Raw genomic sequence first — 494,589 nt, 5'->3', positions numbered from 1 at the left:
AATAAAAATAAAATATACTTTGAGAGAAGCACCAAAGGATATGGAGGCTGGGGCGGGGGCTGAGGCGGAAGGGCAGTGTTGGGGAGAATCCACACTGCGATGTCATGGCACCAGGAGTAACACCATGATGGGCTTTGAGTACAAGCCTGGGGGCTCGGATTTGATTGGACGGGCAGTCCCCTGTAGGTCCTTAACAGTGACAGCAAGAGTCAGGCCTACGCTGAAGGTCACACACGGCACAGACTGGAGGGGTCGGTCTGCAAGGACGAGGGTCTCCAGGGATGCGGTCGCTGGGAGGTCCAGGGGAAGCCAGTGCCTTCTGAGAGTGAAGAGGGCAGTGCCACACCCCAGGCCTAGAAGCCGCACCTGCCATATGTCTCCTGCCCCCAGAAGGCTAGACGCAGCCCCTGTTCTGGGCCCAATGTGGGTTCCCAAACCCCCATCCCTCAGAATGTGACTGTATTTGGAAATAGGGTCTTTCTGACAGAGGTCAAGTTAAGATGAGGTCTTTGGGGTGGGCTCTGACCCCATGTGACTGGTGTCCTTATAAGGAGGTGAGATTGGGAGCCTGGTGGCCCTGTCCCGCCTTCAGAGTGAGGCGGGTCAAGAGCGTGTGGGTTTTCCTCCTTGACCGTCTGATTCTTCAACCAACAGGTTCTTTGTTCTGTCGCAATTTTCACCCTAATTCCAAACTTGTATCCATAACAAAGGATCCTCCTAAGGACCCTAAACAAGTTCTAGTCAAGTGTTTTCAGTACATCTTGAAAGTCTTAAGTGAATGGATCCTTGCTGCAAATGCTCTCACGTCCTGGAGGAATGGAGACAGAGAAGTCTCCACATGGGGCCACACTGGGATGGAGACAGAGGTGGCATAGACATATAGGTACGCGCACGGGAGAGGCACAGCTGTAAAACCTACATTTGCCATTTTCCCCAAGACTTAACAAAATGCCCAAATTCCTCTACCGATTTTTTTTAAAGACATTTTATTTATTATTTTTTTTAATTTATATCCCAGTTAGTTCACATACAGTGTAGTCTTGGCCTTAGGAGTAGAACCCAGTGATTCATCTCTTACATATGACACCCAGTGCACATCCCAACAAGTGCCCTCCTTAGTGCCCAGCCCCCCATTTAACCCCATCCCCCCACCCACCTCCCCTACAGCAACCAACCTCCCCTCAGTTTGTTCTCTGTATTTCAGAATCTCTTATGGCTTGCCTCCTTCTGGGTTTTTCTCTTATTTTGCCTTCCCTTCCCCTATTTCATCTGTTGTATTCGAAGGAGCACATGCACCCCAAAGTTTATAGCGGCGCAATCAACAATAGCCAAAGTACGGAAACAGCCCAAATGTCCGTTGACGGATGAATGGATAAAGAAAGTGTGGTGTATGTCCAGCGATCAAAAAGAATGAAATCTTTCCATTTGCAACAATGTGGGTGGAACGGGAGGCTATTATGCTAAGCGAAATAAGTCGGTCCGAGAAAGCCAGATATCAGATGATGTCACTCGCATGAGGAATTTCGAAAGACTTCCTAAGAGAGGCTAGGTCGTTGCATTACCTCTCAGTGCCAGAAGGTGGCTCCTCTGAGCAAAATCATGGCTGCAACCCAGCGGTTTTCCCGCCCCTGTGTCTTCAAAGCAGGGTTCGTAGGTGACTCCTGATAGGGGCCAAGCATCTTCCTCCAGACCCTTCTTTGCCCCACAAGGCGAGCAAAGCCTCTCAGCATGCTCCCTGCCCAACCTGGAGCCCTGGATTCTCAGCTTTGCTTTTCCATTTTCTGCACCGGGAGAACACTTCGAAACTGGATGGACTGGGGATGGCTGGGGGTCATGGCTCCAGCACAGTGCACACACACTCAGTGCCAATGAGCCGCACGCTTGAAAACGGGTGAGATGGCAAACGTTTATGCTACGTGTGCTTTGCCACAATGAAACGTAATTTTTTTTTTAATTTTTTTTTCAACGTTTATTTATTTTTGGGACAGAGAGAGACAGAGCATGAACGGGGGAGGGGCAGAGAGAGAGGGAGACACAGAATCGGAAACAGGCTCCAGGCTCCGAGCCGTCAGCCCAGAGCCTGACGCGGGGCTGGAACTCACGGACCGCGAGATCGTGACCTGGCTGAAGTCGGACGCTTAACCGACTGTGCCACCCAGGCGCCCCTGAAACGTAATTTTTAAGAACACAGAAGGAGGGGCACCTGGGTGGCTCAGTCGGTTCAACCTGCGACTCTTGATCTCGGCTCAGGTCATGATCTCACGGTTCCTGAGTTCGAGCCCCATGTCCGGCTCTGTGCTGACAGCGAGGAGGGGTCTGCTTGAGATTCTCCCTCCCTCTCTGCCCCACCCCCGCTCACTCTCTCTCTCTCTCTCTCTCTCTCTCTCTCTCTCTTAAAAATAAATAAATGAACTTTTTTTAAAAATCTGCAATTCAAACAGACAAAGCAAACAGGGCAATGGGGGGGGGGGGAGGGTGAGTCTTTTGAGGAACTATTTTCACCTTGACTCCAGCCCGAGTGAGCTTCAGCTCCTGAGTGTCACAGAAAATGAGACAATGCTGCGTTCACACAGGAGTCAACTTGGCCTATCTGACCTCTCTCCATCCCATTTTAGAGCTCCAGGCACTAAGAGCCCATTTCTGCCCTTTTATCCAAATTACCGAAACTTTGCTTGAGGAGACAAAGTGAGCTCTGAGTGATTTCTGACCACTTTGATGTGGTCGCAGTTTGCGAGGGGCGATACAACAGGCCCACTTGGGTTAGCCAAGCCCTCTCACCTCCCGCTCCTGGGGACGAGAAACCCACCCCGAGACGGGAAGGATGCTAGAATGCTTCTTAAAGGCATGGTGGCCACAGGTGATGGAGTGTAATGGAAAGACAACGTGAAAAGCGGTAGACAATTAGGATTATTGGAAGCACTATCCTCCCCCAAATGGGCCCTGAGTGGAAAAGGGTTCAAATGCCAGAAACCAAAATAGCCAAGAGACCCCAGATGACAACTGAGCCCTTGCCCCCAAAGTAACGTGACAGGAAGGACGTTTCCTAAGGGGGGGGGACACCACAGCACGCTGGCCCCCCGCAGCCCCGTCCCCATTCATCAGACCAGGTCCCGGGGGGCGGGGGCTGCAAGTTCAAACACGCTGAAGGCAGAACGCTGTACCCGAAGAATTCGGTCCCATAAAAATCGCGGGAGGTAATGAGGAAACAGGAGTCTATCACGGCGGGATCCTGGTCTGTGTGGGTGAGGCACCCCCCCCCCCCACCCAGAGAGGACAGAGGGGCTTGCTGTTAGCCTCTTCCTTGCACCCATTCTATACTGATGATAGCTCAGAGAGGAAAGTATCGGACCATCCACCCAGGAAGGTCCCGCTCTTTTTAACAAGTGCACAATCATAAACTCCTCGTGTCACGTGCGTGTGTCCACACCCACCTGTGACAGTAGCCGCCTTCTGCCGGCTGCCTGTTCCGCACCAAGCACGGTTCGGAGTGCTGTACGCGTGCCGATTCACGGAACCTCCCAACAAATCTGCGGGTAGGTGCCCCGTTTTCCGGGCAGTATAAGTGAGGCGCAGACAGGGTAAGTAGTTTGCCCGAAGTTATAGAACTAGCAAGTGGCAAAGGCAGGTTGGAAATCCAGGCTATCTGTGTCCAGGGCCCTTTCGCTTAACTTCTGTGCTATAGGCGCACACACACACACACACACACACACACACACACGCGCGCAGAGCTACTCGGGTAGGAAGCACAGAGAGGCAGTCTGGCCCTAATAAAACTCAAAGGAAAGTCAAGGCTGTTCGGCTCCCCTCTTCAGCCACACGCATGTGGCATAAATTTCGTTTTCAGGAACTTCCAAGGAGCGCGCCTGATGTCTCCACTTCTGTGTCCAGGAGGCATCTCTGACTGACCCGCCCCAATCAGAACACTTGAGTCCACACCGCCCCTCCCTAACCTGCGCCTCCCCCCTGGCGGCTGGTGACCATCACCCACCCCCCCCCGGAGCCATCGTTGGCTCTCTCTCCCCCCAAGACCCAATCTGTCAGTAGCTCCTGTGGGTTCTGCCTCCAGCCCCAATTCGGTGTACCCCAAAGCCAACCGTTCCTCTGGTCGCTGCTGCTACCTTCTCCCCCCAGCCCACCACCGTCTCTTTTCTGGAAGCCGGCACGGCGCCTAGCTGGCCTGTTCCTTCCCACTTGTTCTCTCACGACCCTTTCTCCACCGTCTTCCAAAGCCATCTCCTCAAAGCACCTGTCAGCTTCCTTGCGGGAACTTCACACGGCTTCCCATTGTAGCCAGGAGAAAATCCACGTCTATACAGTGGCCCGCAGCCAACTCCCGACCTCGTCCCCCAGCATCCCACCTCTTGTCCCTCCTCAGGCTCTTGGCGTGTTCCACTTGTCACATCTAGAACTCTCTTCCCCCGGGTCTCCTAGCACACAGCTGCTTTGAGGACGCCTAGAGCTGAGGTTCAGAGCTCATGATCCAGAAGGGGACTGTCTGGGTTCAAACCCCAGCTCCATCATCATACCTGGGTGATGCTGGGCAAGTTGCTTGACCTCTCTGTGCCCAGTTTTCCCATTTGTAAAAGGGGGATCATAATTACACCCTCCTCATAGGTATGTTGTGGGGCTTTGTTAACACATGTAAGGCATGGGAAATGGCACTTGGCGCCCAGTAAGCATTCAGAAACCAGCCACTCATTCGAGAAACCCACCCTGATCTACGGCCCATCACTCTGTCACATCCCCTGTCTTGTTTTTCATCACTGTGTTGACCAGTACTTACATTAGCTTCTTTACCACGAAACACGGTAGAAGACAGCCTCAAACTTCCCCTTGAATACATCATCCTTGATCAATTGCAGGCTGTGGATGGAGGTCAGCCCCCGTGTACCCATTTTCGGTCTTCACGCAAAGAAGGTTACAACTCTGTCCATTAACATGGAGCCCCGGGAACTACGGGTGAATTGGTGGGTGGCCCCTGACTAACATTTTCTTGATCCTAGAATGAGATAAAATAATTCAGACTCAAATATGATCAGTGCCTTCTTGTTCATTTTCTTACAAACGACGAACAAATGGAAAATTAGTGACTGTGTGATGCTATATCTCAGGTTTAGAGAGGGTGACGACGTCACCATCCCTGTGCCTCCCGTGGCTCCTGGGACAGCCAGTGCCCCATACATAGTGGTCGATTGATTCATCAGGACACCTCCAGTGTTCCTCCCAATGGCATTTCTCTAAAGAGAAACTAAGGTCCAGTAGGTCCCCTGCCTATGTTTCCACGTCCGCAGAACATGGGCTCCTTTCCGACTTCACTTGAAGATAAGAAGTCTCCTTCATCGAGAGACTCTTGTTTGCAAACAACTCTGTTTCTGGGCTCAAATCACAGAAAGTCATCAGTTGTGGACTCACAACAAGTCCACGCTATTCAGGCTGCAAAATGGAACAGAAACGCATGCGAGGACTTTTCTTCCCGTCGTGATTCTTTTCCTGTGAAAGACATTTCCTTCTCTCTGTCTGTCTCCGTCTCTCTGTCTCTCTGTCTCTCTCTGCCTTTTCACTCCTCATTCTGTACGTTCTCTTTCACCAGTGTGTCGGGACTCTTGGCACTTCTAATATCACCTCTGAGCCCAACCACTGATGCTCAGACTTGAAAGTTAACTAGATCTTTCTCCACCCTCTGGGGCATATCTATCAGATTAAAGACTTGGAGAAACTTGACTCACCAGATCTTTTAAAGGGATCGGTATATAGGTTTGACTCTCTACTGCAAATAAGTGAAAACCCAACCCAAACCTGAGTTAGTATAAGTAAATGTGGGATCTACTGGCTCAGGAAACTCAAAGTGACAGGGTCATACTGTCTTTTTTTTTAACATTTATTTTTGAGAGACAGAGAGAGATAGAGCACAAGTGGGGGAGGGGCAGAGAGAGAAGGAGACACAGAATCTGAAGCAGGCTCCAGGCTCTGAGCCATCAGCACAGAGCCTGACGCAGGGCTCGAACCTGCAGACCGTGAGATCATGACCCGAGCGGAAGTCGGACACTCAACCGACTGAGCCACCCAGGTGCCCCTACAGGGTCATACCGTCTTAAGGATCAGCTTGGTCAGGGGCTCAGATTACATCACCAGGATCCAGCCTCTGTCTATATGTTTCTCTATCTGGGCTTTGTTCTCAGATATGTTTTTCTACTCATGATTCTAGGATGGCCGTGCAGATAGGGCTACATCATCTCTTGTGCAAAGAACACGGCGGGGAAAGTGTCCACTCCCCAGACCACGCAAACAGAAGTCTCAGAATTGAATCTATAGGCTTCTGATTGGCCTGACTGAAGTCATGTGTCAACCCTAACCAATTACTGTTCTCATCAGCTGCAATTCAATGATTGGCTTGTGCACAGATCACAAGCCCATCTTTGGGGGTGTTTTAGAGCAGCAGTCACCAGCTGGGGAGCAGGTGGGCTGAACCCAACCCAAACACATTTTTCGTTAGGCTGGTACAGTATTTTAAGATCTTTCACTTGGGCGCTTTTGGCTGATTCCCTCAATCTCCGGTTTCCTGCATCTGCTCAGCCTGACTACACATTGACTTCACCGCCTGGTGTTGGCAGATGGTTGAGTTTGGACACTATCATAGACGGAACTCAAGAACTCAGTGTAGCTGAACCAATGATCTTTGAGCACCGATTCATCTGTCTTCAACAAGTAGCAGTGCCTTGCACAAAGGCAGCACATAAAAATGCTGATTTATACTCATCAATCTACCAATCAACAAATGGAAAGGACCTTCTCAATCAAGAGTCTACAGGACTTGGGGATTGGGTCCCACTGAACCGTTGACCCATTCATCGTTGAGGATGAATGAAAAAAAAGTTTATTTTTTAAACTTTTTTGTAAAACTTATTTACTTATTTTGAGAGAGAGAGAGAGCAGAGAGGGGCAGAGAGAAAGGGAGAGAGAATCCCACACAGGCTCTGTGCTGTCAGTGCAGAGCCCGATGTGGGGCTCAAACCTACAAAGCCACGAGATCATGACCTGAGCCAAAATCAAGAGTCAGACACTCAACTGGCTGAGCCGCCCAGCGCCCCCCGCCCGAAAAAAAAGATTTGAAAAATGTATTTCTTCCTGGGGCACCTGGGTGGCTCAGTCAGTTAAGCGTCCAACTTCAGCTCAGGTCATGATCTCATGGTTCATGAGTTCAAGCCCCATGTCGGGCTCTGTGCTGACAGCTTGGAGCCTGGAGCCTGCTTTGGATTCTGTGTCTCCCTCTCTCTCTGTCCCTCCCCCACTCATGCTCTGTCCTTCTCTCAAAAATAAATAAATATTTTTTAAAAAAGTTTTTAAATGCATTTCTTCCTCATGCCCAGGTGGAGTGTGGGTGTTCAGCAGACAGCTACCCACGTGGTGTTCAAGAACCAGACTCTGCCATTCTGTGGCTCTGCCATCCCCTGGGCCTTGAAGTCCTCTGTAAGGTCATCTGTGAAATTCAAGCAGACAAAAGGGAAGTGAGAAATTGTGAGGCTGGGCCTAGAAGTGACCAATACTGCTTGTAAGTACATCACACTGACCAGAACCCAGTCCTTGGTCACAGCTACCTTCGAGAGGGGCTGGGAATGTGGTCTAGTTATGCGACCAGGAAGAAAAGAACATAGGGTCTATGAACAACTAGCCAGAATCTACGAGCAACTATGATACAAACGGAGGGTCTCATTCACCTGGGTCATAGTCTCCACATCCTTATCCCGGCGACTTCCGTATGACACTTAATGTTCCACATGCACGCTAGGAGACAGGTCTTCTCAAAACGACCCATTTCAATTGTCCTGATTGGCTGTGAAATACCAGCTTTTAGTCATCGTAGCAAAAGCTTTGGATATTCGAGTCCATTTGGTCTCTGAACCACCCCAGGGAGCAGGCGTGATTATTCCATTTCACCGATGAGGAAGTCGGGGCTCAAAAATAGGGGGTACCTTGCTTGTGTTTAGCTACACGTGTCGGAGCCAGAAAGCAAACTGCGATCTGTCCAGTTCCGGAAACCATGCTCTTAATAACAAAAGTCAGTTTCCAGATCAGGACCAGGTTTGGGTTGTTGTTGTTTTGTCTGGATGATCGTTTTGGCGCAGTTAATTCAGAACCCAAGCTGAAATCTCAATCACCACTTGGGAGATTCATCTCACTGTGGAATCATACGTCTACGCCGTACCCAATGGAACCGTCAGTCGGTTGGACCGGAAACTTGCTGTCGTGCCAACCCTGGGCTTGGCTCCTGCTTCCACAAACTTCTGAAGCAATAGACATCCCCCCTGAGCTTGGTGGGAGCCATGTTCAGAGTGGGAGGAAGCCGAAGTGTTCCACAGGTGTCCTGGTCATCCCGATTTCCTTCTTGGGTATCCCAGGTGAGAGTCAGGAAGAATCAGAAGGTAAGAAAGGAGCGCCCAAACACAGGCTTCTCTGATGCCCATTTTGACGGAGAAGCACAGCCATTTGAAAGCAGTTGAAAGCATTTATTGAAAACAATTTAAATTCTGAATACACTGAATTTTAGAAAAAAAAAGCTTCAACGAAACGACACGTTTATGAAAAATATATGAGGTTGCTTCCAGTAATTATAGATCAGTGCGGATATGTTTCTTTCATTGGCCATTAATTTATATCAATTATTTATCAAGTCCTGTGATGCTGTGTGCTTAAAACCACTTAGGACTGGGTGCTTTAATGTGTTCTTTAAAGGGACAGATTATAGATTCCACTTCAAGGTTTTCTTTCTCTCCTGTGGCTGGTGTGGAAAGAAGGAATAAGCTGCTGGGATCAAAATCAACCTCATCCTTACAATGAAGTGACTTCCCCTGCCCTCCACCCTCTAAAGTTATGGTGACAATTTTTACAATTTTTTTTTTTTTTTTGGCCATTAGCTTTCTTGATTACAGAAACGAGGCTATTCTTAAGAAGATCCTTGACAGTCCAACACAATGGGCATCTTAGTCGTTGTCCTGGCTCAGATACATTCCCTATTAGATGGCTCATTGGATGTCCTAGCCACACCCACAACTGGCAGACCAGACATGGCCCAGGTTTCTTCATGACATCTGGTCAACCCCCAATGGGCAACATGGACTCGAAACTCAAGTCCAGGGGACGGTATTTAACATACAGCTGTTTTATTCCCATTTTTACCTTTGCGGTCCTTTCTGTTCTTGAATTTTTAATGGTAACTATGGCACCTACTCTACACAGAAAGGAAACTTCCTGAGTGTCAGGGATAAGAAGAGGGGATGGCAGTGAACATGGCATTGGTGGGGAAGACGCTGTCACTCCAAGACGGGCTCAACTGCATGCACCCACTCATGGGGAAAACTATTGGCCAGCCTGGCTCAACCTACTGAATTCCAACCCACCTTCTGGCTGTGTTTAAACACCAGCGAGCTGGCTGGCCATGGCACCCCAGCCCCTTGTTTCACGACCGCCTTTGGTCTCATGCTCCCGATGGCTGAACAACCATGGCCTGAGGCGTTATCTCCTCAGTGTTTTGCACGTCGGCTTGTTCTCTCACCAGGGCATTTTCTCCCCCACTTTCTCTGCCTGGCTAATGCCCACACTCAGCCTTTCCTGTCTCAAGAACCTCTCTCTGCTCCCACCCTTAGCTCCCCTGAGTCATGCTTCATGTGACCATAACGGCCACTACATTTGTCCCCCCACACAGTGTTGTGACTTCTGTGAGGACAGGGACGATGACTTCTGGCATTCTCAAGGCATTCTGGCATGCCCAGAAAAGTCAGAGAGAGGGTGCTTGGCACAAGTGGTGGAATTGACGAACTTTGCCGAAACCCAGCCAACAAAGCAACCCTGGACGTACCTAGGGGAAAACCGTTCCTTGTTGACAAGCTTGGAAGTGCCTCATCAGTTTCAAATCTCAGGATGTGAATTCCTTTCTCCTGTGTGATTCACACGCTAGATTCCTTCTATCCCTCGGTCAAATCATGGGTTCCACTCAGTAAAAGAATAAGGTTTCAAATGGGAAATTGTATCTCCAGGAATAATAATTTCTCGTAATTAAATAGTTCCTTATCAGTTACAAAGAACTTTTGAATATACCATGTCTTTTTATTTGCCCGTATTTCGGTTACATGCTGGCCTGGATGAAATGAAACCCAGGTGTCTGGGTATTCAGCAGAGCATAGAGGCCATACAGAGCTTGCTTAAGAGGGTCGAGTTAAAGCCAGGCTGCCTGTGTTCCAACCACATTCGTCACAGACAGCTGTGTGACCTTAGGCAAGTTGCATAATCTCTCTGCACCTTAGTTCCTTCACTTATAAAGCGAAGAAAATAATTGAATCTTCCTTTGGGGGTTGTTGTGAGATATAAAATGAGTTAAGGCTGTGGTTCTCAACCTGGACTACATATTAGAGCCATCAGGAGGGTTTTTAAAAATACTGATGCCCAGGCCACGCCAGCCCAATTATAGCAGAATATCTGGGGTAGAGCCTGACCATCCAGATAGCAGTATTTAAAAAATTCCACAGGTGGGACACCTGGGTGACTCAGTCGGTTAAGCATCCAACTCTTGATCTCGGCTCGCGTCATGATCTCACGGTTTCGTGAGTTCGAGCCCCACGTCGGACTCTGTGCTGACAGTGTGGAGCCTGCTTGGGATTCTCTCTTTCTCCTCTCTCTCTGGCCCTCCCCCACTCGTGCTGTGTGTGTGTGTGTGTGTGTGTGTGTGTGTGTGTCTCAACATAAACAAACATTTAAAAATGTTTAAAAAAAATAAAAAATTCGCCAGGTGATTCTGAAACATAGGCAGGATTGAGACACCCCACCCACCCACCCACCTGGGTTAAATGAGGGAAATCACTTAGCACAGTACCCGTCACATATCATGTAATGTGTAGTATATGCAGCCATTCTTATTGGTGTGCAATCGCCAGCGGGTGGAACGGCATCATCATGGCTGATGACTTTTGACTTTCACTTTAATCACTGAGTGTCCTTGCCTTTTAGCCAATCTTGCAGGAAAGCTCTTTAAAATATGCCGCATACTGGGGCACCTGGGTGGCTCAGTCGGTTGAGCATCTGACTTCAGCTCAGGTCATGATCTCACGGTCCGTGAGTTCGAGCCCCGCGTCGGGCTCTGTGCAGACAGCCCGGAGCCTGGAACCTGCTTCGGATTCTGTGTCTCCCTCTCTCTCTGCCCCTCCCCCACTTATGCTCTCTCTCTGTCTCAGAAATAAATAAACATTAAAAAAATTAAAATGTGCTGCATACTTTCCCATATTCTTTTTTCTGTTGATAAAGTTTTTAATTCACATAGGTAATTAGAAATTAGAAAAGATCAGTACATGAAAACACATGTAAGGCTCCAATAACCCCACACCAGAAAAAAAAAAAACCATTCACGTGCCATTGGATACCTGTCCAGATTTTAGTAACCAGGTGTATGTTCCAAAAGTAGATCATTCGAGGTATACTGTTTTAAAATCTGCATTTTCCACTTTAAAAGTTCAGAATATTTTCATGCTGATAAATATATTTCTTTTTTTAATTTTTTTAATGTTTATTTCTTTTTGAGAGAGAGAGAGAGACAGAGCATGAGCAGGGGAGGGGCAGAGAGAGAGAGGGAGACCCAGAATCCGAAGCAGGCTCCAGGCTCTGAGCCATCAGCACAGAGCCCGACGTGGGGCTTGAACCCATGAACTGTGACATCATGACCTGAGCCGAAGTCGGGCACTTAACCAACTGAGCCACCCAGGCATCCCTGATAAATATATTTCTAAGGCATATTACTCTACTTTAGAAACTACCGTAATAGGAGCACCTGGGTGGCTTAGTCGGATGAGCTTCTGACTCTTGATCTCAGGTCATGATTTCACAGTTTGAGCCCTGAGTCAGGCTCCAGTGCTCCCAGCACAGAGCCTGCTTGGGATTCTTTCTCTCTGCCCCCTCCCCAACTCATGCTCTCTCTCTCTCTCTCTCTCTTAAATACTTTTAGAAACCACCATAGTATATTTAGCCATGCCTCCTCTTTTTTTGAACCAATAAGCTGTCTCCGCTTTATGTATGTTATAAATGGCATTGCAATTAACATTCCTTCATAGTTAATTCATTCTTTAAGAAATATTACTGTCTACCTTATGCCAAGGACACAGCAAGGGGCCAGAAGAATCCCTTCCTTCCCTTTCAAAGGGGGAAGAATGACAGAACACCAACAAACATCTGATCTGTGGGATGGTGACCAAGGACTAGAAGGAAAATCAAACGAGAGCACCGGGACGGTTGGTATGTTAATCGGGTGACCAGGTGAGAAGCCGACCCCTGAGCAGAGAAGTCCATGAGGTGAGGGAGTGAGCCAAGCGGACACCCAGGGGGAGAGCATCCGGACAGAAGGGGACGTTCAAGCGACAGCAAGAGGGCCCCTGTGCCTGGACGAGAGCCCACAAGGGGCGGAGGGATGGAGAAGTAGATGACACAGGACGTTGGAGGACGCCGTCCGTACTTGGGATCTTAGCCCAAGGAAGACAGGAGGCACAGAGGGTTCCAAACAGAGGAGGGGCAGGACCTGAGTTGTGTTCTTCACAACTGCTGCTTGTGGAGAACGGGCCATAGGAAGGCAAGGATAAGAGCATAGTCACCAGTGGGAAGGCAGTTGCAAAATCCAAATGGGAATGGTGGCTTAGCCGAGGTCAGGAAAGTGGTTGCTCCTGCAACCGAGCCTTTATTCCCATCTTTAACCTTCTGTTATGGGTTGAATTGTGCCCTGCCCCCACCAGGTTCATGTGCTGAAGTCCTCATTTCCACCAGGACCTTAATATGGGACCGGTTTTTCCTTCAGAGTCTCCAGAAGGAATCAACGCTGCTGACACCTTGACCTTGGCCTTTCTAACCTCCAGATCTGTGAGACAATACATTTCTGCTGTTCCAGCCGCCTGGCACTTTGTCACAGCAGCCCTAGGATTCGGCTGACAATTGCCACTTCCTAGGAAACATCGTTACTGACTCACACACACACAAAGAAAACACTTTACCTTTTCATGTTTTCATCTGGCTCTTAATTTGTAATAGTCTATACTTGTGCTATCTTTTTTTTAAGAGTTTATTATTTTCTATTTTGTTAATGTTTATTTATTTTTGAGAGAGACAGAGTGTGAGCAGGGGAGGGGCAGAGAGAGAGGGAGACACAGAATCCGAAGCAGGCTCCAGGCTCCGAGCTGTCGGCACAGAGCCCGACGTGGGGCTCGATCTCATGAATCACAAGATCACGACCTGAGCCGAAGTCGGACGCTCAACCGACTGAGCCACCCAGGCGCCCATAATTTATACTATCTATTACACCAACCTGTAGCCACGTGTGGCTTTTGAGACTTCAAATATGGCTGGTCCTACTTGAGACGTGCTATTAATGTAAAATACACACCAGGTTTCGAATACTTAGCATGGAAACAAAGAATATATAATATTCCATTAGTAATTGAATATTGATTACATGTTGAAATGGTAATATGTTAGGTACATTGAATTAAATGAAATATGTCATTGAAATAATGTCACCTGCTTTTCACTTTCTCGATGTATCTACTAGTAAAGCTTACAGTTACATATGTGGCTCATAACTTGTGGCTCACATCCTATTTCTGTCAAACCATTCTACATCATAAAGATGTAGTGTTTTTTGTATGTAAGTTCTTAATTTTCTTCACTAAAGTAAAATCTATCTGGTATTTCCTTTATGGTTTTGGCTTTCAGTACCAGGCTTAGAAAGTTTTCCATACCCCACAATCATATTAATGACTGCCTATAATTTGTCCTGATACCTTTTACATTTAAATATTTACTTACCTTGGGGCACCTGGGTGGCTCAGTCGGTTGAGCGTCTGACTTCAGCTCAGGTCATGATCTCACGGTTCGTGAGTTCGAGCCCCGCGTCGGGCTCTGTGCTGACAGCTCAGAGCCTGGAGCCTGCTTCGGATTCTGTGTCTCCCTCTCTCTCTGACCCTCCCCCGTTCATGCTCTGTCTCTCTCTATCAAAAACTGAATAAACATCAAAAAAAATTTTAAATATTTACTCACTTTGAAATGTATCTTTTGCTCATGGTGAGAGATTAGAATCTAACTTCTACTTTTTTCTAAATGGTTATTTTGCTTTGTTTCTGAAACTTGGCTAGTCTATTCATATTCTAATCATTATGGCTGTAGAAAGTATTTTAATATCTTGTAGGACAAATAATCCACATGGTTCCTTCTCTTTCACATATTTCCTGCCTAATCTTGTACATTTATAATTCCAGATGCACTTTCTATCCCTTTTATAAATAAAAAAAAATGTGTTAGAATATTTATTGGAATTGTGATAAACATATTAACTATGTGGTATGTTCGCAGCATTTTTAATAACGGAAAAGAATGACAAGAATGTCCAAGAATAGGGAACCGTTCATGTAAATCTTGGTATATCCCAAGTGAATGCTGTGATGGTGTGGTTGTATATATATTTGACCTGGAAAGATGTCCATGATATATTGCCAAATGAAAAACACAAGTTCGGGGCGCCTGGGTGGCTCAGTCGGCTAAGTTGCTGACTTCCGCTCAGGTCATTACTTGACTAATTTTTTATACTTAGCCATTTTGGAAAAAAACAGCAAGTTACATAGTTAAATATCTAATTGACCAATTCATCCATTAATCCTGAATGAACATTTCTACTATACCATATTTTGTCTGGCCATTCAAGAACAGGGTATATCTCTCAATTATTTTTTTAAATTTTTTGCCTCCTTCAAAAAATGTTGCTGTTACAATCATGTCGACTCTAGATATTTCTTATGATTTCTATTCCAATTGTTCTATTTTTCTACTATATATTACAGTTAGTAGTTGGTATGTGGGAAAACTAGAGAATTTTATTTATATATGTCTTGTAATTTCTGTTACCTAGAAAGGGAGGGAGACAAGGGGGAAAAAAATCGGTCACTTAATGAAATCCCTACTTAATTCTACATGTTTGTCAGTTGGTTTATTCTTTTGAATTTTCTCAGCGGACAATCGCATCGTCAGCAAATCATCTTGTTTATTCTATCCCGGTGTTTAAACTCTTTTCTTTTTTACACGTGATACATTGGACAGCTCTTTATATTCATACTGATACAGTTATGACTGTATAGATACAATGTTATTAACATACATCCTTATCTTCTTAATCTGCACAGAAATACCCCTGTGATTTTGTCATAGTTACTGCTGTGGGCTCCTGGCTGCTTCTGGAACTCGCTGTCTTGGGGTTGCAGCCTGAGGCAGACCCAGTGCAGCCCCTGCCAGGTTTTGTTTTGACTTGTCCCAAGTTATTGTCACGGAGCTGGCAGGAGAGAGCACGTGCTGCTGTCTGGGGAGGGTGAAGCCGCTGCATCGTCTCCGAATGCAAGGGAGTGAGTGCTCACCCATAAGGAGCAGTGAGCTCTTTCCAAAGGCTCTGGGAGGGCCCCGTTGCTGGAGACGCCAGCCTGATATTCCCCTTCTTTCCCAACCAGGACCTTGACCTGGGCACAGCAGACCTGCCTTGTTTGGGGATTTCACCTTTCCCGGAGCTCAGCCCCACTGAGCATTCAGTGTTGGGCCGGGACCTCCGCTCTCTCTGCCTCTCTTTTGCAGAAGATGAGTCTCTTCCTATGCTACCAAAGAGACCTCTTCTCTCGGCTTTCTGTTATCTATGCCCAGAACATCAGCCCAGCGTAACGCAAGCATCCTATTCCGTTGAAGAACTTTCACTTTCCCCCTGTCCCAACTGCCTGAAACACCGCACCAGCTAACACAGTCCCTTCCAACACCAGCCCCATCCACCACTAGAGAAAGTGGCAACAATTACACCTCCACCTGGTACCTGCCTCCCATCAGGACAGGGTCCAAAACCCCATCTTATCACTCGTGCAGGGAGTTGAGCAATAGTCTCTCAAAAAGCTATGTCTCCTGGAACCTGTAAATGTAACTGTATTGGAAAAAATGATCTTTGCAGTTGTAAGGCAAAGATCTCAAAATGAGATTATCCTGGAATAGAGGGGACCCTAAATCCAATGGCAAGTGTTTTTATAAGAGAAGAGGCAGGAAGACAGAGGAGAAGGTGATACGAAGAGGAGACAGAGACTGGAGCCAAGCCGAGCATCGACAAGCCAAGAACACCAAAGATCGCCAGCAGCCGCCAGATTCTCCCTCGGAGCCTTGGGAAGGAGCCAACCCTGCGGACACATTGATTTAGAGTTCTAGTCTCCAGACTACTGTTTTGAGTGATCATTTGTCAGGGCAGCCTCAGGAAACTATTTACAACCTTCTTTGTAGAACCTCCCTCGGAATCAACTGTCTCGTTGGGTTCCCCAGGAAGCAGACTTTGGGATGGAGTTTAGAACACAGAATATTCACTGAAGACTTCCCCTGGAACGAATATGTGTGCAGGGGAAAGTTGGGGGCAGAAGCAAGGGTGGACAGAGGGTTGAGCTGCAACTCAGGTCCAGTGACAGCCTTGGCTGACCGCTGGGTCCTCTGGAGTTGACTCAAATGGGGCCAAGATGGCCACGGTGATCAGTCACGGGTGTGGGCCATCCCAGTTGGGTGTCCCCCACTCCCTGCCCCTGACCACATCCATCCATTGTCGTCCTAACTCCCAGCACCTCAGAAGGCGGGGCCTGATCCAGTATGACTGGTGCCCGTATAGGAAGAGAAGATTGGGACACAGACACACACAGAGATGACCGTGTGAAGATGGGTCAGGGAGAAAACAGCCACCTCTAAACCAAGAAGAGAGGCCTCAAAGAAAATAACCCTCCCAACACCTTGAACTCAGACTTCCAGCGTCCAGAACTGGGAAAAAATAAATCTCTGTTGTCTAAGCCACCCTGTCCTGTGGTCCTTTGTCATGGCAGCCCTAGAAAATGAACGCAGGTTGATTCCAGTTTGGGGCTGTTACTAACATTCTCATAGGTATTCCTTGCCACACATATCCCCTTCTCTAAGGGGACATAAGCTTTTGGGGGGTCTATACTCCTCAGGCATAGAAGGGTTGGTTGCAAATGTGTAGATAATGCCCAAGTGCTTTCCAACATAGTAGAACTGATTTACATTCCTGTCAGCAGGACGTTCAAATTCCAGGTGCCCCATATCCTTGCCAACACTTGGTATCATTACCAGACTTTTTTTTAAGTTTATTTATTTACTTAGTTAAATTTATTTATTTTTGAGAGACAGAGACAGAGCATGAGTGAGGGAGGGGCAGAGAGAGAGGGAGACACAGAATCCGAAGCAGGCTCCACGCTTCGAGCTGTCAGCACAGAGCCCAAGCCGGGGCTCGAACTCATGCACTGTGAGATCATGACCTGAGCCGAAGTGGGATACTTAACCACCTGAGCCTCCCAGGCGCCCCTCATTACCAGACTTTTAAATTCTTACCAAACCAATAGTGCATGATGGTATCTTATTGTGGCTTTAATTCATATTCCCCTATTAATGATGCAGAGTGCTTTGTCCCATGTTTACTGGCCACTGAGAGTACCGCTGTCGAGAAGGGCATGTTCAAATCTTTGCCCCATGTTTCTACTGTGTTTCCGGTCTTGTTGATTGATTCATATTGATCTGGAATAAATATGCTGTGTATTACTGTATTAGTACATATTCTTTTGTTTTAGTTGCAAATGCCTTTCCCCTACTCTGTTTCTTTACTTTATATCTTTTGATGTATAGTTCTAAATTTTTAATTTGGTCAAGTGTATCTATTTCTTTTTACTGTTTATGTATTTTTGTGCTTGGCTTCTGTCCTCACCCACTTCTTTCCCCCCTCAGCTTTGCTTCTCTGAGTGATGCCTTCATTCTCCCCTACCGCGCACGGCTTCCTAGATGCCAGGGGGCGAAGCCTGGACACGTGTGAGCCACAGACAGCTTTTGGGGCTGGCAACTCTAGAAGGAAGAAGGCTTCTCTCCCAGCATCTTTCTATAAAGGAATCTCACTGGCCTATCCTAAGTCACACCCTCACCTCTGAGGAGGTAAGGCCAGATGATTCTCAGCCCCACCAGAATCACATTTCATTCTGGAAAAATGGGTTGCTGAGCTCATCCACTAGGACCAGAGGGAGAAGCCAGACATTCAAGTACCTAGAAGAAGGTCAGTATTGCTGGAGCACTCTAGAAAGAGAAGAGAGGGTTGTGAGATTAGGCTCAATATATAGGCAGATCTAGATCACACAGTGTCTCATGAACCATGATAACGATTTTGGATTATTTATTATTTATTTGAGAGAGAGAGAGCATGAGTAGAAGAGAGGGACAGAGAGAGAGAGAAGGAGAGAGAGAGAGAGAGAGAGAGAGAATCCCAAGCAGGCTCCACTCTCAGCATGGAGCCCGAGATGGGGCTCAGTCCTAGAACCACAAGATCATGACCTGAGCTGAAATCAAGAGTTAGACACTCGACCGACTGAGCCATCCAAGCACCCCTGGATTTTTATCACTAAAGCAATCGGCTTTACCCTATGTGTATGAAGACTTGGACCATTTAATGCACATTAACAGAGCTGCTATTAAAACACTCATCAGCTAAAGTATTGTTTGAAGTTCTGCTGTGAGAGGCTGTCTCTGGCTCAAATGAAATGACTTGTCTTTGTGAACTCGATCATCTTGAAAATTAATCATTAAGGTAACACATTTCCATTACATGCACAACCCTGGGATTAATACCATGGGCACAAAGTTGTGGGCCTTGTCTGTAAGCACTCAGTCTCCTAAGGAGATAAAATTAATCTTTAAGGAATTTAGAAAGCAAATCCTTACTGAATCTGAAACTGTCCACATCAAACATTGTTATGATATTGAAATCAGGTCCTCCCTTACTGGATAAATAATGCTGCCTGCTTCTAGTTGGAGAGTTTATTTCAGAAAAGTGACATTAATTGAGACTAAAATATTAGTTAGAATATAAGACCATTAGTAGATAATCTTCCAAATTAAGTTATGAGTCCTGGTTTAAAACACAGACTCATCAGTTATCTGTCGTGATCAACTATCTGGAACAGCCTGTCCAACAAAACTTGATGATGATCTATTGGCCCCTAGCTGCTTGATCCAATATGGTAGCCACTGACCAGGACACCTTTGGCTATTGGGGGCTTGAAATGTGACTACTGTGACTGAGTCACTGAAATTTTAATTTAATTTTATTAATTTTAATTCCAATAGCCACATGGCTGTCTGTAAGCACACTGGACAGCTGGGGTCAAGAACATACTTTAATATTCCTTAGATTGTGTTCTGCAGGACATGAGGGTCTTACAATTTTAAGAAGTGATAAAATGTGTTAGCACTTCTACAAGGTGTAACTAGTATATAAATGCTCTGAGAATCTTGTAAAGAAGGTAGTTTAACCTAGCTTAAACCAGAGTTTTCAACCAGGGAAATTTTTTTTTTTTTTTGAGATCTTGCAAAATAACTTTTCCACGAAGCACCTTTTGGGAAATGCCGAGGTAGACCTATAACGTAAAAGAATCAGGCAGGAGACATTTATTGCATGCTAAACATGTCTCAAATCTCACAGAGCTTTATCAGAATGTTTTGCCAGTTTTGCTAAACAAATAATCCCCATGTTATTTACACCTTTTCAACGCGCACACACACACACACACACACACACACACACACACAAGATGGAAAGTTTCCCAATGTACTCAACCCAACAAGCAGTTGCTAAGACAACAAAAACCTAAATAGGACAAAACAGAGAAAGAAAATTATGGATCCCACTCCTTACAATGATGGATGAAAATAAAGTCCGGCAGCAGGAGAAGGAACAAAGCTCTTTGACCAACTGGGGTTTATTCTGGGATTACTCAACATTGGGAAATTAATGAAGACAATTTACAATTGTAACTGTACTATTACAATTGTAATTGTATTGTACTATCTACAATAGTAGGTGGGCAAAGGTGAAAACCAACACCATCAGACTGAGAGATACCAAAATGGTGGTCAATAAAATTAAAGATCAAAATGTTTAGTAAAATTGGGGGAGAGGGAAGTGAAGAGATTTCTTAATAGCATAAAAAAGAATTATCTTGTGCCACAAGCAAAGGCCGTGCTCATGGACTGTAGGGGATGCTGTGCTGTGCCACCCAGACCTTTGCAACCCAGGACTGAACAGGACAGCACAGTGACTCTCACGAGCCCTGGGTTATGCTCCATCCATGGATCTCTTCCTCCATAAAAAAAAAAAAATGCATACATATATGTTAAAATTTGTATTTTCATGACTGCATTGGTATAAAGACTAATATAATCCAAGCTGGGCTATATCCATTTTTTTCTTCTGATTTTAAAAGTAATTCAAATGTTTTTGTGGCTCTTGGAAGTTGAATAGCCCTTTGCACCGTCCTCCGGTGCCAGTGGAAAAGCCGCCCCTTGAGCTGCTTGGTGTGCAGACACCTTCAGCAGCAGTCTCTTCTGGACTCACCTCATCGGCAGAGGTGCCTGCCCAAGGTGGTGCTCTAACTGGGTGGTCCAGATCCAACAACTGATAGTTGCAGCTGTTAAAAGGCCTGGCCATCTTGGTCCAACGAGGGGCAATCCAAAGAACCATCTAGCACCAGAACCACCAGGGGAGAGGCCGACTTCTTCTCCCTGTGTCCACTCCCATTTCTATCCCTCCCTCCCACAGGGGCCCATCCCAAGTACCCTAAATACACCTCCTGCCTTAGACTCTACCTTAAAGCCTTCCTCCCAACCTGATAGGGCAGTACATTACAAAGGAAACCACACCATGCATTTTTAGCTCAGAAACAGGCCAAATAATAAATAATTTGGGGATGCACTCACATTCTGCAAAACTGTAGGAGAGTGAGGGTGCTGTCATCACAAAGTCAGACCAGAGGTCGCCTCAGTGGGAGTGGGCACACAGGGAGTTTCTGGGGTGGCATCCCATTTCTTGATCCTTGTGGGTTTCCAGTGGCGTTCACTCTAAGAGTACTCTTTCCACCTGTACATGGGTGTTTTGTGCAGTCCTCTATAATGATAGATCTCACATTAAAAAAAGAAAAGATTTCACCAAGAAAAAGTGTACTTATTGTCATCATTCTTTCGCTGTTATCATTTAGTGGTGGCAGTGTCCATTTTTCTGGGTTCTGTCCCCTCCGATGCGCAGAAAGAAGAGAAGACCATTTATTTATTTATTTGGGCTTCCCTGTAAATATGATGGATAGCTGTGGCTGTGTGACAACTGGGTTCCCAAACATTGTCATCTAGGTTTCCTGATATAGAGGAATTCTAAGTAAGGGCAATGTAGGTGAGTAGCAATGAGGGCTTTTTCAGGTTGTCTGACAAAGTCATGCCTGCCCTTTTGACCTGTTTCTACGAATAATGAGATCAGGTCTCTTGTTATCTATTCTTCCTAGCAGTGGGATGTATGAGCCCAACTTCCAGGATGTGAGTTTCACATCAAATAACTCTCTCTGTGACATAAATGGACATTCTCTCCTTCCTGAGACTTGTATTCAATTAGAAAGCGAATAGACACCAAGATGGATGTAATAATCCCCCACAAACGGAGTGGAGCCGAACCCCATCTTTCCAACAGATGAGCTGCTCCAGGGAATGCAGCCCAAGGAAACACCATGACTTAGAAATTTCCTTGCCGTAGTCTCAAAGCCTTCAGAAAAGTTAATAAAAGCCTCACGCTCCGGGAAGGAAGAAAGCCACAGCCTGAAAGGCCACATTGCCTGCTCAGGGCCACTCAAGGCTGCGGCAAAGAACTGTGATATTGTCAGACCTTTCTAGGGCAAAGTGGTCCATTAGGCTCCATCAGCAACACGGTAGGTGTCCTGTAAAAGCCAAGAAAGCAAGCACAGAGCAGACACCTGGAAAACGCAAAAGTGCTGGCCTCCAGAAAGACACAAGGAAAGTAATTTAGCTTAAGCCCCTGTTCCAGAGCCATTTAGAAATCTGTCTTTATATTTGCATTAATACTTCTTTGGTTTCCATTTGGCTCTTTAAAACTTGGAAGCTAGATCCAAGAGCCATTCTCTAAAATAAGCTGGTAGTTCTTTCCAGGCCTTAGAAAAACCACGAGCTCTAAGACGCTAATTGGAAAATGGCGCCTCCACCCAGAGTCCTTTCCGACTACGTGCTCCTGTCACTGCCTCTCAGGGCATCACAATGAGACTTAGAAGTAACCCCTCTCCTCTGCCTGTTCTCCAGCCTCACACCTGCAAATTACATTCCCTGGCAGCCATCACTGTTCAAGTCAAGCACTGGGTCAGCGGCACTTACAGAGCTGGTCTGATGAAACTTCCACAACTCTATGGGGTAAACACTATTCCCATTTTGCAGATGATGGAACTGAGGGTCAGATAAGTCACCCAAGGTGGCCTTAGTTACAAGTTGCAGAGTTGGGACTTCATCATGGGTTGTCCCCTCCTTTGACAAGATGATTGCAAGATACAATATAAGTGGGTTGTCCCAGGATCCAACTCCCTTTCCCCTTACATGACCCTTTCAAAGACTCATTCAGTCAGGACCAGCCTTGAGGCCCAGGATCCCCTGGGCAGAGCCTGTGGCGAACAAAGGACAAAAAAAGGACAGTTTGCAGAAAGAAAAAAAAAAAAAGCAGTGTCCATTTAACCTATAAAAACATGTTCAACACAATAATGAAAACTAAACTGAGCCAAGACTTTACCTAGATTAGCAGAGGAGAGGAGCGAAGGTCAAAGATTCCGATTAAGAGTAGATGTGATGTTGAGGGGGACTTTTCTTGTCAGCTGTTGAGGGGTGGACCCCAAAGTAGGTAGTTTCGCCGTCTATCAAGTAGCACCTACGATTACACTTTGGCCCACTGGTTCGTTATCTCTGAATTAATGCTGCTCACCTCCACACACTTCTCTATCTGCCGCGTGCGGGTACAAGGAATTGCAGAGCTCTGGTTTTTGTTTGTTTGTTTGTTTGTTTTTTGGGTTTTTTTTATAGTTCAAGATCCAAGGTGAGAGCCATCTGCTCAGTGGTAGTAAGTCCGTTAGATAAAGGCAGGTATACACATGGAATGGCATCCTCAGCAGCTGTTAAAGAGTTAACTCAACAAACGCTTAAGGCCCATGCACTATGTAGCAGGAACCAAAGACTTTAAAAATACCATTGCATTTAATTTTCATCACAGCCCCATGAGGAGGGTGCTTTTCCTATCCACAGACGAGAAGGCAGAGGCACAAACGGGGTAAATATTTTCCCAAGGCCACACAGCTAGGAGGTAGCAGAGGCAGGCTCCGAACTAGGCTGGCCCAGAGTCCCTCTCATGACTGCTACACTAGGCTGCAGACCCCGTCGAAATTATCTTTCACACGAAAGACCAAATAAGGAGCTCTTCAGATCCCCCAAAAAAGGTTACTTTTTAAAGCCAAGAAACGTTATGGCCCGCAGACATACTATAAGAAAGGTTAGGGAAATTCTTCAGGGAGAAGGAATATGATAACGAATTTTAAAAAATGAAGATCTCCAGAAATGGTAAAAATGAAAGTGCATACAAAAAAATTTCATGGGTGTGTGGGTGGATCAGTCGGTAAAGCGTCCAACTCTTGATTGTGGTTCAGGTCATGATCTCGCAGTCGTGAGATCAAGCCCCATGTCAGGCTCTGTGTCGGGTGTGGAGCCTGCTTAAGATTCTCTCTCTCTGCCTCTCTCAAACAATTAATAAAATAAAATAAAATACAATATAATAATTTCATGTTTTTATTTGCTCTAAAAAATAATTAACTGTCTAAAGCAAAAATAGAAACCATGCACTACAGGGTGTAGAATGTGTAAAAATAACATGTATGACAATCATAGCACAGGGGACAGTATGGGGGAATCAGAAATACACTGATTTAAAGCTCTTATGCTATATTTGAAGTGATACGATATTATTTGAAGGTAGACTGTGAGAAATCAAAAATTATGTTGTACACTGTAGGACAACCATTTAAAAATCGTTAAGCCAACAGCTGGAGGTAAAACGGAATTGTAGAAAATAATTAACCTAAACATAAACTGAGCTAGAGGACAGGAGAACAAATGAAGAGACAAGAGAAAACAACCAGGAAGAAGGTAGATTGCATTCCAACTATATCAGTAATTACACTAAATGTACATGATCTAAACTGACTAATAAGCAGAGATATGAGATTGAATTTTTTAATGCAATACCCTACTATAGGCTGTCTGTAAGAAATCTATCTTTAACATAAAGACATAAATAAAAAGAAAATGAATGGAAAAGGTTATGCCATTCAAACACTAACCAAAACCAAGAAGGAATGGTTATATTAATAACACACAAATTAGACTTCAGGGCAAGAATGTGCCACAAATAAAGAAAGACATTATAAAATGATAAAGCGATCAATTCACTGAGAAGACATAACCGCCTTAAATGTAGGTAATAGCAGAGTTTTGAAATACACTGAGCAAAAACTGATAGAACTGAATGAAGAAATTGACAAATCCACAATTACAATCGAAAAATTCAAAACTCTCCGCTCCATAATTGATAAAACAAGTAGACAGAAGACCAGTAAGGATATGGAAGACTTGATTAACACAATCATACAACTTGACTTAATTGACATACAACGATTGACAATCACCAAGATTGACCATATTTTGGACCTTAAAAAATCCTCAGCCAATTTAAAAGAACTGAAATCATACAAAGTGTGCATTCTAGCCATAGCAGAATTACACTTGAAATCTATTAACGATAAGGCGGTGGCCAGGGCCTGGCGGTGGGTAAGAGTTTGACAACAAGAAACACAAGAGAGTTTTGGGGATTGATGAAACTCTTCCGTACCTTGGTCATGGGAGCTACTACATGACTTTGCATTTGTCAAAACTGATACACCCTACACCAAAACAATAAATGGCAGTATATACGAATTATACCTAACTAAAACTGACTAAAATTTTTCAAGTAACAATGAGAGAAAAAACTCTCTAAAGGCCTGATAGACAAAGGAAGTCAGTTTAGATTCTTTCTAAGTCGACATGTCTGTATGTAAACTTTGTTCAAACCCAAAGCCTGACTTGTGGCCCGCCATAAGTCTGTGCATCTGCTTTGAGAATGAGCAACCTGAAGGAAAATCGTCTTGTCCACAGGATACAGATCAATGCTCCTACGCCGGGGCATACTCCTTGACGATGAAACTCGTGAGTCCTGCCTATGTGTTAATCTATAATCTTTTGAGATTTTACAAGATGCAAAAAGTATATAATCCTGTGAAAGCTATTCATCCTCCAGAGCACGTTCTTCCCCGCAAAGAGCCTGTTTCCTGGGCAGCTGTCCTAACCCGAGCTCGAATAAAACTCTCTGTCTCACTTTTAGAGATTCTAAAAGGTTTGTTCACTTTTGCATCGATACCCTCAGGATATAAGGAGTTCATACAGTTCCTTCAGGGATGAACAGACTCAAGGACACTGCAAACAACTAAGGAATGTTCCAGATAAAGGACACATCGGTTTCTGTCATTTCTCCCCCTCTGACTACTAGCAAATTATATCATTAATTTCGGAGGAATGACTGCAAATGAACATTTTCACAATAAATTCTATGTGTGCTATAAGCACTACTTATGCACCACAGAAAGGAGTAGGTTTTGAAATGGGAGTTATTACTTTTCCTGTCAAATACTTCCAAAATGACAGAACTAAGAAAATCTGTAAAGAATTCTAAAACACACACCGCACCCAGCAATAGTAAACCCGAGATATGAGCAAGACCTCAAAATTCAGAAGAGGAGAAAACAAAAGAGAATTCCTAAAAAGCCTACATTCTCTGCACTTTACAACAACAGTAAGGAACAATTGTGATAAATGAGAGAGACACAGAAATAGTTCTTATCTCCTGCAAGAAAAAACCTTACAGGCAATGGTGAGGGTAGTTGAATATAAAAAGATAAAGAGAGTTGTGAGAAGAGTTCATGCAATGAACGTAAAGGTTCATTTTAAGTAAGGACCGGATGCACTGAAACTTTGCAAAAAAACAGAACAATGTCTTCTGTTCCTTTCAAACTCACCGCAGTTGATGGGGGCCAAGACAGAATTGCAAAGGCCTCTGAAAGGGGGAGGTAATCCTGGAACACTTCTAAGGTAAGTAGTCCTTTTTCAAGTAGCTAGCATATTATCAAGTAACCTGGTGCCTCCTGTTTTAAAACTATTCACACATAATAACAGAAGACCTGACCCTTGAATGCTTCAGAGAAAGATGTCCTGAGAGTTTTCAGATCCATAAATGGGGTTGATTAAAAATAGGTCACCCAAATCAATCTAATTGCCTTCTATTTTTAATACAAATTCTTTTCATTGATTTTTAAAATGGATAGTCCATTAAAACACATTAATCATGACCCTAAAAGTCCTACTTGTGTTGCAAAAAGCCTAAGGTGAAGAATAAAAAGCAATTTCCCACCACACAAAGCTGAGACGGGACCATCACCAAAGAGAGCTAGAGCCCTACTTTTCCTGGGGAAAAAACAAAAACACTTCTGGGTAAAAGCTGGGAGGTGAGGTATCATTTTGATAAAATGTCGTCCAGCTGTATGACAGCAGAATGTAGGAATGTTTGCAGCCATGCATGTCTTATTTGCCTAAGTGGTCTTTAATTTTGTGGCACCAAGGTAAAACGTACGACTGTGTTTTCTATTACATGAGTGATGTTCGCTCACAATGGCAGGATACCTGTTCAGTCTAGACAATGCAGCTAAGGAAAACTGATATTAAAAATAACCCATAATACCATCATCTAGAAATAACACGGGAAACATTTTGATACAAAACATAGTCAAATTTTAAAAACATACAATGTATGTTTTAAGGGCAGATACATAATACAGGCTTATGACCTTTTATACTAAAAAATCATATACGTTTTAGATGGCAATGAATACAGTGTCTCAAGATTGTTGTGAATGGAATACAGTGCATATGTATTGCCATTTATTCAACCACCCTTTTAGTATTGGACTTTGTAAACAGTGCTTCATTAAAGGTCCTACACCTAAATCTTTGCCAACAGGCTTAAGTACTTAAAAGAGATTTCAGGGGTGCCTGGGTGGCTCGGTCAATTAGGCGTCCCACTCTTGGTTTCGGCTCGGGTCAGGATCTCGTGGTTCGTTAGTCTGAGCCCCACAGAGGGCTCCGCGCTGACGATGTGGACCCTGCCTGGGATTCTCTCCCCCTCTCTGCCCCTTCCCTGCTCACTCGCTCTCAAAATAAATAAACTTTAAAAAAATTGTAATAAATAAAATAAAATAGATTTCAAAAAGTAGACTCATTAAATCAAAGAATAAACACCTTTTGTGAGCTTCGACGGACACCTTTTGGAAACCCAAATGGTCAGCTATGACAGTCTCCTTCAGCTCTAGAGCAATGGAAGGGAGTGACCCCTTTTGTTGGCAGCCTAACGGATGGGGCTTTGCTGCCTGTGGCTGATAATTCATCTCATAAAGACGTCTTCACTATGACATAGCAGTGGCTATGTCAACCCTGGGACCAGCCAAAGTTGTGTCTCCCCAACCACAGATGGTGGTGACATTTCCACACTTTTCCAACACATTATTCCATGGAAATGCTGCAGAATAAACACCCATCTATTATATAAAAATTTTATAAAATGTAGGCGTATTTTATGAGAGCAGTCATAAAACAATTCCAGTGACAATTATTTCCTATGCCCATAATTTTATTTTGTCTATTTAAATTCAAGTTAGTGAACATACAGTGTGGTCCTGGTTTCAGGAGTAGAACCCAGTGATTCATCTCTTACATATGACACCCAGTGCACATCCCAAAAAGTGCCCTCCTTAATGCCCGTTCCCCAGGTAGCCCATCCCCCACCCACCTCCCCTCAAGTGACCCTCAGTTTGTTCTCTATAGTTAAGAGTCTCTTATGGTTTGCCTCCCTCTCTGTTTCCATCTGATTTTTCCTTCCTTTCCCCTATGTTCTTCTGCTGTGTTTCTTAAATTCCACATGTAAGTGAGATCATATGATATTTGTCTCTCCATGACTGATTCTTTCGATTAGCATGATACACTCTAGTTCCATCCCCATTGTTGCAAATGGCATGATTTCATCGAGGAGGAGGAGTCCATTGTATGTATATGTCATATCTTCTTTATCCACTCATCAGGTGGTGGACATTTGGGCTCTTTCCATACTTTGACTATAGTCAAATAGACTATTGTCAATGTTTGTAGCACTGCAATAAACATTGGGGTGCATGTGCCCCCTTGGAATCAGCATTTTTGTATCCTTTGGATAAATACCTAGTCGTGTAATTGCTGGGCCGTAGGGTAGTCCTATTTTTAAGTTTTTGAGGAACTTCCATACTGTCTCCCAGAGTGGCTAAACCAGTTTGCATTCCCACCAACAGTGCAAAAGTGTTCCCCTTTCTCTGCATCCCCGCCAACATCTGTTGTTTCCTGAGTTGTTAATGTTAGCCATTCTGATGGGTGTGAGGTGGTATCTCATCGTGATTTTGATTTGTATTTCCCTGATGCTGAGTGATGCTGAGCATCTTTTCATGTGTCCGTTAGCCATCTGGATGGCTTCTTTGGAAAAGCGTCTATTCATGTTTTCTGCCCATTTCCCCACAGGATAATTTGGTCTTGGGGTGTTGAGTTTGCTAAGTTTTTTTTATAGATTTTGGATACTAACCCTTTATCCAATATGCCATTTGCAAATATCTTCTCCCATTCTGTCAGGTGCCTTTTAACTTTGTTGATTGTTTCCTTCCCTGTCCTATGCCCCTAATTTTAAACACTTCCAGGGTTGAAAATTCTGTCAAGGCCAGCAGAGGGCGCTGTGTAGGTGCAACCAGAGGCGGAAATAGGGCTGCAGGGCTGAGCATGCCTTCCTCTCTGCCGCTATGGAAACTCTGTGAGACCCTGGGTGCTGTTCCCAGCCCCTCCCAGTGCCAGAGAAATTGCAGACTGACGTTGCGATCCTCCCTGTTATTTGGGAGTGGTTGCGATCCTCCCTGTTATTTGGGAGTGTTGTGGAAGGAGTTTGCACGGCAGCTCTGGGGTCCTGAGGTCACATGTATAGGCTGCTACAGTGGGGCAGGTTGTTTGTACAGAATGGTGTCAAATCAAAAGCATCTTGCAGCCAACGTGAGTCTGTTTGAGGAACTTCAATTAAAGACATAAAGTTGAGATTGAGAAATTGTTCCCCTGAAGCTGTCCAGGAACCCCTGGGTCGGAGACAGATCCTTGGACAGTCAGTGAAGCGAGGGAGGGTAGCCCTGGAACCCGGGAGTGGTTTCCTAGGAGTGGGCACCAAGCTCTGGGAAAGCCCAATTTTGAGGTCTCGAATCTCTGCATGTGGTAAGTTAAATGTTTGAAACTAACTTGCGTGGAAACATAGAGTTGAGGGAACAGCATGTTAAATTTCTGAACACTCCCAAGGGAGGGAGAGGGAGAAAACGTAGCCTAGTTGTGAAAGTCAGAAAAGCGAGAAACTGAATGTGTAGATTCAGTGGCCACTTGCATCAAGGTCCTCCAGAGATCACACTGGAAGGATTGCATCAAGGTCCTCCACTGGAAGACCGAGTTAGGGTGCAGGGTGTTTGTTAGGAGGTGCCCTCACCATTGACATCTGTGGAAGGGTGGGGACGAATCAAGAGGGGACACGTTGCCTCCACTGATCCCATGGAGAGCTCAGGAGCTGGAATGAATCATCAGGGCCGCCCTCCACTTGACGTGGAGGCCCAGCCCTCATATCCCCGCCCCCCCCACCCTCGCCTAGAGCTCTCAGTGGATTTAGGCCACCCTGGGGCTGCACACCATGGATCGTGGGCTCTCTGCAACCAAGGCGATTCCTGAAGAGGCTGCCAGCTGAAAGCACCTGTGGACAGCCCTCCAGCAGCCCGGGCATCTTGAAGGCAGATCCAGGCAGCACATCTCTGTGCCCTTCACGATATATTCCCTGGACGCTTACACTCCACGCGCCCCACCGTTCTCACCCCCTACTTCTCCCGTAATTTCTACCCAATGGCCTGATAGGATTGGGGTGCGGGCTGAGAGGAGGTGAAGAGTCCATCCAAGGGACCTAATGGTGCTCAAAGTTATGAATGTTCCAGTGTTCTTCATGTGATCGATTACTAGTTTCAGTGATTAAGAAAAGATGCTTGATGATTTCAATCTTCTTGAATTTAAATTTTTTTTTCAACGTTTATTTATTTTTGGGACAGAGAGAGACAGAGCACAAACGGGGGAGGGGCAGAGAGAGAGGGAGACACAGAATTGGAAACAGGCTCCAGGCTCTGAGCCATCAGCCCAGAGCCCGACGCGGGGCTCGAACTCACGGACCGCGAGATCGTGACCTGGCTGAAGTCGGACGCTTAACCGACTGCGCCACCCAGGCGCCCCAATCTTCTTGAATTTATTAAGACTGGTTTTGTGCCCTAACACACCATCTGTCCTAGAGAATGTTCCAGGGGCACTTGAGAAGAATGTGTATTGTTGCTTTTGGACGGAAGGTTTTGTTTGTATGTGTCCAAATCCATCTGATCTAACACTTCACGCAGGCCAATGTTTCCTTATTGATTTGCGTCTGGATGGCATATGCATTGATGTGAGTGGAATATTAAAGTCCTCTATTATTGTACTGCTGTGTCTTTCTCCCTTCAGGTCTGTTAATATTTGCTTTATGTGTTCGGGTGCTCCAATAAAAATATTTTATTTTCTATATGGATTCTATAACACTTATGGCATTTCTTCCTAAACGTATGGTCACTTTCCTCCTCCTTTTGCATTGGTAATTTGGCGGTGTCTTTCTTGGGCACCCTCCCTCCCCCGCCCCGGGGTCGTAACTGCGTGGGGCCCGGAGGGGGGCCAGGGGAGGAAACTGGCCAGGTAACATCTGGGTGAGAGAGGTCCTCACACTGACGCGAGACCCCGGCCCCCCAACAAGTCACCCAGTCATCTCAGGTGCACAACGGAGGAATCCCATAATTCCACAGGGTTCTCGAGTGGCGCTGCCGATTAACGGGAACGCAACCGGTAGCCGGTTCCACCGGGCCATCGCCCTAAGCCATGCGCGGTGGCGGACACCTCCCGCCCCCGCCACCGCCTCCTCCCCGCGGCCGGACCGGGCTCGGGTGGGGCGGGGGCAGAAACTCGGCCGCGGATTGGCCGGGAGTAAGATGCGCCACGCGTTTGAAACGCCCAATCAGCGCCCGGCCTCTCCTCGCCAGCCAATAGAAAGCCGGAAGGGCAAGCAGAGGGGGCGGGAGTCGTTATTTGAACCGGGGCGCCCAAGGGGCCGCGGTACGTCTTGCCGCTGGAGTCGGGTGTGGGTCTCTTCGAGCCATGGAGGGCGAGCCCCTGGGGGAGGACGCGCTGCTGTGGCAGCTCCGGGACAGCCGCCGCCGCTTCCAGACGCGCATGCAGCGGCTGATAGAAAAGGTAGGCCCCCCGCCCCCCAACCGGCCCGCTGGAGCCGGGGAGGCCGGGCGCGATGGGGAAGGGGGAAAACGGGGCTGGGGGCTGGGGTAAGGGTGGAGGCGGCCGAGCGCGGGGCCGAAGGTGGGGGAGCGGGGTAGGAAGGGGAGGGGAGAGGGGGTGGAGAGGAGGCAGCGGGATTGGGGGCGCTGGGGTAGACAGGGGAGGTGGTTTGGGGGCGAGAGGGAGGCAGGCGGGTTTGGGGGGGTCCTGCAGACTTCCAGCCTTGTGCTGGCGCCTCCTCAGCCGGGTCAGGGCCTCCTCGCGGCCCTAGGAGCTGAGGGGATGCCCCTTTCTCTCCCGCAGTACAACCAGCCCTTCGAGGATGCCCCGCTGGTGCAGATGTCCACGCTGACCTATGAGACACCCCAGGGTACGGAGTCATCCCCCCCTTCTGAATGTTCACAGTTCAGTGTGAACAGGATAGTGTCGTCCCAGAGTTTGAAATGCTATCCCTGCTCTCTTGTGAAAATTTTGTCCGCCTAATAAGAACTAAAACATTCCTAGCTCCCTTGAGCCTATAAATTACTTATTTTTTAAATTACCTATTAAAAACAGAATTCTGCTGATCCATAGACACACGCTGGTTAAAAATACCCCCTGTCTGACCCTGTTGGTCTGGGCCGTTTGGGATGTTTTCTGGTTTTGGGGGGGGGGGGGTTGTAATTTTTTTCTAAGTTTATTTTTGAGAGAGAGAGAGAGAGACAGAGTGCCAACAGGGGGAGGGACAGAGAGGGAGGGGAGACCCAGAATCCCAAGCAGGCTCCAGGCTCTGAGCCGTCAGCACAGAGCCCGACATGGGGCTCAGACTCACAAGCCGGGAGATCATGACCTGGGCCAAGGTCGGACACTTAACCAGCTGAGCCACCCGAGGCACCCTGTGGGCTGGTTGCTTTAACAGCCAAGGCTGTGTCTCTGTTTCTTCACCTGTCAAATGGGAAGATGGTAATAATCTACTTGATGGGGATGTTGTAAGTTACAGGAGCTCCTTGTGAAGCTCTTGGAACAAGGCCCGGCTCTTGTAATCACTCTTATTGACTACTTTTTGACCTGTTTGACCTGGAGTATTAGCTGTCCTCCTTGAGATTCTGAGTACTTGGAACTTGACCTGAATATAGGGAGAAGGAGCCATTCCGTTCAGTGGTTGATGTTGTAAGCTGACTTAAATCTCCCGGATTCTCTTTGGTAGCTGGGTGAAGAAAGTTTGCCCTGGGTGACGTCAGTTCCTCCCCCTCTGTCTTATTACCAACTCATTAGGACCTGCTAATGAAGGCAGATCTCAGATCCAGTTCTGCCCTGCATTGGACAGACAGGCACTAAAAGCTTCATAAGATCTGCTTCTGAAGTTAAATAAAGTTTTAGCTCTCTGCATTTTTAGCTGACCCAGCCACACCTTGGGTGAAAAGTTTGTGAAGACAGAAGCTAAGATAGTCCAGCTCCAGGCCTCTGTTGCTCTCTGGTCTCATCAGGCAATGACAAATCTAACCGGAAGGCAGGACCCAGGGCGGGGTAGGAATCGTTCCCAGGGTGCCATCAACAGGCTTCATTCACTATGTGCTGATGCGCTGTTTACGCAAGGAGTGGTCTGGCCACTCCACGTATCTAGAATACCACTAACTTCACTGCTGAAACTCACTTCTGACTCCGGTTTAATGAGAACAGCCTGTTAAAACGGATCCCTGAGGCCTCTGGCATCGGTGCTAGGTGCAGATTGAGTAGGTCTAACGAGCTCCCGGCTGCTGATAGTACAGTTCCTCTGTCCTGTTGCTCAGCCTGGAGAGGTACTCAGGGGAGCGCCACCGTGATTAGGGTTAGCTGACCACCCTTGTAGCATAAACTCCCGATTTAAGGCAACGCCGTAGGGTGTAGATCGGAGCTAACACTCCCACACCGATTATGACGAGGACAGGAGGGGAGGAATAGTTGTTCGCCTGTGTGGATAGCTAAGGTGTGCCCTTTGCTTCTGAGAGTCTTGTGTTTTTGATTCTCAACAGCCCTTTGGGGTAGGTGCTGTCCTTAGGATCATGGTTTCCTAGCAGAGGATGCAGCAAACAGGAAACAGCCCCATGTCACTTAGCCAAATTGGCAAAGCCTTGACCTGACAGAGCACATTTGCTCGGCTTCACTCTGTTCCAGAAAGGCCACAGGGCACAGTGGCCAGGAGCACAGAGAGTCACTCCCCTGGGTTCCCAGCCTGGCTCCACCACGTGGCTGAGCAGCCCAGGCTGGTTGCTGGACCCACTTCTTGCCTCTGTGTCTCCGTCTGGCCAGTGAACTTGGAAAGTAGGAGTTCTGTACAGGTGAGTTGTAGACATTGAATGAGGTGTACTTGGAAAGTGTTTAGAATAGAGCCTGGAGCATTGTAAGCACCGTGTGTGAACGTTTGCTAGTTTCCTCGTTGGCAACCATCTCAACCCAAGGATCCCTTCTTGTTCACTTGAATTTACCTGGGGGGCAAATGGAGGTTTAGGGAGAGATTAAGTATTCTTGCCCCGGTTCTGCTAACGAGTAAGGGGCAGGACTCCTAATCTCCGTGTTTACCCTGCGCTTAGGCTTTGTTCTAGACATCTAGATTGCCCTCAGAAAGTGCTTCCAGTCTATACATAGTATATAGATTGCTCTCAATAAATATATTTTGAGTACAGCACTTGGCACATGTGTGTTCCTTGTTTCTGCTTAACTCTGTGGCTTAATGACGGAATTGGATAATCTGCCTCCTAGGTAGGAGATTTCCATTAATGACAGATTTCTGTCTAATCTTAATTTTTTTTAAGGTTTATTTACTATTGAAAGACAGAGAGAGTCAGAGCATGAGCAGGGGAGGGGCAGAGGGAGAGAGAGACACAGAATCCGAAGCAGGCTCCAGGCTCTGAGCTGTCAGCGCAAAGCCCGACGTGGGGCTCGAACTCACGGACCGCGAGATCATGGCCTGAGCCGAAATTGGATGCTTAACTGACTGAGCCACCCAGGAGCCCCTGTCTAATCTTAATTTAAAAAAAATCTTTTAACGTTTATTTACTTTTTTGAGACAGAGACAGAGCACAAACGGGGGAGGGTCAGAGAGAGAGGGAGACACAGAATCTGAAACAGGCTCCAGGCTCTGAGCCGCCAGCACAGAGTCCGACGCGGGGCTCGAACCTACAGACCGCGAGATCATGACCTGAGCCGAAGTCGGACGCTCAACCGACTGAGCCACCCAGGCGCCCCTAATCTTAATTTTAAAAAAAAAAGACTTCCAGCCTCACAAAGATGAGAAACAACAGGTATCAGGAGCGTGGCTTGGTTTCCGTAGATTACGTCTTTCTCTGGCCCATCACGTTGGTTTTCTCTGAATGCAGACTGAACAGACACTCAGCGGTCAGGATTGTTTAAGCGGTAACTTTTCTCTCGTTTCTCTTCTGAAGGATTGAGAATTTGGGGTGGAGGACTAGTAAAGGAGAAAAACAAAGAACAAATCCAGGTATTTAATGTCCGTTTTTATTGCTGCCATGTGCCGCCGTGCGGGAATATCGATGTGAATAAAGGCATAGGTTAGCTGTGACTGCACCGAGGTCGCCACGGGGCTTCTGTTCTAGGTCTTTCTCACCTGAACTCTCCCCTTTTCCTCTAAGGATTTGCTGAGAAGTTTTTCTCCTGTTGCTCGTCAGGTAGCAGGAGGAGCCGCGTTGATGTTTAAGCCCTTTCTGCCCCGTTTCCTCTGCTGTAGGCCAAGGGGTTCTTGACAACAGCCCCACGTGCAGGGCTGGCCAGTGGGAGAAAGTTGCCCCTGCTGCTGCCCCTGCCCTTGCTCCCACCCCTGCCCCAGCCCCTGCCCCTGCCCCAGCCTTAGCTGCATCTGTGAGCTTAGTTTGTTGGGTCCTTTACAGAAAAGCCCCAACCCAGTTCCTTTGAGGAAAGAAACATGCCTCCTTTCTCTTCTGCAAGGGGAAGAGAGTAGGGAGAGGGTACAGGGTCACGCTTCTTTCCGCATGGAGCTGTTTTCCAAAACACTGTGTGGTTTCTCCCGGATGTGTCCACTGATGCTGGGGCACCTCGGCCTGTCATGTTCACGGGAGGTGCCGATACAGCCTGCCCGCCTCCTGGGAGACCCACGGAGTCTTGCTACCGTCATTTTTTTGCAGAGATGTCTAGAATTCCCTTAACGACTGCCTCCCAGCCCAGAAGCCTGTACCCCAGAACGAACACGTCAGGGTTAGGGTTCCAAGGCAAGGAACAGCAGTTCTGAAATAAAATTTCTTCCTGATTATTTGAATCACACCCATAATACGTTTGGTCGTACAAACGTTAGAAATACATACAACCATTAAAATCAACCTGACTCCTATAGTCACTGATGATATTTTCGTATAATGTAATTCCCGCCTATAATACACATATTTTTACCCCTTCTTCTTTACATACTATACACTGTGGTCATTTCTTTTCATCATCCATTGTATAATTCAGTCACACTTATTTACTTACTTATTTATTAGTTTTTATCTTTAATTTTTGAGAGAGAGAACGAGGGGAGGGACAGGGAGAGAGGAACTGGGACAGAGGATCCAAAGCAGGCCCTGCACTGACAGCCCGATGCAGGACTCAAACTCACAACCTGTACCAGAAGAGAGGCCTATGAGACCCCTGCTCTCTCATATGCTAAAGGAAGGAGTGTAGGTTTGTTACGGTGGCTTGAAATGTGTTCTCACTGAATCAAGCGTGTCTTTATCCACTTCCATGCTTTCGAGGACTCCCCGGTGAAGACTTTCGAGGATGCCCCAGACAGCAGGAGCGGCGGTGACCCCGCGGAAGCCGAAGCCCGAGGCCTGGCGCTTCCTGAGCCCAGCACACGAGTCCTGGGAGTGGGTGAGTGTCCCTGCTCTAGGAATTGGGGTCGGGAGGGACATGCGTCCCTGTGATGGCATTTAAAGCCCAGATTCCTCACGATGACTTTTTCCAAGGCTTTTTTAAAAGTGGGAGCATCTTAAAGTGCCTGTCGCTACTGTCTGCACTCCCCAAAGGAGCTGTCTTGCTGTTATGTCCGTGGCACCTACACAGAAACAGTGCTCGAGCGTTCTTGAGTAGTGGACATACGCCCTCCCATCAGTTTTTAACTTATTGCCCCCTCCGTAAAAAAATTAATGTCAAAAATATAATGAAACGCCAGATTTGCCGTGCAGGCCGTGTTTGAACTGCTGACTTTTTTTTTTTTTTTTACATTTATTCATTTTTGGGAGACAGAGAGAGAGAGCACAAGTCGCGGAGGGGCAGAGAGAGAGGGAGACACAGAATCCGAAGCAGGCTCCAGGCTCTGAGCCGTCAGCACAGAGCCCGACGCGGGGCTCGAACTCACGGACCGTGAGATCATGACCTGAGCTGAAGTCGGAAGCTTAACCGACTGAGCCCCCCCAGGTGCCCCTGAACTGCTGACTTCTACAGAACGTTTTGCTGCCCAAACCCCAACCCAGCCTGTTTTCCGGGGAGTCTGTCATCACCATCTTTCTCTCTCTGGTGTCTCTGTCTGCCCTGGATGCATCTGTTTGAACGTGCTCAGGTTCCACCTTAAGCACACGGAACAGAGTTCACGGCTCTCCCGGTCCCGTGTCCCTCTGTAGCCACCTGCCATGGGTCACTTCCCTTCTCGAACAAACTTACAGCCGATGCCCTGCTCCACTGCTACGCTCTCTTCCGCCAGTTCTGTGCAGGCTCCGGGCTCCATCGGGAAGGCGTAACTCCCCGTGGTCCCAGCCTCCCCCACTGGCGACTCCCACTGGCATTCTGTGGCTTCTATCCCATTGCCCTGTTGGTGGCGTTTGAAGCTTCTGGAAATCCTGTAATTGGCCCGTGGCCCTGTGCCTGCTGGGTTTTCTTCCTTCCCAGCCCCTCTTAACTCCCCTCTCCACTGGATGCCCTTTCTTGAGATTGGTCTGAGCCCCTCTCTCTGGTGGAACCCCCATCCCAGACCCAGTCTGCATGTGTTTACTGCCTGTCAGCCTCTCTTCTTGAAGACTTTGTCTGAACTCGGCAAATCTAAACTGGAAAGGTCCACCTAGCAGGATTCCTATTGGCTCAAGGCCTACCACCGTCTTCCCTGTACACTGAGCCAGACACCCAGCCCCTCCTGCCCTCCTCATACCCAAGACGTCCCCCTCCTGTGCCTTTGCCTCCCACCGTCCCTTGTGCGGCTCTGCCCCCGTGCCCCACCGCACCCCCACGGTACCAACCCCGCCCCTGCTGACACCTGCCATCAGAACAGACCCCCCCACTTTCACCCAAGCTGTCTACACCGGCTCTCCTCCTGGTAGCAGTTAGCCAGCTGGGTAGACAGGTTTGTAACTGGTCCTGAACCCCCATCTCCTGCCGGCCCTGACCTGCAGCCTCTGTCCGCTCTCCCCAGCCCTCGTCCGGCACCTTGCCTGCTCTAGCCGTCTGTAAAATGGGTTGAGTCCCACGGGGAAAACCGGCGGTCATTCAGGGTAGAATTAGACCTTAAGGAAGGTGTTTATTCACAGGCGTTATCTGTTGACTGGTGTTGATCGAGATTTTGGCCCCACAGATCCTTAGGTCCGTGAGTTTCTGGACCGCTCAAAATAACTAGAAATGTTTATCCTAGAGCTGCACTGTCCAGTGTGGTGGCTCCAGCCTCCTGTGGCGAGTCAGAGGAACTGAAAGTTAAATCAAATGGAAAATTTTATTTATGTGCCTCACGAGCCACACGTGGCCGGTGGCTGCCGTACCGGGCGGCAGGTAGGGAACTTTCTGCCATCACAGACTGGGACGGTGCTGGGCTAGAGCGACCCAGCTCCGAGGACCAGAAGCCACCGAAGGAGCTCAACGTGACAGAAAGCTGCTTCCCTGGCCTCTACCCCCTGAGGCGTGTTCCTGTTCTGATGCATTTGTTGCATTACTGATAATCAGGACAGCGACAGATGGCTGTGTCCTTATTAAAGGGAGCGCCCTAGAACATACTCGAGGGGTGTAAAAACTATTCTTGAGAGCAAAACGCAAGCTTTCTTTAAAATTCTTGGGGTGCCTGGGGGTTTAGTTGGTTAAGCGTCCGACTTCAGCTCAGGTCATGATCTCACGGTTCGTGAGTTCAAGCCCCGTGTCAGGCTCTGTGCTAACAGCTCAGAGTCTGGAACCTGCTCTGGATTCTGTGTCTCCCTCTCTCTCTGCCCCTCCCCCCACTCACACTCTGTCTGTCTCTCTCTCTCTCTCTCTCAAAAATAAATAAAAATTTAAAAATATTTTAATAAGTAAAATTCTGATTGAGATTTCCTTTTTTTTTGCTTTTAGATTCAAAAAGCGGTGATGATGCGTCTTTGTGTCCGGAAGATGTAGCTGCTGGGACCTTCATGGTAAGACCTGCCCTTTGTGACGAAGGGACCGAGCCAGGGCTTGGGGTGCGTGTGTGTGTCCTCATTTCCGGTGTCTTTTTTGAAATCCTCTTGGGAGGCTCACCCTTTGCTGACACCACCCCTCCCGTCTCTGGTCCTCCCTTCACATCCCTCAAGGCAGCAGGGGCCTCCTTCCAGCTGGCGCGTGGCAGCCCTTACCGCCCCCGGTTCAAGCCGGATTTCCTGAACTCACATATATGTCGGGTGGTGTTCCCTGTGCAGACGGAACAGTCACAGTTCACGGTGTGCCCAGTACCCTTGATCGAGCACGCTGTGTTGAAAGTTAGGCTCTAAGTTGGTCTTTGCCCGAAGAGACAATGTCATAAGGAAGGTGTTTCTAGGAAGTATTTCCAGGTCAGCCCTTGGAAGCCCATTTAGTCCACGAGGTCACGAGATCAGGCCATTGTTCGGTGTCTCCCAGGGTGCCCCCGTGGTCCCGGGAACCACCTGTCTCCTCTTCCCCCGACTGGGTCTCATCTCCCCTTCCTTCCAGTGGGATGCACGGGAACACACAAAGAACGCAGTCTGCTGGGGGGTCTTTCCTGGCCCCAGGGTCAGACGCTAGAATGGCTGTTGTGTGTGGCTTTTCTCGAAAACTGCTCTTTTTGTGAAGAATTTGCCCAAACACCCAATGTGTGACCTGTGGCGTCTAACTAAATAAGGTAGTGACAGGGGTCCGGGGGGAAGGCTGTACGTTTTGGAGCATTATGGGGGGGGGGGGGCGGTGGTGCAGGGCTAGGTGGCCCCAGATGTAAAGAACTTCCTGAACAGTGTGCGTGTGTGTTATCCCTGGTCTGCAGCCACTGAGGTGCAGAGAGTGAGGGTCAAGAGCCCCCTGTCCCCAGGGCGTGGGCAGGAAGGGAATGGGGGGCCTGCCTCCTGAGCCAGAGTGCTGAATGTCCTTTCCTGTGAGCACACTGATTGGGACTAATTCTAATAATTGAGTCCTGAACTCACCCAAGAATATTCAGATGGTTTTAAACTGTTTCCTAGCAATGCCATCACACACCTCCCAACAGGCTTATGAGGGTGATTTTTGTGTTTTGGGGGGTTTTTTGTCTTTTTACTTTGGGATTGTTGCCACTGGATGAATTGTCTAAAGTTGGGTTTCTGGGTCAGGTGGATTTTCAGAGGGGCGGGCCCACTTTGCACCGCTAACAGCGAGGAGTGAAAACTGACTTCGAGGGGCTTCATTTACCCACGTGTAATTAGTGAACTTGCTCGAGAATCTGAGAGCTCATCCGGACCCAAAAGCTCTCAAGAACACTGATTCTCTCTTGTGTCAGCCTGCAGAGCCCTGGAGCCCTTTGAAAAATGAGTTACGAAGGAAGTACTTGACCCAAGTGGATGTATTGCTACAGGATGAAGGGTGTTTAGAGGTAATGTGTTTCCCAGGACGTGTCTCCATATGATTGAATCATAACCTAGCGATACACCGAGGTGGGTTAATCAGGTTTTTGTTCGCTCTCCGTGGAGCCTGTAAGGAGCCTTTGGAGCAATTGCTTCCCAACCGTTTCTCTCCCAGGCTTGCGGACGGACGCTCGCCTTGCGGGGGCGGTCGAGGAAACCCGGGGGGTGCGCCCTCCGTCGCCCACTGTTCTGGGAGGGGCGCTCACAGAAACGTAGGGGGCCCCACCCTCTGGGGAAGGATTGCTCCCACCGCCCCACTTCTCCCCATTTCCACCCTGTACACGGTCACCTTGCTGTGGAGCGCGCGGGGCTCCCAGAGCGTGACCGACAGAGCAAGGGTGCCAACCCTAGTTTCTGTCACGTCTTCCCATAAAGAAAACATCTTCATGTCACATAAGTAGGAGGTACTCGTGGGATGACTGACTACTTTATCTCAAAGGCAGCAAACAGGAGCATAGACGTTTCCTTACTGTGCTGCTGACCGGCGAGGACGCTGGGTCTGAGGCCTGTTGATTTGGTGGGGGTACCGGGAACGGCTTTTCCCTTTAACCTGGAGCAGCAGGAGGGCATGGGGGGGGGGGGTAGCCTGGAGGTCACGTGGGCCAAGCTCCCAGAGTTTACTAAGACACCTCCCCCCACCATTGCCGGAGGCCGCGGCCGCTGCGTCGGGGAGGAGCAGCCGACCTCACCGACCCGCGGGGCTCGGCACCGCGACGGGGGGGCGTCTGAGGGCGCCCAGAGTCGACACGTGTTCACATCGCCGGCTTCGTTTTCAGTGTACTGGTGACGGAGGTGGAGAGGACGCACGCGTGACACTGAGCCCTCCCCTGGCCTCGCCTGCCGGGCCTGCCCCTGGTAAGTGCGACGCAGAAACTGCGTGAACCGCCTCCCGATCGCTGTTGGCAGGGTCGCGGCGCCCCTACCGCTGGGCACCCTCTCGTGTGCTTGACATAGACTGTTCGAGACACCAGCACCTAACAGGCGAAACCTCCTGTGTAGTCGGCAAACTGCTTGTTTCCCCTGGGACTCCAGCGCGCTAATTGCTGGTTAGCTCTTCAGCTCAACCTACTGCGGTGAAAGTTTTTGACTCTCCGGAAACACAGGATTCCTACGCCCTCCGCTCGCGTTTATTTGACAGTCGACCTGTTGTCGCAGTTGCCTCTCCGTCCCCTGCACACCCAGCGCCCACGCACACGCACCCAGCACCCCCGCACGTGCACACACACGCACACACGGACATACGCACACCGTGCACGTCATCTGCAGTCACATACGTGTTCTCCTTAAGTGCTTGCAGGTCTCCTAGGCCCAGGGACGCGGCTGCGGCGGGCGGGGCACATGCCAGGGCCTAGTCGTTTCCCGCACCGCAGTCCAGAAAGCTCCTCGCCGAGCTCTGTCTCTGTGGGCACCTTCCTATCACGACTTTCCCGAGTAGTCCCGGCCGCCGGTAGTGTTGCAGCACGTCCCTCAATTTACTTCTCTGGTGGTTTCCTCTAAGGTTAAGTGCATGTTAAACACTTTTGGCAAAAATGCTGCCCAGGCGACGGTGTGTTCTCTCAGGACATCACGTCACTCTGTCCCGTTGTTGGTGACGCATGAGCCTGGCCACTTAGCTAAGGAAGGACCCGCTAGGTTTCTCACTACAGAAGTGCCCTCTCCTTGGCATCGTCTGCGGGTGCCCGTCACCTGGGTCCCCGCAAACCCCACCCCGAGGCTTCGGCGCCAGGCCACGACTCCCGCCTGCGTCCCCGCCCGCAAACCCTTCCCTGGCTTGGCCGTTCCTTCCGTGTGCGCCTGTTGGCATCCTTCCGTAAGCAAACGCCGAGTCCCTTCGTGCCCTAATTCTGTTCCTTCCTTTATCCCCACATGCTTTCACTTTTTAAAAACAATTTTTTTCTAGAATCAATAAGAACCCCTGGGCTTTTTTTTTTTTTTTTAATTCACATATTAGTAGCCACTGATGCCCAGTTGTCCCAGATCAGCCTGCAGGAGCCCTTCGTGCTGGCTTCCCTGACCTCTGGCCTGCCTGTCCTGTCTGTTTTTGAGCACTTTGTCCCCCCACCATGACCTTGACCCCACAGGTGTTGCCAGCACCAAAGTCCTGCGCTCATTAGGTTCGTCGTGCAGTGCGGACTGATTTCGGAACCACGGCCCCTGCTGCCACATGCTTGCCAGTCTGCTGAAGAAGGTTCAGGAGTCCTGAGCAGCTCTTGGATGCTCAGACAGTATCCCACCAAGGGTGCACGTTCAGAGGATTGTGTTCAAAGTCACTCAGATCCTTTTTTCTCTTTCCGTTGTCATCACTTCGATACGCACTTGGGTTCTTTTTTTTTCTCTTTTCTTTTTTTTTTCTATTCACTTCTAGAGTTCTCCTTATCCTTGTTGGTTTAATTTAATTTATTTATTTAAATTTTTTTTTAACATTTATTAATTTTTGAGAGAAAGAGACAGAGCATGAGGGGGATAGGGACAGAGAGAGAGGGATACAAAATCGGAAGCAGGCTCCAAGCTCCGAGCTGTCAGCACAGAGCCCGACATGGGGCTTGAACTCACAAACCGTGAGATCATGACCTGAGCTGAAGTTGGACGCTCCATCGACTGAGCCACCCAGGCGCCCCGGTTTAATTTTATTTTTTTTAATCTATAAAACATTTAACATGGTGTGAAGGTCAAAGCTGTACGAAGAGGCATATTCAGGAGTCCTCTGCCTCCGTCACCTGTCCCCACAGGTAATCGGCGTAATTGTTGGGTTTCTAATTAGACTTTGAAAGGGCATCCAACGTGTAAACCATCACACGGGGGAGGAAGACCCCTTTGGGGAAGCTGGGGTGGAAAGTTGGAATTAGAGTTTGATAACTAGAAAGAAATCTCGGAGGAGAATCTATTCTCACGTTTTCGTGGAGTTTTTTCTCTTGTTCTTTGAATTGTCATCACGATCCACCCTTTTCGTTCTGTGGTCTCTGCAGATGGACCGTCTTGAACGGTAACACTTTACTCTGTGTGTTTCCCTCCAGGACGCCGTGGCCGTGTGTCCGGAGAGAGCCCTGGTGGCCCAGTGAAGCCGGCTTCACGCCCCTGCTCAGCAGACCTGGCCGTGGTGCCTAGAAGTGACAGTGTCTCGTTACAAGGGACCGGGGGGCACAGCTTCTCAAGCAGCCTGTCCTTCGAGCCCGACGACATCTGTGACGTGACCATCAGCGACCTGTACGCGGGCATGCTGCACTCAATGAGCCTGCTGCTGAGCGCAAAGCCGTCCTGTATCATCTCCACCAAAACCTCGTTTGTCCTTCACAACTGGAGCTCGAGGAGGAGATGCTCCAGGAGCAGAGTGAACAGGACTCATTGCCGAGGCGGCAGGCGCCCTCACAGGGCTTCCCAGGAGAGGCTCCCAGTCCGTGCCGGGCCAGGGAGGGACAGGGGCGCCTTAAGAGATTGCGAGAACGTACTGGACGCCTCTGGCCAGAAGACGGGCTTAAAACTGGACAAGGCTTTTCTCGAAGTAAACAAATCCCAAGTCCTTAAATGGGGTCCCAGTTGGAAAGAGTTTAAGGAGTTAAGGAGTTTAACACCCCAGGGGCGTTCTTTGTTGCCTTATGGAGACTCCCGTGCAGTGTGTCATCTGGATCAGAAGAATAGATACAAGGCCTTAAAATGGTTAATTTCCCCTGTAAAAATCGTTTCCAGACCAAGAATACTCCCAGGCAAGCGAGGGAATCATTACAGGGAAATTGAAATCAGATTTGATAAGCTTCATCAGGAGTATTGCCCCAGTCCCCGGAAGCAGCCCGTCCTGACTTCCCTCCCGGAATCCTCGGCCGTGGACGTGTACAGGGGTGGTCCAGCGAGCCCTCGTGGCCCCCGGGGCTTCGAAACCCGCAGGCTCAGTGGAACTTTCGGCACAGCAGAAGCTAAGAGGTTCAATGAGGCCTTTGAAGAGCTGGGCGATCGAGCCAGGGGAGCAGGGAGATGCCTGCAGAGAAGGGGTTCCCCTCCCCCGCTTCCAGAGACCAGCCCCGTGCAGGGCCCACGCCGCTCTGAGCAGACACTCCTTTTTCAGGGAAACAATAGTCTTGGAACACTTAGAAAGTCCGCCTCACCCAACAGACCTACTTCAGTAGCAGGGGTGCAGCCTCTAAGCTGTGGCCGAGATCGTTACAAGGAAATCAAAGAAAAATTTGACAAGCTTCATCAAAAGTATTGCCAACAATCGCCTCCGCGGACGAAGGCACTTTTACGCGTTGGAGCATGTCCAGATAAAGCAAGTTTGGAAGTTCGGTATCAGAGAGGCACCTTAGGAAAATTAAACCCAGACTCTGGCTTCCAAAGTCCCCCAAAGCTGTCGGCGTCACCCCAGCAGAGTATAGAACGTCCACTGCGCTTAACCGCCACCGAGGCTCAGCCATTAACATGCCTTGTGCTCACTGCCGCTAGGGGCCTTCGGTCCCCTCCAAAGAGACGCCGATTATCAGATTCTGTGCTGTGTGGACGGTGGGCCAGTTCCCAGGATTCCTCGAGAGTGGTGGGCCAGCCCATCCCAAGGCCGGGGGAGAGGTCGTCTCCTCACAGCCCAGCTGAGAAAAAAAGGTGCGTTCCCGTTCGTTGAATGTCGGTGTTTTACGACAGGATGCTTCTGTGTTCGTTTTCCAAACCCTCTCCCAGATTCTTTTCCTTCCGCTGAAATCAGCATGTCGATCAAGCACATGTCCCTGTGTGAGATGCATCATGGTGGGGCTGGACATGTCCTTACAGGGAATGTTTTACACGTTTTCCCCTGGGATGCATTTAGGGGACTTCTCTGAAAAGCCTCAGGAGGGCTCGGTCTGTCCTTGTCACACTGTCGTTCCCGACCTCTCCTGGTCTCACTCAGAAAACAGCTGTCGTAGAGCAGAACTGATCTGGAGGCAGTGCCTTTCCTTGTACTTCTGGATTCCCTAGTGGGTCCGGAGCGGGGGCGGCCCGCCGGGGCCACGGTATCCGTGCTGGGCTTTGAGGTGCACCTGGGCCGTCCCACCTCGGCCTACACTTGCGTTTGCACAGATCACCGAGGTCAGGTTTGCACGTACGAGCGCCACTCTGCTTTCTCCAGTGGCGGTGAGGTGGGACGGGTCACCGCGGGCTGTTAGACTTCATCTCGTGAGCTCCGGGCCTTCCGGCGTGCACTTGGTGGGTCTGCGAGCCGGGGTCCCGGACGATGCGGCTCTTCTGACGGGTGCACGTGTGGGGTTTAATGCATTGGTGGTGAGGTTTCCTCTCCCCTCCTCACCCCGTGCGGATGGCCGGCCCCCTCGGCGGTCGTTCAGATGGGCCTCCTCTGCCCTGAGTGTCCGTGTTCTCCTTTTCCACCTGTGCCTGTTTGTCCTGTGACCCATCCCAGGGGACAGTGCGTTCCTCTCCCAGATGAGCCCCGATGAGCCCTGAGTTGTCACTGTCCCCGCCCCTCAGTGACCCCATTGCTCCTGCCCTGCCTTTGCCCACTCGCGCTTCTCAGTGTTCAGACCCACGTGGCTCCCCTCTCGGCAGGTATTTCCAAAAACCGCGGGTGCTTTGGCTACAAATGGGGCTGGGTGAGGAAGACGCACCCCCCCCCCCCCGCCCCCGAATGAGCCCAGGAAGCCGGCATTGAAGCTGGCTGACCGCTTCATCAAGGTCAGAATCATGGTCCGTTCCTTTGTCCTCTCGCTTCCGCGGTCTTCGGCTGCCCCTGTTTTCTCAGCCTGCAGTCTGGCTCCGCAGGCACCACACGTCCTGTGGCCCTAACTACGAGGTAGCCTTCGTCAGGTGAAGCGGACCCGCCTTGTAATTGGTCTTTCTGGTCAAGGATTGAGGTCAGGGACCTCGGGTGAGGCCCAATGTGGAGCTGGAGCAAAGTGGGGAGTCTCCCAGACCGGGAGAGCGGCCTGCGCCCCAGGAGGCCCCGCCGAGGGCCGAGTCGTCTGTCTGCCGGGTGGCTGGCTCTTCCCCTTTTGTCCGGGCCTCGGGCTCCTTGCCTGCGCCCGTCTCGGGCCAGGCCACCTGCAGGGCAGCGCGGAGCCCCATTCCGAGTCCTGTGGGGTTGAGGCTTTCGGGGACCGTGGCAGGCACTTGGGGGGCACCTGACCTTCCTTCTCAGCTGAGAGGGGGTTGGTTTTCACCGAAGGCAGCTCCTCAAGTGAGAGCCGTGCCCGAGGTGGCCCAGCCCCGACCTGTCAGAGCGCCCTTGTCCCTCCGGCCCTGCTTGTCTAGGCCTGCACCCGCTCACACGCACCCTCCTGACCTGTTCTCTACGTGTTGTGCCCCTCGGGCTCACCTCTGTGGCTTTCCCACCTTGTCCCCAGGTTTGCCGGCAGGTCAGCTGCCCGCTGGCCCGGCCAGTGCAGCGGGGTCACTGCCCCCACCTCTTGTGCCTCAGCTGCACCCGACCCCTGCTTCCCACCTCGGGAACCACCCCCCCCCCCCGCCCCGCCTCTCATTCACCTGCCCATCAAGGGCCACATGGAGCAGACACCAAGGTCACGGCCATGAGCCATGCCTTGTGTGCCCAGCAGTGAAGCACGGGGAGAACTCAGCCCTCCGTGGGGTCCTCCCGGCTCCCCTGGAATTTGATAAGTCGCGGTGGCCGCCCCCGGGGGCCTTTCGCAGTTCCGTCTGAACCCGTGATACATACTTCACCATTTCCATATTTTTCTTCTCTCCCTACTTAAATCATAAATGTCTTAAGGGAAGGGACCACATCTTCCTGAGCTGTGACTACAGAAGGAATTTGAATGGCTAACGTGTGAGTGCTTTCTGTGTGGAACCTTCTTTACACCCGTCTGCCTTAACCCGCCCAGGAACCCTCTGATGAGATCGCTGTCAGGCAGCAGGCAGGTTCTGTGTCTTAGGTTACAAATAAGCGAATGTAGCTGAAGCCTCAGGACTCCTGAGTCCACACTCACATTCGAGGCTGGGCCAGGATTTGAAGCCAGTGGGCGTAACGACTGGCTCACCCGCCTGCCCAGGGGCATTGCCTTCGGGTGGGTCTTTACCTCCCTTACGCTGTTTATTCAGTGTGGTGGCATTTTCTCTAGTGGACCCACCAATATTTACATGTAGGCAGTGGAATAAATATAAAACAGTCCAGCTTTCGGTGGCTTGGGAATTCTAGTGGAATTGTACTGAAATCATTTCCCTTGTCACTTTTTTTTTCTTTTTCTAAAGGAAAGAACAACACGTCTGTCAAGATGGAAGAGAAAAGTGATTTTGTATTCGAAAAATTCAAAGCTGGAGAAGTATATAGCCAACTTCTTTTAGACTTTTGTCCCTCTTCTCCTTTACGTGTGTGAGTTTTTTGTTTTTTGTTTTAATCCTCAAGAATATGTGAGACTTGGCTTCACTTCCCTGCCCTTCAAAGCAAATTTCCGTGAAATTGGTCCCACTGAAATGACTCTGAGTTCTCGGTATCGAAATTATTTGAATAAAGTTGCTCAATTAAAAGTTTTCGTGTGATCCTTTATAGACCTGTTTTCCTCATGTGTTTTTTATTTTATTTTTTAAAAAATTTTTTTTCAACGTTTTTATTTATTTTTGGGACAAGAGAGACAGAGCATGAACGGGGGAGGGGCAGAGAGAGAGGGAGACACAGAATCGGAAACAGGCTCCAGGCTCTGAGCCATCAGCCCAGAGCCTGACGCGGGGCTCGAACTCACAGACCGCGAGATCGTGACCTGGCTGAAGTCGGACGCTTAACCGACTGCGCCACCCAGGCGCCCCTCATGTGTTCTTTTTAAACTGTAGACACGTCCTGAGAATGCTCTTTATTCCCCGTAGGTAGAGAGCAGCGTTTGCCCCGATACCCGTGTGAGCCCTGGAGACGATGGCCCTCGCGGAAAGAGCTGCCACGGTTTAGGTTCAGAACCAAGGACCTGCTCTCTCCCGTATGAGGAGGGAGCAAGTTGAAAGTAGCTCACCCATGACGGGCCATTCCTAACCTCTTCATGTTTTTAGCCGAAATCGTGCTGTTCTCGGACAGTCCCGGGATTCTTGCCGCCACAGGGCCCCCCTCGTGGCTCGTGGTTCTCGTTGCCACTGCGTATAACAGGGTACCACGGTGACTTTTTAAATAAAATATTTCACACATTCAGAACACGGTGACAGCCAGTGTGCCAGCCCACGTATTGCCGTGTGTTGTGGATTTCTTGCTTTAAATACGATTTCTTGCTTTAAATAGGGGCGCCTGGGTGGCTCAGTCAGTGAGGCATCCCACTTCAGCTCAGGTCACGATCTCACAGTCTGAGTTCAAGCCCCGCGTCGGGCTCTGTGCTGACGGCTGGGAGCCCGGAGCCCGCTTCGGATCCTGTGTCTCCCTCTCTCTCTGCCCCTCCCCGCCCCACACTCTGCCTCTCTCTGTCTCTGAAAAATGAATAAGCCTTAAAAACATTTTCTTAAATACAAAGTCAGAAATGTTCAATTTTGCACACCTTTCCTTCCTGATACTGATATGTGCCCCATTCCGCCTACACCTTCATGCTGGGACCACATTACCCGAGTGTAGGAATTAGCTCAGGCCGCCTTAACAGAATCCCACTGACCAGGGACCTTACACAGCAGAAACTTACTTCCCACGGTTCTGGAGGCTGGGAGTCAGAGATCCGGGTCCCCGGACAGTCTGCTCTGCTGACGGCCCTCGGCCCGGTGTCTCTTCTTAAAAGGGCACTAATCCCTTCGTGCAGGCCCCACCCTGGTGACCTCATCGAAACCGAATCACCTCCCGGAGGCCCCACCTCAGATTCCATCACACTGGGGTTAGGACCTCCATATGTGGATTTGGGGGTTCACGTTCGGTCCAGAGCCGTGGGAACCAGAAGGGCTGTGCCGCTCGCAGCAGAGAACATTCCGAGAGCCTTACCCCTCACGGGCAGCTCACTCTTCCTCGGCACAGGCTGGCAAGGGGCTGCTGGCCCAGGCGCCAACAAGGCTGGGGTGGCCCCTGCAGTTCCAGACCTTTCCCTTGTGTTCCTAAGAAGAGCACAACCCCCTCTCTGCTCTTTGTGGGGAAAAAATACCCTTAGCCAAAACGTGCCTTGCCCGCACCACCACCCCCTCCAAGCCCCGTCCCCCCACGCCTCCTGCCTCATCCCTAGTAGGCCTGTGCTGTTGTCTCTGGCCAGGCCAGGCCCGGCTGCTGCAGAGACTGGGAAACCGGGGGTTTGATTATCATCTACAGGAAGAAGGCAAGGGGGAAGAGATTGGGGGTCTTAGCTAATTATTATTATTTTTTTTGAGAGAGAGAATCTCAAGCAGGTTCCATGCCCAGCACAGAGCCCGACACGGGGCTCGATCTCACGAACCATGAGATCACGACCTAAGCCGAAGTCAAGAGTTGGACGCTTAATCGACTGAGCCACCCGGGTGCCAGGGGTCTTAGCTAATTTATGGGATCCGCCAATGAAGGACCCCATAGGCTATATGTGGGGTGGTCTGTGTCTTCAACATGCACATAGTACTCGCCTTCTGCAACTTGGTTTCACAAGAGGTGTTTGCACTTGACGGGAGGTGATGGGCGCGGGTGTCTCATATCTCAAGAGTTCAGGTGGCTGGTTACCCCCCTTCCTGCTGGATGTCTGCTGCTAAGGACACATGCACAGCTGTGATGCGTGCGTGCGTGGGCTCACCTGTGGCTTACGTCTAGAGGGGCCGGTCGTGGACAGGTGTCTTCAGCTTCCCTAATTATTGCCAAATCGCTTTCCCAAACGGTTATTTCAGTTTGCGCTCTGGCGATAGGAGAGGTCCCACCTCCCACATTATTGCCACCAGTCAGTGCCACTTGGGGGGTGTGAGACGTATTGCAGTTTGCATTTCAGGGGTCCTGGCTTTTCAAGCGTCCCCTCAGGCCTCTCTTGTTAACTGGCTTTGTTTCTTACCGATGTAGGATATGTTCTGGATGCCCGTCCAATTATATGAACCAATCTCGTTTTATATAAACTGCAAGTGATGTCTATCTGTGATTTGTCATTTAACTTTATGGCATTTTATTGCCCAGAAGTTACATGTTAACAGAATCGGATAGCTTAATCCTTTATTTTTTTCTGGCCTTTGCTGTTACCTTTTAAAGAAAACCTACTCTCAGAATAAAAAATACTCTATCGGTGGGGCACCTGGCTGGTGCAGTCGGTGGAGCATGTGACTCTTGATCTCAGGGTTGTGAGTTCGAGCCCCACATCGGGTGTAGAGTTTACTTAAAAATAAAATCCTTTGGGGGCGCCTGAGTGGCGCAGTCGGTTGAGCATCCAACTTCAGCCAGGTCACGATCTCGCGGTCCGTGAGTTCGAGCCCCGCGTCAGGCTCTGGGCTGATGGCTCAGAGCCTGGAGCCTGTTTCCGATTCTGTGTCTCCCTCTCTCTCTGCCCCTCCCCCGTTCATGCTCTGTCTCTCTCTGTCCCAAAAATAAATAAACGTTGAAAAAAAAAATTTAAAAAAAAAATATTTTTAAAAAACACTCTATTGTCTTGCGTCTTTGCTTTCCAAATTTAAGCCTATAAGTCGTCTGGAAATGTTCTGCACAGGCATGAAGGGGATTGAAGACTGTTGTCCACACCTGTGGCCCTTTCCTCCGTGCCTGTAGTGAATGGCTTGTCTGTTCCCGCCTGTGTCTGAAAATACCCTCACTATCTATCCCACGGGAGCCACAAAACAGTGGGGAAACCAGTGGGGTCCCGGGAAGCCTGTGGCGCACCGACGATGATGCTTTGCGCTGTCCAGCAGCCCCCTCCCACCGAGGGGCCCGGGGTGGCGACTGCCTTTGAGAGTCCCGCCGTGACCTGCTCAGGAGGCAACTACAGACTACTCTGTTGGCCTAAGTGCAGGGAGCCTTCCCTGCCCGCCTCCCCTGTCCCCTGCCTGTTGCTTGGACATGACCTTCATTTATTTCCCCTTCTTGCCCCTCAACCGGGTTCTGTTCCAGGCTTTGCCGGGTCCCTGCCCCAGCCTGTCCCATCCGGCCCCACGATGGGAAGAGTGAGGACAGGCCTGGTGTTGTGTCGCTTCCTGGAGACATCCCCCATCGTCCCCAGGCTGGTGGGCACTCCCCCCTCCCACCCACCCCTGCGCCACTGGGGCACTTCCACCCTCCTTCTTCGGATGTGTATCACAGTCCCCGGCAGAGATGCCTCTTTTCCCTTCAAGGGTGGGGTCGTGGGGGGCAGGGGCCAGATGGCCGCCTGCCTCCCCTCCCTTCCCGGCACGGCGCCTGGCAGGGGACACACCATCAGCGTGGGGGGCACAAACGTGGATTCAGACCCTCACACGATCCGGGGAAAGTGGACGTACAACGACCCCATTGGAAGTAAATCCTCCCTTTGCCCCACTGCCTGGGCTCGGGGACGTTGTCACCTTCCAAGTCAGGAATCCGTACTCCAAACGGCAATGGAGGCTTATTTTCCAAGGGAAGGAAAGAAAGGGACACTGATTATTTTAGAACGATGCTTTTCGTACAAACTAAATTAAAAAGAGGCTTGCACGGCTGTGGTTGGGCACTCTGAAGAGGCAGCCTGCGCTTTACGTTCGGACCATCTAGCAAATTCCTTCGGGAGAAGCCAAAAGCTGGTGCTGACAGCAAGTATCCAAGACTTTGAGGGTCTCCAGGGCTGCCCTCCGGACCCCAGGATCCAAGTCCAACTGCAGCTCCTGGAGAGCTGAGAGTGGGCACAAACAGGAGAGTCGGGACCCCGCTCGGCCGTGCCCTCTGCACGGGCACTGGAGCTGGTAGGAGGTCCCGAAGCCGCTTGTGTGGCTAGGGGCTCACACGGTGCAGAAGCAGAACCCTTTGTACTTGAAATCAGAAGACGGCAGGGGAGCTGCGTCTACACACACACACACACACACACACACACCATCTCAGCCTTCTGTTACTTCTCTGGGACAGAAAGATCGCCCACAGAACTCGCACGCGGTGTAGACCAGTTGAGGGATTCAGGGTGGAAACATCTCGTAGACATTCGTGATGGGGAGGCGGGCAGAAGGCCCAGCGCACGAGCGCAAGGCCTCCCGGGTCAAATCGTTTTCTTCTAGAAAGCCCCCTGCAGGCTCGTCTGTCTCTGTGCACCCTGATTACACGCCCCCGTCCCTCAACCCCGCCAAAAACAAAAACAAAAAAAAGAAAAGAAAAGAAAAAAACAAAAAGGCAACAAAGGGTGCGCTGGCTCTTCCCCGGGCGCTTTCTCTAAATTCCCCGAATGAGGTCGAGGACTCCGTGTAATTGAGTCTTCTCTACTTACAATTCCGTAGTGCCGGAAAGTCCAGTTTCTTCAGGTGATGCGCAGGCATCTGCTGCATAATAATTCCTAAAACGAGAGCCAGCGAGATGCTCATCACACAAATATTAGGCCAGTGGGAGATTCCGTTTGACCTTAGGAGGTATCTGTTTAGGATTCCGCTGAAGATGCCTAGCTGAGAAATCAGGCAGGTGTGCAGCTGGGTGTGATAGGACACGTGCCGGGGGACTTCCGCCTGAGTCTGGCCCCTCCTCGGCCACCTCCCGCTCCAGGCCTGGGTGTGGCCCTCAAGGTCCCTCCTGCATCCGGAGACATCTGCTCGCTCACCTGCCAGGTCGCACGCAGCAATTCTGATCCTTGGCAAGTTACTATTAACGTAGGTCATTGTTTCTAGCAAGAAGCTATAGAGAACAGCAGGCTTTTTCTGAGTCTGCAAATAGACACAGGATGGACAGAGCCATGGAGGATGAGGCCTTAGAGATGGGCTGCTCACAGAGTGGGTTCCCATCTGTCTGATGCGGGAGGGTCTGCCCAGAGAGGGCAAGTGCACATCCCAGCATCACACAGCGAATTATTAGCTGGGCAACTTAGGGACTTTCAGCCCCCTGTTACCTTCTGTCTGACCCAGAGAGGAGATCACATTGGCCTTTAGACTCTGTGGCTGTCCCATACCATAGCCACTGGCCACACGTGGCCCTTGAGCACTTGAAACGTGACTGGTCTGAATTAAGTGTCAGGTGCCTCCTGCATTTTGAAGACCGTACCCCCAAACTGGAACATACCCCGTTAATAATTGGCACATTGATTGCATGTTGACATGACAATGGTTTGGATCTACTGGGTGAGATAAAATCTATGATTGTTTGGTTTCCCCTCTTTCTCTTCTCTTAACATGGCTACTAGAAAACGTGGGGGTATGCGGCTTGCGTTATCTCTCTGTTGGACCGTGCTGGCCTTGACGCTTCACGCCTGGAAGGTGAGCACATGGTCACGGGAGAGAGGTCTATGGCAGCCGTAACCCAGAGCCCCAGGCCCCGGGCGGCCCTCCAACAGGCCCACGCCCTCAGCCTCCTCACCGGGATGGAGCACAGCATCATCTGGAAAACAGTCATCTCGGCCGCACTGGTGTTACTTCGGCCCGGGCTGTTCTCCAGGGCCTTCCAGCCCCAGAAGTGCACACACTGAAACATGGTGGTCATGCAGGCCTGGAGGGGCACAGGGCGGGGGATGGCAGGGAGGGCGCCAGGCAGACCGAGGGGGTTCCCACGGTCTGGGGGTAGGGGTGGGGATGGCAGGGCTGGCGTTCCGTCGAGAAGCCAGGGGGCAGCCCCGGGGAAGTGTCCCTGCGACCGGAGCCCCGCCAGCTACGCAGCCCTCTTGTCCCTCAGTCAGCAACCTCCGTGCCCTCAGCAGCCCTGCCCAGGACCTGCCCCTCTGGGAGATTGGGGTCAGGGGCCTGGCAGGGACAGATAGGACCGGGGTGAGCTTTCTCATTCCCAGACCTTCACTGAGCACTGCAGCAACCGGGCCCCCCGGCCTCCGGCCTCTGACAGGGTTAGTTCACGGGAGGATAGGCTAGGAGACTGGGCAGGGGGGTGTGGAGACGGGTTGGGGTACCTATTCGCCAGGGACACGCAGGGCAACCGTGTGCCTGGAACCAGCCAGGCCTTTGCCTCCCTTGTGGCCTCCCCAGCCCCCACCCCTCTTTGCCGTTCCTTCATTAAACCCCCTCGGCCGCCTTCCCAGGCGTTCCTTCCCTGAGGCTCACCCCGCAGGACAGCTGCTGATACAAGGTGAAAGACCAGTGGGAGCCACTGATGGATTTGTGAGGAGAGAGTCTCTGAGGGCTGAGAGCTCGTGGGCTGGGTCACCAGAGTCCCCGAGGCCGAGCAGGAGTCAGGAGTGCCCCACAGGATGCCCCTCAGCAACCCACAGGTGCCGCCAGCCCACCCCACCCCGCGTGGACACCCGCAACCCTCACCAGGGCGGGACTCCCGGGACCCCGGAACTGGAGACTGAGGCAGTAGTGGAGCGTGAGCTGCTGAGTGCCCCACAGCTCTCGGGGAGGGGACAGAACTGCCCCTAATCTCAGCCCCCTCTCCCCGGCCCCCTGCCCCAGTCCACACAGGAAGACGTGTGGAGAGAGAAGACAGAGGTCAGGGTCACGGGCCTGCACGGGGTGAGGGGAGGCGGTCGGACAGGCAGGAGCTGTGGGTCTCCCCTGCCTCCCCACGCCCGAACGGGCAGAAAAACCAGGCCCCCCGAGAGGGAGGGGAAACGGGCCACTGAGGAGGGATTTAAGGCAAGTCTGGAGCGTGAGCGGGTCATAACACCCAAGGGTGATGATGGCAAGCTGTGGAATCCGCTGCAAGGAAAAGGAGGCTGGGCAGAGGGCGCCTGCAGGCCGTGACTGGGGGAGAAGACCGCCGTGCCGTGCTCCCCACGGCGCCGAGATGCCTCAGTAGGCCGGTTGGTGGGTCAGCCGGCCGGACCCCCTCCCCAGCCCCGCGTGAGGAACGGGGCCGACCAAGAGGGACGTGGGGAGGGGCTGAGCCCGCAGACCCGCCTCCGTTCTCCTTTGGGGACCAGAGGTCCCCACACTCTGGGCCACAAAGAGGAGGGCGCGTCTCACCTGGGCTGCCTCGGAGCAGGGGTCCTGGCAGTGCAGCATGAGGGGAATCCAGGCTTTTTTCACTTCCTCCTTGAAGAAGTGTTTCTTGGAGATCCTGACCAGCTTTGCCAGCTTCCCAAACAGGACGAAGGCTTTTAAACGCAGCAGCTCACTCTCCTGTGGTCGACATGTGCAGACGAGTCCTGAAATTCAGGACACGAGAAAGCCCAACGAAAGCCCAGCCACCTGTCTCTCCGTGGACCCTCTGGGCTGCCTCGGCCCCCGCAAAGGCTTCTGGATCATTCCCTCAGGATGGCGGCCCTCCGCCCGCCACCACCCAGGTGCCCAGAGAGCTTCTGCAGGCTGCGAGGCATTAAGAGGAGAGGCTCACACCCTACGAGCAGGGGAGGGGTCCCACGAGTCCTAGAACAAGAGGTTTTGTTTTTCTTTTGCGGGATCCCAGGATCGGCTGACGGATGCGTGGGCACCAAGTCAGACCTGAGGCCCCTCCTGTCCCAGAGCACGTCTTTTGTCCTTTCTTACGGGGATAAGAGGTGCTCGCCCGTGTGTGTGGGCACGTGGGAAGCCCCCAGCGAGGGCCGGGACCGAGTAAGGCCACGATCTAGACTCACGTTGTCGAAGAAGGCCCTGCACCGCTCGGAGATGATGCCGAACGAGGACCCCACGTCGCCCTCCCGGAGCTCAGCCAGGATCTTGGCCAGGGCCTCCATGCCCTCGGAGGTCACGCTGGTGACCACGGGCTCCCGCAGGGAGCCCAGGCACTTCTCCAGTAACAGCTTCCGGTACTGCCTCACCTGGGGTGCGGGTGGGGGAGGGGGCCACGAGGAGCTTCAGTCCCCACCTGGTTCGCCTCCCCCATCGGCCAGAACACGCCAGCCCCGGGCCCTCAGCCACCCCCCTCCCCAGGCCCTGTACCCTGGGCCCCTGAGCTCAGGGTCGGGCGCAGGACCTTCTTGGGGGCACCCAGGGCCATGTTGCCCAGGGCACGCAGGGAGAGCACCCTCAAGGCCTCGTCCTCCTGGTCCACGCCCTTCTCCAGCATCAACACCGTGGGCTTCAGCAGCTTCTCCTGGTACAGAACTGGGTCGCTCATGAACTAGAAGAGAGAACTTTTTACAGTCACCGCCCATATAGGCCCCTTTCTCAGCCTCAGGGTGGGACGTGTGATGAGACCCAATGCACAGAATGGTCTCTGCGAAGAGGAGAGGATTCAGAGCCCCGGCTCCCCGGGACCAGCTCTGGGCTCCTCTGCTGCCCGGCTGGGGCCCCCGGCAAGTCACTTAACCCCTCGGAGCCTCCGTGGCCTCGCCTATAAGAAGGGGCTGACACCAGTACCTGCCTCACAGGACGGTCGGGAGGCTTCATGGAGAAATACACGGGAAAAACCTTGTACGTTGTGACCTTACGTTCATTCAGTTACCCTGACAAAGCAGCCACCGTGTCCAAGAGCCGTGCCTGCCGGGCCTGGACAGGAGTGCACGAGGAGCGTGAACTTCACTCATCTGGGACTCCGAGAGTCACAAGGGGCCCAGGGCTCAAAATGCCAGGACTTCGGCCAACGGGGACCCCTCTGACGTGTGTGTGTGCACGCACACATGTACGCACACATGAATGTGTTTTCGATAAACCTAAAGAGGGGCGCCTGGGTGGTTTAGTCGGTTTAGCGTCCAACTGCGGCTCAGGTCATGATCTCAGGGTTCGCGAGGTCAAGCCCCGCGTCGGGCTCCGTGCTGACGGCTCGGAGCCCGGAGCCTGCTTCGGGTTCTGTGTCTCCCTCTCGCTCTGCCCCTCCCCCACGTCTCAAAAATAAACACTAAAAAAATTTTTAAAAATAAACCTAAAGAAAACGAAACACCGAATTGGTGACTCCAAAATGGGAAATGTACTATCCAGCCTTTTACAGAAAAAGGTTGCCAATGCTGCCCTAGGTGATGTTGGGCTCCTAAAGCATGTTGGGCATCATGCAGCCAACACAATTTCTCCTAAAAGTTTTCTGGCCAATTCCCTCAGGACCCCGAAAGTGCCCCAACTGCACAGAAGGGGAACTGGACCCCAGCGGCCATCACACCCTTCCCCGGTCTTCCTGCCTGGCAAAGCCCCGCTGACCCCTCAAAACCTTCCTGGGAGGCCTCCCCCAGCACCACCGACCCCGGCGAGAGCCAAGGTGCCCTCATCCAGGCCCCTGGGTGTTGCCGGCACTCAGCACAGCACGCCTCACTTAGATGCGCACCCCGGATCGTGTGACGAACCAGTGAATGAACACGTCCCCTGCGGGGTGGGACAGTCTCCGCCCCCTGACTCAGATGCCCCTCAGAGCCTGGGCTCTTGCCCCAGAGAGGAGCTGGGGGGGCACCCCCCAGCTCCCACCCCAGCCCACCCAGCCCTCCGCGCCCTGAGCCTCACTTCCACGCAGACCGCCGTGCTGCTGATGCGACAGCTGAGGACATCCGAGTCCATGCCCCTGAGCACCAGCTCTGACAGCCGCTGCCTGTAGCCCTCCATGTTCCGCATGCAGAACCTGGGGGACAAGGCCAGGGGGCCGGGAGGGCTGCTCAGCCGCTGCCCTGTGGAGCTGCTCTGGGGCTGGGCGCCCGGGGGCCTGTCTTAACCTCTCTGGGCCTCTCCCTCCTCACCAGAGGGCTTTGGTCAGGGTTTCGCTGGAGTACCCACTTTTCGTTTCCTTTTTATAAAAAGGGACTCGAATGAGGGCCACTCGTGAGTGACCTGGACCCAGGAAGAGCTCTCCGCCTGCCCCCTGTGGCCTCGAGTGCACCCCACCCTGCCTCTGACCTGCCTTGGAGGGGGAAGGGTTGCAATAAAAGATTCCCTCTGCCCTATGCGTTGCCATCCCAGAGTCTGGGACATGGGTCGCCTCGGGAGCGAGGCGTGCAGCCGTGACCTAGACCTCCAGCAAGGAGGCGGCCCCGCAGGTCCCACTGCCCGGCACGGGGAGCCCGGACGCCCACCTGGCCAGCAGGCCCGCGCCTTGCAGGAACGTGGAGCTGGTCTGCAGGAGGCTCCACACGCCCTGCTCCTCCAGCGTGCGAACCAGCTGCTCGCTGCTGAGTCTTCTGAACAGAAGTTTCATGGACTTGATCGTGATCCTGGAGGAAGGTGGGGCTATGTCTCGACGAAGCTTCCCCCGGGCACCCCCAGGCACTGAACCCGGCTCAGAGAAGAGGGGGTCCCCCTGTCCGCCGGGCCGAGCTCAAGGGGCTAAGGGCGATCACGTGGCAGAGTGGGTCCTCGAACAGCAAAAACCACACCGTGCTGGACTCATGTGAGGGAGGGTTGTGGGATCTGCTTCCAGAAGCTTCTCCCCATCAGGAGAGGACAACAAGGCCTCTTGGTGGAGGTGACTCTTGGGATCCGTGACTTCCCAGAGGCGACGTCCAGCTCGGGCCCACTGCTTTGCCCGCCATACCCACCCACCCCCGCCCTCGAGAGCACCTCTGCAGATTGATCTCCTTGGGCAGGGTCCCCATGTGGACGAGTCTCCACGTCTTGAGGACAGGCGACACAGCCTCTGGCCCCTGGCTGCCGCTGAGCTGCAGCAGGAGGGTGTAGATGAGGTCGGGGAAGAGGTCCAGGACCTTGTCGTCCATATCCATCTTCTGGATGAGGAGGTGAATGGTGCACAGGGTCTGCAGAGACAAGGGCTGAGGCGTCAGGGCTCCTACTCTGAGCCCCCAAGGAGCCCCGGGGCCCGCCCCTGTGACTCACCATCAGAGGGTCCACCGCGGCCAGGCGCCAGATGTCAGCTTTGGAGGTGGCATTGGCCCTGGGGGTGAACCTCGCCTGCAGCCGGCCCATCAGCCCATGGAGCATCGTCCGGGCAAAGGGCACGTTCTCGGCCACGGCCAGCCACACCTCCGTCAGGTGGCTAACCAAAGACAAGAGACAAGGACTGTGGGTCTCCCGCCTCGTACCCTGGCAGGTAAGAGCCCCTTTGGACCCCCAGGCGAGCCCCTGAGTAGGGGTTAGACTCCGGAGGCTGAACATCAGGGAGGTGGAGTGAGCTGCCTAAAGGTTGCATAACTAGAACCCAGGTCCGTGACTCCACATGCTGCTGTCTTTCTCTGCCACGCCCTCCCCCCCCACCCCGGGAAACTGCGGCTCCACCACTAGGTGACCTTAGAGGCACCTGCCAGGCCTCCTCTCCGATGATTTTATAGGTACGTCCAGCAACAGCTGCCAAGGACCCAATCTGTCGGGTCCTAAGCAGCTTGCAGATAGCACAGCGCCTCCTGCTCCCAACACGCCTTTGAGGACGACGTTTTCATCTCTGTAGCCCACAGAAGGGGGCAGGAGGCCTGCAGAGGCCAGACAGCCTGCCAGACTGCATTTGAAGCAGCTCCCCGCCCCCCAAGTCCAAGCCTGTGGCTCTGCCGAGAAGGGAAGGTCCCCAGGATAGGTTAACGGGCCGGGTGTGCACAGGTGCAGGGGAGCGGAGGTCTGGGGGGGCTCTGAAAGGGCTAAAGCGGCAAGTCCGCCAAGATCCAACGGAACAAGGAGAGGTGGACACGGCCCGTGTGAATCCACAAAGCCAATCACACGCTTGGGCTTGGGAGGGCACATGACCGGGTGCCCGGTGGCGGGAACCGAACGGAGGCGTGGGCACGTGGGCTCATCAGCAACCACTTCTCATAAAGGAGACGTCGGGGTGTAAGGAGACAAGAAAGCAGGACCTCAGCCTGCGACGGCAAGAAACAACCGCGTGAGCCTGAGGGACGACCTGGGTTCCGGAAAATCTCCGCCTGGCCGCCACCCCGTGAGACCCTGAACACAGTCCCCAGCTCTGCCGTCCCCAGATTCTTGACTGTGGAAACTGAGATGATAACAGGGGTTGTTCTGAGCTTCCAAGGTGGGGACAGTTTGTTACACAGCGACAGCTCACCAGTATAGCGAAAGCCAGCGTGACCCGGGCCGCCGAGATCGCCAGCCCGACAGAGGCCACACGGGGGCCTGCACTGCACGCCCCCCGCCCCCGCACTCGGCACTGCTCCGAAAGCCACCGTCCCCCATCAAATCAAGCAATCCGCACTGCCCTCCGCCTACAGCACAGCCAGGCCTGCCTTTCGCCCGGGCCAGCCCTTGAGGTTCTGCATCTGAGGCCTCTCTGTTCATGTGACAGCTTGCTGGGTGACACCTGTCCCCTCTCCCTCCACCAACGGTCTCCAGGCCTGTCTTTGCTCCGCAGCCTTGGCTGCTCTGGGGGCAGCGCCCACCCCTTTCTGGGTTGTGCCCAGGGGACCCCGGTACCATCGCAAACACACGCCCCCGGGCGGGTGAGACGCTGCCAGCTGCCTGTGTGACACGGTGACAGAGACGCAGGGACTCAGCAGTCCGTGAGGATAACACCGGGAAGCAGGGGGTCACGAGGCCACCTGAGGGGCATGAGGTCCTGCCAGGTCATCCGTTGGGCACCTGGACATCCCCTCTCAGGGCAGCACTTGGAAGGACAGAGGGACAGGGTGGAGCCCCTCTGAGGCCCGCCCGGGCCTTGGTGGCCACGTCCTCAGGCGTGTCCTAGAGCGGCCCAAACTCAGAGGGAGCCCAGAGTTCTGTTCTCCACAGGGAAGGAAAGGGCTGCCGTGGGCAGGGTCCAGAGGGGACGCCTGAGAAACTGCGGGGTCTGGACTCCAGCTCCGTAGGACAGACCTGTAACCCTGGGGCTCTAAGTCCATGGTCCTCAGGGGCCACGCCTCCCGCAGGAGGGGCAGGGAGAGCGTCTGAGCCAGCCCAGGGTCAGACATGGCACCACTCAAGGCCCCGTCCTGAGATACGTCGGTGGTGGCGAGGCGGGCATGGCCCGGGGGCTGTGGCTCCCTGTCCGGGGCGCCCACCTCTCCATGGGCAGGGGCTGCCTCAGGAGCGATGTGAGGACCGTCTCCTGGTGGTAGTGCGCCAGCAGGAGGATGCCCTCGACGAGGAGACGCCGCACTTCCGGGTGGTCCGCCACGGGCAGGTGGACCAAGAGGGCACCCAGGATCTCAGCCACCTGGGGAGGGGCGGGGCATCACCGGCACAGCCTGGGCCCCCACGGCCGTCTGCCCTCCCCCACCGCACACCCCTCCTCCAGGGACTCTCGCCCAACTGGACAGCGGGCAGGTTAAACCACCAGCTCATCTTTTGGTCTCTTCCCGGATTTTATCATGTCTTCTATGTAGGGGGCAGTATGCTCGGGGAGAGAGAGCCACGGGCGTCTGGCCCACTGGCCACTTACTAACCAGGCTACCTTCAGCGTGTCTCTTTCTCGTTCCAGAACTCTACTTTCTCCTCCTCTTTACAACCAAGGGTCTGGGGAGGCCTTCTCGGAGAGTGCGGCCGGGCCCTTACGTGTCCCTCTAGCCTAGGCGCCCCGGGCAGCCCCAGGCCTCGGGTGGCCCAGCCACAGCTCTGCTACCTTGTCCTCCAGCTCCTTGGTCCGCCTCTGGAGGAAGGTGCCTATCCAGGTGACGGAGGCCTTGTCATGCCACAGGTCCATGGCCCCGATGTTCTCACAAAGCTTCTGGATGAGCGAGACCACCTCGTCACAGTTAAACTGCATGCAAACCACCTAGGACCAGAGCACAGCCCTCCTGGCGTGCAACAACCAAGTTTCGGGCCCACGCCCTGCCCCCACTTGTCATCGCCGACGCCCCCCTCTTCCGCCCGACACCGCAGCCCCAGCCCGGGCCCCCGCCATCTCTCAAAACATCGCCAGGGCCTCCTACCCGTCTCCCTGCCCGGCATCTCACCGGCCCCCTCACCAGCCCACTCGGGATGTTACTCCCCCACCTCAAAGACTCACAGCTCAGCCCAGCTTTCACAGGCTTCTTCTGGAAGGTTCCCCAACCTCTCCCACACCTCACCTACCCGACGCCGCCCACCCCACCTGAACTCTGCTCAGGAAGCTTCACCCGAACGTTGCCCATGCTTCCTTCCCTCAAGCTGTGCCCTGAGCCCTGACGCCCCGTGGCTTCATCCTGCCTCCCCCCACAGGCCCCCTGCTCCAGAAAGCCACCTCGGCCCCCTGAGGTGGAAGTGACCCCGCCCCTCTGCAGCTCTGAGAGTTTGGGGGTCTAGTGTGCCCATGGGCCAACACCGCTGTGCAGGATCCCGAGTTTAATTCTTCCTGGGGCCCCTCCACCCTCAGTGCAGCACATCATAGGCACAGAGACGAGGTAGGTGGGGACTGTGGGACCGTTAAGTACCTATTATGTGCCAGGCATCACAGCGGGGAACTTACATATCGCACACCGTTTAGATACAGAGGGTGTGGGTTGGACCAAAAGCCATGGGGACTGTGATCCCCTGGAGGAGGATGAAGCCTGTGTGGCCAGGCTGAGCAAGGTCCCAGGACTCAGACATGGTCCAGGCACTGGAGTCCAGCCCAGGAGCCGACACGACCCTCCCAGCGTGTCACCTTGGCGATTCTGGAAGACGCACTGAAAATCTCCTCCATGTCCAAGCCCTGGAGATCCTCCTTACATTTTGCAAGCTCCAATTCCTCGGAAGGGCCCCACAAAGAGCAGGTCTGGCTTGCTGCGGGGAACACAATTTTAGACACGATCAGAAGGACAAAGGACCCACACACAGGCCACGTCAAAATGGCTTCCTGCCCTGGCCCATGGGGTTGGGGTTAGGGGCTCGCTGGCTCTGAGGGCCTGGACCACCGTCCAGCATCTGAACATCCCATCTCTTCTTGCCTTTGCTTTCATTGCCCTGTCTCCCCACACCACCTCTGCACACAGCTCAAATGCCTGCTTTCTGGGAGGCCACCAGCTGGTGAGCCAGAGGCAGAGTCTTCCCTTCTGAAGGTCACCACCCCGCATGTGCCCCTGAGGTCATGTCTGGCCACTTCTGCTGTGTCCTTGGTATCTTTGAGCTGTCGTTTTCCCAGTGAGGCCCCTTAATACCCAGGACATGCCCTCGGTGAGTTGTGCCAAACCAGGGAGGCTCTCCTTCCAGAAACTTCCGTGGCCTCTCAGCAAGCTCTGCATCCCCTCCATTACCTCTGCTGGTCACCCTTGTTTGTCTATACAGAGAGGCCATGCTCCCCTAGGATAGCCCCACAGCTGACACCCCTCCCAGCCTCGATGTCCTCATGTCTCCGTACCATGAAGATCCAGCAGCCTGGACAGGACATCCATCGAGGCCATGCGGGTTCTTGTGTGTGAGTCACAGGTGCGAGGGGCAATGAGTCCAACCAGCGTGCCAAACTGCCCCAGCTTCAGGGGGATCTGAGGGACAGGAGACCTCAAGGCTCACACCCTCTGTCCATCCATGCACACCAGGGGCTGCCCAGGGGTGGCATAACGGGCAACCAGAGAGGGTGAGCCCTGCTCGAAGGTACCCCAGCGGGGCCCCTGGAGGCAGAGCAGCCAGGATGCGAGGGTTCTGGCTCAGGACCTGCCCCTCCAGCTGCAGGCCCAGGCTCTATATCAGGGCACCTGCCTTGTTCCTGTAACTGAAACCTGGGTTCAAATGTGAACTCCCCCCCCCCCCCCGCCACCCTGCCAACCTAGCTGTGTGGCCTGGGCAGGCTGCTTAGCCTGGTGCCCTCGTGTTCCTCATCTAATGGAGCCTCCCGTTTCAGGGGATGTTGTGAGAATTATGTCAGAAAATCCAAGCGATGCCTTCTGCACAGCGTCTGGCCTCAAACCTAGCATGAGGGTAGACCCCGGCCTTGCTTTCGCAAGTTCGAGCCCGGCATCAGGCTCCATGCTGACAGTGCAGAGCCCGCTTGGGATTCTCCCTCTCCCTCTCTCTCTCTCTCTCTCTCTCTCTCTCTCTGCCCCTCCTGCACTCTCTCTCTCTCAAAATAAATAAATAAGCTTAAAAAATAAAGTGTTCCCTCTCCTCAGGGATCGAGACGGGAACTTTGCTGTGGGTGTCAGAGCAGCAGGCTGGGGGATCAGTGCCCCGGGACTCACGCAGACACCGACGCTCTGCACGTGGATCTGCAGGAGACGGAGATGGAGGTTCATGGCCTTCTCCCGCTCCCCTTCTCTCTCCGACAAGATCCACTTTTCCAGGAGCTGTGGGTAGAGCCCAGAACACAGAAGGGGACATTAAAATCCCAAGGCCAGCCTTTCCCAGCTGGCTATTGCCCGCCTTGTCTCTCCCACTCAGGACTCTGACTTCCAGAGGTGTTGGGTGGTTCTGGATACTTCTGCCTCTCCTTCCAGGGACCCCTGCAAGGGAGATGCGGCTGTGGACAGAGTCCACAGTCCCCAGGTAGCCTCACCAAGATGGCGCCTGGCTGATGTGTTCGGCCTCGTTCCAAATGTTTGCCTGCAGGTGAAGGAGGCGGGATCATCGCCCACCTTGCACCCCAGGGCCTTAATGTTCACACATGCAGTAGCAGTAGCAGTGCATGAGGCCAAACTACTACAACTCGGAGGAGAAATACATCGATGGTGAGATTCAGAGACCTCAGTACCTCTTTCTTAGAAACTGAGGAACAAGAAGATGGAAAATCAGGAAGGAAAGAGAAAACTTGAACAACACTACCAACCAGCTTGGTCTAACTGATGTTTAGGAACACTCCACCCAACACAATATACAGGTGCACACAGAGCCCTCACCAAGATAGACCATACTGTGCAACAAAATAAGTCTCGGTTGATTTAAAAGGATTTGGGGCACCTGGATGGCTCCGTGGGTTGAGCAACTGACTTCGGCTGGGGTCATGATCTCACAGTCAGTGGGTTCGAGTCCCGCCTCTGGCTCTGTGCTGACAGCTCAGAGCCTGGAGCCTGCCTCGGATTCTGTGTCTCCCTCTCTCTCTGACCCTGCCCCACTCACACTCTGTCTCTCTCTCTCTCTCTCTCTCAAAAATAAATAAACATAAAAAAAATTTTTTAAAGGATTCAAATTATACAAAGTATGTCTTCAGACCACAACGGATTTAAATTAGGAATCAAAAACAGGAAGGTCTCTGGAAAGTCTTCCAACATTTGGGAAGTTCTAAATAACCCATGGGTCAAAGAAAAAATTAAAAGAGAAATTAAAATGTATTTTTAACTGAAACAAATGGGAACACAACGTATGAATATTTGTAAAATGCAGCAACAAAGAACAAAGTCAGTGCCTCATACTATCTGATCTTGGTCATAAGACTTATTATAACTAACATTACAGTAATCAAGATAGGATGACACTGGTGTAAAGACAGACAAATACATCAATGGAGCAGAACAGGTACCAGATACAGACCCACACATACATGGCCAATTGATTTTTGACAAAGATGCAAAGATAGTTCAATGGACAAAAGTCTTTCCAACAAATGGTTCTGGAACAACTGGTTATCTGTGTATAAGCAAGCAAACAAACAATTTTTTTAATGTTTATTTACTTGTTTTTAGAAAGAGCATGCATGCACATGAGCACAAGCAGGGGAGGGACAGAGAGAGACAGGGAGAGAGAGAGAGAGAGAGAGAGAGAGAGAGAGAGACAGAGAGAGAGAGAGAGAGAGAGAGAGAGAGAATCCCAAGCAGGCTCCATGCAGAGTTTGACTTGGGGCTTGATCTCACAATGCCATGAGATCATGACCTGAGCTGAAATCAAGAGTCAGACACTTAGCCGACTGAGCCACCCAGAGGCCCCCAAACAAATTTTGATCCATACCTCACACCATATACAAAACCTAACTCAAAATGTTTCATAGACTTAATTATAAAACTTGAAACTACAAACTTCTAAAAGAAAATCTTTGTGAGCTTAGGTTAGGCACAGACTTCTTAGGTATAACACCAAAACCATGATCCATTAAAGAAAACAAATGATAAGTTAGATTTCATCAACATTTTAAAGCTTCTGTTCTTCAAAAGACACTATGAAATCAATGAAAAATACATCACAGACTGGGGGGAAATATGTGTAAATCACATATCTTATAAGGACTTGCTTTCAGAATATATAAAACCTCTGAAAACTCAATAAGAAAGCAAACAACCCGATTTAAAAAAAAAACTAGCCAATGCCCTTCAAAAATGCCAATATTATGAAAGATAAAGAAAGACTGAGGAATTTTTCCAGATTAAAGGAGATTAAAGAGACATGGCAGCTAAACACATTGGGTAATCCCACTTAGAGCCTAGATGGGGGAAACACCTATTGGGGATACTATTGGGACAATTTGTGAAATTTCAGTATTGGCCATCGATTAGAATACAGCGTGGTATCATCAACATGAAACCTCATGATTTTTATCATTGTACCATTTTTATATAAGAGGGCATTCTTGTCCTTGATGTTTGCAAGTAACTCTCCATGGTTCAAAAAGTGTGTGTGTGTGTGTGTGTGTGTGTGTGTGTGTGTACAACAAGAAAGATAAGGGAAGAGAAAGAGAGATAAAGAAAATGTGACAACTGGTAAGAACTGTGAATCAGGGTGTGAAGGGTATACAGGAGTTCTTTGTACTGTTTTTGCAACTTTTCAGCAAATCTGAAATTGTATCAAAATACAGTTACCAAAACAATTTTTAACACATACCCCTGTTTTCCATAGAATCTGGCCCTCAGACCAGCTTTCTGGGGGGCGTGGCCATCCCTGGCTCTTGGCCCTCCACCAAGGAACTCACGTGTACCATTTCCTGCAGCCCTTTGGGGTCCAGCTGCCTCTGCATGAGGCCCTCCATCAGGTGTTCCAGGGCCTGAAGCGCATTTGCGTACAGGGTCTATGGCCAAGAGAGGAGAGCACTGGGCAGCAATGAGGGAGTGTGCACAGCCACCCACCAGGACTCTGCAAGGACCCGTGCCAGGGCTGGGAAGTATGAAATGATCTGAAAACCACCCCTTTGCCTCTGCTTAGACTGAGTTCTTTACACCCAAATTCTCATGTGACACACAAGACCACCTCTGAAGAGGAACCCATTTTCCAAAGGAGGAAACTGAACTCCCAGAATCCAGTTCTTCTGACTCCCCATCCAGGACCAGGACTTTGAGGCAGAAATGGCTACCTGTCCACAAAAGATTTGTCCTCCTTCTCCACCTTGTTTGCTGGGAAACAGTCATCCAGTCAGGAACTACATTTCCCAGCACCCCTTGCATCTAAGCATAGCCATGTGACTGAGTTCTGGCCAATGAGAAGCGGGCAGGGTGGCTCATACATCCTCGACACCCTTTCTCGTTCTCTCTTCCTCTACCGGATGTCAGTACCCATGGAGACCTTGGGCCACGCATGGAAGATAGTGGGGCCTCTGCCAGCCTCGGTTCCTGAATAACTGCACACAGCAGCTCCCTCTCCACCCCCACTGCCAGCTGGACTTGACTTGAGTGTGAAATAAATCTTCTTATTAAATCATGGAGATTTCAGGGTTTAGCTGTTACAGCAGCTAGCATTACTTTATACTAACTAATAGAGCCTACTGCACTTTGCTGCACTCACAGGTGGTTGAGGATGGTGGGCTCTCAGCACTGCCCAAGTTATTGGAAACTTCTAAGACCTGACCCAGAAAATGAGGTGGCCCAGAGGGACCTACCTGAATGGACTCATTGTCCTCTAGTGGGGGTTGAAGAGAAATGACAGAGTGAATACTGATATCCATCAGTTCATTGTTTTCCTCTGTGGAGTAGAAAGGCTTCAGACTGCTAAGGGAAGAAGAAGTGGACAAGAGGGGTGGTCAGAGGGGGACTGAGACCCAGCCACCCCACTGCTCAGTCCAGGGTGCAGAGGCATGTCACAGAATGAGGGAGAGACCAGCTTCCTCGGTTGAGGGTGCAGGCATGCATCCCTCCCCAGGTGCCCTGGCTTCACCCGGTCGCCAGTATCCAGTGACTGTGTCTGCGATCCATGGGGAGACCCAGGGACCCAAGGCCAGCTCTCTTTCTTGTTGCCTGCTCTCAACCTCTCCCTCTCCTGCTCAGAAATATTCCACTGCTACTCCCTGGCCTTGACCATGGACTCTGCCTCAGAGGCTGGCCCTGACCCAAGGGTTTCAAGCGTAATACCTGCACCAGCAGCAGAAACATCACCTTGGTGCTTCTTAGAAATGCAAAATCTCTGGCCCTACCCCAGAGCTACTGAATCAAAAGCTCTGGAGAGGAGCCCAGCCGGCTGAGCTTTAGTGAATTCTCAGGGGTGGTAGCTAGCTGCCCGATGGGCGCCCTTCTCCTACCCCTTCATCAATAGTTCCCAAGCCTAGGTGCTCACTAGCATTACTTGGAGAAGCTCTGAGGTACCCAAGGGCCACAACCAGGCTCTAGGGATCCTTATTTAAAAGTCTGAGGTGGGGCCAGGATATCGGTATTGTTCACAGGTCCCCAGCTGGCTCTATTGTGCCTCCCTGGTTGGGAGCCGCCATGCCATTTTAACTTTAAACTACTGCCCCCCAAAGGGGTCCTACATTTCACACTGCCAGGACCTCCAGCTCCTACCCAGATCGTCTTCTTTTGTGTAAGCCCAGATCAAAAGCCAGATGCCAATGCCTTCTGATCTCCCCTGTTGTATCAACAGAATTGCATCTTGTTCATAGCCCTTTCTTCTTCTGGCCTCAGATTTTTTTTTGTTATTGCTGTTAACCCACAAATACTCAGCTCTGACCCATGATTCCTTCCGCATGTGTTCATTTACCTCTGAGTCCCCGAAGACATGTGTGTGAAATTTATTTCAAATCTGCCTACATGCTGCCTCTTCAGGCAACAGGTGGTTATGAGACTAAACACTGCATCTGCCCCGACGGGTGAGGAATTCCCAGAGACCACCCGGCCACTCTAACCACTGATGTTCCATAACTTCTTCCTCTTCCCTACTTCCCCACCAGTGAATGGACAGCTCCAGGAGGGCAAATCGCAGATATTATATTACTTTGTATTAACTGCATCAGTACCGTATCAATAAATGAATTCCTTGACCCCACCCAACCCAACTAGATGGCCCAGCGCCCCAGGGCTGCTGCCCGAGACCCCTGCTGCAGAGGCAGGGAGGCAAAGCGGGTGTGGTCCCCCCAAGGAACACTGAGGGGTGGTCTTGGACTTTGCCTCTCCCCACGGAGACACCCGGGCCGGAACAGGGGCCCAGCTCACCTCAGGTGCGAGAGGGCCTCTATCGCCATGGTCCGCACAGGAGAAACCAGGCTGTCGGTGGGTTCCGCCTTGATGGTGGCCTGCCCGGCACAGCAGGACGGTGAATGAGCCACCCAGAGCCCACCAGAGAGGACAGTGAGTGTGGGGGGGCTAGTGTCTAAGGCCTGGCACTTTGTGGGGTGCGGACACCCATACCACATTTGCTCCTTTCAGGATCACGTGGCCTTTTAGATTTTCGGGGAGGCAGCAAAATCTGGTGTGAGAAGGAGGGGGGCTCCAGACAGACCGGAGCTTCTCGCTCAGGCCCGCCACCTGCTCGCCGTGCGTCCCTGGGCAAACTGCCTCCCCTGCCTGAGCCGTCACGTGTAAAACAGTGCCCGGCCAGCGTGAAATGACACACGGATCGCTGCCGGCCCAGAGCGGGAGCAGGCGTGCTCACGTCCTTCTCGGGGCCTCCTGTTCCACCCCACGTCACTTCCCTCGGGCACCGCTTCCAAAGCAGCTGCGGTGCTTTCCAGGGGCCCAGGGCATCGTGAGGGAGGGGGGAGGTCTGGGGATGAAGGGCTGTGGCTCCCACAACTCTATCAGCCTCTGTCGCGGCTTCTTGCCTTTAGGCAGTTGACATTTTCTAGACCTTACTGAAGTTCTGTGCAAAAAACAAGAGCTTTAAGACCTGCCTGCGGCCGAATCTAAGTCCCCCCTGTGGAGAAACACACGGGGCCACCACGGGGCAGACCCGAGGGCCCTCTGTCTCCCGGCCTGGAACCAGCTGCTTCCGGGCACCACAGGCTCCCTGGCCATCAAACCCTTTGTCAGATGGACAGATATTGTACTCGGAACTCCTTCAGTTGGCTGGAAGCGGAACTGAGACAGGGAGGGGGTTCAGTGACCCCCGAGGCCCCCTTGTCCCTCAGATGCCCTCGGGGACTCTGAAAACCTCTGAGCGAGGAGAAGCCCGTCAGCAGTCAGACCCCAAAACCACCCGGGAGCAAGGACGCCTCTCACCCGACTTACTATTATAATGCCAGTGAGGCTCATCTTTTGGGCAAATTCAAAGTCCTCCAGGTCCTTGATGTTCCGGATGGCATCGGTGACCTGCACCACACTCTTCAGGAAGGCCATTTTGAGACAGATGTCCTGCGCCCAGACCAAGAAGAGGGAAAGGAGGTAGCACGTCAGGAGTGAGCCCAAAGACTCAGGCTGCCCAAGCCACAGCTCTCATAAGGACCCCGCCACGGCATGAGGACACTCCTTCCTCTGCGCCAAGGAAGAGGCAGAGTCAAGGGCACCCTGAGAGATGGCAGGCCTCGTTCTGTCCCTCGGCCACCTTGCCCGAGCTTCTGCCACAAGGCCAGGGTGCCAGCCAGGTGCCGGACAAGGCACAGCGTTCTGAAAACGCCACCTCCCTCAGCCCCCCTAAGAACAGCAATGCCGGTCAGCTCACACCATTCACCCGCCAGGGGCACCGTGCCCTGCGTGTCGCCCAAGAGACACGTTGAGATAAAAATCTAAGTTGAGATAAAAATCGTTTTCCCCTTTACGGCATGGGCGAGCCTTGAGGACCTGAGGCTAAGTGAGATAAGCCAGCCACAAAAAGGCAACCCGTGTGTGATCCCAGTTAAACGCGACGCTTGTGGGTGTCACTTCAGAGAGAGGGAGAGCGGGACGGGCGTTGCCAGGGGCTGGGGAGAGGGGGCGTGGGCATGTGTTCAGCGGGCCCAGAGTGGCCGTTTTACGGGACAAAGAACTCTGGAGAGGGCTGGTGGACTCTGCTGCACAATGATGTGAGTGTACTTAACACCGCCCAACTGCGCACCTTAAAAATGATGACAATGGCAAATTGTGTTATGCGTATCTTGCCACAACTTCAGAAACAATAACGAAATAGCTTTTGCTCCCTTCTGTGCTTCCCCCTCCTTGCCATTCCAAGAAAGTAGCGAGCCTCTCTACATCCCTGAAGACCCCACTCCTTGTCTTGGGTCAGGTGCCGGGAGGGGAGGGGGCAGAGGCGAGGGCTGAGGGAGAGAGCGAGGCCGGGAAGAGGGGGCACCTGTCCCGTGACTTCCGGGACCATAACCGCCCACTTGGCACTGCGGTGGGGAAGGCTGTCCCCTACCTCCCCCTGGAGCCGAGAACACCCAGTTTGAAAAAATGGGCTTCCCCAAAGCTGGGTGTCAGGTGGGACTCCTGGTGCCTACTTGGGGTGGGGGCGGGGTGCTCGGATTACAAGGCAGGTGGCTCTCAGCCAGCCTGGCTCTGAGTGGGGGGTGCGGCCTCCCGGGGTTACCTGGCAGCTGCTGGAGAAGTGATGAATGATCTTAGCGGTGATGGGGGTGTCCGCGTGGGTGAGGAGCATCTGGGGGTGGCAGTACGAGGCCACACAGCTGTACATGACCATGAGGGCGCCCTTCACTGTCTCCCGCCTCCAGGGATGGTCCTTCTGCGAGCCCAGCCAGAAGAGGAAGGAAGAACCACCGGCGGGGGGGGGGGGGGGGGGGGGGCGGGGGAGGGGAGTAGAGGGGGGTGTCGGGATTCAACTGGCCACCCCAGCTGCATGTGGACAGTCTCCGGTCACATGACCAAAGGAGCCACTGAGTCAGCAGAAGACGCTTCCACTGATATCTTGAAACGCTCATTCATTCACTCATCCGTTCAACACACCTTACTGAGCTCCTACTCCTTGCCAGGCCCTGCTCTGGGCCAGGGGCTGTCGTGATGCTGGGATGAGGTGCTACAGGCCACCGAACCCACCATGGAGGGGGCGCAGGGCTGCCCGTGCCCTGCCAGGCCTCAGATACGAATCCACGTCTCAGATCCTGCTTTGTGGAGAAGCTGGGGCAGGGGCCTGGGATGCTCCTGATTCTCTCCATCCAAACTACCAAACGCCCGGGGCGAGGGTCCTGGGTCAAGGCCAAAGCCTGAGGCATCGGTGACTCTGGATGGTTGCCCACTGGGGCCTCAGCCAACCTGTGACCCTGCGGCAGAGGGGCCCCCTCGAGCGGTCGGCCCACGGGCTGCCTTGGCCTGGCCCCTGGCTTCTCGGCTCAGTGGCCATCTGCATGCTTTTGGACAAGCTTCAGTGCTCTCTTCTATATGATGGCGGGCATGATCGCCCTGCACCCCATGCCATTGACCCGTGGAAATACCTACACTGAGTGCTACCTGAGCAGCCTCTTCAGATCCAGTGGGTGTGGGTGAGGCCTGGGACTCTGAATTCCCATCAGCACCCAGTGCTGCTCTGCAGAGCCCACGGTGGGCTAGCGCTCCTTTGTAATATCTGGGCCCTGAAAGGACGCACCCTGAAAAGCTTTGTTGGGGGGAGGCCTCCGGATCTCAGTCATTTCGGGGACAGGTGATACCGAGGGGAGTTTGCTACTGAGATCTAGCAGGCACCTTGGCTGGTGCTGAAAGAACTGGTCTATGCGACCCCCAGAGACTTGACTGTGGAGCGAGGGTGCCTTACCCGCCAAGCCCCTATCTGCCAGGACTGTTCCGACTCCTGGATCCTCTCCTCAAAGTCATGGAGCACATTCAGCACTGTCTTCACCTGGCCACGGGCACACAGGCCAAAGCACAGAATCACGCCCTGCGGGCAGACACAGCCAGCGGGGGTGAGGGCAGCGGGCAGCGGCCAGAGGAGGAGCCCCACACACGTACACACACACACAAGCACATGCATGGACGCCCCTATGCACACACAGGTCCACACACAGACACACACACACACACACACACACACACACACCAGTACACATATGCATGCATGCTCATGCACACACAAGCTTTCACGCACGTGCCCATATCCCCGAGGGACCAGAGGGGTCTGGTGGATGGGGGTGGGGCCGCAGGGCACCCTCACCTCCCGGTCAAAGTCGTTGCCATAGTCTGTCTTGTACAGCAGCTCCAGCAGCAATGTCTCTACCTTGTCGGCCTCCAGGCCTGTGGCCAGTGTGAAACCCAGGGCCCGATACAGAAAGCCCTGGAAAGGCACAGGAACAGAGGGAGCTTCGAGCCTCTCTACTCCACCCTCCAGGGGTTGCTGCCGTGGAGAGTTCCCTACGTAACACTCTAGATTTCTTTCTCTAATGCACAGATATCTATGCATTTCGTACATTCTTTGAAATAAACATCGAGGTTATTCTGGAGCATCGGACTGTTTGCGGGCAAGCGTATTATAAATAGTGGGGGACCAAATTTCCCTCCTATGGAAGTCGAACCAGTTTCAACTCACACTAACCAATCTAGAACATCGATTTCCCCACATTCCTCTGTCACACAGGACATTACCAGTGAGAGGCAGACCATCCACGTTTTCTTGCATTTCTTTGATTATTAGCCGTGCTGATCACCTTTGCACATTCTCACGATCCAGTCCCTGAATCCCTGTCTGTATTCTTTCCCCATGTCCTGTTGGCTCATTTCTCCTGTTTTCTCTTTTATTTGTAAGAGTTTTGTGTGTGTATTTGGAAAAATAACAAAAACAAACATGCATTATTTCATTTAACCCACACAGCATCTCTAGACTGTAAATGCAGTTGCTGTTTGGGGAGATGAAAAACCAGGTGGGGAGGGGCACAACCAGGATATAAAATCAAACCTGGTCTGGGGTGTCTGGGGCGCTCAGCCAGTTAAGCATCTGACTTTGGCTCAGGTCATGATCTCGCAGTCTGTGGGTTTGAGCCCCGTCTTGGGCTCTGTGCTGACAGCTCAGAGCCTGGAGCCTGCTTCGGATTCTGTGTCTCCCTCTTGCTCTGCCCCTCCCCTACTCATGCTCTGTCTATCTCTCTCAAAAATAAACATTAAAAAAAAATTTTTAATAAAAAGGATATCTGTCCTTGAATTGACATCAGATAAGATCTTACACCTGCAAATTTATGCTTAGCTATAGAAGACTATCTGTAAGAAACACTTGTTTTTTGTTATTTTACATACTCCCCTACAAAGGCTATCTATTTGGATAAACATAATTTTTGGCTGACACCTGTAAAACCTTTTCTCAGACATCTTCATTGAGATATAATCCACATACCATAAAATCAACCCATTTAAGGTTTACAAATTTAACGGTATATTCACAGAGTTGGGTAACTATCATCACAATCTAAATTTAGAACATTTTTGTCACCCCCCCCCAAAGGAAATCCCTTGCCCGTTAGCATCACTGGACATTCCCTGCAGCTTCTGGAAACCACAGATCTACTTTCCATCCCTAAAAAGATGCCTATTCTGGACATTTCAAGTAAACAGGATCATATAATATGTGGTCACTTGCATTCCTTTGCATCTGGCTTCTGTCACTTAGCATAATGTCTTCAAGGGTCATCCTTTCTGTACCATAAATCAGTACTTCATTCCTTTTAATGGCTGAACAATATTCCATTGTATGGATAGACCATGTTTTGTTTTTTCTTTCATCCACTAGTGGACATTTGGGTTGCTTCTGTGGTTGGCTGTATGAATCACACTATGAACATTTATGTATAAGTTTTTATGCGGATGTATGTTTCCACTTCTCCTGAGCATGTACAACTAGGAGTAGAATTCCTAGGTCATATGGTAACCCTATATTTAACATTTCAAGGAAATGACAGACAGGTTTTCAGAGCCGCTGCCCCATTTTCCATTCACACCAACAATATTTGAGTGTTCAAATCTCTCCACATTCTTACCAATGCTTCTTGTTGTCTGTCTTTTTTCTTATAGTCACACCCACCTAGTGGGTGTGAAGTAGTATGTCCTTATGGTTTTGACTTGTGTTTTCCCTAATGGGAATCATCTCGAGCATTTTTTCACGTACTTATTCACTCTGCATGTACCTTCTTTGAAGACATGTCTGTTCATATCATTCGCCCATTTCTAAATTGGCCTGTCTTTTTGTTATTGAGTTCTAAGTGTTCTTTATATATCCTAGATACAAATCCCTTATTAAGAACTTAATCTGAAAATATTTTCCTCATTATTGGGGCTGTCTTTGCACTTTCTTGATGGTTTGATTTTCAACATAAGAGTTTTTAGTTCTGATGATGTCCAACTTAATCTATTTTTCTGTCATCACTTGGGCCTTTAATGTATCTATCTAAGAAGGCCTTGCCCAAAGTCAGTTGATAGTAAATGTGAGGTTTATTTCTACACTCTCAATTCTATTACCTCACTCTGTCTGCCCATCCTTATGCCAGCACTGCATTGTCTTGTTCACTGCAGTGGTGTGTAAGAAGTGTTGAAATTGCAACATTTGAGCCCTCCAGCTTTTGTCTTTCTTTTAATCATAATTATGTTGGCTATTCTGGGCCCCCTGTATTACCACATGACTTTTAGGAGTAGCTTGTCAATCTCTGAAGAAAGAAAGAAGAAGGAGAGAAGGAAAGAAAGAAAGAATGAATGAATGAAAGAAAGAAAGAAAAGAAAAGAAAAAAGAAAAAGAAAGAAAGAAAGAAAGAAGGAAAGAAAGAAAGAAAAGAGAAAAGAAAAGAAGAGAAGAGAAAAGAAAAAAAAGAAAAGAAAAGAAAAGAAAGACAAGAAAAAGAAAAGAAAAGAAGCCAGCTGGGTTTATGACAGGAATCACAATGAACATGTAGATAGATTTGGGGAGCGTGCCATCTTGACTATCTCATCTTCCAGGCCATGAACACGGGATCCTTTCTGTTGATTGAGACCTTCTCTGATTTCTCTCAACTATGTTCACAGTTTTGTAAAAACCTTTTTACAACAAAATGCACATATGTGGTCATGAGCCAGTAGCTGGATGAGTGGGATATGTGGAATAACATCCGGCAATCTACCGGTGGGGGTGGGGACAGTTGGGAGTCCAGCTCTAAACCCAGCCTGCCCACTCTTTCTTCCTTTGTCCCCCTCCCAGCCTCATCTTCTTCACAGCTGAGCTAGAACTCAGCCACCCCTTTAGCCTTCCGTGGCTCAATGTCACCCTCACCATTTTCACTATTTCCCAAAACCTGCTCACACATCTCAGCCCTTGCCTGTTGGACTCTGCTAGGAGACCACTTGAGGTGGAAAGTGAGATGAAGGGTGGGGAAGATGGCGACTGGAGAGGAGGCCCCAGCTTCAGCAAAGCAGGCTTTTAAAGAAAAACAACACAAAGCAAGAAACAAACACCCACTGACTTAAGCCACCCACCTCTCCTCCCAGAACCCTGTGGACAGCTGCAGGTACAGCTGGGCTCACCCACAGTGCGGGACTCCATCCCACTGTCCCTGGTGTCCCTTCCCTGTCTGAACTGTCTTGACGCTGTGAGGACAAACCTTCTCCAGGGAGGGGCTGTCAAAGCTTTCGATCTGGTTGTTCAGCTCTTTGCTCAGACGCAAGCTCCAGTTGGAACCTCGAGTCTTCTTAAGGGAGTTTCTCAGAAACTGAGGAGACAGAAGATGTAGGTGGGCAGTGCCCAAGCACCCCAGTCCTGTTCTCTCCCAGGCTGCGGGAGGGCTGTGTGACCTTGAGTGGTGACTCACCCTCTCTGGCCCCCTTCCCCAATCTCCAGACTGCTCGACCCATCGAACCCTGATCCCGTGAGCCTGGAGAACAGCTGTGGCTTTGATGCTGGAGGGAGGAGGGTCACCCCGTGCTGCTTTCCTGAACACATGGTTCCCCAAGTTGGAAGGCTCTCTGTTCTCCCCTGCTGGCAGACACAGCCGTGGACGTGCCTGGTGCTCCCCAAGTCTTCTCGGACAGAAGGAGAATGTGTCCTCCAAGGACTCCTAAACTCCCCATGCCGACCCTGCCGAGGGCCCTCCCGTGCACCCTTCCCCTTTCTCCCGGCCCGACCTCAGCAAGCTGCATCATGTCCTCACCTGAATTAGCTTGTCCTCCCAGGTCTTCTGATTCCAAGTAAACTCAGTATGTTCTGCAGAAAGAAGGCCCACATGTGCTACTTTCTCCTGCTGCTCCCTTCTGGGGACCCCTTTGTGGGTCAGGCACTCGAAGCCCTCCACAGATGGGCTCAGCACATGCTGTCGTCCCCTCCCCACTTCAAGCCAGGTGATGAGTACGCCAGCAGGCACGCGGGGAGGGGGCCCCCGGGCGCCTCACCTTCCAGGTACTTGACCAGCAGAGGGATCTCCAGCTCCCACATGTCAGCCATGGCGGGCGCGATGCTCTGGCTCAGGGTCCTTAGGAGGTTGAGCATGGCTATCCCACGGCCCTCCCCCTTGTAGGGGGATGACATCAGCACCTGGGTGGGGGACGCCCAGATACCAGTGGGGCAGGGCAGCCCCCCACCCAGGCACTTTGTTCCCAGAAAGAAGAGGGGCAAGATCATGGGCTTTCTCCCCACCCCAGGCTTCTGCAGAGTGTGGGTTAATGCCCAGAGTCAACATAAGGAGCAGAACGCGTGCGTGCAAGGCCCCCAGGGGCAGGCGGGCCCTTGGCAGTGTCCTGGGGATGCGCTAGGGCTGCTCAGAGGCTGAGCAGAGGAATGTGGGAGCACGTTACCACCAGGTTCCTGGGCATCCGAGCACACAGCCCCTGCCACATGTACCCAAGAGGAATCAAAGGGACCCGGAAAGCTCTGTCCTGCCAAGTGTCTAGCTCCCTCCTCCCTTGGGGGGGCTTTCAAGAGAGAGATAACATGGGCCCTGGCCTCAGTCTGCCCAGGGCACAGCCTGGGTGAGCCACTCACCAGGAGACGGGCTAGCAGTTTCTGGGGCGCAGGCAGATCCACTGAGGAAGAAGGAGATGTGACCCTGCTGAAGCTGCCCGGCTGATACTGGGAGACACCCCATGCTCCCATGCCCCTGTGCCCCTGAGAAGGGCTTTGCCCTAGAAGGTACTTTCCTAAAGCATCCCATTGCCCCCAGAACAGAGGATGGGTTGGCACAGGGACCAGTGATAGGTCCATAAAGAACATCATTTTAATTGGTTGATCCTAGGAAGAAGGGAGAGTTGCGCTTTGCGCTGGGGCTTAGAAGACATCGGGGGGGGGGGGGTGCTAGTCCAGAGCCCAGGGGAGGTCATGAAGAAGACCCTTCACCATTTGCCGTCCCTGGGTCCTAAAGGGCTCCTAAAATCACACCCACCACCAGCAACGCCCATCCAGCAAAGCCCCAGCCCCACGAGAATAGCCCCCTTGGAAGAGCAGTGTCACTCCACCCTTAGGTGGGGCCAGTCACTTCTTGGAGAGTCTGACATGGACAGTGCTGCACTGGGGTTACAGACAACTCCCATGGGACCCAGACAAGTCACATGTGGAGAAAGCCTGAGCCTCCATGGGTGAGGTCCTGGGAGGGGTGCAGGGGGAGGGGATGTGAGGAATGACCCGCCAAAGGAAGCTGGCTCCATTTCAACCCCTCCTCAGATATGCTAAGGGCCTCCGACCTGGCTGTTTGGACTCCTAGACGCTTCCTGGAAAATGGGGAGAGGACACACTCGGAGACACGGAGTGACCGGCCCGCCCAAGCCCCCCAGCCAGCACAGGGACGCTGCCCACCGTGCCTGCTCTTGCTGGCCACACTGGCCTCCACATCCTTGGTGCGCGGCTGGCGTTCCACCAGGTTTGTGAGACTGATGCAGATGGGAGTCAAGGCCTCGGTGTGATCTGTCTCCATGATGTAGCACAGGAGCCGCAGCCAGAACTCCTGGGTTGGGGGCAGAGGGGCAGGATCGGCGGCGGCATCCGTGGCCACACGACATCCGTCAGGCCCGCCCCACGGTGCCGGCCTGTGAGTCCAGGGCTGGCTCTAAGCAGGTGCCGCCTGGGCTGTAGCCACCGTGAATCTTCTCACTCTCTCTGTTATTCAGATAAGCTGCCCCCGGCCAGGGAGCGTCCAGCCCAGAGTCTCACGGAGTGGACAAGGATTCCCTCCTGATGCTATCATGGTAAATTTTTTCCTACTTTTGGCCAAATCACACTGTATCGCAATGAAAAGTTGACACCCTTGTTTCCCTCTTAAGCTTGTGACCTCCTTGGGGTTACACGGAGCCCTCGCAGTATAAGCCTTCGTGTCTTCACGTGCTAGGAACTCACTGGATGCTTGTTCAATTAAACAATTAAAATCATATCTACACACACACACATACACACACACACACACACACACACACACACACACACACCTGGGCTGCAGGGGCTTTAAGGTGATAGACACATTTCTGGCAAGAAGTCAATGGATACCTATTGAGGCCCTCTGCGTGCCAAGCACTGCCTTAGTGTCTGGGGGACTAAGCTCCCATCAAGGACCCAGCTCCGGAACTGGACCTTCAAGGACAAGAGCTCAGGTGGTGGGAAGATGGAGGCCCTCCGGGCCCCCCAGGCAGCGGGACTGGAAGAAGAAACAACACAGAGCTCTGGGCATGCGTCATTGCCCTGTCTGCCCCCTCCACTCCGAGCCTGGTGTGGGACCCACACAAGTCAAGCTGTCGGCTGCAGGGTGACCACTCACATTGGTCATCCCACTGACGGAAGAGGTTATGATCCGCACGGTGTCCATGGTGACTTTGTGGACCATCTTCTCCTCCAGGTCCCTCTGATAAAAGCTCTCCCGGCGATTTGTCTGGAAGGCAGAACCGAGGGGTCCCTGCTCACGGGGCGGGTGCCCTGCAGCCTTCGGTGTGGCCTCCTCACCCCCGTGAGGCTCCATGCCCCGGAGCCGGGTCTCCAGGGTTTTCTGGATTCCCTGCCTGGCGTGACTGCGCCCACCCTTACCTACAGCTCACTGCGTCTCTGTGCCTGTGTCATGAACGCAGACTCACGCAGGTTCGAGCACAGATACACCGGGCGGATTCTTGCCTCAGTGCTTCGGAAACCACTTCCAAGGCCCGGCTGTGCCATGGTCTGCATATCAGGGCCACTCACCAGTTTGTAGGTGGAGAGAGTCAGCTGCACAGACACGTACTTCAGGCCCCAGCCTTTGATCCTGTCCTGGTAGCCAGACAGAGCCAACTGGCCGATGATGCGGAGAATAGCCATCCTTACCTGCGGGGACGGGCAGCAGACAAGCCAGGGACTGGGATGGGCTCCGGGGGAGAAGGGCTCAGCATCTAACCCCGAATCCCGTGACCTGAGACGGCCAGGAATTGGGGGTGCTCTGGGCGGGAAGGAGCCTCAGGGGCTACCACCCACTCTGCCCCCCACCCCCTGCCTCGTCCAGGGGCGCCCACTCTGCAGCGGGCCCGCCCAGGAGCCCTATCTGAGCCTCCCAGAGACATGGAGCACGCTCCCTTCTAGACAGGCTACCCCCTTCTCAGGCAGCCCTGGAGGGGACAGCCTGACTCTTATGCTGGGCCCGCCCAGGCTTGGGCTCATGTTTGCAAAACCCTACGTGGGGGCAGCACAGAACAAACCTGTTCTCTCTTCCCTTGACGGCCTCCACATTTTGAGAACAGCGTGGCCTAAATCTCCAGCCCAAATCCCACCCCCCCCCAGGCCCTCTAGACCCTCGCCCTCCTGGACCTACGACCAGAACTGAAGCTACATTCCTAGGTGGCCGTGGCTACAGTGGAGACTGGACTGTGGGGTTTTGGGGCCTTTATTTGGAGGGCACAAGGTGTGCGTCTTTCGAATTTCAAGTTGCTTTCTTCAAATGCAGTAAAGGCTACACAAAACCCTCAGGCAGCCACGCAGCTCTGGATGATGCCAGATTCACCCAGCCTCTCCTCTGTCCAGGGTGCTGGCTGGGCCCCTTCATCGGGCAACTCCAGGTCCTTGAGGAGAGCTGTGGTCCTGCTCCCGTGGGCCTCACACTCCTCCAGCCCTACTCAGTGCTGGCCAGGAAGCTAGGTTTTCCATCAAAGGGCCTCCAGCAGGCCGCCCTCCCCACAGAGCTGGAGAGGAGTGAAGGCCGCCCACCGGACTTCCCTCCGCCGCCCCCTCAGAGTGCCCCGAGCCCCATCCCTTCCGGGTGTCTGCCCCCATTACCTTGAAGCGGGTGTCAGAGAGGGTGGTCTTGACCACCCGGATGGCCAGGTAGATGGTCCTGACATTCATTCTGGGCTCTGAAAGAGGAACACCAGCCTGGAGGGCCACCGGCCTCAGAGCTGGGCTCTGAGGAGATGCCCGGGACTCCCAGCGAGACCCCCAGAGCAGCAGGCCTGCCCCCCACCTTCTACCAGGAGCCAGGCATCAGCTGGCTCGTCCACGTCACGCCTCCTGAGAGCCTCCGACTCCCACCGCGGCTCGGGGCTGCCTCCCTCAGAGGCCTCGCTGGCCACCTCCCTGTCCTCTCAATGTCTGTCCCACCCCACCCAGTGCCAGGGGAGAGCATGGCTTTTATGCCTCACAGCTTGGCCTCTGCTTTGTGATTCTCATGGAACCCAGCCGGACCCTCCTTGAGGTGAGAGCCCCACCTACTATCACTTTAGCACCTTCAGGTGGGCACATGGTGGGCTGGGCACACGGTGGGCACGCATAGACCGTTAAGCACAGCAGGGCAGAGCCCGGGCTCTGGTACCAGGCTGCCTGGGTTCAGACCCTGTGTCTGCCACAACGTAGCTATGTGACCGCAGGTGAAATCCTCAGCCCCCTGTGCCTCGTTTCCCTACCTTTAAAATGGGGATAACAACAGTACCTCTCTCACAGAGCTTCTGTGAGCAGTAATGACAGCGCTTGGCACACAAGAAGTGCTTTGGAAGCGTTTGTTAGTCATAGAATTGAGGACAGCCGATTGGGGGAGGAGGAAGATTGGCAGAGGTAAGAAAGAGGGGTTCCTGGGTGCCTCAGTTGGTTAAGCATCTGACTCTTCACATCGGCTCAGGCCGTGATCTTGCTTTCGTGGGATCGAGCCCCGCAGTGAGCTCTGTGTGGACACCATGGAGCTTGCTTGGGATTCTCTCTCCCTCTCTCTCTGCCCCTCCCCCTGCCAAAATAAATAAATCAACTTAAACAAAAAAGAGAAAGAGAGAGAGAGAGAGAGAGAGAGAGAGAGGTAAGAGAGAGCCATGAGAAGATACCGGAGAGGTCCAGTGTGGACAGAATTGCAGTCGGGTGCTCGGGCTCACAGTACACTCAAGGCTACATGTTACTACAAGTCAATGCTGGTGGAAAAGTAGCAGGTGACCAAGCACTAAGAGAGCAGGTTCCAATTTTGAGTTTTTATCTGCAAAATAGAAACTTTTTTTCTGATTTTAAAAATAACGTGTGTTCATTGTAAAATTAAAATAAAAGGTAACCACTCAACAGTTTGTGTCCTTCCACACTCACTCAGGCGAAACTAAGCATATAGATTTCTTGCAAGTAATCAAGACTATGTAACACCCTACCCCCCACCCCATACTATCACCCTCAATACAGAGAGGGCTTCTTTCCCGTGAAAAAATACAGAGTGACTATATCCTTTAAGGTTGAGTAATATTCCACTATGTGTATATACTATTCTTCATTCCAGAAATTCCCTATAGAAAAACATTTAGGTTGTTTCTAACGTTTTGCTTGTATGCATGACGTGGCAATGAACGCCATTGTCCGGTTACCTTCGGGCAATTATATCCTTCAGACAATTGTCAAGAAGCTGGGCTGTTGAGCCCAAGTTTTGGTCCCTATCCAACTGAACATCCAGAATGCTTTATCAACTTCCACAAGAAGCTAGTTTCTTTTTTTTTTTTTTTTCCTAGCACAAGGATTAGCAAAGTATAACCCGCAGGCTAAATCCAGATCAAAGCCCATTTGTGTAAATAAAGTTTTATTGGAACATAGCCCCACTGTGCAGTTTATGACTGCTTTTACACAGCTGAGTAACTGTCACAGAGACCATATGGCCTATAAAGCCGAAAGTATTTTTACTCTCAGGCCTTTCACAGAAAAATGGTGAGGCCAACTCTAGTCATTATTATCTCTGTCCATCAGATAAATCTGCATTTTTTTTTTTTTAAGAGAAAGGTTCACTGTCAGCAGAACGTGCTTCATATAAAGTTGCCCAGTCTGTGCACTGCACAGGGCACTCAGCTGAAGGACTGAACAGAAGTGGCCATGCTCTCCTCACCAAATCATGAACCTGCCGGGCCACGTGCTCCCAGCAAGGGATGTCTTGCCCCAGTTCACACAGAGGCACTGTCTGAGCTGCTGCCTCAGCTGGGGAGAGTATTTCCCTTCTGATAACAGGGCCAGGGTTCTAGTTTGGGCTTAGGGATTCAGAATCAGGAGTTTCGACTATGATTGGGCATTGGGACAGTGGGGCTTTAGGGCTATGCCTACATGATATAACTAGGCCTTACATAAAGCCTTTGATTTAGTTTTTGGGGGGGGGTAGTTCTAAGATTCAGATTAAAAGTTGGAGGGGTGCCTGGGTGGCTCAATCGGTTGGTTAAGTGTCCGACTTCGGCTCAGGTCACGATCTCACGGTCCATGAGTTCGAGCCCCGTGTCGGGCTCTGTGCTGTGCTGACAGCCTGCTTCTCTCTGCCCCTCCCCCACTCACGCTCTATCTATCAAGAAATGAATAAACGTTAAAAAAAAAAAAAGTTGGAAATTCAGACTCAGGTGGAAGCCAGGATTCAGGGTTTTCGGACACAGCTGGGGGTGGGGGTCACAGTGCTGGTTAGGTTCAAGCACAGAAAATGCGAGGCAACACACAGCCATGACCCCTTGGCCCAGCCAGCGATGTCAACAAAAGAGGAAATGACCGAGTTCCAGATATGTGTGAGACCCGCTTCCCCTGACTCCCGCCCCACCTCCTGGTCCTGCTCACCAGCTGCGTTCACTATCGCCCTAATCAGGGTCAATGTCCCCACGCGGATGGCCTCTTGGCTCATCTCCATCTGACCAAGGAAGAATTTCATCAGCTCCTTGGGGTAGGACCGGGCTGCAGAGGGGAAGGCTGCCTTAGTCATACGCCCCCTGGGCCAGACAGATGGAGCCAGAGGAGGCAGCCCTGGGGGACGGGGACTCCCCCCCCCCCGCCAGGCTCACAGGGGACCTGGGGGAGCCTCACCGAGGGCTATGAAGCAGTGTACGATCTCCGCCAGGTTTTGGCTGCTGTACTGCTGCTGGGCGGGAGCCTTGGAACACACCTGGGGAGGGGGCGTGCAGGGAGGGTGGTGAGACGACAAGCAGAGACGGGATGCAAGCACGGGGGCGGCCCGGCCGTGGCAGAGCTGCGTGGGCAACCAACGCCTCCCAGCCCCCGTGGGATACGGGAGCCAGATGAACGAGATGGGGGCTCCACAGCCGCGCCACCTGCCACCGCCCACTCCCCACGGCAGCACCCCGAGAATGCTGGTGCCCCGCCAAGCTCGCGGCCTCACCTGGACGTGCAGTTCCGTGAAAATGGTGTGTAGTTGCATTTGGGGGACGGGGGTGTTGGTGGTGACGGACGTTTCCAGGATCTGCCTCAAGACCTGCAATGAACAGGCCGATGATTCAGGGTCAGTGAACTCTGGACTCTTGTGGCTCAGAGGGGCCCATCAGCCGACGGTATCAGCATCCCCCCTGGGAGCTGGCGAGAAACGCAGAGGATGTGGAGAAACGGGGACCCTCTTGTACCATTGGTGGGAATGCAAACTGGTGCAGCCGCTCTGGAAAGCAGTGTGGAGGTTCCTCAGAAAATTAAAAATAGACCTACCCCATGACCCAGCAGTAGCACTGCTAGGAATTTACCCAAGGGACACAGGAGTGCTGATGCATAGGGGCACTTGTACCCCAATGCTTATAGCAGCACTCTCAACAATAGCCAAATGATGGAAAGAGCCTAAATGTCCATCAACTGATGAATGGATAAAGACATTGTGGTTTATATACACAATGGAATACTACGTGGCAATGAGAAAGAATGAAATATGGCCTTTTGTAGCAACGCGGATGGAACTGGAGAGTGTGATGCTAAGTGAAATAAGCCATACAGAGAAAGACAGATACCATATGGTTTCACTCTTATGTGGATCCTGAGAAACTTAACAGAAGACCACGGGGGAGGGGAAGGGCGAAAAAAAGTTACAGAGGGGGAAGGAGGCAAACCATAAGAGACTCTTAAATACTGAGAACAAACTGAGGGTTGATGGGGGGCGGGTGATGGGTATTGAGGAGGGCACCTGTTGGGATGAGCACTGGGTGTTGTATGGAAACCAATTCGACAATAAATTTCATAAAAAGAAAAAAGAAAAAGAAAGAAATGCAGTCTATCAGGCTCTTCTCCAGACCTGATGAATCTGATCCTGCATTGTCAACAAGCCCCCAAGCTATTCCCAGGCACAGTGATGCTTGGAAAGTGCTGTGCTAAGCCACTGAGCATGGCATTCAAGGCCCTCTTCCCCTTTCTCCCCTATCCACCTGGCAGCGAATCTCATTCTTCAGTCAGAGTGATCGAAGAACGGCCCCCTAAATCTATCGTATTAATTTCTGCTCTTTGCTTTTGTAGCTGAGGACCACGCCTCTGCTGTAGGTGAGTGACACAGCCCAGGTCACGTCTTCACTCAGAACCCTGCCAAGGCTCCATCCCACACAGGTTACGGGCTATCGTGGGTTAAAGGGTCTCCCAAAAATTCATGTGCACCCAGAGCCTCAGAATGTGTCTTTATTTGAAAATGAGGCTTTCCAGGGGCACCTGGGTGGCTCAGGTGGTCAAGGGTCCAACTTCGGCTCAGGTCATGATCTCACGGTTTGTGAGTTCGAGCCCCGCGTCGGGCTCTGTGCCGACAGCTGGGAGCCCGGAGCCTGCTTCAGATTCTGTGTCTCCCTCTCTCTCTCTCTGTCTGTCCCCCACTCGTGCTCTGTCTCTGTCTCCCAAAAATAAACATTAACAAAATTAAAAAAAGAAAATGAGGCTTTCCAGATGTCATGAGGTAAGGGCCTCAGATGAAATGAACCATCCTGGATTTAAGATGGGTCTGTAGTCCAACAACTAGCGTCCTTATAAGAAGAGGGGAGGACACGGAGAAGAGACCACGTGAAGAGAGGGGGACGACGGAAGGCTGCAGCCACCAGCCAAGCAACGCGTGGGGCCACCGGCAGCCGGAAGAGGCAAACAAAGGATTCCTCTCCAGGGCCTTCGGAAGGAGCGCCGTTGGAACCGTGAGGCTACATTTCTGTTACTTGGAGCCGCCCACCCTGCGGTTCTCTTACGGCAGCCCCAGGAAACTAACACGCAACCTCACCGCAGCCTCCAAGACCCTTTGGGATCTCGTCCCTTCCTCCTGGAACAGCAGTCTCAAAAATCCAGTGAGTGCGGAGCCCCAGCTTCTACTCAGGTGACACTCCCCCTCCCGACGCGGGACCCAGAGGAACCAAGCCTGCAGCCTCTGACCTGCGTGATGAACAGGGCCTCCAGGCCACCCCGGTATTCCGCCAGCAGCAGGGGGATGTAGTCGTACAACTGATTCCGAAGGTCGTCGTTGGGCAGGAGGAGGGTCAGCATGGGCTTCAGGGACTTGATGACCCCCAGCTTCACCTATCACAGGAGCCCGGGAGCCCCAGCGAGGCCCAGTGAGGTCACCCCATCCAGAGAGTCCAGGGCACGTGACAGAGAGGGCCTTGGGAGTAGGCGGGGCCCCGCCCGAGACCCCACAGGCAGGCGACGAGGCCGGACTGTCCCTGCAAGTCCCGGCTCTGTCACTCGGGAGAACCTATCTGAGCGCCTGAGTTTCCTCATTTGTAAAACGGTCCTATGGCACAGCTCCTCTAGGTAAAACGCACCGTAACAGGGACCCTCCTCCAGCAACTCCTGGGGTCTTTCTCAAGCCAGGCCCCTCGGGGCCCCAGGGCCCGTGCAGGTCAGCTCCTCCATTGATCAGGTCACCGTCTCTCCGGGTTCTGAGAACGAGGCTGGACCCAGTGGTCTCTCAGACCTCCTTAGCCACACAGGCTGGGGAGCCATGACCTGGGGGGGACCACAGGACCCCCTTGAGAAGGGTGCTCCTCACCTCAGGGTTGTGGTTCCTTAGCCACACGGTCACGAAATAGCGATACATCGGGAACAGCTTCATGGCAAACTGATCTTCCGTCATCACAGGATACACACTGTCCTCCAGATGCCGCAGGTAAAACTGGACCGTCTCACAGAAGGTCTCCATGGCTACGGAGCAGGGTGGGGGCGGTGAGCCCCGAGGGGCAGCAGCCGGACGAGGTCTCCCGGGGCCACCTCCCTCCAGAAGGCATTGGCACACTTCTGTAACCAGCAGGTGAGCGAGATGGCCTAGAAATGCCTCTCTTCAGCCCGTGCTCTCTGCCTTCCAATTTTTATCAGCTTTCTACCCATGTGTGAGGGGGGCTGTTAAGCCTACGGGTGTGTCCAGACCCCAGTCCTTGAGATTCACATACAGGGGTCAAGGGTAGGAGATGACTCCTTACTCACAGCCCGAGGATTGTCCCACGGAGGGCAGTGAGCACATTTTGTCTTATTCTTCTCAGGGATCAGGGATTTGGGACCCCCCGAAACACTTAAGAAATCAAAACCTGGGGCAAGGAGATCAGACCATAAAGAGCATCCGAGACCAGCCCTGGTCGGGCCCAACATAGAGCCATGTTCCCTGGTTCCCTCTCCTGTGAAATCCCGCCGTCCTCCTGAAACGCTCGAAACAGAGCCGGGTAAACCGAGTCACAGAGACAACCTCCTCCCGCTAAGCCGTGTTCCCTTGAAAGCACCGGCCACAGTTCCACCGCCTGTGCCCCCCCGAGAGCCGATCGGGGCCACACGAAGCAGGAGATTGGACAAATGCTCGGGGATAAACGGACAACCTACCTCCTGTTCAGCAAACCCCTCCACCTACTTGCCCGGGGCCCTCGTCCAGCCCCCTGGCCGGGCCCCACCAGGCACGTACCACTGCACATCACCTGGCACATCTTGGCTTCATTGGTGAGTCTCAGCATCGTGAATATGGTGGCCAGGGTGATGCCCATGTATGGCATGAATTCAAACACTGTGCAGGGGGACGAGAGGTGGCAGGGAGTTGGGGGCGGGTCAGCAGGGACAGGGCAGAGGACAAGCCCGCTTCCTGCCACCTCCCGCCCCCACGGAGCCCAGCGTGTGGCTGAGGCCACAGGATAAAGTGTGGAAGTCCGTGGGAGGTGAAAGGAACAGACCGGAAACAAGTGAAGGGGGAGGAAGCAGGAAAGGAAGGAGACCGGGGACAGGGAGACAGAAGGAGGAGGAAGAGGAGGAGGGGGAGGAGGAGAGGGAGACAGAACCATAGGGAGGAGCTGGCAGAGCAGAAAGTCAGGGAGGGGAGACTGAGCCTGGCTCCTGGATAGATGCCTGGCTCTTTACGTGTCCCATCAAGGTCCTTGGATGAACAAAGACACAGGGAGACAGGCAGCAAGAAAGAGAGACCAGAAGAAGGCAACAGGCGGGCAGAGAAAGGAAGGAAACCGAGGGACGCTGGGGGCAGAGAAGAGGCGTTGTTGGGGGAAAGGGAACAGGTGACAGAGCCACCCTCCCCTCCAAGCCTGGCTCCTCCAGCGGCTGTCTCAGAGCAGCTAGTCCCCTGTCCCCCGCCCCGCTCTCTCCACCCACCCGGCCCCATCTGACCAGAGCCCCTGCAAAATGGGACACGCTGGCCCCCGGACCCTTCCTGAGCCACCGCCCTTCTCGCAGCTTCCACACCACCGCCACCTGTCCCCGTCTCCCTGCCAACTCTCTTTCTGACGTCGGGTTTCTCGGAGCTGGGTTCTGCCCGCCTCCTCTTCTCTGTCTGCATCTGTGGGCGTGGACGGCTTTGAGCACCACCCACACGCCAAGACCCTGGGATGAAGGCCCCCCACACTTGCCCTCGGACTCGACTCCGCATCCACCCATCAGCTGGCCACCTGACCCCGCCCCTCGAAAGTCCCACAGGAATGTGAACTCAGTGCACCTGCCCGGCAGCCAGCTGCTCACGCCTGAAGCTGGGAGTCTTCCTTGGCTCCTCTTTTTTTTCCTTCACCTCCAGCACAGAACTCATCAGCAAGTCCCATCAGTCGGAGCCTCGTTCATCTCTCCCGTCTGCGCACCCCTCACCAGCCTGGCCCCAGCCTGAGCCACCGTCGCCTCTCACGTACACACCTCTCATCCCTTCTCCACCCACACAACAGCTAGAATGTTCTTCCTGGAACCTGCGTGTCACAAGGCAACCCTGCAGCTTTCCGGGGCTCTCAAGTAAGGTCCAGACTCTACCACACCCACCAGGCCCTGCCAGCCTCTCCAACCCCACTTTCCACCATCTGCCCTCACCCTAACGACAGCCACAGTGACCTCTCAGTCCTTCAGAGAAGCCGAGCCTTTCCCTGCCTCAGGGCCTTTGCACATGACATTCTCCGTGCCGAACGCCCTCCCACATCTGGTTCTTCACCATCGTCTCGTCCTTTCGGGTCACAGCTGAAATGTCGCTACCCCAGTGAGGGCCCCTCACAGAGGTGAGGTCCCCTCCCTCCTGATCTCAAACAGCCACCAGGCTGTTCTCGTCACACCACATGTCATCTCATATGATGATGGCCGATTTTCTCGTTTCCTTGTTTACCGTCCTTTATGGAGGCGGGACCGAGCGCATTGTACTCACTGCCACTGTGCAGCGGGAGCCCAGCACCTGCTGTGGAATGGGGGAGGCGGGAGGGGAGGGGTAAGAAGGAAAAGAGATGAGAACACAAGAGAACGGGGCCCGAGAGGGAGAGCGGTCTGGAGAAAGAACGGCAGAGGAATGAAGAGACAGAAATGAGAGGCAGGAACACGGAATCTTGACAGCTGAGGGGGACGCGGAAACGGAAAGAAGGAATGTCAGAGGAAGGGGGGATGGTTGAAGCGGGAGACGGGGATGAAGGCGAGCTTGTGTCGGGATGAGCACTGGGCGATGTATGGAATCCTGAAACTGATATTACGCTGGACTCAAAAGAAAAACTTAATATAAATTTAAAAACTAGAAAAGAGGGAAATGGGGCTGGTCAGAGAAGACACAGGCAGTGACCGGGAGGGAGCGCCAGGCCGGCCTGCGGGGCCAGACCCGCCCCCCCCCCCCCCCCGCCGCCCCGGGCTGAGGACCCGCGTGCGCCTACCGTTGCCATTGGCCAGTTTCGCCAAGGTGACGATGACGAATTCGTCCGTGAGGTTGAGAGGCTTGAGGTGGTGCTGCAGCTCATACATGACCAAGTTGAAGTGGTTGCGGGACAAAGCCACCAGGGTGTCGCTGGCCACCTCTGCTTTCACGTAGCCCTCCACCTGCAGGGGACAGGGGAGGGACATGTGTCTCCACCACCCGCTGGGCTGCCATGAAAACCCTCCTGCCCCACACCTGCTCCAGCTCAGGCTCCGCCTCTTCTTGCCCCCCTCCCCACAGGTCACTGGACCAGAGAAGCCAAGCCTCTCCCTGCCTCAGGGCCTTTGCACATGATGTTCTCCGTGCAGAACTAAATCCTGCATCCACCCCAGGCCACCAACATCTCAGCCCCTGGGCTGGCAGGGGAGGGGGGCAGGGCACCGATGGACCCAGGGCTTCACTACCTCCAGGCTCTCCCTCATCTCCTTGGAGGCGATGGCGACCAGCCTCTGGACGCCCTGATCCTCTAGCTCCCCCTCCTGCTGGATGATCTCCTGGAGGATGTTGTAAATGTTGACTTTGCGCTGGGTGGAAATCTGGGAAACGATTACGGGCGGACGGGAAGATCCTGGAGTAGGTTGTGGCGCCTGGGATGGACCCAGCCCTGCCCCCAACACAGCCCACCATCTACTCCCTCCACTGGCCCTCCTCCCATATACCCGTGATTCGCAAGATACGTGTATTTGATCTTTGTCCCCTTTCTGGTTTCTGGCACAGAGCTCCTAAAACCCTTGGGAGTTTCCTAAGTGATGAGAGCCCTGAAAGAGTCCTTTGTTACCTTAATGAGGTGACTCGGAAAGCACCCAAGGATGGGGGCTGGCTGCCGGGAGAACCATCCCTTTCATTAGAGGGTCGTAACTTTCAGTCTTGGAGCGGGGGAGGGGCCGGAATCCGAATGCATTGACCATAGCCAATGATTCAATCGGCGGTGCCTCTGTAATGAGGCCTCCCTAGATCGCAGATCAGGGCTCAGCGAGCTTCCAGGCTGGCAAACACGTGGGGATTCTGGGAGAGCGGTGCACCCCAAGAAAGCACAGAACCTCCGCACCCGTTCCCCATGGCTTCCCCTCTGCATCACCTCCATCTGGCCATTCCTGAGTTCGATCCTTTTACAATAGACTAGTAATCCAGCGAGCGGTCTGTTCCTCTGAGTTGTGTGACCCACTCTAGCAAATCAATCAAACCCAGGGAGGGAGTTCGACAGCCAGTCGGTCAGAGGCATGGGGGGGGGGGGGGCAGCTTTGTGGGACTGAGCCCTTAGCCTATGGGATCCGATGCTGTCTCCAGGTGGGTAGGTCAGAACTGAGCTGAACTGTGGGACGCCCCGCTGGTGTTTGAGAACCGCTCGGTGGCGGAGGGGGGTGGGGAACCCCACACGCATTGCAACTGGTTCCAGAATGAGTCATACCCCACCTGGGGGTTGTCCTCAAGCTGCCCAAGAGGCAGGCCCTACCGGGTTCCACCCCCGACACCTTTCTCCGCCCTCCCCCCATCCGACTCATCCAACTGGCCCTGGCGGTGTGGCCCGCAAATCTGTTCTCTCTTCCCTGTTCTCGGTCCGGCAGAGTCAGCAAGACAAGAGTCACATGGTCAGCGCCCCAGATTCTCCACACGCTTGTCACTGGCCCACTTGAAAGCCCAAGAACGCAGTCCGCCCTGGTGGGGGAGCACTCGATACCGGGAAATGTGCCTCTCACTCCCTTTTGATTCCCAGATAGCCGTATCGCCATCTTAAATGACCCCGTTTAAGGTAGAATTGGACACAGAGACCGTATTCCCAGACCACACCTGGAGACTGGCGATTAAAATAACCCTTACTGAATCAAGCTTGACTAGCTGCTCTCACAGAATGAGTGTGGGCCGTTGACATGGGGGCCATGGCCCGCAAAGCCCTTGGAAAGGGGCCTCCTCTCTGTTGGGAGGGCGGCCACTTCCCAGCAGCCCCAGAGGCCTTGGAAAAGGCACCTCAAGAAGGAAGAAATTCACTCAAACTTATATGTTCACCTAGTGAAATCTGCTCCAGAGAGTCGTGGCCTTGTTTGCCTGGTGTCGCCCTGGCGAATAACCGAGGCTTCTAAACTCCAACCAGAGATTCCTCATGGAAATCCCTGGAAGTAAGAAAACTGGGGGGCCTTGGCCGTTCGGTACTGCCTGGCCCTGGACCAGTGTCCCTCAGTCTTTTTTTTAGATTGTTCCCTAAAGAGCCTTCTTAGACATTTTTTCCTGATTGCACCCCTACCCATGAAGCCTTAATTCCCCGAGTATGTGACCTATCTGTTTATGTGCATCTCTGTACTTGATAACATAAAAAAGTAAGGTTTTCTTCAGAGAATCCATTTTACCCGGGGGTGGGGGGAACAGTTTCACCCCCGTGGAGAATGCATGCTCTAGATTTTCACAGAGACCTCAAGGACACCTGTAGGCTTCATTAACACTCCTGCAGGACCTGTGTAAACAGCCAGGTAAATTTTAATAAGACCAGCCTCCTCTGTGATCAAGAGGCATCTCTGGAGAATATTTATGGTCGCAAGGCAAAAACTGTCAAAGACTTGGAAACTGACCTAAAGACAGGCACCAGAGGAGGTCTTGGGGCTGTCTGCAGCCGCTCAAAGATTATGGGGCCTCAAGCAGGGTGCACCCTTGACCCCCCGTGATTGTCTAGGCTACGTTATCTGGGGACAGAAGCTCAGTCCTAGGAAACTGATACGAATGCAAATGCTTCCTCCCTAGCAACAAAAATCATTGCTGTTCCTGGCAATGTCAACGACTTTTGTCTGGTTTAACAGATTTTGACATTCTGCTGGCTGCTTCACTATTCAATGAAGAACGGAAATCTCCGAAACAGGTTAATTTCAAATGTGCCCACGTGTTTAGTGTCTATGTATTGCCACTGATTATTGACGAGGGAGCATGGGGCGAGCTGAGGACAAAGTACAGGCTGACAGCACCCTCCCCCCACCCCCGCCAGGGGGGATACGTGTGATATTCCCCAGACACTCCTGGCTGCCCAAGAAGAGGGGAAAGGAAAGAAAGCAAATGGTTGACTGATGGAGATCGAGGTCACATAGGACGGGAGTCTCCTTCAGTTTACGGATGACTTAGTAACGGCAAGAAAAAGGCAATCTTATCCAGAACCTAATCTCCAGAAACCTGTAGACTCCGTTTCCTGGAGCCCTCATATCACCCTCATCGAGATGTAAGGGGGTTTAAGTGCTTGCCGTGGTGATGTGGGAAACAAAGGCAAATGAAAAATTAGATGCCCGTACTGCCTACAGCCCGGTGACGAGTCCTTGAAACAGACAGAGTGACCTCCCTCTAGGAGCTCGGCTGCCTCGATGATGACACTTTGTTAAGGGTAAAAGGGAATCTGGGCTTCACGTTATCCTGACCCCCCAGGATCCTGTAAGTCTGCTTTAACATATAAAAATTCCTTTATCTCAACTCCCCAAGATACATGCAGGCAATCATACTCCAAGCCTATGGCCCCCTGATATACATCTGAAGGGTCTCATGACTGAGGTTTTACTCAACAGTTTTTCTAACAGCAGCCAGCCCCTCAAGGGCCTGGAAACCTTGCTTCAAAATTCCTTAGAGACTTACGCTGTCCCTAACCCCCTCCCAACCTGAGGTATATAATGAGTTATCTGTCACAACCCAACACAGCTCTTTCTGCCCACAGGTCCTGTCCCTGTGCTTTAATAAAATCACCTTTCTGCACCAAAGACGTCTTGAAGAATTCTTTCTTGACCATCGGCTCTGAACCCCCTATCACCCCAAAACCCCATCAATTATGGCCTGGGTGTTAATCATGCTCTTAAATGTTTTATATTTCCCGACACCTCGGGGTCGATGACCCTGGAGAGCCCACCCCTCCCAGGCTTAGCCAGTTACTACCAAGAGCAAACAGCTCCCCGGGGAGCATGCTTTTCAAATGCAAACCAGCCAGTCCAAAGGCGGTACCATCCACCTGCTCTCCCACTGGGAGCCACTATCCACCTGCCCCTAATGACCCCAGGGCCACATGCCAGACAACCAGGGACAGCCCCGATACCCAGAGCCCGCTGAAATTGTTCACACTAGCCCATCTTCAGCCTGCTCACCCCGCCCGTCCCATCCCCCCTCCCCCCACCAGAGACCACAATATAGACTCTTGCCCCCGTTCCCTCCTCGCTCCCTCTGTTTCCTGGCCCACCCTGGTGCTTGCTCATGTGGCCCTGCATGATATGGCCTGTCCCCTCCCCCCCCCCCCGCACCTCCTAATAAACCCACATTTTAAAAGTCTGTTACAAAACCCTTTGCCTGTCTTTGCTCCTCACAGCTGCCACCCATCTTTGTACAAAATCAAGCTTTCTCTAAAGAATTCCTACAAAGATCTCCCGCACTTCCCAGCCCCAAAGGCCACAGGACAGTCTACACTCCAGCAGTTCTCAAAGTGTGGTCTCCAGACCAGCAGCCTCAGCATCACCTGGGAAGGTGTGAGAAATGTTGATTCTCAGGCCAGCCCCACAGACCTACTGAATCAGTAACTCTCAGCACGGGGCCCAACAATCCGGGTCTTAACGAGCTCTCCAGGGGACCCTGATGCTCTGCCCCAAACTCTGCCCTGTCTTGCCCACCGCGATTTCCCGTCACACCGCCCATCACTCCCTCCTACGCCTTCCACCCCACTCTTGACCCCCGGCTAAGCAGTCCCCGGGCTGGCCCAGCACTTTGCACCCGGTTCTGCTACGTCTTGGCTGCCCCGGGTCTACCTGCTTCACTCCTTCCACATCTTTGTGACTACGTTCGTGAGCCCTAGGACAAGGGCTCCCCAACCCACCGTGTCAGAATAAGGCAGCTTTTTAAAAATTACCAAAGCCCCAGGCTCCCATGGGCCCTGTGAGTCAGAGCCTCACGGTCTTGCCCGTGTCTGTGCCCCAGCACCCAGCCCTGTGCCTGCGATGGTCAGTAATGTGTGCTGACCCACGGGTGGCCGGGCTCCCAGGCGGGGCCGGGGGCCAGCGGGCCCTACCTCGGGCACCTGCAGGCAACGGATGAGAGCGTTGATCACCGCGGAGGGCTCCGTGGTGGCCTTCTCCGTGATTATCACCGAGACCAGCATCTTCCGCATGTCAGGACCTGTCCCCCCAGCAGCGTCCGTCTTTGCTGACCCGCTGTCCATGATGTTGAGGAGGTTTGTGACTTGTTGGAAAGTACCTGAGACAAGGTGGTGCAGGGGTGGCGCTGAGGTGGCCGTCGCGGGAAGTGCTCCCGCGCCCAGGCCCTCCCGACGCCGCCGCCGGGGAAGCCATGCTCTTGCCACGATTGGGCGGGGCCTCCCTGTCCTGGTGCAGGCAGAGAAACCGAGACCTAGGCTGGGACACGCCCTCAAGGAGTCAATGGCCAGGACTGGACGGGACAGGAATGCAGGGGTGGGGCCGACTTTCTTGCCTCCGTCGTCGTCGTCTGGCTCCAGGGGTTCCGGGTCCTCCGTTTCCTCTGCCGGGTCCTCGTTTGAGCCTACCACTGCTTCTGTCATCTCCTCCACAAGCTCTTCGGAGACAAGATTTGTATAAAATCGTTGGTGTATCAACACAACCCAAGAGACCACCGCCCCCCCAAGAGTCACACCCTGCATAACCCTCTCCCCTTCGGTGTGGGCAGAACCGGGACTTGGCTAGACCCGTGTTCTAACCAGTAGACCGAGGCCAAGGTGACAGGAAGCCACTCCCAGGGTCATGTGCTCTCATAGCAGCCTCTGTGTCCTAGGGATGGGAGAGGGAGTCTCACGCTAGCCTTGAAGTTAACGGCGTGGCCTAAACTGCCTGTGGAAGGGACCCGGTGGCAAGAAGCCGAGGACATCAGTCCTCCAACCCCATAAGCTTGGAAGAGAACTAAGCTCCGGAAAGGATGTGTCTGCACCAACACCATGAAGGCAGCCTGTGAGACCCCCTGACTCCGGATCCCCGGAAACCGTGCGATGATAGACGGGTGTTGTTTTAAGCCACTGACACAGCAGTGGCTAACTTGGTTAAGAAGGGCCCTTCCTCTCCTCTCCACATCAAACACTAACAATTAATGAGAAACCCACCTCTGCCGTCCTCGTTGCTCCTCTCAAGGAGCTCTCGTAACATCAGCAGCTTCTCAAGGGTTGACCAACAACACAGATGTCAAAATGGAGGACTGGATGCTCCCAGATCCGTTCGCCCCCTGACCAGAGTTCCCGAAGCCTGAAACTCCACGGGCTCTTCACCGTCCTGAGCTCTTTCCCTCCTGGCAATCTGTTGAAGAGCTCCTCTGGGACTTAACTACTGACCTTTCCTCGGAGTCCCCTCCTGGTTGGGACAAAAATACACCACAAGGAGAGGATGCCTAATACACATCAAAGGTAATGTGGACAAGGGCAGGTGGGTCGTCAAGGAAGTGGGGTGGTTGGCTTCTCAGCCGTAATGTGGATGAGGAAGAGGTCTCCTGGCAGGGTGGGAGGGTTTCACTAGAACCATCACCGTTAGGTCGCAGACCCTTGGAACTCTGAGATCTAACTGCCTTCCTGAGTCTTGATCAACTGAGGGCTTCAAGGAGTGCGCAGGGCCCTGTGTTAAAACGCCGCATTATGTTGTCATTAGACGTTTCTTTTATCCATATGTGCGGTGGAATACGGTGGCCTGTTTGGAAAAGGGGCAGAGCGGGAGCAGGCGTTATCGACTACCACATCCCCTGGGGATGCCCTGTTGGTTTGCAAGCTCCACAGAAGCTCCTGGGGTGAAATCTGAAACTGGCCTCTGTACTCACAGGGCGGGGAGAGACTGAAGAAGCCACTCCATGTTGGCAGGTGGAGTTTTCATAAGCAGGAGAACTTACACAGGAGTTTCATCTTGGGCAGCATCAGGACAAGTGGATCTCTGCACCCGCCAACCACAACTTAAAAGTTTATACAGAGGTCTTAACCGGGTTCAGTCACCCCTACCGTCAAGGTGGCCTCAACACCATCTCAGTATCCCAAAACGATCTCCTTGGATCATCCTCTGGGAGTGAGAAAGGCAAGCAGAACCCACATTCCAAGGACAGGAGAGGGGATGCAAAGCCTCTGATTTCCCAGGTCCAGCTCACAGGTCAGCTGGCAGTCATGTCTTCTCATTGACCTCTTCACTTCCACCCTGAGGTCATAGGACCTCCAGGTGGGAAGATGTGGTCAGGACAGCTGGGGTGGGATGGGTGACAGAGGGGTCCCGGGAAGAGGACTCTTCCTCCCCAAGGACTGGGTGGCTTACAGGATGGGGCAGGGGGTTCCCCCTGACAGGTAAGAGAGCAGGTACCCCATTTCCTGAACCAAAAGTGGAGCCCAAGATTTTCTCGTCAGTTATAGCTGTAACAGGCCATATCAAAAGTTTGAGCAACGAAATATTGGCCTTTGGAAACTTGCTGTGCGTTACAGAGCAATAGAACAAGACTCAGAGCCATGTAAGTCCACGACAGCTTAGCGAAAATTCCCACTCAAAGTTTGCCCATGCGGCCAAGAGGCCTGCTCCTCAGTCTCTGATAGCGGGATGCTTTTTGCCCTTTGCAGCCCATTTCTACTTCATTGAAGCCAGATGGTTGGAAAATGAGCTTCACAGGCATGGTGCTAAACCCTTCTTCCCTGTAAAGTTCCTGCGTTGTTCCTCACTCTGCCCTTTGGAGACATACTGACCAATATGGAAGAGACACAAGAAGACAGTTATCACATGCCTTGCTTTCGTGGCTACCTCTCCCACTCTCCTCTGGGCCTGCTCTTTTCCTTCAAAGATCATTCAAATGGCACGGCTCCCATTCCGTTCCACAGACCCTACCTGCCTGCCCGCTGCGAGCAGCTAAGCACAGCTCTCCATGTAGAAGTGGATATAGAAGTGGGTAGGGCGTGCCTGCATCCTCTGACAGTCTAAAGACCCAACCCATGGAAGATCGTGCGTTTAGGGCCGGCACAGAATGTATCAGTTAGCCATTGCTGTGTAACAAACCACCTCAAAGCTTAAGGACAGAAAACAACCATTTACTGTTGTTCATAAATCTGTGGGTCAGCTGGGTAGTTCTGTTGCTCTGGGCCATCTCTAGCCATGGAGTTGCTCGTACATCTGCAGTCCGCTGGTGGGCTGGGTGAGGGCTGGCTGGTCTAGGACAGCCTCCCACCGGCACCTGGCAGTTGGCTAGCTATTGGCTGAAGAGGCTAGCGTGATTGGGACACATGTCTGTCACACAGTAGGGCTCACCCAGGCTGTTTTTACAGTAGGCAAGTGGGCTTCAGGAACAGGAAGGCCTCCTGATGCCTAGACCCAGAAGTGGTACCCACCCACTCTGTCACATGCCACCAAAGCAGGTCACAGGCCAGCCGGGGCTTGAGGGGTGGGGAAATAGATCCTCCTCTCGATGGGAAGAGCTGCAAAGCCACATTGTGAAGGGCCTGGCTATCAGGAGGGGTACAGAAAGGGGCTGCTTTTTTGTCGCACATATAATGAGTACAGAAGCCATGGAAAAAGTGAGATGCCCCTGCACATACTATCCAGAGAAGACACTAAAGCGATGAGATCAAGGACAAAGAAGAGGGCTGTACTTGGTTTTCTGAAATAAAAATGCTTTTTGGGTTTCTTTTTCAGGGGAGGGCAATAACATTTGACTCCCGTGTAATCCATTCATGAAATCGGCCACTCTCGTGTGCTGTCGCTCTACCGGGCTTCCTACCTCTGCTTCTACAGGAACTAAGTTGAAAATAAGTATCTGTAGAAACCCGTGACTTAAAATGCACGTGAAGCACGAAGGCAGGATGTGGGGAAAACGGACACAACGTAAACGTGTAGCGGACACATCCGGGAGCCTGTCCCCGGCTCACTAGCTCCCTCTCCCCTGACCACCGGGGTCAGTCATGGCTTCTGGTGGCCATGTTTTCCCTGTGCAACCCCTCCCTCCACATTCCTGATTGGACGACCAAAAGTTCTGTCATACTGGTGTATTATTTGCGGAATTAGCACAGGTAGCGTAACAGCAAATAAATGCAACAACAATGAAGAGAAGAACACCTAAGAAATAGAATTTCTATGAATTTATTAATGTCTTTAGTTGTGGAAAACGCCAGAGAAAATACACTTGTGAGACACTGTGCTTTGGGCTTCCCTCAAATTCAGATCCACTGGCACACAAGCCACGATGATACCCTTGAGCCCACCACTCATCAATTTTATACATCATTCTTTTCCCTAAAGCCAGAAATCAGACACTGTTCTCAAAAGAACCTGTGCCAATGATTTATTTTGTTAAGTTTATTTTTATTTATTTTGATAGAGAGAGAATGGGAGAGAGAGAATCCCAAGTAGGTTCCACGTTATCAGCACAGAGCTGGATGCGGGGCCTGATCTCACGAATGCAAGATCTCACGACCTGGGCCAAAATCAAGAGTCAGACGCTTAACTGAATGAGCCACCCAGGCGTCCCTAGGTCATTCATTTATTTCAAGTACAAGGCACTATGTCCTAAAGGAACAAATGTTTCCTTCTTTGTATACACAAAGTGACATCTGTGAAGCATGAATGCAAGTTAGGACCTGCCATTACTGGTGACAGAATTGATCGCAACAGTCTACAGAAGCCAGACGACGATGTTAGAGCTGTCCTTCCAGGTAGAGGGGGTAAGACCACCTGGAACCTGTGCCCCCAAACAAGCCTCATTTGCTGAGTAAGAAAAGTAATGGGAAGTGCAGGAGGCACCTGTCCAACCCCCCTGGAAAGTCATCTGAAGTGATGAACGTAGTCCAAATTAAAGATCCTAAAGGGGGCAGAAAACATATTCAAGTATCTCTACCTCTAGGTGTGACTAGCAGTTAGATTGTTTTTATTTTAAAGTTTGTTTATCTGTTTATTTTTGAGGGGGGGGGGAGGGGAGGGGCAGAGAGAGAATCCCAAGCAGGCTCCACGCTCAGTGCAGAGCCCAACTCAGAGCTTGACCTCACAACCGTGAGACGATGACCTGAGCCAAAATCAAGAGTCAAATGCTTAACTGACTGAACCACCCAGGCGCCCCTAGATTGTTTCTATTAAAAAAAAAAACCACGGGGGTATCTCCCTTAGGGCTAAGTATTTCTTGAATCAGCATAACATAAATTTAACGTTGCCTCTGGTTGCAACTTTGGGTCACCTCACTTCCCACCCACCTCTCAGTGTGTCTTAGACTTGTGAGATTTCTTAACTCGTCCTTTTTTCCCAAAGCACTTCCGGCAGCCGAAGGCGCAGCATTTGTACGTGATGAAGACAATGCCCAGCACAATGGCCAGGAGGAAGCCGATCACGTCCACAGAGTGGTATTGGTACCAGGTGAGATCGTGGGCTGCAGGGCGCAGGTGCGGGGCCCCCTTGTGCCTCATCACGAACTCTACCCAGAACACAGCCAGGTCCAGGGGCTCGATGGGGCGGTCCTTGTGCAGGCTGGACAGGCGCATGATGTTCTCCTTGTAGCTAAACACAAAGACAGTGATGTGAATTCTGGAACACCAACCATACCGACCATCCTCCCTCTAGGCTTGCTGTGGTTGGGAAGGCTCCCAGATTTTACAAACTTGGTAGAGGAAATGTGTTTCCATTATGGCCAAAAAGAACACACACACACACCATACATCTCACACACACACACACACACACACACACACACACACACACACACACTAACTGGTCTTTATCTCTGAAATTAAAAAAAAAAAAAAAAATGTAGAAAGAAAACAAGAAGCCAAAATTATAATACTAAATTATTTGAACCTAGCTTCCTGTTTTCTTCTCTTCTTTTTCATGATATTTTTGTAGGAAATTAGATGACTCTTTATAATAAGAGAAAGAAATAAAGGAAAAGGTCATGTCAGAAATTATGAGCAGTTTCCCTCTCACAGTTTTAAACAATCACATCTACTCAAAGTCAAAGCCATTTGTAAGTGCCCTTGCAAGGTGGCGGCATACTTTCCATTGGTGAAGCATCACACCGTCCAAGTGCTAACTGTAGCATGAGGCTGTGTCTATGCAGCCTGGGAAACAAAATGGGTTTTTGTTTATTTTAGACAGCGTTGGTAGCTGAGTCGGAACATCCACATCCAAACTGGGTTAGATGTTTCACCCTTAGTGTGGATGCACTGCAAGAAGAAAGAGAAGGTAGGGGAGGAAAAAAGGAAAGGAAAGGGAGAAGAAAGAGAAAAATGGAAGACACTTTTATTCAGGAGTAATTATGATAATTGCCACCTTTAAACAGGTCTGCCATTTTATTTGGATACATTATTGTATTGTGATAACAATATTTGACCATAAGGCCTGTTAAACATCTTCTTTTGTATAAATCTTCTCTTAAACAAGATAGATTTTCTGTAACTTTCATTCACTCATTATTTATTGAGCACCTGTTATGGCCTGGCTGCATCGTCTGATGTCTTTATTTTATGTCCCCGTGTAGAGTGTTGGGAACAGGGAGATTCACAATTAGGTAGCGAGAACTCACAAACAAATGCAGTTAGCTAAACTCTCAGGCTGATTGATGAACGTTTTTAAAAAATAAGAGAACTTTTACCAAGTCACTTTTAGGTTCCAGATAGTCGTCTGTATCACGGAACAAAAGATCAAAATTGCATTACGAATGTGAACCTCAGGAACGAGTTTTGTCAGCACGTGGAGAGAAGTCGGGGTTCCGTGGCGCCGATGTGTGAGCAGCACATCCTGACCCCAACAAGCTGGGCAGCCGGAAGGCGCCATTCAGAAGAGAGGGATGGCACCCACCGGGCACTCTGGGCATTTACCCCTGGGTTATGTGGGCTTTTCTTCTCCATCCATTGGCACCACACATGTGGGCACCCCACCTCTCCCCCATTTTTCCTTGCCCAGCCTCACTGTGTCACCCTGTGCAATGTCTCCTCCCATCTGAACACACTCCAGTTTTCCACATCTGTCCTTCTAACTGATGTCTTTTTCAAGATGAAGCAACTATGGGTGAAGACTCCACTCTCATGGAGACACACACATGCACACGCACTCATACATGCACATGCACACGCGCGCTGTTAATTGTTGGACGAAGTCCACCCTGGCTATCACTTCTTCCCACAAGGTTTTGACCAAGCTGTTGCTAGTGAACTTGACATCAATACAATAAATTCCACACAAAGACCATTTGATCTGATGGCTTTTGCCTCTTGAATTCTTTCAGAGCCGTATTTGAATAAACTCACCTTTGCTTTATCACAAGCCTTTGGGATATCACATGACACCCCCCCCCCTTTTATAAATCCCCATGAACAAAATTTCTCACGGGTTTCAGTGCTAGGGAGAACTATGCTTCTAAGCTCTTTGTTTTTATCTTATGGACACTAGGTTCATTACGGAATATTTCTCTCTTTGTAGAATCTCGTAGAGTAGACATCTACTTGTGACAATATTTTTTAACAAATTGAAGTTTTAAGCCTACCAAGGGAAATAATACTTAAAATCAGTTTTGGGGCAGCTGGATGGCTCAGTTAAACGTCTGATTCTTGATCTTGATCTCAGCTCAGATCATGAGCTCTAAGTTTGTGAGATCAAGCCCCACATCATGCTCTGCACTGACAGCCTGCTTGGGATTCTCTCTCTCTACCCCTCCCCCACTCATGCTCTCCCTCCCTTCCTCTCTCTCTCTCTCTCTCAAAATAAATAAATAAACTTAAAAAATTAAAAAAAAAACTCTTTAAAATCATTTCTATGAGAAGTTCTCTAGGAATTAAAGCATCCTTTAATGAAATGCATAATAATAATCCCAAAGTCATCTTACTTATTAATTAGGTTTTTATGTATTTGTTTTCACATTTGAATATTTATTGTGAATGAGATGGCCAAGATACAAGTAGTATTCCTCTGTACATTTTCTCTTACCTTTTGTCATTGATGACAGCTTTTAGGCCATTTGCTAAATCTTCAGAAGTCATTTCCAGGACGTTCAAGGTCAATCCAGCCCCCCGGGTCTCCATGCGCTTCGCGTTGTCCATCTGATCACCAAATAAGGGCAGCATCACCATGGGAACGCCATTGCATATCCCCTCGTATATGCCATGGGAGCCAGAATGTGTGATGAAGGCACGAGCCTTCGGGTGACCTGAGAAGCAAAACAGGGAAGGATGCCAGCAGTCAGGTCACCGAGTTGCACGGTCTGACACCATCTATGCTCTGCAAGCATGCTAAGGACTCAGTGCCATCCACGTGTGGCTTTTGCAGAAGTCTGCAGAGGAAAACGTGGGGTGAGATACCCCACGAGGTAAAAAGCAACGTGGAATACGTTGGCCATGATATGTTCCAGCTAAATAATCCTTCAGAACAGCCACACGCAAGCCACTTTCATAATTGCACTTGGGTTTGACCTATACGCCAGAGCCTGCTCACATACCAAGCAGATCATTTTGGGGAAGCCACTTGACAAGTATTGTGTTCTTCGCAAGATTTGGTGGTGGAGTGCCAGTATACCGCCACAGGACCTTGCAGAGACAGGAACAGAGTTTTAAAACACAATGATTCCAAAACATCTGCCACAGTAGCTAGAATGTAGAGTCCACTGAATGAACATAACCTTGGCAGGGGAGGGAGGTGTAGCAACTGGGAAGGCTCCTGGGGACTGGTAACAAGCTGCGAATTTGTGCAAATCCACCAAGCTGTACATTTATGACTTTTGCACATTTCTGCACTTCAGGGGAAAGTTTGCTTAATAAAACGAGTGGGTGTAGAATTATAGGCGCAGCAATATAAGAAATGAATCCTGTGTCCTGACCAGCAGCTTTTTTTGTAGAAATACTCCTTATGGGGGCGCCTGGGTGGCACAGTCGGTTGAGCATCCGACCTCAGCCAGGTCACGATCTCGCGGTCCGCGAGTTTGAGCCCCGCGTCAGGCTCTGGGCTGATGGCTCAGAGCCTGGAGCCTGTTTCAGATTCTGTGTCTCCCTCTCTCTGACCCTCCCCTGTTCATGCTCTGTCTCTCTCTGTCCCAAAAATAAATAAACGTTGAAAAAAAAAATTTTAGAAATACTCCTTATGTAACATGAAGAAACACTGTCCTGTTCATTTTGTCGATAAAATAAATTCTCCTTAATACGCTGTTGACTTTCTTAGAGAAAATGAGACCTCCAAGGAAAGCAGACCGCGGTTTAACAGAACAGTGGAGAGTGACATGGTAAAAAGACCTTTGGATTAGTAATCAGGAAGTCGCAGGGAACCCCAAGCCTAAAGTCCAACTGATAGGATTAACTCCGATACTAGAAGTCTGGGGTTCCAACTCTTGTGAAGATACAGATACAGAAGGTACAGAATCGTATGGCATGTTCTTACTGTCTGAGGTATTTTGCCCAAAGCATCAGCAATTTCCATAGCTTTCTCCTTGGGAATCGCTGAGACCATGGAGCCCAAAGAGAAAACCACAATTCCATGTTCTCCAGAAGCATTAACATAGGCTTCAAATTCCTAGAACCAGAAGAGAAATTTACGGTTAATTTTCTTCTCACGTTCTTTGGGAACTGCATCCATTCAGCTATGAATCCGATCTCTTCATGTTAAGAACATGCGTGTCTCTCTGTGTGTGTTAGAGACACACAATATTAGCGCATGTTATAGACTTCCTTCCCCCGTTATTCCTTACACAGGAGGAAGGCTTCTTGCTTATCTGGCTATCTTCTGGTTTCTTCTTTGAGATGCAGAATCCAGGTAGTGTGCTAATTTCCCAAAGGAAAAGCAATCAGAGGGAAGACCAGATCCACTTCCCAGGGGCTTCAAGCATCTGAGAGCATCTTGGGAGAAAGCAGGCTTTCGGGAAAGGGATTGATGGAGAGAGCAGCAGGCAGTGTGAAAGGAGGGAGGAAAGGTGGATGAGTGTCACAGAGAGGGGAGAGAACCGTTTAGCAGATTGGTGAAGGGAGACATTGGGAGAGAGGAAAGCTGCCCAAAGAGAATTTCAGAAAGCTTTCTGCAGACTCTAAAACTCCTGCACAGCCCCTTTACGAAAATCCACAGTAAAGATGTATATTACTTTCCAAGGCTTCTGGAATATTCCTTTTATGTTGAAAGAACAAATGAGTCAAGGCACGAAGCCGCAAATAGTGTCGAGGATGAGGCTCACAATTAAGGAAAACCCTCAAATAGCCAAGACAACCTTTAACAATTCTTGCTTTCCCACAGCCAATACACGGGGGTGATTGGGGATCATATTCATGTCAACTCAGTGCTGAAATTTAACCAGTCAACCTGGCATTTCCCCACCTTTCCTGGAGAAGAGCTTTCTTTTTTTTTTTTTTTTTTTTTTTCTTTTCTTTTTTTTCAACGTTTATTTACTTTTGGGACAGAGAGAGACAGAGCATGAACGGGCGAGGGGCAGAGAGAGAGGGAGACACAGAATCTGAAACAGGCTCCAGGCTCTGAGCCATCAGCCCAGAGCCCGACGCGGGGCTCGAACTCACGGACCGCGAGATCGTGACCTGGCTGAAGTCGGACGCTTAACCGACTGCGCCACCCAGGCGCCCCAGAAGAGCTTTCTGAAGAATGGAAGTCAACTTTCCTGCCTTAGCAAGAACATACAGAAAGACACCTGAATCTCTCTTTGCTGGTTTCATAAAGTGCTGTCGAGAGCAGAAAATCTCCCTAAGTGTGAAAGATACAAAAGCGGAAGAGAAAACCTTGCTAAGTGTGCATCAGGATCTGAGCCCCCTCGGTGGAGTTCAGAGAAGGTCAGGGGCATGTGAGAAAACCCTGAGTACCCAAGCCACCAGGGGGGAAGGATAAACAGGCAGTGAGTCTCAACCCACCCAGCACATGACCCCCCCTGGAGTGTTCATGTCCCGTTCCAGAGATGCTTCCGTGTCCTGATTCCTTCGAGCAGTATATCCTTCGCCGCCATCCAAGGAAGATTCCAGCTGCAAGGCGGCTCCACTCCTCCAACCGTGACCGCCATCGGGCATTGCAGCCTTGGCTGTTAGGGCAAAGCTCAAGACAAAGCAGTGGGGCTTGTTTCTGAAGAAACTTCTGGACCAGATGACCCAAGGAACAAGGAATGAAGAGCAGAGAGGGGCTGTGTGACAAGCCCTCCACCTAGGCCTTGCGAGCAAGGCCACGTCATTAGAAAACGGCAGGGTCTAAGTCAGCCTTTCCCATTGCGGATACTGCTCTATTGCGACGAAATCATCTTCTTTTTCGAGGAGCAACTTTTTTTAATGGAGTGAGTTTTGGTGTATTTGAACTGCGAGTGGTTTTCTAGTGAATAATGAACCTGACAACTACTGGAAGATGAACGATCTGTGGTTCCCGTGGATGAAGCAGGGGGATGGGATCTTAGAAGTGTCTGTGTGTATAAGAGTGAGAGACAGTGATGGTGGGGACCCCACTAGTAAGTGCAGATCACAGATTATGACCTATCGAGGCCCTACCCCTGAAGTAATAAGGAATCGACTTTAGAGACGGATGTCAAACAAAAGCTCTGAGACGTAGCAACCAAAAATTAATCCAATCAGAATAGCAGTATTAGCTGCATTGAGTCATGAGTGGTGGCTGTGACCCCCGGAAGAGAGTAAGGAAGCCCCCAGACTCAACCCTCAGCGATAATCACAGCTCAGTCTGATCTGACCCCAAACTTCAAAGCCAACTCCAGAGTACTTGGTCATCAGGCAAAGTACATACACACTCAGGCATGCACACATGCATGTGCACAGGCACACACACACACACACGCACACACACACAGCATGGCAATCCCACATAGAGGAAACAGAGCAAGGTATGAGTATGGCAATTTTCCCCCAACTGTAGGTTATCAATGATCTAATTAACTCCCTTAGAATCTCCCAAATGGTTTTCTATGTCTCCCAAGAATGCCACGGATATTGAGACTGTGTGATGCGGTAGGGTTTGCCCAGAACTGAGGGGTTTCCTGGGATATGACACTTTCAGTCCCGGACAGACCAGAACACTGGCCACCCCGGAGTGACACGTAGAAGACTTCTGACAGGCCTCAGCACGCATGATTTTAAGGGACTTTTTTTCAAATTTGGTTCAGAGCATGGCCAGAAAAGCCCCAACATCTCCTCAGGGGTGAGCCTCCTGCCTGGTCCTCACCCCCATCCCATCCCAGCAGCTCTCTTCAAGGTTTCTAGCTCCTAGTGGCTGTGTCCTGGGCCTTCTCCATGGGGCTCATCTGAAAGGTTGGGGAGGCCAGCATCATCCTCCCCACTGCCATGCTGCATTTTTGGTTTGTGGCAAAGACCTCCTAAGGATGGCTTTTCTGAAGTCCTTCCTCCCCAGGATGCACTACATCCTTCTTTCCTGGGGAAAGATGGCTTCTCTCCAAGGACCTTTTGAGCTCTTTCTCCTGAGTGAAGGTACATGGCTTACCTCACTTCCCAGGACCTTCCCTCCTGCATGAAACCCATTCTTCCTCTAACTATGTCTACAAAGGGCCATATCTGGTTTCACCTCCTTGCACACTCCTCCACACCCACTCAGCACCCAGCCAGGTGTGATTACCGTAAAAAGGAATCCACAGGTCCGTAAACACCCAAAGTTAAATAGCAAGACTAAAGTTTAAATGTCACAGAAGTTCATCTACAGATCTCGGAAGGGCAAACTGCAGAGCTGGTGTTGTCATGGGCAACGTCCACTCTCGGCAAGCTCTTCTGGGATTTAATAATGGTGAGGTCCACACCCTACTGGCAAAACTTCCCATGAACCTGGCCCTAACTCCACAGACTCTGGTATGGTCAAAGAGTGAGGCGGTGTGTTAACTGAAGATAATCCTCGATTCCTCCACCTCTTAGCCCCTTCCAAAATGCACGAGGCCACCTCTGAAGTGAAAACACCTGCCCACCTCATTGAAGTCTTTAACAGAGATCCTAGCTTCTGCTGAGAGTTTAGTATTTGGAGTTCCGGGCCTTTATTAGATTTTCTCTTCCCAAGTGGTTCCTGTTTCTCAAAACCCTTGGTAAACATTTGGCATGTTGGAAACCAGTGGCTTTATCACGACGCATGCAGAGCCACTGACCAAGACCACAAGCTTCCTTGCTCACCACTCTCTCTTCTCTCCACCTCTAAGTCTCTGTTCTCACCCACCTTCTCTTTGGGTGTTTTCCTCAGACCCAACATGTCTGGGTGGATATCATCTCTGAATCGCTGCTGTCCGCAATGATGGTCTCTCACTCTGAGCGGGGAGCGATATCTTGGAATTCCTGAGCTTCATTCCTTTGCTCTCAATGCTGTTCTCCTATCTTTTGTCCATCAGGCATCCCACACATGTCTGATGCCAGGTGTGCTTTCCCTATGGAGTAGGGACTTCCCAGAGTCCCTATGGACTCTCCTTATCAACTAAATATTGCATCTTTATTCTTGAAGATCAGGACTTTGACCAAGAGCATTGGGACCAGCACGATCTCTGCTAAAGGAATGGGAGCATGGAGTAAGATTCTTTAATTAACAAAGGGGATGTGGGGTGCCTGGGTGGCTCAGTTGGTTGAGCGTCCAACTCTTGATTCTGGTTCAGCTCATGATCTCAGGGTTGTGAGATCAAGCCCTACATCGGGCTCTGCACTGAGCATGGAGCCTGCTTGGGATTTTCTCTTCCCCTCCTCTCCCTCTGCCCCTCTCCCCCACTTGCACTCCCTCTCTCTCTCTCTCTAAAATAAAAAATAAACAAAAGGGAAAAAAGAAAATGAATAGCAACTTGACAAACCAGCAAAAATCAGGAAAAGGAAAAATGACCACGTAAAATAAAAATAAAGTAAGTTGGGAAAGTTAGAATCCAATCTATCAATTTTTAAATGAACTGCAAACTGGCAAAATTCTCTCAACCAGGCTAAAAATATCAGCTCCATGTTATTTAAAAAGAAAAAAAAAGAAAGCTTGAAGACAAAGGGGTGCCAAAAAGACACTAGGGAAATAGCAAGATAGTGCAGGAGCGGTGATATTAATATCAAAAAAGTGGAATTTCAAATTAAAAATATTAAGTAGGACAAAGAGGGCTTCTGCCAGGTACAGTTTACAAAGACATTCTCACACTGAGGCTTGTTTGCACCAAACAAGGCAGCAACTAACACTCAGTCAACACAACTCACCACTTAGAGAAATTTACAGGGGAAAAAATATATGGAGGGGCGCCTGGGTGACTCAGTCGGATGAGTCTTGACTCTTGATTTCGGCTCAGGTCATGATCTCATCATGATCTCATGGTTCGTGACATTGAGTCCTGCATCAGGCTCTGGGCTGACAGTGCAGAGCCTGCTTGAGATTCTATCTCTCTCTACCCCTCCCTCCTCTGCCTCTCTTTCTCTCTCTCTCAAGATAAATAAACTTTAAAACATATATATATACATATATATATATACACATATCAATAAATGATGCTAAAAACTATGATACTGAGAAAGACAGTTGATAAAATTCTGTAGCCACTCCTGTTAAACATCCTAAAGAAGAAAATCATTTAAATAAATAAAGCCTATTTGCCAAAGAACAATGGCAAACATAATACAAAATGATGAAATGAAAATCAATCTTCAGGGGGCACCTGGGTGACTCAGTCGGTTAAGTGTCTGACTCTTGGTTTCGGCTCAAGTCATGAGCTCACAATTCATGGGTTCGAGCCCCACATCAGGCTCCACGCTGATAGTGTGGAGCCTACTTGGAATTCTCTCTCTCTCGCCTCTCTCTCTGACCCTATCCTGCTTGCATTCTTGGTCCCTCACTCTCTCTCAAAATAAATAAACCTTAAAAGAAAAAAAAGAAAATCAATCTTCATTACAATCAGGAGCAAGAATCCTCGTGATTGCCAACATTATTCAATTATTTTGAAAGATTCTAGTGAATTCAATAAGACCAATATTTGAGGGGCGCCTGGATGGCTCAGTCGGTTGAACGTCTGACTTCAGCTCAGGCCATGATCTCATGGTTTGTGGATTCAAGCCCCACATTGGGCTCCATGCTGACAGCTCAGAGCCTGGAGCCTGCTTTGGATTCTGCCTCCTTCTCTCTCTGCCCCTCTCCCTCTCACACTCTGTCTCTCTCTCTCTCAAAAATAAATAAACATTAAAAAAAAATTTTTTTAAATAAGACCAATAGTTGGCATGGAATTTACAACAGAAGAAATCACATTTTCTTTATTGATGAAAGCCAGCCTACTGGTTTTTTAAATGACAGAATCAATATTTTGAGTTGGCTGAATTTTTATTTTTATATGGGGCTGAATTTTATTTGAGTTGGCTGAATAGTGAGTAGATAACCAGCTACAGGCAGAAATGGAAAAACTATCACATTCACAGTAATGACCAAAAAAAAAAGGTAAAATATTTAAGAAAATCTGACCCAGAAAGGAACAGAAAAATATGAAGAAAACTACAAACGACTTGATCTTTGGTTAAGGTAATATTTGAAGTAGCACCAGGAAGAGCAAGTCTCTGGAGTATAAATTTCCTTGCTAATATATATTAGGTGACAAACAGAATGACCTGCGGCCCATAGATACCAGGAAACATGGAACGGTTTTAAAAACTAGATATAATATTTAGAACCAAAACGACATTCAGGACATACTGATAGGTGAGCAGTGGGGATATATTGTTACCTTATTCGTAAAACGAAGAACAAAAACTTACCTACAGGTACCTATATTTGTATGTAATTGTAGGAGTCCAGAAAACTGGTGGAGATCACTGCCTATCTGGTGACTAGTCCTCAGTTCACGCCCTTTGTTGGTTTTCATTCATTCCTTTAACAAACATTTGGTAAGCGCCTATTAGACTCTGATATTTACGCTGATATTTACACCAATCACGGGCAGACCTTTTGCCAAGCGTTAAGGATGCAGTGACGGGCAGAAGTAGTCCCCGCACCCACATGTATGGAAGAGATGGTCAATAAACAATTATCTAAATGAAATGACTGCGGTATTTAATGGGCTATGAAGGAAATAGCACAGGACGCTATCTTGGAGAGAAGGACTCCCTGAGGAAGTGATATCGCAGCTCATCTGAAAAATAAAAAGACAGCCACCTCACAAACTCAGGCACAGCATCCCAGAAGGACAGACCGTCAAGTTCAAGGGTCCTGAACCGGGAAAGATTTTGGAATGTCCCAGGAGTAGAAAGAAGGCCAGTGTAACGGGGGACATTCCATGCAGGTTTATAAACAAACCCTTCTATTTCAAATGGAGTTTCTATTATGCATGCACATCTCCAAAGTGTTAAATTTCAAAGTAAATGTCAAACAATCATTTTCACTTGGATCCTATATAATGATGCCAAAAATATCTCTCTTTAATTTCACTCTTAACTTGGCCATGCTGACTAGCTCTCTTTCCTTTGATCTATGATGTGCCCACTGGTTTGGTAATATTTCACCTTTTCCTATATATGAAAGAGAATTATGACTGGTTTTCTATTAACATGAGGTTTTGTCGTTTTGCTTTCTAAAAACTCAACACCATCTCCTTTCTTAAGCAGATAACCTCGTCAGGCACATACTTCTCCAACAGGCCTGCTGGTCTGTTGGGGTATCAGAATCTTATTGGTAGGAGTCACCAGATGTCGCTTCACATTATGGGGGAGGAATCAGAGCCTCACAGAGGTGATCTGGTCATGCGGCAACGGAGTGGAGGCATCCACACAGCACTGGAATTCTCCCGCAGGGTTCTTTCTGCTGTCTAGAGTTTCTCCTTGCCGTGACATTAACATGATCGTTTAAAATGTGAATCACAATGGAGTCACCCAGGAAATAAGATTCAGTGCTGTCTGAGGGTGAGCAGAGTCCCTTTAGTAGAAGCCAGACTCAGAATCTGCAAAGTGCCTAGGTTACCAATGGATCCTCAACCAATACTTGTGAAATAAATGAACAAATGCCCACTGAAATGTGACCTTCTTGGAGAATCCTTCCCAACCTCCCAACTGACAGAGACTCTCCTGCTATTCTCTATCACCTCCATTGAGATGCGGGAAGAAGATTGTGAATGCTATGTTTTTGCATCCCTCAAATCTCTATGGGAAAAAAATTAACTTAGCAGCATTGCAGAGGATGAGACTCAGGACCTTTCTGCCAGATGCCAGGATCGGACTGTCTCATGTTTACTCATTAGAAGACAGGGGACTGCAGGACCCGGCTTCCTAGCAGACTGTCGAGTAACTGGAGCTTCAACACCAGAAACATAAAGGCAACTTGTGCCCCCATGGTCCATAGATGCCAAAGAATTATTCTAGCAGTCTTGAACCTTGGGTGTCTAACCCAGTCAAGGGCAGGAAGGTGCATGTGCAGATTTTTGTGCTCTGCAAGGATCCCTGAACTCACTGCTCTGTGCTTACGGCAATTAACCTTTGTTGCGTCTAATTGATTACTCTCCGCTGGAGCCCAAAGTATGCTTTCTTAAAGTGTCCCATACAAAGAAATAACCCAGAAGATGATTCCCGAGACAGGTACAAATTACGACCCCAGGCCGGAGAGATTTGTACAGCAGAGACTAACGAAAGAGGGCATGTGACACTACCTCAGCGTGCTCATTCAGCGTTTGTCAGGGGCAAGTTCATCCATCCAAAGTACTTGCAAGGAGACAGGCTTGTAAAGCTCCCCCTCAAATACACACCTGGGACAGTGGGTTTTTGCCGGCACAGTTGATCCCACCGATAAAAACCATGTTGGGCATGATGGGCCTGGAGTAATCCTTTACAAAGTCACTTCTGAAAAGCCAGACCGATGCGGAGCCCATAAGGTCCTGGACAGTCACATCTTTCTGAAGGACTTCCGAAGCAAGTGACGCATATGGGGAATAAACCACATTGCACAGGAAGCCCTCTGACCCAAGAATGAGCATGTTCTTCACCCGCTGTAGGAAAGTCATGTGATCTGAGTTAAGGGACAGAACCCTGGGCACATAGGATGGTGGGCTGGGGCAGCGGGTACCTTGAAAATCTAGGCCGCAGGGCAGCGAGTTCAAGAAGAACACGACAGGCAGCGCCAGGCGCAGGGCCACGATGGGGCCACAAGGAAGGAAAGGGTCTGTCAACATGGCATCGAAGCCGCTTTCCGCCAGGGAGGCCATCAGCTCCTCGTTGTACAGTAAGTGGGAGCAGGCAGACAAAAGCAGAGCAGAGTCCTTCTTGACCCTCTTGTACGTCGCGACCACACGCTGCAGGAAAGGCTTCTTCTCAAAAACCCCGAGCCCGAGACCAGTAAAAGACGCTTCCACGTCCTCCCTCCGGAATGGGACGGGGTAGCTCTTCAAGGTGTAAAACGCTCCTTCTTTAATGTACACGGAGGCCTCAGGAGCTACGACCACTACGTCGTGTCCCCGCTGGTGCAGCCGCTGGATGACCCCGAACAAGCTCAGCCAGTGGCTGCCATCCATTGGGACCAACAACAGCTTCCCGCCCTGGGACAGAAGGGGATTCAGGGCACACAGCAGCAGGCTCAGCACAAGCGGACGTGGCCCCCGGGACCTCGCTGCCATGGTTCTCCTGTATCGGCTACCGAGCCTCTCACCTGCCAAAAGTTTGCCCTCCTCTACTTATGTGTCGCAAGAACCAATCTACACTCAAAGTTAATGTTTGATTTTATCACATGACTGTCGCTGTCAGTCAGCTAAAGATCGTGCAACTAACGAGGGCTAAGAGCTTTTCTAGGTCTCTTTCCCCACCCCCCAAGTATTTTTATTTTGTATTTATTTACTTTCAAGTTCTTATTTTCATTCCAGTTAGCAAACCTACAGTGCAATTTCAGTTCAGTTCAGTTCAGGTGTACAATACGGTGATTCAACACTTCCCTGCATCACCGGGTGCTGATCAGGACAAGCGTACTAGGTTTCTCATTAGACAACAACCGTTTGACTGGCTGGAACTCTTTTCCAACCACTCAGGTCCCGTTCTTGAGGGGCCAGAGAAGGGAATGCAGCACCAGCACCTTTGAATGGATTAGATGAGTATTTCCACGGACCAAGAGAGCGTCACCAGAGAGGGAGAAAAAGGCTATGGGGTGACAAATTAGACTTCCTTTTCAGGAATGAAATAGAAAGCAGAATATGTCTTTTTAGAAAGGAAAGAACACGGGGTAGCTGGGTGGCTCCGTCGGTTGAGCGTCCGACTTCAGCTCAGGTCATGATCTCTCAGTTTGTGAGTTCGAGCCCCGCGTCGGGCTCTGTGCTGACAGCTCGGAGCCCACTTGGGATTCTCTGTCCCTCTCTCTCTCTCTTTCTCTGCCCCTCTCCCCCTTCTCTCTCTCTCTCAAAAATAAATAAGCATTAAAAAAATAAAATGGAAAGGAAAGAACGAGACACGGCAAGCCCACTTTGGGCCCGTGGTAACCTTGAAGAACGTTCCCCACAGGTGACTCAGGGCTCTCTGCCCAATCACTGCCTCATTTTTTGATTCATTCACCCAGCAAAATACCTACTGAGTCCAGCGTGCACCGCCCTGGGCCCGGGGCTGGGTCTGGGGTACCAGCAGAGATGAGTCCGGATGAGTCCCCCACCTCCCCAGAACTCCGGTTCCACCGGAAGGGACAGACTGACGACGCAAACAGGTGAGCAGCAGATGCACGAGAGGCACGCCAGGAAGGACACGAAGGCCGCTGGCTAGTGAATGGCGGGAAGGGAAAGCCACCTGAGTGTGCCACACACAGAAGGCCTTTCCAGGGCAGATCCGCGTTCCCTCAGAGAGGCAGTGAGAGAGCACTCCGTGAGTCAGAAACGAAGATCGGTAAGTGAGCAAAAGTAAGTGAAACCGTGCTTGTCACACAGCCCCAAGGCCCAAGGAAAGCAGATACTCTGAGAAATTCTGATGACCCCATTGAAGCAAAGGGGAAAGGTGGACAGAAACAGTAAGAATGTATATTTACTGAGCACGCACTAGGTGCCAAATGTGGTGTTTAGCACTTTACAACACATCTTATGTAATCCCCAGAAGTATCCCCTTAAAGCAGGTACTATTATTCCCATTTTACAAAGGAAGACACTGAGGCTCAGAGAGACAAGGTGATTTGCCAGAGTCCTGAATTTACTAAGCGGCAGACTGAGATCTGGGCCCCAAGCGTCAGAGCGTAGAGACCCGGCTCTTACCTACAGCTCCCCATGGCTTCTAGCAGTTCCCAGATCTTACAGCCGGGTTCAAAATTTACAGCCAACTAGGAGTCAGAAGTAAAGCTGTGATTCCCAAGGTCATGACTCAATTGAAATAAATGGAGAGAAGGCAGAGGGCAGGATTTGGGGATCAAGCAGAATGTGCTCCCACAGCAACACCCAGCACTAGCTGGAGCCCCAAAAGATCAAGTGAAGGGTCAGAGAGCAAGTATGGGAGTCGCAAATAGAAATGCCCCTCCCTGGGGCACTTGGATGGTTCAGTTAGTTGAGCGTTGGACTTCAGCTCAATGATCTCACAATTTATGAGTTCAAGCTCCACATCGGGCTCTCGGCTGCCAATGCAGAGCCCAATTGGGATCCTCTGTCTCCCTTTCTCTCTCTCTGCCCCCCCCCCACTTGCTCGCTGGCTCTCTCTCAAAAATAAAATAAACATTTTTTTAAAAATGCCCCTCTCTAAGAAATGGCAAATCCAAGTGCAGACAGAACTGATCACCTTGCCCTTTCTTTTGGAGATCACTGCTGTACTCTACAATCCGAGGATGAGAGCACAGACCCTGGCATTTTGACCATGGACGTCACTGGCCACCCATATTCAGGGACCTGTTAGAAGGTCATGGAGAAAATGCTAACTTTAAAGTTTTGATGTCCTGTGGGGCATATTCACAGGGTCTCTCTCATTCTGGTGCACAGAATAGGTACTCAAGATTTCCCTTCCCACCATCCTTCCTCCACAGACATCCAGTCTGGTACTTACTTGTACATAGGTGCACTCCTACACATGGGAGCTCCAAAGCTCCCCACCCACACCCACCCCACCCCAAGCACTTTCCATTCTCCAGGACTAAGATTCCGGGTGGGTAGCAAAGAGGTAGCAATGTTTTGGCTCCTTGGGTGTACCCCTATCTGCCATTCTGATTCACAATCCAATTTAAACATTAAGGGCAATCATTCTTCTGAACTCTCAGTGTCATAAGAGTTCATCTGTAGATTGCCCAGAGCAAAAGGGCTGTAAACCCACACAGTCACCACTGTGATGATTTTATGACTTTCCCTGCATCATTCAAAGCCTCAGAACTTTTTGAGACCTCTGTTGCACCTGCATGGTTTGGGGCCATGACTCTACCCTTACAAGCAGGGTTTCGGCTTTGGAATCGTTCACTCAGGTGGTTTTGCAGGCAGTAAATACTCAGTAAATGTTTTTTGTACAGAGGTGTCTTCCCTTCTTCCCTTCTCCTTTGCTCAAGGCCCCATATCCATGCAAGCAACTGCTGGATCCACTGTCTCAGAGATGCCATAGTCCTGTATCAGGGCCTCAGACCCCAAGGCTCCCAACCCCCGTCTACCCTCCATCAGCTGCCCCCTGCACTGCCCTATCCCACCACCATCCCTGAAACCTTAGTCAACAATCTCCTAGGACCCAGAATAAAATTCAGAGTCTTTGGGCTTGCCCTCAGAATTCACTGGAATGGACCTCGAGCTCACCTGTCCAAGCTCATTCCTCCTCTCCAGCCCTTTCACTAGACCCCTCCCTCTGCCCCTTTCCCTGCAGTCATTCTGGAGCACTTGACCTTTCCCAATCATGCTTTTCCCACATTGCTTGGTTCACCCTAGACTCTACTCCAAATCTGCTTCCTAATACTGTTTATTCCTTGATTATAAAATGTCAAATCCACGATTATAGGATTGTATTCGGTCCCTCAAAGTGACCTAAAGTCAGCAGTTTGTTCTGGTGACAGAGTGTGCCTTATTGGGTCTACTACCCTTTATGATGAAATATTACAGAGTTCATTGGTTAATCATTTTCCTATTGGAGCTTAGTGACCTTTATTGGTGCTGACTTACCATTTATTAAAGCAAAAAATACAGGGGCGCCTGGGTGGCGCAGTCGGTTAAGCGTCCGACTTCAGCCAGGTCACGATCTCACGGTCCGTGAGTTCGAGCCCCACGTCAGGCTCTGGGCTGATGGCTCAGAGCCTGGAGCCTGTTTCCGATTCTGTGTCTCCCTCTCTCTCTGTTCCTCCCCCGTTCATGCTCTGTCTCTCTCTGTCCCAAAAATAAATAAACGTTGAAAAAAAAAATTTTTTTTTTAAAAAAAAGCAAAAAATACAGTGTCAGAGAATAAGGAGAAAATAGAGAGAAGTCAGAGGTCCAAAAATGCCAAAAAGAAAATCACAGTCAAGGTAGAGCAGTTTTAGTGGAAATAATTACTGCACCCAAGTTGACCAGCACTGTAAACACAGCAGCAACTTTTTTTTAATGTTTATTATTGAGAGAGATAGACAGACAGAAACAGAGTGCAAGCCGGGGAGTGTTAGAGAGGGAGACACAGAATCTGAAGCAGGCTCCAGGCTCCAAGCTGTTAGCATAGAGCCCCATGCGGGGCTCAAAGTCACAAACCTTAAGATACGACCTGAGGTGAAGTCACACTTCCAACTGACTGAGCCACCCAGGTGTCCCTATTGCCAGCAAATTTTACTAGTTTTGATATACTAGACCAGGAGTTCTCAAACTGTGGGCCAAAGCCCCAAAGGAACACCCAAGAATTTTTTAGGGGAATTTTGCAAAGTCGAAACTATTTCCATAATACTATCTGGCTTTTTCACTCACATGATCTCTTTTATGTACAGTGGAGTCTCTCTCTGGCCACATCACCTGTAGTAGCAATAGATTGCCTGCAGAAGCAGAAGAATCCAGTTCTCTTCTTTTAAACCAGAGAGATACAAAAAATGTAACATGATGCCCTTCTTCAGTAATTGATTTGTTTTGAAAAAGTTGTTTTCCCATAGAAATACGATTTATCTTAGCGTGTAATGGTTTTATTGCTATTAAATTGACTATTGAGGGTTTTTTTAGTGCCTTAATTTCTAACGGTGTTAGTATTGATTGTTACAACCTATATAAACTAAAGCAAAAGGGTCCTGGGGCCAAAACACAGGAGAACTGCTGTCCTGGACAAACGATGTGGGTGACCTTCAGCACAAGGTCAGACTAAACGCACCGCCATCAGTCTACGCCCACTGGGCAAGGGTGGGGGGGGGGGTGTCTGACAGAAAGCCTGCTTTAAAAATACCGCTCTGCCCCACCGCCAGAACGTGGGCCCCCACTTCCACCCGCTAACTTCCTCTTTTTCCAGCGGGATTTGTAGGTCACCGGCCCCAGCCGGAAGGCGGGTGGGTGGGGCCAGGTGGTGGGCGGGGCCTCGGTAGGCGGGGCTTCCGCGCCCGAGCGAACCACGCCACAGAGAGCCTCATCGGAAGCGCGGCAGGTCCCGCCCCCCGGCGCTGCATTCTGGGATGCGGCCTCGGCCAATGAGGCGCGGGCTACGTCACAAGGGCTCCCCTTCCCTGCTGCCTGGCGTCGCGGGGCACTCGGGCCCGCGTCCCCTCGTCGTGCCCGTGGCCCGCGGGCCGTGCCGCGCCGTCCACCATGGTGGACTACTACGAGGTGCTGGGCGTGCCCCGCCAGGCCTCGTCCGAGGCCATCAAGAAGGCGTACCGCAAGCTGGCGCTCAAGTGGCACCCGGACAAAAACCCCGAGAACAAGGAGGAGGCGGAGAGGCGGTTCAAGCAGGTGGCCCAGGCCTACGAGGTGTTGTCAGACGCCACGAAGAGGGACGTCTACGACCGCTACGGCGAGGCCGGAGTGGAGGACTGCGGCGGGGGCGGTGGGCCTTTCCGCGACCCCTTCGAGCACGTCTTCACCTTCCGCGACCCGGCCGAGGTCTTCAGGGAGTTCTTCGGTGGCCGGGACCCATTTTCCTTTGACTTCTTTGGAGACCCGGTGGGGAACCTTATGGGCGGTCGGAGGAGCTCCCAGAGAAGCAGAAGCAGGGGGACCGCGCCCTTCTTCACCGCTTTCAGTGGATTTCCAGCATTTGGGGGTGGTGTTTCTTCTTTTGATACAGGATTTAGCTCCTTTGGTTCCCTGGGGAATGGAGGCCTTTCTTCCTTCGCCATGTCTTATGGTAGTGGTGGGACCGGCAACTTCAAATCCATGTCGACTTCCACCGAAATAGTCAATGGCAAAAAAATCACCACCAAGAGAATCATTGAGAATGGCCAAGAAAGGGTGGAGGTGGAAGAAGACGGAGAGTTAAAGTCCCTGGTCATAAACGGCAGAGAGCAGTTGCTACACATTGACGCCAAATAATTCCAGTCCAAGTTGAATTCAAAAAACATTGTGAGGAGCAGCAGGACTTTTTTTTTTTTTTTTTTTTTTTTTTTTTGAAGATTGCAAGTGCACTCTACTTTCAGAACAACTGTACTTGAGAATTTATAAACAGTTCATGCCGATGCCTATTTGTTGTTATTATTGGGACCATACGAGTTAGACCTCCATTTGTCTTTAGAACTTGTTGTAAATACCTGTATGCACTTTGCTATTTATTAAACATAATCCCGAGGCAGATGCTGATTATTTGGTAGTATTGGGACAAAATGTTTACAGCACCTTGAACCTTGCCTTTCCATTTTGTTTGAAATGTGAGCCAGGTAGTTTGCTCTGAAGTTAACGTTGCCAAGATAACTCGTTTTTCTTCCAATTTTTCAACACATGGTAGTAAAGGATGTGAGTATATTAATCCTTCTGGCTTAAAGATGCTTTTTAGTCCCACATAAATGCCAGTGACTAGTAAGAGTTTTCCGGTTAAATATAGTATTAAGTGTAGCCTTTTTAAAAAACAGGTTAACCTGACAAAGTGGTGTATTCGGTTCCAATGGCTATTGGAACAAATTACCACAAATTTGGTGGCTTAAAACAAGGCACATTTATTCTCTTAAAGATCTGGAGGTCGGAAGTCTAAAATGAGTTTCATGGACTGACATCAGTGTTAGCAGGAACATGTTCCCTCCAAAGGCTTGAGCAAAATGCTTCAGTGAATTCTTCACGGTTACATGATTAGTTAACAACATCCTTAGGATGCTGTTCAGGTCACGTAAGCAGTAAACCAGTGGTAGTGATTACTCAAAACCCAACACAAATAGGATTACTAGCCTGTACCCAGCTTGGTTCTACAACTGTGATTTATGGAAATGTGGAAAGTATTTCCATAAAACTACACAAAACTATCCCATTGCCATGTGCAGAATGTATCTATTTTAAAATAGGTTGACAAAAGCCAGGAATATTGGAGAGCCTGGGATACTGATTGGGTGAGGCAGCATATGCATATTGGAGAGAATACATTTCTGTTGCCACGGTTTATCCCTGTCGTGAAAACTGTTTTGGGCATGGCTACCTTGGGATAGCCCATCACAAAATGTGCCATTCATCCCCTTTGGTTGTGTCTGAGGAAAAGTGTGCGTAAGACATGGGAACAAAAAGGCAACCGAACTGGATAGACTAAAAGTGCAGCATTATTTGTAGTTCTTTACAGGAAGCTCATGTGGCCTGAGCACACTTAATTAAGAACATGTGAAGTTGAGTTAAGCCCAATCCCCATAGAATGGTGTGCATACAAGACCTAGCAGGAACATAGGATTCAGCCATTACTATCCCACAAGGGCACACAGTCTGTTAAAACCACGTCAAGTGGTCACTGAGGTATCCTGGGTAGTGCTTCTTAGCCACTAATTGTACAAGAAGTATTATAATAAAGAAGACTGCCAGAGCTTTTAAAAAAATGAGTTCATTTGCCTGCCAGGCAAGGGGACTCACCAGTGAAGATATTCATCGTTGTTGGTGGGGAGGGGAGGAGGAGCAGGGGGAGAAGGGATGTCAGGAGTTTTGAAGTGATAGGAAAGTGCACACTTTCATGGTGGTTATGCTAATTAAGGGTTAACAACTACTCAGGAAAGTCTTCAGTTGGATGGCATACTGGGGTCACTCAGAAGTCATGGATCTCAACAGCTCTAGTGGAAGCAACCTACAATGGATGAGTCAATGGATGAATATAAAAGCAAAATGTGTATCCATACGATGGACTATTATAGCCTTAAAAAGTAAGGATATTCTGACCTAATGCTACAATATGCATGAACCTTGAGGACATTAGGCTAAGTGAAGTAAGTCAGTTACGAAAAAGGCAAATAGTGTATGCTTCCATTTCTATGAGATGCCTGGAGTGGCCAAATTCGTGAAGACAAAGTAGAATGGTGGCTAGTTATAACAGTTGAGGGCGAACAGCATCCAGTTTTGATATATCTGAATTAGTGCTGCTAAGTGGAAAGTTGCCTTTTACAGAAAAAGAAACCATTTTATTTGAAGAATTTTCCAAATTGAAAATCTCTTTTAAAAAATGTCTTGGCCCCAGAATCACAGTCCTGCATATCAATATTCCTCTTTTATGGAAAGGCTTGAGTGGGCTTTCAGAGTGGAGAAAATGGCATTTCCTTTGGTGCAAAAGATGACCATCTCAAAGACCCTGCAGTGGACTCTCCATGGACTCACTAGCACTTTCCCACAGAGCAACCCCAGTTAAATAAGGAAGTAGTTTAAGACACCATTTTCAGAATTGGGGATGTCACGGTTTTTTAAATAGAAAAAACTTAAATATACATTTTTAGGTGTATCTATGGAACATTTACAAATGTTAATAATAAGTTACCGATCATAGAAGCCACTAGCTACACGTGACTACCAAGCATTTGAAATGCAGCCAGTCCAAATTGAAATATGCTGTAAGTGTAAAATACATACCAGATTTTGAAGATTTAGTACGAAAGCAAAAGAATGTAAAATATCTCAGAGCACTTGGGTGGCTCAGTTGGTTAAGCATCCAACTCTTGATTTTGGCTCAGGTCATGATCTCACCATTAGTGAGATTAAGCCCCACTTTGGGCCCCATGCTGGCAGCACAGAGCCTGCTTAGGACTCTCTCTCTCCCTCTCTCTCTGCCCCTCCCCCGCTCATGCACTCATGCTCTCTCAAGCACACGCATGCTCTCTCCCAACATAAATAAACTTTTTAAAAAATAATGTGAAATATCTCATTAATAATTTTATGTTGAGTATATGTTGAAGGTATAATGTTTTAGATATATTTGATTGAATAAAATATATCAAAATTAGTTTTAACCCTCTTCATGCCTTTTTTTAAACATGCCTACTAAAATTTTTTAAACATTCTCTGATTAAAATATAAAATGATTAGAAAAATAAGAGAAATATAGCTAATATAAACCTTAACTATATGGGAATAAAGAAACAGCTTTGAAGATAGCCATGAGCTTAAAGAGAAAATCCAAACCATTGAGTTACCAAAAACAAAAAGGAAAAATATATGAGCAATTTATGCAAAAACCTAGGAAACACAGGAAAAGTTTTATGACCTTCAGTGTTTCATTATTAAGAAAACTCTAACAGGAACTTAATGCTTACCAAAGGAAAATTAGAAAAATAACTATAACTATAAAATAAACCAAAAGATACAAGAATGACAATCACTAATAAAAAGAAAACTGGAATTAATGAAATAGAAAATAAAAATAGTAAAAAGAATAAGCAATTCCAAAAATTATTTCTCTGAGAAAACCAATAAAAGAACTCCACCCATCAGAAATCTTAAGAAAGAAAAGGAGCAAAAATATGAAAGACTTAGACTTTGATCTTTCATATTTGGAGAAAATTTCCATCAAGTACCGAAAGAAGTCACATCTAAGGGTAAACCAAAGTAAGGGAGACAAAATCTCAAAGTAAAAAAGAATTTAGTGGAACAAAAGTGATAATGGTGTGCCTAGCACGTATAAATAATACTTGAGAATTTCAGTGTAAATGATCTTTCGCATACCAAATAAATTGGCACATACATCTAACGGTCTCCAGATGACATACCTTGTCCTGCTGGGCACTTTTTAAATAATGATAATAGATAATATTTATTGTATGCTCATTGTGACAATAGTCAGGCCAGAATAGTTGGGTCACCTGCCCACCTGCCCGTTCAGCTAGAAAAACGGGAGTGAGAATTTGAACCAGTGCAGTTAAGTCCAGAGGATATATTTACATAGCAACACTAAAAGAAAAGAGCACCAGTTACTTTTTAAATGCCTTCCTATTTTTCAATTTTTAAAAGCCTAATATATATATTTTTAAGTGAATAAATCCATTGCACAAAGGAAAAAGCCAGATAGTGTAGCTCGCTTGTGGTCTGAAGCAAAAAGAGAAATGGCATTAGAGTCCTGTGCAATAATATGTACATAAATAAAAAGAGATACAGAAGTAAGAATGCAAAAACTATAAAAGATCTAAAGTCATGGAAGTTAATATAAAGTAAGTGAATATGGCATAAATGGGGGAAAAAAGATGGCTAACTCAGTGGATTAAGAAATAAAATAGCTCCCATGAGTCCTATTTCAATTAAACCCAAATATCCAGGATTAATGTCAGATGCTTCTAAAAGTATTAGTAAAGCAATAATTTCTACCATGGAAACCTGGGCTGGGAGGGTGGGCCTGGTGATGCGGTCAGCCCTCCCAACAACCCTTTCCCCTTTTAGACTCCATTCTTTTCATCACCGTCCTCCGCTTCACTGGGTTTATAGGCTCCTAGTTTTATCTCTTCCTTTGTCCCTCTGACCAGCCTTTGATGACTTCAGCATCCCAAGCCATTCAACCAACCTGCCATGCAATTCTGCTAGCCCTGAGTTATATACCAGATATCAACACCTGGTCGGGAAACTTGTCAGCACAGCTCCCTCTCTGAAAACTTGAACTCGGTTACTTTCTCGGGTCACAGAGACCCCACCTTCTCTCTTCTGCATCGTCTCACTTCCCCTTCATTTACTCAAGCTCTCAGACACTCCTGCTCCCTTTTGGTGTTTAGGTCTCCTATGATCACACTTTAGACCCTTCCAAGACGAAGCCACTAAAAACGACCGTGTCAACAAACACAGTGTGATAGTTCCTCTGTCCTCCAGGATGAGCAAACACCCACAAGCAAAACCTCCTGATGGATCAGCCCACAACTCGGTGTCTCTGCTCCTACACAGCTGGAGAAAATTGCACAACTATGAAGACGGCGCCCGCCTGGAAGACAGTCTTGGTTGACTCAAAGCAGCACTTGCCAATCTTATCACAGACGCTCACCCCTGCCTCTCATTTTTCTCAGTGACCCTGGCAAACCTTTCCTGCATTAGTGGAGTCACTTCAACATTCATCTTACCAAACTGTCAGGAGAACGAGAGATAGACATCTTTAGAAAGACTGGTAGATAAATAAACACCTGGAAGTAAATTAAGAAAAAAAAAAAAAAAAAAAACATGTGTTCCACTTGGAACATTGTAGGCACCCATACAGACCTGTGATAATGGCTTCCTGTTGGCACAGTTTATGCCCCCGATGAAGACCATGTTGGGCATCACTGGCCTGGGGTAGTCCAGTACAAAATCTCCTCTGAACAGCCACATGGATGCAGAGCTGAAAACATCCACCACCGACACCTCTCTCTGCAGGAGCTCAGAGGCGAGGCTTGCGTAAGGAGTGAAAGCAATGTGGCAAATGTACTTCAGGGACAGAGGGTAGAGCATGTTCTTGACCCTTTGCAGGAACGTCATGTGGTCTGAATTCATTGTTAATAGCCTAGGAATATATGAGGAAGGGTTTGGGCACTGCGTGCCCTCAAAATCTAAGTCGCATGGAACAGAGCGCAAAAAAAACACGGCAGGCAGTGACAGGTACTTAGCCAGGACTGCCCCACAGGGGTAAACAGGATCTGTTAAAACCACATCAAAGGAACTAGAGTTCAGGTGCCCGATCAGCTCCTTGTTGTGCATCAGCTCCTTGCAAGACCTTTGAAAAATGAAAGAAGCAGTTTTCAAATTTTCCATGATTTTCAAAAACATCTTTAGAAAATGTCCTTTTTCAAAAACCAGATAAGAGTGGCCCAGAAAGAAGTCATTAAATTCCTCCTGGGTGTACGAAATGGCGTAGGTCCTCAGGGTGAAAAAGTCCTCTTTTTTGATATGCAGATTCACCTCTGGCGAAACGACCACTATTTCGTGGCCTCTGGCATGGAGCTCCTGCAGGGCCTTCTTCATGCTGAGCCAGTGGCTGCCATCCGTGGGCAAGACCAGCACCTTCCCACCTTCAGCCCGGGGCCCGACACACAGGAACAGCAACAGCCCCGTGAGCACCGGCAGGGGAACCAGGAATCCTGCAGCCATGTCCGTAGAAGCTCAAAGCAGCTGACTTTTCCAATCAGGCTGTGTCTCCTGCATTTATTTCCATCATCTTTATCTTATTGAGTCACTCAGAAGGGCAAGTAACTGGCAGGCAGCGTGCCTTCCTTACGTTAATCATTACAAACTAAATCTATCCCGGTCTTTCATCACTGGCCCCACCCTTCTGCTTGCACAGAGGGAGAGATCAATTCCCGGTACGTAGGGAAAACTCACCTGCCTTCGCTGCTCTCTCCAAGGATCATTCTAACTCACTCTCTTGCTTTTTATCCAATTCTCAGAACAAGACTGTGGATACCCGCTTCATTGGCTCTCCTCCTATTTCTCTGTTAATGGCGTCCTAAAGGGCTGTGACCAAGCTCTGAGGAGTCCCCAATGCCCCAGTCTCCAAGCATAACTAACCTCTCTGGTGGATGTGCCCTTAACTGACAACTCTTAATGCTCTTTCCTCTCATGCACGGGTAACATGGAGCACACCCAGAAAGATCTATAACGTTGCTAAGGCAGCTTTCTCTAAACAGGGAGTGCAACACTAGCTCTTTGGTTTTGTCCTTTTTTTTTTTTTTTCCACATCAGGACGTCTCTTGCAATGGTCAGGGAAGACTTGAGGTGGCTGTCAAATATGGAAATATCTTGAAGGATCCTGCGTTGGAGACTTGAAGACAACACAAGTGTTTGTTGAGCATTCTATATTTACTCCACGAAATGAGAGTCGCTGTTATCTACAGCATAAATGGGCAAGGTGACCCTTAGCGATGACCTAGTGGAGGCAGAGAGCACCCTCGTGCAGGGCATGCTCACCTTGGAACAAGTGGACACCATGACCCAGCCTCGACTCAGGCTCTGTCTCAACTCCTCTTCTCCAGTCTTCTGCTATTCTGTTTAGGGATGGGGGTCGTTTGCTAATAACTTCCTTGCCCCACCCTCCTTCCTTTGAAAACCATCCATTTTGTACAATGCCTCAGAGCTCCCCTCTGCTTGCTACATGAGATGCTGCCGATTCATGAGTCCTTAATAAAGCCAGTGGATCTTGGGGCGCCTGGGTGGCGCAGTCGGTTGGGCGTCCGACTTCAGCCAGGTCACGATCTCGCGGTCCGTGAGTTCGAGCCCCGCGTCGGGCTCTGGGCTGATGGCTCAGAGCCTGGAGCCTGTTTCCGATTCTGTGTCTCCCTCTCTCTCTGCCCCTCCCCCGCTCATGCTCTGTCTCTCTCTGTCTCAAAAATAAATAAACGTTTGAAAAAAAAAATTAAAAAAAAAAAATAAAGCCAGTGGATCTTCAAGTGTACTCAGTTGGATTTTTTTCTTTAGCAACTCCAAGATATAAATCTGGCTAGAATAAAAAAAGGAGACATATACCATGCTGGATGGTTAGATTTAACATTGAAATGCTCCTGGTTTTGTCCCAAATTAAGCTATAGATTTACAGATGGGAATTTTTAACATGACCAAAAACTATTTTTCAATTCACTGAGAAGCATTTCTGGCTTCTGGTAAGAGGAGTCGCTCCTATCAGACCAGTGGCCCCACGGAAAATGATGATAAACTCCTGTAAAATGTTAGGCAGCAAGCAGAAGCGTGCAGAAACTAAAGGGGAAAGGGGGGATGGGATGGCATAAGGGTGGCCAGGAGCCAGGGTAGAGTTTCCCACTCTTCTGAGCACTCACGTCTCCTACTTCTGCCCTCACCCATTACATTGCTAGCTCCTCCCTGTTAATAGAGGATTAAGATCCCATTTGTAGCCACGTAGCAGAAGATGGCCAGCACCTCAGTCAACCCACTACCCACCATTGGGTCTCTGCCCCCTTCCAGAGCTTGGACCAAAGTTCTAGAGGTCATCTCTTCCTGCTGTCTCTGTCGTAGTGCCCAACCCATGCCTTGTCTGCCAGCCCCGAAGCTAGCAGAGCAGCGGGCACCGCACATCCTTCTCCAACCTCAGCTCTTCTTCCAACCTTCTAACTAGACCTTCAGCCTCTAGTTAAGCTATGGAGGCCCACCAAGCCTCCCACAGTAGCAGCCCACCCATCCTGCAGTCATTTGTTTCTCTTCTCTGCCACAGAGCGCTCTGCACAGTGGCTCCAACGAGTGCACCAAACCAGCCAGTGTTTTCATGTGTCCCCATACTCATCTGGGGGTCCATAAGCATCTGACATACATGCCACCTCCCACAGAAAGGCTGATGGCCAACTCGGGATTTCTCCTGTGACACCTCTTTCCCAAAGCCCGTTTCTTCAGTTTCCTGGCTGGTTCACCAATTGTTGGCTCACAAATTGGTCACTGTACATGGAGGACAAGGAGAGACCGAAGACAGAGGCAGACCACTCTAGATTGATTGGTGTTGGGGTTAATAAGCAAGGGAACTTACTCACAAGGCTTGTCTTGAGTGGCTGCAAGGTCAAGTGATCTTCGCCCCTGCCTGCCAAATCTTAAGAGAGCCCTTAACTGGGTTCAGTCATGTATACCATCCACATGGTCTACCATCAACAATATCTTCCTCTCTCAAGGCTACATCCTCGGAAACAGCTCCCACTGTGATAACAGTGGGCAGAGCATACCTTCCAGGGACAATGGAGGAGCAGAGAAGCCTGGATTCAGCCCCCAGATGTAACCCAGCATGAACATCCTCCCAATTGCTTCCTCCGACACTCAATAAAAACAACAACAAAAACCAATTTTTTAATTTGCAAAGGATTTGAATAGATTGTCCAAAGGTCAACAAGCATATGAAACTATGCTCCACATCAATAGTCATCAAGGAACTGCAAATAAAAGAGATATCAATTCTCCACCACTAGGATAGCTGTAATAAAAAAACTTTTAAATGCAAAATAACAACTGTTGGCAAAGATGTGGGGAAACTGGAATATCCATACATTACTGGTGGGAATATAAAATGGTGTAGCCACTGTAGAAAACAGTTTGACAGTTCCTCAACAAGTTACACATAAAATTACCATCTGACCCAGCGATTCCACGCCTGGGTATATACTCAAAAGAACAGAAAACAACTGGTTTTTTTTAGTTATTATTTTAATTTACATCCAAGTTAGTTGGCATATAGTGCAATAATGATTTCAGGAGTAGAATCCAGTGATTCATCCCCTACATATAGCACCCAATGTTCATCCCAACAAGTGCCCTCATTAATGCCCCTTGCCCATTTAGCCCATCACCCCCCACCCAAAACCCCTCCAGCAACCCTCAGTTTGTTCTCTGTATTTAAGAGTCTCTTATATTTTGTCCCCCCTCCTTGTTTTTATATTATTTTTGCTTCCCTTCCCTTATGTTCATCTGTTTTGTATCTTAAATTCCACATGAGTGAAGTCATGACATTCATCTTTCTCTGACTGACCAATTTCACCTAGCATAATACATTCTAATTCTATCCACGTTGTTGCAAATGGCAAAATTTCATTTTTTTTGATTGCCAAGTAATATTCCATTGTGAATATGTACCACATCTTTATCCATTCATCAGTTGATGGGCATTTGGGCTCTTTCCATACTTTAGCTATTGTTGATAGTGCTGCTATAAACATTGGAGTGCATGTGCCCCTTTGAAACAACATATCTGTGTCCTTTGGATAAATACCTAGTAGGGCAGTTCCTGGGTCATAGGGTAGTTCTATTTTTAATTTTTTGAGGAACCTCCATACTGTTTTCCAGAGTGGCTGCACCAGTTTTCATTCCCACCAACAGTGCAACAGGGTTCGTCTTTCTCTGCATCCTCACCAACATCTGGTGTTGCCTGAGATGTTAATTATAGACATTCTGACAGGTGTGAGGTGGTATCTCATCATGATTTTGATTTGTATTTCCCTGATGATGAGTAACATTGAACATCTTTTCATGCATCTGTTAGCCATCTGGATGTCTTCTTTGGAGAAATGTCTATTCATGTCTTTTGCCCATTTCTTCACTGTGTTATTCATTTTTTGGGTGTTGAGTTTGATAAGTTCTTTATAGGTTTTGGATACTAACCCTTTATCTGATATGTCATTTGCAAATATCTTCTCCCATTCCGTCAGTTGCCTTTTAGTTTTGCTGATAAAAACAACAGTTAAACAAAAATGTGTACACAGATGCTCATAGAAGCACTATTCACAACAGCAAAGAGTAGAAACCCATCAACTGATGACAGAAATGTCCATCAACTGATAAATGTATAAATAAACAGTGGTCCATCCACACAATGGAAAATTATTCAGCCACAAAAAGAAATGAAATAATGGGGCGCCTGGGTGGCTCAGTTGGTTGAGCATCTGACTCTTGATCTCGGCTCAGGTCATGATCTCACGGTTGGTGGGATCATGCCCCGTGCTGCTGAGCTCTGTGCTGACAGTACAGAGCCTGCTTGGGATGCTTCTCTCTTTCCATCTCTCTCTGGCTCCCCCACCCCCGCTCACACTCTCTCTCTTTCCCTCTCTCAAAAAAATAAATATTTAAAAAAGAAGTGAATTACCAATAGATGCAACAATATGGATGAACCTTGAAACATTAAGCTAAGTAAAGAAGCCAGATATAAAAGTCCACTTTTGTACGATTTCATTTCTTTCTCTTTTTTTAAGTTTATTTATTTATTTTGAGAGAGAGAGAGAGAGAGAGAGAGAGAGCGAGCAGGGGAGGGGCAGAGAGAGATGGAGAGAGAGAATCCCAAGCAGGCTCCACAGAGTGCAGAACCAGACACAGGGCTCGAACCCACAAACACGAGATCATGACCTGAGCCAAAATCAAGAGTCAGACGCTAAACAGATTGGGCCACCTAGATGCCCTTATACAGTTTCATTTCTATAAAATATACGGAAGAGGCAAATCTATAGATGGAAAGCAGATTGGTGGTTGCCGGGGGCCGGGGAGGGCAGAATGCAGAGTGACTACTTACAAAGGTATGTGCGCGTCTTTTGGGTATGATAAAAATGTTCTGGAACCAGATAGTAGTGATAGTGTACAACACTGGGGGGATACTAAATACCACTAAACCGCACACTTTAAAATGGTGAAATTTGGGGCACATGGGTGGCTCAGTCGGTTAAGCTTCCCACTCTTGGTTTCGGCTCAGGTCGTGAACTCACAGTTTTGTGAGTTCAAGCCCCGCATTGGGCTCTGTGCTGGTGGTGCAGAGGCTGCTTGGGATTCTCTCTTTCACTCGCACTGTCTCTGTCTCTCCAAAACAAGCAAACAAACAAACAAAAACCCTTAAAATGGTGACATTTATTTTATGGGTATTTTACCACAATAAAGCAAATGGAGCAGGCACTTTGAAAGATAGTCTGGCAGTGCCTCAAAGATAAAAAATAGACTTACCACACAGCCCAGTTATTCCACTGCTAGGCATGTACCAAGAGAATTGAAAACATACGTCCACACAAAACTTGTACGTGAATGTTCACAGAAGCAGCGGTCATAATGGCCAAAAAGTAGAAAGAACCCAGAAGTCCATCAACTGATTGGTAGATACACAAAGTGTGGTATATCCACAGAAGGAAATATTATTCACCAATCAAAATAATGCTACACCATGGATGAACCCTGAAAACATTCTGTTAAAAAAAGAAACAAAAACCCAGTCACATATTCTGTGATTCCATTTGTATGAGGTGATGAGAATAGGCAAATCCATAAAGACAGAGTGCCAGGGGCTGAAGAGTGACTACTAATGGGGCCAGGGTTTCTTTTAGGGGTGATTGAAAATATTCCCAAATGGATTGTGGTCATAGTTGCACAAATCTACAAATATGCTAAAAAAAAAAAAACCCGAATTATAAACTTGCCATGAATGAATTGTATGCTCTATGAATTATATCTCGGTAAAGTTGTTTGCTTTTGTTTTAAACCCACTTAATCTCATTCTCTTAGAATTACATGAATTAGGAATCAAACAAGGTTCGAGTTTTTCAGATACTCATGTTGAATACTTTTTTATTTTTTTTTTAATTTTTTTTTTAACGTTTATTTACTTTTGAGACAGAGAGAGACAGAGCATGAATGCGGGAGGGTCAGAGAGAGGGAGACACAGAATCTGAAACAGGCTCCAGGCTCTGAGCTGTCAGCACAGAGCCCGACGCGGGGCTCGAACTCACGGGCGTGAGATCATGACCTGGGCCGAAGTCGGGCGCTCAACCGACTGAGCCACCCAGGCGCCCCATGTTGAATACTTTTTTAAAAAATACTGACTCATTAGCTATTCTGGATAATTACTTATTAACAGAAACAATACTGTCAAAATGCTCTGCACATCTAATCAGTCATAAAGATAAACACATTTCAAAACCCTTTTTGAGAGGAAAGCAAACCATGAAACGCATTGTAGACATTGGCGTAAGTCGTGTATTTCTAAAAGTGCATATTAAGAATGACTTGGCATTTTGAGGTTTTCTTCCCCTGACTTGCCTAGAATTCAATCCTCAGCTGCCCAATAAATGTGGACACTGCAGCCCGAGTGACTATTACTTGTAGAGACCCCTGAAGGGAGACAAGATGGCTCAGAGAGTGGGCCCTGCAGGGTAGAAGTTACTGATATTCACGTGGAATTTATTTAAATCAGTATTTCTCAACGTTAGCGCCGGTGCCTTTTGGGGAAAGAAAATTCTTTGTTGGGAGAGGGTGGGTGGGTATTTCTTGGCTTCATAGATAGGGTTTTTAATAGCATCCGTGGTCTCTATCTACTAAGTGACACTGTCATCCCCTAATTGTGACACCAAAAATGTCTTTAGACGTTGCCCCCCAGGGGACAAAAATTGCCCCTGTTTGAGAACCACCATCTAGATGATTCCAGAACCCAAGAGGGGGAAACCTGGGAACGCAAGAATTGGTCCTGAGGAATCGGGAGCTAGCTTTCTGAGAAAATGGTCCCCAAAGCGTACTGCGAGGAAGCAATGTTTACATCACCTCACAGAAATTCTCAGCCTGCATTGAGCTAAGGTCCAGAGAAGAGAGGGACAGGGACCATAGCTTCCCCCGATAGTCCACAAAGCACCTTCACACGCTGCCCATGTGATCCTCAAACAACCCTGTGAGGAGCGAGGCACATGCTCTCAGCCCCATTCTAAGATGAGAAGGCTGAAGTCCAAGGCCACATGGCAAAGACGAGGCACCTGAGATCGGCTGAATCGTTGTTCAGTCTCCTTTCCTCCCTTCAAGAGGCTGCTACTCTCCAGGTCTTGTATCCCTGGAAAAACAGTCAGGCCAACAGTGTGGTCTCAGGGTGAGAGAGTGACAAGGGAGTGGGTTCTCACTGCAGCCTGTGACCTTGGGCACCGCACTTGGTTTGCCTGGAAGCTTCGGTTTGCTCGTTTGTGTGAGAATTGGACTGTCTCCTATCTGAGGGGTCTCCGTCTTGTTACTCCAGCCTAAAGCAGCCTGTCCTGCATATGTTGTGTGTATGGTTTTCAAAGTTCTCCCGCAAACACCATCGTACCTGCCCCCAACCCCAGAGTGTCCCCATTCCACAGATGGAGAAATGAACACCAGGAGAGAAGCCACCTGCCTTGGCCACACAGCTGGGCTTGAATGCAAGGCCTGTAGCTCTTACTTGACTAATGTAATGGGGGCGAAGGAGGGATCCCAGGAGCCAGGAGGGGAGGGAAAGTTGCCCCTTTCCCACCCTGGCTCAGGCTAGGGCTGGGCTTTGGTTCATTCCCTCCCATGGAGCAGGCTGTGCAGAGAGGATGTGCTGGTCTGGGAGCCTGAGCTCCCTGGGTTTGTGTGGCCCCAAAAGGGAGAGTGGAAACCTGTCCTTGAAGCTTTGAGCAGTTCTCTGCTTTGGGAGTGGAAGAGACTAGAATTTTTCTCTGAATTCCTTTGTTCTAAGAAAAACACTTCAATGCCCCTTCTAATAGTGACATCAAACTCTCTTCTAAAATGGGGATATTGGAAACCTAAGGAAAAGAGGTTAGCCATGGGAAGGATGGGTATCAGTTAAGAAGCAAGGACAACAGAGAGACTGTTCCAGCATCTGACCTGGATTGGAGCCCCTCTTGGCACAGGGAAAGGCACCTTTGAGAATGTGGCCTGAGAAGACCTGCTCTGGGGGCAGGTGACAAGGTGTTTGGGGCTGGAGAGGGGGCCCTGGGTAGGGCTGGGATAAGCCTCAGGACATCTGAGGCTGCCCCAAGGTCCAGCCTCTGAAGGTCTCCCAGTGGAAACCATCAACCAGGCAGACAAGAAACCAGGGAGCTGAGGTGGCTGAGTCCCTCCCTGGGCAGAGGACCCAAGAGAGTCTGTAGTGAGTCACTCTAACATGGGCACTAGGAAGTGATCTCTTGCTGTTCCACACAAGCAAGAGTGGGAGCACACAGGTCACCCTGAGAATAATCACACTTCCCCAAACTGTGAATCATAGCATTATGCATGGACCGTTCTCCAAGCTCTGGCTTTCAAAAGGCTCTGCACATTAGCAAGAGCGTAATAAGAAACTTACTATCCCTGTTTTAGAGGTAAGCCAAGAGTTACCTATAAAACATGCTTGCTGATTTCATAAGCAAAATTGAATCTCGTTGTTTATTAATTTGAATTTCTTGGATTATTTCTGAAGTCAAATATGCTTCCAAACTTTTCGTGGCCACTTGTATTGTGGTTACGGATTACCCAACCAAGTTATTTGCCTACTAAGGAATGTTTGGTTTGGGGGGTTTTTTTTTCAGCTATAAATCAGGACTTTATTTTTCCTGATCTATGATGTATCTTCTTTTTCAAGTACTTTTTTATATGAGGTTACATAAGCGAATCAACTATTTTAAAGTGAACAATTCAGTGGCATTTAGTACATTCACCATATCACGCAACCACCACCTCTACACGATCCTAAAATATTTCCATCACGGCGAAGTACAAATTTTTTTTCACAGTGTTGACCTGGTTTGATCATTTAATGAAAAAACTCTGACTCTGATCCCTTTAATTCCTAATTCAAAAGTACAAGTTGATAATTACATGTTGCATAATTACATGTTGCATAATTACATGTTGCATAATATGGTGACATATGATGTCACATCATAATATGTTGGGATGACAACTGAGATTCCAGACTAAGTTCATGATGCTCAAAAAACACATTCACCACCATCTGGTTTTTCGATACGACTAAATACATTTCTGTTTTTGCAAAAATAGAATGGTCGGTAACAAAGGTAACAAAAGTGCTATTTTTTTCCTTCTTATGCCAAATTCTTCTTATATTTTTGCTTATGAGCTAACTACTTGGTTCAATTTTCCTGGCATATGGTATTTCTATTTCGTGCCCCATGCCTTATAGAACCAGTCCAATTATGTTCATTTATTCCACATTCCTGCCAGCTCTCGTAGGTATGTCCAACTATCCCATGTGTCAGCAAAGATATCACCCAATGTTAAAGAAGAGGGATAAGGGTCTTTGGGACCTACTTGAGGCTTTCTTTCTGATGAAAAATGCACTAAAAAGGAGAATTCTGGTGTGAAAGAGTGATCTGAAGCCTTTCGAAGGTGTAAATATTAAAACAAAAACAAAAACAAAAAACTCACAGGCTTTTACTTTCCAAATAGCTCTGGGCTCTCTTCCCATATGTCAGGAAGGCATCTGAAAAGACTTACTTGCCTTAGGTCAGAAGTCAACATGCTTTTTCTATAAAGGGTCAGGTGGCAAATATGTAAGCGTAGTGGGTCACTTACATCTCCCTCCCGTATTCTTTGCTGTTGCTGTTTTTAATATTCCTTTGAAATTCTTAGCTCTGGGCCATATAAAAAACAGGCCTCTGGGCAAATTTGGTCCACTGGCTGCTGTCTGCGGATCTCTGGTTCAGAGTTCTGGGAAAGAGTGAGGCACAGAAGTGGGAGAATAGTTTCCACACGGACTGTCCTTTCAGATCTGTGTCCCCCCCTTTTTTTTAATGTTTATTTATTTGTGAGAGAGAGACACACACAGAGCACAACTGGAGGAGGGACAGAGAGAGGGAGACACAGAATCCAAAGCAGGCTCCAGGCTCTGAGCTGTCAGCTTAGAGCCCAACATGACCCTTGAACTTTCAGACCATGAGATCATGACCTGAGCCAAAGTCAGCTGCTTAACCGACTGAGCCACCCAGGCGCCCTCCCTTTTTTTTTTTTTAAGTTTATTCATTTATTTTGAAAGAGGGGGGAAAAGAAAGAGGTTGAGCAGGGGAAAGGCAGAGAGAGAGAGAGGGAGAGAGAGAGAATCCCAAGCAGGTTCCACTCTGTCAGCGCAGAGCCCTACCCAAGGCTTTACCTCACAAACCATGAGATCGTGGCCCGAGCTGAAATCAAGAGTCAGATACTTAACCAACTGAGCCACCCAGGCACCCCTCAGCTCTGTGTCCTCTTGGTCAAGGCTTCACCTGTTTCTTTGGCAGGTAGGTGTAGGGTTTGGACTGGAAATTTCCAAGACTCGTTCTATGATTCTATGACTGTCCCCAGACAACCTCGCTAAAGATACCGCCTGTTATTGCCACGCATGTACCCTGTCTTCATTCAAAGCCTCTCCATCGTTGAGGACCTCAGCCTCTGACCCCCTCCATGCCAGTCCACTCCAAGCCTGGCATCCCCTTCCTCAGGAAGCCCTCCCAGGTTGGCTCAAAGAGCCAAATGCACGAGGGAAGATTGTGCACATGAGAACGATGTCTGCCCATGAACACACAGAGCGATCAAAGAGAAACAAAGCCACTGCCCTGAGACAGGACTCCCTTTTCCTTGAGGTTGGTCCCTCCATGAAAACCATGTTGGGCATGACTGGTCTGGGATACTCGAACACAAAGTCGTATTGTAACAGCCAGACGGAGCCCTTCCGATACAAGGTGGGTAAGTGCACATCTCTCTTGAGGATATTGGATGCAAGGCCTTCATACTTTGAATACGAAGGTAGGTCTCCAAGTAACGAACGAGGTAGTTGGCCACCCGTTGGGGGAAGGTCATCCGGTCTGAGAACTGAGTGTAGCATCTGGGAATGTAGGATGCGGGGTTTGGGCTCTGGCTGATCGCGTGCCCCAAGGAGCGTGGGAAGCCCCTGAAGAGATACATGGAGGGCAGGCCTAGGTACTCTGCCAAGATCACCCCACAGGGCAGGGCTGGGTCTGTGAAGAGGGTGTCGAACTTGCTCTCCCTGAGGAAACTCAAGGTGGCGAGTCCTCCAGGGGGCTCTAGCAGTTGGCGAAGTACGTGTCGGTAACAATCATGGTATTCCTGTCCTCCCTCACAGCCGGGTTCAGGAGCCACCTCTCAGCGAAGTGACTGTTTCCAAAAGATCAGAAACGGTGCTCCGGCTCTTCCCGGTCAAATGGCACTGGATAGATTTTTCTCGTGTAGTGTTTGGATTCCTTCAGAAGCAGATTGACCTCTGACACCAGCACTACCACGTCATGTCCCTTCTCACTGAGAAGCTCAACTGCGTCCTTCAGACTGAGCCCGTGGCTTCCATCCTGAGGAACCACCAGCAGCTTGTCACCTACCACCTCACTCCAAAGCGCTAAGAGGAAAACCCCTGCGGAAACTTTCTGAAACGCATGGGGGAGGCAGGCCATCGCGGGGGGCACGGGGGGCAGATACAGGCAGCAACAAGGATAAATAGTTTACGATCTCTCAGCTTCAGGGCTGCCGGCTACTTTCCCTCAACTAACCACTGCTCTTCACAGCCCTTGCCTACCTCTCCTGGCTCTGAATTTTGCCCTTTGTTTTAAAAGAACCTAAATTAATATTAACCATTTTCATACACACGGCGAACTTGAGCCAATGGGGCCCCTTACCAGCTTTCACCTGAACCCTAGGTTTATTTTTCTCTTTCTCTCCACCCTTGTGCCTCTCCTTCCCAAACTCAGTCACACTTTGAGGACAGCTTGGGAGGCCCCTGGAGGCTGGTGGCAGTCCTCCGTCCTGAGCTGTCTGGATTCCACAGCAAGGCGACGATGTCCGTGCATGAATAGCTAGTAGTAATTCTCTACTTCCTCAGCTCTTCTCAGAAGGGGCGTGTCAACAGATGCCAAACTCACGATTTGACACACCACACAGCTGCCCAGTCCCCACCCTGGTGGCCCGGTTACCTCAGCAACAGCTGGATTAGAAGGTGGGCCACAGGAAGCCGAGTGGGCACAGAAGAGTCTGATACAACTGCCCCCCACACTCTGGGCAAACCACCATTGTTTGCAGTTTTCTGTTCTATCAGAAAACAGAATCTAATGCTAAAGATATGTGCTCTTGGGGCCCCTGGGTGGCTCAGTCGGTTAAGCGTCTGACTTTGGCTCAGGTCACGATCTCACAGTTCTTGGGTTTGAGCCCCGCGTCAGGCTCTGTGCCGACAGCTCAGAGTCTGGAGCCTACTTCGGATTCTGTGTCTCCCTCTCCCTCTCTCTCTGCCCCTCCCCCATTCACCCTGTGTCTCTCTCTGTCTCTCAAAAAATAAATAAACGTAAAAAAAAAAAAAAAAGAATTACCATTCTAGATCGGGGGATGGCAGGGACATCCCCTGAGGGCAGGGACAATATTTCTTTTGTTCTCTGCTGTATGCCAGCGTCTAGAAGAATGCCAAGCATACAGTAGACTCTCAATAAATGTTTGCTGATTAATGAACTAGCCTTTGGTTTGCCTACCTGTTTTATTGTTACATTTCATTTTTGTTTTTCAAGTGGTGAGAATTCACACATGAAATTTAAAGAACCATTGCTCTTTTTTGAGAAGAAACTGGTCAACGACAATGTGAGCAGGTAACCGGTCACTTGCCTTTAGGAAACTCAGATTCTCAGTGGAGCCAGCACGTGGTGAGGGCCCTGGGGCAGGAGTCAGACTACCTGGAGTCTGCTTCCAGCCCTGCCACCTGTCAGCCCCAGGCATGACCCACCTCTTGACGGTCAGGTTTCTCAACGGAGATCCAGAGAGAAAGGGTCATGTTTATCCTGCGTGATATATCACATGGCTGAGGGAGGTCCAAGAGGATGATGGATGTGGAAACCAGGCTTTCCAAGTGAAAGGTGAATCCTAGCCTGGCTAGAACAGACGCGCCCAGAGCTAGTCACGCACAGCTAGACTGACACACAAGTGTTTGTCATAACCCATGCCTGTTGGCTCCGGAGGCATGTTGGGACCTAGGAAAGGAGAAGAAGCCTGAGGAGTGGCGTGCCAGGACTGGCCCCAAGAACTCGGCCAAGACACAAATTAATTGCAACCTCGCAGGGGGAGGGACGCCAGCAGCGTTTCCCACTTACAATGATCAGAGGCAGGAGTGTGACAGCAATCAGACCTCAAGATGGTTACAAAGCGAGCACAGAGCAGGTGCACCGCTCCAGGCAGGCAGGGGCTGAGCAGGTCCTCCGTAAGAGCAGTACATCCGGAGGGGGAGAGGCTTATGCAAATGTGCGGAGGTGGGAGGGGAGAAGCAAAATGTGCTACAAACCTCAGATGCTTCACACCAGACCCCCCACTTCTGCCGAGGACCTTGGCCTGGGCCCTTCCTAGCAGAGCCCTGTCTGGGAGGCCGTTCTCTTTCCCATCAGGTCCACAGGGACGTTCATTGGAGGCAGGAGACAAAGGAAAGGAACTAACCCCACTTTGCAAAAATCACCAGAGAGCCGTCTCGCAAATTACGAAAGACTTAGGGGCACCTGGGTGGCTCAGTCGGTTGAGTGTCCAACTTCGGCTCAGGTCATGATCTCGCAGTCGGTGAGTTCGAGCCCCACGTCGGCTCACTGCTGTCAGCTCGAGCCTGCCTCAGATCCTCTGTCCCCACCCCCTCTTTGCCCCTCCCTGGCTCGCTCTTGCTCGCGCTCTCTCTCTCCTCAAAAATAAATGAAAAATTTTAAAAAAAGAAAGCTTTAGAAAGCATTTCTCTTCTTCCGAGAGCTGACTATTTCTAAGAATGTGTGTGCACACAGGGCAATGGGAAGAAGAATCCAGTATGTCTAACAGTCCCAATGGTGTGGAGACCCTAAAGGTGAGCTACCCTGGAGACCAGACCTGCCCTGGGCGGTGCTGTGGAGCTCGATGTGTCCTCAGGCATCACGGAGTATCCAGGAGAAGGCCAATCTCTTCTCAGGGATTCCTGCAGACCCAACAACTAAGCGTGGGTCATGTATCAGTGGAGACAAAGAGGCAGATCTTGGGATGAAACCCGAGGTTTCCCAGAGGACAGCAGAGGACACCGGGCATTTTGAGTAGAGGGGAGTCGTAAAGGCGAGCATGGAGGGAATGACAGGATAGGAGCAGGGGAATGTTAGAAAGGCTGCCCTTTGAATTACCCACAAGCCTGGACCTACCAGATTTAAAAGCCCCTGCAAAGTGCCTGAGACCTGAAAAAAGACATTTGCTGAACGCAGAACACAAAAATGGCAAAATCAAATGAATAAATGTTTTATTAAACAACTACACAAATATATCTCCATGCGAGTGGTCCACGGTGGTTCAGCTTATCGAGTGACATGGACAGTGTCTGTGACGTGGGATCCTGGGGCAGGTTAATCCATTGAATAGGGTGTGGGGACAGAGCTGCAGAAATCAGTGGTCTTTGCCCAGGTGCCGGTGCACATCCAAAATGGTCAAGTCTGAGTCTCCATGGGTGGGACAGGACAGTCTAGAGAGGTATGGCTTGCTCGGCTGGACATCTCCAGTGGACATTTATCCTACTGTAAGGGCTGTGTCTGTGACGGCCCTGGGAGGTCCCCATTGATGTGGGTGGTGGTCCCAGAAGCCGGGAGCAGAGAGGAGGGGCACGGGCCACTAATTAGTCATGACAAAAGGACTACTCAGAGGGTACAGACAATAAGACTTTCACCTGCCTGCATTTACGAGATTAAGAGCCCCTCGAACACGGGGAGAAAGAGGACGAACATGCCTGGGTCCCAAACATTAAAGACCTCGTGATATGTGGTTTCATGCCACACCGGCTTCTCTTCTTGGCACGCTCTTCCCCAACTCCTCCCGAAACTGCTCCTCCTCAGCCTGCAAGGCCCCCTATTACCAGTTCTCTTTAAACCCTTTACTTTTCTCCCAAAGTATGTTTCAAGATTTGTAATTGATCAATGTCTGCCCACCCTACTGGGCAGCAAGCCACGCACACAGAAGGACCTTCTGTGTTAGTTAAATCACTAAAAAAAAAAGGAGGAAGGGGGCATACGATTCTGTAACACCACAAAACCAACAAAAGTCATGCCCACTGAGTGATTAGAAGCCACGGGGTGTATTGGGATGCCTGGCTGGCTCAGTCGATGGAGCATCTGACTTCGGCTCAGGTCATGATCTTCCGCTCGTGAGTTCGAGCCTGGAGCCTGCTTGGGATTCTGTGTCTCCCTCTCTCTTTGCCCCACCCCCGCTTGCACTCTGTCTCTCAAAAATGAATAAACGTTAAAACAATTTTTTTTTTTAATTTGGAAGCCATGGGGCGTAAGTCAAGCCTGCCCTCGGCAAATTTCACCACATGTAACATTCCCCAAAGACCACAGGCAGAACATTTTCTGAGATGTTTCCAGTCTGCACAGGGAGGGACTCAAGCCTAAAGGTTAGGCACATGGGCTCTAACATCAGAACGTCTGGGCTCGGATTCAGTGTACATGAATGTTCACAGCAACATTACTCACGGGAGCCATCAAGTGGAAACCACCAAATGCCCATCAGCTTGTAAATGGACAAACGGAATGTGATGTCCATACAATGGAATATTATTCAGCCGTAAAAAGGAATGAAGTACTGACTCGTGCTACAAAACAGATGAATCTTGAGAACTAAGCGAAAGAAGCCAGTCACGAAGGACCATGTGTTGTGTGATTCCACTTCTATGAAACGTCAGAACAGTCAAATCCACAGAGGCGGAAGGTAGGTGAGTGGTTGCCAGGGGCTGTGGGATGGGAATGACTGCCAAGGGGGACAGGGGGTTCCCTTTGGGGGCGAGGAACTGACCTGGAATTAGACAGTGGTGATGGTTCCTCGTATCTGTGAAAATACTAAAGACCACTAAAATGCACATTTTTAAAGAGCAACCTTTACGATGCATGAATCGTATCTCAATTAAAAAAAGAAAAAAAAAAGAATGTCTGTGTTCAAATCCCCCTTCCTCACTTCCTACTGGTGTGACCACAGGCAGGCCACTCAACCTCTCTGCGCCTCAGTTTCACTATCTGCATAATAGGACTAATAATAATACCAATGTTCACTGGCTTTGTAATATTTAGTTTGGAACCTCTCCCTAAGGGTACAGTCCACCCATCTGAGGCTTAAGTAATTCATGGGAGGCTCCCAAGAAGAGGGGATCATTGACATCTGATCGTGTGCTTGATCATACGATTTATGTTAATATTGTGGAGGTAGGAAATAATCTGTGCTGGGAAATGCATGTGACCCACCCAATTATGGCTGTCACTGGTTCCTTACTACATACCAGGCTATCTACATGCATTGTTGCATTTAATCTGGAAAAGAGCTCTGGACGGTGGTACTACCTTGTTCCTGTTTTACCTATTTAGAAACTATGGTTCTTCCCCAAGCTTACATCGCTGCTCAGTGAGAGAACTGAAGTATGTATGAACCCAGGCTGGGATGGTTCCAGAACCCACGCGCAAAGCCTGTATACGGTACCTCCTCCTGAAGTGCTCCAGTGCCTCAACCATGGTGGGGGATTCAAGCCTCACTGCCTCACTTATTAACTACCCACGGCCACCAGGCATGAGTCAGCCAGTACACGTCCCTCTTTGCAGAGCCCTAGTGGCAGGGCTCAAGGTGAGGAGGTGACACAGACAGGAAAGACATGGGTGGGAAAGGAGATAGAGAAGGGGAACAGAATAGAGAGGCGAAGAGGGGTGGGGGAGATGGGAAAGGAGAAGGGTCTGCAGAGGGATTTTGTGAAATCCGGAGGCAGTTCCGTGTGCCTATCAGCTGAGGTCCTCTGGCCCCTTACAAGCTAGAGAAGATTGAGTTGAACACCCATTTAACACCGAGTCAAGAGCTCCAGCCCTTCCCCATCAGAGTATAACCTTCTGAGTCCTGTGTGCAGCTTCTGATGATTCCAGGTCTTCCCTTCTCTATCTTCTGTATATTCTTTTATTTCAAATCAAACGTAGGACCCAGCCCCTTCATACCATCCCCGAAGCAACTGTAAATGCCAGGCTGTTTCATGCTCCTAAGGAAGGAGCACAGAGAAACCTACTTAAAAGCACAAGTAGAGGGGCGCCTGGGTGGCTCAGTCAGTTAAGCGTCCAGCTCTTGGTTTCATATTAGGTCATGATCATATTAGGTTTATGAGTTCGAGCCCCGCATCAGGCTCCACGCTGATGGTGTGGAACCTGCTTGGGATTCTCTCTTTCTCCCTGTCTGCCCCTCCCCTGCCCACTCTCTCTCTCTCTCTCTCTCTCTCAAAATAAATAAACTTAAAAAAAAAAAAACTTTTTAAAGCACGAGTAGATACTCTTGTTCCTAAAAACCCTCTTAGCCACCAGCGATCTCACGTATGTGACCCCTGATGGTGACCAGTCTGCTCTGCTCCATTCCCTAACACTGGGAGGTCTCAGGGAGTAGAAGTGAATTTTGGGTAAGTGGTTTGACTGAAACATAGGGCACACACAAGCATTTGCCCCTAGCCCATCCTGCAAGGTGCTTCGTGTTCATAATGGGAGGGTAAAAGTCCACAGCCTACGGAGTCTGACATGGGACACCTGCCATTCGTCCTCTTTACGCAATCTTCTGAGGCCCAAGCTCCTCAGGCACACCTCTCTCCTCCAACTTCTTCGTTCATCTAACAGATGTGTTATGGGCACCAGGCTGAGTGCTGGGGACAGGGCAATGGAAAAGCCAGATGTGGTTCCTGCCCTTGTGAAGGTTACAGCACAGAGAAGTGTAACAGACACTATACAGAGCTGTCAAAGAGTTCGTTAATTGCCACTGTGATAAAAAAGTAAATGTGATAGGGGCGCCTGGGTGGCTCAGTCGGTTAAGCGTCCGACTTCAGCTCAGGTCATGATCTCATGGCTTGTGAGTTCGAGCCCCGCGTCGGGCCCTGTGCTGACAGTTCGAAGCCTGGAGCCTGCTTCGGATTCTGTGTCTCCCTCTCTCTCTACCCCTCCCCTGCTTGAGCTCTGTCGCTCCCTCTCCAAAATAAATAAAACATTAAAAAAAAAAAAAAAAGATGATCTAAGGGGCGCCTAGGTGGCTCAGTCGGTTCAGCATCCGACTTCAGCTCAGGTCATGATCTCGTGGCTTGTCAGTTCGAGCCCTGCGTTGGGCTCTGGGCTGACAGCTCGGAGCCTGGAGCCTGTTTCGGATTCTGTGTCTCCCTCTCTCTGCCCCTCCCCTGTTCACACTGTCTCTGTCTCTCTCAAAAATAAACATTAAAAAAAATTTTTTTAATAAAAAAAGTAAAGGTGATAGCAGGCCTCAGGTAGGGTGGAACATGGGGGTGTGAGAGAGTGGAAGCAGGCAGTATGGCAGGAACATGAAGAAAGAAAGGGCTACAGGGAGAAGCAGGCAGAGGCTAGATGACACAGAGTCTGGTCAACTGTGCCAACCATGCCTGGGATCCCCAAGTCTGCACCAAAAGATCATTGGCTAACGCTCGTCCAATCTAACCCGTGCTTGGTCACTGGGTCTTGAGTCCCTCAGGACTGCTGGGAAGCCAAAGCAGACACATGACAATGTGACTCTCCACCTGAAGAGTCAGATATATGGTGCCTTCCAATGTGATACAATACAAAGTACACAGCGCTGGGGATGAAGCTTGCCTGTCAAACAGTGGAACATGGACCCATCAAAGCCACGCCACGCCGACCTCCAGTTTCCAGGAACGGCTTCCCCACCACTGCCAGGGAGCAATCAGACAAACTAGAAGAGGGGTCGTCCTCCAGGACACTGACCCAGTTACCACAAAAAGTCACAGGAGTTTTGAAAAGGGAGGGAATGGTTACAGATTAACAGAGTGTTAGAAGAAATGATGCAAGGTGGGAAGCTGTTTGTATCCTGTTCGAACAAATCAACCTTTGAAAGATACGGTTTCTCTTTTTAAAAACATTTTGGTCAGGGACACCTGGGTGGCTCAGTCCGTTGAGCCTCTGACTTCAGCTCAGGTCATGATCTCACAGTTCATGAGTTCAAGCCCCACGTGGGGCTCTGTGCTGACAGCTCGGAGCCCGGAGCCTGCTTCGGATTCTGTGTCTCCCTCTCTCTCTGCCCATCTGCTAGAACTCTGTCTCTCTCTCTCTCTCTCTCTCTCTCTCTCTCTCAAAAAAATAAACCTTAAAAAATTTTTTTTTAATTAAAAAAAAGAACATTTTGGTCAAATTCACATGACCTAAAATTCTTCATAATCATCCTGAAGCTTACAATTTGGTAGCATTTGGTACAGTTGCAGTGCTGTGAAACCACCACCAAGATCTAGTTCCAGGACATTTTCATCTCCCCAAAAGGAAACCTCTTCTCATTCAATGGCCATTCCCCATCCCTCCTCCCTTGAGCCTTTGGCAACCCCCCATTTGTTTTCTATCTCTACAGACTTGCCTATTCTGGATCTTTCACACAAATGGAATCAGTACATATGGCCTTTTGTGTCTGGGTTCCTTCATTTAGCATTATGTTTTCAGCGTCTAAGCACATGATAGCACGTCTCAGGTCCTCGTCTGTTGTTACAGCTGAATAACATTCCACCGGATAAATAGACCACATTTTGTTTATCCATTCACCAGTCGAAGGGCATTTGGGTTGTTTCCGCCTTTTGGCTGTGATGAACAGTGCTGCTATGAACAGAAACCTTTTCTGTTTCTGTACCTGTTTTCAATTCTTTAGGTACATCCCCAGGAGCAGAATTACTGGGTCACGTGGTGATCCCCTGTTTCACTCATAGGAGAGCCGCCAAACTGTTTCCACAGCAGTTACACCATTTTACATTCCCACCAATAACCTGTGAGGGTTCCAGTTTCTCCACATTCTTGCCAATACTTGTTTTCCCCTTTTTTTTTTATTTTTTTATTTTTTATTTTTTTTCAACATTTATTTATTTTTGGGGGGACAGAGAGAGACAGAGTATGAACGGGGGAGGGGCAGAGAGAGAGGGAGACACAGAATCGGAAACAGGCAACAGGCTCCAGGCTCCGAGCCATCAGCCCAGAGCCCGACGCGGGGCTCAAACTCACGGGCTGCGAGATCGTGACCTGAGCTGAAGTCGGACGCTTAACCGACTGCACCACCCAGGCGCCCCTCCCCCCCCTTTTTTGTTTTAAGTATAGTCATATCAGATATGAACTGGTATCTCTTTGTGACACTGATTTGCATTTCTCTAGCATGTAAAGATGAGCATCTTCTCATGTGTTTGTTGGCCATTTAAATATCTTCTTTGGACAAATGTCTATTCAAGCTGTTTCTCCATTTTTCAATTGGGTTGTTTGTGAGTTCTTTGTCTATTTTGGATACCAGAATCTTATCAGATACATGATTTGCAAATATTTTCTCCCATTCTGTGGGTTGCCTTTTCGCTCTCTTGATAGTGTCCTTCACTGTATCAAAGTTTTTTCAGGTTGATGAAGTCCAGTTTATCACTTTGTTTGTTTCTTGTACTGGTGGTGTTTCACTTAAGAAACCATTGCCAAATCTAAGGTTGTGAAGATTTAGTCCAATAGTTTCTTCTAAGAGTTTTACAGTTTTACTTTTATATTTAGGTATTTGATCCATCTTACTTTTTATATATGGTGTGAGGTAAGGGTCCAACTTAATTTTTTGTCTGTGGATACCCAGCTGTCCCAGCAACATTTTGAAAAGACTATTCTTCCACCATTGTACAATTTTGAGACCCTTTGTCCAAAGTCAATTGGCCACAGATATGTAGGTTTATTTCAAAATCTGTAATTCTATTCCATTTATCTATATCTAGAAAACATTTTTTTGAGACAACTGGGGAAATTTAATCATAGCCTGGAAATTAGATAATATTAAAGAACTGTTGATTTTGTTAGGTGTAATAATGATATTGCAGTTACAGAATAAAAAATTTTTCCTTATTTTTTATATTGAGTGAGTCTTTAGGAATGGAATGACTTGTCAAGAACTTCCTTTAAAAAATAACAGCCAAGGGGCACCTGGGTGGCTCAGTCAGTTGAGCATCTGACTTCAGCTCAAGTCATGATCTCGCAGTTTGTGAGTTCAAGCCCCACATCAGGCTTCCTGTCATCAGTGCGGAGCCTGCTTTGGATCCCCTCCCCCCCTCTTTCTGCCCCACCCCTGCTCGTGCTCTCTCAAAACTAAATAAACACTAAAAAAAAAAAAAAAAAAAAAAAAAAACAGTCAAAAATTGTTAAGAAAGAAAAAAAAGGAAAAGATGAATCAATACAACAAAATCTTGAAAATTATTAACCTAGGAATGGACATATGGGTGTCTGTTACTCTACAGTCCCTCCTGTGCCTGTTTGAAAACTTTGATGATAAAAAGTTGAAATAAATAATGTTGGTGAGAGATGCTGTGTTTCCCACTAACAGATGAACTTAAATTTGAATTTTGGAATGAAGCCAGAAGCTAAGAGAAATGGGGAGGGCACGGATCTTTTATTGCCGTGTAAACTCATCCTGCTTCCAGTCCTCCAGAGCTGGAACAACTACCCTGATTTGTATAGGCTGAGCCTGGATTCTTTCCAGCTGGACCCTGCAATCAATTCTGATGGAACGCACCAAAAATTGGAAAATACTGGAAGTGATTTTTCCCCCATTAGAACTATTTTAATGTTCTTCTGAAGGATGATGTCATCCTTGTTATTTAGTTACATCCTTGAATATACAACTCCCCTGAACAGACTAAAGGAAGTTTTGCTCTAGGAGACCCTCAGGAAAATCCCCCTCATGGGGCCTGAGCCATGGCACACGGACACAAATACATACATGCATAACACACACTGTCATCAGGCTTTGTTTCCTTCTACGGGACAGATGAGGTTGAGACTATGACTCCTGTTCTCAAGCAAGATACAGTAAACGATGTCCCTTTTCTAAAAGAGAGCTTGGCCCTCTGAAACAAGGCAGGAGAAATTTACAGTGTCCACAGGTCTTTCGATGAAACTTACTTTTGCAGTTATGCTGTATCCAATGCTCTCCTTTTTTATGTTTGTTTATATTTGAAAGACAGAGAAAGAAACAGATGGTGTACAAGCGGGGGGAGGGGCTGAGAGAGAGAGGGAGACACAGAATCCGAAGTGGGCTCCAGGCTCTGAGCTGTCAGCCCAGGGCCCCAAGCAGAGGGGTGAGATCATGACCTGAGCCGAAGTCAGACACTCAACCGACTGAGCCATGCAAGCACCCCCGAGGCTCTTTGTTAAAGGGCCCTCTTTGAGATCAGAATTCCTCTTTTAAGAATTCTGTGGGGTGCCTGGGTGGCTCAGTTGGTTAAGCATCCAACTCGGTTTTGGCTCAGGTCATGATCTCACCATTTCGTGAGTTCGAGCCCCACATTGGGCTCTGTGCTGACAGTGTGGAGCTGCTTAGGATTCTCTCCCTCTCTCTGCCCCTCCCCTACTCACGCTGTCTCTGTCTCACTCAAAATAAATAAATACACTTAAAAATTTTTTTTAAAAAAGAAGTCTGCTTACTTTGGGGTGCCTGGCTGGCTCAGTCAGTAGAGCATGTGACTCTTGATCTCGGGGTTGTGAGTTCAAACCCCATGTTGGACATAAAGCAAAAATTATACCTACTTTAAATTTATATTTATAAATATGTGCTTTAAAATAGAAGCACGTATTTATACATATATAACCTTTTACATCTATAAAACCTCTCATAAATATATCCTCTAGTAGATATATAAAGCCATATGTATTTTAGATACATTTATAAATATGTATAACCAAGCATAGACAAAGCTATATATGGTTCAATACATTTTATAGATCTCTATATGATAGGGAGCTATAAAAACATATACGGCTTTATATATCTCTAAACCCCTCTGAGCGACCCAGTTCAGCACTGGTTTGGGAAGCTGCAGGACCCCACCCTTGGGTACCTGGGTGGTGCTCGGTACTTTCACTGATACAGAGCAAACCGGGGAGGCCCAGCCCCTCAGAATCCTGCGACTCGATCTCCTTGCCATCGAGACAACCACAGACTGTTCCTGCCAAGAGCAGAAAGTCGTGCCTGATTGTGACAGGTCTAACCACCTGGATTTTAGAAAGGGCATGATTTCACTTTGCCAGCACTTGGCTGGAAAGTTACTTATTCATCAAACATCTGCTGAGAATGTGCTGGGTCCTGAGCATGAGACTAGACACCTAGTCTAGGGGCTAAGAAGGGTCCAGGGGGTATATGGGATGTCTCTGGTCCTTCCGCTCCATTTTACTGTGAACCTAAAACTTCTCTCAAAACATGAAGTCTATTAAAGAAAAGATGGAGACTCACCCCCGGCCTCCAGGATAGCACCTCCGGCAGGGGAGACAGACAGGCAAATGATGCTGTGCCCAGCGAAGGTGACACTCCTCTGCCAGCTGTCTTATTAACCGCCCAATGAGCGACGGCAGAGGATTTAGACCCACCTGCTGTACCATCACCACACAACAGCCACAAACAGGCGCCTTTGGGCCACCCTTGGCTTGCTTCCACCAGCCTGGCTTCGTGGACAGCAATTCCAAATTCATATCAGCTCAACTGAGGCCACCACTGCCACCCTTGGGCCGCACGTGGGTTCCCGCTGCTCCCAGCCCCGAGTACTGGATGGCCACGCTGGAGAAGGATTGGCTCTTGCTCCTTCACACCTTCCCAAGGCTGGTGTGGGTCCCAGATCTGTCCTTAGCCTGAGCGGGGGCCGGGCTAAGGGACTTGGTTTTCATTCCGGCCCCTGGCCTATGGCCAAGAGACCATAAACGGGCAAAGCAGGGCTGGCCCTGGACTATCTGTGAGGTTTGACTCCCACTTTTCCAATCAGCCTTTCTGACCCAGGTCTGATTCACCTCCTCTCCGGAGCCTCCCTGATTTCCCTGGCCATGGTTCCAGGCTCCCCTTTCTGTGCACTTCTGCACAATGTGTGGGCATTTCCACTTCCCGAGTCTATCCCCTGGACCAGAGCGTCCCCAGCCCTCTAGCTATAGCACAGACCTAGCCCCATTGCATTCTGAATGCAAGATGGAAAATATCAGTGTAGAACCATCACATCTCAGCATCTCTTAGTAACTTGGTTGATAGCTTCCCAACAAAGTCTGTGAGTTGAGTGCCTCTTCCAGGAAGAAAGAAAAGGCTTTTGTTTTCTACCTTTGGGAAGCACTAGTTGAAGCACTCCTGGGCTGTGCAGGGGAGAGAAAGTTCAATGACATGACCCAGGAAATATTCCATCCCTTCGCAGGTGAAGGACAAGGTTCCCCCCGCCCTCATCCCGCTCCACCCTCCCCTTCCTGCACAGGGAAAAGTCGGAAGTGAGACAACCAAGGAGAAGGGGAGTCAGATGGGCCAGGACAGAGCCCTCCATTGGCCACACGGGTAGCCATGTGCAAATCCTAAATGAGGAGCATCAGGGGGTCAAGAACATTACAAAATTACCTTGCTTCCAATGCATTTGTTACGGATGGAAAGATGCGTGTGGGGGAATGTTGGAACCCCAACTGTAGTAGCATGAACATAATCTTTGCATCCAACCACAATATTTTTCTTTAAAAAATGAATGCAAACACAAACCATGGGTCCACAGCTGATCAGAAGGACTTTGGTTATCCCCCAGATGTTTTAAATTTAAATGTATGACTCCTGTAAGTAACCCTGCTTTGTAACAGTAGCATTCATTTACAGTAACATATTTCTTACTACCTGGTGGTGTAATGGTTTTTTTTCAGGATGAGTAGAGTATTACCATATTTCTAAAACTTAAAGTTTTCTTACCAGATTCCCCTTCTTCCTCAATTATCTCACTTCTGACTTTTCCCTAGGGGGCCCAGAAATCTTGTTCCCCACCTCTGAGGGGATGGGAAAATTTGAGCAACGTGTTTTTTGTATGGCCCGTGAGCTAAGAATGGACTTTGCACTTTTAAAGGGCTCTAAACAAAGAAGCAAAAAATGAAAAAAAAAGATTGCAAGACAGAGATTGTATATGACCTGCAAAGTATGAAATATTTGGCTCTCTTGGGACACCTGGGTGGCTCAGGTCATCGAGCATCCGACTTCAGCTCAGTTCGTGGTTTCCCATTTCCCGAGTTCAAGCCCCACATCGGGCTCACTGCCATCAGCGCAGAGCCTGCTTAGGTTTCTCTGTCCCCTTCTCTCTCTGCCCCTCCCCTGCTCACACTCTATCAAAAATAAATAAGACATATAAAATAAAATATTTGCTTTCTTGCACTTTACAAAAGAGTTTGCCAATCTCCGATGTAGGATCGTAAATTTAACAGACAAGAAACATTGTCTGCTACAACACTTAAATTCACTTTTAACACATGTATGATGGAAAGTGCTTAATTACTCTTATGCCCCCAAATTTTCCTCATATAAATGGGATGCATTATATGAGACTATATACCCTACAGGCCAACAGATCCCTTGATTCTCATTTGCTTGCGGTCCTGCTAAATAAACCCTCATTATCATTTTAGATTTCTTACATGGGGGGTGTGTAATCTGAGTGCAACTTCTTCAGCTATGTGAAGATCCTGATGCCCACAGTGGGCAGGCAAGGTGAGCAGAGCCCCTTACAAAATGCTATCTTAGCCAGACGTGGTTCAGGCTATGAGTAATCCGAGGTATACAAGTCCACAACACAGATTTACTGAGGGCACGATCCATTCCTAACCACTCCTGAGTTCAAAGGGGGAAAAATCAGGCTCCCAGTATATGACAGAATATGACTTTTACAAAACGTACTGAACCTTGCAAGCATCCAGATCAATAGATAAAATGTAGAGTATGTCCCTAGTAAAAGAAATAACTGAGGGGCGCCTGGGTGGCTCAGTGGGTTGAGCGTCCGACTCTGGCTCAGGTCATGATCTCATGGTTTGTGAGTTCGAGCCCCGTGTTGGGCTCTGTGCTGACAGCTCGGAGCCTGGAGCTGCTTTGTATTCTGTGTCTTCCTCTGTCTTTGCCCCTCCCCCGCTCTTGCTCTGTCTGTCTGTCTCTCTCTCTCTCTCAAAAATAAACATTAAAAAAAAATTTCTTTTAAAAAGTAGAATGAAGCCAAGAGGCTAGAGTGGTATGGGCCTGCAATTTTAGGAAAAAAATCATAATAATAAAAATAATTAACTGAGGGGCACCTGGTGGCTCAGTCGGTTCAGCATCCAACTTCAGCTCAGGTGATGATCTCATAGTTCATGAATTTGAGCCACCCCCCCCCCCATTGGGTCCTGTGCTGACAGCTCAGACCCTAGAACCTGCTTAGGATTCTGTGTCTCCCTCTCTCTCTCTGCCCCTCCCACCCTCGCACTCTGTCTCTCTTTCAAAAATAAACAAACATTAAAAAATAATAATAATAAAATAAAACAGAAACATGCCACCACGTGTTTCATCCGGATTTAGATGTAATTCATTTACCAGGAATCTTTTGTATTTGCCAAGACCTTTTCAACTACAATGACTGAACCCCAAATCAAACTGACTGGACCAATTACTTAACATTATTAAATGTTTGTTTATTTATTTATCTTGGAGGGGAGGGGCAGAGAAAGGGGGAGACAGAAAATCCAAGGCAGGCTCTGCCCTGCCAGTACAAAGGCCTATGTGGGGCTTGAACTCATGAACCATGAGATCATGACTTGAGCCAAAGTTGGACACTCAACCGACTGAGCCACCCAAGCACCCCATGGACCAACTATTTAACGTTATTCATGAACTATTGGATAATTGTTCTGAACTAATTGTTCAACAATGTTTTGGAGGTACATGCTCCAATAAAGCAAAATGAGAGGTGTGAATATGGGGAGGGATTATTACTTGCAGATAATATTGTATACCTAAGAGTCTTACAAACTAATAAGAGAAATTAGTAACATGAATAGATACAAGATAAATCTGCAAAAACCAACTATTCTTTAATTACTAATAATCAGTTCAAATAGTAATGAAAAACGTCCTGTTCACAATCGTTTCAAAAATAATAATATGCCTAGGAATAAATTTTAATAAGAAAGGTGAAAGACATGTAAAGTAAAATGCAAAATTTTCTCAATAGACTTAAAGATCTGAATAATTAAAGAGAAATAGTTCAATCCTAAATAGGAAAATTTCATAGCCTAAAGATGTCAATCTTTCTCAAATTAATAAAAGCATTTTATGTAATATAAACAGAGCCCTAATGTTTTCATTTTTATTTTTGGAACTAGATAAGACCTTTTTTTTTTTTTTTTTTATTTTAGAGAGAGAGTGAGATCAGGGGACAGGGGTAGAGGCAGAGAGAGAGAATCTTAAGAAGTCTCCATGCTCAGCCCGACTCAGGTTTAGATCCCACAACCCTGGGATCAGGACCTAAGCTAAAATCAAAAGTCAGACGTGGGGGAGGGGCCAAGATGGTGGAACAGCATGGAAGGTTTTTTTTGCATCCCTCGTCCCTAAAATGCAGCCAGAGCAACACTAAACCATCTTGCACACCTAGAAAACTGATTTGAGGGTTAACACAACAATCTGCACAAACTGAACCACAGAACTTGGCAGGTATGCGATGCACAGAGGTAAACTGGGGAAGAGAGAAGCCATGGAGGGCAGGGAGCTGTTTTTGCTTATGGAGAGAGGACAGAGACAGGGGGCAGGGGGAGAATATGGGAAAAGCACCCCCCCCCAAAAAAAATCAGCTGGAGAGAAAGTAGAAGAGTGGAAACATCTGCAAGGGACTGAACAAAAAAGGGAAAAGGAGAAAGGAGAAAGGAGAGGGTTTAAATTCCATTAAGACTCTATAAATGGGGGGAGCGCAGAATCTGAAACTCTGCAGTTAGATACCTGGTGGTGTTCTGGTGGCAGAGGCGAATCCGCAGGAGCAGAGAGCAAGGTCCAGGGGTCCTTGGGCCACACAGGGAGTGGTGGCTCCCCTCCTTGAAGGACATTTGGTAGAGGCTGTGAGGCCTCCCCACAAACAAAGGTCCCAGTGGACCCTGGAGAACAACCACATTCACTGGTGCTGGGACGAGGACGTTAAGGGTGAAGCCTGGCACCAGATGTGTGTTGTGATTTACCATGATCCCTGAAACGATCGCCCAAACTTTTTCTGGAGCAAACTGGCACCCAGCCACAGTCTCTGGGCATTGGCAGCAGCATGGCCCCGTGAACGTTCCTGGGGGCAGGCCAGAACCTGGCCACTGCTCAGCGAGAACTTCCCCCAGATGGCCTGAGCAGATCAAAGCCACAGTCCCTCAGAAGTGAGGGGCTGGGAAACACAACCCCATCTGAGATCAAACTCAGCAGGGAGGTGCTGCATGCAGCCTGACAGCTTCCCGGATGGAAGCTGAAGACAACAGAGGGGTGCTTGATTGCCAGTTAGGGAGAGCACAGAGTTCTGATACTAGAGACTGGGCAGCTGGGCGATGCCACTTTCACCCCTCCTGTGCATGCTCATATATGCCTATACGTGTCACAGCAATCCATCCCAGTCAGCTAAGCAGTGGCATCTATTAGAGAATGGAGCCATTACACTAAGTCCTTCCCAACTGGGCCAACACAAGTCTCTCCCCCTGCTTAGTTTATGAATATAAAGTGCTTCATAGTTTGACTTCTAGGGAAAACTGGATATAATTTCAATCGTATTTTATTCTGTTCACTGGTCCATCTATTCAGCTTTTTTCAATGTGAAATTACAATGTACTTTCAATGTACTTTTGTTGCATCCACACGACTCCTGAAAAAGAATGTTATGGGCACCAGTGACAGTCACAACAAAGTTTATTACAATGAGAGGCAAGGCCGACTGATCGGGACCAACACTCTTGATAAGAGTGTGGCCCCGAACAGCTGGGGTACAGAGTTTTTAAAGCTGATCACATCGTTTTATCCTGGGAACAGAACAGAGAACAGAACAGAACAGAACAGAACAAACAGTTCCCAGATGAGTTAGAAACAGTTGCCAGATGAGTTAGAAACAGTTGCCGAATGAGGTGTTTATTTTAGACTTTCTGCTGCTAAGTTGCAACCAGTGGATCTCCTTGACCTTGTCTCTGATGCTCTTTTCTTTGAGCTTCTGTTTCCTACATTGGTGAAGCCTGATTTACAAGACTATGAAGCGTGATTTACAAGAGTAAAAACAAGGCTGTTATCTTTTGACCTTCAGTGTCAGAACAAAGCTGTTATTTTTCAAGCTAAGCGTTAGCCCTACACTACAATTTAACCCTTACACTTTCACATTAAAAGTAAGGGGATGGAGAATCATCTATCATGTTAATGCCCACCAGAAGAGAGCTGGAGTAGCCATACTTATATCAGACAATCTAGGTTTTAAAATAAAGACTGTAACGAGAGATGAAGAAGGGCATTATATCATAGTTAAGGGGTCTATCCACCAAGAAGATCTAACAATTGTAAACATTTATGCTCCAAACATGGAACACCCAAATATATAAATCAATTAATCACAAACATAAAGAAACTCATTGATAATAATACCATAATAGTAGGGGACTTTGACACCCCACTTACAGCAAAGGACAGATCATCTTAACAGAAAATCAACAAGGAAACCATGGCTTTGAATGACACACTGGACCAGATGGACTTAACAGATATATTCAGAACACTTCATCCTAAAGCAGCAAAATACACATTCTTCTCGAGTGCACATGGAACATTCTCCAGAATAGATCACATACTGGGACACAAATCAGCCTTCAACAAGTATAAAACGATTGAGATCATACCGTGCATATTTTCAGACCACAATGCTATGAAACTTGAAATCAACAAGAAAAAATTTGGAAAGATAACAAATACTTAGAGACTAAAGAACATCCTACTAAAGAATGAATGGACTAAAGAGGAAATTAGAAAGTACATGGAAGCCAATGAAAATGATAACACCACAGCCCAAAACCTCTGGGACACAGCAAAGGTGGTCCATAAGAGGAAAGTATATAGCAATCCAGGCCTTCCTAAAGAAAGAAGAAAGATCTCAGATACACAACCTAACCTTACACCTTAAAGAGCTGGAAAAAGAACAGCAAATAAACCCAAAAACAGCATAATACAGGAAATAATAAGGATTAGAACAGAAACAAATGCTATCAAAACAAACACACAAAAAAAGAAAAAACAAAAGCAAAAACAAAAAGCAGTAGAACAGATCCATGAAACCAAGAGCTGGTTCTTTGAATGTACTAGCAAAATTGATAAACCACTAGCTAGTTTGATCAAAAAGAAAAAGGAAAGGACCTAAATAAAAAATCAAGAATGAAAGAGAAGAGATCACAACCAACATGGCAGAAATACAAACAATAATAAGAGAATATTATGAGCAATTATATGCCAATAAAATGGGCAATCTGGGAGAAATGGACAAGTTCCTAGAAACCTATAAACTACCAAAACTGAAACAGGAAGAAATAGAAAATTTGAATAAATCCATAACCAGCAAAGAAATCGAATTAGTAATAAAAAAAAAAAAATCTCCCAAAAAAACAAGAGTCCAGGGCCAGATGGCTTTCCAGGGGAATTCTACCAAATATTTAAGGAAGAGTTAACACCTATTCTTTTGAAGCTGTTCCAAAAAAACAGAAATGGAAGGAAAACTTCCAAACTTATTCTATGAAGCCAGCATTACCTTGATTCCAAAATCACAAAGACCCCACTAACAAGGATAACCGAAGACCAATTTCCCTGATGAACATGGATGCAAAAATCCTCAACCAGATACTAGCCAACTGGATCCAACAATACATTAAAAGAATTATTCACCACAACCAGGTGGGATTTATACCTGGGATGCAGGGCTGGTTCAATATCTGCAAAACAATCAATGTCATACATCACATTAATAAAAGGACAAGAACCATATGATCCTCTCAATAGATGCAGAGAAAGCATTTGACAAAATACAGCATCCTTTCTTGATAAAAACCCTCAAGAAAGTAGGGATAGAAGGAGCATACCTCAAGATCATAAAAGCCATATATCAAAGACCCAATGCTAATATCATCCTCAATAGGGAAAAACTGAGAGTTTCCCCCCTAAGGTCATGTACAAGACTGGGATGTCCACTCTCACCACTGTTATTCAACATAGTATTGAAAGTCTTAGCAAAGGCATCCAAATCGGCCAGGAGGAAGTCAAACTTTCACTCTTCACAGATACTCTATATGGAAAAGCCAAAAGATTCCACCAAAAACTGCTACAACTGATCCAGAATTCAGCAAAGTCACAGGATATAATCAATGCACAAAAATCAGTTGCATCCCTATACACCAATAATGAAGCAACAGAAAGATAAATCAAGGAATTGATCCCACTTACAATTGCACCAAAAACCATAAAATACCTAGGAACAAACCTAACCAAAGAGGTGAAAAATCCATACACTGAAAACGATAGAAAGCTTATGAAAGAAATTGAAGAAGACACCAAAAAATTGAAAAATATTGCATGCTTTTGCATTGGAAGAACAAACATTGGTAAAATGTTGGTACTGCCCAAAGCTATCGACATATTCAAAGCAATCCCTATCAAAATAACACCAGGAGGAGGAGCCAAGATGGCGGAACAGCATGGAAGTTTTTTGTGTGTCTCGCGTCCATGAAATACAGCCAGACCAACACTAAACCATCTGCCCACCTAGAAAACTGATTGGAGGATGAAAACACAACAATCTGCACAACCTGAACCACAGAATTCAGCAGGTACGCGGCGCGGAGAGGTGAACTTGGGGAGAGAGAAGCCGCGGGAAGGGAGGTGCTTTTGTGGGTGGAGAGAGGATGGAGACGGGGTGGAGGGGGAGAATACGGGAAAAGCACCCCTCCCCAAAAGCAGCTGGAGAGAAAGTGGAAAATGGGAAACAGCCGCAGGGACTAAACTAAAAAGGGAGAAAGGAGAAAGGAGAGGGTTTAAATTCCATTAAGACTGTAAACAAAGGGAGCGCAAACATTGCAACTCCGCAGCTCCATACCTGGCGGTGCTCTGGTGGGAAGGGTGAATCCTCAGGAGCAGAGTGGGGTCCGGAAGGTTCTCGGGCCACACGGGGAGAAGCGGTTCCACTGCTGGAAGGACATTTGGTAGAGACTGTTGAAGCCACCTGTTACCAGCAGACCCCAGAAAACGGCCACATTCGCTGGTGCGGGAGCAAGGTCGTTAAGGGTGAACCCTGGTGCCAGAAGTGTGTGGTGCTTTTCCATAATCTCTGAAAAGCTGCTGCTACGCCATCTTGTGAATTTTTTCTGGGGCGGGCTGGCCCCTGGCCGCAGTCTCGGGGCACCGGCAGCAGCAGGGCCCCACAAGCGTTCCTGGGCGCAGCTGACATTCGGCCATTGCTCATTCGGCCAGTGATCGGTGAGACCCTCCCGCAGAGGGGCCGAACGGGTCAAGGCCGCGGTCCTTCGGAAGTAAGGGGTCGGGGAAAACAGCCACGTCTGAGACAGGGCTCGGGAGAGAGGTGCTGCCTGGGACTAGGTCACGGACAGTGAAGAAGCCGGGAGTGGACGGAAGCTGAAGACAGAGGATGGTTGAGCGATTGCTGATCGCAGAGAAAAGTTCCCATACTAGAGACTGAGGAGCTGGGAGACGCCATTTTCAGCCCCCCGCGCATGCGCATACGCACCTACAAGCGCCGCAACCCTCCACCCCAGTAGGCTAGCAGCGCCATCTAGTGGAGAATGGAACCAATACACTGAGCCCCACCCAATTGACCAAACTTGCTCTTCAAGAACACAGTCTCACTGCCGGCTTAGTTTATGGACTATAAAGCGCTACATAGTCTGACTTCTAGGGGAAAACGAAGTAATTTCAGTCCTATTTCAATCTGTTAGCAGGTCCATCTATTCAATTTTCTTTCTTTCTTTTTTTTTTCTCTTTTACACTACTTTTCTTTGTCTTGAATACAAAAAGAGAAAAAATTCATTTTTATTTTCAATTGTTATTAAAATATTTTTCTTTAATTTTTCTACTATATTTTCTACTTTTATGCAAATTTTTTCAAATTCTATTTTACATCCATCATTTTATTTTAATCTACTACAGTGTATTCACTTTTTCAAATTTTCAAATGATTTCCTTTTTTTCCTCTTTTTTATCTTTTTCATTTCTTTTCTTTTTCTTGAATACAGAAAGAGAAAAAATTCATTTTTATTTTTTATTTTTATTGAAAATATTTTTAATTTTTTTCTACTAATTCTTTACTTTTGTGTAAACTTTTTCAAATTCTATTTTACTCCCAACATCTCATTTTAGTCTACTTCAGTGTATTCATTTTTTCAAATTCTCAAACAATTTCCTTTTTTTTTCTCCCCCCCCCCTTTTTTTTCTAACCTGTCAAACCACTTTCAACACCCAGACCAAAACACGCTTAGGATCTAGAATCATTTATTCTATTTCTGTGTGTGTGTTTAATCTTTTTAATTTTGATATTTTTTAATTTTAATTTTTTTACCTCATTAATTCCCTCTCTCCCTTCAAAATGACAAAATGAAGGAATTCACCCCAAAAGAAAGAGCATGAAGAAATGACAGCCAGGGATTTAACCAACACAGATACAAGCAAGATGTCTGAACCAGAATTTAGAATCACGATAATAAGAATACTAGCTGGAGTCAAAAATAGATTAGAATCCCTTTCTTCAGAGATAAAAGAAGTAAAAACTAGTCAGAATGAAGTTAAAAATGCCATAACTGAACTGCAATCATGGATGGATGCCACGGCGGCAAGGATGGATGAGACAGAACAGAGAATCAGCGATATAGAGGACAAACTTATAGAGAATAATGAAGCAGAAAAAAAGGGGGAGATGAAGGCAAAAGAGCACGATTTAAGAATTAAAGAAATCAGTGACTCATTAAAAAGGAAAAACATCAGAATCATAGGGGTCCCAGAAGAGGAAGAGAGAGAAATCAGGGTAGAAGGGTTATGTGAGCAAATCATAGCAGAAAACTTTCCTAACCTAGGGAAAGACACAGACATCAAAATCCAGGAGGCACAGAGGACCCCCATTAGATTCAACAAAACCTATCATCAACAAGGCATATCATATAGTCAAATTCACAAAATACTCAGGCAAGGAGAGAATCATGAAAGCGGCAAGGGGAAAAAAAGCCCTAACCTACAAGGGAAGACAGCTCAGGTTTGCAGCAGACCTATCCACAGAAACATGGCAGGCCATGGCAGTCTCCTTCAAAATAGAAAGAGAGATAAAAAGTTGCCCAGAGAAAACAAAAATTAAAGGAGTTTGTGACCACTAAACCAGCCCTGCAAGAAATTTTAAGGCAGACTCTCTGAGGGGAAAAAAGATGGAATAAATAAATATATAATATACATACAAACATATATTATATATATATTTATACATATTATATATAAACACATATAATATATATTTATACATATTATATATATATTTGTATATATTATAGACATGTTTGTATATATAATATATATATATGTATATATATATATATATATATATATATATATATGGCAACAAAGATTAGAAAGGACCAGAGAACACCACCAGAAACTCCAACTCTACAAGCATCATAATGGCAATAAATATATATCTTTTAGTACCCACTCTAAATGTCAATGGACTCAATGCTCCAATCAAAAGACACAGGTAACAGAATGGATAAGAAAACAAGATCCATCTATATGCTGTTTACAAAAGACCCACTTTAGACCTAAAGGCACCTTCAGATTGAAAATAAGGCAATGGAGAACCATTTATCATTCTAATGGTCAACAAAAGAAAGCCAGAGTAGCCATACTTGTATCAGACAATCTAGACTTTAAAATAAAAACTGTATCAAAGAGATGCAGAAGGGCATTATATCATAGTTAAGGGGTCTATCCACCAAGAAGACCTAACAATTGTAAACATTTATGTGCCAAATGCGGAGCACCCAAATATATAAATCAATTAATCACAAACATAAAGAAACTCATTGATAGCGATACCATAATAGTAGGAGACTTCAACACCTCACTCACAGCAATGGACAGATCATCTAATCAAAAAATCAACAAGAAAACAATGGCTTTTAATGACACACTGGACCAGATGGACTTAACAGATATATTCAGAAAGTTTCATCCTGAAGCAGCAGACTGTACATTCTTCTCCAGTGCCCATGGAACATTTTCCAGAATAGACCATATACTGGGACACAAATCAGCCCTAAGTAAGTACAAAAAGATCAAGATCATACTGTGCATATTTTCAGACCACAATGCTATGAAACTCGAAATCAACCACAAGAAAAAATTTGGAAAGGTAACAAATACTTGGAAACTGAAGAACATCCTACTAAAGAATGAATGGGCTAACCAAGCAGTTAAAGAGGAAATTAAAAAGTATATGGAAGTGAATGAAAATGATAACACCACAACCCAAAACCTCTGGGACGCAGCAAAGGCAGTCATAAGAGGAAACTATATAGCAATCCAGGCCTTCCTAAAGAAGGAAGAAAGATCTCAGATACACAACCTAACCTTATACCTTAAGGAGCTGGAAAAAGAAAAGCAAATAAAACCCCAAACCAGAAGACAGGAAATAATAAAGATTAGAGCAGAAATTAATGCTATTGAAACAAACAAACAAACAAAAAAGCAGTAGAACACATCAATGAAACCAGAAGCTGGTTTGTTTGTTTTTTAAATTTTTTTTAATGTTTATTTATTTTTGAGAGAGATAGAGACAGAATGCAAGTGGGTTAGGGGCATAGAGAGAGGGAGACACAGAATCCAAATCAGGCTCCAGGCTCTGAGCCGTCAGCACAGAGCCCGATGTGGGGCTCGAACCCACAGAGCTGTGAGATCATGACCTGAGCCAAAGTCAGACGCTCAACCGACTGAGCCACCCGGGCACCCCCAGAAGCTGGTTTTTTGAAAGAATTAACAAAATTGATAAACCACTAGCTAGTTTGATTAAAAAAAAAAAAAAAAAAAGGAAAGGACCCAAATAAATAAAATCAAGAATGAAAGGGGAGAGATCACAACCAACACAGCAGAAATAAAAACAATAATAAGAGAATATTATGAGCAATTATATGCCAATAAAATGGGCAATCTGGAAGAAATGGACAAATTCCTAGAAACATATACACTACCAAAACTGAAACAGGAAGAAATAGAAAATTTGAACAGACCCATAACCAGTAAGGAAATCAAATTAGTAATCAAAAATCTGCCAAAAACAAGAGTCCAGGGCCAGATGGCTTTCCAGGGGAATTCTACCAAACATTTAAGGAAGAGTTAACACCTATTCTCTTGAAGCTGTTCCAAAAAATAGAAATGGAAGGAAAACTTCCAAACTCATTCTATGAAGCCAGCATGACCTCAATTCCAAAACCAGACAGAGATCCCACTAAAAATAACTATAGACCAATTTCCCTGATGAACATGGATGTAAAAATTCTCAACAAGATATTAGCCAACTGGATCCAACAATACATTAAAAAATTATTTGTCACGACCAAGTGGGATTTATACCTGGGATGCAGGGCTGGTTCCATATCCACAGAACAATTAACGTGATTCATCACAGCAATAAAAGAAAGGACAAGGACCATATGATCCTCTCAATAGATGCAGAGAAAGCATTTGACAAAATACAGCATCCTTTCTTGATAAAAAACCCTCAAGAAAGTAGGGATAGAAGGAGCATACCTCAAGATCATAAAAGCCATATATGAACGACACAATGCTAATATCATCCTCAATGGGGAGAAACTGAGAGCTTTCCCCCTAAGGTCAGATACGAGACAGGGATGTCCACTCTCACCACTGTTATTCAACACAGTATTGAAAGTCTTAGCCTCTGCAATCAGACAACACAAAGAAATAAAAGGCATCCAAATTGGCCAGGAGGAGGCCAAACTTTCACTCTTCGCAGATGACATGATACTCTATATGGAAAACCCAAAAGAGTCCACCAAAAAACTGCTAGAATTGACTCATGAATTCAGCAAAATTTCAGGATATAAAATCAATGCACAGAAATCGGTTGCATTCCTATACGCCAACAATGAAGCGATGGAAAGAGAAATCAAGGAATCGATCCCATTTACAGTTGCACAAAAACCCATAAAATACCTAGGAATAAACCTAACCAAAGAGGTGAAAAATCTATACACTGACAATGGTAGAAAGCTTATGAAAGAAATTGAAGAAGACACACACACACACACAAAAGGAAAAAGATTCCACGCTCCTGGATAGGAAGAACACATATTGTTAAAATGTAGATACTACCCAAAGCAATCTACATATTCAATGCAATCCCTATCAAAATAACACTAGCATTCTTCACAGAGCTAGACCAAATAATCCTAAAATTTTTATGGAACCAGAAAAGACCCTGAATAGACAAAGCAATCTTGAAAAACAAAACCAAAGCATGAGGCATCACAATCCCAGACTTCAAGCTATACTACAAGGCTGTAATCATCAAGACAGTATGATACTGGCACAAGAACAGACACTCGGATCAATGGAACAGAATAAAGAACCCAGAAATAGACCCACAAATGTATGGCCAACTAATCTTTGACAAAGCAGGAAAGAATATCCAATGGAATAAAGACAGTCTCTTCAGCAAGTGGTGCTGGGAAAACTAGACAGTGACATGCAGAAAAATGAACCTGGACCACTTTCTTACAGCATACACAAAAATAAACTCAAAATGGATGAAAGACCTAAATGCAAGACAGGAAGCCATCAAAACTCTCAAGGAGAAAGCAAGCAAAAACCTCTTTGATCTTGGCCACAGAAACTTCTTACTCAACATGTCTCAGGAGGCAAGGGAAACAAAAGCAAAAATGAACTACTGGGACCTCATCAAAATAAAAAGCTTCTGCACAGTGAAGGAAACAATCAGCAAAACTAAAAGGCAACCAACAGAATGGGAGAAGATATTTGCAAATGACATATCAGATAAAGGGTTAGTATCCAAAACCTATAAAGAACTTATCAAACTCAACACCCAAAAAATGAATAACACAGTGAAGAAATGGGCAAAAGACATGAATAGACATTTCTCCAAAGAAGACATCCAGATGGCTAACAGATGCATGAAAAGATGTTCAATGTTACTCATCATCAGGGAAATACAAATCAAAATCATGATGAGATACCACCTCACACCTGTCAGAACGTCTAAAATTAACATCTCGGGCAACAACAGATGTTGGTGAGGATGCCGAGAAAGACGAACCCTGTTGCACTGTTGGTGGGAATGCAAATTGGTACAGCCACTCTGTAAAACAGCATGGAGGCTCCTCAAAAAATTAATAGAACTACCCTACGACCCAGGAACTGCCCTACTAGGTATTTATCCAAAGGACACAGATGTGTTGTTTCACAAGGGCATATGCACTCCAATGTTTATAGCAGCACTATCGACAATAGTCAAAGTATGGACAGAGCCCAAATGCCCATAAACTGATGAATGGATAAAGAAGATGTGGTATATATATACAGTGGAGTATTACTCAGCAATCAAAAAAATAAAATCTTGACATTTGCAACTACAGGGATGGAACTAGAGGGTATTATGCTAAGCGAAATTAGTCAGAGAAAGACAAATATCATATGACTTCACTCATATGAGGAATATAAGATACAAAACAGATGAACATAAGGGAAGGGAAGCAAAAATTATATAAAAACAGGGAGAGGGACAAAACCTAAGAGACTCCTAAATATGGAGAACAAACAGAGGGTTACTGGAGGGGTTGTGGGAGGGGGGATGGGCTAAATGTGTAAGTAACATTAAGGAATTTACTCCTGAAATCATTGTTACACTAACTAACTTGGATGTAAATTTTAAAAATTAATTAATTAATTAATTTTAAAAAAACGCTCAACTGACAGCCACCCAGCCGCCCCTACACAAGACAGTTTTTAATTTTGTGAAAGAGAGTAAATTATGAGACTCACCAAGAAAATTTAGAAAAGTAGTGAGTATGGGGCTTGCCCTACCACATATTAAAACCTACTACAAAGCTACTATAAGCAAAATATGATACTGGCACATGAGTAAACAAATAAATTGAGAGAATAAAACTGAGAGTTCAAAAGTAGCTGCAAGGGCACCTGGGTGGCTCAGTCGGTTGAGAGACCAACTCTTGATTTCAGCTCAGGTCATGATCTCACAGTTCATGGGTTCAAGCCCCACACTGGGCTCTGCCTGTCAGTGCAGAGCCTTCTTGAGATTCTCTCTCTCCCTCGCTCTCTGCCCCTCCCCCATTCTCTCTCTCTCTCTCTCTCTCTCTCTCTCTCTCTCTCTCTCTCTCTCTCAAAAAAAAAAAACTTTAAAAAGTAGATGCTAATAAATATGGAAATTTAAAATATGATAAAGGTGCACTTCAGCTCAACAGATGAAGAATGGATTTTTTATTAAATGATGTTGGGACAATGGACTATCCATTTAAAAAAATAATGAAGTTAGATCCTTACACCACGTAAATTCCTCACTGTAAAAAATATAACTATTAACACTGAAGGAATTAAAAACACTAAAACATAGTATGGAAAAAACTTTTCCAAGGTCGTCAAAAACAATGAAAGTCTGAGAAACCTGTCACTATCTAGAGGAGCCACTAACTATAATATTATATTCTGGATGGTATCTTGGAAAAGAAAAGGAAATTAGGTAAAAATTAATGAAATCTGCATATAATACAGACTTTAATCATAACTTATCAATATTGGTTCATTCATTGTGACAAGTGCATCATAAACAGAAGTTATTAACAATAGGAACCTGGACGCAAAATATATGGGAGTTTTTTCAACTACTTTTTGCAACTTTGTTGTAAATCTAAGTCTATTCTAAAATTAAAATTTTATTTTTAAAAAAGGAGACTCCACAGACTGGGAGAAAATATTTGTGGAGCATATATCTGATAAAGAACTTACATACAGAATATATAAAGAACTCTTGAACCTCATTAATAGGGAAAAAAAATTTTTTTAATAGGCAAAGACTTGAACAGATATTTCACCAGAAAATATAAAGATATGGAACAGGCACATGAAAAGGTGTTCCACATTATTAGTCATTACAGAAGTCAAATTAAAACTATAATTTATTTGCAAACCTATTAGCATGGTTAAAATTTTTTTTAATTAATTTATTGTTTCTAATTTTTATTTAAACCTAGTTAGTTGACATACAGTGTAATATTGGTTTCAAGAGTAGAATTTTAGTGGTTCATCACTAACATACAACACCCAGTGTTCATCATAACAAGCTCCTTCCTTAATGCCCGTCACCCATTTAGCCCATCCCCCCACCCACCTCCCTCCACCAACCTTCAGTTTGTTCTCTATAGTTAAGAGTCTCTTATGCTTTGCTTCCCTCTCTGTTTTTTTTTTTCCTTCCCATATGTTCATCTGTTTTGTTAACTACATTCCATGTATGAGTGAAACATATGAGTTGTCTTTCTCTGACTTATTTCACTTATAATACCCTCCAGTTCCATCCACATTGTTGCAAATGGCAAGATTTCATTCTTTCTGATGCCTGAGGAATTATGTGTGTGTGTGTGTGTATATATATATATATATATATATATATTCTTTCTCCCTTCATCAGTCAATGGACATTTGGATTCTTTCCAGAGTTTGGCTATTGTTGATAGTGCTGCTATAAACATCAGGGTGCATGTGTCCCTTCAATTCTGTATTTTTGTATCCTTTGGCTAAGTACCTAGTAGTGCAATTGCTGGATCATAAAGTAGTTCTATTTTTAACTTTTTGAGGAACCTCCATACTGTTCTCCAGAGTGGCTGCACCGGGTTGCATTCCCACCATCAGTGGAAGGTGCATCCCACCAGGTGCATTCCCACCTTTCTCCATACCCTCGCCAACGTCTGTTGTTTCCTGTGTTGTTAATTTTAGAGCACGGCTGAAATTTGAAAGATGGACCACACCAATTGTTGGTGAGCATGTGAAAAAGCTGGACCTCTTGGATGCTGCCAGTGAGACCTTGCCATAATTTGGCAGTTTCTTGGGAATGTAAACAAACATACACCTGCCATATAACCCCAAGTTTGCCATTCCTAGGTATTTATCCATGAGAAAAGAACGCATACTTCCTGAATTGCTTATATTTTCCATTTTCCATATATGGTGAAGTTTTGACATCTTAAAAAACCTTCTGGCTGGGGAGACTACCCCTTCCCACACTTTCACTAGCACTAATTCTTAGAGATAGCAACGTGCCCAGCCCAGTGCACGACTTTAATATCCAAAGTAACCAATCTAGAACCATAGGAGGCAATATTCCCCTGCCATAATCATCCCAGGGCTAGAGACCAGGTAACCAAGGAATACCCCTATAGCTTATAGCCTACCAAAAGTATTCAAACTAGGCAGTCCTAAGCTGTTTGCCCTGCCCTGCCTTGCCATTCCATGGCCTGGGTCCTCCCCTGGCTCTTCTGCCTCCTGAACAAACCTGGTACTTCCCCCACGTAGCCCTGCATGGCATGCCTATTGTCTGTAGGACTTGTGAGTATAATACACTTTGTTTTCCTGAGCTTCTCCTGTGTCTCCTCTTGTGGCCGTACCTAAGGGAACACCATATAAGAGGACGCAGAACTCTGCCATACACAAACTGGCATGTTGTGGAATTATTTCTAGAGCCCTGTATCATGAGCCCTGGAGGGTGAATGGGGTCATAGCTGAAACGTCAACAATATTCTGGTCTCAAGGCTGTTGAACACAATATGCGATAGTGTTATGAGATACAGAGCCCTATGATCCCAGAGAGGACAGTTAGATCCAAAACCCTCTGTAACTTCCTGACACTCCTGGGAGTTGCACATGCCCCCTGCAGGCTTTCACTAAGATCCTCTGTGTTCTCTTCCAAGACTTTGACACCCTCTAATACTTATATCTGATAAAATATAAAATAAAAGCTACACACAATCTAATGCTGCTGCTGCTGCTGCTGTCTCACAGGGGCAACCCTGCATGCTCACTCAGTCTAGTGTCTGAGAACTTTGTCTTCAGTGTGCGGCCACAAGTGGCCCTCTAACAGGGACCAGAAGAGTCTGACTGGTTCCTGGCCACGTACCTCGTCTCTCAAGTCTGATGAAGGGAGAGAACGTCCACTCATCCAGGTGGGAACTATGGCACTCAATGCCTGTGATGAGATGATGAGAGCATCCCTAATCTCTTCTGTTCCAATCAGGCGTGCAGAATCCCTTTTCTTGTTTCTTTTACTTTCTCTTTCACGTCTGAAATTCTGCTTCTGCTCATCTGTCCAAGCTGACAGGCTTGAGCTCTTTCTCTGCCCTCTGGCCTTTTATCTGCCTCCAGGCTTCTTGGCAACACCTCACCTCTTCTGCCTTCCCCTCCCCCTCCACCTGTTTCTACATCATCTCAGGTACCACCTGCATAACTCACTCCTCTACCATCTGGGTGTCTCTGGCACCGTGGGTTCCTCCTCTTTCTTCCCCTCACTGTCAAGGAACAAAGAACACCCCCTTGGACCTACACCGCCCACTTCAGATCTCCCCACCAATGTCCCAGGTAAAAATTGACAATGGTGAACAAATTTCTTGATTTTTAAATGGACACAAATGCAACATATTTGGTATTGTATTTAAAGTAATTTAAGTTTGTTGGTTTAACTAAGACAGACCTGTCTTTAGAATTATCAACATTAAATGTCAACCTTTTTCTACCTATGTTTACTGAAGGTCAAATAAGCTCGTGTTATCTCTGTTGCAATTTGTTAACAAAAAGATGACTTAAAATGATGGTTAATTCTGTCTCAAAAGTTTTCATGGGTAATTGTTGACATAGCTTTCAAGGTTTTTGTAACCTGAAACTTTACGGTTTTGTTTGGATGATACACTAGATTAAATTCATTGGACATTTAGGCCTTTTCCAAATTGGATGGAATGCTGAAACACTGATTATTAAACATAGGTTTGTATTTTTAACTTATTGCAGAAAGACTAAGGATATTTGCATCTGTTAAAAAACATGCTTTGTGCTTAATTGATTCAGAAATTTGGCATCTAAAAAATTCTAATGCAGCAGACAGTTCACTATTGGTTACTACCTACTTTTCACTGGAGACTAAGGTTTCTAAGAGTTAAAATTCTGCCAAATGTAATTAAGACTGACGGAAATAAGGAAAGCAACTCTGCATGTAGAAAAGAAGGAGATATGTAAAAAAGATATAAGAAATGGGAACACATTTTTGTTGAAGATAAAGTAATTTTGTCCTAAATGAGACTGGCTATTTGGAGAGAAATGGCTTGGGACAAAATCTAAATGCAAAGGAAAGTTGTAGACATTTCATGAAGGGAAATCTTTGGGAAAAATTTTTTATATGTGGTTCAGATGGACTAGGGTTGACTTTATGAAGCATGGAGCCATAAAGCCCCTTGGAAATGTTGGCCCGATACCTTGCTTACTGAGTTCCCAGCAGCCTTACAAGGTGATAAAGAATGGCACTTCCTGGCAGGTGCAGAAACCTCAGGATATCTTGGTAACCTCATGAAGAGAAATTCACCCAAATCTACAGGTATTGCAGGCATGTCTGATGGCAAGTATTTGGCTTGGCTCCTGGCCTGGAGAGACTACTAAAAGTTCAATCTAGAGATTCCTTATAAAAAGTTCCAGCAAAGCAAACATTAAAAGATCTATATGACTAATCACCGTTCTTGCTAAGCTCATGTAAACAATGAGACTGAGTTTGTTAAAAACTGGACTTGTCCTACAAACAAACTGGTCTTGATTTGGCTGTCTCTGGAAATGAGGGTTTTTAGAGAGAAAAACTGTATTTCAATAATGCACATTTATGGATGTTACATTCTAGTTCTGATTGTCTTTAAGTGTTTGTTGTTTGCCTAAACTAGACAGCTTGAGGTAAACTTCAGAAAAATATCCCAAAACTCACAGATAGACAATCTTTGTGCCTGTTGCTCTATGGGTCATTCAAACAGATCGCCACAGACATTTGAATCACAAGACCCCCCCCCCCCAAAAAAAAACCCAAGAACCAAAAAACAAAAAACAAAACCATCTCATTACCTCTGCCTATTCACACTCCATCTGAGGATGCTTCAATACTGACATCTAAAACTCTTCTTGCTGGCAGACACTGGGTTTACAATTTTGCTCTAACCATTAACCCCTATTGTTCTTGTTTCTATTAAAGTGTCTCTTATTAATTACTTGATTGTTTACTAAACAAGACAGAGTCTGTATGATGGTTAACACCACCTATTACACAATGAAGGCCTTAAATGATTCTCAAAATAACATTCTATTATTGAACACTAAAATAACTCAAATGCATTAAACAGCCCTACAAAATAAAATGGCATTAGATGTTTTACGTGCTACACAAGATGGAACTTGTACTCTCATAAAAACAGAACACTGTGTGCACATTCCGCATTACCACAAGAATACGTCTAAGGTTTTAACTGACAAATGTATAAATCGGTCCTTTAAATGATCCCTCTCTTTCCTTTAATAATTGTTTAAACTCCTAGACTAAAGAAAAATTTTTGCAACTGTCAAAGGACTCTTGTTTGAGCTTTTTCTTTTTGTTATTTTAATCGGGTTTTGCTGTTTTTTCCCATGTCTCTCCACCTGATGCCAAGACTCCTTCGCTGGCACAACTTCAAGCCAACAGATGATCCTTTTGGCTCAAGAGAACACTCATATTATCAAGTCTAGATACAGCTGCCTGAGCCTTTCCTAACTCCTGTTAAATTCTCAACTGGCCAACCTTGGCCCATAGGTAGGGACATTTCTACACCCGCTATTCAGCAGGAAGAAGCTAAAGAGGATGAGACCTTCCACCTTTGACAGCCTTAAAGATTTAAGGGTCAAGGTTGTTCAGGGGGCAGAAATGATGAGGGAAACAAAGGCAAATGAAATGTAACACAAATCAAATCTCCTTATAGCTCGCAGCCCACTGATACATGCAGAGTGTGACCTTGCTCAAAGAACTCATGGCTGCCTTACTTCCTTAATATTTTTGTTTTTTTAGAGACTAAAAGTAACCTTATCTTAACATTAGCTAGCCCCTCAAGATCCTGAAAACCTTGCTTTCAAATTCCTTAGAGACTTATGCTATCCCCAGCCCCCACTTTATACAACAAGTCCTGGGATCAAATACATGGATATCTTAATTGGGTACTCGATTCACCCCTAAATGTCTCCACTGATAACCTAAAAACTAGGTTACAAAAACAATTACGAGAGCTTCAACGGGAAAACCAACAAGCAGTGATTGATGCTGTCAATGACTTTTCTCATTGGATCAACCCCAAAAACTGGTTCTCTGCGTTCAATCTTCATTCTTGGTTTCCTACTATTATAGTATTAGTCATGATTTTGTTTCCCAATGCAGTCTTCAAAATGATGACGTCTCTCTGCTTCACATCACCTAAGGTGTTCTTTGTCGATACCCAGATGCTTGCCCCTTCCTCTGCAACCCCTGTTCCTACAACCAAAAGACAAAAGCGGGGAGACGTGGAGTTATTGCTAGAGACTGTATTGTGAGCCCTGGAGGGTGAATGGGGCAGTAGCTGAAACGTCAGCGATGTTCTGGGCTCAAGGCTGTCGAACGCAATAGCGTTATGAGATACAGAGCCCTATGATCCCACAGAGGGCATTAGATCCAAAACCCGCTGTAACTTCCTGACACTCCTCGGAGCTGCACGTGCTCCCTGCACGCTTTCACTAAGATCATTTGTCTTCTCTTTCCATACTTTGATACTCTCTAATACTTATATCTGATAAAATAGAAAATAAAAGCTACATGCAGCCTACTGTTGCTGCTGCTGCTGTCTCCGGAGGCAGCCCTGCATGTCTGCTCAGTCTAGTGTCCGAGAACTTTTTCTTCAGTGCACGGCCACAGCATGTGAATATCCACAGCCACTTTATTTGCAGTGTGAAGAGCTGGAAACAGCACAAAGGCCTATCAACAGGTGACTGGATAAACAAATTGTGGTATGTCCATAAATGAACTGCTTCTCGACAGTAAAAAGGAATGACTTCCTGATACATGAAAGAACAACTACTCTTTTATCCTAGTATTTCAACCCACTGTCTTGTCCTCTCCACTTTGGTGACCACTGGCCCGCTCTGTATAAAGTGGGCATAAATGGGGGCGCCTAAGGGGCTCAGTCATTTAAGTGCCCAGCTCTTGACTTCAGCTCACGGTTCGTGAGTTCAAGACCCATGTCACGGTCTGTGCTGACAGCATGGAGCTTGCTTGGGATTCTCTCTCTCCCTCTGTCTCTGCCCCTCCCCTGCTGGCTCTCTCTCTCTCGAAATAAATAAACTTTTAAAAAATAAAAAAAAAAGTTTGCACAAATGTTTTCCACGAGGTCAACAGGTGGTCGAAGACAGTGGCTTTCAAAGAATTTGGGTGAGGATTCACAGAGATAATTTATATATAACATTCAAACAGTACACAGATATGGATCTCCTCATGACTCTGTTTTTTTTTTTTCCATCTACTCCCATCCTATGCTATTTCTTTTCTTTTCTTTTACCTCTGTCTCCTTTTAAATGCTGATTACAATCCCCTCTGGATAAATTTTATAGCCCACTAATAAGACATGACTTTCAGTTGGAAAGAACCTTTTTAAAAATTTTTTTTAATGTTTTATTTTACTTTTTGAGAGACAGGGAGAGACAGAGCAGAGCACAGGAGGGGCGGAGAGAGAGGGAGACACAGAATACAAAGGAGAGCCCAGGCTCTGAGCTGTCATCACAGAGCCTGATGTGGAGCTCAAACCCACGACCCGTGAGATTGTGACCCGAGCTGAAGTTGGACACTTAATCAACTAAACCACCCAGATGCCCCATTCTTTGAAAAGATTCTTATTTATGGCACTGCATAACAAATACATTGTATAGTAAATGACATGGTGTAGATAAGGAAACTCATATGTTAAATAAAACTGTAAGTTTTTCAGGTCAGGGTCTTTTACCTGATGCCAACCATTTGGGGCAAAAATTCCAGAGTATTTGTAAAAGTAACTATGAACCTTGACAGAGCTGGCCTTAAGCGATTACTGCTTATATCTATTACTATATCTGTGGGATCGCCGTGCAGTTTCTGGCCGGGGTGGACCTCTAGGTGTGGTGTCATTCCACTGTACGCAGGATGCCCTGTTGGAGAATGTCTGTGGGCAGCACCCAAGAGGAAGAAAAACTTCCACCCAAGCGCAGAATCAGGAATCTTGGGGGTTGGACCATAAATCGACTAACCTGGTGTTCCCCAATCCATGAACCAAAAATTCTCCATCCTCTCACACCCAGGTCCCTGCCTGTTCCCTCCCTAATAACAGCACTTAAGGCTCAGATCTAGTTCCTGATCAGTAGGATCTATGGAAAAGGCCTAGGTACAAACGTCTATCCCAGCGCTGTCCCCTAGAAATACAACATGAGTTATATACGTGGTTTTACATTTTTTAGTAGTCACATTAAGAAAACAAAAGGAACAGGTAAAATTAATTTTAATCATATATTTTACTTAACCCAGTATATGCAATATATGATCATTTCAACATGAAATCAAATAGGAATGAGATGTTTTATATTCCTTTTTTCATACCAAGTCTTTTAAACCCATGCTGAATGGGGAGCTTCCTTGGGATTCTCTCTCTCCCTCTTTCTCTAATCCCCCTACTCTCTCTCTCCCTCTCTCTGTCTCTGTCTCAAAATAGATAAATAAACTTAAAAAAAATTAAAGTATTAACTTTTAAAACATCCTTTGCCACTATTTAAAGTTCTAGTGAAGAAAAGATTTTAGATGATTACTTGAAAACAAGTATGTAGCTTTGTAGCTCTGCCCATTGCCTGGACCTCCGGCCGACACGTCAGCTGTTCAACCCACCCTGCAGACAACCTGTTCCATCTGTAGACATCCCAGACTTTGGGGAAGCTCTTTCTTATGAAAACAACTCAAAAACTGCTCCCTGGTCCTGATTTATATATTCTGGCAGTACAGATTAGACTCTAATGGCATTCAGATCCTACTTCACTAGCTTCTAAAATTTAGTCCATCCAACTCTCGATTTCCCTACATGACCTCTTCCTTCTCTTCCCAAGTTTCCAGGCTCAGTAATGGTATTTCCATCTACCAGGTACTTCAGGTCACAAAGTGTACAAGCCCCACCGTTCGCCCCATATCAGACAGGGCTCAATCAGAGAAGTGAAGCCACCAAAGATACATATGGTCAAGGATTTGTTACAGGGAATTGATTTTATACTAAGTGGGAGCTGGTTGGACGATTTCTATACACAGTCCTCATGTCTGATGCTGGAGCTTAAGGACATGAGGGTGGGTCTTCAGAAAGGGTGGATGGGCGTGAAGTGGGGGAAAGCAAAGACAAGCTGGGACACACAAAACTGGGCTGAAACCCAGAAGAAGGGCCTAGAAACCTGCAGTGTGCTCAGTGCCTCCAACCTTGATGACCGGCGGTCCTGCAGGAGAAGCTCGCGCTCTTCCTCACAGAGCTAAACACACCTGTTCAGGCGTAGGAGGAGCCAGGGAAGGAGCTCACAGATAGGCAACCACTTGCGGGAGCCACAAAATCACCTGTCCTGAACATCCACACATAAGAAGACAATAATGGCTTCTGTCTCCCTTCCACCCTGTAATTTCAGGCAAAAACATCGGGGACACATCCTAATCAGGAACATCCAAGGGAGGGAATTCCAAGAAATGAAATCCAGCCTGACCCGCCTGACTCATTACAAAGCCACCACACAACCCATCGCCGCGTCCTGTCCTACCTCCAAAATAGATCTCCGATCTGCCCTCTCTCGACCTCCACCTCCACCATTCTGCCACCATCACTTGCTTGGATGCCGGGAGTAGCCTCCTGACTGAAGGTCCTGCTTTCAGTCTCGCCCTGCAGACAGAAGCCAGAGGGGTCTTTTCCAACATCGATCACTAAGCTATCTCTTGCATAACACCATTGAATGCCTTCCCTTGGCCAAAAGGTGCTGCATGAGCCTGGCTCCCATCCACCTTTTTTAACCAACTCCACTTATTCCCTTCACTCAGCTTGCTTTCTGCATCCGGAACACGACAATTTCTTTCCCACCTCAGGACCTTAACATTTGCTTTTCTCTCTGCCTGGAGTCATCTTCCCTGGGCTCTTCATTTGTTAGCTCTCTTCCAAGAAGTCTACTCTGAGGACGACATCAGAAACAGCCCCCACCCTCATGCCAGCCACTCACTTTGTCACATCCCTCTATTGTCTCCCTGGAGCCACTTATCACTGTGCCAGCTCTCAAATAGCCTTTTCTCAGTTTCCTCCACTCAAAATTGAGCTCCATGAATGTAGGCACCTCAATATGTCAACCTTATTGATATTACATCTTAGATATCGAGCTAGCCCTGTGCTTGCTAGTGAATGCTTATTCAATATAGTTGATGCTTAGGAAATATTCATTGAAGAATGAGTGAAGGAATGAAGGAATGAATGGAAAAATAAAGGGCAACTCATCTCTCCTTACCACCCTACCCCACCCCCACCGTGCTCTTTCATATCACTCCGTCTCATAACACCTGTTGCTGTCTGATGTGATCATGTTTGCTAGCTTTCCCAGTACTCTCGGTGGCCCAGATAATGTCAGCTGCAGCGAGAGCTGGCCTGTCAGGTGTGTCCATCGTTGGAGGCCAGCACACCTGCAGCCATGCCCAACACCCACAACCGCCCAGAGCGCACTTGCTGAGTGAAGGCTGAACTGGAGTGTGTGGGCCTGATCTGTGCAGGGGCATGGAAACAGGAGATCGAATCTAGTGGGGGCGGGGGAGGGGAGAGCTGGCAGGACTGTGGTTTGAATGGGGTGGAGTTATAAGGACGGGTGTAGATTCAAGAATGGCTTCTGGATTTCTTGCACAGGCAGAGGGAGAGGTGATGGGATCACTCACTAACACAGAAGGGAAGTCGATGGGGGCAGGGGGAATGGGGAGATGGATTTAAACCCAAAGGTGTCCACTGGGTTTGTAATTGGAGGGTAACTGCTGCAGGGGCGACAGGGCAGATACGGCGCAATCCTTGAGTTGGAGACACTGACAAAATGATCATACGTGACTTTGCGAGATTCACGGGTTACAGGAGTGTTACATATAATCCCAAAGGCTTAGTGAAAGAAAATGTCGTGTCGTGTTTAGAGAGATGTGGAAAACTTAATGGATGAGTCAGGGTTTGAGATGGGTTTTCATTGGAAGGGAGTGAAGGGAGGATCGGAGAGGACAGATATCCCTCACAGAGAGGACAACGTGAAGCAGGCCACAGAGGCAAGAAGGCAGACAGCACATCTGGAACACTTTAAGTAGAAAACAGGTGAGTAGTGAGAAATACAGCATGAAGGGTGCTGGGGCCACAGTGGACTACGAACATCACAATGAGGAGTTTCTAGAGTAGACACTGGGGAAACGCTGAAGCTTCTCGATAGGAAGTGTGACCTCAGGGTGGATCTCCTAGTGACATGTAGGATGGGATGGATAAAATGAGATTCCACTGAAAAGGCGGTCATCCTAATGCAGGTGAGGCTCAGGGAAGGTCTGATGGGCAGGGGGGGGCATAGGAAATGAAAGAAATATTGTCCAGGCAACACAAATGGTCGGATTCATGGACAAAAGATGAAGTTTCAAATATAGCTGCAAGACTCTGATGCTGTATGAGAAGGAGGATGGTGTTAAGAAATCATTCATTTATTCAACAAATATTTATTAAAAGCCTGTGATGAGCCAGGTACCGTTGAGGTGGCTGGGATACACCTCTGCGGAACCGAGAGCCTGTGTCTTCACGGAGCTGACCTTCCGGCGTTCATTCTGGGTCAGGGAATGGAAGTTTGAGGACTATCTACTTTTAGGAAAAGAAGGACGAAGCACAGCAGACAAGCGAGAAGGAGTCAAAGGGCAGAATATCGCGGGATAGAATATCATGGAACCAGGGAGCAGAGTCATGAAGAGGAGGCTATCAAGGGGGCAAGGTGATGACTGATGATAACAGGGAACAGCCATTCCCACTGTGGTTTCCTAATCTTAACCTTTAGCTTCCTGCCGCTGGTCCTCTGCCTCTGGTTCTTCCTCTACCAACACCCCCTGAATAGTGCAGCCACACTCATCTCCCTAAAATGTTCCAAGTACAGGGGCACCTGGCTGGCTCAGTTGTACAGCACGTGACTCTTGATCTCGGGGTTGTGAGCTCAAGCCCCACGCTGTGTTTCGAGATTACTTTAAAACACTAAAATCGCAAGAAACAAGAAAAAGTTCCAAGTACAAATCCCTCAGGATTTACTTTGACACCCGCTTTGCCATTTTATCTATCACTATTGCTGTTCTCAATCTCTCAGACCTTCCTGCTGTTGTAAAAACGGTGTTCTCCCTGTCTTCCTCGTTGATTCCTGGATGGAAGCTGGATAAGAGAAAGAAGATGCCAGAAGTAGAGCCTGAACAGGCTATTGAAATAGTCCACACTGAAGGTCTCCAAGGGGACGAGAGGGAAATTTTGAGGTTTTTACGTACTCCTGGGTATGCTACTTAGACTTGGTACAGACAAAATAAACACTGAGGATGTCATAAAGGTTTACGGTTATGTGAAACATTTTTCCATGAAAGAGCGTGGCAAACTTGAAGCCCTACCGTTTCCAATGTGCAGGTAACTTGGAAATTAGCCATGCCAAAAGATTAGTTTGGATTGCGAAAAGCAGTCAATATAAGCTCTTAAAACGTGAACGCACGCGTGGCCGGCGGACCAAACTGACCCGCGCACCCCTGAACAGATGGCATCTGCAACGTAGCCCTCCCACCACGACTCCAGAACTCTGCGGGCAAAAGACTACATTGCCCATCAGGCGCCGCGCGGCGGGCCGGCGCTCTCGCGGGGCGTCCTGGGAAGCGTAGTCCGCGCGTTCCATAAATCCCTCACGCTCCGGGCCGCGAGACAGCGGCCCACGCAAGCATGGCTGCGCCCGGTTGGGGCGCGTACGTTTGTTTCGACCGTGGGGCTGGGCCGGCTCGTGGGGCTGGGCTTTAGGCAGTAAGTGAGGCTGGCGGCCGGGGTTCCCGGCGTGGGGACGTGGGGGGCGCACGGACGCTGTGGGTGGCACACCTGAGGACGGCGAGGCGAGGGGCTGCCCGGGCGGCCTCGGGACGCGGCGCCCTCCTGGCGTGGCGTCAGCGGTGCGCGGCCGCGGGGACCCCTGTCTCTTTGCGCCCCTGGGCTCCGTGGCGGCGTGCAGGGCCTGAGGGCCTGGCCTCGGGCCCCGGCGTGGGGGAGACCGGAATCCAGACCACGAATTCGAGGCCGGACGTTCAAGTTCCATTTTTTTGTGCTTTTTTTTTTTTTTTCTTTTTCTTCTGAGGAACGGGTTGAAAAGGAATATATTGCATTTCAGCGCTTCCTGTCCCTTAGCAACTGTGCTAGGCGCTTTGTATTTCTCATCTCCAAGTGACCCTCCTCCACTCTCGAGGTGAGACCTTGAGCGGGTCCTGTAGGTTCCCAGACCTAATGTTGGCATCACTGGATACGTGTTGGGGGGGGCCTTTAGGCTCGTTGGTTTTAATGGCAGTTTTTTCTCCCAGTGAACCTCCTTCCCGCCCTCTGGCTTTGGGACCATGTCCTAAACTGCCGTAGAGATGAATTTGTTCCATTTAATTCCTTCGAGTGGCATAACTTGGTACAAGGAGTGTGAGAAGCTGAGATTTCAGGAGGTGGTTGAACGTCCCCGGGCCCTCCTTATTAACTCGCAAGAGTCTAGGATTGGCTTTGCCACCCCAGCAGTAGATAAGGGTTAATGAAGGGTTTTCTTTCTTTTTTTCACTAGGGATTCCAGTATGCCTTTTTACTTTTTTTATATACATGTTTGTTTATTTAGAGAGAGAGAAAACAAAACGTGAGTGGGGGAGGGGTGGAATCTCCAGCGGGCTCCAGGCTGATGCTCAGGGAAGAACCGACCTGGGGCTGGATTTCACGACTGTGAGATCATGACCTGAGGCGCAATCAAGAGTCAGACACTGAACTGACTCAGCCACCCAGGTGTCCCTCAATATGCGTCTTTTAAAACAGCTATTATTTATTGCGAGCCAAACCCTGTGCACCAAGTGCCTTTCTTAAATTCTCTCAATTGGTTTAAAGGACCTTGAGTGATAGGTGGTATCCCATTGTATATGTAAAGAACACAGGTTGGGTAAGTTGCCTGCGGTAACACAGGCAGGGTGTCGTAGCAAGGATGAGAAAATCCAGGTCTTGCAGTCTCCAAAACCCCAAACTACTGGATAAATTTTGTAAGGAACGATTTAAAAGAGACATTCCCAAGCATAAGATAGGGAGATGTGTGGGAAATGTGTTTTAAAAATAAAAGCATTCGTGTAACCTGTCTTTTTTTTTTTTTTTTTTTTTTTTAAGGGTAGTATTTAGTGTCACGATGTTTGGGGATCTGTTTGAAGAAGATTATTCCAGTGTGTCAAATTATCAGTATGGAAACGAGAAGAAGTTAAAGACCAAGGTTTTGGAGCCACCGGCTCCTAGAGAATTCACCAATTTAAGCGGAATTAGAAATCAGGGTGGAACCTGTTACCTCAATTCCCTTCTTCAGACTCTTCATTTCACACCCGAATTCAGAGGTATGCTGTGTTACATGCATTTGATTAGTCAGTAATATGCACCCTTGTCTCTACTTGTAATCAATTGTGCAAAATTACAAAAGTATCTTAAAGTTGCATTCCACAGCGTGGGTGTATTACTGCTGCTGACAGACATAAATTGGTAATTCTCTCTGTAGAGAAATGTGAAGCTTACATTATCTTAAATATATTCTGTGTGATCACGGTAGTTTTTAGTAACAAAAATAAGGTGATGAATTGCTTTTCTGATTCCTATAATTTAAAATACCACATAAAGACAGTTTTGTCATGAGTGCCAGCCTTCATTATTGTTATGCTATTTGTATTTTTAAAATTAAAAAAAAATTTTAATTTCACTAAAGTAATAAACACTCAAGTTACCTAAAACGATTAAATCCTGCCTTTTGGAGCAAGGACGGGATGTCCCATTATTTATACAGTCCATAAACGTTTATCTGCAATTCTGAAATCCAGAACATTCCAATAACCTGGTCTGAACTTGTTTAGCCTCAGAACCCAACCACATGTGAGGCTGTTTATAGTCTTAGCTGTCTCACTTGGGTGGATATTCATACATTTATTCCAGGAATGTGAACTCCTTAATTAATGGATACTGTTTATCCCAGATCCTGCTGGGGATGTAATGTTAACATATATAATGCTTTCTTCTTATTACCTTTCTCAAAGCTGGAAATTCCAAAGACCCAAGATGTTAGACAAGGGACTATGTGCAAGGAACAGAAACACACTCAATTAGGTCAATTAAAAGGGGGGTTTACTACAAGAATATAAGGGAATCTCCTTGAAACCACCTACAGGGAGCCAGCCTGACCTCACTGGACCCTTGATTTCTTGCCACTGTATTTCTCTTTATGTTTGTACCATTCCCATCTCTGCAAACTAGCTTCCTCCACAAGGGTCTTAGTCTCTTGGTTTCAGTATGAACATTACCTTCACGTGGCCCCTACTGGGGCCTTGAACCACACAGCTGCAAGACTGTGCCTCAGCTCTCCACAGTGTCTCCTCATGCTGAGGACAGACAACCTGGCTCATCCTGGATCCAGTATCTCATCCCCCACTTCCCATCAGTACCGAATTTAGCAAAATTTTTTGACATTTTCTGTTGCTTCTTAGCTTGGAAAGACTTCCTGCCTCCAGAGATTTAGTAAATATTTACCATCATCCCCTTCCCAGGGCCATTCTAATGGATGAAACTGCATGTGGGATTTCAGAGTGGAGCCATTTGTCCTTGACTCCATCTTCTCCATAAACATATCCCTAATGTATGCAGCTATTCCACCATTAGAGATTTTCAGCATAAATTTCAGCAGATTCCTAGGAGATTAAAGTCTTTCAAACTTTAATACAGTTGCAGTAGAAAAGTAGCCTTGAAAAGAGACTGAGGAAGGTGATTGGTGGGCAGGCAGTCCAGGTCATAGAGAGGGCACCTGAGCAAAGATAGGGCTGAATGGAGATGGCCACTGAGCAAAAGCCCAGGCCATCTTATTCTCAGCAAAGGAGGTCACTGGCCAAGCACATATCTTAGTGTGGACTGTGCATTCCTTATACGGCTTAGCATGGATCCTGATGCCTACTGAAGAGGTTATACAGTTTTAGAAGGGGTAGGAATTGGCAGAGTACTGAGGGCAGAATAATTTTGGAACCTTCTGGCACAGTGTCTTGAGTAGGGCTGGATTGGTTTCCACTGTACTGGTTCAGGGTGACGGAGAGTAGTGGGAAATGATCAGAAAAGTCCTTGTATGGTTTTATGCTTTAACCTTTAGGTTTGTAGCTCATTTCTTCCCATTTCCTGCCTGGAGCTCAGAAGGAATGTAGCATTCGTAATAGTAATCACCTGGGCAGCAGTGGTCTGCAGAGGGAAACAATACCCATCCCATCCATTCTCTCCCTGGAGTAGATCAAAGTGTCCTAGTAGGGGTTCCCATGTGGTTTGAATGTAGACTTCCCATAAGATTCAGATATGCCCCATTGAGCGACATGCCTAGACTTGGGAGTATAAAACAGATGTGGAGATTAGCACTCCAGGTAAGGTCACTACCATCTGTTACTACCCTTAACACAGAAAAGACATTGTTATACTAAAAACGAAGGGTGTGATCTCAGAGATCAAGGTGGTCTTTCTCTTCAAAGATGGTTGAAAGCCTCACATGTGGCTTGTAAATGAACATGTGATACTTTTATATATTGTGTGTTTCCTCATGTGGCTTTTGGGACCCACTGCCATAGCCAATAGAAAACCCTCAAAGATTTCTGATATTACTGTTTGTACTTTCATAAGCATCGTTTTCCTTGTGTAGATCTTCCCTAATGAAACCTTAGCATGCCACTTTATAGAGTCAGTGGTTAAAAGTAATGTTATCAGGAAATAAAATGTATGGAGTCACAGTATAAACATTGCCACAATCATACTTCAGAATCTCTAACTGATTTTATTTACTGGAGGCTTTGGCTTTCTAAAACAGTTTTCTAAAATGAAATAATGACGTTTCTCTATCACTGATTCTACCTTTTTGTTTAGAAGCCTTATTTTCCCTTGGCCCAGAAGAGCTTGGTTCATTTGAGGACAAGGATAAACCTGACGCAAAGGTATTAAATCTGTGATTTACAGGTGTTTTTGTGGGTTTTTTTTTTTTTTTTTTTGGAGTATTGAGGAAATTTTTTTTTTAATGTTTATATTTATTTTTGGGACAGAGACAGAGCATGAGCAGGGGGAGTGGCAGAGAGAGAGGGAGACATAGAATCCAAAGCAGTCTCCAGGCTCTGAGCTGTCAGCACAGAGCCTGACGCAGGGCTCGAACTCATCAACCATGAGATCATGATCTGAGCCAAAGTCGGAGGCTCAACCGACTGAGCCACCCAGGCACCCCTGAGGAAATGTTTTTCTGAGTAAGGAATTAAGTTCTTTGCTCATAGAAATCCATAATTTTATTAATTACTGAATATTAATCTTTATTTTCAGAAAAGTGATTTGGCTCATACACCGTACTGGTAAGGGAATCTTCCTCCCTAAAAAGAATTATTTCTCCAAATATAGTGCTGGAGCGGCTTTATAGACACAACCTGATCAAGAAGATATTCGCAAATGACCCATACTAGCCTACCAAAAAATCTACCTAATACATATGTAACAACAACAAAACTTAGACACTAGTGCTGTTTTAATTTAGTAGTCTGGAAATAAACCACGTGAGGAATTGGTTTATTAAAAGTGCATTTCTAATCGTGTCCCTCCTTGCCTAAACACCATTCAGAAGTTTATTGCTTTCAGGCTAACATCTGCACTTCGTAATAGTAGTCTTCTGTGATCCAGCCCAGTTCTTCTGAGACCACCTGTGTTGCGAAGAGGCAGTTTTTACCTATTTCCTTTTCTTCCCCATCTCCTGCACGTCATACTTTGTAACATGTAATAAAAATGTGGCGGCAATGATGTCAGATTGCCATAAAGGTGTCTAAAGTAAGTGAAGTCTTACTCTCACTTTAGATACTTAAGTCCAGTCTGCCCACGAGGCTCTGAGCAACATTCTCTGCCTGCCCTAACCCGCCCCACACCAGATAAAGCAGGAAGCAGGTGAGGTGGGTGCAGCCAGCCCTGTGAGGTGTCCGGACTCCAGAGTGAGTGAAAATCGTGACTGGAAAACTCCTCCTGGGGAGTGTGTCTCTGAGAGATTTTAGAGAGGGAGTGAACTAGTAGAGACTGAAACTGCTGTCAGTAATTGGGTGGTTTCTTAGAACTATTTGGGTGTTAGTAATGATCGTGTACCGTGTCGAGGTAGAAAACTCCAGATAGCTAAAGCTTTTTGGATTGAATTAGAATCTTAATAAAAAAGTGAATCTTAGTTCACCCCGTGTAATCGTTATAAACTTCCTCCTGGTTGAAGTGAATGGACTAGGAGAAAGGAGAAAACTAGTTTGCAGTTCTTTTAAAGCTCCCTGCCCCCAACGACACTTAAAGGACCTCATTTAGAGATGCAGACCTCATTTGCTTCTCTTGCAGGTTCGAATCATCCCTTTACAGTTACAGCGGATGTTTGCTCAGCTTCTGCTCTTAGACCAGGATGCAGCGTCCACCACGGACCTCACTGACAGCTTCGGGTGGACCAGCGATGAGGTACGAAGGTCAGCTTCTCCAAGGAACAGAGTTATCAGCAATAAAGAGTAAATGTTGGTTTAATAACAGTATCTGACTTCCTTTCATTTTGTCTTAGGGTCTCAAGAAATAGATGAAATATTTGCTTTTCACGTTCAGTAATTACAAGCCAGAAATCTATTTCTAGACATTTGCTCTATGCGAGATTTTATGAATGGGTGTGATTTGGCTTCGGAGAGAGGGTTGTGGACACAGGGAGAGGACACAGGGAGACTTATACAGTCCCTGTCCTTTATATAGTCTAGTTGAGATCATGGTGTCTATTACATGGAAATTCTCATTTATGTAACAAATTGCTAACCAGCTTAAAAAGCGGCCGGCCGACAACAATTCTGTCTGCCTTGATGGCATGCCTTTGTGTTTGAATCTGGGTATTCTCATTGGAACATTTGCTTCAAGGAAAATGGTGAAAACATTCTTAGCTGGTCTTTTCATTTTTCTGTCCTGCTTCCCTCCTGACTCCTCATTTTCTTCCCGTATCCTACTGTGTGTGCACGTTCTCTCGTTTTCTGTTGGAGTTTCTAAAGGGTACTTCACTACGTGCAAACACTAAACATGTCAGCAGCGAGTAAAGGTGCTTGTTGTCGGGGCGCCTGGCTGGCGCAGTCAGTTAAGCATCCGACTTCAGCCAGGTCACGATCTCGCGGTCCGTGAGTTCGAGCCCCGCGTCGGGCTCTGGGCTGATAGCTCGGAGCCTGGAGCCTGTTTCCGATTCTGTGTCTCCCTCTCTCTCTGCCCCTCCCCCATTCATGCTCTGTCTCTCTCTGTCCCAAAAATAAATAAACATTGAAAAAAAAAATTTTTTTTTAAAAAAAAGGTGCTTGTTGTTGATATTGATGAGCTGTGATTTTTTTAATGGAGTAGATGTATTCTTACAAGAGACAGGTGTGGGACACTATTGCAGAATCTAAAGAGGCAATGACCAGAAAAATGTAACATTGCCTTCAAAAATAAACTTCGAACTGTGGTCTTCTAATGACGAGCAACTCCTAAACCAGATGATGCTGTGAGGTTGAAGAGGTACGGCTTGGGTTTTGAAGTGAAGTGGGGTATTACGCAGTTAAGTTTCTGGGTTAGAGCAGGCGCTTAGGGTCAAGTCCTTCTTTCCTTGTTTTAAAAATGACAGCTTTGTGGGACGCCCAGGTGGCTCAGTCAGTTAAGTGTCCTACTCTTGGTTTTGGCTCAGGTCATGATCTCTCAGTTCGTGAGTTCGAGCCCCACATCGGGCTCTGCGCTGACAGTTGCAGACCCTGCTTGGGACTTCTCTCCCTCTCTCTCTGCCCTCTCCCGCTTATGCTTGCTCTCTCTCAAAATAAATGAATAAACTTAAAAAAATAATAATTATAAAAACATTTAAAAATGACCACTTCGTTGAGCTATAATTCACATGCCATAAAATTCACTCATAAGGGTACGAGTCAGCAGCTGTTCAGTATGTTCACAGACTTGTACAACCATCACTGCGGTCAGCTTTAGAACGTTTTCACCACCCCAAAAAGAAACCCCATACCCATTAGCAGACACTCTCCCCCCAGACCCTGGCAACCACTCATCTACTTTCTACCCTTATGGATTTGCCTGTTCTGGACATTTCACAGAAAGGGAGTCATACAATATGTGATCCTTTGTAACTAGCTTCTTTCACTTAAATCATGTCTTCAGTTTCGTTTGTGTTGTTCACATCAGCACTTCATCCATTTTTATTGCCAAGTAATATTGTACAAGAGGGATATGCCACGCTGTGTTTCAATCTAGTCATCTGCTGATGGATTTTCCTTTTAGATCATGAGCTGCCACTGAGTTGCTGATTTCATACTCTTAAAGCAGTGAAAACCTTATTATTTATTACTTTCTAAATAAAACCTCTCAGGAAACCCTCTAGGACTGGTAGAGAGGGACTCAGAGGCACCTTTTGCAGCCTCAGAATTATTCAGAAACAGAGCCTGCAAACTTCCACACGGTCCCTTCAGAGCCAGTGATACTGGAGAAATTTACATGCTCTAGTATCTCAAAAAATCAAGAAAAAAGATCCTGGAGCCCACTTCTTGCTCCAACTTTCATCCACTTTATCAGCTTCTTTTCACTCCCTCATGGTCTCTACTTCTGCACCTTTCATTTGTCCCTCTACCTCCTTTCTACCTTCTTGTCCAAGTCACTCATGACATCCACGGGCCAAGTTCCAGGAGACACTTCTCTGTTCTGAGCAGGCTCTCGAGAGCACTCCCTGCTCTCCCCCCCCCCCCCCTTAAAGCACCAGCTTCTGCTGCTTCCTGTGACTCTCCCCCGGCCCCCCCCCGCCGGCTCTTCCTCCTCTGCTCCACTTCTGAGTGTTGGCGTCCCCTTGGCTCTGGATTATCAGTTGTGCTTAAGGCGCTCGGTGTGTTCACACACAGCTGCATGACCCCTGGTGGAGTGAAGCAAGTTGCTTCAGAATTTTTCTCAGCGCTGTGTTAGTTGGTCTGCATGTGCAAACAGTAAATTCTGGTTCTTTTCAAATGCTGGTAATTCGGATCCCCTGATGTAAGGGAGATTTCGCTGTGCATACACTGCCGGCTCTTAGACACTGCTCTGTGCCTGCTGTGTTCTCCCTCCTCTCCTGTGGTGTGGCCATGTGTGTGGTTTCCCACAAGAATGAAAGCACTTTCCTGCTTTCAAGTGAGTTGAGTTATATGTACACACTGAACACCCCTGTTCATGTTTTCATTTTGTAGTGAAAGTAAAAACTGGTGATCTCTTCACCTGCCCTCCGTTTGCTTAGCCCAGTCATCCTTGTATTTGATCAAGGCTTAACTTCGGATTTCTAGATAAATCTTATGTTTTGTAACTAATACCACTTTAAAAATCTGTTTTTAAAAACCTGAAGCACAAAATCACATTTAAAAGTTACCTGTTTTATAGGAAATGAGGCAGCATGATGTGCAAGAACTGAATCGAATTCTCTTTAGTGCTTTGGAAACTTCTTTAGTCGGGACCTCCGGCCATGACCTCATCAATCGTCTGTATCACGGGACCATTGTTAACCAGGTTGTTTGTAAAGAATGTAAGAATGTCAGTGAAAAGCAGGTGAATATATATACAAGAGTGTTTTAGTAATAAGTTATATCATAAATTATAATTCACATAATTAAATCTGTGATCTGTAATATCACATGAAGATTAAAGCGTTTGTTACTAGAAATAACTTTATCAGTTATTTTCTTTTACTCCAACTACACCTAAATCCTGAGTTTATGATTCAGATTTCTTCATATAAACTAAAAGAAGCAAATATCTTAAAACGTAGCTTTAATCTTTTCTTCAGTACTCTAATCTTTAGAAAATAGATTTGGGGAATGTTTATAGGTAGAGATCTGTGGCCTCATGAGCAGACCCAATTTCATGGTTGGTTGGAGTATTGTAACAAAAGTTAATTAAGGAAGTGATAGAAATAGAGAATACTAAAGAATGTTTACGTTGACAAACACCTATAATTAAATATTGGATTTAGTTTATTAATATCCTTTAGAAAATTCATTTGTGTGAGCTTATGTTGTCCATTTAATCTACTTGAAAATTAGATATTGGAAATTTACTCCTGTAAATATAATGTCTCTGCTTGCTTTATAAATCTTATGCAGCACATAATTGCATCACTGAACAGTTGTCCCTTAATAGCCTCTTTTTATTATGGCAAGAGTTCTAGAAAATTGCTGTATTTGACTGTATGAGTAAAATATCAAATGCCATTTTCTAAATGTTGCATTAATTGCTTCTTTGGATATATGTATATATTCTTTTCCTTTTTTTTTAATGAAAGAGTTGGGGTAAAAAAAAACTTTTTGGTCCTTTTTGCCTGTGCTGATAGAGGATTTGGTCAGCTTAATTTGGAAATATGAAGACGTTGTGTGTCTTTGGATTACCATATGATTGACTTAACTATACTGTAATAATTCACAAAATAATTTTAAGACATAATGTACATGAAGGCACCTAATAAGTTATAGACATCAACTTTTCATAGGTACATATTATAAACTACATATGAATGTTGCTTCTATTCCTTTAGATTTCCACCATGAGCTAGTTAGTACTGTTATTTTACAGTCCCTGTAATCACTTAGGGCAATGCTGTTACACCCACAGAACTATGTATGATTGAAACTGATCAGATTTCACGTGTTTAGAAGTTATAAGTAAGTTGCAATTGAAATGCAGTTACAGCAGACTTGACAGACTGCTGTTTGCAAAATACTGTCCTCGTTTCAGAAAAATACCTTTTTATGCTGGCTCAAAATAATTAATTTTCTTACAACTCCCGTAAACCAGCCCTAGCAGAAGATGAAGAAGCAGGGTTTACATTAGAGGGTCCAGCCCTGCCTGTGCCATTCTAGCCTAGAGACGAGACAGAACTCGTAAGCCCTGAACACATACGCTTCTCAGTCCAGATGTGTGTTCAGTGGCTTATTTCCAACTAAAGTAAGTTTCACTGTAGCTGCCGGGAACTTACAGACTAGTTCGTGACATATTTTAGGCCAAATTACAATTTGATTTAGGGTAATATTGTGTGATGAATTTCACAGTATCCAATCAGGCCATCTGTCCCCTCATACTACGTACAGTGTTTTAGGGAAAAGTTATCTCTTATTCCCAACATATGTAGGAGTTGGTGATATGTTTGTGAACCACTGTGAAATTGTTTTCTTTCAATATGACATTCATGTGTGTTTCAGGAAGACTTCTTAGATCTCACAGTAGCAGTCAAAAACGTGTCAGGTTTGGAAGATGCACTCTGGAACATGTATGTAGAAGAGGAAGTTTTTGACTATGACAACCTGTACCACTGTGGGACTTGTGACAGGCTGGTTAAAGCAGCCAAGGTAAAGACAGACACCTGCCTTCTCTTGGGCGCCCCCTCCGCACTCGGCAGCACCAAGGTTTGTCAAGTGAAGCCAGCTTGCGTGAGACAGTCTGGAGGAAGCCCCTAATTGCAACCGAGGAGTGAAAACACCTTTCCATTCCACAGATCTGTATTTAATTTTTTACAGTAAAGCATTTTTTTTAAGTTTTCGACCCAACAGTTCTCACAACTTCTTTCCTTCCCAAGAAAAATATATCTGTACCTCAGCATTTCTTAAAAACACCTTTTTTTTTTTTTTTTTTTTTTTTTTTTTTAAATAGACTGCCCATATCCTTGCTTTTGGCAAAGTCCCACTAGGAAGAAGGCGGTAGGTTTTTGTTTCTGCCAAAAAGCTCATTGCGCTTTTCTTTCTTTGCCTCCTGCTGTGACAACAGACGGCCTCATTTCCTGCACATGCGGTTATTTTACGATATTGACAGATAACGCCTCCCTGCCTCTAGCAAATCGAATAAGCCCTTTCCTCCTCCCACAGAGGAGGGAAATACTCAGCCAGAGTGCTTCCTTTCTCACTGTGGGGATGACAGGAGGGCTAAGCCGTAGTGACTAAGCCACTGCTGCCAGATGATGCCATAGGCTGCCCGGTCAGTGGTTACTGAGCCCTGGCTTCAGGAGCCACCACCGAAGATGGGTCTTTGCAGGTATTCTGTGTGACAGAGAGCACCATCCCTAGAGCGGACAGTTCCTAAATTTTCCAACAAAATGAGGACCGATTTCAGTAACATAATACTGATTTGGCTCTTGGAGGTTGTAGGTGAGAATGTAAAAAACAAATAAAAAACGAAAAACAAACTCCATGCCTGTAGCTTTTCACAACAGGATTTGAAACCAGTGTGAACGTAACATTCTTTAGTATGCATTTCCATCCAGCCTTTGCCTTTTTGTGACACACGGAGAGGTTCATTGTTTTGCTTATTTATTTGGTATTTCACCTTTGGTGTCACAACTACAGCCTAGTAAAATAAATATAAAATTCAGAGGATGAAAGGTCTCGGAAAGATACGTAAACACGTTCTTTGTTTTGGTTGAACTTAATTAGCACATTAGTAAAACAAGAACCCTGAGCTCAACAAAAGCAGTTCTTGTATGTCAGTGGTTTAATTTTTTTTCAGTGGAAATTTTTTGATCTTGATATTTTTTAAATTGCATCCTAAATTTCAGTTTGGTCGTGCTACCTAAATTAATGTAGATTTCCTTATTCTGAGCACACTTTTCTCAGCCTTGTTGTAGATGAGATACTCGGGTTTTTTAGGTGTATTTTTTTTTTTTAACTTCTTGGAAAATCTGCCATGTCATGTTGCCATTTTCTCACTTAACTTTTTTTTTAACCCCCAATTTGTGGAATTGTCTTAAATATATTTTTAAGAATGTTAGATATTTGTATGTAAGGATGATAATACCATTAACGATGATTTAACAGATGAGAAGGTTTTTTTGCCACCCCCTAGCCAGCATACCATTAGAGCTAAGACACTGGGGGGAAGCTGATGACTTTTAAATAAAAAGCAGCTTCATTTAGTGCTTTGTCTTAAAACAAGGAAACAAAAATATTTTTTTATCTGCTTTAAAGGGCATTCGTTATAAAACCCCAATCATTGGGTCCTTTGTCCTGGGCAAAGGAGGAAGGTGAAACGCCAGGGCTCATGCAGGGAGGGAGCACTGTTAGAGTGGGGAGCACCAGTTACAACATGTTTGTTGGACAGCTTTGATTTGGGGATATCCGCGCTAAAAACATGAACTCGGGTTGTGACTTTTTAGTTGTAAACATAAGTAAGTGATAAATCACCTTTGGTCCCATGAAATAGATGAGTTCATGTCAGCTGAATTGAATCCAAGGTGATGAATTTATGTGATTTAAGGACATTATTTCTCTTAAAACTGCATCATGGGTTGCCTTTTCAGATCTTAAGATATCTTACATATTCTTTTCTATAACTCTGCTTTTTAAAAAACTGTAAAAATTTTTCTTTTAACAGTCGGCCAAATTACGTAAGCTGCCTCCCTTTCTTACTGTTTCGTTGTTAAGATTTAATTTTGATTTTGTGAAGCACGAACGATACAAGGAAACTAGCTGTTACACGTTCCCTCTCCGGATCAATCTCAAGCCTTTTTGTGAACAGGTTTGAACTCTTTTATTTTGAAATTTTTTCTTTTACCCTGTCAGGATTTAATCTTTATCGGCCTGGTTTTCAGTTGACTTACTGCAGAATCTTTCAACCTGGCTCTGTTAACATTTTGAGTTGGGTCATTCTTTGTTGTGAGGTCTATGTCCCATGCATTGTAGGATTTTAAGCCGCATCCCTGGCCTCTACCCACTAGATGACAGTAGCATCCCACCCTCCCACCCCACCCCTAGTAGTGACAAAAATGTCTTCAGACCTTGCCAAATGTCCTTGTCTCCTGGGGGGAGGGGGTTGGTAAAATCAGCCCCAGCTGAGAACCACTGGTTTATTACAGTCCTTTTGAATTTCTGAAGTATGGTTTGTTCTCAGTTCTTTTTATTAAACTCTCCTTGGAAGATCTTTGAAAGGAAAATTTAAGAACAAAATTAGAAATGACCCTACATTAGGAGAGATTACCATTAATTTGTACTTTGCTATTTGGATTTAGTTTACGTGAGATGCAGTAATGAATTACACATGTAGAAAGTGAACAGGTAATGGGAACTTCGCTAGCGTTGATAATCCTTGAGACACGTAATTTGAAAACAAATTATTACAAGCAACCTACTTTATAAGCCATTTTAAACTATTGTCTATATAATCACTATACATGCCAACATCAGAGCCATGAGACTGCTGTGTTTCTTATTTACAAACCATTATTTATATGTTCATTAAGACCAGGACATTTATTAATTCACTACTGAATTTCTGTGTATAAAAGTAATATTTCATTTATTCTTAAATTCAGATGGGCCTTCCTCTACTTCAAGCCTAATTTCTGAGCTTTTTGGGTTTTATTTTATTGGGACATACGGAATGAACAGTTTTTCCAGCATAAGTTAATATACTTGTCCCCCTCCATTTACTGCCTGAATAAAACAGGATAATTGAGTTAATTCTTTTTTTTATTTTCCAGTTTTACTGAGAAATAATTGATAGACATCACTCTGTAAGTTGAAGGTGTATAGCATGATAAGTTTTGATTTACGTATATTGCGAAATGATGGCCACCACAGGTTTAGTTAACAGCCACTGTCTCCTATAGAAAAACTTTAGGCCCTTTTTAAAAAAGTAGTTTGTCACATTATTTTAACATACTTTGAAATCACAAGTGAAATAGGTAAAACATTGAGCACTTAGCTAGGAAATTGACCATAATTTTACTTTTCGATTTCTATATTAATGAAAAAAATTATCACTTTGCATCTGTTTGTATCTCTCATCTTTTGCCTGAACCAGAAATACTAGTTACTTTCCAAGTAAATAAGTTTCTCAGATAATTGGCACCTTTCAAGTAAACTATCAATGTTTATGCTCTTTTCTCTTATAGAGTGAATTGGATGACTTGGAGTATGTTTATGACCTCTTTTCAGTTATTATCCACCAAGGTGGTTGCTATGGAGGACATTATCACGTGTATATTAAAGATGTCGATCATTTGGGAAACTGGCAATTTCAAGTAAGCATAGAAATTAGTTTAGAAGTATCTTTGCACTTTTTCCCTTTTTTGGTCTTACTGTTTTGGTGAAAATGACCTTTTGCCATTTATTATATGTATTTACCCTAGAAAATTTTTATAGGGAAGCAAAGTTAATAGTTAGAAGTTTTAAATTTTTATTTCTAAAACGTTTCATACAGAAGAAAAACCAGCATAGTACAAACACTTTCTATATACTCTTCACCTGGATTCTTTAGTTGTTAACAATTCACCAAATTTGGGGCACCCGACTGGCTCAGTCAGAAGCGCACGTGGCTCTTGATCTCAAGATCCCCACATTGAGGGTAGAAATTACTTAAAGAGGGACGCCTGGGTGGCTCAGTCGGTTGAGCGTCTGACTTCAGCTCAGGTCATGATCTCACAGTTTCTGAGTTCGAGCCCCGCATTGGGCTCTGTGCTGACGGCTTAGAGCCTGGATCCTGCTTCAAATTCTCTGTCTCCCTCTCTCTCTGCCCCTCCCTCACTCGTGCTCTGTCTCTCTCTGCCTCTCAGAAATAAAGAAAACTAATTAAAAGAAAAAAAGAAATTACTTAAACTTTAAAAAACAACAACAATGGAGCACTTGGGTGGCTCAGTCGGTTAACCTTCTGACTCCTGATTTCAGCTCAGGACACGATCTCGCAGTTCGTGAGATCAAGCCATGCGTCGGGGTCTGCGCTGACTGTGGAACTTGCTTGGGATTCTCTGTCTCCCTTTCTCTCTCTGCCCTTCCTCCCTCCCCGCCGCTCCCCAGCTGGCCTTTCTCTCTCCCTCTTTTTCAAAAATAAACATTTTTTTTTTTAATATTTTTTTTTCAACGTTTATTTATTTTTGGGACAGAGAGAGACAGAGCATGAACGGGCGAGGGGCAGAGAGAGAGGGAGACACAGAAACGGAAACAGGCTCCAGGCTCTGAGCCATCAGCCCAGAGCCCGACGCGGAGCTCGAACTCACGGACCGCGAGATCGTGACCTGGCTGAAGTCGGACGCTTAACCGACTGCGCCACCCAGGCGCCCCATAAATAAACAAACATTTTAAAAACAACAGCAATTTGCCAAATTTGTGCAAACACGCAGCTAACATCTTAGGAGTGCTGAACCATTTGAAATTAAGCTGAAGACATTCGGCCCCTTTACTCCTAAATACTTGAGTATTTATCTCCTGAGAACAAGGATGTTCCCTTACACAAGCATAGATCACAATCAGAAACTTTAACATTGAAACATTTCTACTCTCTAATAAAGAGTTTATATTCGGATTCTACCAGTTGTCTCTTCCAGATCCTTTACAGCATTTCTTCCCCACTCTGGTGTCGAGTGCAGGTCCCACGTTATACTTAGTTAGCACATCTCTTAAGTCTCCTTTAATTGGTAACTGTTCCTCGGCTTCTCTGTCTTCCGTGGCACCAACCAAAGATGATAAGGATTTTCTTCTTGTATTGTCTTCTAAAAGTTTTATAGTTTTGCCTTATATATTTAAAACTTCTCAGTCTTGCGGCACTTGGGTGGCTCAGTCAGTTAAGCATCCACTTCGGCTCAGCTCATGATCTCACAGTTCGTGAGTTTGAGCCCCGCATCAGGCTCTGTGCTGACAGCTCAGAGCCTGGAGCCTGCTTTGGATTCTGTGTCTCCCTCTCTCTCTGTCCCTCCCCCCGCTCACGCTCTGTCTTCTCTCTCTCTCTCAAAAATAAACATTAAGGGGCGCCTGGGTGGCGCAGTCGGTTAAGCGTCCGACTTCAGCCAGGTCACGATCTCGCGGTCCGTGAGTTCGAGCCCCGCGTCGGGCTCTGGGCTGATGGCTCAGAGCCTGGAGCCTGTTTCCGATTCTGTGTCTCCCTCTCTCTCTGCCCCTCGCCTGTTCATGCTCTGTCTCTCTCTGTCCCAAAAATAAATAAACGTTGAAAAAAAAAATTAAAAAAAAAATAATAAAAAATAAACATTAAAAAACTTAAATAAAACTTCTCAGTCTTCCCAGAATGGTTTCCTGTGAATGGTGTGTGACTTTTCCCCCCATTTAGGTATCTGGTTGCCCATGCCCATTTACTGAATAATCCATTCTTTCCCCACCAATCCCCAGTGCCAGTTTTGTTCTGTCAGTTATTTGCGTATGAGTCCATTTGGGCATCTATTGTGTTCATTGTTCTTTTTTCTATTGGTAGGCAGATACCACGTTGTTAATTTCTGTAGCATTATCATTAAGTCGTGATCCAGGCAAGTCTCCCTGTATGTTGTTATTCTTCAGGAGTATTGTTACTGTTTTGGCCTTTTACTCTTCTGCAGACATTCCTAGAACCAGCTTGTCAGTATTCTCACACATGTACACACCTTCTCAGAAGTAGTAGTTTTGAATCTAGATATGTAAACCAGATAGATGTTTTCATATTTTAGAGCTTCTTATAAAAAAGCTTTGTAATTTTCTTAAGATGTTCTGAAGGAAAGCACTAACTGAAGTCTTAGTTCCAATTAATTGCAGTGGGAAAAATCGTAAGGTGTAACACACCAACCCCAGTCTCTTGGCCAGCTTTCTAACGTGTAACTAGAACACAGTGAAATGTCAGTATGTAAGTTACAAGCCATCACGGTAAGAATAGGATGCTTACGACAGCTTCCTGACGATCAGACAATTGGGGTTGTTCGTGAATAGTTGGCCACACGCAGTAGTATCGCTTCTCTTGGTGCCGGCAGTGTTGCAGATGCACGTTCTACCTGTTGGTGTTTGCTTTCCAGAGCACCTGTCTGCATTTCTGATGCTCTGTCAGTTGTACTTGGATATTAAAAAGCATTTGGATGTTTAAAAAGTCAAACTGTTCCACCAAGAAGATGTTCTGTGGGGCTGTGGCCGTACTTTGTATTTCTTGGACTATTTGTGGCTAGCGTACGAAATGCAATTACCATTAGTTTATTGATTTTTACAACCAACCATCTCGCTAAACGCCTCTTATATCGCAGACATGTTTGGAGAAGGACTGGTTTGTGTCCCCCTTTCCAGTCCGTTACCTTCCATTTCGTTCTGGGCCGAGAGCGCCACGGAAGCATCACTCTCGGGTGCTTGTGCCACGTTTGCCAAGACGTTAGGTGTTGGGCACATTCCCAGTCAGGCGAAGGGAAGTTCTTCCGCCCTCATCTGCTCTAATTCAGCCCTCAGTGTGTCCATACTTAGTTTGCGCCGATTCTTATCATCCTACCTTTCTTCATGCTGCTGTCTTTAGTGTCCGGGGTCCCGTAGCAGAGACCTCTGGTTCTCTAAGCAGCCGTTCTCCCCCCACCCTGTTCAGACAATTAAATTAGCTCAGTTCCCTTCTCTCTAAAAGATGATGGTGAAGGTTTTTCTTAGTTTCTGATACAAACTTGAGGACAGATCCAATAAATACTGGTTGTTCATTTATTTTTTTTCTCTTTGCCTTGCCCGCCGAGGTCTTGACTTCTTTTTTTCCAGCTCCACCCTCATCTGTGTAACCTTGTTTTCCAGTGTTGCCCTGTCTCTTCAGTCCGAGAGAGCACTCCCACTTTCTGCACCGGTCAGATGCCAGGGCAGGGAGCGTGTCTCCGCTCCCCTCAATACCCAGATTTTCTTCAGCCGCTGTCTGATTTCCGGCACTTTTATAGTGATGAGATTTACCATCAGTCTTTGTTCTTTTGCAGTTTCATTTTCAAGTTTATCGTGGAGGTCACACACAGAGGTGGACTCCTGCAGTGCTGAGGTCGTGTGTCTCAAGCATTGATTCTGTCTTCCGTGTCTTCGTTTTGGGTTGTGCTTCCCTGGATATCCCTGCCCTTTTGTGTTCATTTCCTCAGAGTTAATTAGCTCTTTTCTAGCATCATTGGGCTCTTCTCCTGGTTCTGTTATGTGACTGGGGAAGAGAGACAGGCATTCTTTCGTTTGGTTTTGCTCTCTGTACTGCCTCTCTACGCTTGACGCTTTGTTACTTTAGCAAGGTCTTTCTTGGGGCTTAAAGAACAATCAGAATGCTTCCCTTTGTGCTTGGTATATTTTACTAGTCATGCCTTCTATGAAGCATCCCGTTTGTTAAATTTTTTCCTTTGTTCTTTCAGAATCACTAGTTTTTTCATCCAGAGCTTTGTGATGTTCAAATAATGATTAATGCTTTAAAAATTTCAACCTCAATACGTACATCTGCACACTGCTTATCTTTGTATTGCCATTATGCTGAGAGATTGCTTGTGCCTAGAGACATAGGATTCCAAATATTCTAATCATAGCTACATGTCCTTTCTGCTTATAGTTTGGCAATTTCTTCTTCCTTTCAAGGAGCCGTTCTCTGCGTTCATGGAGTTCTTTAGTAGCTGCTGTCTGCAAAGGAATAACTTTCATGACCAATCTGACATAATTTTCATGAGTTTAAAGTCAGCTTTCCAGGGGTGCCTGCCTGGCTCAGTTGGTAGAGCATGGGACTCTTGATCTTAGGGTTGTAAGTTCAAGCCCCACGTTGGGGGTAGAGTTTACTTTAAAAAACAATAATTATGTATTATATGATATAGTATAGTATAATAAAGGCAACATTTTAGTCTCCTTAGTGTATCTAGAAGATGATCCCTTTTCTTCTAGTATGGAGGCCATTGACTGCAAAATGTGACTCTAGATCTGGTTGTAAAAAGGAGCCTGATCTTTGCTTTCTGCTTCCTTTTTTCTCCCCCCCTGTTTATTTTGAGAGAGAGGAGGGGAAGGTTAGAGACAGAGAATCCTAAGCAGGCTCTGTGCTGGGAGCGCTGAGCCCAACATAGGACTCAAACCCACAACCCGTGAGGTAATGACCTGAGCCAAAATCAAAAGTCAAATGCTTAACTGACTGAGCCACCCAGGTGCCCCTGCTTTTTGCTTCCGGAGAGACCTTTTGCTTCATTGATGGTTGTTGACATCACTTTGAATATTACCTTGCACATTTGAAGAAAGGGGTCAGAGAAGCCTTCACAACAACTCCCAGTAGGCAGCCCAGGGCTAGTTCCTACTGTCCGGATAAGGCCAAGGTTGGACACTGGCAGAGTGGAGGAGGACTGGGCCTAGCCTGTCGGTTACCCACACCAGCGAGACACGTAGGGGCAGTGCTGGCCTGCCTTTCCTCTTCTACCATTTTTAAACCTCTTATTCTTTAGTCATGTCTTTAAACATATTATTTTATTCTAATAATTGCAGTATCTGAAGACTTTGTAGGTCTGCTTGGATATCTACTGCTTCTATTTCCTTGGGATTTTGTTATTTTAGACTGTAGTCTTGCTTGATTGGTGGTTTTTTTAAGAACATGATTTATTGGGGCGCCTGGGTGGCACAGTCGGTTAAGCATCCGACTTCAGCCAGGTCACGATCTCGCGGTCCGGTCCGTGAGTTCGAGCCCCGCGTCAGGCTCTGGGCTGATGGCTCGGAGCCTGGAGCCTGTTTCCGATTCTGTGTCTCCCTCTCTCTCTGCCCCTCCCCCATTCATGCTCTGTCTCTCTCTGTCCCAAAAATAAATAAACGTTGAAAAAAAAAATTAAAAAAAAAAAAAAAACATGATTTACTGGAGTAATTCATGAGCTAGGTTGAAAGTGCCTTCCTCTGAGAAAGATAAGTTTTTGTCTCTACCACATGCCTAGGGTCCCTTCCAACCCTTAACTTTGACCTAGTGGTTTTGGAGCCATACCATGTGGGCCACAAACCCAAGTGGGGACTTGTGATTATAAATTTAGAGGAGGTGTTTTTCTACCTTCATCTAGTATCAAAGTAAAAGCAAGTTTCTCATTGTTTTTTATTGTGGGGTGGATTTTTCTAGGCCATGTTTATACTGTGAGGGTGGCCCTTTTCAGGTTTCTAGCATTTTGCTGAAGTCTGTCTATGTGGTATAATTAAAAAATGCATATTTATAGTCTGTCTTTGCCCCGGGTTCCTGGAATAGAGCTTGAAATTTCCTGAGTGTAGGCTTGTCTTTTGTTATTCATAATGAACCCCTTTCAACCATATCCGAGTTCATGCTAATGGGGTGACTCTTGGTGGGAACCTAGATACCTTCGAAATGAGGGCTGATCAGCAGCAGAACCAACTGCATGCTTAGAGGGTTGGTGTTTTTAGCCCCAGTCCCTGCCCTGGGGAGGGCTGGTGATTGAATTCAGTCCATTGGTAATGCCTGCATACTGAAACTTTGATTAAAATTCTGAAGGAGACTAAGGGAGCTTGTGGGCTGGTGAACACATCCATGTGCAGGGAGGGTGCCCACCCCGACTCTACAGGGACAGAGGTTCCTGCTGTACTCAGGACCCTTCCTGACCTCACCCTGTCCACAGGGTGTATAAGTTCCTGAGTTCTGTGAGCTATTCCAGGAAATTCTCAAACCTGAAGTGGGGGTTGTAGGAACCCTAGAGTTTGTAATCAGCCAGGCAAAAGCACAGGTGGCCTGGACCCTGCGCAGGACCCCATTTGTGGCTGTTGTCTGAAGTGGGGACAGTCCTGTGGGACTGAGTGAAGTTAGTATCAGAACTGGATTGAATTGTAGGACACCCAGATGGTGTCAGAGAACTGCAAAACTGGTTGTTTGGAAAACCAGTCATTCAACTCCATACTTTTGGAGGTCTTGAGGCTTTGCCTCCCAAACCATGTCCTGTATGAGCATCAAAGTGGCAGCTGCATCAGCCAGGTTGGATGGCTGGAGGCCTCAGCTCTGGATTTCCTCCCTGGATTCCCGTTTCACTTTTTCCCTCAGGATTTCCCTGATACTCTCTTGCTAATTCAGTGTGTGTTTTAAAAAGATGCCTTTGCTTTTTATTGTTGAGTTTACTTTATCCAGCATTTTTAGTAATTGGTAAAGATGATTATACTTAATGTACCATATTGTTTTACTCTTTCTGTATTTTGGTCTTGTGTTAATTGTTTAGCTCTATTTGTATTTATGGTTTTAAGTCAAATTAAAATGCTTTTGCAAGATGGCATGTACCAAAAATCCAATAAAAAAAAATACCTTATTTTGATATGTTCCCAAATAACTTCATAGAATGGGGTGAAAACTTAAGACGACTGGGAAATAGAAGGGAGCCTGAAGCTGAGCTTGCTAGTGATTCACACACAACCTGTCAAGATTTGTAGGGTGCAGCTGGGGTAGTGCTTACTGGGAGAATGTCAGAACCTGCCGAGCGTGTGTTGTGCTGGAGGCTTATCTCATAATTCCATTTGCAGATAATGATCGAGAGATTAAGTAGTTTATTCAGGATTATTCAACCAGAACTGGAATTCAGAGCCAGGTCTGCTTGATTCCAAAGTATATATAAGTTATTACGATGTTGTTACTATCCCTTCTCCCTCTTGAAACTTCGGTGGCACAAACATTTCTCTTTTGTTAATTACCTTTTAAGGGAGTAATGATAGAAACCTTTTTATTGTTTTCCTTTCTAGGAGGAAAAAAGTAAACCAGATCTCCAGAATAAAGAGGAGATTGACGATGATCCATTGATAATTCTAAAAGCAATCTTACTACAGGTAGAGTTTATATTTTCGTGTGTGTGTATTACAGACATGCACATAGGTACATGCAATTTCATTGATAGAACTGATTCTGGTACTGTTGACAGTCTTTTTCCTTTGGGACATTCTCTGTGTCTATTTTTATAATTTTTTTATTGGAGACTTTCTGGTTATAAAAAATTCATATTTGTGGTAGAAAATTTGAGAGAAAAAATACTAGGAAATATATCAAGATAATAAAAATATAAATCAAATATCCAGTTATTGTTAATACTTTGATGTATATTTTTTACATTCTGCTTTTTGTCTGTGTTTATGCATATGTATATTGGGATTGGGTTATGGGGTTTTTTGGTACTACTGTCCTTTTGAATGGAATTGGGATTCACTTTACATATTGTTTTGGAATTTGCTATTTTCCCACGTTATCCTTCCTAATGCCTGTAATACCTGAAGTTATGTCCTCTTTTTCATTCCTAATACTGATACACTGATAATACCTCAAGTATGTGACTTTTAACGTTTGCGTAGTGCTGTGTTGTAAAGGTGGTAGTTCTCCTTTTACGTATTTATTCATTCCTGTGAACAATTTTTCTTAATTCTTTACCACGGACCTAGTCTGAGTCCTTTAACTGCATTGGTCTGTGGCCACTGTATTAGTTTGCTAGAGCTGCCGTAACAGAATACCACAGATTGGGTGGCTTAAACAACAGAAATTTATTTTCTCACAGCTCTGGAGGCTGGAAGTCCAAGATCAAGGTGCCGGCAGGTTTGTTTCCTCCCGAGGCCTCTCTTCTTGGCTTGCAGATGGCTGCCTTCTCGCTGTGTCTTCACATGGCCTATCCTCTGTGCATGTGCATCCCCAGTGTCTCTGTGTGTCCATTATTTTTCCTTCTTATAAGGACACCAGTCAGATTGGACTAGGACACACCCTAATGACCTCATTTTTAACTTAATCACTTCTTTAAAGGTCCTGTCCAAATATAGTCATAGTTGAAATCTTGAAGGTTCAGGAGTCAATGTATGAATGTGGGGGTGGGGAGGGGGTATATTTCAGCCCCAAACAGTCACTTCCTATTCCCTTTTAGAACTGGTTTATATCTGGAAACATTCAGAAAACATATTGATAATCCTTTTTTGCGCTTAAATATCTCTTGTAAACATCCCATAAAATATCAGGAATTTACCAAACCTCAGAATACTCTTTGGATATTGGCTCCTTAAATGTTTGAACTTTGGCACAGGAAAGTGCAATTCAGGTTTTCTAAACTGAGGCTTAATCTACTTGTAAAAAACTTTTTATTTTGAAGTAGTTATGGTTAATCCACTTCCATGTTCAGCTGTCATAGGCACATTTAATTAGATATAATCCTATTGGCCCCTTTGAACTTGTAAATGTTACATTTACATCTCATCAGATTTTCCTAAATGATCTTGTGTTTCTTTCACAAGGAGGAGAGTAATCTGATTCCTGTTGATCAGCTGGGCCAGAAACTCTTGAAAAAGATAGGAATATCTTGGAACAAGAAGTACAGAAAACAGTATGGACCACTGCGAAAGGTAATACATGACATCTGTATAGGAGGTCCCATCCCGGGAAATTTTACTATGATCGCTTTGCAAAGGAAATTTGAATTAGGTGAAAATAAAATCATTTTTTTTATTTAATGGTTAAAATTCAGTTAAGTTACTTATTATCAAATCAAATAATTTATAGAATCAAGAAGTAAGCAGAAAAAGAAGGGCTTTTAATACAACAGCATCATCACAAGTGCCCTCCTTAATGCCCATCACCCATTTAGCCCATCCCCCACACAACACCCCCTCCAGCAACCCTCAGTTTGTTCTCTGTAGGTAAGATTCTCATGGTTTGCCTCTTTCTCTGTTTTCATCTTATTTTATTTTTCCTTCCCTTTCCCTATGTTCATCTGTTTTGTTTTCTTAAATTCCATGTATGAGTGAAATCATACAATATTTGTCTTTCTCTGACTGACTTATTTCACTTAGCCTAATATACTTCAGTTCCATCAACGTCGTTGCAAATGACAAGATTTCATTCTTTTTGATGGCTCGGTAGTATTGCTCTGTGTGTGTGTGTGTGTGTGTGTGTGTGTGTGTGTGTGTGTGCGTGCATGTGTGTGTGTGTGTGTTTACACCACATCTTTTTTATCCATTGATCAGTCAGTTGACATTTGGGCTCTTTCTGCAGTTTGGCTTTTGTTGATAGTAGTGCTATAAACATTGGGGTGCACGTGCCCCTTTGATTCAGTATTTTTCTTATCCTTTGGATAAATACCTAGTAATGCAATTGCTGGGTCATAGGTTAGTTCTATTTATAATTTTTTGAGGAATCTCCATACTGTTTTCCAGAGTGGCTGCACCAGTTTGCATTCCCACTGACAGTGTAGGAGGGTTCCCCTTTCTCTGCATCTTTGCCGATGTCTGTTGTCTCCTGAGTTGTTAATTTTAGTCATTCTGACAGGTATGAGGTGGTATCTCATTGTGATTTTGATTTGTGTTTCCCTGATGATGAGTGATGGTGAGCATTTTTCATGTGTCTGTTAACCATTTGTAGGTCTTCTTTGGAGAAATGTCTATTCATGTCTTCTGCCCATTTCTTAACTGAATTATTGGTTTTGGGGGTGTTGAGTTTGGTAATTTGTTTATAGGTTTTGGATACTAACCCTTTATCAGATTTGCAAATATCTTCTCCCATTCTGCGGATTGCCTTTTAGTTTTGTTGATTATTTCCTTTGCTGTGCAGAGGCTTTTTATCTTGAGGAAGTCCCAAGAGCTCATTTTTGCATTTGTTTCCCTTGCCCCCGGAGATGTGTCTAGTTAAAAGTTGCTATAGCCAAGGTCAAAGAGGTTGCTGCCTGTGTTCTCTAGGATTTTGATGGTTTCCTCCTCTCACATTTAGGTCTTTCATCCATTTTGAGTTTATTTTTTGTGTATTGTGTAAGAAGTGGTGCAGTTTCATTCTTCTGCATGTCGCTGTCCAGTTTTCCCAACACTGTTTGTTGAAGAGACTTTTTTCCATTAGATATTCTTTCCCACTTTATCAAAGATTAGCTGACAACATAGTTGTGGGTCCATTTCTGGGTTCCCTTTTCTGTTCCATTGGTCTATGTGTCTGTTTTTGTGCCAATACCATTGTGTCTTGATGATTACATCTTTGTAATACAGTTTGAAGTCCAGAATTGTGATGCCTCCAGCTTTCGTTTTCTTTTTCAACATTACTTTGGCTATTCGGGATCTTTTGTGGTACCATACAAATTTTAGGATTGTGTGTTCTAGCTCTGAGAAGAATGCTGGTTCTATTTTGATCAGGATTGCGTTGAAGGTGTAGATTGCTTTGGGTGCTATCAACATTTTAACAATATTTGTTTTTCCAGTCCCTGAGCACGGGATGTTTTTCCATTTTTTTGTGTCTTCAATTTCTTTCATAAGTGTTGTAAACTTTTCAGAGTACATATCTTCTACCTCTTTGGTTAGGTTTATCCCTAGGTATCTTATGGTTTTTGGTGCAGTTGTAAATGGGATTGATTCCTTGATTTCTCCTGCTGCTGCTTCATTATTGGTGTATAGAAATGCAACAGATTTCTGTACATTGATTTTATATCCTTGCAACCTTGCTGAATTAGTTCTAGCAGTGAAGTTCTTGGTGAAGTCTTTCAGGTTTTCCACATAGAGTATCCTGTCATCTGTGAAGAGTGAAAGTTTGACTTCTTCCTTGACAATTTGGATGCCTTTTATTTCTTTTTGTTGTCTGATTGCTGAGGCTAGGACTTCCAGTGCTATGTTGAACAACAATGGTGAGAGTGGACGTCCTGTTGTGTTCCTGAACTTAGGGGAAAAGCTCTCAGTTTTTCCCCATTGAGGATGATACGGGTCTGTTGTATATGGCCTTTTATGATGTTGAGGTATGTTCCTTCTGTCCCAGTTTTCTTGAGGGTTTTTATCAAGAATGGATGCTCTGTTTTGTCAGATGATTTTTCCGCATTTATCGAGAGGATCTTGTGGTTCTTATCCTCTCTTTTATTAAGGTGTGTATCACGTTAATTGATTTGCAGACACTGAACCACCCCTGCAGCCCAGGAATAAATCTCACTTGATTGTGGTGGATAATCCTTTTAATGTACTGTTGGATTTGTTAGGATCTCGTTGAGAATTTTTGCATCCATGTTCATCAGGGAATTAGTCTGTAATTCTCCTTTTTAGTGGGGTCTTTGTCTGGTTTGGGAATGAAGGTAATGCTAGCCTTATAGAAGGAGTTGGAAGTTTTCCTTCCATTTCTATTTTTTGGAACAGTTTCAGAACAGTAAGTATTAATTCTTCTTTAAATATTGGGTAGAATTTCCCTGGGAAGCCATCTGGCCCTGGACTCTTGTTTTTTGGGAGATCTTGTATTTCTGATTCAGTTTCTTTGCTGGTTATGAGTCTATTCAAATTTTCTATTTCTTCCTGTTTCAGTTTTGGTCATTTATATGTTTCTAGGAATTTATCCATTTCTTCTAGATTGCCAAATTTGTTGGCATGTAATTGCTTATAATATTCTTTTATAATTGTATTTCCGTGGTGTTGGTTGTGTTCTCTTTCATTTGTGATATTATTTGTGTGGGTCCTCTTTTATTTTTGATAAATTTGGCTAGGGGGTTATCAGTTTTTTTAATTCTTTCAAAGTACCAGCTCCTAGTTTCATTGATCAATTTGTTCTACTGGTTTTTTGGTTTCTGTATCATTTGTCTCTGCTCTCATCTTTACTTGCTGTCCTTTTTCCACTTTTTCCAGTTCTTTTAGGTGTAAGGTTAGGTTGTGTATTTGACACTTTTGCTTCTTGAGGAGGGGCCTCTATTAGAATATATATTACTTCTTACGACCACCTTTGCTGCATCCCAAAGGTTTTGGACTGTCGTGTTTTCATTTTCATTTGCTTCCATTTAGTTTTTTAATTTCTTCTTTAATTTCCTGGTTAATCCATTCATTCTTTAGTAAGATGTTCTTTAACCTGCATGTATTTGAGGGCTTCCCCAATTTTTTCTTATGGTTGACCTCAAGTTTCATAGTGTTGTGGTCTAAAAATATGCATGGTAAGGACCTCAGTCTTTCTGTACTGGTTCAGGCATGATTTGTGACCCACCATGTGATCTCTTCTGGAGAATGTTCCATGTGCACTCGAAAAGAGTGTGTATTCTGTTGCTTTAGGATGAAATGCTCTGATTATATCTGTTAAGTCCATCTGGTCCAGTGTATCATTCAAAGCCTGTTTCCCTGTTGATCTTCTGCTTAGATGATCTGCCCATTACTGCAAGTGGGGTGTTAAAGTCGCCTACTTTTATTGTGTTATCAGCAAGCTTCTTTAAGTTTGTTATTAATTGATCTGTACATTTGATTGCTTTCAAGATAGGGGCATAAATATTTAGTAGTTAGATCTTCTTGTTGGATAGCCTCCTTTATTATGATCTAGTGCCTTTCTTCATCTCTTATGATAGTCTTTGATTTGAAATCTAGTTTGCCTAAGTATGGCTACTGCAGCTTCCTTTTGATGTCCGTTAGCATGAGAAATGGTTCTCCACCCCTCACTTTCAATCTGGAGGTGTCTGTGGGTGTAAAATGAGTCTTTTGTGAGTCAGCATATTGATGGGTCTTGTTTTTGTGACCATTCGGATACCCTGTGTCTTTTGATTGGAACATTTTAGTCCATTTACGTTCAGAATAATTGTCAATAGATATGAATTTAGTGCCATTGTATTACCTGTAAAGTTTCTGATTCTGTGGATTGCCTCTGTTCTTTTCTAGTCTTGGTTGCTTTTGGTCTCTCTTTCCCTGTCTAAGGGTCCCCTTTAATAATTCTTGCAGAGCTGGTTTAGTGTTCACAAACTCCTTTGGTTTTTGCTTGTCTTGGAGGCTCTTTATCTCTCCTTCTATTCTGAATGACAGCCTTGCTGGATAAAGGATTCTTGGCTGCATATTTTTCCCATTTAGCACATTGAATATTTCCTGCCACTCCCTTCTGGCCTGTCAGGTTTCTGTGGACAGGTCTGCTAACCTTATGTGTCTGCTCTTGTAGGTTAAGGACGTTGTGTTCCTAACTGCTTTCAGAATTCTCTCTTTATCTTTGTGTTTTGCAAGTGTTACTGTGGTATGTCTTGATGTTGACCTGTTTTTTGCTGATTTTTTTTTTTTAACGTTTATTCATCTTTGAGAGACAGAGAGAGAGAGCAGGGAAGGGGTAGAGAGAGGGAGACACAGAATCCAAAGCAGACTCCAGGCTCTGAGCTGTCAGCACAGAGTCCAACGCGGAGCTTGAACTCAAAAACTGCGAGATCATGACCTGAGCCCAAGTCGGACGCTCAACCGACTGAGCCACCCAGGTGCTCTGAGTTTTTTTGCTGATTTTTGAGGGGAGCTCTCTGTGCCTCTTGGACTTGAATGCCTGTTTCCTTCCTCAGATTAGGGAAGTTCTCAGCTATAATTTGTTCAAATAAACCTTCTGTCCCTTTTTCCTGCTCTTCTTCTGGAACTCCTATAATACGGATATTATTGCACTTTATGGATTGCTGAATTCCCCAAGTCTGTATTTGTGATGCAGTGGTTTTATTTCCCTCTTCTTTTCAGCTTCATTATTTCCATAGTTTTATCTTCTGTGTCACCTATTCGTTCCCCTGCTGCTTTGATCTTCCTTGTGAATACATCCAGTCAGTTTTGCATCTCAGTTAGCATTTTTTATTTCAGCCTGATTTTTAGGTCTCTTATCTCTGCAGCAGGGGTTTCTCTGGTGTCTTCTATGCTTTTTCAAGCCCAGCTGGTATTATTATGACTGTTGTTCTAAATTCTTGTTCAGCTATATTGCTTATATCTTTTGTGAGCAAATTCCTGGCTGTGGTTTCTTCTTGATACTTCTTTTGGGGAGAATTCCTCCACCTTGCCATTTTGTCTAGGTTTCTGTTTTTTGCATGTTACGAAAGCTTACATGTCCTGCTCCTGAGAGTAATGCTATGTTAAGAAAAGGGGTCACGTCCAGGCTGCCCAGGCCTAGCGCTTCAGGAAGCGCTCTGGTGTATGCTGTGTGCACTCTGCTTTGTGATTTGGCTGCTCTTTCCCCCAGGTCAGTCCTACACAGAGTTCATCCTTGCTTGCAGTGGGGAGCATTTGGACCTTTAACTGGGTGTGCTTTGATTTGTTTGTTAAAATAAGACTGATTTTTTTAAAAAGCCTGATTCAAAAAAGGAAAAGGAACAAAAAAAACAAACAAAAAACTGTAAGCCTAGTTCCAAAAAAAAGAAGGAAAGGGGAAAAAAATAAAAAGCCTGATCCAGACAACAAGAAAAGGAAACGAAAAAACAAATGAACAAATAACTATAAGCCTGATTCAAAAAAAAAAAACCTGGTCCTATTTCCCCCAGAACTGAAGGTGGTGCTTCAGAGCACTTTATGTTCCATAGACTTGGTGCATGTGGGGCTGGGGGGCGTGCTGGTCCTCTGGGGGAGAGTCTTGCCGTGCTGGCTCACAGTCAGACCTGCCCTAGTAAAGCTGCACCTGCAGGGGCACCTAGGCAGCTAGGTGGCTCAGTCAGTTGAGTCTCCGACTTTGGCTCAGGTCATGATCTCATGGTTTCGGAGTTCAAGACCCACATCAGGCTCACTGCTGTCCGTGCAGAGCCCGCTTCAGATTTTCTGTCCCCCTCTCTCTGCCCCTCCCCCACTTGCGCTGGTTCTTTCTCTCTCTCTCAAAAATAAAACATTAAAAAAAAAAAAAGATGCACCTGTAAGGGACAGGGTGTGTGGTTTGGTGTAAGCAGTTCCACCTTCCGCTGGTGGGGGCGCTGTGCTGGCCTTGCTGGTGGGCGGAGAAAGATGGTGTCACCTTGCTCTCTTCCCCAGAGAGGAGAGGGGAACTCACATCTGCCACTGTTCAGGGAGTCCTCACAGACCAGCGAACAATCTCCCCTTCTGTGTCCCAGGTTTCTGTCAGATCCCTGCTCTCAACCCTTCTGTGCCCAGGCCGTCAACACACAGCCTTTGGTTTATCTCTTGTGGTTATCTTTGGCACGCAGCTAGGATTCGGAACTCCATATTTTAAAGGACCCTGCACACGCCGGATCCACTCCCCTCCAGGGAGCCTCGCATTCTTGCAGCGCTGCGCCTGGTGCCGGCCTGTCCCAGAAAAGCAGTCGCATGACCGAGCAGGTGCCTGGAGTTTATGGTGAAGCACAGCAAAAAGCTGCGGCCAGGTTATCCACCCTCTGTTTGCACCTTTGTCCCCTGGTGCTGATCGGCTGCTCAAAGGCGCCAGCCAGGTCTTTTGTCCTTGAAGAGGCAATATATTCTCTTCCTAATGCACTCCAGGAAATGGAACGTTCTCTCCCAGTATAACCTGGGGCATCCCCACACTCCACTGTCCTCTCCCAGGCCTTTGCCCTCCTCCTCCCCAGGAGCACAGCTGCCCACCGAGATCAACTCCTGTGAATGCTGTAGACTTTGATAACCTCCAACTTTGAGTTCCACTCTGCAGAAACTGGTGATATAGTCCATTTCTCCTGATTCCCCAGTCACTGGGTTTGGAGGAGTGCTTTTCTTGCACGAACCCCATGAGGTCTCTCTAACCCCTCTCCCTTTCCTCTCCGCAAAAAGGGCTTCCTCCCTTCCATGCACCACAGCTCTTCTGTCCCCTAATTCATGTCACTGCACCTGCACCTGCCACATTTTCTCCCTCAAGATGCGCAGAATGTTCTCTTAATCCTCCGATTGATTTTCTAGGTGTGAATTCAGAATCATTTGATGTTGATCTAGCTGTTTTCGAGGAACAAGGCAAGGCCAGGTTCCCCCTACTACTCCACCATCTTAACTCCCTCCCCCCCACCCCAGGTTTTCCTTGAAAACAATTGGGTAAGGGCCCCTGGGTGGCTCAATTAAGCTTCTAACCTCTGCTTAGGTCATGATCTCATGGTTCGTGGGTTTGAGCCCCACGTCGGGCTCTGCGCTGACAGCTCAGAAGCTGGAGGCTGCTTCAGGTTCTGTGTTTCCTTCTCTGTGACCCCCCCCCCCACTTGTGCTCTGTCTCTCTCCCTCTCTCAAAAATAAATATTAAAAATTTTTAAGAAAACAAAAAACAAAGAATAATTGGGTCAGTGTCTCGGTATTTTACTCTTGAGTATGATATTAGTTGTGCACATTTTTAAAAAATATAAATACCCTCGGGCACCTGGGTGGCTCAGTCGGTTGGGCGTCTGACTTCAGCTCAGGTCATGATCTCATAGTTCGTGAGTTCAAGCCCGCATTGGGTTCTGCTTTGCGCACAGAGCGCCCTTTATATCTTCTCTCCCCCTCTCCCTCTCCCTCTCCCCTTTCCTCCCTCCCTCCCTCCCTTGTCCTCTCTCTCTCTCTCTCTCTGTCGAAAATAAACAGAATACTTAAAAGAAAAATATAAATACCTTTTGTAATTTTGAGGGAGTTAGCTTTTAACTCATAGTTGACTGATCATTTCATCTTGAGTAGAGGTTGGATTTTATCAAATGTTGACTCAGTTTTGTGGGGTTTTTTTGTCTTGTACACCTTTTTTCTGTTAATGTGATGAATTCCATTGATTGACCTTTTTAATGTTAAACAAATCTTATATTTCTGAGAATAATCCCACTTGGTCATGATACTCTCTATATTGCTGTCTTCATTTAGCTCATATTCAGGATTTTCGTGTCTGCATTTGTGAGAGATATGAGTCTTGATTTTCTTTTTTTGTAAAGTCTTTGTCAGATTTTAGTATCAAGGTTATATAGGACTCAGAAGTTGGAAAATACTCCTTTTTTTATATTTTTGGAGGAATTCTCTCAGATTGATAATTTTTTTCTTAAATGTTTGATGAGGCTATTGAGACCTGAAATTGTATTTTATTTAATTCCAGTGTAAGTAACATACAGTGTTAATATTAGTTTCAGCTGTGCAATATAGTGATTCAACAGTTCCCTGTATTCTCAGTGTTCATCATAAGTACACTCTTAATCCCCTTCACCTGTTTCACCCATCCCCCCCCAGCCACCTCCCCTCTGGTAACCACCAGTTTGTTCACTCTCATTAAGAGTCTGTTTCTTGGTTTGTCTCTTTTTTCCTTTGCTCATTTATTCTGTTTTTTGTTTTGTTTTGTTTCTTCAATTCCACATGAGTGAAATCATACGGTTTTTGTCTTTGACTGACTGACTTCACCTAGCATAATAGCCTCTAGCTCCATCCATGTTGTTGCAAAGGCAAGATTTCATTTGAATAATATTCCGTTGTATATAAGTACCACATCTTTATCCATTCATCTATTAATGGAGACACTTGGCTGCTACCATAGTTTGGCTCTTGTAAATAACGCTGCAGTAAATACAGGGGTGCCTATATCCCTTTGAATTAGTGTTTTCTTATTCTTTGGGTAAATACCGAGTAGTGTGATTACTGGATCGTAGGGTAGTTCTGTTTTTACCTTTGTGAAGAACCTCCATGCTGTCTTCCACAGTGGCTGTGCCAGTTTGAGCTCCCACCAACAGTTTACAAGGATTCCTTTTTCTCCACATCCTCGCCAACACTTGAGATTTTGATTTTAGCCATTCTGACAGGTATGAGGTGATATATCTCATTGTGGTTTTGATTTGCATTTCCCTGATGATGAGTGATGTTAAGCATCTTTTCATGCATCTATTGGCCATTTGTATGTTTTTGGAGAAATGTCTGTTCATGTCTTCTGTCCATTTTTAATTGGATTATTTGGTGGGGTTTTTTGGAGTTTGCATTATATAGTTTTTTAATATATTTTGGATATTAACCCTTTATCGGAGATATGTCAGTTGCAAATATCTTCTCCCATTCGGTAGGTTGTCTTTTAGTTTTGTTGGTTTTCTTTGCTGTGCAGAAGCCTTTTATTTTGATGTAGTCCCAATAGTTGATTTTTGCTTTTGTTTCCCTTGCCTCAGGAGACATACCTAGAAGGATGTTGCTACAACCAGTGTCAGAGAAATTACTGCCTGTGCTCTTTTCTACGATTTTTATGATTTCAGGTCTTACATTTAGGTCCTTAATCCATTTTATTTTTGTGTATGGTGTAAGAAAGTGGTCCAGGTTCATTCATCTGCATGTGGCTGTTCAGTTTTCCCAGTACCATTTGTTAAAGAGACTGTCTTTTTCCCATTGCATATTCTTGCCTCCTTTGTCAAAGATTAATTGGCCATATAATTGTGGTTTTACATCTGGGCTTTCTGTTCTGTTGAGACCTGAAATTTTTTTGGAGTAAGGTTTTTTAATTATACTTTAATTTGTTTTATTGTAGAGTTCTTTAGATTTTCTCTTCTTGCATTATTTTGGAAAATTTTGTTGTTTAAGGAGTTTGTTCCTTTATTTGTGATGTCAAATTTATTAGCATAAAATTATTCACAATATTTTGTGTTTTCTGTAGTGTCTATAGAACCTGAAGTTGTTTCCTTTTTTTCATTCCTAATATTAATTTGTATTTTATCACTTTTTTCCATCAGTCTTGCTTGGGGTTTATCAGGTTTATTAAACTTTTTCAAAAACTTTTGCCTCTTTTGATTTTCTCTATGGATCATCTCTTTTCTATTTCATTGATTTCTGCTCTTGTTTTTAATTATTTCCTTCCTTTTTCCTCTGGGATTTAATTTGATCAACTTTTTTCTAGTTTCCTGGGTTGGTATCTGAGTTGCTTTTAACACTTCCTTTTTTAAAATGTTTGTTTACTTATTTATTTTGAGAGAGTGAGCGAGTATGAGCAGGGGAGGGGCAGAGAGAGAGAGAGAGAGAGAGAATCCCAAGCAAGATCTGCACTGCCAGCATAGAGCATGGAGCACAACTTGGGGCTCAAACCCATGAACCCATGAGAACATGACCTGAGCCGAAATCAAGAGTTGGACACTCAACCGACTGAGCCACCCAGGCGCCCTTAAACCTTCCTTTTAGTAGATGCTTTTAAAGCTGTCAATTTCCTTCTCAGCACTAATTTAGCTGCAGCCAAATCTGACATGTTTTCATTATCATTCTGTTCAAAATATTTTGTAATCTCCCTTGTGGTGTGTGTGTGTGTGTGTGTGTGTGTGTGTGTGTAAATGTGTTGCTTAATTTCCAGATATTTAGGGATTTCTTTTTATCTTTTTGTTATATCCATAAATTGATTTCTAGTTAATTCCATTGTACTCTTGAGAACATGCTCTCCCTGATTTTAATTCTTTTGAATTTATTGAGATTTGTTCCACACCTCAGAATATGGTCTGTGTTGCTGCATATTCAGAATTTACCATAAAAGTTATTTTCTGCAGTTGCTGGATATATTTTGTAAATGTCAACTGTGTCACATTGGTTGATAGTGTTCTGTTTTCTTCTCTGTCCTTACTAATTTTTCTGTCTTTTGGTTGTGTCTTTTGGTTTAACTATCCAGCTACAATGGTGGATTTCTCCCTCCCCCTTTTACTTTGGACAACTTTACTTCATGTACCCTGAAGTGATACCATTAGGTGCATACACATTTTGGATTTTTATGGTCTCCTGACATACAGTGCCCTTCCTTTATCTCTGCTAATATTCCTTGCCTTGAAATTTACCTTGTCTAGTATTGATGTAACCTTGCAAGCTTTTTTATATAAGTGTGTCTCTTGCAGTGTGAAGTTGGCTCTTTTTTATTTGGGATAATTGTGATTTTTAAGTAATCTCTCCTTTTATTTAAAGCATAATTTGTTAGCATAAAGTTGTTTGAAATATTACCGTGTTACCTTCTTACTGTCCATAGGATTGGATGTTCCCTGGTTCATTTCTGATCTTGATAATTTGGGTGTTTCGGCTTTCTCTTTCATCAGTCTTGCTAGGGGTTCATCACATCTATTAAACTCTTTAAGAAAGTAACTTTGTATGTGTTGATTCTTCTATGCTGTTTGTTTTCTGTCAGATAATAGTTTGATAAGTTTCTTTTAATTAGAATGTGTAGTCCTTTTGGTTTTAATGCATTAATATGGTTGAGTTTGAATTTACCATCGAGGTATTTGGTTTTTATTTGCCACCTGTTTTTTGCTCCTTCTTACTTACCTTTTAGATTAATCAGGTGACTTTTAGTGTTTCATCTTTATCTCCTCTGGTGGCTAATAGCTGTATTTCTGTAGTTTTTTTTATTCTAGGGATCATATTATACATAAGTCCGTATTACTAATTACAGATTCATGGCACACCACTTCATGAACAGTGTAACATGCTCACAGTGGTGTAATTGCATTTCTGCTGTTGTCTTATGTTTTACCATTACAGGTAAACTCCACTCCACGTTATTTATTTTTATTATTATTAAATTTTGCTTTAAACACTCAGGCAGCTTTTTTTTTAATGTTTATTTTTTTGAGAAAGAGACAGAGCACGAATGGGGGAGGGGCAGAGAGCGAGGGAGACGCAGAATCCGAAGCAAGTTCCAGGCTCTGAGTATCAGCACAGAGCCCGAGGTGGGACTCAAACTCAAGCACTGTGAGATCGAGACCTGAGCTGAAGTCGGAGGCCTAAGTGACTGAGCCACCCAGGCTCCCCAAGCAACTTTTTAAAAAACTGAATGAAAAAGTCGTGTTTTATGCTTATCCATTCTGGTGTTCACTGGTTCTTGCACATTCAGCCATGCATCTGATATCACTGCCCTGGAATGTAATAGAACTTCAAGTCTTTTGAGAATGTCCCTCTTCGAGTCTTGGTGAAAATATTCTCGGCTCATTTGATTGAAATTGTTATTGTGTCTTCAGTTTTTTTAAGGGATATTTTTGCAGGATATAAAATTCTGGTTTTATAGGTTTTGGTTTTTGTTTTTTCCTTTCAGTACCTTAAAAATGACACTCCATTATGTGTTGGCTTCCATTATTTTGGTTCCGTGACTTGAACGTAATGTGTCCTTTTCTCTGCCAGCTTTTAAGATTTTTTTTCTCTTTCTTTGATTTTTAGCAGTTTATTTATTTATTTTTTGTTGTTATTTTTAAAATTTATTTTGAGAGAGACAAAGTGTGAGTTGGAGAGGGGCAGAGAGAGAGAAGGGAGAGAAAATCCCAAGCAGGCTTCACACTGTCAGGGCAGTGTTTTATGGCTAAGCTGAAACCAAGAGTTGGCCCTTACCGACTGGGCCCCCCAGGGCCCCCATGGTTTTAGCAGTTTAACAATAATGTGTCTCAGTATGGTATTCTTTGTGTTAATTGCTTTGTATTTGCTAAGTTTTTTGTATCTGTAACTTAAAGTCTTTCTTCAGTTTTGGCCACTGTCTTCTTAATTTATTGTCTGCCCATTATCTCTCTTCTCCTTCTGGGACTACAGTTACATATGTATTAGAACATTCTGGATTTCCTCACAGATGTTAGATAACTGGGTTTTTTTTTTTTCTTTTTCTGAAAATTTTTACCTCTCCTTCAATTTGGATAATTTACATTGCTTCATCTTCAAGGTCATTGGTTCTCCTGCTATATCTAGTCTTCCATTAAGCCCAGCTAGTGAACTTTTTATTTAGATACTGTATTTTTCAGCTTTAGAATTTCCACTTAGCTGTAATGGAGAGTGTCCATTTCTCCACTGAAACTCCCTATCTGAACCCACTCTGTTCATCCTTTCTTATAAATTAAATACATTTTTGAAAGTCTAATTGGCTTTATTAAGCTATATAAATTAAGTATTTGTAATAATTTCTCGGTATCATAATGTCTGGATCGTTTCTGGGTCTATTTCCATTAACTTTTTTTTTCTCTTGTGAATTGACCGTGTCATCTCTTGATTATGAAAAACACTGTCCTGTTTGCATGTCATTTAATCTTACATTGCCTATGGGTGCTGTTCTCTAAAGAGTTTCACAATATGTCATACCAGGCTGTTAAATTACCTTTGAATCGTCTTGATCCTCTGGTAGCTTCATTTTACAGTTTGTAGGGTGGGCCTATTGCAGTGTTGCTATTAGTCCTGAGACACGCCTGGTCCTCCCTCTTAAGACAGAGGTTGCCAGAATATGGCCACTGCCTGTTTTTATACAGCCCTGAGCTAAGAACTCTCTTTGCATTTTTAAATGGTTATTTATTTTAAAAAGCTATATAGGTGCCTACATAATGTCCTCAAGTTTGCCTCTTAAGTTCACAAAGCCTAAGGTGTTTACTGTCCAACCTTTTACAAGTTTGCCAGCCCCCAGCCTAAGGCATGGCCCTTCTAGGATTTCAGTGGAAAGCCTGAGATGTTTGTCATACTCCTCTAACTTGCCAGGACTTTAGTTTCACGTTCTTCTATCCAGCAGCAGGATGCTAAAGTCTATGCTCAGATAGAATCTGCCAGCTGTTGCTTCCTGTGGGGTTTTGTGCATCTTGGATTGTGCATTTACTGTTCAGGAGTCAGCCAAGGATTCTAGGGGGATTTGGAGTAGATTTGAGGCTCCTTTATACGGCTCTTTCACTTTCTAGCCTCTCTGGCATGTTCAAATTCTGTTTCCTTGGCTCAGTAAGACTCCTGCCCTTTGCTTGAACCCCTCTACTGCTACAAACTGGGAAGCAGTGGGTTAATGTAAAACTCATCGAGTTTGCTTCCCTTTGAAGGACTATGTCCCCTGTTTTATGCCTGTTTTTGGTTACTCTCCAAACATTTGTTTTCATTATTTTGTCTAGAGTTTATCATTTCTTATCAGGAAAGTTAGTCCAATAAAAGTTCTCTGCTGTTACTGGGACCAGATTGTGCCAAGTTTGAGGCTTAAAAGAATTAATCCTCAATTATTAAACAAAGAAAAAAATGGCTAACCAGAAAGTTCATTACTCAAAGTTTTCAAACTGTTATTTGATTGTTCCTAAACAAATTAGCTACAAAACTATTTTACTATCTTTTATACACAGTGTTAACAATACTGTCTGGGTCATATACTCATTCCCTTCTGTTGGTGGTACCATCCTACTTTGATGAGAGTTGGCATTGCTGCACATTCATTCTTTCCAAGTGGAAAATGAGGGAGTCACCTTTCCATATTGACTGATGGACTAAGCAGATGTTGTGCATACCTCCCAGGTGGTTTCCTGCATAAAGTAACTTTGTGCTGTGAGGCAAGAAGATGCAAGGCCACACAGCAATCAGGGAGTGAGAAGGGACAAGAGTAGGGCTGAAAGAGGGGATAGGCAACGAGGAAAGAATGGTTTTTTCTTTCTAACCTTTTAGCGAGAACTTGATTAATAGTTTTTAGGATTAAGACTTAAGCCTTCTGTGCTTTGATTTCCTGAGCTAACCTGTCAGTTTCCTGGATAGACAACATTCAATTTAGTCCATGTTAAATGACAATTTCAGCTTATGATTATTACTTTATTCCTTTATTCCTTTATTACTCAGACAGAGTTTGTCTGAGTCACTAGTTTTGAAATTCTCTTCCGTAACGTTTCACTGTTGTGATTGCCTTTGTTTTATGCTCTGTTTATACTCTGTTTGAAACATCTCAAAAGTGTTTGTTCTGCCTAATCTATTTTAGTAAAGTACTTTTCAAAACTAGTGTTATTGAGGTATAATTAAAGTATTTTTTGGCTTGTGGCACGGCAGCTTTCTCCCTTGACGTGACTGTTAGACTGTTTAAAGGAGAGCACTCTGATTGTTATTAAATGTCTCATCAGGACTCAAACGGATTTTTTTTTTTTTTCCCTTCTTAGCTGGGTAGGCCAAAAATAAATGTGAAGTTCAAATATTTAGTCACAGAAAGGAAGATGTAGTTTTTTATTTAAAAAAAAATTTTTTTATTAACCTTAGTATTTGTTTTTTGTCTCTCTGTAGTTCTTACAGCTTCATTCTCAGATATTTCTGCTCAGTTCAGATGAAAGTACAGTTAGTCTCTTGAAGAATGGTTCTCTCCAGGCTGAGTCCGATTTTCAAAAGAAGGATCAACACCTTTTCCAGATGCATACTTCAGAATCCCCAGGATTAAATGACAGAAACTCCTGTCCCCACTGGTTTGATATAAATGATTCCAAAGTCCGACCAATCAAGGAAAAAGATATTGAACAGCAGTTTCAGGGTAAAGAAAGTGCCTACATGTTGTTTTATCGGAAATCCCAGTTGCAGAGACCCCCTGAAGGTATGGAAAGAAAAATGTTCTATTTGTTTAAGTTGATGATGTTAGGTGATAAATATTTAATGCTGTTTGAATTTTTACCCTTTTAAAAGAAAGTTTACTCTTGGGCACCTGGGTGGCTCATCGGTTAAGCATCTGACTCTTGGTTTCAGCTCAGGTCATAATCTCACGGTTTCGTGAGTACGAGTCCCACATGGGCTCTGCAATGACAGTGAGGAGGGATTCTCCCTCTCCCTCTCTCTCTGCCCCTCCCCCACTCATGCTGTCTCTGTCTCTCAAAATAAATCAATAAACTTAAAAAGTTTACTCTTGGGGGGCGCCTGGGTGGCGCAGTCGGTTAAGCGTCCGACTTCAGCCAGGTCACGATCTCGCGGTCCGTGAGTTCGAGCCCCGCATCGGGCTCTGGGCTGATGGCTCAGAGCCTGGAGCCTGTTTCCGATTCTGTGTCTCCCTCTCTCTCTCTGCCCCTCCCCTGTTCATGCTCTGTCTCTCTCTGTCCCAAAAATAAATAAACGTTGAAAAAAAAATTTTTAAAAAAAAAAAAAAAAAAAAAAAAGTTTACTCTTGGAACATTTTTAAATATTTTCAAGATTAACAGGAGGAAACACATTATGCAAAAGATATCTAACAGTCATTTTATAATTATATATTTCTATTTATTTTTTCTCCTTTAATAATATGAGGTCATAGTTAGTATTTCAAAATCGGGTGCTTGGATCACATAATGGGTTCTTGTTGTGTGGACCGACTTGCTTGTGATTGCCCTATGCTTAGGCTTGGCTGTGTCGTTTGGCCATGTGTTTGTTGCCTTTGAGTTGTAAGGGGCCCTAGTCTTGTTTTCTTTTTTTTCACCGTTTTTTTTTTGTTTTTTTTTTATTTTTGGGACAGAGAGAGACAGAGCATGAACGGGGGAGGGGAAGAGAGAGAGAGGGAGACACAGAATCGGAAACAGGCTCCAGGCTCCGAGCCATCAGCCCAGAGCCTGACACGGGGCTCGAACTCACGGACCGCGAGATCGTGACCTGGCTGAAGTCGGACGCTTAACCGACTGCGCCACCCAGGCGCCCCATTGTTTTCATATGTCCCCTTTTACTTCTTTTTTCCTTTCCCTCAAGATAATTAATGTAGTCTCTGAGCAATTGAAGTATCTTCAAAACGTTCTTTGTTAAACCTTCTAAGACAGCTCATAAGACAGGGAGGTTAAACACTGAGACCCACAGTGATACATTATTTTAAAGTGTTTATTTGGGGGGGTGGGCAGAGAGAGAAAGAATCTAGTGCTCTGTCAACATAGGGCCTGACGTGGGGCTCAGTCCCACAAACCGGCAGATCGTGACCTGAGCCAAAATCAAGAGCTGGACACTTAACCGACTGAGCCACCCAGGCACCCCCACAGTGATACATTTTTAATTGAAAGCACTAACATGAATCAAAGTGTGTAGACTTTGGTCACTTCCCAAAGTCCACTCAAAAGTAAAAATCCTAACCAGGGAAGTTCCTTGGATTGAGGCAAATCTGTGGTTGCAAATGAGGACACTGTTCTTAGAGAATGAAAATAGTAAATCGTTTTTATAAAGAACAAGAAGAGAGCAGTTACTAATTTGCACATGAGTCAAAGGAAATAAAATTTCTGGATCTAAAACTGTTACACAGTTATTCTGTTTAACCAAAAATTCTAGGCTTTATTTTTTTGAAGGGGGAAAAAATACGGTAATGGTTCTGATAAAAATACTGTGAAGGCAAAATTCACAGTTCTAGAAATATATATTAACAACAAAAAAGAACGTGTTCAGATGGAGTATTTCTTTTTCCCCAAATTGAATTTTAGTATGTGTATGATTTGACTAGGTACTAAATGATAGTTTTCTAGTTAGCTTATGAATTGAATAAAGATCTGGCTGAAATCTTAATGGACTTCTGGGGGGAATAAAGGGATGGAACATGGCAAAATGATTCTAAATTCACCTAGAGAGGTGAGTTAATGGAAACTGACGCAGGACCTACTGAAGGGAATTTACTCCATCAGTAAAAACCTGTTTGTAAAAGCTCCAGCAGTTCAGACAGCACAGTGCTTAATGTGGAGAGGTGGGCAGATCACTGGAGTAGAACTAGCCCAGATACCCGTCCAGGGTTTTTAAGGTTTTAACCCGTGGTAAGGTAACTTTTCAGCTAAATGGGAGGAAAGGGAAATCACTCAAGAAATAGAGCTGGAAGTAAGCTACTAATCACTTGAATTAGCAGTCAGTGTAATCAAGTGACTGTATTCGTCGCTTGAATGAAATTCGAGTTCCTTTAATGTTTTTGTTAAAAGGGAACCTTAAAATGTATAAGCATATTTTCTTTTTCTTTCTTTAATTTTTTCAATGCTCATTTATTTTTGAGAAAGCAATAGAGTGCAAGTGGGGGAGGGGCACAGAGGGAGAGAGAGAGAGAGAGAGAGAGAGAGAGAGAAAGAAAGAAAGAAAGAGAGAAAGAGAGAAAGAGACAGAACCCAAAGCAGGCTCCATGCTCTGGGCTGTCTGCACTGAGCCTGATGTGGGGCTTGAACTCGTGAAACGTGAGATCCTGACCTGAGCCGAAGTCGGTCGCTTAACTGACTGAGCCACCCAGGCGCCTCATATATTTTCTGATCTTAAGGTAGAGAAGACCTTTCTAAGCTTAAAAGGAAAAAAAGAAAATTTAAGGAAAAATGTTACGAACACTTAATAATCTAAAAGGCAAATGACAAGCCCTGTGGGAAACAGGAAAATATATGACATTTATTTCCAGTCTGCAGAGTGCTCTCGTGTATATTCCATTGTGCTTAATAGAAAATTGGGAAAAGGATATAAATAAGCAAATGTACAAAAGAAGAAAGAAGAGCAACCAATAAAGTGAAGGAAAAAAAATTCAACCTAACTCATAATCAAAAAACAGGCATTGAAACGGCAGTGAGATGCCACTCTTTTCCTGCCAAGTAAAATGTTTCCGCTAATCTTGTTCTCGATAGTTGGCACTTCGTCTGGTTAGGTATATAAAGTAGTATAACCAATTAGGTTATGTGTATTTAAAAACCTTAAACCAGTAATTCTACAAATTGGTCTTGAAATAATCAGAGTTGTGTATAAATATTGATGTTCAAGGATGTCAGAGATGTTCGTTACTCCCATTATCTTATAATAATGACTAGGAATCACCCCAATGTCTAACAGAAAAGATTGGTAAGGTTAATTCTGCTATTTATAGAATGGACTACTGTGCAATCATTTAAAACTTTGGAGAAACACAAATGTGAAATGAAAAAGCATGTAACAGATTTGTTAAATACAGTGCCAGTCCCTTTAAATAAGCGTGTGTATGTGCGCACATGCGTGTGTGCACGTACAGACACGTTGCGCAGGTACATAGAAGAGAGACCAGAAGTATATGTAATAAATTTTAGGAGTATCTCTTGGGAATGGGATTACAGGTAATATCTATTTCTTTTATATTGGAAAAATACTTTCCAGAATTTTTGCAGTGACCAGTTACTACATTTGTTATCAGGGAGAAAATAGTGGGTGTTCTTTTTTAAAAGTGTATTTAAAGAGAATCAAAGAAATGGACTCCTTCTACTAGCTTGGCTTAAAGAGCCAGGTATCTTTCATTTGTCGTAATGTGTTCGTTTTTCAGATGGGAGAGCTTAGATCCATGAGAGGTTCGTGTTCACAGATAGTTAGTACAAGCTTTCCTAGCCCCCAGCACGTTCTACTTTTCCCTGCTGCCAGGTGTCCAGCAACCAGAGTTCGTGTAGTCAGCCCAAGTTAATGACGTTTTTTTTCACAGCTCGAGCCAATCCAAGGTACGGGGTTCCAGGTCATTTGCTGAATGAAATGGATGCGGCCAACATTGAACTGCAAAGAAAAAGGTGAGTTTGACCTACTTGTAGAGTTCGAATGGTTTTTCTGGAGAATGAGGATCTAATTTAGGTCTTAAGTATTCAATCAGAAAAATTAAAAAGGAAAAAAAAAAGTCAATTAATGCCAGTGTCTGTGTAGCTGCTGAATTTTTATAGTGAGAGTATCTCCTGCTTTGAAATGATCCTTCTCTGTGACAGCGAATGCAATCATGTCACACGAATGGCCGTTGCTGAGTAGGGATGAAGCCTGGGAACACTGGAGAACTTGGTAAACACACAGTCCGCTAAATGAATTGTATCCTGGCCTGTCAGGTGGTGCTCTAGGTACAAAGAGCCCGCTGTGAAAATCACCCCTCCTTATTTTAGTTGTGGAGAAGTGACACGTAGTGACAGAAGACCGAAGGTGGGTAAAAGGAAGGAATGTGGATTCTGCGAACTCTCTGGCAGAAACCCGTTAACAGGTTATCCCAAGCGCGGTTTGTGAGAACTTGATGATTTCCTGTTGTCTTTTGAGGTGTCAGCTTGGACCCTGAAAAACTGGATCTTTAGTTGCTCTCTGACAGGGTCAGTGGGGTATTGGGTTAGGGAAGTGGATGTTCTCGTGGTCTCCACGTGGCTGGCTCATTATGTAGCAGGGATGTGTTCAGCATTTTTATCATTGACTTGAAGCTGGGGGGAAAAAGGTGGCAAATGGATTGAGTGGCAAACCGCTGTCAAAGGAAATCAAGACACTAAAAATATACAACCTAGAGTAAAACATCTTAAACAGGAAAGATAACCTGCATGAATGGGTGCACATTAGCAGCGGGTGTTCAGGGCAACAGCAGCAACAACGTAATGGGTTTAGCCAGCCAGCACTAAGCTTTTTTATGTGAGCATCAGAAAAGTTAGTGCTGTCTTTGACCACATTAATAGAATTGTGTCTGGAGAACCTGAGCAGTGGCCTCACCCAGCTCTCCCTTGGCCAGATTGCCAGGAGTGGAGTAGCCAGCACTGGCCTTAGGGGAGCCGAGCGGATTCAGAGAAAAGCAGCCAGCACCAGGCTGCAGCTGAGGACCTTCGACCTGGGGAGAGTAGACTCTGGAGGATCTTGAGATCCACTCTAAACATTTTACGGAAGAGTCTACGGGGTCTAGTGAAAGTAAGGGCGAGACAGAAGTTTAAAGATCTGGCACTTAACGCATGACAGGAAGTGGTTTCGAGCATATTTGCAACTGTAGTCTCAGGGTTGGAAGATTCTGAGTGTGGATACTTTTTCAGAATAATATTGCACAGTGTGTCTTAAAATTCGTTTTCCTTGGAATTCATGGTGGCAGAGCTGAAAACTTGCTATTCATTGAGAAACTAAAATGAGTTACTTTTGGAGCATGGAGGAAAAGGACATTAGTGATAATTAGGTAGAATAGAGAACTTATTTATATTGTAAATCAAGTATTTTTGTTTGGGGATGAAACAGTGTCTGTTATAAAAACTTATCATTTGTGTATTTTTTATGCCTCTTTAAAGGGCAGAATGTGATTCTGCAAACAATAGTTTTGAATTGCATCTGCACCTGGGCCCTCATTATCATTTCTTCAATGGGGCTCTGCACCCGACAGTCTCTCGAGCAGAAAGCATGTGGGATTTCACCTTTGATAAAAGAAAAACTTTAGGAGATCTTCGACAGTCAATACTGCAGGTAATTTAGCCCTGCTTCCTCTTACTAATTTAGACATTAAGGTCTGTCTCAAGCTGGACTCTCCTTTTCAAAAACCCTGTTTGGGAGACAACTATTTCTTTTGCAAAGCCACTTAAAATCCTACGGCTGCCGCTTCATGAGGGTTGCCCCAGATGTTCTCTCTGTGTACATCTTTCAGAGAGGCTTTTCTGTATGCCGAGACCCACACTGTCCTGCCAGCAGGTTTTCAGGGGGAGAATCAAGCCTGGTATATTTTATCTGGGGAGAAAGAGTATAAGACTGTCCCTTTTTTGGAAAATTATTTGTTAAAAGAGGAGAAAAAATAAAGATGAGCATGTTGCCCAAAACCAAGAGCTAAACAAACAAAAGCATCTAACACTTCTCCCTTTCCTAAGTAGCGTTTCCTAAGAGCGTTTTGTTGTTTTAAATTTTTTTTAAGAGACAAAAAATTTAAGGCAAAAGAGAAAGCCAGACAGTGCGCAAGCAGGGGAGGGGCAGAGAGAAGTGGGGAGAGAGAATCCCAAGCAGGCTCCACACTTGTCAGCACAGAGCCCGATGGGCTCAAACCCATAAACCGTGAGATCACGAACTGAGCCGAAATCAAGAGTCGGATGCTTGACAGACTGCGCCACCCAGGCGCCCTGAGAATAGCATTATTGCTAAAGCTTTTCAGTGAAGGAAAATCGCTCCTGGTGTGCAGTACAAACGAGCCTCATCGTCAGTCATTTCCTCTGAGTAACCGGTCCAGGTGTGCTTTACTGAGAACAGTGCTGCTTACTTTACTTCCAGTGCCTTCATGTAGATCATGTCCTCTGGTTCTTAATCTCACGGCAACCCAGGGTAAGCTAACTCCATATTACAGGTGAAAAAATTGTGGTTTGGGGACATCTAATGGCTTGTGTACGGTCAGCCTTCTGGTTGTGGTAGAACTAGGCCCTGGTCTCCTTACTCTTTCCTTCCTTTTAATCACACCTTTTCACCTTGTGCTACTTCCTACTCAAGGAAAAGGGAAATAGAAAATGTAGGCATTAATTTCTTGCAGGAATAAATGAATTTTCTGAAAAAATGTATCAATTCCCAGGGCACCTTGGTGGCTCAGTCTATAAGCATCTGACTCTTCAGCTCAGATCATGATCTCATGGGGCTCTGTGGCAGCGTGGAGCCTGCTTGGGATCTCTCTCCCTCGCTCTCTGCCCCTCCCCCACTCATGCCCCCACTCTCTCTCTCAAAATAAATAAAAAAAACACTTATCAGTTCCCAAAATTATTCACTTTCTCTTGATTTTCCTCTTGTACAAAGAAAAGCAGGCCAATGTCTTTTTTAACTTTAGTGGATTTGAATGATATTTAAATGTTGGATTCGTATCAGGATTTCTGAAATTTCCTAGTGTTTCTGAATTTTTGCATTAAAAGTTCACTCCTGAGCCAGTCCAGGCAGTGTTGTTATAGGTAGGTTTGGGAAGGGGACCCCATCTAGGGGGACCTTTCAGATGGAAAAGACCTCTTCACCTTCCTAAGTTTCAAATTTGCTCCAGTCTGCTTTCTGGTGTTTTAAGTGCACATCTCTGTTATTCTGGAGGTAAGACATTGGCAAGAGGCTGCAGGGTTGACTCAGTTAACTAATCACCTGTAAAGAGGAGATTTCTTTTTTTTTTCTTTTTTCAATGTTTTTTATTTATTTTTGGGACAGAGAGAGACAGAGCATGAACGGGGGAGGGGCAGAGAGAGAGGGAGACACAGAATCGGAAACAGGCTCCAGGCTCCGAGCCATCAGCCCAGAGCCTGACGCGGGGCTCGAACTCACGGACCGCGAGATCGTGACCTGGCTGAAGTCGGACGCTTAACCGACTGCGCCACCCAGGCGCCCCAAGAGGAGATTTCTTTTTAAGGGAGCTACCTTGTGGTATTGTGGAGAGGAATGAAGTAGGACTGACCCTTACAGGCGATGTTATCCTGGTGAGATGACCAGTCCCCAGAGTCTTAGATCTAGAAACTTAAAAAAAAAAATCCATGGTGATACTATTCTGTAAACTGGCAATGCTACTTTTTGAATTTATAGTGGGAAACATTCCTTTCAAGTTAACAAAAATGTTGGTGTGTGCTTTTCCCTGCACAGTGCTAGTGAAACGAATGATTCTTGCTCTTTGGACAAAGATTTTTGGGCTGGCATGCTATCAGTGTGCCTTCCCGTGGAAGTGGCCTTCCCCGTGAATTAAGTACAGTCGTTGGAGTGGTCATCACTGTGTATGCAGCATTCTCCGGTCGTTAATGGCTGAGATTAACCATCCTTGGATTTGGCTTATTTAGCAACGAGTGATGCCTCCTTGCCACATTTTTGGTGCTGGGTGGGATGGGTGTATTCATTTGCTAGCTCCCCGTTTCATCTAAACACATGTAAAATTGCACAGTGTGATTCTTTCACCTGGAAATGTGAAATTAATGTTACTTCCCATCGTTCTGTTTTCTTCCACTAATATTCTGTAGCTGTTAGAATTTTGGGAAGGAGATCTGGTGCTTAGTGTGGCAAAGCTTGTTCCTGCAGGACTTCACGTTTATCGGATGCTGGATGGTAAGATAAAGAACTGAAATACAACAACTCGTCGCATATATTTATATTTTGATCATCTCCTCTGTGATTGTCTTCTCTTAGCCGCTCTCTCCCCCTACTTGCTACTTCCTTAACTAGGCTATCATCACATTGTCGGTTTTCAAAGAACTAATTTATCTGATTTATGTTCTGTGTGAATTCTGCTAGCACAGACGTGGTTTATATTTTTTTTTTCAAACTAAGGGCACCTCTCCACCAAAACAAGTTTTTGAGAGGCTTTGGATTTTTTTTTTTTTATATTACCACAGATTTTGTAGCAAAGCAGACAAAAATACTTTGAGAACTTAAAAGTATTTGCTACCTGTGAATAACAACGAAACAATAGTAATAGCAGTAGCTGCAGTGACATTTATTTTGGACTTCACTGTGCTAAACACTGAGATAAGTTTTCTGTAAATTGTATCCTTTGATTTTCACAAAATTCTTTTATCTCCATTTCCTAAACAAGAAAACTGATGCTTGGGGATGAGGCACACAGGACAGATAGCTAATTAGTGCTGGGTCCCAGGCCATGTGATGCCTAAGCTCACTCCTGTACGGTGTTCATTACGGTCAGTGCTTCCCCTGCTCTCGTGCTCGGGAGGCTTACATAACAACAGTGCGGAAATGCTTACATAAAATGGAAAAAAAAAAAACCATAAGAGTATGATGAGAAGAATAAAGATAAATGTAATATCGGGACACCTGGGTGGCTCAGTCAGTTAAGTGTCTGACTTCAGCTTGGGTCATGATCTCGCTGTCTGTGAGTTCAAGCCCCACGTCAGGCTCTGTGCTGACAGCTCAGAGCCTGGAGCCTGCTTTGGATTCTGTGTCTCCCTCTCTCTGCCCCTCCCCTGCTCGTGCTACGTGTCTTTGTCTCAAAAATGAATAAATGTTAAAAAAAATTTAAGATAAGAGTAATAGTAAATAATACCAGTATAATATTATGACTGCCTTTTCCTTAATTTTCCTTTATGAGAATGCTTTTTCAAACAAATATTTAAGTGTCTCAGGTTTTTGTTTTTGTTCGGTTGTCTTTGGTGATCATGACAGATGGTCTCACTGATGGCCTCTTCTTCCTAGGAGATAACCTGACACTGTGTGAAATGGAAATTGAGGATGGGGAAGACATCTTTGTATGGAATGGGGTGGAGGTAAAAACACATTGAAGAAATATTTGTGATGGTTCTGTTTTTGTTTTTTTTTTTAATTTTTTTTTCAACGTTTATTTATTTTTTGGGACCGAGAGAGACAGAGCATGAATGGGGGAGGGGCAGAGAGAGAGGGAGACACAGAATCGGAAACAGGCTCCAGGCTCCGAGCCATCAGCCCAGAGCCTGACACGGGGCTCGAACTCACGGACCGCGAGATCGTGACCTGGCTGAAGTCGGACGCTTAACCGACTGCGCCACCCAGGCGCCCCTCTGTTTTTTTCAGTTGTTGAATAAAACTTTATTCAGCATACGTGAAGGCAGCTAGATTTTAGAAAAAGTCTGAAATGTCTCATAAATTGTAGGTATAATCAGTGTTAGTTATATGCTAAAGAGACGTTTATTGAGTGCCTCCATCGAGCCAGATGCTCCATTCAAAAGTAAATAGTCCTTCATGCGTTCCGTGTAAATAATTGTACTGATCCGGGTGCTGAAGTAGGGATCTGTGCATATTCCCTGAGGGAGTTCAGAAGGGGGCAAATACTTACACTGAGTTCTAGGAGTTACCTACAAGAGCAGAGTGAGTTTTCTAAGTCAGGAAAGGGGCAAGGAGCGTCTCACCCACTTGGTGGACTGCCCTTGGTTCATCTCCTGTATTTCCAAGGCCCTTTTTCTGTTGTTGTTTTTTCCCCAAGGCTTTATTACCACTACTGGGGACTCGTCCGTCTCTGTCTCCACTCCAGATTTCTCTCCTAGAAAGTAAAAAATGGCTAAGAGAAAGTTTCAATGGAAAAATCTAGAGTTGTTCTTCTGATATATACAAGACATTTGTGAAAACTGTATTTCACTTGAAAAGAAAAAGAATGAGAATTCTTCAAGAGTAGTCTTTTACTGTGTTGTTCTGTTGATCGTGGCAGATAGAAACTATACTAACACTTGTCTTGCTGTCATCGTAGGTTGGTGGCATCCCCATTCCAACCGGTAGCGACTGTGAGCCTGTGCTCATAAATGTTCTTCATCTCGCAGCAAGCAGCCAGGGGGGAAAGTGTCAGCAGTTGGTAGAGGCCCCACATGTGTTCCCATCCAATGCAGAAGTGCAGGCTGTGCTCGCAGCCTTGGCAATGCCCGTAGCCGTCCTCTTCGTCAGCACCACCGACTCTGTCGGGGAAGAGAACTGGGTCGCCATTCCCGAGGAAGATCTGAAGAAGACGTTCAGAGAACAGGGCCTCGGGAACGGGAGCTCGGTTCTCGTTCAGGAGTCTAAAGATGATAAGAGGTAGCTTGCTGAAACATAGGAGAATTCCTTTTTAAGAAATTTTAATTATAGTTTTTCTATCTCTTAGAACTCTAAAGCTTTATTTTAATAATGGTAAGAGTTCACTATTTTCCTTTTGTTTCTAAACATCGTGTTCGGTGCACTGTATACAGGAGTGTTCTGGGTTAGGCAGCTTGGAGGAAAGATGATACTGAAATGGGTTTGTTTGTTTTTTTTTAATTTTTCCAGTAAGTATGGTCGATAATATAGGTGTTGATAGTCTGGTTTTTTATAAAGCAGAATCTTCGCAAATCAGTTCTGATTAGCACTCACTACAAAACCGAAGGCACATTCTCACAAAGTTCCTGAATTTTTTCATGAGGAGGATATTAAGATACAGCTAAATTTGTCCATTTTGTCACAAGATTCCCAGAAGGCAACTCCAGTTTTCATCACAATCCTTTTTCTGACTCCTGAGACCCTCCCATCTGCCTAGATATGGCACTTAATGTTGGGAGTTATAACTTCAGTCCCCATAAGTCACACGGATGCTCCGAAGTGCCGCGTCTCTCCGCTTGTCACCCACGTCCGTTGTGGTGCTTTTCCGTGGTCAGTGCATCCTTCACCGTCACCCACCAGCTTTCCGTCTACTGAGGACTTGAGGTTGCCATCAACAAATGAGTTCGCTCCTTGACCAGTGCCGCGAATATGCTTACATTACAGGCTCCGTATTGTCAGTAATGGTGGCCGTGACATAGGGCGCTTGGAACCGCTTTTATTTTGTATCACATCTATTACTACCGCTCTTTGGGACGAGTGTTTTCCAGGCATTTATTTCCACACTTTGTTGATTTAACTTAAAAGTTTATTATACGTTCCTTTATAAAAAATAACATGTGTGTTAGGACTTGGGGAACGGAGAAGCGAAGACCGAGCCTCCGTGCCCTGGGCCGGCTTCCCTGGTGGTTCCAGGTGCAGGTGTAAGCGCTCTGACACTTCTCTTTGAAAACGGTGGCAACACACAAGACGAAAAACGTGGCACCCGGTTATTTGTATGAGCCAAAGAATAGTTGGAGTCCTGAATACAGACCCTGTAGACCTACTGCCTAACGCTGCCCTAGAAGCATAGTGTGCTTTCTTAAAGCCAGCTCCGTACGCCCTGGTTACCTGCAGTCAGTCACGTCAGAGATGCCTGCAGAATTTTGGAAATAGCGCATAAGGGAAAGTGTTAATTTTCTGATCCTTTCTGATCTGTAGAAGTGCTGTGTAAAAACCCATTTTTTTAAATGTCTTTTTCCCTACAGTTTGCTGCTCAGACAAGGGAAATGGTTCACTGGTGCGAGTGAGACCAGCTGGCTCCAAGTTCAAAATTTATGCGAGGTGGAGTCTGAGGAGAAGCAAGTTAAAATATCAGCAACTGTGAACACAGTGAGTAGGTTACACCTCAAGTTTGGAGGACGGTTTTCTAGTCGGACAGAATTTGACATGGAAAGCAGTACCCAAAGTCTTCAGGACAGTTGTCTCAGTGGGCTTCTAGATCTAAAGAAATCAACTTTTGGGGGCACCCGGTTGGCTCAGTCAGTAGAGCATGCGACTCACGATCTCAGGGTCATGGGTTCAAACTCCCATGTTGGGCGTTGAGCCTACTTTAATAAAAAAAAGGGAGGGGGGAGGAAATAATTTTATTACTAACATTTGATTACTGCTCATTTACCTGTATCAGTGGCATATTTATTTCAAGAAAATATGGGTCGTTTTTTTCCTCTAGAGGCTGGAGTTAGAATATAGGATTTGCCTATTTAATTAGTTCATGGAATCTGCTGGCTTCGATAAATATAAAATGTTGTTTTCCTACGACCTTTTCTCTATTTTTTAAACCAGGCATATATGTTTTACTTTTGTGTTGTGTTGTTGTTGATCTTCATTTGCTCTACATTATACTCCGTGCTCTGTATAAAGCCAGCTGCTCTTAAAAGTGATTCTTGGGGCGCCTGGGTGGCGCAGTCGGTTAAGCGTCCGACTTCAGCCAGGTCACGATCTCGTGGTCCGTGAGTTCGAGCCCCGCGTCGGGCTCTGGGCTGATGGCTCAGAGCCTGGAGCCTGTTTCCGATTCTGTGTCTCCCTCTCTCTCTGCCCCTCCCCCGTTCATGCTCTGTCTCTCTCTGTCCCAAAAATAAATTTAAAAAAACGTTGAAGAAAAAAAAAAAAAGTGATTCTTCACTTTTCCACTTGAAGACCGTGACCCTCATTTCCTTAAACATCATTCCAGGAAACCTCTTTTTATATTCACATATTCTCAGTTCATTGAGGTTTTTTTTATCTATAACATCAAAAGAAACCTGTTAAAATGTTTTCTTTAAATACTCTAATTTCTTACGGTGCATTAATATTTGTTGGTACAGTAGAGGGGACAGTATAAGGCTGGTGCCCTGAAGCTCGAGAGACCTGCCATCCTGACCCTAAGTGAGGACTTTGGGGAGTCCTGGTTACTCAGTCCTTGTCCCTTCTTGGCACCTTCTGGGGCGCTGCTGGGAGGATCCTGTCCGTGATCGCTGACATCACTTTACCGCTGAATTTCCAGTTTTATGCCCTAGAGGCAATTAGCCTAAACCAAAAAGGAAAAAAAAAAAATATATAGATAAAATGATTTAAACAGATTTAAATAGTGCCCTTGGATTAGCATTGTACATTTTTATATTTTCTATGCTCATTGGCCCTGAATTCGTCATTCTTAACATAAACAAATACCATTAACTTTGTTTTCTTTTGTTTGCTCTCATTAAAAAGGTTAGTGGGTTTTCAGCTTTTTGCCTTTGTAGCTAGAATTGCTTTAAGTTTTTCCCTAAGTGTCTTCTTTCTGCTCCAGTTAACATCAGTTTGGTAAAATCTTAACTATTAAGATCTGAGTTTTTATTTTTAACTTGATAGAAGATAGAAAATGAATCTCAGGGATAGAAAAAAAAACCTTTTTTCAAGTAGGCCGAAACCCTGTCCAGTAACTGGTAAGGCAGCTAACCTGTTTACGTGCGCACTGATGACCTCATGCTGTCCCCTCCCGTTGTTCTCCTGCAGAGTCACTAGTTCATTTCTCTATTTTAGGTGGTGTATGAGATTCGAATTAAAGCCATAAAGGAATTAGAATTAATGAAGGAACTAGGTAATCATTTACGTTTGCTTTCGGGTTTGGGGGTTTAATTTAGTTTTGTTTTGATTTTTGGTTGAAAAAACTGTGGGAATACAAAAAGTAATTCAGGAGTGCCTGGGTGGCCCCAGTCAGTTGACCGTCCGACTCTTGATTTTGGGTCAGGTCGCGATCCCAGGGTCGTGGGATCAAGCCCTGCATTGGGCTCCGCACTGAGCATAGAGCCTGCCTAAGATTCTCTCTCTTGGCCCCTTCCCCCAGCTCGTGCATGCATGTTCGTGTTCTCTCTCTCTCTCTCTCTCTGTCTCTGTCTCTGTCTCTGTCTCAAATAAGTAACAGGGAAAATTCATGCACCTACCACACAAAATGGACAATTGTTAACATTTTGTCATGTGTTTATTGTTGTTTGAAACATTGCAAATACAGTTAAAATTCTCTGTGTCCTGCTCCTCAGACCTAGTCCCTCTCCCTCCCCAGATGCAACCTGTGTATCTGATTTGGGTGTGTGTCTAGTGTATGTGTTCGTATTGTACTTCTATATTATGCTTCCACATAGAGATGTATGTGTGTATTTTCACATTTAAATTAATTCTGTCATACTGAATATAACATTCTGAAACCTACTCTTCACTCAGCATTAGGTTTTCTTTAACAGCTTTATCAAGGTATAATTTACATCCTATGAAATATGCATTTTAAGTGTCAGCGATGATTAGTAAATGTATGGAGTTGTACAGCCATCAACACAGTCCAGTTTCCAAACATTTCATTGCTCCAAAAAGATCCCTTATGCCGGGTGCCTGGGTGGCTCAGTTGGTTAACCATCCGACTCTTGATTTCGGCTCAGGTCATAATCTCACAGTTCGTGGGTTCGAGCCCTGCATTGGGCTCTGTGCTGATGGCGTGGAGCCTACTTGGAATTCTCTCTCCCTGCCTCTCTCTGCCCCTACCCTACTCTTGCTCGCTTGCTATCTCTCTCTCTCAATCTCAAAATAAATAAATAAACTTAAAAAAAAAAAAAGATCCCTCATGCACCTTTTGCATTCCAAACCCCGACAGCCGTTCGTCTACTTCCTGTCTCTGTAGACTTACAGAGACATATGGTTTGTAGTCCCTTGTGTCTGACTTCTTTCACGTAGCATACCATTTTTGAGGTTTATCCATGATTTAGCGTGTACCAGAGTGTGTTCCTTTATTGCTGACTAAATACTCAGTGGTACAGATGGATCACGTTTTGCTTATTCATCTACCAGTTGATATACGTTTGCATTGTTTCTAGTTTTAGGGTTTTATGAATAATGCCACTGTACACATTTACATCCAAGTCTCTGTGTGGACATGTTTTCAGTTCTCTTGGGTAGGTATATAGGATTGTAACTGCCGGGTCTTATGGCAAATGTATGTTTAACTTTATAAGAAACTGCCATACTACTTTCCAAAGTGGCTGAATCATTTACATCCCCACTAGCAATGTATCAGTATTGCTGTTTGTCCATATCCTTGCCAGTGTTTGTAAGTATCTTTTTGATTATAGTCATTCTAGTGGATATGAATTGCTGTCATTGTGTTTAATTGATTTTCCTAATGCAGCAGTTGTGAGCACTTTTGATGTGCCTACTGTCTATCTAAAGGATTCTACTAAAAAGGTACTAAAATTAGCAAGCTTAGCAAGAAGTCAGGATTAATACACAAAAGTCCGTTGTTTGTTTACTAGCAACAAAAAAAATGGAAAATGAGATTAAGAAAACATTTACAATAGCATGAGATATCATGAAAAACTTGGGAATAAATTTAACGAAATATGTGCAAGACATATATATATATACTTACGACAAAAAAATTTTGTTGTGAAAAGTCAAAGAATACCTAAATAAGCAGAGCACTGTATCGTGCTCTTGGATCAGAAAAGATGACATTGTTAAGAGGTGAATTCTCCCAAAATCGATCTGTAGATTGAATGCATCCTCCTCACTCAAAATGCTATTGGGTATTGCGTGTGTATGTGTGTGTGTAGAAATTGACAGGCTGATTCAATTTACATGGAAGTGCAAAGAACCTAGAGTATCCTGACAGTTTGGGGGTGGGGGTGGGGAACAGAGTTGGAAGAGTTACCCTGTCTGATTTCGAGATTCAGTCCGAAGCTGTAGGCATCAAGACAGTGGGTGCTGGCATAGAAGTAAACATAGGGCAGCAAGCTGCCTAAGCCTATAACCTGTTTCTTTGCAGTCAGTGAGCCGAGAATAATTTTCATACTTTTAAAGGACTCTTTTAAGAAGAATGTGGAATAGAGACTGTATGTGGTTTTGAACTTAAAATATTTATATTGGGACCACATTGAGAATCCAGAAATAGGTACAAATATGTATAGTCTGTTAACTTTTTTTTTTTAATGTTTATTTATTTTTGAGAGCAAGAGGGAGAGCATGAGGGGGGAGGGCAGAGAGAGAGGGAGACACAGAATCGGAAGCAGGCTCCAGGCCCCGAGCTGTCAGCACAGAGCCTGACGTGGGGCTTGAACTCAGGAACCACGAGATCATGACCTGAGCCAAAGTTTCGTGCTTAACTGACTGAGCCACCCAGGCACCCCTAATCCGTTGACTTTTAACAAAAGAGCAAAAGTGTTTCTCTGGGGAAAACTAGTATATTTTCAAGGTAAGGTGCTGGATACTCTAGCTTTGCCTTATATCATGTAAAATACTAATTCTAAGTGGATCATAGACCTAAATGTTGAAACCATTTATATACAATTTCTAGGAGAGAACTTATGAGAAAATCTTTGTTACTGTATCATAAGGAAAAGATTTTTTTAAATCAGGACTCAACAGGCACAAACCATAAAAGAAAAAAAACTAACAAATTGGCAACATTAAAATTTAAAACCTCTGTATTTAAAAGACATTTGAAAAGACAGGCCACAAACTGGGAGGAAAACAATTTGTGTAACACACATTGGACAATAGACTTGCATCCAGGTCACATAAAATGTGCTTGTACCGTAATCAGAAGACAGCCCAATCCCACATTGGGAGGACGCTTTACAAAAGCACGTCTCTCTGTGGATGACCAGGAAGCACAGGGAAGGATGCTCGGTGTCATCAGCCATCAGACTGCAACCATGACAACACAGCACCGCACACCCAGCGGGATGCTTACGGTCACTGGCAAACCCGGTGTTGGCGAAGATGTGGGGCTTGTGCAGCCCCCGCTTGGTGCTGGTGGGGGTGTAAAGCAGTAGCCACTTTGGTAGAGAGTCCGCTTAGTATGAGTTTGAACGTTCACTTACCCGTCCTAGGTGCTTACCCAAGAGAACTCAAACCTATCCTTACAAACACTATACGGTGTTCGTAACGAAAACGGGATACAGTCCAGAAGCCCACGCGCCCGTGAATGGGTGAGCTCACTACGGTGTAGCCTTCCAGAGGGATGCTGTTCATCAGTAAGAGCCACAAACAACCACCACCTGCGAAACATGTAGACTCTCGGAGTGCAGAGCAGAAACTAGGCACGGAAGAGTTCGTTTTACGCTTCCATTTACATGAAGTTTTCAAAAAAGAAAACCTAAGCTGTAGTTACAGGGGTGGAAATCGGATTGGGGGTGGAGGTTGACTGCAAGGTAACATGAGGGATTTGAGGGATGTGGCTAATCTAGCTCCGTTTGCAGCTGGTTGCTCATTGTTTAAATCAGACTCTTTGTACACGTAAACTGGATGTGTTTTATTGTAACCTGCACCTCAAATTGAAAGCATTTGGTTCATTAAAATGAATACTTCACCCTCTTCCGTGAAACCGGCCTCCCTTCCTTCACTCTTGCTCCCCTCCAAGCCGTTCTCCATTGAGCAAGTGATCTTCTTAAATGGATGCGAATCCGATCGTATCACTCTCCGCCCAGCTCTCTGGAGCCTCCTTCCCCGCCCTCTCCTCCAAGACCTGGCCTCCTCTGACCGTGGCCTCCGACTTCTTTCTGGTCCCCTCCTCTGCTTATTCACAACACACTCCCCGTGCTGGCTTTCTGGGTTTCCAGTGCGCCAGCTGTGCCGCACCTCACCCAACTTCTCAGGGCTGTCTCCTCCCTCAGCTCTGTCCCCTTCCCTCCTCTTCACTCACTTCACTCAGTTACCCCAGCAGAAATGTTACTTCCCGTCGTCCCGGAACACGCGGTCTGCACTGCTGTCTGTTTTGTCCTGATACCCCGTACCTCCCTTGTAGCGCTGGGGCCCTACCTGCACCCCTTTCCCCAGCAGCCGAGCCTCTGAGCACAGGCTCCGTAGCTGTTCCGCTTCCCGCCGCACCGTCCGCTTCTAGAGCGGGTCTGGCACATAGGCGATGCGGCTCGTGGAATCAAATGGGACTATTTTAAGGAGGTGGTATTTAAAATGCATGTTTTTAAGTTGAAGAACTCTCCGTAAGCTGTTTCAGTTGTCAAGAAACTTGTGTTAGAATTGTTTGCCAGCTTCATATTACCACCGTGTAACATGGAGAACTCCAGAATTTCAGAGACTTGCTGTGGTCTGGCAGAGTGTGAGCTGGGAAGGCCCGTGCTGTTCTTATCCTCCCAGCCCCCTACTCATATCTGGCCATTTAAGAATTCTGTCTGGACTCAAAACCTGGTGGGCTCCTCCCCACAAAGCAGGAATCCTCACCCCCACAAAAGTAGGGGCCTCATCCGTTTAATAAGCATAAAAGTCACTTAATGTATTTTACACGTAGGCAGTGGGCACGAATGTCAGTTACCGTGGCTCATTACGTAACATCAGCCACCCGGCAACATGGTTCAAATGCCAGCTACACTGGACATTAACTGAGTAATTGCATGAAGTACGAACTTGGTACTCGCCCTTCATTGCACAGATCACTGCCTAAACAGCAGACGTGCCTCATGATCAGGGATTCATCTCACTGCAGCACAGCGTGCGATCTGTCCCCCCTTCTGTGGCAACCTGCGCGCTTTCTGCAGTAATGGCTAACCGATCGCTCCACAAAATGAGGGTGCAGCCAAGAAGGTACACAGAGGGATAGCAGTAGCTAACCGTGGGCACGAAGGCACTGCGCAGCTCTAGAGACCAGATGTGCAGCCAGAGGACGTGAATGAATGTGAGGAAAGTGGTTGTGACAGAAAGGATGGTGACATTCCAGAGGACGTGGCGCTGGCAGAGAACCTCACGTTAAAGGAGCTCCTGGAGGGACACCTCAGTTGTTTAACCGGCCATCTCTGGATTTTGGCTCACATCATGATCCCACGGTTTGTGAGTTCAAGTCCCGCATCGGGCTCTGCACTGCCAGCGCCATGGGATTCTCACCGTCTCCTCTTTCTCTGCCCCTCCCTCACTCAGGCTCTCTCTCTCAAAATCAATAGATAAAAAACAAAAAAAAAAAAGGAGCTCCTGGAGGACTTCATGAGGTTGAGCACAACGTAGGAAATTTTGGAAGCAGACCCAACTTAGATTATGAACGTTTGCCAGGGGATAGACCAGATGCCCCCTCCGGATTGTAAGCTGTCCGACAAGAAGAGAGCCCTGTGTAAACTCGTCTTGCTGTGTTTTTTACAAAAAAAAAAAAAAAAAAAAAAAGTATTCTCAGGGTCTCTAGTGTTTTAAATATTAGTTTTACTATTTGTTTTAATTTCACTATACACTCATATCATAACCAACAGAGATTTAAATGTTTTTTGTTTTTTCTTTAAAATTTTTTTAACATTTTATTTATTTTTGAGACAGGGAGATAGAGCATGAACAGGGGAGGGTCAGAGAGAGAGGGAGACACAGAATCTGAAACAGGCTCCAGGTTCTGAGCAGTAAGCACAGAGCCCGACGCGGGGCTCGAACTCACGAACAGTGAGATCGTGACCTGAGCCAAAGTCGGACGCTTAACCGACTGAGCCACCCAGGCACCCCTTTAAATGTTTTTTTAACGACAGTGCTGAAAGGTCACAGGACGTCTGCAGTGGCCCTCATGGCTACTAGGCTGGCTTTGCGCTGTTTCAGCTTGACCGGCACTCCCTTGGTGCTCGCTCCCGCGAAGTGAACGCTGCCTGTACTTGGGGGGTTTTGTCTTGTAGCTCATTGTACCTTTCTGCTAATTAACACAGTAGAGCATCTCTCCTTAGTTTGGTTTGGTGCACTAACCAGCTTCTTTTTATTTTTAGCTGAGAACAGCTGTTTGAGACCTATTGGTAGAAACGGGAAGCTTCTCTGTCCAGGTAAATCGCGGGAGCCTTCAGAACCTACACACACTCGTGCCATCGGTCCTTCTTAACACTTAACTTCCGGTAATGCTTCCAGTGCTTAACATCCTTAAATTTACCATTTGGAAACTAATTTTTAGGACATTTTATGGTCCCAGTGCCATCTTCACGTATTACAGAAAATCTTAACCAGAAATTCAGACACTTGTGTCGTCTAAAGGAAAGCGCCTGCCTTTCTGATAAGCTGATCCTCATTTTAGGCTGTTGTTTTGATCGAGTCCTATCTTTCTAGATTTATTGTCAAAGTGTTTTATTTGTGTTGCTCGTTTTATCGTGAGAGCAGTTGTGAAACAGTTTTTGCTCTCGCCTCTGTAATGCACCTTGTCATTCAACTTACATAATCAATGGCGGTCACTACAGCAGCTTTAAATGTGGAAGAGGCTGGTCCATCACTCATGAATCAGTGGGGAATATCTCGCTTTGAATCCGTGTAAACAGTGGCTCATAGTTAGCTGCCTCTTATCTCTTAGCATTGTTGTACAGATAACTCTAGAGTGTGGAAATTGAAAATCAAACTTAACTATCGTATAGGTAATCTTTTTGCATGGAGTGCACCTCATTTTTTTTCTTTCTTGACACTGTTGATTTGCAAAGAAATACAGATTTCAGTATGTTATTTTGCCCAGAGAGGTAGGAATTCATAACACTCATCATGTTATCCACATTCTTTGTAGTGCCAGACAGCTACACCGTGAAGGAAGCGGAACTGAAGATGGGCAGTTCATTGGGACTGTGTCCTGGGAGAGCACCAACTCCCTCCCAGGTACAGAATCAGCCTTCCCAGAGTCAGAAGTTCTTTTTCTGTTTTTAAAGTTTATTTGTTTTTGAGAGAGAGAGAGAGAGAGAGAGAGAGAGAGAGAGAGAGAGAGCGCGCGAGCGTGTGCAAGGGAGGGGCAGAGAGGCAGATACAGAATCTCAAGCAGGCTCCAGTCTCTAAACTGTCAGCACAGAGCCCGACGCGGGGCTCGAACCCAAGAACCACGAGATCATGACGTGAGCCGAAGTCGGACACTTAACTGACTGAGCCACCCAGGCATTCCCAGAAGTTCTTAATTTCATAATTCTTACCTTAACTACTGCAGCAGTAATTGTTTTTCATAGAAGTTTCTTTCTTAAATGGTACCTTTTATGTTAGGCATACATCCATATGGTTCTTCGTGTTTAAATCAAGAATATCCTGTCAGAATATATTCATAAAGTTCTTTTTCTGTGGAAATTTTGTGTTAAGGGGGGCATCTAAAGTTGAGTGGCCACCTATTTGAATCTAAAATGCACCCTTTTCCCCCCGCATTTTGACATCCGTGATATTAGGATCCATTTTACAATCTGTAGCATCTGTGATTGCTTCTGACACTGTTTCTCTGTTAGAGGTACAGAAAGTAATGAGTAATCGCCACGGCTTCTTAGATTGAATGAAAACAGCGTATTGATCTTGCCCCGAGTTACTCTCTGCAGGAGTCTAATAGTCTCATAGCAGTTCTGTTTTTAATCAGTATTCATTTTCTGTGTAAGATATTAGGTCGACCTTTGCAAGAAGCCCTACCTTTTTTAATAAACTTTTATTACCATCCAAAAGTCAGTGTCCTTACTGTTAAGACTCTGTATCCAGGGAAGCTAGACTCCTGTCAGGATCCCTGTGGTTCCTGGAGCCACTTCATTAGTGTCCCAGCTCCCTCCTCTTTAATTCGTTCCTACCATGAACTTTAGCACGTCGGAGTGCATGACAAGCTTGTGGCGGGGGAATGTGACAGGTAAGATTGAGTCTGAAAGGAAATGAACTGACAGATCAGATTCCCTGGACAGAAAATAAGATCACAACCAAGTGACAGAGAAAAAACCCAGCTAATGCTTACAGTGTGTAGCAAATCCTTTTGAGGAGTGACAAGAAGTGAAGATCATAGTGAAATAAATAATACCTGTGACAGACAAACATTGACATAATAGTACCTACAGGAGTAAAAACAATGGTGTGAGCATCTTACGTTTCTAGGTGGTTGAGATTATTGTTTAAATTGCATCTTTATTTGTATACAGTATGAGTTTTTTATTAAAATTCCATGGGCCGTTGGCTTGTCTTTTCTGGAAGAAAATAACACATGTATAAAATTTTAAAATTTAGATTAAATCGCATTCATTGATCTTAGCTGTTCCTGTTTTTCACTGTGGGGAGTGATGTTCAGCCTGGTACAGAGATGGAGATCATCGTAGAAGAAACAATGTCTGCGAGAGATGTAAGTAATTTTACTATTTTGGGCGTGGGGAAAGGTCTGTGGGCGTTTGGTCTAGGGAGCTGTGGGAACCCGTGTTTGGGTTTTGAGGTCCTAAGGTTAGGATTCACATAATAGATTTTAAAGAATTCTGTGCATGCATTAAAAGAGTAATTTGGGGAACTCGGAAATTGGTGAGCCAACCCAAAGTTTTAAAATAAGATGATTATTTTTTTTCTTTTTTGATTACCAGTACTTGTTTATTACAGAAATCTGGGAGGACTTTAAGATACAAAACAGGTGAACATAAGGGAAGCAAAAATAATATAAAACAGGGAGGAGGACAAAACATAAGAGACTCTTAAATATGGAGAACCAACAGAGGGTTACTGGAGGGGGTATGGGAGGGGGGATGGTCTAAATGGGTAAAGGGCATTAAGAAATCTACTTCTGAAATCATTGTTGCACTATATGCTAACTAACTTGGATGTAAATTTAAAAAAACAAAAATAAAAAATCTGGGCTATGTAGAAATGGATTAAAAGAAAAAATTAAAACCTCATTATCCTTTATCTCGCTAATATTAACATTTTGGCATATTTCCTACTGGTGTTTTTAGGTTATATTCATACATAATGACACGCACACTCATGAATGTGTGTGTGTATAGGGTAAAGCAAACGAAGAATTGTATTAGTGTCACTAAGAACTAGGACTTTCGGTGTTGGAAAATGGAAACACACATGACATTGGTGTAGTTGCATAGAGCCCGCACTCCTGAATTTGGATCAGAAGAGACAGAATGATCTTGGTGTTTTTTAAATTTTTTTTTCTAGCTCAGTCCCCTAGAACAGCTTAGACACAGTGACTGGCCAGGCGGGAGTGAGCCCCAGCGCCCAGATTGCAATTACTAAATACCATTTCCTACTAGAAGGAATTAGGGCTTCTTGAAGTAGCCATTGGTTCTGTATCTAGGTCAGGAACATGTCTGGTGAGCCTGAAACGTCTTGTGCTCACAGAAGCAGTAAGCTAGCAAAGACTGCTGAGAGCAGCAGAGAAGTTCCAGGGCCACCTTGGAAGAGGCTTCTGCTAGTCACAGATAAGACCGTTGGAGCTTTTGTGGGAATAATCGTAAAGCTGATGAGTACACATACCACATACATAAAATGCATGAGTTGAGAATGATCCTAAAAAGACCGTCTTCATTGGTTACACAGAGTGGACATGAGTGAGCCATAAGGAAAGGGATTGAGCATTCTTCCCCTTTTTCTTGTGAAAACAATACTGCAGGGTAACCAAATAGGTAATGAGAAGGTTTTTTTATAGACCTATCTCAGCTAATAAAATGGAGAAAGAATTTTAGACTGTCACAGTTTTTTTTAACTCCTAGGGAATTAATGGATCTAAACAATGATCCTGAAAGACCACTAACAACCTAGACATTATAGAAGTTCCAAATTGATACCCATGCTCTTCTGGAAAAAAACAAAACAAAAAAAAACAACAACCACCACCAGAAAAAAATAGTGGACCTGAGCTTTTAGGTCTGAGGAGCAGTGTATAAGGAATAAGGGGACAGAGGGATGTGTTCCCGCACCGCAGGGCTACCATCTGCACAGTCCCAAGATGGAAAACTCCTCTTCATGACATCGGTGGCAGGATGAGGTTAAAAGGGACTCGGGAGACTTAGGGGGAGCAAGGGCAAACCACTAAAACTTAGTCCCGGTTTAAGAGAAACTCAGGGAATGTAGGGACACCTCTGCTGGCTGTCGGTGGAGCATGCGACTCCTGATCTCAGGGTCATGAGCTCTTGCCCCACGTTGGGCATAGAGCTTATTACTAAAAAAAAGGAAAAAACGGGGGAATGTGAACACCAACTGGGTGTTATTAAGGAATTCCTAAGTTTTTCAGATGTCATAATTGTTCTCGGTTCACATTTTTTTTAAAGAATGTTCATCTTTTAGAGATGAGTACAGAATGTTAATAAATGATACGATGGCTGACATTCTCACTTCAAAGAACCTGAGGGGAATATGGACACACGAGCCGGTCCAGGGCAGGCATGGAGATCGGGGGCTGGGTGTGGGCGGTTCGTGTTTACCACCCCTGTATGTGTTTGAAATTGTCCGTGGCAGAACATTTTTTGTTACCTTTTGTTACCTGCTGTAAATATTTTCCTGGTTTTTCATTTGCCGTGTAGCTTTTTGGTTCTTTTTAACTTCAAAGAAAAGAAACCACAGAACTTTCCAAAAGTAGCGATGTGATGTGCGTATCTTTCCTCTCTGTTGAACCCGCTGCAGGCAGACTCCTTCCCTCTGTGTTGCTTTCCCCGGGGAGCGGTTCTCACTTGTCATCTTCCTGCTCTCCATGGAGTTTTGACACGATTGATGCCTCTCTGTTCCTGTTTTTTCTTTAATGTTTGTTTATTCTGAGAGCACGATCAGGGGAAGGACAGAGAGAGATTCCCAAGCAGGCTCCATGCTCAGCATAGAGCCCGGTGTGGGGCTCGATTTCACAAACCTTGAGACCGTGACCTGAACCGAAATCGAGTCAGACACTTAACTGACTGAGCCCCCCAGGCACCCCAGTGACTCTGTTCCTTGAAACACTTTTGTCACTGGCCTCAAGAGACCACAACTCGTCAGGATTTCCTTCGCCTCACAGGCCTACCCCTTCACAGTTTGCTCTATGCTCTTTTTTCCCCTCGTCAGCACCCCAGCACTCAGTTCCTAGACTGGACCTTGCCCCAGAGCTCCATGCTTGGGGACCTCGCCCCAGAGCTCCAAGCTGCTGCCTGCTTGTCTGACCGTCATCCCAGATCACCACACCCCTGCTCTGTACACCTGTCCTCTCACCTGTCTCCTGGCCTCAGTCACCCTTCCAGCTTCTGTCGGTTGATGGTAGCAACTCCCATTTTTCTACTTGCTTGGGCCAAAACACCTTGGAGTCGTCCTTGATTCTTTTCTTTATTTCACATCCGGGTCTTCAGGAAGTCTTTTTGGTTCTACTATCAAAATTTATCTAGGATCTGGCTACATCTCATTCCTTCCACTGCCACACCTTGGTCATCTCTCATCTGGATTATTCCAACCGCTTCCTGATGGATCTTTGTCTTTGCAGCCTTGCATTTCCCAGGGTCTGTTCCTGCAGAGGAGTTGAGTGATCCCTTTACTGTACTCAAAGCCCTTCTGTGCTTCCCTGTCTCATTCAGAGCCACAGCCAGAGGCCCTGAGTGTTCACTCTGCTCAGCCACATTGGCCTCCATGCTGTTCCCCAACACGGCCTTTACATCGGCCATTCCCCTCCTTAGAACACGCTAAGGTGGATGTCTAGCTGTTTGTGTTTTTGTTTGTTTGGTGGTGTTTTGTTTTGTTTTGTTTTGTTTTGTTTTTTGAGTGTGCACACAGCGCACGTGGGTTGGGGATAGGCAGAGAGAGAGGGAGAGAGACTAGCAGGCAAGCTGCACGCTCAGGGTGCAGGGTCGTGGGATCATGACCTGAGCTGAAATCAAGACTCTGAGCCCCCAGGCGTCCCTGTTTGTGTTTCTTAAATAATGCCCGTTGTGAAGACCGCAGTTTGCTTTGCAGCTTCGCCCCATTCCCTGTGTGTTGATGTGATGTGTTCTCTTTGTCCTCCTTTTCTAAACAGTCTTTGTTATTTTTAGTCCTACAACTACTGGGGGATTCCCTGGGGGCGGGTTGGGCAGTGCTAAAGATCCTCCTTGGTCACCAGCCTGTGCTGGTCCCTCAGAAGTCACCATTGTCTTGGGAAGGTGTGATCTGACCACACCCGTGAATGTGTGTCCTTCCAGACTTTGGACATGCACGGACCAACATGGGGAGGTGTGTGTGTGTGTGTGTGTGTGTGTGTGTACAGACGAGGGGCTGGGCTTCTTCACATGGTTTCTTTTACATCATAAATGGGATCACGCTGCATGTATTATACTAGAATTTTCACTTCAGATATTTTAAAGATCTTTTAAGACCAGTGCATATAAATCTCCTGTATCCTTTTAGCTGTTTTAAGACCTCTTATAGCTTATTTAAATGTTCCCCTGTTAATGGATATTTTGATCCTTTGCTCTTTTTTTTATTCCTTATTCTTCCTTCCACTCTGGTGTAGTATAAATCACATTTTATCTACTCTTTTGTTCTCAGTTAATTTGAGAATGTTTTTTCCGTCAGGAAGTTGGGAGTTTCTATTTTTTATTATTATTTAAACTTGTATTAATCACATCTCGCTTATTGCGTTGTGCTGTGGGGTTGCCACCTGCACAGATCTTTCTCTGTGAGTTTATAGATGACCAGTGGTATTTCTTGAGTGCTACATAAAGACTAATCTGTCTTTGTAAGATTCAGTTCCATGTGTATCTGTGAAATCAGTCTAATCCTATCCAGTCAAAACCGTGGTGTTGGTCCTCACAAGCAGAAGAAGGTCACACTATAGACCTGGGTGCATCTAAGTCTCAGATGCAAACACCAGGAACTTGTTTTTCTCTCCTGGGTTTGCTCCAGCTCTTAGGAAGCAGAGCTTGCTTAAATCCTCTCCGTGGCTAGGTACATCCTGATCTCTTCGGGAATTACTAAATGTAATAAAATAGGCCCAGGGTCCAAAAGGGGTATCTCTCACAGTACTGTAACTCAAAAACAGAAAACTAATGAACATGGTTTTTCTATGTGTGTCTGTGTGTGTGTGTGTGTGTGTTTTTTTAACAGTGTTTAAAGCTCATGCTGGAGAAGTCTGGCCTACCAGGTAAGTTACAGACCACGATGATGCAGTCTTATCTATATCCTTAGAATAAATTACCTGCAAGCCTAATGAAAGCTTTTCAGACATTTTTGGGCCAGGTCTGTTACACTTTACACCTCTGTGTGTACATAGTGAAGTGTCCTGGTTCAGATTTGCAAGCTCGAAGAAGTCTGGCTGTGGGTTAGTAGACACTGGCACAGTTAGGATTTATGCCCTCCAGAATTACCCAGGCTTTTCACTGATGGGGTTTTTTTTTCTTTTTCTTTTTAACATCATGGATTCAGAATTTCAGCGCATTGTGCTTCATGCCAGGATTTTTGTGCTAGAGACTAGGGAATATAATACAAATGAAGAAAATAAATCTTTGAAGTAGGTACCTGGGTGGAATCACGCGAGCCAGCTCACAGGGGCATCACGCAGCTCTTAGAGCATTTGTGGTCCTCAGACTTCACCGGAGGGTAACCTGTGGTTCCGGTAGCCGGGAGGGAAGCTACAGGGCCTGCACAAGGGACCCTGTCCTCGGAGCTTACACTCCTGTGCAGGAACAGTGCCCGTTCCCGTCTCACAGGTGACAGAGGCTGAGACTGGCTGCAGGGTTTACTCAGAGTCACATGGCAAGTAGCTGGGCCTCTCTGCCCACAGAACCCAAGTTCTTCCTTCCGGGTTATGCTTGGAAGTAATGGTGTTCACTTTCAGCTTCCTGGTGGTGTTTGCTTGTTGTTTTTAAAACACACTTAGATCAAGTTAAATATTGCTGCAGTTCTTACAGTATTTAAACCTAGAACTAATGGCAGGAGAGGGTCTGCAAAGAACAGTATTGTAAGGACTCAAACCTGTGGCCTGTGCAGGTGAAGTAGGAGATCCAGGTTTCCTCCTTTGGCTGCAGCTTCTCTGGGTGGGTGGCGTGGCTCACTCTTCACAAGACATGGCTGGTGCGTTTGTTTGTTTTTTCATAACCAGGATTTCCAGCTCTTGCTCTGTTCAGCTTCCCTCTCCTCCTCAAAGAATTTCCCATTTCATCTCAATATAGGAAGCATATCGAGAGCCAGTAATCTAATTAAAGAATATTTTACATTTTTAAGTGTTCATTTACAGCAACTTCATTAAAATGCTATTTCAAAAACACTTTTTTTGTTAGACTGACTGATAACTGGATGGGAATAGTTTGTGCATGTTATCAGTTGCTAAGAGACACGAGCATATACTTTCAACCAAGACCATGAAATAAAACAACTTCATAATGATTTTAGAAGAGATTCTGTACTTGGGTATACGTGTACATATATGTGTACTTGTGTGTGATGGGTGTGGACCTGTAAGTAATACAGGTATAATGTAAATATTGTGTAGTCACAGCAAGCGTTATTTCTGTTCACAAGTATGCAGATCTTAGTGGGATGGAGAGCAAATTAACCAGATTGGAGGAACAACTTAATTTTTTTCATGGCTGGAAGAGATCATTTACTTTAAAAGTTAGTTAGTAGTTAGTAGACCAAATCTCATTTGATATTCATTTATCCAAAAGGGACATCATTGACAAACTCTTAAAATATACTCCTCATTTTTTTTCATACTGATTTTGATTCCTTCACAGGAGACACGTGGCATTTACGGAAAATGGATTGGTGCTATGAAGCGGGAGAGCCTTTATGTGAAGAAGTAAGACTATTTCTACACATTTTGTTCTTTAAAATGATTATTTTGTGTTTCATGCAGGATACCTACTCCCCTCATGAATACATTCGAGAGAAAACTTTAATCTTTTTTTTAGGACACAAAAATCTGTACCTGGGTCTACTTTTACTTCTTTACTGTGGGCTTTTGACACAGAGGGAAAATCTCAGCCTCGTGGGAATGTTTCTAACAGCTGTGTTAGTCCTCTTTTGACTTCAGAGAGTTTGTCCCTAGAAATAATAGTTCCCCATTGAGAGACAGAGAACTTCAGAGAACAGAAAACATGTGAGCCGGTGAAAGAATGCGAAGCTACACTCTGAATTTGGAAACCTGAATATTTTAATCTCCGTTGCTCTGAACGTTAACGATGGCAGAATTCATCTTCCCAGCCGGTCACTTAGGCTTTGATCAAAACTGCATCTCAGGATCCATCCAGACTCTTCCAGTAGCCTTAGAAGCAGTGTTATCACAGGCTAGTTGGAATCTGGTCAACCGTCTTCTTGCTGATTCAGGTAGCATCAAACCATGGCTCTAAGGAGCCCCAAGATGAAGCTCTGTGAGAAAGCTTAGGCATTTGTGACCAGCCACTCTTCGCGCAGTCTGCCTCTGCGTGCTCTCTGTTCAGTAACAGGTGGTGGCATTGAACATCATCAGAAGGTTGACTCAAGCAGGTGGACTGGGGCCCTCCCACCGGAATACTCTTCGCTGTGCAGGGCTGAGCGAGTCTGCACAGAGAGGCCCCTCTGAGTCTTGGCCAGGAATCTGACTGCCCAGAGTAAGAAGTGGACCTCAGAGAATCTTGGGGACACACGGTTCAGATGTCAGAGAGCGTATCTGGTCATGTGGTCTCTGCGTTTTCTTCTCTGTTAATTCCCACATCGGTATCGGTTCGTCTGAAAGCCATCTCAGTGTCCTCATGACTGGCTCCTCCTCCCAGACCTGCTGTCTCCCAGCCTGGTGTCTTCAGCCCACAGTGGCGCCTCCCCTGCTTACCTGCCTCCTCCGTATTTGGTCTTGGCCTTCGGAGACCTCTCAACTCCTCCACTCCTTCCTGATTCTTCCCACCACTGGCTGCCTGGGCCAAGTTTTTTTCTTCTTTTTTGGCCTCTTACCTAAATTACACCAACCGGCTTCCCCAAGTCAGGTGTCCCCCACTTCAGTATGTCGTTCTGTGGCAGCCAGACTGGTCTTTAAACACCCTTCTCAGAAAACTTGAGTGCCTTTTTTCAAAGCACCTAAAAACTCCTTTATTTCTAGTTCACAGCCCTTCCACCTGTGACACCCCCCCCCCCCCCCCACCGCCCTCCGATCAGTTCCCTCTCCAACTGACACTCTAGTCGGCCCATCTCTCAGCTCTTCTTGGATTCTTGACATAACCTCTACCGTAACCCTTTTCTTCTCAGGAGAATTCCTTCTCTCGTTTCCTCCAGCTTTTTCCAAATCAAACCCATCCTTTAGGCTTAACTAGAATTTCATCCTGTGTAGCTCAGGCTCTCATCCTTTCTCATTCTGTCCACCTCCCCCCTCCCCTAATCTTTTATGATACCTCCGGTTCATACCCGATAATTTAATACGTAATGATATGCTGTTTTACAGTCTCAGTTTATTTCCTGTCTTCCCCCATAGCTGCCTTACTGTTTCTTTCTTTCTTGAATGGGTAGTAGAGGCATCTGGTGTAAAGAAAAGAACCTAATCTCTGTTGCTGTCAGAACTCATAAAGGAATTTCTTTCCCCAGGACGCATCCCTGAAAGAACTTATGATATGTTCTGGAGATACCTTGCTTTTAATTGAAGGAAAACTTCCTCTTCCGGTAAGATTTCGCTTCTGAATGGACATTTTATAAATCACAGTTACTGCTTTCAGATTACAAAGGTGGTATATTCTCATCGTGGGGAAATACGACCCATCATGAAGAGAATGATAAGATTTGGGGTAAGTTCTCTAATCACACAGCTGCCAGATTCTACATCTTTATAGATTTCCCTCTTATAAAATCAGTTTGTATACAATGTTTTTTCCTACTTCTCATATTTCATTTTTTAACCTGACTACAAAATCCAAAAATAATCATCATAGCCAGTGTATGCCTTACCATGGTTTAATTCATATATGTTCCCGTTTTAAATTTTTTAATACTTAAATACAAATCCTCCTTAAAATTGTTCCAGAGTCAAAATCAGCAAGTCAGAAGCTACAAACTTTTACAGACTAGACACTGTCTGTATCTTGCCACGTTGTTTTCCCAGAAAGCTGCACCACATTGACATCCCTAATCAGCCACATCTGAGAGCTCTTAAATAAACACTGCATGTTACCACTTTTTTTTTTTTTTTTTTAATGTTAGTGCAAGTGGAGGGGCAGAGAGAGGAGGACAGAGAATCTGAGGCGGGCTCTGCACTGACAGCAGCGAGCCCCAGGTGGGCCTTGAACTCACAAACCGTGAGATCGTGACCTGAGCCAAAGTCAGATGCTCAACTGACTGAGCCACCCAGGTGCCCCCATATTACCACTTTTTAAGACCATTATTTATTTGTTTGTTTGTTTTTAATTTTTTTTAACGTTTATTTATTTTTTTGAGACAGAGAGAGACAGAGTATGAACAGGGGAGGAGCAGAGAGAGAGGGAAACACAGAATCTGAAACAGGCTCCAGGCCCTGAGCTGTCAGCACAGAGCCCGACGCAGGGCTCAAACTCACGGACCGTGAGATCATGACCTGAGCTGAAGTCGGACGCTTAACCGACCAAGCCACCCAGGCGCCCCTATTTGGTTATTTTTAATGTGGACACATGTAAAGGCAAAAGTTAAAAAAAAATGATCCCAGATTCCAGCACTGAGATAACCATTTGGTTATGATTAGAAAATTCAAATACCATGGAAGGCCATAAAATGAAAAAGGTTTTCCCATATTTTTCTCCCCAGAGAGAGAATGAATTTACTTTCTTTGTAGATCCTTCCAAGAAAAAACTGATGCCTGTTTGTATGCAGAATGGTACAGAAGGATATGTGTGTTCCCTTCTAACGTTTACGTGAAGGGGGTCGTATTCTTTGCATTGTTTTACACTTGGTTTTTGTTTTTATTCACTTACTGTATCTTGAGGATCTCATATCAGCACACACCTTATTCTTCTGCATCACTTCTTAGAATTCTGTTTTATTCCATGACCTTTAAAGTGAACTTTTTAATGGGTAATATTCATAATACAAAATTTAAAGTGTATTAAAAGCGGGGCCAGGAAAAGTAAGCATCCCTCCTGCCCTCCAGCTGCTCAGTGCCCTCCCTCTGTAGGCAGCCAGTTTCCACTGTATCCTTCCAGAAGTATATACTTTTTTTTTTTTTCAATGTTTATTTATTTTTTGGGACAGAGAGAGAGACAGAGCATGAACGGGGGAGGGGCAGAGAGAGAGGGAGACACAGACTCGGAAACAGGCTCCAGGCTCTGAGCCATCAGCCCAGAGCCCGACGCGGGGCTCGAACTCACAGACCGCAAGATCGTGACCTGGCTGAAGTCAGACGCTTAACCGACTGCGCCACCCAGGCGCCCCTAGAAGTATATACTTTTTAATGCACACATATGCACACACGTGTGTATGTGTATATACGTAGCACATACATACATGTTTGTGTACATGCATGTTTTTCTTTACACAAAAGATCATATGCAATTCTTTTTCTGTACCTCCCTTCATGAATATTTTATCTCCATATATATGTTACGTTAGTATACATACAGCTATTTCATTGTTTGATGGCTGTGTAATATAGTCCATTGTGTGGAGGTACCGTGGTTTATCCAACCAGTCTCTTTTCAAGGTTTTAGGTGGTTTCCAGTCTCTTGTTGATACAAATAACACTGCAAAAAATATCGCATATGTGCCATTTGCACGCATGTATCTACGGGATAAGTTCCTAGAACTGAAATCACTTTGTCAAAGGTTATGGCCTACCATAATGTAATCGGTTTGTGGTTTTTGCCACCGTAAACAGTTTGCATCTGTGGCTTTGTGTACGTGGGCTAATATATCAGCTTTATTTCCTGTAGTTTGTATATAGGAATCCAACTTAGAGCAGTAGGTTCTTCCTTCTTTACAAAGTTCCTTTAGGAATTTTAATGAGTGAAAACTGCTGCTAACAGGTGCATTGTACTAGTGGAGCTCTTACAATGCCTGAAAATATTTGTACAGTTTATTCTGTTAAATGTTTTGTTATCTTATTTATACTTGTCATTTATCGTGGTAAGATACTACAAGTAAGTGTATCTACTAAGATACTTCTAATAAGCAAAGAACACTGGGTCCCAGTCATCCATCCCAAAGACTAATTTTTATGACTTTAAACTTTTTTTTTTTTTTTTGGAGAGAGCAGGAGAGGGGCAAGGAAGAGAGAGGATTCCAAGCAGGCTCTGCGCTGATGGCACAGAGCCTGACGCAGGGCCCGATGTCACAAACCACAAGATCACGACCTGAGCCTAAATCAAGAGTCTGGTGCTTAACCAACTGAGCCACCCAGGAGCCCCGATCTTAAACTTTTGATTGTAAAAACAATAAACAGATGTAGCGTACGGCAGTTAGTAATCTAAAAAGAAAAGTAATACATTCAGGAACGTTTTCTGTTATCAAGATATTTCTCTCTGTGGAAGCAGAAATTCACTCCATGCATGTACGTCACAGAAGTTAGAAATGCTCCATTCTTCAGGGTTTCCTGAAGGTGCCCATCTGGTGGTACCAGCCTGGGGGTCCCTCCGGTCATTGGAAGAGTCATCAGGACCAGGTGGACGGTACCCCTTCTCCAAGTGGGGTCTGGACAGCTACTTCCACCCAAGGTGAGAACAGAACAGTGGCAGCCAGTGTGTCCTAAAGAAAAGTAAAGTGACAAAGGCAGTGTGTGTCTTCAGCGTAAGGCTGAAAATCGAAACCTGTTTATTCCATGACCCGTGCCACGGTAACACTGTCCTGTTTTCCTACAGTGCTTTGTAACCCCTGTAAAGTGCCGGCTCTTAGTATCCTTATTAATCAGTGTATCAGATGTTTTCACCCCACAAGATCCTCATGAATTTAGCCCATTTATTGTAACAGATTGGGACAGAGTCTTTAGTCCCCGCAGGGGCTCCTCCGCGGCCCGCACGGCAGAGACCACACCTGCCGGCTCCCTCCTTCCTGCCTCCCCCGCCAGGTCCCCGCCCCTCACCTCTGACTTCTGAGAAGCCCGAGTGCGAACGCTGTTTTACTCTAAGTTGTTCTCCACGGACAGAATTGAGCGCGCACATCATGATGAGCAAGAAGTCACTAGCAGAGAGCTGGAATGTGTCGTAAAAAGATTTTCACTTCATTACAGAGAAGACACAAGTTAGTTTTCCTTGTAGCTAAATAAAGAATATATTTATGATAGGACCAACTCTTTACATATTTTTTTCCTTTTGTTGTGTTTTACTTCATTATTTAGCGGTTCTAGTGCCTTGAGGTATTACACACTTAATATTTCTTTTTACCTTTTAAAGCCTCAGTACTGAAATGAACACAGATGAGTCACGTTGTTGTCTCCTTACTCTGAAGTCAGGATTATACATAAGGAGCAATAAAATACTTCATGTTGAATTACCTCTGAAATTGGCATTAAGTTTTTTTGTTTGGGTTATATTACATACGCACTAATTCTAAAAATGCTTTGGTGGTAGAATATTAATTACATAGAGAATTGGATACAAACTTAAAAAGCAGTGTCTTTCTCCATGAAAGTAAAGAAAAAAGTTGGGTTTTTTTTGAATGTTTATTTTTGAGAGAGATGGAATATGAGTGGGGGAGGGTCAGAGAGAGAGAGAGAGGAGGGCCCAGAATCTGAAGCAGGCTCCAGACTGCAAGCTGTCAGCACAGCACCCAACTCAGGGCTCGAACTCCGGAACCGTGACATCATGATCTGAGCCGGTCGGATGCTCAACCACCCAGGCGCCCCCAAAATAGTTCATTTTTTGATAGTCCTTCTATATCACAATATATGGGAAATATGTTTTCGTTCCTGAGAGTTTCCTAAAAGTATCTTCTGGTGGCATCAGCTCATGGTGTACTTAAGACAGAAGAACCACTCACAAAGAGCTTTTTTACTTAATTTACTTAATCTGATATCTTACTGTGTATTAGCACTATGCCCAGCAATCAACAAAGCAAAAATGAAGTTTTAAATTTAGTTACCAACTTTTGTATCTAGAGTTTTAGATAAGAGAACATTTTGGTTTTGCCTTTTTAAAACAAATGTAGAAAGTCCTTCTTACTGTCAAGGAAATTTTAGTCAGTAAACATTTACTGGCCATTTACTATGTGGCGTCCACCAATCCCAGACACTGGGAAGACCAACAGGATAGATGGAGAATGCCTGCCCCCTGTGGAAAATGACCATCGTCTTGGGGAGACAGAGTAGGAAAGCCATACACACAAGAAAACAGACAAAACGTGTCGGGGTAAGTGTCACGAGAGAAACAAGAAGGTAAAATAGGAAGGGCTGAGGATCCTACCAGTAAAGTCCGCTCTGAGGAAGGAGAAAATGCGGAGAAGAATATCCTAGGAGGACATCACAAGCGTGAGGCTCCTCAAACCCACTGCAGCGAGAGAACCGTGGCATTGTGCCCACAGCATCCTCCCTCCCTGCCAGTGTACCAGGCGTGGCCTCCTCCCTTCCCAAGTCCCCAGGGACCCAATCTGAGGAACTCGGATTCATACTTTCTTGAATGGAGCTATACTAACCCTGTTTGTAATATCAAAACACGGCGTGTATTTCAGAAATAGGAAGCGAACACACGGCAAAGCTCCTCTCTAACCTCCAGCTCTGTCCCTCGTAGGCGCTCCAGGTGACCTGTATGCAGAGGCTTCCCTCCGCCACGTGGGGGACCTCGAGATCTCAGAAGAGGCCACCTTGCTGGAGCTGAAGTCCCAGGTCAGACTTGCTCCCGTGGCGCACGTTAGTGGTGGCGTGGCTTCTTCCAGTGAGATATTAATATCTTCTTCTATTTCCTTTTGCCTCACTTACAGTCTGTTCTGATATGGCATGTGTTATATGCCATGTTCAGTGGTAAGTACCCAACAGGCGACTCACGCATATGGCTCAGACGGCCCCTGGTGTTCGTTTCTGCCCCTGGCCTTGTGCCTTTCATTTCCCCCCACTCTGACAGGCATGCTGTGTGCTTTCATTTCAATTTGTCCTCAGTGACTTGCAGCTTATGTTCATTTTGATGTCTGTAAGGAAACATGATTTATTGAAACATCTGTAAAGCATTCACTTTACCCCTTTATTTACATTGTTTTTGTATCATCGTGATCCATGTGTTAAGTGTTGTCCGTTAAAAGACGTGTTATCTGTCTCCCAGGTCCAGACATCAGCTTTACGGTAGGGTGTCAAACTGGATACTGTATCATTTTCTTCTGTATTAACATTAGTAGAGAAAGGGCATTCGATCCAAATGGAAAGGCTGGATTGAAAACAACACAAAATGCTTAAGAAGCATCTTACTGTTACTGGGCATCCCTTTCTCTTAAAAAAAAAATCGGGGTGTCCAATTGAGTATCAGTGGCTGGTCTTGACTTTCCTGTTGTGTCCTCGGCGTATGAAATAACCTTCCTCAGAAGCAGCAAACGGTCTTATTCCCATGAGGGACAGGAGGGGAGACTTTTTTTGTCTTATATTGGATTGAGAGATACAAAATTGCTGTTTTTAGATAAAAGATGAATACTGGCCGTTTTATATACTACAACCTAAATCTATAAATAGTTCTCAGCCCCTGCAAAATTAGTGAAGTTGAGGCCTAGCAGTTGCCTCCAAAGATTCTGAAACATTTCAAATTCAAGTTCTTTCACTGACTGAGGAAACTCTGAAGAACTACGTTAACTGTAAAGAAAGCGGATGATGAACCCCTTGCTTTCATTGGAGCTCTTGTGAGTTATACTCATAGAAATTAATTTCTAAGTTTCATTTTCTAAACCATGATTTAAAAGGAGCTTATGGCTCAATAGAAAATTCACTTATCCCACAAGCTGGTTTCCCTAGAGAGGAATACAACAGTAACTGGACTGATTTCATTCAAGCGATATCCCTGAGATTTTTTTTTTTTGATAGATTTTATCATTATGCGAGATACTCTTTCCCTCAGATGACATTGTGTAGGGCTTCAGTTTCGTCCAGAACAATACATGTTGCGGGAGTGCTTTTTCACACCGTCGGAGAAACGTCTTGTTTCTTTTCTAGGCCATGACCTTGTCCTCCTCTGATTTCGTCATCCCGTCCCCAGCCTTCCTTAGAGCCTGGACCTTGGAAAGTAAGCGCCCCAGCAGGCTTTTACGGACCAACCTGCAGCAACTCAAGTAGGTTCCCCCTCGACACTCTGTCTTCCGTTTCCTTCACCGCTGTGGTACCAGGTGGTGAGAGGCCGGGGGAGAAGGCAGGTAGCCTGTTGTCAGGTAGACACTTTGAAGCAGAAACTCTGGGCCTTTAGTTTGCCACATTAAGCATAAACGTAGCTCTGTGTGTTTTTACTGTGCTTCAGCTACCGTGAACAGAATTTTGAGGTTTTTTTCAAGCTCTGTTGAGATATAATTGACATGTTAGCACTGTGTAAATTTAGAATGATTGCCACCATAGCGTTAGCGAACACCTGCATCGCATCACATAATTACCATTTCTTTTTCATGGTAAGAACATTCAAGATCTGCTCTCCTAGCAACTTTCAAATATGGGATACAGCACTGTGAACAGGAAGAGCTGGGCTGTACGTTAGAGCCTCAGACCTCACTTGTCTTCCTCCCGGACGTTTGGACTCTGTGATCAGCATCTCCTCTTTTCCTGCAGCCCTAGAAACCGTCACGTGCTCTCTGTTCCTAGGAGTCCGGCCTTTTCAGATTCCACATATTTGTGAGATCGTACAGGATTTATCTTTCTCTTACTCCACGTTACTCGCATAATGTCCTCAAGGTCCATCCATGTTGTCACAGACGATAGGCTGTCCTTCTTTCTCATGGCCGAATGATAGTCTGTCGCTTACACGTATAGACACCACGTCATTGTCTGTGATGGACACTCAGGTGTTTCCAAATCCTGGCTGTTGTGAATAATGCTGCTGTGAATAGTACCTATTTGAGATTTTGTTTTCATTTCCGTGCATACCCAGAAGTGCTAGGTCATATTGGCAATTCTATTTTTAATTTTTTGAGGAACCTCCAGAAAATTGGCTTCACCAATTTACATTCCCACCAACAGTGCACAGGGCTCCCTTTTCTCCACACCCTCGCCAGCACTTATCTCGTCTTCCTGATGCTAGTGGGAGGTGGCATCTCAGGGTGGTTGCGATTTGTATTTCCTTGATGAGGAGTGATGTTCACCTTTTCACGTGCCTTTTGGCCACCTGTAGATCTTCTTCAGGAAAGTGTCTATTCGGTTCCTCTGCCCATTTTTTTACTGGACCGTTTCGGAGGTTTCTTGCTTTTGAGCTTTCTGGGTTCTTTCTTAACCCTTTATCACATAGATGATTTGCAGGTATTTTCACCCATTTCATAGGTTGCTTTTTCATTGACTGATGGTTTCCTTTGCTGTGCAAAAGCTTTTTAATTTGATGCAGTCAGTCCCACTTATTTCTGCTTTTCTTGGCTTTTCCTTTTGGTATCGGTACCAAATCCAAAAAAGTCATCGCCAAGGCCAATGTCAGGGAGCCTACCTCCTGTGTTTTCTTCTAGGAGTTTTGTGGTTTGTGGCCTTTCATTCAAGTCTTTAATCCATTTTGAGTTGCTTTTTTTTTTAAGTTTGTATTATTTAAATACACCATATTAGAGCACATGTCTCTGAAAATATCACAAATAAAAGATTTTTTTTCTTGTTTCAGCAAATTAGAAGTAGGGGGAAATTTCTACACAGTAGCTGCTATGAGCCTGATTTTTTTCCAATTTTTTTTCTTTTTTTTTCTATTCATTTTTTTTTTTCTTCTTTGCCATGGAAGTAGCAACATTAGGACGAGAACACTTACATGCATACATACGCTGTGTTTTACAGAGACACAATAAAAGCGTTTGCGATAGAGTGTTGCAAACGCCACATCTCTTTCCTTTATCTCATGTTCGGTTTTGATTGAAACACATTTCCTTACAACGCTTAAATATACAAAGAGTAAGTAGAATGTTGTTAAGGTAAAACACAGGGTACAGACTCTGGCCAGTGCCCTGCTAATTGTTAATGAGAGTAGAAAGCAGATTTGAATTCTCCTCTTAATTCTCCTAATTAGCTTCATTAGTCATTTCCCTCCTCCCATGCTCCCCCCACCCAAGATGTGCCCCCGTGGATCTTTTTTTCATTTTCTCTACAGTCTCTCCATCAGCCCAGGTTCGTGGGGTGCTTAATGTTCGTATTCAGTCATTTTAATACACCGGTAATGCGGGAAGGGCGGTCAGGTCTGACGGAGGTGCGGTGGCGTGGAGCTGGCACTGGGGCTACCAAAGCGACTGTCTACTGAAGACAACGCGGGATCCACCGTGATGAACGCGGTCTGAGTTGAAGGCACGCATCTGGCATTACTCTGACCTTCCAGCAGCCCGGGTCTGGCAGTAGTGGATGGCACTGAAGTGAACGTAAATGGCCACCGATGAGAGTTGTGGGTCTATCACGTCCACAAAATAAGCTGCCACTGATGTAGTGAAACCGATCTTCTGGGACCACGTAAGACACTGAGATGATGTGCATCGCCTCGGGCCCAGTTCGCGCGCAGGAATCGACTGTCCTTAAGCGCTGCAGGCTCCGCTGTTCCCAGATCACCGACCATAGTCACTTGTGCACGGGACCACACCGCCCTCGGTGTAACAGGACAGGGCTGATGTTGCCCCACTGCGCCCGGCCGCAGGGGCACGCGAGGCTCCAGCTGTGCCAGTAGCTGTCCGTGGCACAGAGCAGACAGCGGCCCGCATCTTGCCCCCCGTGGCCGGCGCACCGCTTCCGGGGGAGCTGCCGCCCGGCTTCACCACGGCCTGCTTTTCCCCTCGAGGTGGTGGCAGAAAGCGAGCGAGGCCGCTTGGCTTCCAAGGAAGAGTTTTTGAGCTGATTTTTGTGTGCAGCGTAAGAGAGCGATCAGTTCCATTCTTTTGCACGTGGCTGTCCGGTTTTCCCAGCACCGTCTGTTGAAGAGACTCTCCTCTCCCCAGTGCGGAGTCTTGGCTCCTTTGTTGTAAACTCATGGGCCGTGCGTGCATGGGTTCATTGCTGAGGTCTCTGTTCTTCTCCATTGGTCTGTGTCTGTTTTTATGGCAAAACCATATTGTTTTGGTTACTGTAGTTTGAAATCAGGAAGGGTGATGTCTCCAGCTTTGTTCTTTCTCAAGATTGCTTTGGCTCTTTGCGATCTTTTGCGGTTCCGTACAAATTTTAGAATTGGTTTTCTGTTTCGGTGAAAAATGCCATTGAAATTTCGATAGAGATTGCATCGAGTCTATAGATATCTCTGGGTAATGTGGACATTTTAACAATATTCTTCCAATTCACAAATGTGGAATTTCTCTTCCACTTACTTGTTTCTTCGGAGAGTTTCTGTCATCAGTGTCTTCAGCATATCGATCTTTTGCCTCCTGGGTTAAAATCTCTTCCTGCGTATTTTATTCTTTTCAATGCTCGTAAATGAGACTGTTTTCTTAATTAGTCTTCCTGATAGTTCACTGTTAGTGTGTAAAACATTAAATGATTTTTGTATACTGATTTTGTATCCTGAGACTTTACTGAATTCATTTATTTTAATAGTTCTTTGGTGTTTAGGGTTTCCTATATATAATATGTCATCTGTAACTGGAGACAGTTTTACTTCTTTCTTTTTGATTTGAATGCCTTTTCTACTCCGTGTTTCATTGCTCTCGGAAGGACTTCCAGGACTGTGCTGAACGCGGGCAGCGAGAGCGGGCGTCGTCTTACTCCTGATGGTAGAAGAAGGGCTTGCAGACTTTACCACTCAGCATGTTAGCTGTGAGCTTGTCATATATGGCCTTTATTATGTCAAGTTGCGTTTTGTCTCTACTCATTGTGTTGAGAATATTTATCAGGAAAGGATGTAGAATTTTGGTCAAATGCTCTTTCTTCCTCTATTGAGATGATTAGATATGTACCCTTAGTTTTGTTACTGTATCACATTGATTGATTTGCAGATATTGAATCACTCTTACATCCCTGCAATAAATTCTCCTTGATCATGGTGTAGGATTCTTTTAATGTACTGTTGAATTTGGTTTGCTAAGTCAGGTTTTGTATCAGGGTAAGGCTGGCCTCATAATAGAAATTTACAAGTGTTCCCTATTCTGTTTTTTGAAAGAGCTTGAAGAGGATTGGTATTAATTCTTGAAATGTTTATTAGAATTAACCAGTGTGGGGCGCTTGTGTGGCTCAGTCAGTTAAGCATCCTACTTTGGCTCAGGTCATGATCTTGCAGTTCGTGGGTTTGAGCCCTGTGGTGGGCTCTGTGCTGACAGTGTGGAGCCTACTGTGTCTCCCTCCCTCTCTCTGCTCCTCCCCAACTCATGCTTGCGCTCTCTCTCTCTCTCTCAAAAATAAACATTAAAAAATAAACACACACACACACACACACCAGTAGAACCATCTGGTCCTGGACTTTCCTGATTCAGTTCCCTTGCTAGTAGTTGGTCTGTTCAGATTTTCTATTTAGTGCATACTAAGTCTAGTATGTTCCAAGACTTACCCATTGTTTTCCAGCCTGTCCAGTTTGTTGGCATCCATTTGTTCATAGTTGCCTCTCAAATATTGAGTGTTCTTATTTAGTATATTCTTTTGCTCAAGAGAAAACTTAGAATTTTCCCCCCAAAAATCTAAAAACTTAAATGTCACTCAATAGTATTTTGTTTCATTTCTTTTATCAGGGAGTATAAACTGGGAAGGAAAACAGAGATCTGTCTAGAGCCCCTTCAGAAGGAAGAAAACTTGGGGTAAGCCATCCTATTCCATGTACATGTCTCGTCAGGTGGGTAGTTTCCTGAAAAACTTAACAATGTGATCAGTAATGAAGGGTTTTCTCCCACTGCTTGAGTAGCATGGCAGCTTAAACCAGATTGTGTTCTGCAGATATGTCTGTATGTCTGGTGTCTGGAATTTAGAACTCAGTTTTCCATGAAAACAGTGAGTCACAAATGCATACTGACTCCGTAATGATCTCAAAGTGTAGGAAGCTGCTCATTCCCAGCTCTCACCAGTGCACTGAGATAGTCTGTTGTCAGACTGACTTAGCACAGCACCTGTCACTGCCCCCCCCCACCCTACTTTTTCGTCTTCACAGTGCCTGACATATACGTACTGAATTATGTGTTACTGGTCTCCCACTGCTGGGATGTAAGCCCTGTGAGAACACATCCTTTGTGTTTTGGTCACTGCTCTTGCCGCAGTACCTAGAACAGTGCCTGCGTCGTGGTCACTAATTATTGAATAAAGAAACACCCCTAAGGGGTCTGTAATCAACCTTCCTATTTCTTTTCTCATTACAAGAAAGTCTTTTAGGGGCACCTGGGTGGCTAGTCGGTTAAGTGTCCAACTCTTGGTTTCGGCTCAGGTCACGATCTCACAGTTTGTGAGTTCGAGCCCCACGTGGGGCTCTGTGCTGACATTGTGGAGCCTGCTCGGGATTCTCTCTCTGCCCCTCCCCCACTCACTCTCTCTCAAATAAATTAAAAAATATAAAATATTTTATAAGACCTTCTATCAGTATCATAAAATAGGTTGCTTCTACCTGATGTGATGGGAACACCATTCCTGCTGTTCATCCTGCTGTGTAGTAACCAGGAGCCCTCCATCAACAGGACTTTCATTTAACCCCTCTGCGTTTATAAAAGTGCATCCTTTTTTTTTTTAATTTACCATTTTTTTTAACGGTTATTTTTGAGAGAGTGGGAGGGGCAGAGAGAGAGGGAGACACAGAATCAGAAGCAGGCTCCAAGCTGTCAGCACAGAGCCCAACGCGGGGCTCAAACTCACAAACTGTGAGATCACGACCTGAACAAAGTCAGAAGCTTAACCGACTGAGCCACCCAGGCGCCCGTAACAGTGCATTCTTAATACAAACCATATGACCAGGAGTAGTTCCCTGGAGGGGGATTTCTGGATCAGATGGTATGGATATTTTACGCTTCTTAAAAGTTAGGGTCCTTTCCGGGTGAGTTACACCAATTGCTGTTCCCACAGGCCGTGTCTATGAGTAGTATTACTTACTTTGCCCTCAGTTGCAAGTATTCAGTGTTGGTTTGAATGTTTCCTAAACTGATAAATGAGAAATGGTTGTCTTCTCTCATTTGCTTCAGTTCTTTGATTGCTGGTAAGACTGGGTATTTCTCAAAGGCTTGTAATAAGCCATTTGCATTTTGTGAGTGTGAATTAATTCATATATTTTGTGTGATTTTATAACGGGGTCATATGAAAAAGTGGTTTGTGAGTGCTTTCTCAGTGACACTGACCCTTGGTCACATCTGTTGTAAGTGGTACATGTCCCTTTGCAGACCAGGCCGTGCACTTGCTTGGACCCCCTCCCTGTCCTTGACCAGCCCCCAGAGTCCCACACCCCCCCACCCCCAGCCTCACCACACCTGCACCCTCCCCGTGCCGCTGCCCCCAGTTGTTCCCCCATCATGTCACCCCTTCTTTTGGGTGAAAGCACCCACACAACAGAAACGTGTCACTTAAAATCCCACATGGTCTCAGCACCCTAAACGCCCAGCAGTTGTGCCCACTTCTCCCCTCCCCACCTTCCAGCTGGAACCCCATGTCCCGTACCACCCCACACGCCCAGCTCCTCCCATCCTTCTGCGTTTGTCTCCCTGGGCCCCTCTTCCCCGCTTCTCCCTGGCTGCCCCGCAGCAGCTCAGCCTTCGGGCACCTGTTCCATAGCTCTGTCTGGCGACCTCGGCACACTGGCCCGGCCCGGCCCGGCGTGGGAGCTTCGCCCCGCTCGGGGCCGGATCAGCACCGAAGGAAGTCAGAGTAGGGAAGAGTATTAGAGGGTCTTGGGAAAAGCCAGGAGAGTGGGAGGGGAGGCTTCGCCCGTCACGCTCCCCCATGGATACTGCGTTCTCACTTTGTTCAGTCTGACACTCGACTGTTTTCTGGCACAGGCCCCACGACGTGGTGCTGAGAACACAGATGCGCATCCCCGGCAAGAGGGCATACGCCCCGCACGTGGACTTGGTGTGGGACACCGCCTGCGGCTGGACCGCCGGCTCCTTGAGGCAGCGCATCGCCCACTTCTGCTCTCTTCCCGTGGAGAAAATTGAAATCGCCAAGTACTTCCCCGAAAAGTTCGAGTGGCTTCCAGTCTCCAGCTGGGTAAAGTTGTGGGCCTTTCTCAGAGAGCCTGGGCCTCGCCGGTGTAGTCACTAGGCCACGTGCGCTTTCCCACAGATAGGGAACTTAGTGAGAACCTGAGATTGACTTTTCTTTATTCAAGATGCTTGATTTCTCTATAGAACCAGCAAATTACCAAGAGGAAGAAGAAGAAAAAGCAAGATAATTTGCAGGGAGCACCTTATTACTTGAAAGATGGAGACACTGTTGGTATCAAGGTAAGTTACTTAACAGCAAATGTACCACTTCAGTAAAACACCAAGATCAAGTGATCTTATAGAGAAGTTGTATCAGTTCTTCAAGGCTCAGATAATCCCGTCTTCTAGAAATTGTTTCAGAGAATGGGAAGCAGAAGAGAGAAAGCCAGGCAGCTCGTTATGAGGTCAGTACGACCTCAGTATCAAAACCTTAATCTGGGTTTGACTCACATGAAAAAAATGCTTTTGAAGTTGTGTCGTTCAGTGCGTTGCCGTAGGTTTTCGTAGGTTCCTGTATTAGGGGAAGACCTTTCCTTCCGTTCCTACTTTGCTCCTTTTCTTTTCATCCCGAATGAGCGCTGTGATACCAAATCCCTACTGTGTCTGCACCTGTTGAATTAGCTTCACAGCTTCCCACCTCTCATCTGGTGTCCTGTTCCTACGTAAGTGACAGAGCCACCTGGCTTGCCTCGGACAAACCTACTTTTCACACTGTAATATTTCTAGGTTAAGAATTAGTCATTTCGACCCTTGATTTAAGAATTAACTTCCAGATATTAAGTTGACTAAGGATTAAATTGCTGACTGATATTTTCACATCAAGGAACCAGTATTCCCTTACCCACCACTTGCATTCAGCATTGTAATAAACAGTGGGACCCTTCCCAAAGAACAGTAAATAAAGAAAAAATTGCGAGAGAAATAAAGGAAATTCTAAAGGAAAGCATGAAACCGTTACGTGCAGTTCTACAGAGGAGATTCAAGAGACTGTACAGATAAACCCTCAGATCAAGAGAGTTCAAAAGACTGCAAGGTTGGTATACGTAAAACTACAAGGTACCCGGGAATGCATCCAGGCAAAAGATGTCGAAGACCTCTCCAGAGATCACAAAAACATTGAGCAGTATTGAAGCTTCAGTTAGACACACAGCAATATTCCACCTCACAGTACAAAGATAGCAGAATGCTCCCCACGTCTGTGAAGTTCGTGCTGGTCAGTAAGAGACATAAACTCACGAGCAGGAGCACAGGGCAGAGAGCTGAGGTGTTTAAAGACCACGGTCCAGGGGCATCTGTGTGGCTCGGTTGGTTGAGTGTCCAACCTAGATCACGATCTCACGGTCCGTGAGTTTGAGCCCCGCGTCGGGCTTTGCGCTGACAGCGAGGAGCCTGCTTCAGAGGCTCTGTCTTCCTCTCTCTCTGTCCCTCCCCCACTCATTCTCTTTCTCTCTCTCTCAAAAATAAACCAACAGTAGATAAGTAAATAAAAGACCACAGTCCGGGTGCTCACCTCACCAGGTACAAAGTGACAAGGGCAGGCAGGAGGGGGGCACTTGAAACGACATTAAAAACGGATTATTCAGTAACTGGTACTGGGAAAATGGGTTATTCGTACAGGAGAAATTCTCATAAAGAGGGTCCCCAAATTTATTTGAGCTTCAGGCCCCGGAAAATCTGTATCCAGCTCTGCTCACACCAGATACATCAATATGAAAACTCAAATGTGAAAGGCAGTGATTTCCAACCTTTAGAAGATTTAAGAAATCCTTCTTAACCTAAGTCATAAGAATTTTCTCAACATAAGAAACAAAAAGCACAGACCAAAAGAAAAGGATGGATAAACCTGCACTAAAAGTAAAAATTACAGGGGCACCTGAGGGGCTCGGTCAGTTGAGCATCTGACTCTTGAGCTGAAATCAAGTCACGATCCCAGGGTCGTGGGGTCGAGCCCCACATTGAGCTCCACACTGAGCGTGGAGCTTGCTTGAGATTCTCTCTCTCTCTAAACAAAGAGTAAAAATTTTAGTTCATCAAAGGAAATGACAGTGAAAAGGCAAGCCACAAAGAGGAACAAGATCGGTCACAAGGATGATGGTCCAGAATGTGAAAGACATCTGTAAGTCAGTTACAGAAAGACAGCCCGACAGGGGAGACCGGGGCGAGGATGAACACCCCCCCCCCCCGCCCCGTTCTTGGGAGGAGACTGGCCAGGAAGCAGGGCCTTTGAGGTGAAGCAGCGGCGGCACGGCCCGCCTCTGGCAGGGGCGCACGCGGGCTGGCACCGGAGACAAGTCCACGCCGGGCAGGACGATGCTTGTGCGCAGCAAACCCCGGCCATTCCTAGACACAACCTGAATCAGCTCACACACGAGTGAGGAGACGTGCGGAGGGCTCACCTCAGCATAGGTCGGAAGAACTTCAGTGATCCTCAGAAAGGGGACAGATAAAACGAAGAAAGGTATTAACGTGGTGATCTAGAACACGGCAGTTAAAATCCGTAAATCAAGGCGACGTATGTCAACGCGGACAGACCTCCAATTACTTAGGGTTGAAAACAAAGTCACAAAGTGGTCATTTACAGGAAATGTAAAACCCTGTAAAGTGCGGAGGGTCCCAGAGGGCCACAGTCCTGGGTAGTAATCGGGGCGGAGGGAGGACGGCAACAACCAGGCTCACCTCCACGGAGCACTGGCCTCTGACGGGCGGGGGGCCAGCGGCGGAATATGAGTTTTCCTTGGAAAACAAATGTGCAAATGTGGTCAAAGGTCAGTGGTGTTAATAGCGGTCACTGAGCAGCTTTTTCATCTACCCGGCACCGTCCACGTGTATACGTTCACCTCCGTTTTTCCCCGTGACCCCCCGTAGGAGTAGGGGTCTCGGGACGCACTTACGTAACTGGCTCCCGGGCCACACGCCTGCGGTCTTGCAGGTACCGCTCTGAGGACGTGGACATCGGCCCGTTACCTCTGTATTTCCTCTTACTTTGCAGTCAGCTTTTCTCAGTTTTTAAAAAGCACATCATACGCCACTTACCCAAATAAAGGTTCCTCGTGCAGCACTTACTCGAACAGAAGTCGTATCGTATTTGTTACTTTTTCTCACCTGAGAGCTACTTATAAAAGCAGCAGAACCCTCCTGCGTGTCCTCAGTATCTTAGCACGTAGCTGCCTCTCCCAAAGGCACACGACGGAGGTGGTCAGCCACACAAGACCGTGGCAGGTGGCGAGCGTCAGAATGGCCACTTTGGGATGCACGTGTTCCTGTGAGCACTGCTCAGCGTCAGAGCCGTGTGCTGTCGCACAAGCGACGTGTCCCCATGTGCTGAGCCGGGACAGGGCGGGGGGGTGGCCAGGGCTCATGGCGAATGATGTCCACGTACGAAGCCGATGGCACGTGCCAGGAGTGGAGAGGTCTGGTCTCTCGGGAGAACGTGGGAACAGCATCTGGGGACACCGGAGAGTTAACAGACGCCCACGGTGTCACTGTGGAGGTATGCAGGTGGCCGCTGTGACAGGATTTCTGAAACAGCTGTGCTCCTGGCCGGGGAGGACCCTGTGCCTATGTCGTCCTCTGTCCGAGCCCCTGTGCTGGCCGTCGGTGGGGCATTTCCACTGCTGGCCGAGCATATTTCCAGCACCAGCATGTCTTACGTTCGTTGTTTAATTTACGTCAGTTCAGATATCCTTCTGTTGATGTATTTTTTTGCATACGCCTTAAAAGTAGGCTAAGAAGAGATCCGAAAACATTGTTCCTTCATTATTTTGAAACGTAGAATCTCCTGGTTGAGGATGATGAAGATTTCAGTACCGTCAGAGATGACCTGGGAAAAGAGACACAGAAGCAGCTCGCTCTGGGAAAACAGAAAAGGTACGGCCAGTTTCTCTCACGCGGGCAGCGTCCCCTCGAAGGCCCTGATGGCAGCTCTTCCCACCTGTGCTCTTGATCGAGGCTCGGACAGGGATCCTTCTCCGCTGTCCATACTTGTTCATGCTCCTTTGGTCACCTCCTGACAGGCTTTCCGGGAACAGGGACACAGCCCGGGCGACATGGGCAACAAGTCACTAGGAGGAAACCCTCCCCCCGCATCCTGGTCTGGTCTCCCGCCTCCTCTCTGCCACTTGCTGGGCCTTTTCCTCCAGACGCCGGCACCCTTGGGTCTCCTGGACAGATGAGCACCGCCGTCACAGAGCGGCTCCAGCCTCTGCCTGCCCGCTCACTGCCCTTCATCCAGCACCTCCCTGTTCACGCCAACCCCGCGCCCTCCCCGCTCTCTCCCCACTCTGCCAATATGGACTCTCTCCTTCCTCTTCGTGGAGCTCACCTCTCCCCCCGATCCCCTTCCCCCCACCCATAAACCAGGTACGCTTACCAGAATCTGCTGGAATGTTCCATCAGTATTGATACTTGAGACTCCATGTGCCTGAACAGGGCTCTCGCCCCTGTATCCGTGTCACCCCCATGCAGGCCCTGTCAGGGGCGCCACGGTCCTCCCGATCTGCTCCCTGCTTCCAGGCTCCTGAAGTCTGAGTCCTCAGCTGGCTTTTCCCTGTCCTGATTGCTTCTTACCCGAGTTACTGCCGCAGCCTTCGACGTAACCCACCTGCCCGAGCCCCTGCTCGCCTCCTACTCTTCACCTCCTCCTACCCGTCCCCACCTTGGGTACCGATGTGTCAGGCATGCTGCCAGGGGCACCCGGCGGGGCCGGAACAAACCACAAGGAAGAGAGGGCCAAGCGGGAGGCAGTGTCACTCTGCCACCACACCCACAGCAGTCCACGGGGCTGGACGTTTCAGATCCTTGCGTCTGTCGAGCTTAACACGTTGATTCAAAAGGTAAAGATCACTCTGCCATGAGACGTTTTCATCTGGCAGATTGGAAAAGGCCCCAAGTCTGACCCGCTGTGTGGACAACGTGCAAAAGCCCATTGTCCTGACATAGGGTTGGCGAGGCGGGGGCAGGGGAGGCGTACAATTGAGGTCCTCCGGCTGAACAGTTTGTAAATACCTGTCAAAATTGCAAACGCGCGTCCCTGTGGCCCGTCGTAACTCAACCCTAAGAAGTTGGAACGGGGGTGCCTGGGCGGCTCAGCTGGTTAAGCTTCGGCTCAGGTCATGATTTCACGATTCGTGGGTTCAAGCCCTGCATCAGGCTCTTTGCTGACAGCTCTGGGCCGGGAGCCTGCTTTGGATTCTGTGTCTTCCTTTCTCTCCGCCCCTCCCGCGCTTGCACTCTGTCTCTCTTTCTCTCTCTCAAAAATAAACATCTAAAAAAGTTTTTTTTTTTTTTTTTTAAAAGCTGGAATGAATTTCAGAGTCATTCCAAATCCCCCAACCCGGTGAGGCCTGTGGTGTCCATGACCACGAGTCTATGACAGCCTCTCCTGTCTTCCGCAGCCAAGAAACCCTCCGTGTGCAGAGCAGTGACCTCTTCTCTGGTGTCAAGACGCCTGCCCGGCCCCGTGCACCAGAAGCGTCTCTTTCCATCCACGTCGGGAGTTTCAGATAGTGCGGGCAGCCAGCGACGTCCCCGTGGCCTCCGCACCCCAGCGGTGCCGGTACCGGCGGGTGGTGGGCGTGGGCACGCTGCTCCCCCTGCAGCTCACCGGGTGCTGCCGTGCGCGCACGCGTGTGGTTTTCCGCCTCCTGCGGATGGGATTCCAGACCCTCCGTTTATTACGGGCAGAGGGACGTTCCATCCCCGGCCAGACAAGCGCGCTTTATCACGTGGCCGAGCTGCACCCCCACCTGGGGGGCTTGCACAGACCTGGTGGTGTCCCACAGCGGCTGGTCACACGCTGCCCTTGCACCACACCTGACCCTGGCTGCCATCTGTACGAGAGAGTTCACCCGTTCCCCGTTAACTGCAGACACGGATAAAGCGGCACGTCGCTACCCTCCGACGGGTCCGCCGTCTGAAGCACTCACGTTCTTCTGTCTTCACGGTTCAGACGAGGTTGCCCCCGCGTCCACAAGGATTCTGACAGCTCAGCTCACGCCGACGGGCCGGCCAGGCTCACGCTGGGACACAAAGGGTGTTTCTGGCCCCCACGCGGCACGTGATCCCCTCTTTGACCGGAGTTAAAACCGATTCTAAAGCGTTAGCTCTCTTTCCAGGATGAGGAGACAGGGTGGCCTCTCAGGCTCGGTGGACGCTGCTGAAGAGAAGGAAGCCTCGGGTGTGGCCACACCGGTGGCAGCTCGGCAGCCCTGAGGTGCCCTCCGCCCCGTGTCATCCGTGATCAGAGCCTTCTCGCTGCTGCTGCTGCGAACGCCGGAGCCTCTGTGTGTCCGGAAGCCCGGCCGCGGCAGACGGGCCTGGCGTGGGCTGATGGTCCCGAGTTTCCTCAAAACAGAAAACCTAAACCAGGATTCTGTTCCTCCTAATTAAGCTTGGCTAATAAAGACCTCAGCGGTATCTGTGACAGACCTACATCTGTCCCCGAGCCCGTTGACCAGGACACTGGGGTGGTGCACGCAGACTCCAGCTGGGCCGGAGCAGGGTTCCCGAGAAGGTAACGTGCTCTCTTACCTCACATGAGGCTTTGCGGCAGCTCTCGTCGCGAGGCCATCGCCTCCCCTCCCCGCCGCTGCCGACACCGCACTCGGTGGCGGGAGGACAGGTGCGGGCCAGCGTCCCAGCCGCGGCATGAGCCGTGTGTCCACAGAGCTGGCTGCTTCCGAGCGGCCTGGCCCCGCCCTGCTCCTAGCACGGTCCCAGCCGCCGTGGGAGACCTGGGCCTCCGTGCACGTGTCTGGCGTCGGGCCCCGGGTCGCATCCCCGTTTGGACTAAAGCGGTGGCGCCGTGAGAAGCCAGACCTGGACCGCAGGCTGCTCTCGGGCCCCAGGGGCTGGATCTGCCCGAGGGTGTAGACGGGCTCCACGGATGCACCTTGTGCGGCCACCAATGCTAGACGCGAGGGGGGCCGTGGCTGGAAGCCCACCCCTCGGCGTAGAAGCTGTTCCGTTCACACGAGCTCCGTGGTCGGTCCCTTCGTGGTAAGGTCATAAAATGGTGACGTAATAACTAAAGAGCTTGGCTGTGGAGAAGCCTGAGCCCTCGCCAGACGGTGCCTTCGTGGGCCCGCGGTGAGCCTGCCTGCCTTCTGTCCATCCTTCTGTCCGTCCTTCCACATGGGGGTGGAGTGGGGCCCCGGGGGGGCTGTGAGACCTTGTTCAATAAACCATTCTTCACTGTCATCTCCACATCTGATGTGCACCTGTTGTTTCCTGCTCCAGCCGCTTTTGTTCCCAAACCCACTTCAGAGGCTAAATAAACGTTTATATTTAGAAATGCTGTCTCAGTCCTGCCTCAGAAATTTAAATTCTGGGGACTCCTGAGGAAGACTACCAGAAGAAACTGCAAGTTTCTGGAGAAGGGGCGGTGGTGGTTGCATTACAGAGAACATTTGTTCCACTAGGACATTTTTCTGGCAAAAGGGGAGGGGAGTGGGGCACCAGAATTTCTCGATGATCAAAAATCAGGCCTTCGAAGATGGCAGTTTCTCTCTGGAACAGACTTCATCGCGAAGGACCACAGAGGCCACCGACAGCCCCTCACATTCTGTGCTCTGTGACATGCCCATCCGGGGCACGGGTCAGCAAAATAAATTCACCACGGGTGTGTTTACATCCTGGAAATTCGCTCACCTCCCAAGGCAAAGTGTACCCGAAAGGAAGAGCTATTTCTGACTCCATTTCCTCCTGTGCCCCCCACTCACCATGGCGAGAGCAGCCACTCACCACGGCGGCCCGTGTCACTGGCTGCACGGCGTAGTGGCCGGGACCCTTCACTTCCGGGTGACTGAACCCAGGCCAGGCTGGTTCGGGCAGCGCCAGGAGCCCTCAAACGGAGCCGAGATCAGGCCCACAGAGGGGAACCGCTGGATGGTTCGGGGCTGACGGCGCCCCACCTAATACCCGTGATTCCTCCACCTACGCCCAAACCACACTCGCGTCCCCCGACCCCATCCCGAAGGTAGGCGGCTCGGTTACACGCGGTCCCTGCCTCCGTCCCACGTCCGAGGCCTCCAGACTTCTCACGGTTTGGCAGCTGGTGCCTAAAAGAGCCCTGGAAATCGGGGCGGAAAGTAGTCTACACCGGGGGGGGGGGGGGGGGGGGGGTGAGGAGGACCACAACTGAGGCTCTCTTCGGAGGCCACGAATGCATCGGGCAGGACCCGCGCAGCTAGACAGCGACCCGTGAGCTCCCCGTCCTGCCGAGGAGGCAAAGCCTCGCTCGTCCTGCCGCGCTCTGACCTCGGGGTCAGCTGTCCCCCTGGGCACACCTGACCTGGACGTTGGAAGGGCTCTCCTTTGGGGTGACGCCACTTGGGCACTCCTTTCTGAGTGTGCACGTCCTGGAGGCCTGGCACTGATGACCTTGGGGCCGAGCGACCGCAGGCTTTTGCCGGCCAGCGAGGGACTCGGCGACACGATTTCTGAGAGTGCTCGGAAGGCTCGTGGTCGATCCGCTTCCATCAACAGCGTGAGCGACAGAGCCTCTGACTCCCAGCCAGCTGCTTTTCCTCTACGAGTTTTGCAAACCTGGTTCGCTTTGGGGATGAAAACCGTGAATGGGCTGTGCCTCAGTTCCTGCCTGATACGGACACCCCGTCCGACACCGCGGCCCGGGCTGGTGGGGTCAGAGCGGCCTCCCCTGGCGTGAGCAGGCCCCCGTCCAGGCCACGCTCTCGGACCCCGGCTGCAGAGAGGCCTCCACGCCCCACAAACACCCGCCCCGCGTGCGCACCAGTCTGCCCCAAAGCCTTCTTCGTACCACTTCACCCATCCCCGGGGGTCCCCCTTCTCTGGCCTCACACCTGTATAATAGGTGTAACTCGTGTCTATATGCTTTCGCTTTGGCCTTCCAAATACAAAATCTTTATGGGAGGAACGCTACGGGGATTAGGTTCAACATAGAGACAAGACGCATGCGGTTCTCACTCACATACAAGAAGTGTGGCAGGTACAGGGAGGGGGTTGTCCAGGAGCTTCGTGGAGACCACGGAGATGCGAGGAGTAGGCTTCCAACCTTGTGGCCCAGGCTGGCTGCTAGAGCTCCACCCATCAGGTCCACCCTCCAGGCCAGCAGCAGGAGAAAAAAGACAGGCATCCATGTTTTAAAGGAAACTTTCTGGAAACTTCAGTTAATATTTGTATGTCTTTCGCCCAAGCTTGGTCACATCACTAAGGTCAACTGCAGAGGAGGCTGGAGAATGTGGTCACACTTGCAGGGGCGCATTTGGGCACAACGCGTCACCCAGATGGCGCGAGGATTCTGTTAGTAGGGCAGGAGACAGGAAACTGATGTTTATAAGCATCAAGCAGTGGCTTCTACAAATGCCAAGAGAGTCTGAGGTCTAACGTTCAAGATTAGATTACACAACAGAAGGGTTGGGACTTGGGCAAGTGGAAGCCTCGGGCACAAAACTCGAAGGTGCCCAAAAAACTCAGTAATCAAGACAGAGCGGTACTTAATAACATTTTTAGCAATCAAAATTAATGCAGAAAAATCCATAATGAACAAAGTATTAAAATTTTAAACCAGGATCAATACAAGTTAAAAGTCCTGCCAGCCTAGGTATTATCTTTAGAACAAACTCCGAGTCCTGCAAGCACATGCCCAACCCGCCGTGCCGGCTGCGTCCCCAGCGCCTCCCCTTAGCGGGGAGGACGAACTCAGTCTGGGTCAGAAGAAACCACGAGACTCCAAGTTCTCCATTCCATAAAGGATTGTCAGACACAGAAGGGGGGGGACGCAGAAGGGGGGGTGCAAGGTGCTTAGATGTGCCTCAGTTTCCTCTCTAGCCCCCCTGCCCAAAGCTTAATTTCCCCCACGCCACCCTCCGCTATCATGGGGCGTAGACGTGGAGCTGGGAGCCAGCAGCGTGGCCCCGGTGCCTGTGCCAGAGGCCGGAGTTCAGGGGATCGAGGCCACCCGCCAACACAGAGCCACCGGAAACCAACCACCAGAGACAGTGCCTGGGGCCAAGGACAGCCCCTGGGTCACAGATGTCAACCTCCGGTACAAGGTCAGCATCCCGGGCAGCGGGTAAAGGCCACACCGGCCGACGGAACGGAACGCTGCCGACCGGGTGTTGCCAAGGGTCAGCTTGCGGCTGGAGGGCGCCCTTCCTCTCCCCTCAGGGACACGGGCCTCCCTCCTTCCCAACACCTGGAAACCACCTGAGGGAGGAAAGCAGGGCAAGGTACGTGCGTTAACGGAGAGGCCTTCAAGCAGAGCGGACCCAGAGCGGAGTCGGCTGGTGACAGCGGCCCGCAGCCCCTCCCCCCGCACACCTGGCGTGGCTGGGCCCCCGCTTCCAGGTGGGCTCAGGAAACCTCACGCGCACTCGTCCGCGCTCCCCCCACCCTGGCAGGAAGGTGATCGGAGCCACCGTGGCCACGTGGGCCAGACCCCCAAGTGACACGTGGAGGGGGCCGCGGCACCCAAGTGCCCGAAGCACAACCCCCCGTGACTGTTCTGGGAACCAGAAATACACTTGGTTTGAGTCACTGCACTCCAAGGCTTATTTATTTAGGCAGCTCGCCAGCTCACCAGGAGAGATGGCATCAGCCAGACCGCGGAGAGCACGGGGGTCTTGGCGACGAATTCCGAGCCGGGAGCGGGAGCCGCTCCGGTTTAGAACGACTGCTCCGCCCTCTGCACACACCACGTCGGCAAGTCTTGCCATCGGATTATACTCGAGCCCTCCCCCTCGTTGCCCTCCCGGGAACGGGAGAGGACAGAGTGACCTTGACCTTGGGGAGGCCACTCCCTTGGCATAAAGGTGCTGGGAGTAAACAGAAGAGCTTGTGGTCTAGTTTTATATGAAAGATTTAGGAGGATGAGACTATTCCCTCAGTAGGCTGGGCCAGGCTGCCTGTGATGAAGTCTGAACCTCTGCCCTACCCGCGCCCCGCCTCCTGGCTGGGTTCTTCATTCCACGATCCGAGTGGCCACACCCTAAGAGACACAGTGGCTTTCCATTTTGCTTTTCAGCCACGCCAACTTACTTCCAGAGTAGCTAAGATACAAAATCCTGAATCCAGTTTGGAAAGATCTGGGCGACGAGGAATGACGACAAGAAATCTGACAATGGCAGGTTTTATTTATACACAGAACAACCTATTTACAACCCCAGATTGGGTCTGTACACAGCAATACAGGAGGCATTTGCTTCCACGGCGGGCACCGTATAAATTAAGATCATAAATATGAGGGGTAAGCCCCGCCCGAGGGCACAAAACCTTTTGTCCAAGACTCCCCAGGACCCTTCCTCCCTCCCTCCCTCCACGCTGACGGGACCGGGGTCCCCGCGGGACAGCGCCCAGCCTCGGCAGGGACGTCGGGGGGCAGGCAGAGGAGCGGCCTCACGGGAACCAACACGGCCACCGCAGCAGATGCGGCACCGGCCGGACGCCAACACGCTTCCATGCAACACTCACGTTTACTCCACTCGCCTCTAACTTACTAGAATCAGAAAAACGGTTTTTACGTAAACAGTGTTGTTTTAATCACTGACGACATACTAATTCTAAACACCATGCTTCACCCAGCCCTCGGGCTTTCCCAAGGGAGGGCGCGGAGGGTACGGGACGGCCCCACAGCGTCAGCACCGGCCGACGCTCCCCTCCTCACCGAGCACGTGCCTGTCCCCGGCTCGCCCCGAGGACCTCAGAGCCCAGGGCCCGGCCAGAGGTGACAGAGCAGACGCCGTTCTGGTACCGCGGGCTCAGGACCCCACGGTCTCCTTTGTCAGCCTGTTCTACCTTGAAAGCCGGTGACTTCCAGCGGCCAGATGATCCCTCTCTGCCTTCCCGGGTCCAAAGCAGCCGTCTGATGGCACAGGGGGCGTCGGGGTGGGGAAGGCCACGCACAACAGCTGAGCACGCTGCGGAGCACAGGCGCCCCCCCCCCGCCCCACCCCGCCCTGTCGCTGCCACCACACCCTCAGGGACAGGAGCAGGCCAGGTGCCCGCCAGGGCCCCAGCAGGATGCCCCCAAACCAGCAGCAGAGGCCCGGCCGGACTCACGGGGGGCGGGGGTGGAGGGGCCACCGTGCACCCCAGTGAGGGGGAGGGGCTTGCAGAGGGAGCAGCAGGCAGATGCTGTTCAGCGCCCCAAAGGTTCCCCCCCTTTGAGGTTCCCCCAAGGGTGACCGGATGACACCTGCAGCCCCCCCCCGTCCCCTCACGAGGATGAGGGGTGAAGCGAGCTACAGGGTAGGGGCGCGGGGCCCCGGCTCGCAGCTGGGCCGGGTTACAGAGCCCTGCAGGGTGGGCTGTGGCGGCGATGGGGGAGACGGGGAGGGCTGGGGACGTGGGCGAGAGCGGCCCGAGGCAGACGGCCGCCCACAGGGCCAGAGACGGTCGGTGGGGACGGTCCCCCAGGACGGGGCGAGGCATCGCCCCAGCGCCCGGGACGCGCTCGCGCTCGCCAACACCGAGCTCACGCAAACACACCCTCTGTCTGAGGGGAGACGGGAGGCTACGGCATCTCGGGGACAGAGGGACCACGTGCCCACGCCAGCAGCTCAAGAGGAGGGCGCCACGCGGACGAGGCCAAAGGCAACCGGAGAGGGGATCTGTCAGCCCGAGATCGTCACCGTCCGTCCGCTCGGCTCGAGGAGGGTGAGCGCGCTTCGTCCTTCGTCTCTGCGCACCGCGAACACGGGTGGGACGGCAGCGCGTCCAGGCCGCTTTCAAAGCAGGAGAGGCGGCGTCTCGGCCAGAGACTCCGCGATACCCGGGGGACATCAGGCGGGGGCCTTGCAAGGCTGCCGCGGAGAACCAGGGTGGCCCGCGGACATGGAACTTGCCGGCGCGGGAGGCTGCCGGCCAGGCCGGGGTCCGCACGCCCGGGGGAGGCCACGCGGCACGCGGTCACGGGGCTCGCGGCGGGGACCCGCGGGACGAGCTCGCGTGGCCCAGGCGGGCCGCCTCCACGGGACAACCCGGCGCCCGGAGGCCGGGCCCGGCCCGGGTCCCGGGTCGGCAGGGGCGGAGAGGTGGTGGCGGTCCGCCCCACGCGGTGTCGGGGCCGGACGAGGTGTCGTTTCGAAGGTAGCTGTGTTGGTGTGCGCGAGACCCCGGGACGGTCACGGAACGGGCGTCCGCGAGGCTTCCCGTCCGGAGCAGGGGGAGTAGCACCATGAGAAGGGGCGGCGGGTCCCCGGCCTCAGTCGCGGGGCGAGCGGGGGACGCAGGCCGACAGGGCCGCGGCTAGGCCTCGGTGGCAGGAGCGCTCCGGCTCAGCTCCTTGATGCCACACAGGATCCGCTTCACGTGGCCCACCTTGGTCACGCCGAGGTCCTGCAACGAGAGGACAGCACCCTGACGCCGGGCAGGGAGCCGGGCCCCCGCGGGCCTTCCCGCCCGACCTTCCGAACACGAACGCGGTGAGAAGGACGAAGACGGTGACGCGAGGCGAAAACGACACACACACAGCCGTGCAGACGCCCGCCACACCCCTCCCGCGAGCCACAGAGTCGCCGGCGCCCTCGTGCCAGACAGACGCAGACCCCGCCCGGCAGCAGGTGGAGACAGGTGACTCGAGAGCGCGGCCGTGAGGACGTCCCGGGGGGCCTTTCGCCCTCTCAGGGCACAGCCCTGCCCCCCCCCCCACCCCAGGCTCAGGCAGGCCCCAGGGGACTCCGCCCGCAGTCCTGGCGCTGGCGCCTGGTCCCCCCGGGGCTCAGCGGCCACAGGCGTGCCTCGTCTCACTGCCCCCGCCGCGCCGTGCCCCGCGCCTCAGGGTTCCTGGCGGCCTGCGTCCAGCAGGTACCCCCGGGGCCGTTTTCCCGAGGGCGCGAGTCTCTGTGTCACGTGTTGGTAATTCTCCCGATACTTCAGACATTCTGGCCGTTAAATTTGTTACGGTCACCCGTGACCAGGGATGACGGCTCACCGAAAGCTCAGATGACAGCATTTTGCAGCGAGCAAGTATTTTTAGGCTAACGTGTGCACGCTTTTCAGACCTAATGCCGCTGCACACGTAGGAGCCTACAGCGTGTTAGAAACCTGACCCTCATGCGCACCGGGAAACCAAGGAGTTCACGGGACTCGCTTCCTCGCAGTGCTCTGCGGCAGCTCGGAGGTGTGCCCGTGTGTGGGCTCCAAAGGGAGAGGGACCCACGCACTGGGGGCCGTCATCACACACAGCCCTTCGCTGGCCAATTAGCACAGGGCTGTGTCCCACAACAGGCTGTTTTTTTTACTTTTAAGTAGCCCCCGCCCCCGATGTGGGGCTCGAATCCACGACCTTGAGATCAAGAGTCACATGCTCCACCTACTGAGCCAGCCAGCACCGAACCCCCCCCCCTCCGCCCCCCGGCAACAGGGTTTTTAATGTTAAAATAGTTCATTGGTCCAAGCAGGTAAAGAAAAGCAAGGTCCCCTCCGTTACTTCTGCTCTGGCTTTGTTTGGCTGTGGCGGGTTGGAGACATCACTGCTGGGGGGCAGAGGTGGCCTCTCGGCCACTTCCACGTGTCACCCCGAGCCATGCATGAGGAGAGTCCGACGACACCGGAGCATGGCCAGGTCAGAGGGAGGGACAGAGAAGGGAGTGCAGGGAAGCCCGGGACGGGTTCCCAGGAGCCGCTGTGGAAGTACCTTGAGGTCCCTCCGCTCCAGGTGCAGGAGCTCGGAGCCCCGGATGTCGTGCCGCGTGAAGATGTCCTTATACTCACAGAGACTGAGGTGCTCCAGCCAGGCAGCAACCTCCTCTGTCCCCCAGAGGTGAACTGTCGGAGATGGAAAAGCACGAATGCAGTGAGTGCCCAGAGCCCAGTGCGAGGCAGGTGGCAGCCGGCACCCGAGCCACCCCAGTAGCAGGCACCCAGATGCCCCGGCAGCCAGCGCCCAAAATGCCAGCAGCCGGCTCCCCAGATGCCCCAAGAGCCGACTCCCCAGACGCCCAGCACCCGGCACCCCAGACACCCCGGCAGCAGGCACCCACACGCCCCCAAAGCCGGCACCCAAGATGCGCGGCAGCCGGCTCCCCAGACACCCCGGCACCCGGCTCCCCAGATGCCCTGGCACCTGGCTCCTGAGACGTCCCAGCACCCAGCACGTGAGACACCCCAGCAGCCGGCTTCCAAGACGCCCCAGCACCTGGCTCCCCAGACGCCCCAGCAGCCAGCACCCGCCACTCGGCCACACGCACCACCCAGAGCTCTGCAGGAAGAAGCAGGGGAGCCACCCGCATTCAGGGGACATGAGCCACAGCAGGAGCTGCTGTCTGTTCCTGCCAGGTTGGCCATCGGCCTTCTGGACATTTGCCATGTGTCCCAGGGGAGACTGGATGCCACCAAATAAGAGGAAAACGCCAATCTGACTGTGCAGCTGCAGTCAGCTTGCCCTCCTTTCTAGAGGGTTCACTTCGCTTCTGGTCCACAGCAGGAAGGGAAACAGGCAGAGATTTCACGCGGTCAGAGCGACCACTGTTGCAGAGCCACTATCGTTAAAAGAAACCCAACTGCTGGGCAGACATTCGAAGAAGAAAAATCAAAGGGAGTGACCACCACCTACAAATCCAAACCTGGGCTGCCGGGCACCGGAGGGCACTGAAAACAGCCATGCTCAGAGCCGACCTTCCAGACAGAGATTTTAAGGCCCAATCTACTGACTCTCCCTCAAAACTGTCCTCGAGTGCCATGTTCTATTGATTTGGCCAACCACAGTCGCTGCTGGCCTGGGCTCCAGCCCAGGGCCCGGATCGATGACTCGTTAGCCGGGGAACGGCAGCCCCTCCCAAGAGGCAGGCCCGGTGGGTCCAGCACAAGACCCGAGTGTGAGCTCTGTGTCTCCGGGTGTCCTGTCCCCTCTGCTGCCCTCCTCCCACTCTGCAGCCCCGATCCAGGGCGGGCGGGCAGCGCCCTGGTGCCAGCCGCCAGAGGAATCTGCACGGGGAGCGACTCCAGGCAGGAGCAACCGCCTGGCATGGGACTCAAGAAGGCGCGGTTCTCTAGCTACAGAAGGGACGCCGCGGCGCAGGCGGGGACCCTGGGGAAGAGCCACAAGGCCACGGACAGAGCGGAGACCGGGAGGGCGCACGCAGCAGGCGCACACGGCCAGAGGACAGCGGGAGGGCAGGTACCCGGGGCTCCCAGGCTACTGCGGGCTTCTCTGTTCTTGCTGTTTTTCTTAAACTTCGTCACCAGGCGGAATTTGCCACTGCGGCTGCGTTTGGAAAGCTCCAGCATCACATTCTGTGGGGAAAGCGGGAGACACGGAGAGTCAGACCCCGACCTAGTCAGGCCCACTTCTCAGACAGGCGGGGAGCTTGGCAAAGGGGCTGCGGTCCCTGCTTCATTTACTCGGCTTCCCTCAGTTTCTAGTCTTGGCATTTATTGATCTGTGACGCCTTTTAAAAGTGGTTGTGCAGTGACCGCACAGTGTCTATTTTCACATTCGGCTTTCATTTTATAACGTGTTTCTCATACGATTAAAAAGCTTCATAAATATCACCTAAATGTCAGCACGTTGTACAAAGATCATCCAGTAGGCTCCCAGCCGACCTAGTGCTACACTGGCAGGCGGGGACCATCGGTACTGGAGTACCTTTCTAAACAAAGCTTTTCCTGGCCTTGGCGCTCTTTCCTTGGGACCGACTCCCCGAAGCAGCGAGGAGGGAGGGGGCCAGAGGGACAGGGGCACTGGGTCCCCACTTGGCAGCCGCCTCCCCACAGAGCCGCCCAGGACATGGGTGGAGCTAACACTGCCCCTTCCCAGCTGGTCTGTGGACCTTCTCGGAGGATGTTCTCACGCCAGGTTGGAAGGGGGTCTCTGCAGTGAAGGATGTTTGCACACACAATGCACTTAACTGTATTTATAACCTGTGTACTCGTATCACCCCTGTATTCACAAATAAAGCATCATTTCCTTATTTTTCAGGTGTGCCTGTTTCTTCCTGCCCCAGAACCCCGTCTACCGACGTCCCCACATCAACCCACACAGTCAGCCTTTCGGCTTTATGGCACTTCCAGATCTGAAAGGGATTTTCATTAGACTGACCAAACCTAGACGGGGTAATAATCCACAGCCTCACGTCTGGAAATGTGCTCTGTCGTACCTCCAATTTTCCTTGTGCCCCTGATGGCCCCTTCATGGATCTCTTAATCAGAAGCATTTCATGTTTCAGGTTCTTAACTAACAAAAGAAACCTCTTACAATTTTCTAACCAATGACTGCAGCACTCAGGAACCATTTTCACAAACATCTTACATTTGGCAAAACTCTCAACTGTCAATTCTAACAGCTCCATTAAAGACCTTCAGCTCCCACGTGACCAGACTGTTCCGTCCTGAGACTGGCTGGCGCCCACCTCGCTCCCCAACACTTTCCGTGGGGCCCGGTGACCGCAGGGACAGGCAGCTGTCCCGCAGCACGGCCCAAACAAAATCCTACTCCTAACTTCAAAATTTCTTCTTTTTTTTTAACGCATACAGGAGTATTACATTTACTTCTAACTTTTAGTAGAAATATTTTCATCCATGCATAAAATGGGGAGACCAGCAGAACAAGCCTCATTATCAACATGTGATCTTACTTCGGCTCCCTTTTAAGACCTCAATGTGCTCCCCTCACAAATACTTCAACATGCCACCCATACAGATGGGAATACTCTCTTCTTAAAGCCTCTAACCACGACACCATCGCCACTCGTGACACCAGCAAGAATTCACTTATAGTTAATAACATCAACTCTCCCCGACCGCTGCAAAGGTTTATCCTCATGGCTGGTTTGTCTGAATCAGGACCGTCATGAGAGCCACAAGTGACACTCAGCTGTTGTGGCCCTCCAAACCAGCTGTCTGTCCTGTAAGACAGCTCCTACTGTGACCTCTGACCACCTGCCGGCTCTGGGGAGCGGCCGCGCTGCCCCGTCCCTCCTGCCCACACATGGAGCTGCCGATTCCATCCGGCTTCCCACTCTCAGGCACGAGGAGGTCACCGGTGGTGTTGCCACTGCCCTCCTCCCCACAGGGGAGACATGCTGTCCTCTCTTGGCGGGGGGACACCACAGGTAGAGCTACCCACCGAGGATCCCCTGGAAATCAAGCACTTCCCACTGCAGGGGTGGGGGGGATGGCCTTTCAATCCCTGTGCACGTCCCAGCCGGAAAGCTTTTAGAAAGAACTGCTTTCAATTATTTGACTTAAAGAAATTATTCTTACGAATCTCCTGATAATACCAAATTTTGAAATCAGATGTGCTAAGCTTTTAAAAAAATGAACTGTTTGAAAGTTTCAAAGATTTGCTTCACAACATTGTGAACATACTTAATGCTACTTAAACCATACACTTAAAAACAACAAATATGGAAAATCTTTTTTTTTTTAATTTTTTTTAATGTTTATTTATTCTTCAGGGAGAGAGAGAGAGAGAGAGAGAGAGAGAGACAGAGTGTGAGTGGAGGAGGGGCTGAGATAGAGGGAGACATAGAATCCGAAGCAGGCTCCAGGTTCTGAGCTGTCAGCACAGAGCCCGACGTGGGGCTTGAACTCATGAGCCGTGAGATCGTGACCTGAGCTGAAGTCAGACGCTTAACCAACTCAGCCACCCAGGCGCCCCCAAATATGGTAAATCTTACGCATTTAAGAATCTAAAAAAAGAACTGGAACAATGTCCATCGTTTCCTAGCTTTGACACTCTTCCTTATATATAGAAATCACACATTCCTTGACATTTTTCTTTTGCAGATGATACTTATTTCTTCAAGTTGTCCTGTGGCTATTCTTTTTAAAACGTCTTCAGATTTCAATCTGTATAGTTTAAATTTTTCCTGAAGACTCAACAGTTTCATCAAGATTTTTAAATTAGCATTTCTTTGAAGATAGTATAACTTGACTTATTTTATCTATTCTTACATGACCTTTATCACTTCATTTTTTCAAACTTTCCTTGATTATATTTGCCACAGGCTAATTAATTTCTTGCACTTTACGGGGAACCTCTGAACAACGCAGAAGTTACGGGAGCCAACCCCCACCCATGAAACTGAAACTCCAGTGTAACTTCTGACTCCCCAAAGAGTCTGAATGATCTGATTAACACATATTTTGCATGTATTATATACTGTTTTCGTACTAAAAAGCTACAGAAAAGAGAACTTTAGGAAAATCATAAGAGAAAATACATTTACAGTACTGCACTATGTAGTATGTATGTAAGTGGACCCACGCAGTTCAAACCGTATTATTCAGGGGTCAGTACTTTCAAAGAACTAGCTCACAGAGTTGTCAACTTTTTTGTGCTCTCAAATAAATAATTTTCCTATTTTTATGCCAGTAGAAATGTGGCACCGTGCCCTGCCCCTGCTTCTCTCTGCCCACTGAACGCCACCCCAGAGCCGGAGTCCCACAGGGCGGGAACGCGGAGCCAAACGGCAGCCGGCAAAGAAGGCCGGAGAAGGCAGGAGCCCTGGGAGGCCCAGAAGGCCCCAGGAGCAAGCGTGGTTTTCCTTTCTTTCCCAGGACACCTGGCTGCAGGTCCGGCCTCGGGCTCCACAAGATGAATGCCTGCAGGAACACTACCCCAGCCCTCCCTGCTCTGCCCTGGCCAGCTCCAGAGGGTTTCTGGTTTTGCAGCTAAACCTGCCCCTGGAGTCATCTATACAACTTCCCGCCTGTTACTCTGCACCGTCTCATGAGCTCACAACCAGGAACCCTAGAAACCAGGGCCCCTACAGACATGGCTTGAAGGATTCATTAGGTCAGACCTCTGGCGGGGGGGGGGGGGGGGGGGGGGGGGGGGACTCACGCTGCTTTGTTTCTGCAGTGGCTGTACATTTGGTGATAATTTGTTTTGAAACATTTTTATGTTTGAAGCTTTGGAACCGCAGTTCGTGAAATAAGAGCTTTTAGTATTGAGACCCGAAAGTCCCCAAACAAACCAAGCTGACTGGTCACCCTGCAACCAGGCACTAGGCCACGAGCCTCCTGCTGCAGCAGCAGCCACAGTGCCCACGAACCAAGGAAAATCCTAGCCCTCTGCTGTCTTCAGAGGGAATCTGCACAGAGAGGGGGAGCTGCCCACCACGGGCAGGGCATGGGAACACAGGGCCCACAGCTGACGGCTATGGTACCTGGGGTTTCCTGTGGCCCAGCACTGGGCTGCTGAAACCACTCTTGGAAAGGAACCAACTTTAACAATTTCCAGGCCACAGTGGACTGGTACTCCCATGAAATGCAATAAAATAAACTACTAAAAAAATGAAACCGAAAAAGGACATATAAAACATAAACCTCAATTTTTTATTATTTTCAACAGAAATATAATTCTGTTAATTGCCTAAAAGTTTCTAAACGCTCCCTCTCAATTTCTAGAATAACAAAGAGATTCCTACTGTCAGTACTTTTTAATGTCCTATGGGCAACAAGAAAAAATATATGCCCTCTTTACAGAGTATAAAGTTCTCTCTCTGTAGACACATGATATATATATGTTCTATACATACATATTTTTCCAAGTTTTTTTTGTTGTTCATATGCTATAATTTATTTCATTAATCATGGACTGGTAGTGATGGTTCACACTACAGTTTGGTTTCTGTCCCTTTCTCTCATTTCAAGAAGTTTTTGCTTTACAGATTTTTATATAAATTAAAATTTGGAAGGTAGTCACTAAAAGAAAGAATAGACAGTATATATTTCCAAACTACTAGAGGGGACAAAGAGAGTTGTGTAGGAGGAAGGAGAGACTTCTCAATCAAAAAGGAGAAATTAAAAGAAACAAAAAAAGAATACAGAACACAAAATATGGCAAAATACACATATAAATACATTAATAATCACAATAAATATAAATAGACCAAACATTCCAGTTAAAACAGAAAATAACAGATTGGATAAAAATCCAACATTTGACAATACACTAGTCATAAGGGAGACACTACAAATAAAGCTTGAAAGTAAAAGTATAAAGATGAAAATACCAAACAAGTAAACTTAAAAACAATTACTAAGGGTCTTTACATAATGATAAAATCTATATGCAGCCAATAATATAGCTTCAAAACACAGAAAGCAAAAATAAGACCACAAGGGTAAACTGAGCTATCTACATTCACGGTCAGAGACTTTAGAAATAACTGATAGATCAAGAAGACAAAAATAAATTTTATTATTATAAAAATATATTTTGCCAATATCAAGTGATCGGTTTTTATCATTTATTGCAATTCTATTTTTATATTAATATTGTAACTTCAGATTTTATGTGTTTTCTTGAAATTGTTTTGATCTTTTTGTGTCTAAGTTTTTGCTGGGGGTAGGGAGAGAAAATTAGGCTCTTGTGATTGGTATATGGTTAGATTTCCTTTTTAACACAATCTTATGATAATTTGGTTTTCAGAGGAGAAGCGACACCATTTTTTATCTTTTACACTGTTAGCTACATCTTTATTGGTCTCTTATTTTTTCACAATGTAGATTATATTTTGTTTTTGTTTTTAGAAAACTGATTTGGAAAAACATACACCTTTTCAATTCTGTTAGAAACTACCTTTAAGTTTTTAAAGGTATTACTAACTCTGCATTTCCCTAATTATCAAAGTCAAGAACTTTTTTTTTAAACCTTCCACCTTAAAGGAATTTAACTGCCTTCATTCCTCTGTCTCTGTCTTCTTCCCAGCCTCCCATCTCACTGTCCACTTCACCGGCTTTGGTAACTTAGTCTGGAACTACAGGCTATGTTATCATTACATCTATTATTTTATATATTATTATTTGAGGAATTTTCTTTTAAATGAAAATTTTGTATTTATAATTCACAATTTAACTAATTTTGATGAGCTTGGCCTATCCCTTTAAACTAAAATGTCCTCTGCATTTGTCAACAAATGCCTGCATGTTCAGAGCAGAGCAGGACAGACTGTTAGAACTTTCCTTTGTACCATCACCTAACTGCTGCCAACAGGTTCTAACAAACAAAACTGGAGATACGAGTGCCAGACGTGTAACGTCTAACAGTTACTTCTCTGGCAAGACTGCAGAACCCTAGCCTAGGATGAACTTTTCTCCAGGCCCACCTCTGCTCTACCCCTGAGAAGAAAGGCAATCCACGGTTCGTCTTTATCAGGATGCTGCCCACAAAACTGACCCTCCAACAAGCACCTCTCCGGGGCTCTTCCTGCCTATCCTCCTGCTGCAGGAGGCAACGACATCCCAGGCTGCCATATGCCTGGGGTCCTGTCTGTCCTGGCTACAGGACCTATGACAAGCTGGAGTCTCTAAATACGTGCAAAACAAAAACGTGATTGTGAGCGAAACACACCGATTCCATCCCTGACGACGACAAACTTAAGAAGCTGCCATTTATCCAACCGACGTGTCTTCGCACCAGGGGCAAACAGCGGGGCCAGGCTCAGCCTTCTAGGGACTTCCTGGCCAGCCCTGCCATTCTGTTTGAGGATGACGAGTGCCCCAGTCATCAAGGATTATGCTCAGTACTAACTCCCAACCTTCTCGCCGCCAGTCTTTTTCCACGCCTCCACGGCGTTTTAATAGAGGAGTCTTGAGAAGCCTTATCAGGGGCTGCAAGATGGCCACCAACTTAATCTCAAAGCCGCACGGGTCACGGTGATTACAGGTACTGAAGGGAAAGCCACTGCATCCTGCGGTGCCCAAGCTGAAGCCCCAGGACCCCCTTACCTCCTCATCACCGGGCTCCACGGGCTGGCACAGCCAGGGGGTGTCCGCCAGCTTCCTGAGCTGCTGGTCCATCTCGGCAAGAGCGGCCCCGAGCCGCTCTTTTTGAGGGGGATCCAACTGCTGCTCCGGGCAGAAAAGAAACACAACTGGTTATCGGCGGTGAGGAGCTGGGGCCACGGCAAAGCCCCCATGCAGGCGTGCAGGCTGCTCCAGCAGAAGTGGTCTGTTTGTCTCAGAGAGTCCTTACAAGAACTCCTACAGAAAGTCAGTCACACAGCACTGGCTAAGGGGCCAAGCTCAGAAGCTCTCCTTCTAAGTAGGCTGAGATGCAGGAACTAAAACTCTCCTCTCGTAAAGAGCAGAATGAACCAAGCTTGTCTGAAAATTGCAATGGCAGAGCTGACGTCTCGCCTACTTTGGTTGACCTGGGGACCCCTGTGTCAGAAAGAGGACAGGCCCAGCGGGCCCACGTCAGAGTGCAGGGAATGCTAGCAGGCGGCAAAGGGGCGGCTGTCACACCCAGAAAAGCAGAGTATTTGGGGATGAAGAGCAGAGGACGGGGTGGTTCTCCAGATGTGTGATCTTCAGCAGGTCGCCCCACCTCCTTGGCCTCCGCGTCCTCATCTTTGAAGCAAGAAGGCTGGCCAGACCTTCCCTCAGGCCCTCCCTATTCTGGCTTCTGCGATTCAGTGAGACCCGACCTGCCTGCCCGCCCAGGGCGGACTCCTCGCCAGGTCCGCAGGGCTGAACGAGGAAGGGTGACAGTGCCACGTGTCTCAGAATAAGGCCCACGTGCCTGGTCGCAGGCAGATGGCTCCACACCTGCAGATTTCTAAGGCAGAATTCTGAGCACAGCGACAAAGGTGGTCCTGTCCACAGAAGTCTAACACACCAGAGATGATGTGGTTGAGATGTGGCCAGAGAGTTTGTTTGAGAACCAACCATACGGCCAGATTGGATGACCTCCAAGGCCCCTTCCTACACTGAGTCTAGAACTCCCCCGGCCAGGAGTTCTAGACTAAAACGTGCCGCCCTGGGTACCACAACGGTCACTGCACGCAAAGCGCGAGGCCAGCCTGCCCCAGCTTACCAGGGCCATCTTCCCAGCCAGCAGCAGTTCGGTCTCGCTGCGCAGAGCTTTGATGTTATTCACCATTTCCAGGACAAAGCTGCAGTTCAGCCCCTGAGAGGAACCAGAATGACAACCATGTAGAAGGCCCCAGGGCTACAGGACTCCCAGGGAGCAAGACCTGAAAAGCACAGGCACCTCTGTGGCTCTGGGCTTGCCGTACACCCGGTCCATGGACTTGGAGCTGGCATTGACGGCGTGGGCAAGTTCCTGCTCCATGTCGTGATGGGACTGAGCTATCTCCCGGATACTAGAGAAAGACAGAGAGACATGGCACTCATCAGAGCAGGCGAAGGGGCAGCCTACGACATCACCTCACTCGAACACGGACCCAGGTTCAGCCCAGAGGGCCAATGCAGACACAGCCCAGCCATGAGAACGAGCACGGGATGACCCCGACCGGCATTCCCTCACCGATGGCAAACAGAGAAGGTCTTAAACGGGAACCATGACATCAAAATCCAAGTTTTTCCAGAAACTTGACCAGGGAGGAAAATCCCCAGAATGAGACTCACACCCTGTAAAATAGCAAGCTGGCAGCTGATCGTCTGTGAGAGGGGACTTGGCCTGCCCCACTCTATAAATGGGAACGACAGGACCCTCCTCTGTGGGGACCATCCCGCTTCAAACGGCTCAGATCCCAGGAAGTAGCCACAGGCAGCAGCCTGTTGTCCAAGGGACCCAAACGGGCAGGGAGGGGGCGGTGACAGGGTCAGACACAGCCAGAGCACCAGGGACAGAAGGAGCACGAGAGTCAGGGAAGCTGGCCAGGGAACCACTCGTCCTGCCCCGGGGAAAACGAGGAGCAGCTGCCAGACTTCAAACAAGACAGTGAGATGCAGGGCCCCGTCTGCGGGGCTGCCACAGGCTTTGAGGGGACGAGAACAAAGACGAAGGAAGCCAGAAGTGGGTGGCACACCAAGGAACCGAGAAAAAGTGTAAGAAGCAAAGCCATCAGGCCCGGATACTGATTTGGTCACGGGAACGGGGGCTGCAAAAGTGGCGCTGGCTGCTGCAGACAGAGAACTCAGCACAGGGCGTGCTCTCGGGGGACCCAGAAGGACCCCGAGAGCCAGAAGTGCCCACAGCATTCCCGGGAGAGCCGCGGGCCAAGAGCCTGACGCCTGGGGAAAGGGCAGGGGAATGGCCCCAAAGGGCGCACAGAGCCCAGAGCCCGCAGGGCAGCGATGCTCCCGGCGAGGACAGCGGAAGAGGAAGCCGCAAATGGCACCACCAAAGATGGCAGGATGTGGCGGCCGAGAGACCCCTCTGGAGTGAGGCAGGCCAGCAGCAGGCACACCGGGGAGGTGGGGAGGATGGAGAGGGGCAGAGGGACCTCTGTGCTCCAAGTCTCATGGTCCCAGGAGCCACTTCTCCAAGGCAGAGTTGGAGCAGGAAATGCCTCTGGCTGTTGTCTTTTTTGGTTTTTTAAATACCTACAAGGTGTTTTAATAACAAACCTGCTGTCTGGGATAAAGGAGAAGAGGCAGTAAGTGAGCGATTCTGAAGAATTCGGGATAGGTTTTAAAATCTGTGAGCTGGCTCTGAAAACGCCTGGGGGTTTTAGGCCTCCTCTACATACACCCCGAGCGATCTCGGAAAGTCACACGAAATAAACCCCATCCGAGGGCCAGCGGAAACCCCAGCCGGGCCCTCGAGGCGGCGGTGGCGGCCCAAGGAAGACCCGGGGGGGAGGCCCAGCACGCAGGGAAGGCGAGGGCCCACCTGTGGATGAGGGCTCCCGCCGCCTGCCCGAAGTGGTCCATCTGCGTGGCCTCTTCCTCAGACAGGATCTCCGGGTGCAGAGAGAAAGACGGAGGGCGAGGAAGTTCACACTTCTGCTTGTCTTCCCAGGACTTGAGGGTGTTCTCAAACGCCTAGGGCACGGAAACCTGGTGTCACACTGTGCGACCCTCTCTCAAGAGGCGAGCACGTGTTCAACCGCAAACGCTGCTGGGACACCAGCTGGACGACAGCCAGAAAAGGAGACACAGACTTCTTTTTTACACTGAGGAGGGCGAATCGTCCTGGAAATTACACCCCTGCTCACTTAATCTCTGCGTCTGAAAAAAGCAAATTCCCAGAACAAAACACTGGAAGCTCCAGGTCTCCTGACAGGAGGTGCACAGGTGTGCCTGCAGGTGAGCCCCGGGACTCACACAGGTGAGTCCCTCTGGGTCTCCGCACGCAGCCCTTCTTACCCTATCTCTGGTGAGCGTCTGTGCCCGGTTCTTGTGGATGATCCGAATGTATCCTGGAGGCTGGACCCAGGCCTCTCCGTCCACTTGCACAGGTACGCCCTCATCCCCCAGGATGGAAATCTTCACCGTGCGACACTGAGAAAACACCACAGCTGTGACTCGTGCGCCGCGCTGAACCAAGGAGCTAAGGTGCTAGATCTCAGCCCTGCAGGAGCCTTCCTGTCCCACACGCCCCTGCACAAGCCAGCTGACATCTGGGGTGACGCCGTGCCCACGGCCAACCACCACCGCGGCCAGAGCATCCCTGTCCAGGGCACAGCTCATGAAGCCCAAGGATCTGTCCCTCCCCACCCATCCCCTCACCCAGCACGGCATCTGTGACCGCAGTGAGACCTCGGTGGTCAGACACGAGCACCAGGCCCAGGGTGGGGACTCACGACCAGCAAGAGCCACGGGGCCCTGCTCAAGTGCAAACACTCCCAGAACAGGGTAAACCAGTCCCAACAAGTGGTTAGCGATGTACTGTTTCTCTTTTCAACAGAGAACACTGCCAAAGAGTTCGATCATAAAATTCAAACACCCTACGCTCCGCAGGGACAGACTGAGGCAGGAAGGGCCGTAACATCACAGCCTGGGACTTGGGTGGGCTAGGGAATCAGCCTCCCTGCTTCCTTGTGCCTAAGAACACTGCCCTCCCCAGCCCATCACCAGTAGCAGGGAAGCCCCTTCCGCTTCTCCCCTCTCCAGGTGGGCCTCAGACCAGCCAGGCGAGGCCACACTTTCTCCACCGCTCCCGTAGGCTCGGCCTCCATTCCCAAACTCAGGATGCAGCTCCCGAAAGCTGCAGCCACAAGCCGAGTTCAGGGGGGCCTGTCTCATCTCATCCCACCTCAACATCCCACCTCAACACGGCTGGCACCCACAGAGAAAGTCACAGCAGGGGGGCTCAGGCAGGATTCAAGTTGGCCCCCGTTTTGTAAGAGTGTTGGTTAACTGTCAAATACAGCGGGTGGGGCTGTGGGCGGTCCTGGAAAAGCACCCCTTCTCCCGGGCTCTGTGCAGCAGGAGCCTGCTGACAGAGGAGACTGGTTCTGGGCCAGGACCAGCCTCTCCAAACATGCGTGAGCCACGCTGCCTCCCACGTCCCTCCCACCTGCGGGCCCACGGCCGATACCTGGGCGATTCGGTGATGCTGCAGCCTAATGACGCGAGAGACGGCCATCTGCATACTGCCAAATACAGCGACCACCTCCAGAATCTTATCATCGAATGACGGAGCTGCAAAAGTCTGAAAGGGCCAGTGTTAGGAGCTGACCCCTGCTCCAAACCTCCCTGCACAGCCCTCTGTTGTTCACTCTCGGGGCTGCTGCTCTGGTTACAGATAGGCGCACGACTCGGCTGGTGTGTCCTGAGAAGCAGCTGTGGTGTGACTGTGTCATTGAGGGGGTTTCTAGTGAGACCTTGACTAGAACCAGCTGCCTGGGACCAAATCTCTGATCTGCCACTTTCTAGCAGTGCGACCTTGAGCAAGGTACTTAATTTTCTCATCCTCGGTTTTGGATAAAATTAGCGTGTTCCCCGAGAGGCTCTCAAGAGGACTGAGTTAATGCACACACAGTGCTTAGAACGGCAACCGAACATCTTTCTCGTTGTTAATTTTCAGTAATCTCTACACCCAACGTAGGGCTCAAACTCACAGCCCCAAGATCAAAAGTTGCACACTCCACTCACTGAGCCAGCCCGGCACCCCGGCAACCAGAACGTCCTGAGTGCGCAGTTCACGTTCATTATTTTGTTAGCTATTACGTACAATGGAAGCTGCATCCGTGGTTAAAACCAAACACTTTCCAAAGTTAAGAGTAATCCCAGACTTCTTCCGTGGATTACACAACCCCACGTGGGCTCGGACTTGTCTGCACTCCGCCCACTACACGCCGTCAGAGAGCTTCCTCCACACCCGTCTCCCCGCTAAGCCTTCACATGTGCTGTTCCAGCAATTACCTGGAACAGCCTCTGCACCCTCCCCTGACCGGATCTGGCCAATCCTGCGTCTCCCTTCAGGTCTCAGTGCAGATGTCCCCTCCTCTGAGACGTCTGCCCAGACCACCCCAAATCAGAGTCGGGCCTGGCTGCTGGCATCACACCTGTGCCCCTGGCCACATCTGTCCTGCCCGGCCTCTCTTCTCACGAGCGGGGGATCATCTCTGTCTCGTTCTCCACTGTCCTCTGACCACCCGCACAAGGGAGGAGTTCTACCCACACCTCCGCACCACCCTCAGAGCCCCAAGAGCCAGAAGGCTCCATCAGGGCCTGAAGTGGTGGACACTCCTCGAAGGGATTACCCACACCCAGCTTGGGCCCGGCCACCCAGAACCCCCATACGTACATCATCTTCCTTGGTGCCCCCCCAGAAGTTGGTCCCTCCGGCATAGCTGGGAATGTTGAGGACAGCAATCCCCTGGAGACTGGGGAGTGGGATGGGTCTCCCATCACACTGTGCGGCAGAAATGCCGGAGAAGGAAACAAGGGAATGACAGCATCAACCTGGTCCTTCTTCACCAGCAACCCGCCCACCCGCCCGCCCGGGGCGGAGAAGGCCACCACCACAGCTGGGCTCTCACTGAGGGACCTCAGGGCAGCGGGACCCCACACCCAGCGAGGAGAGGGGCTCACAGGAGACCAGGCGGGCCCTGGCCTGCCTGCAGGAGACCCTCTTGCTCACCTCCAGCAGGACCTTCTGCTCCAGGTTCCTGTAGGTTCTGTGCAGCAGCTCTTTGGTTCCAAGAACTCCGTACCACATCATGTTCTTGGTCCGGCTCCTGGAGGTGGAAAGCAAAGAAGTGACAGGACACCCGCTCTCTTTATACAGCTAACGGCAGCCACTACCGCAGCCGCAGGAAGACGTCCCATCACACCGCAGTCAGACTCGGCAACCACTCACAGCCCCGACATCTCAATAAGGAAGGGCATTTCCTCATTATGTGCCGATGTAAGATGTGCATAAAGAGACACGTTTAGTGATAGAAAATTCTGCTGAAAAGTAACATTCCCAAGAAAGTAATTTTACCTAAAAAGGTAAAAAAGACATTACAGAACCTCACAAAAAAACGATAATGATTTTTTTTCCAGCTAGAAAATTATGCTTAGCATAGAAAATTTGGGAAGTGCAAAAAAGCACAAAGGAGAAAAAACATCCTCCTAATCCCCACAGCTGTGCGTCCTGATGGTAAAAACGTTGGTGTATTTCTTCAGTCTTTTCTAAGTCTTTGACTCACGGGGGAAACAGCCAGTTTACAGTCTGCTGACCGACTCTGCTCACTTGGCCCTGCACCCTGCGTTCAGACGCCGGACTGATCACAGCGGGGCCTTTCCCTACGGGCCGTTGTCCACTTAATCCCTGTGACTGGACCCAGCCAGTTCCCAGTCCCAGGCTCCGTAAGTCACGTGGCAGTGGCCCCTTTGCACACACCTCTTTGCAAATGTTTCGTTACTTCTTAGGATAGACTCGTAGAAATGGAATTCCTCTTAGACCTTTTCAAAGCTCTTGATACAAACTCAGGGATTATCCTAGCAGGGGCCCACAGTTCTAAAAATGTATTGCACATGGCTTTGTCACTCACTATCTTACTCTTGTTAAATTGCACGCATTTTCATGCCTTTTCAGTTATTTTTGAACTAACGGGGGCCCTTTTAAAGCAGTCGGGCTCGCCATCATGTGCTGAACAACAGAGATGTCCCTGGGGGGCTTGTGAGACACTTTCCTCCACTCAAGAACCCCAGCATTCAAAGGTTTCTTGAATTCTTAAGCTTGATTTTGTTTTCTGAGAAATCTGCACCTACAGAGCACCTGGGTGATCACCAGGGCAACTCCTTAGGTGTGTGAGCCCCTCCCACCCAGCTCTCCCAGTGTCCCCTTCCAAATGACAACGGCACCAAGGAAGCAGGGGGCACATGGACGAGATAGGACGACGAACAAGTTTGTAGGCTCTCCAGCAAGGGGCCCCGACTCCTGCATCAGCGGCTGTCTCTGGCCAAACTGCACATCAGCTTCTCCTTTGCCAGTTCTAGAATGTCAAAGCCGAACGGTCTCCTCCTCCAGGTGATTACTGAAGGGTGGGGTGGGAGACGCTAACTCCCTGCTTCACTTCTCGTGTTTTCCCAGAGGAGACGGAATCTCCACCTCAACCCAGGAGGCAGCTGCCCATTTCTCTGCAAACCCTCCCAAGGAGGGGAGGGATGAGTAGACGTCATTTAGGGGGAAAAAAGGAACGTCCCCAAGGACACCCCTCGGGCCTCTCACGTGGCTGTCTTCCTACAGAGGGGTGTCTCCTAGTGGGCGTGGTGGGGAGGCAGCCGGGCCGCCCCCAACGCCGCCGGGGTCTCACGTACCTGGCACAGTACCCTCCTAGCACACTTTGTCACCTGTCCCTCTACAGCACCACCACGACTTACGACGCAGACCCTTCTGACTGACTGCAGTCACTCATGTTCTCATGTGGATTTGTCCTGACCACACCAACCCTGAGGGCTGGACCCCCCTCCAGGCTGGCCTCCCAGACCCCCAGCCTGGTCCCACCCACATCTCGTGCAAGCACCTCTCTTTCCAACAACGAGGCACCTGGTTTTCACATCTGCCTTCTGCCTCCGCGCTCTGGACACCCACTGCCTTGCTGACTCTAGCGGTTCCCTCGCTACCCGGAATGGGAAGCGAGGACGAAGGAGCAGTGTGCACACAAGCCCGCCACACCGCCTACCTGCACTTCTCTGGGTGCTCGTCACGCTTGTTGTTGAAGTCCAGGGATATCTTCGCATCCAGGCCGATGCCAAAATAATTGTTCATGACGCACTTCTCCGTGTAATACTCTCTGCAAAGGGGGTTTCGGACCCATGAGAACCGCAGGTGGCTTCACAGCCTCCCCCTCCAAGCATTTCTCCCTGAGGGCAAAACTCATGGCTTTTCCTTCAGTAGCAGCTTTACTGAGGCTCAACCTCACATACTGCCTGAGGCGCCCACTTCAAACTTAAGACTCTGATATTTGGTTGAAATTTTTTTTAATGTTTACTTATTTTTGGGAGAGTGAGACAGAGCATGAACGAGGGAGAAACAGAGAGAGAGGGAGACACAGAATCCGAAGCAGGCTCCAGGCTCTGAGCTGTCAGCACAGAGCCCGACGCGGGGCTCGAACCACAAACCGTGAGAACATGACCTGAGCAGAAGTTGGACATTAACCGACTGAGCCACCCGGGCGCCCCAGGACTCGGTGATTCTTAACATATTTGGTTGTGCACTACTATGCATTTTAGGGCATCTCATCACCCCAACAGCAAGTCCACAGCCCTTCGCCATCAGCTCCCAAACCCCCCCACCAGCCCTGGCAACTCAGATCTGCTGTCTCCATGGTGCGCCTACTCTGCCAGGTTCGTATAAACGGAATCCACGAGCATAATGTTTTCAGAACGCATCCGTGCTCAGGACCTCATCCCTGTCGATGGCCAAACAGCACTCTGCCGTAGACGCGTGAGCACCGACACACACGCTGTCGTGGACATGTTCTCACTCCTCGGTCGTGGCCCCACAAGTGCTCTGAGCCACGTGGAAACCGTACCGTGAGGAACTACCAGACCGGGTCCCAGAGCAGCCGCGCCATCTCGCGCTCCCACCAGCAGCATGAACCTGACCATATCTATGGCACACGCGCTCTGGCATCTTCAACCCAAGGCCTCCCAACACGTCTTCCTTCCCGAGATCCGATCAGAGCAGCGCATCCCAGGCCCGGGGCCAGCACCGCCCTTTCCCGAGTCTGCTGCCCACGAGACTCATTTCATTCCAGCTTCTCGGCCTCCCCTGCAATCACCGTGGCCACCAGGGCCACACCAGGGCTCCAGGGCCCTCCTTTCCTTCCAGGAGGCTGGCTGAAGGAAGGAGTCCCTGAGCCTCCACCCAGAGGAAGCAGCGAGGAGGAAAGTCCGTGCCTGGCAATCCTGGGCTCTGCAGGGAACACGTCTGGGGTCAGAACTCGAGGTTTCAGCTTAATTTCAGGTTAATTTCAGGTTAACAGGCATGTGCAGCCTGATTTGGGAAGCCATCACCACATGGACGTGTTTTTAGGACACATCTAATCCGAGTGCCTACCAGCTTAGTGAGAACAAAGCTCAGGGAGAAACTGTTTTCTGAAAAGACGACCACGTGCTGACCAGTATCTACAGGTCCTGGGAAAACGGACAGATCCAACTCACAGAACCAGCATGGGGACAGGGGAAGGGGGATGAGGAGACCGGGCGCAGGGGCCTGGGAAGTGGGGGATGGCCAGGCCCCAGGGGCCACCACAGGCAAAGGCAGAATGACCACAAGTCTAGGGGCCCCAAGCTACAGCCCCAGCACACCGCCCTGCGCAGAGGGAGGAGAGCAGCTGGCCTCCCGGGGTTAGGCTCCCGCTTCCTGAAGCGGAGAGGAGGAAAAGACACCGATGCTGCAGGTGCGGGACTTCTGGTCTCAGGGGAAGGGAACAAACGAAATACTTGGCTCAGGGGGCCCTGTGTGCGCTGCTCACGGAAGGCTGCGGCTCTGGCCTAAGGAAAACGGCACCGGGGAGCGTCAGGACCAGAGCCCCGTGGGGCAGGCAGGAGGCAGTGCTGGGCCCGGGACAGGGACACTGAGGTGCCTGGGCAGGCCAGAGGCTGGCAGCGGGTAACTCCACTGAGGCCACCCTGGCAAATCGGGGCGGCAGAAACGGCCACTCTGCACACTTCCAGCTCTGCTCTCAGAACCCACGGAGTCCGTGCAAGCTGCGCATTTCTGTCCCCTCCCCCAGCATACCAGACACCCGCGACTGGGAACATGCAACCCACTGCCACCGGCCACACTGCCCAGAACTTGCCATCAACCAGCAGAAAGGGAAATCTAGAAGACCAGATTTTCAAAATACCGTTTGTCTCCATAACGGCCTCCATACACACAAGAATGAAGTCCACTAAACTGCCTCGTCAAAGTCCCCACCACCTGAGAAACAGGACAGAGGACACAGCACCAGCCCACAGAGCAGCGTCGAACCTTCTTCCCTGTGATGGCAAACCTGGGACGGTATCTCCCAGATTCAGCCCCAGAATCCAGGCCACTGCAGCACCAATAGGGCAGAGCGGGGGAAGGAAGGATGTCGGGACAAGGTGCCAACGCAGCACTAGCTGGGTACGGGAGAGCGACAGTGAGAACAAGGACCAAGTCAGCTCCCAGCAGGAGTTTCTGAACCTGCCAAAAACCTCAGACCAGGAGAGATGTTCAGGAGCCATAGACGCGTGACCTCATGGGAAGCTGGGATGAGCCGGGACAGGCTATGCCCATCACACATTTCCAACCAGACTCTTAGCTGAGGCATTTCTAGGTTTTCCTTATCAGCTAACCAAAGCTAGAAGAGGACAACCTAGTCATCTGTACACGAATTCCTCTGGCCAATGCCAGATCTATTTTCTGGGCTCCAATATTCTTTTTGTTGTTGTTGTTGTTGTTGTCTGTTTTTAACATTTATTTATTTTTGAGAGAGAGAGAGAGAGAGAGACGAACAGAGACAGAGGGTGAGGAAAGGAGGGGCAGAGAGCGAGGAAGACACAGAATCCGAAGCAGGCTCCAGGCTCTGAGCTGTCAGCACAGAGCACGACGCGGGGCTCGAACTCAGGAACCATGAGATCATGACCTGAGCCAAAGTCGGACACTTAACCGACTGAACCACCCAGGTGCCTCATGGCCTCCAACATTCTTTTCACATCGCGCTCGCCTGGTTTACCCCCATACTCACAGGTTTTCTGATTCCGAGTTAAAGGGATCAGCATTAATTAACAGGCGACTGATGACCGAACCTCCAGGCAAGGAACCCGACATCCCAGCCCGAACGTCTGTAGAGGAGAGAACAGGAAGAGACAGCAGGTTGGGATTCGATGAATTAAGAGAAGCTCATGTCTTCAAGGCTAAAGGACACATACTCTAAAACACTATCGTGACTAAATATTTCTACATAACTTATAAACAGATCCAAATTTTGACATCTAAGTGTTTCAGGTCAAAAATCACCATCATAAAGCCATATTCATGGAGCAAAATCAAACACGGTAGATAGTAGAAACCATCACCTAAAAGTTCAAAAAACAGCTTAAAAAAGACGGTTCTCATTACGTGTAAGAAGCTGCACCAAAATGATCTCTCAGTACAAGTAATCTTAGCATTCAGTCCTACCGCTGCGCGAAACTAAATTCATGAGACAGAAACATCAAGAACGCCCCAGGTGGCCAGAACCCTCAAGGAACCTGCACCCTTAAGTCACAGGGGTGCCTGAGTGGCTCAGTCGGTTAAGCGTTCAACTTCAGCTCAGGTCATAATCTCACAGAGTTCATGGGTTTGAGCTCCGTGTCAGGCTCTGTGCTGACAGCTCAGAGCCTAGAGCCCCTGGAGCCTGCTTCGGATTCTGTCTCCCTCTCTCTCTCTCTCTCTCTGCCCCTCCCTTGCTCGTGCTCTTTCTCTCTCTGAAATAAACATTAAAAAAAAAACCTGTTTTTAAGTTTTAAAGGCGAGATAGAACACTGCTTTTAAACCTTCTGCCAATCCACCCCTTCCAGTAACATCTATGTCTCTGGTTAACCAAATATGTCTCGTTAGCCTCATCGCCCAAGGACTTCTGGAATTTTCTTTCTATTCAATTGAGATTCACCAAGAAATTGCTAAATCACTATGGGAGCAGATGGTATGGCGTGGGCTCTGCCAGGCCCAGGAGGCCTCAGGAAGTCACCTGAAGCTGGTGAAGGGGCTCTTACTGGCAATCTCAACCCCTTGTGCTACTCCTTCCTTCTGCACAAAGTATGGTCAGCCTCAACCCTATGCCGGGAATGCTGGGAAAAATGAAGGCAAAGACAGAAAAGTGGACTGTGCCCAACTCCCCTGGTGGCCAGTTGTGCCCTCCCACCATCATGCTAGAAACGATGGGATGACTCGACTGGCTCCCCGTCACAACCCTCCCCTCCCCTTTTTCTCAGGAGAACTCTTACTCATCCTTCAGTACCCAGCTCAGGTATTACCCTCTCAATGACATCTTCCTGGGGCCCCAAGCAGCAATATGGGTGCTTGCTGCCCTTTACACTAAATAAGGGCACTTTTCACACCATGACATAACTTTGGAATCCTGTCTGTTTGCCACAGGCCTGTATATAAACTCTTAGAGGACAGGGACCCGGTCACATTCATTCTCACAACTCAGTGCCAAAGCAACAGATCCTGGACCTCGCTAGTTGGCAGCTTATCGCCCCACGTGCACGGCCTACAGACACACTCAGCCAACCCACGGGGGACACTCACTCGAGAACAGGATCTTGGTGTTCAGTGCGGGCAGCCCATCCCGGTTTCCTGACTGGGGAGGAAGAGAGGCAGAACTGCCCAGTGTCAAACTTCCTTTGCTTATCAGCTTCTCACATGGGGATCTGGACACTATAAAATTATAAAACAGAACCAAAACCCATAAAACTGTCCAAAACAGAACATTACTCAAGTACTGGAAATGGTCATTAGAGAAACGACCGTTCCGAGGGCTGAGGGGACTGGACAACAGTTGCCAGCCACTGGTCAGCCCCCTGCGGAGTGTGCAAGAGGAAAGAGGAGGGGAACGGGAAGGGGGACAGAGAGGCCAGTGGGCCTGGACGCCCTCTGGGGGGAACACAGGTGCAGCCGAGGCTGGGATGGGCAGGAGGGGCTCGCTCCCGGTCACAGGCGGGGCCCAGTGGAGCTCAGAGAAGATCAGAGCAAACCCGCCCTCCGGAAGACACCTCCCAGCAGCTGGTACAGGCTATGAGGGAGGGGGCTGCACACAGAGGGGAGGCCGTGTCTCTCCACAGCGGCAGTCTGCGCTGGGGGCCGGTCCAGGAGGGATAAGCATCCCCAGGCAGAGCGCCCAAAGGGCTAGGTGGTGCCCCGGCCAAAATGCCTGGCAGCCTGGCCTGGAGCAAACTGCACAGGTGCACAGAGCTCGGAGGCTGCAGCCAGGAACGCCTGCGCCCCAGGTAGGGAGCTGCGGTGCGCAGAAAGGACCACAGGCCTGAGCCCTGCTGGGTCTGGGGTATACAAGCAGGTTCTGAGGAAAGCGCACGCCTTCCTACGGGGGTCCCACTGGGTCTCCCCCAGGCCAGGGAGGTGGTGCACGGAAACAGGCCATGTGTCTGCGACTTTTTATACTGCCCGTGGCCAAAGCAATTATGAGAAGGCGCCCTAAAACTTCCGGGGCAGGCTTTCCCACTACTGCAAACCCCAGGGGCTGATTGATGATGGCACTGGGATCAAGACCGGCCGGTACCTTTGCGGAGGCTCCTGGCCTTGGCAACCCCACAGCTCTCCGTGGGACACACTCTGTCATCCTTCGGGTCTTTTCTCTCTTCCGACTCAGAGAGACCTAAGGTGAACCCCTCCTGTTCTTGGGTCTGGGCGTTCTGCTCATCGACAGCTGCAAGGAAAGAACGCCCACAGCTAAGCACGCAGCCACGGAGTGCGCAGACGACGACGTCTAGTGACACGGCGCCTGCTGTGCACAGGCTCCTCTTGGACTCGGTGAGCTTTCTTCCATATCCTCTCAGCGGAAGGCTCACAGCCCGACACTGCCACCCCGTCCCCACTGTTCTCCGAGTGCCCGTAAGAGTGCCAGGCACCCGGGCATCCATGCGGACGGGCTGGGGAGAAGGGGGAGAGCCGAGGGCTGGAAGACGTGGAGAAGGGGAGTGGAGTGAGGGCACACAGTGCCCAGAGGGGACGTGACAAGGGGGCCTCCGCCTGAGGGTCACACCGGTGCGGGGTCACAACGCGTCATTCTCACTGGAGGACAAAGATGGAGTGAGTGGGAACAGGGTGGGATTTCCAAGGGTAACGTGAGCATACACAGACGGAGAAGGAGACAGTCCGAGTGCGGCTGGAGGCAAGGAAGCGCCCACGTCACCGTGCGCCTGCAGCGTTCCCTTCAAAGCTCAGAAACCAAGTCTAGAAAAGGAGTGACCAGCCGGCAAGTCTTTAATCTGACCCAGCCGGTCCCCACCCCCCCGCCACCGCTCGCGGGCTTGTCGTAGAGTGAGCAGCCTGGCCGCCAGGCCCCGAGTACCATCGGCACCACAGCCTGGCGCCCGCCACACATCAGCCCCCACGGTGCCGGTGCTCCCACGGCTCCCCCACTGCTCCCACCACCTCCGGCTCGCCGGCCTCCCACCCCCGCCCTCCACTTCCCAGCCTCTCTCTCCATCTCTCAGCTGACAGCCTCAGCCACGGCCCCGACCCCGCCCTCCTCCCACAGGGCCCGCCCCTCCACAAAGTCGCTGAACCGCTGGGGCCACCGCCTGCCCGTATCTGCCAAGCTGCGCCAGGGGTCGGGGCAGTGACAGCAGGGCCAGGCCCCTTCCAGGGAGCGGACCCCCACCCAAGGACCGGTCTGCATCTTCCCCAGTTGGGGTCACTCTCTGCTCCCTCCAGTCCTTCCATCAGAAGCGAGTGCAGTGCAGAGGGAGAATGTTCCCCGGCAGGCTCTCGGATACAAGGTACTGCCAGTGACCCCTGGGCATCTGGTTTCGTCCTACACAGTGGGTCGTCTGTCACCGTGTTTGGGGGGAAAGAGAGTGCCAGCGCTTGCCTAAGAAAGTTACTTCATCATTAAGCAATCTACTACCTTTTTCTGTGTGTTCTATGATCTGCCGGATGGCTTTCTTCAGGCTATTGGCTCTGAGCATGAGCTGTTCCCGTGGACGGAATATCTGCGGCCGAGAGGGGCACGTCGACCCCACTGAGCGCTCCCCAGTGGAGCCGCAGCCGCTGCCCGCCCCGTCTCCATCTTCCACCTCCTCTGCGATGGTGGGGGGCGGGGTGGGCAGGGAGGACGAGGCCTGGGACTCATCGTCCAGGGTCTTGAGGAGAGAGTCCAGCTTCTCTTTCAGGACAGAGCACTGGCGGGAAACAAACGGAATGGGGCGGAGTGCTTCTCTGTCCTACACCCTCCCGCCCAGGAGCCCAGGGACAGACCTTCTTGGCCATGACCTCTGACTCCTCTGAGCTCTCTGTGGTCTTCTCGTAGGCCTTCCCCACCCGAGCCACAAAGTCCTTCACCGTCTCGCAGAGCACTCTGTGGGAGGAAACATGGAAAGACACTTTCAGAGAAAGTTCTGGCCGGGAACCAGGCACCCTGCGAGGTGGACCCCCGGCTCCCCCAAAGCCACCGGGCACTCACTTGGCTGAGGAAATCACCACCGAGTGCTGGTCTGAGGTCAGGATTTTAGAAAGGTGGGCCGCCACTGAGTCTTCATAGAAGAGGATTTGTTGCACCTGCAATTATCCCCAGACAGGGGGTGCGGAGACTGAATGCTCCCAGCGAGTTCCTCGCCCACTCTCCCTGCCCGCCCGGGCCCTCGGGCCACTTCACACGCCAACCCGAGATTCGCCAGTGCCGGCTCAAAGATTTCAAAAGCTTGCCCAAGCTGTGGACAGACAGATCTTAACAAAAAAGGCCACGCCAATAAAAGCCTGCAAACAGCTCGTGCTGCTTTTAGTCTGATTCCACACCACCAGCCTGTGCTGGTCGCTGCAGGCTTTCATCGCAGCCCCTTCCGGCAGCAAGGTGGACAGGCAAGGCCTCGCTCACGGAGGTTCCATTCACAGCGGACAACACGTCTCTCGTTCTGGCTGGGAACTGGGCCCTGGCCCCTCTCCTTCTCTCGGTGTAAATTACCCCCTTCGCCACTGAGCGCTGCCTGCTGAAGCGGGATTACTGTGCGACAAACGGGCCCTAGCCCGGGGCGAGCCAGACGGTAACTATTTTAGTCTTTGCACGTGCATCCTTCCTCTCTCAAAACCTACAAACCGTTCTCTGCTCATAGGCCCTAGCCCAACGTCCCTAACCCTCCCGATGGGGAGACAAATCTTGGCAGAGTGTTCTCTCCGCTCCGCCAGCTCTTCCAGTGGGGAGGAGCACAGCCGAGGGCCCCGCGCTGCACCAGCCTGGGCAAAATCTAGGCCCTGAGGGGACCGTTAAATCCGTAAAATGAAGAGAAGAGTTGAACACATGCATAGCCTAACTGCATGGGCTGCAGGAGGGAGGGTGGTCACAGAGGTTGTGGGACTAGAGAGAGCGCCTGGGGCCCGCGGGGGACAATGGCAGTCGGGGCACAGCCTAGGCAGTGTCCAGTGCAAGAGCAGGAAGTCCTAGGAGACTGTCATGAGGGCCCCCAAACCCTGGGGTAGCGCCAGGAAGCCCCCAAGCGACCCCGAAGCCCGCGAGGCAGTCAGGATTCACTCAGGTCCAGCGCACCCCTGGGCTGCCCCTGCCCCCCTGCGGGTCTGACCTAGGGCAGGACGTTTAAGGAGCGGCTCATCACCAAAGGGTGGGGGAGGCGGCAAGAACCGGCGAGCAGGCCGGTGAGATAGTGCCGGGGCGGGGGGTTAGGGGCGACAGCAAATACCTCAGAGCCCTCGCTGAAGTCCTCAGTGCCGGTGGAAGAGGAGGCCGGCCGGGGCAGCTTGGTCTCGTAGGCCATGACGCTCCACCTGCACACATGAAGGCGGCTCTCAGCAGGTGGCCCGGCCCCCAGGCGAGCCCACAGCTCGAACTTCATCTGTAAGCCCTTCCTCTCAACTCTGCCTCCCTTCCCTCAGCTGACAACAACCTTCACGAACAAGGGCCCGCAGCATCCCTGAAGGAGGGGAAAGGGATCCCACAAACGACCATCTGCCTCTGCGAGGAACGGGCTCCCCTTCTGCAGGGTGCGAACACCCCTCGGCCAGCGGCCAGCTCGCCAGGGTGTGAGCGCTCCACAGGCGCCGAAGGCACACACACCTCCCTAAAGAGAGAGGACGTGGCAGGGGCAGCCAGAGCGTGTGCTCAGACTCACGCTGTGAATCGCAACTACCGGATCCTTCCTGAGACCTCGAAGTGTTTTCGGTGAAACCAATTCGCCACAGGCATGTAGTTAGCAGGCTTCCCCACAGCTAACTCAGAACTAAAAGTAGCTCGCTCAAAAAGGATGCCGAACTATTTTTAAACCCACACAGGACAGTCACCCAGAACTTCAGATTCTTCTGGGAACACAACACGGGAACGTGGGACCACTCAGCCATGCGACAAGGGCGACTCTGCCGACAGGTGTCCGAAGGGGGCAGAGCCGCCTTCTCCAAAGCCCTGAAGGCCTCTCGAGACCGGACCACTCACAAGCGCTCGGTTCCTAATCTGTTCTGTTGGCTTTTACCTTCTGCTTAATCTGATGAAAAGTTAAAAACTATTAGAAAAAAAGAATTCCTACTCAGGTCCAATTTTTTCTCTTTTCAACAACAACAAAAAATATTAGAACTGACCAAATGAACGAACTCTAATCTCTCAACAAGAGCTGGAATTATTTTTCTTTTACTGACAAGAAGAGTAAACTGCTCAAGTTCACGCAACTCCCTGTGACAGGGCAAGGATTTACATCTCAGATCTGTTTGACTTTTTTATGTCTTTTACTGAAGTATAATTAGCACGCACTGTTATGATAGTTTCAGGTGTACAACATACTGATTCAACACTCCTCATTCAGGTCCAATTTCTACAAACAGTTGCACAGGACCCATATTCAAGCATCCGACGGGATGGCTCAGTCGGTTAAGCATCTGACTTTCACTCAGGTCATCTCACATTTCGTGAGTTCAAGCACCATGCTGAGCTCGCTGCTATCAGCGTAGAGCCTGCTTCGGATCCTCTGTCCGCCCCCCACCCCACCCCCGCCTCTGTCCTTTCTTTTTGCGTGCGCTCTCTCCCTCTCTCAAAAATGAAAGAGAAAAGAAAAGAAAAGAAAAGAAAAGAAAAGAAAAGAAAAGAAAAGAAAAGAAAAGAAAAGAAAAGAAAAGAAAAGAAAAGAAAAGAAAAGACAAGACAAGACAAGACAAGACAAGACAAGACAAGACAAGACAAGACAAGACAAGACATACACCTGGTCAAGGTGGCCTGCCTTGTTCAGCACAAGTACGCCCTCCACTCACCGGTCCAGCATCTTGGTGCTGGCTCTTTCTAGCTTTTCCAAGATCTGCGGGAGCTGGGTGTCATCATCACAGGCTGAGCCCCAGCCTAGCACACGAGCCAGGTCGTTCCCTGTGCCGAGGGGCAGCACTCCCAGCTGACACTGACAAGACACAGAGGAGAAGACACAGCATTGAACACCCTCCTTCTCTGGTTACCTACAACGGTGGTTAAATCCAGCAAGAGGTCTCGTCTACAGTGGCATGGCGCTCAGGCTCTAGGCAGAGCCCGCTGGACAAGACAGGGGATCTTCTAACCTAAGAGATGATTCCAGAACCATCTGACCCACCCTCTCCCACACCCATTTCTCATCCTGACACTTAATCCTCTAGGACCTCTCTGACGTAGATTTCCAAAATCTCCTCCCTTCCCCTTTTCACTGTTCTGGCCACAGTCCTGTCCCTCCCTGTGAGTATCTGAACCCCACAGAGAATCATTCTCTGAGTCAACACCACCTCTCCATCCACTACATCTTACTAACGCCAAGTTCATCTTCCAAAAATATCACTAGTGTCCTTTCACCCCACTAAACACACCTTCAGTGCTTCTAAGTTCTACCAAAAACAGGTGCCAGAGCACCCACAGTCTGGTTGCCAAACCTGAACATGTGCCAGCGCCCTGCCTACAGCCTTCCGCCAGACCCTCCCCCGAGCAATGGTGGGTACTGCTCAGGCCCGACCTCCACCCGGAACTCTCATCGGGTCGGTTTGGTCTCAGGGAGCCCCCCAGACGCTGGATGCCCAGAATCTCCACCTCCAGCCCCACCACGCAGCCTGTGAAAGAGCTATCGGTCCTCCCGAAGCACAGCCTGTGGCCACCCACCCTGACCACCCTGACAGGGCCAGCAAGTCAGACAGAAGGCCCCGCATGCCCGAGGGTGAGAACAAGGAAGCCCAGCAAGCCACGAGGAGGGGACCTGGCACTGGAGCCTTAGAGAAAAGGAGTGGGCAGTGCAGTGAAGGCACAGCGGTGTTCTAGGTGGAGAGGTGACCCGCCTGCCAAGTCAGGAGACAGGAAGTCAGGGAAGCAGAGAAGGAAGAAGGAGCCACACCCAGGGGGCTCTGACAACCATGTTAAAGTCTAGACTTTATCCTCAAGCCAAGGAGGCGTCAAGGAATGCTGGGGGGGGGGGGGGGGGTGGTGAGTGGCACTGCCCCTGGGGGAGGTCCCCGTGGAGGAGCAGACGGACAGAGGCCCAGGGTCAGCTGAGGTGTACCCAGCAGCACACAGTGGGTGGCCTACACACTCTGGGGTAGCAGATGATCCCAGTGATTCACTAGAAATGAGGGAGGGCGAGGGAAGAACCCAGAGCAACTGTCAGATTTCCGGCCTGAGTGTCTGGTGGATGAGATTTTCAGACTCCAAGGAAAGAAATGAGGGGTAGGTGGGGCTGTGTGTGGTAGGCTCGGTGCTGGAAATGCCAGGCTTGAGGCACTACGAGGCATCTAGGAAGGCAGGAGGGCGGCCAGGAAAAACAGAAGGGTGGGAATGGGGTCTCAGGGAAGCCGGGAAAGTGAGGGGCTGACCAAGTGCCACAGAGAAGCCGAAGGAGCTGAATGCTCACTGAACTCAGCATTCTGAATGGATGAAAACAAATGACTGGTCCCCCCCAGCCCCCCCCCATCCTCTTGACTAGTGATAATGAACTTACAAATAATCCTAGAAGTCACAAAACTTAAAATTGGGCCAAGTGTATTAGTCCAATTTCACCACTAGGGAGCGGTATGTGCTTGAGTTGAGCAATTCACCTGCACAGGCCTGGTTCAGACTGTCCACTTTCCAACATCATCCTGAGCCCAGGGCTAAATACAGACCACAAAAAGTTCAACCAGAGTCAGGAGAGAAAGTTAAGTCTCTGAAAAATATGCTCAAGTCAGGTAGAAGATCTGGGAAAAAATTATGCTGAAAGCAAATGACAAACTCGGAAAAATATGACCAACGAGGAGTTTATATCTCTAATATAACAATCCTTAGAAATCAATTTTTTAGGGCCACCTGGGTGGCTCAGTCATTGTGCGTCTGACTTCGGCTCAGGTCATGATCTAACGTTCAGTGAGTCTGAGCCCTGCATCAGGCTCTGTGTTGACAGCTCAGAGCCTGGAGCGTTCTTCAGATTCTGTGTCTCCCTCTCTCTCTGTCCTTACCCCGCTCACACTCTGTCTCTCTCTCTCAAAATAAATAAACATTTTTTAAAAAAATAAATATTTAAAAAAGACAAATACCCAATAGGAAACTAGGCAAAAGGGGCACCTGGGTGGCTCAGTCAGTTAAGTGTCTAACTTCAGCTCAGGTCATAATCTCACAGGTTTGTGAGTTCAAGCCCTGCGTCAGGCTCTGTGTTAATAACTCAGAGCTTGGAGCCTGCTTCCAATTCTGTGTCTCCCTCTCTCTCTGCCCCTCCCCTACTCTCGTTTTCTCTCTCTCCCTCCCTCCCTCTCTCTCAAAAATAAATAAAAATTTTCAAAAAAGAAACTAGGCAAAAAACATGAACATGTGATTCATTTAAAAATCCATGTATTGGGGGCATCTGGGTGGCTCAATCGGTTGAGCATCCGACTTCAGCTCAGATCATGATCTCACGGTTTGTGGGTTCGAGTCCCACATTGGATTCTGTGCTGACAGCTCAGAGCCTGGAGCCTGCTTGAGATTCTGTGTCTCCCTCTCTCTCTGCCCTTCCCTTGCTTGAGGGTGCACATGCTCTCTCTCTCTCTCTCTCTCAAAAATAAACATTTAAAAAAAGTTTTTTTTTTAATCCACATATTGACTTCAACAGTATTAAATAAAAATAAAACATATCTTTGCTTGTCTACTTAGGCAAAACTAAGAAGGTGAACAACACTGAAAGGGAAAGGCTGGTTTCTGTGGCACCAGGAGCGTGAAGGGGCGAGGCCCCGGTAGGGAGCAGCCTAAGGCACGGAGGAGGAGCCAGAGCCGGTAGGCCAGCTAACCCAGCCGCATGGCTCTGCCTGATGGAAAACCGTCGCCGGGCTATTTACAGACGTGGATCACAAGCCAAAACACAGTAACAGAATAGCATGGGTAATGGGAGTGTGTTTACATTAAAACTGCGTCAGCCTTCTACCCTATGTACACACATACATATGTGTATGTATGTCGACAGGAGGTCTCAAAGACCGTTCTCAAGACGTTAGTGGCAGTGGTTAACTTTGGGGAGTGGGTTGAGGATGACAGAGAAGAGAGTGGAAAATCAATGAACACTTTTCCAATCAGGAAAATCTACTTTTAATTTAATAGCAAAACAACAACAACAACAAAAATCCTAAGTCCCGACTTGATGCCCAAGTCTACCTCCGCCCCCTCCCCCCTGGCAGGAGGCACGAGGCAGCAGATCTATCGCCATCCAACAAAAGCCAGCGGGGGCACCTCGGATGGCAGCCCCAGCCCCACCCAACTTGCTCCTGCCTGGGACCTCCGGGGACAGGAACACTCTCTGGTAGTTCCCTGTACTTCTAGCTGTGAAGTTCCCATCCCCACTTCACAGCTCCTGGGCCCTGCGAGGCCACCAAGCTACCTGCCCTTCCCTCGGAGCCCTTGGCTGTGCCCTGCCGAGGGCCATGGAGCATCCTGTCACCGCAGCATCCCTCTCCCCTGGCTGGGCCCCTCCACGTCCACGCACCTGTTTGTGAAGATTGAGGCTGTCAATCTCAGAGAGCACCCAGCCAACGCTGCCATCCCCACCACAAACCAGAATCCGGAATGTGTCAAACTTCTGGAATAAGCGTAAGCTGCAGAGAAAAGAGAAAGTCAAAGAAATGAGGTGCGTTCTAAAGGACAAATGACGGCCAGTCAGTCCTGCCCCAAGAGGCCCCACCTGCACTCGAGGCCGACCTGCACCCCTGCCGTGAATAAGCCTCTTGGAGCCCGTGCCCACGTGTGCTGAGGCTCAGCCTGCAGGGCCGCCCACCCACACCTCTGCGCCCACTGCCCCTCACTCACATAGCTCAGGAGCCCCAGGCTGCAGGACTGTATGGGCCCCTCCGTCCTGGGCAGGAGGCCCGTCCCACTCCCCGCAAAGCTCATCTCCGTCTCCCTCCTGTGTTCATCTTGGTCGCCCCCCCCCAAGTGCATGGCCCTTCAGGACACCCCACAGCCTTCTGCTGACACCCCACCCTCTTCCTGAGAGACCTTATCCACGTTTCGGCTTTCAGGGGCCACACAGATAGTGATGACCCTGAATGATGACCTCCAGGCCTTCCTGAAGGACAATACCGGCACCTGTCTACCAGAATGCACCAGCCAGTGTCCCATGGGCACCTCCTCATCCTAGGCTTCCTTCCTTGGGGAATGGCAGCACCATCGACCTCGGTTACAGGCCCAGACCCCATCGTCCCTTGGAGTGCAGCGCCTCTCTCGTAGTCGCTACAAGAGCCTCTGACCTACCTCGTTGTCTCCTTTGGGCACCTTCAATTCGTGCCACCAGCATGACCTTCCCAAAACAAGTCTCATCCAGGGTCTAGCTTTAGAAGTTGCCACTCGCTTCTAGGAAAGGTTCAAACCTCTCAGCCAGTGCCACCTGCCCCCACTCCACCAGCCACCCCACCACGTCCACACCCCCTACACACACAGCACCCTCTGTCTAGTAGGTACCCTGCCTCCCTCTCTGCCATTAAAACACTAACTCTCCTCAAATGCCAGCTCAGCAGAGAAACTGAGACTCTCCAGTTTAATTTATATGCTTCTTTCCTGGGTTCCCAAAAAAGGTGCCCATCAGCCTGGCCAGGGACAGATCGCCCGGTCTTGTGACCTTGACTACCTGTATGTGTGCCGTGCACCGTGAAGACAGGGACCCCACCTCACTCAGCCTTGCGTCTGACACAGAGTCCAAGCCAGAAGTCCCCCAGAAAACAAGCAGGGGTGAGTGACACTGCACAAAACGGGTATACACAACAGAGCTGAGGTTCTGAAGCAACAAGGCTGCACCTGACCTTCAAGCGAAATGGGCAGGGGGCGTTGCCTTGGGAACACTGGCCTCTCTCGGGCCTTCTTTCTCTGGAAAAGATGTGATACGTCCAGGTTGGGAATCAGAAAAATGAAGCCATATCTCCAAGTTTCATGGTGAGGAACAGGAGGTCAAGGCTGCTTCCCAGCAACCGGAACTTACTAAACCAACCCCCGCTGCACCTCTGCGGGGGCTTCTGAAGCCGCCTCGTCTCCAGCTGACTCCTGCGGGGGCTTGGGGGCTCGCCAAGACGAGCACACGGCCGTTCCCTGATTGTGCCGTATGGCTCACCGTGTCCCTCGTCACCCCCCAGCACCCACCCAACAACCCTGGGGCCGTGCTGGGTAACAGCCGGCCCTGTCTGGGATACAAGGGCTTGTGATCCTGCGCCTGCCCCCTTTTTAACCAAAATGACTTTTTTTTTTTTTTTTAATGACTCTTTATCAAGCCAATAGTGAACATGCTCCCGCGTCTCTCAGTCCATCAGTCTATCCGCAGAAACCCACGGAGCACCGCCTCTGGGGCACAGGCTAGCAAGCTGCCCTTTGTGACTGTTCCCCAACAGAGACTTGCTGCCAGGGGGCAAAAGCAACATGCCAGACCCCCACGGGCCAGTGGGCACATTCCTCTCCTCCGCCAGGCACCCAGGCTCCTGTTCCAGCAACATCTGGCTGCAAAGTAGCACACTCCGAGGAGCCTCGGAGGCAAATGCACACCAGAGAACGCGTTCTACTTTCCCCGACAGACTTCCTGGACAATCCCCCTTCCAGGCAAGGCTGCCTCTTAGAGCCGCTACCTTGAACTGATGCCGCCAAGCACAGAAGCTAAGAGTTCATTCAAATGACACCATTTACAGCAGCACATGTTCTCCGCACACTGTACAATGTGCACAAGTAGGAAGAACACCCATCAGACCTCCAGCTGGCAGATAAAAGGCATCAGTAGTTTGCCCCATACACTGGACTTCACATATCTGCATGCGTCACCGCACCTGTAAGGTAACAGACCTCTGGTGCCCTCCCACAATAAGGGATCTCCCTGTGGCCTCACCGGAGAAAACATCCTCCTTAGTACTATGCACCATTAGAAAGAACGAGGCAGATCTGTAACCAGTGACATAAAAACATGTCCATGCCGACACACGCAAGGAGCAGGCGGTACACAGGAGGCAACGGTAGGTAACCCGGCTTAAAAGTGCGTCTGCACAAGTGAAACACGCTTTTGAAAGCTGGAAAGCCCCGCAGCTGTACTCGCTGTTAAGCGTGTGTGCCTCCGCTGATGGAATCTAGGGAGGGGATGGTTCAACAAAGACTATTTTCATCTCCTGTTTAAATTTCTCTGTATCTTTGAATGTTTTCTTCATAAGCATGCATTATCTTCAAAATTGTTTTGAACTCCAAGAAAGATCGATTTTGTAAGCTTCCTACCCAAGGTGTGGTCCTCCGTTCATGAGGTCAAACACTTGGGCAGGGTTCAGCAGCTGTTTGAATCTTCTGAGGAACTTCACACCCTGGTTATCCCCACTTTTGGAGTTGACAAAGACCAACAACGGGCTCGTGCAGGACGGAGGGCACGTGGCCTTCCAGAAGCCTGGACATGAGAATGGAAAGGGAGGGGAGAAAATCAGAGGGCCATCAAAGACTCCGGGAGCACAGTCAATCATATAAAAAGCAGCAGACACCCCAAAGAGACCTGTGACTTGCACATACACGTCCAGTCACCAGCAAGAGAGCAATAAACAGATCTCCACATCGCCATTCCCTACGAAGAAGGACGGGAGTCCCATCCGGTTTGACCTTACGTTTACACGACCGTGCACCTCACCACTGTCCTTCCCTCTTGCTCTCCGTCTGGAGGAGCCAGTTCCCCCAGCTTCCCACCTTTCTACCAACACCTGCTAGCATACATCATCATCTCCCATCTGGACAGCGAGCAGGTGCGGAACAGCACGCTGACCACTTCTGCCGCCGGATAAGCCAGCACATGGGACAGCACGAGTGCGCCGGCTCCCGTCCGCGTGTGCCCCGCAGCCATCAGGACCCCGTTTACCACCTCTGCGCGTATCTTCTCCCCACAGCGGCCCGGCCTGACCTCTTCCCGACCACATCCCCACATCACCAGTGTGACCAATGCTGGCATGGCAGAGGGGAGAGGGCATGGAGAAAGAAGGCCAAGGAAACAGGTGAGCCAGGAGAGTGTGAGGCACCCACCGTCAGAATCGATGCTGTTGAGCGCTGTGGGCGGGATGACCGACACCTTACACAGGCCCAGCGGACACTTGGTCTGTAAGGACTCTTTACATGACGTGTGCACCTGAAACAAGAACCCACGCGTGACAAGGGTCACCGCATCCCCCGCGACTGTCCCTGCCACCATGGCAGTGGGCACTCCAGGACCCGCTGAGCTGCCGACCCCATCCGGGCGTGTATGGGATCGGGCACGGGGCCTGCACGCACTCACCATGGCCTTGCACCAGAGACAGCGCCAGTCCTGCAGGCGCAGCACGCTGCCACACGTCTTGTCGCACACCGTGCACTTGGCGCTCACGGGCAGGTTCCCTTCCAGCCACTGGTGCGGCATGGCGATCTGCGAACCGCAAAGATGTGGGCGCTCAGACGAGGAAGCCCTCAGGCAAAAATGTCCTCAAATAAACTCAACTGCAGCCTCCTCCACAGCACAAGCGGGGGCGGGGCGGGGCGGGGCGGGGCCTGCAGGGGTCTCCTGCAGGAGCCGGCCAGGAGCAGGGGCGCGCTGGACCATGCTGGGCCCCCAACACACACGAAAGCCTGCGAGCCAGAGGAGCGAGGGCGGGCCTGGGGACGGGGCTCCCTTTGGCCGGCACCAGCACAAGGCGGGGAGGTCTGCGCAGGGTCGGCAGCCCGGCACAGGGCCCCCATGCGTACCCCGTCCTCATCCTCAAGGATGTCCTTCCCGATGGAGGCCAGCGTGGTCCACTTGCAGTTGTTGGTTGCACGCACAGCACACCGTTTGTGGGCCTTAAATTTGCACACTGTGAGAGAACAGACACGGGACCTTCAAGCCCCATTCGAGACGGTGCTTCCCATGCTGGAGGAGGCGGCTGCCCTGCTCCTCCAGGACCGTTGGGACCGAACACGGAGCGCGCTCCCCATGCTGTAAACTGAACAGCCGGGGCGTACACAGTCTGATCACAGTGAGACCGGCACCCAGGACAGGCTCTGACCCAACTCCCCAACTCCTCAACCCTGCCCGACAGCACGAGGGCCACCGTGGGCCATGCCCCATGTACAGACACCGAAATTTAAATGTGACAAGATCCCTATGTCACAAAACTGTCATCTTTTGATTTTTTCCACTTAACATGTACAAACCATTCTTAACCCCACAGGTGGTACCAGAACAGGCGGCAGGTGGGAACTGGTCCGCGGACCAGAGCTCGACCACCCCTGCTCCTGCCCCCCGCTCCTGCACGACCACTGTAACCCGCCCTCCGCATCCGGAAGACCAGGTTTCACCGTTTATCCACAACCTGGTTTACCCAAGGCGGGTATAACCACCTCAGGGCCGACAGAGACTTTTAACCTCTTTTCCCTCTGTCCCTTTAATGTTTCTCCTTCGTGTGTCCTTACCACTTCCCTTCTTTCCACTTTGTCTGTTACTACCCAAGATCATTTATCAAACTCCTCAGTAGGTACAATAAGTAAGCACAGAGTCCCAGAAATCACTTTACACGGACTGATTTGTGGTGACCATGCTAAGGTTTCTAAGGCTTCATAAAGGCAAATGTCAGGCCACGCTTCTCACGGCACCCCACGCCATTCGCACCTTCACAGGACAGTCCGTGCGACGTGACCCCAGACAGAGCCTCGCGACACACGTTGCAGTAGGTCGGCCGCGCATGGGAACACGCGTACCAGTTGTGCATCCCTGAGAAATGGTCCATGCTGTACTGGGAAGGCTGCAAGAACAAAATAAAGATGGCAAAGGTAAGCTGTCCCTCTGACACTCTTGAATGGGACTCAATGAAGTATCCAGAGGAGAGGGAGAGAGGGAGAGAGGGAGAGAGGGAGAGAGGGAGAGAGGGAGAGAGGGAGAGGGAGAGGGAGAGGGAGAGGGAGAGGGAGAGGGAGAGGGAGAGGGAGAGGGAGAGGGAGAGGGAGAGGGAGAGGGAGAGGGAGAGGGGAGGAGGGCAGGCTCAGCCAAAAGGTCGAGCAGCAAGCCTAAATTTTACAAGGAACACACGAGAAAGTGAGTTCCAGGCTGCTCGGTCCACACGTGGAAATACTGGGATGGCAGAGTATTCAGGGGCGGGCCCCAAGGAGGGACATTTGTCTTTCTGAACCTCAAAGTGCTCCCTGTTCTGGACGGTCTTCAGCGCTGCAATCCAGTCTTCCATCTCTTTCCTGTGGTCAGCACATAAGATGAGCTTCCTACATGGAGTGATGACCTGTGGGACGAAACAAGAACCAGGCGGTACAGCGAGAGCAAAGGACAAATGCTAACCGCTGCAAAACTTCTCCACACCTCCTTCTGTTATGTGTGTGTGTGTGTGTGTACATTTTTATGAAAAATGACCAATTCGTTCAGATTCTCAATTGAACACAAAATAAAAATGATTATCGTGGGTCATTAAAAATCAAGAAAAATCTCAAACCAAAAAGACAATCAAATTCAATGTATACATTCACCAAAAATCAAGTAAGTGGGCATTCACCAACCACCTGCTACTCAGACATGGTAATAAGCCACAGGAAGCGTTTAAAAAGAAAAAAGAAAACACAGTTGCCATCACTCCAAAGAGCTCACAAACTAAGGTCCAGCACATGACCAGTTTAGGGAAACTGGTCCAAGTTACTCTAGGAATGGTGTACTTCAAATGCACCATACATGATGTCCTTGTACAAAACCTTGTGATATGTGACAAGAGAAAAAACAACCAGTTACTACACTGAAGGGCCTCAACAATTTAACTGGAAATGAGGTCAGGAACCTGGTGATAATCAACAAACGTAAACTGTATCTACAACATATAAAGAGTTTTTACAAACCAATAGAAAAGTCTTTCTTACAAAAAGAGGTTATAAACTTGCATTTCACAGAAGAAGTACAAAAGGGCTAACAAATAAAAGATGCTTAACTGCTCTAGTCATTGGGGAACACGAATGAAAACAGCCAACAGTCTGCCAACAGACTGGCAAAGTTCTGAAAGACGGCAATCCAGTGTTGGCAAAAGTATGGGAGAAAAGAGTTCTCCTCAAGCAATGATAGAAACTCAATAGGATATATATTTGGGGGGAAAAATTTGACAGCGAATACCAAAATTTTAGAAAAATAACCTTTTGTGTACTTCCGTTTTACAGTGATGTAAAATATCTGCATGGTTCTGAAGTCAAATCCACAAAACAAGGTATAGTCAGAAGTCCAGCTTTTCCTTCTGTCCCCTCCACCCTGGGTCCCTCCCTTCCCCATATGCAGCTTTATAAAAGTCAATAAGAGTATGGTTTATCCCTCCATTTTTAAGACACATGCAAACACATACATATATTCATATTCCCCTTCTAAAACAGGAGTATATCATACACACTTTTCTCCATCTCTGCTTTTTCACCTAATTATCTATCTTGCCCACCTCTTCTTAGCAACATGGAGCATCTCTTTACTCTTTCTTAGGGCTGCACGGAGCTTTGCTGGACAGAAGCACGAGAGTCCATTCAACCAGGTCTCTATTAATAGAAATCTTTTTTTTTTAATGTTTATTTTATTTTTGAGAGAGACAGAGGGTGAGTAGGGGAGGGGCAGAGAGAGAAAGGAAACACAGAATCGGAAGCAGCAGGCTCCAGGCTCCGAGCATTCAGCACAGAGCCTGACTCTGGGCTCGAACTCACAAGCCATGAGATCACGACCTGAGCCAAAGTTGGACACGTAACCAACTGAGCCACCCAGGCGCCCCTCTATTAATAGAAATCTTCTGTTGTTGAAAATCCTCTCATATCTCAAACAGTGCCGCAATGAATGGCCTTTGCACAGACCTCATGTGCTTCCCAGTGTATGTGGGGGAGAAGTTCCTAGAAGCAGAACTGCCCTGACAAAGAATAAGCGCATTTGTAATTTTGCAGCTGAAATCCCTCCCCAGGGCTTGTGCTGTCTGCATTCCCACCAGCAGTGTTAGGAAAATGCCTGCTTCCCCAAGGCTGCACCAATAAAACATGTTAACTTCTGGATCTCTGCCCATCTTCTAGCTTTAATTTATATTATTAGATGATCATGTTTCTGGCTCAGAAAACTTAGAAATGGTGTTTTATAGATTATCTCTTTGGTGATTTCTATAACCACCTATAAAGCTTAATCACAGAAGGGGCTAATTAGAGCTGGGTCACAAATGCATGGTTCATTCTCTCACGTCACCAAGGTGACAGGGATAACTACACACAGGGGCCAAACTGGGTGTAGAAAGAAGGGAAGCTAGGGGAGGGGGAGGGGAGACTGGAGGACAGAGAAAACAGAACCAGAGAAGCTGGGTGCCCTCCTGAGGGCGGGGGTGAGGGTGACGGCCACACTCCTTTACACCTGGACAGTGCCACGAAGAGCCCACATCCCAGCATCTGCTGGGCAAGTGCATGATGAGTGTCTGCTCCACACCTGAGATTCTAAGACTATACAGGCAAGGTTCCCACTCACAGAGAACTTATACTGGGGAAAGGCAGAGAAACAAGAAAACAATTTCAGACACTGACACGGGCCCTGAAGACAAAGCGGTAGTGTGAATGGGGCTGGTCGGTGCTTTGCACAGAAGGCCATGGGAGTGCTGGCAACTGCCAATGGCCGGGGGTCGGTGCTTACGGAATTTTCATCAGTAACCGTCTATGAAATCTCAGCAAACATTTCTTTTCATTCATTCTTGGGTGGGTTTTAATATTTAAGCATTTTTATCGGTGTAATAAACATAGAGAAGAGAATATATTTTTTATAACTCAGGGATTCTATGCAGAGTTATGCAACATGACAGCTACAGAAGAGAACAATGACATTTTTTAGGTCCGTTCTATTTCAGGTTTTGTTTCTGCTAGTCCGGTGACAATCTTTACAAGATGAAGTACCCACATTATTCCAGAGTTCAGCTATGTCATCGAATCTTTGGGTCAACCATCTTCCACGTGCCAAAGGAGAGAGGTTTCGTGGAATAGCTTTGTGAGTACTGGGCACCACTGGACAGCAAGTTATAGACAAAACTGTTGTGTTTAAGTTAATGAAACAAAAGACAGATGACCTCACTTCCTCAATCCGTGTGACTGTTTACAGGGAGTAAACACTGATGGATGAATATCCAAGAACCTGGTTTCAGCCTTTTTAAAAAAACTCCTACTTGTGCATGTTTGAAGAAGCCTCAGACAGACTCAGATCTGAACCCCACCCAGCCACTGAGCAGCCAGGAAAAATGGGCAGACTGTCTTCATTTCTATTCTGGAAATGGGGGATGATAAAGTTACCTGGCCTGGGTTGTTATGGGATCGAATGAGACCAGCATGCACAGGACTCGCATAGGGCCCAACACAGCTTTTAAGACGCACCTCCAGGTCTGAAGCCCTGACGAGCTGGGTAACTGAAGCAGCTGACTCCCCTCGCCAGGCCTCCACATGCCCCTCTGGACACTGGGGCCATAATGACGGTGTCACGCCCCAGGGTCATCCGAGCGTGGAAGCGTGTTCTCACATGCACACACCTGCCACTCACTCTCGGCGTTGCTTCAGACTCTAGGGCCTGACCTTGGGGCATTATCTGTTTGATAGGACTACGTGACACCTCCCTCCATTCAAGTTGACACCATTCAAGTGCCAACAGTCCGCGTCCCAGATCGTGAGATTTGTCACAGAAGATTCTCTGCTTCTCCTGCTCCTCTCCCAGCACATTCTGTCACCTTCGAGACAGAGTCCCTATTTCTTAGCCACCCGCAAGACTGGTCAATCTCCTCACAAGGCTCCTCCTCACCCTGGTCCCCTGGCAAGGTCCTCAACGGCCTTCCGGCCATGGGGGAAGCTTCCCGAACACCGGCTAGCAGTATCACACGCCCCGGCAAAGGCTCCCGCCAGACCCTCTTTGTTCCCTGAACAGCAGCCTGGGACCAATGCACGAGAGAGGTGAGGGTGGAGGGCCTCTTCAGTCGAAAGGAAAACGAGTGACTGTTAATGAGAGCCGTCTTGGACGGGGCTTCTCATTCAATCCCTTGACTTTGGAGACAGAGTGGGCAGGACAGGCCCCAGGAGAGAAGCAGGTGCTGGATGAGACCTCTCCCGGCTGCTCATCCAGCTCAGCAGGGCAGGAAGAAGGCGGGAAGAAACATTCCTACAAATATTAAAACTGTCCTTCTGTTGGACTGTAGCCAAGACCACCCCTCTTAAAAATCAAGGAACGGTGCAAAAAAAGGTAAAACCGTCCCCAAGGATAAGACGTTACAGACCAAAAAGGCTCTGTGTTTTTCAAGCGAAGAAATGGCTCACGTAACTCAATCAACTGAAATGATAAATGCGAATTAAAAGCAGGGTCATACATGAACTTGATAGGACCAATCAGTGACACCACAGAGATTCGGTGAGCCAGGACCCATGACTGGAATGAGCAGGCTTGGTTCCAAGGGACAGGGCAGAGTTAATACCACAGAGCAAGGTGACAGACCACAACACGCAAACCCACGAGCTGGAGAGTGAAAGCACACGCAGACCTTGACGCTGGAAGGATGAGGGAGGCTGAAAGAGAACACAGGTCACAGAGGAAAGAGTGGAAGCATGTCTCTCCTACTCCTCGGAGGCAGGCTAGGAAAGCAATAAACAGGTGTGAGTCCTTAGTCACTCAGCGAAAGTCTCCTGAAGGTGAAAGAATTTAAAAATCAATAAGAAAATAGACCAACTAACAGAAAAATGGACAAAAGCCTCGAACGCTTATTTCACAGATGACCAACAAGGCACACGAAAATGCATTCAACTTTGTCAGTCATCTGGGAAGCGGGCATTAAAACCCCAGCACGGAACACCTTTCCCAGCGGCTGGGCTGAAAAGATGGACACAAGTGAGTGTTGGTGAGCATGCGGAGCAACTGAACACTTGCTCGGCACCAGCGGGAGGCAGTCGGGCACAGCTACTCTCTAAAACGGTAGAGTTGAACTCTCGTACACCCCATGGCTCGGCAATTCCACCCAAGCGCCCATCGGAAACACAAACACGTATCCTCCTCCTCAAGGCACAAAAACATGTATAGCATCACTACTGCTAACAGGCCTACAACGGACACAACCCAAACACCCAGCACCGGTAGAGTGTGTAAATGCACTGTAATGTATTAATATAGGGGACGATGACAGAACAACAACAAGGAACCATCTGCTGCTAATCCAATAATACAATGTACTTTACATGCTGAAAGAAAGAAGCCAGGCACAGAAGAACATAAATATTCATATAATTTCATTATGCATATATAAAGTTAAAAAAAAATTAAAAAACAGGGGCGCCTAGGTGGCTCAGTCAGTTAAGCGTCTGACTCTTGATCTCGGCTCAGGTCACGATCTCACGGTTCATGAGCTCGAGCCCCACGTCAGACTCTGTGCAGAGCCTGCTTGGGATATTCATTCGTATCCTCTCTCTCTCTCTTTCCAAATAAATAAACATTTTCTTAAAACCATATAATCATTTCAATAGATGTAGAAAAAGCATTTGACAAAGCACAACATCCTTTCATGATTAAAAAAAAACCCTCTGCAAAGCAGGTCTTGAGGGAACATACCCCAACACAGTAAAGTCCATATATGAAAAACCCACAGCCAACACCATACTCCATTGGTGAAAAAAATCAGACAGCTTTCCCCCTTATCAGGAACAAGATAAGGACATCCACTCTCACCACTTTTATCCAACACAGTACTGGAAGTCCTAGCCACAGCAATCAGACAACAAAAAGAAATAAAAGGCATCCAAAGTAGCAAGGAAGTAAAACTCTATTTGCAGATGACATGATACTATATACAGAAAACCCTAAAGACTCTACAAAAAAAAACTACCAGAACTGATAAATGAATTCAGTAGTCACAGAATACAAAATCAATATACAGAAATCCGTAGCATCTCTATACACTAATAATGAAGCAACAGAGAGTGATACTAAGAAAATAATCCCATTTACAATTGTATCAAAAACAGTAACCTATCCAGGAATAAACTTAACCAAAGAGCTGAAAGACCTGTACTCTGAAAACTATAAAACAAAGATGAAAGAAATTCAAGATGCAACAAAGAAATGGAAAGACATTCCACGCTTATGGGTTAGAAGAATATTGTTAAAACATCTATACTACCCAAAGCAATCTACACATTTAATGCGATCCCTATCAAAATACCAACAGCATTTTTAACAGAACTAGAACAAATTAATGCTAAAATCTGAATAGAACCATGAAAGACCTGAAACAGTCAAAGCAATCTTGACAAAGAAAAAGAGAACTGGAGAGACCACAATTCCAGACTTCAAGTCATATTATAAAGCTGCCATGATCAAAACGGTATGGTACTGGCACAAAAACAGACTCATAGATCAATAGAAAAGAACAGAAAACACAGAAATAAATCCAGTGATGTGTTCAATTAATCTTCGACAAAGAAGGAATGAATATCCAATGGGGAAAAGTCTCTTCAACAAAAGATGGGAAAACTGGGCTGCTACATGCAAAAGAATGGAAGTGGACCACTTCCTTTCACCATCTACAAAAACAAACTCAAAATGGATTAGATCCATAAAAATCCTCGAAGAGAGCACAGGCAGTAATTTCTCTGACATCGGCCAGAGCAACATTTTTCTTGATTTGCCTCCTGAGGCAAGGGAAACAAAAGCAAAAATAAACTATTAGAGCTACAGCAACATAAAAAGCTTCTGCACAGTAAAGGAAACAATCAATAAAACTAAAGACAACCAACCTACAGAATGGGAAAAGATATTTGCAAATGACATATTCAATAAAGGGTTAATATCCAAAATATATAAGGAACTGATACAACACCAAACCCAGACCCAAGCAATCCAATTAAAAATGGTCAGAAGAGGGGCGCCCGGGTGGCGCAGTCGGTTAAGCGTCCGACTTCAGCCAGGTCACGATCTCGCGGTCCGTGAGTTCGAGCCCTGCATCAGGCTCTGGGCTGATGGCTCAGAGCCTGGAGCCTGTTTCCGATTCTGTGTCTCCCTCTCTCTCTGCCCCTCCCCTGTTCATGCTCTGTCTCTCTCTGTCCCAAAAATAAATAAACGTTGAAAAAAAATTTAAAAAAAAAAATGGTCAGAAGAGGGGCGCCTGGGTGGCTCAGTCAGTTAAGCGTCTGACTTCAGCTCAGGTCACGATCTCGCGGTCCGCGAGTTCGAGCCCCGCGTTGGGCTCTGGGCTGATGGCTCAGAGCCTGGAGCCTGCTTCCGATTCTGTGTCTCCCTCTCTCTCTGCCCCTCCCCCGTTCATGCTCTGTCTCTCTCTGTCTCAAAAATGAATAAACGTTAAAAAAAAAAAAATTTTTAAATGGTCAGAAGACAGCAGTCATTTCTCCAAAGAAGACATCCGGATGGACAACAGATCTGGAAACATGAAAAGATGCTCAACATCACTCATCGTCAGGGAAATGCAAATCAAAATCACAATGAGATACCACCTCACATCTGTCAGAATAGCTAAAATCAAAATTATAAGAAACAGCAGACATTGGCGAAGGTGTGGAGAAAAAGGAACCTTCCTGCAATGATGGTGGGCATGCAAACTGGTGCAGCCATTGTGGAAAAGAGTATGGAAGTTCCTCAAAAAGTTAAAAACAGAATTACCCTAAGATCCAATAATCACACTATTGGGTATTTACCCGAAGGAAGAATAAGAAAACACTAATTCAAAGGGATACGTGCACCCCATGATTACTGCAGCCTTATTTACAATAGCAAAGATATGGAAGCAGCCTGTTTCCATTGACATAGAAATGGATAAAGAAGCTGTGGTATTTACATACAATGGAATATCACTCAGCCACAGGAAAGAATAAAATCTTAACCCTGCCGTTTGCAAGAACAGGGATGGAAGCAGAGTACGTTATGCTAAGCAAAATAAGCCAGTCAGAGAAAGGCAAATACCATATGATTTGGTGGAATACGTGGAATTAAAGAAACAAAACAAGTGAGCAAAGGAAAAAAGAGACACAAGACTCTTCTCTCCCAACTATAGAGAATAAACTGATGGTTGCCAGAGGGGAGGGGGGCTAGAAGGATGGGGGAAATAGGCGCTGGGGATAAAAGAGTGGACTTACCACGATGAAAAACAAAATAAAGCCTTAATATATGCTAAAGACTCTAAAATAGAGCCTTAGAAGTTTTACTTGAAACGAGAACTTTTGCTTCCATCCTTTCATACAAATGGTCTTCCAGGAGGTATGCGGAAACACCTAGCTACTCCAAACAAATCTGAGACGCCCCCGCCTGACAAAACCATCTCCCGGTGTCTGGGGGAGAGTTAGCCAAGGAGGTTCCTAAACTATGGGCAAATGGTCTTTGAGAAATACAGGTGAAAAGGGAGGCATGAAGAAAGCTGAAGTACTCCTGAAGTACACACACGCTAGCTCTTATGACAGGGACAACAAAGAGGGTGTCACATGCCAGTGGCAGGCTCCAACGCCGGGCACTTGGTAGTCTCGGGAAACCTGCTGCGTATTTACAGGTGTTTGCACACTTTGTCTTCTCCACAGCCTGATAGAGCAGGTGTCCAGAGAGGAGACTGAAGCCCCGAGACCCACGGCTAAGGAAGCAGGGGCCGGGACGCCAGGCAGACTGGCTCCTGACCTCTACCCAAGGGCAGTGTCCCTCCTGGATTCCCGGCAAGACTGCAATAGAATAAAGCCGGCACGGCGGGCCTGGGGTGGGGGAGGAGCTGGCACTCACCAACAGTCTTCCCGGGCTCTCAGAACAAGCAGGGTCTGGCACGGTGCATTTCCTTTTTGGCAGGGGCACCGGACTGGGCCACCAGTGCAAGGACGACAGGGACATCTCACTGAGTCATCTGCCCACTGCCCCGCCCACCCCTCTTTGACCAGGTTCCCCAAGAGCTTGAAATGAGAGGGTGGAGAAAGGAGATCTGGAAGATGATGACAAGGGCAGTCCCTGACTCACCAGCCATGTTCTGTCCAGCAATTTCTAATCACAGATTTATCTGGACGTGCCTCTCGTTCATAAAAGTGACCTTAAATGACAAAAAGATCAAGAGCCTGCAGACTCTGTCGTGCTGGAACCACGGGCCAAACCAAACCACCTGAACACTGATTCACACCAGGCCCTGGGCCTGAGATGGTCCAAAGGCCACGACGTGCCGGCGGGGCAGACATGCAGCCTGGACTGAGGGCCGCTCAGACACGCTTTGTCAAATCTGCGGGTCCAAAAAATAAGAAAAGTAACAAGCAGACTTCTGCTTCCAGGAAGAACCTTAGACATACTTCTTCCTACTCCTCTGGCTAAGTACCACTAAAACCCTGGACATGAGATATTTAAAAACATACGAAAAGACTCTGAAAGGTGGAGAGAAGCAGGCAGACAGGGGCCCAGGGCCTCAGAATGACACACGGTGCAGCTCTGTGGGTTCTCTGCTGACCCCAGACATCCTCGAGCGGGACTGAGAAAGCCAGCAACCAGGAAGAGCAATGAGCCAGGAAGAGTTAAAAAGCCTACCAAAGGCCTGCTTCTCCCTACGTGTGGGACCAGGAACGGGCAGACAGGACAGAAATCAATAGCGGTAGAGTTGCCAATGACCACGTTACTCCAGTCAAACACCACAGAAAACACTGTGGCCCCCACCCCCACAGCACTGGGCAAACGCGAGGCACTCCAGCACCCCACCAGGTAGTGTCCAGAGAAGGCCAAGTAGAGATGTCCATCCCTGCAGACCACACCCCGGGCTGTCAGGAGATACGCAGAAGCAAATAAGCACAAAGAAAGGTATCCCACCTCATTAGCCACGAAGGAAATGCTGATTAAGATCACAATGCACTATTACTAGATACCCACTAAATGGCTTAAAATAAGAAACAGTGACAACACCAAATGCCAGAGAGGATGTAGGGAAATCAGCTCACACTGTTGGTGGGCATGTAAAATTGTACAGCCACTCTGCAAAACAGTGTAGCAATTTCTTAAAAAACCAAACGTGCAGCTACCATACGACCCAGCAATTCCATTCCTGGGCATTTATCTCCAAAAAATGAAGACTTGTGTTCAACACAAAAAAACGTGTCCATGAATGTCCACAGCAGCTTTATTTGCAATCACCAAAAACTGGAAACAACCCAGATGCCTTTTAGTGGCAAATGATTAAACACACCACAACACACCCTTTCCATGGAATACTACTCAGTAATAAAAAGGAACAACTATCAAATACACAACAACCTGGGGGAACTCCAGGGAGTTATGCTGAGTGGGAAAAAAGCCAATCCCAAAAGGTTACATACCGTATTCTCCCATGTATAGATCATTTTTGAGAAAACAAAATTGCAGAAACGAAGAACAGACAGGGGTTGCCCCAGGTTAAAGAAGAGGGTGGGTGTGGCTATCAAAGGGCACCAGATGGATCCCTGTGGACATGGAAACATTCTTGACGGTATCTATGTCAACATCCTGCTTGTGATGTTGTACTGTAGTTTCACAAGACGTTACCGCTGGGGAACTGGGTAGAGAACACAAAGGATCCCTGTATTCTTTCAATTCCATGTGAATCTACAATGGTCTCAAAATAAAAGGCTTAATTAAAAATAACCGCAGTCAACATTTTCTAATATCTAGTATGTTTAAATTGGGAAAACAGGGAGTAACTCCAGAACAATGTTGCATTTCTTTAAGGACAAGTGCATCTGTGGTCTCACTCGGCATAAATTAAAAGTGTAATCTTATCTTGTTAAAGTCATTTGTAGGTAGTGCAAACTCATGAAACATCTGACTTGCCAAGGAAATATGTGGACACACCTTCAGCGCACATTCTCTAAGAAATCCAAAGCAGGTCCTCTCCGTATACCTGAGTGCAGGGAAGCACATGTGAAGGTCACAGAGCTCACGGTTATCCGGCTGTGACACGTGGCCTGGAACTCAAGCCTCCACAAAAGAGAGCACCGGAAATGGCAGGACTCATTTTGACACACGACAGTGCTTGAAAAATCAATGAAGCTGTGTCTCGTTGCAGCCACGGAAGGAGGATGCCAGAACCACACACAGCACCGCACTTCCTGGACGGGGCGACCCCAGCGCCCCCACCCCAACTGCAGGTGCGCTTGGGGAGCAACCAGAAACCCCACAAGACAAGCCGCTCCCCCAGCTCCAGACCCACAGATCCTACCGCCAACCAGACAGGACCCTCAAGGTCCCCGCTCCCACTTAGACATGTCCTTCTGCTGACAGTCCCCCACAGGCCAGCTTCACCTCCTCTCCCACGCCCCACCCTCCTGTTTGGGCTCAAAGTTCTTCCTTTCTTCTCAGAAATAAATTCAAGCAATCTTTCACTTGAACAGACAGGTGAAACAGATAAGACCCTGCTCTCATGGAGCTTACATTCAAATGCAGACAGGAAATGAATACTAAATACTATAGTAGATTATACAGCATGGGGAGTAGTGGCTGGTGATAAATCTATCAAAAAAAGACCAGACAAAGGAGGTCGGGGTTAACACGGGCCTCACTGGAAAAGACTGGAAGGACGTGGAAGGGAAGAGGTGGTCCAGCTGGTGGCTGGAACAAAGTGAACAGGGGCAGAGGAGCCAGGCATGAACTTGCAGAAGGAACTGGCCATGAAGCATCAGGCAGGCACCACCAAGAGCTTTGGCCTTCATGCCAAGTGAAATGGGAAATGGTGGAGCTTTTGAGCAGAAGACAGACAGGTGACTTAGGTTTAAAAAGCAGCATTCTGGTAGCTTTATTGAAAACTGAAATGTACAGGGCCGGGCAGAAGTCAGGACCTTTGGGGGAGGGTGCGTGGCACTGCCATCCAGAGAGAAGGGAAGGGGAGTGGCTGTACTCTGGCGTCCTGAAGGCAACAGGGTTTCCGGACACGTTGGACAGGGTACAGGACAAAGAGGAGCCAACAAGCACCCCTTGAATAGCTGGCAAGATCAGCTCCCTCCTGGGATGGAGGAGGCTGAGAACAGGCCTTGAAGTGGGGGGAGCAGTCTGTGGCTCAATTTCAGACACGCTGAGGTTGAGGTGTCTATCGGTCAAAATCTTGACCGTGACCAATGCCTTACCACATCCATGGGGTCTTCGCCTTGCTGTGAGCCTGGCTACATTAAGAAAAGAAATGAGACCGCTCATAAATTACCACTGCTGGTGGGAGTTTTAAAAAAATTAAGTTTTAGAGAGCAACCTGACAATATCTCATCAAGCTGAAGATGTTCACAACTGACAGCTCGATCCTTACAGCCACACTCTAGAGACTCGTGTCCGGGCACCCGGGGAGGCAAGCGTACGAATGGCAGTGCTGTTTGTAACGGCCAAAGCTGGGAAGACACAGGTCGAGTGTGGGATGCTCCGCATGCTGGGCCACTACGTAAGCCACACACTCACAACTGAGCACATGATCCTCAGACGACAGCCGTACCCGTCCAAAGTTCTGAGGTTCGTGCCCCACTCCCCAGAAACTGACTTAATTCCAGGAATCAGGAATCAGTCATTTTAAACCTGGAGCCACTTAACTGAAGACAAACGTGTCCACACAGATAAATCTTGGAAACGCAACGCTGGGGAAAAAGGGCGCGTTGCAGGAAATACAACACGGCATGATGCCATTTACTCACAACTGTAAACCCGGCCAAATATGACATGCTGTTTATACCTACATATGGGAGTGGAAAAAGGATAAAGAAGCACGCACACGATAAACACCAAACTCAGAACTAGGGTGACCTCTGGGGAGGGAGGGCAAGGGGGATGGGTAGGCAGGATACGGACTGTAAAAGACTTCAAATATATCCGCACAGTTTCGTTCTCGTTCTTGGGCTGGGAAGTATACACAGTTGTCCACCGTGTCACTTTTTGAAAGCCCGAAATATTTAATAATGTTTTAAAGGTTAAACATTTTGGCACAAACCTATGCTAAAACCCCTAAGCCAGAGCTTGAGATTACACAGTATGTCTTACATTTATAGCTTATCGTTTATTGTATGTGTACATATAAAAATACACACGCACGATGCACACAGTTTAAGTACTTATAGCGTATGGTCTAGCCTCGGAGAAGGGAATGGCTCGGCCCGAAAGCATGCCTGCGGACAGATTCTGCCCCTGAAGCAGAGCCGTCAGCGCGCCTGAGCACGCCGTGCTGTTCTCGCACACGATCACGCAGCGACGTAATGCCCTCCTGCAGGCGCTCCTGGGGCACTGCGCACCCGGCTGCCTCCGCTGGCTGCTGTGCCATCCGCGGCAGACACAATTATTCCCGATTTGCCCTCCAGGTTCTCACCCTAGAACAGACTCCTGCATTCTAAAGAACTGGCTCAGTGTGTGAAAAGAAGGCCGACAGTTTATGGAGGGAGGAAGGGGAAGGTACCGGTTGGACTGTTGAGAAGGAAGCTTTTAGAGACCAACAAAAACACCTCTCCAACACGCCCCTTTCCGTGAATCTTTAGGATGGCAGCCACCGGAAGCTAATATCAAACCCTAGAAACTTCCTTTTCGAGGATTATCAAAGCACACGGAGATACACGTCCTGCTGCTCGAGGACAAGCCCGCTCCGTAAGCCTGAGTGAGGGTACGGGCACGTGGCAGAGAGGGCGGTACCACACAGCAGACAGACAAATACCACAGTCCCCGGTGCAGACGACCTGTCCCTAAGCCTCAGCTTCTCAACCTGCAAAATGGGCGTCAGCGCCTGTCACTCGGGCTCATTCTAGGGGGAACGCGGCAGGATGCTCCTGCCGTTGGCAGCTGGGGCCATCACCTGCTGTCCTCCAGCAGGAAGACGCTGGTCGGTCCGCAGGCCAGCACGGGTCAGAGTGGACAAGGCTCCCCAGCTGCCCGTATGGCGAGATGGCAGTCACAGCGGACAGCTGGGCGCGGGGGACACCGAGCAGCCCACGTGGGCATCTGGTCAGCAGCTGCCCGAAGTGCAGTCCAACAGCACTGGGAGAGAATCACTGGAGTCAACGGCACTTCAAACAAGGAGTGAGCACTCCGCCTGGACAGACAATTTTCCAGGCTCCGTACTACTTGTCTCAGGGATGGTGGGGTGAAATCTCTCCCGTGACAACGTTCAGACAACGGAAATTCATCAAAGAGAAGTCTACCCGACCTGCAGGCTTTCTGCCTGACCAGGTGGAGACCAAAGAGGTTTCTAGCATGTGGGTGAAGTCACATCACCAAGCCTATGGCTTTAAGAATCCCAGCCTTCCACTTCTAAGAAATACGAGACAAAGATCAACCCTCTAGGGATGCTTACAGTAATCTTCAATTCCTCTTACTTCGTTTTAAGCCCTTACTTCTCAGCTGCTTTCCCACACAGCATCACCTGGCCCTACTGCCCCCCAACACCTGGGACTCTTACCTGCCCTCTTGGAGAACATTTTCCAACTGCTCAAAACTGGGTCGGAACTGAAGTGGCCCAGCAAGAACAAAACTTGAGCTTTAAAACTGACGGACAGACAAGACCCCGTGGGTCACCGTGGTAGGCAGGCCAGAGGCACCAGAGTAACAAATCGGCACCTCAAAGTTCAGCCACTGACCAAAAGAGGAGCAAAGGAAAAGTGTCCGGGCAGGATCAGGAACCTGGAAATACTGTACTAAATATAGCGCCCCAGCCTGCGGGACTCGGAAAGGTGGCCAAGAATAAGTATCTGGCGCATTTGGTAATTTCTGTCACTTCCTGTTACTCACATCCTGCTGTTCTGATGCTGCCCAAAACTCTGGATTCGCCACACACAAATCCCTACCTTGAAGCCCCCTGAGACCCGGACTATTCAAAACAGCTGGGATGTGCGTAGACAACGGACTTCCTCACAGAGTGCCATACACAACACAAAAATAGCACCATGCAAACAAGCTCCTGGAGGTGCCTGGGTGAAAGCAGCCCCAGGATGCAGATTCAGACCCCCAGGTACCCAACTGCTGTGGCCAGACGCCCAGAGAGGAGCCCAAGCGCAAACTGCTCACAGGACACTTGCTCTCTAAAGCTGCACTCCTCTCCAGTCTCAGGACAGCTTTGGGGTCAAAAGGAGGCCCCAACCACAACTATGCCACCTGCCCAAGGGCCCAGAGCACACAGCCTAAGCCAAACACCCCCTGCCCCACCCAAGCCCCCAACCCGTCTCAGGATACCAGTCCCCGGGAACACAGGATGCTCAGGTAGGGAGCAAAGCCAACCGGGCCAGAGGCCAAAAGCACATGTAATCCATCAGACGGTACATTTTTAAAAAGGAACAAAAAGCAAGACGAAGCAAAAAGTAAAAGTTATACCTAAAACAGAAATATGACAAACACTTGGGATTATTTCTTTATTAAGCTTTGAAATGTGCTCCAAGTGTGGAAAACTTTACAGACTGGAGGACACCCTGAGCAGGATGCTGGAGGCAGTGGGCCCTGGCAGGGGAGGGAGGGGGCACTAACAAAGGGCACCCCAGGTGTGCAGGTGGTGCCCACACTGCCTCCTCCGACCCCGACAGTGGGCAGGAAACAAGCAGCTGAGGCACAGAAGGCAAAATACAAACAAACAAAACCTAGCGTGCTTCCAGCGGCAGAACACTACAAATAACCTAAATCTCCAAAAACTCATGCCACGATCACACAGGGGAATACCATACAGCCAAGGCTTAAAAGCACAACGTAAGTGTATATTCATGGACACAGATGTTCATAATATAACACATTTCAAACACAGGTTATCAATTAGTATGTGTAACTAATCGTACTGTTTATAAAACTATTTACTAGGGGCACCTGGGTGGCGCAGTCGGTTAAGCGTCCAACTTCAGCCAGGTCACGATCTCGCGGTCCGTGAGTTCGAGCCCCGCGTCGGGCTCTGGGCTGATGGCTCAGAGCCTGGAGCCTGTTTCCGATTCTGTGTCTCCCTCTCTCTCTGCCCCTCCCCTGTTCATGCTCTGTCTCTCTCTGTCCCAAAAATAAATAAACGTTGAAAAAAAAAATTAAAAAAAAATAAAACTATTTGCTAATATTCGTAGGAAAACACCTAAAGAACTATTTGTCTGAACTGGTGCAGCCATCTGGAAAACAGTATGGAGGTTCCTCAAAAAACTAAAAGTAGAACCACTCTACGACCCAGCAATTGCACTACTAGGTACTTATCCGAGGGATACAGGTGTGCTGTTTCAAAGGGGCACATGCACCCCCATATTTAGAGCAGCACTATCAACAATAGCCAAAGTATGGAAGGAACCCAAATGTCCATCGATGGATGAATGGATAAAGAAGGTGTGGTATATATACACAATGGAGTATTATTCAGCAATCAAGAAGAATGAAATCTTGCCATTTGCAACCATGTGGATGGAACCAGAGGGTACTATGCTAAGTGAAATTAGAGAAAGACAAATATATGGCTTCATTCACAGGAGGACTTTAAGAGACAAAACAGATGAACACAAGGGAAGGGAAGCAAAAATAATATAAAAACAGGGAGGGGAACAAAACCCAAGACACTCTTAAATATGGAGAACAAACAGAGGGTTACTGAAGGGGTTGTGGGAGGGAGGGATGGGCTAAATGGGTCGGGGGCATTAAGGAATCTACTCCTGAAATCACTGTTACACTACATGAAAACTAACTGAATGTAAATTTTTTAAAAAATAAATTTGAGAAAAGGGGGAAAAAAGAATTAGTAAAATAAAATAATAAAATTAAATTAAATTAATTAAATTAATTAAATTAAATTAGTAAAGTAAGTTTCGCTGGAACAAAGCCATTCCTGTTTATTTACATATTGTCTCCAACTGCTACATATGGCCAGAGAGACCCTACAGCCCACAAAAAAGCCCTGTACAGAAGTTTGCCACTAGCCTTGGACGTATAAACCATTCGTCACGTGTATGTGAGGAAGAGCATAAAGAGAATGTGGTGTGGGGGTGTTAAACACAATGTGCCACAAAAAAATGGAATTTGCACCTTGTCCCTCTCCCTGCCACTGGCTCCACAAAGGAAGGGTCTCCATTCTGTCCCCAGAGGAATCCCTGGGTGCCTGGCAGGTAGTACCTGCTCAATGAATACTCACAGAATCAAAACCTCCCCATCTACACGAAGGGTCACTCACTACGCAATTTAGGGTGAAAACCCTCGTAGACGTGGAACATACCACCGTGACGTGTCCTTGAGCACAACTCCCCTAACCCATCCTGTCCCCACCTCATGGGGAACATTTCCAGGTGGTTCACGCTGCGCATGGAGGAGTCCCACGCTCCCCCATCTTCCTGCGATTCAGTCTGGGAGCCACACTGTCTGTGAGAGGCCCACACCCCACACTGAGGCTACAGGGCGACATGCATGGGGACGCGCTCAAGTCTTGCTCCCAGCAAAGCCAGAGGCCAGCAGGAGCAGGAGCGGAGGTGTGGGTCCTGTCCACCCCTTACCACAGCCCTCACGGTCTGCTCCCAAGCAACCCACCTCCTCCCCTCCAGGACTAACCGAGGAACATGGCTTCAGACATGTTACTGACACTACAAAGTGAAGGCTTCAAATCTGATGGTCGTGATGCGAAGCTGGAGGAGGAGGAGACAAAGACGGCTGGATGTGAGCCCTTGCTCTTCACAGCTCACAGCTGTCGAGTGGCCCTGCTGTGGTTCCACCGGAAGCTGAGGTCACAGACTCATGCACATGCCTATGACTGGGCGACCATCTGTCCTAACCCCGTTTCACGCGCTGGGACGCAGATACCCGGAGAGGACAGATGACTCCCCAAGCAAGGCCACATGCTTGTAGGAGGCGGAGTGAGGGCCAGAAGACAGTTGGCCAACCAGTCACATCCAGGGCACAGTGTGGCCCTTGAGGGATGCTTGAGGGATGGAGCGCCTGCTCTGCCCCACGTGGTCTAGGGGAGCAGCGAGAGCCAGCAGGGGCCCAGGAAGGACATGGGACCAGGAGGGGCACAGCTGTTGCTCTCAGCTCCCTCACCCAACCTCTGCAGCTGCTGGAGGTGCACACAGACCCAGCCCCCGAGATGCAAAGGAGAGAGGGGGGCACCGGACCTGAACAGGGTCACGTCCTCACAGAGATGCCCAGTCCAAATCACCTTGTCCTGTCTAACCCCCCGAGTGATCCCTGTCCTCTCTAACCCTGAGTGATTAATATACTCAGTCCGGAGCTGGCATCTGAAAGCAATCCAGGGAAGGACATCTCAGACCACGTTTCCAGTCAGGCAGGTAAATCACACACTACGTCAACCGCCTTTTGGGATCATCTCGTCCCACGTATAACCCCCCTTCCTAACTTTAAACAATTCATCCCTTTCCTCTGACCAAACTTCCTGCAGTCCTCTGGTATTTCAAGTATATTTCAAAACTGAAAAGAGTAATTCTAACCACGGGATTTAACATTTTAAAAAACCAAAACAGAAAAAAAGTTGAAAATATCCCCCCTCCCCCCCCACCGGCAGGTCCTGACTCAGAGGTCTGTCTACCAGGGCTGTGGGATGCATCACCAGGTTATTTGAACAAGCCACCGTGGGAGGGCATGGCATGCGGGTTGGCTGAGGCCAGCTGGCCTGACTCAGGAGCCACCTTCCTTTGTCATGGCACAGCTATGACACAGGCCCATGTGGACGGAGAAGACAGGAAAGCTTCCCAGAGATGCCAAGTGGCAGAGACACAGGAACAACAAACCAGTTAACCCAACGGATATTTACAGAATGCCTACTTTGTGCCAGGCATATGGCTCTGGGTGCTGGAATAAAGAGAGTCAACAAGCCCCAGGACATCCCTTGTCTCACAAAGTTTACAACTCTCCCTCCAACAAACAGAAATCAAGAGTGGGAAAGAAAGGGTGCGTATAATGTTAATGTTGACATAAAAAACAGAAACTCTAAATAGCCTACATCCAATAAAAAATTTTAATTCATAATAAAAAATGTCAAAAGGTATTATCAAAAACGTTCCCCATGGGGCGCCTGGGTGGCTCAGTCGGTTAAGTGGCCGACTTCGGCTCAGGTCACGATCTCACGGTCAGTGAGTTCAAGCCCCGCGTCGGGCTCTGTGCTGACAGCTCAGAGCCTGGGGCCTGTTTCAGATTCTGTGTCTCCCTCTCTCTGACCCTGCCCCGTTCATGCTCTGTCTCTCTCTGTCTCAAAAATAAATAAACGTTAAAAAAAAATTAAAAAAAAAAAAAGTATCAAAAACATTCCCCAAAAGGAAACCCCACACCCAGTGGCACTGGTAAATTCTAGCAAAACTTTAAGAAAGAAGTAACACCAAATTCCATCAAAAATGGGGGGGGGGGGGGGAGGACAGTGATATTGCCCCCTTCTATTATGATGCTAGTTTATGTTTTATAAAGCCAGCTTAACCCATGTACCAAAACCTGGCAAAGACAAAAGGAAAGAAAATTCCAAATCAATATCTTTCACGGATATAGATGCAAAAATCCTTAACAAAATAAAAGCAAATTAAATTTAACAATAAATAAAAACGATAATACATCATGAGGAAATAAGGTTTGTTTCAGGAATACAAGGTTGGTTTAACATTTGAATATCAATTTAATTTGCCCTTTTAACAAAATTAAGGAGGGAAAAAAACCATGATCACTTCAATAGATGCAGAAAAGCATTTGACAAAATTCAGTACCCATTCATAATAAAAATTCTCAGCAAGTAAGAAAATCCTCAAACTGATAAAGAGTACCAACAAAAGGGCACCTGGATGTCTCAGTCAGTTGAGCATCCAGCTCTCCGTTTCGGCTCAGGTCATGATCTCACGGTTCGTGGGTTTGAGCCCTACACTGGGATCCATGCTGACACTGCGGGGCCTGCTTGGAATTCTGTCTCCCTTGCTCTCTGCCTCTTCCCCACTCACGCACTCTTTCTCTAGCTCTCAAAATAAATTTCAGAAACTTTTTTAAAAAAGGTGCCAACAAAAAGCCTACAGCTAACATCATACTCAAAAGTAAAAAGCTGAATTGTTTCCTATTAAGATTAGAAGAAATGAAAAAATTCCTGTTTTCACTACTTCTATTCAACATTGTCCAAGCAGTCCTAGCTTTTGCAATGAGGCAAGAAAAATATAAGGCATTTGGGTTAGAAAGAAGTACAGCTGTCCCCATTTGCAGATGATATAGCTGTTTATACAGAAATTTCTGGGGAATCTACAAAACAACTACCAGAGTTAATAAGTTGTTTTCCAAGGTCACAAAATCCATTGTATTCTTATATATTTGCAGCAAACAACGAAACATATTTTTAAATTTCATTTAACAGGAACAAAAATCAAACTACACAGGCATAAATCTCACAAAAGACATGAAAGACATCTACCCTGAAAACCACAAAACTTTGATGAAAGAAATTAAAATAAGATCTAAATAAATTATATCTAAATAAATTATATATCACGTTCATGGAAAAATTCAATATTAAGATACCAATTCTCCCCAAACTGATTTATAGATTCGATGCAATTTCAATCAACAGTCCAGCAGGGGGGTGCCTGGCCGGCTGAGTGGGTGGAGCACGCAATTCGATGTCAGGATCGTGAAATCCAGCCCCACGGTGGGTGAACAGATTACTTAAAAATAAAAGCTTGAGAAAAAAAAAAAGATTCCAGCAAACTTATTTTGTAGAAATGGACTAGTTACTCTTAAAATTTACATGAAAATGGAAAGGACAGAGAAATAACCAAAGCAATTTTAAGAAAGAACAAAAGTTAGAGGACTTGCCCTGATTTCAATACTTACCACGAAGCTATGATAATCAACCAAGTATGGTACTGGGGTAAGGTTAGATGTATAGATCAATGGACCAGGAGAAAAAGTCGGGAAACAGATTCACAAATATATGGTCAATTGACTTGTGACAAAGGTGGCAAGGTGATTCAATGAGAAAAGGAAAGTCTCTTCAACAATGCTGCTGGAAAAACTGAACTTCCGTAAGGAAAACAATGGGTATCAACTCTTTCCTCAGACTACACACAGAACTAACTGTACATCAATCATAATCCTAACTTTTAGCAAAAAACCTTTGCGGTGCTGAGGTAGAAAAAGGTCTCTTGGATAGAAAAACAAGAAGCATGAACCATGAAGAAAAAAACTGATGAATTCGATTTCACCAAAAAGAATGACTCTATTCTTCTAAAGATGCCATTAAAAAAAAAAAAAAAAAAGGCAAGCCACAGATTGGGAACAACATTCATAACACATGTCACACACCTCAACAATAAGACAACCAATTCAATACAAAAATGGACAAATGATTCTACCATATACTTCACAAAAAATGACAAAATGTCAACAGGCACACGAAAAGACGCAGACGTTATCTGTCATCAGGGAAATGGAAATTAAAAGCACAGTAGGATACCACACCGCTACCCATCTATCGGGACCCGTAAGATAAAAGACAAGCGCTAGTGAGGATGTGGAGAAGCTGGAACTCACATGCACTGCTGGCGAGAATGGTAAAGTCCAAGCACTTTGGAAAAGAGTTGAGCGGTTTCTTAAAAAGTTAAACATACACCTACTATATACTAAATACCCAGCAATTCTACTAGGTATTTACACCAAGGTAAAAGAAAACACGTCCACACAAAGACTTGTATACAAATGTTCATGGCAGATTTACGTGCAATAGTTCAGAACTAGAAACTGCTCAAATGCCCACTAACACGTACACGGATCAACAAATTGTGGGAAAAGAACAAACTGTGGTTATACTCAATGTGGAAAATTTCAAAATCATTACACTGAGCCAAAGATGCCATAAAAAGGGGGACATACTTTCAATTTACAGTGAATTGTTATTCAATTCAATTTACATGGGATTATTCAATTTATATAGAATTCTTTAAAAAACGCAGAATAATCGTAAAGACAGAAAACAGATCCAAGTCTGCCTGGGGAAGGTGTAGAGAAAGGATGGAACCCAGGAAACCTTCAGGGGGATGGAACCATTCAGGGGATGGAAATGTTTGCTGCCCTGACCGGTGACCGTTTCAACAGGGGTGGGGGTGGGGGTGTGAACACCCAACAAGCCTTACACTTTAAATAGCGCAGTTCCTTGCACCACAACGACACCTCAACTAAGTTATAAAAAGTACATCTAATGCACTGGAATAGTCTTTAAAGGACAGGGTGAACCTTTCTCCGAATGACTGGGGTGACCATATAGTTTTATCATCCAAGCCTGGAAATTTGTGCAAGTCAAAGTGAGTGCTAAAAATAATTAACGGGTGTTATCTCATCTACAACAGGGTGTGTGAGCTGGCAGTGCCCTGCACAAAACAGCGCTTACGGCTTTGGGAACAACAAATACCCAATCTATCCCTCGGTGTGATTAGATACTTGTTACATAAAGCAAACCGCAACGTTCCCTCCTCCGAAGACAGCCAGAGCTGGCAACGGCCAGCTGGAAAGCAGTCACGGAAATGGTGCTGGTCTTCAGTGTCGCGCAGGACAGATGCCAAGGCTCCCGCCTCAAGGTCAGTGTCCCTCCGGCCCCATCAAGGATGGGGTGGGGCCCAACCCACTCCTAACTACTCCCCAAATGTGTTAATTACTCTGATCTACAATCTCTGGACTTTGGCAGCCAGGGACCATCAGGCAACGGTGGAGAGGACACCTGACACGACCAGGTTGTTGCTGTTGTTGTTGTTTTAAGTATATTTTGAGAAAGAGAGAGAGACAGCACAAGCAAGGAAGGAACAGAGACGGGGGGTGGGGGGGGGAGTGAGAGACAGACAGACAGACAGACAGAGAATCCCAAGCAGGCTCCGTGCTTTTAGCGCAGAGCCTGATGCGGGGCTGGAACTCATGAAACCATAAAATCATGACCTAAGCCGAAGTGGGTCACTCAACTGACTGAGCCACCCAGGCACTCCATGAACCAGTTTTTCCAATGCAAGTCCACCAGGGGACACCTGGCTGGCTGAGTCAGCAGAGCACAGGACTCTGGATCTCAGGGTCATGAGTTCCAGGTTGGGCATAGAGCCTACTTAAAAACTAAATTAAATGTAAATGTAACTGTAACTGTAACTATAACTATAAATATAAAATATAAATATAAATGGTACAGAAGGGACAGCCAGTGAACAGCCCTGTGCAGGGGGTGCTCCCAGACTTATGAGAACACCTCAACACCGGGCTGAAGTCTCAAGGTTTAGCTGAACATCCTGCAGAGAACTGGGACAGCAGTTCCTACAGTCCTCCTCCTGACTTAAAAAAAAAAAAAAAAAAGAAAAGCCGGGGGTTGGGGGGGGGGGGTTGGGGATCATGTGTTTCATTCTTGAGTTTACATTTCAAAGCAGGTGCTTCAACTGTGGAGAGGTAGGGATTATTGAGTCAATAAACCAGAGCCTCCCCACCACAGGGCAGGGAATTATCTTAATTTGATAACAAGTCGTTTCAAGGAAATAAAAGGATCCTATTCACTACTCTACCTGCTCTGAAATACCAGGTTATCCTGGGACAGAAAAGTAGGGGTTTTTCTAAGAAAAAATATAATATCCTACAGAATGATTCCATTTTCCTAACTTTCAAGGGGGAAAAAAAAAAAAAAAAACAGGACTTGACTCAATCATATTCCTGGCACATGTACCAAAGAATATTGGGTAAAGGATGACTGAAATTATTACTTTCCTAGACACACTAAGAAAAAACTCATGCACATCCACATACCTTCTCCAGTGTTTGTCTTCACGAAAAACTCTAAACGTATTGGAGTCAAACTACAGTCTCTCAACTGTCCATTCTGGTTGTTTCCTCTATCATTTGTAAATAAAAACAATTAGAAGCATCAACAACACTCTCTCTCTCTCTCTCTCTCTCTCTCTCTCTCTCTCACACACACACACACACACTCACTCACTCACTCACTCACTCACTCACTCACTCTGAAAATGGCTTGCATTTCACCAACACAACCCCTCCTGGACAACACCACACGGCCCAGACCAGTGAGAGTCCTCCTATACCCCCACCTCTAAATACACCTAAGAGACCACCACTGGCAGCACTCACCACAAGGTTGTCAGGAAACAGTGTCCCCTCCCTCTGCCTGCTTGGAACAACTGTAAGACCTGAGTCTGAACCCCTGCCGTGGAGCACCTGGCTCTGAGGCTCCAGAGGCAGGCACTGCCTACAGCAAAACCCCACACTTAGCAAACACACGCTACCAATTTGGCTCAACGCCTGCTTCTTCCTGCTTCTTGAAACTGAGAACACAGAGTGGCTTATGAAGCAGAGGATTTGCTGGATTCACTTCCTCCTGCAGCTGCTCACTCGGTCCCATTCCACCGCCCAAAGGCTGTTTCAACAATCACAGCCTTTAATTCGCTAAGCACCTACTATGTGCCGGGCACTTGCCCCACCAGCATACGGGAGTACTGTGACAATGGGAGGACAAAGCGACAGGTGTTGAGAAGCGCAGGTCCCACAGCTGACAGCTGGCACAGCCAGGACGTGAGGTCAGCTCTCCTGGAGCCCTGTGCTTGAGCAGGAACCAGGGTGGGCTTGCTCGTGGCAGGGAGCCCAGGTGGCAGGCGCTGCTGTCCTAAATACGTGGGGCTTCCCATCTGGCACGTCTTCTAGCTTAAGAGGACACATGGGACACCCTCAACCCACGAGAACGACCTGCCCCACCCCAGCTCCAGGCCTGCAGTCACAGAAATTGGGAAGAGTTTTTCCATGAAGGAAATCTGCCAACTATATATATAGCTTTTCCTCTCTCCAAGCCAAAGTGACTGGCGTAGGGGTTTTGCCCAGGAAATATCCGAACTCCAAACAAGCTGAGAAGGAAAACTGATGTTGAAATCTGGATAAAGGTCATGGTTCCTCGGCAAAGGAGCAGCCCTGATCACCCCACAGGCTGACGTCGACTGGAAACAGCTGAGAAAGTCAGGTCCAGGGTTCCACCCTGTGCAGTTCTACTAGGGAACGTTCATTCATTCAACAAACATGAACGCCTAACAGACGAGATTTAAAACCACTAAAAATATTACTTAAAATCATTGCATAGCTTCTTTCTTACTTGAAGTTATTAGGCAATAACTACTAAAAACAGGAACCTTTTATTTCTCCTGTTTTTAGTAGTTATTGCTTGATAATTCTAAGGATAATAACTCTCCCAATACCTACTCTTCAGCAGCAGATGCTATTTTTTTTTAATTTTTTTTTTCTTAATGTTTTTATTTATTTTTAAGACAGAGAGAGACAGAGCATGAGCAGGGAAGGGGCAGAGAGAGAGGGAGACACAGAACCGGAAGCAGGCTCCAGGCTCTGAGCCATCAGCCCAGAGCCCGACGCGGGGCTCGAACTCACAGACTGTGAGATCATGACCTGAGCTGAAGTCGGACGCTCAGCCGACTGAGCCACTCAGACGCCCCAGCAGATGCTATTTTTTAACACTCTCTGTACTCCATCTAAAATTCCTGTGTATCAGAATAACTGCTAAGTGTGCAAGTTGAACCCTATTACCTTCTTACTATCACTGATGAGTGCCAGTGGAGATAGAAATCGGGAAACCCTCAGAGGGCACTTTTTTGCCAACCCAGTGACCTAGGAGAGGCTATCCCCATTTCACAGATGAGAAAATGGAGTCACACAGCTAACAAAGAAGACCACCTTTATAATAGACTTCATAAAACCTCTGCATACCATTAAATATTTCAACAATAACAGGGTACCTGTCTGGCTCAGTCAGTAGCACATGTGAGTCTTGACCTCAGGGTCATGAGTTCAAGCCCCACATCGTGCGTAGGGCCTACTCAACAATATTACTTGGGGAAAGGGAAGTCACAAATACAGACATGACAAATTACTCCTCTCTTTGCAGGGCACGGTTATCCTCACACGGTCATTTCAGGGCAATCATTAGGATGACACTAGGAGCAAAGCCTGCTGGATCAATCCCCATCCCAGCAAGCCGTGCGGTGTGGAAACATGACCAGGCAGAGGTGCACCACGATACTTCGGGGAAGCCAGGTGAGATTTCAATATGGCATTCTGCAGAAGCAGTCCTCTAAACACGTATATCCCACATGAGAATACAATTCCCAATTTATAGGAAATTACACTGAAATATGGCACATCTTTTTTGTGCCATGGACCCCTTGCGACAGGCTGGTGAAGCCTATGGACCCCTTCTCAGAATGTGTCTAAATACAAAAATTGAAACACTTAGGATTGCAATGGAAACCAATTTTAATAAAATATAGTCATGTCCACAGACCCCTTGCAGGAATCCGAACGAAAGTTAAAAGCTGCTACCAGGCAACACACTTTCTTCTCTCTTCCCTCTCTCTTCTCTCTCAAAAGGAGATACGAGGGGTGCCTGGGTAACTCAGTCAGTTAGGCATCTGAGTTTTGCTCAGGTCGTGATCTCACAGGTCGTGACCTCACAGGTCATGGGCTCTAGCCCCGCATCGGGCTGTCGGCAGGGAGCCCACTTGGGATTCTCTGAACACCCCCCACCTTTGCCCCTCCTCCGCTCGTTCTCTCTCTCTCTCTCTCTCTCTCAAAATAAATAAACTTAAAAAGAGAGAGAGAGAGAGAGAGAGATAAAGGGGACTGGCACTCTGGCACTGATCTTGAGCTAGGAGAACCAAATTCTGGAAGGACCCAGATGACTCTGTGGAACTGCCATACTGACCAAGGACTGCCTTCTTTTGCATGGAATAATAAAACTTTACATGTTCACATCATTCTTATTTTGGCATTTTTTCTTATAAGCAGATGAAGAAGGATGAATGATGGCCTCCAAAATGATATGTGCACATTCTATCCCCTGGAACCTGTGAACATCAGCTTATTTAGAATAAGGATCTTTGCAAATGTAATTAAGGATCCAGAGATGAAATCATCCTAGGTTATCTGATTGGGCCCTAAATCAGTGACAAGTGTTCTGAAAACAGACAAGAGAGGAACCAGGAAGCAGGGGACAGCCATGTGGAGACAGGCAGAGACAGGAGGGATGTGGCCACAAGCCCAGGAGAGCCAGGGGCTGGGAGGGGCTGGCGTGGAGTCTCCCCTAGGCCTCGGGAGGAGGCACAGTCCCACCACACCTCCGTCTTGGATTTCTGACCTCTAGAAGGGTGACAGAATAAATCTCTGTCGTTCTAGTCTGTCCTGGCAGCCCCAGGACACTAACTGTGCAGCCAAACCCTCTTCTAAGAAACACATCTCTATGATTTTCTAAACATTAAATACTGGGAATTCAATATAAACTCCCTTTTATGCATGCAGTGTTATATATGGCATGATGCAGAAGTGGCCCTCTAAGCATGAATATCCTACACTTAATTCTCATCCAGTTCATACTGAAAACCCTCTTTATTGTCCATCCCCATTATTTGCAATCCATTTTCCTGAAATTTAAAAATAAATTTAAATTTATTTAATAGGGCCTTCTCCTTCCCTTTACTCTGTTCTCACATGATGCCAACAGACACTGGCGTCTCGCTTCCAGCCCTCTGCCCGTGCCCGCCCCCCCGCTCCCTCTCACACCCCTGCCCCTCATGCCAGCGTGCACTCACTCATCCTCTGCCCTTCTCCAGCCCACCCTTCTGCTCTCGCTTCTTCCTCGGCCAGCTCAGCTCGGTCACTTCCACCCAGGTCCCCTGATCTGCCCGCTTCCTCATCATCAACCCAGCCTCGCCTCTATTCCTTTATCACAGGCACGTGACACGCTCACCAGAGATTCTGGGGAATCAGGACACAGTACAGCCCCAACCATGATCCATCTGAAATGAGGTAGACAGAAGCCGAGGAAGCTATAAACCAGAACCAAGCCCGAATCAAATAGATCAGGCAACAAAAAGGACACAAGACAGAGTGAAGGCTGCCCGCTCAAGGAGAACTGCACCCTCTCTCGGGCAGGGGGCTCAGCACAGGGGCTGCTCTGCAAGGGAGACCACACTCATTTTCCCAAACGTCCCTCCTGCGGCCTACGATGCTTGTTCTAGCCGTACCATCTGCACGAACACCTGAACGCATTCTGAGCCCCCAGTGCTACAGAGCGAGGAAATAGAGTTTACATGATCAACTTTGCCACATCTACAGATGAAATGTCTCCACCTACACAAGTGATCGTTATAGACCCATGATGTGGAAGGGCTTACGATGAAAATGTAAAGTTACACACACGCTGCTCTGCGTGTAACATGGGAACAGCAGCATACGCCCCCGGCAAAAGCCTGAGGGACTCGGAGAAAGAGAAGAGCTGCTGAACTGTGACCTTTCCTCCCCTCACTTTAAATCTCCTCTAGAACCATTATTATGATGTAAGCACTCTGCACAATAAGGGGGTAAGCTGCCTGCACGGGTTCCGGTCCCGGGACGCTCCTGGGGCCCGCCCCCCAGCCCACTCACTCGCCCCTTCTCGGTGGCCAGTCCAGCCCCCGGGCCCACAGAGATCTGCCCCACGCTCGCACTGTGTTCTGCCCCTTCTGCTGTTACACCTGTCACGGGACACTATAATCACTTCTTTTCACGTCTAACAGGCTGTGAGAAGTCCCTGAGTGCAGGGGACATGTTTATCCATGTCCGTCTGCCCTCAGGCACTGGGCAGAGAGAGTACCTCCACGCTGGATGCTTGAAAGAAGGAAAAACAAGTCTGTCCAAAACCTGCGTCTTTTCCAATTGGTTTCTGTTTGTTTTCAGAAATCAGAATGCCAAGGTACAGCCGGAGTGTTGTCAAATTGTTGCTGGGCTCTCCAGGGGTAGATAAGAAGTTTTCACACTGTCAAACTTAAGGGACACACACACACACACACACACACACACACACACACACACACAGAAAAAGGAGCCGGGCCTAACCCATAGCTGCTCATCAGAATCCAAAGACGCACAGCTCCCAGCAAGCTCTCGGCCCAGTGCGAAGGGCATTTGTAAGAGGGTAACAGCAACCCACAGCATAGTCCACTGCGGCGAACGAACCATTCAATATCCTCTCTGAAGAGAAAGAAGCAACAAAGCCTCCTTCCTGGCTCACGCTCGCCGGCACAGAGCCCATGTGCGTCCTGCACGGGGAACAGCAAGCTTCAAAGAGAACCCCCGGCCTCAAGTCAAGACCTAAGAAAGTGTGACCAAGTGCACAGATTACTAAGGAGCCTGTGCGCACCTGGCATCACAAGAGTGTGAGTCCCAAACGTGGCTGCACTGCAAAATCATGGAAAGCACCGAAAAGTCACCCGCTTACAAATCGGCATCAGAATCTCTGGGGATGGTGCCAATATTTTTTTCCCAAAGGGTGCTCAGGCACAGCCAAGTTTGGGAACCGCTGCCCTGAGTAAGCAGAAGGTGGCAACATGTTACCTTCTGACCACGGCATGAACAGGAAGACCTCCCAGAAGAGACAGTTGTCACCCTACCTTTGAGGAATGGACAGGTCTGTAGAGGGAACTTCAGCAAAGGGCCCCCATACTGAGGAGCCCCACCAAGACCAGGGTGACCTGTGCACAGGGGTACTGGTTCCCTACAAAAAGCAGGTCGGCTGGAGCAGGTCCGTGGCGAGGCGAGAGGCTGGGACAGCTGGGGAGCGCCACGTCCCATGGACTGGAGGAGGTAAGAACTGAGGTGGCCCTTGATGATTTACACTGCTTTTAGAAATGGGCAGAATGTGACTCTTTTTAATGGTTTTATATTTCAGGCATATTCCAGTCAAACTTGTCTTTCCTCTTCAAGGTCCAACTCAAGTGAGGTTGCTGCCAGGACCCCAGGGATAAGAGTACTGCTTTTAGGGCCAGTGAAGACTAGAATAATCCACAGTGATTTTAATTAGAAGTTATTATTCAGCAAACAGAGAAAGTATGAAACATTTCACTTAAGAAATGTAAGTAACTCAAACTAAAAGAAAAAGGTCTAGTTAAGTACCAAAGGATGTCATAAATTAATTTGGTCCACTGCTTTCAATTTACCCACTGAACAGATAGGCAGTGAGTGCCTATAATCATAATGTTAACAACAGCCAACACTTACGTCATGTCTACATTTTATCAGCTCATTTAATCCTCACAGCAACCCCATAAGTAGGTACTATTATTATCCCATGTCTCAGATGAGGAAGCTGAGGCTCAGAGTTGTTCAGTGACTTGCCCAGGGCCACTCAGCTAGTGAGCTGAGATTCATGACCTGGCTTCCCAGTCCTTGTCTCTGAGCCCTGCTGCTTCTGCACAAGGTCCCACGCTGGGTACTTTCAGCGGTGAAAAAAAGAATATAACCTAGTTCTACTGTCTAGGTTCTTACACTTGAGGAAATACAGATCCCAGACATTCAAAGACAGAGTCCCTGATTCCTCTGGGAAAACCAGAACATGGAACGCCACATAGCACATCATTTTCCCCAAAAATGAAGCAAAGGGTAACCGAACCTATTACAGCCTGAGTCCCTAACACACAAGCTGCGTAACTTATAAAGCCCCGTCCTTTCCTTGGGATCCTGTTCCCCCACAGCGCTGGCTTTCTCGGTCCCTGATGACGTCAGCTTCCGTCCCCGCCCTCTGGCTGCTCAGGGGGGACCCAGAGCCCCACCGAGGGAGGGTGCCGTGGGCACCCCCACCCACCAGCCTGGGGAACGGGACGTGCACCTGGACAAGACCAGAACTGGCTGCTGGTCCCAGGGCCGAGGTACCGTCCAACACCAGCACCAGAGCCCAAGGGGTTCGAGGCGGGGGGTCAGGCCTCAAGCTCGTGATGCTGGGACAGCAGATGACCTCCCCGACAGAGGTAAAGGGCTCCAGAGTGCGGAATGAACTTCCAGAGAGCCACCGTCCTCTCCCAGGCAATGCGGGTGCAAACGCCTCGCAATCCCCGTGGGCCCCGGGCTCCCTGCCATCCAAGGGACATGGGCCAGTACTCGGCCTGCACCCGCCTGCAGTCAGCCCTCAACCTGCTTCCCGCTGTCCATCAGCAGCACCTGTGTCACCCTCCGATGACGAGTCCCTCGGTCCTACTTAGCTTAGAAAACCTTCACTAAATTCACCTCGGCTCATTCTACCTCTCCCTCAAAAGGGACAGAGCCTCTGACACCAGCAACCATGAAGTCAGCCTCTGAGGTGAAATTTCCAGAACTGGAGGGGTCAGTGATGCACCCCTGGTAAAGGGAGGGCGTCCACAGCCACCCCTGAGTCTGGCCCTGCACGCATGTACCGTGGGGCCTCGTGCAGAGCTGCTTTCTGGGAAAGCAGCAATTACCAACTGCTCAAAATCCCAGTTTTCCTCACCACCCTACTGAATTCCCAAGTCATGCAAGACAAGGAACAGCATGGTACCAACGAGAAGTGCCTAGCCAAAGCGCCTGCAACCCTGCTCTCCATCCGGCCCCTCCTCTCCACAGTAGCTCCATGGAGGCTTCCACACGTCCCACTGGGCCACAGCAAGGGCACCCGTCCGACCTCCACACATCCATGCTGACCTCCTCTTCCTGCAAGACCTCGTCTTCGGCAGCAGCCAGACTTGTAACAAAAACAGTCACCAACCCCGGCTTTGGTGACTTAGAAGAACCTTAACGGCTTCCCAGTACCCATGACAAAAAAGTCCAAACTCCGCACGGCGTGGAAAGCACTTCACCTCTGACCTCTGCCCATCTCGCCGCCCTCACACGCTCTGCCTCTCTGGCAGGAACCACTTCCACCCCCTGGACACTCGCACTGCTGGCCAGGGCTCCCTCTCAGCCTCAGGCCTCCAAGACTCTCGCCCCTGACACCTGCCCCCCACCGCAGCCCCGAGCTGGTTCCTCCCCGGCCCGCTGCGCCCATGGAACCACACACCACGTGAGGGCAGACCTGCCCTGCCGCCCAGAGTGCGCACTGGAAGCGTTCTGCTGGTGAGATCAGCCAGAGGAACGGGGCGGGGCCCAAGTCATCCTGGAGTCAGTGGCAATCAAGTCACCCTTCGAGCAGTACTGTGTGGGGGCTCTCAGGTACAGCAGTGAGCAAAACTAAACCCTTGCTCTCGCGCAGGAGATGCTACAGCCCTGTGACAAGCAGACCCAAATGGACTCAGAGGAGGGGCTCTCAGGGACGGGGGGGGGGGACGGGGGGGGCAGGGGGAATGGAGCTGTGCCACGCCCCACTACTTGGACTTGTTTTTGCGGCATTTTGACACTTCAAGTAACATTAAAGGAGGTGATGACATTTCATCGAATCTTTATTAAAATAGGACAAAGCTTTAAATGATGAAAACACTGACTTGGCAAAATAAGTAAGAGCACTAAACTCTGATGGCCCTGCTCCTCCCTGCACACTCTACAGCTCTATGCCACTCCGGGAAGGTCATAAAAGAAGCCAGTGCGGGACTGGAAGACAAAATCACCACCGAAAACTCAAAGATAAAGAGATCAGGCAAGGGGGAAATCCAAATCAATGAAAACATTTGGAAGCCCAAGAGAAAATGGAAAATCTTTCCCGAAGCAGAAAATGACATTAAACAGAAAGAATTTTTAGAATCTCTCTCTATCTGGGTGCCTGGGTGGCTCAGTCTGTTAAGCGTCTTGATTTTAGCTCAGGTCATGATCTCCGGGTTGTGAAACTGAGCCCCACATCGGGCTCCGTGCGAAGCGTGGAGCCTGCTTAAGATTCTCTCCCTCTCCCTCTTCCTCCTCCCCAACTTGTGCTTTCTCTCAAAATAAAGAAATTAATTAAAAAAAAACAAACAAAAACCTCTCTATCAAATGAGAACTGGCCAGGAGATAAAAACAAGGCAAAAATAACATGAAAGCTATGCTGGATGGGGATAAAAATCATAAGGAAATGCAATAGGAAATAAAATTAAAACTTTCCTAAATAGAATCTGGGAAAATCAACAAATTTAAATAATGCAGGAGAACTCGACAGACACGGAGATACAGAACCCTCCTGGACAAAACCCGACACCTTCATCCGCCTCCACGGGGCTGTGCCGATGGCACCACCTGTCCAGTGCCCGCCCTCCGTCCCCCTCCACTCAGAACCAGCAGCAGGTGCTCTCCCGCCGCCTCCTACATACCCTCCGCCCTCTCCCTTCCTCCTCCAGGTCACCCTCCACATTGCAACCAGAGTATAACATTCTCACACTGCAAGTCTGGGAAATTCACCAAACGGAACGATTCAATGGTATTACCTGGTGAAGCATGAAGCCTGGAGCCCTCCCCCTGGTCTCCCTCTCCCCCTCAGGCCTCAGCAGCCACACAGCCCTTCTTCCGCTTCTTCACACAGGCTGTGCCGTGTCCTCCATCACGAGGCCTTTGCACACACTGGGCCCCTGACCTGCCCCATTCTAGGGCGCCTACAGGCACACACACCTGCACACACTTCCTTCAGCTGATTTACCACTAACCGGTCTTCACATCTCAAGGAAAATATCACCTCTTCAGGGGCAGTCCTCCCAACTCCACCCCAGTACCAGTGGGGGGGGGGGGTCCTCACTATGCAGCCTTCCTTCCCTACCACCTGTTTCAGCTGTCACCTCTTCCTGCGTGCTGCCCTGAGGCCCGAAAGGACACGAGCTTGACGAAGAGCCCCTCTTTTCTGCTCACCAATGAAACTCCACCACTGAGAATGGCTCCGCCCTGGGCAGGCCCTCAATAGACATATTCTGAACCAATAAATGAGCAAACAACAAAGTTCCCAAAGAACAAGACAAAGCACATGAACCAGAACTATACAGAAAATAAAAGGAAAAAAAGATCTTTGTGAAAGTTGGAAAACCAAAAGCAAGTCTGGAAGACAGAAGATTTAGTATATACCAGACAAACTAGTAAGCAAAATCCAACAGCACAGAAGAGAAAAAGAATCCCACAAGATTTCAAGCAGAAATGTACAGATATCCTCGACGATAACGACAACAGCAAGGCTAGCTTCAGATGCCTCCCCTCCAACACCAGGATCAGAAGACATGATGTCGTTGGAATTATCTAAAAAAAAAAAAAAACCACCATATTTTGTTTCCTTTGTGGAAAGCAGAACATTCTACATTATTTTTCTTTGTTCCTCGGTGCCTTCTCATTTTCATTAGTGTAATACAAACAACAGTTGGTGAAAGAAAGCACTGAGAAGGGTGTTCTATGTGACTAAACACCCTGTCAGTTACAAAGGTTGACCAGAAAAGGACATCACCAACTGGGCTGGCTATAAGCAGATACAGCATAAGAAAATCTGTGAATTATAAATGTATTTTTTAAAGGAATTTTAAACTCAAATCATTAACAAATATCAACAGTGCACACCACTCACAAAAATGCCAAACAGAAGAGAGGTACCAAGGAAGCATCCAATCAAGAAAGCACAACAGTCAGCCACCAAACACAGGAGTCCGAAGTGCACAAACCCTGACAAGTAGAAAATGTCTAAAGTCCACTATTACAGGCAAAGAGCTCCAGACTGAAGTAAAACAACTTCTAACCACATACAGCTTACAAGAATTACAATCTAAAATAACAAGGAAAAACTGAAGCTAGAAGTGAGGGTGGGAGAGGGAAGTACACATTCTTAAATTCTGAACAAAAAAAGATGGCAATATTAGTATCACAGTGGTAAGAACTATTCAGTGTAAAAAAGATCGTACCTTATTGACAAATGGTTACTCAGGAATGGTGGTATTAACATCCACGCACTTTTTTTTTAAAAGAGCTTCAAAAATGATGAAGGTGAAACATGTTGCAAATATAAGAATAAAATGACAAATATAATTGTCCTGAAATAGAGTAATTCTTCATCAGTCTATGGAAGATCAGGTAAATTAAAAACAGGATCATAAGAAGACCTAAACAACAAATTTCATAAATGACAAAGGCCAAACATTATTCCCTTTGGTAAATACATCATCCTTCAAGTAAATGGTATCTCACGTTTTATAATCGGTGATCTTAATGTCAGACACCTATAAATATCACTGAGTGACAAGATGCAGAAAAAATTAAACTAGTGACAACTGCAGATTCATTCATAAGTGGATTCACTCATAAGTGGAAGAGGCTGAGACGCTAAACAGAGCTTCTGGTAATACCACAGGACTGGTGGGAAAAACACAAATTCAGAGCCCAATAGAGAACGAATACCTCAAATTTATAGATGAGACTTCTGAAGGAGTATCCCATAAGGAGTGCAAAGAGACCGGCCAATGGAAAAAGTAAAGCCCACATTCAAATTAGCTCTATCACAAACTGGATTTAAGACAATCTGCTGCTACCCTGCTTACCTAACTAGAAGCAAAAGTAAATGCTCTCTAAGGGAAGACACCATCACCTGAGCATAAAATTATCTTGACAGTTTTCCAACAATATTTGTCAACCAAAATTAACAGGCATGCAAGAAAAAAAGACTAAAGGAACAAAAGCCAACAGAAAGGCCAGACAATAGAAGAAGACCCATAAAAGCACCAGATATTTGAGTTTTCAGACATAGACTTTAACATAAATATGCTTAATATAGGGACTTTGGCAGGCAACTAGAAATCTTTTTTAAAAAATCAAATGAAAAGTCTCAAGCTGAAAGACAAAAGAACTGAAATGGATTTTTTTAAGTTCGTTTATTTATTTTTGAGAGAGAGACAGAGAAAGCAAGGGAGGGGCAGAGGGAGAGAGAGAGAGGGAGGAATCCCAAGCAGACTCCGTCCGGACAGCACAGAGCCCAGTGTGGGGCTCAAACCCACGAACTGTGAGATCATGACCTGAGCCAAAACCAAGAGTTGGACTCTTAATCAACTGAGCCACCCAGGTGCCCCCTGAAATGGATTTAATAACAAACAAGAAAGACCTGAAGAACATCAAAAGATAATAATGATAATAAAACATCCCGAGAGAAAAGAATAGAAAATACTCTTTTTAAAGAATACAAAAAACAAATGGAAGAGAGTGAAAAGATCTAACACACAAGCCCCAGAATAAGAGGAAAAAATGAATGGGTAGAAGCAACACTTGAAGAAATAATAACCAAGACTTTGCCCAAACTGACAATAAAAGGAATCTAAATCCATAGATTTCAGAAGCGCTAGGAATACTAAGCAAGATAAATACAAAGAGCTGTGCCTGGAAAAATCGTAAAAAAACATAATAAAAATTTTTAAAGTAGTAGGAAGAATATACTACTCCATCCAAGGAGCAACAATGAGCTGCTAATGAGTTTCTAACAGAAATAATGGAAGCTAAAATACAAGGACTTTTTTTTTTAATGTAAGCTATCTGTGCAACGTGGGGCTAAAACTCATGACCCTGAGACCAAGAGTCGCATGCTCCACCAACTGAGCCAGCCAGGCACCCCTACAATAACATTTCTAGATTGCTCTAAGAAAATAACTGCCACGCTAGAATTGTGTAACAAGCAAAAGCATCCTTCAAAAAGGTGAAATAAAGGTATTTCAAACAAAAAGAGAAACCTATACTAAAGAAATGCTGAAGGGAGTTTTTCCACACAGAAGGAATATTACCACAAATGGATCACAGAAATACAAAAAGAAATGAAAAGCAACAGAAAGGTTAAATATCCATTATAAATCTAAATGAAGGTCCTATGAGGCTTCAAATATTTATAAAATTTAAGAAACCAGCAGAAAGGCTAGAGGAGAGTACAGAGATGGTTGTTTTTTATTTAAGTACCACAACTTAATTGTAATTTCAATTATGACTTCAGTAGCAATGAAGAGTATAGAGAGTGTAAAGGCTCTAGGGTCCTTGCGTTATCTGGGATGCACTAAAAGTACTTCTTTATTACTTTAGTACTCTTATTAGAATTTAATTAAAGTCAAGGATGTATTTTGTAATCTGTAAAATATACACTAAAATAATGTATACACTTGTTTTTAATGTTTGTTTATTTTTGAGAAAGAGAGACAGCATGAGCAGGGGAGGGGCAGAGAGAGAGGGAGATACAGGATCTGAAGCAGGCTCCAGGCTCCAAGCTGTTAGTGCAGAGCCCAATGAGGGGCTCAAACCCACGAACCGTGAGATCATGACCTGAGCCAAAGTCAGACGCTCAACTAACTGAGCCACCCAAATACCCCTAAAATAATGCATACAAAACAAGCCATAACAGGGGCACCTGGATGGCCCAGTCAGTTAAGTGTCCAACTTCGGCTCAGGTCATGATCTCACAATTTGTGGGTTTGAGCCCCACATCCGCTGGCTCTGTGCTGACAGCTTAGAGCCTGGAGCCTGCTTTGGATTCTGTGTCTCCCTCCTTCTCTGCCCCTCCCCTGCTTACACTCTGTCTCTCTCTCCTTCAAAAATAAACATTAAAAAAAAAAATTTTTAAAAATTAAAGAACTGAATCTTAAAAAAAAAAAAAAACAAGCTATAACAGAAGGTAAAAAGAAATAATTAATCCATTTAAGAAAGGGAGAAATGTGTGAAAAAATATAAAAAGACAAAAAGAATATGTTAGATTTATACCCAAATACAAGAGTATCTAAACTAATCACAGATTAAAAATAATCCAACCCAACTGAAAATATAATCCAATTAAATAATACAATGGTTAATTTTAAAAACCACAAAACCATATGTTGCTTACAAGAGATACAAACAAAAAGGCTTGAAAGCAAAAGAATCGAAAATTATGTACCATTACTTACAAAATAATTACCAACCACAAAAAAGCTACTGCAGCTATAGTAACATCAAAGTAAACTTTAAGGCAAAAAAATATGAAGAGAACAGAAGGTTATTTCATAAAAGGCTCAATCTAGTAAGAATATAAAATAACCCTAAATCTATATGCACTTAAAAATAACCCTCTACATATATAAAGCAGGACTAGCAGAATGAAAACAAAAACCAGGTAAGTCCAAAATCACAGGAGATTTTAATCAATCTTAATAACTAATAGGAAAAGTGGAAAAACAAATCAGTAGGTTATAAAATATTTGAGAAAAATAACTAAACCTTTGTCCTAATCAACTGCATACAGGAACTACTGAATCTGAGTTACAGTCAAATGCACATGCAACATTTATGAAAACTTGTAGGTGATAAAAAGTCTCATCAATTTCAAAGGTTTAAACTCACAAAGTATATTCTCTGATCATAGTAAAATTAAGCTAGAAATCAATAACAATACAACAAGAAAAATCCCCCAAGTGCCATGATATTAGGAAATGTACAGATCACAAAAGATACAAAATAATATACATTATGAGTCCCATTTATATCAAATATCTAAAGCCATCAAAACTAATCTACAGTATTGGATGGTCAGGATAGTGTTTACATTTGGAGAGGGGAGGGTAACCATGACTGTGAGAGATCACGAGCGGAGCCTCTCTGGGCCTGGATATGTTCTATCACTCAATCTGAGTGGTCATTACACATCAAGCTTGCACTTATATTCATGTATTTTTTGGTAGGCAAGTCATTTTTCCATTTAAAAACTTATCTGAAATATATAGTTTCAGTAAAGTGGAAATTCTGCATTGATAAACTCCTTTGGAAAGTTATAGTAGTAAAAATACACCTTCAGTATAAATCTGTAATTTTATGATCATAAAGCTGAAAATAATTTTAAAACATGTTAGAAAATGAGAAGGAAAGAAGCATGAAGGTAAATGAGAATTTTTACCTGGTAACTTCAGCCCCACCATTACTAGATGAAATCTACTTTAAAAGAAAAAAAAAAAAAAAAAAAAAAAAGACAGGGGTACCTGGGTGGCTCAGTCAGTTAAGCATCCAACTTCAGCTCAGGTGGTGATCTCATGGTTCATGAGTTCGAGCCCCGTGTCGGGCTCTGCGCTGACAGCTCAGAGCCTGGAGCCTGCTTCCAATACTGTGTCTCCCTCTCTCTCTGCCCTTCCCCCATGCTCACTTGCTCACTGGCTCACTCTCAAAAATGAAAAAGACAAAGCACTAAAACTATCACAACCAGTGAGGGCAAATTTAGATAGAGAAAGCCAATGAGTAAGGTAATTTGAACCCTAAAAATACAGTGTCTAACTATCTGAAAGCCCATGAAAAAAAAATAATTCATAAAGAGAGAAATTCAAATAGCCAATGTTCAACCTCACTTTGATAGTTGAAGAAACAAATCAAAACAAATTACCCTTTTTATTTGAGAGAAAGAGAGAATGTGAGCAGGGTAGAGGGGCAGGGGGAGAGAGAGAATCTCAAGCAGGCTCCACATTCCACGTGGAGCCAGATGCAAGGCTCAATCCCACAACCCTGGGACCATGACCTGAGCTGAAATCAACAGTTGGACGCTCAACCGACTTGAGTCACCCAGGCACCCCAACAAATTACCATTTTTTAAACTATCAAAATGGCAAAGATATCCTAAAATGTTAAAACATGGTGTTTGTAAAAGGATTTAAAAAAAGAACTTTTAGGGCGCCTGGGTGGCTTAGTCAGTTAAGCATCCCACTTAAGCTCAGGTCATGATCTCACAGTTTGTGGGTTCAAGCCCCACATCGGGCTCTGTGCTGACAATGCAGAGCCTGCTCAGGATTCTCTCTCTCCTCTCTTTCTGCCCCTCCCCTGCTAGAGTATGTGCACATGTTCTCACTCTCTCTCTCTCTAAAAATAAATAAACTTAAGAAAAAAAGAACTTTCATGAAGTCCCATTGATATAAGTTCTAAGGGAAAGTTGGCAATGAGATATGAAAAGCCTCTAAGTTTTCAGAGATTAGTATTAACATGTTTAATCATCAGAAACATATAATTTCACATTACAGAGGCTGGAACCTAAAGCTGGCAAATTCCCTTCTCCTATTCACGCCACTTTTTTGGCCTTGTGAGGGGCGGCCCCACCTGAAGGTGAGAAGGCAGAAGACACCGTGAGCTCTACTCCCCATCTTCTGGAAGCTCCCGCTGCCGCCACGCCACCAAGGAAGAATCTGAAGGCAATCTCTACGTCTCCAGCCTCACCCCAGCCTCACACTGTTCTTAAAGAACAGGACGACAAGCAGACCCCCTCTAGTTACATGAGCCTCGTTTGTGACACCTCCTCCATCCAGCCTGTCTAAAATCTCTCCCCTCCCCACATACCCTCCCCCATCTCCCTTGGCAGTCTCTTGTCCTATGGGCCCTCATTTCTTAACGTTATAGCTCTCTGGCCATCCGGGGGAGAAATAAAAATGGAGCCTTTTGTACTGTGGAGTAAATGTACTCATGCTTCTCAGCTACAAAAGGTTTCCAATTGCAGCAGCTTTCACGGACTGATTGTAGCAGGCAGGCAATTTAGTAGACATTGTGCAATTGGGGAATTACTCCAGGAATAGCTGGAAAACCAAATGAGATGTCCCAGGAAACGTAGCAGCTTCTGGACAAATGCATTCGTCCTGCACTTGCTCCTGGCGCACGTGTGCCAAGCACTGGCCAAGTCCACGGCCGGGCCCTGCCTTTCGGGAGGGCCGACTTCAGACAGACCCACACAGGGACTCGGGCAGTTGGCTGCATGGTAAGCACCAGGTTCGGGGTGCGGACGAGAAATACTGCAGGGGTGACTGAGGGGGAAGATCATCAAGTATGAATTTTAAGCCAAGAAAATACTTCTATTGCTCACAGCTCCGGAACTGCCGGACTCTCTACGGAAGCATGACTGGCGGGAAGCGGGCCGTGAACTCGCCCCGTGTATCTCCATGTTCCATACGTCATCACGGATCACTCATGGGATGAGCTTGCCTATCTACACATGTTTCTGGGTAACCTCAGTATTAATCTTTCTCTTGTCCCCTCTCAGTACATCCTCAGGTGAAAAGGCAGTTTTTAAAGCACTAACGAAATCAAAAATAAATGTGAGAGAATTGGTGCCTCGTCCCTGAAGGCTGGGAATCGTCCATGACTACCTGACAGAGATGTGGTTCCAGAGGTTTCTCCAACACAGACTGCCTCCACATCTGCAAGTCCAGCGTGGGCACTCTGAACACATTTCCCATAGAGACAACATACAAATCAGGGTTCACTGCCGGAGCAGGCTGACAGAGCTCCGTATTAACTCACGTGGTACCAAAAGCATAGTGCCATCCTATTGTTTCCATATTTTTACCGAGATATAATTCCCACAGAGTTCACCCTTTTAAAGTGTACAACTTAGTGGCTTTTAGCATACTCCCAAAGTTGGGCAACTATCACCTGTATCTAATTTTAGAACATTTTGTCACCCCCTGAAAAAAGCCTGTACCTCCAGCAACCATTCCTCCCTCCTCCACAGGCCCCCGCCCCACCACTCAGCTACTTTCTGTCTCTACAGATTTGCCTACTGTGGCATTTCATATAAATGGAATCATCAAATATGTGGCCTTTTGTGTCTGGCTTCTTCCATTTAGCTAACGTTTCCAAGGCTCATATAAGTCGTGACATGTATCACCCATTTTTCAGAGGCCTTTTAACAGCTCCTACTTTGTACCTCAAATGGAATTCCATGTCCAAGAATTTAAAGAAATAATCAGAAATGCACCAAAGGATCTGTGTACAAGTGCATATCACAATATTACGATAGGAAAATACGTTCAATGTAGGGACTGGTTAAATTTAACACACATATACGCTGAAATACCATGCAACATTAATACACAAGATTTTAGAGGATATTACAGATGAAAAGGCTCACTGTTAACTAAAGAAAGAAGGTTAAAAAACCGTATTTTATAAAATGTATTTGGTGGGAATGACATCGGCCGAAATTATTACCAGTTATCTTTGGGTAATAGGAATATGGATTGTTTTAAATTTCCTATTTACATTTCCATACTTGAAAATTTTCTTCAATAACTGGATCAGAAAAGTGTTTTGCTTTTTATTTTAAATTTTTTTTAATGTTTATTTTTGAGAGAGAGAGAGAGACAGAGCGTGAGCAGGGGAGGGGCAGAGAAGGAGGGAGACACAGAATCCAAAGCAGGCTCCAGGCTCTGAACTATCAGCACGGAGCCTGACACAGGGCTCAAACCCACGAACCAGGAGATCATGATCTGAGTCAAAGCTGGATGCTTAACCGACTGAGCCACCCAGGCACCCCTGAAAAGTATTTTGTCTTTAATCACACTCTTCTACTGGGAGAAAAAACAACTTTCAGAATGTGAACAGAAAGGCACTCAGAGTTCAATTAAGAGTCCCTCATGTTTTCATCACATAGACAATTTCATTGTGTATATAATTATATACATACACACACACATAACGAAAATGAGAATAAGCTAATCAGTAGGTTGTTTTTAAAAGTTGTGAAAAGCAGAAAAGAGACAATGAATATAAATGCAGAAACTCAATTAGGTGCCAGAAAAAATGGAACTGATCAATAATCCAAGAACTGGTTCTCATATAAAACAACAAAAGTGATGGAGTTTAAGAAATCTGACAAGAAAAACAAAAGCTAAACAAAGGAAATTAGAAATACAAAAGGGATAAAACCAGACACACTGATGTTTCAAGTGCAAATAATATATGCCACTGAATTTGAAGGTGCAGGATAAGGGGGAAAATAAAATACAAAAATGGAGTCAAGCAGTAAAAAAGCTCCAATCATCAGAAAGCAAAAACAAACCTTTTCATAGCCTTACCTCCCTGAAGAGTCCTATGACCGAGAATTTAAAGTAATTTCTCTCAGCTTTTCAAGAAACCATCAATTCTAAAGCCATATAAAGTGTTCCAGAACACACAAAGTTATGGAAAGTTACTAAATGAATTTTATGGGGCTAGTCCAACTCTGAGATCAAAACAGCAAAGGCTACCTACCTCCTACTCCAGAGGAAATGTCCATCCATACACATTAGATAGGAAAAGCCTAAACAAAACGAGGTTGTAAAATCTAACGTGACCAAGACCAACTTATTATTAGGAAGTGTGTAAATACCTAAAACCAATATGATCAACTAAATTAATGCTCAAAACACCCCAATAAAAGTCAACACCTCTTACTATTAACACTCTCAAAGCCACAAATCACAGAATAATCCACTTACATAGTTTTCAAAGTATCTCCCCAGCTAGTAAGTAGACAATAAAATTGATGGTGAAAAAGTAAAAACATTCCAAGTAAAACGAAGAATCAAGTAAGAGAGACCACCAGGGAAGTCTGACTAATTCGATAAGCCATGAACCAGAACCAAGAGCAGTTAGATATATCAAAACAAAATAAATAAAAGTTTAAATGGAGGAAGAAAAATCCCATTTGCAACAGCAACATCAATAATCAGCCCATAAATAAATAAAACAAAACCTGAAACTATCCGAAACTAACATGCAAAATGTCAGATCCTAAATGTAAAGAAAGTTACGCACTTTTTTTTTTTTAATTTTTTTTTTTTCAACGTTTATTTATTTTTTGGGACAGAGAGAGACAGAGCATGAACAGGGGAGGGGCAGAGAGAGAGGGAGACACAGAATCGGAAACAGGCTCCAGGCTCTGAGCCATCAGCCCAGAGCCTGACGCGGGGCTCGAACTCACGGACCGCGAGATCGTGACCTGGCTGAAGTCAGACGCTCAACTGACTGCGCCACCCAGGCGCCCCAACAAAGTTACGCACTTTGATGGAGTTACAAAAGAATTGAAAAAAAAAAAAATCAGGGAGCATACTTTACTTCTAGATGGACTAGCTTAATCATAGAAACATACTTTTAAATACTCCACTTCTGCCCTTAGAATCACACTTTATACAGAACGATTTTAAAGTCAGCCCCTGAAACCAAAATTACAGTCACACCAGAAATGCTATCTATACAGTGATTAAAAAATATGGGGAACATTTAGATCAACTGACATGGAAAAATGTCCACCATAAATTCTCAAGAGGGGGGAGGGAAAAAAAAAAAGCAAGTGTAAAACAAAAGGATCATAAAAATCTCATGGTGTATGTGGGTGAAGGCACACATATTTAGAAATAAAGATAGGGGCGCCTGGGTGGGTCAAGTTGGTTAAGCATCCGACTTCGGCTCAGGTCATGATCTCACACTCCGCAGGTTCGAGCCCCGCGTCGGGCTCTGTGCTGACAGCTCGGAGCCTGGAGCCTGCTTTGGATTCTGTGTCTCCCTCTCTCTGACCCTCCCCCGTTCACACTCTTTCTCTGTCTCAAAAATAAATAAACATTAAAAAAAAAAATTTTTTTTTTTTTTAAAGAAATAAAGACTCTAGAGTGAGCATCTGGCTACCTCTGGACAGTGAGGTCACATGAATTTATGCCCTTAGAACTTTTGCAAAAAGTACAACATAACTGCTAGAAATTGGGCAGGTGGCAGGGGGTGCGAGGACAGTCTAAAAGTAAAGAAGAAATACACCAAAATATCAACAGTATATGTCTTGAGGTAGCTGAATTATGGTTACGTGCTTCAACATATTTTCCCGTGTTTTCCAAATTTTCTACAATAATCATAAGAAACAAAGCTCTGTGCAAAACCTAGAGAAATGTAACAACACGTTAAAAACAGTTCACTTGGACCCTCTTGTTCTTTCGAGCTTACATGTGCCAAATTCCCAGTTTTTCTCCAACCACAGTATGATTTTCAACATTAAATTCAAAATTTACCAGGAAGCATTCCAATCAGAGAGAAGAACTGCTCACACGCACGTGTTCAAATTAAAAGGGAAAGCTACACATGGTGAAGAATCGAGAAAGGTGTGGTCCGGAGTCTTACCGTGAAACTGTTGTTGACGTTCTTGGTGCTGGATTCAGCCACGCTGGCATCTGTCAGGTCCACCTCATCAAATATGATGGACTGCAGAGAGGCACAGGCACCACGGTCAGTGCGCAGCCAAGGCACCCAGCCCAGCATTGCCCCCCCACTCTCCTCAACCCTAGTCAAACACCCACAGATGCCCACGTGCCTGGAACCCTGGAACCTTGGAACCTTGAGCACTTGGCACTTGAGGACTAAAGGTGCAGTGACTACACACGGAGCCCACAGGTAGAGCTCCGGGTGTTAATCCAGGAGTTCATTAGTGATTGCATTCGTGGAGACAAAACAAAACACTGTGATTTCTGTATTTAACTTTTGTACTCCTCAGCATTTTTTTATATGTGAAATATGCCTTCCCACAGAGTCCACCTGAGGGAACAGGGGTCCAGACTGAGGATCTCCTTTCCTTCCGGTTTTGGTTTGTCCAGCCAATGCACTTAGCGGGAAAGGTCCTGGCTGAAATAAATGATTCTAGGAAGAGAGACCAACCCAAATAGAAGGGATGTGGCCATGAACAACAACAACAAAAAAAAAAAAAAACCAAGGGAGCAGAGCAGAAGGAATTCAGTCCTGAAGAGAGAGACCACCAGACTCCAGGAGGAAGATGGGAGAATGAGTCCTGGGACCTTCTCCCCAGCCCATTTCCACCCTCACTCTCCCCCTCCAAATCCCCTCATCAGTCCACACCTCCCACTTACCTTACTGTCCCCTCTAAGAGGAGTCCACTGGGAACCCTGGAGGAAATGCTAATGACTTAGAAAGACTCAGCCTTTTAAGTAACCTCCTCCCCCCACTCCATACACACAAAGAACTAAAATAACTATGAGTGTTTTGTTTTGTTTTTTTAAATGAGGGATGTGGTCAGAACCCTATCTAAACAAGTTGTTCTGTTCAATTTCACATTTGAATGCACTCTCTAGGGATGCATCTCCAACACAAATCTGGAATCTGAATCATTTACATTTTAATACCAAAATATAAGTATTGACAACAATACTGATACTGGTATTCAGAATACCAAAAACTAGCTTTGCATTTACTGCATTTATGTAAACACAGCAGTAATTTAGTAGGTTTGACTGGCTCCTTGTCTTCCACTAAGCTGCCTGGTGGCTCTCACAGTTAAGCTCACATACAAGATTGCACATGGAAAGAAGGACCACGGCTAGAAGCCTAGAGACAGAATCTCAGTTCTGCTCACACCAAGAAGCCCAACATACCTCAGAAACACTTTCAATCAGTTTCACAGATATTTACTACCTGTCTCCAAACTAAGCTGTACACGTTAAAGTTGTACAGATTTTGCTTGCCAATTATACCTCAATAAAGCACTTTTTTAAAAAAGACGTTTTAATTTTAGTCCGTAATAAAAGAGTTCTAAGGCTGTGACCCCCCAATCCTTCTGAAAGAAGGATCTCTAACTGTAATTTGATTATTTCTGTGACATTTCCCCTTTTCTTCATTGGTGACATATGACATTAAGGAAAGAGAAAAATGAGTAAAAGTCAGTGTCTGTAAGAAATAGAACATGGCTTGAGACAAATTAAAGCTAGCACCCTAGAGTATTGCCAAACTCACTGGAAGTAACAGATCCAAGAAGCGAAGGTTTCTCCCAAGACGCGGACCCCATAGGAACCCTCTCCCCGGCGGCCCCTCCACCGCATCTCACCTTGGCTGTTTTTGCATAGTACAGCGTCCGCCCCCGCAGCTTGAAGTATCTCCTTTTTGATCGCTGGAATGAATTGTTCTGTTTGGTCAGCATCCCCTCTTTGATGACAGTCTGAAAACACAGAAATGATTCATGAGCAAGCGTTTGCATGGTGCCCTCGGGCCCGTCCGGCAGAACTGCACACAGACGGGCCAGTGCGTGCATGTCCCTAACGGGCCAGTGGCCTAACTGAAGGAGGGATTCCCCCGATTCCCCCACTCTCCCCAGACCCTGACTACTTATGGACCGGCCGAGCGCGCTGCTTGGGGGGGGGGGGGGGGGGGGAAGGGGGGGGGCGGGCTACACAATTCTCTGAGGGACACCAGCGTGCCTGAGTGGTGAGGTTGTCTGGGGCCCAAGGTGTGCCTGGCTATGCCCTGGGGATCAGCAGCAGGCGACATGAAGGCTTGCAGGCCAACAGTAGGCAGCAAGGGGCCAGAGCATTTTCCAACTTCAGCGTTTGGTATTTTTCAGCTAGTCTTGGCCCCGTCTCCGTGTTCTCTGGCTTCCTGCCATTTCTCAGGATCCTGTTGCCAAAACTGTCGACGTAGGTTGCTGTGGGGTTCAGCGTAGCTCCAGGCCTGCACCCCACTCAACCGTCACCCCATTCACAAGCTAGGCATGTGCCTCTGCCCACGCTGCAGAGAGAAGTTCCATGACCAAAGTCACGAAAACTCCTCTCATCCCATAAATCTGATGCATCCGCCACAAACTGGAGTCCCCTTAACAATCTAGGTAGACAGCACTCCACTCACCTCGGCTCAATTAAAGCCAAGAATGGGACATGCCTTCTCCTGGACCTGCTTCCCTCTTGTGCTGTCCCCTGTGCTGGTCTGACAGGACAAAAGGAGCCCTGCAGAGCACTCAGAAGTTAAAATGCTCAAGGAACCACTTGATCATTACACATCTGAACCGCTGGGAGCCACTAAGAGTCAAAACGAATAAACAACGTGCATGAAACAAGAGCCTGGCTCTCGGCATGTGCACCCCGTTTTCCCCAGCTGACAGAAACGGCCATTCTCCACAGAGTCCCACCATGGAGTCAGGCAGAATGCACAAAACTCGGCTCAAGTACACAAATACGGTTCAGAGGAGTTTGGGTTGAATTACCCAATCCCACATTGCTTTGCACTCTAAGTAACTTCTTTAAGAAAGTATCTGTCGGAAGCACTTGGGTGCCTGTGGCCACTGAAGACGACGTAAGACAAAACGAGACACAGAAACTTCACGTAACCCATACACATCACAAGGCGAGAGTGGAACACCGGCGCTGCCCGGTCCCAACATCAGCCAACTCCAGACAGAGAAGTGGGGAGCTTGGGACGCAGTCACCGCCCACCCCAAGAAGCGTGACAAAGAAAGCCTCCCGTCCCACACACACCACTAACACCGGGTCAGGCACCAGAAGCCCAACCTGAGCAGCCCAGGGGGGGCCTGGGATCGCGGGCCGTTGCTCTCTCCTTACCCTGCCACAGGGCATCCTCTCCATGGGCCTCCCGGGCAGGGGAGCCGCACGTGCCGGCTCCCGACCACGTGCCAGGTACCGTGGGGTCCGTGCGGGCAGGGCTGGCCTAGCAGGACGAACAGCAACCTTCTCCGACTCCCAGGAGAAAAATCACTGAGGAACCTCCTTCCTCAGGTAATTAAAGAGTGCCGGCAGGAGAGAGAGGAACACAGCATCACCCAGTGATCAAAGAACAGACCGCTGACGACAGTCACAGAACGCAAACTGCCATCCTTAGCTACAGGACGGCGCTGGCTTTTCTGAAGTGCGGGAGCATGTGCTGAACCAGAGGCTGATCCCAGGCGGAGAGAAAGCCCCACCTCTGAACCCAGGAGCTGCAGGTAGAAACCAGTCCTCAGTACGGAAGGACTACCAGGTTGTCTCCTCACATTGTTTTCAGACCCAAGTACACATGGGACACTCATGTCAACGTGCTCTTCAGACACCTGATGCAGACCCACGGGAGCCAGCACTGCGCTCCGGGCCAGCCTCTCCTCCTTGGCCTCTGAGGCCTCGCTCACAGACGAAGCACCTCTCCTCGCCCCCACGCCTCTTGCTTACCTCTGCAGGGGGGGTCACCATTTCCATCTCTTCCCTAAATGCAAAGTTAAAAAAAAAAAAAAAGACGACGACGACAACAAAACCAACAAGCTCCGACCCAGAAAAGTTATAAGTTATCTTTAAAAGATAAACGCTGCAGTATTTTTTCTTGCATCTCCCGCCACACATCTCACACATAAAAGAAAAGAAAAATTAAAACACAATCCAGTCCACCACACACACACACATCTTTCAGAAAGCGGATGAGAGCTGCGCTCTTGGGCTACCCGAGGAGGGCCGCTGTTCTATTTATAGAACAAGAGCACTCAGAAAAAGACTCTGGTGGGTTTCAGCGGAAAAGGCTGGGGAAAAGATAAAGACCAGTATTTCTTTGAAGCTTTCTCAGAAACTGCGTCTCTTCTCCTGATTCGCTGCTCGAGAATACTACAGATATGCTGCAGAATATTTTTAAACACTCAGTCAAAAGCAATGAACTAAAAGTGGTCAAGAAAATAACACCCCTGAATAATCTGCTATGTTTTGCATTTGGCAGCTTGTAACTGGCACCCACAGGAAACACTGCTCAGCTGGCAGGGCTCCTCCTCATGCCCAACAGAGCGGAGAACCAGCAGTCAAAACCCCAGACTCCAGCACAGCTCGCTCAGGGCGTGCTGGGCGGCCAGGCTCCCAGAACCGTTTGGTCAAGTTCCGTGCACAAACAAAAGGGCCCACTCTGTCCTTCCAGCCATCCAGGGCACCTTCATTCCCATCGGGAACAAGAAGGGACAGATTTGAAACACACTCAGGCAGTGAGAATCAGGTAGAGTGCGAAAGCGAGCCCCACGCCCACCTCCAAACAGGGAGGAAGGAAATCCCCAGGCCGGGCTCCAGGGATGAAACCAGCAGTCTTCGGCCTGGGCGCCACGGCCACCTGCAGTGAGCAGACAGACCGCTCCTGGCCCATGGGCGAGACTACCCGGGCACCTGCTGTTGGGGAAGTTCAAGTTTCCAGTCATCCTGCCCGGGGAACAAAGGGCTGAGGAACGCAGCTCTGGAAATGCCCTTAAAGAGGCTTCAAACCAGTGGGCAGGGAAAGGCGAAAGCAGGCCCCACAAGCCCTCCTCAAACCTGCTCTCAGATCACTGATTGTCAGGCCTGTCGGTCTCCGGCCCTCATGTACACTTTGGAAAGATGGTTCTGGCCGCAGTGTGGAGGAAAGGGGGAGGGAAAGAAATCTGGAGGCATGCAGAACACTCCAGAAACTCTCAGAAGAGGGCAACCGGCAACACTGAGCATCTGGGAGGGAGACGGGAAGAAGACGGCCACAGACAGGGGCAAGGAGGACTCAGGTCTCATGGGTGGGGGGATGGGGGCCTGGTCTGGGGCATGCCACAAGGGCCTCGATGCTGCCAGGGCCAGCTGAGCGGAGAGATGGCTGCGGCTAAGAGGTCAGGGCGTGAGAGAAGGTTTAACAGGGAGGTGCTTCAATGAGGCCCGTATGGAGGAGCAGGCGCGGGAACAGGGAATCCCAGGACACCGTCTCGGGTGCAGAAAGGAGGCGGGAACCCAAACGGAGGATAGAAGAAAGTGGGCACAAGGCCGGGGCGAGGAGAAAAAACCCAAGAGGACACACTGATGATGCCAACTGGGAGGAGCCGGAGGAGGACCTGCCAGGGCGAAGCCAGAGTACAGCACCCCAAATGTGACCGGGATGGGAGGAAGCAAAAATGGGAGCTGGGTTTTTTTTTTTAACCTGCACGTTTCTTAACTTTTTATAAACGTGAAATCATAGTGCACATACCGTACTTTAACTTACGATTTTTTCTGTCGAGATATATTGTCAATACCCGTCCATATTAGTGAATCCATCTCTGTCAGCTGCAGAGTATCTCCCTGTACTGATGTGCTTTATCACTCAGCTCACGCCCTGCTGCCAGAACAGGTGGAATGCTTCCCCCCTCTCAATACTACCAACAAGGCTATTGCTACAACAAAACACCTGCACGTGTCCTGGGCTATTCCTTAAAGCAAATGAGAAGCAGCAGCATTTGGGGCTCAGGACAGCCCAGAAATAGATGCTCACAGATTGGAAAGTGTGACATGTGACAACAGCAGCTTCTCCAGCTGGGGGGCGAGGAGGGACCAGTCAGTGGCCGGCCTAAGACAGCAGGTCACCCAAAGGGAAGGACGCTCGCAGTCCTCTACCGCACAGGCCACAGACACAAGTCAGCCCCCGATGCGACGCAAAAGGCAGAACTTGAAGTTTCAGCAGACAATACAGGAGAACTGCCTTATGACCTTGGGACTGGGTGGCAGTGGAAGAGGGGATGGATTTCTTAAATAGGATTGAAAAAACACTAAACAGAAACTGTAAGACTGCTAAAGCCAACTACATTCCAACTGAGAACTTCTGTTCATCAAAGACACCTTACAAAGAAAGGGAAGGGTGAAGTCACACGCTGGGAGAAGATACGCGCGACACTGCCAACAGCCAGAATATTCTAAGAACCCCTGCAAAATGGTAACGAAGAAAAAGAAGCTGCCAAACGGTAAACTGACAGAAGGCATGAACCAGGGTTAAGTCCAATGGCGACTGAGAGATGCTGAAGGGCAGCGGGCTGGACAGAAAGGAGCCCTGAGGGTGACATCCCAATACCCTGCTGAAAGCCTGGGTTCACACGTGCAGTTTTGCCACGTGCGTTTATGCTGCACTGACGTTTACATACATGTTCTTTAGTATGTAGAAAGAAAGGGGAAAACAAAGTCAATAAAAGGACAGAGGTAAAACCTCAGGCAGAGCTCTGCTGGTGCCATCAGCGTCTCGCGCACTGTAAGCGTAAGAACTTCCACACGTTCCTTGCTGGCCAGCCTGCCTGAGAGGACAGGGCTAGGGGCTGCAGGCAGGCCAGGAAATAAGGAGGGTGGGGAACGAGGCGGGGGAGGATAAAGAAAAGAAGAGCGACTGGGGCGCCTGGGTGGCTCAGTCGGTTAAGCGGCCGACTTCGGCTCAGGTCATGATCTCGAGGTCCGTGAGTTCGAGCCCCGCGTCGGGCTCTGTGCTGACAGCTCAGAGCCTGTTTCAGATTCTGTGTCTCCCTCTCTCTGACCCTCCCCCGTTCATGCTCTGTCTCTCTCTGTCTCAAAAATAAATAAACATTAAAAAAGATTAAAAAAAAGAAAAGAAGAGTGAAAAATCTAGCCAAATGTTTCACATCAGCCATCGATTTGTCCTTAAGCCTTTTGGGTCCTTCAGCAAAAACCTACATAAACCTGATTACACTAAATCCACGCCATCCAAATTCACAAAGTTAAAAAAAAAAAAAGTGGGGCTATTACCATATAAAGTTAATAAACAAAAGAACTATTAAAATGTTTCTGTGAGGGGCGCCTGGGTGGCTTAGCCGGTTAAGCGTCTGACTTGACTTCGGCTCAGGTCATGATCTCAAGGTTCGTGTGTTTGAGCCCTGTGTCAGGCTTTGTGCTAACAGTAAGGAGCCTACTTGGGATTCTCACTCTCCTTCTCTCTCTGCCTCTCTCTAAATAAATAAATAAACTTAAATTTTTTTAAATAAATGTTTGTGAAAAAAAAGGTTAGTAAAAGTTATTACCATAAATTTGCATATCACTTCAAATTCTCTGGAGCACTTTTGTATCTATTAGCTTTCTTAACAGAACAAATACATGCTAATATCCCAACTGACAAGACAACTGGCGACTGACAGACTGAGGAACTTCTCCACAATTAAATAGCTAATAACAGACCACAAAGAAACAATCAGGCCTCCTTACTCTTACATGAACCTTCTATGGTTTATAGTATCTGAATACCATAAACAGTATGGTTTGTTCACAAACCCAAAGACCTAGAGGTTATTTTAAATGCTTACTGAGTGAGTACCCACCATACCTACTACGTTCATGCAAGACATTTTTACCTTTTAACCTTCACATCAACTTCAGAGGTATGTAATAATACTCCCATTTTACAGATTAGGGGACTGAGGGTCTGAAGAATTACGTAGGTCATTCAAGGCCACATAACTAGTAGACAGAAGACCTATAATTCAAATCTAGGGCCTAGATAGTAGGCAAAAAATATTTGTTGGCAGAATGAAACATAAAAGTCTACTGATAGCTCTGATTTAAAACAAAGTAAGCAAAGGTAAATTCCTTCATCAATTCAAGACACCACCCACAAATCCATCCCAGTTCATCCGGATTTGGAACTACCTGCAACTTACCTGCAACTCCCCTCCCTACTCACTACCACCCGGTCTTATCACATCCTATCAGAAACTGAGGAAGTGTACACACCTCAGGCCACAACTGATTATACACATTAAGTGTCTCCACGGCACCAGCAACCAGCAGGAGAGAGAGGGTACCTGCTGGGTACACATGGGTACCTGCTGTGCTGGAGAATTCCACCCAACTCTGCACAGCCAGAACCCATATCTGAAGCCAACAATCTGACACAAAGGTGCCCCACATGAGTTTTCTAAAGACCCCAAAACCGCTAACTCGTGAAAAAAGGACAGCCTTGTTTTCTACCAATCAAGAGAACCCAACTTCCTCTTTGCCACTAACTACCCTGGTTTTCCTCCTTCGATGCACTGCCTGCAAGATGAAAAGCAACCATGTCCCCAAGCCCCCGTCACTTGAGAGTTAGGGAGATGTCCCATTCCTGTCCCACTAATATGGGGAAGGGCCAAAGCAGAAAAACCAAAAAGTGGCCGGCCCCAAAGCATAATGCCCACATCCCCCCAAAGAGCCGCTCCTCAATCTGCCCTTCCCTTGGTGTCCACACCCACACCCCCTAAATCTGAGGGCTCTTCTATCACTGCGGGATGGCCCCCCCCCCAACTCCCTGCCCTCTCAGCTAATGCAGTCTCAGTTCTGAGCGGGCCAGTTGTACCGAGTGTGACCAACATCACAACGCTGAGCACACTTCCCCAGCCCCAGCCACAGGATTCAGTCTTGGTCAGACAGACCTACATGAACATCCTGCGGGGGCTGTGAATTGCTTCACTGATGTGTGAGAACACATGTGGCTTCAGCTCCCCCCTTCCCCCTCCCTCTTGTCTTGAATGCGGACACCGCGTGTAGAGCTGTGGCAGCGATGCTGAGACCCCGAGGTGGGAGCCAGCTGGTGAGGCAGAAAAGCACAAACGACGTAGGTCGTAAGGCATCATCGATCTGCCAGATGCACTCCTGTCTAGTCAAGGTGGGTTGGCTGAGTTAGCTCTGCTCCGTCACCATCAGCGGCTGTTCTACTACCAAACACTGGTGTCCCTAGGTTTCCGAGGCCCCGCACCCTAAATGTGATTCACATCCAACCAGCCTCTTCACCGGCCCCTCACTTTCTAACTTGCTCCCACCCCTCGGTATTTCCTCTTAACAGCACCATCACAGCTGACAGAAGCATGAGGCATATGCCACTCGTTCTACCTCCACTCCCCGCCCCTAACTGGTTACCCAGTACCGACTCCACTTGTTAAAGTCACTCAGGACTCCGCTCTATCTTCAGGCCCTCTGCCATAGCTTAGTTTGGACCACCACCTCCGGCTTCAATCACTGTCTGTCTCTGTGTCTCTCAGGGATGACCCAGGCCACCAGGGTCAGAACCCCCGGAACACTCACGAAACCCACTGTTCCTAAATCCCCGGAAGGTGAAGACAAGAGCCCCGGGCGGTGCCTGAGCACACCGCAGTGGGGGGAGTCCCTGCCTTCCGCTCTCTACCACCGTGCACCCTCCAGCCTGCTGCCAGCCCTCTGCTGCCTCTCAGGTCCACTACCAGCAGCATCACCTAGCAAGTTCTGAAACGCTGCCGGCCGCTCCCCAGCAGGGGACCAGGTAGCCACAGAGTGCAAAAGCTCCCCTGAGGATTCGGATAAGCACCCTGCCCTAACCAAAGCGTCCCTGGCCCACTCGCAAACATCCCCTTGTTTTCCTGTGTCTTGAGGGAAGCCAACTGTGGCCCTTCAAGGCTCTTTTCAATCCCTCCCAGCCACCCCAGAGCCCACTGCCTCAGCCCCAGAACCATCCGACCCAAACACACCGGCTCCTTTGTAGCCACCTACTTGTGGATAGATCCTTCCTCTGCTTGGAATCTTCCTGCGGATAGAAAACTCCTGCGCCTGAGACCCAGGTCAAATGCCACCACCCCAGGAGCCTTTCCAACCCCCAGGCAGAGCCGGCTGTCGTGTGTCTTGCGAGTCTATGACCCTCCATCATGTGGCTGACTCCCTGACCAGACCAAGGGTGTCCCAAGCGCTGAGGCTGTATTAGCGAGCTGAATCATCCCCGTGCCCAAGCACAGCACATTCTGAGGAAACTTTCTGTAAAATATCATAAAGGGCAAAATCCCCAATCTACAACAGCTTCTAAAATTTGTGAATAAACTAACAATCTGATAGAAAAATGGGCAAAAAAACATGAACAGCCGTTTCATTCATTCATAAATAGAGAAAGAAAGAAAGAAAGAAAGAAAGAAAGAAAGAAAGAAAGAAAGAAAGAAAGAAACAAAGAAAGAGAGAGAGAGAGAGAGAGAGAGAGAGAGAGAGAGGTGCCCGGGTGCCTCAGTCGACTTTGGCTCAGGTCATGATCTCGCGGTCTGTGAGTTCGAGCCCCATGTAGGTCTCTGCGCTGACAGCTCAGAGCCCAGAGCCTGCTTCGGATTCTGTGTCTCCCTCTCTCTCTGCCCCTCCCCCGTTCACACTCTCTCTCTCTCAAAAATAAACATTAAAAAAAATTTTTAATAAAACAAATAAATAAAAATGGCCCTTAAAACACATGAAAATTTGCTCAATCTACCTTTAAAAAAAAAAAAGAAAGAAAGAAAACTAGGGGCACCTGGGTGGCTCAGTCAATTGAGCATCTGGCTCTTGATTTTGGCTCTGGTCGTGATCCCAGGGTCATGGGATTAAGCCCCAAGTCGGGCTCTGTGCTGAGTTTCTCTCTCTCTCTCTCTCTCTCTCTCTCTCTCTCTCTCTCTCTCTGCCCCTGTCCCCCCTCGCTCTCTCTCTCTAAAATAAAATTTAAAAAAAAAGAAAACTAAACTAAAATACATTCTCACCGTCAGACTGACAGAAAAAACAAACAGGCACTGTGGGCGAGGCTATGGGGAAACCAGTACTCTCAGCACCGCTGATCCAACTGAGCATGAGGTGAGCCCTGAGCACAGAGACCTGCCAAAACCTAGCAAACCCACACCACCACCCTTTTACCCTGCACTCCCACTCCAGGAAACCTAGCCCACAGATACTATGGCAAAGAGCATAAAATGAAGTTCGTACAGGGCTATTTGCTGCAAAATATCATGGCAAAAGACTGAAAATAACACAAGTCCTTGAATAAGCTATGGTACACTAAAAAAAAAAATACTATACAATTGTAGAAGGAATGAGGGAGAGTTGTATACAGCTATGGATTCTATGAAGTAAAAAAAAGAAAGGTGTAGAACATATAGGGGGCATGCTACCTTTGTGTAAAAAGGATATCTCTGTGTGTGTGTGTGTGTGTGTGTGTGTGTGTGTGTGCAGAGATAAAACTTAAAGGCAAGTATGTGCATACAGTATCTTTAAATTTTCAAACAACAGTGGAAGAATTAACCAAAATAATAAAACAATAAAAATGGTTAGGTGGTTACCTCTGGGCGGGGGAGGGACAGAGCAGACAAGACGGGGAAGGAAGTGAGCCAGCCCTCTGGAAGGTACGTGATTGTATAAGGACACAGAAGGGGCAGCCGCCGCCGGACGCAGCACCCCGGACAGCTCTCATGGCCCCCGTCTAAGAGCTTCCACAGATGACCCCACTTTGTCTACACAACCCGCCCAAGAGAGACACTGCACCCACTCCCATTTGCCACAAACCAGGCAAGAAGAGAAAAACAGGGTCGGTATCTGTGCAGGGCCTACTCCATACCAGGACAGGAACTTAGTTATCAGAACCTCATTCAATCCTCACCGCACTGAACACTTACTACCCCATCTCACTTATGAAGACACTGAGGTCCATCCAGAGAGGACCTATGTCCACAGAGAAGGGACAGACATGGGGTTCAAACCCATGTCTGTCTGATTTCAACTCTCCACATTTCAATATCAAGTGAAAAGATTAAAAAGCATGCCTGAGGTAAGGTTTTCTTTTGTTCATTTGCCTTTACAAGTAAGACTAAAACTACAGCCATAAACTGCTCCTCCCACTTCTTGGGGTGAGCGCGTGGACAAACGTGCATGTCGAGGCACAACCACCCCCCTGCACACCACATGGGCAACCCCAACCACCAACAGCAGGAGCGACTTCCAAATACACACACGCTGTGGTTCAGTCAAGGCACCAAAGGCTCACCTGGCTTCTGTGAGCCTCCAGAGGAAAACCCGTCTCCCCACGGACCTGTGGAATGAACGCACTCTGTGTTCCAACAAATATTTATTGAACACTTAAGTGCAAGTACGGCTGGGAATATGATGATGAAAGAGACAAGACCCTTGACCTTTAAGGAAACTGTGCAGTGAGAGAGGGATACTTTTACGAAGTAAAAAGTACGAGAGGAATTTGCTTTAAATACTCAGAAGAAAGTGGGGCTCGGGGGTGGGGACAGACGAAATATGAAAGACACAACACTGACGACTGTTTACACCCAGTGACTGATTAAAACCCCTCTCCTTACTTTTGTGTACGTTTGGAAATTTCCATTAGAGGTACAGACAGGGTGCTTTGGAAACTCAGACGTGAATGAAACACACCAGAGGCTTGAATGCAAGGCCCGGAGCCACTACCACCGGGGCTAAAGGCAGCCACCCCCCACACCCCAGTTCCTGACCTGCCGATCCCACCTCAGGGGTGCTGCACAGAGCAGGAAATCCCTGAGAGAAAGGCTCACACACGCTGCAAAGCGCCACACAAACATAAAGCAGTGTCATAACCATCAGTACTCAAATGCCCCTTCCCTGGGTTCCACAGCCCCTCTGTCTCATTTTCAGACATAAGGTAGAAGTAAAGTCTCGTGTTAAGCAGCCAACTCGGTCGACGTGCTTACGGGAAGTGCTTTTTCTTCACTTGAGAACATTCAGCCCAGCCATGCTAACACCTGCCACTGACATCCTGCGATAACATCCTTCGTGTTTTCAGTGCATGAATAAAACAGAAAAGTGGGGTTATGTAATACACAAATTATTTAATGACCTGCTTTTCCAAATATATTGTGACCAGATCTGTTTTTGTGTTTGTTGCTCTGTATCCTATTTCTGGTTCATCTTTTCAAATGTTTAAGGATACTGAAATAACTAGGAACAAATCTAAGAAACTGACAGCATTTCATACATGAAATAATTTCAATGTCAGGCTAAAATATATCTTCTTTAAAAACATATCTTGGGGTGCCTGGGTGGCTCAGTCGGTTGTGCATCCGACTTCGGCTCAGGTCATAATCTCACAGTTTGTGAGTGTGAACCCTACGTTGGGCTCTGTGCTGTCAGCACAGAGCCTGCTTTGGATCCTCTGTCGCCCTCTCTCCCTGCCCCTCCCCTGCACACACATGTGCACGCACACGTGCACTCACTCGTGCTCTCTCAAATATTCTTAAAAATATAATAAACAAATAAAATATATCTTATTTAGGGGCATCTGCGTGGCTTAGTCAGTTGAACATCTGACTCTTGATTTTGGCTTGGGTCATGATCCCAGGGTCGTGGGATCGAGCCCCATGTCAGGCTCTGCATTGAGCATGGGGACTGCTTGGGACCCTCTCTTTCTCTCCCCCTGCCCTTCTACCTTACTCTCACTCTCTCTAAAATAAAAAATTTTTAGAAAAGCTTGGGTGGCTCAGTCTTAAGCATCCAACTTCGGCTCAGATCTCACAGTTCATGAGTCCAAACCCCACATCGGGCTCTGCGCTGACAGTGCAGAGCCTGCTTGGGATTCTCTTTCCCTGCTCCTCTCTGACTCACTCTTTCTTTCTCTCTCAAAATAAATAAGTAAACTTTACAAAAATTAAAAAATTAAAAATTAAATTTTTTTAATCTTATTTATATCAAGACCTTTAGTTCTCTGTTTAGGTAAGTTTAGCATTATTTTCAACACAGGAGTTAAAAGTTTAAACAAAGGGGAGGTGCCTGGGTGGCTCAGTCGGTTAAGCATCTGACTCCTGATTTTGGCTCAGGTCACGATCCCTGAGTTGTGGGATTGAGCCCCATCAAGTTCTACACTGAGCATGGAGCCTGCTTAAAATTCTCTCTCATTCTCTCTCTCTGTCTCTGTCTCTCTCTCTCTCTCCACCTCTCCCCCACTCGTGTGCTCTCTCTAAAATAAAAAAAAAATGTAAGTTTAAACAAAGGGCGACATCACTAAGATACTGCATATAATGTACACATTTATTAGGATACTCTGGAGTTTAAATCCTATGTTTTTGCAAGTCATGCCCTTCTGTATTATCTGGCTCCTTAAACTTCATCTGTTTTGATCCTGAGAGTTGGAACTGTTTCAGCTGTGTTTCAGGACATTCCAGAGAAGAGACTAAGGACAGACTCTTCTCCATCTTCTGCTACCAGCACACAGCATCCTACACCATCCGTGTCAGGAATTCTCAATTGAAGGACAGCCCTGTTTCTGTTTCCTTTAGTATAAAATAATGCTCATTTTAGGAAATTCAGGAAAGTAGAAATAGAAATAATCCAAATTGCACCACCCCTGGTATCAGGGCACAATCCATGGCATTAGTTTGGAAACTTTCTTCATCTTACTTCCCATGCACGGTGTTTTGCACAAAGCTGAATGGCCTTCTGTACACAATGCCTCTGTTTCCCCAGCATCACAAAGTACTGTCCACATTACTGCCTTCCTCAATCACCTGAATGGCTGCTGTACGCACAAGAGCAACAACTCGCTCTGCCACTTCCCAGTTCTGTGGCCTGGGCACTCGGCCACCTCATGGCAACCTTCTCACACTCCCGAAGATGAAGTAAGACCACCTATGCATGGTGCGGGGTGCCAGCACACAACAGCTGTCAGCCGTGGTCATTAACTCAGTGAGTTGTTAAACTGGAGTGTCTTCTGGGCTTACAATTTTTATGTTTAATGCTGCAATAAACACAACATCCTCTGTGCTTTTTCATATTTAAGATTATCTCCTTGGGACAGGATCCTACCATGGAAATTACTGAGTCAAGAGTAGGGACTTTCTTGGAGTTTTTCAAACATGTCACCAATTGCTTCCCCAAATGGTTGCACCACATGTGCTGCTGGAGGGTGAAGAAGCTACAGGGTTTCTATAAACAGCAAAATTCCAGCTCATACACAACACTGGCTGGATATAAAAATACACTTAGACAATTATGACTAGTCGACAGTAAAAAAATACACTTAGATAATTAGACTCATAACTCAGTATTGACAAACCTAGGTTTTTTACTTGCCCTCTTAAACTAAATGAAAACACAGAGAAAAGAGATAACAATTTCTGACTTCCTTTTCGCTCAGCTTCTGAGTACTAGTCCCTCTTTATCAAAGAGTTTAAATACAAAAGCTACCAAGTGGAATTAGACTTAACGAGATGAGTATTTCAAATTTTCCAAAACCATATAAAGAATGAGTCTGCACTCCCAAACTTGAAATATAGAAGAGTTCTAGGACAATAAAAAGTCAGAAATACAGATATTTCCTTTCAAACCCTTCAAATACGTAAATGTCTCATAACCATCCATAAGACTGATTCTATCACGCATCCCTCTATGAACTCCACTGAGACCAACCCAAAATGTCCAAGAATACCAACCAATTCTGAGAAGTTCATAGCTGATTTTAAGTATTACAGCGTATGTAGCTTGAGAGAACAAATCCAGATGGAAAAAAGTGGTCCTCTTCAACAAACAGTGCTGGAATATCTGCATGGGAAAGGGTGAAACTGGACCTTTTCCTTCCACCACATACAAAAATTAACTCAAAATGGATCAAAGACTAAATAAAAAGATAAAACACTCTTAGAAGAAAACACTAAAGTACATCTTCGTGACCCTGGATTTCTCAAATATGACACCAAAAGCACAAACAAGAGACGGAAAGCATAAGGCGGACTTCATCAAAATTTGTAATCCTTTTGTGCTTCAAAGGACACTATCAAGACAGTGAAAAGAGAACCCACAGAAGGGGAGAAAATATTTGCAAATCACTGATTTGATAAGGGTCCAATATTTACAATATATAAAGATTTACAACTCAACAGAAAGATAGCCCAACTTAAAACCGGGCAAAGGACTGAAATAGACATTTCTCCAAAGATATACAAATGGCCAAGAAGCACATGAAAAAACACTCAACAACAAAAAGAAAGACAGACAGACAGACAGACATGCCCAACATCGTTAGTCACTAAGGAAATGCAAATCAACACCAGGAGATACCACTTTGCACGCATCAGGATGGCCCCATTATTTAAAAAAAAAAAAAAAAAAGTGCTGGCAAATGTGGAGAAACTGGAATCCTTCTCTATTGCTGTTGTGTTGTTGGAAATGTAAGATGAACAGTTTAGATGTTCTTCAATAAGGTAAACACAGAATTACCCAGCAATTCTACTCCCTGGATAAACACTCAAAAGAACTGAAAACAGGTATTCAAACAATAACTTGTCCATAGCAGCTCTATTCATAACAGCCAAACAGAAGTGATTCAAACATACATCAACATATGAATGGATAAACAAAATGTGGCATATCCATACAATGACATACTATTAGGCCATAAAAAGGAACGAAGTCCTGATACATGCTACAACATGGATGAACCTTGAAAACACTATGCTAATGGAAAGATGCCAGACACAAAAGGCCACATGTTATATGATTCCATTTATACAAAATATCCAGAACAGGCAAACCCATGGAGACAGAAAGTGGACGAGTGGCTGGGGAAGAGGAGGGAATGGGGAGTGACTGCTCAATGGGGAAGGGGTTTCCTTGGAGGGGAAAAAGTTCTGGAACTAAATAGTGGTGCTGGCTGCACAACACTGCTAATGTACCTAATGCCACTGAATTGTATACATTTAAAATGGTCAAACGGTAAATAAAAAGAATCAGAGTATCCCTCTTCCATCTTGGCGCAAGGGACAAAGCACTGCTCATCTTGGAGCATGGGGTGTACCTCACCACGGTGGGGCCAGAGAAGCCAGCTCAGGAAAACCACCACTGCCCAGACACCATCACCTTCAGATGAGGAAGAGCAGAGCCAGCCAGAAGTGGGTGACAGGTGACCCAAGGCACTGCACTGCTCAGACTGAGGCTGCAAGGATGGCCCGGCCAGAGCAGCAGGCACAGCGCTGGACCTGTGGCCAATATCAGGCGGGACTCACATTCCCTCTGGCAGCCAAGCACACAGCTCATGGCAGCTCAAACCCGTAGACTGGCAAACACATTCTAGGACTGATAAATCAAAACAAAAAAGCGGAGGTAAGAGGCTGAAGCTACACTATAATGCACATGAATAAATCTAAATGAATTTATTACAGAAACCGGAAGACCATTTTAGAAACTATGCGCTTCTTGTTGTAAGATTACAGGAAGACACTGACTCTATTAAAAAATTAAAGTTTTTTCAAGGACAGGGTGCACCAGAATGAGAACATGATGAAATTAAAGTACAACAAGCTGCGATACAGGCCATGATTAGAAAAGGAAGCAAAAACAATCACTCCAGCAGAATTAAAACCCACATGTGAAGGGCTAAAGGGAAAAATGTACACTGCAGAAAATGTCACTGGTCATGAACAAGACAAAATTGAGACACAGAACGCTGTAGCCTACAGTGGAGAGAAGAAAAGACAGGGGAAAGCTCTCCAACAGATTGATAAAGGGACAGATCAGCCTACAATAAGAACCATCCAAAAGAACACAAAACAAGCAGAGATGCAAAAATCTGAAGTACAAACCCAAAAAAGAAACGCAAAGACCTGCCAGGCTGATGTGCCGAAATTCCAGGCACAGGAGGGAGGAGGGCAGCCTCCCTCAGCCCAGACTGGACACGGTGCCCCACAACCCCACCTCAGGGCTCCAGCCCAAAGATGAAACAACAGATTGCAACACAGCAAGCAAATGTTCAAAGGCCAAAGAGCCAGCTTCAAGGGGCTCTCCTGGGGAAATGTAGACAATTTGAGCATCAAAAGGAATGACTGTGACTGATTGTAAAACACTGAACAAAAATAGTGAATCCATAGGGAGAGAGAGAGAGAGAAAAGAAAACATCTGCCTTCTGTTGGGAATGACTCTTCTACCGAATCCTTACTTTGAAAATTGGTAATTAAACAGAATCTAGCAATTACCCTGCCTTTTTTTTTTTTTTTCAGGAGAAACTGTAGTCCTTCCCCAGTTGAAGTGGGTAAATTTTACAGAATACCAACAGATACACATGGAAGAAATGACAGAAAGGGGCAGGCGGGGCGGCGGGGTGGGGAACTCTCCATTTTGCAAACTCTTAATGTAGCTGATTCAGGCAAGTATTATGTATGAATGCTCAAGAAAGCAGCCGAGCAGATTGTTAAAGAAAAGAATATTTGCACGGTGCCCAGGAAGGACCGCACAGGTTACCTCCTAACTGCCAAGAGGGAAATCTACATTTTCAGCAGGAAGATCTAGCATCTCCACATAAAGCAAATGATGACACAGCAGAGGGGACAGCCTAACAGGACACTGAAAATCCCAGATTTAGGAGATTTGCCCAAAACATCAACCTGAACGTATTCGAGTCTTCAAACCTCTCACTTCCACTTTACAGCAAATAAAAGGATCAAAGAAACCACAAGGAAACAATCAGACAAATCCAGACACAGATTTAACAAGACCGCTTCCCTGGTCTCTTCACAGAGTCAGTGTCATAATGGGGAGGAGAGGGAGAAGGTGGCTATGGGTGTTCTAAGCTGAGAGTCTGAAGAGGTACAACAACCAAACACAATGCATGTGGGGCGCCTGGGTGGTTCAGTTGGTTAAGCATCCAACTCTTGATTTCAGCTCAAGTCATGATCTCACAGTTCATGAGTCTGAGCCCCAAGTCAGGCTCTGTCTCTCTTCTATCTTCATAGAATATATGGTACAACCATTACAAGGGATAAGAATAAAGAGATTTTATTTTTTTAATGTTTATTTGTTTTTGAGAGACAAAGAGAGCAAGTGGAGGAGGGGCAGAGAGAGAGAATCCCAAGCAAGCTTTGAGTTGTCAGCACAGAGTCCAACTTGCGGCTCAAAACTCACGAACCACAACATCATGACCTGAGCTAAGTCAAGAGCCTGACGCTTAACCAACTGAGCCACCCAGGTGCCCCAAGAATAGAGACTTTAATAACACGAGAAATACCTGTAACATGAAAGTGGAGACTTACATATATGTTCATTCCAACTCAATTAAACACACCCAGAAACACAGTCTGGAAGGAAATACAAAAGTAACAATAATGATAGTGCAGATGGACCTCTGGGTGCTGAATTCAGGAATTTACCTTCTTCCCCTCCCCTCCCTTCCATCTCCTTCCTCACCAGCTTCTCACTTCCTTCTCAGATTGGTTCTCCTGCTCCCCCCACCTCTGAAAGCCAGTGGCCAGAGCTAAGTGGGCCCTCCCACTGTGCCACTGTTCCCTCTCTCAGCCTCCAGGAACCACCCCCACTGTCAAGGGGCTGGGTAGGACCCAGTAGGAAGAGGTGTGGTATGGAATCTACAAGGCTTGGGTGGCACACTGGCGAGCCACCTAACTGCTCTGAGCCTACATCCCTCCGCTGTAAAGTTGGGATAGTTGAGAATAAAGAATCCAGGGTACCACTGCAGCAGGGCACAGTGAGGGCAAAATCCCAAAGCTGGTCCCCACCAGTCCTCAAGCAGACCTCCTTATGTCAGAGAAGAGCTCCAGTTATCCCACAAGCCTCCTCTTCCCCAACACCCACACCAAACCATCACCAAGTTCTCACAATGTCAAATCCAACTAAGTCTCCCTATTACCACCACCACAACCTCAGCCCAGGCTACCAGCACTCACTCGGCCAACGACAACACAGCCAGAGCAACCTTTTCAACATAGATCAGATTATGTCTCGCTCCTTCCTGAAATCTTTTATTTTTTTAACTGTTTATTTATTTATTTTTGAGAGAGAGCAAGCAGGGGAGGGACAGAGAGAGAGACTCCCAAGCAGGCTCTGCACTGTCAGCACAAAGCCCAACACGGGGCTCGAACCCATGAACTGTGAGATCATGACCTGAGCCAAAATCAAGAGTCAGACGCTTAACCAACTGAGCCACCCAGGCGCCCCTAAATCTTTTTTTTTTTAATGTTCATTTATTTACTTTTGAGGGGGGAGGAGAGGCAGAGAGAGAAAGAGAGAATCTCAAGCAGGCTTTGCACCATCAGCACAGAACCCAGTATAGGGCTCGAACTCACAAACTGTGAGACCATGACCTGAGTCAAAACCAAGAGTCAGATGCCAACTTTTAGCCGACTGAGCCACCCAGGCACCCGTTTTTTGTTTTTGTTTTTGTTTTTGTTTTGAGAGAGAGAGCACAAGTGAGCGAGGCACAGAGAGAGAATCTCAGGAGGGGCAGAGGGAGGAGGGGAGACAGAGGCAGAAGCAGGGCTCACCGGAAGAAGGGCTCATGGGGCGCAAGCTCACACCGTGTGGGGCTGGAGCTTACTAACCATGAAATAACGACCTGAGCCAAAGTCAGATGTTTAACGACTGAGCCAGCCAGGTGCCCCTGTCTTTTGTTTAAAGTAGGCTTCACGCCCAGCATGGAGCCCAAAAGGGGGCCTGAACTCAGGACCCTGAGCTCAAGACCTGAGCTGAGATCAAGAGTCAGACGCTGGGGCACCTGGGTGGCTCAGTCGGTTAAGCCTCCAACTGTGGCTCAGGTCATGATCTCACAGTCCATGAGTTTGAGCCCCATGTCAGCCTCTGTGCTGACAGCTCAGAGCCTGCAGCCCATTTCAGATTCTGTGTCTCCCTTTCTCTCTGCTCCTCCCCCACTCACATTCTGTCTCTCTCAAAAATAAACATTAAAAAAAAGAAAAGAAAAGAAAGAAATAGAACACTACCAGCACTCCAGAAGCTCCCTCTCTCATGGGCCATCCAATCACTACCCATATCTTCCCACTGTGCAAACTTCTCTGGTAATCATTTCTTTGCATGCAAACTTAAAGACACAGGCAGGCAAGACTAAACACCTTAGTATCTGATCCATTCTGAATTTGATCTAAATGGAATCACACATAACATTCTTTAATGTCTGGCTTTTTTGGCCAGACTACATTAATGCTGTAATTAATCCTTAACTCAGCAGGTAGCAGTTCATTTTCATTGATGCATAGTATTCTCTTGAAAGAACATACCATGATTTATTCATCCATTCTACTGTTGACTGACATTTGGCTTCTTTCCACTTTTGAGCTACTACCAAAACTACACTAGTAATATTCTTGTACGTGGTGCCTCTTGAAGTACATTAGCTTGCATAAGCTATTAGATACACACACCTACAAGTGGAATTGCTGAAATACAGGATACACATTTAAGAGACTTTAAGAGACACTGACAAAATGTCTTCTAACATGGTGTCACCAACTTAATATTCCCACCAATGGCAGGTCAGTTTCCCCTTGCTCCACATTCCTACGAACACCTGGAAAGAGACACCACATGGAAGAGATGTGCAGGGTAAGTATGGGAGTGGGGAGGAGCAGAGCTTCCATGCCCTCTCTGGGCATGCCAGCCCCGCCCCTGCCCCACACCCGCGCACACACACTAGTATGTTCACCAGCCCAGCAACTCTTCGAATCCCCTTGTTAAAGAGTTGTTATAACTCAATCTCCAAACCCCCTCTGCTCCTAGAAGTTGGGAGTAAGGCTGAAAGTTCACATCTTGAATCACTTGTTTGGTCTTTCTGGTGACCAGCTCCCATCCTGAAGCTATCTTGGATGACTTCAGCCCCGCCCTGAGGCACCTCGTTAGCGTAAGTTCAGGTAAAGCCAAATGGGGCTCATGATGAATAACAAAAGACACTCCTATCACTCCTGTTCCAAGTGAACATGAATTTTAAGGGGACGCTCTTCCCACTACAGACCCCATTACTGAACTCAGGGGAAAAAGCAGGCAGCCCCAAATGCCAGCTCACTTCCACAGACCTTCATCCTCCCTGGTTCGCAGCCCTGTGCTACTGCACTGTCTCATCAGCTGCCTCCTGTTAGCAGAAGCTACAGACAGCTGCTCAGTTACCTGGCCCACCATCACCAGAAGCAGAAGTCACTTTTTTCCCACTCATCTCTCCCTACCACCACCCTCCCGTATCAGGTCAAATCGCCCTATTGTCTCCTCCCAAAGCACTCTGGCTGTCACCTGCTTAACGCTCATCAGTGTCATAATGCCACACTAACTGTGCGATTATCTTACCCACGTCTGTCCTGTCTTCAGACTATTAGCTCCAGGAATGTTTTTTGTTGTTGTTCGGTAAGGCACCCCAAGTGCCTAGCACACTTAACAATATTTGCTGAGTTAAAAATGAATCTGTGAAACAAGAAAAATAATGACTAGCTATGATATTCCCACTAGGATTCCATAAATTAATTTTTTAAGAAAGATTTGCATAGCTAATTGTCTGCCAGATTCACTCTTACTTGCTCTCCTGGCCGCTGGAGACGAAGAATCACCCAGCTTGAGCTGAGGGAGGAGGGGTTTGGGGAGAATGACCAAAAAGGCAGAAATAATCCTAAAAGAGACCATTTACTGAATGCTGACGATACACCAGACACTATGCTAGCTAAGTGGACACAGACTGTCCCATTTACTTCTATGACTTATCATCATCACCTCTGTTTTAGGGTTCTGAGAACTACTATTATCGTTTCTATTTTGCAATTTTGCAGATATGGAAACTGAGGCTCAAGAACACACATCTCACATTTACTGGTATTTTCCCTGTTTCAGATCCGGAAACCAAGTCTTAGGAGAGGAGGTTTGGAAACCTGTGATCACGTATCTCATAAGTGGGAGAGCCAGGTGTGAATCAACTTCACTCAACACCAAAGTTTAGGCTCTTAAAGTTTAGGCTCACATGTGAGCTTGAAAAACCTTTCATACCACCATATACCCGCTAGGATGGCTACAGTCAAAAGACGTAATAACTGAGGACCTGGAGAAAACGGAACCCTCACACACTGCTGGTGGGAATGTAAAATGGCACGGCCACTTTGGAAAACAGTCTGGCAATTTCTCAAAGGTTAAGCACAGAGTTACCTTGTGACCCAGCAAATGTAGTGGTAAGTAGATACCCAAGAGAAATGAAACATGCGTCCACAAAGAAACATGTACATAAATGTTAACAGCAGCCTCATTCAGATTAGCCAAAAAGTGGAAATAACCCAAATGCACACGCTCTAACATAGACGAGTTCTGGACACTTACGCTAAGCGAAAGAAGCCAGACACAAAAGGCACATACTGCATGCTTCTATGGATGTGAAATGTCCAGAATCGGCAAATCCTTACGACAGAAAGGAGATTAGCAGCTAAGGTTGACAGAGTTGAGAAGGAATAAGGAACAGATGCTAAAGGTTATGGTGTTTCTTTTGGGGGTGATAGAAACGTTCTAAAATTGACTGTGGTAATGGTTACACAACACGCATATACTAAAAACCACTGAGCTGTATACAGTTTAAGTGAGTAAACCGTATGGTATGTGAATCATATCTTTATAAAGCTATGTTTTTAAGTCTTTTACATTTTGCCTAATTTCTACTAGTTTTCATTTCACAATGGGAAAAACGCTTTGTTTAAATTTGAAATCAGGGATGTAAGCACTTTCATGCACAAAGCCAAAATGTTAACGTTTTTAAAACCTAGAAATAGATTAAACTCAGTCTTAACTGATATACTTCACAGAATCACACTGTTCTTTACTCAAATTTCAAAATAACCTATAATGAGCTGGTGAATTAATTTACCAGCGTTATTTCTTCCATTTTTCTTTTTCCCCCGCTCTTCACTATGCGGTCCTATGGAGTCGTTATTGTGCACTAGTTAGGAAATACAAACAAAGTGATGTGTTTGCTCGGGACAGTTGGAACTTCTAAAAATATTAGACATGCATGAAATGCTAAATAAATGACCATCTCAAATCTCCCCTCATCAAGTTTTCAGTATGCTAAAGACTCGGGGAAAAGTTTTAAAAGAACCTCATTAAAGACTGACTTGGAGTTTTGGTAAGGCTTCTCTTTTTTTTTTTCAACGTTTATTTATTTTTGAGACAGAGAGAGAGAGACAAAGCATGAGGAGGGAAGGGGCAGAGAGAGAGGGAGACACAGAATCCCAAGCAGGCTCCAGGCTCTGAGCTGCCAGCACAGAGCCCGACTCGGGGCTTGAACCCACAAACCGTGAGATCATGACCCGGGCTAAAGCAGCTACAGCATCTCCTGAGAGTTGACTAGAAATGACTCTCAGGCCCCACCCTAGACCTAATCGGCCAGAATCTGCATTTTAACAAGATCCCCAGGGGATGTGCCTGCACATTAAAATCTGAGAAGCACTGGACTGCTATTTCAAAAACTTGAAATACATACAGCTCTGGTCCTGGGCCAGCTTGTCCTCAGTTCCATTCCTTGACCTTATGCTCTGCACCGAATTGCAGGGGGGTTGATCCCGAACGCGCTGGGGTTCCCAAGCAAGAGGCGGGTGGGGTTAGACAGCAGCTGCAGCAGCACCCTCCAAAGGCTCCAGGGCCAGATGACCTAGGGCAGTTCGGCCTCTGGCAGGTGGGAGTTGCTCCTGGGGAGTCTGAAATGCCATGCCCTCCCCTGTCCTCCAGCTTAGGGGTGACAATGGTTTCCTGTTCGTTGCCTCATCTCAGGGTTGCTTCACTGCCCACTGTTTGCATCCCCAGCCCTTCACCGCCTGGGAGACCACCCCCCTACATTGAATCCCCTCTGTTTTAAATGAAGTGGTTTCAGCTTTCCCGTCTAGACCTAGAACGATACCCCATACCATTTTGGATCTCTCTCTTATGCACCACATAAGCCCAGTGCAATTTTCTGAATGGCTTATCTGCTTAAAAAACGGGGCGGGGAGGGGGGGCGGATAGCTAGTGCACACAGAAAACCTCACACTTCCCACATTCAGGCAATCTCTAACAACCCGAAAGAAAAATTAGCCTGAAGCTATTTGTACAGCAGATGTGACTGTATTCAGCAACTCAAGTCGTCAGGGTGTATTTTTAACACTCTACCCATCACTCCTCCTCAACCACAACAGCTGGTAGGTACAGCAACTATTGTGTTGGGGAATGGGGGGGGGGGGGAGGGAGGGAATGCCTCCTAAAGAACAGAATTCTGGACAAACACTGGAATCTCTGAGAGATCTAATCTTAATCACACTTGTAAATCATATGATCTACCCCACACTGGGCACATACCATGCTCCAGGACCAAACAACAGGGGAGAGCAACTCTTATCAGTATCATTTAGGGCTACTTGGAGATCTTCCTAAAAGCACATCTGACTGGTCACTCCCATGCTCTGAATAACCCTCAGTGGCTCCCTCTTGCCCAAGGCCAAAAACCCAACTCCAGGGTTGGCCCTTTAAAATCCAGCCCAATCTACCTTTCCAACCTTTTCTTAATCCCCCTCAAGTTGACCCACTCACCTTCTGACCATTCCCAGCTGTGCCTACACCTTCAGCTACAATGTGTGTCAGTATCTGTCAACTATGTGGAAAGCGCTTCCTTCCCCAATTAGCTTGGCAAACTTTTTCTCTCAAGATCATGGTAGCGGCATTCTCTGTCCCCTGAGCTTCCACAGGACTTACTATGTCATACTGCCACGTGCACAGGTTCCATCTTCTACACGGTAGGATCCAGACTCCTACTGTCCATCTTGGGATCCTGACCATGGTTCCGATCCAGATCCACATTTATTACCTGTGACACCCTGGGCCAATGCCATCGGATGGGGATGATAGGTAACACCCAACTCAATGGGTTCTCCCTAGTACTACATGAGTTAACCCACATAGAGTGCTGTAAAGTTAACCCAAGAAAAATGCCTGGCACCTTGCCTGGTAAGCACTGAAGAATTGCTACCTTACAATTAATTGCCATTACTGCTATATCTGGAACAAAGGAGGGGTTCAATCACCTATTTGCCGAATACCTGGAACACTATACAATAAACCTGTTTGTAACATGCTAAGCCCAAAGACTACCCCACCACAAGTATCAAAGGCTGACAAAAGGTAAAGCAAGAAATGGCTCCCACGGTGAAAGTACAGGCTGAACCTAACTGGCCCCGGAGGAAAAGCGCACTGCAGCAGGGTGAGAGTCTGTGCCAGCTGGATCCGCCGGGGCTGCCCACAGACCCGGCATGCCCTCAGCCACCTGTCCAGCCACCTGCCTCAGGCAGCCGTGTTCTAACAGAGAGGGCTCACCTGTAGCAAAAACCATAAGCAGTTTTCAACGGGAACCGCAATGGGAAAACAAAGGGCGCAACTTTCCTCCCGCAGAAAGGAAATGCGTCTTTCTGCGAGCGAGTATTTGGCGTCTGGAGTTCTCCACCGAGTTAGGTGCCCAGCGGGTGCGCCGCCAGGGAAAGCCCCCCTCTCCCGGCTTTCCCGAGGGAGGGTGAGCTGGTCACAGAACGCGCATCCCTTCCCCTAGGGCACGAAGACACAAGCGAGTCAAGTCACACCCGGGTCCTGTTGAATTTCCCGGGGGACCACAGGTGAGTCCACAGAGCACCCGGCGGGAAATGACCTGGCCAGTCCTCAGAAACGCGGGGCTCGGGGAGCGTACGCTTGCGGGGCGCAGCCAGCAGCCCCCATTTCTGGGGCGCTCGCCCCCCGCCTCTAGGCCTCAGTTTCCTCCGGGTCCTCGCGGCGCGGGGCTTCCTCGCGGCCCACTGCGGCTGGCGCCCCTGGCCCCGGCGCCCCGCCCCACTCGCCCGGCCCCGCGCGGCGCCCACCTGCGCCCCCGGCCCGGGGTCCCCGCCGCCGCCTCGCCGGGAGGGCGCGCTCAGCCCCGGCGCGGGGCGGGGCGCCCGGCCCGTTACCCCGTGGGGCGCGCTCCGCCCGGACAGCGGCGCCCGGCGGGACCCCGGGCCGGGCTGGGCCGGGCCTGGGCGGCTCTCGGGCCCGGCCGCGGGCCTCACGGGGCTGCCGCGGCTTGAGGGGCGCGCGCCCGGGCCGCCGCCGCCGCGGGCTCACCTTCTGACGGATCTGGCCCGACGTGGACACCTTGCGGATGAGTTTCTGCGGGGAGCCGGGCTCCGCCTCGGGTTCGCTGTCGGACGACTCCTCGGGCGGCGGCGGCGGAGGAGGTTGCGGCGGACCCGGCGGAGGGGCGCCCGCCGCCGCCGCCATGCTGCCGGGCCAGCGCGCGCACAGCGGGCGGGGGCGGGGCCGGGGGCGGGGTCTGGAGGGCGGGGCCTGTTCGGGCGGGGGCGGGGCCGAGACTGGGTGGTTCCCCCCCCCCCCGCCCCCCGCCGCGCCCCCTGCCGGTCACGCGCGCAGCCGCAGATGGAGTCGCGCTCTGGCCCCTCCGCCTCCACCCGCGGTGTCCCCTGGCCCCTGGTCTCAGCATCTGTTTATTTTCTGTCTAGGGCACGATTTGCGTCATTTTGTTCCTGTGGTCACTTTTTTTTAAATCTTCAGTCTTTTCGTTCAAGAATGTAAGTGATCTCCAGGAGGCCCGAGACTCTGTCTTGCCCTGCATTTTGTCGCCAGCGTCAGAAGCAGCGTCTGGCATTTAGTCGTTAGTTGCACCATAAACAATTCGGAGTGGAGGGATGCATGCATGAATGCAAGAAAGAAAGAAGAAAGTACTTGGACGGACTTCTGGGATGCCAGAAGAGGGGTACACGATTCCATCTGGTAAGGGTTCCTGGAGAAAAGATGCCCAGGAGAAGGAAAAGGCTAGCAGGAGTTATCCCTGACAGGGGGGAATTGTGTTCTAAGAGGAGGGACCAGATTGTGCAAAGGCCTGGAGGCAAGAAAACAAGTGTCCAGGAAAAAAGGAAGTTGTAGCCTAAAGGGAGGAAAATAACACAAAGAGATGAGCCTGGGGGTGGGCAGGTCAGATAGAGCTTTGTAAACCCGATAAAGAGGTTAGTCCTGAGGGCAACAGGAAGCCCTTAAGGGATTTTAACCCTGGGTGGGGCTGGGTCACAAAGCTGGAGCCTGTGATCCAGGCTTTGAAGTAATCAGGGCAGGTGGCTGCCTGGGTCATTGGGAGGGGCTGCAGAGATAAAGTAGACACAGAAGTAGGTGGAGGCAGGAGGCACAGGTGACTAAGAGGCCCTGGGTGCTAACCAGGGCCGCCGGATGGTAGATGAGGTAGGTGGAGCCCTTCCCTGGGGGGAGCAGGAGAATGCACTTGTTTTCGCTGCCCTTTGAGACGTACAGGTGTTTGAAAAGAGCTTGGTGCTACCTGGGAGGGGCAAGTCCTTAGGGGACTGCGTGACTGTCCCCTTGCTTTCAGAGGGCTGCTGCTAGAGACTCAGTGGCCTCTGGCCTGCCTGCTGCTCAGCATGCTCTGGCCCCTGCTCCTCTGAGTGATACTTTTCAGAAGCAAAACAAGTGAAACCCCCTCCCCCCCACCGGGGGACACAGAATAGCATCTAGCATGGGGAGGGACATGGCCAGGGGAATGGACGCAGAGCCAGGACAGAGCATGTCAGGGCCTAATGCAGGAACACTCTGGGACAGGCCCCGAGCCCCTGGCTGCACTGCCCAGTGCCATAGCCACTGGCCACATGTGGCTACTTCAATTTCAATTTCAGTTAATTATAATTAAATTTTCGGTTCCTCAGTCACACTAGCCACATTTCAGGTACACGATAGCCGTGTGTGGCTTAGCAGCTACCACAAAAGACAGCGCAAATATACATTTCCATCCTCACCGTGAGTTCTGATGTGCACAAAGATAGCGATGGCCCTTGTACGCTGCCCGCCCAGCACGCCCCAGACACTTGAGCAGTGATTTTAGTCTCACACACCAGCCCCACAAAGCAAGCTCGCTGGGCCTGTTCTGGCGATGGAGACGGTGGCCTGGGGTTCAGATACGTCTTCCAAGGAGTGGAAAAGAGACCAGGTTTGGACATGGACCGTGTGTCTTCCAGGCTGGCTCTCCCACAAAGCTGGGCCCAAAGGAGCTCGTAGAAAGCAAGAGGGGAGAAGGGCCTGTTCTGGGCCGAACCGTGTCCTCCCCCCCACCCCGCCAGCATCCCCCCAAACGTTCATAGGTTGAAATCCTAACCCTCAGTACATCAGAATGTGACTGTGTTTGGAGATAGAGCCTTTAAAGAAATAATCAAGTTAAAATGAGGCCATTAGGATGGGCCTTAATCTAGTGTGACTGGTGTCCTTCTAAGAAGAAATTTGGACACAGAGAGGCTCAGAGGGAAGACCATGTGAAGACACACAGAGATGCCATCAACAAGCCGAGGAGAGAGGGAGGCCTCAGAAGAAACTGGCTCTGCCACACTTGACTTCAGGCTTCTGGCCTCCAGCTCTGTGAGAAAAGTATCTATTGAAGTCCCCCCAGTACTTTGTTATGACAGCCCAAGCAGACTAAGACCAATACAGGCACAGAGGAGAGGGTGTCCCGCATCCCCATGGAGGTTGGTCATTTTGTATCCATTAATTACAAATAGTGTGATACGTAAGTGCAAAACCTAGGGGAACTGATATTAATGCCATCAAGGGTGTTGGAAGGCTCTCCGGAGGAGGGGTGACCCCAGCTGGGTTTGGACATTTGAGAAGAAAGGTAAGGGGGTGCAGGGACTCTCCCGGGGAAAAAAACACAAGGCAGAAGACTCCTGGGCAAGTTGAGAGAATGACAAGGCTAGCCAGCCGTTGGTGAGAAGAGGAGGCCAGGAGGGTGTGGAGCTGTGGCTGGCCTCGGAGCACCCTCTGTGCTGGCCAGGAGCAAGGACTCTGTCCCTCGGGCACCGGAGCCACTGAAGGGTGTTTAAAATATATCTGGACAGACAGCGATCCAGAGGAGGAAAGACTAGAAACAGAGAGGGCATTAAAAAGCGATTCGCCAATCCAGGCAATCTTGATTTGGAGCAGAATCAAGGCCGTGGTCACAGTGGTGGAGAGAGGAAGTGACACGCAGGAGACACAGCAGAGATGGAAAGGGAGCGGGTGCCCTAGTCGGGAGATTAGGGATGCCTCCCGGGGACACGGATTTCAAGGAGGATGCTATCCCCAGTGACCACAAGTAGACCTAGTGGAGGTGAAGATCAACTCGGTTTTGAACACACGGAGTTTGAGGTGCCTGGGTGAGCTGTTGCCTACACCCGAGAGAAGCTCAGGGGACATGTAGGCTCCAGAATCCATCATCTTAGAGGCAGGAAGCCACAGACATGAACGTGAGCTGGGAAGTAGCAGCTGAGGCTGGATGGGAGTGTATCTACAATCATGAGAAAATACTACAGATTGTCTCAGCAAAGAGGAGCCTTTAAGAAGACAGAATGTCATGTGGGATCCTGGAACATGAAAGGGACATTAGGCAAAAGCTACAGACGTCTGAATAAAGAACGGGCTTGAGTTTAATAATAACATGTCAATATGGGCTCATTAAGTGTGGTCAACGTGCCAGCCTAGTGGAAGATGTTCGTAATAAGGGAGATGGGCGTGGGGGAATTCACTGTCCTATCTGTGCAAACCTTCTGTAAATCTAAACCTACAGGACTTGAAAATAAAAGGTGTATTTTTAAAAAAGAGCATTCGGCTCGTTAAGAATCGTATTATGTTCCTCAACCAGCGAAACATAACTCTGGCATATTTTTCTCTGATGAGTGAAGAAGGTTTTCTGTTCTCGGGTGACTGCAGAGCACAGTTCCCTCCGAGAACCACCCCCCCCGCCCCGAAGTGCTGTGCCTGTAAGAGCACACTCCCTCCGGTGCCTCTTTACGGCATGAGTCACGCTGTGAATCATCTCTAACAATGTGCAGCTCCCTGAGTTTACCCCACCTTAAGGGCATATCAAGGTGGCAGTAATAACACACTTCACATCCAACCTAATCTTTCTTGACCTGTCAACGTAGAAGTGCACGCACCTCCTGTCAGGAAAACCCGCTCCATGTTAGAATAAATGATGCGGTTCAAAACATGGTAATTTTTTATTTTTTCTTGGAGAGAGTGGGGCGGAGGGAGAGAGAGAGACACAGAGAATCTTAAGCAGGCTCCATGCTGAGTGTGGAGCCCGACTCGGGGCTCAATCCCATGACCCTAGGATCATGACCTGAGCCAAAAGCAAGAGTCAGATGCTCAACCGACTAAGCCACCCAGGCACCCAAATGTGAGAATAATCTGATTTTACCTTGAACTAGGGTTATGATTGACATTTGGAGCAGGACATCGCTTCTCTCTGTGGGACATATAACTTTCCTGGCCCCCAAGCATTGTGACAACCAAAAACCACCCCCATACATTTCTAAACAAGCCAACAGGGGCCCCCCACCTACCCCAGCTCCCCAAGGATTAGTGAGGTAACCGGTACGGGCTGTGGCCTTGGACTAGGATGGGAGCACCGGGTAGAGTTACCGGCATAGGCAAACAGACTCTCTATTTAACTAGCTACATGCATGATAAAATTGTAGCGCACCAAATATGCTCACCTCACGAGGACAAGTAACACTGGGGAAATCTGAGCCGATGGGTGGGGTGTACCGGTGTCGAGGTCCTGGTCGTGATAGCACACACCATAGTTTTGCAAGACGTTACCCTTGCGGAAAATGCAGGATCTCTCTGTATTATCTCTTACAACTGTATGTGAATCTACAGTTCTCTCCATAACATGTCAATTAAAATAAAAAAAGAACTTACAGGCAGCCAGTGCTGAACCATAAGCGCTAATCTCCCCCTCTGGCTCTCCAAGGTCTCATATACTTATTCAGCATCAGAATGTGAGCAAAGGTTGGGGTATAGACTCAGGGAAACCAGAGTTCAACTCTCGACTCTGACCTCTCTGAACTGCAGTTTCCCCACCTAACGACTGGGTATGACGGGACCCCCTCACAAGCACAGAGGGAATGATGAGACATTAAGGTACTCAGTGCCCCGCGCAAGGCAGGCGCCCAGTAAGTAGCAGGGATTCTGCTTCTCCAGGCTTCTGCTGGCCGGTTGCAGAACTTTCTCCCAGGTTCCCAGCCCCCACTTGCCTCATGTGGCACGCTCGGTTCCTTGGTACCCTGTTTCTTCCAAATGCAGCTACCTGGAAAAAGCCCCGGGCCACACGGCCAACCTGCGCAGGCACATCCTCCCTCCCGACATGCCAGCAGACCCTCGCGTGCAGGCCCAGCCCAGGCAGGGTCCCCATCCCGTTCGCAGCAGCCGGCCGCTCTCTTCCTGCTCCTACCCCCAACCCCCTCCCCAGGGTGGCCAGCTGCAGGCTGTATTCCTGCCAGCACCTGGAAGTCTCGGAGTTGGGCATTTGGGGACTAAAATAACCTGGAGGGCAAGAGCTGTTCCGACCTCTGGTGTGCAGGGACTGGCCTTCCAGCTCTGGTCTCCAGCTCTAACCCACACAGTTCCAAAGGCCAGGCCCACTAACGTCCACCCTGACTGAGGATGTCCCGGGATCAAGCGATGCAGGACCCAACAGGCTGGTCCTCTGGCCAGGCACCGCGGGGCTGACTCCCGGGTGCCGGCTCGCCTAGGATCTCTAGTGGGAGCCGAGCACAGCTGGCCTGTGGGCTTGGGTGGAAACAGAAGAGGGGCTCGGATCCCCAGAGTGGCCTGCCGCCCTGATCCTTCCTGAGTATCCTGAGAGGGGGCGTAGGCTGGCATGGGAACGTGCTCTTCTCTTCGAATCGGAGAAACGCTAAGGAGAAATTGTGTCTGACCCCGCAAACCCACAGGCCAAAGGCCCAGTCTTCTGCCTATTATTAGTATTACTATTCGGTCTCCAGAAATGAATCCTCATCCCTGTCAATATCAGAATGGCTCAAACTTGACACATAAGTCCACACCCTCCTTTGTATATATGGGAGCCTCCAGCCTAAATCCCAGTCCCCAGGACACAAGCCAGCCTGGAATCCTGCTGAACAAGCCCAGATGTGGGAGCCTTCGTGTGCATGGAACCCAGGCTGCTGTGCAGCCCTCTGCCACTGCTTGTGGTCCTGGAGACCCCACCCCACGTGTCCACCCCACCCCTGTCCCCTCCTTTCACCCTCCTACCTTCTGTGAGGGGTAGACCTGTGCAGAGCTCTGCAAACCTCTTTGTTCCTACTCCCTTGAAACATGGACCAGAGCCTACACACCCCCCAAAGCCCCTCCATGGGCCTAGCGGCCCCCAAGCTGGCAGATACCACGGGCCAGGAAGGGGACTCTGAAGGACGCCACCAGGCACCACCTACAGCACCCTGGCTCTCCTCTAGCCCCCCCTTCCTCCCTGACACAGAGCAGCCTGTCCCCCACCTAGTCTCAGGGAAGACACCCTGAGAAGTGCCCCCTTCCAGGACAAGCCATTCCTAGGGCTGGCTTCTGCCGTCATCGGCCGCTGGGCATTGACCGACCTGACCAAAGCTGGGCCAGCCAGATTCTCCGTCCCAGGACCTACACACTGGAACCAGAGACCCCGAGGCTGAGGGTACCTGGTGCCGGGCCACCACTACGGGAGAATGGCTGCCCAGAGGGCAGCCCCGGGAGCTGCTGATTCCTGCCCACCTCAGATTCTTCCTTTAATTCCATTCTCTGAGCCCCTCCAAGGTCCTTCCAGTGCACTCCCTGTTTTCCCTTAAACCAGCCAAATCTGATTTCATTGCTTGCTTTCAAGAGAGACTTAACCAACAACCCAGAGCTCAAACAGGGACTAGGAGCAAAAGTTAAGCGAGTGATGAAGAGTGTTTTGGCCACATTTGTCCTCTGCTCTGTTCATCTCAGGAGGCTCTTGGGGGGCCGTGGAGCTAGGATTGGTCAGGTCATTAGAAACATTGCCTCCCCACCCCCCACCCCCCACCCTCCCACCGCCTATATGTTTCCAGGGAAACTGTTTACCCCAGGCCCCCCGGTGAAAGCCCTGGACACACCAGGCTCCACCAGGTGAGCACACCACATCTGGGATGTCTTCCCACCTTGAGCCAACGCTGAGCAGGTCGGGCTTCCTTTCTAGATCCCGCCCTCCCCCACCTGAGACATGGGGACTCTGATGGCTGCAGCTTGCATGTGGGTGATGTCACCTGGGCCCCTCAACGAGCCAGCCTGAATCAGAGCAGAACAAACTTTATTTCTGTGAGTAGACCCACGCTTCGGTATTTAGCATAACTAAAGGACTAACTGTGGAGCTCCGCTCATCAGGCTGTGAACTACCCCGTTTCCCCAGGGCCAAGGGCGACCTCTTCACTCATCCGCGGCCTCCCGGTCTTTCTTCCCTTCCTCAGTATCTCCCGAGTCTTTCAGATTTTGGCGAGCAAACTCCTCGAAAACCAAATTTTCATCCTGTAAACTACAATAAAGCAAAGGACGTTTCGATCATGGCATGCTCTTCGAAGCTTGCAATGAAATCCCAAGCAAAGCAAGATCTTTGTTCTTCCTTTTGCAACAGACGAACTGATCAAGATTTTTCTAAATGATGGAGCGGGGCATCAAGCCATCCTCCTCACAGCTTTTCACATAAAATCTCTTAAACAAAAAAGAGACAATGAAGAAACCCACAAGGCAGACACACATACCCAGTATAACTGAGCACGCACACATGCCATGGTGCTAGGGAGCAAAAAGAAAACCAGGGCCTGAGGTGGTGTTGAGAGCATGGGGTGTGTACAAAAAGAACCCCAGAGGGGTTTGGACCCAAGGAGGGAGTCACAGAACAAAAGGGACACTCAGAGCAATGGCTCACCTGTCCTTTGCTGTAGCGGTAAGCATGGAATAAAGGAGAGAGAGAGAAATCTATCAGAATAAATTCTGTCTGACAGTTGCACCTGAAAAATTTCTTCCTTATTTTGGTGACTTTATAGTCGGAGGGATAAGAAGCCCAGATACGCGCATTTCACAACAACCCCACGTAATCCCCACCTCTCTGTCTTTTCCAGCTCCCGGAGCCCTTCTCCCTGCACGTTCGAACCACGGCCTCCTTTACAGAGTGCCTGCCCTCACCTCCTCTACCCTCACCTCTAGGATGCTTTCTCCCTTCCTGTCCTTTGGACTGCATCTAGAGCAGAGTCCCAGGTGCTGTAAGGACCCGCTCGCCAGGCCCAGCTCACACCTTCTCCTCCGGCTCGCTACGGGGGTGTCCTGGGACTGGATGTCTAACCAGCACCTCCCGTGGTTGGGGTATTTGGGGTTCGCGCTCAAGCTTGGGAACCACGCCCGGGCCCCTCAGGGTCTGATTTCTCTGTGAACAGGTTAATCATGTTGTTGTTGTCATTGAGTTATGTTTTCAGATACGTTTTGCAGCCCCTGATTGACTGCTACTCGTTTGAGTGGTCCTTTGCTCTTTATTTGCTCCTTTCGCTTTCTGCCCGCTTAGTAAGGCGCTGTCGTAACCCTCAGTGGTGAATCAGCAAGAGCTAAGTGAAGTGAATAACTCCAGAGGGTTTTTCTGAGAGCCCAGGAGTGATGGAGAGTCACTGCTCTGGTCTCTCAAGCACGGGGAGGGAAGTGTCTGTGCGGGCTGCTGACCACAGGAAAACAACAGAGAGGCCCCTGGGCAAGAACCATCCTGGGCCCCCAGAGTGCTAGCATGATTATACTAACTGGGACCATCAGCCTTAAAGAGAGTCAAATCAACCCCTGCCTTGCATGTGGATGCTCTTGACATGGGATAATAAAAACTTGGTAGCATTTCCGTAGTGTGTATTAGGTACAAATCAATTGGCCCCTGGTCCTGGCAAGGCTTCTCAGCTACAAGTTACACCTTTCCTGCTCAGTCTACCTGTCTAACTCAGAGCCAGGAATTAGACAGGTAAGATGTGTGCACTCCTGTGAATGAAACATCTGTGACTCAAATCAGAATCCAGACTGCAAAGTCAGAATTTTGAGGCCATGGCGTGATTTGTCCTTTCCCCCTGAAATCTCACAGCATAAAAGATCATTGTGTAGTCTTGATGTTGTGATATGTTCAAAGGGAGGGCCCCAATGACTGAAACACGAAAATGTCATACCCAAAAAAGGAAGAGCCCCATTTTCCCCCAAGTGAAGTTGAAAAGTCTGTTCACAGCTCTAGAAAACAATCTGGCATAAATGGTGACATCCCCTCAGGTCATAGTTTTAAAATATTCTTTTTAAATGTCCTTGGAAGGGACCAGAATGCATCTCAATCTCACAGAGTTAAAAAATAGTATCTGAATGATGCCAGCGTATAGGAATAAGAAAAATGTGGCCAGACTACTTTTCCCCCCAAAGTACATTGACTATTTGAATCCAAAACATTTGGAAAAAAATACCTTGAGACAAAATATTTTTGAGACCAACCCAAAATGAGTACGGGGGTGGGGCTCATTCTAATGTCTAAATGCCGTTTCATGATCAATATTTAAAAACCTAGAAAGTGTAAGAAAAACAAATCTTCCTTGTTTATACCACTTTTGTTTGTTTGTTTGTTTAGTAATTTCTACACCCAGCGTGGCACGTGAACTCACATCCCCAAGACCATGAGTCGTACGCTCTACCGAATGAGCCAGCCAGGCGGCCCTGTTTATAACACTTTTACTTAAAATATTCTTTGTTGCTCTAACTAGGGAGGGTTCTCATTCACCCAAGTCTATTTTCCTTTCCTGCCAACTCAGCCACCTTAACATTAACACAGTGGAGAATTTTTCCCCAGAATTTCTGAGCTCGCGCCTGTGTGCTGTTTGCCGCTCCATTTACTTCCTTTAAAAGAGCCGTGTTGAGATCTAATTCCTATACCACACAATTGACCGACTTACATGCACACTCCAGTGGTTTTTAGTATATTCACAGAGTCGTACAACGCTGGCTTCCTTTTCTTCAGACAGCCATACAAGAGCCAACAGATTTGCAATTCAAAGGAGAGCCAAGGTGTCAGGAACTCGGCCTGACACTCTTTTCTAGTATTTTCAGTGCTCTCACAATAATCCTGTCAAAAATCACTGTCCAAAATACTTGTCAGGCATCTTAAATGCCTGTTAATGTTTTCCCATGAAATGCAAAAGTCTCAGCCTCTTAAATGCGTTTTTTGCCTACATTTTCTTTCAATCTCAGTCAGGTTCTATTCCCACTTGAGCTTCTGCTTTTAAATCATTCCTGATCAGGGCGCCTGAGTGGCTCAGTTGGTTAAGCATCCGACTTCAGCTCATGATCTCATGGTTTGTGGGTTCAAGCCCTACATCGGGCTCTGTGCTGATAGCTCAGAGCCTGAAACCTGCTTCAGATTCTGTGTCTGGCTCTCTCTCTGTCCCTTCCCTGCTCGTGCTCTGTCTCTGTCTCTCAACAATAAATAAATGTTAACAAAATAATAATAATAAAAAAAATAAATCATTCCTGACCCAACCCAACAAGAGAGCCCACGTCCAAGAGGAGGGATGCCCTGTCCTCCGCGTTCTAACTGAAGGTAGACAGGCCATGGCTCATGGCTGAGGGGATAAATCCTCCCCTGTGGGCTGGCCCGGGGCACCTTGAGGATGGCAAACCATCACCTGCTGTACCTATGCCCAGAGACACCCAGAGACTCGATCAGGAATGACTACCAATGGATAAATAAGAAATCTGCAAACAGTAAACGGTTAGAGAAAACCACGACAACGTGTGACTGACCTGGGTCCTCGGGCCGGGGGTGCATGAGGCGGAAAGGCACCTCAGAGGCCACTTCACTAGAAAAAAAGAATGCAGATAGGTGAGAACACGTGCACGATTATAAATCACGCGGAGAAGAGCTGTGGCTGCAGAGATTCCCAGCTGGCAGAGGATTCAGCGTGATTCGAAACAAAACAAACCAGAAATCAGGAAGTGGTCAAGTAGGAATCTTAAATGTATTCCCTGGAATGTGGTCCAGAAAGTTCACTTAGGCCTGGCAGAGACAGCTAGGATTTGTAGGCTCCCCATCCCTCCTGGTTTCTAGTTTCAGTGACGTGATGTTCTGGGGAGAGGAGAGGTGAAATCCTGGAGAAAGGTTGGTTTTGGAAAAAATCTGGCAAAACCGTACACGACTTTTTAAATGTTAACTCCACGTTAACAGTCACATAGTCGCTTGCTAGAGAGAACAGAGCTGAGCAGGGCCCTCCAAATTCCAGAAGCTGAAAGGCTTCGGGAAGACTTGGAATTTATACAAAAAGAAGGGAGGAAAGGAGTCAGGAAGGAGAACAGAAGAGAAATCTGGACCAAGGAAGAATGGAAAGGAAAGGGTGACAAAAAACAAGGGTCTCTCCTTGCTTCACCCAGGACCCACGGCCTCCCCCTGCCAGCTTCCATCAAAGCCCACCTGTTTATAAGGCCACTCTCGTCAGTCCCCAGTACAGGTGAGGTCTAGGAGGAAAGATGTACCCTGGGTCCCGTGTGAGGGATGGAGATGGTAAGGGTCTGAGGGAAGGACTGTGTAAGGTCAGTGCCTGCCTCAAACATCCCTTACCCTGCCTCTGTGGGCACGATTTATAAAAGGTAACGTTACCATTCACAACACCCGGAAGGCAGAAACCACCCAAATGTCCGCCCCCTGATGAACAGATGAACAAAACGTGGTGCGTCCACACAGCGGAATATTGCTCAGCCACAAAACGAATGAAACACTGACACGGGCTACCTCACGGATGAACGGCAAAACCATGACGCTCAGCGACAGGAGCCAGGCACAGGGGGACGAATACCGTCTGATTCCGTTTAGGAAATACCCAGAGTAGGCAAGTCCATAGAGGGAGGAAGATTGGGGGTGGCCAGGGACCAGGAAAAGGGGGAAATGGGAGAGCCCACTTAACAGGTCTGGGGTTTCCTTTTCGGGTGGTAAAAATATGAAGGAGACAGATAGTGGTAGCCATGGCACAACATTCGGAAGGTCCTCGATGCCACTGAATTGTACATTTCAAAATGGGTAAAATGAGGGGTGCCTGGGGGGCTCGGTCGGTTAAGCATCCCACTTTGGCTCAGGTGGTGATCTTCCAGGCCGTGAGGTCAGGTCCCACGTGGGGCTGTGTGCTGACAGCTAGGAGCCTGGATTCTGCTTGGGATTCTGGGTCTCTCCGCCTCTCTCTCTCTGCCCCTCCCCCCCTCAAAAATGAACATTAAAAAATAAATGCCTAAGTAAATAAATAAATAATAAAATAAAACCAAATGGTTAAAATGGTCAGCTTTGTGTTACACACAGACACACAGACACAAAGGCAGCGGCCTGGAGCACGCCAGCTCTCTGAGTGTGTGTGTAGCTGTGTGTCCCTGCCCAGGGGAGGCCCGGCTTGCAGTCTCGGGGGGAAATATCCCCAGCCTCACCCCGATGAGGCAAGGTTCACATGATGCATCCTAAAGGCAAGCGGGCATCATTTCATAACACCTCTGAGCATAACTGCCAATAAACCGGATTTCACTGCTACTGTTTTGAACCTCAGATTTGGTCCCCTGCGATATCCTGGGAATCGGGCAGGGAAGGAAGGTGACGAGGCTTACCTGGAGGTCAGCTCTCCAAGAAGGCTAGAAAACACAAAAGCAAACAGGGCTGGTGACTGTCCCGATGGTAACGTGACCTTATTTCCCATTATTCAGCGGTGGACCCGTCCCAGGCACGCTCCTCACTCACAACCTACCCGTAGGTTAGGGATCGTGCGTCCCCGTAACAGGCAACTCAACTAATCCTCTCTACTTGTGTTTTCATCTCTTTCTCAGGCGGATTAGCGAAAAAGAGGAATCACTTGGGTCCAAGCCCTGATGTTCAAGAATAAACCACAAAGGTCATTGCGAAATACCTGTTATTCCCTTATCTTGACTGCTAAAAGAAACTCTGTTGAATGCTTTAGATCCTCTCAGAGAAAATCAAAGAAAATGCTACACACCTTGAAAAACACTACACATATGGACACCGTAGTAACAAAATTTGTGAAATCAACCCATGCTCTATTTTGTGGTCCGAAGCAACGTTTGGGCAGCTCTTTATCGACTTAGATTTATGGAAAATATGCCCGGACTTGCCTTTGATGGCAAGCGAAAGGTGATGGCCAGGTGAAAGGCCAGAGCCTTTGGCAATAGATTTTGAAAGGAAAAGGAGAATTCAAAGTTTTTCCTTTTGATGAGATTTTTTAAATAGAAGTTCATCTCATTAAAAAAAAGGAGGGGGGAGGGTGCTGCCTGGGTGGCTCAGTAGGTCGAGCGTCCGACTCTAGATTTCAGCTCAGGTCATGATCTTGCAGTTCGTGAGTTCGAGTCCTGAATAGGCTCCACACTGGCAGTGTGAAGCCTGCTTGGGATTCTCTCTCTCTGTCTCTCTCTGCCCCTCCCTAGCTTGCTCTCTCTCTCTCAAAGTAAATAAAAAATGTTTAACGTGTATTTATTATTTTTGAGAGAGAGAGAGAGAGAGAGAGAGAGAGAGAGAGAGAGAAAGAGTGCGAGCAGGGGGAAAGACAGAGAGAGAGGGAGACACAGAATCCGAAGCAGGCTCCAGGCTCTGAGCTGTCAGCACAGAGCCCGACACGGGGCTCGAACCCACAAACCACGAGATCATGACCTGAGCCGATGTCGGACGCTTAACTGACTGAACCACCCAGGCGCCCCCTCAAAGTAAATAAATTAAAAAAAAAAAAATTTTTTTTAATTAAAAAAAAAAAAAGGAAAATCAGTTCCCCAGAAATCTGAGGTATCTGTGCTCTCGTTGCGAGAAGGAGACTCCCAAATCCTGTGATTACATGCTGGGGAGGAAGGAAAGGTGTTCCCATTATGGATGGTTGCCTCCTGAGATGCAGGCATGAAGATCTGCCCGGAGTGTGTCTGCAGTGGCCATTCCCTCCTGCAGGGCAATATAGTGCGAAACTTATTTCCCTTTTTTGCGTATCGACTTCCACCGCGTGAGCATACCACGCTCACTTGTGCCAAGCAGTACTAACAGGGCACATCCTTCGTAGTTCGCCTTTCTACTTTTTCCCACGTGCTGTCATATCAGACAGAATTGACAGCCAGACGGGTAGGATCTCTCCAAACCTCTACTTGGTCAGCGATTGAATCTGCAAACCTTTCTTACTTTCTGGCCCCTAATCAATCATTCAAGGAAGGGTCAGTTCAGACTGGGAAAGGCCACGACAGCAGACAGCGTTGCGTCTTGGACACTCACCCTGACACCGTGAGCTTCACCTTGATGTGGTAAGACACCAGGATGCCCAGGACAGTCCGGTCTATGCCCTCCTTCAGTCTGCTCAAACAGAAGGGAAAAGGGGAAGGATGTAGTGCAGCAGCAGAAAGCAAGAGCCGGAGGGATGAACAAAGCCTCACCTCCATACAAGCCTATTATAAGGGGGGCGTCTTCTCAAGGAACCGGTGAACTCAATCAAGCTGTCAAAGTCCTAGAACTTTCCTTACTCAGGGAAGGGGATTCCTTTCCTGCATTGTAGCCTGGTATCTTCCCCCTGGACGTTCAGAGGCCACAGTGTGCTTCCTGGTTCTCCCTGCTCTGTCTCCACGGATGCTCATCCACCGGCTTATCAGCCAGAAACCCCTGTTCTCCTCGGCTCCTCCCTCTGCCCCACCTGCCATCTACTGAGTCCCTCCCTGGGCCAACCAACGAGTCCCTCATTGACCTTTCCTGCTATACTATCTCAGTAACTTACCTCCCACAGGCCAGGCTCCTTCCCTGAGCTCTCGGCCACCCCGCAGCCAGAGAGCTCTCCCAGGGTCAAGTCCTAGCATGGCCTGGGAGGCAGTCTGGGCGCTGGCCTTGCCTGCTTTTGCCACCTCAGGCCCCGCTATGCCCCAGCGTCTCCCATGTGCCCACCTTGCCAAACATAATGCCTTCCTCCTCTGCTCTCTAAGATCTCAAGTTGAAGTTGAGCCTCCTTTGTGAAGTCTTCCTGGACACCCACCAAGCAGCTTGGGTCTCTCTCCTTTGTGCTCTGGCCCTGTGTCCCCAGCACCCAGCACCGTGTTGAAGCAATATCGAGTGAACGCGGTGCGTGGGGCCATCACGTGTGCCCCAGAGACAGTGCCGTCTAACTTTCCTCAATGGAAACTCCATTTCAGGTTCTACCATCAGGTGCCGAGCTCCTGCTGTCTGATAGGCACCGTGCTGGGCATCGGCAACACAGATTATCATCTCATTGGTCTGATGTGGGGACATGAAGTATTCCCGGATGCCCAGTCACAGGAGTTATGGTCTGAAAAACATCATGACATGCTAACTGGAACAGTGTGAATGACAATAGATAACGTGGCCAAGAAAGCTGAAGGCTTGAGGCAGAACGCAGGGGGAATGGTTGTGCTGACAGGTGTGACAAGGGTCTGAGAGAGTGCAGGGCACGTTCTGGGCCCAAAGACCCCAGCCCAGGGATCCATCTCACGGGATGGGATGCACCTTGGACGTTGCTCCCAGAGCCGTGATGCCCCCTGAAGACTCCATCGGCTCATTCATTAGTGCCTGGAGCTCCTTGCGGAGGGCAAATGCCTTTGTCTGGAACCGTGGATGTGGTCACTCAATAGAGAGAGGTTGCCACCAAAGGGGGCAAAAAGGGATACAAGCCTGAGACCCTACCCCGTTGCCAGGACTGACTCTCTGACTTGTCAAGAGAATGGGGTCAAATAGCTGGGGAAGAGAATGTGCTTCGTCTCATGCCTGAGAATATCCTGCAGACTCTCTCCCCTGCCATTTTCCTTGAATGCATTAGGCTGTCTGCTCCCCCCTAGTCTCTCTATCTCTATCTCTGTGTCTGTCTCTCCCTGTCTCTGTCTGTCTGTCTGTCTGTCTATCTGTCTCTCTCTCTCTCACACACACACACACACACACACACATTGGTTAATCTGGGTTCTGCTGTGGTTGTCGCTTTCCAGAGCCCTGGAAGACAGCCCTGAAGGTGGGGGTAAGTAAAGGACTCAGGTTTAGGGGTGGACTTTGCTGTGTCATCAACTGACCAGGTGACCTTAGTCAAGCTGCTCCCTTCTGGCTGAACTTCAATTTCCTTATTCAAAAAATGAGTATAAACTCACCTTCCACACAAAAGTGTGGACAACTTACATGTTTGTGAAATAGCCCGTGAACCCTAAAACATTTTCACAAAGGCGGCGTGCCTTTGCTGATGTGGTGATCACACACCCCGGAATAAGTTGACCTAGCGTCAGTCTCCTAGACCTTCACCAAAGCGCCTGAGAATCCAACATACCAACTCGGCAAAGTACCCTCAGAAAATCCTCTGACTCCTGTGATGCTGCTTTCTGCCAAATGTCTGCTGACCCCACTGTTGTCTCAGAGAACGTGTGCTACTGAGCTATGGGGTCATGGAGGTCAAACAGGCGATCCTCTGCCCGACGGCATCGCCTTGGAGGCGGCCTGGTGGGGCCATGGAGGGAGCCCCAGCGTGCCACACGGGGGACGGCAGCCGGTGGGCCTTGAGCCTCGGCCGCGGCTCCGCCCAAACACTCAGGGCTCCCCAACAGACATGCTCCGGGAGTGGAAGCCTCCAAAGATGGCCAGAAGTGGCAGTGGAGAGTTGACCTTGAAGCTTCACTCTCGGTTTTGCTAGATCCGCTGGCTGAATGCAGCCAGCGGTTCTTTGAGTTGGGGTCAGCAGATCAGTGAACTTCATTTAAATTTCATTGACATCTGTAGCTACCAGCACTTCCTGTTCTTTACCTTTCCTGGTAGAAATGAATAAATGACATTTCCGTCATTCGTGTGGCCAACCGCATTACGACGTTTATTATATGCGAAGGGCGCCACACTAGCGAGTGATACTTTTAGAAGGGAACGGCTGACATTTCTGGAATGCTCACTGCGTCCCAAGCACCACACTGTCCATGTCTCCCATAATCATCCTAAACCTCTCCAGGAGGAAAGGCAGCACCCCCCACCGCACAGACAGGAAAACTGAGGTTCTCAGCTCGCGTAATCTGCCCAGGGTGGCCCAGACTGGACGCAGTGGAGCTGGACAGCCATCATGCCACACGTGGGCCCGTGAGACCAGGGGGTGAGATGAGGAGGGAGGCAGACGGGCACCACCCCTGCGCTGAGTCCCAGGGGCCCGTCTCCTGAGCTACAAGGACTCACATGGTGCTGGATGCCAGGTTCGTGTCCTCGTGCTTGATCTTCCCATCCAGGGCGATCCCCCTTCTCTCACGGTTGCTGGCCAGCAAGGGCAACAGTGTCAGTCTCGTGGTCAGAGTGCTGTTTGGTAGCACTTTCTCTCTGCAGGAAGAAAGACAGGATATTTGGCCAACTGTTCTTATGGTCATGAAGCAACCATCAGATCCAAGTTCCCTGCAACCCACAGGGAAGACGGTTCAGGTATCTGAGCACTTGCTTTACGACAAGCATTATGGCAGCTCAAAATGGGCTAGCAGTTGGGGCGCCTGGGTGGCTCAGTCGGCTAAGCGTCCGACTTCGGCTCAGGTCGTGATCTCGCGGTCCCTGAGTTCGAGCCCACGTCGGGCTCCGTGCTGACAGCTCAGAGCCTGGAGCCTGCTTCGCATTCTGTGTCTCCCTCTCACTGCCCCTTCCCTGCTTGTGCTCTGTCTCTGTCTCTCTCAAAAATAAATAAACATTAAAAAAAAAAAAGGCCGCCAGCAACATTAGGACATTCCTTCCTCATCCTGTTCTGAGTCGCTGAATTTCTGGAGTATTTTGTGGGGTTAAATGAGACTGACTAGCACAAGGGTCAGGGACCACACCAGGAGGTGTGGCACGTGTCCAGGGGAATGGATCGCTGAGGAGGGCGCGGTGCCGCCCTCTGTGAGCCCCGCAGACTGGACTGGTTTGGATTCGAGGCACACGTGCTCTGTCTCTCCCAGAGCTTCCCTGTCACTGGCCGGGTGGTGAGTTTCTCAGCATCTGACAGACACAGGGAGCCCATGACAAACCGTGGGTCTGCAGGTCGGGGATGGAGCTGGGGACACAGCAGCAAGGGGTCTGGAGCATCCCTGGCTCATGGAGCGAGAATGTGGGACTGAGGCTGCAGGACTGGCTCTGCCATTCACCGGCACGGCGCACACCAGGCCTAGGCCCAAGAGCGGTCACGCGGCCGCAGGGCCCGGCCAGCCCGCAGCCTGTGTCAGTGCTCCTGGCATACCCTCCATCCTTGTACCCAGCCAGGAGAAGGCAGAGAGGGGCCCCGAAAACACAACGCAGGGGTCGGCCCCCAGGGTCCTGGGTGCCCCAGGGTTCAGGGACAGTGACTCAGGCTCTACAGCCTTCTGAGTGGCTTCTAGTCAGAGACCCGTGGGCACCATCTGGCCCAGGTTTTTCAGTCTCCCTGCCTCCCACCCTTGGAGGTGGGGGGGGGGCCTAGAATGATGGCCAGTTTCCTGGGAATCATTTGCTCCAAAATGCACCGAATTGCTGAGAAGAAGACCAGATAATGGGCTCTCTGAGAGAAAAACTCGGCCAGGGGCCATTTTCTCCTCTCATCATTGAGCATGTGCCAAAGGTGAGCCCGGGAGACTCCGGGACGCGAGGATGTACGAGGACGCACCTGCAAGGGAGAACAGGCCCCGCCAGCCCAGCACCAAGGGAGCAGCTGGTGACTTACAGCTCTTTCCTCCTCCCTCCCCTCTGGATCTATATTTAAACCTGAGGCCAGATCTGCTTTGAGTAATAGTTTATTCCAAAGTTGTCTTTTAAACTTGACGTCATGTTCTCTTGCTGAATCAGTCTGTCTTTCCTCACCAGTCCCCTTCCTGTAACTCTGGTAATATTTTTTGCATACAACGGTGCTTAGACACACCAGCAAGACAAAGAGGAACAGGCCCGCCCAAGCGACACGCTCTGGGGGAGGCGTCACCCCAGTGGCCTGTGTGGGAATGAAAAGCGGGGAGCAAAACCGGGCAGGTCTCTCGCTCCAGCGTGAAGACGCCATCACAGGACTCTCATCTGTTTCTGATTCTAATGAAGGGAGAGAAATGATTCACGATGCCGGGCTCAGAACTGATCTGTCATTGGAACCGGCTGTCACTGGTACCACATTTTCAAATTGAGTTGAAGACCAAAACACAGAGAACCTTCGCTTGAGCTGAGAGATCATTTGCTTATCTGCTCTGGGGGCAGAAAAGGATCAAATTCCTACCAACGTATTCCAAGGATCAACAGAAAGTCCCACCTCTTCCCACTTGGACATTTGGATCTTTATTCCTCTCCTTTCCATCATCCCTTGTGAGCGAGATCTCGCAGAACTCTTGTGAGTGAGAATGGAACTGAGATGCTAACTTTCTTTGCAGCCCTTGAAGTGAGAAAAAAGGAAGGAAGCGAAGCATCCTACTTCCCTCTTCAGCGTGAATGAAAGGGGAACTTGACAAAGAAGCCTGAGCTGTCCAGGAAGTAGAAACCCAACAAGCGACTCACTGTGTTTCCTCCTCGGCAACCGGCTTGGTGTAATAATCACTCGAGTAGAGAACCACGTTGGCCACTTGTTCCACTGCAAAGGAGGGACAGGGGTGGTGATTCGACGTGGGGTCCTCCGCACATGTGCACGGAGCCTGCAGGGGACACGGTTGGTCTCCCTCTCCAGTGGCTCTTGGACTGTACTTCTCAAGCTTGGCTTTAAGGCTGAGGTTTCTGGGTTCTGTGCTCAGGACACTTCTGTTCACCAATCACCTGCTCTGTGGCAGCTCCCAGCCATGGGCCAGCCTCCCTCAAATGGCACCTCTTGGGAGACCCCTCTCTGCAGAGCCCACAGCATACCCCTGGGTATCCTTCCAAGTGTTCTGGAACTCACCAATTGCTCTGTCTCCAGACCCACCTTTTTCCAACACTATCTTATTTAATGAGCACCTCCTTCTAGTTGTTCAAGCTAGAAACCACCTGCCGGCAGCATAAGACTGACAGGAAGGTAGGCTGTGGAGCCAGACTACTTGGGCTCAAATCCCAGCTTAGCCATGAGCCGCAGGGTGAGTTACTTAGCTCGTCTAAGCCTCAATTTCCCCATCAGCAAAATGGGGGAGATAATTGTATCTAACTTACATGGTTGTTGTGATGATCAAAAAGATAATTTTTAATCTCTGTTAAAACCAAATTTGAGGATTAAAAGAAACAATTTGCGTGAAGCACTCAGCACAGTACCCAGCATATAAAAAGCTACTAAAGGGGCCCCCGGGTGGCTCAGTTGGTTAAGCGTCCGGCTCTTGATTTGGGCTCAGGTCATGATCTCACAGTTTGTGAGATTGAGCCCTGCATCGGGCTCTTCGCTGACAGTGGAGAGCCTGCTTAGGATTCTGTCTCTCCCTCTCTCTCTCTCTGCCACTGTCCTGCTCTCTCTCTCAAAATAAAAAAATTAAAAAAAAAAAAACACATGAAAAAAATTTTTTAAAGCTACTAACATCTTGCTTCAGAAAATTCAACCTTCTTTCAAAAATTAATGGCTTCAATATTAGAATCCATAAAACTTTGAGAAACAATTTAAAATCAAAGTATCAAGTGATATGGGGCTGCCTGAGTGACTCAGTCTGTTAAGCATCCAACTCGATTTCGGCTCACGTCATGATCTCACTGTTCATGAGTTCGAGGTCCGTGTCGGGCTCTGTACTGTTAGCACAGAGCTTGCCTGGGATTCTCTCTCTCCCCTTCTACCTGTGCCCTCCCCCCACTCACCCATGCTCTCTTTCGCTCTCAAAATAAATAAACTTAAAAAATAAAAAATAAATTAAAAAAACAAAACAAAAAATAAAGGATCAAATGATACTTTCTCAATCCTGCTGCTTTGTGGAACACTATGTTGGATACTACACACAACAGATGCTAAATAACTCCAGGTCCCACAAAGACTAAATGCAGACGAAATAACCAACATAAAACAAAGCTGTGAGCATTCATATTCATATCGGGAAAACTCTATAATTCCTTAGTATGCGTTCATCAAAACTCCTGAACCTCCTTACTGATGAGGGACACACAAACACAGAGGAAAGTGGTGTATGTATGACACGAGCGATCAACCATCCTGATTTTCCTGGAACTCGCCCCATTTAGCATTGAAAATCCACACTCTGCGTCTAACTTAGTCACTGGGGGTTTGAGTTAGCAGTGAGCTTACAGGTCACCCTCCCTGGCCATTCTGCTGTGTCTTTTTTACGTAGCCCCTGTAAGACCATGACATCAGACCATCCCCTGCACTTTGATGCCCTCTGAGCTGAAGAGATGTGTAGAACAGCAGGCAGGAGGCGCCCTGCTGGTAGCATGAGGCCAGGCGTGGTCATCACCTCGTGGTGTTGCAACAGCAGCAGAGACGGTAGGGCTTTGCCGTTCACAAAGCACCTCCAGTGTGACCGGTCCCTGCAGCCTCATGAAATCCAGGCAGGTAGACCGGGAATCAGGGCCGTGGATCTCAGCTGGGATTCAGAGAGGACTCACACGGCTTGAGACCACAAATCAGGCCTCTGGCTGTCAGTCTAGTGCTTTGCCCACTGCACTGTGCGGTATCTACCAACAAAAATTCCTTCTGATCCGAGAGAGAAAACTCCATGCCTTCTCCGGAGATCTGGCAAGGGGCTCCTCCAGGAAGGCATGGCATGGAAAAATGGAAGATGGCCTGTCAGGGACGTTGTCTCAAGACAAAAGACAGCCCTAAAGCAGACACAAGGTTTCAGGAGGTGATGCTGAAGGTCTCGCCTCCAGCAAGTCCCTGCTGTCCATGACAACAGAGATTAAACAGGCAGTTCCAAAGACCCAGGAAGTCCTTATCCAACCAGAGGAGAGACCCTTGGGAAATAGGACCAGACTGAGAAGTTCTAGAAGACACTACCCTCCCGTTTTGAGAAGAGGGTCCTACCTAATGCTTTAATCTTCTTCACTGTCTTGTCTGTGTTGTTGGTCACAGTAATGGTCACAGTAATGGATTCCCCATGGAAATAGATCTGTAAAAGTCAGCAGACAAGTCAGAAAAAAGGAACAGAGGGTGGTGGTATCTTTAATCTCATGGCTTTTTCTAGGTTTATCTCAACCCTTTAACTAGTGTAAAAGTGACTGAGTTCCCATACTTTCAAGGAAGATAAAGTGACAGCAACATGTTTCCTTTGGTGACAGTCCAGAACACAGCCTGCCTTGAGTGTGGCATAAACTGAGGAAGACTATGGTGACCAACGTGGAGGGGAGCGAGGGTATTCCCGCCTGGAACACCCAGTGCAGAGGGTCTGAGGGTCACGGCAGAGGTGGCCATGGGGGTCCTGAGCGGAATTATAAGGCCATTTTGGGGCAGGATGAGTGCAGTGACTGGGAATCACTGGGAGCCCAGTAGCCGAACTCCCGTCCACAGTGCTCCCCACATGATCTAGGCCCAGGTGGGCACACCCGGACATACATGCGCACACACGGGAATGCGCGTGCACACACACGGACACACACACACACACACCACGCAGTATGTTGAGCTTTTGCCCATGTGTGTGCCCAGCTCTTGGCAACCAGAGGACCAGAGACGGCCTTGGCCGGTGCTTCTTCGCCCTTTTCCACTGTGACATACTTGAGTGATGACATTCACATGATTCAGTCACCCCTTCCTCATGATGTTGAAACTTAAATTTCCCAGGGAAGTAAACCATTTGCAAAGCTGCACCCACTGGTGCTACACTGGTAAATGAGGCCCGTGGGGGCAGAGGGGGTGAAAAAGAGTCTGGGGCAGGGGGATGTGGTGACCACCACCCCTTTCCCTAGTTGGTCGGGACTGGTGGTGTAGGGGAATGTGGCCAGCAGGACGCTATTCTAAGGGTCACCTCCACGAGCTCCAAATTATGAAAAATGCCAACAGCTCACAAATGCTGGTGCTTTAACTGTGCCTAGAAACAAGATCACATGCCACACACTCACAGCAGACGGGGGCCCGGGGCCTGTCCCCCAGGCCTGCTCCCACATGGGACACACCTCTTTGTCACCTGCTCACCTCTTTGTCAAGGGAGACCGCGAGGTGCAAGGGCTTGTCGGACATGAAGAACTGCCAGGCGGCCTCTGCTTGGGGCTGGGGGCCCATCTTCAGGGGCGCGTGCTGTACTTTGCGGATCAGTAAACGCACGGAACTCCTGCGGATGAAGATTTGGGCTCGGGTCATGATTTCACAGGTTGTGAGTTCAAGCCCCGCGTCAGGCTCTCTGCTGACAGAGCTCTCCCTCTCTCTCTGCCCCTCTCCCACTCTCACTTATGCGTGCTCTCTTTCTCAAAATAAATAAACTTAAAAAGAAAGGAAGGAAGGAAGGAAGGAATGGAGGGAGGGAGGGAGGGGGAATCTGGAGTCTTTCAGAGGCTTATGTGAACCCCTGAGGTTGCTAACTCCTCTCCATCACCCCTCAAATGATCAGCCACTGACCCGCCCCGTGCGTAGACAGTCTTTCCTGACTGCCTGGCCACGCAGCCCTGTGGGGAGAGCTCCTGTTCACGGAGCCAAAGTGAGGGGTGGTTTTCTACCCCAGTTCCTTGCACCACCCCCCCCCAGCGCCGCCCCTCCTCCCACAGCTACACTCTTACTTCCTGGGCACTTTGTCCTCCTCATCCTCCGTGCTGTCTCTGGCGAATGCTTTGACCTCAAAGTCGACCCCACAGCACTGCAGGGGGGCAAGAGAAGAGACAAGGCCTGAGTCAGCACCTCCCTTCCTGGGGGCTGGGGTCACACTGCCCACGGGATGTTATGTGGCACCTTCTCTTTCTATCTTCTCCATGTCCTTTTTGGGGCTGCCCCAGTGAGGAGAGATTTGCCATGTAAGGAAATAATGACATCAGCACGAGAAGCACACCGTGGTCCCCAAGCCCCCAAGGTGATCATGTATGGTGTCTACCCCCCCCCATTTAGTTGTCCCTCTAGATGTGACCCTGCATGTGTGTCACACTACCTACAGTAGGGGCCAGACTCAGGTGCTCACGGAGCAACAGAAGGCCCTCGACGGCCCATGCCAGCCACCAACGCCTGGCCCGGGGGGGGGGGGGGAGGGGGGCAGGGAGGGGCACGGTCAATGGCCAGGCTGGACCGGGGGGTCTGGTACTGGCGGCTCTTCCAACTTGTGCTGAGAAGCTGGAAATGGAATTTGGAGCAAAGTCTGCTCACGTTGAAATGAACTACCTAACGGTATGTTGCGTGGGTAAAGCAAAAGCGTCCCCCACACCTTCCACCCCTAGCCCCACGGGGCCCCACCCCAGCCTGCTCGTCTCTGCACATTATCACTCGTGGGGGGCATGGGGGCCGCACCGCCCTCACCCACTGCCCGGAGGGAGAAAGGGCACGAGGCCAGCTGCGTTGATGGTGGCATACCAGCCACAGCCTCATTGGCTCTACAGCTGTGGAATCGTGGCGAGTCTGAAATCTAGGCCACGAACACACCGGCACCACTACCCACCATCACGCCGGCACTGCTTAGTGGCATGACCGAGCCCTCTCTGTCCCTCCTCGCTCCCCCTGCACCCACTTCGTTAAAGATGCTGCCTATACAAGCCAAGCCCTCACTCTGGTCCACCCTGGACACGTGCTGTTCCTTCTGCCCGAACGCTTCAAGCCTCTCTGTCTCCCTCTTTTTTACATTTGACAAACTCCTTGGTGTACTTGCCGTTCCAGCTCCAGGGTCTCCCCAGCTCTAGGGCCCCGAGGCCCTCGGCCGTGCAGCCGCTCCCCTCCCGGGCCTCCATGGGCCCAGCTCATGCCCACAGCCCTGCTGCTGGGATGGAGTAGAGGGAGCACTTGGGTTGGCACAGGGTCCCCCACTCTGATTTAGTGACCTCGTCTTCCTCCATCTTGGCCACCCACATCTGGGTTTTCCTGGACCAGTGGCTTTCAAATGTTTCAGGCCACCCCCACGGTAAGAAGCAAAGTTTATAATGTGGCCCAGTAAACAGACACGCGTGTGTGAAATGGCTCGGGAAGTAACACTGAGCTTTGTGCAGATTCCCCATTTTATCCTATTTCATTCTATTCGATTTTTCTCAAATGCTCCTTCTGGTTCACTGCACCGATTTCACAAACCACCAGTGGGGCAAGATCCCCACATCGGAAATCCCTGCCCAGATTGTGGCGTCTGTCACCGTGCCCCTCTGTACTCCGGGATCAGCCTCGCCACTCTGGTCTTCACTTCACTCCTGTCTAGCCCTCTCGCTCGTGACACCTCCGATTTCAGGGCCTGTAATCCCTGGGTCCTGGCACCTTTCACTCTCGCCTCCTGTCCTCACCACCCTCCTTCAAGGCTTAGAGCCTCTGCCCACCACTTAGAACCCCCTGGCCACTCCTCCTCATACACACTCAGCCCCTTTGCCTCTCTCTTCCTTTGGAGCTCATGCTTGACCCATCCAGCCCCTCGCAGTGCAGTGGCCAGATTCCTTAGAATGTCTCTCTACTTTTGTATCTATTTGAAATTTTCCACAATATATGGCTATTTTTAAAAGTCTTTTGAGGGGCACCTGGGTGGCTCAGTGGGTGAAGCGTCCGACTCTCGATTTCGGCTCTGGTCACGATCTCACCATTCATAGGATGGAGCCCCACGTTGGGCTCTGTGCTGGTAGCACTGTAGCCTGCTTGGGACTGTCTCTTCCCCGCTCTCTCTCTGTCCCTCCCCTCTCAAAAAAAAAAATATATATATAAAGTCTTTTGAAGGAATGAATTAACCCATGGCATTTCTTTTTGAACTAACCTTCCCCGTATCTTGTGGAGCAGGCTGCAGCATCACTGAACAGGGCAAGTAGTCAGGAAACTGTGGGAAGAAACAAATCATTTTGTTCAGAGGGGGTTCTTCCATGTGTAATATGCACTCAATGTACAAAAATTGGAAGACGATGACGAGCAAGCAAAAACCACAAAAACAAACAAACAAAAACACCGTGGTCACCCGGAATAACATCACAGACACAAACTTGTAAGCGTCCTAAGGGCACCCTTGCCCACAAACACGTACGCAGATGTGTGCTCTACAGAAATGAGGCCAATGATGCACATGTCCTGTCCTCTGCTTTGCTCACATCGCCACCCTAGCCCTACTCAGAATGCGTTATGACCATTTTTCTATGCGCGAGCTCTGCACCACTGTTTCTGGGGCTTTGTTAACACCACATTTAATTTCGCCGGCCCCCTTCACAGGCTGGCCCTTCATGAAATGGTGCTTTGCTTTTTTTTTTTTTTTTGCCATGATAAACAATGCTGCAATAAACCTCCTTCTTCATCTACCTTAGCACAATTTTCTCTAATTAAGTCCAGAGGCTATGCTGCTAGAAAGGGAGCCATCAGGTCAAAATCACATTTTAAAGGTTCTTGATACATGCTGGTTTGTTATCTCTAAAAAGTTATGGCAATTCAGGGACGCCCGAGTGGCTCAGTCAGTTGAGTGTCCAACTTCGGCTCAGGTCATGATCTTGCGGTTCATAAGTTCAAGCCCCACGTCGGGCTCTGTGCTGACAGCTCGGAGCCTGGAGCCTGCTTCGCATTCAGTGTCTCCCTCTCTCTCTGCCCCTCCCCTGCTCGTGCTCTGTCTCTCTGTCTCTGTCTCTGTTTCCGTCTCTCTCTCAAAAATAAACAAACATTAAAAAAAAAAAAAAGTTACGTCACTTCAAACTCCCAGTACAAGATCACGAGGACATGCACGACCACAAAACTTTTTTTTTAAGTGATTAAAAAAAAAAAAAAAAAAGGTTGTGGTAAAATGCATAATGTAAAACTTAAACATTTTAAGTGTATAGTTTATTGGCATGAAGTTCATCCAACCTTGTTCTGCAATAATCCCCACCATCCATGTCCAGAACATTCCTCTTGTCCCAAACTGAAACCCTGTACCCGGTCAACACTGATTCCTTCCCCCCCGCTCCCGGCACCACCACCCCCCATACCCTGGCACCTGCCATTCTACGTTCTGTCTCTATTAATCTGAGTGCTCCAGGCCTTTCCTGTCGGTGGAATCATACAGTCTGTCCTTCTGTGTCTGGCTTCTTTCACTTAGTCTGATGTTTTCAAGGTTCGTTCGTGTTGCAGCTTGTGTCAGAATTTCCCTTCCCTTTCGAGGCTGAGCCGTCTAACTTTGGAGCGATAGATAATCGTAAGACACACAGACACGCTCATAGGGACGGCAGTAGCTGCTTTGGCTGTACTGAGTTCACGCCCAAGTCTTCAGAGGCACGCAGGCTGGCACCGTGGGTCACCAGGTCTCACCAGGTGGGACAAAGCCCCAGGAGAGGTGGAGCCACTCATCTGCCGTGACCACTGAACATCGGTCAAGGCTACAGACGACTTCCGACTTCAGTAAGCTCTCCCATCCTGCAGGGAGCCCTTTCACATCTAGAACGAGTCCAGGCCAAACGAGGGGCACTTCTTTCTTTTTATAGATCAGCAAGTGAGGGAATAACGTGCCTGTGTAATTAGCTGGTCAGATGAAGGGAAATATTTAAACCGTGGGTTGAAATGGTGCCTTCAAAGGCTGAGAGGCTATTTTCAAGGACTTAAAAAAAGACAATCACAGCCCGTGCAATCTAGAATTTCCTCCAAGGATGCAATTTGAAGGCCCACAAAAGTGAAGTCATTACTCTGTCCCCTCCTCCTTCGCTCCTGGTCACACTGTAAGGTGAAGGAGCTGGGGCAGGGGAGAGGGGAGCAGGGAGAGGAGTCACCCACCGTGAGCAGGAAGGGGTATGTGTTCTCCCCCAGCTTCTTCATCAGGCTCTCCTGAAGCTTTGTGGGGGCCCCCACGGCCCCCACAGGAGGGAACACTTGGACCTGGGAGAAGTACAGGTCCCTGCGGAAGGTCAGGCCAATCACATCGATGTCTTCCTGGCCGTACCGGAAGGCGCAGGTCAGAGAGACGTACACTGGAAGGGAGACAAGAGGAGGATGGGCTTGTCCCACTGGCGTGGCGCCTCTGCCTGGCTGAGTGGGTGTGGGGCAGCCACCGAACATCCACCCATTAGCGTCTAGAACCACAGCACCCACCTGTTTCTGCAGATCCAGCACCTTCCCTGGGGCTCGTGTTAATTACTCTAAAGCGTATGTCAGAGGACACAGAGGCACCTTCCATGAACTGCCCATTTTGCCTTCAGACTCCCCTGTGTCCTCCACCCTATCACCCCCTCCTCTTGACCCGCCTGCTCAGGGACCTCAGGAGGTGCGAGGTCGCTGGGCTTCTGGGGACAGGATGTCTGCATGGAGTTGAGAATGAAGGTGATAAGCAGAGGGAAACAGCACTAGGGAGCAAAACAGACCTGTGCCAGACAGGGGCCTGCCAGAGGCGCTGGCCAGGGCCTTATGGACCAAGAGGACAGATGAAATCAGATCCCAGAAACGCTTCTTTCACATTGCTCGGAAACCCATCAAGCATTCTCTAAGCCAAAACTTCTGCAAATTCAGGTTAATCAAACAGATATAATCTGTGCCTCCAGTGAACCAAAAGGATTATATAAAAACTATACGTTTTGAGGGAGGGCTATTTACAACAGTCTTTAATGGGGTAAATAAAAGCATGCAAAGCTCATTATTCTTGAACAGGAAGCATATCAGAAGTGGTGCCCCCAAGTCCTAGAAGCCATCGGTTGTAGATTTTGTCTGTGCCCTCCCCACTAAGCTCAGAAGAGCCAATGATCACTTGCCTGTCCCTCATCCAGTGTTTGTAAGAGAAGGTGCCCAGAGATGCCCGGGCGTTACGCCTCCCTCACTGGACAGTGCTTTCCCTCAGAACGGGAGGCCTTCTCCGGCCAAGGGTGTGGGCTGTCAGGGCTCAAACCAGGATCCTCCTGGTGCCAGAGGGAAGCAGGATACCCAGGAGGAAGTCAGAGACAGCAGAAGGGGTGGTTTTCAACCCCCTTTCTGCCATGACCCCTGGGTGCTGACGGCCCCACCCCTGACGTGCTTCCGTGGTCACATCCAGGGGTGGGAATGACGCCTTGTAGTTGCCAGTAGCAACCACTCTAAAAAGCGTATTCACAATGGAACAGACTCAGTAACGTTATCATAAGGAGAACTGGGGTCTGCCCTAATTTAGTTCACACAACTGTTATTAGCACCAAATTACTTGCCACACACACCACAGCTGCCAGACGTTCTTCAGGGATGCTGTGATGCTGTGGTTCAGAACCACCACAGTCAGCATTTAAAAAAATGAGCCTTCCAGCAGGGCTCAATTTCCCATCAATTTCCCTCCTGAGTTTGCCTCCAGCAGAGAGCCACAAGGCACAGGGTGACCACAGAGCTGATGGAGCCCACAGACCTGCTCTCCACGCTCCGTCCACCGTTTACCTGTCCTGCCACCCTGAACAAGTGACTCCCTTGGGTCTTTACCTTCATGTGGGAAATGAGGACAATGAGCTCTGATGTGAACAGGACAGGGTCCTGAAGATTATACCAGGGAGTGTGGGCGACAGGGCCTGGCAGCGATGGGTGTGAGAGAGCACCAGCGGACTCCCCGACCCTCCGCCCCCAGAGCCAGCCAAGACCAGACCAGACCAGGTCCTCAGAGTTCAAGAAGCCCGCCTCACCTTTCTTTCCCTTCACAAGTGCAGGATCCACCAACACGACACCATCTACACGGAAAGGAAAAGAATAATGAGGGCGGAGAAGATGAAAGACACCAGAGGCCTTCTTTATATATTTACCTGTGGTTCTTTAATTACACAGTAATCCATGTTCATTATAGGAAAATCAGAAAGGAGAGTTAAGCAAAGAGCAAACAAAGTCACCCAAATTTCCACCATTCAGAGATACCCATTGTCAAGATATCGGCACAGGTTTTTTTTCCAGATGTATATACACTTATATGGATGATTTTACTGAAAAATTGAGATCCCACTCTATATACTATTCGGTTAACTGCTTTTCTCATGCAACTATATATTGCAAACATCTATTCTTACACACACACACACACACACACACACACACAATGTACTAATCATTTTAATGACTATACATTGCTATTGCTTCATTGAATGGATGCACCTTAAATTATTTAATTAACCCCCTCTTGTTAGGGCATTTAAGTTGTTTCCAGTTTTCCCCATTATAATGAGTATTGTGAGGACCATCCTTACTACATACATCTTTGATCTATCAATGGTAGAACCAGATTTGGCTTTTGATGACATATTGCCAAATGACCTTCCAGAAAACGTTCTGCTGAGGGACATTCTCATCCTCAAGTGCCTAAAAATGCCAGGGTTGGTTTTTTTTTTTTTTTACAGTCTTTTTAAAAATAGCTATTTTACTTGAAATAATTATAGATTCGCAGGAAGTTGCAAAGATAGCACAGAGAGTCCCTGTGTATCCTTCGTTCAGTTTCTTCCAGTGGTTACAACTTAGATAACCGTCCTGCAATATCGAAACCAGGAAGCTGACATGGGTACAGGGTACAGTGTGTGTATAGTTCTAAAGTCATTTTATCTCATGTGGAGGTTTGTGTAACCACCACTGCAATCGATACAAAGAGGTTCCCCCCACCATAGAGCAATCTCTTGGATCATCCCCTCCCCCACCATCCTCTGTCCCCGGGGAACTACTCATCAGTTTATCATTTCTATAATTTGGCCATCTCTAGATTGTTATATAAGTGAAATCACACGGTATATAGCCTTTGAGACTGGCTCTTCCCGCTCAGCACAATGCCCTTGAGATCCATAAGCTGTGGCGTGTATCAGCGGCTCATTCTTTCTCATTGCCGAGTAGAATTTCACGGTATGGATGTACAGCAGCTTGCTTAACCTTCTTCACATATTGAGAGACATTTTGGTCCCTTCCAGCTTGGAGCTGTCACACATAAAGCTGCTATAAACAATCGTGGACAGGTTTTTGTGTAGACGTGAGTTTTTGTTTCTCTGGGATGAGTGCCCAGAATGCAATTGCTGGGTCATCTGGTAAGTGTATGTTTAATTTTTAAAGAAACCCCAAAACTATTTTCCAGAGGAGCTGTTCCACTTTACATCCCGGCCAGCGATGTATGAGTGATCCGGTTCCCAGTATCCTCACCACCATTTGGTATGGTCGCCATTTTTAATTTTAGCCATCCTGACAGGTGTATAATGATATTTTAACTCACCGTGCTTTAATTTGCATTTCCCTAGTGGCTAATGATGTTGAACATTTTTCCGTGTTCTTATTTGCCATACATACATCTTCTTTGATGAACTGCTTTTCATGTTTTTTGTGTGTTTTCTTTGTTTTATGTAGAGTTTTACTCTATTGTTTTTAAGATTATTTATTTTTGAGAGAGAGAGAGAGAGTGAGTGAGTGAGCAGGGGAGAGGCAGAGAGAGAGGGAGAGAGAGAACCCCAAGCAGGCTCTGCCTGTCGGGCTCAGAGCCCGACTCTGGACTCGAAATCACAAACCATGAGATTAGGACCTGAGCCAAAATCAAGAGTCGGATGCTTAACTGACTAAGCCACCCAGGCACCCCTTTGTGCATATTTTCTAATTGGATTTTGTTGTTCTTACTGTTGAGTTTCTTTATATATTCTAGAAATGAGTCCTTTGTCTCCTCCATGCTCTGAAATTGTTTCCAATCAGCATTGCACCTCATGTTTTAATTTGCATTCCTACAATTAGATTATTAGCAAAGCTGATTTGAACTGACTTGAAAGAAATACAAAACTAGCAGTTGTCTGATGACTTAAAGGAAAACCATCATTAAAATTACAATCTTGGGGCGCCTGGGGGGCTGTTAGTTGAGCTTCCGACTTCGGCTCAGGTCACGATCTTGCGGTTTGTGGGTTCAAGCCCCGTGTTGGGCTCTGTGCTGACAGCTCAGAGCCTGGAGCCTGCTTCGGAATCTGTGTCTTCCTCTCTCTCTGCCCCTCCCCTACTCACGATGTGTCTCTGTGTCTTCAAAAATGAATAAATGTTAAATTTTTTTTTTTTTTTGATTACAATCTTACTCCAAACTCAACTTACCCACAGGCTCTATTTGGTCAACATGGTCTATATAGTCTCTCTTCCCCAGGTAGATGGTCACCTGTGGGAAGAACACATGTGGATTCCAAGTGGCCAAAGAACACTAAAGCACTAAAGCGTTCATGTTAAAAATCAGCAACAACCGAAAAAAAACAAAAGAAAACAAACAAACAAACAAAAAACAACAACACAACAAAAAAACCAAAACCAAACAAACAAAACCCCTGGCCCCACAACAGCTGGCACATTTTGATTCGTCTTGAGCTGCTGCCTGGCTCTGCAGCTTGCCCATCACCCACTCTCTCCCTGCTTGGCTGTGGGCAGAGACTATGGATTGCAGGCAAGGTGTGCTCTTTCTTCAGCCCCATAAATCTGCTCCAAGGGATTCTTCCCACCCCCTTGGATGGTCCCCATTCTCCCACCTTTTCCCAGAGCCTGGAGGTCTGGGAAACCCAGATCTGACATCCCAGGTCTGAGATCATCCAGGTAACCTTGTTGAATTCACTGATAATACTTCCGTGGAAAGTTATGCTTATGCACATGAGTCTCCTCCCAACACTTAAGCCTCTTACAGCTGGCTGTTGAATGAACCAGTTTCCCCTCCTCATTAGAGGAATTTCTGAACTGAGTAAAGAGGCAGGAGGAGTTCCGTAGTCCCTGAAATCCTACCAGATGAGCTCCTGTATGGGAAAACCTGAACCCATGCCCTGAGAAAGAGGGTGTGGGGAGTTGGGGGGCAATGACCATGGTTTTGGTCCTCTTGCTGTCTGTTTCCATGCCCCTGGTGGCGAAGGTCTCTGCCAACCCCCGTTATGGAAGCACATAGGTCGTGTTCATCAAAGCGCACTGCTCTAAGCCACAGGGTTGTGAGTGCCTTAATGGTAAGAATTCTTTCACCTTTCAGCCGTCAAGGTTTCTGCCACAGTGTCTGATACACTGCAAGGATCTAATCAGCATTTGCTAAGGGCCCCAATGAGTGAGTTCACGCACCCTTCCTAGCCCCTTTCATCCCTAAGCCTCTTAAATTCATATTTTTATTTCCATGAACCACCCGAAATAATTTCTGTTGGCATTCAATCATCTCCTAGATCTACTCCCTCACATCAGATACTCTGGAGTGAATCCCCGTGCCTTCTAAGTTATTTGTATTATTGATGAAACACCCGAAGGACTGCATAGTCAGGTGGCTGGGAAGGATGGTGTGAGGATGTTTTCTGGACAAAACAAACATTAGTGTATACAAAGCCCAGAACCAAGAGAATGCTTCTGGAACCAATGGTTTCATCTGCAGGTGAAGGGCCACCAAATGGGGATGCAGGCTGATGGTTCCAACCTCAAGGCTGTTGAAGCATTTTAAGCAGGACGAAAGACTGAATAGCATTTCGGTGCTTATCACGTCCCAGGTGCCAAGCTAAGCACTGACTACAGTATTTCACTGAATCCCCACAACTACTCTGTGAGGTAGGAGTTAGCCCCATTTTATAGAAGAGATGACATTGGCATCAAAGTGGAGAATGGATGGACAAGAGGAAAGCCAGTTGGGCAGCTGACTGAGGTAGGGAGGAGGGAAGAGAGAAGGTAGATGGAGAGAGTGTGTTTTCTTCTTTTTTAAGCTTTAGCTTGGAGGAAGAGGAGCTGGAAAGGTGGTAGGTTAAGGGGAGTTTGTTGGTTGCTGTCTTTAATACACCTGAGGTCCGGGGGCGCCTGGGTGGCTCAGTTGGCTAAGCATCGGGCTTCGGCCCGGGTCATGATCTCATAGTTTGTGAGTCTGAGCCCCACATCTGGCTCTGCGTTGACAGCTCAGAGCCTGGAGCCTGCTTCAGATTCTGTGTCTCCCTCTCTGCCCCTCCCCTGCTCATGCCCTGTCTCTCTCCTTCAAAAATAAATAAACATTAAAAAAATGTTTTTAAAATATGCACAAGGTCCATCCTTGCTTTTACGTTCAGACAAAGTACTGGTAGAGAGGGAAGCTGATGGTAAGACTCTAAGGAGGAGGTGGACCGAGAGACGTACGTGTAAATAGCATGAACCTTGGATGGGAGCAAAGGCGTGTGTTCTGCTGCAACTGGAAAGGGAGTGGGGGAAGGGACAGGAGCAGGTAGGGAAGTGGGGCCGAACAATGCAGAGGTGCAGCCGACAGGTTGTTTGCTCAACCAACAGACCCATGTGCCCTTCTTCCTGGACAGAAGTTGCCAACTGCATTCAGGGTTCACCATCCCCATGGGGCCCAGGCTAGGAGGAGGCCAGCCCCAGAGGTTAATTCTTGATTGGCCTGATCCAATGATGATCATCCAATTCCTTTGGCTCAGGATTGGTTTAGGGTGGGCATGTGAGCCAGTTTTGACCAATCAGGTATGACAGAAGTCTGCTGGAGGCTACTGGGAAAATATGTTCCCAGTCTTAAGAAGAGACACCAGGAAGGCAACAGTCTTTTCCTTTCTCAGGAAGGAAGTGAGGATGAGATGGCTGGAGCTAGGGCAGCCATCTTGCCACCAGCTGGAAGATGAAGACCACAGAAAAGGGCAGAGTGGAGAGAATCACAGAGAAATGGGCCCAGGGCTCCTGGTGCACCCTGCCTGGGGTCATACAGAGCCTGCAATTGGAATAATCCTAATATGTGAGACATTAATTGATAGATTTGTCCACATGCACAAAAATTCTAAATTTCTCAGTTCAAAGGATGTCTATCTAGGTGTGAGGAATAAAATAGTGGGAAAAACATATGGCCCAGCAGGAGTGGTTTCTCTTTTCTTCTGCCAGAAGTTGGGAAGACACAAGTGGGAAAGAGTTTGGAGAATAAATGGTTGAGGAGTCCCCAAATTATCTATCACCCCACAGTGGAGTTCCTCAGCTGGGAGCAGAAAGGGCAGAGTGCCCTGTGTAAACCTGTTTCTCTTGTGTTGCACTATGAGGGTCAGAGAGTTTCCTTTGGGCCCAGGGAGGCTTAACATTTGATAAACCCTGAAGGAAAAATCCAAAGTTCAGTTTTACAAAGCACAGAAAATAGAGTGCTGAGAAGTCCCTGGAGCACCTGATTTCAGAACTGCATGTGCTGGCTAAGCGTCTACTTGGGCCAATGATGATGATTCTCTGTGTCCTGCACATAGACTCAGTGTCGGAAACAGTCTCCAGGTCTAAGCTGCTTGAGTAAAGAGTGGACTGATCCAACTGTATCAAGAGCCTTTGAAAGGAAAATTCTCAACCACTTCCGCGGGAACCCCTCAGAAGTCAACTAGAAGAAAGATCTAGATCTACACTGTCCAGTGCAGTGGCGACTAGTTACAGGGGACTCCTGGACACTTGGAATATCATTCCAAACTGACATGTGCTATGAATGTAGAATGCATACCAGACTTCAAAGACTTAGAAAGTGAATGTAAAATGTCATCAATAATTTTGATATCATTTGCATGTTGAAATGATAGTTTTTTGGCTATATTGGGTTAAATAAAAGTATATATGAAAATCAATTCCATCTGTTTCTTCTTTTTTATAAATGTGGCTGCTAGAAACTTTAAAATAACATTTGCAGCTTGAATTGGACGGTGCCGAGCTAGATTGCTGGCCCCTAAGAAGCCATCAGGTGGAGCAAGGAGACCCCGTCCATGGAGGCTGTGGTGTAGACCTTCCATCAGGCTTCCCTTTAAGATAGTGTTTAAAATTTAAGTCATTGGTTCAAGGCCAGCCAAGTAAAATGGGGGGTAAGGGGTGGGGACTGAGAGATGAGGAGAAAATGACAGGTCTCAGGACTAAATTCTTGATGAGACTGAAAAGAAGTTGTATTTGTACAATTCACTCATTCATTCATATCTCATTGTCATCCATAGAGACAGAAAATAGACAAAGAGCTTCCTCAACCTCACAGGGTTTTGATGTTGGTTGTGTCTATTCTTTTTGTTTTCTTTTTTCTTTTTTCTTTTTTGAGCAATCTCTACACCCAACGTGAAGCTTGAACTCACAACCACAAGGTTCAAGAGTCGCATGCTCTACTAAGCTGGCCGGGTATCCCCATCCCCATGTCTATTCTTGAAAAAGCTCCTTTAAAAAAACTGCATCAAGTTGCTCACTTCTGTACCACTTACCGATTTGTCCCGGGAGATCTTCTTGAAGATAACATGGTTTGGTGCAGCCTTGCCGGTCTTCCCGCTGGCCGCCATGTTATCTGTCCCTGGAAGCTTCTTCCACCGCGGGATGTAAGTCAGGTGTTAGAGGGCTGGGGAAAGGTAAAATGATCCTCAATATACAGTCAAGGACATTCTTGGTATAAAACCAACTTGTGAAATGCTGTGGATCCATTAGACATTTCTTTGGATCTGCTTGAATATCGATGTTTGATTAAATAAGGTCTTTGTCTAGTTTCTATTACACAGTGGTGTGCTTTTTTAAAAACATGTGTTTTATTTTTCTTGATAAGCCTCAAACATTTCTTAGAAAACCTCACTCAGAAGCCCAGCTAGATTCCAATGAGAAGGTTTTACTTCCTGATTAGCCAGGTTGGATTTAAAATTCTATCCTCACGATGTCTTATGGTAATTAGAATAGAGAAAGTTCCTGAAGACCATTGTATAACCACTTCACAAATATTATTTTCAAACTATGTCAAGTCCCCAGAAGTTCTTTTTTTTTTAATTTTTTTTAACGTTTATTCATTTTTTGATAGAGAGACAAAGCATGAGCATGGGAGGGGCGGAGAGAGGAGGAGACACAGAATCTGAAGTAGGCTCCAGGTTCTGAGCTGTCAGCACAGAGCCCGACGCGGGGCTCGAACCCACAAACTGTGAGATCGTGACCTGAGCCGAAGTCAGACGCCCAACCGACTTAGACACCCAGGTGCCCCAAGTCCCCAGAAGTTCTGCCCAGCAACTCCTACTCAGCTGTTTTCCTATCCTGTTCTCTCACTTCTCCCCAGCTTTACGCACAGTGGAAAAGCCATCTTAGCTGTCCAGAACTCAGTGAACTGAGCCTCTTTAGCAAGCAAAGTCCCTGAAACCACACGGAGAAGGCAAACCTGGGACAGACTGACCACATGAAAATGCCCATCGTCCTGACCCTTGCTCTTCCCTGTGCTTGCCCCGGGTTTCCGAGAAGCCTTGTGCTGGGGATGGTCATGTACCTTGTGCAGCCAGATGGGCCCGGGAGGCGAGGAGAAGGGCTCTGTCCCTCTGGGGTGAGCAGCCGGCCCTGGCTCTGTGTAACCAGATGACCCCACCGAGGTCCCTGGCTGATGTGCGTGGGGAATTTGTAGGGAACTTGGGGAGGGTGCCCACACCCGGGTCTCAGTGTCTAGAAGCCAAATCCCATTTAAGGAGCAGGGTGGAGAAGGGATTAGGGTTGAGACGGGCGAATTGGTGGTTTCAGCAGTTCTAAGCATTAGGCAAAGGCACGAGTCTCCGTCCAGAGGGGCTCACAGGTGCAGGAGCGCCAGTGGGGAAGGCGTGGTGCGGGGGCGGATAGCTCCGGAAAAGCTGCTTTTTATCCTAACCCTCTTTGGGTTCTGGAAATAGACTGATTAGCCCTTCAGCCCCAGTATCACCGGGACAGGGGATTTTCGAGTGCTCAACAAACTTGATTAAACTCAGCAGGTGGCTAATGCAACCTTGGGCGTGGGGATAGAAACAAAAAGGTCAAGGAGAAATGTCAACCTCAAGATGAATCCTGGTGTTATTCAAGCCAGACCAGATGGGTGTCCCCCCTCCACCCCTTGCCCTCCTGATTACTGTCCCCAGTCTTGTCTGTTCCTCCCCCCACCTGCACCCCACCTCCCCCCTTGTCTCTGGAATCTGTCCACATCTTCTCCTCCCCGGAGCCTCCTCCTGAGTCCACACCACCCCCTCTGCTTCCTTGGACCATAATGTCTCCTGCCGTCTGACTACTCCGTGTCCAGCCTCCGGCTCCTTGTCTGCAGTGGAAGAGGGGCCTCCCAAACCCTGACCTGTCCCCTCCGTTTAGTATCTCCCACTGTTGTCAGGACACGGGCACCATCTTGAAATCTCTACCTGCTTTCCACATTGTCCTGTACCACATTTCCCCCCACTCCCCCACCCCCACTGTTCTTTTTTGCCTGGAACAATCCTCTTCTCGGGGCGCCTGGGTGGCTCAGTCGGTTGGGCATCCGACTTTGGCTCAGGTCGTGATCTCACAGTCCGTGGGTTCGAGCCCCGCGTCAGGCTCTGTGCTGACAGTTCAGAGCCTGGAACCTGCTTTGGATTCTGTGTCTGCCTCTCTCTCTGCCCCTCCCCCACTCACGCTCTGCTCTGTCTCTATCAAAAAATGAATAAACGTTAAAAAATTAAAAAAAAAAAAAAAAAAAGAACAATCGTCTTCTTCTGTCTTCAACTTGCTGACTCATTTCACCCTTCGTGCTGTAAGTGAGGAGTCCCATCGTCCGGGGAGCCTTCCCCAACTTCCGGGGCTGGGTTGGAGGCACAGCTGCATTTGATGCTTGTGTGGTTATTTTATGATCTTTCTTCCCTCACTTGACTCTTGGCTCCAGGAGGGCAGGCACCCATCCCGTTGTTTCCCTCACCTCTGCATTCCCAGTGCCCAGAACAACAGCTGCTCACAAGAACACTCAGGGAATGAACACATGGGACACTGCAGACACATTTACCTATTGGACTTGACCTTGTGTCCGGGAATGAAGCTAAGTCTAAGCAAAAAGCATGTTCTAACACTTTGGGGTGTTAGCATCTATGGAAACATTCCGGGGGCTCCCCCTCTGCCTGGACAATGCCTGCAAGGCCCTCCCAGATTTGCTCCCCTGTTACCTCTTGTGAGAAGTAAGGGAGATGACTCATTTTCAGAAATACCAAATAAAAGCTACACTGTCTAGTTAACAGGTTTATAACCTATTGGAAGTATGTACAAAACCCCCCCCCCCCAATGGAGTCCCAAACCCTTACACACTTCACTTCTTGGTTCTTCTTCTCCTCTCCCTTCTGAGCGCTTATTTCCGGAGGCCAAAGAACACGCGCCAAAGAACAAAGGGAGGAGGGAATGAACATTTGCCCCAGTCAGACTACTTCACTTCACATCACTTCCCTGTGCGCTGAGTCTCCACATCCCTCCTTTGAGTGGGCCGATGGGCTTATTTCTCACTACCTCACCCACTTCTCCGGCCTATTGGTCTCTTCACTTTTCTTTAAAGCTGCCACAGGGCCTTTGCGCTTAACTGTTTCCCGTTCTGGAACACTCCTCTCACAGAGAGCCGCTTCCTTTGGGTCTTTACTTCAATGTCACCCCATTCACCCCACAGCCTATAATGTACCAGCTCGCCCAGAACTTGCAGCCTTCTCTGCATTATTTTTCTTGTCACTTATCACTGTCTCACATACAGGAGAAGCTGTGTGCCTTGTTTTCCTGTCTGTCCCCAGCCCCATCGTTCCTGGAATGCATGCTCCAGGGGGGATAGAGACTTCCGACTACCTATCCCATCTCCAGCACTTAGAAGAGGGATCTCACTAGCCTTGAAGCAGCACATCGATGAGTCTCTGGATTGCAACAGTGTAATAGCTGGCAGAAACTTTTTAAATTTCTAAGGGGGAAAGCCTTTTTTTGTATTGTTTTTTTTTTTTTTTTTAAACCAGAGGAATGCCAGCAGTAGCTGGCAAAAGGAATGACAGAATTAGAAAAACATCATTTGACAAACTCTGATTCCATTAGCCAGCCATGCCTTTTGATTTTCTGCATTTTAGTATGTATGTATGTATGTATGTAATCTCTACAGTCATTGTGGAGCTCAAACTCACAACCCCTCACAACCCCTCGATCAAGAGTCACCTGTTCTTCTGAGCAAGCCAGGTGCCCCATATTTTCCGTTATTTCTTTTGCCTTGACATCTGGGGCTCTGCGGTCCCTGGAGACTGCTAGCCCTTTCCTAGAGACAGCCTTTCATACGCAAAGTAACCAGTTCAGAGCCCACACACCTTGGAGGCCTCCTTTCCTCCCTGGTCAGGCTCTCACACTGAGCCACTACTGCCCTGCCCTAATTATCCCCAGACCAGGATTCAGACACTGGAGAGAGCCCATCACTAAAGAGCCGGAAGAAGTTATTCAAACTCTCCCAATCTTCAACCCACGTATCTTGCCTCATCAGCTCTTTCCTGGGGAAACCACAGAGACTCTTGCCCATGTTTTCCCCTCCATCCCTCTGCCCCGACGGAATCTGGTGCTTCCCCATGTGGCCCCACGTGGCATGGGCTGTCCCCTCCTTTTGGGAACTGTAACAGATTATCTTTTCAGTGGCCGTTGTCTCCTGATCTGTTGGCCTTACCGTGGCTGAATGATAGTGAAAGTTACTATCAAATACTGATGAAATGATTGACTCAGACAATTATTCATTGGAGTCAAAGGCCTCGGGTGAAGAGGTGATGGGGAAATGGCTGCTCCTATAGCACCAGAGTGATGGCATTTGGATCCTGGGCTTATCACAAGGTGCAAGCCTCACAGTACTGGGGGGACCAGGCATGGTCCATGGTCAATCTCAGAATTGGCAATGATGCCAACCAGATGTCACATGTCACCTTGGGTTAACTGGAATCCATTAAGCCTTCAGACATCACTTCTAGTTTATAGAAATGCAGGGAAGAGAGGAACGAGCTCGATGGCACGAGAGAGTGACTAGATGAATGGAAAAGTGGCTGATGTCTTTTCATGAGTCAATGTCACAGAAAAGGGAGGTACTAGATCAAAAAACGTAAGGGACCCAACCTTCAGATGCAACGTGTGGTCCCAGACTGCATATCTCCAATGGGAAAAACCGGATCTACAGGACATTTTGGGTCTACTGGGAAAATCTGGATATGGTCTAGGTGGCAGGTAAGACGGAAATATCTGGAATAAGAAGGGAGAGCTAGTGACTGCACAAAGAAGATCATAGGATGGCATGCGTAATATGATCACACCTTGCAAACACACACCTATGCACCTATGCAAACTTGTACCTATATGTGTATACACACATATGCATGTTTAATATGCAGAATCTGAAAGGACACGTATAAGGAACTAACAGTGGTCTCTGTGGGGTGGGTATGTTAGGTTTCACCTATTTTAAAAATTTTTTCTCCAAGAGTCATTTACTTCTCCCATAGCGGAATGGTTAAAATATAACACTGTCATAAATTTAAAAGAATCTCTGATTTTTTTTTCCCCTTAAAAACACGCACATAGGGGCGCCTGGGTGGCTTGGTTGGTTAAGCGTCTGACTTTGGCTCAGGTCATGATCTCGCAGTCTGTGAGTTCGAGCCCCGCGTCAGGCTCTGTGCTGACAGCTCAGAGCCTGGAGCCTGTTTCAGATTCTGTGTCTCCCTCTCTCTCTCTGCCCCGCCCCTGTTCATGCTCTGTCTCAAAAATAAATAAACGTAAAAAAAAAAAAAAAAATTTAAAAAAACACAAAACAAAAAACCACGCACATAAGAGAAAGGCAAATGACCAGGGTGCTTCTTTTAGCGTCTGCATCAGAAGGGCTGCCCTGAGCGGTGGCCGCAGCACCTGGGACCCTCCTGCAGCTGTGGGTGCTCTTGGGACGCCCATTCTCTTAGCACCAGGCTGCTGGGAGGGTGCAGATCGGCAGACTTCAGTTGCTGACCTGCCAACGCCTGGCAGGTGGGAAAAACTGGGGGTGGGCCGGATACCAGGCCTCATTTTTTGGGAAATGGAGTCTCTGGTAGTCGTTCCCAGCCTCTGGTCTGTGATGAATTTTTCTCTGCTTGGCAGAAAAATGAGAAAAAGAAGGGCGCTGTTGTAAGTTTTGTCACAGAGCCAAAGGCATTCAATGTAAATTATCCTAAGGTTATGAAGTTCTCAGCTTTTGGATATTAAAATGTCCTTTTTCTCTCTCTCTTTATTGAGGTATTCTTTACACACAAGTAAATCTGCCCATTAAAAAAACTTTTTTCTTAATGTTTGTTCATTTTTGAGAGACAGAGAGAGACAGCACGAGCTGAGGAAGGGCAGAGAGAGAGACACACACAGAATCTGAAGCAGGCTCCAGGCTCTGAGCTGTCAGCACAGAGCCCAATGCAGGGCTTGAACCCACAAACCACGAGATCATGACCTGAGCCAAAGTTGGACGCTTAACCGACTGAGCCACCCAGTTGCCCCAAATCTTCCCATTTTAAAGTGTGCTGTTTGAGGAGCTTAACTACCACTATGGTCAAGACAGAACATTGCCATCACCCCCAAAAGTTCCCTGGCCCCTATTTCAATCAACTTCTCCACCAACCTCCCCAGTCCCCGGCAACCACTGATCTGACGTGAGTTTTGCGTTTTCTGAAATCTATTGTTTAGAATGTAGGGAAAGGCTGGAATAATACAAGCGACACCCACACAGTCAACGCTGGGCTTTGACAACGAACACTTCCCTGTGTGTGCTCCACCTGTCTATTCCTTGTTCCTTTGGAACCCTTTGAAAGTAAACTGCAGACATCATGACACTTTACTCATAAATGTTTCAGAATGCAGCTGCTAAGCGTAAGAACAAAATGTCCTCTCTCTTATAAAATAAAGATTAGAGTAGATGGAAGTTCAGAAAAAAAACATCCTTACTTGGCCCCAAGAAAAAGTTGTCAACCTTTCTCTAGTTATTTTGGAAACTGACTGCTCTTTGAACGCTCGCCGTCTGGGAACCACTGGCGACAGCAATGCCAGCTTCTCTGGAGTCGGCATCCGGTGCCACGAAGCTACAAGCCCTGGGCTTCCCCTCCCAGTACCAGACGCAGCACCAGGCTGGGGATGTTCAGCTTAAGAAGCTTATGGGCTTTGGGGCTAGGTTATCGTGTTAGGGTTTTACGAGGGCACATGTGCAAGGAACATTGGCATACTCCGCTAAACGTCAACTACAACATGAAAACCTTGTGTCCTCATTGCCTTGGTTTCACCGAGGCAGAGAGGACCCGAGAAGACTGGGGTCTACTGTATTTACGAAGACTGCCAGGGAATCAAGAGCTTTTAAAAGCCACCTTAATTCCAACATGCACCTCTTGGTCAACTGACCTAAAGAACAGACAGCTGCTCTAGGTCAGGCTGGTTTAGAGCATCTGAAACCATAAATGGAATCCTGTGGGTTTGGGCAGACACCTCGGAAAAGAACGTAGTCCAGGGGCACCTGGGTGGTTCAGTCGGTTGAACGTCCGACTCTTGGTTTTGGCTCAGGTCATGATCTCGTGGTTCATCAGTTCAAGCCTTGCATCAGCCTCTGTGCTGACAGTGCGGAGCCTGCTTGGGATTCTCTCACCCCCTCTCTCTCCGCCCCTCCCCTGCTTGCTCTCTCTCAAAATAAATTAAAAAAAAAAAAAAAAAAGGATGTAGGCCACACTCCACTCCTAGCTTGGTTCTACTCTATATCCACAATAAGAAGTGGCTGAATGCTTCCAGGGATGGGGAAATCATTACCACCTTTCTTTCAAACTGTGTGTGACCCATGGGGAAATTGTTAGGAAGGACTCAGCTTCCCTTCCACCTCTCTTCATTGTTGCAAGTTAATCCAGTATCTTCTACGTGTGACTCTTTCATGATCAGGACACAGATGGTCATTCCTCATGGGCATCGAAACCCTCTCACCATGCCAGGGGCCCACCCTTACGCAGACTTCGAATGTCCGTGCTGAGGCGTCATGTAGGGAATGGTACCTGGTGCTCCAGGTTTCCATGTAAAGGAGACATGTGGTACAAACAGCCCCAGACTGGAGTCCTGGGCTCTGTGGCCTACGGATGGGTCCACTGCGACCTTGGGGAGGTAGCTGGGCCTCGGCCTGCCACCTACAGACTCCTGACTTGCAGAGTTGGGGAGATGCATCGAATGTGCAGGTGAGTCCTATAGAAGGAGAGTCCCGTGCAGAGTGGAGGCAGGGGGATCCTGGCCAACACTTCCCTTTGTCCTCTCCCACGAGAGGCCAATGACATGTGCCTCGGGGGCTTCTTCACCCTGACCACGCCACGTGGGTCCCAATACCAGAGGGTCCTTCAGGGGTCACGAAGCTGCCTCAACACAAGATTTTGGAGCCAACCACAAACTGAGCAGCTTCCTCGTGACACGGATTGCACGGAGGAAGATGCCTTTCCGAGGGGAGTATTGTTATGGATTGAGTTTGTGTCCACCCCCCCACCCTGTGTGATGGGGCGCTGGGAGGTGATCAGGGTTGGATGAGGCCATGAGGGTGGGGCCCTGATCTGATAGGATTAGCATTCTTGTAAGAGACACCCACTCTCCACTCTGCAAGTGCAGCAGGAAGTCAGGCGAGCACGCGGTGCACGGCAGTGACCTGCAAGCTAAGGCTGCAGGACGGAACCCACCTTGTCGGTGCCTTGCCCTCAGACTTCCCGCCTCCAGAAGTGGAAGAAAGGAGTATCTGTTGCCTGAGCTGTCTGAGCTGGTCTGTGGTGTTTCCTTAAAGCAACCTGAGCTAAGACAAGGGCGCACACTTTTCTTCAGGTAGATCAACTGCTCTAGATCAAAAGAGTTTGGAAAAAAGACACGAACCTGGTTTCAAAAATGCCCCTTTTTTTGGTTGGAATTAGATAGGGGTGGTGGTTGTCCAGTGTGAATCTGCTTTAAAATGGCTCATTTTATGTGAATTTCAATACATCTAAAAACAGTACACATTTTGCACTGTGACCCCAAACCTACACCTACATGCACACAACAGCTTCTACACAACACTTCCACTTCCTCTGTGGTTTATTCCTAGATTTTAACTACTCTCCATCCCTCCTCCTCTCTTGTCCCTTTGACCCCCCTTTGGGGGCTGTCTGGTTTGCTTTTTGCTGACTCAATCCTACTAAATAAAAACGTGACCAAGTGCCCACTGTGCTAAGCACTGCCTGGGGGTCCAGGATACGGCTGCTCCTGAGACTTTACTCACAGGCTCTTGGAACCATCTGGGCGTGTCCTCTAGGGATCAACACACTTCTGATTCCCGACCAGAAACCAGACTGTGTCCAGCCTGCGTGCTGCCTGGCCTGACTTACAAGCATAACTGTGGTTTCCTAGGTCTGTTTCTCTGGGAGAAGGAAGCCCAGAGCCCAAATTCACCTGCTCTCCTCTCCACATCTAGGGCCAGAGCAAATCCACAGAAGCCTGGGACACAGCGACATGCAGGGCTGCTTGTTCCCACGTGGGACACACGTACTGCCTCTATGAGCAAAGTCAACCAAATCCAGCATGCGGCATAGAAAGAAGTCTGCAACAGATACTGTTCTAGAATAAAAAAGAGCGAAGAGGAGAACAGAATGTGGCCTTACTGTGGACAATTAATTCCCTTTCCTGTCCCCATGCGGCGCCCCACACTCAGGCAGATGCCTGTGCCATCTGCTCTGGCCAATGGGATGTGACAAAGGCGACCCAGGCAGAGTGACAAGTGCTTGCACACTGACGCACGCATGCTTGGTGCGTCATCCGTGTTCTCCTAGCTGCCCGCCAGACGTGAGGCCACCCTCTACTATTCATCCTCAACTGGGCCAGCCCAGCCTTCTCACAGAATCGGAAGAAATAATGGTTGCTTCAGGCCATTACTTTTTAAGGTAGTTTGTTATGTAGTGAAAGCTAACTGGATCCTGATCCAAACAAGCCAATCATAAGAAACCCATTGTTGAAACAATCAGGAAAATTCAAATATAGATTGGATAGTCAGGGACACGGAGTTCCCGTTAATTCTACGAGGTGTAACTTATGGCACAGTGTCCTGGTTAGCTTGGGATGATGCATGCTGATTTATGGGGAAAATGACATGCTTTAAGTTTGCTGTCAAATATTCCGGCAAAGCTGCGGGGGCGGGGGGTGGGGAGTGGGGGGACGGGCAAGGGGAGGGGCACCGGGACTTCTTCTAGCCTCATCAGGTTCTGGATCCACCCGAATGTGGGTGTCTTCACTGTGCCCTGTGCCAGTCAGTCAGGGCTAGATGAGGGCCGCATAGTCCTGGGCAGAATTGAGAGAGACGGGGAGTGTTCGAGGCGCACAGCCCAGCTAGAGCACAAACAGTATGGAAAAAGTATCTGGAAGGAAGACAGGGAGGGGTTGGGAGGCACAGACAGAAACCAGTAGGGCTGTGCTATGAAAGCCAGAGCTTCCTGAGGTACGAAAATCAAATTTTGCCGAGATAAAGCAGGTTAAGAATAATTTTTTTGATCAGAGACCAATCTTACTGGATCGCACCAATTTCCCTCCATTTTCTAAGAAATAGGTACATTTCACTTAACTCAAGATTTCCAAAGTTTATTATTGGCTTGCAAATTTGGGATTTCTAGCGAGTGGGAATTACAGTAGGGCACAAGAGGAGAGACGTAGTGGAGTAAAGGCATCAACTCGGCCAGCCTGGGGCCGAGCCCGCGGGCCTGGAGGAGCAGGCAGGTTGCAGGCAATGGCGCCCACTAGGGGTCAGGACCCTAGAACAGCTTCTTGCCAAGCTGTGAAACGCCCCGACTTGGGACACGGGATGCGGTTGGGAGATCACAGAATCTGAGAGCCACAGGCTCCTGATGACCACCCAAGATCTCGCAGAAATCCAGAAACGTTTGTGGTTTCGTGTGTGGGGCGTTTCATCATGGCTGCTCTCTCTCCCGGTGCCCACAAGGGTGAGGAGTTTCAAGTGCACCTTTCAAAACGTCCAGTTCTCTAAGAGCACGGTCGTGCTACGCATGTGAAGACCCTGGTACACTCAGCAATGTGGAACTTCCCAAGCAGCTCACCCCTGGGGACAGGCAGGCCCCTCCCAGCTGAGAGCAGCTTCGCCCACTCACGCCGGCATCCATACAAAACCTGTGAGCCACGACGTGAAAGGTGAAAGACGCAGAGGGGCTTTGCAAGATTTCTAGGACAAAGACTAGCGTGTACACAGTATGTGCTTTACGAGTAAGGCACCGAGCTTGATTTATCACACTATTTGGGGAAACGACCTACGGAACAGAAGTTCATCTAAAAAATATGTCAAAACAATCAACTTCTGAGATATGTTAATGTCCAGGTCAAAGCTGACACCGCTGCCACAGGAGCGTACCAGCTCCGACCACCCAGACTCACCTGGGAAACGGGAAAACTGCGCCCACCCCACACCCCTGCCAGCAGAAGTAGCAGCAGTGGGGCAGGGCCCCAGATCTGACAGATGGGAGCATCAGGACTGTGAACTGGGTGCAAATCCTATTCCACTGCAGTGGGTGCCCGCACACTGAACAGCTCAGCCCTGGCAGTCAAGGGACCCGAAGAGAGCTTCACAGTGTGGACGGACCCCAAACTGAAGCATCTCTGTTCAAAGTAGAGAGCAGCCAAGCTTCCCTGCAAGTTCAAAGAAAACAGGATAACCGGAGGCTACTGCAATGCTTACTTGAGGCCTCTTCTGAGAATGACTCACCTCCTTGAAAGTGAGTACAGGGGCACCTGGGTGGCGCAGTCGGTTAAGCGTCCGACTGCAGCCAGGTCACGATCTCGCGGTCCGGGAGTTCGAGCCCCACGTCAGACTCTGGGCTGATGGCTCAGAGCCTGGAGCCTGTTTCCGATTCTGTGTCTCCCTCTCTCTCTGCCCCTCCCCCGTTCATGCTCTGTCTCTCTTTGTCCCACAAATAAATAAACGTTGAAAAAAAATTAAAAAAAAAAAAGAAAATGAGTACAAAGAGCTACAAAGGGCTCTCTCAGCTCTTTGGAGGCTGCCGGCTGCCTCTGAGACTTCAGATCGTGATGGAATCCCAAGCCCAGCTGCTGGGCTAAATGGACTTTGGCAGGCCCCTCAGTAAATGCAGCGGTAAGCGGACCGGACAGCGGTCTCTCAGGGAGGGTTCCGGAACGTCAGGACTCGTCCTAGCACTAGGCTGCTTGCTAGAGACCAGAGTGCCCAGGAACAAATCACTCCTCTGTGAGGTAACTCATGCCCCTTCAGCAAAGAAGAGGCCAGAGACCAACAGGAGACAGGTATAGCTCATCGCCAATCCTACAGGCAAGGTCTCCGGTGAGGAACTTGGAGGCTCACATCTGCCACAGCACTGAGCTGACGGCAGGAGTTTCGTCGGCGCGCTGGGCTCTCGGAAGGACAGATGCCCAGATGCAGGAGACCTTTTGTCGGGTTAAGACTCACATGTGACGTGAAACCGGAATGCTGGTTTTCAGGCAGTGGCAATTTGGGCTTAAATGCTGGATGACAAGGAGAGATTCCAGAAGAATACTAGCTGTTATTTACAAATGAACAAACACCAGGAAAAGAGATAAAAGAAACAGCTTTTTCTCTTCAGGACAGAAGAGAATAAAATAACCACCAAGAGACACAGAGTTTGAAAAGTATAGAACAGATTTCTTTTTTTATTTACAATCAAGTTCTGTTGGGCAACATAATTAAATAAATAACAGCTGCGCCCTGGCCTATGAATTCCACCTCCCCTTGAGCTCTTGGAGCAAGCTGAAATGGGGGGAGGAGGGCCGGGGAAAGAGGGAGGACGGCGGCGGCCCCCTTCCTCACCCAGCTCCAGCTCTCGTCACCCACAGCTGTCCAGAGAACAAGTGCAGAAGGAAAAATATAAAGTGCAAATTAAAAGGTGATAAAAGTATTGGTGTTTCAGTCACTCAAAAACTAAAATGATATACACAGGTAAAATGGTAAGGATAAATGTGTAAAAAAAACAAACAAACAAACAAACAAAAAAGAAAGCCACAGGCCAGTTGCCCCCGGCCTTGCTCATAACTCCTGAAACCTAAAGATGACATTCCCATGCTTCTTGGAATGGGCTTCTCGCACTAAAGCACCGAGGGGCTATTGCACGTAGGCTTGGCAAAAGGGCAGTGACCTGGAACTACCAGCTCCAGGCGAATACATTCGAGGCCTCCAATCCCTCGTCACCCGCGGGTAGAAGCGAGGCACCCCGGAAGGTGGCGTGCACCCACTTTCTGGGAGTCTACAGACGGACACAGGAATACACTCTGCCCCTGCAGCAAACTTTCCTGGAAGAAGGTTTGCACCCTTCCTCTCCCGCCTCCAAAAAGTATTTTTTAACCAAGTTGGGATTTCTCTCTTGACTGAGAAATTAGTATATAGCACTGTTGGGGAGAAAGGACGCTCGAAGCTTTGAAGAACAGAGGCTTTCTAAGAACAGTTTGGGAGAGCTAAGGAAATTCCAACAGTAATCAGATGAGATCAGAGTGAGAGCCTCGTAATAATGACACAGACCAACGGGGAGGGACCACAGTCCTGTCTCCTCAGAAATCAGGGCAGCCCCCGCAGCCGAGGACAGGGGTAATCCTGTTTGGGTTTCTGTTAATCCAATGATTAAAGCGAGTTCACCAGGAAAATGACCCCAGGGTGACAGGACATGCATTCGGCCAGAACCAACCGTAGAAGGTCGGGAGAAAGCCTGGAGGGAGAACCGACCCCAGGCGTGTGGGGTGTTCCCGGCACTGCCGGCCTGCGAGGAAACCGGTAGGTGTCCCCGCTCTCCCCACTGAGGTATGGAAGATCAGAGCCAGTAGTGTTTCCCACCGAATCAGGGCAAGAACCCGCACCTCTGCTAAGTGACTACAGGGTCAGGTTCTCGCACTGTTATTCCTTCAGGCCGTAGAGACCTCAGCCCATATCCTCGGAAATCCCGTGCAAAGGAAGCCACTGCGCCACGTGGCTCGGGCTCTCCACTGGCGGTCAAAGCTACACCCAACACCCCCCCCGCCAGGACAGAGCTGCGGGAGCCTGTGTGCGTCTCCGGCTTCGGCTCTGCTCTCTCTCGAGGAGGTGCCGTCAATATTCTGACCACAGCACAGCTCTGCTTCCTTTGTCCACACTGACCACGTGGGAGCCGGAGGGGGACCACGCCACTGCATTGATGGACGAGCTTCAAAGGGAGAGGTCGGAACATGTGTGAGATCTCGGTGAACTGAACACTAGGTCCCCTTCACGTTCAGGGAGCAAGGCCTTGTCCAGGGCCTGGTTTACTTGGCAGTATTGCTCCCACTCACAGGCAGGCCCTTACTAACGTGCCAAAAAACCCGAAGGAACCCTGCGTTGTATTTTCGGAAGCGGTTTAGGAATGAAAGGAGCCAGGCCGTATCAAGGCTACTACCCCAAGGGGGCAGCTCGTACCCTCAGACGAGAGCCTCAGGGGGCTGAGGGGCGGGCAGTGGCCACTGCTCTTGGGGGCGGAGAGAGGTGGTGACGGAGGAAAGCCCGGTGTCTCACTAGCAGCGAGCTTGGGGGGAGAACAAAGCTAAGACATAAAGGAGGCCGGGGGAAGACTGAAAAATAGCACGCGAAAATCAGTGTTTACAAGCAGTCAGTTTCCCGTGCAAAGGGGCTGAGAAGGGAGGAGAGGCGGAGAGGAGGGGCCAGTTAATGAGGAAGGCAGACTGTCGCCCCAACCTCTCTCCGGCAGCCACTACTCGAATGGCTCTAACTGAAACAGCCCGTGACACCAATAAGCAGAACGCCGCCCTCCGCTGTACTGCACAAATGGCCCCAGCTTCTCTCCACCGACCCAGCTCGCGGCACAGCGTGCGAGCGAGCGCACGCTGCCCTCACAGGGCTGACTCAGGTCCGTGCCCGAAGAGGAAAGGACCCCTAGGATGAAGTCACAGGACCTGCTTACGACCGCAGGGGGTTAAGAGGGTTCACCTTACCCATGCTGCTTTGAAAGGACCTTCTCCACTTTCCCCGAGAGCACGCTCCAGACGTAGAGGGAGCCCTCAGCCGAGCCCGCTGCCACGTAACCACCGTCAGGGCTGGAGAACACGGAAGACCAGATAAGGTGTCAACCGCCCACCCCCGATTCGGCGTCCTGCGGGAGAAGCGCCACACAGGCAGAGCCAGAGCTAGGCAAAGGGGCTGCCCTTCTCCATCCAGAGAGCCTGCCCGGCGCTGTCCCGGGGAGTCGCCCACCCTCCCCGGAAGCCTTCAAACAGTTCTTAGGACACCAGAAAGGAAGGAGATGGTGATAATGACCCCTAGTGATGAGCTTACATACAGGTCACTCTTGGACACTCCCTCAGGGTGAGAGGGTGTGCAAAGGCCCCCTGGGGATGCATTGGGTGGGGGGGTGGGACGAGGGTCGAGGCGGGAGGAGCGCCACCACTCACCTGAACACAACTCTGGTCCAATCAGAGCCGCACTTGAACCCAGGGGCGCTGCAACCAACAAAGCACTGTTACCCCAAGAGCTCACCGCACTCGGGACTTAGGAGCAGGGCCAGGGCCTCTGGTGTTCACGTGACCCCCCCAGGAAACTGGCAAGATTCAAATGTAACCCAAACCAACGGGTCCAGTTACCTAAACGTCTGTCTGACAGCGTTTACTCGAAGATCGATGATTTTTAGAAGATCATCGCGAGAGCAGCTGAGGAGTTCGGTTCTCTCCGGGTTTAAGTCCAGGGCAGTGACCTTGCCCAGCAGCTCCATCTCCCGGACGATGCTCTCCGATCTACAAAAGGGAAGGGAAGTCTGAGAAAACGGGACACAGAAGTGTCAGAACTTGCCCATTTTCACCAGGATGCCGTGCTCCACGGAGAAGTGGGGAGAAGATAATTCGACTGGACCGCGGTAAGAGTACAGCGAATGTGTTCCAACCTTACAGAAATCGCCTCAGTGGCTGCTTTTGTTATTTTTTCTGTTAGTAAATTCTACAGTGATATTTTAAGTACCAGAACTCTGAATCTGGGAAGAACTCGTTTCCTTGCTCATTTGGGGGATGATGTGAGTGCCAATCAGAGCTCCGGATCGGCACAAACCGAGCAGAGCTACCATGTATTTAAGGCTCTTTCAGTGATAACACTTTGCCGAACCCAAGGGCTCAGAAACTTGCTCTGGTGGGTCCGGGATGCTATACTGTGCGTGGACGCATGTGTGGCCTCTCCCGGGCTCCCTGCCTTACAAAGTTCGGCTCCGGGACCCCCAAGTCCGGCTGCGTGATTCCAGGTGTGGAGCTGGACTCCAGGGCGGAGTCCCCGGCCAGGGCTGTGAACGGCAATCCTGCAAGGCCCTGTCGGGTGATACAGCCAAAGGAGGTGTGGACCCTTCTGTAGTCACTTTGGCGTAAGCTTTCAATGAAATGATGTCCTACCCCAAACCCACGCTAAGTAACAGTGTTGATCTCATCGTCGCTAAACATGTGGCTGGAGGCAAGCCGACGCCCTTCCCTGCACCTCAGGGTCTGTCTTCACCTGTCCAATCAACGGGTGGACCAGGAGATTCCCAATACCCAGTTCGACACTAACACGCCATGTTTCAGGTTCAAAGAGGCTAACCAGGGGTATGAATACAACTTGGAAGGGCTGCCCAGGAGGTGCCAGCTTCACACCAGGCCTTCCTAAGCATCATCTAGAAGCACAGGCTCCTCGTCCCCCCCCTCCACAACTGTCCTGCATTCACTGGGACCAGTAGCGACCTCCCTCCTAACCTACCGGCCTCGTCCCACCGGACTCCCCTCGCCCTCAGACTCCTCTGCTCCCCCACCCGTGGCCCAACAACAGGACCCTCCGGCTCCCTCCCCATCTGTGACCACCCTGCCTCGGTGGCTCCCTAAAACGCGGTCTCCTGTTTCACGGGCCACCGCTGAGTAACTCTGTCCTCACGTGTTTGGAGTCCTCCCGCGAGGACTTGTTTCCCAAAAATTCTGCTTCGGTTTACCCAATGTCCCTTGGAAAGCACAAACGTCACGTCCTTATCTGAACACGGCATCTGTCGATTGTTCCCCGCGTGGCTTCAACTCTCCCCTTCCTCACCCCCCAAATGCAGATTCTCCCTCAAATCCACTCCCCCACCTGCCTCCCACGCTGCTGGAGGAGGTCCCCGTTCCCAGGACACCGTCCAGACAGCACTAGCACCGTCCGTTCACTCGTGCGCATGAGGAGCAGTCCTCCCTTAAACACTCGATGGCTCAGAGGGTCAAGTCATTTACAAACACTGATCTGCTCCCAACCCACCACCTGCTGGTCCTGTCTGCCCACAGCCCGATCTGCCGTCTCAGCCACACCAGGCCGTCCCGCTGTCCTGTCTGGAGAGTCTGTCAGTGAGCTTTTCTGCCATGTGACGCCTGCTCACTGCTCCAGACTCATCCTGACCGGTGTTTTCTCACATCCTTGGACAGAGGTGCCCAGCTCTACTTCAGAACACTGCAGGCTTGCGTGTCAGCTTTAAACCACCGAGCTGTCCGTCTTCGCTTACGCGGCACTTGGTAAAGGGCCCAGTGAGTGCACAGGGCTCGCTCGTAAGTGACCGCTGAACGCAACGGTCTGCCTCAGGGTAAAGAATTATGGAACTATTACGGTAAGTGTGCACTCGGAGCTCATTTCTGCCACTTCCAGGGACTTGAAAAAACACAACCCAGACACAAAACATCACCAGAGTTCCACCACAGACAGACCCTCCCCTCAGCCGCCTCCACCGAGCTCCCGGGTTTTATACCGGATGTCCCAGAAACGAATTTTCTTGTCGAAGTGTCCACTCATCACACACTGCTCTGTGCAGACGATATCGTTGCAGCTGGATCCTGCAAACACGGTCTTTATGCCTGTAGGAAAACCATACGTTAGTGATCAGGCAGCGGCCCCTCGGTGGCCGTGCGCACAGCAGCGCTGCCCTCTCGCCCCAGCTAGCCAGAGCTCCTCATTTAAACAAAATCTCAAACGTGAAAAGCTGTCACTACCTCAACGCCACTCTGAGTATGAAACCGGACTTGCAATTCAAACTGTATCACACTAAACGCAGGCTTTCGGGTGGAAACAAACACCTCGCGGTTAACGTCTAATCGTACATATATTCAGAGAGACTGATTTCCTCACAGACTTTGCTGCGGAGATCCCAGAGCTTGAGGGTCCGGTCATGACTTCCGGAAACAATGCGCGCGTTGTCCAGCAGGAACTTGGCAGACAGCACTTTGCCGCTGTGTCCTGTGAGCGTGTGCTAGGGGAGAGAACACAGCAGGGGTGAGCCTTGGGGGACACACGCACGACGTCGGGAGAGCCAGCTTCTCAACACACCCAGAGATCTGGTCAGGAAGACTCAGACCAAAGGATACGTCATGGAGTGCGGCAAAACATCCAGAAAGTCTGTCTTTCGGTGCTGCCCAGGGGTGAGGTATCCAGAGGAAGAGGAGAAATCTCCCAGCACATTCCAAGACAAAACAAAAGCAGCACAAACGTCACACGCCTCCATCTTCAAAACAATGGGACAGGCAGCTGGAGTACCTTTTTGACATAAGCCCTGGGACGGATGCCACGAGTCCTCAGTACTCTCGTAGCTTTTCTGTAAAGCTGGCTTATATCAAATTACAAAATTCTAAAAGCCTGGGTTTTACCCAGTGCCTCTGAAAGTCCAGACCCTATTTAAAGTCAGGACAGGTTCCCTGCAGGCATAATTTACAAAAGGAAACATCAGGACTCTTTAAATAAACAATTAAAACCCCTGGGGTTTTTTTTCAATCAGAGATCTCAGCTTGAAAAGTCAGCTGGGAACCACAGACACCAGCACTCCCGACAATCAAACCCCTTTGTGGCTGGCTGTCGGGTGCCGGCCACGGAGCCCAGAACTGAGGCCTCACCTAGGGCCAGCAGCCCCCCCTGCCCATCACAGCACTATCGGAGCCCCACGGGAGGCCAAGGGTTAGGGGAGGGGAGCCGGGGAGTCTGACTGTTCACGACTCATCGGTGACCTCTTTTCAGTGTGGGCCAACATGCTTATGTGTGCAAACTGTCAAAGGCTCACTGGTATTGTTTTTTGTTTTTTTTTTTTCTAACCATCTAACTAATAAAGAAAAAAGAAAAGAAAAGAAAAGAAAAGAAAAGAAAAGAAAAGAAAAGAAAAGAAAAGAAAAGAAAAGAAAAGAAAAGCTTTAATATGCTTACTACAACTGGTAACTAACTTACTGGGTTTCAACCCCAACTCCCAAGGAGGAGATCTCAGTTTTGTGTTACGCGTTTAGTGCTGGAATTTTTCAAACCAATCTTCCCACCCTGCTCAGCGGAGCGGCGCCACTTCAGCCCAGGAACAGAAGACGCAGGCCCGCGCGTCCTCCTCCCTCAGGAAGGGAGAAGCTGGCACGGATTCCAAGACTCCTCTCTCCCACTCTGAGGCTGGAACGGCATCGTACGCCTGCTGCCAGCCAGGGGGCAGCTGTGCTGTGGCTGCGGCTGTGTAAAAACCTCCCACGGATCCTGCTCGTAAGATCAAGACAACTCCAGCAACGAGGCTTCCATTCACTACGGTTCAGGAGCGACGGCGCCACTCGGCACACACCATCCCGTCTGTACGAATCGTGGGGAGACAAAACACTCGGGAAGGTCCTCCTCACACTACGGAAATTAAGTTCTTAGCAAAGAACTATTTCAACAAAGTACCCAAAGTTTAGGGCACATTCACCGATTTCCTTCTTACTACAGAAGTAAAATCACAGCTCGCCAACACTGGAGAGACCCTGCTCACGAATGGGCTGTGCGAGCGCGCCCATTTTTGTGAACTCCACGTTCGTAATACTTTCTTCTATTTCATGTCAAAGTACTCCTAGAAGTTTACCCACTGCTCTTTTCACATTGTAGTGCAAGCAGTTTCTCACGTGACAGCTGAAGGTGCACGGGCTTTGGGGTCACAACGCTTTGGCTTTGAACACCCGGGGGCCGGAACAGCCAGGAGACCACCCTCTTCCTCACGCTGTCCGGGTAAGGACCAAACAAGGTGACCTAAGCACAAGGCCTCACGGCCGGGGGCCCTGGCGCTCATCCCTTCCGCACCCCCGAAGAGTGCTCACGGTTACACGGGACGGTTAGAATCACTTTAGAAGTCGCGAGGTCATTGCAAACGATGCTGCGACGAATGGCTACGAGCACACAGCTTTCCCCTAATTTCCCGGAATAAAACTCATGGACTCCTCGAAGAAAGAAAAGGGATACTGTTACTTCCTGGCTCTTCGTACGTAGGTTGGCCAAGTCTGGCCCGCTGCAAGCCTCGTTCCTGGAGGAAATCCAGCTGACAGGCCACATCTCCATGCTCTCCGGGGTACGGAATGTAGCTTCTACAGCATTTGCTCTTTTGCATAATTTAAAACGTCCTTCTCTTAAATGGATCAGTTTTACGTAAAATTTTTATCCTTTCGGTGTTTTTGATGTTTCATTAATTTTAACACTTTTAGCTTTTATCATCCTCTTCTCAACAGGGACTCCTAAGAGATGGGGCAGTGGGTTCAGATGTCACAGCAGCCTGAGCCTCCCTCAGAGCAAGGGCTCTGCCAGGCGCCTCTGTGCCTCAGGGCGGACTCGCAATCAAGCCGGCACCGGACCCCAGAAAAATGTACACCTTGAGGAGGGAGGTCCTGAAACAAAGCCAGTCCTGTCACTGTGGTTACTTTCCCACGTCAACATTAGGGAAGCGAACAGGTGGGTTCTTCAAATCCATTGGCTCAAGTCACATTGGAGTTTTGCACTGACCTTCCGGATTTTTAAGGGGGTCTAAAACATCTGCTTGATTGAAGGGAGTCCTCTGTCATGGACTCCTTTCAATACCAGGCTGTTTCTAGGATACCCTTGCTACAAGGATTTTACAGTAAACACTCAACCAATTGCTCCCTGCATTCTGGTCTCTCCTAAACACCATTCCCTTACCATAAAAGCTAAGGAGATACCGACCGACCAAGGCCTGGATCCTGAATTTCGGAACGTGGGGCTCCCTCCATTCATGTCTTCCGATATCTTGTGTTAACTAGGGTCTATCTATGTAGAAGCCAGAACCTCCTACAACAGGGAGCCCGTTATTTCCTGGAGCGTGGTTAAGAGTTTCATGTGGTTTTGCTGGGCACAGACAATCTTTAAAAAGGCCTCCCGATCTTCACCACACATTTACCGAGAGCTGACCAGAGGCCCTCAAAGCCAGCTAGCTCAGCGAAGGAGGCTAACCATCCTGGCACCAGCTCCCCAACCTGTCAGCAACCCCAGCTTAGGCTTGGTGCCCCAGCACCGTGAGCATCTCTCCAGTGGAACCCAGCCCACCTCTGTAAGCCAGCTCACTTGAAAAGAGTGTGCCAACATCGTGACCTCTGTCTTCCAGGTCTAGCTCCTGCCTCCAAGTCCCTTTCTTATTTCCGCCCACCTGAGCAGAACTCTTCCACCAATGAACAATATCATCCTACGCAACTGGCCGACAACTCAACTGTTTGCTTTTCTCCTCAAGGGCCTACAATGTAAGGAAGACTGTATGTCCCTCTTCACTCTTAGACAGTTTTGCTATACCTCAGTCTCCGGAGGTACTAGAATAACCCAGGTCAATCAAACACAGAGAAGAGTACAGGCCTTCAGTTCCAACTTGCATCTTCTCATCTGTTAACTGTGTGACCTTAGGCAATTTTGTGGGCCTGAGCCTCAGTTTCCTCACATACCTACACACCTCACCTTGTGCCCCTGGCAGTTAAAAAGCAGTAATGTATACAACATATCTCAGTGCTGGGCCTAACACGTAAGAGCCACTCCAGAAGAGATCCCTTTTCCTTTAGGCAAATTAAGGACTCCAGAGGTATTCAACCCTGTCCCAAATGTCCAGTAAGTGATCGACAGGGAACAGAGTAGAGCACACGGTATGTGGATTACAATGCTGCCACGAGAACAGGCGAGGCCGCGTTGAGGGCGCAGAACTACAGGGCCTGAACTAAAAGCTTGTTCAAACGCCTGAACAGCAGTGAGCACCGCTTGAGCAGAGTCCAGCCCCGTCCGCGGGCGCCCAGCCGCCCACCTCCCTGTTCTTCCATTCAGTCGAGAACATGCCTGAAAGCTCTCCAGCTTTCACAAGGGAACATCATCTCTGTCACCTTCACATCCCACACTTGGCACGTGCAGCCTTGGGTCTTCTTTCAACTGAGAATGACGAATTCTCACCCGGGAGGTCCCGACTACCATCTAGTACTGGGGATTTTCCATACAGCTCCTTAAAGAAAACGGACAGCCTGCGTGATACGGTAACCGTGCATTTCTGAAGATTCTTCCCGCCGCGTGGCTGCGTCTTCAAATCAGACGACCGGCACCTACCCAATGGACCATTCTGCAGCAGCTCCCCACCTCTCTGCGATTTATCTCGAGGTTATAACATCATGTCCTACTTTTCATGGGGGCTGACATACGAAAGCTTGAATCAAGCCTTTTTCTTCATAAAAAGTGCATTCTCCACCTTACCTGTCAACAGCCTTTCATGAGCTCATGTGAAAACTGCTTCAAGCTTAAGAAGAAAAACGGAACGTCTCCAAATTAAGCTACTTGTTTTTCATTAGAACAAAAGCGAGACAGGGGCACCTGGGTGGCTCCGTTAGTTGAGCGTCTGACTCCTCGTTTCGGCTCATGATCTCACGGTTCGTGGGATCAGGCCCTGCATCGGGCTCAGTCTCCCTCTCTCTCTGTCCCTCCCCTGCTTGTCCTCTCTCACTCTCTCTCAAATATAAATAAACTTAAAAAAAAAAAAAAAAGAACAAAAGTGATAGAACCATCAAGTTTTGGTCTTTGTTGTGGAGGCCAAGCAACTTCTTGGCAACTCTGGGTTCCAGGGCAAACCCCTCCATGTCCAAACCTGTCCTTCTCCCTCTCTCTCACACCTGTCTCCCAGCCTGGTTATGATCGCTGTCCTAAGTGCATCCATATGCATTCCTACGTCCTACTTTCAGCTATACTCTGTGAAGTGATTATTAAGTTTTAGAGCCCCTAACAAACACAATTTATACAATGGTGTCAGGATCGCTGAAGTTCAGCTAAAAGTGACACGTACCCAAGGCACCTGTTCTGAACAGGAACACGGAGACTTTCATGTGAAATGTGAGGGTTTCCTGCTGCAAATATTCTGAAACTGAATCTTGGACTAAGAAAGAACGTAATGTGGAAATGTAAATTTTCCCAAGGGAGAAAGGGAAAAGGGCAGAGGGAATCAAGTATGATTTTCAGGAAAACACGATTCTCCTCATTAATCAACCTGCCATTTCCTACATTTTGTCCCTAGAGAACCTCATGGGAGTTTGGAGATATTAGCTTTCTTAATTGAGTCTTACCCGTAACCGATAATCATCCACAGTCCAGATTCGACTCGCAAAATCATTTGAAGCTGCTAAGAGGTAAGATCCCTATGGGAATGAGGGAGAGTGGGGAGGGGGGAGACAAATTTTAGACGAATTAGAAGATCTCAGTCCACACAATACAAATTCCCCAAGAATCAGGTCCAGGAAAGGTTCAGATGCCTAAAAGCTGCACACCTGATGTGGAATACCAACCGTTATCCCCAGGATTCTGTCAACCCACCAATTTTGGTAAATCCACTTTTCTCCTGAGTCTGCTCAATCCCATCCCATCAGAATGCTGCAGACCCTCCAGCTCAGCCTGGAACTTGTCCTCTTGAGTTCACTAGTGCTCCCACCACCCCCTTCAGTAACCCCAAATACCAATGCTCTCTACACACTGTCCAAGCTGCAGAGCCCAGAGGCCCTGGCTCTCCCCTCCCTCAATCTCCTAACTACTGTCCTCGGAGACCCACGCATCTCTGATACATCTGGCCAGACCCCCTCTCCCCTCCACCTGCACCGCTGGGACTTCAGCCACGGCCTTTATCAAGTCTGCAGAGACAATGACAGGCTGGGGCACAGCAGACCTGACCCCCCCGCCCCCACATCTTCATCACAGTCACAGCCAGCAAAGAACTGATAATCTACCTGCATCCTGACCTATCACTGATATCACTTAAGATAGAGAACAGCAGACAAACCATTTGAGTTAAACTCCAAGAACCAGATGTCTTACATTTTTCCTAAGACCTTCTAAACTCACCCATTTCCCCGGATACTATATACTTACAGCACTGTCAAATTCAATGCTTGTAATTCCTGCATTACTGCCGGACAGGGAGCCCTTGAACTCACATTTATCTGGAAAAAAAGAAAGATTGAGGAAAGAAATGAAAGAAAGAGTAAAGCCAATACTGAAGTTACAATGGGGCACCTGAAACACAATGGAAACCAATTACAGGCTCATAACAGCAGCTTTCCTGCACTGACGCAGAGTCTAAGAATAGCAGGACAAATACACAGCTAGTCAGCTGGAAGGACGATGCATGTGTACATGGACGCAGAGCTTAGCAGTTCGCATGCATTCAGTTGGTCTTTTCAAGAAATTCAGAGTCATTAATTCCCTTTACAAAGAGGTAGATGCGGGAATTTTAAAGACATGTCAATGCACCTAGAGACTGAGTTTTAGTTCTGGTACTTCTGAGTAAAATGTTTCTAATTCAGATAAATACGTCTTTGGGTTTGATCAGTATTCGCGTCAATTGAGCTATCACTTCTGTAGAAGCTGACCACTAAATTTTCAGGATCCATGTGATAATTCTCATTCGGAGCTGCAAAGAATTTCTTTTTTTAGTTGTGTAACTGGCTAGTCCTCAGAATGCCAGTAAAGCTAGTTTGGAGTTTCTGGAATTTGTCCTTATGCTTACTCTGTCTCCGGGAACCTAAGATTCTGGCAATCCCACTGCCTGTCAAGGCTCCCCTCTCCCCAGCCGCCTTCACAACAGGCCCAGCCACGTGCCCGGGTCCTGCTTTCACACAGCTCTGGCCACCCACGCAGAAACTTTAATGATGCAGGCACAAACTTGTAAGAGTACGAGTCTCAAGATGATGTGACTAAGTTCCTTTTTTAAAGAGCAGCTTAACGATGACAAGTCCAGAGAAACAATTAGGGAACCATTCAAATCAAATTCATAAAAGGGGAGCACAAAATAGGGACCATTACAAAGAACAGCCTTTTCTCTTACTGGTAAAAACTATGATATAAATACTGGTCTGGAGCTGTCAAATATTTAGGGTCAGGATTACTGAGGGCTTCGCGAATCCCTCCTTCTGAATTTATCTGCAAAATACCTGTATAGCACATTTAATGCCTTTTATTGATCCTACCTTTCATTAGATTTTCAAAAGTCAAAAAGAGGCCAACATCCACTAATTAAGGTCTTTATTTAGATTAGATCTTTACAAAAATATTACTGTAAATTCTAAGAAATATCTCTTTGGCTTATGCCCAAGATATTGGTCTATTTCTCTGGCAGTTGACACAGGCCAAAATGTAAGAAAGGATCAATAAATGCTATTCTACATGATCTCAAATGACCAAAAAGACCTTACCAAAGCTCTTTTATCTAGAAGACACCAAGGGACGCTATGTCAACAGTATTTATATAAATAATTCCCGATGGAGCTTGTGCTTTTTATAGACTGAGCAAGGACAAATGTTCCTACTGGGCAGAAACTGCAGTTATTCTGATATTTTAAAAGGGTAAAAAACAGGACCCCCTCAAACTATTTCATAATTTCCATTAGCGTTTACTTCCTCTTCAGCAGCAAAAATGTAACACTGTTACTAAAGGTTGGTTCTCATTTTCTTATAGGTGCTTTTATTGACTCAGAAGTAAAAAATATTTCTAGGGTGATTTTTATTTAATCACAAGGCACAATCAAAACGGACTACTGGGGCGCCTGGGTGGCTCAGTTGAACATCCGACTTTGGCTCAGGTCATGATCTCACAGTTCGTGGGTTTGAGCCCCGCATCAGGCCCTGTGCTGACAGCTCAGGGCCTGGCGCCTGCTTCGGATTCTCTGTCTCCCTCGCTCTCTGCCCTTCCCCCACTCACACTCTGTCTCTTGCTCTCAAAAATAAATACACATAGGGTGCCTGGGTGGCGCAGTCGGTTAAGCGTCCGACTTCAGCCAGGTCACGATCTCTCGGTCCGGGAGTTCGAGCCCCGCGTCGGGCTCTGCGCTGATGGCTCAGAGCCTGGAGCCTGTTTCCGATTCTGTGTCTCCCTCTCTCTCTGCCCCTCCCCCGTTCATGCTCTGTCTCTCTCTGTCCCAAAAATAAATAAACGTTGGAAAAAAAAAAATTAAAAAAATAAATAAATACACATAAAAAAATTAAAAACAAAAAACAGCTATCTACCTAAGATTTTAAAAAACCAAATCTCATAAAATTTCCATTATTACTCTATAGCTTTACTGTTGTCTTCCCAACAGTTCCCGCAATTATCATTCATAAGGTGTTTCTGGGTAAAACGGCACAAATCTTGATGGCCTTCAAATAGCTGTAACTGCCAGGAATTCAATTAGTCACTTTCTTGTGGGGGGGGGGGGCAGAGCACACAAGTTTGGTGCTTTATTGATAATCTGTTATAACCAAAGGGATCAATAGATTGCTCTTGCTCTGAACACACTAAAAGCAGCAACACAGGCTTAGCAGCTCTACAGCTAAAGGGAGGCCGCAGTGGGAAGAGCGAGGGCTCCGCAGTCACAGGACCCAGGTCAGGTCCCGGCTGTGCCCCTCCCTTGCCTCACCGATCAGTTATCAGCCATGTAAACCAACAACGCAAATCAAGTAGGGTCTCTGAGTCTTCCTGTTTTCGTCTTGTCAAGTAGGGGCGACACGTACCTTTCAAACTGCACAGGGCTGTTGTGAGGATCGGGGGAAACGATAGAGACCAGGGCATCCTGGAGCTACTCACTGCTGGACAGCGAGCGTGCGTGTGCTACAACTGCAGAAACTTGACAAACTGGTTCTTACTAACACCTTCAGCCTTATCCCTTGACCTTGCTTTATTAAAAAAAAAAAACCAGGAGTAGCTAACTAAATCTCAAAATGCTGAAACTGAGCTATCCCCAGCTTCAGAAGTCTAAGAGATGGTTTCATTAAGCCCCATTTCCTGTTCTAACGCCACTGCATTTCTGAGTACTCAGAGGTCACTTCGGAAACAAGGTCTAATCAAAGAGACTGGGTGTTGATCTTTGGGCTCTTGATGATAAGCTGCTCCTTAAATACATTTTTTCCTGGGAGATACACCCCTCTTTTTCTTCCCAAGCTTAGATATGACCTCAGTCATTTTCCCCCAGGCCAAGGCCACTTGTGTTATTAAATGCACACACTTTAGCTCAATGCGTAGTTTAATTATAAAGTCTAAAACTTTAAGACTTTTTATTTTCCTTTTAAAACCTGTGCTATCTTGGAAAATATTCTAGTACGTATCTGAGAAAATGCAAACACGAACGTATCTGTAACTTAACAGCATTTTCTAGTCACTACTTAAAAACTCAGAGCAACGGCCACTTGGCTGTAATGTCTGAGATGGTAATGCTGCTTTGGTCAGATGATCCCTTACACAAAATACTGTATATTTTGAGAAGATGAACAATTCAAAGATTGCCTGAAAGCAAGGTCAACCAGATGTCCCCAACACAGCCTCCCTCTCTCACTCTTCAGGTCTCACCTCCAAACACTTCCCAAAGCTTAACTCTCCGATCCATGCCTCCTGTGGCCAGCAACCGGGAGCCTGGACTGAACTGCACAGCGTTGACTTCCCCATCATGAGCGTCCTGCAAGACAAGCACCCTGCTTCAACCCCAATCACTGTCATTCTCGAGAAGAGGGAGCCCAATACAAACGAACATTCTGGATGCCTAACCAAAGGTGTTAGACATTTATCCATAAATAAAGGAGATCACTCATAAACTAACTTGGATTCCTAGCCTAGGGTTCCCCGAGACTCTGCTACCATTTTATTCTTGTTACAGTTCCATTTTTTAAATACAGAGCAACCTTCTTAAAAAGGAATCAAAATCTGTGTAGATTCACTGCATAAAGTTTGTCTTTGCCTTAATTTTATTTCTTCTTAAGAAAAATGCAATTTCAATCTATATTCTATGATCTTCATAGCTTAAAAGTAAGCCTCTGATTTTAACTGCCTCTTTTTTGGTCCAGATTATATTAACGCCACATACTAAACTCTTTATCTAGTGGAAGTACAGCATGACTTCTCATGATTTAAAAAAAAAAAAAAAAAAAAAAAAAGCCTTTATGGTTTTCCTTGTAGGAGTAATCTGAACATGGAGTCCTGATACGAGTGGATGCCATTCCTGCTGCTACAACACACATCAGTGTAACGGGGGGATTCTATTCAGTTCTGGAAACATGGCTCTCTAATGTGTACTAGCAGGGTGACTTCGGCGAAGTTTCTTAGCTTCCCGAAGCCTCAGTTTGCCCCTAAACAGGAAAAGACTTCCGCAGGTTTTGTGACCTAGGACCGTGCCTGACCTCGAGAAGGCCTTCAATAAAATAGGTGTTACTTTGGGAGAATTTAAATTCTTCACAGGGAAATTTTTGAGACTGGCATTCAAACTAGAACAAATAATCTGAAAAGGTGGCATGTTTTCTGTGTTCAGGATGGGAAGGGAAGCGGAGTAAAAGCATCCTCTCCTAAGATGGAAGAAAAGAATATGAGAAGATTCACTAAAACCTCTCTTCAAAGACTACAGACGCTGCAACCTTTGTGGATGAACTACTCCGGTAAAGTGTGTGGGCGAGAGAGTAAGACTGGCAAACGTGGCTAACTAGAGCTGCCTGACAGATGATGGTACCGGAATTCTTTTTCTGGATTTGAAAATCTCTATAATTAAAAGGGAGAAAAAAAAAGACTGGAAAACACGGATTACAAGTAGTAGATCACTGGGGTGCCTGGGTGGCTCAGTCAATTAAGCATCTGACTCTTGATATGGACTCAGATCACGATCGTGTGGGTCGTGCGATCAAGCCCAGCGTCGGGCTCTGTACTGAGCACCGAGCCTGCTTGGGATTCTCGCTCTCTGCCCCTCCCCCTTTGTCTCTCAAAATAAATGAATAAACTTCAAACCAACCAACCAACCAACAAACAAGCCAAGTCATTAATCACTTGCCGAAAACATCATTTTGGGAAGACAGAATCTGTCACATTTGCTTGGGACTGAAAAAGATGCTTGAAATATTATCAGAAACATGACCATTAACTGATGGCGATAGAAACATCACTTTATTACTGTCTTACTATTATTCTCCCTGGTGATGACACCCCCACCTCAGCCCTTCTGAATTGCTGAAAAGCTGTAGGGGGACCAACCTTTTTTGCCTCCATGTGACTCCCTTCCTTTTCCTTCTTTATGCTTTCTACTTGGGAGGTCTCAGATTGAAAACTTGAGATCATGCACCATCACACCCATAGCTGCCACTCTTCAATCTCCTGCACGGCTGGTTCTGTCGGATATTTGTCAGCTGTGAACTGTCCACTCTCAGAAACACACACTGACAGAATCCCAAACTATCAGCTGCTCCATTACCCCGTACACATGACTTAAATGTGACAGGAGGAAACAATGGGCTGCTGGGAGGTGAGGGCAGGGAAGGGGCTGTGATGTTTAGTGCAATCAGACCTTTTACCAATCATCACTGACCTCCGCAGGGTGCCTAGGGCCTGTCAGGGAATCGCAGGGGTGGAGGAGAAACCGAAGGGGTCTTGACTGTCTCAGTTCAACTCCTCATCGAGAGGGAGACTCCCTTGACAACATACAAGGTGGTTAAACCACTCAACCAGTTTGCGGTGTGGAAACCTCCCGAGTTCCTCCTTATGCCTGGAACTGAAAGTTTCCCCCATATAAATTTCATCCCATTTTGACAGCGTGTCTTTCTCTACCCTGAAAGCGAGCTCCTCTAACTCACCCCATGCAATCCAAGAGTCAGCCCAGCTACCTGGGCCCTGCTCTGCCTTTCGGTCCCCACCAGCCTCCTGCCTGCTGGCCCTGAGCCAGGTACTCTGTGTTTCTCCAAGCTGGGCCCAGTGCTGCTCAATCACCCCAGTGGGGACCTAATTACTCCTCGGTACTAGCACCCAGCTCTGAACTCCAGCTGACAGTCCGGCTATCGAGTGGCCTCTGCCCAGGACAGTCTCCTGCTTCCAACCTTATTCCTCCTAACAATCGCAAGTCACATGGGTTTGGGCAGATTCATGAAGCAAACAGCTGCCCTTATCAACCTTCTAAAACAGACTACTGACCAGAATCTCCATTCCAGATGGAAGCCAACTGGTGACGACAATTACATGCATGACTGTAACTTCTCACCAACCCTAATCACTTCTCCCTTTTCCCATCTCTCATGTTACCAATTTCTCTCAGCCAGTCCTATATTAGAGAATGGTTACAATAAATCCTGCCCCCTGAACCTAAGCAAAATGTATCAATCCCTTCCTTCAGACAGAGCCAACAGGAGTAAGAGCTCGCTATTGCTACAAATAAAATGGTAGGAAACTTAGCTACAGCACAGAATGGATCCTTTAACTGTCAGGCTCTGTTACCATACAAAGCTTGCTGGGAGTGGGGTTAAACCATACTTACAAAGACACATATGGCGGTCGTTGGCACCCTCACTTCTTTACTAGAACCAGGATGAGTATCCACGTTATCCTGGGGAACTGGAAAGGAAGAGACAGAGCGCCTCCTAAGAAGTAACATAAAGGAAACTATTAGGACTGCACAGGGTTTAATGTCCACCAAACGCCCAGAAGGGCTTCACAGATGACTTTTGGCAGTAGCTTCTTCTCCCTCCTAGACTCTCCAAACCACAGAGTGATGCACCCGATCAGAAGCACCCTCACCCAAATGACACCCGGACAGATCTCCAGCACATACCTGTACTCTCCGGCTTGCTAACTCATGGACTCCAAAACCCAACACCGAAAAGCAATCCCAAACTATTGCTTCCCAGTCAATAAACTGCTACGAAACGTTTTCAACATATTGTAATTGCCCGCTCAGAGGGAGCTCATCTGTATTTTTGTAAGATGACTTCAAGGTGACCTCTATGCCTACTTATAATCACCCTCAACGTACACCGTGGCCAAGGAGGAGTCGAATGCATGCCAAAGGAGAGAGGGATGAGAGCATGACTGCTGGGTAAAGAGCTCAACCTAGCGCCTGCTCAAAAGGGTGAAGCGCTCCTAGGAGCATGCACAGCGGCCTGGGTGCACATGCACATCCGACCATGGCGGGGAGGGGTGGGCGGTGGGGGATGGTGAAGCGGTGATCAGCACGATTACGATTATCAAGGAGCCACGCTCGCATGCCGGGCCAAGAGAGGGTAGTATTTTCACCTGGCAGCATCAGAAGAGTGATGTCCCAAAAGGGGAGACTCGGACAGACTAAAGGAAAGGCCAGAGATCAGCACGCAGCGGGAGTAAGATAAAGAAAATGGAGGAGAAAAGGAAGAAGCTAAGTGAAAAGCTGAAATTAAAGCGTCTGTCTACTCAGCACCACTGAAATTTTGGTGTACATTTAAAATGGTGATAAATCCTACATAATACTTATGAATATCCACACACATTTAACAAGGAAAGGTGAAGGTTTTCTAACCTACCCAAAGATATTAGTGATAGAATCCAGAAGGCCTCCAGCAGGCTGCGAGAGTCGCTTACTAAAGAGGAGGGGAGCATAGGTTTAAACCTTAGAAACATTTTGCCCAAATCATTCATCAATAAAACACAGTCCACAAAAATAGACATCTGGGAGTATGTTTCCCATGGAGTCCCCAAACCCCAGCTGAGAAACCCTTCAGAGGAGCAAACCACCAGAAAACAGTGGGAAGGCAGGAGGGAGGACTTAGCTTCCAAGTTTTAAAAGAAACAAGGTTCCCACACATTAAGTTAACTGTCCTGGAAATCGTGCGTTAGACAAGGACACAGTTAATCTGACCTCAAGGGGTCTGTAAATAACCAATCCCCACCCTTTCAGTTCTGCTCTAGCAAAGAGAAAAAATCCTGGAACCCAAGTAAGAAGTAAGCAGTCTGATCTGCCCAACAAGGTGTCCCTGTCCCTCCTGCAGAAAGCCACTACACTCTTTTCTGCCTCCCCTCACAGCTAGTGGCAGCACGAAGGGACAGCTTGTCTCCCATTAAGAGGTGACCTGAGGAAGACGGGGACACTCAGGAGCCCGCACGCTCCATGCCTAGGACGGGGGGCCGGGCGCTCCAGCGAGGGCCCTGGATGCATCAGGCTGCTCATGTCCTGGCCACAAATGTGCTGTCAGACTGTGGCTCGAGCTCTCCTCTCCCGGCCCACCCCATCCACTTACGTGGCCGCTCTGCTGATGGCTCGCACAGGAGAAGTCTCCTCGGCGTGATCAGAGGTTTCATCCACGATGACTTCAATGTCATCATCCCTGGAAAGAAAGGCAAGGGGCAGAGTCTTTGATTCTGCTCACCAGGAGCTCCGAGGCGAGTCCGCTCTACGAATGTTGTCACCATCGCCTAGTCACGGCCTGTGCGCCTCGGAGACGGTCAAGGGTTATCTGGAGGACCAGGGGCGGCCACGCTCTGAACGTACTAAGAGAAACATTTAACCTGCTGAAATCAAATCCAGAATTGCAGCTGGAAATAACTTGAAAAGTGATCTTTTGATCCTGTGAGGTGTGAACGCAGCTCTCACTCAGCAGGCAACGACAATGGTTTAGTAAGTCTGTAACAACATGGCGCGCCAAGGGACAGTCTTTCCAGAAGTTTGGCTCACAGCTGCAGTGCTCCCGATACAGTCCCGTGAGATGGGCTGAGCGGCACAGAGGACGGCCGGGGCAGGTATGGAGTACAAGAAAGAAAAGGGCAGTGTAGGCAGGAGGCCCAGGGGGACACGAAGGACTACTGGAAGAGCAATGAAATCAGCGGCTGCGTTACTATCGGGTTCAAACAGTGCTTTCATACTAAAAAACGGGAAAGCAAAATCTAAACCCAATTCATTTTTGACTCTGGGTATTTTGTGGTTGTGTTCAAACACTTGGTCCTTCTGACATCTTGGGAGTCAGTCTATCGCATGTCCCACAAGATAATCAAACCACAGAAAGGCACTGTTGTTTATCCCACTGGATACAAAGTGCCTCTGGAAGGCACTCCCCTCCCCTTCCTGGTTCAGGGGAAGGCAAGTAATTATTTTGGTCTTAATGACCTCCTGCCGAGTTGCAATCTTCACGGAGAAGTAAAGTAATAAAACCTAACAACCCAAGACTTTATCACCTAATATCTGGACTCCTTAGAACTTGAAAGCAAGATTTTTCCATGATTATCTGGATTATGTAAATATATACTGAACTTGTTACCAAGCAAATTAAACCAAGTCAAAGTAAATTCATTTTCCTTGGCTATTGATTTTAGGACTCCATGCAACTGACCCCAGTCTTGGCAGGGATGTCGGGAGACCAAAGGCAGGCCTGAAGAAAGAGAACAAGGCTGGCCTTTCTTTTCTTCGAGGTTGTGGGTTGGGGGAGTCACTCGTGTTCACACAAGGGCGACAACAGAGCAGCAAACGTGAGCTGACCCTATGTGAATACTTTCAGATACTACAACGTGAAGACACTCAGACGGTGCAAAGGCCCAGGGCCCTAAGAAAACACCAGGATGTGGCAACTGGTAATCGAAACCCTTCAAAGATAGACACGGACTTTGACCCAGAAATCCTACTGAGTGGGAAGCACAGAGACTAAGAACAGGCCTCTATAGTCAGACACCCCTAGGTTAGGTTTGCTCAGCTCTGTTCTGTGAGATCCTGGGCAGTATGCGGGACCTGAGTCGTGTCACGCCCAGCCACCTCTTTATGCTGCAATCAGGGGGCAGCATAAACAGCTTCCATAAGCTGTCATTTCTAGGTCAATCATTTTTTGTAGTTTCCGGAAAAGCTGTCATTTCTAGGTCAATCATTTTTTTTGTAGTTTCAGGAAAATACACTGCAGATTTATTTTCCACATCTGAGAGTACAGAAGAAATGTACATATTCTAAATCTAAAGCAGGGCCTCGGTATGAACACCTTTCTCCTACAGGAGTCACCAACCAAGAACCGAGAGCAAGAGATAGAACCCCAGCCCGGCAATACAGGGCAACAGGCCCGACGAGGGGTAGAAAATGGATCAAAGTGTCGAGAGGAAAGCAGCAGGCAGGCAGCAGTCACCTGTTCAGAGTGAGGGAAGTCAGACCTCGCGCTCATGGCTGATGAGGAGCATACACTAGAGGTGCCTCCTGGGAGGTAACGAGTAGGTTCTTATCGGCTCCCTTAAATCTTTTAGTTTTCTTTCCACTAATCCATAACACGGTTTTATAGAAATAAAAACATTACAAAGTCATTTAAAAAGAGTGAATCAAATTACTAACAGCACAGTTTTGACGGGAATATCTCTACTTACTGTTCAACGGGTAGAGGTTCTTTTGCCGCTTCTGCAAGCTCTTTCTGCAGCCGGGCTTGCCGCCGCCTATTAAAACAAAGCCCACTGGTTATATCTGCTTGAAGAAAGCATGGGGTTTCAGCTCTCAATAAACTTCTAGCTCTAATAACACATCTGAATATCCAGCGCATTTAAAATAACTGCCCTGGGGGGCACCTGGGCAGCTCAGTCTGTTCAGCGTCTCTTTTCAGCTCATGTCATGATCTGACGTTCTCGAACCCTGCGTCGGGCTCTGCACTGACAGTGTAGGGTCTGCTTGGGGTTCTCGCTCTCCCTCTCAAAATAAATAAACTCAAAAATAAAATACAGTAACATAACTGCCCTGGGCAAAGCTACCAAAGTCCCAAGCCCACACCAGTAACATCAGTAAGGAACCCTATCTTAAGGGATTCCAGAGCAAAGCCCAGAAGAGGGATTATGTTCTTAGAGAAAACAGTGAATGAACTAGCAAGGGAGAAGCCTGCCTGTCATGGCCCGGGGCCTCTCAGGACATAAAGGCACACCAGGTTTATCCAGGGTTAGTGGTGGTCTAGAGCTGGCTTTCTGCAGCAATGTACCCAGAGCATGAATGGTAACAGTTAAGATTTACTTAGAATTTACTTCTGCTTGGCTTGGTATTATTACTTCCAGGTTTTAACTCATTTAATCGTTAACAATGCTTTGAAATTAAGCAATATTTTACAGATAAGGAAACTGAGGTAGGAGATTCTTGAACTGTCAGAACGCACATGGCTTCAACTGACCAGGGCTGGACACAAGACGTCTCGGCTGCAGACAAAATTTAATGTGGTCAGCAGCTGAGTCCACTATTTCCTTTTCTCAGAACAATTCTTGTCTTTCCCCAAGTCCTAAATTCAAGATCTCCCTAACTTTTAACCTTGGCCTCGTTTTCTTTTCCACGGCAAGTTCATCTCTTGTGGTTTTTAGCCTTTATGTGGAGATCCCCCAATGCAGAATTCTAGCACTGCTATCAAGCCCCAGCCAAGAATTCTGCTGGAACTTTTTGTAAAGCTTCGATCACAGCGCTAATTCTCAAAACGGGGAAAAGTTCCCTAGGTAGCATATCTGAATCTTGGGAAGGGATGACGCTGCAGCTTAAGAAAGTGCATCACACTCTTAATTTTCTACCTGGAAGACGAGAACAGGACAAATGACAAACTTTAATAATTTCTTCTTAGCTGAAAGAGATACCTTTGAGGGAAACTGGGATGTCAGGGTGGGGTGTGTGACCCTCCTCTACTGGAAAGGCACCTGCTGCAAGCAAGGGACATAGGACAGACTGAGGGTCACAGGGAGGAGAGAACACCAGCAGCCCGGCCTTCATTAGAGGAGCCAAAAAGAAACGTCCTCCTTGGATACCCCCTGAGTGTGTGTGACACAGCAGCCGCTGTGCCTGACCATGAGGACAGACCTCAGCAGAGCATGAACAGCTACGTCAGAACATGGAATGGGCCACGCTATCAGGTAAACAAAGGCTGCTAGGAGGAGGACATCTAACCTGGGGATTGGCAGGAAGGAGGGAAAATTTCTAAGGAGTAAAGTCTAAGCAAAGTAATGAAAAGAAAGCCCGGGCCCTGCCTACGCAATCAGATGGTAATACCCCCGACAGCATATCCGCAGGAGGACATTCCAAAGGAAGGAACTAGAGCACACATGTAACATGCTCTCATCCCGCTCTCAACCGAAGTCTGTATTATTCTCCCATCCGCTGTGATGACCAAGCTCCTCATCCTGCCTGCCTCTCCCTGGGCAGGTGTTCAACAGGCAACACTATGACTTCCAGGCATCCCAGGGGAGCTCACCACCCTGAAGCTGCCTAAGGACTCCACAGCAGAGGCCGAGCTATTTTACTTAAAGTGAACATGGGGGCACCTGGCTCGCTCAGTCGCAGGGCATGTGACTCTTGATCTTGGGGTTGTAAGTTCAAGCCTCATGTTGCCCATGTTGGTTGTACATATTAAGAATAAAATCTTACAAAATCACTGTTGCACTATATGCTAACTAATTTGGATGTAAATTTAAAAAAAAATAAAAAATAAAACAAGTTAAAATTTAAAAAAAAAATTAAAAAATAAAAAATAAAAACGAAATAAAAATAAAATCTTACAGGAAAAAAAAAGTATATGAGACAGAATCCAAAAGGACAGCTCAGTTTTCTTAATGCAACAGAAACTTAAAGTTAGAAAATACAGAAAAGTATAAAATGAGAAAACAAAAGCCACATTCTCACCACCCAGAACTAAACACCATTAACAACATAATTCCTTTCAATCATCTGATTTCATTCAAATTTTAGATGTTCTATGAAAACACTTCCCATCCTATTTTTAGTTGCATTAATTTTATCCATTTTCTCACATCACTAAGTATTCCTAAAACATGTATTTTTAGATGACTTTGTAAAATCCCACTGGAGGAAAATATCCCTATTTATTTCTCCCCCAAGGGCTCTAGTGCTTTTTCACTATGAGTAATGTGCCGTCACAAAACAACATCCGTGACCAAGTCTCCGTACCAGCTTAGGATGAAGCCCAAAAAGTGGGAACACTTTTCAGGTCCTGCCCGGGTGCCCTTCGGGAGGTGGTGGAACGGGCTCGCCACGAGCAACGTGAAGGCGCTTTTCGTCTCCTTCCCAAGCCCATGGGGGCCAGACGGACGGACCACACGCGCTCGTGCTTTTGCGAACCCCCTGCACTTCCCACCTGTGCAAGGGCTCGCCTATCCTTAATCCAATTCCACATCAGGAGATTTACTTGACAATCACATGTCCCATTGATTGCTTTTGTGTTCTCTGACTTTAAGAAATCTGAAAATTTTACACAGTCCACTTTTTCTGTTACTTTTAATGTTTAGAAAGTCCTCTTAGGAATTTTTCATACAATAGCAGATAACCAGGTTTTTTTACTTCTACCTCATGGTTTCAGTTTTTACATAGATTCTGAAATCTACCTGAATATGTTATTTGGTAAGAGTAACTATCACTATTACTCTTTAAGACCTTTTCCTATTTTCATTCTTTTAGATTATTAACGGGGGTTTTCAAATTCTAAACTACTGACCTAGGGCTTTAAAATCGTATGTTCCAAGCTCTGATGAACACTAAGTGCTAGTTTTTCTCAGGGGATTTTCTTAGGCTTTCTAGGTGGATCAGCATGACCCCTCTCCCACCCCCACCCGCTGCTTCTAGTACCTTGCGTTCCGTGTCCTGGTTCTGATGTGTTAGGGACTCTGTGGGAATTTTCAACACACATTTCCCTCCACTGAGACGGACTCCTGGGGTCTGAGATGGGAGGCTTCCCCGTTAAGTACACCATCAGCTACTGGCTGCAGACAGGTGTTTTTATTAAAAGCTTCTGTTCCAAGTTTAAGGGTTTTTATCAGGACTGGGAACTGAGTCTGAACAAATGGCATTTTGGGGATCTACTAAAGTGGTCATACTGTTTACCATGCAAGGTGATAGACTTAACTGATCTCCTAATGAACCATCTTTTCATTCCTGGGATAAATCCTAGTAGAAAAAAAAAAGTACCAGTGAAATTTGAGACTTTGGAATTTCCCATCTATATTCATGCGAGATTAGATCGTACCCCTCTTGTATACTAGCCAGAACCTCGTATGGGTCTGGACAGTTTTATGAAGTTAGGGGTGAGGGAAATTCCAATCTTTTTTGAATTCTGCTTTACCTTATACTGTTCAAGAATTGGCTTTTCTGGGGCTCCTGGGTGGCTCAGTTGGCTAAGCATCCAACTTTGGCTCAGGTCACGATCTCATGGTTCATGAGTTCAAGGCCTATATCAGGCTCTGTGCTGACAGCTCAGAGCCTGGAGCCTGCTTCGGATTCTGTGTCTCCCTCTCTCTGTCCCTTCCTTGCTCACACTCTTGTCTCTCAAATATACACATTAAAAAAAAAAAAAAGAATGAATCAGCTTTTCTCCTAGAAAACTGAAAGAAACTGGCAAAAACTGTACAGGCCAAAAACCCTTCTGGAAAGTAATCCTCTGCTCAGCCACAAAAGTGTTCTTATAAATGCAAATCTCTTCTATATCCACCACTGCTATTTCTAATTTGACTAGTGTTTTCTGACTGTCTCATCCTGTCCCCCATCATCAGAGCTACAGATTTAGGTTTTTTTGTTTTCAGAGAACTAGGCTCTACTTCCCCCCAAACGGAAACCACGAACAGTGGACTGATGTCTCACCTTGAATCCTTCTCATTCTCTGCATTGAGGCGGTTGGCTTCCTGGGCTTTCTCGGCCATCCATCTGGTGACCAGCTCCTGGTTCTCTTCAGTAGTTTTCCTCAGTTTCTCCTCCAAAGCAGTAAACGTGATCTGCAGGGCATCATACTCATCCTTCAGGGTCTGGTTGGCTCTTTCGAGGTCCTGAAGCTTACCACGCAGTTCTTGGCACTCCGTCTCCAGGTCAGAGATGGTCTGCAAGCACTCTGCAATTCTGAAAGCAGGACACAGAGAGGAGGAATGGCACCACGCGAGAGCCCTGTGCCGGAGACCCTGGCCAGGTACGTGAGCACGGGCCGCCAACAATCACCTCAGCCAGCACACCTGGTGCCACGGAGGACTCTTACTTAGCCCAGCCCAGCCCAGCCCAGCCCAGCCCCAGTGGTTTCCAGGACAAGCCCATTAGGAGAGGAAATATGTAGGGTGAAATTCATCCAGATGATGAATGACTACAAAAGCAGGATCCCCAGAGGGAGCTTTGATGCCTAAAGTGGGGGCTTAAGAGGAGGTTGGAAATTCTGCACATTCTATTGATTCTATCATTCACGGAGCAAAGATGCCTTTCTAAGCCTCTGGAGACCGCTGTCTGCAGAGAAAGGGAAAAAGGCACAGATGAAAGACAGGCTCCCCTCCAGCTCAAACGTCCTAGGACTGGGAATCCCAGGCTTCTCCCTGATCAAGAATAGTCCTGCCCACAAACTCATCCCTGTTCCCAAGGGCCACACACTCACATATGCTGGCCGCATCTCCACCACAGAAGACACCGGCTGCCATATGCAGTGCCCACAGGGAGAGCCATGAATGCTTCAGGAACACTCCAAGGGCCAAGGGTACTTCCCAGGGGTGTGCTGGGAACCTGGGAGACCGAGGGCACTGTCCTTGCCTTTGTCTCCCTTAGAGCAGGTAGGCTGTGCATGCACAGAAATGACACTCTTGCTGAGCCCGGTGTGGCTCCCATCCACCAGCCATCACCGCCGGCCCCGCCCACCGGCCGACAGTAAAAGGACAAGTGCAACCCATGACCAGTCCCAGAAGGGTCGCCTCTACTCACTTTGCTTCATTCATCTGCATCTCCCTATCCTTCTGCTGCATTTGGTTATTCAGGTCAATCACCAACTGAGCTAACTGGGGAGGAAAGAACACTTTCATCAGTGAGAGATTTCAGGACCTCAGCTGGAAACTAAACAACAGTGGGTTACTCTAGAAAACATGCCCGTGGGATTCAGCCCAGGCACCAAGAAGAAACGAGCTAGGTGGCAGCGAGGAGCAGAGGGGTCAATGGGGACACTCATGGGAACGATGTGGGCTCCCCGCCTGCCGACAGCAGCCGTGGGCAGACGAGAAGTGCTACAGGTTCCCTCTGAGGACACCTGTCTGCACCCCCCACCCCTGCTGGCCACCTTTTCAAACCCTTCAGCTGATAAAATGATCAACTGAGCTGAACCGATAACTTTTTCTTTTTACAATTTGCCATCAGACCACCACCCAGGATAAACACAGCCCAGAACGTTTTCATTCTTTCTAATGAACTTTTCTGAAATTGCAGGGTTCACTCTCAAATGCTTTAGGAAGGTATTAGACCTTCGGTAGAACAAGCAACAAGCTCTTTCCTTCGAGGTTTCTCCACTTATACCTGTCACGCCACCTGTGAGTGTGGCAACCAGCAGTTATCCCACGGGCTCACCCTTCTGCTGGTGGAGGGGAAGACCTCACCTTTCCCGATGCTGCGTTCTCAGAGACAGGCCGATGCCACAGGCAGCTGGGATGGCTGCTAATTCTAGTGTGCCTGCCCACCTGTTCCCCCACCACAGGGCCCGCACAGAGCAGAAGACAGATGGGGAGCGGCTATCGGTACCTCCCCACGTTTCTTGTGTAATTCAGTCAGTTCTTCTTGGTGTTTAATCCTCAGCTGGGCCATTTCTTGTAGCTGACTATCATTCCATGCACCGTCGTGGCCAGGACTAAATCCCCAAACCAGGAAGACGAAGAGAACGTGCAAAAAAGAGAGGAAAGGAAAAAAAAAAAAATCAGACCTCAAACCTCTTCGATCAGGCAGTGAACAGTAACTTCAGAATTTCAAACCTGCACATGACAACGGAGCCAGTAAAGCAGTTCAGTTCCTCCAAGCAATGGAGTTCTAGAAGGCAGGAAACATGAGACACTTGGTAAAATAAACCAGCCACAACCCAAACACTGGTCGTGTCAGGAACAAAGCATGGGTTCCAGATGAAGTTTAGGTAAATATGGAGAAGACAAGGTCCATTTATGCCAGGCACTGACCTTAGAGCTGGAAGAAGGAAGTGAACACAAAGCTTTGCTCTCATGCAAGTGAAAAATTTTTTTGAGAGAAACAGATCGTGAGCAGGGGAGGGGCAGAGAGAGGGAGACACAGAATCCGAAGCAGGCTCCAGGCTCTGAGCTGTCAGCACTGAGCCCGATGCAGGGCTTGAACCCACGAACCCCGAGATTATGACCTGAGCCGAAGTTGGATGCTTGACTGAGCCACCCAGGCGCCCCCTTGTGCAACTGATAAACAGTTAAGAGCAGACAACAGACAAGTAAATACATGAAGTCAGATGGTCAGATGTGAAGAGAAACTAAGGGTAAAGAGGGGAACACAGCAACAGGGGTCCTGTTCTATATAGGGCACTCGAAGGCTTCTGGGAGGCAACACATGACTGCAGACTGGAAAGAAATGAGGAGCAAGCTATGCAGCCCCCAGGGGCTGGAGCCTGACGCACAGAAGAAACGTCAAGTGTTGGAAAGGCTCGGAGGCAGTGGCACAACTGGTGTACTCGGGAGAGTGTGAGAGGAGCCCCGCGTGCAGGAGGGTAGAGAAGACGGTCAGGGAGGAGGTGGGGCCATCATGCAGTGCCTCCCAGGCCCCTCTTCGGACCCTGACTTTTCCTAGGCATGACTGGAAGCCACTGTCGTGCTGTGAACAGAAGAGTAACGTATGCTTTAAAAGCACAGCTATGGTTGCTGACTGCAGGGGGGCAGGGGTAGAAACAGGGAGATCAGTTAGCAGGCTGTTACACAGTCCAGCTCACGTCGAGGTGGTAGCAGCGGAGGGAGTGAGAGGTGGTCAGATCCTAGATCCATTCCGAAGAGAGTCCTTGGATTTGCCTTGCACTTGGCTGTGGAGTCTACGAGAAAGACAGCAGTCAATGAAGACTCCAAGGCGCTGGGAGCAACTGATAAACCACAGGTGCCACCTACTGAGATGGTTAGGACTAGGGGGGAAGCAGGCTTCGGGGGAGGCCTGAAGAGTGCGGTTTGGACACCCAAGCTGGTGTGTGGAGTGGAAACCGGGTGTCAGAGTCTGCACGTCACGTAAAGAGGTCCAAGCTCAAAGAGAGCCAGTAGAAGCTGTCAGCAAACAGATTATATCTGAAACCACAGAACTGAGTTCAGATTCTGTCAGGGTCAATGTGGTTTTGGAGACTTCACAAGGGTTTACATCCTCTCTCAGAAACAGCAGATGACTGACTGTGGGCTTCCAGTTCAGGGCTGGGGTCTTCGTTGCAGCTACAGATGAGAACCGTCAGATGATACTCAGACGTTTAAACCATCACCCAGGAAAAGCACAAGATGGAGAAGAGGAAGATGCTGGAAAAGTAGGACACCAGCACCCAAAGGGAGGGGGGAGAACAGCCTCCTCTGTCTGCCCTGTAACAAACCAGAGGGAAAAGGGAGCAGCAGCATGACAGTCCCTCCTAACTTTACCCTTGATGTCTAAAGCTATTTCTATCACATGTCCTAAGCACATCCTAATACCTCATCCTTTGAGGCAACTTAATCCTTCCCCAATTTTAGCCCATGAAGTCGAAGCCAAGAGATTAGAAAGTGGAACACTTTACAAGAAACCATCCTAAACTAGGCAGAAAGACTAGAAATTATTTGTACTAAATCCTCTTATTTTAATGCAAAGCAATGTGCGATATGCAAATGTAAAACTAGTCCCTTCTTCTAGGACGCTAGCATCAGGCCACTCATTGTACCCCTCAGGTGATGCAGCTAGCTGACAAGGACTCCTGGGCAGCCATGGTCTAAAGCAGCGGTTCTCAGGATCACCTAATTACAGATTATTGGGCCTTACCACCCTCATCCCTGCACCCCCAGTTTCTGAAACGGTTAAGTCTGGTCGGGGGCCCAAGATCCTGCATTTCTAACAATTCTGCCAGATGCTGCGGTCCAGGAAGCATACACACACACAAAGACAGGACTGAACAATTTCTGGGCTGAGGAGTTTAATGTTAACCTATTCAGAAAGCAAAGGGATTAAAACACTTCAGAAGAGACTCAGATAATTGATCCAGATAAAGCTTTTTAAGCATGGGCAGTAGCGTTTTAAGAATAACTAGGATGAGACAGGCAGAACTTAAGGAGACAGAAGGCAGAAGGAAACAACCAGGCCCATCTTCTGCAAACACCCTTACGACACCATCAAACACCACTTGAGCTAGTCTCCCCACCGGATGAAGGGACAGATGCATTAAGAGGCTGTGAGTGAAAAATGAGCATGCCTGAGTGGGTGACTACCAACAAGGAGGGGCAGGATACTGAGGGAAAAAGGAATCATAGATGACTTGTGGAAAATAAGAACACCATTAACAGAAACAAGGCGGTCAGGAGGAGAGGCCTGATTAGGGGCTCAAGTTTGTAGGAAAGGAAGGACCTCCAATTACATTACCACTCCAGTGATAGTCAAAAGAATTACTGTGTATTTGTTTATTGCACCTTTCCAAACAAATAAGCTTGGCTGACCAATAAAGAATAAAGAAGTATAATCACCCAGAATCTAACTACATAGAAACAAAGTATTTATTACAAGTTTTCAGTTGACTGAATTTAGATGAAAAAGGTAAAATGGCATTTTCTACACCTAAAATTGACCAGAACACTGCAACTAATATTTTAAATACTACAGTAGCCCCCCCTCCGCTCACGCCCGCCCCCCACCCCCCACCCCGGCCACAGTCAGGCAGGATCTCTTGAATTTATTATTAATCAAGGACAAACCCTGGGCTGGGCCATCTGTTCCTCCTGCCCACTCTGGTGTGCTGGGAGACCATCTTGTGAAATGAGGAAACATGGATGGCAGATGGTTATACAGCAGATTTAGCTACAGAGATAAATAAATTCAGCCACACCTCACATTTCTGGGTTTTAAAAAAATCACTGAATTACTACCAACTTGTTTTTGTTGGTAAATGTTAACGGATAGGCAAAAAAGTATGTAGATTTTAGAGCAATAATGGGAACTATTCCCATACAAACTCTCATATGTAATATGCAAACGTGATAAACATGGAAAAAATAATAACACTACAGAATGATTCTATGGTAAACTGCTTTTGCTTAAGTCTGGCTATTAGATTTTCTTGGACCTTACCCCCCAAAAAGAAATACGGTTTACATGAATAACCCAAGTAAACATATCAAACTTCCCATTGTGAACACATATTTGCATGTTTAATGAAACAACTTACCCTTTCTGTTAAAATGCAGGTTTCTCCTAATCTTTCTTAAAAAAAAAAAAAAAAAAAAAGCTTGTTGCCACCAGCTAGCTTAATTTCACACTCTATTAAAATATGTTGAAATCCACCGAACTAAAAAGGATCAAATAGACCTGTACTATATACGAAGCACTTTATATGTTTATGCACCAGGATATAATCCAGTATTAACAAGATTCATGTAAATCTGCTCAAGAATGCTTACTGATGTGATTATTCAGAAAAAGTGGACCCCAAGGCTGAAGAAGGAATTGGCACAGTTACCTGCCTTGAGCAACTTCTCAAGCTCACAGCACCTACTGCTAAGGCTTCTGGGTGGGCATATACCTTCAGAAAAGAATTTTAGGTACTTGGCTTCAGAAGTTCGTATTTGAAAGGAGCAGACACAAACTGGAGCACAGACGCGGTATTCTGTTCGCCTCTAAACGAGCAGTGACAACTCAACGCAGACATGTTTCTGCTGAAGAGACACAAGCGATACAGGATAGTTCCAAAATACCTTATCTCATGCCTGTTGGGGACGTCATGCTTTTCAGCTTGTAGCTTATGGGCCAGCACTGAATGAAGATCTGACTTTTCTAGCAACTTGTTATCTGTTAAAAAAGAGAAGAAAAAAAATTTTAACAGTGCACACCTTATTACTACTTACTATCCTATAAAAATCTGGACCAAAAAAACAACCAGAAGACTAGATAGGTTTCATTTTCAAGAGGCCTCAAAGTCCTAGGTACTGCACTTTGACAGCAAAGGTAGCAACCTTTCAAAACCCAGGAACATACGCTCCTTCGATGCTTCTTGGCCTAAGCATGAGCAACCCAGTCAAAGGAACCCGTGGAAACTTCGCTGCAAGAATGTCCCCCACTTACCTATTTTTAATCATAGGAGTAAAAAAATAAAACGAGACAAAAACCACAACCAAATACAATGGAAAAATGACACGTCACGCACCTCTAAGCAATGCGAAACAGCTTTACCGTATTATTACATTTGGAAAATTTAATTTTTAGATCTGGGCACTAGAGATACAACTATGAAAAGTCCTTGACCTCAAGGAGCTCAAGTGTAACAGAGGGTCCAGCATAAAAGGGAACAGAAGAGTGATCTTCCCTCATTTGCCTGGGTGGTTTTACGGGTGAAGATGGTGGAGTCCAGGCAGGAGGGCAGGCAGTCATCTGGTAAGCGGCCAGAAATGAAAACTTGGAGCCAGCCAACACATGAACGAGCAGAATGAAAAATTCAGACCTTTTCTTACTGGCAGTGGTGAATTAACAGATTTGAAAAGCAGGCAGTGACATGAATGGAGATTTACTAGTAAGAAGTCAAAGATTATCCTGAAATTCCTTGCTCAGGCAACTGGCTGCAAGATGCTAACGTGTCAAGAACACACGAGTGGAGAACTTAAGAGAGAAACTGAGTTTTCTTTCTGAAAAGTAACAAAAGCGACAGGAAGCATGGCTCAGGAATTCAAATGACAAGTAGTTAGGAATGACAGTCCACGGGGACTAGCAAGAGGGGAAGGGGCACTGAGCAGAACAAGAGATTGATCATGGGACACTTGCAGAATAGCTACATTTGATGGGGGTTGTCACAAATCCTACAAGTGTGAGATCAGAACCGCTCTAGAACAAAATTTCGATAGGGTTCGTGCCAGTGAGTACTCCTGTCAGAAGGGCTTATCTTTCTTCTAAAAGAGTCTTGAGCCCCACTTCTCCTTTACATGTGGAAAATGGAACTCCTGGACAGAAACAGAAATACTCTTGGTCTAGATTAATTTCATCCATCAGTTCAACAGAACATGGAAATGTGATTGCAACCTTGGGTGTTCACTCACATCAAAGGGCTCTAATAAGGTCTTTAAAGTGTCACACCAGAGCTGGGTGCCCTGGGATCGTCAGGTCTTAAAAAGGACAGGAGGCATTCCAGAGGGATCCTGCTTGAAAGTTCTTCGCACTAAAGAGAAGGATCCAGGGGCACCTGGGTGGCTCAGTCAGTTGAGCAGCCGACTTCAGCTCAGGTCATGATCTCGCGGTCCGTGAGTTCGAGCCCCGCGTTGGGCTCTGTGCTGACAGCTCAGAGCCTGGAGCCTGCTTCAGATTTGGCGTCTCCCTCTCTCTCTGCCCCTCCCCTGCTTGTGCTCGCGCTCTCTCTCTCTCTCTCTTTCTCTCAAAAATAAATAAACATTAATGGGGCACCTGGGTGGCTCAGTCGGTTAAGCAGCCGACTTCGGCTCAGGTCATGATCTCGCAGTCTGTGAGTTCGAGCCCCACGTCAGGCTCTGTGCTGACAGCTCAGAGCCTGGAGCCTGTTTCAGATTCTGTGTCTCCCTCTCTCTGACCCTCCCCCGTTCATGCTCTGTCTCTCTCTGTCCCAAAAATAAATAAACGTTAAAAAAAAAAAACTAAAAAAAAAAAAAAAAAAAGAGAGAAGGATCCAGCTGAGGGAGAGCTGCCATCTGTCCCTACAGTCTCTTTTCATCTTTCTCTTTAGGCTCAGGCAGGAACTGAACTTGACTGGCCTGGGAAGGCAAGAAGGAGTGGAAGGTGTTGCACAGGCAAACTGGAAGTGACCTCCCCAATGTCCAAGAGAAAAACTTAACAGGCAAAGGTTGTCTTGCTCTCCAGCCCTCGAACTACCTCTCATCTCAGTCGGGGCTCCTAGCCCTTCAGGCATGCGCTACTGACTACAGCTATTTAATGATGGGTTCCCTCTCCAGGATGGTCTCCTTCCGACTTTCCTCCTACATCCCCCCCACCCCACCGAAATGTCCACTGTCAATGCAGAAAAACCACTCGATCTCTGTCAGTACAATTACAAGCAACTTCTGTTTATGGGCTATTATTATGTAGATGGCTTTCAAAGCACTCAGACACACAGTTTTCATGAAGCAGACAGGGCAAGCTTCACCTGCATTTTATAGATGCAGCAAACCAGACCCAGAAAGGTAAGTGAAAAGTTCAGCAAGGTGTGGAGTCAGACTTCCAGTCCCATGTGACTTTCGGTATGTGTTAGCTTTTAAGATTAAGCATTCAATAAATACCTGACCACCTGAATTTATGTAACCCACGTGCATTTGACTTGGAAGGGTTTCCTGTGCTTCTGGCAACCACATCTCTTAGAGTAAACGGAATTCGCACAACAGCACGTCACCTCTCTTTCCTTCCCATCTTTTTTAAGAGGGTGGATTCAGCGAAAGCGAGGAAGGGTCATTTCTTGGGGGCTCCAGCGAGAAAAACAAAATGCAGGGGCTCCTGGGTAGTTCAGTCGGTTAAGCATCTGACCCGCTCAGGTCATGATCTCATGGTTCGTGAGTTCGAGCCCTGCGTCGGGCTCCGTGCTAACAGCCCCGAACCTGGAGCCTGCTTCAGATTCTGTGTCTCCCTCTCTGTTTCTCCCTCGTTCATGCTCTGTCTCACTCTCTCAAAATTAAGTAAACATTAAAAAAAAAATTTTTTTTTAATGCAAAAGTTAGGACCCATCACATCCGTGTTCAAATCCAGACTCCAACACGAATCTGCATGCCTCCCCAAAGAAATACTTAATCTCTCTTAGCCTGGGTTTCCTAAGGCAACACTAGGACCTGCCTCATAGAATTTTCAAGAAGATAAAGTGAAATAACACATACCACACATTTACCACAGCACTCAAACTAGCCCACATATGAGAAATACTTGGGGAGCACCAAAAACCACTCATACCCCTGTCCCACCCTAAATACTGCAATTTAATTGGTCTGGGCTTTTTAATTCTTAAAAGATCCACGTCATACCAACGTGCACATAAGATAGGGAACCACTGATCTAGCACAGTCAGAATTCAATACCTCTATTGCTTTGAACCTCATCATCGACATTAACTCCAGACTTTTCTCCAAAGGGCAGATGGAACCATAGGACTGAAAAGGGCCCATTTCTTCCCCCCAATGTGTCATCAGTTAGGTAAAATTGGGAAGGGGGCAAAGAAACGCTCATTAGGACTCATCTAAGGGTACAAACACTTTTGTCCTCAAAGTGCAGAGGGGTGGAGAGAGGAGGAATCCACCTCTTCCATATTGAAGTTTTCAGTAATAGTAAAGACCACAACGTCCCACCTAAACAGTAAGACTCAAAACCTGTAACAGCTAAAGAACACCGAGGTGGAGTAAAGACAGGAGGTCTGAGGACTCCAAGGCTGAACATTTCATTACACTAAGAGGACATTACTTGTGCGAGTTAAGGCTTAAAGTCGGTGACCGTTTCATAACACGAGGCCCGAAACGCGCCGTTTCCGGAGCCTATTCAAGTACACAAAGCGCGGCTGCTGGATTTCCAAGCACAAGCACGAACGGTGCCTGCCCCTGGAGAACACTCAGTTTAGTAGGGAAACCGTCTACAGTGAAAGAGAATAAGATCCAAAAAAGGGTTGGGGCGGCCACAAGGCGCGCGGGCGTCGCCAGGGCTCGGCCTCGGCTTCCCGCCGGCTCTTGTGGGGCCCCGCCCGCCCACTCCCCGCACCCGCCCGCCGCTCACACTGCAGGATGATCTCTTCAAATGCCTGCCTCTGCAGCCGGTCCCGCCGCCTCAGCTCCTCCGAAATGTGGCGCTTCCAGCGGGGGAAGTCGGCGGCGCGGAGGCCCGACGACATTTCGCGCGCTGTCGCCCCGGCGCCTCAGCGCCGCCAATGCGAGCGGGGACTGGCGGCCGCAGCCCGCGGCATGGGGCGACTAGCCGGCGCGGGAAGGCCGGCGGCCCGGAGCTCGCTTCCACACACAGGCCGCCCCGAACGCCGTCCGGGACGGTCTTCCGGCTCCTGCAGGAAATGGTTTGAATCTGGGCCGGAAGACCCGCCTCCTCACCCGACGCCTTACGCCACACGCACGCGCGAGGCCGATGGCGGCGCGAGGCGCTGGGTATTGACGCCCTCCGGAGGCCGGAAGAGCAGGGAGCAGGGAAGCGGCCGCTGGGGGGCGTGCGGGCTACGCTAGAAGTTCAGCTGCGGGCGGGAAGGAGACCGGGAGGGTGCCGCCCGCCAGTTTAAGTTAACTTCTCTGCCTCCACCCCCCCCGCCCCGCGATTTATATTTTTCTTGGCCTGCCTCCCTTTTCTTCATCGCGTCGTTTACAAGCAGAAGTGGGAGCCACTCCCCACTTAGTAGCTGAGTGTAGATGAGCGGCAACCTCGCTAAGCCTCAATTTCTTAATCTGTAAAACGGGGACCCTGCTGATATCTACCTCACAGGGTTGCCGTGAGGATTAAAAGGAATAACCTATGTAATGCAGTGTGCACCGTACTGTACCTGGTATGTTGCAAGCCTAACTTCACCTAGACCGCCGGTATCTTCCAAGGCCTACCCAAAGTCTGGCTGCGCCATACTTTAGCAAGCATGTCCCGTTGCCCTTGGGAACTTTTTTTTTTTTTTTACAACGAAGACATGGAATGCAAAGAACGGTTAAAGAAAAATGTAAATAGATTGGCTATGTTAAAGATTAGAAGCCTAGAAATTATCTATGATCTAACAGTAAATGGGTTCTTAGAAGATAATCTAAGGGTGCGGAATGTAAACAAGGGGAAAAGGCCAGTTTGCCAGTAGGTACTGAAAATGGCCAGTGGAAGACAGTTTCTTGAGAAGATGGCATCTGTCAACTCAGAATGGAAGTGGCCTGTAATAGAATCGTCTGAGCCTCATTTGCCTTTAACAAGTTAGTGAATTTACTGCATGAAATGGAATTGGACAAAATAGGAGGCCAGGGGAGAGGAAAGGAGTATCAGAACCGGGCTTCTCTTCCAATGTCTTAAGTCCAGTGGAAGCTCCTTCAGAGACAGATAAAAAAGCCTTTCCTGTGGAGCCTGGGAGTAGCTCAGTCAGGCTTCTACAGCCTTGTTAGAGATACTTCATTGGCAGCACTGAGTGATCTGAATTTGTGGAAAGGACAAGGAAGAAGCAGAAATAGAAGGAGCTTTCTCACATGCTGAGGAAAATGAGAGAGCAGTTTTCTGAAAGTCACCAAAAATGCCTCCAAATGTAACAGTGGTACTAACCTCAAAAGACCATAGCATCACAAAGCATCAAATCTTGACAGTTGAATGTGCTTATTTTCCAGATAAGATTATCATCAAAACATGTTAACAAGTTTGCAGAAACAGCAATTCCACTTGTAGGAATTTGTGTTACATATTTGGACAAATGTCCATATATAAAAACATCTTTCACAGCATTGTTCAAAACTGGGAAATTGGAAATGATCTGTATTTTCAACAACAAGAGCTGGGTTAAATAAGTGTATATTTATTGTTCAAAAAAATGTCCCTGGACACCTGGGTGGCTCAGTTGGTTAAGCGTCCGGCTCTTGGTTTTGGCTCAGGTCATGATCTCACAGTTCGTGGAATCGAGTTCTGAGTCGGGCTCTGCTCTGAGCGTGCGGAGCCTGCTTGGGATTCTCTCTCCTCTCCCTGTCCCTCCTTCTGATCATGCATGCATGCACACTCTTTCTCTCTCAAAAGAAATAAACTTTAAAAAAAGTCCCTGATAAAAACAGCGTATGGTATAAATCCGCTCTATGTAAAGTAAGTGCATCCCTGGCTCCTCACAGGCAAAACTTGTCAAATGCGTAGAAGGTATAATTTCTAAACTAAGGATACGAAGCTCTGCTAGGTGTGCCCTCTCCCTAACTCACCAGCTTTATCTGGTACACACTTCAGCCTGCCATTCACCATACTTCCTCCCACAGGAGGGCCTTTGGATTTATGGCGCTCGTGTTATGCACACTCTTCCCTTCTGATTTCTCTGAGTTGATTCCTAGGAGTTAATCCTCAGCTCAGTAATCACTGCCCCAAACTTCTAATAACAGACCTCCACAACCAGGTCAGGTCTCCCTACACACGCACCTCTCCTTTATAGCAGTGATCACAGTTGGAGCTTTTTAATATAATGATATATATTTATATCATTACTTGACGAAGGCGTGTCTTCCAGACTGTAACCTTTGAGGCAAGAGCTGTGTCTCTTTTTGCTCAACATCATAGCCAGCAAGAGCAGGAAGCTTGTTATGTATTTGGTCCTCAGTAACTGCTGTTTAATCATTGAGTGGAATACATGAAAATGCTGAGAGTACTAGCTCTGGGCAGTGGCGTTGCTGGTGTTTTTGTTTTTTTCTTTGAGTATAGTTGACACATTTTTTGTTTTATTATGTTTTTTCTATGTCTTATGTGTTTTCTAATTATTCCACATTACACCTGTACTTCGTATGCAAGAAAAAGTTATAGAAATGAACACGTGTGTACAAAACCATTTCTTCCTCAAGGTGTACGTAAAACATCCCAAGATTCTTGTCGTCGTGTGTTAAGCAGTGCATATTTGCTCACGGAATGGAAGAGGCATCATTCACCGAAGAACTTTCTTTGTGTAAGGTTTAGTATCACCGAAGGAAAGTACAACTAGACTTAACATAACAGCATTTCCACTGTTAAAAACTTCCCGCAGGGGTGCCTGCGTGGCTCAGTCGGTTAAGTGCCTGACTTCGGCTCGGATCATGATCTCGCGACTCGTGGGTTCGAGTCCCGTTGGGCTCTGTGCTGACAGCTCAGAGCCTGGAGCCTGCTTTGGATTCTGTGTCTCCCTCTCTCTCTCTGCCCCTCCTCCACTCATTCTCTCCCTCTCCCTCTCTCTCAAAAATAAACAAAAAACATTAAAACAAAAACAAAAATAAAAAACCTTCCCAGAGACTTTCACCTTAACCATCAGCCTGTACACCTCACCTGGGAGGTCCTCTAGTGCTGCCCCAATCCTGAGGACTTCCAAGTCCAACTTTCAGACAACTGTCCTCTTTACTCTTGTCCTTCCCCTTTGGCCTTTCTGATCCCCTTTATCTTTCAATCAGCAAGTGCAAACAGTTGGGTCCTAGTGTAGGTCAGGCACAGAGGTGAGTCCTATGTGGGGGACAGACAGCCCAGGCTTGGATCCTGATCTCACAGGGCTCGCTCTTCAGGAAGGGAGATGTGAAGGTGCATTATTTCCAACTGTAAGGAATAAAAGTAAAAGTGGGCTGGCCAGAAGGCAGTGCCGGGGAGATCTGACTCTCTCCCGTCCTTTTTCCTTCTTGCTCTTACTCTCTTCTAGAATACAATCTCTCATTAAAACGAAACACTGTTGATTCTTTATTTCCACTCCTTTCCAGCTCTTCCCAAAATTAGATCACTAAAAGTGAAAGTAAGCTAAGTTACCCATGCTACTGTGTTAACTGTCTACTATATAGACATAGAAGCTCCTCGAGTAAACCAAAAGATGGCTAAGAAGCCAGCCAACATAGGTTTTCAGACATACTGATGATCCCTCCAAATACCGCCTTTTTTATGACAATAATCATGCTCCCTTATAGACATGCGTTGCTTGTGTTTGCCTATGTATGGACACTGCAGGAAAACGTCATTATAAGGAATTTCTAGATTCTGTACCCAGACTAAGCCACATGCGGGTCTGGTCATCTACTCTCTCTATATGTTGACACTCAGATGTCATATTTTAAATATGACAGTGTCTGAGGTGAGTATCGTCCTCATACTCCAATACGAGCTTTCCAGCAAAGCTCAATTTTCTTAGGACAAATTTATCCCTCGTCTGTATTGGCAGCCAAGCATCTGGAACGGTGGCTGGTCGTTTCAACACGGCACATCTAACAAGCTGGGAATATGATCCCTGGCTAGAGAGTGTGTTTGTGGGAAGTTACTCTCCCGTGGCTTGCTTCTTTGATCTTCAAAGAGATGATTACATTTCTCCCAGACACTCCTGCCCTACTGTGCCCTACTGTGCCCTACTATGAATAACAGCTAATATTGAGTGGTTTTTGCGTGCCAGGCGCTGTGCTCTACATGGTTTAACATTCCTTTCCCCACCCTACACGATCGCAGGTGCTGTTAATATTTCCTTTTATAGGTGCGGAAACTGACGCACAGAGGTCAAGTGGCTTGTGCGATGTCACGGAGTTAGTACCAGGCAGAATTTGGATTCATTCGAGGAAAACTGATGCCAGACCCCCCCCCCCCACACACACACACATGCACACACACGTGTGTGTTTAATCATGCTGTTGTGCCGTATGTCAACGCATCAGGGTTGTAGCTGGTTTTTAGGGTGAGATGGAGATCAGAGTGCTTTTAATTACAAGCGATGGAAATGCAATTTGTGCTTCCTTAAGGGAAAGGGTATTGCACCGAGTCGGCACCACGGATGTGGCTGGACACCAGGAATCACTGGAACCAGGATGCAAATCCCATCAGAATGCCCAGCCCTTGGTGTCTACGTCCCTGTGTAAGTTGCCGCTTCCTTTTCCTCTCGTCTGGTGCCCCGGCTCCTTGCCCCACCCCCGCCCTCCCACTGGAAGTGAAGAAATGTCCCTTCCAACAGCCTCTCAGAACAAGCAAGCCACAGACTGCTCTGGCTCCTCCGAGCCCCAGTTCTAAACTCCTGGGGAAGGACGCTGGTGGACTAGCAGGTGCCCATGTCTAATGATTGATGGGGCAGCCTTCCAGGATGCCTCCCTCTGGACAGAAGGAAAGGGACAGTTCTCAGAGGAAGGAAGATATAGGACACATCTTCTGTTCAGACTGCCCAGCCCCCTCTTCTTTTATGAACACATTCTGCCCTCCTGACTACATTCATGGTATTTCCCTGCTCCTCCACACCACAAATCGATCCCAAGAATGGGCATAGAAACCCCTGCCAATCACTGTCCTCCACAGGAATTTTTTTACCTGGATCTGGGAGAGAGGGCCCCTTTTCTCCTTTGGGTAGAAAGTCTGAGGATACGCATCAGGATCCGCTAGTGGCTGTGTCTCATGAAAAGTTTAATCTGAAAAAAAAAAAAACACACAACTGGGGCAATCAGAGGGGGTAGAGGAGACAAGAAACCAAGAATGTTGATGCCATTGGAGTCCCTGGTTCCAGCCACTCCTGAAACTAGCCCAGCCCTATTCTCCTCCCAGTCCAGTTACTTGAGCCAATACAGTACCGCATTTCACTGAAGCTGGTTTATATTGGGTTTTTATTTCCACTTGCCATCCAAGAATCCTGATTAATACACCAGGCAAGCCCAAGAAAAAACTAGGGCTGGGCAGGCAAAATGGTACTCCCCCCCCCAAAAAAACACACACACAGGGTGGGCACTAAGGGAGGGTTTTCCCTTTTACAATCTTGACAAACACGTTTCTCTTCTCACCATGCACTTTTCGTGTTAATCGGCATCCCATTTCCAGACTTATTGGGGAAGAGGGTCTAGATCTGAGATCTCCTAAACTTTTGAGTGAGTTAAGCTCTGTTCTAAGTAATAGTATCTGCCGGTGAGAGAAAATCTTAATAACCCAGAAGTTACAGTTAGAAATATTAGAATAGACCTGGAATATGGGAAAATACTGTTGCCATATGTTAGAACTATTTTCTCTTCCCCCTCAACGGAAAGTGAAGGGACACCATTTCAAGCAGCACTGTTGGAGTGACTCACGGGGTATTAATAACTCTGCGGAGCGCCTACCAACATCGCAGCAGAACCACAGAGAAAGCAGGCAGCGGTGGAGTACGATTCTAAGTAAATAAGTAAATCCTGCATGTCACGAGATATGGCTCTTTGCTGGGGTATCGAATGGATCTTTTGTCTTTAAAAAGGTCTAAAGTTGAAACAGCAGTCTGTTGGGTTTGCTCTGCAAATCTGAATGCCCAGGCACTTCACCTCCGGGAGGCAGAGCCCCAAATAAGAAGGAACGAGCCAGGGACACAGTGTCCAACAGAGACGGGGCACAGGACTGGCCACGCTGTGGCGTATGACGCATACGGGTTCCAGCTTTTTTGTCCTGAACCTCTTCTTTCCGATAAGCAAATTTTTCTATCCCAACGTGTGCATTGGGCCTCTGTCTCTTAAGCTTCCCCACAGTGAAATTGCAAAGCTCCCTTAATCTTGTCAAAGCCTGCACATGGATAAATGGCTTCTCCAACTCCCTGGGTAATTCCAGCACAGCCCTTGTTTCCGGGGGTGTGTGGGGCAGTCCAGTCCAGGGCAGAATGATCTAGCCTGTGAAGTCCATGTAGGATCTTGGAAAACATTCCATCATCCTTCCTGACAGGTTCAAGTGATCCAGTCCAGCTCTTACAGAGTCTGCACGGAGGTAGAGATTCAGGAATGGCTCCTCTGGTCTTTCCAGCTTGCCTCTGAGATCTCCCGTGGGCCTGGGCCCTGCCCTAGACAGTTTGCACAGTTTGATCACACCCTGGTGGGCAAAGTGGCCCACACCCTCTCTTCCACAATCTCTCTCTGTCTCACTCTCTTTCCCTCTGTCTCTGTCTCTCTCTCCCTCCCTCCTTCCAGTTTCTTTCATTCTCTTTACCTCTTTTCTCTCAAAGCCCCATCTCCTTGGGGCCCAACTTGACCTCCATCCCTGTGAAGGCTGTTTTTCAACCATTCTCAGCTCTGTATCCTCATTTAGGAGTGTGTGTGTGTGTGTGTGTGTGTGTGTGTGCGTGTGTGTGTGTGTGTGTGTTGGAGGCAAGAGTAAATGACCCCTCTGCTGTGTTTGGGATTGGGGTAGCAGGGAAGCATCTAACAGTCAGATCTTGATTCCTGCCAGTGAGGCTTCTGTGCCTTGGTAAACTCTAAGAGTACCTTTCCCCTTGCAGGTCTCTTACAGAAGCCCTACCCCCCCACTCCACACCTGTTACTTTACCCTCGAGTTATGCAAGCAGTAAAGCGAGGCATGGTCTGCATATTTGTAAGCCTGAGTGTCAAGAATGAATTTACACTGGGAATTAGAACGGCAAGCAGCCTTACATCAGCACTCTGGTGTCAACCGTACTTACCTCTTGTGGAAGTTGGGAGGATTTCAGCTTCGAGCAACAGAAACCTTAATCTGTAATTTAAACCAGGGATCAGCAAAATATGGCCCGCGGGCCACATCCGGCTCGTCACCTGTTTTTGTACAGCCTTCAAGCTAAGTAGTTTTTGCATTTTAAACTCAAGAAGGGCCTGTGTGCTGGCCTTTGAACTTGTGCCTCTCAGCTCTCCTACTGGGGAAATGTAATCTACTAACGGCCCCGGCTGCTGCACTCTGAACCCACCAGCACGTCCAAACCATGTCCGCACTACCCACGGATGCCCCGGCCGGTGACCAAACACTGCAAGCGTACTGAGGCAGGGCAGCTCCTGAGCCATGGGAGACTCCTCTTCCGACTTTGCCTCCAGAGCACTGTCACGGACTGAATGTATCCTCCTGAAATTCACATGTTAAAGCCCTAACCCCCAGTGTGATGGTATTTGGAGGTCTTTGGGAGGTGATTAGGTTATAAGGGTGGGGCCCTCATAAGTGAGATGAGTGCCTTTTAGTTTTTTTTTTTTTTTTTCAACGTTTATTTATTTTTGGGACAGAGAGAGACAGAGCATGAACGGGGGAGGGGCAGAGAGAGAGGGAGACACAGAATCAGAAGCAGGCTCCAGGCTCTGAGCCATCAGCCCAGAGCCCGACGCGGGGCTCGAACTCACGGACCGCGAGATCGTGACCTGGCTGAAGTCGGGCGCTTAACTGACTGCGCCACCCAGGCGCCCCAGATGAGTGCCTTTTAGGAGGGGACACCTGAGAGATGATTGCTCTTTCCCCACGGTTGTCTGCAAACTAGGAAGAAGGCTCTTGCCAGACATAGAACCTCTGGAAGCTTGATCTTGGACTTCCCAGACTCCAGAACTATGAGAAATAAATGTCTATTATTTAAGCCCTCCAGTCTATGGTATCTTGTTACTGCAGCCTGAGTGGACATCTCGGAGAGGACCAGCCTTGTCCCGTGACCTTCCCATCTTCCCCCAGAGGCATCTCCCTCAATAAATATCTTACATCAAGTCCTCCTCGTCATGTGCTGCTCCTGGAACCAGAGGAGGTGGTGATGGAACCCAAATACCAGGAGAAGACTGGGGAGGGAAGGAGCTACCACTTCTGCTGTAGACATTCAGAGGGGGTGTCCTGTCCCTCCCAAGTCCACTTTTCTTTTTCCTCTGATAACATCATGGCTCTGGTGGCTAAGGTTCTACCATGTGACTGGACCTTCAGCTCTTTGGACCAGCAATGACCCTTTGACCCAAGCTGGGCCAAATTCCTCTTCCAGGGGTCCTAGAGTGGGGAGCTGGGCCTCAGGGGTCTGAGCAGCCAGGCCAAGACAAAGCAAAGCCAGGGAGACCAGGAATGGGCAGAAGAGCCGTCTGTGGACAGGGGCAAGGAAGAGGTGGGCAAAGGAAGTGTCTGGAGAGAGCAGGGCCCAGGGTGGGGCAGCCCTCTGCGGGACAGCCCTGTTCCCACCACCAGGGCGTGCTCTTCGTCAGCTCTCCATCTGCAGCTAGTTTCTCTTCCTTGTAAGCAAAGAACCTTGACTAAAAGGGAAATTTAGAACTTTAGGGCAGGAAACCCTCAGGGAAAGACTCTGGGACCGAAGGAGAGGGGCCTTTCTGTGCCCTTTCTCAGGCCCTGATTCGTGACCATGACCACGGAGGTGATGGCCCTTCATGCTGTAGTGTGTGGGGGAGGGGGACCTGTCCTTCCTGCCACACCCCAGGTGACCTCTCTCTCACAAGGCCAAGAGGGCAGGTCTCCTGCATCCAAGTGAGTGCAACCTTCTCCACCCCTCCCCCCAGCAGTCCGTATTCCCATTTGTGGTGATTTCACAGCATCCTCAAGACGGACGGACAGGGATTTGCTTTACCTTCCGGGGACTAAACAGGGCATTTCGATTAATTTTTCCAAAGTAAATGAAGTCTGGGTGGATATTTTTAGGAAGTAATAAGGGAAATCTTCTGCTACAGAAGCACCACCTTCAAAAACTGGAAGTTGCCGGAAACCTCGTAAGCAGCTTTCCTGCTAAAAATTAAAAAAACAAAAGCTTAAATTGTATTTTGGGTGAGTGCCTGTTTCATGGGCTAAAGCTATTTTTTTAATAATTTTTTAAAATAATTTTTAAAGTTTATTTATTATTGAGAGAGACACAGAGAGCACAAGCTGGGGAGGAGCAGAGAGAGAGGGAGACACAGAATCCGAAGCAGGCTTCAAGCTCTGGGCTGTCAGCACAGAGCCCGATGCGGGGCTCGAACTCACAAACCGTGAGATCATGACCTGAGCTGAAGTCGGACGAGCCACCCAGGTGCCCCTAAAGCTATTTAAAAAAAAATTTTTTTTTTTAATGTTTCTTATTTTTGAGAGAGAGAGAAAGAGAGACAGAGAACAAGCAGGGAATGGGGAGAGAGAGAGGGAGACACAGAATCCGAAGCAGGCTCCAGCTTGCTCAGCTGTCAGCACAGAGCCCGATGGGGGGCTCGAACTCACAGACTGTGAGATCATGACCTGAGCTGTAGTCGGCCGCCCAACCGACTGAGCCACCCAGGCGCCCCAAGCTATTTTTTTTTTTTAATCAGTGAATGTTTTCCCTGAAAAATAAACTATCCATTGTTGATGAGTCTATTCTAGTGGAGACAGAAAAAACTCCAATTTTGGTTGATTTTTAGTGAGTGAAGTTCGAAGAGAAAGAATATGAAGAGACTTCAGAAAATGTTTTTTGGGGGAGAATTTTGAATTTTGAATTATTGAATTTTGAAAATAAAATAGTTATTAACATGGCTCCAGGTTATGAAAAGCCATGTGCAGACAGAAGTTTCCAGAACTATGGGAAACATGATTCAGCTGTCAAAAGCACACAACATCAACAATTCCAATTATAAGACTAAATTCCTGTATTTGTTGGGCCACAGGGTAAACGTGACAAAAGTTGTCCTTGTGCACACACGCACACACCCTCACTCGAAACGACGCCCTCACGCACCATGCTTTCTGAAGCCCGTCTCTGCCCTGGCTGACGTCTGCATCTCAGGTGGAAGGGTTTACATATTTTGATGCTGGATTCAGCTCTGTTATCTGACTCAGGGGCAAAGTCAAGTTATATGAAGAAAATGTGTACAAATGGCATTTCAGCCTGAGTAAATAGAATGTTTTTGACAGAGCAAATGACCTTTTGGTCACACATTTATCTGAGGATTTATAAAATGTCTGAGAGACCTGAAAACATGTTTGTCACCAGAAGTACAATTTCTTTTTTTTTTTTTCTTAAGAGAGAGAGAGTGAGCACAAGGGGGGTGGGCAGAGAGAGAGAGGGAGAGAGAGAATCTTAAACAGGCTTCTCGCCCAACACAGAGCCCAACACAGGGCTGTACCCCAGACCATGAGATCATAACCTGAGCCAAAATCAAGAGTCCGATGCTTAACCGACTGAGCCACCCAGGAGCTCCCGGAAGTATAATTTCTTTTCTTTCTTTTTTTTTTTAATGTTTATTTGTTTTGGAGAGGGAGAGAAGCAGAGTGTGAACAGGGGAGAGGCAGAGAGAGAGGGAGACACACAGAATCTGAAGCAGGCTCCAGGCTCCGAGCTGTCAGTGCAGAGCCCATGCAGGGTTTGAACTCATGAACTGTGAGATCGTGACCTCAGCTGAAGTCAGACGCTTAACCGACTAAGCCACCCAGGTGCCCAGAAGTATAATTTCCTAATAGAATTAAGAAAAGAAAAGGAAAGGGAAAGGGAAAAGAAAGAAAAGGGAAGGGAAGGGAAGGGAAGGGAAGGGAAGGGAAGGGAAGGGAAGAGAGAAAAGAAAAGAAAAGAAAAGAAAAGAAAAGAAAAGAAAAGAAAAGAAAAGAAAAGAAAAGAAAGTTGTTCTTGTGATAGAAAGTTGTTCTTGTGATAGAAAGTGAGTTTAGGGAATCTATTGCCCACTCACGCAAGTATTCTGTTTCTCTCCCTTTCTCTTCCTGCCATTTTAGTCCTGCTAGAAACCCGAATGGCTGCTTTCAAAAGGCCTCCCTGCCTTCCACCATCTGAATTTCAGATTCTACCGAACAGGTTTCCAGCAGGGCTCTGACTCTAGTAGGTTAAAGATGATGAAGATAGCAAAGTCTCTAAAAACAGCTGGCCACGCACTTTCCATCAGCCTTCACCACTGTACCTTCCACCCGTGCTGCAGAATGTTCATTGTGACCACATCTTCACCAGTTTGGGTAGTACAATAGAAAAAAAAAAAAATCTTCTCAGTTTGATAGATGATAATCACATCCAACTGTTGTTTTGCTTTGCATTTCTTTGGTAACATTAAACATTTTCTCATCAATTTCTCTATTCATCATCACTATCCTCTTTGGGTAATACCTGTCTAAATTCTTTGCCCCTTTTGCCCAGCCTAGGGGTAGACAATTACCTATGTGTTCTTTGGGGGGGAAGGCTGGAAATATTTGATTTTTTTTATATATATATATTTTTCAAAGATAGCTTTTTTTATCAGGCAGATAGAACGTGGCTATTGGCCTGGTCACTTAACTCTGGTAAGCATCCTCCCAGGAAGGTGTGAAAATTCCTCATTTCCTGTTTATGAGGCATTGTCGTATCTTTGAATGAGAAGTTCTGCTAAGTAAGGTATTATCAGGGGGACCACAGTTTTCCCAAGATGCAACTTCTTTTTTTTTTTTAAGGTTTATTTATTTTTGAGAGAGAGAGAGAGAGCAGCAGCAGAGGGGCAGAGAGAGGGAGACAGAGGATCCGAAGCAGGGTCTGCACTGACAGCACAGAGTCCGATGTGGGGCTCAAACTCATGAACCACAAGATCATGACCTGAGTCGAAGTCAGATACTCAACCACCCAGGCACTCCCCGAGTTGCAACTTCTGAGGGAGAGTGAAAACCAAGTTATTTCAGAAGGGTTAAGTAGAAGCTGAAGTCCTCCAGCTCAGCAGCTGTGTTGGGCGGGACCCAGAGCATATTGTAATGGTGACTTTACATTCATTTGGACCCAAAAATGATATCATCCATGTATTTCTGGAAGTCAGGGTACCCCTCCTGCAGGTCCCAGTGGGTGGAGAGGTATAGAGGTATAGGGCCTACATTCCCAGTGGGTTGGCTAGAGCCCTTGTATATCATCTCCTTCCTTAGGCTCTTGACTGCCTCCTTTGTTTGGGTCAGGGCCCCTTTGAGACTTAATTAGTGAATTCAGCAAGTATTTATTAAATGCCTGATATGTGCCAGGCACTATTCTAGGTGTGATGGCTAGACCTGTATTTCTTTCCTTAAAGAGTCTCCATTCTAATGGGGAGAGACAAGCCAAAAAAGACCTGGGCATGTCAAAGAAGCAAATTATGTATGCGTGTGGTCAATGGGAGCTATGGCCAAAAAAGAAAAAGTTGAGCAGAGTAAGGATGATGGTGGGCGGTAGGGGTACAGTTTGCGTGTCGATAGGGTGGCCAGGATAGACCTCAGCGAGAAGGTTAGATTTTGTTTTTCAAATGTTTTAATGTTTATTTAATTAAACATTAATTAAATAAGACAGAACACGAGCAGCAGAGGGGCAGAGAGAGAGGGAGACACAGAATCCAAAGCAGGTTCCAGGCTCTGAGCTGCCAGCACAGTGCCAGATGCAGGGCTCGAACCCACAGACCACAGGATCATGACCTAAGCTGAAGTTGGACACTTAACCAACGGAGCCACCCAGGCGCCCTGAGAAGGTTAGATTTTAGCAAAGACCTTAAAGAGGTGAAGGAGTTAGCTAAGAGGTTATCTAGGGGGAGAGCATTCAGGCAGAGGGCCCAGCTAGGGCAGGCTCCGTAGCAGGTGCAGTTGGAGGCCACCCAATGCTCTGTAGCAGCCTGTGCCCCCGGCCCCCTGTTGTAGTGGCTGTTGACTGTTAAAGGCTCACACTCGTCCCCTTCTCTGGAGGATTGCCATAGGCTGACCTCCCTTCCTAGAGATGCCTGGGAGGTGGCCAATGACTGACTGATAGGAGGCGGCATAGGTGTCCAGTGCCCTAACCTCTGCACAGGACAATCTCCATGGTGTGATGTACGTCCCTTCCCAAGCTGCCCAGGGGACAGGCTTAGGCTTGACTTCTTCTAAAACTACAGTTCTGCCTAACTTCTTTGACCTATCCTGCTGCCCTCAACGCCTCTCCTGATGCTTGGATTGAGAGCATTTCCTCAATAAATCCCTTGCACGAGAACCCCAGTCTCAGGCTCTGCTTCTAGGGAACCCGGCCCAAGGCAGCCCTAAGGCCAGAGCTTGCCCGATATGTCCAAAAACCAGCAGGGAAGCCGTCGAGGTTAAAACAAACCTCTCCGGGAAATGTACCATTATGTACGCATTTGCATACAACTCTGCCTGAGACACTTTGGAACCAGATTCAGAGTTCTGAATTTTCTCATGCTCTGCCTAAGGGCTGGAAACCCCGCATGTTGACTTCCTGTTACACCATCCCTTTCTCCACCAAAGGGTTGGAAGGGTACCTTCTCAATGTTTTTTATTTTTTATTTTTGGGACAGAGAGAGACAGAGCATGAACGGGGGAGGGGCAGAGAGAGAGGGAGACACAGAATCGGAAACAGGCTCCAGGCTCCGAGCCATCAGCCCAGAGCCCGACGCGGGGCTCGAACTCACGGACCGCGAGATCGTGACCTGGCTGAAGTCGGACGCCTAACCGACCGCGCCACCCAGGCGCCCCTGGAAGGGTACCTTCTCAGACAGGACTTTGTGTCTTCATTTAGGAAAAGCTTCCCACTTGCACCTTTCCAAAGTTGCTTTCCTGGAAAATGACTGACTCCATCTCCTATCAGCTGACTTGGGTCGTCCCCAAAATTTGTGTGCTGAATCCCTAACCCCCCAATGTGACTATAATTGGACACAGGGCTTGCAGGAGACAAAGTTAAATGAGGTCATAAGTGTGGGGCCCTAATCCAATAGGAATGTTGGCCTTATAGAAAGAGGAAGAGGAGAGAGATCGCTTTCCCTCTCTCTTGCCATGCACGTGCAGACATTGAGAAAACTGCCGTCTGGGGACCAGGAAGTGGGCTCTCACCGGAAACTGAACGGTATGGTGTTTTGTCGTGGCAGTCGGAGCAGACCGTCAAAACTACAAAATTGTGCAAACTGCAAAAGACGAAGGGAAATTCTAGAGGTAGGTTTGTGAGGATTACTCTTCTGATCCCGCCGGGATGCGGTTCTATCACTCTGGGCCATTGATAGTGGGTTTGAAAATGTGAGGCAACCCAGGACTCAACTTGCTTTTCTATTTTCACTCCTAACCAAAAGATGGAAGCATTGTAAAAGGTCTGAAGATAGAGACCGAAGGAAAGTTTTCTTAGAATTTTGATCATTTCCTGTGTCACTGCTGTTCTGCGAATGCAGAATAGTCTCCTCTTGCATAGAAAATTAATTCCGAGAGGTAATTAGCTTATTTTTTCTGTAAAATGCTTAACCCACCTCTACGTATCCTAGCAATACAACCGAACGCTTGACAAGGAGTTGGAAAGCATGCATTTGAAGACTGAAGACAGTTTGAAGACTTGGTTCTCCACCTTTCTTCTGTGGACTTGGCCAAGTGCCCTGACCTCCCTGAACCTCAGTTTCCTTCTCTATAAAATATGGGTAAGACTCACCCTACTGAGTAGTGAGGATCAAGCAAAGAACGTGTATGACTGTGTATTTTTATTTGGCCTTAAAGGCAACTAGTATTAGAACCTCTCTTAGCAATCCTGAGATAGGTAACCCGCTAGATGTTCGTAAATTTACCCTGTTTGTGATTAGACTGTCATGTGGCCAGGCCAAGAGAAGTTCAAGAGCCGAAGGACGGTCCTTAATCCTAGATACACACCTGCCTCCCGCCCGGTGCTGAGAGGATGCCACGTTCAGGAGTCTGCCCCCAGGTGAGGGAATGGGCAGGTCCCCCAGGACAAATGGGCTTGCTACATCAGCCGAGCAGCTACATCAGCATCACCTGGGAAGTTGATTAAAATGCATGTGCCTGGTTTCACCTGGCCCTGTCCCCAAGGGCTACTGAATCAGATTCTCTGTGAGTGGCCCCCAAACCTGCATTTTGAAGCGGGTTCCTCGAGTGATTTTTATGCACTCCTAAGTTGGGAAGAATGGTTCTGGCGGAGCCACTTCAGATGTCATAGTCACTAACAGGTTACTGTCGATGTTGTCCCTAAGTTATAAGTGAACGTTTTGAATGGCTTGCTTTGAGCAGCTTGCGGTGTAAATTTATTCCCCATAATACTCCGTATTCATAGGCTGTTTATTGACCAAAAAAAATTGGAGCTTATCATATATCATCAAGGATTAGTAGAGTATGTAAACTATTCAAGTCATAGATGATCACATACTCATGTCCAATTAGGGTGATTGAAGAGGAACAATTGGAAACTCTGTTTTGCATGTGTTCACTGAAGGTCAGTTCCATAAAAGATCAGGAGAGTCCCACAGTGGTAGTTAGAGGATCTGGGCCCAATCAAGACGGTTGCATTATGAGGTCTGATTCTTGTTTTGGTGCTTGTGGGTCTGATGCCAAGACGCACAGCCAATTAAATGGCAACGAGCTGTATTTTGCAATGAACGAGAGCAAAGGTTCACTTAAATTTAGCATCCTGACTTCATTAAAATCTTTTATGCCAGCACATAGAACATGCTGTGAAAAAGAAATCACAGAATGACATAAAACAACCCTTCTGTCATCTGGGAGTCTATATTTAGAATCATTTCTAAATGGTTCTGCACCATCGGGACTGTGCGAAAGATTTTCCCTTTCGTTATGTTACTTTATGAACCAGAACCAAAAATCTAAGATGGCTAGTTTTAATATTTTTTGTTAACACCATATTGTTGGATGGTATAATGCCAGCAGCAAGAGAGATTGGGTAAAAACCTGTTGTCCGTATGCTGCGGGATGAATAATAATTTCCTGAGTGGAAACAAGGAAAGAGTGAGCCTCGAAAGCTCTGAAATGTACGAAATACGCTGTCTCAGTGATGTCCGTTGAATGCAAGGACACAGCGCTGGCCATCAGATCCGGCACACCCTATAGGTGCCGTCCTCATGGGTCTTGTAAGGTAGGACTCCCAGGACCCAATTATCTTGAGAAAGGCTCAATCAGGAAGCTTCTGGGTACAAACAGTGAGCACCATGATGTATTAATCATGGCTTTCACTTTTCATTTATCACTTCCAAGCATATGTATATTTATGTATATTTACTCATGTGTATTTATCATCCTTTTCGCAAATGAAGGAGAAGGAAACTGGTCTCAACTAATCAATGGCAAAGTTGGGATTTGAACCCAGCTCTGACCCCAAACCATTCCCCCGCTTTATTACACCACTTTGCTTCCTTTGTGCATGACTATGTGCAGCAGTTTGAACAGCAGCTCCCCACTGAAATTCAGATTCCTAGGCACCATCCGGACCAAGGGAACCCTGCACTCTGGTGGGCCTGGGAACATGCATTCTTGCAGGTTGGGCAGGCGATCCTCACCCATGGCAAACTTTGAGTGTTATTATTTTTGGGGGCGGGGGGGAATCCAGAAGAAGCCTGAGACACAGTAGCTGCCCTTCACGCTTCTGCAAACCAGCTGGAGAGAGCAGCTCCTGGGAAACCAAAGCAAAACCTGCCATTGACTTCTGCGCCGTTTGTAGCAAATTGTGAAACCCCAGGCTGTCTTCCACCTGGTGCTCAGTGTGCTTTTGAGCCGTCCCGCTTTGTGATCAGGTGGTATTTACTTGAGGAATCAAATCCTCGTATTAACAGAAGCAAAACATAATTAGGAAAATCTGTTATAAAAACCATTCTGCTTTCCAAGCCAAATATAAATTACTTTGGAGTAAGTCATGCCAGGAATCCCACTCCATTAGCTCATGTAATTAAGAGCGGCTGTCATGCCAATTACTGTCACTGTCTATTTTTATTAATTGTTTAAATATGTGCCCCCCCCCCCACCATCTTTTACTCCCAATGTATGTCTAGTTTGGAAGAGTTGCTGGCAAAAGGTGATCTTATCCGTTTTCGTAGCGGATTTTGCTGCTGATTTCGGTGCCGTTGTCCGCTCACCTCCTCCATTCTTTGCGCTTCTCGGTGTGTTCCCTATCCAGAGGCTGACCCCCCTACGGACAGTGTCGCCGCCCGAGCTTCCTTGCCTTCTGGCCTCTGCTTTGGGTTTGGGCAACGGAAGACCAGCGCGGGATAAAAGAGGAGAGGGGCGCCTGGGGGGCTCAGCTGGTTAAGCGTCTGACTCTCGATTTCAGCTCAGGTCACGATCTCATGGTGCCTGAGATCAAGCCCCGCGTCAGGCTCTGCACGTAGAGCCTGCTTGGGATTCTCTCCCTCTGCCCCTCTCCTGCTCGCTCTCTCTCAAAATAAATAAATAAAACTTGAAAAAGAGAGAAGGAAAAAAGGGAGGGAGGGGTGCCTTTAAGCCATGTCCTTCTCTGCTCTTCCTGGTTTCTTTTATGGCTACAGCTTCTAGCAGGGACCCCTCGTTCTGACTCTAACTCTCACTGCCTTAGATAGCAAGCGGTCTAAGGGAGGTAGCGTCTTCCTGCTGTGGCTGGTCCCTGGGTGCCTCAATACCCTTGCTGGCTCTGTCCACTCTGCCCGAGTCTCTGTAAACAGGGTCTCATTTAAGGTATCCCTTGAGCATGGCCTTTTCCCTATACGTTCAGGTGTATCTATTTATATTCACAGCTATGTGCTCACAAAGAGGTCCAGTCTGACCGCTGGCTTAACTGGAAATACAATTCCTGTGTGAACTCTTGGATTCACTTTAAAACACACACACACACACACACACACACACACACACACACACAAATATATACAGCTGACCTTGAGCAATGAATGCAGGAGGTGACAGCACGAAACCCCCTCATGCAGTCAAAAATTGGCGGATAACTTTTGGCTCCCTTAAAACTCAAGAATAGCCTTACTGATAACATAAACAACCGATTAACCTCTGTTTTGTACATGTCTTACCTACTGTCTTCTTACAACAACGTAAGCTAGAGGAAAGAAAATGATATTAAAAATCATAGGAGAAAATACATTTGCAGTATATTCTGTATAAAAATAAAATCCACGTAGGGGCGCCTGGGTGGCTCAGTCAGTTAAGCGTCTGACGGGCTCAGGTCATGATCTCGCGGTCCGTGAGTTCGAGCCCCGCGTCGGGCTCTGTGCTGACAGCTCGGAGCCTGGAGCCCGCTTCGGATTCTGTGTCTCCCTCTCTCTCTGCCCCTCCCCTGCTTATGCTCTCTCTCTGTCTCTCAAAAATAAATAAATGTAAAAAAAAATTTTTTTAAATAAAATAAAATAAAATCCACGTAGAAGTGGACTCCTGCAGTTCAAACCTGTGCTGTTCAAGGGTTAGCATGAAAAATACTAAAGGTGACTACCTAGCCTCACTCCTCCCCCCTTCCCGAGGCGGGAAGACTTCGTTGGTTCCATTGAGGAAATTGCCAGAGGTGGATTACAGGGAAAGGGAAAACATGAGCATCTAAGCGTAGCTTGGTGTAAGAGGAATTGCAGAGAGCAGAGTGAGGAAGACTGGGCGTCAGTCCTGATGGGAGGAGGGGGAGGGGAGGAGAGAAGCAGCAGGATGCCCTGATCTGTGGGGAGAACTGGCAAGGAGGATGTTAAGAGGCTTCCTGTGGATTATGCGGCCCAGTTAGCAGCAACATTTCTTTTCAAGGCTGTGGGGTTTTAAACATGTCTGTGAGGGGCACCTGGGGGGCTCTGTTGTTGAAGCGTCCAACTCTCGGTTTCAGCTCAGGCCGTGACCTCAGGGTCATGAGATTCTCTCCCTCTACTGCTTGTGCACTCTCTCCAAACAAAAACAAGGGGCACCTGGGTGGCTCAGTCAGGCTGAGCTTCCGACTTCAGCTCAGGTCGTGATCTCGCAGTTCGTGGGTTTGAGCCCCGTGTCGGGCTCTGTGCTGAGTGCTCGGAGCCTGGAGCCTGCTTTGGATTCTGCGTCTCCCTCTCTCTCTGTTCTTCCCCCGCTTGCACTCTGTCTCTCTCTCTCTCTCTCTCAAACATAAATAAAGATTTTAAAAAATTAAAAACAAAAAAGTGAGTTCTTTGACACTTCCCCCAACAGAAGGTGAAGCCTGGTTCCCTCCTGGAATGTGGGCTCGCCTCACCTGGAAGGCAGCACAGCAATTCAGAGCCCGGGCCATAGACGTTCCCACACCACTGAGGTCCCAGCCGACAGCCAGCATCAGCCACCAGGCCTGTGAACGAATGAACTTCCGATGGGTCTGGCCCCCGGCCTTCAAGCTCACCCAGTAACGGTGATGGGAACTGAGACCAGCTGTTTCCAACCGGCCCTGACCAAATTGCAGATCTGTGTGCAAAATGAGTGTTGTTCAAAGCCACTGGGTTTTGGGGTGCTGTGTTACATGGCAAGAGATGGCTGGCACCAAGTTTTTACAGTCAGATTTGGGCGTTTTAACTTTTTTTTCAACATTTATTTATTTTTGGGACAGAGAGAGACAGAGCATGAACGGGGGAGGGGCAGAGAAAGAGGGAGACACAGAATCGGAAACAGGCTCCAGGCTCCGAGCCATCAGCCCAGAGCCTGACGCGGGGCTCGAACCCACGGACCGCGAGATCGTGACCTGGCTGAAGTCGGACGCTTAACCGACTGCGCCACCCAGGCGCCCCAGATTTGGGCGTTTTAAACTGGCTTTCAGGTGGCCCTGTGTTTATCAGTAACAAGGAGATGATACAGAGAAATAGCAGATACTAGGATTTTTTTTTTTTTTTCTAAGGAGGCTTCTGGAAAGCCCTTCTTAGGGACGGTTGTGTATGTAACATTATGACAAACACTGGGTGCCCAATGCGTAGGCGGTGCTTCATAAATTGATATTTTGGATGAGCAAATAAGCCAGATGGGGAGTGGGATCCCAGAGGGGACACTTCAGTACCAATAGCCAGTAAGGGTGAGCTTTGATGCTTCTAAGGCACTTGTTTGGCTCAGGACCTGGATGAGTGGATGATGCAGGTTTGCGCTGGAACTCATTTGCTCTGTTTACTAGAGAAGGGAGCCAGGAGACAGCTCCACAGTGTTATCTGTATGTAGGAAGGAAGGAAAATGGGTTTAAAAGCTAGTAGTGGAGTTTTTCAGAGAGGAAACTACTTTTCTGTAGCAGAACATCTTGGAGGATCATGCCTACTGTGAGGTGCTGACCCCCAAGGCGTGGCCAGGATGGGCTTTGAACGAGATGCAGAACCATGTTACCCAATAGGACAAAGCGGGAAGATCATGGAGGGCAAGTGTGGGGCAGGGGGTCCCGGGGAAAGGAGATCAGGGAAAAATTGCTGGTGGCCGGGTAACGGAAGACTTGTAAGAACAAACCTGTCTAGGGCCGCCTGGGTGGCTCAGTGGGTTAAGTGCCCGACTCTTGATTTCGGCTCAGGTCACGATCTGACGGTTCGTGGGATCGAGCCCTGCGTCAGGTTCCATGCTGACAGAGTGGAACCTGCTTGGGATTCCCTTTCTCCCTCTCTGCCCTTCCCTGCTCTCTTTCTCTCTCTCTCAAAATACATCAATGAACTTAAAAACAAAAAGAACAAACACGTCTCATATTATTTGTAAGTTGTTGGCCAGGATGTTCTGTGATGGACCAACCATCCGTTGTCTTACATTTTCACCGAAATCCGTCTTACTTGTGGACTTGCAGCAGTGCTATTTTGCAGAGCAAAGAAATCAGGGCAGCGTTCAGCATGGGACAGCAAAGGGTCAAAAAGCCAGATGTATGGAGGGAATACAGAGGTGGGACCAGAGACCACTGGAAGAAGTTCCCCAAGAATCCCCTTCTTCGGTGGTGACTCTCGAGATGCAAATACGTGTCTTTAGCCCTTCACAGTCTATTCAGAATCAATATTGTTCCATGTCAAGTATAATGTCTAACATTTGCAAGCATATAGCTTCATTTTCCACCCTCTTCTATTCTTTATGACACTCGTTGCAACCACTACGATAAAATCCTTGTAATCATTGCTTTATGCAGTCGTATTTTAAAGAAATTAAAAGAGAAGGAGGGTCTTTTCTATTTATCCACATATTATCACTTCCGATGCTTTATTTTCCTTCTTGAAGATCCGAGCTTCTACCTACTTTTATAACCCATCAGCCTGAAGAAATTCCTTTATCCTGTTTTTGGTGGTAGATCGGAGAGCAAAGTTTTCTATTATCTGAAAATGACTTTATTTCACCTTAATGCTTTTTTTTTTTAAGTTTACTTATTTGTTTTGTGAGAGACAGAGAGAACATGAGCAGGGGAGGAGCAGAGAGAGAGAGGGAGACAGAAGAATGTGCTGCCAGCACAGAGCCCAACTCATGGCTTGAACCCACGAAACTGTAAGATCATGACCTGAACTGAATCCAAGAGTAAGACACTTAACTGACTGAACCACCCAGGCACCCCTATTTCACCTTAATTCTTGAAAGGTCTTCTCACAAGGACTAGAATTCTGGGTTGACTCTTTTTAAATGTCTTTCTCTGCTGAGATTTTATCTATGTATTTCAGGAATATTTTTCTTTTAAAAAAAATTTTTTTAATGTCTGTTTATTTTTGAGAGAGAGAGAGAGAGCGCACAAGCAGGGAAGGGGCAGAGAGAGAGGGAGACACAGAATCCGAAGCGGGCTCCAGGCTCTGAGCTGTCAGCACAGAGCCCGACGTGGGGCTTGAACTCGGGAACAGGGAGATCATGGCCTGAGCTGAAGTCAGATGCTTAACCCACTGAGCCACCCAGGCACCTCTTAGGAGTATTTTTCCTGAGGTCCTTGGGTATAGTTTCATAGGTGCTTTAACATCTTTGCTAAATTTTTTAAATATGTATGTATTTATTTATTTATTTATTTTGAGCAAGAGAGAGAGACAGAGTGCAAGTAGGGGAAGGGCAGAGAGAGAAGGAGACACAGAATCTGAAGCACGCTTCAGGCTCTGAGCTGTTAGCACAGAGACCGATGGAGGGCTCGAACTCACAGACCATGAGATCATGACCTGAGCTGAAGTCAGATGCTCAACCGACTGAGCCACCCAGGCGCCCCATTTTGTTTGTTTTGTTTTGTTTGTTTGTTTGTTTGTTTTAGAAAAAGAGAGAGAGAGAGAGTGGGGGAGAGGAGCAGAGGGAGGGAGAAAGAGAGAGAGAAAGAATCTTAAGCAGGCTCCACGCTCAGCCACCCAGGCGCCCCCCTTTACTAATTCTAATTTATGGAATGGGATTGATCTCTGCTGCTGATCTTTTCTTTTGAGATAGGTCACGTATTGCAGATTCTTTTTATATAAATCCGTCTTGGAGAGGGTGCTGGACACTGTGAATGATAAATTGTGGATTCTCAGAATTCTATTCTGTTCCTCTGGGGAGTAAGACTGTTTCAGTTAGTTTTTGAGGCAGGTGGTGTGGCTAAACTCACTGCAGATTCTGTCCCTCCTGAGGTGTGGAATAACTTGACCAAAGTAACACAGCTAGCTTAAGAGTGAAATAGAGCTTTTTTTATTTTTTTTTATTTTTCAGAGACAGTGAAACAAAGTGAGACTGGGGGAGGGGCAGAGAGAGAGGGAGACACAGGATTGGAAACAGGCTCCAGGCTGAGCTGTCAGCACAGAACCCGACGCGGGGCCCGAACCCACAGACTGTGAGCTCATGACCTGAGCCCAAGTCAGATGCTCAACCGACTGAGCCACCCAGGCGCCCCGTGAGTGAAATAGAGCTTTGACAGGGGATATATACTTTTCTCAATTTTCATCTAATGCTTAACAATTCTACCCTAGGGGCATCTGGGTGGCTCAGTTGGTTCGAGTCTGGCTTTTGACTTTGGCTCAAGTAACAGTCTCATGGTTCACAGGATTGTGCCCCATGTTGGTCTATGCGCGCCAACAGCATGGAGCCTGCTTGGGATCCTCTCTCTCCACCTCTCTCTCTGCCCCTCCTCTGCTCGTGTGTGCACACGATCTCTGTCTCTGTCTCTCTCTCAAAATAAACAATTTAAAAACAAACGAACAAAAAGAATTCTACCCTAAAACAAGCACTCCCTTAGCTTTGATTTGGTTCTCTTTGATGGGAAACCAGAGCTTACAATCCAGTCTGCAGTGAGTGTTATTTCCTATTACTCCTCTTTGCTTGCTACGGACGTGTACCTGAGAGATTTGAAGTGCCTCGTTCCAGCTGTGGAATCACAGTAGTCCTCCTGCTCTGGGGGATGGGGTCTTGGAGTCTTCATGGGCTCCTCAGATAGATGGAACATCCCTAGGGTTGCCAAATAAAATTCAGGATACCCGGTGAAATTTAAAATTTTTTTTTCAACATTTATTTATTTTTGGGACAGAGGGAGACAGAGCATGAACGGGGGAGGGGCAGAGAGAGAGGGAAACACAGAATCAGAAGCAGGCTCCAGGCTCTGAGCCATCAGCCCAGAGCCTGACGCGGGGCTTGAACTCACAGACCGCGAGATTGTGACCTGGCTGAAGTCGGACGCTTAACCGACTGTGCCACCCAGGCGCCCCTAAATTTTAATATCAGATTTAAAAAACCCTGGGTGGCTCAGTTGGTTGGGCATCTGACTCTTGATTTCAGCTCAGGTCATGATCCCAGGGTCATGGGATCAAGCCCCGCATCAGGCTCTGTGCTGAGCATGGAACCTGATTAAGATTCTCCCTTCTCTCTCTCTCTCTCTCTCTCTCTCTCTCTCTCCCTCCCTTCCTGTGCCCTTCCCCAACTTGTGTGCCCTCTCTCTCTCTCTAACAAAAAAACCCATACATTTTTAGTGTGAATTATTTGAGACAGACTAACTGTAGAAATAAGTGAAGACCGATCAAATGAGAAAGACCAAGGACATCTACTCAGAATTTGCTAGAGCGAGGGAGATAGCCACAGTCCCTGCCTTGCAGCAGAGCCTCAAAGGCAGACAGGGGAGTGGGGGAGCTCACAGGGGAAACGGGGAGTCTGCAGGTGTGCCCCGATGGGAGCCTGGGGCCCAGGGAAGCTTGGAGACGGGCTAACTAGAAGCGAGTGGCTATGGGACTGGTTGTGGGGGGCATATTTGGCTCTCTGGTTGGTCCTAAGTTGGAAGCAGGCACAAAAATTAGGGAAGCTCTCAGATATTAATAGAATCCTGGCTATTTGGGCCAGTTGTTAGAGATGCTGTTGATCTCTGGGGGCTGGCTGGACTGTCACAAAGAGACTGCAGGCTGCCCCCCTGGGCCGGTGACTGTGGAGGACGGCTTGGCTTCCCGGCGGCTTGCGGGTCAGAGTTCTAGTTCTATGTATGGTCTGACCACTGTCTGTATATTCAGCCTCTCGTTATATTATTCGGGATACACGTACGCTAAGTATCTCTTCAGACAGTGTCTCTGAGCACTCAGGAGTATCAGCCCAAAAGCACAGAGAAGAAACAGGAGAGGCCGGCGGGCACTCTGGTTGGAGTGGAGCTGGTGGAGCAGGTACGTTGGTGCCCCACCATGACACGCTGGCCGCCGGAGTTGTCTTGGCTGCCCGGGCCAGAAGAGCTGAGGCGTTAACACCTCCAGAGGCGGCCCTTCACCGAGGCTCATGGGAGCCGGGCTGAAAGCCCCCAGCTCTCTCCTCTGGTGGGATGATGCAGGCGTGGGGCCCACAGAATAAGTCCCACCTGGCCGCAGGGGCCGCCTGCTCCCAGGGCGTCCTTCATTGGCTTCCTTCCCTCCTTGGTCTTAATTCCCTACTTTGTCACAGAGACTGTTGCTGGGGAACCCAGACTACTAAGACAGGTGGAGGTTAGCGGACCCCAAATGAAGCTCTTGGAAGTGTTAGACGTAGGACAGACTGAGCGAGGGCTAGGACCGTGGGCCAGAGACAAGAGGCAGCAGAGTGGTGAATACGGTGGCTGGCATCCCATGGCACCTCAGGACTGGGGCCCCAGGGCTGACCCTGGGCTCACACGGGGCTCGGACCCCGACGGCCGTTCCTGCTCCCTCCAGGCACGGCTGTGAGACCTCCTCGCTTTCCAGACACCCTGGTGCCAGACCCCATCCCCTGAGGTGACCCCCACATCTTTGTCCCTTGAAACGGGAGGAGCCTAACTGGCCTGGTGCTATTTCTGCAGATGTGTGGGGAGAGCCTCCTTCCGGGTCTGCTGCTTTTGGCTGTTGTTTTTGGGTGTCAGAAAGTGTGTCCTTATCTTCCCCAGAAGGAATAACTTTCTCAGGGGAAGTGTGGTACGGGAGTTATTCACTTCCGGGGATGATTCTGCCCCTCCCCCGTCACCCACTGGGACATTTAGCAGCGTTGGGGAGGGGGCGGGGTGTCCTGGCATCTGGAGGGCAGAGGCCAGGGATGCTGCTAAACACCTACAACGCCCAGGAAGGCCCCACAACATTGATTTGGCCCCAAGTGTCAGTGCTGCCACGGCTGAGAGACTGCTCTAGGGTGAGCAGCCCTTATCTTTTTTTTTTTAAGTTCATTTATTTTTGAGAGGGAGACAGAGACAGCATGAGTGGGAGAGGGGCAGGGAGAGAGGGAGACGCAGAATCCCAAGTAGGATCTGCGCTGCCAGCACAGAGCCCCATGTGGGGCTCGAACTCACGAACCATGAGATCATGACCTGAGCTGAAACCAAGAGTCAGATGCTCAACTGACTGAGCCACCCAGGTGCCACCCCCCCCCATCATCTTTATTTTTAGTTCCAGATGGGCTGGTTCCCCTAGGAGGTAGCCCACAAACGGGGGCTTGTTCGCACCAGGTCTGCTTTGTCCAGGCCATCCAGGGCTGAGCAGGTTCGGGAAAAGTGTGGGAGGACCAGGAGAAAGGGTGAGCGGGCTGGTGTGGACGCAGCCTCTCTGGCACCGGGAGCCGGAACACGGGCACGGGCCCCACGCCACTGCTGACGGGCCCAGGCCACTAGCTCTCCTGTCCCAGGTGTCACGGACACGTGTGGCCCTGGGAGTGACTGGGCCAAAGCCATGCAGTTCATCAGATCCGGAGCCAGGACCTGGCCCAAGAACCCGGGATGGAAGGAGTCACCGGGAGAAGCGGTCGTGAGGGGCAAAAACTCGGCAGCTTCCACACAAGTGGGCGTTCTGGCAGCTGAGGCTGAAATGGAAACACAAAGACCTACCCTGCTCTTGTCAGATCATCACTCCGGCTACAGCAGACGTTCGTTGAGGGTTCGCACGTAGCCACGGTTGATTCGTCACGGTTAGGTCTCTCCGCCCTCACGACGACAGCCCGAGTGCATGACCTCACTCTCTTTTTGCAGGTGGGGAAAAGGAGGCGATGCCAGGTGAAGCGCTTAGTCAAGGTCATGCGGTGGGGCGGCAGTGGGACCAGCGGTGTGACCCCAGAGCCCGAGATCCTCACCACCGTGGTAATGGCCTTTCTAAGTGCTAAGTCGCAAAATGTTTCCCCAGCTAACTCCTGAAGGAAATTCAGAGCACGGGTCTGTTGTCCACACACCTCTTACCACATGGTAATATAGCTGTTAGCCCACAAACGTGCCTCCGCTCGAAGCTGGGAGAACTGCCTTATTCTTTGGGGGTCCTCCCAGCCTGGCATGGAGCCTGGCCCATTTGGGGCACATGCAGGCACTCTGGCTCCAGAGTCTGTGCTCTTAGCCGCTGCCCATACTGCAAGCTGGTTTGTAAAATAACCGAAGCAAGACAAACCGTGTCTGGGGATATGCTCAAAATTAGACGTGAACATTCTATTGACATCCTGTGCACTAAAACATGACTCCACAGAATTCCAAGGACAGCCTCTCCTGCCTGCCTCTCCACCCCTTCCCTCTCCTCCCCGGGGCCCCTGCTGGGGCCACAGTTTGGAGCACTGCCGACCATCACTCCTCCTGGCATCCTCGGGCAGTGCTCACACCACCCCCCCCCCCGGCCCCCCCTGCTCCGAAGGCCGGGGCCGGGCAGAGGCAAGACCGGCGCTGGGGCGCTACATTCAGGTGGTGCAAGTTCAGGTGGCCACCTGGGAGTGAATGCCCCTGACCTTTTACTCCCAGGAGCCTCACTTGCTCTACTCTGTCCTTGACCTGCCTCAACACATGAGCAGCACGTCACTGTCTGCTTGAGTCCCTGTGGCCCCTCAGTGCCTGCAGGATGAAGCATGGGCTGTGACTCATTCACTTGGTTAGGGAAGGAGGAAGAAGCCAAATGAGAGAGAAACAGAAGGGCTGGAGCAGTCTTGCATGGGACGGGGCGATCCAGAACGGCCCAGGCTACGCGGCCACTGGGACTGCCAACATGTCCCAGATGGAAAGGAGGGCGGCCCTGTGAGGTATGGCTGGGTGCCCGCACAGGGACGTCCTCGTGTCCTTGAGGCCTGTTCCACTGGCTTAGGCAGTCTGAGTGACTCTGGTCTGTGTAGCCAAAGCAATCCAACCAGAGCCCTGGCCTCAACTAGCCCTTCCTTGACTTCATCTAGCCCAACTGGCCCCAGCCAGCCCCGTTCTCAAGGCTTCCCTACCCCCCGCCTTGCTTGTCTAGTCATTCTCTTGCCCAGATGTTGGAGGCCTTTACCCACCACCTTCTAGGACATTCCTATAGTCCCAAGAACCCAGCTCAGCAACCTCCCTGATTGCGGCCTGCTTCCCCAGTGTGCTCTCTCCAGAGCCCTCCCATACCACTGTCTGGTCTCCTAGAAAGAGGGAGAGGCTAATGTTAATGTTCAGTGAAACCCACACCAGGGCGGGCCCTGAGTCTCTGCAGAGCTGAGCTCACGAATCTGCCCAACTGCACCATGCAGATGGCGTCCTTCTCCCCATTTTATGGGCAAGGAAACCGAGGTTCAGAAAGGCTAAGGCCCAGTATGAGATTATATTTTTAGGAAACGGAAGACATTTAAACTCCATTCTGTCTGACCACCCCTCCCCCTTGAGGTCCCCTTTAATAGGCGTGCTGACCCCCGAGGCCCTGCACATGCCACCAACACCTATGTGGCTGGGGGAACGAAGGCAGGCCATGAGCTGTGCACACGTAGCACGTAAGCACTCACAGACGAGTCCAGTGCACAGACGGGTCTGCGGTGACCTGAGAAGAGGGGTCTCAATCAGCAAAGAACAGGAAACAACCTGCCAGTGTCATTCCGCAGCGGTGCAGATTTCCCCAAATGAGATCTTTTTGGGTGGGAGATGTCCCTGCTGGACTGTGGGTGGGGTTGTCTGTGGGGGTGAGACCAGGCATTTGCATTATAAAGGTCTCTTTCCATTGCGTTTGCTGCCTTGCAGAAGCCTCCCAGGCCTTCAGATGGCTGGATCTCCATGGAAATTAGTTTGCAGAGAGAAAGGAGCTATTTTAAGGACCAGCGAAGATGAGGACCTGTGGGCTGGGGTTAGGGAAGGTAGCTGTGGGAGAGAGCTTTTCTGAATGACTCACTAACTTCCCTCTTATCGAGGTGGAAAAAAATGGCATGGAAAAAGAACGGAAACCCAGGAACAAGGAGGAGCAGTGTGGCTGACCCCCTCCCCGCCAGGGGGGTCGGGAAGGGGGGTTGGCACGGAGCTGCAGCAGGTGCCTCCCAGGCCGCGCTGGGGGTGGCGATGCTGGGTGTGAACTGCCATTAGAGAATATCCATTGTGATTATACCTTCCCGTCAGCAGAAACTCTGCCATTTGAACCAGCTTTCATACAATCATACAAGGAAGGAAAATTTTGCTTCTTCAACAATGGCTGGAGCAACTCTG

The 494,589-nt window shown here is 48.0% G+C and overlaps 8 protein-coding genes, 4 long non-coding RNA genes, 2 other non-coding genes and 1 pseudogene across 54 annotated transcripts; 5 read left to right on the top strand and 10 right to left on the bottom strand.

The window, feature by feature from the left end:
- The first annotated feature begins 31,262 nt into the window (after positions 1-31,262).
- On the top strand, positions 31,263-47,708 carry HJURP (Holliday junction recognition protein). The gene is made up of 9 exons (XM_023257872.2): positions 31,263-31,434; positions 31,777-31,843; positions 34,875-34,930; positions 36,198-36,315; positions 38,746-38,807; positions 40,133-40,225; positions 41,033-41,111; positions 43,271-44,840; positions 47,433-47,708. Exons 1-9 carry the CDS (start codon positions 31,339-31,341, stop codon positions 47,470-47,472), a joined length of 2,181 nt encoding a protein of 726 aa, XP_023113640.2. The 5' UTR covers positions 31,263-31,338; the 3' UTR covers positions 47,473-47,708.
- Positions 47,709-51,678: 3,970 nt separating this feature from the next.
- Positions 51,679-97,118, bottom strand: MROH2A (maestro heat like repeat family member 2A). 7 transcript variants are annotated; one of them, XM_045034654.1, is made up of 42 exons: positions 96,134-97,117; positions 95,494-95,595; positions 95,075-95,259; positions 90,468-90,599; positions 90,023-90,185; positions 87,820-87,918; positions 86,923-87,167; positions 86,307-86,450; positions 84,313-84,405; positions 84,000-84,078; positions 83,757-83,870; positions 80,994-81,070; positions 79,932-80,051; positions 79,519-79,629; positions 78,567-78,714; positions 77,760-77,800; positions 77,171-77,312; positions 76,933-76,985; positions 76,387-76,494; positions 72,990-73,109; positions 72,594-72,716; positions 71,418-71,570; positions 70,145-70,267; positions 69,131-69,210; positions 67,588-67,693; positions 66,688-66,783; positions 64,034-64,138; positions 63,217-63,340; positions 62,524-62,642; positions 61,522-61,674; positions 60,962-61,116; positions 58,839-58,998; positions 58,566-58,759; positions 58,082-58,219; positions 57,519-57,633; positions 56,065-56,211; positions 55,727-55,909; positions 55,116-55,271; positions 53,560-53,688; positions 52,811-52,913; positions 52,487-52,552; positions 51,679-51,904 (listed from the first exon to the last, which is right to left on the bottom strand). In XM_045034654.1, exons 1-42 carry the CDS (start codon positions 96,174-96,176, stop codon positions 51,783-51,785), a joined length of 5,169 nt encoding a protein of 1,722 aa, XP_044890589.1. In that variant the 5' UTR covers positions 96,177-97,117; the 3' UTR covers positions 51,679-51,782. The 7 variants fall into 7 exon arrangements, with proteins under 7 accessions (XP_044890589.1, XP_044890591.1, XP_044890590.1 ...); XM_045034656.1 differs by having other exon boundaries at positions 61,522-61,626; positions 67,588-67,696; positions 96,134-97,116; XM_045034655.1 differs by having other exon boundaries at positions 66,694-66,783; positions 67,588-67,696; positions 96,134-97,115.
- LOC109502945 lies at positions 87,041-90,750 on the top strand. Of its 3 annotated transcripts, none has more exons than XR_006583641.1 (5): positions 87,041-87,180; positions 87,410-87,854; positions 88,279-88,417; positions 88,932-89,389; positions 90,304-90,750. It is a non-coding gene; the product is annotated as an uncharacterized LOC109502945 (long non-coding RNA). The 3 variants fall into 3 exon arrangements; XR_002161878.2 differs by having other exon boundaries at positions 88,927-89,389; XR_006583640.1 differs by lacking the exon at positions 88,279-88,417 and having other exon boundaries at positions 88,593-89,389.
- Positions 97,119-99,100: 1,982 nt separating the features above from the next.
- Positions 99,101-125,315, bottom strand: UGT1A1 (UDP glucuronosyltransferase 1 family, polypeptide A1). Of its 2 annotated transcripts, none has more exons than XM_006935678.4 (5): positions 124,372-125,315; positions 104,382-104,513; positions 103,450-103,537; positions 102,942-103,161; positions 99,101-100,520 (listed from the first exon to the last, which is right to left on the bottom strand). In XM_006935678.4, the coding sequence occupies exons 1-5, from the start codon at positions 125,233-125,235 to the stop codon at positions 100,223-100,225; spliced, it is 1,602 nt and encodes a 533-aa protein (XP_006935740.1). In that variant the 5' UTR covers positions 125,236-125,315; the 3' UTR covers positions 99,101-100,222.
- On the top strand, positions 118,482-119,542 carry DNAJB3 (DnaJ heat shock protein family (Hsp40) member B3). The gene has a single exon (XM_011285622.4). It carries the CDS (start codon positions 118,564-118,566, stop codon positions 119,284-119,286), a length of 723 nt encoding a protein of 240 aa, XP_011283924.1. The 5' UTR covers positions 118,482-118,563; the 3' UTR covers positions 119,287-119,542.
- Positions 135,881-139,667, bottom strand: UGT1A6 (UDP-glucuronosyltransferase 1A6; annotated as a pseudogene).
- Positions 170,486-174,527, bottom strand: LOC109502944. 2 transcript variants are annotated; one of them, XR_002161876.3, is made up of 3 exons: positions 174,034-174,511; positions 171,055-171,183; positions 170,486-170,725 (listed from the first exon to the last, which is right to left on the bottom strand). It is a non-coding gene; the product is annotated as an uncharacterized LOC109502944 (long non-coding RNA). The 2 variants fall into 2 exon arrangements; XR_002161874.3 differs by lacking the exon at positions 171,055-171,183 and having other exon boundaries at positions 174,034-174,527.
- Positions 174,528-177,146: 2,619 nt separating this feature from the next.
- USP40 (ubiquitin specific peptidase 40) lies at positions 177,147-267,269 on the top strand. Of its 18 annotated transcripts, XR_006583636.1 has the most exons (34): positions 177,181-177,296; positions 177,622-177,729; positions 178,665-178,882; positions 181,422-181,489; positions 182,898-183,011; positions 185,949-186,113; positions 187,760-187,906; positions 189,921-190,064; positions 191,440-191,568; positions 198,962-199,045; positions 200,483-200,590; positions 215,804-216,104; positions 219,906-219,987; positions 221,485-221,656; positions 224,140-224,224; positions 225,326-225,396; positions 226,350-226,669; positions 227,953-228,076; positions 229,748-229,805; positions 235,933-235,986; positions 236,706-236,794; positions 238,176-238,262; positions 242,954-242,990; positions 244,582-244,646; positions 246,398-246,472; positions 249,357-249,483; positions 251,491-251,585; positions 252,891-253,006; positions 257,537-257,602; positions 259,772-259,982; positions 260,123-260,218; positions 263,751-263,845; positions 263,992-264,810; positions 265,372-267,269. XR_006583636.1 is itself a non-coding variant. In XM_023259824.2 (33 exons), exons 3-33 carry the CDS (start codon positions 178,684-178,686, stop codon positions 265,481-265,483), a joined length of 3,696 nt encoding a protein of 1,231 aa, XP_023115592.1. In that variant the 5' UTR covers positions 177,159-177,296; positions 177,622-177,729; positions 178,665-178,683; the 3' UTR covers positions 265,484-267,269. The 18 variants fall into 18 exon arrangements, 14 of the variants coding, with proteins under 14 accessions (XP_044890570.1, XP_023115592.1, XP_044890571.1 ...); XM_023259824.2 differs by lacking the exon at positions 263,992-264,810 and having other exon boundaries at positions 177,159-177,296; XM_045034636.1 differs by lacking the exon at positions 263,992-264,810 and having other exon boundaries at positions 177,175-177,296; positions 178,670-178,882.
- On the bottom strand, positions 249,262-257,498 carry LOC111561922. Its single transcript, XR_002744965.2, has 3 exons — positions 257,359-257,498; positions 249,849-249,957; positions 249,262-249,514 (listed from the first exon to the last, which is right to left on the bottom strand). It is a non-coding gene; the product is annotated as an uncharacterized LOC111561922 (long non-coding RNA).
- A 3,802-nt stretch (positions 267,270-271,071) lies between the features above and the next one.
- On the bottom strand, positions 271,072-381,832 carry DGKD (diacylglycerol kinase delta). Of its 9 annotated transcripts, XM_023259828.2 has the most exons (30): positions 381,649-381,832; positions 356,358-356,468; positions 354,647-354,727; positions 310,293-310,397; positions 309,776-309,908; positions 308,875-308,981; positions 308,432-308,557; positions 308,182-308,284; positions 307,399-307,561; positions 304,649-304,757; positions 300,975-301,114; positions 299,423-299,507; positions 298,195-298,289; positions 297,990-298,089; positions 297,640-297,913; positions 296,290-296,436; positions 295,302-295,430; positions 293,755-293,851; positions 290,719-290,829; positions 288,687-288,783; positions 288,351-288,458; positions 287,139-287,252; positions 285,965-286,099; positions 285,489-285,640; positions 283,902-284,013; positions 283,725-283,817; positions 282,635-282,754; positions 276,079-276,190; positions 274,593-274,723; positions 271,072-273,292 (listed from the first exon to the last, which is right to left on the bottom strand). In XM_023259828.2, exons 1-30 carry the CDS (start codon positions 381,802-381,804, stop codon positions 273,203-273,205), a joined length of 3,636 nt encoding a protein of 1,211 aa, XP_023115596.1. In that variant the 5' UTR covers positions 381,805-381,832; the 3' UTR covers positions 271,072-273,202. The 9 variants fall into 9 exon arrangements, with proteins under 9 accessions (XP_023115596.1, XP_044890584.1, XP_044890583.1 ...); XM_045034649.1 differs by lacking the exon at positions 274,593-274,723; XM_045034648.1 differs by lacking the exon at positions 271,072-273,292 and having other exon boundaries at positions 274,470-274,723.
- On the top strand, positions 332,188-351,312 carry LOC109502943. 3 transcript variants are annotated; one of them, XR_002744964.2, is made up of 6 exons: positions 332,188-332,604; positions 335,955-336,103; positions 337,795-339,685; positions 339,771-339,953; positions 349,753-350,477; positions 350,585-351,312. It is a non-coding gene; the product is annotated as an uncharacterized LOC109502943 (long non-coding RNA). The 3 variants fall into 3 exon arrangements; XR_002161873.3 differs by having other exon boundaries at positions 349,753-351,312; XR_002161872.3 differs by lacking the exon at positions 339,771-339,953 and having other exon boundaries at positions 332,189-332,604; positions 349,753-351,312.
- Positions 381,833-388,658: 6,826 nt separating the features above from the next.
- On the bottom strand, positions 388,659-418,625 carry SAG (S-antigen visual arrestin). 2 transcript variants are annotated; one of them, XM_003991270.5, is made up of 16 exons: positions 418,444-418,625; positions 417,413-417,543; positions 413,331-413,391; positions 410,927-410,971; positions 409,074-409,267; positions 407,110-407,169; positions 404,966-405,042; positions 404,388-404,523; positions 403,281-403,365; positions 400,859-400,931; positions 398,573-398,710; positions 395,654-395,731; positions 394,003-394,026; positions 392,167-392,222; positions 389,291-389,300; positions 388,659-388,897 (listed from the first exon to the last, which is right to left on the bottom strand). In XM_003991270.5, exons 2-16 carry the CDS (start codon positions 417,485-417,487, stop codon positions 388,792-388,794), a joined length of 1,218 nt encoding a protein of 405 aa, XP_003991319.1. In that variant the 5' UTR covers positions 417,488-417,543; positions 418,444-418,625; the 3' UTR covers positions 388,659-388,791. The 2 variants fall into 2 exon arrangements, with proteins under 2 accessions (XP_003991319.1, XP_019694462.1); XM_019838903.2 differs by lacking the exons at positions 410,927-410,971; positions 413,331-413,391; positions 417,413-417,543; positions 418,444-418,625 and adding an exon at positions 409,389-409,561.
- Positions 418,626-429,582: 10,957 nt separating this feature from the next.
- Positions 429,583-465,882, bottom strand: ATG16L1 (autophagy related 16 like 1). Of its 3 annotated transcripts, XM_023259819.2 has the most exons (19): positions 465,594-465,882; positions 461,588-461,681; positions 457,425-457,530; positions 456,621-456,694; positions 455,532-455,783; positions 451,295-451,360; positions 449,203-449,289; positions 448,489-448,545; positions 448,226-448,273; positions 447,471-447,573; positions 444,539-444,644; positions 441,088-441,158; positions 440,292-440,363; positions 435,064-435,184; positions 434,687-434,792; positions 432,555-432,704; positions 432,366-432,413; positions 431,910-432,011; positions 429,583-431,128 (listed from the first exon to the last, which is right to left on the bottom strand). In XM_023259819.2, exons 1-19 carry the CDS (start codon positions 465,706-465,708, stop codon positions 431,035-431,037), a joined length of 1,872 nt encoding a protein of 623 aa, XP_023115587.1. In that variant the 5' UTR covers positions 465,709-465,882; the 3' UTR covers positions 429,583-431,034. The 3 variants fall into 3 exon arrangements, with proteins under 3 accessions (XP_023115587.1, XP_023115588.1, XP_023115589.1); XM_023259820.1 differs by lacking the exon at positions 448,226-448,273 and having other exon boundaries at positions 465,594-465,881; XM_023259821.1 differs by lacking the exons at positions 448,226-448,273; positions 448,489-448,545 and having other exon boundaries at positions 465,594-465,881.
- LOC111562164 lies at positions 435,708-435,933 on the bottom strand. The gene has a single exon (XR_002745208.2).
- Positions 446,258-446,532, bottom strand: LOC111562163. Its single transcript, XR_002745207.1, has one exon.
- Positions 465,883-494,589: the final 28,707 nt, after the last annotated feature.

This window comes from Felis catus, chromosome C1, assembly GCF_018350175.1.
Source record: "Felis catus isolate Fca126 chromosome C1, F.catus_Fca126_mat1.0, whole genome shotgun sequence".
In the NCBI taxonomy this organism is placed as follows: Eukaryota; Metazoa; Chordata; class Mammalia; order Carnivora; family Felidae; genus Felis; species Felis catus.
This window is presented reverse-complemented; position numbering and strand designations above follow the sequence as displayed.

Excerpts from the sequence above, each read along its gene's own strand:
- HJURP (XM_023257872.2), top strand. The coding sequence starts at position 31,339 with ATGGAGGGCGAGCCCCTGGGGGAGGACGCGCTGCTGTGGCAGCTCCGG. Across the intron at positions 38,808-40,132 it reads TAGCTGCTGGGACCTTCATG|CCTGCAGAGCCCTGGAGCCC; the intron begins GTAAGACCTGCC and ends CTCTTGTGTCAG. Across the intron at positions 44,841-47,432 it reads AGCCCAGCTGAGAAAAAAAG|GAAAGAACAACACGTCTGTC; the intron begins GTGCGTTCCCGT and ends CTTTTTCTAAAG.
- MROH2A (XM_045034653.1), bottom strand. The coding sequence starts at position 96,176 with ATGTTACGAGAGCTCCTTGAGAGGAGCAACGAGGACGGCAGAG. Across the intron at positions 90,186-90,467 it reads AGATGAGGGAGAGCCTGGAG|GTGGAGGGCTACGTGAAAGC; the intron begins GTAGTGAAGCCC and ends TGTCCCCTGCAG. Across the intron at positions 55,272-55,726 it reads GCAGGGCCTTCTTCGACAAC|GAGAGTGAGCTGCTGCGTTT; the intron begins GTGAGTCTAGAT and ends TGTCGACCACAG.
- DNAJB3 (XM_011285622.4), top strand. The coding sequence starts at position 118,564 with ATGGTGGACTACTACGAGGTGCTGGGCGTGCCCCGCCAGGCCTCGTCC.
- UGT1A1 (XM_006935678.4), bottom strand. The coding sequence starts at position 125,235 with ATGGCTGCAGGATTCCTGGTTCCCCTGCCGGTGCTCACGGGGCTGTTG. Across the intron at positions 103,538-104,381 it reads TGGGCAAAATACCTCAGACA|GTCCTGTGGCGGTATACTGG; the intron begins GTAAGAACATGC and ends TGTCTCTGCAAG. Across the intron at positions 100,521-102,941 it reads GCTGTCATCAATGACAAAAG|CTACAAGGAGAACATCATGC; the intron begins GTAAGAGAAAAT and ends CTTTGTGTTTAG.
- USP40 (XM_045034635.1), top strand. The coding sequence starts at position 178,684 with ATGTTTGGGGATCTGTTTGAAGAAGATTATTCCAGTGTGTCAAATTAT. Across the intron at positions 191,569-198,961 it reads TGGGAAACTGGCAATTTCAA|GAGGAAAAAAGTAAACCAGA; the intron begins GTAAGCATAGAA and ends TTTCCTTTCTAG. Across the intron at positions 219,988-221,484 it reads ATTGAACTGCAAAGAAAAAG|GGCAGAATGTGATTCTGCAA; the intron begins GTGAGTTTGACC and ends GCCTCTTTAAAG.
- DGKD (XM_045034648.1), bottom strand. The coding sequence starts at position 381,804 with ATGGCGGCGGCGGCGGGCGCCCCTCCGCCGGGTCCGCCGCAACCTCCT. Across the intron at positions 308,982-309,775 it reads GCACGGACTGTCCTGTGAAG|TGTGCAAATTTAAGGCCCAC; the intron begins GTGCGAATGGCG and ends GTTCTCTCACAG. Across the intron at positions 287,253-288,350 it reads GGGGCACCAAGGAAGATGAT|ACTTTTGCAGCTCCGTCATT; the intron begins GTACGTATGGGG and ends TGGCCCTTTCAG.
- SAG (XM_003991270.5), bottom strand. The coding sequence starts at position 417,487 with ATGGCGGCCAGCGGGAAGACCGGCAAGGCTGCACCAAACCATGTTATC. Across the intron at positions 400,932-403,280 it reads GAAGAAGATTAAAGCATTAG|TGGAACAAGTGGCCAACGTG; the intron begins GTAGGACCCTCT and ends CCTCCTTTGCAG. Across the intron at positions 392,223-394,002 it reads CTTGGAGAGCTGACCTCCAG|TGAAGTGGCCTCTGAGGTGC; the intron begins GTAAGCCTCGTC and ends CTTTTTTTCTAG.
- ATG16L1 (XM_023259819.2), bottom strand. The coding sequence starts at position 465,708 with ATGTCGTCGGGCCTCCGCGCCGCCGACTTCCCCCGCTGGAAGCGCCAC. Across the intron at positions 448,546-449,202 it reads GCCATCAGCAGAGCGGCCAC|TAAGCGACTCTCGCAGCCTG; the intron begins GTAAGTGGATGG and ends CCTCCTCTTTAG. Across the intron at positions 444,645-447,470 it reads CGACCGCCATATGTGTCTTT|GACGCTCATGATGGGGAAGT; the intron begins GTAAGTATGGTT and ends CTTGTCTTGCAG.